The sequence below is a fragment of the Pagrus major genome, chromosome 4 (assembly GCF_040436345.1).
Source record: "Pagrus major chromosome 4, Pma_NU_1.0".
NCBI lineage: Eukaryota > Metazoa > Chordata > Actinopteri > Spariformes > Sparidae > Pagrus > Pagrus major.
Genome location: NC_133218.1, coordinates 24,890,325 through 25,367,694, shown reverse-complemented (window position 1 = coordinate 25,367,694; position 477,370 = coordinate 24,890,325). Strand labels below are relative to the sequence as shown.

The following is a 477,370-nucleotide window of genomic DNA, read 5'->3' as shown; positions in this document are numbered from 1 at the left end:
ACGAAACACAAAACAGGCATCAATATTATTGTTTTGGCAATAACTGTTTTCCTGACTTTCTGTGTGAATAAGTGCACATCCTGTGCTATGGATAAAACTGACATAAAATACACAAAACTAAAACTATTCATCATTTTTGCCCTATTTGTATGTCTACCGGGGAAAATGTATCTCACATTTTTAGAGAGGGGATGAAGTCTCAAAACTCTACATAATAAAGACGCTTTGTGGAACTAACTCTTATAGTTTTTTTTTTGTTTTTATCATTACATTGTGGATTAACATTTCTAAGATCTGCTGCTGTTAACATGTAGTAACAGTAGAGGTCAGAGTTGTCGAGGTTATGTTGTGTTTGTGTGTGTAGTAGATGGTAATTACTGAGTTGTAAGGTGCTTTGCATATAGATTTACATAATGGCAAATAGAGTTTCTACGGAAGCCCTAAAGGGCCATGCATTCATACATTTTATTTCCTCCGTTTTCCCGTGATAACGAGTTAATTTCATTTGTTTTCTCGAGATCTCGAGTTATTATCTCGAAATAACAACTGCCGTTTTCCCGAGATAACGGGATAATTTTCTCGAGATCTTGAGATAACGAAACGATAGTGTAGTATATTAAATCATTGCAGGAAACATCATTCAGTGTAGCAATGTCAGAGGAGCAGGAGCATATCGATCACCACGTCACATATCTTTTCAAGCAAGGCCTGACACAGGCTGAAATAGCATTATGCCTTGCTATTACAGATAATATACACATTAGTGTGCGTAATCTAAAAAGACAGTTAGCAAGGCCTCAGATATATCGGCGGCGCAATCTAAGTGAGCCTGATGTCGTTATTAACTACATAGCTGACCAGCTATGTAGTTAATGAGGAGATCTCGAATTAATTATATCGTTATCTCGCGAAAACAAAGTTTCGTTATCTCGAGATCTCGAGAAAATTATCTTGTTATCTCGGGAAAACGGCAGTTGTTATTTCGAGATAATAACTCGAGATCTCGAAACACATATGAAATTAACTCGTTATCACGGGAAACACAGGAAATAAAATGTATGAATGCATGGCCCTTTAGGGCTTCCGTACTTAGGAATGCAAATCTGTATGTAAATTAAAACATGTTCCAGTTTAAAGTTTATTCTGTTCCTTGGTGACATAACTTCCATGACAATGTCTTGATATGACTTAAATTCATCTTGTAAAGTATAATGTGGTTATCTGTTTCAGTGGCACAGATATTCATATCCAGAATAGAATGACACAGTGAAAATACTACATTGCAAGTCCTGCACTGAACATTTTATCCAAGAGTACAAAAAATATAAGCAATAAAATGTCAAGTAGAAGTACAGAGTATGCCTCTTACTTTTTATGATTTATAGTGTTAGAACATAAAGTTAATTATTGGATCATTATTGCTGATAAATGAATGTGTAAGCAGCATCTAATGTTGTAGCTGGTCAAGCTTGTGCTACTTTAACTACCTCATACACTGTTGTTGAATCTATAACAATGCATCATCACAGTTAATGAGCATATCATGTTTTTAAATATATAAACCTGCTTATCTGGATATAAGCATCGATTAAAGCTGTCAAATAAAATGCAGAGGAGTAGAAAGTACATTTCTATTACTACTAACTGAAGTAGAAGCAGTGGTGGATCTAAGTACATTACATATGCAGTACTCAAGTGCTATATACTCAAGTAGAAATCTTATTTCACTTTTATTTATTTATTTTTCTTTTCATACAACTTTGTTCTTCCACCTCAGTACATCTCAGGGAAATATGCAACCTCAATTATCTGACAGCTATAGTTACTAGTTAATTTACAAATTAAACGTTTTACACACAATAAATATGAGGAGCTTAGACAAATAGAGCTGAAAATGGTTAGTAAATTAATCAATTTGTCGATTGAAAGAAAATAATTAGGCATGTATTTTTAGGTTTGGACTGTTGGTTGGACAAAAGCAGCACTGTGCAGCACTACTCTGTAGTTATGATATTTCTCACTATTTTTCTTACTTTTTCCTGAATTTCTTCAAATCAAACAAAAATTTCTTATGATAAAATAACCAGCAGATGAATCCATAACTAAAATAATAATTAGAGGCAGTTCTATGAGAAATAGATTAAAATTAGTTCCACCTCAACCAACTACAAAAATAAAACGCTGCTTAGTGAATGAGTTATAATCTAATGATATGTAACAGTGTAACAGTCACAGGGGACACTTTTCTACATCAAGGACTTTAAATACTTGAAGTACATTTTCTGATTATGCTTGAAGATTTTCAATGAAGGACTTGTATTAGTAATGGATTATTTTTAAAGTGTGGTTTAAGTACTTTGAGTGAAGTAAAGGATCTTCATCTGTCCTAGTTTTGTATTTCAAGCAGCACAAGAACTGAAAACACATTCAGAAACGAGAAGTTGCAATTTTTGTACTTTTATTTAAACTGAGAATCAGAATTTTTCATTATTATCTACAACCTCCTAACTAAACATTTTTGGCAAAAACCCACTTGCAAGTGACTTTGCTGACAAAGACAAATTGACAAACTATAACAAAACATTAACAGAAAATATCAGAAAACATAATAATTACAAAAAGGTACATTCAATTTTCAAGACTTGAAACCTGCTTTCTCTTAGAGGAGGAGCAGCTGCAGGTTCCCCTGAGTTTGACTGTAAATGACCCCACAGCGCTCCTCCTCACATTATTTAAACACAACATTACTGCAAAAGGGAGAACACACAGTGAGACCGGACTGTGTGTTTTATCCCTTTAAAATTCACATGCTCGGACAGAAACTTAATTCCAACATAACACCATTCATGAGATGGACAGCAGACCAACGTCACGGGTCTCTTGGATGGTGATGAAATATCTTGACCTCAATCTTACAAACATTAATGACCCAAGTTTACTGTATCTGAGGTAGCACTTAAAAACTTGTATGAGCTTCAACAGACCAATTCAGAACCTGAATGACTCTGGTAGTTTTGTGTCTAATGAACACAAGTTGAAAACACGAAGAGCTACAGTTTTGTGAAGTAAGAGGTTAGTTATCTCCAAAACATCACTTGAAAATCATGTTCTGGATTCAGGAAATAAACATGAGTGCTATTTTCAGATTCTGAATTGAGCCCTTAAAGCTCTAATAAACAGGATATATGAATACATTAAAGGGTTTAATTTAAAATGGAAATGTGAATCCTTCTTTTACTTTGCGAAAGCAGGTCAAACATGATTCTAGACATAAAAAGATGATTAGGAAACACAGTTTAACGCTTCCATCCCGCTGTCTCGTAGTTCAACACATACAGTCATAAAATGAGTTTGAGAACACTGAAAATGATGACATTTCACACAAAGATAGGATACTTTTAAATTGATCTCTTGCCAATATGCAACGGTGACCTTTTGTGAAAAAAATCTTTGGTTTACATTGTTTGCTTTTCAAAAGAAAGTTAAGCTGATTGTGTCACTTCTCATCCCAAATATTTCCCATGATTGAATCCTCTGCAGAATCCTCTGATTAAAAACAGACATGTGAAAACACCCACTGATTTTTCTTCAATCTTCAATTGAGATCTTCAATTTATCTGTATAAAAGCATGATATTTGAATACTTACTAAATACTTTATGTAATTTATATTTTCAAGTTTTTTTTGGTGGTGTAAAATCAGCAGGTGCACATTTACACACAACTGCACCGTTGCAACACAGACTTTTAATCAATATAATATACTGTATTTAACTCTCATAATTTTCCCCTACAATGTACAGACATCTGTGTGCAACAGTTTTCGAGGAATGCGTCAGGATCATTTGGCCCGTGTGCATAAAATTGATTATTAATTGTCACTCCTGTTGTATCCTACTGGCACTTCCTCGGAGTTTGAACCTGCGACTATCTTCACTCTTTTTGTCGCGGGTCAAGGCCACTAATGTGCAAGGCTTCGTTTGGAGGAGCAGCGCCTCAACTCATCTCAAAGGCTGCGTTCAACTCATCTTTGGTCTAATCTGTTTAGATTATTTCGCATTCCTCAGTAACCTTCTGCCAGAGATTAGTTAAGAGGCTAAAATAAACTCAGGTAGCAAACAACTCTTTGGGTTATAGCGTCACAAGTCACCGCTGCACATTGGCCAATAATACAAAACTACTTGGCAGACAAGTGCTAATCTTTATCTACTCTACAGCAAAACAAAAAAAAAAACTACTTGGGAGAAGAAACTACAGTGTGTACTCAGTAGTACATTATCTTCTAACAAAAATATAGACTTTTCTTACTAAAGTTTCATGGTGTTCATTCAATTCTTCACTTTCATCTCTGATTAAAACACTTCCATTGCTTTTACTACAATCATTCTTCACGTGTTGCATCCTCATGCGGGCGCTTCTCCCTCAGAAAGATTAGGCTTCAGCTTCTGAGGGACGCTTCCCACATTAAGGCCAATTATAAAGCTTTTCTGTACCGACATGCCACTGCAAGCACTTCTGGTGTGATTCTTTACACGAATAAAAAGGAAGAAGAATAAACAAAAAGAGTCTGCTGTAAAAGCAGACGTTACAAGACCTGAGGAGAAACTACAGAGGGGGTTTCCATCTGTTGGGGAGGGCAGCACAAACATCTGAGCTACTGGCACACAATGTCGGAGATACATTCATAGCATTTTCTATTATGCAATTACACACTACAACGGTTTAGTACTGAGAAGATACCCTGTCAGATCAGCATGTAACACTACATGACTTTTCAAATGTACTAAACCTTGTTCCCTGAGTTTAGGAAAACAATAAGACAATAAAATAAATTCTTAAACGAGGTAGTATAAAACAGGAATGGCAAGGGCGGCTGCACATACAAAAACAAAAGCAGACATTCGTTATCTTTTCATACCATTACTCAATAATGGACAAAATGAACCAAAAACATATTATTAATACTGGCACAGCACCTCAGCAACATCTGAGGAGATAAATAAGAAATGTATGTGTGTTTTCCACCTCTTCAGTCCACATAACATGTGGAGCGAGAGGAGAAAAGCTGCAGCGCCCTTACCATCCAAAACAATGCAAGAGAAAAAACACAAAATGGGATGACAGTCAGAAGAAAGTCATCAGGAAGTATCAATGTAATGTAACTGAAGCAGCCCATCACATAACGTAGGTATAAGTAGTTATTAAATATACAGTGGAAGTTTACCCGGAGGTAAACCGAGGTAGATAATCAGTGAAAAGGGCTCACGCTTCCCTTTCGCTCCAGTGATAAACTCTCTTAAATAATGTCAGAAATGTCACATTCGTCACATTTTTGACAGGCTTTTTAAACATTCATGGTGGGTGAGATTTTTTTTTTTTCAAAAACATACACGCACAAATAAAGAGAAAATAAAAAACAACATATTCACTGAATGAAAAAAGGAAGAAGTAAAAAGAAACCAAATGACGCTCCCTGCCAACAACTTATACTGTTAAAGGCATTTGTTGGCTTTCTGTTCATTGTGTGTTGGACCAAAAGAAGATAAAGGATTCAAAAGAAGGACGCTCTCTTTGTTTCTTTGCACCTCTCTCTCATACTTACATTCAGGCATGTGGTATACTTGCAATAGAGAATAACTGCAGGAGGGTTATGTGGGTTAATTTCAGTCAAATCTGTCCTCAGCCTGACTTGCCCCGACAGAGAATATCTGGAGGTTTTTGACTGTTTCTAAATCCTCATTGCCCCTCCTCTGTCTTGCTTTGTTGTTTTCTGAGTGTCACCATGTTCTCCTGTTGTTCTTGGTGGCAGCGACAAAATTAATGGAGTAGTTCCACATTTTGGTGTATATGCTGTCCAAAGGGAACAAAATCACCCTACCAGCACAATTCACTTATGAACATGCTTAATGATTTGTTTAACCCCTGCAAAAACTGATGTGTAAAAACGACAGTTCACTCATTTTACAGAGAGTTACGTGCCTGACTATTTCTTGGTTCTGAGCTGTTACCCGGCAATGAGCAGAGACTCCAGGAAGTTAGTTGTCCCGATCAAGAAATAGCCCAGCACCTAACCCTCTGTAAAGACCACAACTTGTTTCTACATTTCAGTTTTTGTACAGATTAATCAAACGAGATATAACAAGTTGGTACATGAGCTTTAGATGTGCTTGTCGGCAGATTTAGTTCCCTCTGGACGGAGCCAGGCTAGCTGTTTCCCCCTGTTTCTGGTCTTTGCGCTAAGTTAAGTTAAGCTAACCAGCTACTGGGTGTAGCCTTATATTCAACAGACACAAGAGTGGTATCAATCTTCTCATCTAACTTTCTGCCAAAAGGTGAATCAAATTTCTTAAAAAAAATGAAATGTTCCTTGAATTTTTCACATTAAGAGTAAATAAACAATATGACCCTGCAGACATTTCTATGATGTGATCCCCTGTTTTCTACATCAATACAGTTGGACTCTTGTGCAAGTATATCACCGCCTTCACACACACACACACACACACACACACACACACACACACACACACACACACAGTCTCAGACACACACAGTCTCAGACACACTCCGACACACACACTTGGAGAGAAAGCTCAGACTGAGAACTGCCCTGCACTTCACAACAGCTCTCCACAGACTCCATTAACTTCCTGTCAGTCTGACTTTCCTCCAGCAGCTCGCCTGGCTCTTCAGCTGAGCCACCGCAGTCCGAGCCGCTGCTCTCCTCCGCTGATAGAGACGGTGGCCGGCTGCTGGCACCAGATGACAGGTTGGTCATCTCTGTCTCGTCGTGAGAGTAACGACCTGAGTCGCCAGTTGCATGGCTGCCCTCGCTGCTGGAGGAGCCCTCTGTGTCTCCGGGACGCCAGATCAGGGCCTGCATGGTGTTGGGCTGGTCTGGGGACATGGACAGCTCCTCTTCAAAGGTCAACACTGTAGAACTGAGCTGGTAGGAGGCACTGCCATGTTTCTTATTCTGCAGCACAGAGAAAATGTTGTGTCCGTTAGTCTGAGAGTTGACAGCTTGGTTGTGTAGCTGCAGATAGTTACAACATCTAACAAGATCTTATTCTGCCTTCACATACTCTCGACCAAATCTAAAAATTGCTGATGATGACTGAACAAGCAGGACTGGTGATTCTTAATCATACCTGTACTGCTTTATTGTCCTTTTTCATATTACTGCTGAAGGAAAACCATTTCTCTTTCTTCTCAGGGTTAGGCTGAACAGGACCGAGACAATTGATCATGAGATTTGTTCCACCCTACAAGTGAAAAACATAAAATGTAAGTCTGAAAAGGTATGAGCCATGTACAGTACTAACTATAAAACATGATTGTAACACTGTCTCATCATCGTGATTAATGTATTTGTATCATTAGAATCAAAGTTGAATAATCTCTTCAAAGTGACCGTGTTACATGCTATACTAAGTTTAGGTACCTTGGCATCAATGAAGTGGTTTTGACTCATCATTGGCACAGTCACATCAGCGTTCTCAGCTTGTCCCTCAGAGGCCAGATGTCCTGCAGCCGTGGCAGATGTGCCCACTCCTTCTCTGTACGTTTTAACAGCTGAAAATTTCCTGGTGGGAAACAAACATGATGTCACTACAGACAGAAGATACTCAAGGACACTGGGCTTTTGCTGTTTTTAAGTACAGTCAGCGCTGGTGTCACTGTGTTCAGACATATTAAGTACCTGTTTTTGCCTCTGCAGACAATGACGAAAGCGCAGATAATAATGCAGATGAGAGCGATGCAAACTCCCACAGTGATCCCTGTCATCGACTTTTGGTCCAGGTGGTAGAAACCATCAGAAAAGGCTGTGAAGGATGAAGGCAACACACTCAGATCATCTATCAAAAGTCTTAAAAGCTTAATTAATTTCAAGTTCTATGACAGGAAGACCCCAATCGAAAACATATCAAGTGACCTGTGGAGTGTGTGGAGCCACGGGAGAGCCGGGGATCATGACCAGAGGAGAGATCTGCTCGTACTGTCAGCTCCACCGTATGAGAAAACGGCCCATCACCCATGTTGTTGGACGCAGAAACTTTCACAAAGTAAATCTGACCAGGCTTCAGGTTCTCCAGCAGAGCCATGGTGATGCTCCCTGTTGGTGAGAATAAGTGTGAGTGGGGTCTTTTTTTTATCAGATATTCACAGATCATCAGGAACTACAGACAACTCAAGAACATGTTTGAACTTTTTGTTGATGCTTCATTGATCATGCTTGTAATTTTGAACATAAAAAGACAATTAAATTTGGTTTAAAGTACAGATTTAAGTTCAGCATTTCCAAACCTATTCACCTCTGACTCTCACAGTCAGCTGAGCTTTGAAGAACAGGACTTTGTGATGCAGTGAAAGACATGAAAGCCAAACATAAAAACAATCCTCATGGCTGAGAGGTGCTATGAGAGGGGAGCTTCAGAGGGGAAGAGCAGGAGGTCAGAGGATCAGGATACACATTCCCTTATCCAGTACCACCCAGTATACACAACACCAGGGTCCCAGCAGAGCCTGGAGTGGGAGTGGGGGGTGTTCAGCTTGAGGCGATAGGGGGCTGGGTTGAGCTGGAGGGGCTTTGTGAATGGCTTCACTTTTGACCCCTTCACTAGGGGCAAAGGGGGAATTGTGGGTCTTTTTGTGTGTTTCCTGGAGTCATCTGCTCTTAAAAACACCTACGCTGCCTCACATCCCAGATACAACAACAGCTTTATAATTTATAATGCCTGAGACTGAGATGGCTCATTATATGTTCATTTCTAAACGTTATATCTTTTTAGCTTAATCGTATCAAACATAAATAATTTTTCTATAAACAGTATGTTTCTGTGAATCTTTTTCATTTACAGTTCACTTTATGTTAACATATTTCCCACTGATTACACAAACTATAATTATCCCATTCTAAGAATTAATTTAAAGACAAATGGCTCACAGACAACTGAATTGTGTTTTAGAGGACAAAATATCTGCTGTAAACTACACAATAAAACCCATTTTTAATCATCTTCCATCATTTTGCCCCCGTTTTTTAGTAGTTATGGTCACAGTTTTGTCGAAACATGGTTTAAAGACACTGTTTTAACTACATTAACCAGATATTTTTTTAGCAAGTTTCTCTCTGATGAAAGCTAATCAACCACATATCTGACACAGATTCTACATAGACAGGATTCTACTTTTTACCTCTGCAAAGAAAACGAACTCTAAAAATCAGAGGGAAAGAAAGAAAATATTTGGTATGGGTGTGTATGTGTCATATAATTTTCTCTTGTAGGCCTCTTTCTCTTTCTGTGACTACTGCAACAGTAATCCTTAACATAAGGCTAACTATTGAAAATATACCAGTTGTATTGTATTACCCCTGGTGACCTGTTTGTTCTGTTTTTTCTGTGTATTTGTGTTCTAAAATAAAAAACACAAGAATGAAGAAATCTAAAAAAACTCCTGCACTTTGACGTGAATCAAGAAAACTAGGATTCTGCTTGAACAGAGTGTATCAGTATCTGTCGAAGGGGTTCTGAGTGGTCTTTGTGTGAGGAGGTAAATCACAGCCTTTGTTGTAATCACATTAAACCACCAAACTGATCTTTTATCAGTAAGACAAAAGGAGCAGTGAGCTCACTGTGTCATGGCACTATTCAGGGATCACAATGACCACAGACACAGATTAGAGGATGAAATGAGTTACTGATTTCCAATGCACCATTTGTGTGGGACAGGACAGTGGCTTTGTGCTCTCCCCTCCCCTGCACACCTGAATAACACATCGTTTTCCTAACCTTCTCTCTGCAGCACTTGCCACTCCCCGGCTATCCAGGCATGTCTGGAGGCGTACAGGATTGTGTAATGTGTCACGGCGACGTTGGATTCATCAGGGGGTTTCCATGAAACCAGCGCTGTGTCCTCTTCAATCAGAGTCACTTTCACATTGGAAGGAGGCAGAGTGGGAGCTGGGTGGTGGGACAGGTGATAAGAACAAAGTCAAATAAAAATACTATAAACACCACAGTTTTCATGGGTAACAATAATATGTGGAGAAACATATACGCAGGATTTTAGAGGACAATATTTATAGTGATATTTGAGAGTCCTACCATCAGGGAAAGTGCTCTGATAGACCACAGGGCTCCAGGGGCTGGACAGCTGGTCGATGTGAAGGCGAATGGCAAATTCATACTTGGTGTTGGGCTCCAGATCTCGCACCAGGAGGCTCTGCTCACCCCTGCAGAAGAAAGATATAACAGAGGCTTAAAGCTAGTTCTCGCAAACATTTTTCATTTCCTTGTGCCTAGATGAGAATCTATCGTCCAAATCAGTTAAATGTAATTCGCTGAGGTTTGGATATATTAGTTTTGAAGATCACTCTAATAAACTTCTTTGAAAAGCATTTTACACAACATCCAGTTTACAGCTTTTTGTCTTTAAAAATATTTTAATGTAGTTATATAAATCCACACAAGTTTTACTGTGTTTGTAAGCTCTCTTGCCCAGTAGGTGGCGATATAGAGCTGCACTGGCAGCTGAGAAAAGAGGCTCTGGTGACCTGAAAACTTTCTCGAACACGTGTGAGGAAAGTAAGAGTAAAGTGTTGTAAAGTAACAGTTTAAATGATTTGATACACTTGAGGTTGTGATAATCAACTGCTGCTCAATAAAATAATATGATGTCAAGATAAGAGCTCAATTGTGGTATGAGACCAAGCCATCATGCAGTAAGATACACAAAACGCAGATACAGGGACTTGTATCTTGTATCTCATCCAGCTGTGTGTGCATTCTCATCTGCTTGCATTGGGTGTCTCGTAACTTCAAACAGAGATGAAGTTCAGAAGCGATTTGGGCAGAAAATGTCTCATAAAACCACCCAAATGGTATAACAAGAGAGATTATCACTTTCCATGCACATAGATGTATTATTAAAAAACAAAGTGCACTCAGAGCACCAGCTGAGGCAGAGTCACGGAGCTCGCAGAAGAAAACATGGAAAACCCTGTCTATTCTGGTGAAAAGTTTTAAGTGAGACCCCACAGTTACATGTGTTATACATCTGGTTTCACTTTACATGAACAGTACCATATTGTAGTCCACACAACCTTAACACTGAAACACTGATAAACGTGTACATAGGCCGTGTAAATATAGACCTGTAAATTGCAATAATATGTCAAATGTTTGTGTGAGCAACTGTTTAAAATGAAAAGTTGTATGATGAAGAAATTCTTACGTCTGCAGGTAGAGCACCAGGGAGGCGTTCTGCAGGCCGACTGGGTTGCAGCGGACAGTGTAGTTGACTGCATGGCTGGAAGTGAAGGCTGGTCGGCTCCAGTGCAGAAATACAGCGGTGGAAGTGTTAGTCTTAGCGTACAAATTGTGTGGAGGAGGTGGAGGTGGCACCAGGCGATCTCGAACAGCTGTAGATACATTAAGAGTAATGTTATTTCACCCACTTTGTTAATACAAGTGACACTTCAGATGCACTGAAAAAATATAGAAGTATATTGGGACTTACAGACACATCCAGGGGTGCTGATAGTCTGGTCTGCCTGGTAGCCATCTCCAATGAAATTATAAGCCAGAAGCTTAACATGGTACTTCTTCCTCGGGTCTGTTTTAAGAAAAAGAAAGAGAGCAAAATGTGTAAATAAATCACATCCTAGAAATGTGAAAAGCACCCAGAGTTCAGCCTATGTGTGGTTTCAGATCTAGACTTCAGTAAACTAACACTCTGCACTCAATGTAATAATTCACCACAACACCAAGACAGATGACACTATGTGATTCCTACAGCCAACAGGAAGCAGGGGTGATACATGAAAGAGACCTGGACTGTGTGGGTGTGGGGTCAGTGAGGTTCTCTGGTTTGATGCTGTGGTGGGAACTAGAGGTGAGGCAGTGTGCAACAGATGCTCAGTGCCGTAAGTCCTTTGGTCAGTTTCTGCTGCACTCAGGGCAGCAGAACAGAAGAGCTCAACTATCCATCACCCTGTCATCAGGATTCTTTTGATTGTGAATACGAAGGTCCTTTCTCCTGCTGGTCAGTGGTCAGTGGCCACTCCTATTCAGGTCCAGAATCTGGGGGTTAAATCGACGGACAAAATCCCCTGGGAAGGACACCACTGACGGTCAACAGCAGTTGTAGCCCTCAGTGACCCTGAAAACCCTGCGCTGAACAAAAGCCATCTGACCAAATGTCCCTTTTAACCCTAAAAGACTAATGATCCTGGTCCAATGTGTATGTTGCATACAATATTAATAAAGATAACGAAACAACAAACTTATCCCCAACCTCTTTAATTCGTGTTTCTCAGATGCTTAGTCACAGTCGGGTGGGACAGACAATATTTTAAAAATGAAAATATTTTTTGCAATACTATTGGATAAAATATAATCAGAGCCTTTTGATTGACACTGTAACTATTACAGTACAGCCTATCCTGCAGAAAACCAGAAATGCTCTTGCTGTATGAAACATTTAGGTGCTCTAGAGGCCACAGGAGATAAATTTAAGTCCATCGAGGTTTAGGAGGGGTGGAGTCGAGCTACTTGCCCCCACCCATGCAGCCCTGAGGAGTTTCACTGGAGCCAGACCAGGAGCAGCAGGTCAGGCCGAGATTAAACTCTGAAAGAATCTGAGGTCACGGGTGTAGAACGTGAGAGGAGCCTCTTCTTTTGCTTAGAGATGATTCTCCCTGAGTACAACTACATGGCTTTTTGCAAAGACAATTAAGAGTAAGATAAAATTACTAAATAAAAACACAGCGGTACAAACTGCATCATGAATGTTTAGCATACCGAGACTGAGTGGGGAGATGATGTGAAGGAATAAAAAGTTCTCTAAATTCTTTTTCTTGTTGTAAGTAATGAATAAAACCAGAAGGCCTTCACTTTTTGCACAATGTCCACCTTGTTTCTACCCAGTTTGTTATGCCTCAGTGTCCACCTCTAAAGAGGAGCAGGCACATAGTATGCACCTCTACCCAGCCCCACAATACAATGGGCCTGCCGTAATTATGCGAGAGAGTAGCTCTGCGAGGGGGGAAGCTGTGACATCTGGGCCACGACCTTTGACATGGAATCTGGGCAAGCTAAATCCTGCAAAAGGAGGGGTTATAGGGCTCTCTGTGAGGGGGGAGGGTCAAGCAGAGGAAGTGAGTGGAAAAACAGGGAGGAGTCAAAATGAAATGCCACTTAATAGGTGATGACACAGTGTCCTGATAAGAGAAAACTCAAGAGGACAGTTTTGTTTTTCACTCACAATGGAGCAGATACCTGAAACTCATACCTTAAAACACTGTATTATCATATCATAACCAGGATGTTACTGACCCATCCATAACATACGCTACTTCAAAGAGACAACTACACTACCACAGCTAACAAAACAGTGTCATTATTCATCAAACTTAATATTCTTGTTCATAAGATCCTAATATTAAGGCTCCAACTAATGTTTTTTTTCATCATTGATCCTGTCATAATGCACCAAAACATGATAATGAAATTTCTGCTGTAATTCTGAAACTAATGACATTTCTGACATTTTATAGACCAAACAACTAATGAATTAACCAAGAACATAATCAACAGATTTCTTGACGATTATAATCATTATTATTAGACTGCTGCTTTCTGCCTGAGTTGAAAGCCTTTGGTGAAGACACTTTCCTCTCCTTCCCACTGGCATCGCCTTACTCCCATAAATTATGCTGTTTGTATTAAAGGGCATATTTGAGCCATTTGTGGTCACCCTCTTTTTTTTTAACAGCCAAAATGCAGATCCTGTTGGCCCCTGAGGTTTTGTTCTAGCCTGCAAAAGGCCCCCCAGGCCGCAGCAAGCCAGGCCTGAACAGGGGCCATAAATGTCAACTCCCAAATGAACCCTCACACCAGCATCTATCATCTCCCCCCCTCTCTTCTGCCCTTACTCACACAAATCAACACACAGACACATACTGACACACACAAGTTAAGCACAAAATGACCTTTTAAACTGATGGTCAGAGTACAAATGTAGTTTTCACACCAAGCATGCTCGGCCTCGTGTTTAATAGAGGGAGCCGAGATGCGAGGGGGCCTGCAGCTGTGAGATAAATCTACAGTTGTGCACACAGCGCTGCCTGGTGCCAACAGGTATGAGAGGTATTTAAGCTTCGACTTCGACTACATGTTCCTCTCATGAGCCGAGCAGAGAAAACACATGCGAGGAAAGGTCACATCACCGTGTCATTTATACCCAACTGGAGCCTCTCAAACACATTCCTGTCTCTCAGGGTGTGCTTTCAATCATCTGGATCGTCATAAGTGATAATTTAACAGCCAGCTCAGAGCATGTCCTCCTGCAGCTGTACACAGTGCTGAATCAGCAGCATCCAGTTTTACTACAGCTGATAGTTCAGAAATCAATGTTATTGGCACAAAAAGGGATGGCTGCCGCACGCAACAGCACCAGGATTATAGGAAATACCATTTACAGTACAAGCACATTTAATTTGCAAAGATCGCCTGCTGAGAAAAATCAACATTTATCATTTGGTAGCCTCAAGGACAATAAAAACTTCAATTTGTATCTACAAAATGTTGCAAATAATGTCTCAGAAGTAATCTGCAGGAGAAAAAAAGGCATGATATTCTCTCATAGTAGGTTAGAAGACCAAAATATTTTGCAATGCAATGACAGTGCAGGAAGAGAGCAACATGTACAGAAATAAAAAAATTTTAAAAATCCACAGGATGATCTTTCTGTTCCTGATGTGCATATGTCATTTCACTGCAACAGTACAACAGATACATTTGAATAAACCAAAGCAATGTCCCTTCTTTCCATTCAGGTCATGTGCTCATTTGTGAGTAAATATCAACATTACAGGTTGTCAATATTTGATGGGACTGGCTGGCAGTACCTAAAAGAAAATCACTCTATACCTTTATATTTAAATAATCCAATAAATGACACCTCCTGAAATGCATATTCCCTCATGTTTTATCACTGTGGATACAGAGTCGTTACTTTTGGAACAGATTACAAGAAGTTCTTATGTGACTACGTAACTTCTTAAAAAAGAAATAAAACATTCTTCTTGCAAATGAAAAGTGAAACTCATTAGCAACAAAACATTAAAGTTGCTCAACTAAATACACTCAGGGGTTTAGCTTCTACAGCCGTATTTGATCTGGTAGGACTATGAGCTTATGGTGGCTAATGCCAGCTAATGTTAGCAGACTTTAGATACAGTAGATATTGCTTTATAACTGACATTACTGAGTGAGTTCACTGACTTTGTGACTTCTTTACTTGTGCTACTGTCAGAGGAGATTTTAGCATTAATCATGTATTTAAAGCAGGATTATCTCTAAATGTAAGTGCTGTTGCATGAATGAACGGGGATTCATCATGATCGGGTTAATAAAATCATGCAATAAAAAATAAACAATTCATTCATTTGAAGCCTAAATATGGGTTAAAAATGTGATTAATGGGTCACAATATAGTAATAATTGACTGATAGAAGAGCTATAAGTTCATACATTTTTTATTTATATTTTATTATGTTTGCGTGGTGGAACTTAAGTTTCCTGTTTGTGCTGCTGTAACACTATGACAGAGCTCACTGAAGGACTGTATGGAGCTCAGCTTGGACACATCTCACACTGTTAATATGTTGCATTTTGACTGTTTAAGTGTGGAGCCGACAATCAAATGAACTTTTGAAAAAGTTAACAACCTGTGCAGCTGTAATAACAGCAATTTAAAGTAATGTCTTAAAAAAGGAAGTAATAATCAATAAAAAGCATTAAAGCCATCAGATTCCTCACAACACAGCAGGGTTTTTCTCTGATGCAGGATGTGCTGCCAGACAAGAGGTCAGATGCTGCATTTTACATCTCTCCACTTGTGCACAGAGCTGCAGCTAAGCCATGAGAAAGAAATCTCAGATCTGCAACATCGTGAGCTCACAAGACATGCTCATTGTTTGGCCTACAGCTCAGTTAGTGAGAGGCTGCATTTCCTTTAAGTCTTGGCTAATAAACTATCTTTGTGGCTCTCAAAGCCAAACACAATGAGAGGCTTTGATGTCAATGCTCCTCCAGCAACACTGCTCACAGCAGTCATAAAACACATAATAAATCGGCTCCCACTAAACAGCTTCCCTCCATTCAAAACACAGCCCTGCAAAGCTCCTTTATCAATGACGAACAAAAAGAAAATTCTTCTTATTCAGCTCAAGCTCTATTTTTGATGTTGCTAATTTTGCTGATTGGCTTTGTATCAATAAGAAGCTTTAATTGCAGCTTCTTCTTTCTCCCAGAACAAGAAAATTCTGACCTGATAAAAACACTTGAGAAACTTTTAAAAACTGCACTTCTCTCCGTATTAATACACACCAAAACAACCATTATAGCAATAAAACTCATGATTATCAAATAAATTTAATGAATAAAACACAAATAAAATTTCTCTATTATTCCCTTCTTGCCACCATCTGAAGATATTATTGAACTGGCATTCTAAGTATCTCTTTAAATTTAGCTTGTTACTTTAGTATTCAGTGTGATTTTCTCAGTATGACTGTTTCATTTTATCAGTAGAAACAGGAGTAGTTGTCATAGGTTGTAGCACTCGCATTAATACCAGTGGTGTTTAAAACATTAAACTGAATATCTAACTAGCTAAATGCCTGCAGCAGTTAGAGTTAACACCTAAAGTAATTTATAGTACCTCCTCATCTTTCTGTCTTTCTGATCCCGTTCTAGCACCGAGCTTCCTGATTTACAAGTCAGCTGCTGACCACCTGGTTGACCCCCTCCGGCCACAGATGGTCAGATGTCCACTGCATTGGCCTGATCCCCCTTTCCTCTCTCAAACAAAAAAAGTCAAAATGAATCTGACCTAAAGGCCAGAAGAGCTGTGATATGGCCCAAACACCATCCAGCAGCTGCTGAGAGGACACACACACTGGGCAGAGGTTGGGAGGTCATGAAAGTGGTGTGGTGCTGCTCTATTCGACGGCTAATGGCGCTGCTCGATACATGACAAGATTTAAGGCAATTAATCACTCATAAGCTGTCAATAGATGCTGCTGCTGGTTTCAACCAAATTTGTCCACCATTAGCTATTTCAATAAAGCTTTTGCAACTTAAACATTTTAAATGACAGACAAACAAGTTCTTAGTTAAAAATCTTAAGTCGTGTCTTTTACATTGGTTGTCTCTTAGCTGCCTAATGACCCACTATAATGACTCATATATATGGAAAGTAATGAGTCATGTTAGTAAGGAGAGCTGTAATGATTAGTTAATTAATCTAATAGGGGACACAAATTAATCTAATTAAAGCAATTTTGATAATTGATTACTTGTTTAAGTAATCTTTTAAGCAAAATGACAAACATTTTCTGTATCCAGTTTCTTAAATGGGAGAATTTGCAGCTTTTCTTTGTCATTTATGATAGTAAATGAAGAGGGTTTTGGGTTTTGCATTATTGGTTGGACATAGGACGCAATTTGAAGTCGTCACTTTGCATTTTTTATGATTTTTTGTTGACATTTTATAGACTAAACAATAAATCAAAAAATTGGCAAATTAATCAATAATGAAAATAATCAACATTTCCAACCCCACTTTTAAGGCCAATAATTACAGTAATTTAGGAATAAGTTAGCAAAAATGTACTTTTTCCACATCACCACCAGGAGTTTTGATAGGATTAACAATTTAAAGAGGTTTTAGGAAAAGTAATCTTTTTTCAGCAAAATGCAAATCAATGATGACGAATGAAGATGCACGTAAATCAAATCAGATGATCCACTGTATAAACTACGAAGGGAACTTGCAGCGTGAACATGAGGCTCCTGTCATGCGTTGTTGTTGAGTGTCAAGTCAAGTCATTTTTACTTATATAGCCCAAAATCATAATCACATTGCCTCAGTGGGCTTTACAATCTGTGCAGTGAATGACATCCTCTGTCCTTATAACCTCTATACAAGTAAGGAAAACTCCCCAGAAAAAAAATGGAAGAAACCTCAGGAGGAGCCAAAGAGGAGGGATCCCTCTCCCAGGACAGACAGACATGTGTCGGCATTGACACGAAAACCATGAAAATACTGAAGGCAAGAGGGTTACTCAAATTATCTGAAACAGAACTCACCAAGGCCTCCGATGGTGTGCCTATTATCCGAGGCACGTAGCTGAACCGGGGCGTTCTCGGACTGGCTCTCCTCATGGTAGAAGAGTCTGTAGCCTTGAACACTGGCCGAGTTCCTGGGTGCCAGTTGCCAGCGCACCAAAATAGTGGTGCAGTTTAAAGGCTCCAAATGCAGCTCGGGAGCCAGGGGAACTTAAGAGAAAAGAGTCAGAAAAACATTTATATTTTGATAATGGTATTCTGAGGTAGATTACAGTCCTACACTTAAACAAGAAAGGTTAAAGAGTTCACAAACAGTTTCTTCAATAACACTCTAGATAAAGGTCCACGTGAGCAAAATGTTGACACTCTCATTTCCGCACTGTGCTACAGTAAACTATCTTAATATTACCTTACAGTAATTCAAACCAAACAACAACAACAACAACAACAACAGTAAAAGATGTTGTTCCTTTATGTGTACTTTATAGGTCAAGTTTTTCAGAAAGCAGGGACTTGTTCTTGGAAAACTGGAATGTCCTCACCAAGCTGTTTCCAGTGTTTATGTGATGATCAGAGGAGGTTCCTGACCAGGAGCCTTCTTTGAAAAGTGAAACTACCATCTGATGTCCTACCAGCTGTTTCACACTCAACCACACTTGCAGTCAAGGGAGCGATTTCACACATTTTTATTTTAGGAATGAGGGGAATGAAGTTTACCAATTGAAGGCTCCTGTCTAAAGAGTTTAAACTGGAGACAGAGGGCAATAGAGATGGGCAGGAAAAACAGATTCTCCCCTCCCCCGCCTCAAAGCTTCAGATGTGGCTCTAAGCAGCCGTATACTCTTTCCCACCCAGAGGCTTGAGACGCTCCCTTTATGACCCATGACTGAAGCCCTTCCAATGTTACTGACAGTGCAGGGCAGAGGTCACAGAGTAACAAACGCAATGCCTTAACAAGATTATTAGAGCAAGCTCTTCTCTTGGCTCTTTCTCATGATTTGAACAGAAGAGAAGTGATGATAATTATTTATTTTTGGGTCAGATTCTTCTATCTAGATGTTATTTTTTTAATGAGCCTGCACATTTGAGAACAACTCTTCACTATGCTGTACCTCGAGCACTGGATGCCTTCGGAGTGCGGTGGGACGTCCAGGCAGACTGCTCCCCCCACCCTATGCTGGTGGCAGCAGCAATACGCAGGAGATAGATGGTGTCAGGCTTCAGGTTTTCCAGGAAATGCTGGGTCTTCTCTCCAGGTAGCTCTACCTGTGAGACAGTATTCTCAGCACTGGTGCGATAGGACAATCGGTAGGCTGAGACTCGGCCACGACTCAGCTTGTCTGGAAGGGGCTGCCAAGACACCTGGATGTCCACAGGACTGTTGCTGGTGAGGCTGAGTTCAGGGGCACGGAGGGGAACTGTGGACCGAGAAGACAGGAAGGTTAAGACTGAAAGAACCCAAAGACAACTGAAGAGTCCCCCTTGATGATTTAATGGCTATTCCTTCTGAAGGGTTGGCTTCACTAAAAATAAATAGGGGAACCTTGCAATGGTGTTTAGTAGATACAATTTGAAAAACATTTTTCTAAACATACCAGATCACTTTTATGGCAATATTAGACTTTTCTACTTAAATTTCACAGAAAATGTTCCACGACAGATGTGAAAATTAGATAAAAAATAACACAGCATTTTTTTTCCATATTCCATCCTATGGAGCAAATCATGGTGGAACCACTGGAATTGGCAGGATCAGCTACACATCTTGTTTTTAGAAGAAAGAAGAAGTATAATCTTTATTTAGGTCACATATCATACAACGGACAATACAGTGAAACTGGTACTCTGCATTTAACTCAGGGAGCAGTGGGCGACACTCATGCCGAAGGACCACTCCAGATCTGAGCCAGTGCCTTGGTCAAGGGCACTGACAGGAGAATTAACCTACTGCGCATGTTGTGATGGTGATGGAAACTGAGCACCCGGAAATAAACCCATGCCAGTGCTAACCACTGCGCCACCAGTATTTTAGTGGTATTGTTTTAGGTGAAAATCGGACATGCTAAACAATTTAAAAGACATTTTATATACATCTTTCTATACTTCTTAATTAGAATTGGATTGGACTGCCTTAAACTGAGCAACTATTTAAGGTGACCTCAAGCTTGCCTGCGGCTATGTAACATCATTTAATAACTTCAACCGTGTAGAACAAGATACAACAGCCTTTGACCCACAGGCCAAGACCATGAGCTAATTAAGTTTCCCTGGAAATCAAAAACACTCCAGGGGCCTGAGATATAAACACCGATATATACATGAGCTTGTGTACATGCTGTACTGTCTCTAACATCAACAACAAAGCTCATTCACTGCAGTAAACAAACATCCTCTGAGCTCTCACTGGAGCAACATAGAGTCTGTTTAAGATCAATAATAGCACTGTCTCTCCTTTATCTGTCCATCTCACTCTTACATATGACCTCCTTCTGGTGTTGCACACACTGTGGGAAAGATTATATTGTTTATGACTTTCACTGGGTGCTAGCCTCACCGTCCTCAAGCGTGTGCTGGAACACATTGTCCGACATTCGACTGGCTCCCATGGGCATGTAGGCCACGACGTAGAAGGTGTAGTTGCGAGCCGGCTCCAGGTCATCAATAATGTAGCGAGTTGTATCGTTTCCAATGACAACCTGATATTCCTCGTTGTTTAATCCTGAAAAAATTATCACATCATACAAGGAGTTTAATTTCAAAATACACCAAATCAATTGTACAAGGAGATGAGAACTTTTTTTTACAAACAGCAGGCTGTCTTTTGATAAAAAAAAAAATGCAGTTGCACCATAGCAATCTTTAAACCAGGAGATAAAAACCAAAAAATTATCCAGTTGACAAAAAGTGTAAAAATATGTTTATAAGTAGATACGTTTAAGTTTTTAATGTTTGGTGAAACATGTTTACTTGAACTCGTTTTTCCAAATGGCCTACTGTGCAATAGTTATTTAATTAGAGCAGATTACCAAAGTCACAAAGTCTGTATTTGTGCCCTGGGGAAAAAAAATACCCGATGTGATTTCTGACCTCGTAAACAAGGTACTCATGAAGTAAATACAAAAAGCTTTCTCTGCAATCTGAATGCCTTAGTAAGCCTCTCAGAAAAGTGTTACAAAGTCTCCTTTCCTGTCCAATTCACACCCAACCACTCTCAGAGAATACACACTTTGGACACTCCATCACAGGGGCTAATTAGTTCCTCCTTTCATTAAAGCCTCCATTTAGGGCCAGGCTTCTCTGTCTGCTGCCTCAGGTGCAGAGTGTACTGCCTGATACTCTGTCAATGTCAATGAACAGCCATTCTCTGTGACTGGGACCAGGGAGATTGTGTCATTAAATCTAAAGTAAGTACAGAAAATCCCTTGACAGATGTCAGTTATTCAAGAATAAACAAGAAAGAATTTGTTCAACTTGTTCTTTTTATTTTGACCTCCTTATCCCAAACAAAACTTACAAAATCGAGCAGGTGTTCTTTTTTCCACACGTTTCACCTCCCCAATGGAAGTCAGTGGCATTATAATTAAGTGCAACGCTTGAATGAAGTAGCTGAATTTTTTTCCTGAAATGTCTCATTGTTTGAATGTGACTCTTGTTGTCAACAGCAAGAGTTCCCAGGAAAGCTGAAAGGCTTTTCTGTTGCCACACTACAATCCATGTGCTTTTTGTGAATAGTTCTGTCTGCATCCTGCATCTTAACAGACAAAAAGAAGGGACCCTGCGCCTCGAGACTCCACAGGACTGTGGTCTTTAGAGGACTATTCCTGTTTGTCATGAAAAAAAGAAGTTGTTCTTCTTTATTTTGGAGGAGTACTTCTTTTTTCCCTTAACCTCTGGCCACCAACACTGCACTGACAACACAGAGTCAGCTCCCACAATATGCTTCATAGAAAGGAAGTGGCATAATTTAAGATCCTAAACTGCTATTTCCTGTTGCCTTACAGGGGAACTGCACCAATTTTACACATCATCATGTCTTTTTACAGGTCTTGGGGGGTACTACTACTATGTGAAAAAAGCTGTATAAACTAAAGCATGCAGAGGGAGCTTCTTGAAGTCTGATAATTTGACTCAAGTGATGTCATTTGAGTCAGCTTTGTTTGAGGCTGAAGACTACAATTATTAAACTGAAAAAAATTTGACAAATCTCATCAGACTTCTGTAGCTCGCTCCTCACCTCAAGAAGACTCTTTTAGCTGTGACAAGCACAGCACAAACAAAAACAAAACAATGACCGAATTGTCAGCAGTCTAGTTGCATTGTGCGTAATGTAGGCACATGTTTGTCATGGAATATTAATGGACAACATGGGATAAGAAAAACTATATCTCTGGTTCTTCTGTATCAATTTTTGATGCTTTCAGTTTTAAAGGGGCTCTCTGGAGCTTATGTGTTGTGCTGGAAGCCTGTCGTTAGTTTATGTTAGCGGACTCCATTTCGAAGCTAACGTAAGCTACAGCTACTCTCTGTTAACAGAGTGGAGAGAGGCCAATCCGACATGAGTCCTTCACAAAGAAATCTACAGTCCAGCAGCATTAAACAACTTATACAAATGGTTCCAATTTTCAAGTCAAGTTACAATCAACACAAATATTTATGTACAGACTCTTTAAACCTTCCACTGTGCGTCCAACAGTGTTATAAAATTGCAATGCTAAATTGGTGAAGTACTCTTTCAAAGGCCATGGATGAAACATCTAAATAAATGAATAGTTTCTCTCTACTGGAGAAAATATCCCATTGAGATTAAAAGACGGTTGTTTGTTTACAGACCACTCACCTTCAGCTTTCATGTAGTGCACTGAGTAAGCAATAACTTTATCGGAGTTGTACAGAGGCCTATCCCAAGCCAGAAGGATGGCGGAGCTCGACACGGTGTCAGCACGGATATTCCTGGGAGCGCTCGGCCGATCTTCAGACATCACCACGATGAGCCTCGCCAAGGAGAGCACTGATCCCTGCTCATTTTCTGCCTGGCACTGATAGATGGCATCGTCCTCAGGGATGATCTGGTTGATGACCAGTTTGCTGTGGTAGACACACAGATGGCGTCATCCCGAGGCTCTTTAACCAGGGTGTACTCATTTTATAATCACCTTTAACAAGCACTGACAGTTGAATAAGTAGCAGGCGAAAATTACAGGGAAACCAACAAACCCAATTTGCATTTCTGTAAATTATTCAGTTTCCTTTCTGCTGAAAGGACAGTGGTGAATTATTTATTTAAATAGTTTGGCCAATAAAGACTGTTAAACGAGTGTTTTATGGCAAAAGGAGTTAGGGTTCCTGGTTTCATTACCTATGTGCCTGCAGAATTCATTCAACTTATCAGAAAAGGAATAATAGATCCCAGGAATGACACTTTCAATGAAGAGAACAATACCTGTTGTACATCTTGATACGACCGTTGGAGTGAACTTTCTCTCCATTCTTGAACCAAGTGATTTGAGGCGTTGGTACTCCTTCAGCTTGACACACGAAGCGGGCGGTGCCGGCACGTGGCCGGGTAAGACTCTCTGGCCACTCAACCAAGGAAGGTGGTGCTTTAGAAGAACAACATCAATGAGAAAATATTATATAAGAAGGTTTTATAATTATCAATACAAAATCCAAACATATACAGCCAAACTAGTGTATATCTTTACCCAACACAGTGACATTGGCTGACGCGACAGTATAGTTTCGCGTGCCGGGAGTGGTGGCTCTGCACATGTAGACTCCTCCATGCTGAGGCTTGATGTCTGTGATAATGAGGTTGCCATTTCCCAACACTTTGGTGTTGTAAACATCGATAGACTTGCTGTCTGCTCGGCTCCAGGAGATGATGGGTCGGGGATTGCCTGTGGCCATGCACTCCAGAATAGCATTCTGGTGCAGCGACACCGAAACGTTCTGTGGCCCGGAAATGATGCGCGGCCTCTGTGGAAGCTGGGGGCTGGGGGCTGCAGAGAGGGAGAGGAGACAGCTTTAGTGTACAGTAGTGTGATGTGACGTACACCATAGAGTCAGTCAAAATTCTGTCCCTTCTTTAGTGAATAAATAAGCCTTTCAACAAAATAATAGACGTGTCTACAGCTACCTGAAAGACACAAACCAATAACCTTACAAAGATATTACGGTGTTGGTTTTACCAAGGATTCCCATTATATCTACCATCTCATCACATATTCCTTTTAATGTCTACAGCAAACATAGTTTCTGCCTTGTGATGGATATTTCACAACTGAACTTTGTGTTGTTGCCCTCTAGACAACAATCTTTACACACCTGGGGTGACAGTGAGGGTGGCCTCCGTGCTTCTACGGCGGCTGGCAATGTTGGTGGTGATGCAGCGATAATTTCCAGCATCTGCCCGCTGCACCCCGATGATCTGAAGAACACCACTGGGCAGGACTGTGATTCTGTGACGACAGGGACACACACACAGATACAATACCGCGTTAATCATTAAGTATGAGTATGGAGCAACTTATAATGCCGAAGAGTGGTTAAGATCATACTTCATGTCCAGTAAGTATGGGAAAAATGGATGGAATGAAAGTTAAACTGAAAAAAACAGAGCACATACCTTTCAGTGGCAAGGGGTAATGTGACCCGATTGAACTCCCAAGTGATGATTGGAGGAGGGTGGGCACTGATTTTGCAGGAAAACCTGGCAACTGAGCCTTGTGTCACAACTATTGACGCCGGCTGGATTGCAAAAGATGAGATACCTGCAGCAAAACAGACCACCAAGACATAACTGTTATTATACACTACAAATACATTTGATGTTCTGTACAGTCCCAAACTGAAAATAATTTGTTCTATAACTTTTTCTCCCTTTATCTTGTAGTTTGTCAGAATAAGATGGTATATACTGCCTCTCAGTAAATCCAAATAAATAGATAGATGATTTATTATTAGGATTAACTAAGAACAGGTGACTGACAGCTGACAATTATCAACATCCACCCACTTCTTCAGACACACATTTAGGTTGTAGATCTACCAAAGGGCAATAAGAGGAGAACTGGCCCAGATGTATAGACATACAAAGCTTCTGGCGTCTCAAACTGTAGAATTCTTCCCTGAGACAAACAGATTATTCATGTTTTTATCTCTTATGTGTTGTCTTTTTAAGATAAAGTGAATGGAAACTCCTTTCCATCGAGGTGTTTCTTTGCTGCGAAATCTGGTGTTGTATTTCGCTCCATGAGTTGCCACGAAACTTGCCTTGACATAACACTTTAAATTAGACATTAATATTATTAAATACCATCATGGACGTAAAGTGTCTGTGGCCTGTTGTGGATGATCATCTAATTACCTCCCTCCCTTTCCAAACATATTGATGTATTTCAGTTATCCATCCATCTCAGTCAGTTTCAGTGGATGTCAGAAAACAGAGATGCCTATTACCTCTAGCTACAGACCTGCTGAGTGCTGCAGGAAGGTGATGATTGGAGTCAACAGCTACATCCTGCGTGGATAGGGTTTCCCTGAAACTGAGCCGTTGTCAGCCACCAGCTGAGCAGCAAGCAATGGAGGCCCAACGTGAATTACAATAAAGCCTTTTATAGTGAAGCACACAGCCAAGAGAAGTATGTGCATTTTATAATGATTTAAGTTGTTTTCGTTAATAAACGCTCTCTTTGACAGTGGTTCTTCCTGGGCCGTAAAAGCCCTAAAAGCCATTAAGGTCACCCAGTGCTGTACCGTCCCCCTCTGTGCTCAAGCTGCAGAAGCCTGAGGTCAATCATTCCATACGAGAAATCAATCGCACTGCTGTTCGTGGTACAGAGCAAATACTGTGATTACCTAAAAACAGTCAGCATCACTGCACACTAACATTTAACTCATTATAATAAATATATCAATCATCCATGGACAAATCAATAGACTGTAAGGAACTTTTTCCAATAAAGTAGCAGAACTCTCACCTTTTAAGTAATGGACAAACAAACACACTGCAGTGCTCTTTAACCTTCGTTCATTCAGGGCTTCTTATGCTGCAGTGAGCCGTCAGCACTCAGCGAAGAAGAAACAGAAAGGAGCAGGAAGCCAAGCATCAAGTTGAAACCACGTGTGGGAAAAACATCCAAACATCCAACATCCTTATCTGTCTATTTTTCCACAGACACACAATTCGACGCTGTGGTAAACTTTGCTTTCGAGAAAGGTCCACAGGAAATCCCTCCACTGCCATAAACACACAGTAGTGTGTATGTGGGCCATGATAGATGGCTATGTGTAAGCAGTGTTGCCAGGTGTTGTGGTGCTAAACCGCAGGAGGGCTTCAGTGAATTATGACTTTTACACAAGTTGCCTTCAAATCAAGCTGACATTTGTGGAGGAAAGAGCGTCTCATTTTGACCAAGGTATGGGTGACAGTTAGGGTTAAAGATTAATTTGTATTTCTGATTATTTTAAAAGAAATGTATGTATTCATTATAACTGTTAAATTTGTTGTAGATTGCTGTATTTTATGACGGCTGCTGGGTCTATTTTTTTTTCACTGTCATAGCGCCATGATGGTACCTGATACAAGGGACATGACAGCAGTATGAAATGAATCTGTTTATTAAATGCGTTGATGTTTTCAAAGACTGTGAGGGTAAATGTTCCTGAAATGGTTCTTGCTGTTAAGAGACAAACTGTCATCAGATCCTTTCACCACAGACAGATTTAATCAAATTAGTCCTGAGCTGTTACCCCTCCAAGCTCCACTGTGGTTGTTTGATGTGAACACAGAAGTAGAGAGAGGCACTCAAACCCCCTCCTCATTCCCACACCCATCCTCTCCCACCCCCCGTGTTAACGCAGTCTCTTACAAAAATGCCATTAATGTGCTGAAGTGATGTGCCTGCAGGGCATGAGAGATGAGCTGCACTCATCCTCTCCCTCACTTCTTTGCTTTTCCATTCAGTCAAATGATGCCAGATTGACAAACAGCAGGATAATCATTGATTATTGATAAACTACTAAGACAAGGTGGAAAATCTATAGCTGCTAGGGCTTGTCGAGCATTGGCCAGAGCTCTCCTCTCTGAAAATAGAAGGCTGACCTTCTGCTCTGAGCGTTGATGTTTGCCGAGGGGCATCTAATGTGCAGATGACATGATCAAGGCAAACATGCAAACCACTTTGTGATTTTCTTTAATAATCTGTGTTAACTCATCCAGCGATCTACTATTTGTGTGTTCGAGAGCAAGTACATGTGTCTGTCATTTTCTTTATTCTACCAAAACACATTAATATAAAGTCTTTGGTCTTGTTGGCCATAACATTTCAGCCAACTCAAAGTTAACACAGAATGAATTGCTCAGCCTTTTCCACAAAAGCATGAAGAAACTGTCCTTCCCAGCAATCTCACTTCTCACCTCTGACCTCCACAAATCCTGTTTAGCACCCGACTCAGGCAGAGCCCTGCATGACCACCCGAAACCAGCCCTGCTGCTCACTGCTGCCCTACTAACTGCCTAGAAATCCCTCTGTTTGTTCTCCAGCTGGGACGTTTTTAAATGCTGTTTTGTAATGATATCTTCCTCTGCTGTATCGATGACATCAGCCAGTTGCTGCTAGCACAACAAATAAAAAAAATATACACGGCCCAGCTGTTGCAGTATGGTCAGTATACAGTATACCACAGCTTGAATGGATTGCAATGTGATGAACTGAAAGCTGTCTATTTCTCTCTCTCAATCAGAAGTGAGAGAAGCATCCGTTTAATGTGACAGCAACATACATAGTTCAAAATTCAAAGCTACACATACACAGTACACAGGTCTGTCCAAATGCCTTCCTGGTTTATTACAGTACGTTCTCTCTATCGTCCAAACTGAACCTGAAGAGTAAAGCTCGAGTTGCTTCACTTCAACTTGCAACAGATGGGCCTGCTGATGCCAGCAGCTCAACAAACTGAAGGTCAGTGGACAGGTCAGGCCCAAACAAAGGTTCCCTTACAAATACCAGGAATTAGTTCAGCCCTCTCTCCTCTGGTTACTCTGGTCAGTTTCTCAGCCAGGACACAGCTCAGGGTAGTATAACTGCATCTGAGCCACAGATTTTGTTGTCCAAACAGTGATGTACTCCAACTTAAAAGGGCACCAGCAGCACAATTAACAATCAAAAAAATTGTTTTATGGCCTTTACTTTTGTGCATATAGTTTTACAGCTGTCATTCTAAATAATACTGTGAATGGAAACTTTGTACCTGTTTCAAGCTAATGCTGGACACTCCTCTACACTCTGATCCCACAAATGAAACATCGGCACGATCTTTAAACACTGACAGCACTGTCATAGTGATATACACCAAAGCACATTTTACATGTTTAATATTAAACAATATGTACTTTCTCTTATACCAGTTTCAAGGTATACTGCGGTATGAAAACTGACGGTTATTGAACAATGTATTATAATATTTGCTTATCTATAATCTTTGCTTATCTTCTTCTGTATCAATGTTAATAATATATATATATATTTCAAGTTTATATCAAGTTTCTTGTTTGTTAGTACATAATACATTTCTGAAATGATTTTCATTCCTTTAAATGTAACTCATAATAATATATGTCTATAACTTGATACCGTGATAACTTGAAACTGCGATTTTCTCATATGGTTATGGTACCGTGACAAACTCACAACATTGAAACCTAATGGTGACCCTCGACCACACCAAAATAAACTAATTCTACCTTTACTCTTTCCAGAACTCCTACTGAAAAACACAGCAATTTAACTGAGTGATGAGTCCTTTACAATTTTCAGTGACCTCACTGAACATTAATAAAAGCCTCTGGAAAAACAGAGGGCTGATAAGCAAGAAGGAGAAGAATGCAGTGCTGAAAAAGCCCACAAATCAATCACTAGCTGCCTGGCAGATGTGCTGCTGCTACACCCAGGCTGCAGGACAGTCAAGTGACCATGGCCTGGCAAAACAAAGAACTATTCCCATGAGCAGCGTGACCTCTCAAAGCACCGACCGGGCAGTGGGGGAGCAGTGTTGGAAGGAGCATTCATCCCCTCCTCCAATCCCTTATCTCTGCCACAAAGTTTTCCAATCATTCAACAGCAAACCTCCACTCACCACACACAGTGGCTTCATTGTTTTTAATCTCCATATCACAACACAGAGTTGAAGAAGTCAATCTGTCTACATTCTGGTTTTAACAACAGTTTCATCCTTTATCAAGAGGAATTGTAAAAGTAAGTAGAAAAGTTGTTGTTACAGAAAGTCAGATAAGAGAGCGAAAGATGCTCATGAAAAAAAAAGCAGACCCACTGATGACTCTACCGCAGCAACTGATAAAATGAAATGAGCAACCAGCATTATTGTAGGAAAGATTTAAGTCCTGCACTCTGTCTCACTGCCCACCATCTATTGAACAATTTAAAGAAAACTTTGACCTCTGGGCCTGCCGTTCAGGGGAACCATGGTAACCTTTCGTGTCCAGCAGAGGAGAAAAACAAGATTCCAGGCTTTGAGTTGTCTCACTTAAGGCCACCTCATTCATTCACACCACAGCTCACACTGTGCAAGGTTTGCTTTCGTCTTATTGGAGTTTCTAATTGTGCCGAGCCAGTGCAAGTCTGAAGCATTCCTTAGCAACTTAAAATAATGCTGGTGGTCCTGGCCTGGCTGCCTATGGCCACATCAGTGAGGTAAAATAAACTTTGTGAGTGAACAGCAGCAGCTCTTTCCAATTCATGTTTAAAGTGTTCATCTTTAAACATGAATAATGAATAATACTTAACATCGTAACATCTGCATCAGAGCCAGAAACAAGCACACAAACTGTAATCTAGGATGCCCTTACAATACAATGAACTTTTTTTGCTGGATAACCCCAGTTTAATAGGACTTAAAGGCTTTATAGTTCTCGTTTTACTTGGAATACACTCTCTAAAACAGAGATAGTACTCTGCAAGTAATCATCTTCTTTCCAAATTTTCGACCAAATGACAACAAAGCTATTGGTGCCAGAACCAGATTAGAGATGCGCTGACAGATGACATGTGACAGATCCACGTTGAATACAGTTTCTTTGTCAGTGTCATTAAAACAGTGGGTTGAGTGTACAACTCAGAACTACACATCTTGTTCTCCAGATGGAAGAAAACATGTTTGCTTGGTACAAACTTTAACAAATGTCACACCATCATGATTTTAGTAGTATTCTTTAAGTGAAAATAAAATCATGATCATTCTCAATAATTGTGAAGCATATCACAATGGTATTATCTGTCAAAATAATTGCAATGTGATGGGGTTTTTTTCATAAAGTGCCGCCCTAGCATCAATAATGCCAGGGTACAACAGAGCATTAACATTACTGACTGGTCCATGACTGCCAACATGTCCGAAACCAACACTAAGGGGCCACAGCTGAGCCATGCTTCTAAGTATTCCTCAGTTTTCCTGCCTTATTATGTACCAATGATCATAAGGTGCAAGAGCCCAAAAAAGGGAGCCAACTCAGGAGGCAATCTCTAGACTGAAATCCCCATCAATCTGAAGTCTATTGACAAATGTCACATGGTGAGGCTCAAATATCGCATTCCTTTTCATCACGGCCAAATCCCTTCTCACCTTTGTGCTTTAGCAACACAATGTTTAGGTTTACCCTCCATCACTATCACATTCCTCAAAGACAAACTAGCAGGTCCACAGCTTCAACATATGAGCAAAGGATTAAAAAGCACACAATGGGTACCAACCCTACACCTGAGGTATAAAACACTCCTGATGTTATCCTCACTTAGCTATTGGAAAGAAAACGGTCACAAGAGTGATAAAGAGGGGTATGTAATCAGCTCTGTCACACTCTACATGTCACACTATCCATCTTTTAGCTCAGGATTTAACATGAGAAAAGACCTTGGGATACTTAGAGATTTAGATCAAAATGTTCATGATAAACTGAACTTCATGCAGAGTCTTTCTCAAGTTTAAATAAATCAAAGACAAATGACCACATGTTGCCGTCTCTGCATACTTTTCCATGCAATAGGCCTGTGATAAAAAAGAGCCATGCTGTTTAATTAGGACCAACTTAGAATCAATCTCTGATCTTTAACTTTTACACTTAATGTAATTAGCCTTGCTGTGGTGAGCAGGTCCAGCTGTTCTGTCCACTGATACCCGGACAAACAATTGCCCCCAAACTAACCTTTTTCTTCTGCGAGAATAGGGGTGGGGGCAGTGTGGACAAAAACAGTCAGAGTGAAAAGCTTTTCACCCTTTCACCAGAGTACTGAGGCAGAAAACAATTGTGTGCAAAGCCTCCAGCCCCTACTGACCTGGTAAGACCTGCAATAAAGTTTGGTCATTTAGACACTCGGGGGCAAGGCAGTGGTACTGGGAAACAGCAATTCACATTTGTGTGTGTGCGTGTATGTGTGTGTGCACACACCACTCGCAACAACCCCCACTGCTACTTCTGTGTCCTTCAACTGAGCATTTCTCAGGTATGTGCAAACTTTATGAGCTTCCAGATAGACCCTCAAGCAGGTCTAAGTGCCATTTTAAAACAAACTTGTAAAGGTTACTGGCAGCCTTTACCACCTCTTAACTTCTTATAAAGCAGGTAAACTACTCAATTAATTAAAAAATGTATATACTTTTTCAGGACCAGAAAATATCTGAGTTACAACTGGGATCTCTACCAGAGAGCATTGAACTCAACAACAATGTAACTTACACTAACTGCACTCCATTTGTCCAAAACATGTAATTTAATTTAATCCTGCACAGAATGTAAAAAATGCATGTTTTAGTACACATGGGAATGCATTGCCGGCGGGGTGAAAGTGTTAACATATACATGCTGCAAAAGTGGCACAGCAGGACACATGGCCCGTGGTGTAGGAGGTCCCAAAAGATCAACTCTGCCTGAAGCTTCTCTACTCCCCCTTAAAATATGAGGCCAGCTCGCACAGCACTGGAGGAGAAAGAATTCCAAAAGAACAATTCCTCAAGCGATCAGGGTGCAATAACATGAAAGCCCCCGCTTGTGAATAGGGGTCATCTGCTCTTTAGCATTGGAGAGCCGGTATCCTGGACAGCTCCTAACCTTTCAGATCTGCTGCTCCTTCATTTACACACCAATGGGCATATTCCCCTTCCAAACAGCATCTTTTTTGGGCTCTAACTTTGAAGACTTTGTCAACTCTTTCTACACTGCTACCATCAAAGCTGAGCAGAAAAAAAAACACTAAATAAACAGAAATGTGAATAACTTTAAATCTCCTTGGATGACTCATACAAGGAGATCTTAATCTCACACACTGATTATTGTAAGTTAATGGCAGCAAACAGTCAGGATGCAACAAGTTTGGGACATGAATACAGTTGTCCTTCACCCTACATTACATCACATATCCTTGTGTTTCCGATGTGATTCCAGCATGATACTCACTTGCGATTGTAAGACGGGCTTTCTGGCTCAGGATTGCGCCATACTTGTTCTGAGCAAGGCACTGATAGAGCCCTTCATCTGATTTGTCTCCTCTTCTGCTCTCCACCTCTGAAATATAAAGGGAGCCATTGGAGAGCAGGTACACCCGTTCATTCTCCACCACTTTTACTCCGTTCTTGAGCCACCTGACGTCAATGGGCGACTCTCCGTGCGCCTGACAGTCCAAAATAACGGCGTCTCGCCGCATGACCGTGACATCATGAGGCTCCTTGATGAAAAATAACTCGCTAAAGCATAAAACACCTGCAGAAAGAGAGAGGAGGAGCGCATTAGGAGTGAAGGTGGTTATTTGTCGGGGCAGAGGAACAAAACACTTACAGGAGTCCAGTAAAACATTTAAAACCTTTACACACTGATCTAACTATCTTAAATCACCCTTTTACATGCAATCAATGCATGAGATCTGGAGTCAGGGGCTCACTATCCTCTGAATGGGTACTATCAGTGTTTATAGTTTCAGAAGGAGACAAGTGTCACATTAAAACGTCCTACTGAGGTGAAATGAAACATTGGATGGGCTTGGAGGCCTGCCAGCAAGAGGTCTACTTTGCTGTACAGTAATCACATTGTAGCTTCATAAAGTCTTTCCCGCTCCACTTTAATCCAATTACTTATGGCTCATAAAGTCACCAGCTGAAGGTGAAACAGTTGATCCTATTAGTCCCTTTAGTTTAAAAAGAAACCTATTACAGAACTCTCAGCATGAGCTTTACGTAATGTTTCATTAATGTGACCTTTGTGGTCCAAATAGAAGGACACTGTGTCTTTCCTAAAAGGCTATAATTCAACACATCTACAAAATACACTGCAGAGTCTGCAGCTATAACACAACATCAACATGCAACTATGTGATGTTTTTATCTCACAACCAGGTGAAGTTTGCAAGAGCAGGACTTTCTCCTATATCAAAGGAAGGGACTATTCATAAAGCATGGCCACAATATGCATCTTTTTCTCAAATAATTTATCTCCTACACTGGATCTATGTTTGATAAGAGATGTTTTGATTTTGTATTAGTAGATTCACACGCCAGGTCTCTCATTTGAGCTCTGTAATTTGATGATCCTAGTTAGAAGATCAAAAAGTCACACTACTGCTTAATACCGTACATTATAAATGTACTGCCACTTCACACTGCTCCGCTTTGCTACTCACCTTAAGCATCAATATGACCACAAATCAAGACCACATCAGCAATTTTGGCATATCCACAGTCCATCTTTTCATGTCCTTTATAGCATTTAACTTATTTATATTTATCTTAAAGGGGCATTATGTATTTTTAGAGAAGAAATTCAAACTTAGAATTTTAATATCTACAATATTAATGAGCGAATAATACAAACTCACAAGTATTTATCTTTTCCATAACTGAATAAACGAGCTGTTCTCAGAGGAAAACAAGGTCCCCAGAACACTGTTTGAAGCTAGAAAGGTGGCAGGGTCCGCCAAACATTACCAAAATAAAGCAGTATGAAATTGTGTTGTCCTTTAAGGTCAGTTTGTTTATTAAATGAAGGAGTTTATTTAGAAATGTTAAAAAAAAATCAGTCAATGAAGATCTTTCTCTTCTGATTAAAAACTACATAGTGCACCTTTAACTCGAGCAGTATGGACTTGGAGGAGTCGCTATAAACGTTAAACGGAACAGGTGAATGAAACCACTGATATAAAACAAATGTAATTGATAACCTTTAACCATTTATATCAAATCTAATACCTGACAGGTAACGTAGGCGACCATTTTTCGTGTCGTTAAAATACATTTTCATTAATAAGCATATATGTAAATGTAAAAAAAAGGGTTAATCAGGTTATTTGTGATACCTCTTCGTCTCTTGCAGCCACCAGCTTTCATGATAAATGTTGACAAGTCTCTTCTCAGTAGCATTTAGTTATTAATCGTTAAGTTAGAGGAGCTTTAAACTTAGCTCAGTGGTGATCAGCTCCGGTCACATATACCGGCAGGTTGCGGGTCAGTCACAGTGATGTACACAACAGCTCAGTGTTTTAACCCTCTCACAAAATATCACTGAAAACGCGTCTTACCTGAGATTGGAAGAAAAACCACCAAGAACAGCAAACGCTGATATAATTTCCTTTTAACGGGCGCCATTTATCATGAATTGTCCGTGCATGCTCGCTACTCTCCCATAGTTGTTTCCTCCAGATGAACTGCGCTGCTACTGAAGAGGAGGGCCGGTGTGGAGAGCAGCAGGAGTGCAGTCTCCCTCCTCTGGGATGGACACAGTCAATTAACCACCTCTCCAGGGCTGATTGAAGCGTTCAGACCAACGCCACCTAGCGTTAGCTGCAGGTCGTAGGGAGGCTGGTGCTGCTGTCGACAACTGTGCAGCCGCCATAAACCCTGACCCAACTCTAAGTGTGTTCCCTGTTTGAGTCTGCCTCACACTTAAAGGGAATATAATGTTTTGTAATTGACATCTGTCTTGGGCAGGTTGTTAAAGTCAATTTCATACTCACAACAAATAGGGGGCAGCATATCACAAGCGTAACCGCTAACTGCTGCCAAATGTAGCTGCCGTTAGCTAATTAGCTCAGTTAGCCGTGCAGTTAGCAGTACGGAACGGTAATTCGGAGTGTTGGTGTTGTTTACACTGCTACCACAGGCGCTTTGGATCAGGACGAGCCAGGGCTAGCTTATTAGCGTGCTAAATTCACTAGATATGTTGCAACACAATAGAGCAGTGCAGTAGTGTAGTAGAGTAAGTGCAGTTAGCATTTTTGTACATCCGGAAAAAATAAGGTCTGTGGTTACCGCAGGTTTAAGATATTTACAGGTTTTGTTCTGCGACCTCAAATACATCATTAAATGTCCCACAATTTAATCATAAAGTGCTTACGTGTCTTAAAAACGACGGTTGCTAACAAGTGATTAAGTGAAACTACAGAAGTTGTCACGGACATTAAACGTCAACACAGCGAACAAGGAGACTCATCTAACCACTAGTCCGTCTTTAGTTACAAACTATTCTAACTCTAACTTTAACACTTCTACATTGATCAGTTTATAGAAAACGTAGCGGTGGTGACGTTAAAGTCACGTGACCGCAATTTAGTCTTTTTATCGCCTAACATTAGCTTTTTACTTCTGACGATTTAATTTACGCTTCGAAAATCACAAATTTTGCTGGACAAAACATTTAAGTATCATAAACTTGTGTTTGCCACAGAGCTTGTTTTTCGGCAATATTCCAAAAATCCAATTCAAAAATCCCGATAGGCTTTTTGTCGAGGGAACCAGGGTGATGCTAACTTCCGGGTTAGCCTACAAAAATACGTCATCCCTACACCACTCTACACATAGACATAATGTCAATACTGTTAGTCCTTCACATTCTGTTGGTAATTTTAATTCAGTGTTGAATGTTTTCAACTAAAATTCTTACATATAGGACCTTTAATATATGAATAGTGTGTTTTATGTTGAAGGTATTCCAGCACTATGTCGGATTACTTCCTTAATAGGCTACCTTTAGATAGCATTCTTTGCTAAGCAATGTGTAATATTTTATAAGAATATACCATATGAACGCAAAATACTTATAGCTATGTTTACCTGAAAAGTAACCAGAAATAGATGTCAGATAAACAAGAACAAATAAGATGAGGGGATCCCGCTGCTTGTGTTTAGTATGTGTATAAAAACTAATTTATTTGGGAATATGCACCCTGCACACTTTCATGAAAGGCCTTATGAGACATGCAAATAAGGATTTTGGGGGGTAGTTTTTCCTTGCTCAACTCGAGGGTCTAAAGACAAGAGAGTTTCATACACTGTACACATTGTAAAGGTAATTGTGATTTTGGTGTATATAAAAAAAATGTAACTTGACTTGACAAGTAAAAGATTTGAGCCTCCTTTAACTCACGAGGAAATCTTTGAGAAACCTTTCCTGTAGAGCAAAGATGATCAAACCTTTGGACAGCATTACCAAGTTAGAGAGGATTGGTCTGTATGTTGAATTCATAAAGTAATTATTTGGTAAGGATACCACATTGGCTCCTTTCACAGTGACCAAACATCCTGTAATAACACTTTTATTACATATTTTTTTGACAAAAAACACCCGTTTATCTGAAGGTCTAAGAGTTTGCTCAAGTAACTTGAAAACAACATGACAACCGCTGAGGAAGACCATGAGTTGAGATTGAAATCGCCAAGGAAATCCAGTAAATGGAGTTTGGGTTAAGATGATTTTTGTCAATGTACTGTTTCCTAGTCAAGAATGACCTTACGTGCTGTTTTTTTCTTATGTTGTCTGTTAAGGGGACACATTTCTTCCTTTATTCAAGTATTTTTCATCACAAGTTACTACTTAAATAACAGTTGCTTGTGTTGAACAGAGTACTGTCCCTCCACTCTTGTACACGTGACAGCCTTTAGATGCAGTTCAACAGACATACCGCCCTTTGAGTCAATTGCAATTTTAAATAAGATTTTATATGCTACAAAATCTGTCAAGTTTAAGTTGAATAATGTTCCTGAACAAACCTACTTCAACACAATTTACTGTATATTAACACTCTATGCTTTGTATCAATAACCTTGTTATGTTTTCTGTGTAGTGTGAGCCTGACACCAAAACCCTGACTGATCCATGATGGATGTTTTAGCAAATTTTGTAACAATGGGAGTTCAACCCTCATACACCAGCAGCGTCATCTCACTTGCTCCACCAAGACCCTTTCACTTTTCCTTATCAATACAACTGAGGCTGTATTGATGAGAGCAGATCCGTCAGTATCAGAGACCAACTGCACACCAAATGTTAATGGAAATGAGTTTTCCCTCTTGTCCTTTAAAACTGGGCCCAGCAATTAAGAGGAAGCATTGATAGGAGCAGGACAGCTGCTGTGTCAATGTCGATATTGATCCAATGTCCATCACTTATTGTGCAGAGAGATCAAACCCCCTTCATCCCACGATCCTCGCCCCTCCCTGTGTGAACCTTTATTCAGATGCAGGACCGCAGCCCAGCTGTGATGTCCAGTCAGTCAGAAAGAAGAAAAACACTAAGAAGAAAAACTGCGTGTTTATAAATGCAACAAAATATAATTTCTCTATCGCTGTCCTTACCAATACACATTTATATCAAAAATAGATTTTATGCGCTTGGTAAATACATTTTAAAATATGGATGATCCTCTGCCTAAATTAACTGATATGTTGTTTGTTCTCCCAAAATGAATTCAGCAAAAAGGCAATACAAAAGGGGAAGAGTGCATTGTCATCATTGCAATTTCTTCACTTTATTTCCTATTGGGGTGCCAGCCTTTTCCTGAATTTGAAACAAAATAAGTTTTTAATTTATCCAGTTAATCAAAAAAAAATCTAATCTCTTCCAGAAAAATCTCTTCTGAAAAAGTACTTGTATTGTATTACATAACCAAATACTTGTCCACAGCCTGAGTGCAGGTTGTGGGCTCCTCTCTTACATAACGTGAGAAAGTGAGAGCCCGGTCTCATTCATGGTCAGCGAGGCTCTCCCCAGGGTGTTTAATTAATCAAGAATTCAGTTTCGGCACCTGCCAATATGGCAGAGTTTGTGGGTGGAGTGATGGCCGGCCTGCATGTGCACTGTGGTCGAGCTCTGAGGCCGGATCAATGCAGTAAAAGTCATTATCAGGTTATGAATGTTGGTAAGGTTGTGGGTAGAGGGGACCTGCTGCCATTGGCTGAGGCCCATGCCTTCCTGCTCCCACACATGCCCATCCCCGCTGACCTCAGGAGTGTCCAAAAGGGCCGGCCTGAGTCCTGTGTGACCTTTCCACTGACCCCTGTGGAGAGAAGGGGGTTTTAGTGCCACAACAGGGGGGTTGTGGAGAAATTAGGACCGGTGCTGTTGAGCTGAGTCACACAAAAGGCTCCGACCACAGAGATGAGTCCTCTCCACTGCTCCACAGCTAACACTTCATATGAATGTTTATTCCATACTGCTGGTCAACAAGCACACAGGAAAGATCACATCTGTAGCTTGAGATAAAAACTCAGACTGTGCTTTTAGTTCTGTGATGCAGTGAAATGTAGTTTGAATAAATAACAAAATAAAAACCCATGACAGACTGACAACAGTTGGAGATAAAAAAAAAAGCAGAAGTGAAAGAGAAGAACTGATGCTTTTCTTGCAAAATAAGATCTGGAAAAAAAACAAAAAACTGTTTTGTTCCTCACTGGCAAGTTTTAAAGTTAGGCGATGCCCCTTAAATTAGTCCAATGTGTTATATCTCCCCCAGCTGGAACAATTCAGTACTACAGACACCTACATCTATATAAGACACAAGAATATGATTAGACCATGTGCTATCCAAAGGAGAAACCATGCACATCTCTGAAACCAGCTGTAGTACTTAAAAGGATACTTTGAAATAATGGAGCAAAAAAACTACAATCAGCTGTCAAAAATTAAATGTCAAATGGTGTTTACTTCATAAAATCCTAAAAAATATCAGTTGAAAAAGATTAAAAGAAGCAACAGCAAATGTCTGCTCCAAAGGGTGTCCTCCAAACTCTTCTTGCAATCATCAAAATTTCATTTTAATAAGGAAATACTGCAACTAAACACTCCTCAGTCAAGACCAGCCTGTGGGCCAAAGTTGGTCAGTTAGGTTCAATTTGGCACCCCAAATGTTTCTAGCGAAAAAAAAAAAACCTGGTCTAGAAAGCAGTGTATTACATTTAACAAATATTTACAACAACTATAACGTAGTTGTAAACATATATGTAACTTCTCTGGGTAACACATATTTTTTTATCAATATGACTGTATTTCAGTCTCATCCACTATGTTTACACACCAGCTTTCACTTGAGAGTTATAAGTGTTAACAAACACGACTGAACATCTGAACTCATCTCTTTCCAACTACGATATATTGTACAATATAGAGTTTAATTGTTTGACTCTGATGAAGATACACATTGCGTCAAAACGTTAATAAAAGTTTGTGCTCTGAATCTGTGTGTTCCAGTATACCAGTCATTTTGTGTAATAAACCATTTATCGTGTTGATGAAGGTTCTCAGTCAGTCATCCGGGTCATTGTAATTCTAAGTGCTATATCGTAAGCAACTACACTTGCTTCAGTTAAACCATTTATCAAGTTTACATACTGCGTATAAATACTAAATAGGGGGAATTAAAGTAAAGTGATGCTGAGAAATATGTGAAAAGAACCAGAAATTATTAAAAGTTAAGTTCAATGCATCACTGCCTTAAACGTCTTGGGGTACAGTTCATCAAATCAATGCAGAAAATCTGTGATAAGAATAAAAAACAGAAGTGCACGTCAAGAGCAATAACGACGACAACTGCTGAATATGTGAAGAGACAGACATGAAGACACTGCATAATTGTTTTTACATATCTTTATTTTTCAAATATATTTAATTTGGTATGCTATAAGTAATCAAGTTGGGATTTAACAGCTACAGTTCATTCCACCCCTTAAACTGTTGTATATATGTCACATGCATGTTGTTGTTGCTGTAATGCACTTATAGGTGTTATAATTAGAATCTATAATAACAAAATTTTATATATCAGAAATTAAGTGTTGCTCTATTCATTATTCTTCTGTAGACAACAATACATATATAACAGTACTTCCATTTAGAGATTAAAACATCAATAAACAATCAAAGTCTACAATAGATTACAAATGAAGGCCTCAGGACTTAATTCTTAAATAGAAGAGAAAGAAGAGAATGTGCTAATTTTCAGCAATGTTCATATGTAAACATTTATAACACATATGCACTTGAAGCATAGGATCAGATTTAAGCAGTCTGCAGGTGACAGATTGGCAAAGATTCAGACAGTTCAGAAGTAAGACTCATCGATATTAACAAAGTGCTTCACTTTATAAAAGCATAAGTATAAAATTGTGTTGCCAGAGACAAGAACCAGCCCATGATATCTTCCTTTACCAACGACCTGTAAACATGGCAGGTAGTGTAAACACATGTTTTACCATTCAGAAAACGTTAAAACTACTGCTTGAGCGCAGTTGCTTTCCTACAAAGGGATTACAAGTGATGACTCTTCTTGAAAACAGACCATTATCTGTACACAACCAACAAAACAATCTTTAAAGTTGTACTCTTAAAAATAGAGCACTGTGCTGCAATTAGACACCCATGATGAGTAGAAGAAAACAAAATGATATCACTCATTGACAACAAAACATAATAATTCACATACTGTATGATAAGGCCAGTCTGTTGGATAATGTTTCTATAAGCTACTGGCCAGGAGATATATCGTGTACATACATTTATATATTCTTCTAAAACACAGTCAGTGTTGAACTTGAGTATGAGTGGCTATTGATCATAAATGACAGACTAAAAAGGATGAACAATGAGGAGGTGCACCAATAACCAATTTGTCATTTTGAGTAACTGTTAACAGTTTTAATAAATGCTTCATCATTTTGTAAAAGGGAAATTTATATTTGTATGTACAGTATATTTGTGTATATAATAACAATGTCAATATGTACAATAATAATGCATAGTATTTCAGCACAATCTAACACTGCATGAACTCACTTCTTTGGATATGTGGCCTACACAGACACAAACTACTGTATAATTAGTTCAGCCTGTTACTGGTCCTGGTGTTGATACATCACTACATTAATGATTAAATGACACTTGCTTTAAGTAGTCACTCAAACTGCTTCAAATGCTTTTGAGGTGCATATATTTGGGATTTGCATCAGTGTTTCTAGTATGATGGAATGAAAAATGTTTAATTATGTATAGAATTTAAATGACAAGAAAACGGAGAGAACAAATCTTCACATCTGTTTTATTTAGTTTGAATTGCCTTTTTTATCATTCAGGTTTTGCTTCTTACACATTGTTGCCCTCAGCTCATGTTCTTGTTAGGGCAATGTCATGTTTAAAGGGATTTTGGACTTTTAATATGTAACATTTCTGCATTAAAATGCCTTAAATTGAAATTTGTTATATACATTTTGTTGAGTTGTTTATACAAATTATCCAAAACTCAAGGTAACTCTGAGTTTCATTTGGTCACCAGTCAATGGAGTCATATCCTTTACACTGCTATCTCTACTGGGGAAACACAGGAAACACCAGATGATGTCAGAGTGAGGAAGGAAGTCAGCGAACTCTATTGTTTACTGTTGTTTTTATTCAGGGTTCCTACACCTTTGCATAGTCAAATTTAAGCACTTTTAAAGCATTTTCAAGCTTTACATGCACCTTAGCATGCAATACAATGCATTTTGCAATGTAAACCTGCATTTTTAATCATAAAATAAAGTATCCGGTATCATAAATAGATATTTGGGATTTGTTGGGAGGCCCAAGAAACAGAAACAAAGGGCGGCGTGAGGCCGGCCCAGTTGCTTTTATTTGCGTTTTTAATTCTTTATCTAAAAATGTAACTATTCAGTCAGGTAGCGATTTTTCATGAAAGTAATGCAGTCACAATTTCAAGTACTTTATCAAGAATCCAAGAACTTTTCAAACCTTGAAAACACCAGATTCAAATTCAAGCATTTTCACGGATTTCTAGCACAAACCCTGTTTTATTTCAGTGGTGAACGAGCATGATTATTCATTGCCGTTTGCTGCACTTTCTGATGCCAGCTGTCTCTGAAAGCTCAAATGTACAACCAAACAACCTAAGAAGATTACGGGCTGGTGTGGCATTTCCAAGATGGAGAGAACTTTGTGACAAGCTGGGACTACAGAAAGATGCTGATCTCGCATGTGTTCCACTGGACAGGTAAGGATTGGATTTTCATTGGCAACTGTGGCTCTTTGGCAATGAAAACAACACCTCTCATGATCTCACACTACTTCACGACATCATTAAACTACATCTTTCGTTATTGTTTTGATTGAGAGATTCCTAGTGCAGAAATAACATACTGTGCAATTAACTTTGGAGTCGAAGGATATTGGTCAGGATACACAAGTTGTAAGTTTGAAACTTTTCATATAACTGTCATAGTGGGGTTGACTACTCTGACCCATGGTTCCCTCTTTCCAGCACTAACATGTTGTGAAAGGGCAAGTTACGGAAATTCATACCATTCATAACATTTGCACAAACATAGCTCAACTAATTTACTACAACGTGAAGACGAAAATATTGCAGGTACCTGATGTGAGAAACTTTTTCTGAGGCAATTCAGCCCAAATAAAACAAATGTTTGGTTTTTTTTAGATGTTTTTGTTACACAGTATACAGTTTTGAGTTTTTGCTTTGTAAACTTTAAAACACGTGCGGAGTGATTAAATACCTCCAGCACTCCAGATTTTATGTCCTTTTTCTGCTTGTGCCTCAACAGTTTGAAGATTGTGTGACTGTCCTTCATCTGTCACACAGCTGGCAGGTTAAGACCCGAGTCTGACGCACAGCTTGTTTCTCTCTGACGGCAGTAATGTCCGTTCAGCTCATTTACAGCAGGAGTGCTAATCCACCCCGTCGAAGCCTTGTGCATTCTCGATGGCGATGTTGAGTTTCTCCCTCAGCTCTTCAAAAGACTCATAAGGAGGCAGGTCCAGCCGATTGAAGCTTTAGGAGGTGAAAGTAAAGACAATCATCAAATCACATCTAAATAGGAGTCATTTAAATAACGCATCTGTGGGAATCAACTACAAATGCAATTTGGTCATTCACAATTCTTACAGGACATCCAGATTTAATATTGCACCCCAAAAAAGAGACTTTCCATGGATAGATTAACAAACGAATGTCCAAATTTGTTGCCACAGAGGCAGAAATTTCCTGGCTTTGAGTCCCTGACATGTGTCAAGCTCCACAAACCCTGAATCCTACACTTCTCATGCAACTTAACTGCAACTTTTGCATTCTTTGTGACTACAAAACTGGCTTTGACATGCAAATCTGTGTAGTTCCCCCTTTTACACGGAGGTGTCTAAGGCTATGTTTAGACTGCCATCCCAAATCAGTTTTCTGGCATATCCAGATTGATTTTATCAAGTCTAGATGACCAAAAGTCACACAAAATGCGGTTTTTGCAAATCGTATCCAAACCACATTTGGAGATGGTTCAAAATGCGATTCAAATCGCATTTCTACAGAAGCGTCTCAGTCTGGATGCTCATATCGGTTTTTAAAGTGTCTTTAACTTGCAGTGTGACACACAACCTCAACGTCATATCCAGAGAAACGTGATATCCAAAGAGATGGACGATCTGATCACTTACAAATAACAGTGCAGACAATCGGGCTTTTAGATCTGATTTGAAAAACAAATCTGATCTGCCTGTTGCAAATGACTGTATTCAGCTCCCAAATAGCAGAGTGAGAGCTATGACTGTATGCAGCCACTAGAGGGCATTAACCCACTATGCTCAATTATTATTTTGTACTAGTCCTTTTTTATTATTATCCATCACCATGGCCACACAATAACTCAGTGTAATCTAAGATGAAGAAACTAATACATGCACAATACATGCAGCTGTTTCCCAACTCACTATTTTCTTTTAACGTGTGTCTGCTGTTTACTGCTGTCTCCTGAATATCTCTTAACTATTTTAGCTGCCGTTTTGCTCTCTTTAAAAATGTAAACTTTAGAGACACTGGGGGTCTGCACATTTTAGCCGTATCACAGAAAAATTATCATATTTGTGTATGTTCCTCAGAACTTTGACAAAAGGCCAAATTGAACTACAGACCTGACTGCTTAACATAATCAACAAATTAGTATATATCATAGATAGATAGAAATTATATCTAGAGTACATTGCTAAACTTAACTGTGTTGAATATATATATATATATAAAAAAATAATAGGGAGGTGCTCACCATGTGTGGGCTCGGGGGAGTTTATCACGTGTTCCCCACTGCTCGATGGTGAACAGCTGTGGTCCGTTAGACCCTGGAAAATAAATCCATCAAACATCAAGTAAATACATACAACATGATTATAACTGGAATTCAGTTAGAAGAAACAAAATGAAGAAAGTTAGCGATGAGGCAGAGATCATTTGTATCAGTTGTACTGCGTGGGTAAGAGTACAGTAGAGTCGTTAATCTGTAAAATGCAGCAAGTTATCTCACCATAGAGTTCAGCAAAGCCGTTCATCGGGACCCTCGATGTTCCCGTCACAAACTGCAAGAGCCGGATTCTCTTTTCTGCATCCATCAACAACACCGTCTGTAACAACACAAACAGACGCACCAATAAATAACTAATGCAAAGCTCTTCTTACAGGAGAAAAAAAACTTGTTGGCTCCAGGCATGGAAAGTCTTCTTACTTTCCAAAACCACTGGATAACGATGTGGTTGGACGCGTAGCCATTCTTGTACTTGGTGTTCTCCCTCCAGTCATTGACATCCACATCTCCCAGACCACACATGAGGAGCTGTGGAGGACAAGAAGGCAGGTAGGCAGATCGTTATTCATCTTATTGGAATGAATCTGGTTCATTTCACGTTTTGGACGGACTGAACACTAACCTCGAGCTCATTCTCATCAAAGATCTTGATCAGATCTTGTGGTATCAGCTCAAAGAATCCCTAAAAATACAAAAGATGGTATGACATGATATTTTAAACTGTTTAATTGTGATATATAAAAATTTATAAAATAAATCGTCACCTCTTTGAAGGCAGTCATTTGCTTCTGCACCCTGTTCACAAACCTCCACTGCATCACCAGACTGTCAAACACAGCAGCAGGTTAGCATCAAACCATAATTTCTGTGAAGATGATTAAAAGTTGCTTCTTTATTGCTTACTGGATGTACTCCTTCTTTGTTTCATTAGTGACGACAATGTCTGTTCCGCCCGGCGTCAGTTCATGCTGGTGAGTCTGAAAAAGTTGGATGGTTTCATGTAAATCACATAGAAAATCGTGTCACAAATTTAAGGCTGTTGAGGCAAAAATTTAAATTATAGTCAAACCTGTCCAAACAGGTCCTCGTCAATGGTGAACCTCAAATCCAGGTCTGTTGGGTCGTTCTCCAAAATCCACATCAAGGAGTTAAAGTATTCGCTATCCTGAAAAGACAAAAAAAAACAAATTTAAACACACCAAAGGTCTTCCAGATTGCCTGTAATGTGAAGATCCTGATTCAAGGTGTTTACTCAATAAAAACCACTCACAACAGACTCCATGTCCTGGAGAGTGATTGGCTTCTGTAGCATCATCTTGTAGAAAGGCCGAATGAAAAACGCTTTGAAGAGCACAAACAAAAATGTCAGAATCTATTAAAATCACACAACTTAATCCAATTCTTTTAAACTTTCTCACTGCTGTGGCTGCTACCTTTAGAACAACATTTATACAAACATTTTCACAGGTATCACACAGTCAGGTAGCACTCACCATCGAGCAGTTTGCCATGATAAACGGCCATGCCTGCCACCCGGCCAATGAACTTGAAGTAGGACAGGTGGTCCTCGTTGCATAAACCTGAGTTGGGGTTAATCTGCAGCGTGTAGTTATCCCTGGAAGACAAACACAAAGACATTTTTCAAAATCAGCTGTCCTGCTTCTAACTTCAGATAATTACAGCTCTCTTGAGTGTATTTTTATGTTGCTAAAGGAAATACAATTCTGTGATTATGTATTCCTTTTGACCTGTGCTTGTATTTTTGTTGATGCTCAGTCTGTGCAACACTAGACTGGTTTGCAGACTATACTCATTTAAACACACCTTAATGATGTGACCATTAGAGAAGGTATAAAAAGAGACTCACGTGGCAGAATACTCAAACAGTCCGTAGTACGGGTTGAACATCTCCTTAGACATGAGGAAGAACCACTCCCTTGCCACGCCACCATAATCCAGTCCTTTTTCTCCCTCAAACTCCACCCACAGTCGTGCCTTCAGCAAGTCAGCCTTCTTAACTGACAGGATGCGTCGGTACGAGTCCTCGAACACCGCATTTCGTCTCATCTTCATCTCAAAGCGGTTTGGGATGTCAGCCTGCATAGAAATGTATTGAGCTCATCAAGGATAAAGCTTGCAATTATCCAATGGTTAAAGGTCCCATATTATGCTAATAGTGGATGCCTACTAGAAAATGTTCCAAAAACACATATTTTTCTCATACTGTCCATTGCTGCAGCACCTCTATTCACTCTCTGTGTGAACTCTCGGTGTTAGTGTTTGTCTCATTAAGGGTCACCTTCAAAAAGCCCAGTCTGCTCTGATTGGTCAGCTCTCACCAGCCTGAGCGGGCACTGCCCACATCAGCTCTTACAGTGTTTCTGTAACCACAGTCGTGCTGAAGGTTGAAGGTGGTGACTGTGACTGTGGCTGTGGCTGTGACATCAAAGCCTTACAGACGTCCTAATGGCTCATTTGAAGGCACCGTTTCTGAATACAGGCTGTGTGCATTTTTTCACAGATGGACCGTTTTGATAATTTCACAGAATATATATATATATATATAAATATATATATATATATAAATATATATATATATATATATATAAATATATATATATATATATATATATATATATATATATAAAGCACTATGCTTTATAATAAAAAAATTACATGAAAATCCCATATTCTATAATTTGGGACCTTTAAACAAATACAGAGTATGTGAAATTGAGACAGAAAAACTGATATCAGAGTAAAGGTAACACCAGTCCTTATTAGAATAGTTTTATTTGCAAGGTACAGTCTCAGTTACAGTTGCTCCTGAAGGACACTCACCGGTTTCTTGAGCTTCTTCCTGAAGTAGTCATACTTCTGTTTATAATCTCTGGAATAAGGCACTGCCTATAAGCAAAAGAGGACAGTGTTCAGCAGCAACAAATCAATCCTAACCTTATGACCTACACTGTGGTCAATGATACATATCTATAGGAAACCTGTAAGCTATAAATAGAGAACAGGTTTTATCGTATGCTAATATCATGTTACTGGGGATGCAAGATACGGATTTTTTTCACAGCCCTTACCAATAATCATAATTACATGCTACTCATGGACTAAAATGATAATATAATTGATATTTCACATGTTTTGTATTGAAAAAGAAGTTCATAATCGATGGTTTATGCACACCTGAGGGTGAGAAAGGCTTAGATGTAGTGAGCAAAGACATTTTGATATTCCACAGCTCTCATAAGATCTGTTAAAAATCGTATACTTTTTGCCTCCTCTCTGAACCCCCGTGAAACATGTGCTGCAAACTGCAAATGTGTTGACTTCCTCTGAAACTGTATGAACATATTTGGCTCTCTTGTTTTCTCTGTGTTTATTTTTCAAACCAACTTTCAAGGTGCAAATAGCCACCTAGTGTATCAGAGTTTGTATTTGCTTTTTAGGTCAATGAAAGCAGTTTGCCTTCTTATTATCGGCTCTATTTATTGGCTAAAATTTCACCGATACAGATGAACAACCAACAATATAAATTTCCCAATATTGGGCCAATATTTCAAAAATATATATTGTACTTCCCTACATGTTACTGAGAAATAAACGTTCAAATTCAGGTTATACTTACTGGTCCAGTTATAGCTGAGTTCTGTAATCTGGGGTCATCCCATTGTGTGGTCCTGGTGTCTATAAAATATAACACATCAGAGGCCCTTTATCAGTATGGAAACATACTCATCATTTAGTGTAAGATGTATTTTAGTGTTGAATGTCATACGTACTGTGATCTATGTAGAATATCCTCCCATCAGTGTGGACTCTCTCCTCCCAACCAGGCTAGGAAGGAAATAAATGTGTTTAATAATTAACTCTTTAATAAGTTGACTTTAGACTATTGAATACAGTAGGCAGCACTGTCAGCTCCAACGCTGACAAATGTCTTTCAACTGATTTGCTACTGATCTTTTCGTAGCTAATGAACTTACTGGCAGAACGCCGAGATCAGATGGGTCGAGTGAGGCTCTCCTCCTCTGCTGCACAGGAATCTTTAGCCTGGGATCTTCCTGTTCAGCGCAAAACAAACAGGGCGTGTTTCAGTCAACGAGGAATGCATACACAGGAGATACTACTGCTGAACGGACTTTGCATCAGGACACACGTAAGAAAAAGTCTGCTTAGCAGTTGAAACTCTTTTTTGTTGTGGAAATAAAATACTAGCTTTCTTGGTGTGAGCACCTAGTGGCCATTAATGGAAATGCATCTCTAAGTGGGTGGCCACCACTTATAAATGACGGAAAAAGCACATCTGAAGTGTGTTGCCTTCTCACCCAGGTAGTAGTCTTTGTGTTGTGGTCGATGAAAAAGGGTCTTCCACTGGGAGCACTGCGAACCTCCCAACCGGCTGGCAGGAAGCCAGATTCATATGTGGGCTCGGGGCTCGGGGTGTGCTGGGGAGACTCTTCGCTGGGGGCAGGCGGTTGGGACGGAGGGGGGCTCTGGGGTGAACCTGCACCACCCTGTGCTGCTGCTGGTGCTGTAGGTACCTCTGAGGTTCTCTGTCAAACAAACATAACAACATGGAGACATACTTGTGTTAAACAAATGACTAAACTTGATGTCCATATTGAACATGTTAGTACATACACATATCTATACACGTTAGTATATTTGCCCCCCAATGGATAAAAGGAAAGCCCGGTTTGTACCTGAATGAGGGGTTTTGTCCATGAAGTGGATCGACTGTTGTGGTTGACGTAGTAGCGTCTTCCTTTATTGTCTCGCTTCTCCTCCCAGCCCGGAGGAAGCCCAGCTGAGGTTGGAAGCAGCTATTGAATGACATTAATATTGAATACAGTGATCAATACTGAAACCTCAAGCTCCCTGTGAAACACAACACCAACAAAGACATTTATCTCACTCAAACCATTTCCTAACTCCAACAGCACAGGAAGTGAGAGAAGCCATGCTGATTAAAGAAAATACCTGAGTATCACTCACACAGCAACATTCTGATGCAAGACAGGTTTGGTAAAAGGTAGGAAGCAAGGAGTGATTTCATCAGGGTGTGTAATACTTACCACAGGATTAACGGGATGTTCCTCTCCTGTTGAAGACCGGGTACTTCCTCTGAGACTGGAATGGCGTGAATTACTAGCATGATCCTGCATCAGAGGGGAAGGATGACAAACACAACAATGATCACCTGGTTATTAATGTGTATATAATGTACTTTCCTCCTCTCTCTCATTGGAAGCCTGTGGTTCATATAAATCTCATTATGTGTCTCTCTTCCTCTGACTTACGGTAACTAGAACCTTATGCTGCACAGAAAATGACTCACTGTCTGGGAGGTGTTCAGCTCGCTGGATGAGGCCCATGAAATGTTAACGTTTCTCAGATCGTCGCAGAACGAGTGGAATTCAGGCACAGGCGTTCTGGGTGTAGTGGCCTGGTTATTGCTGTGGTTCAAGGTGGACTCGTCCTCTGTAATGACCTCCCAGCTCTAGAAGATAAGACATTAGAGACACATTAAGGACACACAGTGGGAGACTGATCGAAGGTTAGCTCTGCCAAATTACTCAGTTTAAATATACAGTGCAGGCCACTGAGAGTTCTGTTTCAAAAACCTAAACGTTAGTTTGTTTAGAGGAAATGAAAGTGTTTATGCCAAAGCCCTAAGAGGACAAGCAAGAACTGCACTGCTACAGCAACATCTGGCTTCAACATGGGCTATCAGGACCCATTCACCTGAAAAGCATTGTTAAAAACTGTGTTGTGGACAGGCTGTGTGATATTTTTAAACCTGTAAAAGATGATTGTTTTGCCACTTTGGGAAGTAGAAACAAGCTGTGAACACAACACAGTCATATCATCACATTTTAGTTGATATGTTGAACAAACAGGTGCCTATTTACACATCCAACGGATACAGAGCAACAGGATCATTCATTTGGAGTCATGTTTCTGTTGAAGTCCAATATTCGCTCCCCTTTTAGTTCTGTTTTTGCTCCTCACCAGATCCTGATGGAAAATATCTGGCTCTTTAGCTGCTAAATGCTCCAATATGTTCACCAGCTATTTGCTAACTGTGTCTGCCATCTGTTTGGTGCTGAGCAGGGAGTGCAAAGTAGGTTTTTTGAGTTTTTTCACTGAAAAACTATGGCATGCTGCAGCATAAAGAACAATGCTATGAAGGCTGTGAAATTAAAACCAAAAACAGTTAAGTAATCGGCTGAAAAATGATAACAATAAGCTGAAAAACAGTAAAAAGCTTCAGCGAGTTAAGAGCTTATTCACTGGGCATGTTGGGATTAAAAAAGGTTTTGTTTTGTTTTAAAACTCATTCATCAAATCATTTTCCTTCCTAAACAAAATGGAAAAATACAGGTAGGTCTGAACAGAACACAGTAATACAAGACAAACAGGACAGAGTGAAGGGCATGCAAATACAAATGCAAATGTATTAAAAAGTTCAAATTACCTCAGGAGACTCTCGTGTGGTGTTCTCATCGGGGTCTGAGATCTGTCTGCGTGTAATAAAAGCATGCTCCACCTCTGTATTATTATTCTGTCTTCTTTCCAGTTCCACATTATTGTCTCTGTTTAGGATGAAAACACACAAACATTCAGCATCAGTACTGCACCAACAAAAACACAATTTTTTTATAACTTTGCAGACAAGACTCTGCTTACTGCATTGTGGGTCGTTGCCACTGTGTGGTTCTGCTCTCATGATTGACAAAGTAGGTTCTCCCCAGGTTGTCCTGCCGTTCCTCCCAGCCAGGGGGCAGAGCAGGAAGCAGCTGGCTTTGTCTGGGACCTGACATGTCCTGAGACTCCAGAAACTCCCAACTAGGCTGCAAAACATGAACAAAACGATTTAAAAAGGCAGCACAAACAGGATGAAGACTAATAACAGCTGTTTGACTGCACACATCAAAGAAGACTTGGCTTAAGATCATTCTGAAGGAATCATCAGCATATTTTAAAAATGCATGTGACAACTATAAGCTAGACTCATGGACTTAGTGTATTAAGACAAGATTTAGATTAAAGAGATGATCCATGCTCTAAAAGAACTCATATTACTCTCATGAACGTCGATTGTTGCCTATGGTTAAAATAATTGGCAATGCCAAGGTTATACTAAACTGAATTAATGTGTATTTATTGTGAATTTGTGGAGACATTCAATGTCCAATCACAATGATTTCCATGTGTGATGATAAACAATCACTTAACCTGTTCTTACTGATTCCATAGAGAAAACTGTACAAGCAACAAAATGTACAAACAACCTTCAGTTTGATTTTGGGCACGAAAGGGTTTGTTCAGTACAAATTCACAATGACTGGGAACTAAAAATCTATAACCTGTGATTGATGCTCTCATAAGTTAGCTTGAGGCCATCAAGCCACAACTGAACGACCTTATCTAACTGAGCTTATCTATCATAAACGAGTAATAAAAATCACTGCGGAAGCAAACCAAACACAAGAGGATCTGTGATATTTTTGAAGATCATGAGAGATATTTTGTTACTGCACAAACATTAGCCAGACTTACATCCGTGTCCTCAGTCTGATCTGCTGTTTCTTCCTCCGAACCTGGGTTTTTTGGTAGGTACGTCATTTTAAGACGCAGATGTCCTTTGACTCTGGACTTGTGACTGCGCAACAAATAGATTAAGGAAGACATAAATATGTCAGGATGGTTTAAAAACAAAGTATTAACGAAAATTTCTCAAAATAAACATGTAAAAATGGAATGTAAAACAGGAAAAGACAAAAGATTTAATAACCATGAAATCATGCCAACCTTCGTGGGTGAAGCAGAAAATCCTTGAATGTGAATGGCCTTTCTGTGTTAGGATTTTCTGTCTGAGAAAGAAACAAAACAATAAAAAGGAAATCTGAGAATCTGAGAAACGATAAAAGGAAATCTTTAACTCTCCAAACACTTTAACAGTCACGTGAATACATCTACTGCCCTGCATTGTATCGTAACACTGTATATTTAAAGATACGACTGCATGCAATGATCTGTGACATTGCACCATGAGGGCAAATTTGTGGGTGTTGTATTTATAATGAAACAAAGCAGGAACGTAACATAAACATGACAGACTGTGTTTACAAAACTATAGACAATGATGTGGAACAGAAACTAGAATACGGGTGAGCACGTTTACATTCACATGGTGACGTGAATGAGACTGAGGTCGAGAGCTCGTACAGTAAAAACTACAGTAAAAACAAAATGCAGTCAACTCACTTGACCTTAAAACAAGTCATACAGAAGAAAGATTTCCTGCAACAAAGAACTCACCGGGATCTGATTCAAGGGGACGTCCACCTGTCCCAGGAAGTCATCCCGTGTCTGTAGGGAGAGGGGCACACATGTCAGGATCATGACAATATTATCTCCTCTTACACACACACACACACACACACACACACACACATATACAGAAGACTCGCCTGGACATGTTCTGTTACTTAGATGTCTTTGGTGTAATAAGAACCACTGTAATATCCCCATAGGAGCATGCAATGTGTATTTTTAGTGGTGTTTTACCTCCTGTCATGTCTCTATCATATCAAGACAAGGCCTTCAAACTATCTTAAATCATCCTCAGCGCAAATACAGCACTATTTTTCTACTTAAAACAATGAGTCATTTGACTTGATCCATTTCCTGATAGATTAAAAAGTAGGAGAGTGTTTATCAGCCCACAATGAATGGCTGGACTGTGTTATTGCTAGAAAGACTGGGACAAAAATAATGTAGCATTTGTCAAATAAACTGCCCCTTCTTTGAACACTTCACACATTCACTGCATGCCTTTATTGCAGTCTCAAAGGCAAAAGGGCTGAAGGCACTGTGGGAGTCAGCTTTGAGACCAAATTAACACCCTGCAGCAGGTCAGACTGTCCAACAGCAGTATAGAGTGTTTACGTGAACAAATATAGATGGAGGCCTCCTTCGTCCTGCCCTTGCACTTCTAATAGTGCAGCCAAGAAAAAGCAGTTTAGTCCAAGTTAAAAGAAAAGTGACAAGCACACAAGCGATGATTAAATTCTGAAAACCCATATGCTACCATCCCTTTTAATTTTGCCAAGATTTTAACCACAATAGTGGGTCCTGTTTGTTTTTAATTACTAATAACCTCAAGTACATCAATGTTAATTTTTGGAAATCGCAGTCTGTTGATCTAGAAATTAGACTTTACTCAACGGCAATAATTACTGTTAGTCACTCTGGATAAAGACCGTCAGCTAAAATGGAAATCAGAAGTCTAAAATGTAGGGCTGCAACTAACAATTATTTTCATTTTTGATAAATGTGCAGATTTTTTTTCTCAATTTATTGATTAATCTTCTGATCTCTACAATGTCAGAAAATTCTAAAAATGACTAATGTCAATTATTTTGTCTCAAAAGCAGTCTAAAACTTAAGAAAAATCCAGTTTACTATAAAGTAAGGCAAACAAGGCAACAATTCATCTCAACTCAGAGACTGGAGTTGAGGAATTTCTGGCATTTTTGCTTTAAATCACATTACTAGTCTGCAAGCTGTAGATGCTCTCCATTCCCAGGGAGCAGCTGCATTTATGGTTGCAGTAGCATTGTTGTGTTTACAGTGAGCTATTTGTTTAAGGAGATATCAGCATTCAGTGTCATAAATGTAAGTTACATTTATTTACACACCACAGTCCACAGGATATTAAGAGAGTTAAAATGTGTATATCTTTTGGTATTGTTTGCATATGGCCCCTATAATAACCACTGGAGATTTACTAGAGTGTATGTGTGTATAAAGTATACACAATAGTGTTGTTTCATATTGAACATTTTGCTTTCCGCTTATATTTATGTTCACAAGCTTCTTTCCTTCTGACTGAGGCACAAGATACCAAATTATTATATTGACATTTTTGTCCCACAATGTGTCTGTTGGGTAGTCTCATATTGTAGCATTGTTTTCCGGATCTCATTTAAGTCTATAAATCAAGTTCATGTTTTGGAGACAATGCTTCAATCACCAGTTATCAGAAAATGTGTGCTTTTCTTAAGATCCTACGCTGGTTGGTGCATTTAGAGCTTTAGAAAGAAAAGAGATTCATTACTATACACAGTCAGACGCACAACATCTAGAAGGATTAAATAATCAATTTAGTGTCACATTCACACTGATTAGATCTACTTTCATATAAACTCTGCTTCTTATCATCATGCCACCCGCTACTTCTGTAGCTCAATATTTATCAGTATACTCTGCCCTTAATAACTTTAAACAGACTTCTCATATATTGAGAAACTGAACGATACAAACAATCACAGACTAACCAGACAACTGATCCCTCTGTCAAATTAAACCTCTGCTCAGTCTTTCATAAACAGTAATGCATTAACAATTACAGGCTTATAGTGTAGTGATGATTATGCCTGCTGGTTTGAAAAATTAAGTGTGTTGTTTCTATTTCAGAACACACAAATAGAATTTTCTATGTCGTGAAACCATCTATTTCCCCACAAACGTCCTGGATGTAAGGTTAGGTGAGGCGAAGCTTAACAAGGAGCGAGTGTATGGCCTGGACACATGACGAGACCTCAAGATAAAAAGTCAACCAGAGATAAATGTCCATTCAGAGCATCCCTGAAGGTTCATGTGACACTAAAAGCAACTCAGTTTAGCATGTGGCATTAAGCAGTGCTGACCACATACTGTATGAGGCCGTGGCAAACAGCTAGAGACACATGTTTTTGTATCCGTGGAGCAAGCTCAGTGATATCCATCTTAGCTCTGCAACGACAAACTACTTTTAACAGGTGGACAGCAGCTTGTGAAACCTAAACTTCTGAAGAGCCGCCCAACTAATGTTATTGGAGCAGGCAAAGTGTCTAATGATGAGCCATCCTGGTTACAAACTGAGGTACAAATCTGTGAAAACATTGACATTAAAGAAGAAGTTATGTTTTGGCAAAGACACAAAGGAGCAAATGAAGGCTGCCAGAGCTGCAGAGACTACGCTTAATTATAATGACAAAGCTACTTCTAAGCTGTAAAGTGTTGTGCGACGGCCTTGTTTTTTTCCACACTGGAAACTATTCACTGCAGGAGGCAGTAACATCAAAACAGATAGCCTGCACAGTTCATTTGTTGTGCTGATGGAGAATGTTTAACCAAAACATATTTAGGAAGAAAGTGGTCATATTCCAGTTTTTAAACGGTTAAAGTTGTTGAATTAAAGGTACTATAAGCTTGCTATGAAAGTCTCAATGTAATACTGATGCCTCTCTGACCTATATAAGCACGAGAAAAGGTTGGCTATTTCTATATAGTTATTTTTAATGCCTTCTACTTGGTCGGATTTCCGGTGAAATCAGACATAAAAATTTACGGCACACAGACCGGAAGTGCCTGTTTACATTTCCCCAGGCAAAGCTTTACAGCGAGCTGACTCTTCTTTAGAGAATTCGATTTTAGACATAATATTTTGTGCCTATGGCTGATACCAGAGCGGTACTGAAGAGAAAAAGAAAAGAATTGACCAAAGAACAAAAAAAAGCTGTAAGGGACAATCACAGAGCATGCGTGAAAAAAAAGTCAACTTTGATTGGTCATTTAACAGAAGGAGAGAACTACGAAATTTGAAAGGATGCAAAACCGATCCTGAATTGGCCCTCTTCCTCCAACGCAAGTATGTGATACAGGGAATGATGTCAACTTTAGTTTTCTCAACAAAATTATTATTCATGAGCAACCAAATCTGTTAAATGAAACCCAGGTGTTTGAATGGTAATGTTTCTAAAACTAAATTTACTTTGTTTCACCATCGTCGCATTGCAGTTATTTATCTTATATATCAAGAAAATTGATACATCCTTATTGCTATAATTCCTGCTAACATCTGTGTCGTCACAAAACAAATGCACGCGCAAGACAGATCAAGATGTTTACAATACAAGGTTTTTTAATGGGTGAATGATTTATGTAAACCACATGTTATGACTTGAAGGAAGTAGGAAGTACTACTCTCCACGACAAACACTATGTCAGCAGCACAAAACTAGTTTAGATCAAATCAAATCAAATCAAATCTTAACTAGATTTAATTATAGTTAAATATTGGCCATTATACGACAACATCTGGTTATTCTACTTGTGCCTTCAATAAGCTATGACTTGCTTTTCTTGTAAATACAGCAGAGAGATTTCTGATTCGTGTTGTTCACCTTCCTTGTTTAACGTGGTCACACCTGGTTGTTCATTAACACATGTGAAGAGGCATATTGGGTTATGATGGCACAGCAGATAAGGGCGGCAAACCTCAAACTTTCATAAAAATTTCCATTGTGGCTTGTGACACATTTGACCACACGAAAAATTTTTGAATTTCAAAAACTAAGGATGTTAATTTTCTCCCATTTATTTGTAGTGGATATATTTAACATTGTTGGGGCTGCTTGCAGGCATGAGGCGGTCCTTTTTACAGCTGCTGTAAAAAGGTCATTGGTGAGTACAAAGCTCATTTAGCCATATTTAGTCAATGAACTCACTACCTGTTTTTTTTTTTTTAAATGCTTCAATTTATAGAAGAATGAGAATCCCATAAGACCATTTGAGTTATGTTTTAGTATTTTTACATGTGTTATTTGAATTATGTACTTTTGATAGTGAATAATATTGTTGATGCTCCATTGTGTGTTGACACAGGCAGAATGTAAACAAAGGCGTGCCGTATTTGATGCAGATTTCTGAGAGGGAGATGTTTTATTTGACACGGGACTAAATACACATGGAGGACTATCAACAGCAAACTCAAGTGAAATAAATACACTCGATAATGGCATTTCAGGGACATTTTAAAGTGAGAAAATGAAATCCAGATTTACAAAAGCAAATTTAGACATTTAAAAGTAAATGGAGTGGCTAATTACTGCAGGAGACCTTCATACTTGACAACCTGCTAAATGCAGGGGGGAGGCTGACACCTGATACTTCACAAACACTGCCTGGCAGGGGGACCCAGAGGGAAGGGACACACCATCCTTTTACTGGGAAAGGCTCACGCTCCCATCCTGCCTACATTACATTACCCCCACCACACGGACACACACACCATGTCCACAGATGGCTGGCATGACTGTGCGCTGCTCTAGTATCATGCTGTTAAATTTGAATCCACGGGACTGGGCAGAGCTACAGACCACCAGACTATCTGGAGTCAGGGGGAATATTTCAGAGGCACTTTATTTATATCAGCAAGGGGCACTGCTTTTCCCACCACTAAAATTAGCCTGGGTAAATACTTAAGTCGATCACTCATAGCGCTAACAGAATAATAAAAATGGAGAACTAACTAAGTTGAGCACGTCTTCACACACACCAAACAAATGAACACACACAAGATGAAAGATCAACAACTTTTCCTTCTTGTCGCGCTTTTCTTGGAAACCACCATGCAAATGGATTTACTGTAATGTAACCGAATACCTCCGAATGTTTGTCCACATTGGGCTTGTTAATTGCATGACTTAGCTGTAGCAATCTTCTCAGTTACTGAGTTTCGCTCTGGCTTGTGGCGAGCCTAATGGCTGACGCTGAGTAAACAGAGTTTTAGGGATTTGAATGGCATATATGTATATTCCCAACTCCATTAAAATATCTAGTGTCCGAAAAATAATCCCTCTTAAACTATCCTTCATTAAAAAATTGCCAAAGAAGCAACATTTAGCATAAGGCCACCATTAGCATATTTGTTATTTAAAGTACTCATGACGGTTAACTTTCATTCCATGCTGTGCATAAAGGCTGAATTCAAAGTGGTGTCACTCAAGCAGTCACAACAAAGCAGTATGGAATCTACTTGAACCAGTTAAACGCCATTATGAGTGACACAGTGCTCATTCTTAAGGCCTTTCTGTGTCAGATATCTTGACCAGTTTTGCCTCACAATTCACTGTGAAGTTTCAGACATCTCAGCTCATTCCTCATGGTTAGACACCATCAGCTAATTAAGAAACTTAACACTCACCTTGGGGTTTTGACCAGGGCTCTTTGGTGTATTATTCCCTTCGTGGTTTGTGTTTACATCAGTGACAGAGCTAGGCAGCTTAGCCGGGCAGCAAGGAGACAAATGAATGTGCACATGTGGAGAGCAAGGGCTACTGAGTTTTGGATTTGAAACGTGACATGAAATTCCAGTGTTAGCGTAGGGCACCTCCAGAGAAAAGCTCCTTTGTATGGCGCGATGACAATGGTTTTCCTCAGGCATTTCCTGGCCTTTTCCTGAAGAACAGACCTTTTGGTTTTTCTCTGACGGTTTAGTTGAGGAGAACAAACAAGCAGAGGTACTACGATACAGTTTTTTGTGAGAGTCATGTTCACCCTCAGCCGGGTTGGTGACTGTAGCCGTGGTTGTAGCTCCCTTCCCGGGTATGATTGGTCTCTGGTGGGCAAAGTGCAGCAGAACGCTGCTAGAGTGACGGTTCGATCTGTCTAGATTCGATGAGAGTTCCATCACTTTACTCCTGTCCTCTGTTTTGCCTTTTGGTTCATCCTGTAAAGGAATATTAAATTGCACCATGTGTTTGGTGTCCCTGAACTCGGCTGCACAATTTCCTTTTGGGAGACGACGGCCACTTACTGCCGTAGTGGTGGACCCTTTGCAAGTAACTTCCTCATCATCTTGTGAGAATTCACCAGCAGATGTCTGAAGAGATGACTGATGAGAGCCCCTCAATGGTGGGAGAGCAGGTAGAGCCACAGGACTGACTGGGGAAGCAGGTGGAGTGCTGCAGGGGCTCTTTGGAAATATAACCAAGGAGGAGCACCGTCTCAGCGGGACCTTCGACTTGCGGCAGAGTTGACTCCTCTCCTGGGTGGTCCTGTGCTTTTCTGGAGCCTCTGGCTCAAAGATGCTGTTGCTGCTACAGTACCCGCCATCGCTGGCCATGCTGCTGCTGCACGAGCCTCCGTCAGAGCCACTACCTGCTCCTCCTTCGTTACCCCCAGGGTCTCCATCCTCTATACTGCCATCCAGCTCTCCACTGACCTTTCCACAGGGCTGCAGCGCGATCTGCAATATGCTCTTCTTATTACACCCTCCAATGATAACCCTGGGTATGAATACTGAAGAGTATCGCTGTAAATTAGCATAGTCTGGTGACAGAGGAGTCACCTTCAAGTGGACAGAACTATGAGCCAGAATCTCTGCGGGGCTTCGAGCTGGCACACTGACTCCACTCTCCTCACCATGGCTGCTGAGGCTTTCTGACAGAGGGTCCGTGTTGCTTCTCCTTGACGCAAAGTGCAAGCGCAGCCGACGTGCCATTCGTTTAACTCTCTAATCCCTGCAGCGCCAGCCAGAGCTGCATGATCAAACTTGCTGGTAGGAAAAAAGGAAAGCAAAGCAACTGCTCCGAGCTCTGCTCTGTGATCACAATCATTAGCTGCTGTACATTGCCAAAATAGCTCTGGTGACAACCTACATTCCTCTCCAGGCTGATCTCAGCTTTTAGTCAGAGGAGGTCAGTGGTTCTGTTTGGAGACATGACCCAAACACACGACCTTTGAAACTAGAGCAATCACAGAGGTTTGCCCCTTTAAGGGAGCTTTAACTCTAAAAGGAAAAAAAAATACACTTAAACTTAAAGGACAAAGCCTCCACCTCTGACCTGCTTTATAACATTAGCTTAGCTGCTAGTTAACTGTACCTCTCGAGTTACAGACAAATTAACATCTAACACCCCGAATCTTTTCTAGCTGCCTCGCTCCTGTTTACCCTTTTGGAAAAACAACAACATGGAAGCCCTCTATGCTGCATCTTAGACTGAAGCTCTGGTAAACTGTTACATCTGCCTCAGGCACCTCACGCAAGACTTCCTGCTGCAGCTATGCTTCTAATGTTTCTGCTGCTCTGTGCCCCCACAAATATTTTTACCCACTGCTATTGAATTACAGGAAATCAAAGGGAATGACTTTCAACATAATTCTGTATAAACCTGAGGACTGGGTTGCAAAATTGCATAGCACACAAAAACCACCATAGCTTGTGAAAATAGGCAGGAAAGTGAAAATCATTCAAACTTAAATCATACAAAAGTATAACTAAAGTCAAGAAATATTTCACAATGTTTTTTTGCTTGTGAAGAAACAGAAAACTTGTTTAACAAAAATGCAGAGATGAAGCGATATGAGACATATGATCTGCCTACCTACAGAAAACACAAGGAGATAAGAACAAGAACGAACTGGGATTGCTTTGACAGTGACATGACACCTGTTAAATGACACCTCATGTAACAGTCAGTGCTGGTCTGATTTCCTCTCCATGGCTGTTGACAGTCCTGTTTATTAATGGCAGCCTATTGTGAGCCAGGCTGGCCTATTTCAGGGCATTACCCTGCATCCAAATCACTTTCAGTATAGGGTGTAATAGTAAGAGTCGCGGCCAGGATAAAGATATGATTCACCAGTGGACACTTCATGGCTGTAGTGACCTATTTTTTAAACCAACATGACTACCGGGACACCTCGTGATAGGCTATTAATCACTCACCAGGCCAAAAGAAGGTTGAACTGACGGTGGTACGTAGGCCATAAGATAAGATTGGTGACGCACACACCACATGCCACGTCATACATATGGTGTAATAGGTTAATAATAAAGCAAAGCTGGCAATAATATACACATGAGTGTAGCACCAAAATGAGCATTGTGACCAAAGGAAACACTGAAGGACAAGCTATATTTAATAAACTCTTAAGAGAACGTGTTTGAGTGTCATTACAAACTGTCGGTAAGGTGTGGTTAGAGTAGTCCGCATGAGAGATGGGAGGGCTCTGACATTCAGCAGGAGCTAACGAGTTGATAAACTGTATGTGTAATCATTACTTTGAGAGCAGCTTTAATGAGTTAGGCTAACGAGTTGCTAAACTATCACTTTGTGACAGTCTACAACTCTCCTCACCACAACTCAGTGGTAAATCAAATCTGCTACAGTATGTGATGCGATTTGTGATAACTGTGCCAAATTTCAGTAGATGAGAGCCCATCTAAGAGAGTAACTTGGAGTATCCACCCTAGTTCCTAGCCCCCATGAGACTTCTGGCGCATCTTGTAGCATAACCGGAACTGGAGTATTCCAGGGAAACAGGACGCTAATCCTCATTCTTAGAGCAACTGGTACGGCATATTCATTCATTAAAGATCTAGGTTACCGACTTTATCGAATGAATATTACATTATCATTGTTGCTTAGCCCACTTAGCTTTCTAAAGCCTTGAAAGTGCCGCCGGTGCATCAGTGATTATGATACTTTGTTACTTATGCTAGTTCTGCAGAGCACCGGAAGTATCACAAATAAGCGTTAACCTCCCCAGTGTCTTCCCCAGGAAACTCGTGGATAGAGACAAAGAGAAAGACTGAGAGGACGTTGACTTGCAGCTTGTTCAGGTCACAGTGAGACAGGGCAACAGTGAGCCAAAAGCGGTCTCAAGTGTGGTTACACTTTTCAAAACTCGGCGAAGACAACGATGTAATATTTGTAATGTGCAATTCAAAGCTGGTGAGGACAACATGTCTAACCTGTGAAAACATACGGTCAAACACTAAGTATTACTAAAAGCTGTACAGTGTACCTTGTTTGATAGTCTGTAAACCAGGTTGCCTGCAGCAACTGCAGTTAATGTTAACATGCCTGCAGCCAAGGCGGAGAAAGTTAAACCCTCTATCTAAAACAAATTTATCAGCTAGTTGGATAAGTTATTGGTGGAAATAACTGGGCCTTTTTTCCCACTGTCTTGGTTGACATTAGCTTTTCCAAGCATTAGCCCACACTTTGTCACTGGCTACTATCGTTGGACTTATTTTTTTGCTTCTGAAAGTCGATTATTCACATTACAGAGAAAGATAAGTACAGTAAAAACAGGTACCGTTGGGTACTGGGACCGAATTCCAGGTACCAATACCCATATTGGTTCAAATGTGAATGGTACCCATCCCTAATATTTACTATTAAGTGTACTACATTTACTATCTGCCAAGTACTGTCAATGACCCAAATCTCAATTTACTTCTCACTATTGAGCAAAGTGTCGAGTGTCCATTATCTACTCTAGGGAGTAGTAAATGAGAGAACAAGGAAGTGATTTCAGACACAGCTCCAGTCTCTGTGTCCCAGCAAATATTGACAATCATCTTTTATCTTCTTCCCCAAATGCCCTTTCTGAAGCAAACTTTAGGTACTGTTTATACTGTATCCCTGTTGTGACTGTTGACTTGTGTGATTTGGTAGAATTCTCTCTCTGGTTTATGGACTAATCACTGAATTTTTTGTCGAATAGTGTATTCATAGCTTCACAGTTTCTCACAGAACAAAGCTCATAGGCCAGCTGTTGCGGTCAACCAGTATTGGAAGTTTATTTAGCTGGCCGTGTCGCAGTGCATCTTAACACATAGTGAGGAAAAGTTCCTGAATTCTTTCTGTATCTATCGGTAACACAACAGCTCAACCATTTTATCAGTGTTTTCCATGTGAATTCATGGTGGCTATTCATTCAAGGGATAGTAACCATGGTAACTTCCACATACGGTGATGTCATGTGCATACCATCTATTCAGGCTTGCCATCTCCATGCCAGCACGTGATATCTGAAAGGAAACTACTGAAAGTATCTCACTACATTTTTAATGTGTTACTACGAATATGTCAGGCGGTGTCTGGGAGTTTGTGAGTGTCTTCGGCTGCTGCTAAAAGAACTTGGAACCAGGAGAGACAACACTGTTGTTAGATTATGGGGTCCTTCCTGGTTTCGCCTGGAGCACTTCTTCTCTCTCCTCCTTCAATAAACATCTTAACTTGCTCAACAAGCTGCAAAAGTGCTGAAGTGAAGTGAAGTGTATTCTTTAGCATTTACAAAATGACTGATCAGAAGCTGCAATGTTCATCACACTCCAAAACACCCGTTTTTAAATTTATGGATGGCTGCTATTAGTTTTCAAAGATCATTGTTATGAAACAACCAGGAAACTCATAATGGCACTAGGTGAAAGGCCAAACTGCAGATAACAAAAACTATTTATCGTTGTAGAACAATAACTATACAATGAATGGCAAATTTCATATCTTTAAAAAGGGACAAGCAAACGGACCCAGCTTCATTCTCAGACTTTTGCTGACAAGACAAAAATGAACAAGTTTTGGCCCAATCCTCTGTGTGTCAGAGCAGCATTGACACACACGTGCTCAGAAGCACGTTCACAGTGCTGACACACCCTCCGAATTTCTCCAAAATCTACCTGGAACATGACAAGGCACAGTCTGTCACACCCAGGTTTTCTCATGTGACTGTAAACCTGTGACATAACACCTTCTAGAAACATTCAGCATTGCAAACAGAGTGAAGAAGAAAGTCCCCTGAAGTTGGTTTCTTATAACTGAATTATTTGTGCCCAAACTGAAGGTATAATTTCACATGGCACAAAAGTTGGTTGTGTCTGAAATATGAAGTGATTTTCATCGCTCGAGTATCATTTGTAATCTGTGGACCTCGGTTTCTTCCTTCTAAATCATTCAGAAAGTGGTGTCCCCAAAGTATTTATAAGCGAGTATTTGTGTGTGTGTGTGTGTGTGTGTGTACTCTATTTGTATTTACTTTCCAATGTGACCTGCCAAGGGACTGCAGATGAAAATCAAAACCAAACAAATCTTGTGCAACACATCAAACTGCGACAAATGATCAATGTTGTACAAGCTTCCCCATAAAGAAGAATACAGAATTACAAAGCGTTGTAATGGTAAGAAATGTAACAGCTGAAAGGGAGTGGGGCAAAACTATCACAATATTTTATTTTCATAGCATAGCATTGTAAGTTCTGTGCAGAAAAGTGACAAGTTGTACATAGTGGAAAAGAGAACAAATGGTTACAAATAGCTGCCGCAAGCTGACTTGATTCTTCTGAGAATCTAACATGCGGCTCCTTGTTATATTCACCGAGCAAACTCGACCAGTTTGGGCAGGTTGATGAATCAGTTTTTCACCATGGGGAAGACAGGACAGGTACAGATATGTCTAAATGTTATTGTAGCTGCAATTCAGTTAGAACAGCAGGATATATTTAAATAACTACTACTATCACATCAACTAGAAACACCTGCATTACCTATTTATATTTATGTTATTCTTAAGTTATTAACTACATGTCCTTATAAACATTCAGTATGCTTGTAAGAGGTTAGGTGATAGTCAGTAGGGTCAAACACTTCGTGCTTGACTGTGTTTATATCACATACAGACGGCACAGTTCGCAGCATGTCTCAGACAACAGTGGCTCTGTCACTGTGGTGTGGCTGCTCTGGTGTCCCAATACCTGCTGTGCATCAGACCAGCATGAAACTGGGTCAAGAGCTCAACTGATATCAACCTGACATTCCCAAAAGCTTCAACACTGCTGTGCACTAACTGTGTAATCAACCAGAGAATGTTAGACAGGCCCCTATATTCACTGCAGCCTCCTATCTCATAACTCAATCGTACATCACAACCTAAACTTCAGATCTCACCAAGCTGCTTCTACACACAAGAACCCTATGCATTTGCATCTGAACAGAAACTATTTAACTACATATCACGACGCATAATATCTCTGTCATCTACATGATCTACCCTTGGTGTGATATCTGACTCTTCAGTCTCTATGCACACTTGTACAGTAAGCTACAGGCCTTAGGATGCCCTTATGGCAGCCAAATTTGCCCATATTTTCAGCTCTGACTAATAAGGTATCTCAGTTTTCAAACAATATCTCACATGTCATGGCAAAATACGGGTGACAAAACAAAGTCAACTTTGCACTGACTGGAGGATACCTTTATCTACAGAGATATGACACAATCCCTTGTTTGACATTCATGGTGTTTTTGTGGTATACACACATTAGGTTTGAAAGAAGATGATGTTAATATAATGTAATATTTATTTAAAAAGCTTCTCTGCACATCTATCTGTTTTAAATATTCAACCTTTGTGATACTGTTTCCAGGCTTAACATCTTTGAGCTGTGTCCAATATGCTGAGTGTGTTAAAACTATCAACACCACACTGCTATCAACTATCAATTAAGACATGTCCCTCTATAGCAGAGCAGCTCTTAAAATTGATTTCCAGTACTTTATTTTCAGTGATTTGTTTAGGCCAGTGTACACAGCCAGAAGCCCTATTTGTGTAGTGTCTGTCCAGGGTTCTTAAGCACAATATAGTTAACAAAACACCAAACCCTTAATTATAACAAACTGACATTTGTCATGTACAGGTGGAGCAGGTTATCCACTTTCTTAGAACATCTCTAGACTTAATGGATGGCAGTTTTCCCTGTGCACTCTGTGCTAAATGTATAGAAAATTAGATTTGGTGGAAGGTTAAGACATATATTTTGTTTTTCACATCAGGAAACAGACAGTAACTATCTATAGGTGAACTAACTGCAATACTTTGTCGTTAAATCAATTTGTTGATTGACAGAAAATACATTGGCATTTTTCAAGCAGACTGTCTTGTCTTATGTAGTAAATTTCAGACAAAACAACAGCTTTAAAAAGCATCTTCTTGTGCTGACAGGCTTTTTTTGTATTTTCTGACATTTGATTGACCAAATGATTCATAGAGAAAATAATGAATGTTTAACTGATGAGGAAAGTTATCGTTAGTTAGTTGCAACCCTACAGTGAATGAAGCCTTCCACCTACTCTCAGTGAACATCAAGACACACTTAAATAGATTTTGTAGGAAAAAAACACAAAGAACTAGAGCAATTTAAAAGAAAACTGTGTCCAGTTTGTCAGAATAATACAAATTATACACAGACAGTTCGCACATAAATAAATCACTTACCAGACGGTTCTCGTCAAACACCTCCAACAGTATTCGATGCTTACTGGGATCAACCTGAAACATCATATAGATTGTATAGTCAAAACACAAATGTACTGGGTTCAACAATAATGCCTGGTCAAAGCCAACAACAAGACTTTTTAAATGTATTTTATAGTTAAAGATGATGATATATCAGTAAATTAATCCAGTGGCCTGTCATGAAAGGCCACAAATCATTTGCTGGCACACCCATGTATGTGTAACACAACACAAGATAGAAGAGATAAATAGATTTTAAAATGTTGAATGTCTTAATATATTATTAAGTTCCACTTACTCGGAAAAAGAATTCTTCATTCCATTTTGGGTCCAGTGTCTTCATGTAGCATGAGATGGGAAGGAAATATAAAATCAAAATATTAGTCAAACAAATAGAATAAGTGACACTGCAAATGTAGATGTTCAGTTACTCACCTTTTTTATTGTTTTAGTCTGAAGACTTGTGAGTTCTCCATTGACAGGGTCATAGAGGGACAGTCTTGTATATGGATCACTGAATGAAAAAGAGAGACACGTATAGATTAATGTATGGCGCAGATCTATAAGATTTTAACATTTGTGATCTACTTTCTGCTCATTGTGTGCATTAGTCGCTTATGTGGTTTCTAAAGGAAGTGAAACACTTTCCACCATTGCCTGATCAGATCAGGAACTGCATCCTGCCCTGAGAAACATTAACATAATGGTTCCAGCTAGTCTATGCTCAACGGAAAATTGAGTGTAATTGTTAATTTATAATAGTTTGAGGCACTGTGACATGCATTAAAACCACATCCATCATTGAGTAATGTATTAAATAACTGGTGTTACATTGGAGTGATACTAATACAGCAGTTTTGGTTATAACATGAACAATTAATCATACAGCAGAAAAAAGCAAAGAAAACCCCCAAAATACAAAAATAATCAACATGTCATAAAATCTTGATTACATGTTGTTGTTAGATTGTATTTAATGGTGAGAAGGAAATGTTTTTTAAATGTTTTTCATCGAGAATTTGAAATAGAGCTAATAGTAGCACAAAAGCAAGACGTTAAAAGGTCATAAACAGCTCAGTTAGAGGACTATATTTGCTTGTGTCTTTTCAAGTTTTTAGTCATAAAATTCCCAACAACCTGACACTATGATGTAGACTAACCTAATCAGTACTGATTACTAATTCATGCTCTTGAGGTAAGGGCCAGTGTTGCATAATTTGGGGCTATGTGCACATAAAACGCCAGTGAATTTCTTAATTCTTAAGAATTTTGAACTTTCTTTTCCTTTTTTAGAATATGGTGGACTCAATCAGAAATAATGACACACAAACTGATTCATGGTTCATTGACAGATCACTGACAGGCTCTGACGTACGTGTGTTCTTTGTTCAACAAATGTCGCCATCACCTTCCTGTCCCGCTAGACAATGGTTTAGAGGATGCAATTTCTGCAAGCAAGTTCTGACTGTCACGCTGTACTGAAAATAGTTAAGACATTTGACAGGAAAAGGCCATCTCATATGTACAGGAAGATGACTTTGATTCCACAGAAAACAGAAAAACATAATGAGACAAGACCAACAAAGTTTCTTAGATATTGACAGATAAATTAACAGTCAACAATTTTGATAATCCATAATTTGTGTAAGTAAATCATAAAAAAACTTTCTTTTCAAATGTGAGGATTTGTTTTCTCTTTGATATATCATTGTATATTAAACATAGGTGAGTTTCGGACTGTTGCTTGAACAAAACAAGCCATTTTAAGGCATCATCTTGGGGTCTGGGTTTTGTGAAAAGCATTTTCACAAGTAACTGTTTTACTGATTAATAGAAAAATGATCAATAGATTAATGCAGAGCTACAGTGATGAGTCAATTAATGGATTAGTCAACTTCAATATACTCAAATACTCATAAATTATTTTGATAACCAATTTGGTTAAACAAATACTAAGTACTTTAATGGTTCTAGCTTCTACATGGTTAATTAATAATTTCGCTGCTTCGTATGTCTTCTGTGATAGCAAACTGAATATCTTTGTTTTTAAGGTACTGCTGCTCAGAAAAACTAAATATTTGATGATCAGTTGTTTAATTTAAAAAATAACTGGCAGTTTGATTGATTATTAATCTAATAGTTAATTGCAGTCCTAATCATTACAGCCCCATCAGTGCATCAGATCGGTATCGGCCTTAATGTTGTCTGATATACACTAATATCTACTATACACTAATATTTTTTAGATTTTAGAATGCAGAAAAAGATGCTTGGGGTAAAAAAAAATCTATGGATATCAGCCAATATATATTTACTCTCAAACATCAGTATCAGCATTGCCCAAACTATCTACAACTTACCTGGCTCCAAGTATATCCTTTTTGGCCAGCCCAATTCCAGCAATGACTTTCAATTTTAGGATTCTGGTTTCCTCCTGAAATAACAAAAAAACACGCAAATTAGTGTGTGAATACGATAATGTCATAAAGACAGAGACAGAGATATATCCTGACGGAAAATTACAGTCACACATAAATCATAAACCAAACAACACCAGGTGAGTCAAGGAGGAAGATAAGAAACAAACAATAAAAACATAAATGATTTAAATTTTAACTAGAAACATATAGTTAAGAACTCTAACTCTAAATATACACAACAGTGCCTGGTATTATCCTGTACATGGCCAGCGTAAGTCCAGTAGAGAATGAATATTGTCTTGTGTTGGTATCGCTTCATTAGATATGTACACACTCATGTTATATACAGATAAGTATACTATAGAAATCAATAGCAAGGTACTGAATAGGGATAAAAGAATTTATCTTTGATCATGATAAAAAAAAACACTCACAACAAGTTGTTCAGGCTTAATTTTCATTATTGGGATAATTGTGAATCCAGATAACAGTGACTATCCTCACATGAATGACTTGAAAAAGCTGTCTAGCTCACCGACTTACAGTCCTATATTGTTTTCCTGATTTACGTTGAATTGTCTAAGCCTGTCAACATGGCTGAAGGCCTAGCTTGCACATTATAATCTCCACAAAAGCAAGTTAGATCAGATGTGTGTAAATAGTCTGGATTCGAAAATAAAAAACAACAGGGAGATGAGGTTACCACCATTTATTTATCCTTTATTTGTGCAGGAAGACCTTATGATTTATGATGACTTATTCAAAGCAACATTATGTAGAAATTGGCATTATGTGCGATTAGGAGACCCCACAGTTTCTGAGTGCGACACCACTGTCGTAAATACAAATCCCAGGTCTGTAACAATTTGTCAGACGTAATGTAGGTGCCAACTACAAACAAAACTCATTGTGTCACAACAATGTTATGTGTATCTTGAAGTAAACATGTATGTAACGCTGTGATCCTACCCTCTCACTGAAGTTACATTGTGACACAGTGAAGAAACAAGTGACAGGGGGGCGGAGTGGCTGAGATGGAGACACCATTGAACCTACCTATTACAAGACACTGTACTATCAACATGATTTTGAAGCTGTTGGTTTAAGCAAAAAAAAGTTACATAATGTTGCTTTGAGATTTTTTCGATTCATTGTTTTTCACTTTAAAAAGATGCGCGTCCTATCTGTGATACAATCAAAACATCTGTTTCCTAACCAAATGTAAGGTTGAAGTGATTCCAGTGTGTCTTTTTAAGTTTTAAGAATATTTAGATGAGTATCGGGATAATATCAATGAATTGCAATAATGTTGAACAGGGTAATCGTGACAAGGATGTCTCATATCGCCCCATGCCTAGTAGAGAATCGTAATCTTTGTAAACAAAACAATCCCCCTTCAATCTTCTCTCTCATAAATTTACAGAAATCTGTCTTTACATATTGATCCCTTTCACAGGCGTGCTGTACAAACCCCCTCTGTGCAGTCGGTGTCGCCCAGTATTGTCAGGATGATGTAACATCCTGACAATACTTGGCACTTCCCACCATAATAACCCCAGCCTCATCTGAGCCTTTACTGTAAAGTTGATGATGAACCGTCATGTGATTTCGCAACCAAATCACAGCTCACACCGGCTTGGCATAATGTATAACCCTACCACGGGGCCCTTACATTGTTATCTGGAGCAGAGAGCTCTGACAACGTGATTTTCTGGCAAGATAATTCAGAGTTTGGTCGACTTTTGTTTTGGTGTGTGTGTCTCTGTGTGTGTGTGTGTGTGTGTCTCTGTGTGTGTGTGTGTGTGTGTCTCTCTCTGTGTGTGTGTGTTGAGGACGGGCCAACAGAGAGGCGTTGACAGTTCAGGAGCCTGTTGTGTTTCCTGGCTAAGAAAAAAAAAAAGTGAGCAGCCACGGCTCTAAGTTATGGATAACATAAACGCAAGCTGAGAAGTAGTAGAGCAGATCAATACCATCGATTTTCTATCGATAATCAACACGTTTCAGCTAACAAAGAACTCCTGGCGTCGCTCGAGCTCACCAGTTTAACGTTCGTTAGCTCGTTAGCGTCAACTAGTTAGCCACCGTGCTAACGACGCGGTCACATGAGCGCCCTCGTTAACGAGATAGTTTACCTCATCTGTCTGAAGTCCTCGGATCTGTGGAGAAAGTGCAGCCATAATATCCTCGCCCTTCTTCCTCCCAGGGAGCGACGACAAGAAGGAGAAGAAGAAGAAGGAGACAGTGGTCCGGCCAGCAGTAGTTAGACTCTTGTTGTGTTCACTTGTACTCTGCCTCTGTTATGTCCTCTGTGTGTTTACGCGGGTAGTTAGATACCGTGAAACTGACCTAGTGGTTAGCTGTGACACCGTCGTCACTCACAGTATCCATCCTCCTCCTCCTCCTTTCTCCTTCCTCCTCCTCCTCCTCCTTCCTCCTCCTCCTCCTCCTCCTCTTGTCCCACCTCGCTGTAGTCGCTGCTACAACCTGAGATAACCCAGCGGGGAACAACAGAGAGGGCAAGTGAACGCATCATCGTGCTGTATTTGAGTACACTTTTGAGGTATTTGTACTTTATCCGAGTTTTTCCATTTTCTGCTTCTTTACACTCCCGGCCCACTATATTTCGGAGGCAAATATTGTAGTTTTTACTCACTATATCACATTTGTTTGATAACTTTACTTACGAGTCGCCTATATGCAACAAACCAAGCCATTACAAGCTATAACTTGCACATTTCCATAACCCTATGATGAAAAACAGGCTCAGTAGGTATCAGACAGATAGAAAACCTTGAATCAACGCAGTACAAATATCTGATGAAATAAAATCACTGAATGTAACATTACAGTCAGTGAAAAGTACGAAAAAATAGCTATAAATAGCTTATAAATAATGGAGTGAGGTAACATCTTTGGATTTTATGTTTATTATACGCAATGAATATCAATACTTTCACATAGTTACATTTCAAGGAAATTAAAATAATCCTTCTTGGGAAAATCTACAGTCAAAATAACATATATGTATAATTCACAACCTAGAAAACTAGTGGAGATACGAATTATTTTGAAAATGACAGATTTCTTTGTTTGGGTACAAAATGACTTCCTGTTATTAATTTGATTACTGTTTATCATTCAGCAACAACTATTTAAATTATTACATGTTTCTTTAGCGTCTCTTGGATGTTCAGGACAAATTTCAACCCAGTCCAGCAAAAAATGAGTGATTGGTGAGGTTCAGAATACACACATAAAGAGAATAGGCCTACACATAAATTACAAAAATGCTGAAATTTTGCTCAGAGGGCAAAAATCCATAACTTAGAAAGTATTTGGAGTACAGCGATATGATTTTACAAGGTCCCATGAATTTAGTAGAAGTTTCAACATGAATATTTTTCAAGAAAATCCATGACATGAACTGTTGAGCTGGCATGGAATGACCCATCAGCAAGCATACATAAATATTTGTATAATTCACTTTTTTCACCTTTATTTTACCAGGAAGGCCCATTGAGATCACTTTTACAAGAGAGACCTGGCCAAGGTAGCAGTCATAACATAATAAAATGCAACATATAAAACCTGATATACAAACATCCACAATAAAACAGGAGAACAGACATGCAAACACAATTTTACTTGCACTTTTGATACTTAAGTGTTCATTTATTGACAAAATATTACTTTTGATGCCACAGTACATTTAATATCAGTAACTCAAGTATTATTTGCATGAGTGGCTTTCACTTTTACCAAAGTAATATTTTAACACAACATCTTAACTTTTACTCAGGTACGACCTTTGCATACTCTTTACAACACTGGTATTTGACACCAATGGGTGAAGGAAGTTTTAGATCCTTTACTTAAGTAAAAGTAGGAAAAGTTGCCTATTCAAAATGTTATTTAGTTAAAAGTACATTACTAGCCGAGCGTGAAGTAAAATTACTCTGGCTCCAGTCATTTTTATATAGTATAACTGTGTGTTTTTATTATATCTGATGCAGTAGTTAAAGCTGCAGTTTGTTAGCTGTTCAAGGTGGAACAAACTTTTATTATGTTACAAAGCCGACTAGGGTTACAACAGTATGAGATTTTCACAGTATGATAACCATCTCCGATAATATCACGGTTTCACACTTTATGGTATTACACAAATATTATAAAATAATTAGTTACACTGATCCTTAATGAAAAGAAAGCAGTAAGGGTTTTCTTCACTGAACAAATGCTTTCTTATAATTTCACAAAACATTTTGTCCCGACAGACACAGAACTTGATATAAACTTGAAATATATATATTTTTAATAACACTAATATGTGAGAATTAAATATTGTAGATAAGCAACTATACATGGTATAATAATAGTCAATTTTCATGCCACATTTATTTTGAAAAGGGTATACTGCTGCAACCCCTTACTCTACTGTTGGGTAGTTTAAGGGCAGCAGCTGACTCAATAATAAAAATTGTGTAGCTCTAGTTTCTGAAATGTGATTTATCATTGAAACTGAATTTAATGTAATGAAACTGAAAGCAGTTGCTGCCTGGAAATTGGGAAGCTGGTCAGAAAACCAGCATCTGTAACTAATGGCGTGCAACCATACTTGTGGCTCAAAGACTGTCTGTAGAAACATAAACAGTAGATGGTTAGAAAAGGGCAGAGACGCTTGGGCTGTCATCAATCAAACAGTAAGCTGAGCTCAGACAGAGCATGGTGCTGGTGTTTAGTGCTGCTGCACGAACAACAAGAGAGGTCAAGTTACTCATAGCAAGAAGGCTGGAGCCCAGATCCAGCACAGGTTTAATATTATTACACTTCAACACATAGGGGTAAGTGAATAATAAAAGTACATTTACGTTATTTCTGAGGTACTTTACCCAAGTATTTCCATTTTTATATTTCACTACATTTCAAAGGTGTGGGAGCTACAAATGTTGACCTCTATCTTACCAATTTTCTTTTTCCCATTTTACTTACTTCTGTGTCCTTGCTATTGATATTTATTAAGTCATCTTCAAAGATCCTTCACAACCACACAGGGGTTTTCAATTATTCTAGCTAATTAAACTCCTGCACAGATGGCAGCTAGTTTGAGAAATGTTGGGAGTTTTAACAGCAGACGTTTTGACAAATCATAGCAGGAAAAACAGAGCAACAATAAATAACTGTGTTCCATTTAAGTGTTACACCTCCAAGGTCCTTGTACCCAGCATGCCGGCTGATTGTCATACGACTTACTGGAGCCATCATTAATGCTGTAAGTTACCTGTGATTTTCCCTGCTCATCAAACTTCATGAAATAAAAGAATGATAAATGTGTACGATGTCTGACTCTAGCATTTATCAGGTTTGTTAAAACACCTCTGTGGGCAATTCATTGGTGAATCTCGAAAAAAAAATCTTCTCTTCTCAGGTCGCAATTTTTTTTCACTATATATCAGTATGCCTAACTACTTCACAGCAGACATTTTGATTTTTCAAAGCAAGAAAAGGACAAGAAGAAAAATGTCTGCTGTGAAAACGTCTATTGAGGCACCTAGCACACTGATCCAATACTAAAACATGGAAACACTACATTCTGTTGATTCTCATGGACAGCAGAGACTACAAATCAGCCCAGTCTTTTATTTCCTGAAAAAATAAAAAAATATCGGTGTCTAATTCCGTGGACGATCAACGCAGTGCAGACATTGCTCGGCTTCATCTGTTTATAATTCCCCACCAAATGCAGCTGGTGCCTTTATTTGTACTTTTTTGCCCCTGCCCCTCAAACAACCTGAGTACACCACTGTTGGTACCCAGTGCTGTATTTTTTTATTTTCCGCAAAGTTTTTAGTGATTCTCAAAAAAAATAAATAAATAAAGGGTCCCAGCTGTATGACAGCGTAGGGTGCAGTGAATAGTTAACAAATGCCAACAAGTTAGCTACTTACCAAAACTCCAGAGTCTCTTATGCTGATATCAAAGAAACACTGACTCCCAGATACCGATGTACTTAAAAATGTTTATTAGTTTTAAAAAGTCTTTAAAAATGAGTATCAACAAGCACTTCCTCTTTAAAAGCACTTGCTAAAATGCAAAAAAAAAAAAAAGAAAGAAAAAGAAAATCGTCTGTACACCGAGCACAGCAACACAACAGTGGAGGGCAGTTCTACAGCTCTGAACCACTTTGAACAAGAGGAAGGGTAAAGGCTTAATGTAACACAAGGTCAGTGCTAACCAAATAAATGCAAATGTTTTCACAGACACAGTAAAGAGAAACATCTAAACTGAGAGAACAGATTCAAAAACTGAATATAAATAAGAAAGGTTTGTCTAAATTAAATTATGCTGATGAGATTATCTACTACAGTGATATAATCTGCTTTGACAGAAATTTTAATATATCATGACATTAGTATTACACCATATAAATATGGATTCTCTCATTCCCACATTTTAAAACGTGTGCAAATATTTTCTGGGATAATTTTCTGCCAAAATCCAGTTCTTATTCATTATTAACCGAATATCACGTTGCAGAAAAGAACTGCATATGATACGTGATAATATGCTATGACACTTAAAAAGTAGGCTAAAAAACCTCATAACAGTGCAAGTCAGATTAGTGTGAGTTCACAAGGTTATATGGTTTGCAAGGTTACACCTTCTGTACAAACAACACACTCTGAATAAATAGTAAAACCAAAACACACTGAACAACAGGCCACACCTCTAATCTGTACAACAAATAATGTCAGTGTGACCAATAATACAAACACACTCAGGGATCTAATGCTAACACAGAATGAACACATTACAGTGTTTTTTGCCCCCATAAAAAGATTATTTTCCTTTTGCATTTACAAAAGCATCAACAATAGTAAACAAAGAAATCCTTGATGTCCTGATTTTATAAAGACAGGACTTCCAGTGCTGCAAACGTCACAAATATTTTACTTAATTCTCATTTTATCATTCATATTATTTGTTATGGCTATGTCCATCACACAGTAGATTGATCTCAGTGCATGTTATTACAGGTTATATTAAAAGTCTTTGGTATGGACATAAGGCTCAGAAACCAAAACCCTTTACACGCAGATCATACTCGGTGTAAAACAAGACTTTCACATTTGATCAGTTGATTAGCTGTTATATCTCAGGGTGTGCAGTGAAAAATACTCCTCCGTCATCTAAAGCTGAACAGTGCATTTATGTAAAGAAATACAAGTATTACAGATTGTCAGTGCAGTATCATGAGTGCTACAGTAGGAACCAAAACTATTACGTCCATTTTGTCATTTTTAAATGAAAACCTTCATCTTCAACTCAAAGGAGTAATTTGCACACAATACAATAATGCATTATTATTATTTTTTTACCATCTCAAAATTCTTCTTTTATACAAGATTCATTCTTTAAAAGTGCAAAAACCTCCCATTCTAGGGGGTTACTGTAGTTCTTCGGTAAATGGTTTCTTTTATACATTTTATCCCCTTTTTCCAACCAGTGGTTCTTTCCTATTTGCCTGTTTGATGGGCACCTTACATTTTGTACGTACTACGATGCCTGGTGTGACATAACTACCATATCAATGCCATATAAATACTCAATACATAATTAAAGCTTATTTATGGACCCTAACCCATTATAGGACAGAGGTCATTCTTCTTGGCTCGAGGTGTCTTCAATGTTATTATTTTGTTCCTTATAGTGTATTGCTGATATTTCTTAAAATATCTATGGATCTATGGATGGACACATTTTTGCAAAAGGTGGCTTGTCAAACAAAACAATGTGCAAAATAAGTCAAATCATACTATTGATATCAATATCTTCATGTTGTCAGAGCCCTGCTTTTATTGCACTGATAATTTTGTAGATTTGATATTGATCTGATCGTTTGATAGACATGAGAGGTTGACTTGGCTCTTTAAATTTATTGGCTCTCCACTACATTTATTTGATCAATTTAGTTACTAGTTACTTTGCAGATTCAGATTAAGTGCTTATAAGCTATTAATTGTGACGTGTTACCAATCAGATACTGTTGTAGGCAGGACATTGTGTGAGAGGATGCTGCACCAGAGCTAAAGTCGCACATTTTGAATTAGTAAAATTAAAAATATTAACAGATACTCTTCCTGCACTCAATCAACGTGAACATCAGTGATGAGAGATCATAAGAATATTAAATGGCTGAATTTGATTCTATGTTTTTGTCACTAAATGATATTTCTGTAAACTGTCTTGTTGATAATATTTTTTTCAGACACCAGACGGACAGTTAAAGCTCTGACAAAGATAACCTGTGATGCTTCCAGTTTTTACATTGCACACAAATGTTTCATTTATGACATATAATTAGTTCAGCAGTAAATATATTTTGCGCCTTATCCTTCAGTTAGATAAGGCTTGCAGTTACCAATATCTAGACACAATGATATAAAGAAATCTTGTTGTTGCAAAATGCTTATTAATATTAATCTTGTTTCATTCATTTCCACATATCTATAAATGAAGAAAGCCATGGCTCTGTTATCATTTTTGACTGAAATATCAAACAAAGCATTTAAAAAAAGCAGGATTAGGATGGGGTCTTTTTTGCTCAGTAACCTTTGTTTACTTGTTGGAAATGCTCTTGATCACACAACGTGAGGTGATGTTCTCTGATTAAAGGGAAATGACCAGCATTTTAATCAGAGTGTTGCAGCATCATAGCAGTTCAGCCTGGCACTTAAACTGGACAAACCTCAAAGTGTCCAGTGTTGCATTATAAAATGTAAATGCCTGAAAATAAATAAAACAAACCACAGATTTAACATGTTCAACATGTTAAATAAAAAAAATATTCTCAACCCATCAACCCAACAGTCGGATGATCTTTGTTTTCCAGCCAGTCGAGGCCACTTGAATGTGCCGCCTCACTGGTAATCTGCTGAAACAGCACATCATTCGCCAGCTCCTCCTCTGCAGCAGTGTTTTGATATTGCCCTTGCTGCTGGTTGGGGTCAAACAGAAGGTTTGTGTCCAGTGCGTTAAGGTCATTGATGCTGCTGGAGAGCTCTGATGTCATTCTGATTTCACAGGGGAAATCTGCCCCACCTGTAGTCAGCTCCGACACCTGTTCCATGAGCTGGTTGCCAGCAGTAAGGCTGTTGTCTGTCAGGAGGTCTTTCACAGTGCGGCTGAAGTCCAACTGCTGGTGCTGCTGCAGCTCTTCTTGATGCTGCTGTGAACTCAAAGACAACAGCATAGACTGGGCATGATGTCCACGCTGCTCTCCAGAGGCTCGGCTGTCACCTGCTGAGAGAATCATTTGTTCGTTAATAGCATTTTCCATGAGGTAATTTGGCCTCTGCAACTTGCTGGTGGAGTCGGAGGTCATCAGGCTGAGCTGGTTGTCGCTGTAGGAGAGGTTGGGGTCAGACTCGAGGACCTGGGTGAGGTTCATACGTGCAGTGTAGCTGGAGGGTAAATTATTGATGCCCAGACCCCGCACAGTGTCATCCTGGTCCCCATCCAGCTTGTTCAGAAGGACATTGGTGATGTTTTTGCCGTTGCATTGTTGGCTTGGCGTGGGCAGGACCTCAGTTTGCATCATGACGTTAAGAGGCACAGAATGGCTCCTCTGAGCCATGCTGCTCACCCCGAGATTTGTCTGGCCGTTTGCAAAGATGTTTAACACCTCGGGCGTCACAGGCGAGTTGAAAGGTGACACTACTGATCGAGGGATATAGGGAAGGTTTCCTGTGTTCAGATTCCTCTGATGCACAGCGGGGCTTACGCTGCGACATCGAGAAGTTAGAGCAGGCGAGTTGGTGGTTTTGTTATCCAGAGGGGCAGGCACAGCAAAACCCTCCTGCTTGGCCATGCTAGCTATCTGCTGCTGCACAGGCGAGATAGGAGTCAAGCGGCCAAAATGGCTGTCGTGGTGGCGTGCATGAGGGACAGCGAAGGCGTGAGGCTTTTGAAAATGATCACCTATGAGGCCTTGATAGCTGGGGAGGATTCCCATTCCACTGTTTGACTTGTTCAAGCTCCCACTGCTGCTGCTGTTGTAGCTGTTGTTCATCCACTCCAGCCGAGTCTTGTCGGGATGGGTGGCCATTGGTCTCTGCATGGGCTTGACAGGGCTGCTGGAGACGGTGCTGCCGTCATGGAAACCAGTGATGCTGGAGTTGATGGGTGTAAATGCGAACGGGTTTCTGCACTCCACTGGGCTGGGAGGCACATTGCTGCTGCAGTTGGAGAGTGGAGTACCAACTGGGGTGTGACGACTGCTTCCCAGCGCACTGTCCACTGGGGTTGTAGAGGCAATGCGGGAGCAGGGGCTCTCTCCGGTGAGACCTTGGGATCCTCCCATCATTTCTGATGTGGGTGTAGGAGTGGGTGTCGGTGTTGGAGTGTGGATCGGGTTGCTGTGGCTGTTTGCGGCATTATAGAAAGCAGTCATGGTCTGATTAGTGGACGTTACATTATCTGGCATCAGCGCCTGTTGGCCTTGCAGCGTGACACAGCCTCCGAACTCCTGCATGTTGTTGAGTTTCATCTGCTCCTCCATCTGCACCAGCTCTTCCACAATGCTGTCCTGAGTCACATCATCATCAAAGGGAAAGTAGTCTGTATCCGTCTGCATAGGGAGCTGGCTCGACGATGAAGCTTGATCAAAAAACTCCAAGGATTCAGTTGCCAGGTTGGACTGAGTGTAGGTCTGCTGTTGAGCTCCTTCCAGGCTCCCCGTGGTTGAACTCCTCACATCACTCACACCTGAATGTTGTTGGAGGCCAGGGTTATTATGCACATTAGCCATTGTGTGCCCCTGGTGTTGCTGTATTAATGCGTGACTGACCGAGGTGCCAGTTTCCACAACAGTGGAGGTATTTTTCCTCTGCATTGAGCCCTGTGTTTTGGCAACAGAGTAGAAGCCACTGGCTCTGAAAGAGGAAGTGCAGAGGGCATGGACTTGAGTGGACGAGTTCATTTTCATCTCTACCTCCCTAGACACTGGTGCACTTTCAGGTCTAGTAGGAGCTCCTGGTCTTTGGATGTTGCCAACCACATTTCTAATCCCATATCCAAGCCCAGCAGCTCCCTCTACTGACTGCTGGGGCATAAATACCCTTTTGACTGGCGAAAAGTCAGGACTGAGGCTTGAGCGTTTCCTGAGGCTCTTAGTGGACAGGAAACCTTCCTTTGCTGATGTTACACTGCTGCCCTCCCCACATGAAGGTGTTCTGATGGTGTTCAGTAAAGAAACAGCACTTGTATTCTGATTGCAGGGAGTTAAGTGCAAAGTGCTTGTATTATCAACGCTATTATTGCTGCTTTCAGTGGCTGCCACAGTGTTAGTGCTTGAGCAGGACCTTCCACTGCAATTAGTGCTGGGTGTTTCCTCCAAAGTCAGGAAGCCTCTCGTCTGAGGTATGGGCACACTGGCAGCCCTCTGTACGGCCCCTCCAGCCCTGTTTGTCATTGCTCCTTCAGTCAAAATCAGACTACTAGGATTTTGCATTTGGCTGTTTTTATGTATAGCTTCAACTTCCATTTCAACATCGATGTTAGGGGTGTTAGCAGCCTGCATCGGCCTGGCCACCGGGGCCAGAATGGGGACTGCAGAAGTGCTCCTCATGCTTTGATTGCAGCTGACGTCTTCTGCTACTGCGGAGCTGCTGATGCCTGCAGAAGCCGGCCGCAGAGAGGAAGTGGTGGTATTGCTGCCGGTGGGTGCAAGCGATATGGCTGTCATCTTGACCAAGCTGACTGGACTGACATGACATGTAGTCATCACAGTCTTAATGGGGTTGTTGCCGATGATCATGGTGGAGGGCGAGCGCAAAGTGATGGCAGTCGCAGCCGAAGGTTTGGGCAGAATTTGCGCATATCGCTGCCGAGCAGTGCGTTCTCCCATGGGACTGGTTAGAATATTTTGTGGGGTTTTGGGGCTCTGTTTCACTGCCTGAACTGGCTGGGTCAACATTTGGAAGTTAAGAGGCAGCATTTTGTTTTCTACTGTTCCCATTGGACTGGGCGACATCAGCTGCCTGCTTCTCTGTACCTGCAGAGAGTAAAGAAACAAGTGAGCTTTAGACAACACTCAGAAGGTTTCTGACAACATATTTCTACCTGTCGATTCTCAAACTGTAATGTTAAAGTTTGTATCCGAAATGTAATGTTCTGATTTTATATAATTCGACTCTCATTACCTGTGAGGAAAGTACTGCTTACTGTTGCACAGTTTTGTTGCCGTACATAAATTTGTGAAAATGAGGCAGGACCTGTATTATTTTCAGGACAGGTTTAGCTATTCAGGAATATCATTCTTTGTCATCTGACAGGTACTAGAATTATGTTAGGATGCAATGCAACATAAAAATAAAATTGAAATTTGAACTGCATCAAGATGTACATAAATATAAATGCATGTTATGAATAGACCCCGAAAGTGACATGATATTGTTGATATAATAGTGTTCTGCATCTGCGTAGTGCTGCAGCAAAATAAAGTCTCCACAATGGCTACAGCTAAATAAATGTGTGTGTTTTCTAAAAATGGCAGCATTAAACTCATATCTGAAGAAAGATACTCAAGCACACTCACATGTATTGTCATTTTTATGAAACACAAGGGTTTAAAAAACTATAATATACTATTTTAACACACTTAGAGTCCTGCTTTCTCACCGTGATGGGGCTTGGGACCGCTGCGACCACAATGCCGATGGTTGTCTGAGGAGATGGAGGAGTGGGGCTGGCACAAGGCACACCGTCATCAGCCCTCCTAGTTTGTCCCTCTCCAGGTGAAGGTGAGTGCAGCTTCTGCTCTTGTTGTTTCCTCTGGATCTTCCTCTGGAGCTGCTGCTTCGCATCGACAGAAGGTGAGGACAGGGTGGTCACATGAGGCTGGAAGGAGTGAGCCTCAGCGGTGGGGACGAATGCTGAGACCGACTGTGGAGTGTTCACCTCTGAAGAAGGGAAACGGGGATTTAGATGCATAGCACTGTTATTGGTCAAAAGTAATGACCTCATCATCATAATGTGTAAATATGTTAATATAAGCTTGAGTTACATGTACAAAAAGGTTTGATCATTAGACAACACCTTAACCTATATTTACTTGTTTATTTTTTTTGTCCACATTAGCTACATACAGCTGTCCTTATGAAAACAAACTGGAATTAAAGTGCAGTAACAGGTAGCTGCCACTAGATGCCAATATCGACCAGTTTTTAGACAGGAGGCATGAAGCTGATGTAAACCGTCTCTTACCTGTTGCTGTGCCGGTTGTAATAGTGAGCGCTGCCAAAGACTTGTTGCTGATGTAATGGCTGTCAATTAGGAAGCGAGCCAAGTCTTCCACGTCATCAAACTGTCGTTTCAAAACCTTCTGGGCCCACTCGCACACCAGATCACAGGCTGCAAACCGCACGTCCTCCTGTATGCTGCTCAGCTGGCCCGCTGACTCTAAGACATCACACTGGAGCTGCACACAAGAGAAAAGCAGTTAAATATGTGATACACTGCATGACAGGACAGGGACACTAATGGAGTCAGAATACAAGTTTAAGATTATTCTGAGATATTAATAAGGCATTGCTTACTCCGTCGCCTGTTTTAAGCAGATCCAGAGTGGGTAAAGATGGCATGTGAACAAAGGGCCTCTTCCTTAGTCCACTATAGCAATATGTAAGCTGGTGTTAAGATCAAAAACTCCAAACTGATTCCAGAAAACAAACATATGCTGGTATTATACCATATATACACCACTTTGGGGTGATAATTACCTTGTCAACTAGTCAATAATAAATGTCAATACATGTAATGACATCTAAAACTATTAGCCTAGCACATGTATAACATTTAGTTGAAGTCACTGATGCATGACAGAAAAAGCACCTGGTACTTTCTGCAAAAATCAAAATGTGTCAGTACTTTTTATTGCACATTGTATCTTAGTTCAAGCCCCTCGAATAAGGCTTTAATTAGAGAGCAGTTGTCTAAATACATCAATTTTTAAGTTGCAATCTATGTTGAAATGCTTATGTCTGATAGGATTAATGGTCCAGGTTCTGCTTTTAAATTTGCAGTCATTTGTAGACATAGGGTCTCAAATGACTGACAATCCAGTTCTTTTTTGGGATCTTTTTGATTACTTGACTTATTGTATTAATTAAAATAAATCCTTTAGTCCTCGGACAGTTTGCTAATATGAGTTCAAAGCAAAACTCCTTCAACAAGCAATTTTAAGTAACATAATAACGCATCAAATGAATTACTTTTTTAATTAACATGAATGACAGAAAGTCATTAATACGAACCAAGTTTTGCACAAAAAAAAAGGGAAAAAAGTTCCCTTTTTCATGAAGGTCAAGATCACAGTGACTCCCCCGAGGGGCCTCTGTATTATGCCTCTGCTTCAGAGGCAGAGGGGGACTTTATTTCATTTCACATCTATATTTAGAGAGCTTATGAACTGCAACAGCAGATGGTCTGAGACCAGAGACAGAGGCCAGACTGTTACAACCCATTCCAGTCAAGGATATTTAGATTTCCCTCTCATGCCAAGTCGACGCGCCTTCATGTTCGGGAAGACATTTTTCATCATTTTTCCAAAGTCTGCAGCACTCAGTGGGTGGTAGTTCAGATTGTCACAGAAGCTCCTGAAAGACATTACGAAATAAATGTTAGTAAGAATGGAGAATTTGAATGTGAGGTGATATCATGAGTCCAGGTCTGCAGGTTTTCCTCGCCACTGTTGCCAAGTGCTTGCTCATGGGGGGAACTGTTGGGTCTCTTTGAATTAAGTAATTAAAGAGTGTGGTCTAGACCTGCTCTAAAAGTGTCATGAGAAAACTTTCGTTGGGAATTTGCCCTATATAAATAAAATTGATTTGATATGATAAAAGCCTTTAAAGTTTAATTTTTATCTACTCTAAAATTCAATGTGACTTTTTCATAACGATGTGCTGATATCTGTCAGATCAATTAAAGCTGCACTAATAAACATTTTCATATTAACAATTGATTGAATGACTTGTATTATGCCAATCATCGATCATAGTGATATGAACCATATTATCAACATATTATGACTCTGCAGAGTTTTAGCATCTTTCGGCTTATTTGTTTTGGTTTTATGGCCCATCATTTTAATGTTTTAAAAGTCTTTGCTGACGAATTTGCTATATCAACTTTATAAGGTGATGTCAATGTGGCGTTTACAGCCTCCTGTGCTGCCCTCAAGTTGCCAAATCAGTTAGTGCAGATTTAAAGGTTTAATATGTAAAGTTAAAGGCTCATTTATGCAATACAACCACCAGAGAATGCGCTCAGAGTGAAATCGGGCTCACACGGACCTCCACTTTGCATCACCATCGTCCAGTCTCTTCCCATCTGTTGTGTGGTAACTGTTTGTCTCTGTGCCGAAGTTACATCATACAGATGTTTAAAACTTCTCACCAACTCAAATGACCTCTCCTCAAAAAGTTCTGCTATTTTTAAAACATCTTTTCATGTCTTGTTTGAATTATTGGCTACACTGCTACACTAGCCTGCATGACTACTGCAGTTACTGCTCCGTTCTTCTGTATCCTTTCAAAAAACGTGCAGATATGAGCATAAATGAGCCTTAAGTATGAAGAATTGGATTGTATTGAGGTTGATTCTGCTTCATCCAAAGTCCCATCTAAAATAGTTATCTATCCAGAGTATGAACCATATAGACACATGGATGTATGTAACATAAATTATAGTCATTGCAGAGCAGGACTTGTGTTAACTGATGACATTTGTCTTGGTGAAACATCTACATTGAGCCTTCTGACATAGATTCTTTCCGTTTGTTTGTCAGGTACAGTTGAGTTTCAGCTCTGAACTCTGGTTCAGTGCAGGTTCAGAGCACCCAAATGGCTTAATAGTGTGTGTGTGTAGGTGTTAATCTTCAAATGTTTCCTTTGTGCTATTTTAAACTAAAAGGTGTGTTTTTTTCAAACAAATGATCAAACACAGAGTAAAAGCATGTGGCAGGAAAATATGTGAATATCAGCTACCTTAAATGTAAAATAAAACAACTCCTTAAGAAAGACTTTACTAAAGATTGTGACACATACAACTGATTTATTGTACAAAACAAAATGTTTTCGTAGTTTTAAAGCGGTGCACATTGTGTCTCTTTAAAGCCTTTTCACCTGTCGGTCCTAAAGGCGCCAATATTTCTGGAGGGCACTGTATTTCTGATCTGGTAGAGTTAAAAAGACAGTTACATAATACTGTCAGAGCATTTCAATGGCTGTCTCAGACTTTCCATTCTAATATTACCGACACATGCTGCTCTCTGTGATTCCCATGCCTGCAGAGTCTATTTATACTGACGCTTTAGCCGCCGGCAATTCAGAGGAGAAAGAATCTCAAACATTAGAAGCTGTTATCTATTCAAAGGGTGAAAACCAGCGATAAATATTCAAATAAATAGTCAAGCCTACAGTTAAGTAATAAAAAAAAGTTTGATTTATTCCCTGTTATATATGATCTTCATGTGTTTAATAATAGACTAACAACAAAGCCTCAGCTTGAAATTGGTATGTTATTTTAGTGACAGAAACATTATTCTCATTTCAGAAAATGTAACATGTAGCTTTCGAGAACTTTCTGATTATACCTACTTGTATTCATCATAGACCTCCTGTTTGGGGAGAGAGGTCTCTGGGTATTCCTCTAAGTGATTGCGGATCCAGCTGAACGCATGCATCTGCTGTGTGCGGCTCGATGACAGGGCGCTCTGGTCACTGAGAAAAGATTATTTATCATCACTGATTGATCAACAAATGACACAGCAAAAGAAACAACACCTTAACTGACTCAAGTCAGTGTAACCTCAGTCCTGAGATGTGACCAAAGCTAATTTAAGATCTGTGTGTATATATAATTTCACATGATAAACATTTTTTTAACACAATAGTGAACCGAAATGTAAGCCACTATCAATGACTGATCATTTAAGGCATTTTCTGTTTCATAAATATTTCATTAACTGGTCATTGTCCTGTAAAGACTGTCAGAGAGCAGGTGTAGTCTTACCTTTTATCAGTGTTACTGCTCGGACCAGAAGGCAACTTAAGGTAGAGGTAGAGTTTTTCGATGTCTGAGAACTTCTCCACATCTTGCTGTAGAAATAAAAAGAGGTGTTTTAATATTTGTCCTTCCTGTTTATCAGCACAAACTAGGATTTAAAAGTATAGCTCATCCTGTTGCACAGGGGAGCAAACACAGCAAAAGAGGGAGTGATTCTTGGGGAGTTCACAAAAGTAAACAGGACTGATTGTTAAGTTATTCATGTTTTTAGCTGCACTGCACAACTTTGTCAATCTGCGGGTTGGTTTCCCCGCCACTGTCTCACAATATCTCAATTATTGTTTGCACCAACATTCATGGTTTCCAACTGTCTTTGGTGATACTCTGACTTTTCCTCTTGAGCCACAAGCAGGCTCATGTTTGTGTGTTTGTGCTGGATGGACTACCATGAACTCTGGTAAAGTGTAGTGGGAAAATACTGCACATTTGGAGTTCACAAGAAATTACCATGTCACTCACAAGATAATCTGACTCACAGCATGTAGACTGTTGGTGTAAAGCCTGCCATTGGGCGCCTACTTCAGGCGGCAGTCTCCTCCCTTCCGCTATCTGCATGTTGGCACTTTTCCCGGCTCTACGTTAAACAACAACACCAACAACCTCCGAGCTAGCAATCTACACACTGATATCAGCAAGTCACGCTGACCTGATTGCCAATGGTGCTAACCTAAACAAACCAGCAGCTGGTATCTTTTCTTTTGTGGGTATTCAGCCATTTTAATGCCACGGCTCAACGCCCCACATGCAAAAAAAGTTCCCCCAGCACTATTTTGTCGGGGCACCGTCGCTGCATTCTGGATTTAGTTTTGCCCAAGATGACTCAGATTAGTTAAATAAATTACAAACAAGCCAGAGACTTTCTCCCCCTATTCCAGAGAATCCAGACCTTAACATCTTACCTTTAACAGTAAAAGAGTGAACTTTGATCCTGGCCAATTCTCAGTACACATGTGACTGTAGTAGCAAACATACAGAGGCTTCTCCAAGACAATAACTCAAATAAATGTTGCCTTTACAAACATACAACCAGCAGCCAGAGGACATGAACCAACATACCAATACTTTGGTACATTAAACATAACACATACTCTGGATCATGTCTACACATGATGATTTTTGCATTGTCACCTCTCCCTCTCATTCATTCATACCCAACACATACGATACACGACAAACTAAACCTCCTCAGCACGGCCCTCTGAGCTACAAACAGTCTTCAGCTCTTCTCACTACGTTCTTCAAAGGTGAAAAGGAAACATGAGAGCGTGAAGAGGGAGCAGTTTAAATGCTGCCAGTTTAGATGGCAGCAACACCAAGCAGTACTCTAACCCAGCAGGAGTGAATTCAGTAACATATACAGTGCCAATTAAAAGAGGATTCACCCACATTGTAAGTATTTTTTTGCAACATTGAATCGAAGTAGATTTAAGGAGACATTTTTTGTAAAAGACTTTGAAGAGACCTTTGTAAAAGGTCTCTTCAAACGTTCTATACTATAGGAAGTGAGATTCCCATGTTTTTTTCTTGGTTCTATATGAATGAAAGTATCAACGAGTATTATAAACCTGTATTCAGAAACTGTGCCTTTAAACGAGCTGCCAGGACTTCTGTGAAGTTGTGATGTCACAACTATACAGTCATTGCCCTCTGTCACTCCCCCAGCTATACAGAAACACTGTACGAGCTGATGTGGAAACACAGTGGGCGGTGCCTCCTCAGGCCTGTGAGAGCTGACCAATCAGAGCAGACTGGGCTTTTTGGGAGGGGGGCCTTAAAGAGACAGGAGCTAAAATGGAGCATTCAGACAGAGGGTGAAGCGAGGTGCTGCAGCAATGGACAGTATCAGAAAAACCACATGTTTTTTCAACATTTAAAGCATGTAAACATTTTGTAGGAGACACTTAAAACTTACTGACACTTATTGACACTTAAACTAACTGCAAAAAGGAAATATAAATTGAGTCTTTCACATGAATGAACATGAATCATCACCGGTTGAGCCAATTGGTTTTAGTAGTCGTAGTCATGAAGATGAAGCAACTCTCTAAGCAACTCCACAAAAAGGAGTACTACTTCATGTGTGAGGAGAATTGAGGGTTAAAGAGGAAGCAGCACGAAAGCTGATGAACTGACACAAATAAGGTCACTTGAGTCAGTGTCAGTCGGTTCAGAAGAGTTCAAGTTGAAAATTAAACATACCAGGAGGCTTTGAATAAATGTTTAATGGAATAAAAAAGACAGTATCTCTGGTTCTGCTGCATCGACTTATTAAGAAATGTGAAGAGTATGGCACAGCTGAAATCTGCCTGGAGCTGGCTGTCTTCAAAGCTGAGCGTGCAAGAAGGAGACCAGTGAGGGAAGCCACCAAGAGACCTCTGAAGGGGTTAAAAGCTTTAGAGGCAGCGAATACAACTGTTGGACATCTCTGCTATAGTTTGCCAGGAGGCACGTTGGAGACTCTGAAATCAGCTGGAAGAATCTTCTGTAGTCTGACAAGACCAAAATTGAGCTTTCCTCCCGTCAGAGCCACACAACGCACATAAAAAACGTTTTACTCTAAATTTAAGCCCATAGCAGTGCAGAGCTATGAAACATAACACTGCATTTGTACACACATTAACATGTGCACACATACAGTGTATGTGCTGCAGACAGACACTAAGGGACAGACAGGCTTCTGTAGAACAGAACAGCCTGTAAGATGAACTCGAATCAGCTCTTGTTAACCCTCGTCTCAGGACAGCTTGCTGCATGGTGACTGTACAGGCACGTCTACACTATGCCAACACATGTCTACACTCAAATACACTCACATATATGTGTATATATGTTCTCCCTTCTAATTGGCTCCTAAAAATAAACTTTATTCTGTGGCTCTCCTCTGATTAACTTCTTTGTTGTTGGGCGACCACAGTTCACCCAACGCTGAGGATAACAGACACTGAGCAGCATCAGCCATGAAGAATACATGTACATACACATAATTCTTACAAATAAGCGCTTACATTTTTAAACTGGGAAAAAACGTTGTGCATTTTCTATTATCTGTGGGCTGCATTTTTAAAAGCCATCCTGATAAAACCTTCCTGTGTATCATTCAGAGGACACCGTTGGCCTTTTCCGTGTGACTCACTTCCTGCTCTGTTGACTTGGACTGTCAATGTCTGTAAGTTACTGTGTCATCAGCTCTGCACAGTGAACTCCTTCCCCCCTTCAACTCACTTTACCTTGAAACAAAGATGTTACCAGCGTTCAAACACATACACACTGTGTTTTGATAGTTAATGTGAATCTTTGTGTACTATGAAGTAGACCATCTCTGACACAAGATGAAGTGTTTTGTCACATAGGGCATTGGTTTTGAATTTGTTCCACTGCTGTAGCCCTGCAGAACTACAGCCAGTCTATTACACCACCAGTTGACAAAGTATCAGCCAATTTTTTAGCTCATCAGGTGTAATTTCAGTGCATATGTTGGCTGATAAGTAGCCAGTAAAAAATAACTGTTGTACAGAAATGCCAAACATACATCTGAGGTCAGCATTGCATTGTTTGTCCAAAAGAGGGCACTGACAACTTCATTATTTAATAATGAAATTTAAAGGAATAGTTAAACATTTTGGGATATCCTTTTTGTGTGTTCATGTGGCGTTGGAATATTTGGAAAAACTTTTTTTTGGACATGAAAAATTCATGTGAATGCCCCCTCAATTTGGAACAACAACTACTTCTAGACTCGGAAAGTCGGAGAGAATTATGGTACACCAGTTGCTGAGTTGACGTCATATGATGCTGAAACATGGCGGACGAAAGTAAACATTGGGTTGGTGGTAAGAAATGTTTATCAAGGTCATGTACTGCAGATCAAGTTTTGGCTCACATGTCATCCGTTATATGGAATTTTAGGTTGTAACTGTCAGCTTAAACGATCGAAGCGATATGCAAAACAACTTCTTCTTGACATCTATATTGCTCTCACATTCCAACTTGACGCACTTAAACACACTAAGGTTGGAAAAACGACTTCCCAAGTTGGGAAGTGGGCGCATCCGAGGAGCACGTGAATGCAGCATTATTTGCTTTCTTGCAGAGAATGATGGTCAAAATACAAAAACATCCAGCTGCATCCTGGCTACCACAGACAATAGCGTATTTGACCTGTTCATGAGGCTGCTCAAAGGTTAATCCTTTGTTGCCAACATTAATAGCGGCTCACTGCGGCCCGCTGCACATCAGCATCTCTTGTGCCCGAATACACCGCTCCATCCCACAGATTTTACATTATGCTGATATCCGCTGTAAAAAAAAATTATGTCTACAGGCTCAGGGATAGTTTTACAAATCTAAAACTTTCATAGCTAAAAAATCAAAATACAGTCATAATTGAGCCAGTCCAATCAGCCAGTAGTTCAGTACAGTTGTCTGGTCTCAGATGCGCCCTCTATAGGTTGATCTAAAATGCTGCTGCAAACAGATTTACTTTTTTCTTTTTTTAATTATGCACGGAAGGAAATCAAACCATCAGGAAACACTAGTGTTTCAGCTCTACATGCTAGAACAAAAAAATAAATCACAAACAATACTTTCACAGATAATAGTTAAATAAAAATGTTTCATTAAAAGCACAATTTATAGGTGAAAAAGACATTAAGAATACTCACCAGAATGTTTTCCACTTTTGATTGAACAGATTTGCTGCAAAATAGAGAGATAGAATAAATTAGTATGAAGCTGCTGTAACATGATGAGTGCTTGTGTCTAAAGTGTATTTATTTATAAAGCAGAGGTATGTTTGGTATGAGACGACCCTCCCTTCAGCATCTCTCAGGTCATGTATCCCACCACCAGGAACACATGTTGTCATATGTAAAAAGAGAGAGACAGAGACAGACACTGTGGTAACATTGTGTCTGACAGAAAGACAGTGAATTATATACAGTCACTCCAGAAATCTACTACACTTTAATGTTGTAGGAAGAATGTGATACAAATGGGATATTTCACCCTTTGCTCGTGGGGTTTTTAGCCATTATGTAAACATATTTTAAGAAAGGAAAAAAACTAGTGTTACCAATTGTTTTATTGTGATTCTCTGACACACATTATATAGTCATCCTCAAACTGTAGATTCTGTAAACATGCAGAGTTCAGTCAAAATATGCACAGCAAATTAATTTATGCTTAAAGCTCTATACCAGGAGTTCTGGTTCAAGTTTTGATGACTGAGTGCCAATTTAGAGAGCGAGGAAAACCCACGAACTTGTCGTAGAATTTGTGATTAGTCTCATGATGGCGTTTAACATTAAATTTCTGTTTGAGGCAGACCACTTTATCTGTCCCCTGAGGTCAGCTGAAGTAAGAGTTGATCCATTTTCCCTGAAACTTCAATTTTCTCATGTAGGCTTTTCCGTCTCACTTCCACAGTAAACTGACGAGACGACCACCTAAACAAAGTGCTAACATTGTTGACAGACATAAACCTTGTGACACAAGGTGCCACTAGGTGCCATGCAACAGAAATCTTACTACAACCTGCCCATTGTCTGTATAATACAAGGTATAATACTTGGTATACTTCAGTGCCTGAAACCTTTGTTCTTTCTTGTGGCCACCAGGGGGTGACTTGACTGGTTGCAAAAAAAGTCTGATTCTATGTAAGCTTATAAGAAAATTACCCTACTTCTCACTTGATTTATTACCTCAGTATGCAGTTTCCTAATAAGTTTATGATCTCAATAGCTAGATATAAGTCTTCTTTAATACAACTTGCTTTTTTAAAAAAAAGCAGGGTATGTTTTTTTAGAGGCATGGCTTCCTAGTGATTGACAAGTCGAAAATGGCAGATTCATGTCATTTTGTACACCATATCCAATATCCTGCCTCCATTATGAACGTGTCTTTGCCTACTCTAATGTGTTTGATAACCACATTTTAAGGAATCAACCGCTTGTTAAGGGGCACAATTTGACGAATGAGCAGAGTAGTATATTAAATGTGGACTGCTGAAAGTGAAAGTATTGAAATGGAATGATGAAAATATAATCTCTGAGAACCACTACCACAGCACCACCCCTCTATAATGATAACAACAAACGAATCATCAGAGTCAAACCAGCTACACGAACAACATCTCCATGTCTAACTCCTAATCTGCAGACAGGCCAGGTTGTTGTTTACTGCGAGGCAGAAGGTAAGTCTCATTTAAAGACTCTGGGCAGGTCAGAATCAGCGGACGCTTTAAGCCACGACGAGAACAGTTCACTTTAATTCACTGTTACTGGGTGGCCAAGGATATTGTCTGCGCTGAAAGGCCGCCATTAAGCTGTTTGTGAGGCAGATTTGGCAGCTAGACTGAATGACACCTGAGACCTAGATTAGAAAAAGGACTAAAGAACTGATACAAGAGATCCTTCAAATCACATTACGTATGATATCCAGGTGTAAGTCAGCCTCCGATTGGGTGGCTTAAGTACAAACCAGAAGCCCAGTAACACTTAAGACTATTACTCCAAATGAAGACACAGTGGCGGTGTAGTTACAGACAATATTGCTGAACTTGCAAGATGGTCTCCTTCTACCATGAGCCACTCAGCAGCAGAAGGTCAATATTTATGCTCTAATCCTCTTTAAGGTGAATGATTTAGAGACAAACATTCAATATCCCAGCACGTTATTGACCTCAGCAGAGTGACATGTTTCTGTTGAGTTTTTTTTCCTGCAGACATTTAAACTCTGAACTGTTGTGCTTTCTTGTAGTTCAGCCTTTCGACATGTTATTTTCCTTCACACTCAGAAATAAAAGGGTATTTCCAGTCAGAACACGGCCTTAAATAACCACATCCACAGACAGCATACACTCGTATCAATTGTTAAGAAAATAGCTATTTTTTCTTGTCCAAGCAATTTTAACCCTCTTTACACACTCTATGTATTGATTCTGTGATTGTTTTTTCACTCACACATTAGGTTTTGATTCAGTGTTTTTGATTTTGTTCTGTGAAATCCCACAGGCTTCAGTCCTGCTTCTTTCAAACTGTAATTTTATACTCCACAGCCACTCACAGTCTTGTGATTCTGTCTGGCTTATTTTTTGGAAATAGTTATTTGTAGCCTAAAACTGGGCAAAGCCGTCAGAGTTGAGGGAGCACCTTTAATTAAAGTAGTGTGAAAATCATTTGAATAATTTAAATAAAGGTCATACTCATGTCTGGTACGTGTGAGCAGTTTTCAAAAACACATCTTGGTGATTACATTACATTAGTGCTGCAAGAGTTAAGCATTCAACATTTTATGAGTTTTCTGCATAATGAAACTGAGTGATGTCAAGTTAAATTCACCCACTGCAGCAGGACATACAGTATATACTGTAGCTGTTGGTTTCAGCATGCCGTTAGTGTTTTGATGATGAAAATAGGGAGCGGAGACATAACTGAGTAAAAATACAGTCAGACAGACGGACAGACAGAATATAGATTGCTACTGCGAGAATGCCTTTCACCAATCAGTAAACAAGCAAGAGACGGTGAGGTAGGTTTGAGTTTTACTTAAAGGTCCTATTTGTAAGATCATCAAATGCTGATGCTTTGGGACGGCGGCCAAACAGAACTACAATCCCAAAGCGTCAGCATTTGACGAGTTGGGGGTGAGACTCAAAAATCTACTTTTCTTCCAAATATAACTACAAGTCCTGCATTCAAATGATTTTCTTGCTCAGAACTATGCAAGAAGAATGACCCAGTAAGATTTAGATTACCTTACACAACAATAACACAGTGTACTTACTGATACATTAATGTGTAAGTAGCATTTTCAACTGCTTACGTATTAGCATATTTTATAAGATGATCAGAATATGACTATTGCTGTCAAATATATGCTGTGTAGTTAATCGAAACAACATTTTCTGGGGAGATGTGCAGTAAAAAGGAGTAAAGAAGGATCAGACTGAGACAAGCTGCATACAAATACATCAACATTGTACTGTACATGAGTAAATCCACTCCAGCATGCTGAGGCTGACCCTAAAACAATGTGCGAACAAGTGTACTCTGACTCCTGATCAACAGATTTTGATCATAAGACAGTCTTTTTAGTTTAGTTTCGTCAGCATTAACAACCAGCCCAAACAGACAGCTACTCCGACATATATTAAAAATACAGTTCAGTTTTAAGAAGGCTGACACGTCTGACCATGTGCTTCACCACTATAGTCCTCCCCTAAAGCTGAACAACAGATAGTCAGACTGAACTGTACATTTACACACAAAAATTTTCTGTGTGCATGTTAACAAAACGTTTACATTCCCACAGAGTCAGCCAGTTCTTCATCATTAAATCAAGTGTTGATGCTCTGAAACTACATATTCATAACTACTGACAGTGGTGGAATGTGACTTAATACATTTACTCCAGTATTGTACTTTAGTACAACTTTGAGGTTGTTGTTGGTGAGGACTTCAACTTAATGCTACTATTACTCTACTGCATTTCCACTTACATTTATCTGACCTATATCTTTATATCCTTATTATACTAATTACTAGTATTACTCTACTTCTTACTACAGATTCATATTTTACATATAAACATACTGTATAATCAGCTTATAAAATATGAACCACTGTTACAGATAAAAGTCACTTGTCAGTATAAAAAGTTCTTGAGCAGCTCAAACATTAAAATGCTGCTTGCAAATCATGAATAAACATCCAATTTAACTAAATACTGTGTGATAATATAACATACAATGCATAATGAGGAATTTTACTTTTAATAACTCATGCATACTTTGCTAATATACATCTGAACTTTCACTTTAGTGACATTTTGTATGCAGTGATGTGCTAACATTATGGTGGTGCTTCTTTTGCTGATGTAACACAGTGGTGAGAGGAGACTCAGTACATTTACTCAAGTACTGTGCTTCACTTACTTCACTAATAAGAGTATTTGACTCTTCTGCCACTTTATACTTTTCTCCCAATTTACTCCAAGGGGAAATATTGTAGTTTTTACTCCACAACATTTATTTGACAGCTAAATTTACTTTAGCAGATTACTATTTTACATATAAAACATATAATCATCTTGTAAAATATGATGCAATGACTAAACTTCCCAGCAGCATATAGGTGAAACTGGTTCCAACTCCAGCAACTATAACAGTATGGTACCTAGACATTAATACATCAGTAATAACATAATAATAACAGTATATATTGCTAATATCACAAGGGCTCAACCAGGACTGTTTACTTTTCATATAAGTACATTTTACTGATAATACTTGTCTACTTTTACCTGTAATTAAGTATTTTTACACTATGGTATTGCTACTTTTAGTGGGTGAAAAGGCTCAGTCATTTCCCCCAACAGCACCAACCCATGCTCAGCAGTATGTGGACAGACAGCTCCTCACCAGATGGAGTTCTTGATCCTGAGCTGCAGAGCACTGGCCTCAGCTCCCTGCAGCCCGGGGAGCAGGCCGGGCAGGGTCCTCGCCCCGCGGTCCGGCTGCTGCTGGGGGTCCTCCTCGGCCATCACGCTGGGCCTCGGGACGGCTCTGGACAGGACTGGACTGGACAGGAGGCGTGGTCGGGTGTGCTCTGCCCGGCAGAGTTAAGCAACATGGACCGGTGGACGTCGCGATGCTAACGGGACAGCAGCGCGCCCTGTTGTTGTTGTTGTTGCCACCCTGTCCTCCTCCGACATCGCTCGCTTCAGGTCCGCACACTTGGTGAATTAAAGAGGCTGTGCAGCACAACTACGTGTCGCTGTCAAACTCTAGGTGATGCATGGATATAAATAAGAGCAGGTGTACACAGTAAACGGACAGCTGGAAGACAACTAGCTAGTCCCTCCGGTGTGCTGTGCCCCTCACGTTATGGGATGTCTCTGCATGTGCAGGGTGAGTAGTAGCTGTTGGGCACGCGCATGCGCACCAAGACCTCCAGTATTAAAAACAACATGTAGGCAGAAGACGTTACTACGGAACACGTTACTATCAGGTTACTATCAGTATGGACATCATTTTATATGACAAATATAAATGTTATCCAAGCACATTATTTTCTGTTATTTATATTTTATTATAATTCAAAATGTAATAATAATAATAATAATAATAATAATAACAATAATAATAATGATAAGCCTCTTAGGGATGGGCATTGCAGATTAGCTCATAAGCTATAAATACTGTGATGTATGGAATTAGTTTATGCTGAATATTTGTTCCTATAGATATAAACATTAAATAATTAGCAGCAGCAGTAGTAGTAGTAGTAGTAGCAGTAGCAGTATTAGCAGTATTAGCAGCAGTAGCAGTAGTAGTAGTATCAGTAGTATCAGTAGTAGTAGCAGTAGCATTAGTAGTAGCAGTAGTAGTAGTTGCACTAAAGCACACTATCTGGAAAAATGTCCATGAAGGGCCACCGTACAGTGTGCGCAGTGAACGAGTAGTTGCTAAGCAACCACAGGCACATCGTCTCTGTGTGACAATGGCTGAAAGAAGTTCTGTTAAAAAGGTCCGTCCGCCTCAGCCCGTCGTCTCGCAGGTTAGTAGCATTTTTTTTTGTTATCTGTATCTCTCAAAGGTTGTATCAGTACTGTTTGTGTGCTACCAGTAAAATATTCAATCCAATTACTACTTTTTTCCAACAGGTGAAGTCGCTCACCTTCGTCAACACAAGCTAACGTTAATTACGCTGCTTCCTCTAACATCGTGCTCTGTTGGGTCTGTCTCTTCCAAACTATGTGCACACCTAGCTTGAGATAGAGACAAAATATGTGGTGTTATGAATATTTTAGGTATATCATAAGTTATTAAAACGTTTAAGCGTGTGGGTGGTTGAAAAATAGACTGAACATCAAGCTTATCCCATTCACTTGTGTTACAAAATGCTTTTACTCAGTTTTCACATCGAGGGAAAACAAACTGCTGTACTTATTTTACCTTTCAATTCAAGATGCTGTACCTACAATTCAGAGAAAGTGTGAAACCGTATATCACATCATCTATTGTTGAGTCTAGCCAAGTCAATTTTACTCATATAGCCCACATTCTTACAGGTGTTCTTGTGTAGTTTGTCACTAGACATCAACAATCAATAGATCACTTAAGCCTGGGTGTCAATATAGTACCACTTTCTACTGAGGTACTGTCTACAAAGAGCAAAATCAGATTATGACATAACAACTGACATTTATTTTTTAACACGAATACACAACATAACAAAACATCCTTTAAATTAGATTTTTAAAGAATTGTGACATACTGAGTGGGACATTTTCTGGTAAAATCATCAAGGCTCCCAGGTGGATAAACTGACTGGACTACAGTTTCAGTTGTGCTTAGGTAAAAACAAGGTGAAACGTAATTTAATTGTTATTAGAGATTTGTTATTATATCTAATCTCAAAAAAGGAAATTTGACCTTCGTGAATGACTGTCACAAAGTCTACTGCTTTGTCTTGTTCAGCCCAAGAAACGCCTGTCCTCTAGCAGTAAGGCCGAGAAGTCGAAGAGGGCTGAAGAACGAGTGCAAGTCAAATCTGCTTCTGCTCCAGCAAAAAAGGACACAGATGACCTTTTTGCTAAGGAAGAACAATACAAGTAAGACTTTCTTTGTCTTTGTTAATCTAAAAATGTGGCATGTAATGTCATCGTTCTCCGTTTTATTTCCTTCAGACTCTTGAATGCAGAGCTGGAAGCCAAAACAGCAGATCTAGTGAGGCAGGCAGAGCAACTTATGGTGAGCTGTCAACATGGTCACATCAATTAGCTGGACAAATCTTGGGTTGAGTAAAGACTTGTGAAGTGATTCTTGGTGTTTATTGGATTTTAGAGAGAACAGAGTGAAGTTCTGTCAAAACCTTTATCCACCATCCAGCTCACGGACATCGAGGATGAAGAGAGTTCAAGGTAAGAAATATCTGAGTTTCATGCATGCCACAGAAATAATTACTTTCCAGTGGTTAATTTTCTTGTGTCTACTGACCATTCAGATATCTGTTAATTAAAAGAGTGTAAGAGAAAGAATCTTATCAACAAAAATCACCCATTTCTTTCTTTCTTTATGTATATATGTATGTATCTCTTCACCTACAGGATAATCAAGTCTCATCAGGCCACTGTACAGGATCCCAGTGTGAAGGTAGATGTTTTGCTCAACAGACTCTAGTTCACAATCTTCGGGTATAGTTTGGTAATGCTGCACGTCGTCAGAACAACATGCTGTTTCTAATAACCATCTCTGTTCTTAGGCGCTGACCAAAAAAAGGGTGACATCAACATCACAAAAGATGGGTACTGGAAAACAAGGAAAAGAGCCATACTGTAAAACACAGTGAGTTTGAATGTATATGATTTTTTACAGCCATATGCAACCATGTCTATCAGCGACAAAATAACACTGTGTAGGTCACACATTTGTTCAGTATATTCTGCATTATCATTCTTCACAAAGTTTTCACATTATTGCTTGATTTCAGAACTCCAAAGGTGTCTCATGTGGATGATTTAGAAGCTGTAGAAGACTCGGCTGACTTTTTCCTGGCAAAGACGATACGCAGCATGGAGGAGAAGATGAACACCACGTTCACTTATGACGATGTTGTGGATGATGCTGGAGACAATGTAGGATCAGGTAACGTTTATGTTACTTTTCAAAAAGTAAACCCACATTTTATTCATCAATAAGGAGAAATGATAAATGATTTCCGCAAATATTTATTAAAGCGATGTAAGTTTATTTGTCTGTTTGCAAAAAAAACCTGACTTTCAGTTAGTTCATTGAAGACATTTTTTCAGGGTGAGACTATGTGTTGGCTCTTTTGTTACATTAATCCTTGTTTCTCATAAAGAAGACATGTGTGTTGGGGTTAATGTGGGGTTTTCTATCAGGAAACCTTGCCACTTAAGAATAAATACAATCTTAATTGGAACATAACATTAAACAATTCAATATATCACTCAGAACCTGTGATTATATTGGTAGGTTGTTTTTTCTTTTGTGGGCTTAAGTCTGATTGTGTTGTCTGCTCTGTTTTGTTAAGGCGTTTCAGATGCTCAGATACGAGTTCTGAAGGCAAAACTACGGATTATGCAGGAGGAACTGGATCAACTCACAAGTGAATATTATAAGAAGGTACTGTATGGTTTGGTTCAACTAAAACTGTTATTGCCCCTGTGTATCAGCAGAGGGAGACAGAGCTTCGGCTTAGCAGCCGTGAACCATCCAGTGATGGAAATAGAGAGGGTAGAAACAAGATTGACACACATCACACCACAATACAAACCACTGATGGTCGCATTGTAGTTTAATCTTTTTATTTAATTCACTTCACTTCAATTCAATTCAATTCAATTCAATTGATTTTAAAATGCAGTCTAGACATACAGCAGAACAAACACACAAACAACAAATGCACAAGAAACAAACAACAAACAACAAAAGAGAAAAAAATGTCAGTAACACAAAAGAAGAGAAGTTACACATAATGTAATAAATTACCAGACATTGACATATGACAGCTACCCTGTTAGACCGTTAACTTCTCACTCTGTCTTATTCAGTCATGTTGCCAGAGAGAGTCCATCTCTGTTTGACATAACAAATCAAATTTACTCTAGATGTTAGTACATTTCCTAATTCATTCAGCCCCATATCAATCATTGCGATCTTCTCAGATTTCCAGAGTTGCAGCGGCAGTTTCCTGGCTAGCAGTGTTGATAGAGAGATTGGCTGAGCTTCATATCCTTCACTTTCCCCAACTCAACCACTCCAAATTCAAATTCCAAACTCCCTCTATTGTGGTTAGAGGAGCAGGGGGAACTCAGTATTAAAAGCAAAAAGACCAAACAAAATAAAACAAATAAATAACCCTAAAAAGTTTGCAACCTATGGCATTGTAAAAATTGGTGAGACAGAGTTCCTTGATCTTTTGAACATTTCATGTAGAGAATTTAAATACCTTTGCCGAGCATTTATTGAACTACTGTGAATATTTTCAGCACAGGTTGTTCTCACTTTGTCTGCATAATTTTTTTCATAACAGATGACTTTAAAATCAAATAGTAATAAATTACATTGTTTCTGTTTCTGCAGGATGATGAAAACGCCAAGCTCAGTGCAAAAATTAAAGAGCTTGAGGAGGATCGAGCCAGGCTGCAGAAAACAACGAGCATCCAGCAGACACAGATTGAGAAGCACAGAGCGTTAGCAGAGGAGTCTGGCAAAAAATGTGACGGTCTTCAACTGCAAGTGTCGGCTTTACACAAGGTCTGAGAGCATTTTCAAGTCTGAGATATAAACACTGACTATTTCTTTATAACAAACCATAAAATGTGGCACCATCTCCCTTTACTCATGTGTGATAACCTCGTGGCTCTGCTCTTTGTAGGAAATAGAAAACCTGAATAGATCTCACAAACAAGCAGCAGCCGTCCATGGCACTGTGGAGGTCCGTCTGAACAGAGCCTTGGAGGAGGTGGAGAGGTTAAAGACTCAACTGAGCAAGATGAAACAAATGAACAAGGTGAGCAAATTACAGTGCCATCAGGCCTGTCACAACTCATAAACACATACTATTGACTTAATTACTGTAATTATTCTTTTTTTAAATTACAAGTTATAGATTTTCAAGTATATAAATACAGGGGTAAGCAAACATGTTAATAATACATTTTTTAAAGATGCTCATATTCATCTTTTTGTGCATTTTATTAAAATACTAACTGTTATGGTTACTCATCTTAACCATAACATTAATATAAAACAGAAAATAACTAAACTGTTAGCAACAGAAAAGTGTTTGTTTTTTGTTGTGATTTCATTCTTTGCTATCAAAATGTACAAAACATTAAATCAGCAGAAGGTGCTTCACTTCACTTTTTTGTCCTGAGTAGAAGCTAGGGTCCAGAATTGTCCTTTGTTTCTGGATCATGGTTCTTATTTTGCATTTTTTTCTATTTTTACACAATAGTGTATTTTAAAAGCACATTTTAAAGGCAGATTTTCATTACAGGAGTAATCTGTGCAATCAAAATGAAATCCAGTGTACATTGAAAATAATTTAAAATGATATTGAGCATATATGTATAAAGTAATACAAACATAAATCTAACATGTAATGATTAAATCTTGGACAAAAATAACATCTTTATAGTAATCGAATCTTTATTTGAATATAAATGATCCATTCCAATTGTACAGGGCATAGCAGCAAAAGTGGAGTAACAGACACAGAGCTATAAAGCAATAAAGTTGCTGCACAAATGTTAGGTTCTGCATAACGTCGACTAATTTCAGTCTTTTAAACTCAAACTCTTTCAAATAAGGACAAGATAAGTGAGGAACACCAGAGTAAAGAAAATCTACTTGCTGAAAACAAAATGCTGAAAAAACAGAAAGCCGAGCTCATCGTGGGTTTCAAGAAACAGCTCAGGCTGATTGACATTCTCAAAAGACAAAAGGTAAGTGTCTCTATTGTACTCTGTTAATACATTCAACCGTTTTAACCAAAATATTTCACTAACTTTTGTTTTTGTTCAGATGCATTTTGAAGCTGCCAAGCTGCTGTCATTCACAGAAGACGAGTTCATGAAAGCTCTGGACTGGGGGAAGTCATAAATAAAAGTTGATTGAACGTGCCTTGATACATTTTTAAAGATATTTCTATGTGTACTTTGATTAATTATTATCACATTTAGCCACCACAGATCTTTTCTTGAATGATTTTAATCAAGATCCTGTCAGCACACTTCTAATAAAAAGATGTCTTTAAATCATTGTGTTGTTACTGAATGTCAAATAAGTGCTATCATGAAAACTACAAAATGAAGAACTCAATAAAAACTGCAACTTATTTCACTTTCACCTAACGCTGCCATCTAGTGGCACAGTGTGCAACTTCAGGGGGAAACAAATCTAATCATCTCCCTCCCAGCCGTCTTCAGAGAACATATCTGCCTGACGTGATTTAAAGTTTTTTCTGAAGTCTTCATCAAAGTGCTCCAGGTCATCTTCACGAAGTAAGCCCTGAGAACAGATACGCTCATGGTCATACAGTATACATGTTTGTTGTACAGAAGAAATGAACCTGTGTAAAATGATTCATGATTTATTCACTGCCTCTTACCTTTGGAAGGTATCCAAGGAGTTTAGTTGCGTGACTTTTAAGAAGTCGCTGCCTCTCTTCTTCAACTATCCGTCTATGCAGCACCTCCCTCTCCTTTTCAATCGCTCTTTCTTTGGCCTCCAGTTCCTTGAAAAGACATCAATGCATTATCAGAGTAGGTCATTTAAGACTGACATTACATTCAAAGAGTGTAGTGCAAGTATTTTAACTAATGACAATAAAACTACACCAGCACCACTTTATTCTGGATGTAATTCTGCACACAGAGAGAGTGGTTTGTACCATGTCAGCCTCACGCTGCTGTCTTCTTTCCTCTAACAGTTTCTCCACCTCGCGTTTGTGCTCGAGTTGCTTCATGCGTCGTTTCTGGGCATTCATCTGTTCTATCCGATCGTCCTCTGCGAACTTAGCCATCATCATTTTCCTGAAGGCCTCCTCTTCTTCTTTCTCTGCCTGCCTCCGCATCTCTTTGAAAGCCATCTGCTCTTGGCAAGTCCGCTGCATCATCAGTCTCTGTCGGATCTTCTTCTCCATCTCTTCCTGTTGGATGAAAGTTTTGAAAACTATTAAGATAATTCAGGTGCTCCAGAGCACACAGGACTCTGTGTTTGTCTCCTGTCTCAGGGGCTGCTGTTCACTGAGGCCACAAAACTGATTGAGCCGATGACTAGAGAAGACCAAAGTCCTTTGAGTTAATTAAGCATTATTACATGAGAGGGTGTGCTTTAATGTCATTTGTTGCCGGACAGTGATACAGTCAGGACTGAGTAAACTCTGAGTGTGGGTGTGCCCCAGAAGATTTTCCGATTTCAAATTGGGTTGCATCATTCTTAAGTTTAGGAATGGCTGCTCTACAGAATGTGTCAATAAAAAAATAATAAAAGTGAGCCTTGGTATTATTACAACAGATTAGTTGACTATGAATCTGTCATTTATCGAGCAAAAATGCCAAACACTCCTAGTAGCAGCTCTTCAAAAGATTTGTCTTACAAATTTGTCTTACATGATTGTTAATCAATTATTTTATCAATTATCTATTTTGAATGAAACAAGCAGATTGAAGCTGTTACCTTCATACTTGTAATGGTGATTCTTCATTTTTATAGACCAAACGATTAATCACCAGAAATGATTGACAAATTAATCAATAATTGCAACTTGCAGCCCGAATATACAATACATAAAATATTTTTTGGCTGTGCTTTTTGTCATTACTGTGTGATTACTTTATTATGGTCAGAACTGCTGAGCATGGATGTTTAAAAAGTGATATTTATTACTTACAATATCTCTCTGCCTGTTAGCCTCTTCTTGTTCTTCTAAGTAAAGTTCCTCACGGACTCGCTCCATCTCTTCACGCTGCTGCCGATCCTCTTCAATCTTCTCAGACAGCTAGAGGAGAACAAAGAGGAGTCATTTCTGATGCCAGTACAGACTTGTGTCATTGAATGAACAGATAGAAGTATGAGCATTTTTAAAAAAAAAGTTGTCTCAACTATTTTATGAAGTTGCTCCTTTGCTTCTTCTTTCTCTCTGATCTTAGCCATTCTGGTCTCCTCCATGTGCTGCTGATGGCTCGCAAACTCCATGATGCGTCTGTTCTCAGCCTCCATCTGTTCTTGCTCCATGCCTCTCCACTCGGCCTGCTGTCTCTTGAATTCTTCAATGTGCTGCTGAGTTGCTCTGACCTTCTCCAGTTTTAGTTGTCTCTCCCTTCAAGAAAACAACATCATTTTTCAATAAAACCATTATTCTACCACGTTTTCTGTGGAGGAGATGGTTGCTAGTAGACACTTTATTTCACATGCAGACTCACAGTGGACCAGGAGTACTCAGCTGAATTTAAATCCACTGAATTCAAGTCACGCTTTTGCTCACACTAATATCTTGACTGTTACTTGAAGCGAGAAAAATATTCTTGTATGCATTGTGACTCACATTTGATCCTCCTCGTAAATCTTCCTGACAATCTCATCAACCATGAGCTTCTCTTTCAGGAACTCCTCGTATGCCTCTTGTCTCTTGCGCTCTCTCTCCACGAGCTGCTTCTCCAGCTCTCTCTGAAACTGCACCTGCTCCTCGAGGCGTTTCCGCTGCAGCTTCTGCTGCTCGATGGTTGTTCGCTCATGTTCGCTCCTCATTGTGCGAGCAAAGTCTGCCTCCTCACGCTAACCTCAGAGAAAACACATACACAGTTTATAGCCTGTTAATTGCCACTTCAAATTAAAGTCTCATGAAGTTACAGAGCTCCATATTAGAGGGAATAAGTACCTTTTTTTCCTACATTGATGTAAGCGTAATTCTAAGTATTTATTTCTATATTTAATAACACTGGATGTCTGCCTGGTGGCTCGTATGCAAAGAAGAGTGCTCACCATTGTCTCAAACCTCATAGCTTCCTGCTCAGCAATCTGTGCAGCTCTTTCCTTATTCACATATGCAGACTTCAGCTTTGCCTCCAACTCTCGAAGCTCCATGCTGAAAAGTATTTAAATAGACATTTAAATTGTAACATTTGTGATTAAGGGAACGCAGCAGAGAAATTTGACAAAAGCAAAACATGTTGCATTTGTATACTGACCCAGAATAAACATTCAGTCATGGTAATGTAGTGAGTGTGCGTACCTGTTCTCTTTAATATACTGCCTCATTTTCTCTTCTCTCTGCGTCTCATAGTTGATGCGGGCCAACTCTTGAGCCATTCTCTCCTCTTGTTCAAGTTGCTTTTCTCTGTTAATTCTCTCCTCTTCTGCCTACAAGGAAAAACAATTATGATTATCTACATCTGAGTGTTGGTAAGTCACAGGCAATACCTTGATGATACAGCATAGTGTTGTACAAAGCAATGCTTTTCAAAGTTTGGACCTTAGCTGATTAAATGCTGATTACCAATAAACTCAGAAATGATTATTGAAAAATAGTATTGCTCTTCCACAAAATCTTGTGTTAAGAAAAAATATTGAATGTCTGATTCAGACATCTCAATCTCTATCCACATAGGTGATTTTTTGTATTACTTCTTTTAGCAAAACAAAAGGGTAGTTCAGTCTGACTATCAGACAGTAATTTCATAGTTCCAGCATATGAGCAAGTAAATAACAACACCAACTCAAGAAAAAGAGAAAACAAGGACAACATACAATAAATCATTAACATTGAACTAAAAGTAGATAAAATAAATAAAATATCGAATTCATTTCGGAAAGAAAACAAATAGGGTGGTTTGTCTTTGCAGGTTATAAACGTACTGCTTCACTGTAGCAGTGTATAGTGCATTAGTCTAACTGCTGTTAATGTTAAATTTAAATACAAAACAGTTATTTGATAATTACTCCATCTGTTGTTTTGAGGACATGGCAGCTAAGTCATCATATTGGGTTAGCTGCTGCTGCTGATGATGATTCATTTGTATTTCATTGTATTTAATAAGGACGATGCAGTTTAACATAGTTCCAATACAGAGAATGTAAGTGATGTCCTGTACAGAGATTATAGCTGTTGCTAATTTTCAACTCTTGTTTTCAAAGGTGGGCTTTTACATGTACAATGAGCTAATAATGGGTACAGCTTTGGTTTGGTGCCAAGAACTTTGAACAAAACAGATCTGAGAGTGGCACCTTGTTATCGGTCTAACATTACCTGTACAACAGTGAAGCCTACCTTCAGCAGAGCGCTCTCCATCTGCCTCTCCTTGAGCTCCTGCTGCACCTGTCGCAGGTATCTCCTGTTCTCAAAGCTCTCCTCGTTCCGCAGACTGGCCTGCTGCTGCCTCTCTCTGTCCACCCGCCGGGCCTCCTGCTGTCTGTGCTGCTCCTGACTCTGGCGCTGAGACATTAACCTCTCCCAGTTGCGACTCTGTACCGGCAAAACAGACACATGAGAAAACAGTGAAGAGTCGATGAGGTGCAGTGTTTACGGTGTGGTTACTTAGCTATTATCAGTCAAGCTAACGTTAACTCTGACTCCGGTTTCGGAGGGTTTACCATGTTTGCTGTGCTTTTCGTCGATTCCCGCCTTTTTGACTTAACTGTCGAGTTCTTAAACAAGTTATAATTAATTAACTTGAAATATATTTAGGAGAAAAGTCGCCATGAATGACCAACTCGCAGTAGTTAACCTGAGGAGTAGCTAAGTGTACTCAATTGTTTGGCGTTTCGTTGTCCTGGGAACGCCGCGTGTCCGGTCACTCGACCAATAGAAATGAGCCTTGACAATGACGTCAGGTCCGGGAAAATCAAAACGAGTCTCAGTGGGATCATCTTACATTGTTAGTCAAGGCAGTGCTTTGTTGTGTAGCTATGACATAACCACATTTAAATGAAATACAAGGATTTATTTAAAATATATGTATATGTATAAATATAAAATGTTTCTTATATAAGTAGATCCCAAAGGAATACATAAACCTATATTCAAAATGTCTGCACTCTCTTTTTTTGTAAAGATTAACTTTACAAATCAATATATAGAATATATAAACATTTCCATTTGTGCGTTAGAACAGTTTGAAACAAAGGAAAGGGAAAAATATACATATGCATATAAATAAACACAAATTAAAAAAAGATCAACCATAAACGTGATAATAATAATAATTGTAATATAAAAATAATGATGATAATAATAATTATACAAATAATAATAATAAACATTCAATTAACATTCAATTGAGAAAAAAATTATAACATAAAATAAACACATTAACAAACAAATAAAATAAAGAAAAAAGTAAAAAATCATGCACGAAAAATAAGCAGGATTTCTATTCCTTTATCTAAGTATTTTTAAAAGGCCAGGCTCTAGCCTCCAGTGGTGCTGTGACCTACAACATTGTAGCAGCAACAATGAAGCAATGAATATGATTTGCCTATTTGTCAACACATAGTCCACAGCAGACTTTTGATAATCAGACAAACATTTCAGTCATGTAAGCCTTCAGTCATGGTGAACATGATTTATATAATAAAAACAACAACTTTATATCATGTAGGGCCAAGCTGGAAAACCTGTTGAAAGTGCAGCTGTGAGGCTTTCACACACATCTGTCTGCATAGCATAAAAACGTTTTAAAACTGAGTTTTTTATTATTTTCGATGATTTACAGCCATAAATAGGGGAGACGTTCAATGAATAAAATATGAATTGGGGGGGAAAAACACTTCACGTGTAAATAGACTGCGTTACAATTTCGTTTCTTACTTTTTGAGGCTTTTTTCTAAAACAAGTTCTAGGTTCCTGGCAGCTTTACACTCTGTTAAATTGACAAAATGAGAAGTCAGATTTATAGCTGAATTTGTGCTGAAAAAAAAAGTGAATATACCAAAATGAGCCTGGACTATTAACATGTAAAAGTATATAGCGTAGGCAGTTAAGAAACGGTTTATAACACGATGATGTAGTTGTAAGCAGATAAACAGCATGTGTTTCTTTCATGAGCTTGTCAACAGCTGTATTCAAAACTTTTCCAACACATTCAATCCATTCCCAGACCTGGGAAAAAATCTGTAATTTCATAACTTTTCCTGGAGTTTCATGGCTGTGGGAACCCTGATCATTGTTGACCTGCTTTAGAGAGTAACATTCAGAAAAAAAACAAACACCCACAGACACAAAATTCTTGTAGTAAAGATTTATTTACATAGCAAACAACAGGAAAACACCGATCCAAACCCAGTAGTGTATAGTTCTGAGGAACATGTGTCCTTACATTTTTAGAGGAATGTATTCAAAAACAGACTCAGGAGGTTACATTTACAAGTGGCATCATAGACGTAGAAGCATTTACAGACTTGCTCTACAGAGACTGTACATACGAGCGAAATCCCTTTTAAAAAACCTGTGAAAAGAACAATGAGTTTTGAAATATTACATCATCAAAGTAAACAAATTGTATTGTATAAAAATATCCCCCGAGGAACAGATAATCAGCCTTTTTTTAAAACCCTAAATGAAAAAATAAAAAGCAACTTAATCAACCAGCAGCTGAGACATAAAAATTGGTTGACAGTTTTCATCAAGGTCTTGTACCTTTTGTCAATGGTAACAGACTTACCAAGCTGACACTTCGAACTGTTAAAAGAAGGATAATAAAATATACAATAATAATAAAATAAGTACAGTAGTATACATATTAATTGTGGTCACTTTCCACCTAATGCTCCCTACCAATGCTTTATATTATCCAAGCCACACATTTCAAAAAGCAGACACTTTTCCTCAGGGAATAAAATTTTAGCGCTTGTGTTTTCTATACATTTTATAATATATTTCTGAATGGTGAACAGTATCTTTCCCTCTCTTGGGATAAATGATACTCTGGGATCATCAAAACCAGCTGGTGACAACATACCAGTGACACATTACTTTTTTTTTTTTGCCACAAACCAGGAATGTTTTGCTAACTGCAAAGTAAAAGTATGTTTTGTTTCTGGTATGTCAACCTCACATTCAATACAAAGGGAGCAAATCACAGGTTAAAAGGAAGACAAAACATGACGTTGGTGATTTAAAACCAAGACAAAAAAAAAACAAAACAAAAAACATCACACCTCAAACCAACATATCTGTGTAAAATAGTCTCTGATGTAAATGGGACTCAAAATGCTAAACAAAATTTAATTAAAAGGTAAAATTACATTATTTTAGTATATGTGGATACTATATGGACCAGGAGAAGCATGTATACGTCTGTATACTGTCATCTTTATGGCAGATGCTGTTTTTCATGAGTTAACATCAACTAGATTTTGAAATATTTTAGAAATTCAGAACAAGCTACAATCATAAAAGTCTAATCAGCAAGACACAGAGAAATCTGAAATCTTACCATGAGCGGAATAATGATTTCCGAAGCTCAAATGTACAACTATGCACATTATAAGAAGGTTGTAGTGGAGGTGTTTTTATTTAAATATAAATAATCTTTACACTTAGTAACTTTCTCCCATGATTGGTAATTTCTCCCATTATTCTCACTGTGTTAACAAGTCAAACAGGTGTTTCTCAGTTTCTCTGTACGATGTATGTGATACAGGTGCCTGATGAGCACCACTCATTACTGCACTTTCTCAAACCTGCTGCTGTAAATGGATGAAATGGGTCCAAAAAAAAAAGACATATACGCTTCCAAATTTCACTCCACTTGGTGCAAGGCGTTGCCTGAAATCAGATTGAATTTTTCAACTTGTCAGAATCAGTCAACTTGGTGGAGTGGACGGATTTACTTGTGATCACTTTTTGTACATTTTGCATGCATTTTTTGATTTATTTTACTCTGAGCTAGTTAAAAATCATTTTGCTTTCACATCCTTTTGTTTATTCTATAAATCTGGGGTGAAGGGTTATACGGGGGCGGGGGCGCTGAGGGAAGGTCATTTGCCAAAACCCCAGAAAATCTTCCTCTTTTTAACGTTGGCAGGTATGGAAGAGCGTCTCTCTAAACACGATTAACAGGAAACACCAGCAGCCGAAGCAACGTTATCATCTGTTCAGTATTTCTAAATGAAACAATGCCAAAGCATGGCTGATGATACAATTATTTTGAAATTCGTAACTGTACAGTGTTGTCACGTGTCACTCAGATTTAGTTTGCTGTTCCCTGGTCTCTTCATCAGGGATGCTCTCTGAGACAGGCAGCGGTTCTCTCACCTCGAGGCTCTCTGAGTTGGCCACTGACTCGTCACAGAGCTCTGAAGCCACATCTGACGTACAGGAAGACGATACAGCAGGCGGTGGCGTTGACTGCTGCTTTAATTGTCCTTCAGAGGAACCTGCAATGACACATGCTTCTGTGGGACCCTTTTCCTGATCACCTGCTGGTAACATTGGCTGTGATACTGGTTGATTAACAGTGGCCAGAGGAACACTTTCAGATGTGACACTTTCAACTACTTTCAACTCCATTTCCTTTGGTTTTTGAACAGGTGCTGTCGTCAAGAAATACAAGACTGTTGCTGGCTGCCCCAAGATGAGATGCCTGCACAAAAGGAAGAGGATATTATTGTCAAAGCATTTCTCTAAATTTACATGCAACCTTTACAATACTTAACAAAAATTAAATAAAGATAAGGAAACTTTTGCATGAAAGCCAGTGTGGGTTTTTGTTTAAAGTCTTCCTCTTGTGTTGTGTAGCAGGCTGCTGTCTGGCTGTTAATCATCGTGACGGTCTACAGCGTTGATCTTACAGTTTTATTCAAATATGGTAAAAAGTATAACGATTAGATTGGCTATAAAATGAAAAACAAGTTCTACATCTGCATAGATAAGGAACTAACTAACTGTTTTAACTGGTTAATATAAAGATACAGGGCATCATCATGTAACCAAAAATGCAGCAATAAAAGTCTGGTCCTCTGTTCTTAATAGATTAAAAATAGATGCATTACAAGATGTAATGTGGGTATTAAATTCTACTCACACTCGATCTTTGGCTTTCATATCTGCTGGGTTAAAAACAAGAGACAACCTGTTCATGAAACTTACAACACTAAGTACTGGCCATGACTCAGGTGCTACTAGCAGAAAAAGGGACATACCTTTCTCCTGGATGACTTTGCATACGTGGTTTGGTCGATCAGTTAAATGTTTGCTCATCAGGTCACCACCTGATGCATCCACCAGCAGGTTACAGGTGAGACACACCAGGGTAAATCTGAGGAAGAATAACAAAAAGAATGAAAAACATAAAAATCACTGTGTTTAATATGCAAAATATAAGCTTCTATGAAGTGTACTTACTTTAATGCAGATGTTTTTTTCTTATCCATTTTCAGAACTCTGTTTTTGGCTATTCGACTGTGATATCTAACAAAGGACAAAGACAGATTTGTCAGATAATTACACTGGGATTTAAGTGCATCAAATTCAGTTCAAATTTTTACTCACCTTATCATGTGATTCCCGATGGAAAGTTTGCAACTTGTCGAATATTTGCACGCGCCGCAATTTGAAACCATTGGGAAATGAGAGAAGAATTGGTCAACTTGTGCGTTGCATTCGATGCAGGTGTAACGCCCTCCGTCGATACTAAAAAATGGACAAAAAAGAACACAAAACACAATCAATCATATGCTCATCAGATGGATTCTTAAATGTTAAAAAAGACGTTCAGTCAGATTTTCAGATCCCTCAAAAGCATCTTAAAATTTTTTGTTGTCATTAATTTTGACTGTTCAATATAACAGATGCACAAACTAAACAATTACCTTTTGTTAATCGTCTGCTGAACCTCTACATTATCTCATGTCTCTGCTTTTAGACCGCTTTTTTATGTGACTAAACAAGCATATTGTTTTTGATTACTGAGCCCAATTAGCCAAATATCACACTCATTAGTTAGTTTTTAAAGAAAGAAATCCCACTCTATGTGCTATATACCATTTTATTTTTAGACGGCCTAATGAAGAGTTTCTGGAAAATTACTTGAAATCTCAATTAGCTACGTTGTGTATTGCTAGCCTTTAATAACATCTATTAATTTGCTCCAATCCTGTCATGAATACCCAGTGGGTGGGTCCATATCGTTATTATATGAATCAAGGGGCCCAAAGCTGGACATGCCAAGGACTATATTTATTATTGTTGGGCCCAGTTTTTCAAGGCAAATGCAAGTTCAAGAAACATTTCCATTTATTAAAAGGAAATATCTCCACAATGCAAATATTCTAAATCACTAGAGGTTGGAAGTAACAAACTTCAAATACTTTTTTTCCCCAGGTATCTGTATTTTACTTGAGCATTTATTTTTCTGACATCTTTTTACTTTTACTCCCTATATTTTAACACAAATATTTGTACTTTCTACTCCTAACATTTTCAAAATAGGCGTGTTACTTTAGTTTTAATGCATTTGACGGGAATGGTCTATCATTCTTATTTTGAGTCACTGCACGCCGCTTTTCCAACATCACAAGACTGATTTCAACTCGTCAGTGTACATCACGCATGGCAGATGTAGCAAGACAAAACAATTTAAAAGATGTAACATGACAGAAACTGACAGAGGGAGACTTGAATGGAGAGAAAAGGCGTGAAGTGACAAAGGCTCAGCTTCAGTTAGCTTTGCACAAAAATGGTTGGTAGAAATGCCTCTCTACTTCGACTTGAGTAAACTATGTCTGTACTCCTACCACCTCCGCAATTCATACAATAAAATCTATAAAACCTAAACATTTAAGTCATAACATCAGTTCAACCGACATTAAACCCATAAAAAACAACTTTGGCTGTTAACTGCTTCCTAAAGGAGTACTACACATATTTAGCACTGCACTTCCGCAACACTGTTGGACTCAAAGTGGATCGTTTTAGTTTCTCCCGTGTTAGTGCCTACACATTGCCCACGATGCACCTTGATTGCTGACAGTTTGGTCAGAAAATCCAAATTTACTAAAACATTCAAAGATAACTAAATTTTGAACCTTGGTGGATTTTTCATTGCTGCACAAATTATGACTATCTGGAATAGCAAAGAGTTTTGTAAAAAGTGTATAAATAAGTTATCTCTCTAGTTTCTCTGACTTCAGCATTAAAAAGCTCAGATAACTACCTGAGATTCCTGAGCGCCAGATTGTGCTTAGTCTTATTCCTTTGGAGTTGCTGCTTCTGGCTCTGAGTCATCTTGTTTTTTCCCGCTGCAGAGACGTCCGATCTAGACTTGGATACACTGCCTGGAGGTTTGGTTTGCTGATTGAAACTTAGTGTTTCTGAACTGACAGTAAAGCCAGATCGATCAGGGGAGTTCGGCAGTGCAGGTGTCTTTCCTGTGATGGAGGCTCGTATGGTCACCTGGGAAGAGATCACATGACGCATAGGCACTGAATTTAATGTGGATCAATCTAAGAATAGTGAGAACCATCCACCACATAACCGTCTAAAACAAATGTCACACTGATGTTGTTTTGACAGGGTCAGACCTTTGTTCCTGGAGGAAGGCCCTCCAAGGCTTTAGGTTTTCTGAAAGTCTTGTGGACGTGAGTCCTGTGCTCCACTTTCTCCTTGTAGGTGAGGAAATTCAGTCTGCATTTTCCACAGCGATGGATCCCCTTTTTCTGAAAAAACACCACAGCGTAGAAACAAAAAAACCTGATTAATAAGTGGTGTGACTAGAGGCTAATTGCTGAAATGTTTCATTTGGATTCACTGAAAGAATAAAACAAGCATGAAAGAATCTACTTTCATTGCTATTAATAGAACAGTAATTAATTTTGTTTGGTTGCAACTCTACAATGTTTATTGTTCCTTTAGGGCAGCTGAAGAAGAGAGGCAGGTTTTACTGTCAGCCTTTTATGTATTACAGTAAGGTGCTCGGCAGACAACCACATCAATCCAACCCTGGAGTTGGAGCTAATGATACAAACCAAAAGTGAGAAACCTAAACTCCTGAAAATACAGAGAATCAGGAAACTGTCTTAAAATAGACTAGTTTAAAGGCTTCACTCTGCTGACTTAACATGCATATCTTATCTTATTGTACATATCTTATCGACATATCAACATTTGGATGTGACCTCAGACATGAGACAACAAAAAGTAGTAAAAACTGGATCGGCAGGATATTTCCTGTTAAGGAATGAATTACAATATTTATTAACAGCAGGGCAGGAACTAACAATTATTTTAGTTGTCAAATAATCTGTTGATTAGTTGTTCTGTCTATAAAATGTCAGAAAAAGGTGATAAATGGCGATCAGTGTTCCCCAAAGCCCAAGATGACGTCCTCAATTGTTTTGTTTCATCCACAACACAAAGATATTCAGTTTACTGTCATGGAGAAGTGAAAAAACCCTAAATATTCAAACAAACAAATCAATAATCAAAACAGCTGGTGATTAATTAAATACAACTAACTGATTAATTGTTGCAGCTCTAATTAACATGGTTAATTTCATTTATTGTTTTGGTTATCTAGGTTATTGCTCTTTGAAAGGATGTACTTGTATTATTTGGTTATTATATGATCATTATATCTGAGGCATAAAATAGTCTTAACAAGAACAGGACAATGATTTCTGGGACAATACATCGTCAACATACCTGATGTTTCATGTAGTGCTGCATGTACATGTGACTACTTCTCAGAACTTTGAGACAGAAGGGACAGAGCAGGTCTTTTGTGTTTTCATGGGTAACTCGGAAATGTGTCTCCACATCTGAGAAGAAAGAGGACCTGTAATTGCAGACCTGTGGGATCAGCAAAACAGAAATTCAGCATCAGTGAAAGTTTTCCTTTGAACATTTAACCAAAGCACAGCTCGGTATGAAGTGACAGACCTGGCACACGTAAGGCATTTCCCCGGGCTTGTGGTTGTCCTTCATGTGCTCCAGGAGAACTTGCTCCGACTCAAACGCCAGCTCACAAATCTTGCAGTTGGCTGAAAAAAGAAATCACAAATCAGTGTTTGACCAAACTGTCACATCAGATTGAGCTGTACAGAAAATGTATGACATACTTGAGGATTCGATCGGGCTGTGAGCGCTCTCGATATGGCACTGAAGCTGGAATGGAGTCATGTACTGGCGGTAGCAATGCTGGCATGTTGTGTGGCTCTCCCAGCTCTCACTGTTCTGCTTTTCCAGCTCCAGGTGGTGCTTCATATGGTTCATGAACCTGCAGGAGACAGTAGACACACACGCAGACAGAGTGATCAGCCAGCTTGTACCTTTAGTAAGGCAACAGAGGCTGAAACTGATTAGCATGGAGGCTATCAATAACACCATTTTGCAGAAGAAACCATTATGGGTAAATAACATACGTGCAAATGATGAGTATCAGTGGCTAAACCTGAACAGACACACAGCCTGGACCCATAAACAAAGAAGTAAAACCCTCTTGTGAGCTGCCCTACTCTGCCTCTAACTGGCTTAACCTGACATTTTTAGCCAAACCAATCATCACCAACATCATCATGCCTAAACCTAACCAACTAAATGAACGAAGGCAACAAGTACTAGCAAATCAAAAGAGTAGGGCATACTTGCAAACTCTCCTGATTTTCCTGTGAGACTCTAGTTATTCATTGCCATCACAAGGTCACACTTTATGCAATAAATCTCACATTTTCACACTTATTCCTCTTTTAATTATCATAACCAGTTCCTGGCACTGTACAGTGTGTAGTCTGCTGTACTGGTGTGCCTCGTCCTCCTCAGTGAGCAAGAGACGGACAGAGAAATGGAGAAGAGAAAGAATATTTAAACAATCTCTCAACCTGTTCAAAAAATGAATGAAAGAATGTAAAGTGATAAATATTCCCTTATGTAACAGATTTATGCAAATTTACACTTGAGGGTGATTTATTCTTCGTTGTCTTCTGAGATTTAGAAGTAAAAATTAAAGTTTTTTGCTTCCCATTTTTAAAAGTCTAAATAAAAACATTAAAACAAAATGTCGGGCAGTGGGGGGAAAAATCCATATTCATGGCCTGTGTACATGCAGTGGTTATAGTCCAGGTCCCAAAGGTTTTTAAGATAAATGAAGGACTCTCCTTGCGCCTCACTTTCTAAGCATGTATAATGGCCGTTATAATATCAGCAATTACACACAGATTTCTGTTTTGCCTAATGATGTAGTGCTCCGTGGCTGCAACCAGCACCTCCACAGCTACCTGCCACTGCTGCCCTGATGAGGCATGGCCCATTTTTCAGCCTGCACGTTCTGCTGCCTCAGCTCCCCTAATAGAAATTTTTATATGGATGAACTCTGACCTCAACTGTGAGAGTGTGGTTGCGGGACAAATGTGTTTCCCCATTAAAAGCAGCTTACAGAAGCTTTTTTTGCAATGTTCTGCAGCAAAGTTATTTAATCAAAGAAGCAGTTCTTGCGCCACCTAAACTAACAGCCATTTTTCATCTTTAGGCCCATGAGGGAAAACAGTCTGATACTGTCATCCATCTGAGAAGAAAACTGCACTGAGGACAGGAAAAGAAGTCCTTTCTTTCTTTATTGGCACTGGACAGGTATCTTTTCAGCAAGTCCTTCAAGTCCCAATTCTGCATTCTCAGGGTATATTAATTACTGCAACTCAATGTTGGAAAATAATTTCTTCATCCAAATGGAAACAGAGAACGGTCTCCAACAGTGGTTACACATGGGGTGCCATATTTCAATTACCAAAGTTATCAATATGAACATCTCCTGACCTTAATATAATAATTGCGGAAGACATCTGGGATCTTAATCCCGTGCAAATGTGTCATGTCTGTAATTGGTCAAGTAAAAATTACACCACATGGAGTCGTAGACAGTTGCAACTTGACAAACTAGGCCCTTTCTCTTTAATTATACAGCAAAGACAGGAGATGTGGGAGCAAGCCCAAAGACGCAACTAAACTTGTAAAAAAAAAAAAAGCCCAAAAAACACAACCCACGACTACTAATATTTGAAGGTGACTTTACAGAAAATCAAGCCCGTAGTTGCTTATATTCAGACTTGGAAACCCTGGACCCAGAGATCCTTGAACGTCTTCCTCAGGCCTCAACTCACTCCCTAATCACTACCCACTGTGTTCCGACAGCGTAGAGCAGCTTCAGACTTGGAGATGCAGCCATGTTCTGACAGATTTTAGCCCTGTATGAAAAAACACAGCCTCCACATTCATTTGAATGAGTCTGGTGCCACAGCAGGGGTGCCAACGCAGAGGGCTCCACCCCCACAAAAGCAGCCTCCTGCATTGATTTAACACAGTTGTAGTACGTGTTTTTTGTCTGAACACCATTTTAGTCCGAATGCTTTAAACCTTCTGGATGAAGCCAACAGAAGGACACCATCCGCAAAATGCTGAGATTCCATGTTGAGGTCACCAAACTGAGTTGATAAATAATAAAATAGTTGCATATTTTTTTCTGCCAATTTACTAACCGATCAATTGAGGCAGCTCTATTGTAAGCCCTTGTATCAGCAGACTGGTACCGGGTTGCCAAGAAGGATTGTAGCTTCACCTCAAGGAGGTTTGGCCATCAGTCGGAGGACAAGCGACAAAACAAGAAAACTTCAAAACGTACTGTGTTTTTCCTTTCCCGCTGACATGGTATATTTAGCAAAAAAAAGGAAACGGAAAGAAATGGATTACTACCCTTGTATTTTACCATTATCATACCTGATGTTGTTCTTGAGGACTTTTAAACAGCTCTGGCACTTGAAAGTGGTGTTGGTCTTCTGCGTCTCTTTCTTGTTTCCATCACCGTCAAACCGGCCGTAGTAGAAATCTGAGACCAGCATGATGCGTTTGTTGGAACCAACGTCCACAGCTGGCGGGGGTTTATTGTCATATTTTCCAGAGCAGTTCTGAAATAAAAAGATTGTTTTACATGATTAAGCCAACTTCATATTGATGTCTTATTCACTGAGGCAAAGATTCAAACAAATCAAGAGCATTTTAACTGAAAAAAAAAAAACACAACAAATTTATGAAACTTAAAGTACATAAACATAACAAAATAATTTCAAGGGGATGTTGTTTATCAATACCATCTAACAGACAACACTTGCTAGAAAATATAACATTAAAAGAGTTGATTCTAATAATATCATGTAAATAACATTTTCCAATGGACAATATTACACAAAGTTTTTACTCACCGTCATATGACATCTCAGGGTATCTTGGTTAATGAATTCTTCGTGACACTTTGGGCATTTTCTCTTTAAGATCCCATTTTCCACTGGGACTATTAATTTTGTTGACCCTACAGAAAACCAGTTAGATGTTACAATTGACAAGACCAACTAAGATTGGGTTTTGGGTTTGTTTACAGAATCAACAGAACAGTATCAATAAAATTCCTCCATCATTAGTAACTTACCTGAGTCAAGCTTGACTCTTTTAGCTACGCTGTCTATTAGCTGTGGTGGCAATGCTCGTTTGACTACGAATTGGTCTGGAGAAAGAAAATACATTTACATTTTAGTTACTGCCAGCTGTCTGTCCTAAAAGTATGGTAGAGTAGGGCTAAGCCATTACCTTTGTTATTGGTGTCGGCCTTTACAGGCACAGAAATAGTCTGAAGAGGTTGTGAGTTGGAGCGGTTGGGTTGTATCTGCTTAGAGTGCGCAGAGTACATAGCAGGGCTCTGGACATTAGTCAGCGTCACAATGTTGTTGCTGATTTGTTGCACTTGAGGCCTGTGGACAGCACCAGGCATTACATTGGCTTGAGCGACACGCTGAAAAATCGGCTGCTGACCGGCTGAAACACAGAACAAACAAACAAATGCTTAGATGAAACTCAAGATTAAAACTACAAAAGAGTTCGAGCATGATTTTTATTAAACATGAGAGAGAGGAAAAAATATCAACTCCTCAGAGGTGTATAATACTCAGGTTTACCTGGTACGATTGTAAATGAAGTCCCGGGAGGGTACTGGGACCCAAGAGAGGCAATAAACTCACTGTTGTTGGCTAATTGTGAAGAAGTGACGATAAAGCCCTGGAAAAAAAAGAACAGTCACACTTAATGGGTATTTGCTTTTATTGCACATTATTTACTAAAATAATTTCGATATCAACAATACCTGATTATTGACGATAACAGGCTGTGGAGCTACTGTTGTCAGACTGGGTGCTGCAGTATTAACTGCATTTCCAGCGATATTCAATGGCAGCATTATTGGTGAGGAGCCAATGGCAGGCTGAGGCGCAGGAAGCTTTATTTCTTGTTTCTCTGCACTTTTCCTCTGAGGAGGCGGCGGGACAGGCTTACTATCCTTATGGTCATTTGCTGTATGAACATTCAAAAAAGACAAAATAAGCACTTCCACGGGACATATTGTCTTTACCTGTTAGCAGCTATATTATACTTATGCAAGGATTTGTGCTTGTGGAGCTTTAACATCAACAAAATGAGTTGTTTAAAACATTAACTTTAATATATTTAAAAATGTGCAACGACATACAGAGTACTCCAACAAAGATGGGTTCATCGTCATCATCATCTATCAAGTTAACTTCAGGAACTTGTTTCTGCCACGGCTCCAGCTCCTCCTCAACACATTCCATAAACAGTTCTGACATCGTGGACCTGAAACAACACAAAAACACAATACTTAGCCAACCCGAACACTTCTTCTGTATAATTTTTAAATACTTATACTACAACCTGCAACATTTAAGTTCAGCTAGGTGAAAAAGTTATCTATTTGATAAACTTTTGAATAAAATGGTGGTAAAACCGAGGTTTTTTTGAAAAAAACAAACAAAACAGGAATGAAGAAGAATTGCAACGTTTTCTAATTGTAAAGACACAATATCTTCCTCAACATTTTTAGTTTTACAGACATGATGTGACATTAGGACAAGCACAGGTGTAAATGATGACATTAACAATGTCTTAATTAAATGTAGCTACTTTGGTTTCAGGGTCCTGTGTATGCTGACTCACTGTCACATACGGTAATTAATGTTCTTAGTAACAGTTGTGCTCTACTACAACAGGTCAGGCATAATTTCTGCAGTGAAAAAAGGCTTTTAGTGCTGTACATCTCTAACTGACAGATTTACTGAATATAGGAGCCATCGACACAATACCTACATTTAAATGCACACAGAAATCCAGGTTACTGGGAAAATCACATCACAGTGTGAAACCTGAGGATGTTTTTATATGCACTGCAAAACCTACATTTCACAAGCCCTCTATCTTATTTCTCGCCCACCCATCAACATATTCTTGAACAGAGGCTGGCTGGTCGTGGTTGCGGTGATATGTGCAGATCAACTGAGAGTGGAATTTGTGAATGGTACAACAAAAGAAACAAAGAGCTGAAAGGCTGTCAAGCGAAACAACCAGTTGCGTATTTACACATTAAGCAGACATGGAGCAACATTTCCATTCATCAGTGGTCGTGTTTCAGTCCACCTGTCAATTTTAAATCTGGTATTCACCCTCTTTTTAACTCTTCTTTGCCAACAGTCACTAAGTTTGTCTCTTTGGGTCTTGGTAGATGCAATACAGTGCTGTAAACGTCATCCTTCAAGCCATAGTCAATTGATTCATTGTTATAATAAAAAATATTAATTATAGCTGCTTTGAAAGTAATGCAACAATAAAAAATAAGCATCATTTTTGCAAGTGGGACTACTAAAACAGCCAAACAGAGCACATTAAACCATTAGAAGAATATATGCAAATGGTTTTAAAGACACTAAGCATGAAAGAGCAGGATTTATGTTAGTATGGCCAGTTCAGGAACAACTGATCAGGAATAACTCGGGCCTATTATTGCTGGAACAAAGCTTTTCAACAGACGTCCAAGATGGCGACAGTCAGCCCACTGTCTAAATAAAGATACAACTTCAATTATAAAATAATATAAATTGGCTTACTTTTAAAAAAACATATGTTTACTTGTCATTGTCTGCTTACGTGCGACAGGAAACAATCTTGGGCTCAGTCCATTCTCTATCGATTAAGAACAAATTGGAGAATGTATCTGATTGTAAAGATGCTGGTTTAGTTTTGAGCTAACATGTTTCTCATCACTGTCACATACAAAATGCATTTTAAAAAAATAAAGTAAAACCTAATTATAAACTAGGCTCTGAGCGGTCATCAGATTAATTACCATATGCTACCATTAGCAAATAATGTATTAGCGTGATTTACCAGCGCTGCAACTGTATTATGTTATTAGCTTCCCGGGTCCTCTCCAGCAGCAAGGCAGCTAATGCTAACTAGCTAACAGCTAACGTGTATGATTCCCAATGCTCCAGCTCTTCAGCTGCTGAGGTCTGCAACGGGATTAGAGGAGCAAGCACAACGTCTGATTTTGAAGACTTTGACGCATTTTCTCTAATTCCCCCAAATCGTTATATTGCAAGAGTTATCGGCGATCGATCAGCGCACCATAACATTAGCTAGGCTACGTTAGCATGTTCACACATCTAGGGAGGTGGATGTTGGGACAAAGACTGCACTCAGAGTTTGCGTTTCAGCTTACCTCTCTCACGCCCAGCCTCTGGGTTTCAAGGCAGAACCGCGTCTAAATAGCAACTTTGGTCCTTTACCTGAAGGCGAGAGAGTTAAGATATAGCGACTCTACCTGACACAGCAGGGGGAAAACTGTGTCGCTGGCCCAGCTCCGGCCGAAAGCAGCGGAAATGCCCTGACTGGTCTGGACCAATCAGACTGCAGGACGCATTCCTCATCATCACTTCCTTCTTGTGTTTGTGGGATTTCCTGCTGGTCGCTCCTGTGGCTTTTCTTTGGATTAACCACTTTTTCTTTAAAAATTAAGTATATTCATTGGCAATAGAGAGTAAAGTCACACTGAATAGTATTTGCTCTATTTTTTTTTATTTTTTTTTTTAAAAGAAAGGCCTTTATTTTTCATTAAAGGGAAATAATAGACTAGAGAGGGTGGCCTTTATATTGTTTTTGACTGATGCAAACATTATTGTAATGGTAAGAGTCAGTGAGATGTATAATTCAATTCATATTCATTATCATATTTAAGGTGCACTATGTAGTTTTGGGGAAGACATTTTTATCAGAAGAGAAAGATCTTCATTTACTGATTTTTTGCCTAAACAAACTACACAAACAAACTCTTCATTTTCAGAATCAGAATCAGCTTTATTGGCCAAGTATGTGTACACAAACAAGGAATTTGACGCTCATTGTATAGGGAATGGTCGGCTGCAATGTGTGAAGGGCGGCGGGCGGGGGCGGGCCTTGGTGTCTTGACCCCTGGCTTCGCAGACCAGCCCTTCTTACGTTGGAATGTCACTTCTCTGGTGGGGAAGGAGCCGGAGCTGGTGCGGGAGGTTGAGAGGGGCCAACTAGATATAGTTGGGCTCACCTCCACACACAGTACCGGTTCTGGAACCAAACTCCCGGAGAGGGGCTTGACTCTCTCCTTTTCTGGAGTTGCTCAGGGTAGGGGGCGCTGGGGGGGTGTGGGGGTATACTCACAAGCCCCCGGCTGAGCACTGCAGTGTTGGAGTTCTCCTGAGCAACGAGAGAGTCGCCTCTGTGTGACTGAAAGTCACTGGGGGGACGGCTCTGACTGTCCTTTGTGCTTATGCACCAAACGGTAGCTCGGAATACCCGGCCTTCTTGGAGACGTATGGTGGTGTCCTGGAAAGGGTGCCATCTGGGGACTCCATAGTTCTTCTGGGGGACGTCATACTCACATGGGTAAACGATGGAGAAACCTGGCCAGGGGTGATTGGGAGGAACGGCTTGCCTGATCTGAACCCGAGTGGTGCTTTGTTATTGGGCTTCTGTGCTAGTCACGAACTGGCCATAACAAACACCATGTTCGAGCACAAGGGTGTCCATCAGGTCTTCAACTCCAATCTCCGGAAGAACTTCTCAGTTCAGTTCAGGGAGGCTATGGAGAAGAACTTTTGGTCAGCCTCAAGGAAGTTCTGGCAAACCATCTGGCGACTCAGGAAGGGAAAGCAGGGCTTAACCCAGGCTATGCTCAGCAGGGGAGGAGAACTGCTGACCCGGCCTGGGCATATTGTCGGGTGGTGGAAAGAACACTTTCAGGAGCTCCTGAATCCAACTAACACGTCCTCTGAAGTAGAGGCAGAGTATGAAGACTCAGGGGAATACTTGTCCATATCAGTGGCAGAGATCGCTGGGGTAGTCAAGTAGGTCCCAAGCGACAAGGCACCAGGGGTGGACGAGATTCGCCCTGAGATGCTGAAGGCTCTGGACATTGTTGGGCTGTCTTGGTTGACACACCTCTTCAGTGTCCCGTGGAGGTCTGGAACCACCACCCTAGTCTAGGGTGGGTGGTGCCTATCTTTGAGAAGGGGGAGGCTGTGTTTAAGTTTAAGTATCTCAGGGTCTTGTTCACGAGTGATGGGAAAATGGAGCTTGAGATGGACAGGTGGTTTGGTGCAGTGTCAGAAGTACTGCGGGTGCTGCGTCGGACCATCCTGGTGACCATTATGGTTAGCCAGAAGGCGATACTCTCAATTTACCAGTCCATATACGTTCCAACCCTATGGCCACGAGCTGTGGGTAGCGACCGAAAGAACAGAATCGCGGATACAAGCGGCCGAAATGAGTTTTCTTACTGTACTCTAAAGAAAGTGAACCAATGTCAGCCATTTAATAATACATGAATGAAGTACTTGAAAATGTTTTTTGCTTTAAGAATTTAATTTACAGACATAATATTACAATAAAACCCATACCTTTAAAGGGGAATGTAACTGACGGCATGTAATACAACAGTACAACAACTTGTGAACTTACCCATCATAACCGTTAACATAACAGTGTGTTCTCTTGGTGCACTGAACTATTGTTTGCTCGATGCGCCAGTTGATTCAAGTTCATGTACAGCAAAGGAAGGCAGAGAAAGGTTTACAGGACTAGTCTGTAAGTTGGACGGGTCTGACGGCAGCCGGTTAGATGATGTTGCTGCACACACTGCAGGACTCCGGACACCGGATAAGGACTCTGGGTTGTTGCTGATTTCATCACAGGCCTCTTGTTTTACTGTCGTTGTAGCCACATCATGGAAACGACGCTTCTGAGCAGCTGAAAAACAAAACACAGACTCTTGAGACAAGCTTAAGAAAAATAACAACATGTGGCATTAATATGCTAACGCAAGGCTCATTATAAAATCATTGAAAAAAAATGAGAAAAAAAAGCTAACTTTTACCTGGTAATACTGTGAATGAATTCCCAGCACGGCACTGGGTCCCAAGAGAGCCAATTAACTCAGCGTTGCTTGTTAACTGCTGCTTGGGAGAAGCCACAATAAAGCTCTGAAAAATAGAGAAACAGAGTCCATATTTCAAGAAACACTCCTAATATCCAAGTATCAAGGTCTTAAAAATTAAGATTACATGTCAAGGTACTAACTACACTTTTTCACCTGTTAGTCAAGTCATTTATTACACTTATAACAAATCTAATAACATCAATACTTGGTTGTTGCAGACAGTCTGGAGTTTCTGTTTTTAGCTGAGGTGGTGAACTACTCACTGCATTTCTCTGAAGACGTGAAGGCTCCGGGTTACAATCAGCTTGATCATTACCTGTAAGAACATATACATAGACAAAATCAGGCACTTTAACATGAATCCATCAATAGATGGACTGAGCTATACTTCTTAATGTTTTGAATATTAGTGTTATGATAAACTATCAATATTCAACAAACAGTCACAAGTAATTTTGCAATGTATACATAGTGACATGTTTCAAAGAATTATGATGTCTGAAAACCTCAACACCAACAAGTTCTTCAAGAATCAATGCGACATACTCAATTCTCCATTATCATCCTCTTCTTTCAACCGAGCATGTGAAGTTTGTTTCTGCCATGGCTCCAGCTCCTCTTCCTCACATTCCAGTAAAAGTTCAGACTTCATGGAGCTGAGACAGAAAACAACAGACCGACACTACTGGTTTACATGATATATAAAATCCAAAGATCTTTGTATTCTGCAGTATTTTTACAATATTCTTCTTCCAAACTATTTATTCAAATATTGATCCTGTAGATTAAAGAAAAGTGGAAGGAAGTTCAGCAACCTTTCTATTTAGAGTTATATTTTTTTCTTTGCTGATTGGTTTGGGAAGTTTTGTACTATTTTCACTGTTTTGATCAGTTTTTAAAGGTCTAATACAGGAAACATGTAAACTAGTAGAATCTGTATTTAAAAAATGAGCATCAAGCATAAAATCTTCATGACTTAAATATACAGATCACCAATCTTGAAAATGAGCCAGATCAAATACATACAGGTGCCTCTGGGGAATTGTTGGTACGTAGACCTCTTCATCACAGCTGTCATCAGCTCCTGGACCACTCGGCTCAGATGATTCTGCAACTTTTTCCATATCACTATCCAAGTCAGATCTATTAGATGAAAAAAAGAATCAGATCAGCCACAAAAGCGCAAAATTAAGATGCAATATATCTAATATGATAAAATATAAAATTACAGTCTGTTCTTCATACTCTCCTCGTCAATGGCGACTTCCATCTCGTCAAAACTGAAAACAACAAATTACAGTTAGGACACTGAATAAAACAGAGAGTGAAATTGTATTTAAAGAAAGTCAATACAGTACTGACAGATATATAAACCTATTGAAATGTACATTCTAACAACTATCTATACTAACCTGTCCTGGAGATAGTTCACCTCAGATGCCTCAAGTGTAGTTTCACTCTGATGATCAACATCATCTTGCTGGCACTGTTTACCTCTGCAGACACATATATAAATTCATTTTCAGACCATTCAAGAGTTGTTTTAGCACATTGACATGGAATGTCAAGTGTAACACATGAATACCTGTAAGACTTTATTGTATAGAACAGCTGAAGAGTGACAGAAAACAGGATGAGAGACAGGGGATGACAAGCAGCAAGGGTCTAGAAGTCGGATTTGAACCCTGGCCCACTGAGGCAGGGACATAGCCTCTGTACATGGGGTGCACACTCATACTGAGCTACTGGAGCACAAAAAACACAAAAACATGGGGAAATAGGGCCCAGGTTAAAAAATGCTCAAGTTACCCTTCAAGCTCTGCAAGTCGCCACAGCGAGTAGTCATACACTTCCCAGTATTTCAGAATAGACACCCACTGCATACATGGGGCTTTTGGGTCTATGGCAGGGCTGTCCAAAGTGGCGCCTACAGCCAAAGTTGACCCGCCAGATGTTTCTGGCTAAAATAAAAAGAAATAATTTCAAATAATCATATTAATGGTTTTGCTGTTTTATTTTTTGTGAGGCAAAAATGCTTTAAATATGTACTATGCATATGTAAAATGCTTTTAATATATACTCTATCCCTAGATAGAGTTCCACGTTTACTGGACCCCGCTTTGCTGCATTCCAGCCCCCCCAAAAAAGAGTAAAGTTTACAACTGCTTACCTCGCAGAGGCTGATACATGTCCAGGGCTTGATAGTGCAAGAGGCTCATGCATACACGTTCCAGTAGAAGTCAGCAATATTGAAGATTTCATTTCATAACTGTAAAACAAAAACATTGTCATTAGACACGAAACCTGATCTGGACCATTTATAGAAGTTACCCTGGTGGACTTTGTCTGAATGTATGAGCGCAGAAAGCAGGTATTGTAACTACTGTATATCTTGTTTGTTTCGTACAACTATGTAAGTCATACCTATAGTAGCTTCCGATGTTTTAATCTGTTGATTGACTGAGAAATCTGGAAAGTGTTTCTGGAAAGAAATGTTTTTTTTCTCAGGTTTTCAGATGCAATTATGCATGTGCCAAAACTTGTGGGGGTGTCAGAAGATGTGGATATTGTATTAATTACATGTTAAACTGAAACTAACTGCATGGCTACAGAGCAGAGTAGGCAGTAGGGTGATTAAGAAAATATTAGGATGCTGTATGGTGAACCTACCCTCAAACCATAAGTACCAACAAAATTGTTGCTGTCTTCAAACAAACAAACAAAAAAAAGTAGTAGATGAAAATATATTTATACTTTGAAACAAACTTTTTAAAGTCAAAGTGAAATCAAGGCTGGCAGGTTTACTTAGAGCTGAAAACATTGTAATTACAGGAGAAAGGACGTGAAAATCTTTTATCTGTAGTTGTTTGAAACCTAGTTGTGACTCAGTTAGAGCGTAAAACCATTCACAACCTGTCAGAGCCGCCAACAGAGTAAAAAACCTTTATACTTTTCAAACTTCACTGTTCTTAGTCGATTAGTTGTTTTTTTCTTGACCAAGAAGCTTTTAAATGATAAGTGACTTTTAGGGTCATCTTATGGTAAATTAATATTTTTTTTATGATAAATGAGCAATTTGTTTTTAATAGTTGTAAAATTGAGTAAAGTCATAGGGATCACATTTGTATTCACAATGACAACAAATAAGAGGTATGAGATTTCCAGGAAACCGAGGCACACATTAATGTTGCATAGATAAAAACTTAAAATGCCCTTTTCATGTTTTTTTATCCACTTTATTTTGTGCAAACAGATGAGGATACATGGTAGAACATTTGGAAGAAAGACACAGCAATGTATATAGCAATCATGAGATATATAAATAAAACGTTTTTATTTAATCAAAACCAAACACATTACACAATGACTTGGAGATCAATTTCATCATGTTGAAAGTACAATAAAACTTCTCTTGGAGTGAAATGGACTGACACAATCCATGCAGGGTGGAGGTCCCAGACTTTTTTCAGTCTGAGTCATCTACCAGACCCTTGGGAGGGGGGCTGCCCACCACAGGTCTGACATCATTCTTTTTTTGTTTAATATTTAATTTTTAAAAAGGTCCCATGGGGAGTTATACTTCCTGGAAAACAGAACATCCTCAGTGGTGACCTCATACTTCATGCTCCATTAGTTGGTCAAACGAGTTCATCCAATAAAGCTTTCAACAAGCAAAGCTTTTAACAATCTCACATTAATAATGGTTTTTTTAACTGAACTCACAACTGAGATCTATTAAGTTTACATTTCTAGCTTCACTATTCCATTTTTTACATAAAAAAATTATAAATTACAGTGAAACACTGTTACAGGTCATTCGTACTGACAAACACAGAATTATCAGTCAACTCTGCACCTCGAGATTCTGGAAGTACAGAGTCTAGAGGCTAATGACAACCAACAATTAGCGTAGCTTCTTCAGAGCTGCTGCACACGCCCAGTTTAAGATGACCTTTCTGTGTCAAAATTGCAGTCTCCAAACCAACAGCAGGTTACCCGATTCATGTGACTTGAGTAACTTTATTGGATTCCATAGCTTCGTCTCAATCCACAGATGACTTTAAACAAAGGTTTAACATGCTGACGATCACTTACCATTTATAGTAAATAGATTTGGTTGTGATATGTATAGCCTGTGCACGCTGCCTCACCTTGACCATGACGACAGAACTCCCTTCTCCCTTCTCCTCGACTTGGACTTAATGTTCTTCAGAGGACCTTTAGAGTAAAAACAAGAAAACATTCAGTAACACGTACCAAGCTTTTAATGTCTGGCTCAGCAATTAAGATTATGTCTGATATTAAAAGATGCAACTGGTGCTGTAAGGTTTTGCTTTACACTGGTGTTGTCCGACTGAGATCTTTTGCTCATGGGAGAGAAGAAAAGATGGGAAAAGAAGAAAACTAGAACGACACCTCGCTGTTGCATGCTTTTGGAAATAAACAGAGTTTTAGGCTTTAACCTGCAGTTTGACGTATTGGAGAAAAAAAACCCTACAAAGTTAAAGCCTGACACTTTTCGGTTCTTGACGTTGAAACCAGGAGAATCACCTGGAATGTGAAGAAGAGTGTTTTCATCGCGCTGTTGGTGGACCCCCGCTGTAAAGATCCCTTCCTGCTCAGTCCGGTTCATCTGTTTCATTTCAGGGTTGAGGTATGCCTTTTGAATTTCAAAAAAGGTTTTATGACCCATGAAATTCAGGTGCAGGTGTTTGGCCCACTTTTTAAAGTGTGTAAAAGTGCCTCCAGAAAAAAGAATGGAAAGAGTTGTGAGAAGGTGGATTTCAGGAAATGCCTCCCAAAGGTGGGGTGATGACATCCATGTGCCCCTGTGTCCACCGAGGCAGCTCCACCTCACCTTCTTCTGTGCTCCGCAGTGAGACACACTCCTTTTGGATATGGGCTGTCCACATGTCTGGCACTTCTTAAACAGCTCCATCAAGCAGCTGTCATTCACAATAGTCTTTGACTGACTCAAGTCTGTTTCTGTGTTCTTATTTGATTTTGACATTGCTGTTGAGTTTAATTCAGTCTCTTTCCGTAAGCTCTCGCTCAGACCGTCCACGGATGCAATATTGCACAAACTTTCGCTGAGTTCAGCTGGTGGAGGGGACTGGGATGAGGTGCTTGGAGCTCCTGTGGCAATCTAGGACAACAGAGCCAGATGTTAAATTTGAAAATTAGTAAAGATACTGTGTTAGACACTCATCTGGTTCACAATACCAACATACATTACTTTTGACTGCATGTATTACTCATTTACACAGAAATAGGGCTTCAGATGTCATGTGTTATACCTACAGGAGTTGGCAGCGAAGGAGAAGGAGATACAGTATCCACATCAGTGACTTGAACACCCACGGAAGCAGCCTGTGACGATGTACTTGGACACTGGTGGAAAAATAGTGATTTTTAAGAGAGTACTACTGATTCAAAACAACAAATACTAAATTCAGAAAAAAGGGCAACTGTTTTATTGACTACTAAATATACAAATCTTTCTTTACGCAAATCAACCATGTGCTACCCCATGAAAACTGAACATCAAATACTAGGAACACAGCTGTACTACATCATACTTATTGAGGTTAACACAGAGGCCCATTCCAACACGCTATCAACGCTGGAACAGGAAACCACTGAGGAAGAAGCTTGAGCAGCTGTACTGGGAGCCTTCGCCTAATAAATAAATAAATAAATAAATAAATAAATAAATAAATAAATAAATAAAATGTTTTGGTAGTCAGTCATTTCCCACCCAATTCCACATTAGAACAAATTACCTAACATATGGCACCTGTTGTTGTGCCAACTTGAATCGACGGCTCATTGTTGCAATTAAAAAAGTAATACAAACCTTTCCCAACCCAAGTTTTCTACACAAGTATTGCACTCTCTCAGCAAATCTTACACCAAACAGAAGCTCAGTTATGTATCTCAACTCCTCTCCTTCTCTAAGCTGTGGCCCCCGCTGACTCCTTTAACGAGCTGAAGAAAAGGCTGTTTTTTTAGGAGCTGATTTTCTGATCTCAGCTCAATTTATGCATAAAGTTTAACCAAGGTGGGGCCCATTAGTAAGTGGGCTTAGACTGAAAGATTTCAGTCCTATGTGAGCATGATCAAGGGACAGCCTCAAAGGGCAGTTTCTTGTCAGTTCCACAATGTCACAATGATGTCAACAAGCTCCTGATTTACAGTATTTTTTAAAACAGATGTCTGATTCCAGATTAACAGGTGCAAAAAGTGATTCTGGAGAAACATGGTTGATTGTTGAGTCTCATTCCCATGTTGTCAAATAGCAACACTTTCCCAGGTCATTACATTCTGACGCTTTGGGGTGGTAGTCAGCCCAGCACCAGCCCAAAGTGTCAGTGACTGACACTCAACAACCAACTATATTAGTGTATAATAAAGAAAGTTTCAGAAACAGATGTTTGTAAGTGGAACAAACAGACAGAATGTAGCTATTTTAATTTAATCAGAGTAATCATGTTGAAACTTACTTGCTAGACCTACCCATGTTACTTATTAATTATGCTGGTTTGCGCTCCCTTTCACCGATGTTAGTAGGACAGGCAACACTGACTGTTTATGTTGTTATGGCATTTCAGGGTCAGAGGAAGAGGCAGGGCTCTTCATAGAAAGTCATTGATAGTTATTGAGAAGTGCCTGCATGCCTATTTAAATCCCCCGCTCCTCCCGTCCACTTTCCCTATATGCTGTTAGGCAATACCAGGGGTTGAGGTATGGGTTGACGTTTTCTCCTGTCACCATGCACCAGTTTCAACTTTACCTTTCCACCACATGGATGTCCTAGCTGAAAGAAAAAACCCTCCCCTGCAGCAACACTGCTCTAAGCCACACACGTGTGGGGTTCCTAACCAACGTTATGTCTAAAACTCCAGGTGAAATAAATGATTTACCTCTGTTCGGCTGCTGTCATCAGCTGGCAGAGAGGTGTTCAGGTCCTCTCGTTGTCTTCCAGAGAAAACAGATGGGATTACGTGGGACTTGAGGATTTTTCTGGGCGTTGTTTTCATAAGTTCTGCCTGTATGTCCGGGTCGTAATCTTCCGGTTTAAAATGCTGGCTACAGACTCTTATGTTGCCGTATTTACTGACTGGAGTGTTTTCGTCAAATCTGGGGTTCTGGATGGCCTTTAACCACTTTCTGCATCGGCCCGGGTCTCTTGTAGGCAGAGAGTGGAAGACGACTCCCCGGGACCTGGCCTTCCTGTAGCCCTTACAGCCCGGCACAGAGCACATCCCCGGCATCGTTACGCTGACAACACTGACAACGCTGAAGTAGAAACGAGGAGTTGTCGTGCAGACTGACGGCTGCCACCATGTCTGAGTTGAAGTACAGTGACCAGCAGGCTGACGCTCCAGAGATTGGAGAACGTGACCGCTGAGCGTAAACACAGGAGTTTAAAGACGTCGCGCTTTGCATTTTGGGAAAGGTAGTCATCAGGGATTTTTTTTTTTTTTTTTTACGAGAAAAAGCGAAGTGGAGAGGAGGAAAATAACTTTACTTTAGATAGTTACTGACCTGAAAAAAATAAAATAAAATAAATTACAGGGTTTCCCATTTTTACACACGCCAAAACGTTGGTCACGTGATAACAGCTCAACCGTCTCCATGGCAACTGACCTCCATCCACTGATAACTGTTAAAAAAAAAATGGCTGAAAGATTCGGACAATTTCCGGTTTGATCTTGTGCTAATTTCTTGTCAAACTACTTTTTTGACTTCAAGCTCAAAATTCAAAAGATGAAGGAACATTTAAAAAAATATTTCTCATATTATCTTAACCCTTATTTTCATAGTAACCATTTTATTGGACTCATTATAGATCTTTTACTTGCTGTTCTTATTTAAATGCCCCTATTCAAGGCTTTTTATTTTACATGGTAGCACTTCCTGGTGACAATTTTTACGTTATCAATTTTCATGACACTAATACTCCTCATCACCTTTCAGCCGATCATGTTCTCTCAGCCGCTTACCGAGCTCAGCAACTACCGACAAACTATACTGAGTGGTCAGCAGCTAGCTAACCAGAAAGTTGGCGTCCAGGTGAGATGATTCTTCGCACAATGCTTAGTTTTGGTGCTTTTTAAATGAGCATACCTGTGTTATGTTGTATGTTTAAAATGTTTCTAAAAGTTCTACAAAGCTGTGAGACTTCTGTTAACAGTAAATTCTAACTTTTGACTCTTGTTTATTTCCAACATTTGTGAAATATTTTAGATGAACCAAAAAAAAGTGTTTTATGTTCATCTGCCTTTTGTTAGGGAAGAACATCTGGTGAAGTTTGTGTGATCTGAGTTTGTCCAACAGGTGGCAGTCTGGAATTAACAATACAAGGTAGTGGTGCCTCCCATCACTCTGTGTTTCAGTCTTCAAAGAAAACTTGCTTTATATGACAATTACAATTGACAATAGTTTTTCTTGCATTATTTTTAGGTTTTGTGTAGAAGTTTGACATCTTTTTGGTTTAAAATAGGCTGGCAGTCAGCGTAACACTATAAACTAAACATGAGCACATGAGCACTATGTTCAGTGTGTTTTTATTGTTGTAATAGATGTTTTATGCCATTAAGTTACAGGACATGCTAATCCAACATACCTCACATGGTTTAAGTTGCTGAAGCGTCCACTGGCTTTATGCGTGGGCTCTTCATTCTCTTTCCATTTAATACTGTTCGATCTTAAACTACTGACTGAAATATTTTGGTTACAGCTCCCTGTGTAAGTACATGTGCTGTGCAGAGTGCATGAGGCTCTGTACAGTTCCAGAAGTGTTGGTGGTTCTTGGACTGAATTAGCTGAAGCTCCTGTAGGTGTTACAGGCCTCATTCTTTAAAACATCTGGATAAGATAGGAGGGGCAACCCCCAGTGATGCAGGAACACCTCCCTTGTTTCTTCAAAGGCTCACACGTGGTTTTTGTTCTTATTAAATGTTTCATACTTGATTTCTTTAAAGTTATTTTTACATATTGAATTTCGGTTCCTACTGATTCACCCATGCCTTCTTCCCACCCTTGTGTTCTTTGTTTTCAGTTTCAATTATTTTTTTTTAAGTCATAATAGTTTCAGTGTGGGCCTGCCTCCTCTTTCACATCTTGCAACTGTTTAAGTATGAATATGCTATGAGAAAAAACCTGAACTCCCACTGCAAGCTGTCTTCTCTGACTGGCAAACCAAATTTATAAACCACTCAACCTCATCCTCTCAAAGAGAAACTAAATCTAAGTGTCCTCAGTCAACGTTGACCACATAAAAGATAAGAACATATGAGCATCTGTCTGTCAATGATGCCAACTTTACAGTTATAATACATATACCAGTACATATATTATATGAAAATTAGCAATAAACACCTCTGGAATAATATTCTTTCTTAGTTCATGTTAAACAAATACATATTTTTTATTAAATCTTGGAGGAAAAATAGTAAACGTGTGATCTCTGGAGTAGACTAGTGCTTTTTAGCCTCTATTAAATGCTATTTCAATTATTAAACCACCTAAAATACACTTAAAACTAAAACAACTAATTCATAAAGCAATTGCAAAAGGTAGTGCCGAGTTAAATGCGTGAGAGTCTCCTAAAACATGGTGATATTTGCATTACAACACACGTTGCGCATCCAGAAGCCACAGCCATAGCCCAACTTTACTGCAGTCCTCTTGTCTGGTTTCTCGCCAGCGCGGAGGAAAAAGTAGTTCCCACACAGCGGGAAAAAAAAACGGTCCTCTCTTACAGCGGTATTGAAAAGCATTTAACGAAATACACTGAAGTCCATTACCCTGCTGTGATTATACGCGTTACATATTTCTAGAAGCTGTTTTAATTTGCAGTTGACACCGTCACATTTTAGCATCGCAAAGCCCGGCTGTCAAAGCTGACAATGAAAACCACGTACTGGCCCTGAACACACCTGTAGAGAAACTGAGCTGTTAAGTGAGGACAAACGCTGCTAATGACAGACTTTTTCTACGGTTTTTGCTTTAAATGAACCCTTTCGATGTGTGTTTACATTTTAGTCTGCGTTTCATCTTCAATAAAACGAAGAAAAACGAGAGTTAGACGTGACATGGTCTTAACATAATTCATGTGATGACAGCGGTTGTCCTTCCTCCCCTATATTCAAGTGTAATTTGAGCAGATGGTCTTGTTTATGTTTAACCGGGCCTGATATATGAGCTTTGATGACAATGTTTATTTGTCAGCGAAATACTTCAAATGCCAGCCAGGATTCAGGAACATGGTCCAACGAGGCTTTCACCAAATACTTACAAGTTCAAGAGATAGTTAGCGACGTCTCCGTCAGATCGTAGATTATTTTCCTCTTTAAACTGTCTCCATCTTGTGAAGCTGTACGATATGTTTATCCTTGTTTTGACTCGCAGACGGTCGCTTTCCTTTCTTGCTCTCAGACCCTCCTCAGATCGACGGACTGGTTTCGATTTTTTCGCCACTGGAGCTGAAGTCTGATTAATATCAGACCACTGTGTTGTTAAGTCCCATGGATTTGCCATGGGGAAAAATGCCCCTTCTTTTTCATTTCTTGAAATATGGCCAATATTCATATTGACTATAATTTACAGTTAGCTTGTTTTCAAATGCCCGCCTGGTTTCCGCCGACGGCAGCAGCAGTTCCGGTCCGAACCCTTCAGAATAAAAGCACAGCCCCACTGAAGTGAACTGTCAGAAAAACTTATATTTGAAATTTGGGTCAAAACACTTCATATTTTGTAGTTTATGATTTTTAAAAAATCAACACGGCAAACAAGAGGTAAAAAAAAAAGAGATATATAATAACATCAAATAACAGCTAAATTACAGGGTTACAACAAAGGAAGGTACGGTAGAGCAAACAACAGATCAAACCTAAAATAAATTACATTTTAAAAAGCACCTCAAAAGTAAATGGATACATAAAAATAAGCATGAATAAAATTAAAAGGGACTAAGAGAATGAAAAGTATGAAGGTTTTGCATGAGTTGACACTGTGTACTGAAACAGAAACAGGGAGTTTTTGTGGTTTTTCAAATAAAAAATGAGGCCAGATCTCTGTAACAGGGGATTTACAGAATTTCCTACTCGTCAATTATTTATATATACTGTGTTTTTTTATTTCTGAAAATAGTTATTATCGTGTCATAAAAGTTGAAGTATGTAATTTAACACAACAGTGTAAGATTTGTTATTGAACTAATACCATGACTGTAGCAAGTTTCTGTCAAAAATGATGTACAACATTACAGTGGAAAATCATGAGGTAGGCTATAATTTCATTATCCCTGAAAGAATTAAGATCAGCTGTGTCCACATATTTCACATTAAAAGAATATGTAAGATAAATGAGATTTTGAGAATATATTTAGGTCGTTCCTCGGTGCTGCCAGAACAGGAGTAGGCTAACATCCATTGCTGGACTAACCTCTTAAATTGATAATTTGCTGTTGGGCCCTCGCTGACACCCCCACCTCAGTGTTGTCTGTACAATGTATATTTACTCCTATACCGGACTTATACTTGATAATTACTGGGGTTTCAACTACAAGGCACAACAAAATTAGCTGATAATGCATGTACCACCTCAGTTAGTAATTACTTACCATTTGGTGAAGAGTCCCTTATAAATAGCACTAATCAAATTACCAAATCCAATTGAGAATGAACATGGGGCTAATGAGGCCTCTCAAGATCTGAGGCCCTGCAGGCAAATTGGACCCTCTGCTGGTTGGTAATCCAGCCCTACTTACATCCCTCTGCTACATAATATTAATCAAATTATTGGTATATTTTTTAAAAGTTTTGAGAGAAAAGTTATGGACAAAGCTATAAAAAACAGCAGTCATGGCAAGTTTTGAATAGAATGATGAGAGGTGGAACGTCTTCAAAAAACTGAAACAAGTCCAGTTGCCTACGATACAGCATCTAGATTTACCATGACCTGGATGGCTGAGAACCTTCATCATCATATTCACATTATGCCATTTCATTCTCATGAAATAATGACAAACAACGCTAACTAACTCACTCCACTTCTATCAGTGTCACTATAATAGACTGGTGTAGGGATGACGTATTTTCGTAGACCATACCAGAAGTTTGCATTGCCCTGGTTCCCTCGATAAAAAGCCTATGGGATTTTTGAATTGGATTTTGGATTATTGCCGAAAAGAAGCTCTGTGGCAAACACAAGTTTATGATACTTACATTTTTTGTTCAGCAAGGTATTTTCACAGATGAACACCAAGTGTAAATCAAATTGCTAGACGTAAAAAGCAAATGTTAGTCTATAAACAGACTACACTGCGGTCGTATGACTTTAACTTCACCACCACTAAGCATTTTACCACACAATTACTATATACGTGTTCTATAAATTGATCAATTGACATGTTGTAAAGTTAGAGTTAGCATAGTTTGTAACTAAAGTCTTCCTGTAAAGACGGAATAGTGAGTAGATAGTCTCCATGTTCGGTGTGATGACGTTTAATGTCCGTGACAACTTCTGTAGTTTCATTTAGCCACTTGTTAGCAAGCGCCGTTTTTAAGACACATAAGTGCTTTATAATTAAATTATTGTGATATTTAATGATGTATTTTATATCATAGAACAAAATGTGTGAACATCTTAAGCATGTAGTAACCACAGATCGTATTTCAGGTATTTAACCAAAAACCCATTCAAAAAACCCATTGACTTTGAGACGAAGGAACCGGATGTACATAAATGCTAACTGATTTCTGGCACTTAGGACTCATTACTTACACTCTAGAGCTGTGTCCAAATTCAGGGGCTGCATCCTTCGAAGGGCGCATTTGAAGGCCAATTACGTCACAACGCTGCGCGAAGGCTGTCCAAATTCGAAGGCTCCTTCAAATGCACCCCACAAATGCAGCCTTCTTTTCCCTCTTTTCGGAGGACACGCTGCTACTATCCTTCGCGGCCTCCCATATCCCAAGATTCTTTGCGCGCCGCTGCTCAGTCCCGAAAAAGAAGAGGGAAAGCAAGAAAAATGGTGAAATCAAGTGGCGCAGACTTGACATTTAAATGTAAGTATTGGGTTTATACTCGGTTTTTACTCATTTGAACATCCAACGCCAGATATGTTAAACTTCAGGGGACTTGGAAAACCTCCAAATTGTAACTTTCAGTTAAAATACGTGATGCTGGTAATGCATTAGCATACGGCATAAATTAGGATTATGCTGTTGGAAGTAAAGCCTTAAAAGCCTTCACTTTCAAAATGTTAGACGTCCAGAAAACCATAAAATCCATTAAATCAAACATTTTCAGTCAACTCTGTTTCGCGGTCCTGGGCAGCAGAAATCGTGACGTAAGGGTAAGGGCGGGAACATCTGGGACGCAACCAGGAAATACTCCGAAGGCTAGACCATCCCATGTAAAACGGTTGACGCGGCCTTCGAAGGTCCCAAAGGCCGGGTCCTTCGAAGGATGCAGCCCCTGAATTTGGACACAGCTTTTAATACACAGTATACGATGATTATTATTATTAATGAACATTATCATTATTATTATAATTTCTTCAAGTATTAATCTTGAAGATTTTCATGTAAATAAACATCTGTTAAGTCACTATCTATTACCGAATTAGGTAACACAATGATGATTGAGCCTATGGCCCACTGATGAAAGCCCTAGCATTTGCTGTAATACCAAAGAAGTACACTGGGTGTCGTGGCGACTTTCCCAAAAAATATCACAAGCGGCGCACAGTTAGTGACGCGTTCACCCAGCAATGGTTGGTCGGCCAGAGAGAGTCGGTGGTTTGTTTGTCCTGGTCTCTGCTAGCGTTGGGAGTAAATGGTTAACGTTACTGTTAACGGTCATGGCTGAACAAAGAAAAGACAGCGGACGATGAAACTCATGTGGTGTTGTTATGGAGGCGTGGCAAAGCTGTCCACTGCCAACTGACTGACGTCACACAGGCGACACTGGATCTCCGGGAAGCAGTGAGGTCCAAAAATAAACCTGCAATTGCCTCTTCGGGAAATCTTCGAGATTGCTACTTTAAAGATTAGCCAGGTGCTTACCTGTCAAGTAAAACAAATGCAAGATCAGCATCTTTCTGTAAACCAAGCTTGTCTCGAAGTTCTCTCCATCTTGGAAAAGCCACACCAATGTTCACTCTTGTTTTACCTCTCTTCTTGTCTTCTTGGGTCGTTCGCTTCCCCCGTACGTTTACGCTTTTGGGGGACAGGCCATGAGTAACCACGCTCCATCGTCAGTGAGCTATAAAAACAATACTGTGAGAGCAGAGTGTCCAACTATTATCTTACTATTACTTATCTGCTGTTTCACCGGAAGTTATGGCATGGAAAGCGGATGTGACGTCAGACGAAATGGAAACGCACCGTTATCACCTTTAACAAAATTAAAATGCTGACTTCTCTGTTTTGAACATTGTTGGGCACATTTGGGATAATGTAAACAAAAGATGTAACGTAGGTCTCCTTGTTTGCAGACGTGTTCAATGCGGAAGTGTTGCCGTGTGTTTGAAGCACAGATAAACATGCGGTGCATCAGTGTGACCCGCACAGCGTGTGCTGACTCCCGCAGCATCTCCCGCTGTGTGGGACCATCATGTCACTGTGCTCGGCGGAGGGATACAATAACCAATGTCATCGTGGTGCTGAGGCTTTCGCAAAGCAAAAATGTCTGCCTAAGGGAAACTCGTAACTGCTATATAGAGAGGATATTATCCCAGGTATAGCCGCTTAAACCAATATCTCGCTAGTTTGAGGCGTATTGCAAGACAGCGAGTCTTCACCAGATCACCCTAGTCGGGATTTTAATCGGAAAAAAGGTAAAATATCAGTGAGTTTGCCAAAAGCTTTCGGACCTGTGAAAGAAGTTGGGAGTTGAGAAAGACCATCATTGCGTTTTGTATCCTGGAGCTGCTGGGGATTGAGTGTCATGTGCAATATTTGCTCGGCTTTTTCCACTTATCTTTAGCCAGTATCTTATTTGTATCTCGCTCGCCAGGGAGGCTTCTCCGTGCTCATGTCTACACGGGCTCAACCCGCTGCAGCTGGTCGCGGCTCGCTAGCTCCTTTCTGTCCATATGAATCAGTGACTGCAGCTAGCGTTAGCCGGCAAGCTAACAGACGTGAGGTCCCTCCGCTAACGTTGACCATCGTTTTTCCTGCGAAACCTGCCTCGCAAATCACTGACATTAACACAGTCAGCGGCAGCCTAACGACCAAGTTGCATGAATGTGTTAGGACAAGTGAAGGGTGTTGTTACAGAGAAATAATGTCACTGCAATAACGCGATGCTGCAGGGTTTTTTTTAAACAAGCTGTGCCATCCATCCACAGCGCTTCCATTTTATCTCTTTTTAATCACCGCTGTGATGGATAACACTTAAATCTGCGCGGACTAAATGTTTGCTCTGTTTAGGAAATGACAGTGTGGTCAAACTGTCAGTGTGTCGGTATGTTTCAGTGCCAGAGCGAACTTTACTCCACAGCGATGGGCTTTATTCCGCATCCATAACAAATACCTCTCGTGGCATTGGTCATTTCCTGTGGCACTGTGTTGAATAAAAGCAGCAGAGATGTGACCTGACCGGGCTGTGTTGTCTTCAGGTTTCTAGATCGCCAGGATGAACCCTCAGCAGCGGATTGCCGCTCTCGGAACAGACAAGGAATTAAGTGACCTGCTGGATTTCAGTGCGGTATGATGGATTTTGTCTCTCTCTTTTTCTTTCTTGTCTGAAGCGTGACTAATTGATCAATTCACTTCATTATTGACTTATTTCACAAGCCATCCTCGAGCAGCTTTTAGGATGCTCGCATGTGATCATCTGAATGGTGCATGGAGTCTAATTGTTAGGTGTATGTCCACATGCTTCCTTGCAGATGTTCTCTCCACCTGTAAGCGGAGGGAAAAACAGGCCCACCACACTTGGAAGCAGTCAGTTCAGTGCATCAGGTAGGACTTGATCCCTCAAACCTATTTCAACAAACCCTCTGTTATGGTCTTCAGTCTTGCGTTGCATGTGGTTTCCTTTTCCTCCTCTGTGACGCTGGGCTGTTCACATCTGATCCTTGAAACATAAGCTGTCCACCTTGAATTAAAGTGGAGTGTTGTAGTAAAGATGTAGAACAAAGCATGGTTAGGGTAAAGACATGTAGATGTTTTATTGATTTAATGACCAACAAGCTGTAATACAGTGAATATTCTTACTGCTAGATGCAGAAATAAGGCATACATTAGGCATGTTTTGACTGCTTTGACCAAGTGTTGATGTATAAACAAAAAAATTACCGGTCTTTGTGCATCTTCATGGTTTTGCTTGTAATGACAAGAGTTCAGATTCCTTGCTTCTGGATCGCTTCCTTGCTATAAATGCAACAGGACATTAATCCGAAGCACATCTATTGTCTGATGTGCTACTAGAGAAAGTCAACAATCAAGCATTATGTTTTCTTGAAAGCATGTTTTGTACACATCCACAAAGCCTCGTTGTAGCCAGTTATCTGTGAAACGAAAGACACACACTTAGTGGAAAGTGAACGAAAAGACAAAGAGACAAGAACAGAGCTGTCACTCATGAACTAAGGAGTTGTGGCAATGAATTTTAGAATACCTTATCATTGAACGGACGTTGAGGACGTTGTGTGTAAGCCCTCTTCAACAAAACAAATGACAAGGAAACAGAAGTGTTTTTTTAAAGTAAAATCAAAACCTTCCCGGTCAATTTCCACAAGGGTGTTTATTTTACATATTAATTACACAGTCTTCAGACTATTATTGGTGTCATTTAGAATCACATTAAATGTGTTTTTATTTACCTGTGGACAAAATGTTTGCTACACCTTTTATTATAATATAGTCCAGCACAGAGACAATCCTAACAGCAGCCTCAGAAATGTTTGCAGTTGAATCATCTTCTTTCAGTATCAAGAACAAGTGATCGAATTTCTTGCATTTATTGCCTTTTTATTGGATTGCATCAGATAATACAGGTGTACCTACATTTTCAATTGTGAATCATGAAAAGTTCTTACAAATCAGGTCATTGTGTCATATCCACTTACTGATGATACACAATTACACTTTTGATTCTTACATCATATTTTTTCACAACCAGACTGCATCCTCTATATATTGTCTGTTAACTTAAACGATCTCAACCATCGACATGTCCTCCATGTGCTGTATTGACAAGGCGTTGCTATTTCTTTTATGATTTTATATAGTAAGATGTGGACAGTCACCTTTTCGGCTTGGCCTGCACTCGGTGACTTCTAAAATAGACCAACATCAGCATGGTGCTTTTTGTTTGGAACAGAAAAGAGTGGTAGACAGTCAGGAGAACCGTGTTTTACAGCCGAAGCTCATTGTCATGGCTGTGTTGTTGTCTGGCGACCAGCTTTGTCCTTTAGAAACGTAGCAAAGTCTAAATGTGGGCCGTTGTTTTGTACCATTTCCAAAAAATATTCTGAAAAAAGATATTGTCTACAAAGAAGATTCTTCCTGTAAAGAATTTTGTTCATAAATCAAATGTAAAATATTGTGACATATATCTTTGTCACAACTGTTTAACAAACATATCTTCTGTTAAATTTACATATCAGCCCGTCTGTAACGACCTAAAAAAGGATGTAGTGTATTGTCAACAACGTAATCACCATTTTTAACTGATTAGTTTTTCGAAAGGCAGCCATAATAATCTGATTATTCTGCATGACGCAATATTGCATCCACATATGATACATGGATACATTTTGTTAGAAACAACAGGATTTATATAGCTTTTTATTCTTAACTCTTTGATATGATCAGTGCCCTATTCTCTTCTGTACTGAGATGCAGTGTCAAATAAAATGTCACACTATCAGAGTGATTCAACTCGAGGACAAAGACAGTAGAATGTTTTGACTTGTGGTTTGCAGTGTTTTGACAAATCAGATCTTTATCTGGCAACAGACACGTTTTCTGCTTCAGTGTATCATTATGAAGTAAATGTTACAGTAAAGGACATGAAAAATTGAAACCATCAGTGTTTACATTGGTTCCCTATAAACATCGCTATCACTGTATCACACAGTTTTGTCTGCCACTGGGCACGCGGTCAACCGGGAAAAGGAAGGTTAACTGGCGATCCATTTCTGTCATAGACTAAATGATTGAACAAACTCATGTTTTGTCCTGTGTTATTATTTGTGACTGTGGAAAACAGAAACTATGTTTTTGCAAAGGCGGTGCCAATAATAATACCACTTGGAAATGCTAGGGGGGAAAGTTGTCTGCAACTTTCAGTATTACCCTTATGTAATAAAGGCCCTATTTTAACTGAGTCCATTTCTCCAGTTTCTGTGGCAGTGGTCAGACGAAAATATGTGTGGGCATCAAAAGAATGGAAGGGAATTAATTAGTTTTTTTGGTTTTTAGTGTTTTGTGACTGACCTTGATGCAGGGTGCCAGTACCTTGAAAGACCTACAGATATTAAAAGTACCATTTTTTTCCCCATCAATCAAGCACCTACATACGTTTGACATCTGGTTGGATTGAGGGTTGCAGCATCTCCTGGTTTCACAATAAAATGTGGTGTGAAAATGAACAGTTATCACACCACTTATATTTGCTGAATTACGGTGTTAAATTCAACCGTATTGGCATTATTGAAAATATAGGACACTACATTTTGTAAAATTATAATAAAGTGTTTGTTCAACAAAAGACCTTCTGTTTAATACAGTGATACTGTGATCTTTTCTGTGACAGTTATCTTACTGTGAAAATCTCATAAAGTTTCAAATCCAGGAGGTTCACAGTGTAGCACAGTGTGTAATCTTGATTTTGAGGCCAAAAATTATGTTTAAATGTCAGAGTTTAAGGAGCTTGGAGAATAACAGATCAGTCTCTAGTATTTTTGTATCAACATTAACTCATATCATAAACAATCTTGAAATATATGAGCAATTACATGTAAAAGGAATAAGAGCGATAAAACAGGCAAAATCACAGAAAAAGAAAGAAAGAAAAGGTAATGTAAATAAAGAGATAAATAAAAGAATAAAATCAATAAAGGACGATAAGAAGACGATGAGAGGATGATAAGCCACTATCTGTCTTGTTGATTTATTGGTCGAGTTCTTGTTTATAGGTTTTAAATGTAGTCTGCATCTACAATGTTATAAAACTAAATTCTGCAAACTTAAACCTTTATCATGTAAGAAATAATGATGTAAGAATGAACTCTTGCACCTCAGAGTGCATCAGGCTTATAGTGAGTAAATCCCTCCATCCTCCAGCTTACAGTATGTGCTCCTGTGTCTCTGATCCTCAAGGTAGGGGAAGAAGCACCTCCATAAGTGATTGTGAACATAAGGCAAGTGAGTGTGCAGACAGAAGTGTGGAAATTGCAGGGAATGAGAGTTTGGATTATTGCATCTCAGCTGGGCATTGCCAGATAATTGAGGCAGAGTGGGACTGGCAAGCCCCTTCAAAAGTGTGCCAGAGAAAGATGGATTGGAAAAAATACCCAAAGTGGCTCTAACAGAGATTCATCATCTCTCCCTTCCAGCTGTGTTGATGATGCAAATTTGATGAGGCCATTGAGTAGCAGGGCAGTGGATGGCTGCTGTTGAAAGGCTAATTTTCATTTAGTGGTATGTGGTGGTACATTTGTTAGCTGTGACCAGCAGCTATAGGTTGTTTTGCCAGACAGTTGGATCCCAAAATAAATAAAAGAAAAATAACCGCATTTTTCATTGCTGGGCTCAGCTCCAAGAGCCTCACTGCTGCCTCACTTTGAGTTCAGCTTGGTCTCTAAACCAAAAGCTTGTCTCAACAGAGGACCTGAGCTGCAGTTTCATGTAGGGGTGGGACAAAATATAGATACAGATATAGATATTGTACCGCTTACTCTTGCGATACGATTATCAACATACTGCCGCCAAATATCGATATTTTTATTAAAACATGCACCACTAGAATCTATTACATTTGGCAATTTGAGGTTACTGATTATATCAGAGAGAATTAGTTGTAACTTAGCATTACATGTTGATTTGTTTAACTCTCTTAGAGTGACTCAATTCACATGACATCCCTGGACCACATTTGTGTATATAATGTGCTTTTACTTTTATGGGGCCTAGTATGTACACAGTACATCTTGGCTTGCATGTCATTTATTTCTCATTCTGCTAACACTTTTTTTTTTGTCTCTGTCTGTTTTTTAGGGGAGGGGGTGTGGTTATATACCTGTTAAAAAAGCTCAAAAACTAACGTTAAAAAATTAGTATCGACAGCTGAATCGACTTTTTCTTGACCATTAGTTTCTTACTGTGGTCCATCATAATAGATCAAAATAGTAATGTTTGTTTTGTAGCCATTGTGACATGCAGTTCAGCAGTCATGAACCAAGTCACTGGGGTTTCTCTTTCTCTGTCTCTGACTCTCTGTAAATAAGAGGACTGGTACATCTTTCTCAAGAATATTGCTCTAAATCTCAGCCGTATCTGATCCTGTTTGCCTGTGAAAACTGTTTGGTTCTTCTCGGCCCAGTTTCTACGTCACCTTCATTATTTGTATACATGAGTTTGATGCAGTCATTGGTTTTAGCATTAGTACTGCTCTCAGTTAATGTATACAGGAAACCATTATGCCAAATAAAACCAAAAGCTCTCTGTTAATCAGTAAAGCTGGATTTGTTTACATTGACATGGACATCAGTTAAACCTGCCAGATTGTAAATGTAGTCCGCGTTGTGACATAATACATGATTTTCTTTTAGGAGGCAGGTCTTCAACTAATAGCACTGCAGCGGTAGTTTTACATATCTAGTATATTTTCATATTCTTTCATATTCAAAGCATCTAATGATCTTCCATCAGTTTCACTTTCGCATACGGAAGGTCTTAGGAAATGTTTTTATTTGTGTTTTAATTAATAAATGTTTTCTTTTCATTTGATTCCCTTTTGTGCTGGGAGTCATAAAACTGACATTTCTTATTTCTCCTTTTAGTCAAGATGCCGCCTGGACCAGAAGTCTTTCTTTGTTCTTTTTTTGCCCCTTTAGGCCTGTAGTTTTGCTACCAACTGTTGTTGAGTGACGTATGGGAAGTATGTGATCTCAGAAAGAGTTCGATTTTACGGATTTTGTCCCCAATCAAACTCAGCTATTCATAGATGAAGTTAATCCTTGTGTTCAAATGTTTTTAATGATGTTTAAGTGTCTATTGGAAGCATATTAAAACACCAGTTGGGAGTTGTGTTTAGATTATAAAGTGTTTGTTCTCCTTTATGTTTGTATGTCTTCAGTGAAATTATTCAGCCAGTTTACATTTTGATATAAATGCAGCTAATATTTGATGCATTGCCTGATTTGTATTTTGGGTTTTGGGAGCATGTGTTTAAAGATAGAAATGATGCAACATTGTTGAGGGTACTGACTATGTTTTACTCACTGTATCATCCAGAATAATCTGTTTTCATTTGTAATCTCTCTGTCCTTACCTCCTTCATATAAAACATACAATACAATGTCCAAATGAATCAAACATCTATTCTTTGGTATTTTGTGGCAAATCAGAAACAGGTCCAGATCTCACGAGCTAAAATATAGGTCATCACTCAACTTTTTATGTATGTATTAATTGACATCAACACCAATAAAGACACTGGTAAATTGATAATTTAAAACACAAGGTGTGCTATGGTGATGTGATTTAGGGTGCTTTCACACCTGTAGTTGGGTTCATTTGGTCTGGACCAGTTCCTGTTCACACTTGAAGGAGTATGGAGTAAACATAAAGATATACAGACTGACAGGTGACTCATTGATTGGGCAGGTTCAGTGAGGTCATCTGGCATCATCAGCACTAAATGGACCCGCATGGCAAAATCAAATTCTGGTGACTTGATTGCATGTCGTACTGCACTTAAATGCTTCTTACGTGTTTATTAATGTTCTCTGGGGTCACAATGGAAACAGAATGGCACTCAGTAGAGCGCATACCTCTGCCAAGGCCAACCGGTCCCCTTTAATTCAATAAAGCCAATCTAGTATTAAAAGATAAAACATTAAAATCAGCTAGATCTGGATTTTTTATTTGGATCTGCATCAAAATTGTACTCACTCATAGATACCAACCACCAAATGCGCCTGATTTTTCTTGATTTTACATCAAGATCCATGCATTATTCTCTGAGAAATTAACAAAAATGTTGAAAAACATTATTTTATATGAATCCACACCAAAAGTTAGTGGGGTCTATTCTGGACCCATCCTCCATCAAAGTGTCGGGAAAACTGTTAAGTAGTTCTTGTGTAATAATACTGATACTGTGTGATACTGACATAAGGCAGTATCACTGATGGTGAACAACCTCATATTTGACCTTTTCTGCTTAATATCAGTTAAGCTGAATGTTTGAAATACTTCAGCCATGTTGCATGATCTCATCAGCGTCAACTGAAAAAGGTCTTATCCTTGAAACAGAGAAGAACTTAGTCCTACTGTTGGATGGCTTTTTGCCGAATTAGGATCTTTGTCAGAAGGCAGCTGTTTATGAATGAGCCAGCGGAGACAGTGAAATAGGAGGAGTCAGTTATAATAGGAAAACTCTGTCCATTAAACCATTACCACAGGTTTACAGGCAGTTTACAACTGCATAGATAAGGATGGCATCATTATGCCTGTTTTATTCATCTTGATCATTTACAATCAACCACATCATTTTAAATATATCTCTTCATCGTCATACATGGAATATGTTATGGACAGTACTGTGTAGCAGAATGATGTTTCTCCTGCATAACCAAGGTAACTCTTCTAAATAATGCTTTTTTGCACTTAGAAATAGCCTGGTATTAGGAGACATGTTTCCCTCAGCAGCAAGGACAAAGAACAAATAGAGGTCAGGGCAGCTTCAGTTACACACTTAATTCATCAGACTTAACATTCTTGCGTGTGCTGACATCTCAGCAGCACCAATACTGTTGCTACACCTATAATTTATGCAGGATATAAAAATTCTTGAGGGTCGCCATACTTTCAGGACATTCAAGGATACAAAATGTATCCGCCATATGGCCTGTAATAAAACTGCTGATTATAATTTTTCTAGTTAAGTATTTTTTGACTGTCCTGCACTCTGTAAGGTCCATCACAAACTTGATTGCGTGACCAGACAAGTCAAGTATAATGCATAATATTGAATCCTCAAGCAGGGTTGGCAGTTGTGACTAGGACCACCAAGCAAGACCATTTCCCTCAAGTGTGTCCCTCTGGTGTTGCCATCTTTCATTTAAGGTTTTGTTACGTTCACTGATTCACTCTTCTCTTTTGATTTGACCCAAAATGCAGCCCAACATGCAGATAGCACGCCCGGTCTTTCAAGAGTGAAATCCTGTTTTTAAATTCTACAAATACAGTTCACTATTATTTGTTTTATTAAATAGACCCATCAGATATTCAAAAGTATTACATTTGTATGTTTCTGGTAAATCAGTTATTAAATGTGACAGGAAAACCACAACTGAGAGGTGTTTCTACGTACGTAGTCTACCCTCAATGATTTAAATAGTGAGGACAAATATTAGAAACACCTCTCAGTGTAACACAATACAGTTCAACAGTGCAAGAAATTACATCATCAAAGAGGACCATAAAGGTGACTTAACACCTCTCCAAATCAGTTTCAACAAAAACTCAATACTCTAACCTTTTATGAAGAGAGGATCCATTAACTTGATGTGGCGAGACTCTTTGGAAAAGGGCAGGCACTTTCAAAAGTTGGTAAATCAATCTCTTACCAAAGCCAGGCGAGAGAAAAGTGAAAACATTGTTATTATGCTTTCGGGTCTTCCGTCTGTCCCATTCTTATGAACACGATATCTCAAGAATGCTTTCAGTTTCAGATTCGGTAAAAGTGAATCGAGGATGAACTGATTAGAATTTGGTGGCTAAAGTTCAAAGTTCAAGCTCATTGTGACCCCACAAAACCCATTTTTGGACATAACTCAATAATTCATATGATAATTACAATAAAGTTTGACATACACAGGTCTCTCTCTCTGGAACAGCAACTTGACTAGTGTGCGGAGGCATACAATTGCTCTGCGGTAATTCTGGTTTTCATTAAAAAAGCCTTCAGTGTTTTCTTTCAATGAAATATACTTTCCAGTTCTGATATAACTTATCATATAGCAGCATCTACGCTAACCTCTTAGGAGCTGCGATTGTTCTTTTCAAATGAAGAGTAACTCTAGCTGGTCGTCACACCTAAACCATGCCCCGTAGCTGCCAGTTGTTCCTCAAAGGATGCTGATTGGTTCAACACCTGCCAAGTGTATAGCCTGAAGCCTGGCAAGATGGATTTGTGAGATCGTGTAATCTTACGAATCCAACTGCCTCGCAAGGTAAAGGGTCCATAGCAGGACTGTTTTATTAGTTCATCATCAGATACTTGCCAACTTTGTGTACCTGCTGTTTGGTGCTTGGCAGGTACATTTGTGTTATCTGAGCTTAATTTGATGCATGAAACCAATATAGTAGGCCAATAGAGGCTAAAAAACTCAGTTTGCAGGTTCTTCACTGCTTCTTCACTGTTCCAGACGTTCACATTTGGTTCATTCATACAAAAATATTGATTACATCTTTGAACATACTGAGTGTGAGAGGAGAATGGATGCATGAGCACTTAACAGTAGAGCACCATCCTCCCAATTCATTAGACCTAAATTACAGCCAGTGCGTTTGTGTGTTTTTTCCCCCCCATTTGCCTCTTGTGATAGTGAGTAATCTTATTGTGCTGCCTCATCTGTCCTTGGAGAAGAGAGCGGACCCTTGAGCCCTGGAGATGGTAATCAGACGAGATGACTGCCCAAAGAGCAAACACTGACCATTGTTACATTCAGTGTGTAAAAAGGCCTCAGTTGGGCGACAACATGACACAGTTATGTTGATGTAACTGGACCAAAATTTAGAGCCATGTATGGAAGTGAAGTTGTGAATGTGGATGGTAACGCTGCCAAATGTAGACGTTGAGACGGTTTACTTTGCATATTTTAAACCGCTGATAGTTATTGTGACAACTTTTAAAGAGGAAATGAGTCTCCTGTGTATGAGCAGCAAAACAACATGTTTGTGAAGATGAAACATCTTATCTGCAGCGCTGCTCACTGGAGCGTGATTTCTGGTCCGAGACATGTCACTGACTTCTCATGAAGTGTATAATTAGATTTCTGACTAAGATGTGATTGGCAGAATGACCGTTGGAAATTAATCATATACACGGTCTATGGAAATTCTCACATGTCAGACTGGGTATTGTTCACAGATAGGTACCTCAGACCACATCATACTTCCTTTTCATTAGTTCTCTTTAATACTGAAGTGCTCGGTTTGAAATTAATAGACTTACTGACGCATAAGAAGCACAAGTTAAGCTGCAGTAAATCTAGTTCATCAATAGCTGTAGTCAGGTATGCTGTTTTCTTTCTATACTCTTTGTGAGTCGGAGAACTGGTCCATGCTCTCCACGTGTTTTGATCTGTGATTTCAGGCTTTGCAAATTCTACTTCTGCTTTTATTGCAGTTGTTTGTTTCAGTCTTGTAAACCGTTTCTTAGATTTTTAATGCCTCACCTCGCTGCTCGGAGGCACCTCAGTGCATATCATTTTGTTAAATTTAAAAGTTAGAAATATTCTTGTTACAAAAAAGTGTAGTCTGTCGTTTGCTATATTATTATTTTTCTGAGCATACGCACTTTCTTTAAATCTGATATTTTTTATTTGAAGCTAAAAATGAACAAATGATATTGCATTTTGCTGAGACAGATGAAATTACAACAGGGACAATCAATAACTTGGAGAATGTTGATGCTGTACCCGCTCTGCAATTATGTTTTGTTTACAGGGACTATGGCTTTTACTGCAACACAATATTGTTTCAAACAGCAAGAACAATTGAGGCATCAAATATGTTTACAGACTATATCACATAAATTAGATTCTGAAAATCAGATATTATATTTTTCAATATATGCCAGATGGTCTTGCTTTGCAGTTGGTTGAAGTTATTGATTTTATTTGTTTATCTTTTGGCTTTTGAAACATAGAGGTTTTCTTTCATTTAAAAATGGGTTTTATCAAGTTTTAGAGCTCAGCTGTTTGAAAGTAGATGCTTTTTGGTGCATTGAGGCATATAAAACTGTGTTTATTTGTGTCCAGGATTCATGCAAAGCAAACTAAATGGCACCACGATAAATGTTTTTGTGTCCTGAAGCTTAACCTTTGAGGACATGAATAAGTCACTTTTTTTATTCATTTCCAAAGAGGGAAAAGACATAGTTCAGTTGTAAAATCACATTCCTATCATGCCAGTTCTTTTAGGGGAGACAATATTTCATTACTTCAACTATTACAGTTTGTACTTGAGTAAGATCTTAATCAGACTTTAGAATTAACATACAGTAAGTCTTTCTCTAGAGTTTTCTGAAGAGTGTAAGCGAATTTCAGGATTTGACTGACACACACACAGTTTACGAAATAGCTTTGCATTTTTCCATTCAAACTTTTTGTAGCTCAGTTATGAGTAATGTCATGTGTTCAGTTGCTGGCTGGATATATAGTTCTAGCTGCCAATTAAGGCTGCAACTAATAATTATTTTCATCAGTTATTTTAATCAATTAATCTGACAGTTATTTCCTTGATTAACCCTTTGTTCTGTATTAAATCCAACATGACACATTCACATGTATTGTTTTGTCAAAGATATTTAATTTACAATTCGGGCTGTAGAATACTATTATTTTCACTGTTGATTAATCTGGTGATTATTTTCTTAATTAACCACTTTGTTGTTTGGTTTATAAAATGCTAATCAGTGTTTCCCAATTCCAAGATGATGTCAAGAAGCTGGAAGCAGAAAATTTTACTCTTTGTTTAGAATAATTAATTAAAATAGTTTGTGATTAATTACGTTGACGAGGAATCAATCAATTGAATATCGTTTAGCTCTATTTATATTGATATAAAATAGAAAAGCACAAAATGCACACATTTAAGAAGCTGTTACAAGCAAATGTTTGGTATTTTTATCACATTGCCTCAGTGGGTTTTACAATCTGTACAGTGAAGAACATCCTCTGACCTTAGAGTGACAGTAGTGTATCAACGTGTTTGTCTTTAGTGTAAGATTGTCCATATTCCATTCACGATACGGAGAACTAACACTAGACAGGTTGAAAGAGATGTGCACTGTGCATCCACAATAGTTTTTAACTCAAAACCTGCTGTTGATCATAATCACAGGGACGCTACATAAACATGTTTAATTAAAGAGTAGTGTCTTTTGATTCAGTTGTGTCTGTATGTGAGAGAGACACAGAGAATGCAGAAATACTGTCTCTGTACATTGAACTGTGTTTGTAATCTAGACTTGTTGACGGAGCTGTGCGTCTCTCTCTCTGACAGGTATGGAGGAGCGGACCAACCAAGCGTCTTGGGCCCCAGGTGGCGAGTCCAGTCCCTCCTATGAGTCCTCGCGGGTAAGTTGACCTACACCTTAACGCCTCTGAATGGCCTTTCTGCTCCACAGCACATCATTTAACACTCGTTACATCAAATCAGTACATTCACAATGTTTTAGTCTCACCTTATCCCACTCATATCGTATGACCTGTAGTAGAAATATTTCTCTGTGACAGAAATGGTTGGTTAATGTTCGCACTGGTGGTGGAATTGATTTCTTTTTAGCTACAAAATATATTATGCATTTGGCAGAGAAAATCAGTAACCTTAAGCTGATGTTGTTGTGTGATTGAACCTCTTTTTTAGTATAGAGGTCTGTTAAAGCTGAAATTATATTAATGCTGCGTCCTATGAAAGTGTGATGAACACTTCTTCATCCCCAAAAGTTAATCCCAGTCGTATGTTGGTATTTTTAATTTTAAGGTTATTTTCTATCAACCAGTTATTTTAGAAATTAACAGATTGATCTAATGAATAATGAAATGTCAAAAAATAGTTCAAAAGTGCACCACAATTTCTCAGGGTGGAAGGCAATGTCTTTAATAGAGATGTATAATATGGATTCTTTTCAGTCGATACTGCTAACTGATAATTATCTGCTTCTCATGGCCAAAACCGATAAGATAACCAGTAATTTAAATTTTTTGTATTTTAAAAAGAAGTTCATAACCTGTAGTTTATGCACAACTGAGGGTGAGAAAGGCTAAATTGGAGATGATGGATAGAGAGCAAAGATGGCTGATTATTTCCCATAGCTCTAATACAATTTGTTGTGTTAAAACTCAAAGACTTTTTCCCTCCTCTCTCTGAACTCTTGCAGAACATGTAGCATGCATCGAGTCACATTTTCACGTCAAGGTGCGCTTTGCTTCTTCTTCAATGTGTTTATTGGTGGATCTAATGTTGTCTACGTGACTGGCTATATGTAATTTCATTATCAGGCTGAAAATGTCCGATATATATTGTGCATCCCTAGTTTTCAGATGTCTTGTTTAGTACGGCCTACTGTCCAGAACCTAAAGATATTTAATTTACTGTGATGTTGATAAAGGTTCTCAGTCATCCAGGTCATGGTAAATCTAAGTGCTGTATCGTCGTTCTACAATACAGCACTTAAATTGTACTTTAAGGCAGGCATTAACAAGCTGTTTAGCCTTAGTGATGAGTGCCCCTATCTGCCAGTAATATTCTGTAGTCGCTTGCGGGACTAAACTGTCTTCAACTGCACTATAAGACATGATGGCAGAAAGCTCTTTGTAGAAATTGCAACCCTGTGTCTACACCTGCTCAGCATCTTTGTAGTGTATTTACAGTAAATTGTACTTGTCATTGCAAATTTCACCATTTGATGCACATACACCTGCTTCCCTATGGCCATATTTTAATAAAAGCATAAAAAATTGTTCTTAGGTAGTCAGTCGGCAAATTTACATTCATTGTTGCCCCTCATCCAAGTATGAGCAGTGCTGAAACAGAGAGCTACACTGATTTGTACTGTACCTCACATAAAAACCTTTGGTTTCTGTTGCACATCCAAACACTTCTTTGTCCATGACTGAACCTGGTTTTTAAGCAAAAATTGACTTTTGATGCAATATCGGCCCAAACTTGTCTTATTCTCCATTACACAAGGACATCTGTGCAGCTGAACAATAAGGACAATACTGTATATTATGTTATGACACCATAAATCTATACAAAAGAAGACCATCTGAATTTAATTTAAAAAACAAAAGTGTCTTGGTCTCAAATGTACACACGTCTTTTTTGTTGTTAATAAAATAAAAAGTAACAAAAATCACACGTTGAATATAATCAGTCTAACTTTATGATGGATTATAGCTTAGTGCTTTTTTAATGGGAGAAATATTAAACTGCATCTCTGTTGTTGTGCTTAAGTGAGAACATCTCGCTGTTAGTGTGAGCAAGTGTGAACAGCTCTCCCCCTGTTTGTTTGTCCCTCACACATTGGTTGTTCTAGATGCCCTGTATGAATTTCATTTAATGTCAATCTCCTGTCACTTTCCATTAGAATTCAGTTAAATGTCAGAGCCACTCGGGCTGCGTTACCTTGTTTATTTCTCTGTGCCCTTCCCGAATGAACATCTACAGGCTATGGTAACATAGGCAGCTTGATTTGAATTATAAGACAGAGACGCTTGAGATATCTTTGCTCCAGGTGCATATAAATGAGTGTTTCTGACATTGCAAGGCACAGCATCAGCCAGCAGACAGCTGTTTGTACCTCCATAAGGCGTGCACACAAACAATCACATGCCACAGTCTCCACACAGCTGCATACACACCTTATAGTGATACAGACTTGATTTTTTATATTTTAAGAGTGCTGTATAATTAATGCTACAGTTATGACATGATGCTTTACTGACATAGGTAACCATGTGAATGATGATAAAAATTGGATTCAGAGAAAAGTGGCATATTCCCATTGTGGATGTTAATCATTTATTGATGACCATTCAATTACCATTAAGAATTTGTTTGATTAAAATTATGTTAATCGACAATGCGCAAAATTGGTGTTGACATTAATTTGTAGAGTCAGGCGATTAGAAAAAGAGTTGTGAGTGCTGGAGACAGGATTTCAGACACTTTTCAGCAAAGCTGTGATGAACAGTTTTCAGAAAAGAAAGGAATTTTTTGAAATTGAGATTAGCTGATTTAAAAAAAAACATATTCTGTGTAGTCCCATGAATCGTTAGTAATGACATACTATCGGTGGATAAAAAAACAAGAACATCTATACAGTGCAAACATTACCATGCCCTGCAGCAGATGCTACCTTTGTTGATATTCAATATTTATTACCTCTGCCAAGGAGGTTATGTTTTCACCTGTGTCTGTTTGATAATTGATTGGTTGGTTGGTCAGCGGGATTACACAAAAACTATTGAATGGATTTTTTTCTCAGTTTAATTGAAGGTTGGGTCTTGGCCCTGAATAAACCCCATTCACCTTTGGTGTGGATCAAGATAAAGGGAAAGCAATTTTTTTTTCTTTACTTCACATTGCGCGATAAGCCTTTTTTTCACACTTTTCGTGCATTTCTCAGGGAATAATGCATGGATCTTAATGAAAATATCAGCCATGTTTGGGTGGCTGGTATCTTTGAGTGAGTACAATTTAATGTGGATCCAAATAAAAATCTGGTTTTAGTGGATTTAAAAATGTTTTACGTGATATTGGATAAGGCTTGATTGAATTAAAGGTCTTAACCCCTACAGAGCTGATTCATTGTTCTTCTGTTCAAATCTAATATAAATCTGGTTGGTGCCTTGTTTACTTGATGAAGAATACAGTAATACTTGACCATTTCTGTTGAAGCTGTTAATGTCTCAGGATATAAATAAAAGCTGTGAAGTATAAGGAAGGCACTTTCAGCAAACTAGCAACAATGATAGATCATGATGCGTAATGTCAATGTGAAGACTGGCTAAATACTAACTTTTTAGGTTTGATTTGTTTTTCCCAGGTATTATCACCTGTCTTGTCACCATATAAGCACTATAAATATTGTTAAATTAGCATTAATATGGTTTGTGTTGGAGGTAATGCCATTCTGAACCATATTTTGCCACCTTTCATTAAAAAAACACAGATTTCCAATAATGGCACATAAACACGAATAAAAATATTAGTTGGAAAGATTAAAAAGTCAAAGTTAATAGGATATGTAAATTTACAATACTGTAAACTGGAAATATCAATAAAACTCCTTATGCTTCTCTAAACTCATCAGGAATGTTTCTCAAAGCTCAGGGCCATCAACGCTATAGCCTGGACGTTGAGGAGCCCTCAGAGGTCTTTTACTGTACTTGGTTTACTTCAGAACAATCCATACATCCATTTTCTGTGAACCACTTATCCTGTTGAGGGTCATAGGGGAGACTGGAGTTTCTTACTGCACACAGTGGCCAAGAGGCTCATATTTACACTCTTTGGCAAGTTGCCATTTCACCCAGATAGACTTTAAATAACTAATTAAAATGAAATCTTTTTTTTAATATTTGCAAAAACAATTGTGTCCCTGAGATTTTTAAGACATCTGTTTTGCTGTCGAGACCTTCCTGTCATTTTCTGTTTTTCCCTGCTTTTGTAAAGCTGTGGTAACAGCAAGATTGCATAACAGACTTGGGTATTATTTTTTCATGAGCTTATGATATTGTCTATATTCTAAGATGGCTACTTTCATTCTATTACTTTGTTCATTAATAATCATATTAATGTACACAAATGATGCTCTATTCACAATGTCTGTCTAAGACTCTCAAAGAAGTACTCAGTGCTTCATCTTTCCGTCTGTTACAAAGGGAATTCAGTCTTGTCCCTGAGCTTGTTTGAGCCGGTGAGCTACGAGTGTGTGATCAGTCAACTGTGAACAGTCCCGAGTCCTGCCGTGCTGACCTTGGCTCCCAGCCAGCCGCTGTATCCTGGGCAGCTGTGGCTGTAGGCTGGCGGTCTGACAGTCAGGGCTGTGCCCACCGCCACCGCACGACAACCCCCACTTCCCCAGTGCCCTGCCCCGACTTGATACTCGACCCCACACGCATCCATCATGAGCATATCATCACTTCCCAAGCTGCCACAAGCAGCCCCACATTCACCTGGGATACAGCAGTGTGTGGAAGAGACGACTTTTTAAACGCTGCAACGAGTGATTGGGGGAAAAGGCGTGAGCTCCGGCCTGCATGCTGCCACGATGATCTGACAGTTATTTAGCCAGTAGTGCCAACGCAGCCCTGTGGCAGCGATGACAGCGTGTGTTAGTGTCTCGGATAGATGTAGGCCACCAGTGTTTGGGAATGATGAGGATCTGTGATTGATGATCTAGCAGTCCCAGAGGAGCAAACACAGTGTGGTTGCACTGACAAACACACACATGTAATGAGCCTGGGTTGACAGTGGCAGTCATAACAATCAAAGTGTTCATTACCATCAAGAGCTTTCTAATATTTAGTCAAAGGAGTGGTTTCACATTTTGGGAAATGCGCTCAATGGCTTATTGATAAAGAGATAGATAATGAGATATTGAGATAGAGATGAGATAGATATTTCTCCTCTAAATATGTTGTTATAGTCAAGGCTAAAGTGAAAAAAGAGAGAAACTGCAAGCTCTAGATCCACCAATTAACACGTTTACATCTTGTTTTTCGGAAGAAAAACCGATGTGTTTAAAAAATAATCCCCCTTTTTGTGTGGGTTATGTGCAGGACTATTTCTTGGCTGAAAGTGGTTGCCAGGCAATGAGTGGATACTCCAGAAAGTTGTTGAAAGTATCCCAGCCATTGATTTATATGGAAAAACTAGATAGTAGACACAAAGATGGCGCCCTTCCTTCCAATGAGAACTGGTCCACTAGCACATACGCAAAAAACATTCTCTATCTTCGAAGTTTACTTTCTGGTTAGATGGCCCACTGAGTGTGCACAGTAGAGTTCCCCCCGCTGGCCCTGCCTTACATTTTACATAATGATGACGTCACTGTTAAAAAGATTGCTTTTCTCAGCTAGAGGAATAGAAAACCTCTATGGATCAAAAATCATAATAGAAAGAGTCATAATGTACATTGTTTGCAGTTCGAGGGGTCCCGACAACAACCTCTTGTTATATTCGTGCTCGCAGGGGAATCTTTTGCTGCAATACTGCGAGTGGCCACTGGGCAAAATTGGAAGCCAGGCTGAGCAGCGCCGTCCTATGATCCTAGCCAATCCTGCTCATAATGCTTTCTAAAATGGCAAATTGTTGTGAGGGTACTGGTGCAGGTAGTGTTTTCTTTACTTACTTTGGACAGAACCAGGCTATCTGTTTCCAGTCTTTATGCTAAGCTAAGCCAAACTCCTGCTGTCTGTATATTTAACAAACCAATATGTGAGGGTTATCAACCTTTTTCATCTAACTCATCAGAAAGTGAATAAGTGTATTTCTTAAAATGTTGAAGTATTCCATTAAGTCTGTTGTTTAATTTTCCTTGTTTTGCTGCAGAATACAGGAAATGTTGTGGTACATGAGCTGTGTATGTGTAAGTCCGTGTGTGTTAGTTTGCTAGAGCCTCTCATGGGGCTGTTGTTGTTATTGAGTCTGTTCATGGTGTGATTAACAGTGTGTGCGGCCTGGCAGAAGCACAATGGGGAATCTCTGAGGATTCCCTCGACACAGCACAACACTCCACTGCCTTTGAAATTACTCCATCACCATCCACTCACAAAAAAAAAAGATGGATAATGAGATTTACCTTTTTTTTTTTTTTTTTACTGTATGTTGAATGCAAAGGGTATGAGTTGGTGAAAATAGCTCCATAGAAATGCAAGCCCAATGCTGCTCAGTCCCTCTGGTGGGAGTTAATGTAGTTTGGGGAGATGTATTTGACTGGAGCACAGGAGGATTTTCACAGGGCTTGGGATTAGCACTGTAACGGAGTGTCTTTTATTACATGGGACCCCGAGTTTTCAAAACCATACTGTGACCGATATTTAGACCTAAGCCCCCCAAGCTGATAACTGTCATGAAAAGGCACTGTTAAGCTGCAGGAGAAAAAGGCAATTTTTTTAAGCTGCAGGTACCTGGGAATGATGTAGGATTGAATCTCTCTGTTTTCTTTCCCCTCTATGTAACAACACCTTATGAACTGTGGTTTGGTATATAAACCTGTTATCATATAGATAAGATGGTAGACGAAATAAAAAAAACTGTAATAAACACAAACAAATGTATTGGGGTTAGATGTTATCTGTGCCACAGATGTAATTAAAATAAAGCAAATGTTTCCGCACGTTGAGTTCTATGTGACCAGCACAATCTTGCAAATGTTTACTTACCTTTTTTAAAGTGCCAGGTTTCAATAAAATGACGGCCATGAGTTTTGCATCAGTTGACATCCTATAGGAGAGCATTTAATCACTTGTAAAATAGGTCCAAAGAAGGTGGTATGAATAACTTTTGTAATATGTTGCCCATAAAACAACTTTTAACTGAATCAAAATGTTTTAGACACACTTCAGTTCATTTGAGGGGATGATGTAAAGAGGAAATACAATAATTATAATAATAATAGTACACTTTATTTTTGTGGCCTCTTCCATGCAAAGTACTTTACAACAGTTTTTAAATATTAGAATTAACTTTTAAAGAAAAGGGAAGATAAAATATTAAACAGCAAAATAAAATGATTAAAAACATCACAACAGCTTTTTAGCCTTTTCTCATACGTTGATTAAAGCTAAAAATAAGGCTAAAAAGCATCCTCCCATTTAGATAAAATCGATACGAATGCTGTTAGGCTGGTAGTTTTCACACCCACGAAGCATGAATGATCACTGATAAGTAAAAAAACCAACATATAGCATACCATTGTTGTTGTGTCTTCACAAAGAAGTTCACTGAGTACTTATATCTTAATGGCAAATAATGGGGTTATAAATCCAAATGTATTATGAATGTGAATGAACCTATAATGAACCTATGACCCGACTATAATATACAAGAAAGGTGACAGTTTATTAGCATAACGACCAGTTGTGCTCTCCTCTTACTAATTAGTGGTATGCAATACTACTCAATTAGTGAAGTTGCCCGATAATGTGCTTAATATTCTGTTCTCTCCCCCCAGGGTTTCGCAGACAGCCCTCATTACGGCGATCATTTGAGTGACAGTCGATTAGTGTCCCATGAAGGATTGTCCCCAACACCTTTTATGAACTCGAACATAGTGGGTAAGTAAGTGATTCTCTTCAACTCACCCCTCACATGCCCTTTGGTAGTGGGAAGACATCCTGTTAAAAAAATTGCCTGATTGAGGTTAAGGCACATCATGCATCTCGAGGTAGCACTACTGAAAGGGCTTGGCAGGCTACAGGGCTATTTTTTTCTCCATCTCCTGCTGTCTTTATTTCCTCCCTTAATCCCTCTTCCCTTTCTCTATCTCCCTCTTCCTCCTCCTGTGATGACCCTCCCCCAGGCTAGAAGTCACGCCATCAGTATAGCTTTCCGTCATAAGAAGCTGTCTCCTAGACATTAAAACCGCCCCCAGCAACTATCATTGGCAGCAGGGTAGTGATTTCTGGGAGTGGGGTTAAACAGACTGTTGTACCAAGGACCTTCTCACACAAGGAGAAAAAATTACAGAATGGTGTTGAAAGATTTCTATTTTTGCAGTCGTGACTCAGTTTTATTAGATGTTTCTCAGATCAGTGGTTCTTAACCTTTCTGGTCTGATGGACAGCTCAGATTAGCTCAACTAGACCTTTATCAACACCACCCATCTTGTTCCAAGTATGTTCTTTTAAAGGATTTTAAACTCAGTGTTATTTAGCGGCATTAATAAAAAAAAGTGACTATTATTACTATTACTATACAAGACATGGGAACTGGACATAGGCTTGGTCTCATCTGTCAGTACTGAAGGTTTGGTCAAATTCACCTTTTCTGTGACCTGGAGTTGCAGAAGTTGGACATTTTTCATTAAAAAAAACAAACTATTTTGGCGTCTCTGCCCACTTGGTAACTCACTCACTCTCAATCACAATACATGGCGTTCAGGTGTAACAACTGACTCAGGTTGGTGGAGGCATGTCCTGTGCTGGTAGTTTATTGGGTTTTGTTACAATAAATATCAGGGATTCAAATTTTAAGCAATTTCTTTAATTGATAGTCAGCTGTCTTAACAATTCATCATCGGTTAATCATTACTATGTGAAATATATTGGATGTTTTTCCATTATAAAACTGCTTTAACCCCTGAATGATCCATATTTGATGCAAAATGAGAGTAGGCTATATTAGGAGTTAAACAACAGATAAAGTGAACGCCAAGTTACTTGGATGATAAAGTAATTCAAACTAAATAATGACTTCTTTTTAATTGTGTATACTGAGGCTACTAAATGGCTTAACTGTTATAATATCAGTTTGTAGGGAGTGTCTTTTTTAGATTTCTTAAAATGACAAATTACGTTACTATTTTAATTAAATACATTTTCTGACACCAGTATTTTGCATTTTATGTTGATATATTTACAAAGCAAGTAGGCTAATTATGATTTGTGACAAGATACTGTTTGTTAATTTGTTCCTGTCTCTGAGTGTCAGTTTGACACTTTTTTAAATGTTTAAATTCTTAACAGCGATTATTTTGATTAATGATTAATCATTAACATCCCTAATAAATATACTAAAGATCAGCCTCCAGCTGATTTGTAATGCCTATTTTGGTGTTTATTTAATTTTTAATTTAAAATCATAGTTTGTATTTTGACAATGAGCACCAACATATTAGTACTATTCCTGACTTGCAATATGTTCTCCTGTTGTAACAATTAAAAGCTGTGTGTTATCCAGCTCTTTGGCCCGGCATCATTGTGATGTGTAACCACTTGACAGTTTTATGGCTAACTACATCTCAGCTCATTATGTAATGGCCCTGGAGACTGGTCTCCAAGCAAAGCGATTAGTTCGCAAATGGGTCCTGCTGAATTGAAACAAAATGTTATCTTTCTTGTAATTGATCACATGACTGTTTCCCCACGCACACACTCACATTAACTCTCCCCTTTTCAACTGTGTCTGTATTATGCTCACAAGCCGCAGAATATGGATGTGATCTGTTGCAGTGATATGTCACATCCAGACAGCATGATTGTAAACTTGGAATTGCCTGTGCTTATCTCAGCCACAAGACGAGTATGGTCTTATTAAATTGTTTTTCCACAGTAATATCTGGGATTTTCATAGCGTTATGGAGTTTTCAGCCCCCTCATTAAATCATGTCTGACGGGTTATTCCTCATCAGTCAACAAGGTAGAACAACCACACAATAGTGAAATATACAGTTATTCACGTAGGTGGGACTTTGTCCATCAGGTGTGTGAAATTCTTTGTTCACCTGAGGCTGTAGTTGCTGTTTTGGATGGTAAAATACTTGAAAGTATAAAGGTAGATCACTTCGTAACTTGCAATGTGTAATTCTTTGGTTTACCACGCAATCAATGAAACAGAGGAAAAAACAGTGCTGTTTTTGGCCTGAATCCATGCTCATAATAGATGCTCTTCTGGCTTGGTGTTTGTCAAGTGTCAGAGATTAAAGTCGCCTCTCGTGTTTTGTAGGCTTGGGCCATATCCAACATTTTTTTTCACATGGCAAAGACGACATGTAGCCTCATTCAATCCCTTGGCTCACCATTTTGTCCTGCTTTAAACACGAAATATTGCCAAACTGGAGAGCCGGTGTTCTTCTGAGAAACAAAGTCCTCCATGTTAGTATGTTAAAGTGCTGCGTGCATGCTGCTACATCACACCAATTTAGCTGTAGTAACGTCTGCCAGCCCAGTCTCCTTCCCACCTCGTTAAATATCAGTGTGCGTTGCCTCCGCTGCCATGACAGCTCAGCATGGATTTTCTTTTCAAAATAAAACCCAGAAGATGTTCTTACAGCTGTTCAATATTCAATATTGTGAAAAATATCCTAAATGACTGCAAATATCACGATATTGGATAATATCTTATATCGGCACAAGCCTAGCGTTCTGTTAAACGTTGATATTTGAAAACATTGCAAAGGCTACAACAGAAGGTTGGATGTACCTTCTCCCCTGTGTGAGAGAAAATAACTAGTCAGTAGTCTGTTGTTGCAGACGATGCAGGTTGCAGCCTACTAATTTTACTGTTATTCTTTTTAATTGTATATATTGAAAACCTATTTAGAATATGATTGATGAAGATGTGGAACTGTCATTGCAAATGTTTGCTTTGCTTTGCACAGGCCTTGCCAGTTCATGGTCTTTCGCTCATATAAAAGGAAAACAAAGAAGAGAAAATACTCTGAATAGGTGACATCACTGGTGTACTAGTCTGAAAACGCGGACATCCTCCACCTTTAAATCAAATAGATGCGGTCATGTAAGACATGTGTAAAAAAAACCCACAGAAACTACGGACAACGATCAGCTACAAAACCTAATGATGACCCAACAGTGGTCGACAGTCCTCTTGGTGCGCCTGAGCCCTTAGGACCTCTTCATGTTTCCTGCCTCTTATTCAATGTATTGTTCCTGATGGGAAATGCCCAATTCCTAAACCTGATGACGTACTTTCCATGTTTACTTGGATATGTTTAGTGTAGTTTATCAGCACAGTGGATCTAAACCATTCTTTGTTTCAGAAAGTGCAACACTGATTGGAAATTTCCTTTAGAAGTAGTTCAGAAGTCTTTTCTTTTGCTGCGACGAGAAATATCAGTCCTCATTTCAGTCGAATCATTTCTCTAATGTTTATCAAATAACCCACTGACTAAGCAGTCATACTGCTGCTTTGCCAAATAGCTTCAAAATGTAATTTATTCTTAGAGTTTGAACACAATGGAGAACATTAGTCTGGAGGAAGACAAATCACTTAAGAACACTGAATGCACTGTTCTCCCCACTGTGAAAGTCTGATCCTCTGAAGAATAAGCTGCTGCTGCCTCTAACATGTGTCCACCAAATGTCAAACTAACAATAATAATGTTGATCAAAGAAACCAGACACAAACAGTAACTAAATATTTATTATATAGTGATCTGATCTTGTTTATTATGATTTGCATTCGCTTGAAATGTGGTCTGATTTAGAAACACTGTGGACCCCTGTACTGCTAAAACCACCGCTCAGCAGCTGGAATAACACATGATAATACCTGATTACTGACAATATCGGTACTGTTGTGTGAAGTCTTGAACTAATTCACAATAATCAGTTTTTATACTGTAGAATATTAAGTTTGTCCAGTCAGTGAAGTGAGTATTAGATATGCATTGATTTCTACTGTCAGTGTGCTCTGAATGACTCATAGTGAGCAGGAATCCTTTCTACATAGTGGGACAATGAAACACATTAATCATGTCAGCGTGTATGTAGCTACAGTAAACACTACGCTATAAACACTTTAATCTTGAGAAACATGTTTTTTAGTAAAAGCCAGCTTTTCAGTTCATTTCAAGGAGTGAGTGTGAGGTGGCAACCGAAGCTTATGTTCGATTTGAATAATTGATAAGTTACAGCACTTGTGAATTAAATATTGAAGATTTTTAGCAGTCAGCTTTGTTTTACATGTGTACTAGTCTGGTCATACTGTTGCTCATAAAACAGAAATAGAAACGACTGTTTCTTCCCAACTCGTGGCCTAACTCCAGTCTCCCAGGAGAAGAATGTAGGTCTTTGAAGCTGAAGAATGGGGCTTTGGGTGAATGTCTGAATGCTTAAGGATGACACTGGCTTCCCAAGGGGGCCGACTCCCATGTTAGGGCAGACTGTGTATCAGCTGGTCTGGACCTCACGTGCATCTTAGCCCCGCCCTCTGGTGCTACAATCCTCTTACTAACTGGCACATCATCCGCTGCATGCTGCCCCACAGGTGGCGGCCACATTGTTTATGCTCATAGTGCACGATCGACAAACTTTTTCAGTCTTGGCCATGTGAGTCCCTATGACTCAACCACTCGTCACATGCGAGGAAAGAGGCTACGCTCAGACAGTGAACTGACATATTATTCAAACATTTGCAGTAACACAATAAGTGATTGCTGTGGACTCACAGACACCCAAGAACGTCCTACCTTTAGTTTAGATTGTCACACATATGAACACTTAATAATGCTTAATAATGATTTGCAATGGCTGGAAAACGTGACTCTGATCAGAGTTGTTTTATATCTGCATGCCCCTCCAAAGTCACATAGACTGAATACAGTCATTTTTGTATTGTACTTTTGATTAGAGCCTAACCGATATATCTGTTGACTGATATTTGCCTCTGACAGATATATCTGTATCAATCTGGATCAGCGTATATGTATATTTATTATACAGTATATACACAATATATACCAAACATACATCTTTTAAAATCATCCCTCAAATATGGTCATCAAACATTTGTGACATATACTGTATGTAATAGAGGCATGATATATTAAAGTTAAACAAAAAACTTTATTGTCCAACATTGCATCAGTGCACTGAAACAATAAACTTTCCTGGGAATGTAATATATATAAATTACCTCAAGCATCTTTTTCTAAATTAAGTTCTGTTGAAAAACAATTCATATCGGCACATATTGGACAACATATACACCGATACTGATCAATCCATATATATATGCGATACGATAATATTGGTCAATGAAATGTGGCAACCAATATACTGGATATTTTTATCAGCAAATGAACCTATAAAAAGCAGAAGTGTCATTACATCATGAATCTTGGTTTGGGGCCAGACTGCGGTGACAGCTGCATTGAAGTCAATGGGAGATGCATAGACGAACACACTAAAACCCAACATATCTACGCCATATGACTTTTGATGAAGAACTGCCTCTAGAAAATGAAAGGCCACACTTCAGAGAGTAGGTTAACTACTGATTTTTTTTTCATCAACACATTGATCAGTCCTCGATTTCGTTTATGAAAGGCTCCTGTTCGCAGTGTAATTGCAGTTTCATCAGCTATATTTTGTCAGACCTGATCCGTTTGGTCACAGTAGTATCAGCCCTGTCAATAATTTGGGCGTAAAAAATCAGTCGTTAGCCTTCTCTCTGAAGTGTGTTCTTTCATGTCCGGGAGGCATTTCTTCATCAGAAGTCATATGATGTAGATATGTTGGGTTTTAGTGTGTTTCTTCATGCATCTCCCATTGACTGTCACCACAGTCTGGCACCAAAGCAAGATTCATGATGTATGATGACCTTTCCTTCTTTTTTAGGTTCCTTGAATATCAGCATATTGTGATATTAATTTAAGACAATATCACACACCCATGTTCCAGCCTGTTGTGATGACAAAGCACCATTTCACTAATGTATCTTTATGTAAAAGTTGTACATCACTGATTAGCTGGCAATTAAAAATCTAATTTTATTGTCTCTAATGACGTGACATTCACTAATGACTTGAAACGATGAGTGAGTTAGACTCTAAGATACAAAAGATAAATGCTTTATCCTCCAACTGCCTCAAGAATACACATTTATTTTTAAATGTGCAGCTGCTGTTTGATGTAATTCACTGAACCTTCACTTCCTTCTCAGTATGTTGTAATGCTCGATGTAAGGTCTTCTGTAGGTCTCTCAGTCAGTTGCTCTAATTGTTTAGCCACAGGGATAGCCAGCAGTTCATAGCCCTGACAAGAAATGGTTAGATCTAATTACCTGCTAAGATTTTTCCTCGTGGTGTCAGCTCGATAAGGGGAAGCCAGTGGGGGAGGCTGATTTCAAGCAATCTGGGCAATTACCACAGGCGATGAGCTGCAACTAAAAGAGCTGCACTCTGCTCCTTTATTTCACGCTATATTGTGATTGGTGTGTACGCTGCCTAATGTTTGTCTTTTTGTCATTATTTACTTAATGGACTGATATTGTTTTCCGCTAAGTGGAGAAAGCCTTTTGATTCTCAGGCCTAACCTCATGTGATGCTTTAAAGTTTCTGTGCTAATTAGCAAGACAGGGTTGATGTAGCTATTCACAGCTGTGGCCCTTTATTGGAATAAAGAAAAGTAGGGGAAATGTCTTAAAGGGACATAAAAAGACCCATGAAATCACTCCTAATCAGTATTCTTTCTTTTATTTTATATATATTTTTTAAAATGACTGTTTAAGTAGAAGGCTGCTACAAACAAAGATTTCCTTTGTTGATTAATCTTTCGATTATTTTCTCAATTAATTGATTATTTGTTTGATCTACAGTATAGTTCAAGATGAGATCCTCACATGTCTTGTTTTGTCCTCAAACCCAAGATATCATTTTACTCTCACAGAGGAGTAAAGGAACCAGAATATATTCACATTTAAGAGGCTGCAAGTAGACAATTCTTACTTTTTTTTTCCTTAAAAAAATACTCAAATGGATCAATTGATTATCAAAATAGTTGGTGATTAATTTAATAGTTGAAAGCTATAAATCCTTTTCATCAGAGGCTTGCTCTCTGTCTTATACTTCAAACTACAAACAACTCAAAACATGAAAACCAGGTGGTTAGAAAGGAAGGAACCATGTCTGTAGTGTGAAAAAACATAGCTGTATATACCTTTGTTCAATAAATAGGAACAGCTGCCTTCTTCCTTCTGATACAAAGTTGGGTTTCAAATTGGCTCCCACTGCGTAACTGTGGTGATGACTGCTCTTCTTTCCAGCCATGTGCCTGAGGGCGTGACATCACAACTGCTGAGTTGTATTTTCATGCTCACGTTTCCCTGGTGTGCTTCATGCATATTACTCATACAGCTTTGGCCCTGCATATAAACTAATCAGCTTAATGCTGTCATCAACACACGCATACAGCCGCATGTATCCTGCCACCAGCCTGTGGACATACACATGTGACCGTAATGTGAGTCCCTGAGTGTGATTGAGCAATTGTGTTGACGTGCCGCTCAGTCTCACCCACCGTGTGAACCATAGCCAGTATTACTCTCTTCATTACCAACTTTAAAGATGCCAGGTGTTAGTTAGCAGAACATTAAAAGTCACTATGGACTTCCTGTTATTGCATCGGCCTCTATTTCCATCAGACAGGTGGAGTTTTCTGTTGCCATGCAGTTACTTCTTAAAAGGCGATAAGAAAATGTTTAAACAGGACAGTACTGATGTTGCCGTTATATAATACATCACCAACAAGCTTTCTGTCTGGTATTGTCTTGTATTGTCTTGTATCCTAATCCTAATCATCCTAATCTAAGGCACCTCAGCACTCAATCTCATGAGGGCCTCAGTGAAAGAGTAGAGCCAGTTTGAGCTGTACGTTTTTGTATTATTTGAACAAGCGATCAGATAAACTCTGATATTTAGATGCGTTTACATGTAAATTCCACTAATAATCATAATAATAGCTCAATCAGAATAAAAAAAGCCTCATGTAGCCACCTGAGTCGAAAGAGACTGAAGCGATCTGAATTAATACGCATTTGCCCCTGATAACTTGATGGTTTAATGTTTGCTTATTGCTTTCATGGCAGTCCTTTATCATTGTTGTACTCTGCCAGCAGTATAGTTGGCAAAAGTCCACAGACTTCATATCACTAACAGTGTGGTTGTAGCCAATGTTTTTAGTTGTAATGTGATGGTTTGGCAAATAGCTTAGATCAATATTATTGGCCTGGATGGATTTCATGAATGTCATTAATGGGTATTTATACACTGTGTATTTGTCTGTCTGCTCTAGGTAGTTTAAAGCCGCAGTGCTTGCTGGTAAAAGGAAAGGGCTGGAACCTAAGATTTGCATTATATTAGCATTCAGTTAGTGTTTGATAGTCGATGATGTTTGGTTAGTTGTTTCCTCTCCTGTCCTTGAAATTGAATAAATACATTTTGTGTGTCTGTGACTTTTGCTTTAAAATAGCACAACCATGCTGCACTGGATCGTCTTTTGCACTATAACAGAATCCATCTTTCCCGACTTTTCCCTCTTCATTTCTAATTGTTCCTCAAGGCTTTTTTGTGAAGTATCAAATCCCACATCACACTGGCATCCCCAGTGTGTTTTTACTGGGGCAGGTGTCATGTGCTAATGCTCTGTCTCATGGGAGACCCTCCTCAGACCCAGGCTCTGATTGTGGCCAGGTGCTGTTCAGGTGTGCACTTGGTTTCCTCTGTAGTGTGGGTCACAGATGCTGCCAATGCTGCCTCCTCTCCCCACTCTGTCATTCACACCCACCCACCCACACACACACAGTATTGTGCAAGCTTTCACAGTCAGATCTGAATACAGTATTGAGTCATGCAAAAAATTGTTTTGCATATTCACTTGTTTGTGTTCCTGCAGAATGTTTATATCCGCTGTATATTAGACAAGAACAGAAAGCAAAGGGAAGACGAGAAGACGTGGTGCAGTACAGTTTAGTGGATGTAGCCGGTCATTATGCAGAGCTGCAGGGTGTGCTTATCTATTACCGCGGTCAGTGGAGCATGAAGAGCTGAAGATGAGCTGAAAGGGGAGCAAATCCCTTTTCTCCATCCCCATGCCGCCCACATTTCCCCTCACACCCTAGCCCTCCCCGCCTTCGTGCTTCTCTTAGCCCATCTCGGCCCTGCCCAGCCCTGCCCGTGCCTTCCTTGGGCCCTGGCCCCCAGCATGCGACTGGCTAGGCTGTCCAGCTGCAGAGGATCAGCTGTAGTCTCCGTGGGCCTGGAGGGCTGTCTCTCCAAAGAGGAAAGAAAAGCTGGGGCATTGCCAAGGTGTGATGACATAACAAGTCTCTAGGAAAGCAGCTGCAGGGGTTAGAGCACCATGAGTGTGTTTACAATCAGTGGAAAGGTACCTCGTGTAGTTGTTTCACACCTCTTATATGAGAGAATTCCTATGATGTGGGTTGACTGGCAGGGCCCAGAACAGGCTGCTTTGATGGTTGTTTGGATGGTTGTAACGGCCCAGGATACTTGTGCATAATTGTGTTCATGTGCAGATATTGGCACAACAAAAAGATTATTTCTTAAAAACTTTATTTTCTGCTGAAAATACAAATTTTGGAGAAGTGGTTAAAGGAAGTTCAGATAAATCCAAATTCTCTCTCTAAGACCCATTGTGCTCGTTGGCCTTTTTGAATATCCCCCATCTCTCTCTCTCTTTTTCCACCCTCTTCCTTCCTTTCTCCCCTCCCCCCTTTCTCTCATTTCTCTCGCCTCATGCTGCCTGCAGCTGATGCCAAGAGGAATGTTAGAGATTATTTAATACAAGTGCAAAGCTAAAAGGGAAATGATTCATTCAGAAGAATTACTGTTAGTGGAACAATTAAAGTCTGCTGACTTCAGCCCTTGCTGCTGCCAATGCAGACAGCATTGAATATCTTATCACTGTGTAGTTCTGATATACTGTATGCCAAAAACGCCAGTGACCATTGAGTCTTGAATCTTCCTTGCAGAAATCCGTGCTTACTGTGTAGAACTGTAAACAAAACACGTGACTTAGTTCAAAACTGGTTGGCTGGACAATTTTTTCACATGATCTATATATATATATAGCTTACGTATTTTTGAAGATTGATGCATCATACATCTATGCTGTGCATTGGACATTCATAGATTGATTGTTATCGGTCTAACTTTAAAACTTGGAGAGAAATAACCTAAAGGATCGAGAGGTGAAGTCACGCCCCATGGGAACTTATTTCAGAAAAAATTGTACAGTAGTCAATGAGGAGAGACAAATAATTATTAAGATCCTGTTTGAATTGTGCCATGAATTACACATATGATGTTTGTCAGTTTAAAAGATTATTCTACAAGTCAAGAAAGTCACGGTTTGTCACACAGATACTAAAATACCATAACCATACCAAGTTTTATGTTAAACTGCTCAGTAAACCACATCTTGTTGCTCAATTTACGCCATCAACACCAACATGGCCGTCACCTCGGTGCAGAAAAACTATTTAATAAGGTGTAAACCAAATAAATCTGGCCATATTAACAACTGTAGTTATGTGAAAAGAGAGTTAGTCAGTTCTGTGAGCTAGCTAATATACAGGATCAGCTCTTCAAGGTTTCATTATGGGTTTTGGTGAGCATTAAACAAGACAATGTCACTTATGGGAGAGTTTGGTGTGTTGTCTTTAAAATTAAGCATTTTCACAGATTTTCTCGAGTTGAAAAATTGTCTTTTAAATCAACAAACATATTGGTTTTGTAAAAAATTCAGTATGTAGGAGGATAGATGTGTGAAATAATGCCTTGCTTGATATGTACTGAGGGGTATCCAAGTTGTCATTCATGGAGACGTAAGAAGGATGAGTTCAAGTTCAACACTTGAGCACATGCAGAGGTGGTCTCTTGCATGTGTCACAAAGGGGATCAACCTCAGGACTAATTGTGTTAAGATCCACCCACTAACATCGAGGTTTGAACCCATGTTGGGCACAGATGGGTGGCAAATTCATTCTAACCTTCCTTCCTTTCTTTATTTTGAAACCAAGTAATTTCACTACTACAACACGGAGACGGCATGACATCGATTGACCCCTGATTCCATCAATCTCTGTTTCAATCTACAGTTTCCTTCACCTAAGGCAACTAATTAGAAAATACATCAAAGGTTGCATCCTTGTTGAGATGAGCCACAGAAAGCCTGGCCCACAGTTGCTGGTTAACTCTCATGCCCACCTCTCCTAACCCCCGCCTCCATGTTTTTCCACAGTCACAACTGCTCGTCCAGGCGTCTTGTGTCCATGCTGGCGAACAAAACACTAGATAATGTTGCACTCCCCTCTTGATGGACTGTAGATGATTGTGACTGGCTGAGAAAATGCAAACATTTGTTTCGCCTTTACTCCCACTTGACAATGCCTGACATTTTGTCCTGCGCTGGCACAGCCGTGAGAGTGTGAGGTGTGGGAAGTGTAGAGAGAAGCACGGCTCTGTGAGACTTTTTCCTTGACTGCCAGGAATACGGGGGTGGGAACTTAAAATCAACAAAACTCTTTTAAATGGCTGCTACAGTTTTTGCTCGCATACAATGCCATCCCCCACAGAGAGCACTCATCAAAAGATTTCTCCCCCTCAGGCTGTTTTGATGTTTTATTTCGTGCAGGCTTGTGTTCTTAAAGTGTAGGCCGCTCAGTGTTTGCAGGGGTTTTCTGTGTAAGGAAATATGCCCACAGTGCTTGGAGCTGGATCAGCATTCCTAAACCATGTGTGTATCCTTCCTTGTCCTTCACCTCGGCTCTCTGTTGTCTCGTTCTTCAACAGTTGTTTGGCATCTAATGTCGAACATCGACTCACGCTTTGATGTCACACACTGACTTGATTCTCATATCCAACTGGGGGACATTTCTTCAGCTTGTTAAATGTACTCTTGTTTCCCCCAGACTGCCCTCTCTCTCTCAGGCTGACAGGGACGATGGTTGTGAGCTCACATGATGCAGGAGGGGGAGCATGTTAGCGTCCCTACCGAAGCAGCATCCATTACAGTGTTGGTGTTCACATGGTGGGAGACGTTATTAGGGAGCTCATCGCTTCTCTCCTCTGAGAGAATAGATGTGTGATTATGAAGTCATCAGCCATGAACCAGTGAGGCTGCGGAGAAGCACCCCTCCTCATGGGTCCTCAGGGTGCCATTGATTGGTGACCATGTGTTTGTGCCTGATAGACTGTGAAATGGTGTGTTGCTGCACGGCTGTGTCACACCTGCGTCCCACCAAGGTGATTGATTGGTTTGGTCATGTGGAATGTTCCCATCTGGTCCGCAGTAATGCATTTTTTTCCTCGTTCGTGAATAACAAGCACTGGCAGGAGAATAGCCGGGCTCGGAAAAAGGCAAAGGCCAAGCGAAAACATTTTCCCCTTTACGCCGCCCCCCTTTTTCCTTTTTACCGAGTTAGAGAAAATTCAAAAAGGCCGAGGCATGGCACCTGATTATCCTGGGAGGGGATAAATACAATCAGGAAATCCACATCTCCTCTCTCACAGAGATGGATTTTAGGAGAAAATAAACTGTTAAGCTAGTGCGAAGGGCACCAGCTCCTGATTTCGAAAGTCATACTTCAGGCCTAAAGAATGTGCAGTAAAACGAGGGATATCTTTGATCTAGCTCAGAATTTCAACACCTTTTCTTGATTAGTAACCCTTTTCTAGCCTAATCAAAAAGCAATGGTGTTAAGCTTTTCATCGCCTCAAGCCTAATGTGTTATTTTGTTTCTTCTTTCCTGTATTCCTCCTGGTTTGATTCCTCTTAATCCTGGTCCCTCTCCTTTAATTGATCTATTCATTCCACCTAATGGCTAATTACACATCAGGCTGCATGAGCAGATGCATTTATCATCATAGTACGTAATAATCAGTGACATTTCAACAAAGAAAAAAATAAATATGCAAATAAGAACTCATTAACATTTGCTCTTGCTGTTTTGAATAATGTCACTGCTGACAAGGCTGTTCGCAGAAATTGATGTTGAGCTCAGGGCGAGGGAGACATGTTTTCTCAGTGTATTGTGCCTCAATCTTGTGTCTCCATCCTACTGTTGTTCCTGATGTTGATCTGTATACATTGTCTCCAGCCAGGGAAGAAGCTGGTTTGGAACAATACCTCCTCTCCCTGTTTCCTCATCGAAACTGACCTAAGCTCCAACCCAACCAGCTTTTATTTACTGTCAGACAGAACCTGTTCAAAGCATCAAATAGCTTTGACAGGATGGATGTACACAAACGTTTGAAAAAAGGAAACAAAAAGGAGGCTGTATGGAGAAAGAGAAAGTGTGTGTACATCTGATATGTCCTTGTGTTGTCTCTTGTTGACAGAGGAATGTATTAGTAACCTCAGAGACTGTCTTACTTTACTTCCAAGGCATTCAGAGAGATCAGATATAAGACTTTATATTAAGTAGAGTACACTATTGTCAGTTTATGATTTAATCATCACAGAATCAGGTCCTTGTATCGTGCTCCTTTTCATGGTAATCAACACAAGAACATCAAAAAGTGGAAATCATGAAAGAAAGTCATAAAAATAATAATTTTTGCCATGAATTAGCCGTGATAGGCTGTCATGATATGGTGATATTGATGATAATTGTGACATTTTTAAATGAAATATTGATCATGCACATATGATTATATTATGTGAATAATACACTGCCTCTTAAATAACTTACTTTCTTTCTGTTCTTTGTACATTTTTTGGAGTGTTATTCATTTGTCAAAAAAGAGAGAAAACACACAAGAAACAAAGTTTTTTTTCTTCAATTTTTCGGTAGATATCACAATAATATTGTTAACATGAATTCATTTGACCTTGATAATCGTGTAGTGAAAGTCTGACATCATAACAGGCCTAGTTCCGACATAAAGGAATGGTCTATTAACTAAAGGATTAATGTTTTGTGGTTTGGTGCCATGAAAGTCATCACATGGGAACATGAGCACAGACACACCGACACCAACAGCAAACATGTGTGCTCAGACAAGAAAACAAACCAAGTGAGCTGGCGTGTGATCAGTTAATTTTGTTTCTACATTAACAGCATTTCGTCATCCTGCATTATGTGTTTGTTTTCACGGTCTTGGATTTCCTTTGGAGAAAGGATGGAAAAAAGAGGCCCTTGGAATGCATCTGAGAGGCAGTGAAGCACGCTCACTAATTGGCTGTTTTTGTGGCGAGGGGCTAGAATTGATCCCTGGAGACGCTTAGGTCACTACCTCTCACATTATCAAAGTAAGGGGCTCGACACAGTGCCAAGCCGCACTGTACTGCAGCCCTGTGATCAATAAAGGAGGCGCAATGTGAATGGCTGGCCAGCATTTCCTTCCTGTCCTTTCCCTCAGTGGGATTTCAGCACCTAATGTCGTTTGTTCACTTCACTAGCTTGGAGGTTGAACTTGTATAACACAAACTGCATTTTCTAATTATTTCAAGTCAAAATTTAACTTTATCAACTTTATCTTATTTGAGTTGTTTGGCTATTGCAGTTAAATATGGTATTTTTACTAACTCTTCACTATATGTTGTATACACAGTCCAATATACTAACAAAGGTCTACAGTTATCTAATGAAGCTTGCTTGTGATTTTCTAACTCATGAATTCTGACTGAAATTACTGCTTTGTAGTGTCAATTTGTAGACACAGTGTTTACATAGAAAATAAGTGGCCATTAACAAGTTTGAGGATGCATACAGTAAAAACTGTTGCTCACACCTGGGTGTATAATTACTGAAACTGAACAGGTGTTCTGCTGCTGTCTAGGTGCTCTAATGTGTGTGTGGGGTGTTTTGGTTGCATAGTGTTGTTTAAAAAATGGTCACTAAACAAAATGTTGCTCTCAGGTTACCACTCATATTTCATACTGTTGCAGAATAAAGCATGTGGCATGTTGAATTTGGTGCAGTTCAAGACACAAGTTCATATCTGTGAAGTAGGTGGTTTAAACTTATGCAGTATTGGAGAATATCTAGGTGAGGAAAGTGAAAGATTACCAGTGCAAATAAATCTTTAGAAGTCTCTTTGAACAGAGCACCTAATCTCCATGTTGTATAGTGCAGATGTGTAATGTCCAGCAGTAGAAATGGGTGTCCCGTACAGGCAAGTAGACCAAGAACTGTCAAAAAGACGCATGTCGTTGGTTGCAATGAAATAGCTTGAAGAATAAGATATCAGTGGTAAAAATGTGGTCTGTATGGCAGAATGGGTGGAAACAAGCCCCTCGTGATAAGAGTCACATGACAGCCGCCTGGAGTTTACAAAACCAACGAAAGAGCGAAAGCTTGACATTCTTGAATCTGGCTAAACAATAACTGAAGTCCAATACAAAGTGCTAAATTTAGCAGAAACTGGGCACAGCTCATCACTCAGATGTCACCATCCCTGCTGCTCACTGTGATGGTGCTGTAGTGGCATCATGCGATGGCCAAATCCTTTGCCAGATACAGGCAAATCGTTAAGGATGCTGCTTCATTGAGATGATGCATTTCTTTCCTGACAAAACCTTGACCTCATTGACACTGGAGTGGCTTCACTCAAGTCCTTGAGTTGCACAATTATAGCACTGCTAGATGCCTGGATTGATTTTGCAATAGTTGCTTCAATCCAACTTGACTGTGCAAATCTGCCTGTTCCAGTGAGAGATACTGTGATGCACATATTAGAATGTGTAAATGTGATAACAGACGCAGACAAGAAGACCCAAATACATATTTTGCTGCCAAAAAAGTTGCAGTTTATCAACTTGAATAAGGTGAATAAATCACTCTCATAATTAAATTTTTACTTGGAATTGACATTGCATTGTGTGATTCAGCTTAACACTTGGATCTGTATTTTTTGGTTGAACATGTTGGCATATCCTTATAACAGTTGGTTACGTGGCTGCATGCAGGTTTTGACTCTTAGAAACAGCTAATGAGCAGTGTTAGCTCAGTGGATAAGAGGTGTAAAACATGGACGATTTGTTTGTCTCTGTGGAAACATTAGCATCTTTCTTTTCATTTTCTCCTATATTAATCTATCTGCCAGGACTCAGTTTGTGAATATAGATTCTTTTTCACAGTCAAAGTTGCACCTTCACACATCTGCCTGATATGCTAATAAGCAGCTTCACAGAATATTTTAATCAGAATTGATGGAATTTTTTTTCTTCACAAGATTGATTTTTAATTGCATAGGGGATATACGGTGCGATGGTATTCTGCATACTTACATTCATATTATTGATGGTGATTGCTGTAATTAAGCCACTTTATTCGTGTTGCTTTTGGCCTTTTGTATGTTTTGCATCTTTGCTGTTTTAACGCGGATAATGACTTTTGCTTCCTATCAATCACTGCACTTTAGACTCATTAGTAGGCCTGTGACACAAAAAGAAAAAGCACACCTAGTCCGCCGCAGCCCTGTTCAGAACAAATGGGCCTACTTGAAAATATAATAACAACAATAATAGTGTTGCTCTTGTTGTGAGGCTGTGATCACACACGCCTGCTCAGAGGAATAACAAAGCATTAGTAATAAAAGCCTGTAATGCATGAAATTGATTTATTTTGCTTTTATGTGTTTGAACTGATTTTGATTTCCAAGCTAGTCTTTCAAACTTAAATACTGAAATCAGGCAATGTCAGTTAAACATTGTTGAATAACTTGTTTTGCTTCTTTATCAGGAAATACAGATAATTACAGTGGCCTGTTTTCCTCACAATGAGTTACAGTGTGTGTGCGTCAGACAGGAGATTGTGTCACTGCATCGTAAAGGTATATTTTATTCAGCTAATTTAGGCTCCTGGCTTTAGAACTGGCCAACCCAGCAATATGTTCCACTTGATATATCACTTTGTTCTACTTTACTTCTGCATCATAAATATGCATTCTCCTGAAAATCTCAATTGCCACAGCCCAGAGTTGCAAAATGTGAATTTCACTGAGTTTTGTTTAAGTGGGGGTTGTTTTCCAGTTTAAGAAGCTACACTGGGCTTTAAACTATGTCTCTGTTGCACAAATGACATAAGGGGTCAGCACTAAAAATTGATCATAAGAAAAAAATACTACTGGTTGTTTCAGGATGTTGTTTCAGGACGTTCAGAAGAGGATGGAGTAGAGTAGAAAGGCAGACTAGTTACTAATCAAACCATCTACATATCACAGCTCTGTCAGTGGTCAGAGCTGCTTCATCTTCGTCAGAACAGTCTAAACAAATTAAGAGACCTGCTCATCCATGACCTCTGGACATTGTGCTGAAGCTAATCCCCAAGTATGCTGCTGCCACGTGGCCGGTCCCCTGAGCACTGCTGCCTCCATCTCTTCTTCCTGGCTGATTCAGGTCATGGGAGGTGGGGGAGGAAACAGCGACTGAATGGGGGGCTACCATATCTAGTGGTCTCACAGGTGCTTCAGCTGGCTGTAGTTTATCAGAGAAACTTGGATGCTGTTTGCAGTAACAGGACTTTATCCTGTGGCTGGATACTTCTAGGGATACACGATATATAGCTGACTGATAAACTATTGGTATTATTATATTAGGAAATTTATATTAGCCGATGGCTGTTTGCACCTTTAGAGTTTGTTTGCGATCCACCAGTAATCACAGAGAAGAAGAACAAGGAGAAGGAGAAAGAGAAGACAAATATGAAATATTAAAGGTGCACTAAGTAGTTTTGGGTGTGAAATTTTAATCAGAGCAAGATCTTCATTGACTGATTTTTATTATGCCTAAACAAACTAAATAAACAAACTTAAACAACATAACTTCATACCCTTTTACTGTTTATATTTGGCGGACCCTGCGACCGTTCTGTCTTCAAACAGTGTTCTGGGGACTGTATTTTCCTCTGAGAACAGCTTGTTTATTCAGTTATGGAAAAAAGTAATATTTCTGAGTTTATATAATTACCTCGTTAATATTGTAAATATCAAAGTTTGAAGTTCTTCTCCGAAACTACATAGTGCCCCTTCAAATCACTCATCTTTCCTCACCCTCAGCTTAAAAAACTTATTTTTAAAATACAAAAATGTGAAATTATTGGTTATCTTACTGAGATCGGCTGCGAGAAGAAGGTAATTTATCTGTTATCAGTATCGGCTGAAAATAACCCATATCATACATCCTTACTTTGATCTCTGCTAATGTTATCAACTTCATTCATTGTTTCATCAAATAGACACAGCACACCATCCTTTCTGTTCATGAGGATGGGAAGTGTTTCAGATAGCTACTTTCACATTTTTTTTAGTACAATGGTGTTAATCTATTCTTCTAAGTCCACTGCATGGACAGTTATAACTTCAGCTAGTGCTCCTTGCAATTATAATTCGAAAATGTTGTGTATTTCTGCCTGAACCAATTCTGTCCGTCAAATTGTAAATGACAGACAGAAGCTCTCTCGGATTTAGCAAATCCAGACCAATTCCTGGTAGGAGAAGAACATGGTTCGGTCGGTACTTCAAAGAATATAACTATGATTTTATTACATTTTAACTCTATTTTGTGTTCATGCAGAGATAAATGTGAGTGCGTGACAGAAAAGAAAGTGTTTAGACTGAATTATAGACTGAATCAAAGCTAGGACGTTGCATCCATTAGTGCACTGATACAGCGACAAGTGTTGTTTTTACAGGAAGAACTGTTTAAATTGACACATAGTAGATGATTGTCTTATGTAATATCGTCAAATGCGTTGCCAAGTGGTTGCTTTTCAATGTACTGCAGGTTTTGAGAGATTTGGGGAAAACTGCATACATACTGCATAGCAAAGGGATCTAAAATTAGACACATTAATATCTATTGATGAATCTAAGGGCATCATTAGGAATGTGGTTTGAAGGAGGCCACTGTGTTTAATAGCTTAATAGCTGTTCTTTATGTTTCATATGTTGCATTTTACTGGGTTTAATGTTGTGATTTTGTATGGCTGCTACCTTGGCTAGGTTTCTTTTGTTAAAAAGATCTAAATGGGACTTCCTGGCAAAATTAAGGTGAAAAAAACAAGTTTGTATAAACGAAGATGATATTATGGCTGCAGCTTATGGTATGAGGACCTGTAATTTTATATTAACACTCCCTATTGAAGAAGTAGTTTCCTTGTAGATGCTTTGGCAAGAAAATGGCAGTATTTCAATGTTTACAAATGGAGTAAATGTTTATGCACAGTGTTTTGCCTTTTGATTCCTTGCTTATACTGTGTTTTCTAAGTTGAGGCTACACTGTTGATGGAGCACAGGATCCAGAGTGTCTCTGTAGACACCAACTCTTCCTTTTGCCAGGATCCACACTTTTTGGAGTTGCCGTGTTGCTCCTCCTTGAGCCACACTGTGGACTGAGACATTGTTTTCACAAACACAGCCGTCTGCTCAGTGACCATCAATTATTCACATAAGACAGTGTGTGTGTGACAAAACACATGCTGCTAATGAATATTTAACTCTTGCACTTGACCACCAGACCTTTTCTTTTAGGAGTGAAAATGAATTTTACTAAACCTCCTTTAGATATTAGACCGGAAATAAAGAAATTCTCTCTACAAAGGAGATGTTTCATCATCCTGCCATGATAGGGAACGTTGGTGGTAACCGACAACTTAATCCTATTTCCTTTTGCAAGAGCGATGGCTCAGAACTGTATCGCATTATTGTTACAAAAGAAACAGCTTTGCCAGTTAAACCATCTTTCCTGATTTCCTCAGCTCCCTCAGTCTCTGGAGACAGTCTGCACGGATGCAGAACAACTGTCTCCTGCAGGACTGCTCAGATAAGCACAAGTGAATTCTCTTAGATGTGCCTCTGTTCACCTGCGCTTGTGAAAGCAATGTTCAGATCAGTCATTGTGTAACAAAAGATCCAGGCTATGCAGGTTTTTAACTCACAAAAAAATATTTACCTTTTCCCCAGAGTAAACAGAATTTAGTTCCAACGCTTGTGTCTGTGCCCGTAATGTTTGGAAGTCTGACAAAAAGTAATGTACGATGCTGTTAAAGTTATTCATCATTCTCCCCCAGGAGCTCTCATTTGTTTGTTTGTTTGTTTTTCCTGGGGAGTAAAACTGCTGAGTGTGGATATTGTGATGTGTATGATTCATGTGTGTTGTGAGCTGTAAGTTTTATTTTTCCCCTGATGGCTGCTTGGGAGCCTTTCTTTGAGATTTGCACCCTGAATATGACACTGATAGAAGGACTTGTTAACAATCACCTAATCTGTAATTAATCCACTGAAAACAGTTTGGATATAGAAAACTTTATGGCATATTACGCTGTTTTACAGAAGAGCAGAAGTTTTATTTTTGGCTTTGACACAGTGAGGAATCTTTCTGCTACAACACACATATCTACAAAGGTCTATAAAAGTTGTCTAAAAGGTTGTAAGCTATTGTATATTTGTTGAGTAGTTTGGTGTGTTTAGATGGAGCCCTAATTCTATAAAACACAATGATGGAAACCTGAATTAATTTGGTATGACTGAATTGTATTAAAAGCTCATGTAAGGTCTCAGTTGTATTTTTCAGGTTTAATAACAAACTGCTCATGACAGCTTGTGTGGGCAAAGGGAACTTGCACTGTAGCTTATTAGGTCTTAATGTGAAGACTTATACATGTTGCAAACTGTTTAATCATAACTAACTGAGTTGGCTAAGTAATAAATGATTCAGACACTAATGGGAACAGTGACATACAATTATTGTAATTAAAGTTAAGAAGCAGCAAATTAAGTGTTCATCTTGCACCAAACTCTGCAGAACAAAACACTCAGGACGCTGTATGTAGTCTATTATTCGGTGTTAATCCAGTAATGTGCTTAAGTATCATAAAAGGAAACAATTGTTATAATTGTTTTTTCTGTGTTTTTCCAGGTAAATCAGAGAGGGCTTCATTTGTTGGCTACGGAAGGGATCCTGGAGCATCTGGCTGCCAGGTGAGATTCTCATATGATGTCTAGTTCAGTGCGCTCCGAAGGTTTCTATCAAAGCAGTCCTGAATTACCTTCTATATTCACCGATACCAATAATACCAATATTGATAGTACACCCCTCCTTCCACATTAACCTTTTGTTATAAATAAAGAGATGGAAAAACTTAAATTACCCCTGAGTTTTGACTCTCAGGTGAGAAGTGTTGATTAGTCAGGTTTTATACAACTTTTAAATGTTACTAAAATAAGACTTTGCCTCTCTTCCACTAATTTCAAAAAAGGGAATCCATGCCTTTGTTTAATCAAGGTTGGATTACTGTAAATCCCTCTTTTCCCTTCAGTATAACACAGCGGTCAGGCTTCTGCCACGACTGGGAGTCAATTAATTTATATTTTAATTTTAATTTAAGTCTACCTCATTATTGCTTCCTTTCATCTGCTTCCTGTTAATCTAAAAAATATTTGAAATATCACTCTTGCTAAGAGTTTCTAAGGCTTAATAAGGGTAACCCTAGAAACCGAAAGCATCCTGGAACCCTTTGGCACTGTCCTTCAGATATCTGTATGTGTCCATTATTGAAGTTAAAATGACTGCGATTCTGCAGAACAGATGGAGCCGCTCTCATTTTAAAAATTCCTGGTATAAATTTCTGTAGTTCTCGGGAAAAAACATAACGTTTGCAAATGCAGTTTAGTGTGAAAGAAACTTGGCCTCCTCCAACATTGCGCTACGCTAACATATCACACTGGGACACTTTTGATCAGATACAGTGAAGATTTAAGAAAGAAGTCCCTCATTGATAAAAAGCATTTTTAGTGAGAATACCATTTGAGACATTTTGAAGAGGAGTTGAGGAATGTGTGCAGATCTGCAGCTGCAGAGATCTGAGATTAATAGACAGGAAAAATCAATCTCTTTCCACAGAGAATCTGCAAAGAATGTATGGAGGGAACAATCATAACAACATATGAATAACAATAACTACTGGAAGAGTTACACAGAAACAGACGCAGACTTTACAGCTTGCTTTTCAGCCCTATATGCATACTTCCAGCGTGTCTTTTCCCAACTGGTTAATCCAAATAATTGAAAGAGACAATTGATCCCGTGATCTGCTCGCCATGTGGCAACTACTGTACATCATTACCCACAAATTGCCTGACGTGGTGTGTGACTTCTGAGGCTCTGAGGAGATTCCTGATGTTGTTCAGTTCTGCCCGTCAGTGCTCAGGTGCAATTCACATGAGCTGCAGAGGATTTTGTCAACATTTGAATCTGTGTTTCTGAATCTTCGTGTCACATAATAAGGATTTTAGTACAATCTCAGGATGCAAAGGGTTCAACGACTCTGTCTAGTGGCTTGAAATTAATTTGATTTTCTGATTCTTGCATGACTTCCTTGATGAAAATTCCCTCACCAATTGATTATTGGGTAAATCAAATTTAATTGAATTAAACTAATTCAGAGTTGTTCACAAAGATAGACACAAGCATGCAAATTTGCATGAGTCCTTAGTGGTTCGTCCTAGAATAGCTGTGATAATGAAAAGGAGGCCAGAGCCGGTGTAGCTGCAGGGATCAAATATCATTGAACAAAGGAAACAGCAGAAGTGGGTCTGTTGTGTCATCTGAATGCTGTTTTTCGATTACATTTGTGTTACGTTGTCTCTGACAGTTTTTGTGACCTACATTTTCAGTCAGAGAAATAATCTACATTTCTTTTATAGTACCTTTCATACATGATTTTGTTTAGATTTTTTAGACATGGAGTTTATTTATCATTGTTTTGAATTCGTCAGCAGCACGCGTGTTGGATTTGTCAATCAAACATCAAAGCCGTTGTAGGTCTCAGTGATTACTGTGTCAATCCTGAGCCCGTTAAGGGGATTCAAAGGGGGCACGAGAGGCCAGTTTTTCAAGCCAACTACTACACATCGCTCTGAGTTGTACAACCTGACATGATCCCTGCTCTACTGGTCTGCAGCAGATTACTGTAATTAGTCCAAGCTCTTAATTGGCCTCTTAACCCACTTTGTTGGGGTTGTGGCGGTCAAATAGATATTGGTGATAGGATGATGTGGTGAGCTCTCACAGGTCTGTTCTTTGTCATTGAATTAATGTCACAAATTACCTAATGTGTTGTATGTTACTCTAAAAACAATTTGTACATTCATTAAAACAATGTTTATATATAGTCTTTATAATGATTTGGATGTTATGATATTTGCTTACGATTTTGTCTCCTTGAAGACAAAATTGTTAAATGCAGAGTTCATAATATAAATAGAGACAACATGAGAAATGTAGTTGATGTGGATTGAAATTACTAGCTGTCTATAAGATTATTAGTAAACACACATCTGGCAAAGAAAGACTTTAGTTGTATTATCCTTTAGTTTTAAGCTTTTGTGTGTTTGTTTTCTCTTTCAGCCTACTGTAAGGCCCGACATTGGGTTGGCAAGTCCTGGTTCAGTGACTACGTCAGTGAAGTCAGCTGCCCCGTTATACTCCTTCACTGGAGCCAATCCTAGAAGACGTTCTCTACCAGATCCTCTGCCTGTCGGTCAGTGCCATCTCAATGATTTTAACAAAAAAGACAAAAAAAAAATTTATATTCTTGTTTTCTTTTGTAGTTGTGTAGTTCATATTCAATACTAAAAACCACCAGAACACAATCCAACTGAATACACTGTTTGATTCAAGTCTTAAATGTTTTCTTTTTTAGGTTTCTGTCTTGCGCTTAAAAATTACCTGCAATGTTGCTCAAATAAATTGTAGTAAATCTTTGTAATTACATACATTGTCAGGTTACTGTAAAGATGGCACCAATCTGAGCAAACTGTTAAAAGCTTTTCAAAAAAGCTGGCCCTCTTTTGTCCATTGCTTGACCAGACATCATTTTACGACTATCATCACACTCCGGTTTGGGGTGGAGATTACTGGCCATGCTCCCAATCATATTAGACTATAACATTGTAGGTCAGCACAATAACGTCTGTTCAAAGTACACAATGTACATTCAGTAGATAACAACTATATCTGAAGTTGTTCATGTAAAAATCACAATCTAATCACAAATTTTACTATACAGGACAAGACCACAGAGTGGGTGTTGTTTGTCGAGTTTGTTTACTGCAGATTCATAGTTGCCTCTTTTTTTTATTGCCTGTGAATGAAGAGATGTGCTTTCATCTCTCCACAGATCCTCTACAAACAAAAAAGGTTCGCAAGGTCCCTCCTGGGCTGCCTTCATCTGTGAGTGGAAGATCATCTACCTCTCATATAAATAGATTTCACAGTGAGCTTACTTAAGCAGACACACACACACACACACACACACACTACTCACACGCCTTCCCTCTCAGCACTTGCACACAAAGAGCGCTCTTGACATCACTACCACATCACTTGACATCAGCAGCGGGAATTCAGTTGTTTTTTTGGGCCTCGCTCAGCAGTGACATCAGTAGTGCCTGTTCATTCAAAGTTCTGACTGTTAATGTTTGTTGTTTACATGCTTGTTGTTTAATATTAGTATGTAAATGTCCCCATAGGGTCCATCTTTCTGTAATTTTTGTGCGTGTGTGTGTGTGTGTGTGTGTGTGTGTGTGTGTGTGTGTACATGCATGAATTTGCGCGTGTACACATGTGCACCTCGAGGTGATTGATTTTCAGCGCTGCCCTGTCACAGTCTAGCCTCCTCACGGCCTCTCCTGGGAGAAAGAGAGGCTGTCAGAGCGGATCCCCAGCTCTGCTCTTTTGATGTTTAATTAGTCATTACGTAGCCGAACAGGAGGACAGACAGAGATTAATAGCACAGAATATCTGAAATTTCTATTGGTAATGATCCCGGTGGAGCAGAAACCATTAGGATGCAGAGAAGTGTGGAGCTCAGCTTGCATTCGCTTAGACAGGGGGTGTTGGAGTTCATTAATATGCATAAATCAGTAAGTCAGATCTTCATTGTTAAAGCCCTGGTGGATTGGCAAAGGTTTTATTAAGCCTTGCCTTAAATTCCAAGAACTGGTACAAGACAATGATTTTTTCCCTTTCTTTTTAATAAGAAGCAACTGGTTTACCAAAATCCGACCCTTTTCTTTCCTTAAACAATAAAAGGTTTTTCTTTTTTCTCCTTTTTTTTTTTTAGTGAGGGTGTCTGAGACTGGATTTGCCTTTCAGAGCTTTGATAATCGTCACCTCTGCTGCTGTTACTCTGAAATCAAATATGGAACAGGCCGCGGAACATAAAAGGCTGGCATGTGTTTTGTTTCTGGATTTGTGTTTGAAAAGAAGTTTGTCAGAGCGTGAGGGAGAGAAGCAGTCTCTGGCAGCAGCAGCAGCAGGAACGTGCGCTGCCTTCCTCTTAAGTAAGTGATATATTTGAGGTCTTGTCAGACGGAGGGAGGGAGGCAAAGAATGGTTGCCTCGCGGGTTACATCTCTTTGTTGTGTAAATGGACGCTGGGCTTTTATTTGTCAGTACTTAACACATGGGCGCAGGTGCGGTTCTGTGACTCATAAGAGTACAATCAAGCTGTACAATGCTAGATGGGGAAAAACAGTGACAGAGCATGGTATAAAATACAGCTTCTTCTTGTCACTCAGCGCTGCTCAGGAGATAAAGCCTGGAGCTCGGAGGAATTATCCCAGTTAGTCTTTGATCCCATTTGAAAGAATAAAGATGGGAGTGTTGAAAAAAGGGCTGTAGGTCTCTACTAACCTGCTGACAGAGAAAGGAAAACATAAAGCCAGTTTTTTGATAGGTGGTATATGTGGGAGATGGTTGAGTGGGAGGTTGTCTGGCAGCTTTTAGGAGGTGTTGGTATTGGACTAATAGGAAGCATAGGTGAGGTATGGTGGCATTAACTATCAGATGGTGTAAAGAGCTACTTGTGGCCCTTAAAAACGTGTAAAGTGACTGTTGCAGAGGGTGATCAGCCAGGCCCCGTGCTTGTGTCTCTGGCGCCAACACTGGCAGTAGTGAGGGTGGTGTAGAAGTGTCGAAGGGAAGGCGCACCTGGAGTCAGAGCTACTTTGCCAGAGGCAGCTGTGTGAAGAGCCTGCAGCGTACCTGTAAAGCATGAATGCAGCTGCAGATGCTGCTGAAAGCTTTTGCTTGTGTAAGCAAGCATGAGAGCCTCACCAGAGACCTGAATAGCTGCTTGATTTAAAAAAAAAAAAAAAAATTCAACACAACGCTTCCTATCATTATGTCTACTGCTGGGAATTTTTTTTATTTATTTGATTCTCAAATCCCCTTTTTCCTCCGAGCTTGTATTCCTCGCTCCTCAGTCTAAAAATAAATGTTTTAAATCACATGGGCAATGTAAGTTGCAAGTCCAAGCATGCTGTGTGTGTGTGTGTGTGTGTGTGTGTGTGTGTGTGTGTGTGTGTGTGTGTGTGTGTGTGTACACTACATGATGGAGCTGAATCAAAATATTTACAGGAGCACATCCTCTGTGCATTTAGGTTTTGACACTGCACTGCACCAGGATGTGAAGGCTATCTGGACGGGCCAGCTGGTGATTGCAAACATTTAAATGTTTCTAGTGCTTTTTCATCTTATATACAGAAACCCTCCCTCTGCCACACACATACCTTCCTCTGTGGTCTGCTGGATGTGTGGTTGCAGACATGAGATACTGCAGATGTGGTTGCAATTGTGTGATGCATGTGTGATACCAATTTCAAGGTATACTGTGATATAAAAATTGACAATTATCATACAGTGTACATTTGCTTATCAAGGGAATTTAATTCTACCATTTAAGTGTTATTTAAAAAAGAATGTTTCAAACTTAAATCAAGTCTTATATCTGTTAGGACACAATAATTAGTAAAATAAATTATAATAAGCTATTGTTTAACCAACAAAACCTTCTGTTTTCATTCTGTTACGGGACATTGTAACTGAAAATAATAATTATAATAAGGCCATTTTTCACCATGTCCGGCAACAGGATGATCAGTGTCCGATTATGTACCAGTCATATTTACACATATGCTGCCCAGCCCCCAACAGGAACGCTAGCCCCAACTGAAAGACATAAACTAAATATTTGTTTTATTTACTCAAAATATGTGCACTTTCAGAATTAGGTCAGTGTGAGAGTCTTTACTGCATTTTGCCATCATTTACGGTTGCGCCTCTGACGCCTTTCTCCTCTATCCACTGCTGCCTGTCTTTTTGTTTCACTGTGGGAGCAAAGCAGAGACAAGGATATTGCTCAAGTTGACGACAGGATGTGCTGTGATTATTTGCACCTGATTTCTTTTGGAAATATAAAAACATCGTAGCCGAAGATTATGAATAGCAGTTTTACTTTGAGGATAATGATCCACTGTCTAAACCAGAGCAGTGAACATTTTTTTATTCCACTCACATGTCAATTGCAGCACATTACAGACAGACTCCATTTTTACCTTTCAAAATAAGAGTCCCAGTTATACCAGTATACACTCCAAAAGAGGGAGCTAAAATACAATTGGACATTAAAATAGCTTACAATGTGTTATTTTTATTATTTCTTTTATAGTCAGTGTTTTATTACGAATATACAATTGAATTTTCAATTTTTCAAAAAGATACTAAAATGTTTGTGCATGATGTTGATTATAGTTCTTGAGTTCTTACAAAGAAAAATATGCCGATTCAGGCTCTGAATCAGCAGGTCAGACTTTAACAGAAAATTGTGATTGTTGCATCTCTAGTGTAATAACATGATACTGTGATACTTTTGGTTATGTTATTGAATGGGAAATCTCATACTGTTGCAGCCCTCATGATGCATATGCGGTACAATTTCTTATTTTCCCTTTGGATTTAGGATTGTTAAACCCATTTTGTTTTTCAGCTTCATGCAGGAGAGAAACTTACATATCTATATCTAATATTTTACCACCTTGCGTGATAGATAAACAAGTGCTCAAGCGTGAAAGCTTTCCCTATTTATTTTTGTTACAGTAGGCACATTGGCTATAATTGGCTCCCCGCATTATTTGACTGTATAAACTGAGAGCGAAGGACAGAGCATGTTGTCATTGGACAGACAGGCGGCCACGCTGAGGGATGCTGATGGGCAGCTGCGTGGGCACCTGTCTGACAGGAGGACTGAAGACGCAGAGGGAGAGAGGGTTTTGTGGCTTGTGGGGGGAAAGTTGCATCTTGCAGGATATTTATGGGAAGCTGCAAGGGCATAGCATGTGTGTGTTTGTGTGTGTGCGTGTGTGTGTGTGCGTGTGTGTGTGTGTGTGTGTTTATGTGCGTGTGTGTGTGTAAATAGTGTTTTTTTTTTTCCCCTACAAACCCTTGTCAGAGGCACAGCGGCTTGATGTGACACTTCCTCCCTGGCTTTGGTGACGATGTGGCTGCAGGATGAGAGAAAGAAAGTGGTGGGCTGAGATTCAGTTCCCCTCGGGGACTTTTGCAAGCGAGAACTCTGAGTGTGGATGACAAAATAGATTGACATTTGCTTTTGACAGATCACTCAGACACCCTTGTTTCTGAGAGATTTGTACTGTGCGAGCTGTAAGAAAGGAAGTCTGCTCTAGGCTCTGAATCCTAAGACCTAGAAATGTTCCTTGCAGTGCTGTCTGGTACATGACATTCAAAAGATATGTTTTCTCTGTCTCTTTACCCATCTGTCTTTAACAGCTCAAAGACAAGAGGTGGTAATATTGTACTACAGCAGTAACCTAATGTTCCTGTTGGTGAGAAAGCAGCTCCTTTTTTCTTTCTTTCTCTGAACCACAGCAGGGCAGGAAATGCAGTAGTAAAACAGCTTGGTGAATAGACTGTGGATGAAATGCATCCGTAAAGTCTAATGTAAACAGTCAGGATCTCCCCAGGCTTTTGTAAGTCCCTCCACGAAATTAGATTTTAGGTCCACCCGGCAGAATGGTATAAAGCTGCACGTTTGATATTTTTTGCCTTTTGTTATTCTGATGTTGTTTAAACACAAACGCATGCATTTAGTTTTGACACTGGGAGGGTTAAAAAATAGAAATAAATGTAGATACATACATTTTCCATTGCATCCTGAATCCTGATGATGTTGCAAGCATTATGAAGCGAGGCAGGGCAGGAGTGGGATACATTAAGTCCATTGTATGGCCAATATAGTTTTGTGCCAGTAAAGAGGGCAGACTGTTTTGAAACAGCTGCAGGTCTTTGGATAAGTTGACAGAATGACCACTCACATTCTTTTATACTGCAGTTACTCTGGTTACATATCATTTTAAGTGCCTTGAAACTCAACTATGATTTTATACTAATGGTTTGTTGGTAATGTAAGAAATTACACCGTGTGTCAGTAGTGCTAAACATGTTTTTCTTTTGCATGCATTTCTGCATGTCCTAAAATTACTACAGCACAGCACAGTAAGAAGCAGTGTGCATCAATTTTAGATTTACATTTATATTTATTCATTCTATAAATATTTACACCTGATGTGGATTTTTTTTAGATTAATGAATTTATTAAAATTTTAAGCAAAGAGGCATTTTCCATAAATTTAAACTGCTAATTTTTTTTAAAGGAAATTATGCACAATTTTAATCAGTCAACCTTCATTTAATCAGGTAAGTCCCATTGAAATCAAGATCTCATTTTCAAGAGAGACCAGAGAAGCTAATGTATAAAAAATTATACAATTTAGGAAGCACAATGTCATAATTAAAAATGATACCAATAGTTACGTGATAGTCAATAATTAATCGTGATAAATAAAACACTACAATAGTTGCACAATAGATATATAACCAATATAAGTGCAGATGACTTGACTTCCCTGTAACCTAGATTTTAGATTTAAATATGAGGAGATATATATTATTGTGTTGACCCGTACTCAGGTCTTAATGTTACTTTAAACTACTACCCTACAAGGCCAATATTATTAATATTATATACTCTATATGTAGTAAAAATTTAAAATCTGAATTCCAAACCAGCAAAAAAATAATGATTCTAACTGTCATCTGAGGTTTGTGTTACTTTCATCTTTGTAAAACTGATGCATGAGACAGGTGTGTGTGTGTATGTGTGTGGGCAGGAAGGTCCCAGTTAGTGTTAACAAGCTTTCGCACGGTTGAGTACTCGTACATGATGGGTGTCATACAGAGTCTCGTAAGTCATTTATTTTTTTCATTCAGTGAAACTTTATATTCTGTAATGCTGCTGTAAATGATTTGGATTTTATTTGTACATTTTATTTTTAAGTGTTCTGTGTGGATTAGTTTTAAGAATGATTGGGACTTCAGTTTGTATTACAAATTGTATAACGTGTATTTTACGTTAGTGCTCCAAAATGTTCGTGTATGGACAGTATTTCAAGCTCTGCCCTGACCCCAGTTAGTGAGCTCCCCAGAGATGACCTCATCAGATGGCTGATTAGATAGACACCCTCGGTTTGACGGGGATGATGCTGAACAGTCACAGTCACCTCTGGGACCCTGGGCCTTGTGTTTATCTTTGTTTGGGTTGCTGAAATTTACCACTGACATTAAAGGCTGCAGATAATGGAACAGGCAAACAAGCCAGAGGCCTGACCTCTTTCATCTGCGAGGAGAACAAGGAGTTAAAAGGACAAAAGAGAACAAAAATAATGCACAGATTAAAGTCATTACTCACATTCTGGCCTGTTGTAAATTATTCATGTAGGGCTTGCGTGAGTGTACAGCATTAATGCAAACCTTGATTTTTAGATTGCTGGCAGGCTCAAGAAGGCAGCCTGTCAACAATCACTAAGGTAGTGTTTGTTATTTGGAGACCATCTAAACCAGGCTGCTGCAACCTGGAAAGTACATCACCGAACCACATGAAGGTCATGTTGTCGCTGAGGCTCTTGACTGTACGTGTACATTGATATTTTTGCTTTACTGCTCTTTTAGTTTATTGTGAGTTGTGACAAGGATGAAACAGCTTGTTGTCATGTTTTTTAACTGACATACGCTGAAAGTTTGCTCAAAAAGTAGGTACATGACTGAATCATATTCATTTAAATATGGTGATATCTTGCTATTCTTTCCTTGAGTCAACCTGGTTTCAGTTGTGTCATTTCTAGTTTCTGAATGATCTATTTCAAATCAGCTGAAACTAAGTTAAAAAAGAAATACATCCACACTTTCCCACCACTAAAGTCTCTCTTTCTTCATCTCACTCCTTCACATCTCTCTCATGACTTCTGATGGTCATTGTCTCATTAATTCCACAACGTGAAACAGTACAAATCTGTTTGTTTGATGACGAGAATGTAAACAAAGTGAAGTGTTTGTCAGGAAAAATAATGCTTTCAGGTTTCAGGGTTTTTAGTTTTTCCAGTAAGTTGCTTAATACAGATGTCCAACAAATGTGGTGCGTCAGGTTTTTTTCTGCTAGTAGATAAAATGGATATATTTAGCAGCTTTGCGAAATACATTTACTGCTGTCAGCCATTGAGTACCGGTTTAAATAGCTGTTGTTTGAAGGCAGCTGTGCTCAGTTATTGATCTGTGTATAGCCTTTTTTCAGAATTGTAAGCATGATTGAAAACACAGACGCATGCAACACATAGAACAAAGCAGAATTATAATGGGCAGGAATGGTTAAACATTGCGCCCTAATGATTTCCACCGTCTGTACTGTAATTTGATTTATATTACATTTTTGTCCACAACATTGAAATCTTGTTCCAATGTCAGTCCATTGTGTTTTATAAACCAGTTTGCAAAGTATCAAGTATTTTTGTCACGAAAACCACAGAACAAATAAAGAATATTCATAAAAACCAAACACATGCACGTAGGAAAACTGTGTTTGTTGTTTAACATGACATCTAAAGAATAAAGTTTTGGCTGAATGCTTACCATAAAACCATTTACTGCGAATAAAGAGCATGGTAATCGGTTTCTTACATTCTGTTTTAAGCCTATTATTAATCTTTACATATGATTTCAAACATAGGCTCGACAGCCCAGAATATTATTTTTTTCTGCTTGATATTTTTACTCTGTGGTTGGATAAACTAATGGCCTCCGTCTGTTTAATGAGAGCTGTGGAATTTTAACAAAGATGATGTTGTGTAACAGCTGTAGATGGCAGCCAGTCAAGTTCATTTAAATTTCAGATTTAATAAAGTTCATGATGTCTCCTCACGCAGCATTCTCTTTGAGTGGCTTCTTATATGAGGAAGTGTCTCTAATCGAGACCTTTTTTTAAAAAGTTTATAAAAGTGACAGCTGTAGGTAGTAGCACATTCTGTTCTGAGAGCTGCAGGTGTAGCTGCTGAAGAGCATCATCTATATGGACACAGAAAGGGAACGAGAATCTCATCTCGACATCTTTATTTCTGCTCTGTGTGAGACAACGTGTGACACAAGAATTTGTTTTGTGATTGAAGATTTGACTACAGTTCTTATTCCTAATGACAATGTTCATGTAACATGTGTGCTGTACTGTTGGCCTGTTGTAATGCATGGGGGCTCAACAGTGTTGCCCCAAAGATTTGCTTACTCTCTTGCAAACCAAAGACACCGCTCCTGTACCTCATTAGTTAAGACGACAACCATGAACTGCCACGTCCCCAGTTTGAGTCTGGCTTGGGAGCTTTGTAGCATCTCTGTCACCTGTTTCCTCTCATCTCTACCGTCTGAAGCTAAGGCGGAAAAATGCTTTTGGGGGGAAAAACAAGGCCAGTTTGCTCCGTTCACCTATCACAACTCATGCACATTTGTTGGTATTAAGTTTTTTGTTATTAACTTATTAACTTATTAACTTTTTGTTATTAATTTGTATAATACTGTATCTTGTTAGGTACTTTTGAACATTATTGTAGATAAGTGCTTTGTAATGAGGAATTTATCTTTTCTGGATAGACTCACAGTTATTCAGGCTGACAGTAATCTAAGAGTTTAACAGTACTTAACAGTCTGATTCAATACATGATACTGGGCCCAAAGGGCGATGTACTCACATTTCTTTTTGACAAAATCGAAAACAAACTGTAACACGTGTCCTTGTGGGATCCTCTGTAGGTTTAAAGTGTGCAATAACTGATGTCAAGGGTCTATCATTATCAGACTAGTATTAGAATAGCATTAGAGGTTTATTTAAAGTGGAAGCAGACAAACAGGCAAACCAGGTATTAAATTGCATCCTATGTGGTGCTAAGGTCTTAAAAAGTCTGAATGAATCTTAATATCAGTCCATTCATGACACAGCCAGGAGTTATGGGCGGGTGGGGGTCTGAATCCCCCGTGTACCCCTCACTCTCCAAGTCAGCCCTCTCTAATTAGAACCAGAGCTTCTTACAGGAAACAATCTTCCTGTCTGATGACATCATTGCTAAATCCATGGGGGTGAGATGAGGGTGACCTCAGCCTGTGGATTTGCTGTGTGTTTCAACACCCAAACAAATCCCAAGAAAAGCACCTTGTGATGACTTGAGTGTCTGTAGAGACACCCCTCGTCATCCTCCGGGCACAATTTTAAATTGCTGTCAACACTGTGCAAATATACTGTATGTATATGAATAGATAGAGGAGAGTCATCGTTCCAGAAATATAAGATTTTTATATGTTTTCCGTTTGTCTGATATCTCAGGAATGCATGGGGGAATTTCTTCAAATTTGGCACAAATGCCCACTTGGACTCAAAGCTGAACCTAATTATATTTCTGTGGTCAAGGTCTTTGTGACCTCATTAAACACCTTTTTGGCCATTTATTCATTTAATAATTATGACAAAATTTTATACAAATGTCTAATAGGATAAAATGATGACATTTTATATCCAAAAGGTCAACTTCACTGTGACGTCATAATGTTGTGCGAAACATTTTCTGTCCTTTATTCAACACCATACCTCGGGAACAGCAACAGTAATAGTTTCAGCCTGTATTTGTTTTTCACTCGCATTAAAAGAAATGCTTAATTAGCTTTGAGCATTTCCTGTTTGCAGTGCACATACAGATTTATAGACAACTATCACTGGATTATTTTGATACTGAAGTAAACATAAAAAAGTTATTAGAGCTGTCTTTTTTTCCTCTGAATGTTTATTTGTGATAATATCATTCACACCAAATCTAAAAATGTGTGAATCATGTCTGTGTGTTCAGATTTGAGTGAGTTATGACTCTGGGATTGAGTATGAGTGGTAATTGGGCACTAAGGGTTTTAAAGTACCTTAACTGCCTCCATGAGCTGTGTGTCACAGCCACTTCTCCTGCTCCAACTGCCGACCAGTGGGCCAAACTATAATAACTTACTTTCTGTTTTGTTTTTTACTACACCGACATGCACCTGTCTCTTGCCTCACACCCCCCTTCAACTCTCACAGTTTGAAGTGCTACATCAAATCTGTGACCTGTGTTATAATCAGGGATTCATTAAGTTAAATTAATTAAACCTCTCCACTATACTTGAAATGCATAGACATTCCTACTGTGTCTCCTGCAGAGTCAGTATATAAAGGAAAGGGCTGGCAGACACTGCTCTGAGTCAGCTACCGCTGGAGTTATACATGTGCACGATTTCCCAAATTAATGCCCATTTCTCCCCTGCTTTAATGTGTTTTCCTCTCAACAGCGTGCAGTGTGTCTGGACTTGTTTTAGACCCCTTCAAACACTTCTATCATTACCATTTTCCTTAAAGCATCGACTTGAAACGGCGCCAGATAGAAAGCGCTAACCGCATGTAGAGCCAGTGTTTTGGACGAGTTTAAAAGAGTCCTAGAGAAGAAAGGGGGATAAATAATAACAGTACTAAAAGGAAAAGCATAATAAAGGCCTAGTTTTCTTAGGGAAGTGGAAGCTTTCATCTTTTTCTATAACAATAATGTTCTCAATGAGTCTGCAGGCCTGTGTTTAGTCCAGGAAGCTTCGAGTGGTAGACATGAAAGGCTTCACTCAGACTGCTCAGGCCAGGCTCTCACTGGAATATGGTATCTATCCTCTTCTACCTCTCCTTTCTTCTCCTCTCCTTTGCTCTCCCCTCCTCCCACATGATAAAGGTAATGGGGAGCTGTGTGGCTCGCAGTGACAGTAAACCATGGTAAAATGGCTGTCGATGTTTTGCCCCCCAGTGCCCCCCTCCTCCCTCCCGTCTGAGGCCCCCAGGGTTTAGGAAATGGAGCATTATTTTCATGTTTCCGACGTCACGAGCCAGCCCCCTTTGCAGCTGTTGCATGCTTTACAACTCTTGTGTTTACAGCCACTTCTCAGCTAAAGGTCTCACCCTGCCAGCACCGAAACTCTCATAGTTCACATTTCATAAATCCACTGTTTTCTCCCCCCCCTCTCATTATCTAGATTTGGATTCATGGATTTTTTTTGTTATTATGTTTTGAGCCTTCACTTTCTCTCACTAATGACTCCTAATTGGTGTGTGAGCCATGTGTGGGAACAGGTAAAATGTGTTGCCAGATGGTTGTGTTCTCACAAAAGCCATATTTTTACCTCGCTGCCTGTAGACTCATTTAATCATCACAAAAACAAAAAGATTAGACACTTGGGATTAAAATGCGTGGAAGAGAACAGGCTCACTTATTTATGCTTGCCTTTTAATTACACATATTAATGAAATCCTGCTTAGAATGAAATTATTTTAGTTCCAGTTTGTCAGGGTTCTCTTGCAGAAAATCAGCTTTTTTTATGCCTGGAATTAAATATTTTTTTCTCTCTCTCTTTCTAAATCCGCTCACACATTTGTTTTCCGTCCCTCCCACTTCCCTTTATCTTTTTTATACCCACCTCCCCGTCGCCTCCCTTCCCCCTCGCCCTTTTCCTCTTTGCCTCAGCACTTAGAGGCTTAAGAGAGGGATGTATCACATGAGCCACTCCCATCTGACAGCCACCCCTTCCCACAGTGTGGAATGGTACGATCCTGCTTTGCATAAGTTTCCTCTGAGTGGGTCGTGTGTGGAGGCCAGTACTGGAAGAATTATTAGTCCCTTTTGAGCGGTTTGGATGTATGTGTAGAGAGAAGGCTAGTGTGCTGCTATAGTCTACCATTATCTCTTAAACTGTTAGAGCTATAATGTATTGCGCCTACCCTGTCCCTGGAATGGGCAGTAACTCTTTAATGTATTACTACAACGGGAAATCGGTGAGTAGTCTCTTTGGGAATGTGTGTGTGTATTAGACAGAGAAGAGCAGCAAGAAATATGTGTGTGTGTGTTGCTGTCGGTCTCAGTCTGCTGTCCATTTGTGTGTCCTTGTGTCCATAATGTTTAAACTTCATTAATTTTAAGATAAAAACAATGTGTTCATGTGTGGGTGTGTGAATGCATGTGCCTGAAGCTCCTCTCTCATTTTCCATGACATCAGTTCAAGCTGTATGACATTACAATTTAATAACATAATTCAAGTGTTTTAAACTTATTTCACAACACTTTTTATGATGCTTTACAACACAGCTTTTGCAAAAACAAACAAAATGTTCTTGGCGATGTGTGAAAAAAAGTTGTGTCATTTTAAAAACTTTTTCTCACATGCAGAATGAAACTGTGTGGCAAGGAAAAAAAAACTTTTTTGCAGCCTTGAATTTATTTTTACTGGCTGGTTGCTTCAGCTCCGAGACTGGGTTGAAATAATAACAAGTGGGAGTCTGGGAATGATTAAGGGAGAAAGGCTGCCTGTTGAGGTTAGACTTTCCTGTTTGCAGATTGAGCTCCAAGCACCACTGTTGCTGTTATTCCATCTGTTTTTAATCACGTTGGCATTCTTGACACCGCAGGGAGCCTAATGTGATTTCTGAACTTCTCTGTAATGACCTCTTTGATTTTTGTTAACTCTGCAAACGTTTTGATGGAGTTGAGTTTTTACCGTTATTGATGTAAAAGATGAGTTGTCGTGCTTGCGTTGCAGAAAGTTTTTAGAGCGTGGTCCTTTGAAATAAATCCTGTTTTTATGGTGAATGTTATGTTATTGTAAAAAAAACAATCCAGTGGGCTTATGAATCTGCTCAAGGATGCAGTTTTGACAATGGCTGAATGAGCTCTGTAGTACATGTCAGTAATCCTTAAGTAATGATCCTGTCATAAGCAAATTACACAGGCAGATTTCCACCTGTCATTGCCCGTGCTGTGTTTGCTATTACATAAAGGGCATGTGAAGTAAAAAATAAAGTGGCTAGCCTTTTTATGATATTGCATTGAAAAGGTCATCTCACTCAAGCCCGTGTTTTAACTTCCCTCACAGCATTTCCTCTTGGTTTCCACTGCAAATTTAAAAAAAAAAAAAAATGACTTTGATCTTTTTCATATTAAGTATTAACAGGCTTGTGTTACAGTTGGCGATGGGGAGAAAATTGATAGCATGTGGACAGAGCGGAGCAAACGTTATGATCAAAAGCCTTTGCAGAATAACCACTACCAACTTTTTTTTTCTCAAAAGAAAAAAGACTGTGCTCATTCTTTGCATCAACTTGATCCACATTAATTTGTTATAATGCAGAGTTGCGTAGCAGGCTCACCATCTGGAGCACTGGGAGAATTCACAGTGGGCCATTGGCTTGTGAGCTGGTGGCATGGAACCAATACAGATGGAGCAACTCACTGATCTTTCTTCCGTTGCCCATTAGTGAAATGGAAAAAATCGAAGTGAAAGCCCTCCAGTGATTGTTAGACCTTTTTTCCTCTTGTTTTGCCTTATTGAAAGCTTCTGCTCTACAAGTGGAATGTCGTAAAATTATATCTGAAATGGCAAAAACATGTGCTCTTCAAGGTGCCTGTTGTTGTTATTTTGTTGTGCAACAGGTTCTACCGTGCTTCGCAGAGGTTAGCTCTCATAGCAAGAAAGCTAATCCTTACACATGTGTTGCACATGCACTGAAGCATGCATGCTTAGGTGCATATGTAAGTCAGAGTGGGGGTAGTACGGTGGTGTGATGTGTTTGTGTGGCGACCTATAACATACTGTATGTATACGTCGCACATGTTGTGAGTAGTTAATGAGGTCGCATTGATGCCAAAACCGAATTTTTGTGGTATTAACGACTGGAAGGTTTTATTCTGCAGTGGGGTTGCTCTATTTTTAGAGGACCTGACTCCCAGTGGGCTGCTCTGCTGTCAGAATGTGCACTTGGATAAAAGCTGTTCCTGCTTCGCTGAAGAAGAAACATGCTGGATCTTCAATTATATGTTTCTGTTTTAAGACAGACTTGTGTATCCAGATGTATATTTATGTGTTTTCAATTTCTTTGTAAAATATTGCAAGGTGTCAGACTGGAGTATAAAGTATTAAGTGTAAGAGCATTTACTTGTTCCATGTTGATACACTGAACAGGCTTTTGAACTTTTTGATAATCCTAACTGAGAGCACTCTGACAGGCAATTTTAGCATTTTAGCACAGTATAGTATTTTTTAATGAGAGAAGTGTTTTTTAAACTCAACGAAATAAGTGTGAAATGTTCCTGTCAAGCTCGCAGCACTGGCACCGTCTGCATTGTGCTTAAAACATCCGTGACGTCAAACTTAACTTCATCTATCAGAGGGTCGTGCCAGTGAAAGTTAGCCTTTGTGAGAGTTTTTAATGTCACAGTTTTATGCGTGACAATACTGAGCTCTTTATTTTCCGGAAAGCATTGGCAGGTATCACGCACAAATGTTGAACAACGCCCCTCCAAGCAGGCTGAGCCAAGCTGTAGTTTGAGGAGACATTGTGTCTGTCGTGCACACCAAGCCTTGTTAAGTGTGTAAGATTTGGACATGAAACAAAATGCCCCGGAGATGTGGTTTGATTCCAAGTGATGACACACAGGACATGCCGTTAAGAGTGTGTTTGAACTCTTTTCTTTGAGCTTCTTGGCTATTAGCCCGTTTTTTTTCCTTAGTTTTGTTTATTTATTTCCCCCCTCCATGCCTGTTATTATGTTACATTCTTAGTGTAAGTTGACAGTTTGTGTTTTAATATTTGATATTTCAAGTTCAAAGGCAGGTGCCACAGGCTTGGAGGCAAGGTGTGCATGATATATTCACTTCTAACATGAATTGCTGTTGAAAGTCACAGAACCTATAACCTATAACTCAAATACAGTATCTTCTATCTGAAGCAGGGTGTTATTCAACAACACCTCCAATTGTTTCTGCATCACTCCCTTCAATCATAAGTCCTCACAGCGTATTATTCACTTATCAGGAGGTAAAATTATGACCTCATTGTATGCCTTGCTGTAAATAATAGTTAATTATATAAATAGCTGCCAAGTCATCGCTGAGGGGAAAGGACATACATTTCAGAGCATAAATAAAAACGGTAAATAATAGCTAAGCAAATAAACTTTAGCTTTGACTTTTACAGTTTATTTTATTGATATTTTTATGCCAGTGAGCCTCAGTTTAGGATATGTGAACACTGGTGAAATATATGGTACAGATGGGAATTTATTTTTTAATAAAAGGTTCCCGCTGATGCTCAAACAACTGGTGTAGATCTGTGTTGGTGTGCTGATCCGTGTGAGTGACGGCTTTTAATTAATAGCCTTGTAAAAGGAAACCCAGGCGGGCCCTCTCTACCATAGGCTGGCGGAATGAGTCACCCAGTGTTTGGGATGGTTTATTAATGCTTTGACTGGTTAGCCCAGGGTAAAAAGGACAATTAGCATTATCCACTGCCATATGCTGCCCATTGAACGTCGGCAAAAGACAAAAGGCCGGGGCTAACCTGAGATCTCCATGGAACTACTATCAACCCCGGTCACATGTGTAAGCCAGAGGACCCATGAGAGCCCCACCCCTCCGAGAGCACTTTAATTACACACCCAGACAACAACACGCTGGAGTCCAGCTCACTCAGCAAAGGAGCCCTGAGTCTCGCTGTGTCGATACTATGTTCACGTGTGTCCTGTGTGTGTGCGAGTGGGTGATTTAATTTACATACTTTGGTTGCATGGAATATTTCCCACCAGCACTGTGTCATAAAACAACTTAAAACAACCTTCATCAGCAGACATTAGAAGCTAATCTTTATGTGATGTGTGGCTGTTAAAAGAGGGATTTATCTGACAGAGTACGGCACACACAGGTTGAAAATGTGCAGGTGGAATCTAGCTGGCAGGTCTGGCTCTGATTAGTGTTACACGATGGTGGGGTCATCCAGCCCCGTCTGTGGGAGGGAGAATTTGCTCAAACCTTCTTTCCCTTCTTCCCTCCCTTGTCTTCCTCCCTCCCTTCATCTGGAGTGGATGAAGTCAGAGACCACATCACTGGTTTTTGGCCTCTAGTCTCTTTGATCCGCCCGCCCTAGCTTGGCACACACACACAGCTGTCCAACAGCATGCCCATTGTACCTCTCCTTTCACTGCCACCACTACCAGCTTGCAGGTACACATCTAAAGAAAGCAAAGCAAGCTGTTTTTGTACCACTTATTTGATTTCTGCCTCTCTGGGAATGCTGTAATTTGCCAGGCATTTAGTCTATGCATGTAAGCGGGTATCATTATACTTCCATTAGAGGTTGAGTTGATCTGAAATGCAAATACCCCTGATAATCCACTCCTCTCCTCATGAGCTTGATTGCTTGCTAGTCATTAAAGTGTGTGTGCATTTGTGGTTTTAGGGCCATATCTACGAGACATGTGTTTTTACTTGTGTGTGAGTGAGATCAAATACTTTTATGTACATACATTCTTAAGCATGATTGTACTTTGCATTCATGTTGAAAGTGTTTCATAGGTTTCATCATCAGCTGGATAGACTCCACAATGCCTCTTACTTAATGACGTTTATGCTCTCGCTGCAGGTGTACGCACCATCTCCCAACACAGAAGACTTCAACAGAGATTCACCGTCTTACTCTTCTCCTAAACCCTCCAGCAGTATGTTTGCAAGCACTTTCTTTGGTAAGTTCAGAAGCAAGTTCACATGTTTACACTGCAGGGAAACAACCAGTGCAGCAGTTTAACAGAGTTTAACATCATGTTGTATTCTTAATGCCCTCTTCTGACCAAGGTCTCTTATTTATACTCCGATCCAACCGCAAATCCAAGTATGACTGCGCTTTGCCGTTAAGGCTCTGTCCATCTTGAACTTCTCAAAATAGTTTTTTACCCATTGTTTACCCATTGTTTTAATATATATAATAATAATATATATATATATCTGTATGCTTTATATTTTGCTGTTTCTGTATTCTGTGCTGCATTTTGTAACTTTGTTTAAAAAGGTGCTGTATAGATAAAATCTTATATACTTAGTTATTCTTACACAACAGGCTTTTATATTATATTTTTTTATATTCTATTGTTTTCTGATGTTATCTGTGAATTATTGACGAGATAAACTTCAGTAATGTGCTTTTTTTGAATAATCATCATTTTGGCATTTCTGGCAGTTATCATGATGACCTGAATAAAGGCAGGAATATATTTTAATATAAGTGATATTATTTTTTTTATTGTGATTTATTCCCAGACCTAGACAGAAATACAGACTTCTTTGTTGGTTTTAGCTTTGTGTTATCTCAGCTATGCTCAGGACAAGGATCATGTTTCAGTCGCGAGAGCAGAAAAACAAGAAACGTTCCTTAGATGACCCCAAGTTTTAATAGGGTTAGAGGTTAGCAGCAGTCTGGTACCGTCTCAGTGCGTGTTGTATACGATAATAAGCATAAATGATTCCTTTTTTTTCTTTAGACGGTACCCACAGTTCTTCTGACCCTTGGAACTCGTCCAACGGGATCAGTCAGCCCGGCTATGGTGGGATGCTCGGAGGATCTTCATCTCACATGCCACAGTCAGGAAACTACAGCAGCCTGCACTCACATGACCGTTTGGTAAGAAGTGATACCTCAGCTTATAAATAGCTGATAAATAATTGTTAGTAACTCTTTCTTGCTTGACACTTACGTAAGAGATATAACGTGTATTCTGAAGCAGATGTAGCACCTAAATTCTTTGTCAGCCCTCCACCCGCTCAGCACATGGAGTGGGTGTCATAAGTTGTTGTCTGATTATTATCAGTGAAGACATTGCTGACCCTCTTTGTGTCAGTGTTTGATCTGGTCTTGTCCGCCTGCCTGGCTGCCTTCAGCTGGCCGGGCATCACAGGGAGCCTGCAGATGCTGCCTGCCCTCTCTTTATCTCTCTTCCCCCCCCACAGTAACTTTTGCTTCACCACAGTCTGGGAGACGTCAAAGAAGAATATAGAATTCAGAGAATAAATCAGCTCCTTCTTTCTCACGCAGACTGAAAATAGAGCTTTTCTGTTTTTCATCTTCCAGAATTACCCTGCACACTCAGTCTCTCCAGACATCAACGCCAGTCTTCCTCCCATGTCCAGCTTCCACCGAAGCAACACCAGCACTTCACCATTCGTCACCGCAGCGCACACCCCCTCCGCCAGCGCAGGCGACGGGGTCATGGGTACGTTCTCGTGTTAACAGTTCAGTTACCTGCTCAGAATGACTAATTCAGTGCCCCCTGATGTAATCATTGCTAAACATCCATTCTGTAAAAAGTAGTGAGTCAGGCAGTCAGACAGCTGCATTGTGCACCGTGACCACGCTTCATTTGTCTGAGTTTGCTGTTACAAAGCCTCCCTCTGTGTTTTCTTAGCTGCTGCAAATCGGGGGAACGCCACTGGAAGCTCACAGACTGGGGATGCACTGGGCAAGGCTTTAGCATCGGTGAGTTAGAGCCCCACATTTAATTACGATTTATTTATCACGCAGCCCTGAGGAAAGTGAGGTAAGGATTTGGATTTAAAAACACAGTTTGTTATATACACATGAAACAATGGACAAACCTGGTTATTCATATCCCCGCCACAATATCCTAGTTTTTACTGGAAACCTCCAGCTAGCATTTCCATCTTTTTCAAGATAGGATATGGTGTTTACATGCAGAACACAGAACCAGAATACTCCAAAAACCTGATCATAACCAGAATATTCATGTAAATGTACTCATAATCTGACACAGAAGTCTCTACATATCCTTTCAAGTGTGACCTCGTCTCTTGGTGTAACACTTAAGGCTAACTAAAATCATTTTTGATTTCATTGCAAAATAAAATAATGGTTTGTTTCTGTCTCTAAAGAAGGTGACCTCAGTAATCATGCAGGGAATTAAGTGCTATACTGACTGCTGATTAAAAAAGCCCAGAGGACATGTTTGTAGTTGTTTTTTGGCCTAAGCCAGGATAATTGTGGGCTTAAACTAAGAGTATTCAAGAAAGAGAATTGTACATTGAAAATACTCCTAAAGCCAGTGGATTACAACCGGCCCTGGATATCTGTGACATCCTGTAATATATCATAGTAAGTGTTAAATGTGCTGCAGCTCACAGAGGTTCGTAATGGAGAGGAAAATGTCTCAGTTTTTTGCATATCAACTGATGAATAAACTTTTGGTTAGTGAGATTCAGTCTTCATCAAAGAGAAAATGAGTTTAATAACATACTGTAATAAGGCTGGGAGGATCACCTTGTCCAACCTGGGTACAACACTCAGCTTCACAAGGTCTTGGATTTTCACCTAAGACGGGTATTTGAGGAACCATCGACTGGTTTAAGATTTAACCTTGGACCTCGTGTGATGAAGACATACACTATAAAGAGCTGAAACCCAGGGAGTAACTCCTTGAACTGAACAAAGTGACAATGTCTTGAATTGAACATAACCTTGAACCTAATTTCATCCAAGTGGCCCATTCACAGGTCCTCAAACTGTCCGGGGATTGTATTTCTGTATTTCCAAACACCAGATTGGACATTTTATTAGAATTCTGATCTATTACAAGCTGCTTTAGATTTTTTTAAGTTTGAAACTTATATTTTAACCAAAATCTCCTTAGATAATGTTGAACATGTTGCGTAGACATATTTAAATTTTGTTAAATTTTAATTTCACACACTAGAGCACCAGCTGTAGGTTCAGGGGGAATATTTTCTTCCAGCGTAAAGACAAAATATGAGAGTTTAGGGATGGTAATAACAAATTAAGTCCTTTATATTTGCAGACTCAATTCTATTAGCATGACAAAGCTGCAGTGAAATGGACACGGTTGGACTGGGGTGGGGGTGGGTGGATGGAGCAGGGGGCACAGGGGAGTTTATAACTGCTGTGGCTCAACTCCACGGGCCGCCCTTTGTAGAGCTTTTGTTCTCCGCCCTTTTAAATTGGCCGTGCTTATTGGCCCCATGCCGCCTGCGGGAGCGTAACTGATGATGAGGCGGAGCTTCATTTATTCCAGTAAAATGAGCCGTGTTTCACTTTGAAAGCAGCATTAGTAGCCAGTAAGTGAAAAGAATAGAAAGTCATATATTGTCGGGTCAGAAGTCACGGTTATAAACAGCCTTTGCTTTTGAGAAACTAAGAGATATTTGGAAATAGAGTCTCGAGTCTTGTTGGTTTCTAACACAGTGATGATCACATTATTAATCCTCCTTAGTTTTTGACAGAGTTGTGAATGCTGAGCTGAGAGAGACACGGTGTAAAAAAAACATAAAATCCATTCCTCCCTCAATAGACAACGGTCAATCCCTCCTCCTCCACACTCTGTGACACACTTCAGTGAAACCTCTATCCTGATACTCCAAGTTGATTGAAAAACTAAAGCCCAGAGATCAAGATTGAATAAGGAGATTATTAATAATGAGTGCGTTCTATCATCCCTACAGAAGTCAAATGGTTTCCGGCAAGCTCAATTTGATCTCAACTTGGAGGAGAATTCTCTGTGGATCTGCTGTTTTTTTCTCTGCTAATTAGTCAGGATCCAGCAGTAATACCCTGCGTTCTCTGAGACATGTTCCATTATGGCACAATATCCTCTTATTACAGAGAGAGAAAAAAAATCCGGTATGTGTTTGTGCTTTAATCCAGCATTTGTTTAGACAAATGAAATCCCAGTGGAAGTTCTGAAGAGGTAATCTCCTCGTTCCCTTGTGATTGACATGTCATCCTAAAACTCGGTGACCTCAGTGTAACCCAGCAGAGGATGCATGGACACAATATAGCTGCTGTGAATTGTCTGCTATTGTCGAAATAAAGCTAAAAGCAAACTCAACGCAGAAAACCAAGGTGTTCGCCCTAGTTGTCATCTTCATAGAGTTTGGAAACGTGCAAAAATAAACAGCAGTTGAATCATACTTGACTCTGATATATGGTTCACAATATTAAATCTGGTGCAGGCTGAAATACAGCCCCTGAGATTTACTGTTGTTGGCTTAACGGGGTTTCCAGGTTGGGCGTCTGCACTTTTTGAAGCCACAGAGGAATAATAACTGGAGTCACTCATACAGGCAAAAACAAACCTTTCCCCTGGTAAAGTTTTACAAGTGACTTATTAGGATATGAGTCATTTTATTTAAGAAACAGAAAACTCTCACTTTTTAGTCTCGTTGTATTTTAATTGGAGCCTCAGGTCATCTTCAGACCATGGCCCTAATTCAACCTGTTACACTTATGCCTGCTTATACAATCATTAAGACATGTCCATTTTAGGATATATTAATCTTTTTCCTGTTCTGTGAATGTGATCAGTTTGCTATGACACATTACACAACACATAAATGAGTGTGTTTGTGATGTATCTGTGCAGTCTATGTGACCGTTATTCGATTTTTGGGACCAATGCCAATGCTGATATCAGCAGATATACACACAATTTTTGCAATCTTTTTATGCATTATACGTATATCAGACAACATATATGCTGGCATCAATATACGTATTTTAGGCCAATATCGGCCAATAACATCAGCTAAGCATATATCAGTCGGGCTCTTATAAACAACAACCAGAATTGATAAAAGTTGGAGAAGAGTAGAGAGATGAGTTGATATGTTGTCGGGTTAATGCATAGATTTATATAGAGAGAGCAAGGGAAATATAAAGGTAGAATTTGGATGAAATGATCCAGTGTATTCTTTCTCTTTTTGTAAGTACAATTGGACAAACCCATGAAACAAAGCCAATGATAGATAATATATGCAGGTTTCATTTGCCAAGAAAAATGTGCCAAAAAGTGTTATAATTTGTGCTACATGCACAAAAATACCAGTGTTTAATGTAAAAAAAAAAGTTTGGATTCAAATACCCTAATTCAGTCAGATTAATTCAAATAATTAAAGGTGCTCTTCAAATATACAGTTTTGTCTCTTGGTGTTAATCTGTTCTATAGAAACTGAACAGCAAGTCATCAAAGTGAAACTCATTTATGGTTCATTTTGTTAAAGCCGTGCTCTGAGCACAGATGACTAACAGCTCATATGTATCCACTGAGCAGTTTTATGACATCCCTGGCAGTAAAATCACTATAATTGATGATACATGTTTGGCTTGAAGATGGTAACAGCTGTAGAAAATATGAAGAAACAGCGACCAGTGGTGTAAATTTTATTTTTATTGAGCGCTGCTGATGGTGCATTAATGATAATTCTTTATTTTCCCTCTTCCTTTCCTCAGATTTACTCACCGGACCACAATAGCAGTAGTTTTCCATCCAACCCGTCGACACCAGTGGGTTCTCCTTCACCTCTGACAGCCACAGCAGGCGCTGCCTCAGCAGGTACCGTGGTGACTGCTGCCGGCACCCCGTCTGGAAGACCAGGTAGAGCACCAACATTGATGATAATCTCATACGCACTTCCTCTACCCCTACACCAGACATTAGCTGTAGAATAGAACATGGACTTCACTGAAACTGCTTTATAAGGAGCCTGTGACAGACACATGTCAGATTGTGTTGAAAATAGGCCTTGACCTGGAATAGCCAAGCTAATTAAGAGGCTTTCATTAATATGACTTTAATTAATCAAATTACCTTTTCTTGTAGTGCATTATATGGATTAATTAAAGCCTAAGCAGAGAGAAGTGTGGAGTTTCTCTAAAAAACTTAATTTAATACCCTTTTTAGTCGGGAAGGAGCTCTAATCTTTCTCTACGTGTTCTCCATACTTTATCTATGCCAGGGCTCTTAATGCCATTTTTACATTAATCCATTCTAAAGGAAAGCTCAGTTTAGTCTGGGTTAAGACTGCACAGTCTTGGAAACAGCTATGACAAGAATTTGAAATGGTCCGAAACAATTACCACGTACGACAAACATTAATCTCAAGCAAAGAGAAGAGATGCTTTGTTTCAGATTTAGCCACTGGCTTTTTTCTATCAGCAGTCCATGAGTGTATAAAGTGCATTAAATCAAGTTAATTCTGACCCTAACAATATGCCTGCTCTGTAAAACTGAACATAACTTGCTGGTCTAGCGTCTACAACATTGGCTTTATTTTCCAACAGAGCTGCTCCACATTGACTCCCAGTGACATCACACACCAGTTTGGCTCTCAGCTTTTTAGGAGGGTCTTTATTCATGTTCATAAATTTAGATCAAGCTGACAAGTCCTTTCAGGATAGATTTTGACTGAGACTTGCTATTTTTTAAGTGAAGGAGATGAAATTTTAATGACAAGGCCCTGGAATGACAGTGTGAAGGAAAAAGACTGTGGCTTTTCGGATTTGAAACTCTTCTAATGAAAATGTTTGAAGTGGGTCTTGAAAAACATTTTTGAAAAGCTTTTTATGTTTTTGTAGAACTGTTATCCAAGTTTTTTATGGCTTATAATAGTGGCTCATGGCACTCGCCCTACTTTCTAATAAGACACAATTTTAGGGGGTAGATTTGTTGTTACATAATCCTTTTTTTTCCAAACAAGTGCTTGGCCGTTTGTGTTTTCATGTTGGCTGGATTTTTTTTTTTTTTTTTTTTTTTTTTTTTTTTTTTTTTAAAGGATGGACAAACAAGCCTCCCTCTGAATTGTATTTATATTGTGCAACAAAGGCATCCAATCCTCTTTGTAATACACTGGGTTTTTTAAGGTACAGTGAAAAAAAAAGTGAATCAGAAAAATATAGGTTGTCACACGTGTTGACAGAGGTGAGAGAGAGTCATGGAAAGCGAATGAGGGTGGGCAGTAAGGGAAAGCCCAGTGTGTTGTTTTAGCGGGTAGTTGTGTCATGTGTGGTAATGGAGTGGCGACAGCTGTCTCTACGTATGCCCCCCTCATCCTCAGCTGTTGCCCTGCCCCATGGACAGCTGTTCCCCCCAACACACACACACGCAGACACGGCTGCAAAAGGCCTCGTTTATCTGCCAGTGGGCGAAGGAGGGTAGCTGTGACTCAGCTGATGATGAGGATTATGACAGCCTGACATAGGGAGATCCCCCCTATTGACCTATTTACAGTACAGCACGCCACACCTGGCAGAATTACAATGTAATTTATAGTCGAGTAAATCATATGTTCAGAAATCAACTTGTTTTAAGCTTTAATGATAGAAAACATATTAATGGGATTCATATAAGCAGTAAAAACAAACTGTGAAACATCTGGGATTGTAGGAAATGGATGTCGTTTCACTAATTATTCACCCTTATTACGCTTCTGGGGTTAGAAAAAGAGCGATACTTTGAAATTGGCACAAAATTTGGCTCGCTGTTGAAGATCCATTCATCATTGGGATTACACGATATACAGCAACATTACTCAAGAACGGTTTGTTCAATTAGCCCTCTCTGGTGCACGTGGGGACTAGAGCCCCAGGCTAATTTTTCATTTGCAGCCAGCCAGCAGAGACTGTGTAGAGTTCCTGTCTCACTCACCTGGGAGAAAGCTGAGGCACAACAGAGCCTTTTTCATTTCCTCATCCAAAGTCACTTTTAATAGTCTGTTAATTAAAGTCTGATTTTTTTCCGAGGCTGTGAGTGTAAAGAGACATGAAAACTCGAGTATAGAATGCCACAGAAGTTTAATGGGGCATTTCAATGGAATTAATTGATGGAAAAAAAACATTTTGAACAGTTTCCTGAGCTTAAGGGAGGGGTTATTTTTCTTTGTCAGAAATATATATGAGGTGCTTACTGTCTTTTTCTGTCAGTTGTTTATTTTGTGTTCGGCCACATCGGCCTTGATTTGTAGAAACACTGAACAATTAGAAGTTTAAATATGTCATCAGTCTACTCACAGACAAGACTTCGTAGCTTTTAATTTTTTCTTTAAATTTATTAATAAAATTTGATCCCAGTCAGCACTCCCAAGGCCTCTCTGCCATTGCTCATTCCCCTCATCCTGCTCTACATTTTTCATCGCCTTGCTATATTAAGAAATGAAGACCAGTGCCCGAAATGAGTTTGTAGATACACCCTAAATGATAGATAACCAAAACAAAGTCTCCAACTGTAGAGTGAGCTCCAGTGTGGACTCCATTCACCAGGACGTAGGCTGGGTTTGGCACCCTTTCATCATAATAGACACCAGAAGAGCACTGGGAGCCCTGAGCTGGAAAGACATCCTATCCTGTAAATAACCTGGAAAGGTTCATTATTGTCAAAGTCCATTATGGTTATTTGATTGGATAACGCATCACCTCCTGTTGCACATGGCAGGCAGGTTAATTGGATGAATCATGCTCCAGAAAAAGAGAAAGGAAGAAAATGTTGTGCTTGAACTGGAAATGTGATGAGCAGATGTGGATTCCTTTTTCTCCTTTGCACTAATTTACACCAGATCAAATCAGCTTGATTTGCTTTCCTGTACTTGCCTGTAGATGAACTTTGTTGGCTCGAATAAATGTAAAAATCCACTGTGAACTTCCTCCAGCCAAAGGTAAACGCTAATCTCTTGTGCAGAGTGTCTTCAGTTTCTCCAAATTTAGATTGCATGATTTTTCATTTGGAAGGAAAAGAAGAAAGATGTCATAGTAGATGCGTCTTTGTCGGACATATAAGTATAAATGAAACAATGGTACCAGATGTGATCAAATAAACTGCATTCACCAGTCAGAAAGGTGTTTCACTGACAAAAGACAGAGTAGAGACAGCAAATGTAGAGAGAGTATGAACTTGATTGAACCCAGATGCTTCACATATTTCCTTCATCAAAACCTCTGATGAAGGCCATGTGCCAAAACACTGTTCGTTGCATTTTTGATCACTCTGATGTGTTTTTAGAGACTTAAAAGTCTCCAGGAAAGAAGACTTGCCAGTGCTCATATTCTTCTTCAGCCCCCTCATATTTATCATTATTAATGTGCAGACGCCACCTATATTTTAGGGTGGAAGTGGGCTTTAGACAAACCCTCTGCTGGCTCATGTGACAGGATGCAGTCCAGCCAACAGGAAGTGATGCAGTTGAGCCCTAAAAGTTAAAAATATCCCAAATGGAACAACAAGAAACCAGAAAATCAGGATGTCAGTATGTTATGGCTGCGTGTTATTGTGTCTGTCAGTTAGCCTTTATGTTTGAGTACCCAGCGGAGCAGGACACAGGAAACTGAATCATCTGTGACCTCCGCTTCATCTCTCTCCATCTCATCAGGTACCAACCAGTGGCCCCGTGCTGGTGGACAGACTCCCTCCTCTCCAAATTATGAGAACTCCCTTCACTCACTGGTAAGCTCCCTGTCCGCCTCACTTAAGATAAGTTACCCAACAAGCACTGAGCCAACATTACAGGGAGATTCTTGTCTGACAAATAATTTGCTGTTGAAGGTGGGGGTAGAGGAATAACCAAACTGAACAATACCTGTCCCTTGGGGCTTGCCATCTGTCCTCTACTCCGTGGGCCAGGACGGGGATGACAGTTGGGGGGTGGGTTTAGTTAAGGGGCTGGTGTGGGGGTGGCAGCTGTTTGCTGAACCACTTCTCAGGATTCCTTCGCTGCCATGCGACCGGAGCTTCAGATCAGCTTTCACCCAGCCTACTACCTGATGCATATGTCATGCATTTCAATCATGAAGGTGTCATGCAGGTCAAAATATTGAATTATAGAGCACTTATTATAACTGAAGTACAAACATCTTTCCATGATAAATATAAATTTAGCATTATATTTAAATTTAAATTTAAATTTAGATTTAGCATTAGACATATAATACAAAACAGTGTGCACACAATCATAAAAAACCCCAAAACATATAGACAAAACAAGGGTGAAAAAAAATATGTATTTAAACATGTTTTTAAAAGCATTTTCTCTTGATATTATTATGCATTTAAGTTATGAACTCACAGATGTCCTTGCCACAGTAAAAAGCTTCTTACTCTCTGGCTTGCCAAACATCTTGAAACCTGTATAGGCTAGAAATTAAATAAATAAATGAAAACATTTAATGTTTAAAATTGCTCCACATGTGGAACATAGTCACTCCAGCTGCAGTCTTATCACGTAGTTCCATTCAACCAGCCAGCTGCATGTGAGGACGATATTGAAGATCACCTCGTAGATGTTTCCTCCCACAGCATTGTTTTATCTCTTCATGGCCGCCAAAGATAAGCAAGAGCACACAAGTGAAGCTAACAATGAAAGTGAATGATATCAGATAACCTGAAATTAGCTGCTGATAAATGTAATGTGAATTTGATTGATGATGTAAAACAAAAATGCAGCATTACAGTATGTTGTTTAATTTTTTTATACATTTAATTGTACTTGTTACAGTCGTCAAAACTGGTTTCTTTGACTTTTGACTGTGGCAAATAACCATGGTAGATTGAATTTTATGTTTGAACCTGAGGAGAGCAGTGAGCAGGATCTTCTTTTTTCAAGACACTTTCCAATGCACCCACATCTGAGTTAGCTGGATGTGCGAATATCTTCTTTTATTAATAGTAGTAGGGAACAAACATGTCTTTCTGGCAAGCTGTTGGAATAGAGGGCATTTTCAAAATGCTCACAAAATCAAAAATCACAAATCATATTTTCCTGATCTAAACAGAAAACATTGATCCATAAAAATTATTTATGCCCAAGAACTCCATACTTATTTTTAATGAATGAAATATTCCACTGGCAGGCAGTGAAGAAGAGTTCAGAGGTTGACAAATAATCATGTTTTGTTTGAGAGTGTGTTGAAATAAAATCGTGGCTCACAGTTCCCTGGTAGTTGAGTCAGAAATACATGTAATGTTGGAAAACCCCATTAGTTCTGGAGAACAGTGATTAACAACTATCTAAACGTGTGAGCTGAGGATTACATTACAGTCAAAATGACTAATCTTGTAAGTGACTTTGGTCAGTGAGCCACGGACCGTAGTTTATATCAGGCCAAGACTTACTTGTTTTCATTTCTGTAAAATAGGCCGTGATAATCCACAAAACATTTCTGTAAAGTGACGGGTTGCATTTAGGTAAAGCAAAAGGCACAGCTGCATAATGAATACAACAGTACACAGTAATATTTATAATTGCATTACTCAAGGGTGATATCAGACAAAAGAGAAGGCAGCAGTGACATTTATTCCAACAGAGAAACAGCAAAACACAAGACTTGGGAACCACCAGCATAAATAAACTTTCGTGCATTGTATGAAATATGATGTGGATGATGTGAACTTTGTGTAACACCTCCTGCAAATCTAAAGAAAAGGAAAAAAAGACCAATACTGTAGAAGGAGTTCTTAAATGTGCAAACAACCAACATTTTCATCCTTTCAAAGTGAATGGTCAGCAGCTGTGCGCTTCCTTCTAAATCCTGCACTTCTTGTCTGTGTGTCTTTACAAAAACAATCTCTATCCACAGGGTGTTTACAGATACTGATCTTTCTTTATAATCCTGTCTTATTCTTATTTGACTTTGCCAGAAAAACAGAGTTCATCAGCAGTTACATGAGCATCTCCAGGATGCCATGTCTTTCTTAAAGGATGTCTGCGAGGTACTCTTCAGATGGAGCCTTTTACTCTTTACGTGTTCCATACGTCTTTGCTCATTTTTGGTTTCTGCAGCCCACGTTCCTCACAGTGAAATGCAGTTTCATTCGTATTGCCTGCGTTGCCATGTTGTCATGTTGCGTTTTATTTTTTATCTGTTCCAGCTTGCAGTAATCAGCTTAGGTACAAATGTTAAATTCTAATTGTTGAAGCGCTCCAAGCAGCTGCTATACACCTGACAATTCTTCAGTTTGACCACAAATGAAGGAATTTGTTGACTTTTACAACTCAAGCTGAAACGGTTCAATTGATCGTGCATTTGAATTGCCTTCTTTATCATATGTTTCAGATGTTTTTTTGTTTCTTTTCAAGTCCACACCACGCAATCATTGTTTTCATTTTTTGTCCTAATGTGCTTATACTAAGCTGCCCTGTCCCTCTTTTCCTCTCTTCTCCCTCTCCCTAACCCACCACTCTTCAATCCCTCTGGTCCTCCCAGTCTCGAATGGAGGATCGTCTGGACAGACTGGATGATGCAATCCTTGTTCTGAGGAACCATGCAGTGGGCTCCACCGCCAGTCTGCCCAGCGACATACACAGTCTGCTGGGACAGGCACAAAATGGGCCAATAGCAGCCATTGGAGCAAACTTCCCTGCCTCTGCATTGGTTCCAAGTCGGACAGCAGCGATGGTATGAGAACTTCAAGTTTTTAGATTTACACGTATTCAGGATATTGCATAAAGTAAAAACATATTTTTTTGGTGCATTCCTATGTTATTTTCCAACACAAGAATATTCAGCCACCTGTTCTAAACAAGTCCGCTGCCATGTGTAAAAACAAGACATTTTCCACACATGACCACTTGAATTTATCCTGACATATTTTCCATAAGTGTCATGGCTGGCCTAAGGCTCAGCCTCCTCTTGAGAGTGGCTGTATACACAAGGGCGAAGGACAAATGAGAAAAACAGGCGTAGTGGAGTGAAGTTGTGCTTTGGTGTAGGACGTGTTTGTGTGTTGCACTCCTTTTAGAGTTAAAGTGTAAACCGTTTGAGAGACAAAGGGAATGCAGGTCTCGTTATAGATAATGATGTGTTTACCCATCCTCCTTCTGAGTTATTTCATTTTACAGAGCCAAGAGATTTGAAAACATCTGCAGTGGCAATTATACTGAGGCGACTCGTCCAACTGTAATCTGGAGGCGTTTGGAAATAATTTGGGTCGCACACAGAAAAAAACAACGAAACAATGCTGAATTAGTTCCAAGAAGTTCAGATTACTTATCTGTAAATATACCTGATGCAAATGATGGAAGAAAAAGTTCAGCATCACTAAACAAAAGCACATTCAACAATATGTTATGAAAATAATTGTTATCTTTAGATCCACAAGTAGAGACATGCATTTTTATTAGACAATGACACAAAAATGATTCAATTCATTATTTATACTTTTTCTTAATTGATTATGAATGCAAAACCATATCAGAATTCAGAAACAGCATATTTGTACAGTCTAGGGCTGCAACTAATAGCTATTTTCATTATCCATTAATTGCTCAAACAGTTAAATGTTGGAAATTAGTTAAAAAAATAAATAAATAAATGTCCCTCTCTGGTCTGTGGTCTCAGCTCTCCTTTGCCACATTAATCTATTTTATATACACATAAAGTTTCTAGTTTGTTGTTTGGCTCTGTGTTTTCTGTCACTGTGTGTTTTCACTCTGACGCTGAAGTTGTTGGATTTCATTTTGTCCTCTAACAAGAGTTTTTTTGTGGTTGTCAGAAGAGCTCAGTTTGATGTATTTGTTACAGAGAGCTGTGTTGTGGCAGTGATGTTGACCGACTGCGACTGTGAGATAGAACATACTGTGTCTGCACTCACACAGCACTTCCTGTGTGGGAAGAGGTCCCCTCAGACAGAGCTCACCAGCCTCGGCACAGCACAGCCGCAGGCTTTTTACTCCGGCTAACACCCCGCCCTCTACCCCCTCCCATCCCTTTTCATCACTTCTTTTTAACAACCCAGGAAATCTGAATCGTTGGAAACGTGTGTCTGAACCCGCGGCCTCCACCCAAATAGAGGTCCTCAGCTGTATGGTAATCAGGCCCAGCCATGAAAATGGCAGCGTTCTTTTCTTGCCAGAGCCCCGGCTTCCCTCCTCCTCCTCCAGACAAAGAGTTGTTTGGACACCTGTTGAGAGCACAGCAAAGATTAGCGTAGCACCGAGGAAAGGGAGGGTCTCGGGGTGGCGGGGTTAACAGAGGCCAACAGTGACTGGGGATCACATTCCATAAGAAAAGGGGGGAATACCCACCACCCTCAGTGAAGATCTCCCCGCCTCTCCCTGCCTCTCAGAGGGTGAATCAGAGAGCTCAAGAACATGTGGTAAACCTCAGGAAGGAGGGACGGTGGGAGCCGACCATTTTTATGTTATGAATGTGGACTAAATAAGGAGAAAATGGTCAGACTGTGGAGCGGATTCAGCTTGACATCTCTCAAAACAGAACACAAGGATTTGTCTCATTTTAGACGTGAGAAACAGACGTGGTCTTAGTTGTGGTTACAGCGAGCTGAGCCTGAGAATGTCTCAACAGTGAGCAGCACAATGTGACACAAACAAATAAAGAGGTTTTCGTAATGCATCGTAAATAGGTCTTTTTTTTTGTTTGAGAGGGTTGTTACGCAGGTGGTTTTATTTTGTGTTTTTCACCCTTGCTAATGCATTCTACAAACAACAAAATACTCAAAAGCAAACCACCAGCGCACCCCTCTGTGTTGGGAATGACACACTTGAATGACTTATTAGACCCTGTGTTGTATTATGCATTATTTCCAGAGAATTTCTGCTTCCCTTCTTGACATGTCCTTCCTGTCTGTGTTGCAGCAGGGTGGTGCCCACGCTGACGATGCTGCCAGCCTGAACAACAGCCACGGAGGCCTGCCCAGTGCCGGCTCCACTTCCAGCACAGAACTCAGCCACCAAGTGGAAGCATTCAGAGGTCTGTTGCACTCCCCCTCAGTCTTATTATAGTGTGTGTCCAATATTCCAATATTTGTGTTTTTGAGGTTTTTATATCATTCTGTAGCTTCTCAGTTGTGTTCTTTATGTATTCAAATCTGAAAATTTAAATACTGGTCTAACGGCTGAATGGGAGTGTCCATTTTAAAAACCTGGAAGAAAACGAGGATGGACCCGCACTTTAACTCATTACATGGCTCGGTTTATGTATCATGTGTGACTTTTACATTTACATTGTTCGCAGCTGGTCTTAGTTCGGTCCTGGCAGGCCAGTTGCCTGCCACCCTGGAGCTGAAGGTGGAGAAACAGGAGAAGGATGAGATGCAAGACAACCTCTCCAACGATGACAGGTCGGATGATGAGAGCGACAAAAATCTGAGGACCCCTAGAGCCGGCACACGCACGAGGTAAGGACATGTGGATACACCGATAGTGAAATCATTTAGAAATTAACTGATGTTTAGAATAAATTAAATAATTATTTACGCAAAAAAATATTTTAAACCAGCCCAGATCTTTATGATTGATTCTGTGGTTTGGGTTTAGTAGTTTTCTTGTTTTTTAAAGATGTAACACTGCAGCTGGCACAAAGACAGGTTAAGATAGTAGAATAAATTTTACATCAGTGTGATGTATTTGTGACAGATGTCAGTGCAGCAGTGAATAAGTGCTGTAAGATAAGTTGATCTAAACAGGTACTATCCTCCCTGTTCTTGTTATTAATTTTAATTAATTAAAAGAAAAGTGAACAGTTGAAACTGGATTACATTTAGCCCCAGGTCAAAAAGTAAATCATCTGTGTTCTGTTATATTGATTATCTGTCACCAACATTAATGCATGTCATCAATTTTGGTTAATGAAGTTGACACAATCAATGTTCTCAATGTTTTTCACAGTGTAATACTGTAGTACTTGATAATATAATTTGCCACTTGGCCCTGTAATGTAATGAGTTCACATTATTATAGATTGGTTGCTAATTATCAACTGTGCCTGCATGCAACCATGACACTGTTTCAATGATGATTAGTTTTAATTTTGTTTGACTGGAGCACCCTGGTGGCCTGTGGGTCCGACCATGGACCTTTGTTGCATGTCTTCCCCATCTTCTATAGAAGGATATTGTACATTCAGTCAAAGTCATTTTGTTTATTTATTGTGTGCTTTAACATCTAAACAGTTCTTTCTCCCACAGTATCACTGAAGACGAGGACCTGAATCCGGAGCAGAAGGCTGAGCGTGAGCGTGAGAGGAGGATGGCTAACAACGCCCGTGAGCGCCTAAGGGTGCGAGACATCAATGAGGCCTTCAAGGAGCTGGGTCGCATGTGCCAGCTGCACCTGAAGAGCGAGAAGCCCCAAACTAAACTGCTCATCCTCCATCAGGCTGTGGCTGTCATACTTAACCTGGAGCAGCAAGTCAGAGGTAAGTGTCCAGCTAATTGTTGCAATAACTCAAATGTCAATGCTACATCCTAATGCTACAATCTACAGCTTAATGTCTTAAGGCGGCAAAATATCTAAACAGCAGTAGAGAAACTGCCGAAAAGCTGTACAAGTCAGCAATGGTCAAACGCTAGCTGAGGACATTCCTGATTGCTGATGATGTGGATGTCAAACATTGTATCATGATAATGTCTCTTAATGCTTCATTCATTCACTGCAATGCTGGATCTTCATATCACTTTTTGTACTCATGATCTAGTATGATTAATAGGAAATAAACAGATCAAATGCTCTTTCTATTTTTAGTCAAATAAATCTCTCTGAACCTGCAGAGCGGAATCTGAACCCCAAAGCAGCCTGCCTTAAGAGAAGGGAGGAGGAAAAGGTGTCTGGTGGCTCCGGTGACGCCCAGCAGGCCCACACAGGGGTCCATCCAGGCCTGACTGACGCATCCAACCCCATGGGCCACCTCTGAGCAGCAGACAGGTACTCTCAACGCTACTTTCTGCTCCCACCATTTATTTTGTTTGTTTGTCCAAAGCCCAAAGATATTACATTTACAGCGATATAAACCAAAGATGCTACACATTGATAAAGTAAAACTACATGTTGTTTGGCATTGTTGCATCATAGCTTTATTTTCGATAATAACACATTTAGTTGTGGAGCATCTTTTATGTCGAGATGCAGTCCAGTGCTCAAGAAAACAGGATAACAATTAAACAATAACAATTAGTTGAAACAAGCAACAAATGTAATAACAACAAATTAGAGAAAAACAGACAAACAAATAAATACCAAAACTGGTGGATCATAATACAATACAATAATAACAGTGATGCACCAGAGTTTCCCCAAACCAAAAAGCCAAATTGATAAATGATGATAAATGACTTGAGTGTGTTGCTGTTCAATTTATATTTATCGACTGATGGATGAATTGACTCGTTGTTTCAGCTCTACTCACCGGACTGGAACGAGGAGAATTTTGTTTAAATATGTGAAACAGTAGCACTTTCAAATCAACCATCTGTTAAAATCTTGAACCTAAAATATGAAAGCATAAACAGACTTTGTTTTGTGCCTTTATTGATCTACACCTCTGATCAGTGCATTCCTCCCTTTCTCTCCCCAGATCAAAGAGATCCCAATCATACTGCCCCGTTTGAGTCGGTGACCTTGCTACCCAGCAGTGACAGACAGGACTCACGGTTTGTGACACCAATTGGAGGAGACAGACCACTTGAAGCGAAACTACGAGACTAACACAATCCAATCCTAAGATTGAAGAAGAGCCACGTGTCCAGCTCCCTGTGACCAGTTTCCATCTGCAAAATTTCTCCCCACAAAGAAAAAAAAATCTTCAGCACATATCACTGTCTGCAAGAAGTGTGTTGCTTCTGAACAATCAGAGACTTCGCAATCTCCTCCAACCGTATGTGGAAATTGCCTTGTGCCTAAACTGAATTGACGAATGCATTGTAACAGCGATTGTTTTTGTTTGTCTGTTTCTTTTTTTTCTATTTATTATGGTATTGAGCTATAAAGTGTATGTCTAAAGGGAAAGTTCAGTAAATTCAAAGAGAAGTATGCGGCTTTTCACTTGATCTATAGTTTGCCATTAAAAACTGAGCACTCCACCCCGGTGAAGGTTTGGCGAGTTCGAGCTGGGGGGTAAATATTTTGGCACTGAGAAGATTAATTTATTGGCCAGTGTAGAGTGATATTTATACCCAATGGAAAATTATCATTAGTTCTTAGGAAAGAAGACGTAAGCGCCCCATGTTTTAAAAAAAGATGATATATTATTTATATTTATATTTTATTCGTTCTGCCACTGGCCACATGTGTAACCAAAACTACCTATGTTTGTTTCTGTGTAGATTAGAGCCCGATTACATTAGCATCAACGATAATGTCTACAAATGTGACTGATGAATGGCAAACTCTAGGTTTACTGAAAGCTCACGTTTAGTTTCTTTTCCTCGGTAGTGTGCAGTGAAAAAACAGAGAGCAAACGATTTGCAAACCTTAGCATTCCCTGCATATTTTAGTGTCTTAACTAAAGGAAAAGGGGATTTCATTGCCTGTCTGTTTCCTTTGCCATATAGTGTTAAACGTTAGCAAAGCAGCAACATGTTTTTTGCAGATCCTTGTCTTTGTTTAGCCTCCTAACATCAGCACAGAGGTGGCTTTTTTGTTTGTTTTTTTGTCATTTTCATGCCACCAGCTAATCAGAGATCGCTTGATGAAGTAAAAGCAAACAAAACGACGACCATGCTTTCTCCTGGCCTGATGAACACATTGCTTGATTTACTTTCTGTTTATATCTGAAGACATTACATTTCAAACGCAGTTATTCTGAGTAAATCTTAGTTACGCTTATTTGTGTTGTAACAAGTCATTTCTTTAGGCTTCCAGCAATTACAATGTCAAGCGGAGAGGAGCTTTAAGTTATTTTTATTTTTTATTATCCAAGCCGTGATAAACTCAGTACAAGAAGACAGACTGGATATTTCATGGATTTTGTCGAATATAATAGAACTGTAGCACAATAATGAACAAAAACGGTTAACAGGATTTTCTTTTATGTTTCAAGACATTGCTCATGGCTTTATTTTGTTTTCCCCTATCAGTGTGCATGCTTTACGTTTCTCCTTTTATTAAGTCTTTGGTCTTAAGACTTGCTTTATATTCCATTTATTTCTTTGTATATTGTCTTCTGTCATTATCTACACCTTAAACAAGGCTGCCACATTCAGAATGACTATTCTGTATAAAAAAGGGACTTAAATTAGAATAAAAGATGCCACACTAAGAGTTTACATTAAAAATGTATGATTTAACAACTTTGTTTTAGTGGGAAAGAAAAGAAAAACCTACACAGTTTTTTGTGTATTCTCTGACTGAATGTGGCCTTGTTGTTCATTTCAGTATTCATGAGCTTGTGTTCATGTCGGCAGACTTTGATTGAGGGTATAATGTACGCCACTTCCTGCTCTCCTTCCTTCATTTTTTTTATTTCCTGTTCTTCCTATATTTCTTTGCTCCTCTGTTTGCCAAGTTAGACTTTGCTGTATTCCCAGATGCTTTCCCTTGTATAATATATGAGAAAAAAGAAAATCAAAAGGAAAAAAAAAAACATTTGGCTTATTTTTCACTGTAGTTAGTCTTTTATACAATAATACTGTAAGAATATTTCTTGAATTCTAAATATTACTCTTTCTAGATTTTTGAAAACAAAAGTTTTGAGTAAAAAGTTTCTTACTTTATTTTACTATATTAGATAGTAAAATGTACGGTTATTTACAGTAACCTGTCCATTATTACAGGAAATTTACAAATGGCATCTCAAGAACTATAGCTGAATTGTTGCTCGTAGTTTAGGACTTAAAAACGCTTCGTACGAGCTCCAGATTCCTAAAACTGCGACCTCCATCGTATCCTTCAGTCTTCATTGTTGATTGGTAAAAGATTTGTTCTTGTGTCAAATGAAAAGGTAATGTCGATGCACATCAAAAAAAGACAAAAAACTGCGGCAACGGGAATTTGAATTTTCTGTCTTTTTTCAACAGAAAAACACAATGTATATAACATTTATGTTGCAATAAATGTGCCATCTTTTTTTAAACTCAATTGTATGTGCATTTATTTCTCTCACCGAGCAAACACATTTGTTTCTGTTTCTGTTTCTTCACCATATTTACATTTTCTCCTCTCCATAAAGTTTTATTTTATAAATAACAAACATCACAGGAAGGATGAAGTAAGATGAGCTCAGAAACATGGGACTTAATGTAGAGGTCCTTATTGTTTTTTGTTTTATGTTTTGAAGACATTTCTACAGTGGATTTAGGCCAAATGAGTGTTTTATAGTATGTAACTCATTTTTGAAAATAATACCAGTGGACCATTGTAGTCTGTATGAAAAGTGCTATGAATATATGTTTCTATTTTTAATAAAGTGTGATAGCAGCGTACTGTACATGTGCTGTGCTCCTGATTTTTTTTGCATTTAGATTAATGTGGGATTAAAGGGGCAACATGTAAGAATCGACCACCTGTCTAACTCAAACTCCAAACAGACAGGGGGCAGTATATCATCAGAGTAACTGCTAACTGCTGCGGTCACCTAGTTAGATCAGCCGTAGTCCTATTAGCTGACTCTGCCAAGGCGGGGAGCTCAGAGCACCAGGGGAGTGTTGGTGTTTATACCGCTAGCTGGTTAGCATGCTAACTTCAGCAGACATCTCTGCAACAATACATAGATGTCATAACATCAAACTGTTATTTCTTCATACTCTGTTGATGAGTTTTGAATGTTTTAAACTAAAATTCTTACATATTGCACCTTTAATACATGCTAGATAAAAGTCCTGTATAAAAGCCTCTCCACAAACACGGAAATAAAACTGATATTTAGAACACATATTTTATCATTGAGTATATTGATTTAATTCACATTGAATTTCCTTCTTTAGTTACTTTTGTTTGCAACTCTTTATTGGGGTTTTCAGAGTTAAACATAAAGCTGAACATAGTATTTATGGTACAAATATATAGAAAACACAAAAAGTTGGTGAGTCATCACTCATTTATGAGGGAAAACATATATAGCAAATATATAGCAAATTATTTTGCAATGCATTTAAATTAGGAACTCGGATCAAATATAGACAACATGAAAGTGTATTAAAGGTGCAATATATAAGAATTTTAGTAGACAGCATTCAAAAACTAACTAACCTTGGCCCGTCGAAGCCCGTCGGAGCCCGTCGAAGCCCGTCAGTCGAAGGGCAAGGCAAATTTATTTGTATAGCACAATTCAGACACAAGGCAACTCAAAGTGCTTTGTGGGGGCATAAAATTACATTAAAAGACATTAAATTAAGTAGGAAGACATCCAGAAACATTAAAACAAGTAAAAAATAGAAAAATAAGCAAAACTAGAATAGGTTTAAAAGAGACAAGACAATATAAAGTTACCGTGCAGCTCAAGATATCGACCAAAGCCTTAAAATTTCTCCAATAAAAGGCAGTTGCAAACAAAAGGGTTCTCAGCCTTGATTTAAAAAAGGTGAGAGTTGGAACGGACCTGCAGTTTTTTGGGAGTTTGTTCCAGATATGTGGTGGATAACAACTGAACGCTGCTTCTCCATGTTTAGTTTTGACAAAGCTCCTGTGCTATTGGTGTGAACACCAAATCCTGCTGATCCCTTAATGGTTTGAAGAATCCACTCAACAGGTGGCCAATTCTTACATGTTGCACCTTTAAAGATGAATTAATACAAAACATATAGATAAAGTAGAATATTGGAAGTTCTTTATTAACTTTAGTAAAATAAAAACAAAGAAATGAACTGAAAATAGAGTTCAGCAGGAATGAAAGTGATGCAGCTATTATCAAAAGTACAAACGTTTTTGTCTCATAAATACTTTCGGTTGAAGCAGCTTTCTGTAGGCTGAAGTTCTCAATCTGCTACTTGTTCTGTGACTGAAGTTAATGAATCCCCGAAGTGTTGTGAAAATGCTCCTCTGAACCTGGAGGACTGCTATGCTGTAAATCTGTACATCTGCACAGAATTATCGTGGTGCAGATGGAGCATGATGAGCTCTCATCACGTCCTGAGAGGTCTGATCCCGGTTCAGTTTTTTGACGGAGGTGACACCCAGTTGAAAACTGCTGACTGCTGTTCTGCCTGTGGTGAGCTCAGTGATGCAACGTAAATCACGACTGTCATCTTTGAATACTCTCTGCAGAGAAAGCAGAACATGTGAGAGTGTTTGGCTGCTGATGGTGCTGGTGGTGGCGGGTGGGTGTGCATGTTTTCTGTTGGAGTGGGACCACCATGTCTGAAGGCTGACTTCCTGTCATGGCTGCCGGGCCAGCTGACAGAAAGTCCTTGGCTCTCATCCTTGAAGCTCGACCAAAGAGCCTGCTGCTCCTCCTGCTCCGAACAGTAAGATCATCCGCCTCTCAGGATTCATGCTGCACAAAAATGAGCTTTTCTTTCAAATACAGTCCTATCTTCCCTGTAATTTCTACAACATCTTTCTGGGAAAGTTTCTGAAAATGACAATGACATTCATATAAAATTGTGGGCTCATGAAAATAAAATGTTACCTTTTGTTGTTTATATTTCCTTCATATTACAGCTGCTCAACATACTGACTGTAGCAGTGTCAGCATGGGTTTGTTTCAACCAAATACTTATACACTAACAGCAGAGTCTGGGTCTGCCTCAATGTGAGGTTGAGGGGCCCATTAATATTTTTAATAACAATACATTTATTTATATAGCACCTTTAAAAACAGACTTACATACATACAAACCTACAGTACTGTGGCAATTTCAAACATACAGTAAATAAAAAGACAACAGAAAGTGTAATGGGGAGCCAAAATTAAGTAAAAGCTAAATAAAAAGATAAAAGATAAATCATTCCATGTTACGATTACAACATCTCAAAGACAAAAATTATAACAGCATATCGGTAATTTAGGAGTCAAGTGCCCCTTGCTGAATGGATGCTCTCGATGCAGGCACAACAAAATTACACAATACCTTCCCGTGATATCAAAACTTTTCCAGCTGTATTAAAAAGTGAAATCTTTGCCGAGCTTTCTTCAGTACTATTGTTGACCTCCCACTTCAGAGAATACTGCTCCACCCAGGAATTTGTAGTTCTCCACCTGTTGGATTTCCTGACTTTTTATGACCATTGTGACCACTACTGTCTTTGTTTAGAATAGAACAGAATAGAAAATACTCTATTGTCTATCTTTTGCGTTCAAAAGGCAGACATTTTGTCTTTGCTTGCATGTGCAAAAGAGTACATTGGAAACACAGTATATCACAGTCAAACAAGGCACATTAATATACATTATCAGAGAAACACGTTTAAAGAGCAGCGCTAACATACAACTCTAAGTTGTTGACTTTACACAAGTCCACCAGGGATGAAACCAATTTTTTGTAAGCTGCAGATTTACTGATGCAAAATCATCTGCAAACATAAACAATTTAACAGACTGGGATTGGAAATACATTCACTTCTCCACCACATGATCTTCGGTGGTGGCTTTAGCCTGACACATTGGCTAAATTTACATAATTTTTTCCATCTTTTTCTCCTGTTAAAAATCAACAATGGAAAAGAGGAAGTCAAATGAGCTAAAAATGTGCGTCTATGACAGCTCTTGTGCGTGTCAGCTAGGAAAGCCTGCAGTCCTTCTTATGATCAGGAAAAGACTGAGCTGTGCACTGAGCATGCCCAGAGGTCCCAGCTGTGGCACCTCAGAGGAGAACAGAGCTCTCATTGTGCTGCTGTAACCCAACACAGTGGCACAGAGCTCAGATTAAAGGCTGCGGCGTCTCTCTGCGGACACAAATACAAACAGTGGGCCACTACAAAGACAGGGGCAGCAGGGCCTCCGGTTTACTGTAGTTTCTGCTGCAGTGCAAAGATTCATAAAAACAACTTTGATTGTGTTATTTGTTCATAATATCAGCGTAAATCAGTGAGCAACTTTTTCTGTCATTGTCAGTTAAGGAAAGTAACTTCACAAGCAGACTGCTCTTCAGTAAAAATTCGATGTATATGTACATAATTTGAGTATTTTTATTTTATGTTACTTTATACTTCTTCAGCAGTGCATAAAGTAGTTAAATTTGTTCCATCTTGACCAGCTACAATATTAAAATGTTGCTTATATGTAAATGCATCTATAATAACGATCCTATACCTGAGGTGCCCAAACGCTTCCCTTAGAGAGCCAAAACTGAGACTAAACGGTGGCCCACGGGCAGAAAACAAACTCCTACTGTAATGTATTGTATTGTTATGATGCAAAGTGGTACTAGGATCCTGCGCTCAGATTGTGAAAAATAATTAATAGTTATCTTACATAGCCCTATTTAAAGAGCATTTTTACATCACAAGAAAACAGGATAAATACAAATAGTATTATACGCTTTTAAATAATATTTTTCAAGGATTTTTAGGATTATTTTTTCCAAATTTGGACCGCATGACTCTCTTTGGGCAGCCTTGTCCTATAACATGTAATATGTACATTACATGTGTACATGAGCGCTTTTATCCATCACTGGTCATTTTATACGAACATGAAATTCAGACTGTTCAGCCTGAGACTGTGAAGTTAAACTGTAATTGTATGAAATAATATTTAAAAAAGATGTAGCTGGACTCAAACTTTATTTTGTTTTATTAAACCCTTGTTTAAAAATGACATTAAATGTTGTATCTTGTACCTTGTGAAGTTAAAGGTATTTGTTCCAGCATATATTCAGCATATATTCAGTATATATTCATATATATACCAATATGACTCCACCATTTTTGACATCTTTCCAGTTTCTTAAATGAAAACAGTGTCACTTGTATTGAACACAAGCAGCCATGCTAAAACTTACAAAAACAAGATTTAAATTCTGACCAATCAGAACCAGCTTTCAGTGATTAGTGCAGAAGTACTGTACTTACTTGTAAAGTCAATATTTAGTAATTAATTTGAAAAGTTTCTTTCATATTTTGTCCAACCAATTTTTATATATTGAAGACCAAAACTAAGAATATCATACAATCGAATACAACACCACAAACTGCAGCATCTGATACTGGCAGAAGAATCTGATTATTATTAATATTAATTTGTTTTTTAGTGGTAATTTAATAAAATAGTTCATATATATAATATAATGGAACAGTATGACTCTTGAGTGAATGTTTGTGAAGATATTTATATACAGTATTGTTCACATATAAGTACAGTTGATCCCTCAGTGCACTCAAACCGACTTTAATCTTTGTCCTGCTACTTTAAACCATCCGAGATATTATTTATCACTGCTCAGTGGTGTTTGCTTAGTCCTGCACTTCCTCTTAAAGTACATGCCCACCACAGACACTTTATTCCTAAAATAATGTTTTTTCCCTGCAACATTTTTCATCATGTCTTCATCCTTACTCAGCATAATCCCTGCCTCATGCCATGTTTTTACTTTGTAATGCTACCTCGACTCCCACCATGTCTGTGCCTTACACAGGATGCTCTTTAATGTGTGATGCGTTCACTGCACTGAGTCTGAGTGAGTTACAAGCACAGGATCTCATTAACTAACTGTGTTCAGGTCAGCTCACTATCCACTAGATGACGCTCTCGGTTTTTAAAGACATGCAGCTGCAAATTGCGTTTATGAGGTGAGCAAATAATTAAACTTAAACATCGAGTTTGAGGCCTATACATGTGGACATTAAATCATGCATAAAGCAGTTAGTTTGTACAGGAAACTAGCATCCATGTGTGAAGCTAGAGTGTGTAACTTGTTGTTTTAATATCCTAATATTTATGGAATATTTCATTCGGGTGTTTTTGGCTTATTTTGTGTATTTCTCCAGAAGATATATCACAATTACTATCTACTGGGTCCACCCATTTACTGTTTTTTTTCACATAATGGTGACTCACACCACAAAGCTCATGAACCCGGTCATTTTGAATGTGAGAAAAGGTTGTTTTTCCCCCTTTTTTCCCTTCTTCTTTCTTTTAAATGTTGGCCCAGCTTCTACTAAACACAAGCAGCGAGACTTTTATTGCCCTCTCTTAACATCTAGTTTGCTCAGTTTAAAATAAAAGGTGTTTGTTTCATAATGAGCCAATATGTCAGTCTAATTAACAGACTGGGTCCCACTTACAACTTGTTCCCCGCTGCTTTCAGAGCCTTTTTTATAACTCTGCTGAACCGAGCCGAGCCGAGCCGAGCCAGGCCGTGCGGTAGAGAGGTCCCGCCGGGGCTTCAGGGCGGATTCCTGCCGTGAATCTGTTCCTGGACCAGCGGCCTGGGTCTGCACGGGTGGGCGGGTTTGTGCGCTTGTTTCAGGAGGCGGAGCGGCCCGGAGGGTCGGACGTAGTTTTGAAACTCTCTCCCTCTCTCTCTGAGAAAACAACACAGCCACTAAATAAGTTAGCAAGCGGTGGCGTGGGCACTTTGCTCCACCGTTTATCTCGTTTTAAGACCCTTTAAAACAAACTTTTACAATCTGCGATAAGTGAACCGGAGCGAGAGACGACGTCGGTGAGTAAACTCGCTAACTGTTCATTGTAGATGCTCAAACTCAATTAGAGGCAGATAACTGAACATTTGTCACAAAAAAAATGGGATTTAACTTGCCTTAAACTCCATTTAATGATGTGACGAATGGAGTCGAGAGAGGTGTGAAGCTTTGTGAAGTTTCACTGTAGTTGAATCTCAGGCTGCTGCTGTGTTTCATGCCACCTGTTGCGCTCAGCAGCAGCAGCAGCAGCAGCGATGTAAACTGCGTCAACTCAAGCTGTTTCTTCTTCTGCTAGCTGACTAACAGATGAGCTAGCTACTTTAACATTTCACTCCTCGTCTGTTATTTGTTATTTACACATCAGTGCTATGATTTCATTGTGTTTACAGTCTGCTGCTGGACGCTCATGTTGGATTTACCTGACTCTCCAGATTAGTGAACTCCCATTCACGTTACGTAACTTAATGATATTTTCCCACAGTGTAAATCCTCAGCTTTAACATTTACCCCTTCACGGTTCGTTTTACCTGATTTGTTTTCTCCTGTGAGTCACTGCAGCTGTAGACACACTGTCGGGACTCTATGTGACACAGAAAACTAATCAGTTCACATGAGCAGATAAAAATCTGCTTCGTTAAACCTTTGCAGAGTCTGAACCTCTGCACACATCAAAGCGAGGGCCTTGACGTCCAACCTGCCTGCTGACCTCTCTGCTCTGCAGCACAGGGGTCAGTGAAGGCAGCACTGCCTCCATGAAGGACTCAGTGAGGGTTTCCTCCTCTTGCAGGGTAAAATACAATGGGAGGAAAAAAGTTGCACACTTGTTGGAGCTCTTGTGTTTTGGATACATGTGACAGTATGGATGAAAGAGTCTATTGTGTCGTCTTTAGCTTTAATCTGTCCTCGACAGCACTCTTCCTGCTGGACAGGACAGTTTACAGAGGCCCTCTTCTTCCCTCCTGTGCAGACTAACCGGTGTGAAGCTGACTGATTCATACTAATTGGAGCACAAGGATCCACCTATCATTCACCGTACTCATTGACTTGTTAAAACTAAGCTGAGATGAAATATTCTCATGTGGTGTTAGGAGTGACATGTATAAAATGGCAATGGCAAAATATTATTGCGATATTTTAAGTCAATATTGTAATATAATATATATCTCGATATTTTGGAATCTCTTCAAAAGCACTATAAATGCTCGGACTGGGCAACGAAATCAAATCACAATATTTTTGACAGAATACTTCAATATCGACATTGTGACAATATCGACATTGCAAAGGCAAGTATTAGAACAAGTAGAACAGTGGTAAGTTCACAAAATCACATCAATTTATTGTAATGCAGCCTTAAAAACCAGTGTTTTATAAAATTTAATTCATACACCTGTTAGATAAAATGTTAGAAGAGGGCAGGCACTATTTCATGCAGCAGATGCCAAATATCTAACAAGGTGCATGCTTGAATGGCTTACCACCTTGGTTAACCAATTTCCTGGGGGAACCCTGACTTCTTCTATCAGGTTACATGCAATTTTATATTGTGATATACCCTGATATAGTATATTTTTTGGGAAAATTGCTTGTCTTATCTATATAAAACTGTTATAGATAAAATAACAGAGATATCTATTTTTTGCTTATCAGGCAAACTGAATCCCTGAAAAATCATTATATTTTATCATATTGATGGAAAAATAAGTAAACATCTAATATTGGCATTAAGCTATCATGCTTGTTGATTTGTGTTTTGTAGCTTTGTCCACAATGGCCTCATGCAACCAGAGACAATTTAACATAGTTTACATGAGACTGCAATAAACCACACAGCACTTCTTATCAAAAGAGCAAAAAATATACAAAAACACATTTAAGTTAAATGTACTCAAAAGCGATTATTTGAATTGTAGGTTAAAGCAACAGCATGTAACTTTCTGTAGAAAGATAAATTGATTGTTGCGTCTCATCCACTGGTGGTCAGATACTGACGCTTTGGTTTGGTGTCTGTGGTTGGACACCAACCCAAAGCATCACTATTTGACAACCTGGGGATGAGTGTCAACAATCAATTCTATTTTTCTAGAATTTAATTGTTTCAGACATTGGATCAGATTGGTCCCGGCTCTTCTCCCGACCCTACATGGTGATACATTTTTCTAAATAGGCTTGTCAATGAATGAGCTTTACGTATTTGATGCTAATGTGCTGTGTCCTGCTCCTGCCTTTGTTGTCATTCTTATCAGTGTCCTTCCTCCAGGTCCATCTCAGTCCGTCTTTGTATTGTAACATCAGGTAGAATGGGACACTATCAGCAAGGCAAACAGGAACCTGTTAAAAGCCCTTTGTCCAGTGAAACACATGGTGGCTGCTGATGGCTTTGTCTTTACCGGCTTCCCAGGCATAAATGTGTCTGAGGAACATTTAGCAGCTTACTTTAATATTTGTACACAGTTTGATATTTATTGCCAGCTGTGTTCTCACAACCGTGCTGCAAATCTGTCAACTTTGACAACCCTGCAATTATTATAAATGTGACAAAACTGAGCCCAATAAGATTGCGTTGCACTTCCCATGAGCGTGGGCTGCAAATTACAATGTTATTTACACGGATCAAGTACACTGTGTAAGCACACACACAAATATACACACCATACGTTCAGTCTAAACCTCACACCCTTCATAGTTGTGCAGAGAAGATTGAGCTCTCACACTTTTCTCAGGTCTGACTCATGTTGGAGTGTTATCTTTTAATCCCTTTCTCTCAACCTGTTCAACCTATATTCTTGTCATGCTCAGTAAACAGTCATTTTGTTGTACCATACCTGTTAGTCACACACCTGTAAGGGCTCTCGAAACAGTACCTGGTAATTTTTGCTGTTAAAAGAATGTGGCCAATGTTGACTCATACTCTCAGAGATATTATGCGTTCTGAGATGTTAGACACAACATATTGTCTCATTCTTCATTCGGCAAGAGCACAGTTTGATTCTTCTCTCTTTGGAGAGAAAACAAAGCGCTATAACAAGAAAAGAAAATGACAGCAAACAACATAATTAAATGCAGCAAGGCTTTAATGATTCATTAGAGGTGGAGTGTAAATCTGGGAGACATTTGTTTGATTCTGAATTATGTAATGTCTCATCTCTGACTAATACCGCCTGTTTAAACCTTTGGTTGCAGAGGTGGGCCACCTGATCCAGGGAGAGGGATTTATTTTCCTTCTGCATTCCTGATGGAGTCGTACAGAGCGACTGGCATTCCTAACAGCGGACCACAACAGGGCCACACTCAGCCGTCCCGCCCATCCAGGCCCCACAGTAATGGAGCTGGTACATACGGTCTCAGCATCCGTGTTCAGGGGATAGATGGACACCCCTACGTGGTTCTCAACAACCAGGACAGGGGTCCGCAATCCTATATTGACCCTAACAGTAATGGGTACATCGACACAGAGGGCTCTTTCATTGAGAACTATGATGAGTATGATTTCAAGGGAGGGAAGGAGGCTGGATCCAACAGCCCCTTCATGGAGTACAGGTCTCAGAAGATGATGCAATACACTGGTTCTCAAAATGGTGTTGCAGATTCACAAGAGAGGAAATCATCCTCCCTTCTGAACTTTCAGAAGCACCCTGAGATACTACAGCCGTATGATCCGAACACCAACTCACTGAACTTTGATGGTTCCCACAGCCTGCCTTCAAGGTCTCTGCCTCCAGCTGGGACTGGGAACCAGCAGCGAGGTCTCTCCTCTAAATCTGCTGTGCTTGCACCGTCCCATGCCAAGTTGTCAAGCCTGGACCAGAGCAGGGCTCCTGCCCAGCGAGAGAAAAGGCAGCTTCCGTCCCAGAACCTGAGTGAGACAGCTCTGTCCAAGTCGAAGTCTTTGCCTCCTTCCCAGCTTGCTCAGCCTCAGACAAGGACACAGTCACAAGTGGCAGAACCACAGTCCAAAGCTCCTCTCACCAACCTGAATCAACCTCAGTCCAAGCCAATCTCCAAAACCCAGCACCAACCAGTGCCTCCAGCCCAGCCTCAGCCCTCCACTGTGTCCAGTCCCACCAGTGAGCACAGCAAGACGCCATGCATATCCCCCACCGCCATGAGCAGCACGAACTCCAGCCTGGAGCGCTCCCGCCGTGAGCCTGATGTCCTTCCGCTACGCAGAACTGACTCCAGTGGGCCAGTCCTTCAGTCCTCTTCCCGCTCGCGCCATTCCTCCTCATCTTCCACCTCTAAGACTCTGATAGATGAACAGATGGACGCCCTTTATGCGGACACCATCAACCGCCACGAGAACCGCCGCTACATCCCTTTCCTCCCAGGTTCAGGCAGAGACATTGACACAGGCTCCATTCCTGGTGTCGATGAGCTCATTGAAAAGTTTGATGGCCAAGTTGGCAGCCACCAGCGCAGGGGCAGGGCTGGGCGCAGGAACAGGATAAACCCAGAGGACAGGAAGCGGTCACGCAGCGTGGATAGTGCCCTCGGCCTTCGAGATGGTTACACGGAAGAGTTTAGCCACCAGCGAGGCACATCAATGGAGCACGTCCTGCGGCCCTCGCAGCTACGGCTGCAGAAAACGGCCGGCAGTCAGGACTCCTGGATCACAGCTGTAGATGGTAAGGTCGACTCCAGAGCTTCGTCTCGTGCCACTAGCGCGCCCGGCTCCCCTCAGAGCACCATCTCTAAAGGTGTGGGCTTCATACAGGGTTACAAAAAACCACAGACTCGCTCCTCTTCACTACCATTCAAGAGTAAAGAGAGCGAGGCTGGTGCCTCTTCAGCTGGAAAGGTTTCGACGACAACAATGTCAACGTCGCTATCCAAGCCTTCTTCAGCTGCAGACAAAAAGTCCAGTACAGAGACAGATGTTCAGGTAAGAGATATGCTGTAGCACTATAATTAAATCTCTTTATGTCTTTGTGTCTTATTTTACTTACTACACATTGGTATATTGTCCAACAGATGGACGTATGTTCAGCCTTAATAAAATGGGGATCTCTGAGAGAACGCTTAATTTTGCTGTGTTAAGATCTCTCTTATTTCATTAAGATCTCCCTCTAATATCCTGTCTTTTCCAGGCGACACCTGATCTTCTGAAAGGTCAGCAGGAGCTTTCACAACAAACAAATGAAGAGACTGCAAAACAAATTCTGTTCAGTTACCTGAAGGACGGGTGAGTTATCTTGACTTTTCTGTTTTTATCAATCTATATTTTAGCTTTATTGTCTCATATTAATACAAGAAATGTGAGCAAATGTTGTGAAAATGTTGTGGTCTGCACACATTGTTCATTCTAGCCCAGATCCAACATGTTGCACCATAAGGCGATGCATCATAAAGGGAGAGACTGTTCTGTGGGAGCACATAAATGGTTTTTATCAGAGTTGGACTGTTTGTGATAAAAGTGAAGGAATGTGCTCTTCTTACCCTCCCATCCAGGCTGTGAGTGATCCAGCTGTCTGGAGTTTGTTTTCATGCAGAATCCCACTTTCTCTCTCTTTGCTGCAGCGTGAAATGAGGGGAAGATGTTCTGTTTGTCCCTGTAATCAGACACTTACTGCCTGTCAAGGAAAGGCATGTCAGGTTAAAAGGTTAAACTGCGGTTTAGATTGTAAAGGAGCCAAATATGATGAGGTTTACAGTCTTTTAATTAAGGTAGCAAGTGGCTGTCGAGAATTGTTTTGGATTCACAAACAAATGCCTGTTCAACTGTTCTGTACTTGTACTATATTTGTGTGTGATTTTGCAGTGAGAAACGGTTTTCAGGTTTCTACAGTCAGGATTGTGATAACGTAGAAAGAGAACAGGAAACTGCTAGGGTGTGTCGGGCCACAGGTCAGGAGTCACAGGACAAAGGAAAGGAAACACAGATGGAAGTGCTGGAGCTGAAACTGAGCTACATTCCCAAGACCCAGAAGACAAACATTCACCAACAGGGGTTATAAAGGTTTAATGAAAATCATCTGGATGAGGAGAAGAGAGATTTGTGGGGGAGTTTTGCTCTCTGTGTCAGCCTTATAATGTATCACTGCTGTCATGTGAAAGTGTTGTAACTCCGTTTTTGTGGATTCTGATGTTTTCACTTTAACTGGAGGATTAAAATATTGCTCTCTGGGCTGAGAGAATCCTCCCATCTTTGGGCTTTCAAACGCCTGGCGATAAACTCAGAAATGCTCTGTGTTCAAGACAAAGCTGCTTTTCTTAGTTCTGGAGAAGTTGATGTTTAAGAAAATTAGATTTTTACTGACCAGGACAATACTGTAATTAGTTTACAATTAGTTGTTTTGACTATGTCACATTAGGAAAAAATGTGTTGGAACTGTTTCAGTGTTTTATGATAGGAACAAAATTATTACTACTGCTGCTACATTACTTATCCTGTCTGATTGCCAAGAGCACAATTTCTCAATTTTCATACTGTTTGTGTTTGAAAGCATTCAAAGTTGTGATATTTCTTAACTGTGTTGCTGCAATATTTTTAGATCTGGTTTCTACTAATTAACAAGCTGATGGAATTAGACTGCAGCAATCCCATTATACTGCCCATATGTTTGATTCTTCCGCTCATGTGCCTCATAGTTTATTAGACGGGTGTAATGAAGCTGTTTGTGCTGTGAGGTGACACATCAAAGCAGCATGATCCTTCCTGACCCTTTCTAAGCTGGGAATGAATTACTCTGTTCCCAGAACAGTCTGAAATTAACTCTTGATCCCCTAAACACTGAGAAAAGTTGTTTTTTCTTACCTTTAATAACCAGAGTGTGTTGGAAAAAAAAACCTTTGTGTGTGTCTGCAGTAGCAACGACAATGATGAAACAACAAAGAGAAAGGTCAACCTTGTCTTCGAGAAGATACAGACGTTGAAGTCTCGGGCCACGGCGAGTTCACAAGGGGACACCAAAGTGAGACCTTGTTTTATCAATCACTAACAGTTAAAGAACCCATGCAATAAAATGTCCCTTTCTCTTATCTATCTGTGAAATGCTAACTACATGTCAAAAGGGCATCTTTACATATTTGTATATATTAAAATAATAGATTTTGGGGTGTAAAGGTGCAGTTCCACCTTGATGTTTTAGCTGTTTACCAGTAAATTGCTGAGAAATGTGTATCTCAACTGGCTTGACTGAATTTTCATGAATTTTCAAAGTAAACATTAAATTCTGCCTTAACATCCTTGATTGAAACCACTGAAGGAAACTGATCTGAAAGCCATTTTAAGGAGCCTTTTCAAACAGTGTGCATATTATTTCAGGCTCTGATGATCTAACACCCTGCTGGCTATGTACTTTGCATAGCAGACACTATCAGCTATTGAATATTAACCCTCTCACCCTGTAAAAAATAACCTAGACTAAAATAACTGTCTTCATCTGTCAGTCCATGGACTTTTCTGCTCAGGCGAAAGCTCTGCAGGAGCAGAATGCTGAACTGGAGAAAGAAATGACTGACCTGAAGAAACAACTCGAGGTAACAGCAGTCTGACTGCTACTGTGCCTTTGACACCAGCCGATTTATGTTGGCATTTTACTTTATTGCTAAACTTGTTGTTGTTTGAGAATATCCTTTAATCAAGGGTTTAAGGGATTACTGTTCAACTTGTTGAATTTAAAGAGAAATTCTGGGACTATTGGTTGGATGTAGAATTGGCTAAGCTTAACACAAAGGCGCATTTTCATGGACAGAAGAATAGAAATAAACAGGCTGGTCTCATGAAAACCTGTAATTCTTAATGTGTGGGTGGTTTAATAAAGTAAGAAAGAATTCAAAACACTGTTGTTTGCTTTGCATTAAAAGTTAAATAATTAAAACTGTGTGCAGCTGTCGGGAATGCAGACAACATTCACATCTTACATGCTGATTTTCCTTTGCTATATTTAAAACGGATCCTGCTAACAAGAAACTCTGAAAATGAAAGTTCACTTCAAATGCCAATGGCCTGGGGTGAAGAGTGAGAAGAGTGTCTCTATATTGAAATCTCACCATGAATATTTGTGTCTTTCACCATCAGAAGAATCAGGCTGACAGGAGGACAGCAGCAGGTTTGAAGGATCTGCAGCAGGAGCTGGAGAGGATTACAGAAGAGTGCAAGCGTCTGAAGGAAAAACTGTCCAAAACAGAGGCCGAGCTCCAGACCACAGTCGAGGAGTAAGTGCAGGGTGACAATGCTGGAGAATGACATGATCAGTGTAGATTAATATAATAGCATAGCTTTTCCCGAATGTTGTGTTGACTGCAAAAAAAATGGTCAACGCCAGTTTTTTTAAACTTGTGTTAAACCTTTTTCGATGTGGGTGGCTTTGAGGTGACACCCAAATTCATCGCTCTTTTCTGGTATCTTCATCTGCTCCGATGAACACAACTGGCAGTGTTTGTGTTGGGAAGCTGTTGAGGGATCATGCTCATTTCACTGCTCTACAAGCTCCTTGTTGGCAGGTGAAATGAAGCAGCGGTGTATCAGAGAGTACTTTGTTCATATTAACACCTTCCATAGGTCGTATAGTCATAAATAATAATAATTAGCTTGACATTTTGTCCATCAGCATTTCCATGTCCCGTCCTGTTGAAACCATTGTTTGATCTCTGTTGATGAAACCACTCAGACTGTTGATAGTTACTGAAGTGGTCACCATGTCAGGTTCCTCTGGGGTATTATACAGCACATTGTGTCTCCTCTGGTTTGTTAGGTTTATCTTTCATCCTCCATATTAACGTGTGCTTGTGCACTGATTTGCTATTCATTCAGACAGCACAAACTGTTCAGTTCTATTCCAGCCCCTTTTACATATTATACAACTATTAACATTGTTATTTGACTGATATGAGTCTGATATCCAGAATGGTGCCACAATCCAAAGCTTGCTGGTTTCGTTTAGTGTTCTCCGGTTTCAGATAAGAAAATTGTCTATATTTGAGCTTCATGTTTCTGATAATTTTCTTGGATTTCACTCGTATTGGAAGCTCCACTTTTTTTATTCCTTCCTCCTCCTTTGTTGGGCTTTTTATTGTCAACTGTTAATTGGATCCAGGATCTTTCACTTATTTAAGTGATCTGTAGTGTCATCCTCAGTTTCATCTTTTATTTTTTTTCAGAATAGAAAGAGCAACCCCTTTTTTCCAGACAGGAAACAAGGGGGACAGACAGGTCCCAGACTGGAATCAAACCAGGGACCTACCAGTTAAATGGTCAGCTACCACTTGCTCCCCTCTTTGTCTATTCTAACAGCAGGAATAGATGTTCTGCTTCAGTCTACATGACTGTGTGGTGATTTGTTTGAGGTGCCTCACATCACTTATCACCCTCCCCCTCGGTGTTGTCATGTCGAGGTAGTTTAGACATTATTGGTTTGGCATCGTTCTGGTATTCCTTTTAACCTCTCTGCTCCATGGGCCTAACATTCAGACCCAGCACAGGTGCTGCCATTTGTATGTGCGAATTAAGCAGCAGGTGTGCGGGGGTGCATGTGCATATCTGCAGCATATAGAGTGCCTGTACTGTGTGGTGACATGTTTTGTGTGGTTTGTCAGGCTGTTCCAGGTGAAGATGGAGAGGGAGCAATACCAGACGGAGATCAGAGACCTGCAGGATCAGCTGTCAGAGATGCACGACGAGCTCGACTTGGCCAAGAAGTCAGGCGCTGATGGAGAGAAAGACATCCTTATGGCGGTAATGCAGTGTTCATTGTTCAAGAAGAAGATAAAGTCACTATCTTTTTGCTTTAAGCTTGTGGAACAAGCTGTGTTCACTAAAACCTCAATGAAAGATGAAAGTATTTCTATTCTGTCTCATGTTCCATACTGTAAAATGCATCTGCTCAAACACTGAAATAACACAGAATGCATTTTAGGTTGCTATAAATTTTTCTGATAAACCATAACAATTCTATGTGGTGAAGGTCTAATCTGAAAGATTTGACTCTGGAGACACTACAGAATAAACTCAATGAACAAATAAGCATAGAAATGAAAATGTTTGATCTTTTAACAGTTAAATCAGTGTTGTTGTGGTGAGAAAAAGTCTATGTAACCAAAGATGAGGAAACTGAAAATGCAAAATGCTGCAAATTCTGAAATCATAAAAAGTCACCAAACTGTTCATTTTCTACAGGACATGATGCAGCTGAAGCTGGAGATGCAGGAACTTCTCCTGGCCAAGGAGGAGCAGGAGGAGGTGCTGAGGAGGCGAGAGAGGGAGCTGACAGCACTGAAAGGAGCTCTGAAGGAGGAAGTGGCCGCTCACGATCAGGAGGTGGACAAGATGAGGGAGCAGTACGAGAAGGAAATAAGCAGGCTACAGATGTCTTTGGAGGAGGCCAAGCAGGTTTGTTTCCCCGCTGTCTCTCCTGCAGTTTGTGTTCCCTCCTCCTCATTTCCTTCCCTCCCCCATTCCAAAACACACCCTGTCACAGAGGAGTGTGGAGATAAGCACTGCATCAGGGGAGCTGTAATTGTGTCTGTGTGTGTTTTGCATTGCAAGTTGTGCCATATGTTCGTCATCAGAGGTTGGGACACTGCTTTGAAGTCATTTTATTTACATCTTCTTCACTAGTTTCACATCTGTGGCGTCATCTGTCATCTGAGCATCAATATACTGAGCCACCAGTTTTAAAACATGCAGGATTTAGTGGATCCAGAATAAGGTTGGCACCTGAAATCAGTAACACTGTGTATCTGTGGAAAGGATTTGCAGAAATAGCAGGAACAGGAGGCAAAGAGGCCTCCATTGCAGTCAGTCAAGAATTTCAAAACATAATTCCAACTGCAGGTAACACTTTTTTAGTTTCATTCAGTGAATATTAGTTTCTCAGAGCATGTGATGCCTCAGTAGCACCAAGGTTACCTTATTTGGATATTGAAAGACAAGTTAGCAGTTGACTTTTCAATATTTACAGTTCCTCCCACATTTCTGTTTACCTTTTAAACTCCAGTTATACATGTATAGATTTTATAACGTGACAAGCAGATGGTATTGTACATGTCTGCTGTGTTATTCCATGATCTGGTTTTCTTGGCTTGCAGAGAAACATTGATGAAGAGATTCAACTTCCCAGTTTTTGATGGTGTTAAATCGTAGTGCATGAACAAAGTAGACACATGGATCAGCAGGATTAGATATTAACCTACGGCGGAGAGAAGTCATTGGATGTTTTTTCAAAAGCCTTTTCAAGTAGAAGTTAAGCTCAGTTTCAGTTTGCACACTAGAACTGCATCAACAGAGTACACTGATTAAACAAAAACGAAACATTGTGTAACAGTCAAATGTAGCTCGTCATCATTTTTCATGGCAAGTCTTCCTTTTCCCGTCAAGTTTGGAGGTGTTTTGTTATCTCAGCTAGTTACTCTAGGGAGGAACGTTTTACAGGAAGAATTTGTTGATAAAATTGAGACATTTATCAGTATATTAACATGTTGTGAGTTGCCTTACTGGCAAGGTCACTATTGCAGCTTAGGAGCAAGGCTCAATTAAAGGCCTCAGAAACAGATACAGTTCTGTTTTTACTGCATTGACAAAAATAAAGAAAAGCTGTACCTCAGAATCCTTGAGCCCTCCGTCATGAAAATGTGCGATATTCTGCACCATTAGGAGAATGGTGCCAGTTACTGAACAAGACATTATTTAAAAGTTATTGATTAGAGGAACAACAGAGGGGTTGTCAACTTTTGATCTGAAAATGGAGGAAGGTGAGTTAAGATGAGACGTGCACGGCAGGAGACAGGACACTGAAAGGACTGAAGTCACATTGTTTTCAGTAGACCACTGTGTGACTCACATGTGTCCTGTTTGTCTCAAAGACTGGAAGTCGTCCTTGTTCTCGGCTTCCTGTGGGCCTGGTGGGGGTCCATAGCGGCAGCGCTCTGCAGCAAGAGTCTATGAGAACATTTCCTTTTGTCGAACAGAGGTACTGCTCCCCCGAGAGAGTGTGTCATCAGGGGTTTACCCTCAGTGCTTTGTAAACACTTGGCAAGATGAAGTCATTGTTTGTTTCTCTTTTAAGATATAAAAGAGTTCTCACTTGTCGCAGCCTTTCGTTTGTATCCTTGAATTAATCAGCTGTCCTCAGGTCAGACTCTGTGAGGCATCTGTAGATCAGAGGACTGTGCCTATTAATTATTATTCAGAAACATTAACTCAAATTCATTTATAATGGCACTATCAACGCTTTACCTATTTATATATGGTGTTCATGCCGGGGCAATGTGCAAATAGATGATAAGATATGATACGACAGCATGTAAAAGTCACATAAGGTAAATTATTTTGGAGTTAAAGCTACAAAATAAGAATGTTACATCTATGTCAGTGATAAATACTGTTATTCTAGGCATCATGATTTTCTGTGTGATAAAAATAAAGTGTCAGAGTCCAAAATATTGACAGCATGCAGGTTTTTGTCTGAGCTGTAGGTATATGAGAAAGACTGGCATTAGAGGGGAAAATTGCTTATTATCTCATCTTTTCTACTTTGGGTGAGGCTGTCAGAGGAACAAGAAGAGCCAAAGTGAAATCTGCATCTTTTAATTTTTCTACCCTCATCTCCCCCTGACATTTTGCGGTGACTAGAGCGGCCCATGCAAAGAAGAATGATGGAAACTGGAGCACTAAATTGCTCTGCATACTAGTTAATTGCAGTGGCAAGCCATCACTAATCTAATGAGCTGCCGTTCCTGAGCAGCGTCGTGTCGCCTCTTCTTTCTGTGCCCTGAAAGAGCGGTGGGTAATTGCGGACCTCAGTCAACGATGAATGATGAGTTTGTTTCACACAATAATAGCAGCGGGGGTTGGGACTATGCTGAATAAGTGGGTCAGTATGCTGAAGAAAAAGGGGATGTGTGGCTGACCCCCTGAAAGGAGCGGGGGGCCTGTTTTGTGTCTTAAATTCAAAGCTGCATTGTGTTTCCAATGAGGTGAAATCTGTGGAATTTCATCAAGCTTGGAAAAATCTTGCTCATGCTTTCTTGAGAAGACTTTATGAATGTGCTTACTTTGACTGTTACTTATCTGATTTCTTAATGTTCCGTAACAAAAGACGTCTGCACATTTGGAAATGGATTTGATCTTTCATGTCAGCATGTGCTGGAATTCAAAAAATGTGGAAAGATGAGGTGCGGCGAGTAGAGAGAAGGGTTTGTTTCCAGGAATGTCAGGGTCAAAGTGGAGTATGTGCTCCCTGCAGACCTCCTTTTTCATTCAGCTCCATCTCTGTTACAGTGCACCCGCTTCGACCTGCGGGAGAGGCTCCGATCTTTTCATTTCTGCCTCTTCAGGGTGCTGCAGTTGCATCTCCATCTCCACAGCGCTCCAGATTCTCGGTGTCAGAGGTTTTTAGAGGTCTCAGTCGTACTCTCCCTTCCTGACTGTAAAGACAGAGCCTTGCGCTTATCACACCTTCTCCAGCTCTTGTTATGTTTCACCTACAGCCCCGAGCCACAGTGTGCAACACGGCCACATTGTTATCACGCTCTCATCTGTAACCTCAATCCCAAATGCTGTATTTCTTCATTTCCCATCTCCACAGTTTCCACACATGACTCCGCAGTGATCTCCCGCTCACCTAAACGTGGTTCATTTTCAGGCCTGTGTCATTCTCGCACGTATCTCTGCCGGCCTCTCGAGTAATCTCTGCCAGCGTGTGAACTGAAGTCTCACTGTCTGATCATCAAACTTACGTTGCCCAGAGAAGAGTCCACCCTCAGGCTTGTTTTGAAAGTAAAGACTCCCGCATTGGTCTGCGTGTTTGATGATAGCACTGTATTTCCCGGCGTAGCTTTAGGAGCTGATGGAGGAAGGAGACGCTGGGCAGCGAGAGAGGAAGGAAATGATTGAGAGACTTTCTGGATCTTGACAGAGACGGCAAGGAATTAGCCGTTTATCCTTGTTGAAATATGAGGTCTTCTAGGTCTTCAAATAGCTTTAATGATAACTTTATAGATTGATGACATTAAACACTTGAGCTAAATACCTAGGAGTTCAGTTTACCTTGTTGCCCGTAAGTGCTGATGTGTCGGGAGCCTAATCTGCCAATACAACTTGCAGGAGTGTAGTTTAATACATCTGTTGAGATGGCCAGAAACATTTAAAACTTGTGGTTAAAACCTGAGAGTTGCTGTCACAGTGTTTTAAAAGGCAGTCAGTGTGTTTTGAAGTTGTAGACGATTGTTCTTTTTTTCAATGTTTGGAATTTCTTTTAGATGTGGAAAGTGTTGGTTGAGATCTCAATGTTTGATTTGTTAGTCTTTAGTCTTGAACTGTTGTGTAGGATGTGGATTTTGGGCGTTCCTTCTCTCGCTCTCTGCTTTATTCAAACCATGTCTTCTTTGGCCTGGAAAACTGGAACAGGAGTTTTAACTCCCCTCTTTGTCTTTCTGCTGAGACTTTACGAGCCTTTGATTTGAGTTTTGGCACTGTGAAGCCTGGAAGTCAAAGTCTGAGTCACATTCAACTAACATTCTTAATTTTGATAAACGCTCTGTTATTAATGTACTTGCGTTAACAAAGGGGTACATCTGGTAATTCCTTCACAAAATATGTTCTCCTGTGACCTTGCATGAACCATTCTGATACCAGAGAAATAAAATTGCTCAATTTTTTTCACAAGATAAACATGCTGTAAATAAGATGATACTAAAGTTTTTAATAACCAGAGACATGAGCTGAGATGAGATCACAAACTGCAGTTTGATCAAATCTGGTCCCAGGAAAGCCAAAACAATTAGTGATGGCTTTTAGGTAATTCTGCACCCACTACAGGAAGTGTCCATGCAGTCAGTGAGTGACCATGTTGGTGTCCAGGGAGTAAAAAACTACTACATATTAAACTATTCCCTGTTTCCTGGGCAACCTCTGCTCCAAATCACTTCAGATGGTGTGTTCACCTTTTTATGATCACTGTGTTGCTTTACTGATCTTGAAGGCTAGGTGCATTTTGATGAAGGTACATTAAAAGATTTTGGTGTCTTTCAGCCATGCTAGGATTATTGTTGTCGGTCTGTCAGCAAATAGTGTTTGTGGTGTCAATATCCAAATCCCAAAGGTGATTTTAAAGTCAGAAATATGTATCTTTTCCATAACTGAATAAACAAGCTGTTCTCAGAGGAAAATGAGGCCTCAGAACACTGTTTGAAGCTTGAAAGGTGGCAGGGTCCACCACATATAAACTAAGTAAAACGGTATGAAATTGTGTTGAACTTTAAGGTCAGTTTCAGTTCAGTTCAGTTTATTCAGTCATGAAAATGAAGAGAGTTTGTTTGTTTCGTTTGTCTGGGCATAGACAAATCAGTCAATGAATATCTTTCTCTTCTGATTAAAATTTCTTCTTTTAAAGAAGCAATTTTCTCAAACTCACTTCATTTTTATTTTCTCTTGGAGCATTTGCATGGTCACAATCTCGCTATTCTCTGTAAATCTTGGTTAAATCCAAACACCCCTGTGAGCCTGCCATTCGGCTTTGCACAGAGACTCTTTTTAAAAGCAGGATTCTGTTTCCAGTTCTCTAAGGACAAGACAAGATTTGATTACCGTCCTCTTTTGACCAAAGAGATGCCAGCACTTCTCAGCTGTCGCGTTTTAATTTACTACTTCAATCCTTCCTTTCATACTATGACAGGCCTTCTGTTCCAGTTAACCTCAGGTGTGGGTACCCTCTTTTATGGGGAATGCTGTTGTATTTGTAACACATACTTCGTGCTGGCAAAGCAAATCCAGGCTGCTCCACTGCCAAATAATTTTTTTTTTCTTCTCTTGATATGAGGGTTAAGTTCAGATAATGTGATACCATACAGGAAACTACTTGTTCTCTGAATGTCCTTGGACAGTCAAGTCATGCTTGGCAACAAAGGCATTTTTGTTTGTCGCAACGAGGAAACATCACTTCAGCTGTCAAAAACCTCAAACCTACAACAAGGAAAAACAGGAATGGTAGCATAGTTTAACCTCCTGCCACCCAAACAGCGAGCATCTGACTGATAAATCAGATTGGTAAATAATATAAAATACGTGTCTACAACACTCACCGTGCTACTGGAGTTAAATGGCATATTATAGCCTGGCATTCAGAGAAACAGAAATAAGTTTATGTTATTTTCCATTTAAAATGTGAACGTATAACATTTTCATGGCATGTTTGTGGTGGTGCAGAGACAGCAGGTGGATATTGAAGCTTCCTGTGTTGAATCAGTAGTACAATCTGTAGGTGATGGTCAGGTGGAGGTATTGCAGTGAAAAGAGAGAATCACACAGATTGGTTTATAATATGCAGAAGGAAACACATAGCTGTCAGTGTGATATTTTGAATTTGTGAATGAGATGAGTTTTGACAGCACAGGAAAAAGGAAACAGCTGAGAGGATCGACAACGGGAACGACGGGAAAGACAGAGGAAGTAACCAGTAGTGATACATTAGAGAGGAAAACGTCCTCCTTATGGAACTTTTGGAGCAGCTTCATTTGGTATCAGCCAATCAATTTGTCAGTGTTGCTGTGAGACAGTTTTTGTGCGTGAAATCACAGTTGGCATGTTTTTTCAGCTGCTGTCGAGGGAAGTCATGTGTTTCCACATATCCTGGTTTGGAGTACCTGTACTAAGTGTACCAGTAAAATTTGAAAAAGCTCATCATCAGTAATTTAACAAAGGGCATAATGCATTTAATAATACGTAATACCTCTGATTTGATATCCATTATTTGTTTGTGATATAAATGATTATCTATAAGTATATTATATAATGCATTAAATTAAATTTGAGAAGGACTCCAAGGCATATTGACATTGAAGTTTGTCAGATATTTTGTATTGCTTTGCTGCATCAATACATTAGTATTGCATTCATTTTAAGTGTATCTGTGCAAGAAGGATAAACAAACCCTGGGGGTTTTGGCAGCCTTTGCACTGCATGTTATGTTGTGCACTATTCTGTTGAGTTTTGTAAAACAAATGTTTTCACAGTTTGCCAGATGGTGGACGGGGAAATAACATATGGAAAAAAATACCTCCAACATGTTTGTCTTCAAAAAAGAAAAGAAAACACATGCAGAGCAACATCAGGAATGGAGAGGGGAGAGAAATGAAAACATGTTAGCAGCTGGCTAAAACTCTTTACCTGCTTATAGGGGTTTTTCAGAGTTACATTAGTTCATGTACATTATCTTGAGTTTAAATGGAATCTATCATACCTGAGATAAGGGAATAATCTAGCTGACATTTATAGAAGTCATTGTCCTCAGATGTAAGGAATGAACAAGTTCAGGAAACCGATTGACATTCTGGTAGGTGGATTTTCTTGCAGCTGTATTTATTTTTAGACCATTAACTCTTTCGTTATGCTGGAAGCTGATTTGGTTTAATAACTGAGAAAGCCACGATTTCAACACAGCACACAACCTGGGACACATACTTCAATTCCAGCGTTCATGCCGTGCTTCAAAGACTGCACAAAGTTAGTTAATGTGCAACTTTAGACAAACAGTTTTGAGTACACACAAGGACCAGAGTCAAACTTTGAGTTCGGGTAGAGGGGCGAAAAAACTAGTGGTATGATATTACCACATATTCTTCTATGATATTGTACTAATACAGTGAAGTCCGCTTGTGTTGTCAGTCTCTGTTTAATTTGTGATGTAGGAGGTGATAAAGAATTTAATTTAACAGACAAATTAAACAAATCATTGTCTAATAGCTGATAAAGTGATTGTTTTGTTTGCAGTGATCCTTCAATGATTGCTAGGCATACTTTCACACTTGTAATGAATGATTAACTTTTTTTTTAAGTTGATCTTTCTGCAAGTGGTTGTATTGTAACACTTTGTCACTGCGTCCCCTCTCTCTCTCGCTCTCTCTCGCTGGCTGGCTGGCTGGCTGGGTGGCTCTTGCCCATGTTTTTAACTGGTAATGACCCAGTGTGGGAAGTGGGACAGGCAGAGGAGTGTGAGGGCTGAACTTGTTTTGTGTGTAATCAAAATGGAGCACACTGACACAATCCTGACACTCTCTTATCAATGCATTATTATCGTAGTGAAAGCTGTGTTTAGCCCCAGTTCACACCCAGCCCCTTTTTTCATTTCTGAACTTCCACCCTCGACACAATCACAGGACTACCAATGAAACCATGTGGATTAAAAAATGTTTACATGGGTAGAAATCTTAATGTATAAACCTCCTAGAAAATAACATCAGAACAATATCAACGTTTATTTTTGGTTAAAGGCTAGTTAGCAACATTTTTATGCCACAGAAGTTTCCATCACTTTAAAGGTTAAATGTGTTGTATGTTTTGAGGTTATGTCAAAGAAGTCTATGTACTGTGTTGCAGAGATATCTACTGACGCTAGCCCTGTCCTGTCTCATAATACCACTTTGTATTTAGCTTTTTTGGTCTAATAACTAAACTCACAAAATGTCAAGTAAGGAAATATTCATACACCTATTTTCCTTACCAAACAGAAAAATGTAACCGTACACCCTCTGAGTTCAAGTTTCTCTCTTTTACTGAATGAAGACGAGCTTAATGGCTTTGTTACACACTTCGTTACGCATTCAAACTCAACAGAAACAAAAAAAAAACCTCACCAAATCATCTTAGTTTCTCTTTCCACTGTTCCAACAATCAACTCTGGTTTAATCAAATAAATCCTTAATTGACAGTTAGATGTGAAGATATTCCTGCTCTTCATGCCGTTTTTTTGTCTGCCCTGGCAGACGGAGGTCAGCTAATAGGGCCTCTAGCTGCACAGCTGACTGAACTAACTAGCTAACAGAATCTAGTAACTACAGCCATATATTACTACAGCAAAAAGTGAGCAGTAGTGAGCCCATTGATATGTCAGTTTTCAAAACAATGTGAAGAAGCTGCTGTAACACAACATTACTCAGAAGACTAGATCACCTGTGCCCAAACTGCAAATGCTTCAGTCCACGTCTAAATGGTTTTGTCTGAGAGGTGAAACAGTCTTCTCTCTAGATTTAGCAGTATTTAGCTAGTACTGTAAAGCGCTTCTCGCTCCTGTGACCAAACTAAATGACCCAGTGAATCAGAGATGAGGGCGTCTCTGTGCTAACAGGGGAAACAGGTCTGACTGGCCTGCCACCAATGAAGCAGGGAGGCACCCGTCCCCTTTCTAGTAGAGGAGGTGCCTCTATTCACGCACAGTGACGACAAGACGAGCTGACCAACGAGTGCCTTTCATCTTAGTCACAGAGGGGTGTTAAGGGGTGAAGAGTGGTAGATTTTGGATGCCTGCAGAAACTGAATTTTACATTTGTAAAATAAGTTACCATGTTCAAGTCCAGTGTCACAATATATAGTGCCATAACTAACAAAATGAAAAAGACGTTGCTGTTCTATCATTACTTATTTCATTGTCATGCTTTTGTCAAAGGAACCTGTATTTTTACTATTTTCTTCTTCCTGCTGATTGTGATGTCATTTTGCAGGAAGTTGGCTGCTTGAGAAAAACAAACCAGATTTTGGTTCTAGTATTTGTGTTGATGCAGTTTACTGAGCCATCTTTCATCAATGTGTCACCAGCGAGTGTATCTTAGTGAGCCGGGTCTTAAAGGCCGAAGGGTGTGGGCGTGTGTGTGTGGGCTGTAATGTTCTTGGAGGTCACTAATGCACTTTACTAAACCTTTGACACATTTACACAGCTTGAGTATTTATTGAATCAAATTGTTCACTTGTTTCAGTTCTGTTTTTTGAGTGAAACAGTAGCTATAGATATGCAGCTGTCTTCTGTTGTTCTGTGTATCAAAGTGTGGGCATACCTGTACTGAGGTAAACAGGAAATTGCTGAACCAGTTTTCTAACATTCCATGTAAAAGTGTTGTTTCAGTTCAGTCATTTGTCAACCCACGCTGCCAGCCGAAACCTGTCAACTGTCGTACTGATTGAGTCGCGTGGTTGTTGTCAGATTTTTGGCCCCCTTCTCTCACACAGACATTTATTTCCGTCTGTCTCCTGTTCTTCCTCTCCTGCACAGCACACCACCCTGAAATATCAGAGCCAAAGCACAACCTTCATTCATAAATCTGGGCACTGTTAGTGGTCACAAGACATGTCTTAAAAGTCATCTCACAGCAGTGTATCAGGTGGAAAAACTTTGAATCTAGTGACATAGGAGACCACCAGGTCTGCTTTGCTAACCTGCTGACTTTGTGTGGCCCTCAGTCAGCAGAAGCTAATAGGAGCTCAGGTTTAATTGCCTTCGTTTGTGGTTTATTATGAAGTGTGAGAGAATCACAGGAGGACTCTGTTATTCTCCCGTCTCCACAGCAACAAAACTTTAGTGAGAAACTAAGCACTTCGCTTTTTTTTATTTGAGAGTCTCCAATGTTCCATCGTGAATCATTGTTCCTTTTTCTGTTGAGTGTCACACACTCCTGCCTCCTTTATACTGAAGCCTTGTGTCCTGTTCTGATCTGCAGAGCAGCGCAGCAGTGGTCCGTGAGAGGGCTGAAGTGGAGGCAGCCAAGGGTGCACTGGAGGGCCAAGCAGGACGGCTGACCCAAGAGGCCGAGCGGCTGCGCAGGCGGGCACAGGAGCTGGAAAATGAGGTGGCCAAACTCAACCGCATCATCGACGAGGCCAAACTACAGGAGAGCAGGCTGGGGGACAGAGTGGGCCGACTGGAGGTGAGGGGTCAAGAAGCCACAGAACTGCAACTGATGCTAGTTTTATTATTGCTGCAGCATATTATACAGTATGAAAGTCTCATACATACAGTATGTCCACTTAACAGAAAGAGAAGAAGAATTTGGAAGAATCTTTGGCTGAAATTAAGGAGCAAGAAGAGGAGATGTCACGTGCCAATCGAGCGTTGACCATTCGGTTGGAAGATGTGCAGGTGAGATCAGCAACACTATATGTGGGGGAAAAAGATGTGGAGGTCTATACCAAGCATGGTTTTAACATCTTTAATATTGTGCCTTTCTCTAGAGGAACTTGACCAAACTGAACATTGAACACAAGGACCTGGAGGAGAGGTTACAAGAGGAGAAGACTCAGAAGGAGCAGTTCAAGAGCATGAAGAACAACATCGAGGATGAGAGGAGGCTCCTGGACCATACAGTGGAGAAACTCCAGAGGGAGGTGAGTGCACTCAGCTGTGCACAGAAACAATTATCCCCAGCAAATGATTATCAGATCTTTTTTTAGGAAAAAGTTGAGATGCAGTTATTCAATAGTTAAGTTATTTTAACAATGCAGAGGCCAAGTGCTCTTTCAGTTCATTCACATGCAGGACGTCCAGAGAAGGTTATTTTGCTCTTGAAGGAAAGAAAATGTTCTCAGGCACTCTTGAGTGAGGAGGAAGGTTTTATTAAAAGGTTGATTTAGTCAGGAATGTTGGTTTTCAAAAGCCAACTGGCGAAATAGTAAAAGCGAGAATGCCTCAAGAACTTTTTCTTTTCTATGACCATTGAAGTATTTTACTTTTGTTGTTTTTTAATTAAGGAATTGAAAGGAGGCTTTTTTCCCTCACATTTCTGTCTGTCTTTGGCCTGTACTCCATCTCTCTGTGCCTGCAGATGAACAATATTGTGGATGCCTCCCAGTCATCCACTCGAGAGCTGCAGGAGCAGATCGACATTTATAAAGAGAAGAACCGTCGGGAGCTGTCGGAGCTGCAGCGGCTCCTGAAGGAGCGAGGACAGGAGCTGGAGAAGTACTTACTGGCTACAAAAACCCTGCAAGATCAGGTACAGTGGGCTACGTCAGCCTCATCTAGCGTAATTGGCACAAATTTGAACACTAACACTGCAGTCGCAGCCAGAATGGTCAAATCCAGGCCATCATTAGTCAGCCCAGCCGAGGCCTCCCATGCAGAACGTCAGATGATGAGCCATTGTTCTGACTCAACCAGTTTAACCCCCTCCCCTCAACATCATCCTCTCCTTTCAGAGAGAGATGTCATCACTTTGGTATTTCTGCTCCCTGCTGCCCCCTCAAACCCCAACCATAATATTAAAGTGAAGTCTTTGAGCCGAGTGAAGCCGCAGGAAATCTCTGTTCTTTATTCAAATGAATGTTTATACTCCAAGTTAGAATTAAAATGGAAACGTGGAGAATTCCTTTATAATGCTTTGATGTGTGGCCATGATGGTGAAACTTATGACTACTCTGCGTTGTTTGCGTTCAAGTGATTTATCCTTGTCAGCACTTTGGAATGTGGAGAATGTTTTTGTTGGAAGTAGAAATGGATGAATGTGAATAATTTGTGTTAGAAAAATGTGGCTTATGTTGTTTTATTTATCTATCAAACATTTATTTAATGAGGTTGGGCGGTTGAGATTGTTTTTACGGTGACCACACAGAAACAGTTTGTGAATGCAGAAATGCTGCAGGACATTTAGATATCATGTAGTTTAGGGAGGAAAGGGAGCCATAGCAACAAAGGAGTGATACAAATAACAGTACCTGAAAGATTAGCTGCTGGCATACATCAGTTTCATGACAGAGTCAGAGTCATAGGGTCTGTGAATAAGATATAATGGATTTTCACACTTAAGTGCCAGGTTTTCAGCATATTTCAAATTTAAAAGAATGGTTTAATTGAGAGGTGTTTTTTTGACTTTTCTGTTGGAGTGATGAACCAGTGTTATGAGACTGTCCTTTCACTGATTTGTAGCCAAAACATATTTTGTTTTTTTCCCAATCTGCACATTGAGGCAAAAAATAATATCACAATCTATTTGATAACAGTAATGATCAACTATCTGAATTTCTTTTTTGACAATGTGTCACCCAAATAAGATCCACATGAAGTTATATGTCCACTCAGCATCTAGTTGGCTACATCACTCTATTGGTATGTTCAGTAGAGTGGATATGCTAGTCAAAGTTCAAAGTGTTGAGGTTGGATGTCATCATGAAAAAAAAATTAAAAATCTAATACCACTAGTCCTGTAAAACAAGGCGTAGTTCTGTGTACCAACATGCACATTTGGACAATACTTACACCATGAGCTCAGGGGTGGTCTCATACACGTTTCTGCAGACTTCACAGGGAGGTAACGGTTGTTAGAGGTAATGTGTCCTAAAAGGAAGCAATAAGCCAATTAAAGAAGAGCAGACTGTATACAAGCCGATGTAACAATTCAGATTGTTAAAGAGTTTGCAAATGTTATAAGAGGTAGAAAATGCATTCAGCATGTTTATCAGACCTTAAGGATACACACAGTGTGTCCTATCTCTAACCCTGTAAACAAAACCGTGTCTGTTGATGATGAAAACTCCACTGGGTACCTTTTTAATAGAGGTTTTGGCAGGACATGCTCTTCCTAGAGAAAAAAAAAGAGAGTATTGACATTTCCTTCTGTGGGAGGAACTTTCTACTCAAACTTTTGCACATTACTTTCAGCCTTTATTTGACATGCCACTAGTGTTTTGGATTTTCCTGATGTGGGCTTTCAGCTGTACATGTGTTTGTAAGTAAGGTCATAGGCAAAGACAAGGTCTGCATCCTTTTTTCCTGCCTTCATCGGTGATAATGTATCTTTGTCCAGCTGCTGCACAGGACGAGGAGGATGTCAGTGTTGTGATATCATTGTTGTTGAAGCTGTGCTGGCAGGATCCACATCCTCCTCCTCCACCTCTCCTGAGAAACTGGACTGGGCCTAGTGAGTCCACTTTTCCAGCTGCTCTCGAATGCCCCGTTCGGCTCCACCCGTGTGAATTTGGCAGACTATCAGTGAAATTACAAGTGCCACAAAAATGCCTCTTCTTTAACAGTCTTAATTTTCAAGAAAGATCAGGCAAAAAAACAGCAGTAAGTCAAAGCAGGTAGATCTGCTTTATTCATTTGTTAACACAGTCATTTATTCACATCCTAACTTGCTTATAGCTGTCCAGGGCCTGAGAGGGGATGTGTGATTATCCCATTACACCTATTACTAAGTCTTTGTATGCTCACCTTCAGCTCCATGGCTTAAATTAGGTCTTACTTAAGTATTTACATAATGAAATATGGAACAGTTCTGCACTAATGGCCAAATATTTGTTCTGGGTGAGAAAGGAGGGCAGATGATGAATTTTCATTGTCTTAGCATTAAGCAGTGGGGGCAATTTTCCAGCTGTGAGGGGCACTGCTGCTGAATGAACACAGGAGGAAACACTAGCTGCACTAGATTCATTAGTCACTCGGGGGAACCATATAATAATTTCCTTAAGCAGTGACTAAATTGTTGGTCATTGCCACAGCGGTAATACCTGATAAGAAGCAAGATGGCATATTGAAGAAGGAGATGGACAGCCGGATTTAATACACGCTTACTGCAGAAGTAGTTATAACATGCTGAGGGTCTTTTAATGAGATATTGAACCCCCACTAGGCCAGTTTAACTCCTCTTCAAGCATCACAAATGTGTCCTAAATATTTTATGTGGTATGCTTATTTATACAGGACAATTAACTGGGCTAGTGTTTGAAGTTTGTCGATGCATTTTGTTTTAGTTATCACACCAAGGCGAGGAGCTGCGGCGGTGTCAGGGAGAACGAGATGAGGCTGTGCTCAGGGAGAAGACGCTGGAGACAAAGGTCCATGAACTGGAGGAGGAGGCTGCGACAAAAGCCCACAGTAAAGAAGACAAAGCTCGACACGTCAAACTCATGGAGGTACATTATGATGAAGCCACTGGAAAAGATTTTGTTCTTACTAGCCATGAAAAAAGACCACAATACAATCATTTAGGATTCCTGAACACCTCAGTAAACATCAGATATGAATGTTTAGGCTAAATATTTGTTAGAGGGTACATACATTAACCATTATTTTGTTGCTTATTAGCATGCATATTAGTAGCACTATCTCTTTATTACCTGCTGTTAATGCATTGTTCTGCATGACCATATTCTCTTTCTTAGTATGCTTTGCTCAGCACGGGTCTTATAAAGTGGTAGTTCCACAAGAATAGTCAGTATTCCTCAATAACACTTTACAAATGTGGTCTATTCTTATATGCAAAACACAAAACTACAAGTGTTAATAGTGTTGAAATAACACTAAATTTAGATTTTCTAACCTAGAAAATGTTCCACATTCTAAGGAGAGGTCTTGCTCAGAACTAATTCAGTAGTCTCACATAGCCAGGCCTATCTGTACAGCTCTGTGTCAGTGCTGGAGAATGGCCTGACTGTACCAATTCTTATTTTGGTATACGATGAAAAACTTTCTGGCTTGTTTGAATTTTTTTAACCACTTGCAGTTCTCTTGGGCTGCCCAGGATGCAGTGATAGTGCCACTATAGAATAGTGTTAGGGTGAACCTGGGCTGACCTGCAAAAAAAAGGTTTGCTCGCTTGTTTATGTTTGTACTGTTAATGACCAGGTTAAGGTTAGAGTAACTTGCTGTTTTCAGCGTGGTGATTGCTAGCTCATAGGTTGTTGCTGTTATGGTCATGGAGAATAAGACATACAGAATTGCTTGATAATGACAAAGATTAAACCTGCTACTTATCTGTATACTAATGGTTAATATGTGTACCCTAACACAATTATGTATAGACAACTGATTCAGTCACTTACTGACTGTGTGGATGTAATCCGTTTGGTTTTGCAGGACAGGATTGCTCAGCTGGAGTTGGACCTGGATGAGGAGCGTCAGAGTGGAGACCAGCTGATGGACAGGATAGACCGAGGAAGAGAGCAGGTACAACACACACACATACATGCACACACTCAACACGTTTTCATTATCAGTGCTCACTCATGTCAGTGACCTGCTGTCCATGTTCACTTACAGACGTTTCTCTGTTCCATTTCAACCTGTAAATGATATCCAGATCTCCTGCTGCTTTGTCTTCCACCTCTAACATCATGACCGCAATCACTAATCTCTGAATGAAACCAACATGTGATCTCCACAAAACAATCTCAGGTCTCAAATACAGTCCTGAAAGAGTCACATAATTCACATGCAGGTTGATGGGTTATATCAGTGCTCCCTTGGGTGTTTGTGTCTTTACATTTAATATCCACACTCTACAAATTCCCTGTTTATTTCTGGTCAGGATAAAGTGGACTGGTTATTGCTTTGTAAGATGATCTTGCATAATCATTCAGGTTGGCGGCCTGCCAGCGTGGTCTGAGAGTGTCTATCCAATTTTCATGCATCAGCCACAAAAGAGCCTTCTTAATGCGTTGCCTGAGCCAAAATGCTCGAGCTGCCAAATGTCTCAAGTTTTCAGGTTGCGGAGTTCACTTGGAAATGATGCTCAGTACAGTAACTTCATCTCGAGAACAAATCCAGTTTTTGTTGCTTGAAGTCAGTTTTTATAAACCTCGCGAGCAAATGCTCCAGTTTTTCCTTCCTGGCTGATAAAGCTGCTGACGGAGGCACTGTGAAGTGAGATTTAGATAAAGTACATGTGCTTTTAGCATTGTTGTGTGTTCATGGGAGAGTGCTTACTAATCAGAGGTAGGATGTTGGTGCTGGAGTTTTTGAAATAACACTGCTTTAGTGCAACCCTACAGATTTTATGCTAATGTATAGCACATACAGTCCAGTGTTCACAGTCTCTATGAGCTCCAAAGACAGCAGGCCAGTCTGGAACTGACACAGATTCAAAGGTTGTGACCAAAATTTTAAATTTATGTGTGTAGCGACATCAAGAAAAGCTTAATGTTGTTGAGTTGAGTATGTAAATCTCCTTAAATGGTTTCCCTTTTAAAAAATTCCTGGCAATGACAAAAAGAGGCATTGTGACAAAGTGGCAGTGGTTCAGTGTGAGGCGGAGGTCGGCTGTCAAGGCAACACTCGAGCCTTGTGCAGAGTGGAGTAGGTTGAGTGCTAGTGGTGTGTGTTTGTGACTGCACACACACACAGACACGCGGGTATGTGCTGGTGTGTGCGCTCTAATGTCTGTGGGGAGGAGGCGAGGGCTGTGTGGGGGTGTATGGCTATGGGGTGGAGGGGTGGTGGGGTTGCAGCAGAGGCAGCAGGAAGAACACCTGCGTCTCTCCTGGCACCAGGTGCTCCTCTCCTGTCTAAATGAGAGTAATCTCCCCTCTCCTCTCCTGCCGTCTTTCACAAAGCAGATTAGTTTCGCTGTATGTTCCAGTCTGCTGATTCAGCTCCCTCAAGCACTGTGCTGGGTGCACCAGTTATAGGGGCCATCGTTCATCAGAGAAGCCCACTGTCACCCACTAATTGGCATAAAATATCACCAATTCTGAGCTCCCCTCACAAAGAAAGAACCATCGCCACTGTATCGATTAGTTTTCATCCTCCTTTCTTTTGAACTAGGCTATCACTGAACAGTCATGCAGTGAGGCTTCTCTCAGTTGATTTTGTGTTCAGTGACAGGATATATGACAGCACCAGATTAATATTAAAGGAATAGTTTGACATTTTAGGATATACTCTTAATTGCTTTCTTGACGAGAGTTGGATGAGAAGATCTATACTACTCTCAATCCTTGCTGTAAAAATATAAGGCTATCTTCTTAGCTTTGCCAAACAAACTGGGTATAGTGGAAGACAACTAGCCTGGTAACAAAATCTGCCCACCAGTACCTCTTAAGCTTCCTATATTCACATAATTCCATGTAAAATGTATCATTTTTAATCAGTGAGCTATAGAAGTGCTGGTACTGTAGGTGGATACAGTTGTATTTGGATAACATCTGGATTTCAAGTCTAACCTGCTTCTGGTGGTAGGTTTGTATTTTTCTACAGACATGAAAGTGGTGTTGATTTTAAGGGCAATGTTTTTAAATCTGCCCCTATGTTTACTTACTTTGCTGTGCAAAAATTACTAATAAGTGCAAAAGGTTTTGGAATAGCTCCAGCATTCGTAAACCCGAAGGGCAACTTCAAAGTACCGTACCGTCAAAGTACGACCACTTAAAGTGCTTGTTTTTTGCCAAATCCACCAGACTCCATTTACAGAAACAGTAATTTTATCACCATAAAAACACTTAAACTTGACAGAAACAAAATAAAACTCACCAAAAAACATATTTTTGTCCTATTTGCCATTTAAAATTGAAAAATACTGGAATTTCTCTTATTTTAGTGGATTTTTTAAAATAAAATGTAGGACTGATATTTTAATGTGCTATAATCAAACACTTAACAGAAAAGTGTCAGTTTTAAAAGCTAATATTTTATACACAGTCTGAAAGCACACAGCTAAGTGTTTTCTCTACAGAAACTACTGTCATTAATTTTCTTTACTACAGTCCTGTGTCACTGAGAGTTTACATGACAGTCTCGACATAAAGTGGAATGCAGCCAAACAAGAAAATCCAGCTCACCAATTAACTGAGTCCCTTGGAGCATTAACTCTTCTATTGTTTAGCATCTTGACTCACTGGGCGCCACAGTGGTTTCTGTTGCTGGGTGAGACTCAGGCAGTGTCTGATAATAATTGTCATCAGACTGTGTGGGACTGTAGCGATGACAGTGTCTGGACTCGGCTTGACAGGTGGAGCAGATGAGGAATGAACTCCTGCAGGAGAGGGCTAGCAGACAGGACCTGGAGTGTGACAAGATGGCTCTGGAGAGACAGGTACACACTCTCCTGTCTGGAGGAAAACAACTACACACACAGTGTTCCTACACAAACTACACAAACAAAGCACCAACTCATTTCATTCATATGTCTTTTCATTACTTTCATTTGATTGTATCCATTCTCACATCAATTTCCAATTCATATTTTTGGTACACGTGATTATTATTACAATGTGATTATGGTATAAACATACATTTGCCCAGTGAAGCTCACACCTCCCCTATTCGTGACCTCTGCAGAACAAAGACCTGAAGAGCAGAGTGTCTCATTTCGAGGGCTCCCAGAAGTCCAACAAAGAGGGCCTGGTAGCCCAGCTGGAGGGCCGCATACAGGAGCTGGAGGAGAGGCTGGAGGGGGAGGAAAGGTGAGATGAAGGCTCCGGTTGGGAATAGAGATGAGGTGGGCTGTGTTTAGGTGATGGAAGAGGAAAACTTTAGGGGAGAGGTTGACTGAAAAGTAGAGAGCCTCATTAGGTTGACTTGTAGCTTTCAGATGAAAGTTTGAGTTTATCTGCGACACTGATGGATTTAGACTGCAACTTTGGAGTTTTGGAGTAAATGCAGCCAAATCCTGCACACTGATCCTTCAATTATTTGAGTGCTAAGGTTTATGTAGATCAGATTGATGTGTTGCATCACATGTATGTTGATGCATCAGGCTGCTTGTGTTTCAGGGAGCGTGCCAACCTGCAGCTGGTGAACCGCCGGCTGGAGAGGAAGGTAAAAGAGATGATGATGCAAGGTGAAGAAGAACATAACACACTGCAAGATCAAAAGGACCAAGTACGTATTACAACATTCCAACATTCCTAAAACTTAATTTACTACAGACATTTAATCGAATGAATAGTCTGTCACTCAGCCAAATACTGAAAATACTTGTGGATGTCTGTTGAACTCTTTTAACCCTGTGCTTGTTGATTCTTCTTGAAGTTGAATCTGCGTCTAAAGGCCTTGAAGCGGCAGATGGACGAAGCTGAGGAGGAGATCGACCGTCTGGAGCACAGCAAGAAGAAGCTGCAGAGAGACCTGGACGAGCAACAAGAGGCCAACGATCAGCTCCAGAGCCAGGTCAAAGCTCTGCGGAGTGAGATGAGGTAAATGACAACAACAAAAGGCTTTAAGATAATACACAGACATTCTCCTTGTCCTTAAATTAATATATTTCTGTTTCATCCAGGCGTAAGAACACCTCCGCCCCTCTGCTCAACAGTCTGCACGACGACGACGAGGATGATGATGACATCAGCACAGATGGGGAGACGTACTTCAGCTCATTATCGGGCTACAAGCGCTCCTCGAGTCAGGACAACATCCTGTCCACCTTCACTTTGTAAACCAAGTCAGAACCAAGAGATGAAGCACATTCATCACTGTCGGACCAAATGACCGTGTGCTTCTGAAGAAAACTGTAGATATTACACCGAAACATCTGTGAGACTTTCCAGCTGATATCTGGATAATTTAAGATATTTGTTTGTGAAAATCCACAGTTCAACAGAGTGTTCACATTATTCTCCAGGATATTAATACTCAATGTCCATAAATTCACTCAGTATTAATGGATGAAATCATAAAAGTTTTTTTTTTTTTTGATGTTTTTAGTCGTTCCCGTAGAAATGTAATGTATATACTGTTTAATTTACATTCCCACGTTTAGTCTTATGTAAATTTGTCAATTCTATTCTGAGTGGATTTTCCTTTAACAAATGGATTACACACGTTGTCAATGATTATTTTAGCAGTAGTAAACTTGAAAACGCACTCTTTAATGCACTGTAAAACAACCCAACCAGTACTGCCTTTCGTGAACAATATGAAGTTATTAACCGTTGCGTTTTTATGCCTATCAAATATGTTAAATTTACGTACAGTTTCTGAATATTATTATATCATTCAGTCAAATAAAATATATTTACCTTTTTTTTTTTTTTAAGAATGAAGATCAAATTACGAATATATGAAGTGAGGAGTGACAGGTTTTTTTTTATTTATTCATGGTTTAAAATACAAAATCCTGACTCAGTGAGGGATTTAGGGAACAGTAAATGAGGGACTTTGTACACATCCATTTTTATACAGTTTTATACGGTTTGATGACCAATAATAGATCCATGAAAATGTTATTTTATCGCACAGGTTTCTCCAAATATTCATGACATCACAGTATTGCTTGTACATCTACTGGAAAAAGGCTGCTTCGTGAAACCCTGTGGAAAATGAACTTTTTTTTGTCTTTTCTATGATTATTGATTCTAAATCAGACTTTTAACAGTTATAGCACCAACAAAGCCAAACATATCAAAACCACTTCATCTCTCAACACAATTATTTTACTGGAAACACTTTGATTTACTTTCTATCTGTGGTGATTTCTCTCTCTGAATGGGGCAGTGTTATACTGAACATGGTTTAAGTCCTTTTGTTTAACCTCATATGTGTGTGATGCCTGCAGAAGGAGACGTGTGGACATTCTTTAAATTTTCCTTGAACTGAATGAGGGAATTTCTTCACCTTAGATAAACTGTCATTGATGTTTTTTCTACAATGTGATGATTTGCACTCTCTGACGTCTGTGGAGGGAGAGTGGATGAGACATATTCCTGTCACTACCTCTCTGTACACATTTGTATGTTCATAAATCCTGCTGAGACTAAAAATAAAGTTACTTCCAGTTACTCTCACGCGCTTTTGTCCTTGTTGAATTATTCCTTGCAATTGATTATAGCACTTGAAATCTGCTTCAGTCATGTTTGAAGATTAACAATACTCTGCTTTTCATAATGATATTAATAATAATAATATTAGTAATAATAAAATAACATCCGCCAAGAGTTTGTTTGCGCCCTTGCCCATTCGGTTGCTCGTGGTTTGTCAGCAGGATTACACAAAAACGACTGAACAGATTTAGAGGTATATACTCTATTGATAAAAGTTCAAATACATTAACTAAAAATATATATAAAAAATGTGCTCATTAAGCAGAACAGCCCTTTACACAGATTTTTTATACATAAAAATGTATAAACTTTATTTATATAGCACTCTTCCTACCTTTGATTATATCTATAATACTTGAGTAAATTTCCTTCCCACCACTGCTTTTGATGGAGATGATTTGATCAGTTTAGTGATCACTGACTTCACTTCAGTCATCCTGCGATAAAATCTCCGTGGGGTCAAAGCAGCTGTGTCAACAGCAGCTCTTTATCTTTAATTTCGTGCTCAGCGGGTCAGTATTTTTCCTGCTGGAACGAATGAAGCATACGAACCTCGTGTTTGGGGCCTGATCACCTTTCAGTGCAGCTCTGACCTCCTTCAGTCTCTGGGGTAAAAGAAAAGATTGATTCTTGGTGTAGAGCTGCAAAAAGTGTCCAGGTCACATTGTAGATCTGTTTTTTTAGTCTTTAATGCATTAAATCTATTTTCATTTAATGTTTCAAATAATAAAACATGAATTCTTGGGGTTTTCACACTGGACTTTCTTTACCCACAGCAGAACAAGGAGCTGAATAGTCTGGGCTGTCTTACTCTCACTGGCTGACGGCCTATTGTTGGCAGGGCATGACCTTCATTTGTTGCCATTCTGCATGGAACAAACAAATCAACCTTTCAAGTGCCACACAGCATTATCTCTCTCTCTCTTGTGTCAAGCCAAGCAGTAAACTAATAGGGGCTGCAGGCTGGACGGCTTAAGAGGGAAAACTTGTGTACGCTTAACAAGGTGATCATTCCTGGGATTCCTTTATGTGCTCGAGTGACTTCAGCCGGAGTGACTGCTGAGAAATAAAGAGGCAGACAGCTGAGAGAGAGAGCTGTCCAGGAGGGAGCTGTGGGTGTAGATTTAGATTTAGAGCTGGTTCACACGGAGCTCCTTATTTCACAGTGTTAAATAGGAAACATTCAAGTTTTACAAGTCTTACAGGGATCTACAAACAACTCAGTGTAGGTGGAGAGAAAACATTAAAGGAGCTTGAGAGCATTTCTGAGACGGTGCCATGCTGCCCCCTAGCTGTCGTAACCGTAAAGATACAAGCTGTCACATCAAGGCGCCTTCCTAAAAACATATAGGAGAACAATATTAATAAAATGGATATCTGAAAATTAAACTGCAGTGGGATGAATAATATGAATTTTTGAATTTGTTTGAGGCAACTAATGTTTTGAAAAGGACGTCACTATCGATGAAAATGCCTGCGTCAGTGTACTATTATCTTACCACAGGTATGAGCATTAATGATGAAGCCAACGATGTGTACGTGGGAGTGCCCGCTGTTTTTTATCACCAGGCTGAGCTGTCAGACCTCTGCTGACCCACAGGGACATAGAGGGGAATGTCTCCCACGCAAACGCCCACAAACTTCCATCTTGATGATTAATAGCTCGCTATAAGACTTTTTAATCTATGGCTCGTTTAATGAATATAGCATAAAGACAAAAAGTGGATGACCTATTCTTAAGTAAACCTTGTTTTAAGATCAACACACACAGAGTTTGTTCAAGTCGGATCACAATTTGCCTCAAGGGGCTTAAAGTTACATTACTCAGGTGGATGCCTCAGACTGTACACTGTATCTCTCTGTACAGCAGGTCAAACCTGCTCTCTGCTCGTGTGTTTGGAGTCAACGACAAGTCAAGTATGTCATGTCAAGTATTTATGATCAACACATACTTTTAATTTTAATTTCTATGATGTAATAAAGGAAGCTTGTGTTCAGAGGCACAATCAGTCATGTGAAGGAGTTCTTAATTTATAATGTCATGATAATTTTTTGTAAACTCTTTCATTTCGGCAGAATGATCCATAGATTCAGATTAAGGTGAGACGCTCAACAAACGAAAAGACATCACCCTGACACTTCCCCAGTGGATTGCTGACATTAAGAATTATGTGTGTGTGTTTTAAAGTGTGATATTTAAATAAGCAAATGAGGCAGAGTCTATTTGAATATGTGCTCATTTTCAAACATTTCCAGAACAGTAACCTGAGCTAAAATAAACACCTAAATGTGTATTTTGGCTGTTTTCTTCCCACTAGTCTAAAAGGAGACGCGTCATGGAAGCAACATAGTTCAAAATCGACAAGAGCATGAAAAAGCGATGGTTTTGCCTCTAGTGTCTGCTCCTAAATAACCTCACAGATCATCATATAAGTGACAAATTAGTGTCATCAAGAGATGACAGAGTAGAAAGATCATCCATCCCTTATACAGTGGAGAACTTAAGTGTGCTAACCCTCAATTATTATTGTCTACAAATCATCTTGTGACATTGTGTGACAGTTTCAATGTCAGAAACCGACCAGTCCAACGTGTCCCTCCCCTTTTAATTTAGGTCACTGAGATCATTCAACAAGTGATTTATCAGAGGCTGTTATACAACATAAAGCTGTCGTCATTTCCTTCTATTTTGAGCCTCTGCATTGGAAAAACAAATCTCTATTGTTTAAAGTAGGTTTGTCAAAGATAGGTCATAATTCTTTCTTTTTGCAATGAAATCTTTTCATTTATATTTAAGGAGGTAAACAGATACAAAACCGTTTACAGCCATTGAACAGACTGTAATATATCAGAGAACTATAGAGCCTACCACCTCATAGCAGAGCTTACCGTAAGCCCCCTCCTCCCACCCTCAAAATGAAAACAAAACCCCACCCATCCTCCAGTCCTTATTTTATGCAAAATCAGTCACATAAATCAAGTAAGGATCCTGAAAAAATGACTGCGTAAGTAGCATCAAACTTCCTCTTTGTGTTGCCGTCACTCCGCCTCTGCTCAGCCAGGAAACGCTGTCTGAACTTTACAGTAAACAGACTTGCAATCATCCCCACTTTTTCCCCCCCTAAAGCTTCATATTTGCCTCAGCTGTACTTCAATTGTAAGTCATTTTACACAGAAGGAGGACTGTGAAGTTTGTCCCATGAAAAATGCTATAAGAGGGAATCACTTTGCTGCCAGTAGGGACAAGAGAAACAGTGATCAATAACACTTTCAATGTACATATTGACATGCTGGTATTGTTAAAGTATGTTTACCCAAGTAAGATTTTCAGTGCATGACTTTTACTGTAATTTCCCTGTGTGGTATTGCTACCAGTAAAGTATCTGAGTATTTTCTCCCTCATTTTAAGGTAGTGATAATTAGGAGTTTACTGTGTCACTAGAAGAAGTTGTGTGTATTGTTTGTTGCTGCATGCAGGTTACAGTACAGGTGTTTGAAGCAGTTGCTTCTGCAGGATTTTACTGTTGCAACCAACAACACTGTGCTTGTTGTCTGTTCAACATCGTGTTTAACATCAGCTGTGGAATTCAGGTTGACCTGTGTTTTAATGACTGCTTGACAGAAAAGCACCAGAACAACTGCTGACAGATGAATGTGCTGTCTGTGATAAAGATGACACAGCCTCACAATGATGCACTGTTTTCAGAAATGTGTGGCAACCAGCCGGCTGTTTGAACGCACATGCATTGTTTTAGGGGTCATTGTTCCAAAATAGCCGAGTTCTGGTCACGTGTGAAGAGGGAAGTTCATGTTGCTTTACTAACATCTTTCTTTTTTAAAGGATGGGTTCACATTTGTTCACGTCTGTCTTTAAATGTTATTCGCAAAATGTGGTTATAGTATTAAAAGTAAAAGTAAAAGTAGTGCAGAGAAATGTCCCCCGCGAATGTTATACCATTATATTTGAGATTATTTGATTATTAGTACTGATACATTAATGTTTAAACAGTATTTTAATGGTTGATCTAGGTGGAGCTTATTCTTAACTTTTCTGTTTACGGCTGCAACTAATGATTATGGTAATTATTTATCCATCTACAGATTTTTTCCTTGATCAAATAGATATTTTTTATGGTCTGTAAAGTTCAGAAAATAGTTAGAAATGCCCTTCACAATGTCTGAGAGCCCAAAGCAACACCTCCACAATGCTTGTTTTGTTCAATCAATACTGAGTTTAATGTCATTTAAGACAAGTGAAAGCAGCAAATCATCACAGTTAAGAAGCTGGAACAATGATTTATGGACTAATCGTTTAAACTGAAATGAGACCTAATGGACAGTTGAATCCATGATAATGTATCATATTGTATTACCTCTTAATGTGTTTTGTAGGCTGCATAAATACATAGTTACCATAGCAACCATAGCTGTCAAACAACTGCAGTAACAAGCGTGTATTTGCAATAAGGTACATGTAGACATTCACTGCACACAGCCTCACTTGACCTTATGGCAAATTTCATCCTCATAAACAGAAAGTTGTGGTTGTTTTAGGGTGGAGACAGTTTTCTGGAACAATGAATAAATACATTTTTGTGGGCCTATAAACAGATTGACCAACAGAAGGAGAAACAAAGAGAAACTCTGTGAGGTCAATGGTGCTACAAACTGTTTATGAGTCCTGAGAGGGGACATGACGACGTGGTGTGTGTGTGTATAAGTTTTTGTACAGATTTGGTTAAATTATGTGAATTAATTTTTGCGCCTTTCTGTCAGAGGCCACTCCCATTGCCCTCTTTCAGCCAATCAGCATTAAAATTAAAGAGCAGTCCTTTGGCTCATGACCAACCTTTAGACAACCTCTTGTGCAAGTTGATGATACCATTTGAAACTTATGGGCATTTTTGTGACAGACCCCTCCCACTGCCACACCCCCTTTTAGCCAATTGACACAAACATGAACACACACCTTCACACACACACACACACACACACACACACACACTAGACTGACATGCCAGATTTCAGCCTCAGAGGGTGAAACTGACTGACCTATAGAGCGACCCATAAAGCTGCTATTTGCCGCTGAAAATGACAATATTTCCCTCTGAATTATAGTAACAGAATAAAGTAGCAGAAAATAGAAATATTCAATTAAACTACAAGAACCTCCAATTTGAACTGAGGCACTGTACTTGTGTAAATGTACTCAGTGACATTCAAGATCTGCTTTCTACATGTTGCTGCTTGTGAGTGAACATCTACTGTAGTTTTTCTTGTCAGTCTGGCTCTCTGTAATTAATTTAACTTTGCATCCATATCTGATCATAGAGCAGTGAGAGTACAATCACAACAGGAAGTGGATGTTATGTTTATGGGAGAGGATTTCCACATGGATTTCCACGTGACGTTGGATCTGGACAGAGGCCTGGCTGTGTGACCGACTCACTGATTGCAGAAGTAAAGAAACACCCTTTGTTTGATGTCTGGTTACTAATTAACACCCCCCATCTGTAGAAATACCTCTTATATTGTTCTGAGAATTTTTCTTTTCACATATACTGACGTATTTTGACGTTAACTAACAGCAGCCCTTTGTTCAAAAGTAATGTATGGCTTGCTCGGCAGCTTCAGACCTTTAAACTTGATTCTTTATTCTACGTATGTAGTTTCTATTAAAAGGGAGTGACTGCAGGCCATTCATATGAGGAATGTGATCTGGCCATCGGTCTCTTCCTTCAAGATATTGAGCATGATGAAGGAGTCTAAACAGACGAGCACAAATCCATTGTGTTAAACCACGTGACGGTTGTGAAGCAGCGGCTAACAATAACATTAAATAATTATGTTTGCGTGTTGTCTTCCTCTTCATCACTATCCACTATCAACAGTATCAATAATTTACTGAGTAAAGCAGCTTGTGAACTACAAGACACCTACTGTACCTTCAGTATAAACTGACTTTATTTAAATGGAATAAGAAGTTTAAACTTTCGTAATGTAAGTAAAAGTACCACATAATAAAGAATACTCTATTCAAAATTTGACTTTCGTAAATAATACAGCAATAATACAGCGAGTAAATGTACTCTGATGAACTATCAGAGGGAAAAGTACTCAATTTTCAATTCAATTCAATAGACTTTATTGGTATGACATTTTATATGTGCAATTATGAAAATCATTATGTATTATTACACATTTATTATGCAGAATGATCCCTACAATATCAGTTTTATATCAATATGTAACTGATTCATTATTACTGATGTATTAATACTTATATTGTTCAAAACATTATGTAGAAATTGGCATTTTGTGAGATTTGGCGCCCTCCACAGTGTCTACAAATAAAATTTACTACATAGTAACAATGTTATGTGTTGAAAACTTCTATCTTGAAGCGAACATGTATGTGATCCTACCCTCTCACTGAAGTTACATAGTGCAGAAACCATTCACCCTATTACAAGACACTGTACCATCAAAATGATTTTGAAGTTGTTATTTGAAGGTAAAAAGTTGTGTGTTGCTTTAATTATAAGGTTTCAACTGATGTTTATAAACCTTTACAATTGCTTAATAAATGGTTTATAAAGCATTTCATTCTTAACAGTGAAATAATCATTAACTTACATTTAACTGACTGTAAATTTAAACGTTACCCTACTTTATAAATGTGTTGGATAGTTCAGTCTGTAAGTACAAAGTACAATATTATCCTGTGAAATGTAGTAGAATAGAGGTAGAAAGTAGTATACAATTGAAACACCATAAATATTTATTTATTTTATTTATATAACGTACCATACCACCACTGCATAGTTGTAGACAAAAACAAAGATTTATGCTCATAAAAACTTTGAAATAGACCAAATTACGCATTAGAAATATATTCTACCGTTACTACAGCTCTATTTAGACTAACAGATTTAAGCATGCGGAACCACAACAGGAAGATATTGGCAAACTCCTTAACTTTTCACTGGAGTGTGAAGTACAGCAGAAGCCAGCCCCACCTATTAGCCACTCCTGTTGATAAGAAGTGCTCCACCTGTCCCAGCCTGGGTAAGAGGAGCCGCCCTGCATGTGAAAGTCCTGCTCTCAGGCAGGAGGCACAGGACAGGGAGGCAGCTGAAATGTGGCCCGACAGGTCTGATGGGAACTCAGAGAGAGTCGGAGTGAGAGGGAGAGACGCAGGCAGGTTGCTGTGTGACTGACAAGCCTGTCAGCCAGGTGGATTAAGGAGCTGTCTTGCCGGAATTAAAACAATGACATAGTTGTGTTTGTGTTGCTGAGTGTGGAACTGGTTTATCATTTCACTGGACTGAGAGGAGACCTCAGGGGGACCTCTGTGGACTCCCACCACCATCAGACAGAGTGACAGAGTGGAATTTCCCCTCCTCTTCCCTGGCTGGAGCCGGGGGCAGATGGTCGCTCTGAGAGTTTGAGCAGAACTCAGGAAGGAGAGTGAGAGGAAGGGTGGGAGGAGGTCCAGAGAGGGAGAGGAAGAAACGCAAGGAGTGGACAGAAGAGGAGACATGCTTCGCTACGGCTCAGGACGAAATGTTTCCACCACTACCACCACAACAGAGGACTCTCCAGAGTCTTTTAGTGAGGTAAGAAGCCCCAGAGAGGTCAGACACTAAACTCTTCTTCTGTGTTTTGCAAACAGTTGTGTGTTTCTCTCCTCCCTCTTCGTCTCTTTTAACTCTGCAGCCACTTGTTTCTCGTCTGTTTCTTGCCAGCGAGATAAACGTTCCCAGCTAACATTTGATTGTCTGAAAGTTCATGTTTGTTATAGGATGTGTTCACTTACAAGAGCATGTAATGGGAACTGGAGTGTGCAGCAGGCAGGGCTGTCATGTTTATTTGAACAGCTCTCTGATATAACAGGCCTTTGTGCTGCAAACTGGCCTTTAAAGTTATTCCCATTGTTTTCTAATGAAGAAAGAACGCTTTATTATCCAGTAAACTGATCATGATATGAGTGTTTTTTGGAATACAATCTTAATGGTACAAAATGTTTGTTTGTAACACAGCCAAACAAAGCACTCACTGTGATGTAATTATTACTGTAACCATAGCACAGCATTTACATAGACTTTGCAGGTCTGTTGGTCTATAAATAAACCGCTGCTGGTGGTGGACGGTTGAGGTCTGTGAGAGCCGTCAACCACCGCAGTTTCATAGTTGTTTTAGTTTCAACTCCTCTCTGATGACATAATGCAAAGAATCATTTGCCTACAGAACGTCTTTTATTTGCCTTTTGTCTGTTTGTTCTTTCGCAGAGGAGGATCAGGCGCCTCAGGTTAACCCTACATGCGGGGGATACAGAAAACAAGGAGTCAAAAAATGCAAACTCAGACACAGTAAGTCGTGTTATCTCACTCATTGAAATTCCTCCAATTAACCAGCAACATCCTGCCTATACGTCTCTCTTGACAGCTCTGTTCAGATGGGTAAAGGTTTAATGAGTAGAGTTCAGTTAAACCTCAATTTCCCTCTTCAACTACACACACTGAGACTCTTAGAAATGGCGAACAATAAAAAAAAGCATTGATAAATCATCGTAAAATACAAAGACGGTGGAGCAACTGAGATTTATCTGCTTTATTTTATCATCTTGACCAGTTACACAATCATGGCAGGAGGGTGTGTGTGTGTGAGCGCCTGTGATAATGCACACACAGCTGTTTCACATTTACTTCAAAGCTCAGCTCCGACTGCATGTATAGTAAATCTATTCCTTACAATGGAAAATATTTTAAATACTTTCACCGAACAGACAATATGTTTGATATTTAACTGAAACACCTGAGACTCCTGAGAGCTGAAACAGTGTTGACTCAAACATCGGTGACCAAACAAACCAAACTAGCTCATAAAAATGGTATTTGCTTGTTGAAGTATCACTCTGTACAGTATCTGTTGTGTGTGTGCGTGTGTGAATTTGTCATTGTGTGTCCATATGTGTGTGTTTGTTGTAGGTGGCTCTGCCCCTGCCTTTGTTTGTGTTCAGGATTTGCAGTCCAGAGAGGCTGATGTCAGTGTGAGTGTGAGAACTGAGCGCAACTTCACTTATTGTTGGCACCTAGAAGGTTTTGGCTCTTATTAACTGTGCACAGAGGAACACGGTGGTTTGTTTTGAATGAACCTTGGCCAAGGAGTGTGGTGTTCGTCCAGTTACCGCGCCTCAACACACTCCACTGATAGCACGTTGCCGTAATCTCTGAATGTGCTTCCCTTTGGGAGGGCGTGACCCTGACTATTGGAACTGATGAGGACAGTGTGATCAAGAGTGAACACAGGAGTGACACACATGTGCTCAGGGATGACGTGTACTTCAGGGTGCGTTCAGTGAGGACGCACACACTGTGCAGCCTTCAGAGAAGCAGGTTTTACAGACAAACAACTATGTGGAGTGTAATGAAATGGTGGGAGTAAATAAAAATGGTCCATTACATTAAAAATGAAAACACAATAGTTAGGAATGCCCTCAGAGGTCTAATAACATTGTGGGAAATCCACTCAATCGTCAATACCACTCTCAAGTTTCTATGGTAAATACAGCACAAAGCTACAGCCAGCAGCTGGTTAGCTTAGCTTAGCACAAAGATGAAAACGAGGAAACGGTCTCTGTCCAAAGGTAGCTAAATATGTTGTATCTTGTTTTTTAAATCCGTATGTACTAAAAATATGTCAAATTTACAATTTGTGATATTCTGGCAGTGGGTCGTGCAATTAATGAGATTCAGATGTGCTTGTGGGTAGATTTTGTTACCTTTGGACAGAGTCAAACTAGTTATTTCTCCACTATTACAGTCTGTATGCTGAGCTAAGCTAACCAGCTATTGGCGGTAACTTATCTATCTTCTCATCTAACCCTCAGCAAGAAAGCAAAATGTTGCAATGTTAGTAAGAGGTCCAAAAGTTTCCAAAGACGCAAAATATTTCAGGAAGAATCACATGAAATTAAAATAAAGTGATGCACAAGACAACAGCAGTCTTCAGTTCAGTGTTAACCTAAAAACAGGCTCAAACTTTGAAAACACTTCAGGTGAAATTGAAGGAAAAGAACAGGTTTCAAAGGGTTAAAAACACACCTCTCCATGACACTTTGTTGTTTTTTGGTGGGGGTTATGTTAAATAAGTGAGCTTTAGAGGTGCTTGTGGGCAGATGTTGTGACCTTTGGACAGAGTCAGACTACTTTCCCTCTGTTTTGCCAAGCTATGCTAATCTAAACAGCTAGCTCTAATTTCGTATTTATTCTAACTCTCACTCTTCTCAAGAAAACAATGAGTATATTTCACTAAATGTTGGACTGTTGCTATGAGATCCAAATGTTTCTAAATACACCAAATATTTCAGGCTGAATTACTTAAGAATTTGCTGTAAGAGATACAAAAGGTAACAGTGGTCTCAAGTGCTGATGCAGACCTGGACAGACTCAAACATTTTCACTCAACGTAAGTGGATGTAAACATGCTAAATTCCTAAAGCAACCTTATAAGTGATTGTGAAAAAACATAAATGTGAAGCCACTTCAGGTGTGACTGAAGGGGAATATCAGGGTTCAAAAGGTTAGAAACTCACCTCTCTGCGTCCTCCTCACCTGCTCGTTATGTATTCAGTGCTGAGTGCAGAGCTCTGCGCAGGTGCTGCTGTAATTGCGGTGACACGTAACTCTGTTCCAACGAGACACAGTGTTGAGCAGGCTTGACAGCGTTTTTAAAACTTAATTTATAGTTTTGGATACAATACAAAAATGTGCTCAGAAAACATTGCAACAAGGGACTGATTCATTCAACAGACAAGATAAAGAAAATGAAAACTGTACCGGTTCAGTCAGAAATACAAATAAAAAATAATCATAATGTTAGTGGTCATAATAAAAGTAAACAAAACAAATACAGAAGCCATCCAAATAAAATGTCAAGCGTTTATTACTTTATTTATGCTCACTGAAGTTTCTCAAACTTTGATCGTAGATGTATTCTGCAGGAGAGGTCACATGTGGGTCAGCTGCGCCTTTTTGAGCCCGCATTGTTGTGACTTTGTGATGAAAAAAAGAAAAAAAGGAAAAAGTGAAGTTAATCAAGGAGGAAGGAAGTGAGAGTAATATCCTCTGCCCGTGATATCCAAAGATATTATGTGTCAGGAGAAACGCTGGTTAACGTGGTTATTCGCCATAAAATTAGAAAGGGTGTATCCTGCAACCTGATACATCATGGATACAATCCAACCTGTGGCTATGGCCCACATGAGATACAATACATCTGCACCATGACACACACAAAGCACTTTGAAACAGTTGCTGCATATAGAAGTTTCTCTGTCATTGGATTTCATCTCCACAATGGCTCAAAGTCTCTTTAAAGTGAACAAGAGTCAGCCCAACAAGCTACATGAGAGGGTCTTTGTGTTATGACTGTCCTGTCAGTGTTGGAAATAAGGGTCTAATCCAGTCAGTCGAGTCCTCCTGAAGCAGTCAACAAACAAATTGCGCAATTAAATGTCTGACAATGCGATGACATGAAGTCATTCAAAGTAGAGTCTTTAAGTTGTTTTTACATGATTGCATAATCCAGGCGGACAATGACGTCATCAAGGCAGCCAAACAAAGGAAACTCTGTGTGCTCCTTCCACCAAAAAATTTATCTGCAAGAAGAAGGTCAACATTGTCCACCTGTGTGGTCAAACATCGACACTGTAAAATGAATTTGTTAGTCTGAGCCTGCAGAGTTGTTCAAACATAAAGAAGTTGGCTGTTCTTCCCTCCTATCCACTGGAATTCACATCCGCCTATCAGAGGGCCTCCACCATTTCTCAACGACGTGTCCTCTGTAGATGAAGTGGTGGAGAAATGTGAGGCTCGGCTCTGTCCGAGAGACAACACTGACATCTTTGTTCTAGTTCCTCCTCACTGTTATATCTGAGAGATGTTGAGACGGACGCCCCTTTCTCTGGGTGAGAGGTCCTGACAAAGTGTCTATCTATCTATCTATCTATCTATCTATCTATCTATCTATCTATCTATCTATCTATCTATCTATCTATCTATCTATCTAGATTAATTGAATGTAATCAATCAAAAAGAACCAACATATTGAATGACGTGAGAAGAGAGGGTCTTTACCTTCTTTTCAAATGTACATGGGAGCTATTCACACATAGACATGTTTTGTATTCTGAAACAATGTGTCTGTAAAGCAGCAGACTCAATAACAATCAGCCAATATGCACCCATAATCCTCATCCTGGATTCAGGAATAGAAAAGTGTTTCAAACATTATAGAGGAAACATTTCTTTACTGGCTGAGCCTGTGTCTTGTGACAACGTTGAAGTTGTTTAGTTTTAACTGTTCTGTTTTTTTAATGTTATCTATATTCCAAAATGTACTCATGTGAACATTGGAAATGAAGAGAGAAGTTTGGATTCTGTACATTTTTCAGTGTCAGATTATCTATAAGATAATGGTGAGTAACACTAGTTGGAGGGGCCCCCTGGAAAATGTTTGTCTCAGGACCCAGCAGACTCTAGAATCGCCACTGTCTACATTTAACCAGACACAAAACAGACCAGACAGCTTTGCTGCAACATAAACTTTGCTAATTTAAAGGTGTCGGTGCTGTGGAATGTTTGCACAAAAATAACAATAAATTCTCCTAACATTTTTTTAATGGTTTAACCAGGCTGCACACCTGCATTGAAACAAATCATCCGCAACAACAAATCTCGATTTTTTTTCTTTTCTGTAGGCTGAGAAAAAGACGGATGTCAACGGGGCATGGAAGAAGAAAAATGGGCTGATCCAGAGAGAGAGGCCAGCTGGCAGGGAGTCTCCTCAGCAGGTAGACAGCCACATACACCACATGAGTAATAGGCATGACACCGCAACCCACATACTGCCACTGCTGCAGCACGTCGCTGTCACTGACATCCGTCTGTAAAACACGTTTGTGTGCACACAGCTTCAGGCTGTCATTAATAATGTATTCGCAGAGGTTCAACATGAACAGATGCCTGGAGATGACAGGAACAAATTCTATATGTCACATGTATACAGCGTATCTGTCTATATATACAGTACTGTACTGTACTGTACTGTACTGTACATTTGCAAAAACATTTATTTCCATTTTTTTTAACTCTGCTTCAATATCAGTCAAACTGTAATATTATAATAAGTTGCAGCCCTGTAATCCTAAATTGAATTCTTTCTCTTTTCCACTACATTATTGAAATATTTATTGATCTCTAAGCCTCTGTTCTGTAATTTATCTCTGCCCATGACTGTAATCCTTTGTTATTTAGTTATTGTATTGTTTAAAGTGCTGCACCTCTCTGCTGGTGTACATCTCTTTTCACTGGGCGCCCGTCTGCTCAAGGTACAATAGGCAGAAACGGCAGCAGCAGCTCATGTACTGGGTTGCAGAAATGTGACACCTTCAATACACCCTGCACTTTTTTTAGCCGTTCGTTCCCAGCCTCCTGTTTCCAGTGCTCAGCAGCAGCGGTGCTGGAAATACCTGATCAGGTGTACATATGCAGGCATTTGCATCCACACACAGAAACTCAGAACACATGTGATGCGCCTCCAAGTGTGCATGTGTGCACACAGTCAAGCACACGGATACACAAACACAATGACAGTTACAAGTCAGCCTCAGTGGAGGGTGGCTACAGAAACCTGAGCGGTGCGATCTTGTCTCCCTCAGCAGCTCGGAGACATGACCAATGGGGCGCCAGAGACCTCGCTGCAGCAGCATGGGCCCAAAGTGTACGCCGTTGTGCAGAGGACGGGCTCGGACAGACAGCAGGAGGTGATGGCGCGTGAGTGGACGGTCAATCACCTTCAGGATGAGATGAGGTACATCAAAGAGGTGAGTGGGAACTGACAAAAGCAGCCGGGCCTTCAGGTCAACACATCTTTGTTTTCAAACCATCTACTATATGCAGTCCTGGGATGTGTGTAGATAATGTCTGTACATTCTGTGTTTACAGGTGAGAGATTCGTTGGAAAAGGTGAGAGAGCGGATGTACGGGCAGTTTGGAGGAATGCAGCAATCAATGCAGAAGCTTTCACAGGAAATCAGGGTAATGACTTCTGTAACATCATGTGACTACTCATCAAACTCCAGCCTGTGAAGCTGTGAATAAATCTAACGATACAGTGTGTCATGTGTGTCTGCAGACTGCCAATTCACAGCGGAGGAGTCTGGAATCAGAGGTGAAGATCCGGACGGCAGCCATGGAGAGCTTCGATCAGATGAACAGCTCCCTAATATCTGCAAACCTCGGCCTGCAGGTAATAAAATCAATGTCACTGAACCTGTGAGGACCTGCTCCTCAACAGCTGCACGTGGTCACACTAAAGGCTGGCTTGATAAGTAAAAGAAGTTTCCTTTGCAGAAATCCCTTCTGGAGAACTGTCAGAACAGAGTGGACAAGAGGGACGAGATGAAGAGTTTGCGGAGCACCTGTGAGAAAACGCAAGAGAAACTCAGAGAGACGGAGAAGGAGCTGGCCGCCGCGCAGGCTGAGAACCAGACTCTGAGACTACAGGTAATCCTGAGCACACATCTCAGTCATGCACACCCTCGTGCGGGCACAAATTTCAAAAACAACAAAGTGGGACTCACTGATTCTCTTAGTCAGCCAGCTGGTGTGACAAGTGGGCGCTCAAATGGCCTGTTCTGATGAGTCAATAACAGAGGAGAAGTGTGGCACTGCATGACAGCTATGAAACAAAGAAATATGGGAGAGCTTCACATGTAGAAATAAGTATACTTTACCTGATTCCTTATCACTTTTAAATCTCTGCAGTTCCTGTGTTTTTTTAAGTAGGCAGAGGTGGCAAAGGTACACAAACTCTGTACTGGCGTAGAAGTACAGATTCTTCTTTCGTTGTTTCGGCTACGTCTTTAGGTTGAAATCAGTCTTGTGATGTTGGGAAGGTGGCATGCGATGATGCAAAATAAAAATAACTGATAATTCCCCAGAAATGCTTTAAAACTAAAGTAATGAGCCTGTTTTGAAAATGTGAGGAGCAGAAAGTAGAGATATTTCTGTTAAAATGTAGGAAATTAAAGTTAAAGGGTGTCAGACAAAGAAATACTCAAGTACAGAAGTACAAATACCTGAAAAGCAGAGTAACAAAGTATTTGTACTTCATCACTTCACACCTCTGGAAGTAGATGAGAGTAAATTTAAAGGTAAAAAACTTAATTGACTATTGACAATTTTTTAAAGTATCTTTGCTTTGCAGAAACTTAAAATGCCAACATTTTGTTGTTGGCGACTGGGCTGGACAGACAGTACACACTGTAAAGCTTTGATGCAGCAGATTCGATAACATCATCTCACTGCAGTACAGTAACACGTCAGCTGCATCTTTTTTTTCTAGTGTCAATATGGAATAATCAGCCTCGCACAGTCTTAATTTCTGCTGTGCTGTGAATTGTCCAGGTGGAGACTTCACGGGAGGCCAGCACTCAGGCGCTGCAGGAGCTGTCAGTGACGCTACAGCAGGAGTACGAGGAGAAGCTGCGGGAGGAACAACGGAAACACAGGGAGGAGATTGAAAACCTACAGGTCTGCATTCTTTACTCCTTATTCATTCATTAACTGTCAGCATTGTACATCACATGCAGCTTCAGTGCTCGCAGATACCAAATCTTTTGTGTCACATGAACAATGGATGTGTGACGATTGTGCAACATGTCTCAAATGTTGTTGGCTTTGACACATTTTACAAAGAATATAATGCAGTACAAATTTTATCTGACATTCAGCCAGAAATACAAAACATTAATGTAAACTGCCATGTTTTTCTGTTCACCTAGGCCCAACTCGATGAGTACATCAGGCGACTAGAGGAAGCAGAGAGAAACATCAAGACTGCAGAGGCCAAGATTGCTGAGAGGGACCAGAGGATCATGGAACTGGACCGTCTACTGGACTGTATGAGCAAGGTAAGGCACACTTTGACAAAACCAAAGTCAAGCTATCTACACTTTAAGCAGATAATAAACCTTATAATGATGAATATTTTTACAGGAAAAGGGTCAACTCCAGAAGAAGCTGCAGGAATGTGAACAGCGTCTCCGCTTGTTGGAGCTGACAGACACGACTGATGCAACTGTAGCCAAAAGGTACAGAAAGGACAAAACAATCCCAACTCAAGGTCAATTTCTGTATTTTTCATTGAGCTTTTAATTGTATCGCACTGTCTTCATCAGTAATTATAGTTTATAGGTTGTTATGGAGTTGGATTTGGAGATGTAGAAGTAGAAAGCTTGGGCTAAAAGCACATAAAAGGATCTTCCTTTTCAAAAAATATCTTGTTTCAGTGGATGTGCAGTACAGACACTGGAGTAATGACTCTCAAATGTGGGCATTCTGACTCACAGTAGTGTTGAAGCATTTGCACTATTAAAAACTTAGGTTTTTCCCTTTAAAGTTTGCTATCCGCAATCCGAGAAGTATCTGACCTGACTGCACATTTCTGGAAGATGGAAGAACTCCACTGTGATGTATTTATATGTGGGTTTAACTGGCTGCCGATTGCTCCTGTTTAGGTCCAAAGAGCTGCAGTCTGAAAGTGTGGATCTGCGTGAGAGGATCAAACACTTGAACGACATGGTGTTCTGCCAGCAGAGGAAAGTCAAAGGAATGATCGAGGAGGTGAGGAGCGTTTATATATCGGTGTGCTAATACTGTCCACTCACATGCACTCAGGTCTTCTGTTCTACTTGTGTTTTGATAATGGGCGTGGGTGAAATACATGCATGAGCTGAAGAAGTAAAAGTTTGTTTGGCATCAATAATACGGATGAGTTGCACACAAGGAATATAAAACTTGATCTGACCCAGAGTCAATAAAGGGTGAGGCATTGTGGCAGCCAGGTGGATAAGATGCATATTTATAATCAAAAGATAGAGGATTTAGTGATTAAAGTGCATCATTAGAGTCTTAACTGGCCTCTCTTCTCCAAAAACATATTCCCTCCATCATCCACCATATCTCGTAGGATGACTCTTAAAGTGTTGCATCGACTGACTAGTGTTTGCCAAAAGTAACCATTTTCTTTAATGAGTCTGTAATTTATGAATAATTTTCAAGACGATTTCTGGAAATGGCTACGTAATTACATAGTATACAGTGTACAGGGAGAAAAAAGCACGGTGTTCAGTTGCTACACTAGTCTATAAATTGCATGTGTGTGTTAGAAAGTCTTGTAGTAAGTGCACAGAAGGTCAGCTGAACATGCAATGATGTGAAATTTGTCTACAGGCAGGTTAACAGTGATAAATGAATAATTGATTAATATTATTTTTTGTTTAAATTTAACTTTTTAGAAAATATATTATGTAATTTAATAAAGGCAAATATAAATAAACACACAAGTATATGATGGCCTTCAATATATCTTCACAAAACGACAAAAAGACAGCTGGACATAAAAAAGGAGCAAAAAAAGATTAAAAAAGATAATAATAAAAGATGTGACTGAAAACAGATGTGATTTGTGTGATTTGGCGCCCCCCACAGTTTCTGAGTGTAACACCACTGTCATAAATACAAATCTCAGGTCTGTAACAATTTGTCAGACGTAATGCAGGTGCAAACAAAACTCATTACGTCATAACAATGTTTTGTGTTGAAAACTTGAAGTGAAACTTGTTGAAGTAAACCTGTATGTAACGCTGTGATCCTTCCCTCTCACTGAAGTTACATAGTGCAGAAACAAGTGATGGGGGGCAGAGTGGCTGAGAAAGAGACACCATTCACACTATAACAAGACACTGTACCATCAACATGATTTTGAAGCTGTTATTTTAAGGTAAAAAAAAGTTACATAATGTTGCTTTAAATGTCGTTTTCTTGTAAAGGTTCAAACACTGCGAGCTCAAGTCGCTCAGAAGGATATGTTCATCTCAGAGCTTCTGGACAGAATCGCAATAGTGGAGTGCGAGGTAAGACAAATACGTCACCGTGTTTACCGCCTGTTTTGATTATGGTGTGGTGTGGTCATCTGCTGCATGTCTTAATATGATTTCCTGGGCTGCTGAGCGCTGGATGTCCTGAACTTTCAGCAACGTCTGTGTGATTTCCTCGTGTCACTGCACCTATCAAATCACTTTTACATAAAAGTGACTTCAGTCTTTTGCATGTAGCTGAGCTGACTGTGTTCTTTCCTCTTTTCCTTTTCCTAGAATAATGAATTAGAAGACAAGCTGAAGTATTTTATGTCCACACAGAATAAGCCTCGAGTAGTTTTGGAAACCAGGGAGATAGGAGTAGGCTGTGATCTGCTCCCCAGGTAAGAAGCATATGTATTAGCATCAGCTTATATTTGGTGCTTCTTTTGGAGGTTTCTCACTCTGAAATCTGAAATCTGCAGACGTGACGCTGAACCTCCTGTTCAGCGTGAGCCAACTCATCTCCATCCCATACAACACCCACCACCCCTCCAACTTCCATCACCAGTGAATCCTCCATCACCCACTCAACTGTCATCTCCACCTCCACTTCTTTCCCCTAAACAACCATCATCTCCCACACAACCTTCATCCCCTTTACAATCTCCATCTTCTACATCTCCAATTGAACATCCATTCGCCTACCTGACATCACCAACCCAACCTAGGACGTTCAAGTCTAGTAACCCTCCACCCAGCAGGCTGGAGAGCAGTTTACTGAGGTACACTCCTGTCCAATACAGCCGCTTCCTGCAGTCCAGCCCCATAGTATACACCCGCACGTTCGAATCTGAGTCTCCCGCGAGTCCAGTCCAGTCCGGGAGGGATGAGGTGGACGCAGAAACAAACACAGACCCAAAATCAAGTCCAGGGGAATCCACATCATCTCTGTACTCTTCTCAACCGAGATCAAGAGCCCCTCAAGTTTATTCACCGTTTATGAAACTTATGGAAATAACAGCGAAGATAAACATAGACTGATGTTAAAGTTATAGCCTGACATTCTGGGAAATACATGTTCTCGTCGAGAGTTTTAAAGAAATGTTCATTACCACTTTCATTTTAGATAGTAGATATGAAGATACAGTTAGCTTAGCTTAGCATTAAGACTTGGAACAGTGACAAACAGCTAACCTGCAAGCTTCTCTGAAGGAAACAAAATCTAGCTACCTGCAGCTCTAAAGCTCTCTAATGAACATATTATAGGTAATATGTTCAATCTGAAAAAAAGAAAAACAACAAAAAAAAAGAAAAAGAAAATTTGCTGTGGTATGTAGGGTGAGGCGCAGGACTCCTTGCTGGGGAGCAGTGACTTCCTGGTCTCAGCCAAGAAATAGTCTGGCCCATGAACCACTGTAAAATGGCAGGTTGTTGGTTTTAATCATCAAATATGCTACTTACTCAGCTTTAGAGGTACTTTTACAACAATGTTGTTACCTTCGGACAGAGGGTAACTATTTCCCCTTTTTGAGTCTTCATTCTATGCTAAGCTAACTGGCTGCTGGTCGTAGCTTCATATTTAGCGGACAGACAGTGGTATAAATCTCCTCATCATGTAAGTCTCTGCTAGGAAGCAAAAAACTGTATTTCTCAAAATACTGAACTATTCTTTTGAAAGTTTTGTTTGGCCTTGTTTTTACCACTGACTATCAACTCATCTCATGTCCTCTTCTTTGACCTCAAATTTAACTTTTTATACTTCTAGTCTTTGCACAGGATAGAAACAAATTAACAAGTGTAATTACTGAGCTTTAGGGGTGCTGGTAGCTGGATTTTTAAACCTTTGGATGGAACAGAACAGGGAAACCCTTTTTCCAGCCTTTTTACTATGCTAAGCTATATGTAGCTATGGTAACCGTAGCATAAAGCTAATCTGAACACCATGAGTGTACCGTAAATATGTAGCTGCAGTTATTATAAAGGCATATGCTGCCGTGGTTGGTTAAAGGATAAGTTCACCCAAAAACAAAGATTCAGTCATTATCTCCTCACCCCCATGTCGATTGGAAAGTTTCGTAGTTGACAAAATTTTCTGAAGCTTCAAAATAAAACATTGTGCTAAACATCTGAAGCTGATGGGGGCTTGTTTTAAAACATATAGAACAACTGAAAAGAAAAAAAACTTGATGTTTGGGAGAATGCTGCTACACTGTTTTGCTGTGAAGCTACAGAAATGTTTTGCACACGACCTGATTTTCCATCAGCATGAGGGTTAGAAGATAATGACTAAATTTAAATTTTTTAGTGAACCTATCCTTCAATACTAAGTTAGTTACTGCAATTACATATTTACAATATAGTCATGAAAGTGACATTATCCTTTCTTCTAACCAGCGAGAAAGTGATTAAGTGATTAATTCCTAAAATGTTGAACTATTCCTTGAAAACTCAGTTTTCTTGTTTTTTTCTGATTTTCACTGCTGTTTTTTTTCATCTCATTTTTTAAACATACTTTGCAGAATATGATTCTGCTTATAAAAAGTCTTCTGGAGGTTTGCAGCCTGTGTTTGCACGTAGCACTATTCATGATTTTTCTGTTAAAAAATGTTGCTTACCTTGGGGTGTAAATAATCTGTTGCTCTGTAAAAATATTTTGTAAATAATGTACTGAAGGATTATATTTGTTTTGTTTACAGCGAATGTAGCCCACTTACGTTGCTCATGGAGCTCTGAGCATTCAAGTCCTCTATGAAGGTTATTGTGTGTATTTTCCTATCATTTTATATTGGCTCTGTACAAATTGAATATAATGAATATTATTTTCTTATTGTCACATTATGTACAAAATATTTATTAACATGCTTTGTGCCTTTGTGAACAGCCTACTTGATACTGGTGGTGGGAATGAATCTTTAAATTGGCGACAGGGTAATATATATATTAATGAAGTATAAAGTACAGTTCTGTGCTAATGATGAGCTGATCAATAACTTTAAGTATAATTATTGACCTTACTGAGGTGACTGCCATTCCTGAGCCACAGGCACAAGTATTATCCAGCTGTTGTCTGCACTGCCACAACTGTGTTTGAAAGCTTCATGATGTGCCTTTTCCTTATCGATACATATCATACTGCGACTAATGATAAGAGGCCAGCATATGTTTGGATAATAAAGACTTTACTGTAGAAGTAACGAGACAGGCTGATTTGTCTTTGTACAACCACACTAACATACTGCACAACCTCATACACTCTCTAAAGCCTGAAGCCATGTATGACTACTTTGTTGTTCATGTGCATTGCAATTTATCATGTCTGGTAGGAAACACAAAAAGGGGGTTTTGTATTTCTTCCATTTCTAATGATGCAATTTCACAACTTTACATGAATGTTGTGCGAACACTGAACTCCAGATGAACTTCATGCAAATATGTTAAAGCTCAGAAGTAGAAATGGTCGGGAAAACCAGAGCAAGAGCAAAATTGAGTCTGTTTTGATCTAACTTGGTAAATAGGACATAAATGCTGAATACATGCTTTGCTAAAGAGGAACTTGCGACATAATAAATAAAGAATAAAAGTCTACTGAGGTTTTATTTTAGCTGCAAAGCTGCAGTCAAAAGCTAAACTGTCGTTGAACTGAGATAGGGAACAGAAAGGACACAGCTGTAACCTCCTGGTTGAAGCTGGGTCATTGTTCATTGAGCTGACGAGGAAACTGATTGGCACTGAGGCTGGGAAACATCCGGACAGGAAGTGTGGAAAATCTGACACAGTGAAGCCTGTTTAGACTGACTGCACTGGTTACAGAAAAGAAATAAAGATCTTACATAAATAACTTTCAGAAGTTGGAATTTACAGAGTTTTCTTGAAATTTAAAGTTGGTGCTGATGACTACATTTGACCTGCAGAGGGCAGCACATCACCTTCACTGGTTGTGAGATGGAGCCGAGGTGCATTACACCGGCCTGAACAGGGGTGGCGCTAGAGCTTCACCTCACACGGCTGATTTCCGGCGTAGAAGAAGAAAATGAAGCTCCACTTTGAAATGTTGCTGTCTCAGACTGGTCTCACACTGAAGAAGTGAAGTTTCCGCCATTAAAAGTTTCTAAAGCTCGATAACCATAAAAGAGTCGCGTAACAGTTGGCGTTGTGTGCTGGTTAACGTATGATTAGAGGTTGTGAGTGTAAAGTTAAACTGAGCTGTTATCTCGCGCGGTTTGTGGATGGCTGTAGCTAGCTGTCACTAGCTAACAGTGATGTCCTCGTCGTGGACGGAGCGCCAGGGACAGGTGGTAGACCTGAGACACCAGAGCAGAGAAGAGCTCCAAGAACTGCTCCTGAGACAGGAGAAAATACTCTCCAACAGGTAAGTTCACACTAATAGCCCAAGTTATTGCCTCCTGTGAGACATGAGAGGCACCAACTTAGCTGAGTTCATACGTGACTCAGTATGACACTTCGTGGCGTTCAGTCGCTGTTAAAGTATCTCTAATGGATGGTAGATTAATGCGATAACAACATTACAGAAGAGACATGATGATTAACTCACATAAATAAACTTGATTAGTTTTATTTAAAGCTGCTCTACCGTGACTCAGCTGAACCACACTGTTGTCCGTCAGTAGAGACATGATGTGTTGTTTTCCTGAGTCTGTACAACCATGCTGCCAAAAATGACAACATAGCTAGACTTAAATCCACAAACTGATTTATTATTTCAGGGTTGTCCCTAATCCCTACCATTGTAAGGTGTAGGTGCAGCACCCAAACCGTTTTGGCCAAAACCCAAGCTAAATGAATGTAAAATGTGTAGAGCATCAAAACAAACTCAATGACTTTTCCCAGATCTACACACAGTGAACTTCTTTAGCAAGTTTTATCTTTATGCTTTTTGTGTGTTATTTATTATCTCTACTAGCCTTTCCTACTTCTTTTACACATATATAATAATGATCTAAAATTGATTAAGTGATTAAGTTAAGTAGCATATTTTTTTTAAATCAAAAAAATGTACATCTAAACCTCCTGCTCTTCCACAAACCTATGGAAAAAGTGTTGTATCCTTAAATAGATTTTGTTCAATGTGCTATACATTTTAGATTAATTTATTGTATTACATAGATTTCCAAGCCACAGTCTATTGTGGTTACATAGCAGTATTAGATCAGAAATGAAAGAATTATCCAATACTAGTGTGATTATAACTAATTTAATATGAAATGATGTCAGCCAAAATACAGAAAAAGACAGGCTGAATAAATAAATGGTGGGTGAATTGTTTCCTTGAAATTAAAATGATGTGTGACAAATGCCATCTCAACCCAACTGAACTAATGGTGAGCGAATACACCATCATAATCAAAACACCAAATTAGAGGATAACTTTTGCAAGACTGGTGTTTATCTGTATTTATCTATGAAGACATTTAATGTTGATTTATTTGTTTAATGTCTCCCATCTGTATCTTGACTGATTGTTTTGAATATAGCATGAAGTGATGGGTTTGTGTTGTTCACAGGAGGTTGGTGCAGACTCTTCCTGATAAAGGGAAAAGGATAAAAGAGTTCGCAGAGAAAGTTCGTCTCGCCATTGAACATCATGATGAAGAGGAGAGGAGACAGAGCTTGGTGTCTGCTGCCAGGACAGAGTTACAATCAAAGTACAAGCAGGCTTTCACTATGCAACAACGTGCTGTCTCTGCCCCGGAGAGTAAGACCTCACCTGCCTCAGCTGACGGGCAGAAAAACAACAAAACTTTGGATGAGCAAAGTGAAGAGTTTGTCTCCAGAGCAGCTGCTGGTGAAACCATGGAGACATCTGCTGCTTGGGCCTCTTTGAACTCTGATGAGACAAAAGAGGGTGACCTTGCGGAGGCCTTGGAAAGGGTCAGACTGTCTGAAACTAGTTCTGGTTTCAGTAGCGAGTCCAAAGAGCCATTAAACAGCACAGCAAGAGACAATTACTTTTTCAAAAAGCAGATACCAAAAAAGCCTCACTATGTAACTGTCCTGGAAAAAACAGAGTGGACTTCACCGTCGAGCAGGCAGAAATTCAAACCAAATCAGTGAGTGGACTTTGTTTCCTGATGTGATGATTACTTTTTGTAAACATTTCTAACAAAAAAAGACTTTAATGATTATGTAGATTACATTTTATGTTATTTTGCTCTCTGTAAATAAGAATGTCTCAACTGTGTTTCCAGGCTGCCCCAGAGAAGTGACATCTCTCCCTCAGGATCCTCGTCACCTAGCCAGTCCTCTGAAGGCTCATCGCCGATCTCTGCACAGGCCAGGAGGGAGCAGGACAGAAAACACTTAGATGACATTACTTCAGCCAGACTCCCTCCTCTTCATCACAGCCCTGCCCAGCTTCTGTCTCTGGACGAGTCAGCTGTCCTTATAAAGGAACAAACCAAGAAGCAGCAAGTAAGTGCAGCCGAGTTCTCGACAAACTCTTGCTTGACAAACAGTGTATACATTCAACTGTAGGCAGACTGACAGGGTCTCGCAGCTTTGCTGTGGTCTAACAAAAGTTGAGTAGGTAACTTTGCCAGATGACCCCTCGTTTTTTTTTGTTGGAGCCCACAGTGCGTCGGCACCTGTGCACGGGCCTCATTCAAATCAGTAAAGGTGTTGCTTTGTTTTAGAGCCCGACTGATATATCGGCTGGCCAATATTATCGGCCGATATTAGGCATTTTCCAAACCAATCGGTATCAGCATTTATAATGGCCGATAAATGAATATTTAAAAAATAAAATCAAAACGGACGAAACACCCTTCAACCATGTTATGAGTGTTGGCGTTGCATAGTTTATCCACCAGAGGACCCTCTACAACGTCCCTGTTGGCAACACTCATGTTTAGAACGCCACAAAACCCTACAACCAGCTGATCCAGCCAGAGTCGGGCAGAGCGAACCAGTTATCTAGACTGAGTTCATCGGTGAAGTGTGTTCATGGTGAGTTGGCAACTGTCACGAGAAATACATTGCTTGAATAACAATTAAAAGAACATCCCCATCAGTTCTCTTAACTCAAATAAGCATGACAAAATTTGTGACTACCATGTCCAGTTTTGCTGCTGTTACGTGTAAGCCGAGAGTGAAACTGACTTAGCTAGTAATTTTGTTGTTCCTCTGTTCTGTTGTGTCAATAAAACAAAAGTTTATTTTTAAACTGCATTATCATATTATTTCAGTGAGGACTCATAAATAACTACAAATAACTAAAGTTACGGAAATCTGTTGTATGTTTTGTTATGCGTTTCTGGATTTTTTTAAATTTATTATTAATATAGGCCGATATATCAGAATATCGGATTTTTAAATCACCAAATATTTGTGTCGGTATCAGCCTTAACAATCCTTTATCGGTCGGGCTCTACTTTGTTTCCCTCAGTGCTAAAGTGGTTCTGAACACAGCTTTAGTTTTCTACTGTTAAGGACTCCAGTGGAGAATAGAAGAACATAGAATTAATGTGAGGTGTCTGTCTGGGTGTGTATTATGTTTATAGGGGATAGGAGGTTGGGATAAGTGGTATGTGTGAATACACATTTTCTTCAGTCGTCAACTCTTTCTTCTTCCTTCCTCTTGTAGCTCTCCTTCCAGTGAAATTCAATGCAGCATAGTTCAGATCATGTCTGCTTTCAGTCTGTGCAGACAATAAAAGGCTCATTATATAATCATGTTGGTGTGCAGTGCTGCTGGCAATTATGTTAATAAAAAAAGTGGTAGACTTAGACTTAGAGACTTAGACTTCACTTTATTGATCCCGTTGGGATGGCTCCCTCAGGGAAATTGAATTTCCAGCAGCATACAGTTCACGAGAAAATAAACTCTTAGCAAAAAATAGAAAATAAAGATAGGAATAGAACAAAATACAATAGAATACAATAAAAATAGATTAAAATAAAATAGGATAAATAAAATAAGATAAAATAAATGTAAATGTAGAGGACTGTATATTTGTTATTGTACAGAAATTATTGCACGAAAGTGAGAGTGTCCAGGTATGTATGTGAATAAATAGATAAATAGATAAATAAGTTATTGCACAGTGAAATCACAGTATTGCAGTATTGCCGGTTATCTATTTCCTCCTATTTCCTCCTCCCCCCAAGCGAGGAGTTGTACAGCCTGATGGCATGAGGGACAAAGGAGTTCTTAAGTCTGTTGGTCCTACACTTGGGAAGGAGCAGTCTTTCACTGAACAGGCTCCGCTGGTCGCTGATGACGGTGTGCAGAGGGTGGCTGGTATCGTCACTTACAATATCATGTACCGCTTGGCTCAAGCTGTCATGTTTTGCTTGTGAAGAGGTGCTTTCCTGACAATAAACGAAAACAGGAATATTACATTATATAAAACTTACATTGATTCAAAAAGTTTTAATTACAAAGATATTAACATAGAAATCATTGTTGTTTGATTTCCTTAATTATTGACATTTTGTACGTTAAAGATACATTTTAATGAGAAACACATGGAACAACCAGCAGTATGAAGTGTAAAGTAACACATTTCTACTGATATTCAGATATTTAGAGTTGTGGAAATTAGCCCAATCATAATTTGGAGTGTAATAGATGAAATACCAACCTTAAGTTTTTAGTGAATTGCAATAACAACAAACTAACTGTTTTGCAGTATTGACTTTGGTGTTTATATTTTACCAGGATGCAAATGTTCAAACAAATTGAGGTCATACAGTTGTGAGCACTTTGACTGTGACGGTCACTGAAAATACTGACTAGTTCTTTATATGATATGCACTTTATATGATTTTATGATGTTGATATTCTGTTTGTCCTTTTTTAATGATGCTGCTCCTCATGCCTTTTAAATTGCCCCTCGGGGACAAATAAAGTGTTTTGATTTGAATTTAATTGAATTTTCACATCTAATCAAATGTGGAATTTATTTGTCAAATGTAAAAAGTCCACATCACTTCCCTCCATCAGCTCTAGAGGGCAGCGTTCAGGCAGTGTAGGCACCGTGTATCACTCCACATCCAAAGTAGTGACTTCAGAGCCAAACGTCAAACAGTGTGCTGTTGTCAGCTCACGGAGGAGCTGTGAGCTTATTATCAGTCCTACTTTTGTTGAGGGTTTAACAGCTATGGCTGTGCTGCTTTTATGATAATGTGCTTGTTTTCTGTTTACCAGCCTATTCATGTCAACTTTTTCCTCTGTGTTGTGTTTAATTCCAGGAGTTGCAGGCCAAGCTGGCAGCCCAGAAACTGTCTGAGGGATTGAAGATCTCTATGGGGAGCTACACTCCTGACGGTGGCCCCATGGCTGCCTACAGAGAGGTTCACGATGAAGGAGCCCAGCTCTCCTCAGAGGAGGACTGATCCTGGAAGGCCAGAGCTGGGGAAACCAGTGTGACCTTGGCCCTGAGGGAAACGGGCTTTGGACCTCGCAATCAGGACCCATCAAACAGGATTTTCACTCCAGGGACAAGAATTCTCAAGAGAGGAAAAGAGTCTTTGCATAGCTCAGCTCAGGAAACTGAATGGCAGGTTGAGAAACTTAATTGTCATTCAGTTCGTATTGGGTTCAGTTGTTTCAGTGCAGGAATAATAATACCTGCTGTTGAATAGGAGTTTGAAATGCTAAATTTTAAGCATGTTTCATGAGGAGAATGTTTCTAATCTGTAAACTGAAACTGGTGACTTTTTGGGCCTGAGAGTATTGTATGAACTTTGTACTTTAGTGTGTTAATAAATAAATGCACTTAAAGCTAATCAGCAGATGAAGCAGACTGTTCTGGCAAAAATGGTGACAGTTTACAGGTTTGTCTAGACAATAAACCTGATCCTGCAGATATTTGTCAGATTTTATTATAACAGAATTGAATAAATATCTGATCTCCCAAATGGTTGGTCTTTGTATAAAGTGTAATATCACATCTGCCTGAAGTGAACATCTCTGTCTATATGAATGACAGTTGCTAAGGAGTTTTCTTATTTTATCTTATCTTATTGAATGTGTACATTTTGAACAGCATTGAATATCTTTATCTGCCGGTTTTTAGGTGGAAAAGGTTATTAGCATATCTCAGCAATGGCAATCGACCAAAATAAATTGGAAGAGCAAAAATCCGATATTGTGCGTCCCTTTCATTTCTCCTCACTAGTATGAAATTGATCACTGATGAGAACATGAGGAAAGTGGTTTCCTTTTCCATGTGTTTGATTTAACGGACAATCAAGTCCATTCAGCACAACAAGCCTCAGGTCAGCGTCTGTATCTAACAAAGCTTTACAAGCTGTACTCTGTTAGCTGTAACCAGCAGTGTGCTGGTATTTCCATTGTTTTCATGGAGACTTTTTCTGCCACAGCACCGAGCCAACATGAGTATGAGGGCCAAACTGAACTCTGACCTGACCAGAAATATGAATCATACAGGCTAGAGTCTATTGTATAAAGACAGCACAATCTCTGAACTTTGTTTTTAATGTGGAAAATATGCATTGCAAATTAAAAGTATTGTGTCATATTTAATAGGCTGAACACATCTGTTAAAGCAACATTATGTAACTTTTTTACCTTAAAATAATAGCTCTTAAATCATTTTTGATGGTACAGTGTCTTGTAATAGGGTGAATGGTGTCTCTGTCACTTGTTTCTGCACTATGTAACTTCAGTGAGAGGGTCGGATCACAGCGTTACATACATGTTTACTTCAACATACAAGTTTTCAACACATAACATTGTTGTGATGTAATAACAAATGTAATTTTGTTTGTAGTTAGCACCTACATTACATCTGACAAATTGTTACAGACCTGGTATTTGTATTTACGTCAGTGGTGTTGCACTGAGAAACTGTGGGGGGCGCTAAATTGCACAAAATGCCAATTTCGACATGTTGCTTGAAGTAAAACTTTTTAAAATCTAAAATGTACATTATTTCCCCACCTAAATGTTGTACGATTGTCAATTCGAAAAGACTAAGACTTTTAATGCACCATAAATTTGTATTTTAAAGGATAGGTTCTCTACCCACCCCCATGCTGATGGAAAGTCAGGTGAAGTTTCGTTGTCAACAAAACATTTCCGGAGTTTTACGGCAAAACAGCATAACGGCATTCTCCTAAACACCTGAAGTAGATGGGGACTTAAAACATAAAAAAACAACAAAACAATAGCTCGTCTGGCTTGATACAAGTCAAACCCAGAGATCCCAAAACGTTTTTAAACAAGTCCCCATCTACTTCAGGTGTTTAGGAGAATGCTGCAACGCTGTTTTGCCGTAAAACTCCGGGAATGTTTTGTGGACTACGAAACTTCACCCGACTTTAAATCACCATGGGGAACTGTTTCCCCTATTTAGTAAATAGATGCAAACTATTTTATTGTTAGTTCTCTTCTCATTTAGTTCATTTATGTGTGAAATAAATCTGAAATCTGATATCCTTTTCAATTTGTAGTGAGGTTCTGGTCAGCTGCAGGCACTGATTCTCTAAAATCCTGCGAGATGTTATCAAGCAGGGATCTGTGACACACTTGATAAGATTAATGCAGGGTTAGTGAAATATTGAGGCTTGATGGCTGAGACATCTGGACTGCATTTGGATTGTTGCTTGGAATGGCAGGCGATGATGGGACGGCAGCAGGCTAATGCAACATGGCAAAAACCATTTCTCAACTTTGCTAATATGTGGTAGATAAGAAGTGCCAGCTACGTTCAGCATCTTTCCAAACTGCCTTTCCCATCATCTCTCTTCCAACTTCTCGCAGAAGGCTGCAGGCCATCTTAATTTAAACAGCCTGATTCAGGGATTTTAATGAGGAGGAAAGAGGCACATTTGGGGGAAATGAGGGTGGGTTCATGTAGGTCAGAGTCTGGTGGTAGATGCTCCTTGATAACCTTTGGTAATTTTTTGCTGAGGCATTGGTGGGAGATGTTTCAGGGGGAAAAAGCCATCTGATTGCTGTGTATTTAGACACTGTATCTGATGGGCTCCAGAGTGGCCCTGTGGTGACGTCCAATAACAAATACATGAGTACGTTCCACAGAGGATCCTCATTGTGCTGGGATTAATTACAGCCTACCTTGCTAACAGAAATTCAGAGACTGTTACCAATTAAGGGGCACATTTTTGCCGTAGCTTTTCTCTGTGGTATCTGGCGTCAAACAAACCTAACTCTGAACGTATGTTGATGTTGTTGAGGTGGAACCAAGCACACACTCTCTATAGTCAAAGCTTTCTTATGTTGTCCATTGATGATGAGGTTGTTTATACTTCGACTTGAATCCCAGGCCCCTTGTCTCAGATTAATAAGCTCCTCATGAAGTAGTCTGCAAGTGATTTGCTCCAACTCCGAGTCCGAAATCACATTTTGGATTTCAAAACTGCCTCTTCAAAGAGCAGTCAGCCCGGCCTTAAATTAGATATACAGTATGATGTATAGACTGGCGTTAAACACGAGTTAGGCCCACAGCAGAATGATTGGATTATATCTGCCAGGTTACAAAGTCTGAGGTCATGCTTTTTCCATTCTCTGATGTTTTTGTCATATTTTTTCAGGGCACATGACGCGATGAAATAATGCGGCAGCTCTCTGCAGATAAGGTTACAGCCTATCTCCTCATCCCAATTAGGACCAGCTCTCCCTCCTCCAACTGCACCAGAACCAGTGGTGGAGGAAGCACTCAGATCCTCAAGTAAAAACATCCAGCAATGTAAAAATGAGTCAAGTAAAGTAAAACTACAGAAGTGTTATCACCCAAATATAGCAGAAATATTTCTTTGTGACTGATTTACAGTATTATAATCAGACATTATTAGATCTGTTAGGCTGATGGTTGTAGCTGGTTTAGGTTGAGCTAGTTTTGACTTCCTTAAATACAGCTCGCTAAATGAGTCCAGTGGTTCCCAGCCTAGGGGTTGGGTCACAAGATAAATCCGAAGGGTTGTGAGATGATTAATGGGTAAGAAAAGAAAAAAAATATCACCTTCTGTGACACAAGTTTATAGTCTTGAGTCTGATTTACCTATGCTATTGCTATATGCTAGTGCTATTTATCTATCTATGTTTTTTGAGTGTGAGGTGCCGAGTTTTGGAGGTATAGGCCTTCTCCTGAATAAAATAAAATTAAATGGAACTTGGTATGTGGTACTTAAAGCAACAGAATAATACATTTGAAAAACTCAACAGCAATGTCTCTTTCCAGAAATCATGACTTGGTTACCCAAGATAATCCACAGATCTTGTTGCAAGAAGTTTCATGTAGGAACTATTTTCTTTCAACCAAACTGCACCCACCAACCAGATCGCCGCACAGAAGTCAGCAAGTACTTGTGGACGAGAAGCTAGCTAACTAAGCTAACTAATGTTGAAAAACTCAACATTGCCTTTGAGTTTTTTCATCAATAGTTTTTGGAGGCTTTCACCACCACAAGCTGAGTGGCATCTATTTCTAGGCAGATACCTCCAAATGTCAGCAAATCACACCAAAACAATGTAGATCTGGGGCGCCCCAAACATTTTCCCTTGGAGGGCCAAAACTGAAACTTAATGGTCGGCCCTGGGCCAAAAGAAAACACTTGCTGCATTGTATTGTAAAGTTAAGATGCAGATGCAAAATGAACCAAAGGATCCCAAGTTTCCCTTAAATGACTGACTTCCTGTGCAAACTGTCACTCTGCCCAGTGTGCTCACATTATGAAAAGTAATAAGCAGAAGTAATAAGCAGGGCTCCTGCATAGGCTACCAAAAGAACATTTTACATCACAAAAGATAAAACTGTGTAAACAACAATTTATATTATAATTTTTAAAATTGACGGGCCAGTTTTGGCCCACGGCCCCACTTAAAGTCGGACTATAGGTGAGAGGAAAAATATGTATTTTTGATGTTGGAACTGCCCCTTTAAAGGGGTAAACGTCTCTCTGAATAAACAGCTAACAGCTCATTCTGTAGATCTGAAACCGTTTAAATTAAGGGGTCACAAGCCAAAAAAGGTTGCAAACCACTGGTTTATATCCTGTTTTTTTAAAGGGTAAATGTTACTCTACAAAGTGATTAGTAAATATAATTGTTAGGTAACTGTAGTGGAGTGAAAAGTAGAACGTATCTTTATGATTAGTAGTGGAGTAGACTCTTTTTTTTACATAAGAGTCTACTCTTATAAACTAATTATGTTTAGTTTTCTATCAGGCTTTCACTGATATTTTGAAGTGTGTTTTCCTGAACTCCACATGTGTGAGACAAACATCACAGCAGGTTGGAGAAAGACAATCCAGCTCATTTGTGTTTGTGTCAAGTGTGAAAGCAAATGTTTTATATGCAAACGCAGTGAGCTGTGAGTGAGAAACAAACACCTTGTGTGACTTCAGTGCCTGTGGATGTTTTGTGCTCTCTCAACGTGGCAACAGGGATAGTAAATACTTTCCTGATAGGACTATGCTGAGGTCTCCAGTTATCTCACCATGAAACATGTGCGTGCGTGTGAGAGAGGAAGCTCACACATAGCTCTTGTCATGACTGTCGACTGTCTGAGGAAGCATGATATGTGGCTGCATCGTTCATGAGAGTCCTGCAGCTGTCTCACCACTAATGTAGATAGAGGAAAATATTCCCTGACTGGTGGGTGAATCTGACAGAGGTGTCTGGAGCTGAGTGCCTGTCGTAAAATATGGTCATCACAGGAATGATTTATTGCATTTTTACATTCTTAAGATTAAGTTTTCTTCTTTTTTAAACATTCACCAGATATGGCTTTTTTTTGTTTTACATATGATTGTGGTTAGAGTGCAGTATTTTCTGTGATTGCTTATATGTTAAATACTTTACTCAGACGCTGGTTTTACAGTAAAATAGGATCAAACTATGTTCTGTTCATTGTAGCTTGAATTATACCAGCTGTTTCACAGAGAGTTGCCCCATGATGATGTGGATGCTGACCACAATTTCACCGAATCTTGCAGATTTGCAGATGGTGCATCTTTGCTTCACATTTGTAACTCAGTGTTATCTCACTGAAACTCACTAAACATGTAAAATATAGATCTTATAGATGCTAACGATTTCATCTTTCTGGTCCCTCTCCATAAAATGACAATGTAGAAGGTTTTCTACAACAATTTGCTAAATTGTAAAAGGACCTCCAGCAGCAGAGCCGGTCAGTCCTCTTGTTCTGGACTACTTATTACTAGTACCTAAAAGCCCTATTAGAGTAACTGTAAAGATATGGTGTTAAAATATTGCTTTGGTAAAAGTAAAAGTCTCCCATACTTTAGTTAAAGTTTTAAAGGGGCTCTGACAAACTTCTGTGTTGTGGAAGCCCATTGTGGAGCGGAGAGAGGCACTGAGACGAGGCACTCGAGTATGTGCACAAAGTCACATCCTTTGGACTGCGTTCACAAAGAAATCCTCAGTCCAGCAGCATTAAACAGCCTAAACGAATCGTCCACAGGCTTTTATAGACGACAGAGAGAGACGGGGAAGGTCTCATTTTTCCAATTGTTATATAGAGCTCCTTTAAAGTATCTGATATTAAATGTAGAAAGTAAAGAAAAAGTACATTTCTGGCAATAAATACACTAAAGTATCAAAAATACAAGGAAAAGTATGTTATACATTTATTTACATGTATTTAATATTGTGTACTCTGGGCCACATCGGAATAGTGTTTTATTTCAAAAGACACCAGTTTGGCTCCGATGCAGCATGCAGTCCTCAAAGTAACTAGTTACTAAAGTTATCAAATAAATGTAGTGGAGTAAGAAGTATGATATTTGCCTCCAAAAATGTAGTGAAGTGGAAGTATAAAGTAGCAGAAAATGGTATCACTCAATTAAAATATAAAAATTCTACTTAAGTTAAACACTTGAGTAAATGTACTTAGTTACATTCCATCATTAATTATTACCAATTACTACATAGCAGTAATGTGTACAGTATCTCCAAAAACTCAGGTCTCAGAAAATGAGATCAAAATACAGAAGTTCCACAGCTGGATGAAGAAAAGTTGCACCTCATTGTTAGTTATCGTAAACAGATTCATTACTATAAAGTGAAATATTCATGAGCTTAATGGTTTTGTGTTGTCTTAGTCCTTTGTAGTCGCTTCATTTGCTCGGCATACCAGCGTCCATTAGACAACCAGCCATCCACTATCTGTGAGCACAGCGAGTGTCTGTGTGGCCGCTGGCAGCCGTGTCCAATGTGTGTTTTTGTTTATACACATGTTAAACTGATGCGTGTGAAAATCTCAGTAGTCGTGGTTTATTTCACACTTTCAAATGTTGTAGTGAGCAAAGGCTCACAGTCTTACATCCTTCATCTCCATCCACTTAATGAATTTGATAGCTATAAACAATAATGAATAATGTTTAGTTTTCTTCTTTTTCAGAAAGACACACGAACACACGCTTCTAATAATCTGCAAAGCACAATAAAATGCTCATGGGCTGTTATTTTATTGTGTGCTGTGCTGTTTTGATTATAAGACAGAGTGTAATTGTTGTTTTTCCACCAACACTTTTGTTCCAATAGTTAACTGACCACCAGGTTTCATGTAAGTGCAGTAAAGCTGCCCTCAGAGGCTCAGAGACATAAGAATGTCACAACACAAGCGTTTTGTTTTTCCTTTTCCTCGGAGCAGTGTTTACAGTTCAAAAGCCATAAAACTGACCACAAATGGAAAAGGCATAGTATAGCTGTAATGAGTTATCCTTGTGTAGTCACGTCTCGTAGCAGATGGACTACATGTTTGTTTTAACTCTCTGTACAGTACTTGTACTTTAACACTGGATGGCAGTAGTGTATCTTAGTTCTTTGTCTCTGCAGCCTGAGTTTTATTCTCATGTCAAGTTTTCATGCAAAATCTTCAAAAACTGTTATACTGACACGAAGCACTCATCGATTCTGATGCTCGCTTTTGTGGATTTTTGCAGTTTGTGCATATTATCAATAGCAACATGAATAAACTAAAAGATCGTCATGGATTTTAAAGCCAGCGTCACCTTCTCTGAGGAGATGTGAAGAATCAACAGCTGTCAGCAGTTATTGGTGACAAAGAGCTAAAATTACTGCTTGATTCCAGATAGTGAGTCTCTACGTTTCAAAGGTGAGGTACATGTCCCAGGTGAGGCCAAAGCCTCACACCTGGCCACTCAGCCCAGATAACAGCAGCTCTCAGACCGGACCAACATCTCTTGCTACGACTGGAGATTGTACAAATATGATTTGGATACATCTGTGCTCGAAAAGAACTCCCACATCTCTGCTTGGAAAGCTTTGCATAACAATCCTGAGGCACTAGGAAGAAAGGGCGGAGGGAGAGAGAGAGAGAGAGAGAGAGAGAGAGAGAGAGGGGAGGGAAACTAAGGGTAAAATGGGTTGAGGCCCGTGATACATGGTGTGGGCCAAGAAGCTGCCAGCATCCCAGCCGCTCCATGTCTGGCCTGGCACAGCATTAAGCAGGCTGTTTTGGGGCCTGTCAAAAGCTCATCACGGCAAGGAAGCCGTCTCTGTGGGGATGCTGCGGGGGTGCCAGGGCCCGGCAGGGGGGAGAAACCAGAGACCCTGCCCAGCAGCTTGGTCATAATGAGGAGGAAAATTCTTATTCTTGTATCCCCATTAATGTTACAACAACAATGCACTTTTGTCCAACTTTTTTTTTCTCTCCTCAGGCATTTTCTTTTTTTTGATGCCCCTCATCTTTACATTTACTGAGACTTGAGACCCAAGTCATTAATGTCATAAACTTGACAAAAGTTCCTCTTGTTTAAAGTTAAATGTCTTGGTCCAATCCTTTCCCGTTATCTGAAGCACATTTACCGTCAGTGTATTGTATTCACTAATCGATTATAAAACTCTTGGTGATGTCAGCTGTGGCAATCAAGCAGAGTACCAGTGTGTTGAGGTTTAATATTTTGGCCAGTGTTGTTTGTGACATCAATCTAAAGCTGTCCAGAAACAAGGGCGGTCCAAAACAACATCATATTGTTTTTCATTACTGCTTGAGTGAAATCATGTTGATTTGAGCACATCCCAACTAACAAGCACCAGCACTTTAATTCGGCCAAATGACACAAAACCTCTAAAATATATATTAAAAAAAGTCTTGATGCCAAATCCTTTTTTTGTGTTGCAGGTGAGAAACAGAAATGTGTATTTCCCATGCCAAGTGGAGTCTCACAGCTCTGGTGAGTCAGCGTTGTATTACAGCTTTCTGCGTAATTCCTATTTGTTTGTAAAATGATGTTCATAAAGTCTGTATTGCACAGTTAAGTTTGGCCCTGGGTCCTGTGTCTTACAACAATAGTAAAACCACGCAGTAAAAAAAAAAGAAAAAAGAAAAAAAAAAGAGAGATATCCTCTCCAGTCCAACAATTATGGGGCCTCTATATGGAGTAGTTGGCTCGTTTATATGCTGTAATGTTGTGACCGTTCCAAGCCCTGAGGCCAGGTGTTTTTGATTGCAGTATAGCACGTTGGAGCGCAGACTCTGCAGCACGGCTCCGGCCCCACAGGATGGTTGGATGATAAACCAGAGGAGACTGAGTGGGAGTGGGAGGCCCAGACTGTTTTCCTTATTTATTTATTAATGTTTTGTTTTCTCTGAGAGAAGCTGTCAGACAGACAGGCAGCTACACCCTCTTATTAGATGACTTCCTTCACTCCACAAATAAATTCCAGCTGAGAGTTAACGTCTCAGTGTGTTTTGGATAAATTACAGACAGGGACGACATGGGATTTTATTGCACAAACAGGCAAAAATCTGGTAAAATGAGTAGAATCACTGTTTCGGGTGCAAAAAAAACACAACAGACTACACAAGCAATGCAATGACTTCACTTTTATTCTGTTAGAAACAATCTTCATATTTTCTCTGCATGTTTTGGTTGTTGGGGTGTAGACCTACACCTCTGGATTTCCCTCTTAGTGGAACATTATCCCCTCTCGTCCTCTCCTGGTTGTTGTTTCCCTTTAAACATGTCAGATATCACACTGACTGCTGACAGACTACATGAACAACAACCTGCCAGTAAAATCCTCCCCGAACTATTTACAAATGTAAAAAGATCCAGAATGTGGTAAACAGTTAGTAGTGATGGGGACAATGTGATAGTGTTGCCCTCTGGTGGTTGCATTTCTTCCTCAGGGAGAGGTGGTTCAAGCCCTCCATTTGATTTTATTTTGAGAAATACAGATGTCATGCAACATTTAAATATTAAGGAATAAGAAAAAAAAAGATTCTTATGGATTATATGAGCAATTTTCTTGCCAGGTTTTGCAGCGCTGTAGGGAATGCAAAGTAAGACTCCAGAGTAAAATAATACATATGGTTAACAAGCTGTCAGATTTAATGAGGTCTAATCCACTGATTTACACATAAAACCAAAGTCAGCACATCTGAAATATTTGGCATAATCTTACAATGAACTGGGAAACAAAGTTCAGCCACACAAGGTAAAAGAGCGGTGAGACTGAGCCATGCAGTAAATATGTAGACATTAAGCCAAAACAATCAGCTGAAAGAGGCTAAAATGCTCCATTGAGCGACAGAGTTGGATGGATGGGTTTCTGCCTTTTATATAGGTATAGATAACATTTATTCATTTCATTCATTGTTAAAATAAGAAATATCAATAATAGAGCTTTAACACCACATATTGGGGGTGTATCAAAATACCAAGAAAAATGTATTGATTTATACTGCTTTTTATAAGTTTTGAATTGAAACCAGGTAGTATGGTCAACCCCTAGACAAGAAAATTATTCACTTTTTAAATTTTGTCATTATGGTGTAATAAATGGTATGCATTAATTGAATTTGAGGCACACACAAAATATATTTAAAGCAACATTATGTAGAAAAAGTCATTTTGACAGACGTAATGTAGGTGCTAACTCAAACAAAACTCATTACATCATAACAATGAAAATTTGTATGTTGAAGTAAACATGTATGTAGCGCTGTGATCCGACCCTCTCACTGAAGTTACATAGTGGAGAAACAAGTGACTGAGACACCATTCACACTATTACAAGACACTGTACCATCAACATGATTTTGAAGCTGTTGTTTTAAGGTAAAACATTTACATAATGTTGCTTTGAACTTTTCCAATTTTATTTTACCTTCTGCACTACGAAAATGGAGGGACGTATATAAGGTCTGTATGTCTTTAACTCTTCGTCCTTTAAACGTAACTTAAATTATAACCGACAGACACTTTGATGTAACACACCAAATAAATGACAGTGTAGAGAGAAGGGTGCAAAAGGTGTGCGCCATGTATTTGTGATCTTTGAGATGAAAAGGTGAAATTCTCCTACATCACAAATGTCCAACAGTTAGCAATCAAGCAATGATTCGCTGAACTGAACTCATAAAAGCTGTTTGTCTTCCTGTTGCTCTTTCCTATCTGTCAGCATAAAACATAACAACATTACAAAGCGGGCCATGACCAATGAAGAATGTATCACACTCAAACATTTACAGGCTGCAGATGGTCCTGGTTGACTTGTGTATACATCCCTGTGTCAGCCTCTACAGGTGCCACGGCACAAAGTAATAAAAAGCAGAGTGTGGAGGAGTTGTGGACACAGGAGGAGGTGGAGGAGAGAACAAGGCTGCGCTGACATGTTTTATTCACCCACTGTATGGTGTTCCTCTTCAGACAGGCGCTGGCAGTCAGACTGTAGCTGTAACATTCTTGGTCGCTTCTATAAAGTTTGTTAATGCTAGGAACAAAATGATTTGGTCAACACACCTTCTTACACACATTTTTAAAATGATCTTTTTAGACTCATTCTAAAAAAAAAATGTTTTTTTTTAAAATGCAACCAATCGCCAGAAATTTTAGCATAGTACATTTCTGGAAACAGACACGTTTCTTTAAGTTGCAACTTTATGTTACTTTAGGTTCAATTTTCTATTTCTGTCTTGTTACAGCTCTGTGCTTATGATCCGGTTAGGTTTAGGCACAAAACACAATTGGTTAGGGTTGGGAAAACATCATGTTTGGCTTAAAAAAACAGCTAGGTCGCCACAAACACACTGACTTCATGTCTGTCAGTATAAAATGATGTCAGCAAAATAGACAGAAACAGATTCAGTCCATCTGTACACGTAGATATTGACTTCCACCAAGGAGTTAATGCTTTCATCCGTGTCTGTTTGTTGCTTGGTTTGTTAGCAGGATTACACAAAAACTACTGAATGTTTTTTTCTTGAAACTTGGATGGAGGATGGGTCTCGGCCCAGAATGGACCCCATTAACTTTTGTAGTGAAGCCGAATAAAGGTATGGATCCAGATTTAAAATTAAGAGATCGGGCATTTTCTTGACATTTTACTTTTCTCAGGGAATCATGCATGGATCTTGATGAAAAATCTCAGGTGTATTTAGGTGGCTGGCATGTATACTGTAAGTGAGTACAAAAGGGGACCCGTTGGGCTTTGGCAGAGGTATACACTCTACAAAGTGCCATGAGTGCCATTATGGTTGGATATAAATTTTTGACAAACCTTCAGCCTCAGTCTGTTTTGAATCACATGAGGAAATCCTCCTCCCATTAGGGATCAATGATGTTAAAGTTATAAATTTAGAAGTTTATTGCATACCATGGGTGGTGGACAGCTAAACTGATGTGGATTATGTGTCTGAAGGGAGGGTTGAGGGATGAAGGCATGAGAGAGGAGGATATCGGAGTGGTCGAAGGGTGGATGATGGACCGGAGTCAGCTGGAGGCGGGAAGACAGAAGGGAACCGGAGGAGTTAAAACTCAGAGTGGGGGAGCTGTCTCTTTATCCACTCAGATATTTTTCTGGTAAGCGCCCAGTGGCTCTTACATTCAAACAAATAAGAGACGGGAGAGTGAAAAGACAAAAGGAGTTTGGGGTTTATGTTCATGATACATGAGGTTTTTCAAATGACAGCCATAAAAAAGGTCATGACAAACTGCTTTTAGTAAGTCTGCTTTAAATGCGTTGAGTCAATATCATGGTAATTTTCAAGGTCTTTGTTTTTTAAGAGCCTCATCTCACAACAGGTGCTGCTCTACCAGACAGTGCAGTTTGACTGTAAGGACTGACACAAGCTGGGAATAGACAGTGAATGTAACATGACTCAGCTGTGTAATCGCCTTTGTAATTTGGGTGTCACCCACTTCAAAGTCCTGCTTCATGTGTTTTTTTCATTATTTTGTTCGTACCTTATACCTCACACACTGAGTCACTCACTGGTCATAAAAATGTCCCGGGAGTCATTTCTCCGAACTGAGGGATTTACGTTTCTGAACGTGAAAGAAAGATGTTAGAATGATTCAGTCTTTTCCTAAATCTTCTGTCAATTCTCATAAAAGCCTGATATATATATTACAGGTATGGGAAGTGAAATGGTTTTTAATGTGACATTACTTTAAAGTCCCTGCACACCCACACATTAGACCTCTGCTCTGGTTGAAGGTGGGTGGAGCTGTGATGACAATTAACAAGTGGATGATTGGATCAACAAAACAATCAACAACAAATTGCTGGGTTCAGGGCAGTGGCAAGTACAGCCTTAAAGGCCCAGACACACCAAAGCGACGTCAAAGAACTAGCAGCGACGAAAGTGTTGTGTCGTCTCACATCGCTTGTGTCACTGCCAAAAGCTGCCTTTGAACACACGGTAAAGATTACAGCTGGCAGCCAAATAGTCTGTACGTTCTGCACCTGCACAAGAGCAAACAACTCTCAAAACCACCAGATGGCAGTTGTTTGTATTCGTCATGCAAAAGAAACCAGAAGACTCAGGAATGCAGATATGCAAATCGTTGTCATGATAAAGCAGTGTTTGCCTTTCATTTTTTCACCACTTGTAATCATGAATATGTCTGATAAGAAAGTTGCAAATGCCACTGGCCAATAGGTAGAGGCAAAAAATAAGGAAAACATGTGTTAAATGGGTGATATCATGGATACTACAACGACAGGCTCAAGGGGATTTCCCTTTCTTTTTCAGTTTTTCTTCTTGTGCACAGATTCGCTTAGCTGAACAGCCAGAGGTATTTCTCTCACCAATGTGCTCCACTGCAGATTCAACAACCTGAGCAGGCTGAAAAGCCACCAGCAAGGACACTCATGTCACATCAAAGTCTCTTTATATGTCCTGGAAAGTACTACTGCATAGGTGAACAAAGTTGTACAAAGCCTTTTGTTAAAGGCTGCATGCAGAGCTGAATAAATTCTGATTCACTGCCTCAAGTGATGTCACTTGACTCCGCTTCAGTTGGGTCTGAAGACTTACAAATTTGAAAATGAAAAAACATGGACATGTGGAGTGCCTACCAGACGTCTGTAGCTGTGTGTTAACTCTTAGGTTTGATAGCACAAGTGAATCTTTCTGAATACAAAGTTGCTTCAGTGTTAATATAAAACATAAGGTAATTGCAGGTTGAATATTATGTCTTTCTTAATTAAAAATGCATTATAGAAACTAAAAAGATTGGCAATATACATTTAAAAAAATAAAGAACACTTTGTCCAGAAGGTGCCCATTGTGAGGAATGTGTACTGATGGAAACCTTAGACTCACCTTATCTAATCCCAGTGGTTATCCAGTTTCTCCTTGGACCTAGAGTGGTGCTCATCGCTGCTCAACAGCCTCATATAATATGTCATAGTGGTTTTGGACTCAAGGTGCAAGATAATCACAAGTATAACTATGTTGCCCAAGTATGTAAAACTGGGGCAGGCACTCTAAACACTCATGTTACATCAAACTTGCATATGAAGTGTGGTGGCCAGTACGTGCTTGGAACAGCTCGACACTACATAGAAGTGGTCCAACAAACTGCACTCAGCAGCCTGATCTGCACAGTCTCACTTCACTGGCACACAGCTACGTACTAACCCAGACTCCCTCAACAAATTATTATATTTCCTCCCTGCTTTGGTGTCGGTGAAGTTTTGAAGGAAATGTTCCTTCAGGTCTTATTGATTAAGAGTGATTTTGTTTTCACTTTTACTCTTTAGAGATCTCATAGTGTAATCAAACTTAATCCTTTGTTTTGACAGCTAAATGACATTTAAGATTACAGCATATGATATCTCATATCATGTAGTGCACACTGTTATATTTACATAAGGGATGTACTACACTCAGTTGCTCACTAATCTTTTTAATAGCTGTTTCTCACAGAACTACGACTTGTCAAACGTAGGTGTAGTGAATAATGTTAACGATGGCTGCGTTCCATTTAGCTCCTCCAGTGCCAGGTTGCTGCTATTGTGTATGCTGGCTCACTGGCACAGCTTACTGGGGCACCTAAATGGAACAGAGCCATCGTTAACGTTATTAGTTACACCCGACAAGCAAATTGTCTGCCCTGAGAAAGATCTAAATTAGTGTCTGTGATTATCTCCAGTTTGTTGACCTGCATGTTCACGACTCCCACATGATCAAAACCGGCTTATTTCTGATTTGAGGAAAAAATAAACAAATTCACTATTTGTTCTAGAGACACTGCAGGAATGAGTCCTTAAAACCCGTAAGGAAATTTTTTGCACTTCCAGTTCCCTTGTCTTGGAAGTCAATGGGTTTTTTGGATGGGTTTTCGGCATAATGCCTGATTAAAGTGTCTTTGGTTAACACAAGTCTAAGTGATTTTCATGTTTGTTCTACATCATAAAATACACCCCACATTATAAAAGGCGGTTGCAAACAAAGAAGTAGCTACACAATTGAGCTTTGTTGTCATCTGGAGATGAGGGATGCTTAGGGCAGACATTTCAGCTCACTCTCACTGATGCCAACACATGGGGCACCATAATCAAATAAAAATTACAATGGTACATTTTTTATTCGCTCCTCTCTCTCTACTATATTTATTCCAGAAAAACTGTCACAGAATAATGTTGGTTCTCAGAAAAAATATGGTTACATACTATTAAGGCGACAAACGAAACACCCTGGGATGGCTGGATGCTGTTTTTATTCATCATCTTAAAAGACTGTATATGTCAGAGCAGTCATGGCAAAGCTCCATGTACTGTAGTCTCAAAGCCTCTGGAGGCTAGCCATTAGTCCAACCCAGCCCTGGTACTACAAGACCATCACACTAAACAGAAAACAAATGGCAATAAAGGACCTGGCAAAAGGAGAGAAGCAGCTGTGACTGTGTCTGTGGCCCAAAGTCATTTGAGAGTATTCTTTAATCCTGACACCTGCAAGCCATTTCATCATGATTTACAGTGGGGAAAATGCAGTGTGGGGGCAGGGAGGCCACCAGAGGGACTGTTTTCACAACAAATGATGAGGAACACACTGTTGTTTCGTGCAGGCCAGGCATTTGTAGTTATTTGTTCGCAAAGCATATGGACAGCTTGATCCGACAATGAAAGCACTGACAGAAAATAGGCTTCTCAAGAGACTGTATGTATGAATGCTTATTGTATTTATGTATGCACTTACTGTCTTATGTCAGGAGAGAAGAGTGTGACTGAATAAGTGTGTGCGTGTGTGTGTGTGTGTGTGTGTGTGTGTGTGTGTGGCTGGAGGTTTTGGGACAGGATATGGGGTTCACATGAATGATCATTAGCAGGATCTCTGCAGACCTGACCAAGTACCCAGCTGCTCCTCCATAATGTCTTGATATTAGGGTATTGTTTACATCCATTCACTTTCTCAAGCCATTACTTGTGTGCGAGTTTGCCACATGCTGAATTACTTTAGGTGTGGACATGCTGAATGTGTTGTATTGTGTAATGTGGCAGCAGTAATTATCTGTGACAAACACTGTTCACATGTGGTGCGAGGATTTAGCTGAGTTGTCCTACCTAAACACATTCTGGAGTTTGTGTCTGCACATTACAAAGTTATGACTGCTGTTACGACTTTTCAGTGAAGAAATTTCAAGTTATGAAATTACTTCATTGTGGAACTGAGCTGCCATCAACATACACTGTGACTCGTTAACTTTGCCTCATAATAAAACAAGCTGAAATACTTACTTTTATTAAAGGTGTAACTTGTAATTGCCAGAATTCGAATGCAGCTCCAAAACTACAACCGCTTACTGCTGCTCACTTTACTGGACTTGCTACTCTTTGCTGTAGCTATCTTTGGCTGTAGCAACTAGTTGCCAATAGCAAGTAGCTAAGTTAGCTATGGAGCTAAGTGGCCTTGCCAGCTGACAGGAGTCTGCCTGCACCACAACCTCGGATGCCGGGAGGAGTCACCCCTGTAAACAGGGCTCAGTCAACCAGGCTCTCAGGAAACATGGCTGGACACCAGACTTGGACTGAACACAGCCTCAGAGACTGACATTGCTATTCAGTGTGCTCTTAAAATTGCATTTCATTTTCATATAAATATTCTCAGGTTTCAGCTCATAATATCAGACAAATTGAGGCAACAATGAGGCAAACAAAAACATATTAAGAATTAAGAGCTTTACTCTCTCAGCAGAGTGCCATTTAATAGTAATCCCCAGCCGTTACATTGTCTCCTCCAAGTCTGCCCAGAAAAACACATCGGGTGCAGAATCTTTTCTTTGCCCCTCAGTTCTCTCGCATCATGGAGGTGTGGAGGAATGAATGAGCTGAAAGTAATATGTTCAGGTTCCTGCAGCACCTGTGGAGTGCAGCGAGTGTGCACAGTGTGTCCTACATCCCACCAGCTCCTTCAAAAGTATCTGCTCCAAAAAAATGTCACTTCTGAAGTTCTTAAAATATATTGCTCTTACACAGACACCATATATCACATGCCACTTCAATTATCAAGACCTTTTGTGAAGTGCACAGGCCGAAGTGTTTTTTTCTTCCAACCATATTGGGCCTCTAGTGAATCACTGAAGATAAACGCATCTGTGACAAAAATGTCAGAAAGAAGATGAGAATATTGCTGTATGCAGATGATGTGCTTCTGTATCTACCTCGTGCAGCATATAACTATTGCAAATCTTGCCATCAGATTTAATATCAAAACATGAACGTAAACTAAGGCCCAAAGACCCTCAAATTACAGCCTGTCACCACAAAAAAAACAACAAAAAAACCCCAGCTGTACAGGTTGTCTGCGCAAGCATGTTAATACGCTCCATTTTTACCTTTGTTGTTTGGCAGCGACCTCTTATTGTTGTTACCTAAACCCAACCAGGTAGTTTAGTTAACTAAACCTAACCAAGTAGTTAAGTTAACTAAACTTAACCAAGTACTTTTATTACCTAAACCTAACAAAGTAGTTTTGGTGGATAAACATTTTCAAACACAAGTTTAACATTGTTAAAGTCTATTCTGACTCAATAACGTAATGTGACATGACGTAAACAAGTGTTTTAGTTCCCTAAACCTTACCAAAAAGCAGCAGAAAACTGAGAAAGAAACTGATGATAATGAGTGACTTTTGTCCAAAAGTAACAAAAAATGAACAGTATAATAATACGTTCCTAACATGATACAACCCAGTCAGCCATGACAGCTTGCTCCAGATACAGTTTTTTTATCACTATTTTATAAGTTGAAATGATGGTCTTAGAGCAACATTAATTATGATGTTCCAGGAACAACATCGACACGAGTCCCAATGCTGTAGCATCAGAACAGCATGATTGGTCAGTTGCAATGATGGTCCTGGAACAATTAACAAATATTTATGATGTTCAGGAACAACATCAACATGGTGATATCAGAGACACTACCAACACAGATCTCATCTACTTCCTACTCTCTGGTTTGCAGAGAGCAGCTAACGTGTCAAATTCCCCAACACCCCTGTCCAAAATTCCATATCAGATGTTGTCTCTGATCTTTGGCAACAAAATCTGTCTCCTCTCTCTGAAAAGATAAAATGTGCCAGAAACCAAAACTTTATACACCTCCTACCTCCAGACAGTGCTGTTTTGGCCTTTTTCACCCCACAAAATTCCTCAAAATCTGTGTCTTATAAATCATTGTATTGGTGTGTTGACGTGCTCATGAACACTAAACACAAAAGGGACAGCTTTTGAATTTGATTCAAACCAAATCAAATATTTTTTTGCGATAATTTTCAGCGGTTTTACATTAACCAAAGATCAAACAAAATATATGTTTGATATTATGTAGACATAATTAGAATTACTATTGTGTTAAACTATTCATTGTCGTAATAGTAAGGCTGAACATTCAACCAATGCTCAGGAAGCCAAATGAGGCCCTAAGGTATGATAATAGTTAGGTGTACTTTACAGACTTACAGCACCTCAGCTGTAATAATGAGAGGAAAACTTTTCAACTCAACACTGGAGCTCAGCTCAGTTGGACAGGTAACATGCCCTGCAAATCATTTTTTTCCACCACTCTTATCTTTCCATGCTATAATCTAGTGTTGCGTAAATCACTGAAGTGGGCTGGTATCAGTCAGCGCAAAAACAGCTCCTTAACACAATACACATTCAGGACATTGGATATCTTTGAGATCTTTATCTTGCAAATTACAAATGAGCCTGATGGCAGCAAAGGTTATTTAATATCCATCAACTGGCAACTAAATCATCCAGAAACAACCATAAAGGAGAACAAAATATACCGGAATCACCACAGAAATAGTAAATAGCAAAAGTTACATGGTACTCACGTCACTTTCTGTTTTCTGTCTTTTTGACAAGTTGTGATTATAATTCTGTTGTATATATTTTGTGATTAACTTTTAGAGGATTCTTTGTTGTTCTATGGCTCAGAATGTAAATAATTTCATGAAGATTAACAATTGCACAAGAAAAATTTGGTTGCAAAACTGTTTTTGGACACGTTTCATATCTTTATTGGCATAAACCTCTTAAATTGTTTTTGTTTGTTTTGAAAGCAAGATGATATTATCAAACCACCGCATATTAGTTTTTCCTCTTGTTTTTATCTTGTGGTTTTTGGACACTTCATGCAGATAAACAAAATAAGAAACACCTCTTTATTTTTAAATGAAATCTCTGCTTTGCTCCTAATTATGTACTTAATAATATATAAACATACATAGGTTAAATTTGCCTGAGAGCACCAGGGAGCTTACCTCAGACTCTGCTGGTTTTATCTTTTTCTTCACACACTTTTTTCCTCCACTTTGTTTCCCTTTTCTCTCCTCGGCGCTCCCTTCCCAGAGATGACACTGTCATATTTTGAAACATCTCTCTCTTGGTTGGCACTGCTGTGCTTCCCTCTGTCTCTGTGTTTCTCTTTTGTTAAGGACCACACAGAGGGATGACATGTTGGCGGCACATCCTGGCTGGGTGGCCCGGCTGCAGGAAAGATGTGGGTGACAGGATCAGCCTTCAACAGACTATGGGAGTAATGCGTGTAGACAGTGTAAAAACCAGTCTTTTGGAGACCTGCAGAAAGAGCAACGCTGGCAATTCTGAATAAATGCACTTTGAAAAAAAAAAAGAAGGGAAAAAAAAGTTCTTTGGGAGCCTTGTTTTAGCTGCAGCCTCCTGCACTGGACTCCCATGCACTACTAATGTCTTAGGCAATAGAAGCAACTCTAATCTATCTAACTTTCTATTCCCACCAGTTTATAAAAGAGAATCATCTGGTGAAATTTGCCTTGTAGAGATCTCAGAGGTAAAAATCATACCGCATAAAACTTCTACAAAATTTTACACAAAATTAACCTTGATAAGTTAGTATCTAGTCCTGTTAAACACTCACATTTGTTGAATGATTGCAGCGTTAAGCTTTCAAGAAAGTACAATCATTCCAAATTTACCTTAAGAATCCATTACTCGTGTCTTTTTTAAAGCGGCACTCGGTAGGTTAGGAGATTAAATTCAAACTCAAAATTTTAATATTTACAATATTAATGGGGTAATAACACACACTCAGATATATTCATTTTTTCCATAACTGAAAAAAACAAGCTGTTCTCGGAGGAAAATAAGGTCCCCAGAACAGTGTTTGAAGCTAGAAAGGTGGCGGGGTCCACCAGATATAAACAAAGTAAAACAGTATGAAATTGCGTTGTCCTTTAAGTTTGAGTTTGTTTATTCAGTCGTGAAAACAAAGAGTTTGTTTACACATACAAATTCAGTCAATGAAGATCTTTCTCTTCTGATTAAAATTTCTTCTCTAGTGCACCTTTAAATGGTGTTTTGTAGTTTCAACGTGTTATATAATGTATGACATGGGAACTGATCATGCACAGCTTTCTTAAAGTTTGTATTTTATATCATATAACTGTGAAATGTTTAAAGAGTTTTCTGCCTCTCTGATCGTCTCAACCACACTGAACCACTTCTGTGAAGTTCAAGGAGGCCTGAGAACTCCTCGACCCGACGTGTTACCCAACATATCATTAAAACACTTTGGTTCCTGCAGAAAATGGAGATGATCACCCCCTCTCCTGATAATCACCTTGTAGCATTTAGCACGTACTTAACAAAACAAATGGCCTCTGTGTGTGTGTGTGTGTGTGTGTGTGTGTGTGTGTGTGTGTGTGTGTGTGTGTGTGTTTGTGAAACAGAAGAGAGAGATCCACTGATGCTGGACTTTGTCAAGGTTGAGAGGTGGCAGAAAAAATAGATCAGAAGTGTCATCACTAACAGGCCTCTGGATCCCAGCGGTTCGACAGCTCCTACATTCTTGCTCCAGATGAAGAATGGCACGACCACTGATTGTTTATTTTTGTTTCTCTATCTTGTTTTAGCGACCCCTTTTTAATGAGAATGAGCAGTTGCACATTAAGCTCTGCTCTCCCTTCCTTTTTTTCTTAACTGCTTTTGAGGCAATGAGAGAAAGATAAACAGAAAATACTCCTTGGTTTTTGTATCTGCACAGCCATGGAAATGTGGGAAGCTGGTAATGTTATATAATAAGAATACAAAACTTAAAACACCTTTTCCAGGTCTAGAATTGCTGCTTCTGCTTTGAACATTGACTTGAATATCTGTAATTTTTGTTTTTTTCTTTACAACTGCAGAAATAATGTGACTCATGAATGCCCTAAGTGTAAACAAACCAACATGAAACTTCTACACCCACAGGTCTCATATTATTTTGAACCGACAAAACATTTACAGACTTTTATAACATATCAAATGAGGTGGATGGGGGGTGGATAGTTTTATAAATGGAAAAATAAAGGTACATTTCTCAAAGGTGGGAAGTAACTTCTAAGTTCAAATACTTTATTACTTTACTGAGCTAGATTTTTCAGGTATCTGTACTTAAGTTTTTATTTTTCTAAAAACATTTTACTTTTACTCCCTACATTTTAACACAAATATTGATGTTTTCCACTACTTACTTTTTCAAAACAGGCTTCTTATTTTAGTTTTAATGCATTTGAGGGGAATTATGGATTATTTTTTATTTTACGCCACTGCACACAATGGAAACACACAGAGAGGGAGACTCGAATGGGGAGAAAAGGCGTGTTAGTGTCTCGTATCTGCAGAGACCCTAAAGCCCTCTGTCTGTATTTTCTTATTTTCTCAAAGTGCTCGGGACACTTTACCAACCAAACATGTCGGTATTTGGCGTCCTAAGAATGAGACTCAACAATCAACTTTTTTTCTGGTGTGTTTACAAACAGCACAGGCAAATTCTACTGATTCTACTTTTAAGTTTGAAGGTGCAAACAAACAAACTCTCTTTGTTTTCATGAATGAATAAACAAACTGACATTAAAGGACAACACAATTTCATACTGTTTGACTTTGTTTATATTTGGCGGACCCTGCCACCTTTCTAGCTTCAAACAGTGTCATGGGGACCTTATTTTCCTCTGAGAACAGCTTGATTTTGTATTAATACCTCATTAATATTGTAAATATAAAAATTATGTGTTTTAATTTCTTCTCCAAAACTACATAGTGCCCCTTTAATAGTCTCTGACATATATTAATATGACGTGAGGTTAGCTTTGCACAGAACTGGTTGGTAGAGATGTCCTCCAGAGGGATACTTTTTACTTTTATTCTCTGAGTACATTTCAGAGCCTGCACTTTCTGACTTTCCTTGAGTAAAGAAGTTTTATTAGTACTTCTACTCCTACCAGTCTTTTTTGCGCAAGCATCTGTACTTCTGCTTGAGTAAAGAATGTGTGTGCTTTCGCCACCTCTGCAATTAATGAACACACACACTTAATAAAGGATAACAGCTTTATCGTTTCAACAAAATTAAGAAAGAAGTCCGTACGTTAGTGTTTTAAATAATCCTCTGAGCAAGTAGCAGCCTATTACACATTATAGTGTGCATGTGGTTTGGTATGTCAACGTAGAATAAAGCATGTTAACTCACTCTATAGGAGGGGGAGGGGAAATAAAGAAACATTCAAACAAATCTGCTGTCAGCAGATAGATAAAGACACAAGCAGCAGTGTGTGTGTGTGTGTGTGTGTGTGTGTGTGCGCTCTTCGGGCACCAGTAGGCGGTCAGGTGGTCCTCTGTGCTTTCCAGTCAGGCATCTCACCACCCCACCAAGCACCCCGGTGCCATTGTGCGACGCAGAAGCTGCATGACTGATGCGACAAAAGAGGAGACATTGATCTTCCAAGACAAGCTCTGCTCTCAGCGCACTGTGGTGTGTCGTAAGGGAATGGGCTGATCCTCTCGAGCAGGCTGCAACTAAGCTTTGCCTTTTTTTTTTATAAAACCGTAGTAGAACTTAATCCACATCCCCAGGAGGAGGGAAAACTAGGGAACAAAATGAATTTGTGTAACAGGCCTTGTAAGATCTTTAATAAAGACTAATAAGGAAATCCAAGGATTTCACAAACTCAAATTCAGGAAACTGAAATATGAATCTGAAAGGTCAAATTTCATGTTTTATTAGAATATTTGACTTGATTTGAGGAGAAAGCTTTCATAACACATAACCCAACCCATCCGGCACACAGCACTGACAGGTGTGGCATTTCTAGTGTACCCTTGAGCATGGTACTTCAGCTCACTTATCACAGCTTAATTCAATTGCTCCAATAAAACAATCCAGCTGCATAAACATGTTACAGAACGTGTGAAAACAGAGAGCATCTTTAATGCTCCCTGGATAACGCTGTCTGCTACGGGGGCCAATAAATCATCTCACTCTGTAATTTAATGATTTAAGAGCTCACTTTTTGTCACATTGTGGCACCACGCTGGGCCGAGGTGTCGCTTTCTTAAGTGTCCATTACTGTGAAAGTCCACTCTCCCAAATGGCAGAATGGGAGGCCCCATTTGGGGTGGCTGGTTGAAGCTGTGACAGCATGAATCTGTGCTAAAGGACTGGGCCTTTACACCTGTGTGTGACACAGGGGAGGCTGAGCAGTGAGTGGGAGAGTCAGCCAGCTGTGCTCTCTTGTGGTAGCTGCAGGGATAGCCTGGAAATCATCAAATGTGAGATCCCTTCTTTGTAAGCCACTAAAGTCACTCTGTATGTTCATAATTCTCTAAACTGATATAAAAAAACACTTTACAACTTCTGAATCACACATGTTGTGACTCAGTTGTCCGGATTTAGCTGCATTTGGGCTTTTTTTTAATGTAACTGCAGATGTATGACGAGTTTTGAGCTCTCTTAACATGCAAAACTTCACTTCTAGAGATGAGATCACAAGATGTACACTCCAGCCAGTATTTCTTTTTTTTGTTGAGGGGGTGCGGCTCATTGCTTTGCTCAGTGCTGTGAGATGTAATTGCTCACTAAATAACCATCTCTCAGGGGTGGCCAGCCTGCCATTCAGCACAGGTCTGCACAGTGTCCTCTCCTGCTCTGAGGCCAGTCCAACACGTACAGTGGCTTTCCTCTGTCTCCCAGGACGGCTCTACCAGCCGCTTCATCAAGGCTGATTGCTGGAGACATTCCTCTCCCAGCGATATGTTCACCTGATGTGAAGCAGACCTGTGTCCCAAACACTTGCAGAGGCAGGGAAACAAGAGGAGTCTCCCTGCTGCAGGAACTGGAGGACTTTTCTGCTGCGATCACACACTTGCAGCCACAATTACACACCACAAACTTGCAGATACACTTGCTAACCACAGTGGCACACAAGTCTTGTGGGCCTCATTTGAGTTAATCCTCAGCTTTGTCACTGTGAAGTGATACAAGCACTCCTGCCAGCCGGCAAACACAAGACTCTTTTTGGTTACAATGAAGGGGATTTTTTAGAGAAAGATTTGACCCCAGAGAGAGGCCTCCTCTTGTTTACACAACAAAGTTGCTGTCGTGTTATTTATACAGAAAACCGTTTCATCAGAGGAAAAAAAAAATCTTTATTTATGACCCCGACAATGACACAAGAATAAGTTCAAGCCCTTCTCCATCTGTTTGCAATCTCAGTGTAATGCTATCATCACCTGTTTCCATGGTCCCGGTCACATCTGGCTTGCATTACCAAAAAAAAAAAAAAAAAGAGAAAAAAAAAGAAAAGAAAAAAAATCACACAAGGTGCATTTTTTCCCCTTCTCTCTTTGTGTGTGTGCTTTGCTTTAGAATTTGGCTTATATTTCTGAAATAGGCTGCAACAACAAATTAAGATCTGAGACACAGAGGAAGAAAAAGCATTTATATCGGGCTGCAATTTGCTTTAAATTTAAGAACCAGACTCCCTGGGGGTCTGAACATATTAAACCCAGGAGTTTAAGCACTCTGTAAGGTTTATTGCAATGTAAAGCCAGCTTACAAAGATAACAAAGGGTTCGGTTCTCAAAGCTGGCAAAGAACAACTCTAATTTGTTTGTAGTTAAACCCATTTACTTGTAAATAAAGTGGAATCCCTTTCAATGTGTGTCTAATTTGAGGGCAGAGTTGTATTACAGGTATCTCTTTCAGGGATAGACTCTTCATATTTATGTTAAAGCGACATTTTCAGCTACATCATGAACATATTTGATGTTCTTGCATGTTTGTGGTTAAAGAGGGGCTAACATTTGCCATATGATACCATAATAGTAAGACACACATTACAGCATATAGTGTACTGTAAGCGAAATCTTGCCCAAGGAAATGTATTTCCCTGCCTCATAACAGTCTGGAATTTGTGTATCCGTTCTGTCTCTCCCATGGACACCAGCTGTGCAGCTGGTGCTCGCTGGAAACTGCAGTTAGCCTGTAGTCGAGAGGGATTTTTAACACAATTCTCCCCTGTGCATTCAAGCAAGCAGTAATGTCATGCAATCGGGGCCATGTTATCATTGTGTGAATCCTGGAGAGTGATGTCAGAGGAAAAAGGAAACTAGCTAACTCCCAAACCAAGAGAGCAAAGGTTAGAGGCAGGTTGGCAGAGACCCAGATTGGCTTAAAGACTTGCCTTATTCTTTTTACCCTTTTCCTTAAAAGCATAGTCGCTTCGTCCAAATGGCTCACATGGACGGGATGCTGCTTCCTTTGGCATATCTGGTTATGAGCTGTGATTTATCATAATGGAGTAATAGTTGTCATTTTGGGGTTAAAGATAACAGCTTTTTTTAAATGGAGCATCCCGTGAGATGGCTCTGCATTGATGGAACACACTGTTGTAAATGGATGAAACTGAGACGGATGGACAAAGTAATTCATTCGCTACATTAACGTGAGCTTTTCATCATCTGTAATGAAAAATCAACAGCGCCTAATCTATGAGGTGAAAGATCGTTTTGTGTCCCTCAGATGTTCATGTTGTATCTCTCTTCTGGGGCAAAGGATCAAAGCAGACTTTTTAAAAATTAAAGTCTCAGTCATGATGGAGGGAGAGCGTGCAGCATTAATGCATTGGGCAGTTTGCTACTATAAAATGAGTCTATTGTTACAGCTTGCCACAGCAACGCTTTGATCGCTGGAAAAAACACGCATGACGTATCAAACCTTGCATTTTTTCCACATTTAGCAGCTTCATTATTTAGTTGCTAAACTGTAGCTGTATGATGACTCATCGCTGGTCCTCAATGATGACAGATAACCATTTATGTTGGAATACGTTTTTTGCCACGCCTACATTGTAACAAGTTCAGACCAGCACTTATTATGGGAATATGAAGTAATGGTCTTACGAGAAGAGAAATTTTAGTGATTTCAAAAGGGTGACTGTGTGTGCGAAGGGTTTTCTTACCTCAGATGGGCCGATACTGACTTTCAGAGAGCAGCAAATCTCCAATCTTGCTTCACAGATCAGAATCCACATTTCACTCCCTTGAGGTTTCCCAAATATTCACTGATACCGATAAACTCTGATAACAGCGCTCCAAAAACACAAAACAAAGTCAGTACTGTGGCTTCGCTTTAACATTTTGTTTCATATGCTGACGATTTTCTGCAGACAAGCTTTCATCAGACCAGAATTCTCCTCCTTTTATAGAGAATAAGCAATCATCCCCATGTCTGAAGGTGAAGTATTAAACCAGTCGCCAGAATAAATGTTGGCAATTTATGTTTCTGCAAACCACGGATATGTTGAAACTTTACATTTCTTTAGGTTAAATTCTCAATTTTATCTTGTGACAGCTGCTTTAAAATACCTGCTTTGCTTGCAACTAAGATGACTGGAGATGTCACAACCTTCTGTTTAAAGTATATTTTTTGTTGCCACAAACACAGCTAGAGATGTCCCGAGGTATTCTTAAAATTATCCAGTGGTTTCACACTTACAAATGTTGAAACACAGGCTCGAAGTGCACTGGTGGACAAAAGTGGTTGCCCCTATAGATGAAACATGATAAAGTGCCCTCTATGGTACCTTATCAGTTCCCTATAAATGTATCCCAACTTTCTGTGCGCTGGACTGCATACAGTTGGTGCCCTTTTTTTTTCTGCCCCTGACCCTCAAACATCCTGACTCCCCCAGTGGTAAAGCTTAGCAGCTTTCTCGTGTAACTCCACCACCATCTGCTCCGCCTCAGACGATATAAAGTCAGGTCATAAACATGTATTGTGAACTTGATAGGACACATATTGTAGAAATGTCAATATGGTACTTAGCCTATGACTAAGTAAGATTGCTAATTGTTGAGTCAAAGCATCAGCATTTGACGAGTTGTGATTAAGACCCAACAATCAACTATTTTACAAATTGGACCTTTTACTGCCAACATTTTATTTGGTGACTGAGTTGGATATAGTAAGATATAGCTATATATAGATAGATTTGTTTGTGGAAATGTATAAGAAATAAGACGCCAAACTGAACGTTTTTCATCCCATGTAATACGCTGTTAGCTCTGAGGACGTGCACCTGTATTGCATTGAATGTACATCGATACTTTTCATACCCACTGATGGTTCCAGATGACCCAGAGGTTCCAGGTCTGTCTGTTTGGGTAATTCGATTAAATGCAAATTTGTTTGTGATATCAAGTGAAAAGATAGGAGCCTTCCAGCAGGAATACTCTGGCAGAGAGCTAATGTTTAGTTCCTGTCGACCTGCAGGCAGAATATACTGTGATTTGGCCGTGTTCTTATCTTAGTCTTGTCCCATAAAAGGCCTCGGATGTCGTGCAAACAAGTTATGATGAAGTGCATGCACTCTGTACAGAGTTGTGGTGGAGAGGAAGGAGTAATGGGAACTCTGTAGCAGTTATTACGTCCTTTAACTCATTCCAGGCCCTGCAGAAGCTTGATAACACAGATTTTAATTACTTCCTACAGCCCTGTCCCAATGTTGTAAACTTATGTCATTAAAAGGACAGTTTGTGTGAAGACCACTGCTTTGTATTTTCATATCTTGCTAGGAGACTGGTGTTGTCAGTGAAGCTAACAATAGATACCAGTGTGTTTCTGTTTCAGTACAGGATGCAGCCTGTCCAGGGATCACACACAAGTATCATCTTAGAGATGTGTCTTGGCCGAGTCCACATCCAGGACTCCTATCGGATGCCTTCTTGTGTCTTTAGTTGTCCTGCCATGGAAGTACAACAGACATACACAGCCTAAAAGTTACCGTTAGAGGCTGTTGAAAGATCGCTCTCCTCCTATTTGCTGTATGTATTTTACCTGATAAATGTTGTTAAGTTTGTGGATATTTCTGATCACAACAGCATCTCATTAATGAACAAAATAAATGACCGGCTAATCCTGCAAAATGGGATTGTTATTGGTCTTTAATAAGAGAGCTTGTGTCCAATCTACTGAAGGTGAACAAATAATGTCGGAGCATTTCTGGTTGCAGCCAACTGGACTCCCTTTTTTGGTTTTGATGGCTCACAGCTTGTTCTTGTGCTTGTATCTTGTATCTTCAAAGGGAGAAAGGATGCAAAGAAAACAACTTTATTTTGCTGTTGCATTGAGCTTTATTGAACAACAAGACAATGCCAGACAATATCTCACTGAATTCAATATTACCTTTTTCCTTTTCTGTAATAAAATTACATATGAAACACTGGTTTCCAACTTTCTTCCTTCCAGGAACACAGTTAAGTGAACCATATGGTGTTTTTCAGAGCAGCATCAGTTGAACTTGCAAATGGTTTCTGTTAATCTTTTTGTAAAACCATTCCAGACTCTTTAATACACCCCAGTAGTGCTGTATTATGAACAGAAACAAATAGTTTTGTGTACTCGTACAGTAAAAAGCTCTGCTGGAGATCAGCTCCTACATGTGGCCCTTTGCGACATCCAAACATGTGAACAACACTTATTTGTTGTAAACATTTAGAAGTTTCTGTGGGACTTCAGTGTTTGTATAAACTTTATAATTTTTAATGACAGTATACTGAACTACACACATGTTTTTTCTTTCTTCTTCCTTAATATTTTCTCTTTGTGTGTACCTAAATGTCTTATTTCTTGGTCACTCCTATAGGCAGATTTGTTAAATGTATTTCCTCCACAGGTAGGTACAGAGAGAATCTGTACGCTGTAATTTTCTGTCTGCAATCTAAAGCATTACAGAGAGAGAGAGAGAGCGAGAGAGAGAGCGAGAGAAAAGATCGGTAGCTTACATCACATCCATACGTCCGTGTTTGACTCATACTTGATTATATAGACAGATGGAAACTATTTCGACATCATTAGTGACTGTGAGCATTATGATCATTGCACTGACATCACTCTGGACACTGCCTCGTGTCTATTTTTGGATGTTCCCTGTGAACAAACTGACACCCCTCCTTACTTTCATAAATAGTTCCTGATGATGTATATGATATGTTTGCTCTTACACATTTACAAGTTGGAGAATTTGTTATATTTCCAAGGAAACTATGTGGGCTCCGCCATGAGTAGGGAGGTACTGAAACCGCCCTTTGGGTCAATTTGATAGGCGTCATCTTCCACCTCGCCGCCCTCATTGTACTGAAGAAAAGCACTACTCAAGCTCGGCCATAGACACATCAAGCACAGATTTTATGATGACATTCAAAGCCGCAATGTCACCATCTCATTTAAGTCCTTTAGGTACAAATGAGTCATTTCATTAGACTCAGAATGAATTTGGCACACCAAGGAAAACCAATTGATCAGCTCAGCAATTCTGTTCTGAAGGAACTTATTGAATCTAAGAAACTGTGCTGCAAAATTGAACCTTTGAGGCTATTGAACAGGAGGAGAGATTAGCATGCAAATGGCTCCCATAGATCATCTTTCTGAGCATAGGGTAATGGCTGCTGAATGATACTTATCAAGCTCCATAAGTGCTCCTTCCAATAAATACATAGTCCAGGTCATTTGTATTGGGATTCAAGTGTTGATGGATATGGGATTACCACTTAACCTTGGAGTAATTCCAAGACACCGTTTAAATCATCCAATACATTATCTATCCCATAACGGCTTGACCAGTCTTTAAGGATATCACTTCTTAATGCAAAATATGTTTTATGTGATTAATTAAACTGGAGGTGTTGGTGACCTATTAATCACATAGATGTACACGTGACAGGGCATCACTCTCCTTTGGTCCAATGAGTGTTATTATTTTGACCTTTAGTGCGTTACAGCGTTGCACATAAGACCACAGACAATACCGAAACTTTATGTTTTCTATTCAGGAAGCACAATAAATTTAACAATACATAAAACCAGCTTCTCAAATGTTTTTAACCTCCTGCAGGTTTGAATCTGCCTACTAACAAAGAAAGCTGATTATTATCATGTGCTTCTTGTTGAAGGCTGGCTCTCATTTCACAACCAACACTTGACCCTGACCCTGCCTGCCACAATTAAATCTGAAGGGTTTCATTCCAAAACACTGTATAACCATTTTAGAAAAAAAGTTTGGCCTCACACATAATCCCTCAGGAACGTAACTGTTTCTTAAAGCTGTGTTCTTACTTTAATAGTTACTCACAGTTGACTTAAGGCAGGTTTTCTTTTTCGTAAGTGCATGGTCTGTCTAATCTTACTCATATTACATACTCACATGTTGAGGTTTTGGTCGCTGTAATCATTCCTCCTCTCCATACCAGCTGTGAAGAGATCCATTCCTATTGTGAACCTGGTGTTAAAGAGACAAAGTCCTCAGTCCTGGTTCTGTACAAAAATGCATTCTGAAACTAATAGTTTTATCTTTGCAATGTGTTGAGTAAAATGCTAACGGCAACATGTTCACAACGACAATAACAACATCCCGATGCTAAGCAGGTATACTGTCTACAACACATCGTCATCACAAAACGACTGAATAGGTCGCTTGCCAGTGACTCCAAAAATGACATGTATCACCATTCCCCAAACAATATGACCATTTCATTTATCGTAGACTCACAGTTTGGTTAGGTTTAGGCTCTTAAAAGACTTGTTTAGGTGAACCTATGTTACATATGTAACCTAAGTTATGCTCTGTACTAACTATGATCGTAAGTTAAAAGAACTCACCGTTGACTTCTTCTTCAAACTGGACGCAAACAGCGATCTCTTGAATCAAAGTCCTGTGCTTGTTTAACCAAACCATCTGTCCTCAACCTCCTCACCATACGGACCTTTCACTTTTTATACTCCTTCTCCTCACCTCCTCCTTTGTAGCTGTAAAATTACTACAGCCGCTAGAGGTCGCCACCTAACAAGAAACGCAAATATGGTCATAGTAAGCTGCTTTCAAAGTCGACCTTTATGGTCATTTTTTTATTGATGAGGATGGGCTTGACGTTTACTATCATCATCATCATCATATTGTGCCTTCTCATGCTCTTCAGATGATCCAATTTCCTAAATTGGGAAGTCATTTTGCTGACTTTGGTGTGTTCATGAGCTTTTAAGTCATAGTTTCAGGGTTAACAATAGTTTCTAACTATTCTAGGTCACTGTACGTGGACAGCAATCAATTGCTGGTACCATATTAGAAGTTACATTTGAGTATGTAGTTGTATGTAATACATGAATTAATACAAAGTTTCTTACCACTTACCAAACATTAACTTTTGTCCATCACACTTCTGTCTGTGTGACGACAAAGTCAACAAGTCGTGCACCAACATTTTCACCGGCTTTAAAACTTTGAGGGCGTGTTCACGTGAATTTTCACAGTTGGTAATTCCTTTTTCTGATTATTCTGATGAATGTGCTATTTATTTAGCATGTTAGCATGCTAACATTTTCCTCATTAGCACTTAACAAAAAGCACAGCTAGGGATTATGGGAATGTTATTATTTTAGCAGGTATTTGGTCATAAAGATAAAATGTGAAAAGTCAGGGATTATTATGTTCTGTAGGATAGACTACATCCTCCCAGGACAGTGAATGTCTGCACAGGATTTCTTGCCAATCCAGAGATGTTGAAATATTTGTAGGGCTACAAGGAGTAACTTTAAGTTACACTTCTTGTCTAGTTAAACATTGACTGAACAGAATGAGGACAGGTTTTTAACCTCATCCTTTATATTGGATTTGCACAGACTGACAGTTTTAGAAAACTGTCATTTTCCGTAATGTTAAACAGTCTTGTCATCTTCACTCTCATGCTGACACGAGGTCGTCAAAGCATCACTGTGTGGAGGAGTCTCACTGTTCACATAGTGAGTCCTGACTCACACTACACTGGAATGAGAAGCATGTAAAAAGATGCTTGCACAACATTTCGGTGAAAAGAATCAGACCTCTCCTGCAAGCACACATGAACACACACACACACACACCCACCCACGCACACACACACGCACACAAGCACGCACACACACACACACACACACACACACGCACACACACAGCTCTCCACTGCGAAACATGCCTGTAAAATGTCTCTAAAAGCAAAGCAAGAATAAAAAAACAGTTCGTGACAAATGAAGAAGACCAGACAACATCACACATTATCACCCAGACACAGAGTGACATTCATGTTTGGTCCGTTCACTCATGTGAGAAAATATTATGAAAAAACAGATGATAGGAACAGCAGCGCTATCTTGCTGGAATATTAACTGAAGATATAAACATGGCTTTTGAAGGATAAGGGTCCATCTGGACAAAGGGTGAATGTCCCTGTCAGTGTGTGGTCTGTTTCCGAGCCCATGTCCTTAACTGCGGGGTTATGCTCGTACACACTAAGAAAATAAGGCTTTCTAAAGGGTTCTCACTACGGAGATGTGGACCTAACTGGATCATTTTTGTTTTTTCAAACTTTGATTATTTTAAAGATTACAAAAGCACTTTTCCACTCCGTACTGAAACATTTACCCAGGAAGTCTCACCAATAAGACATGATAATTTGAATTTGTCTTTTTCCTAATTTTTCAATGATCATCTCCAAGGTGTGATGTTGCAGTGTCAGTGATATGTTTAGATAAATGAGTTGTGAATGAATTTAAAAGCACTGTTACTTACAATACACTACACTGTTACTTCTTACAGTACATCCAGTGAGGTGTTAAAGGAGCAGAAGAGTTAAAGGTGCAATATGTAAGAATAAAAGAAGTAGGGGGTGGCATATGACCAGAGTAAATGCTAACTGATGCTAGCTGTAGCGGGCATTAGCTAGTTAGCTCAGTTAGCCGTGCAGCTAGCGCTCTTGACTGGGAGCTGGACAGGCTGTGGCTAGCTGGTTAGCATGCTAACTTCAGTAGATTTCTCTGCAACACAACACATTTAATTTCTTTGAATTTTGCTGGTAATTTTATTTGATTGTTTTCAACTAAAATATTGCATATTGCACTTTTAAAGTAGCAAGGGTAAATTAGAAAAAAAAACGTAATTTCATATATTTGAATAAATATGCCAAAAAATATATGTGCAACTAGATTTCAATATTACATTTTACATTTGAGACCAAGTGCAGCCTTGTTAGTTCTCTTGCTTGAAGTAAATAAAGGTTCATGTCTGCACTTCTAACTTGAGAGTGTGTGTCCATAGTCTGCACTGACATTCCCTGTTGTGTTAACAGAGTGCGGCAATAAGGAGATCAGTTTTTCATCTTCTCGGTGGAAAGGCTGCAGATACCAACTGGGAAGGGAATTGTGGGAAAACGTACCCTGATAATTCAACAGCTGATTGCCAAAGAAAGGCTCCAGTGCAACGTCTTTACATCTGTTCACCTCATGTTTCTGTTGTTTTAGCCCCTCTCAATGGGCACATATATGTCCTCACCTCTCTCTTTTAATATATCAAAGATGGGATTTGATGAATTTAACTGTGTGTCCTGTTTGTTCAGGAACGAATCATAATGTAAGCGAACAGTCATGTGGAGGAGCCTTATAAATGATCCTGAATGATCTTTTTTTAACAACATATAGACGAGAAGTGATTATTTGCCTTTAAACTGATGTAATCTGTGTGTAATTTAAACAATTCAAATGTTGCATTCACAGTTTGATTTCAACATCACGATCCCACGCTGGGACGCTTGGATACAACAGAGCCATCGTTAATGTTGTCAGTAACACCTATATTTTTCCTGCTATGTGAAGTGAGAAAGTCAGCTGTGAGAAAGGCCTGTAAGCGCTCAATTAAACATTTGTTTGGCCTTTCAAATATTTCAAAGAGTTTAGGGGAGAATATTTATATCTAATCCTTCAGTCAATGTTCATGTTACCTGTTCTCTTCGCCGCACATTATTTTACAGTATTTGTTTACTCAGTGGATCTAACAATGGCTACATTTACATAAAGACACCTGTGCAGTTAAGTAACCAGGCTTTAGGCCATGTGAGTAAATGTTAGAAGTTGTTATTAAGTAACTTCTGGCCTTGGAAGTTGCTCGGCCCACCCCCTCACCTCTGCTGGTCCTGACCCTCCGCAACACGTCAGTCGTTCTAATGACCTGTCTACTACATACTGAAGAACCAACCAAACTACGTTAAGGAAACCCATGTTTATGAAAGTATCTTGTATGCTGCATGGCGTTGAATTTGTTTCTTGTGGATTTCCTCATTAGATTAGATTTTTTGTTGCTCTTCACAACTCTACGAAATTTATGTAGCAGTTTTTCCAGCCTAGTCACCAGAATAAAATTTTCGTATTGTTCATACATTCAGTTTGTATGATATCTACACTGTGTGTCCTATCATGTTCACATTGCATGTGGGCAATATGAGCTGACTTTCATGTCAGGAGGTGCAGGGGATGCTGGTGGTGTGACGACTGGTGAGATGGCTGTGAAGCCAGAGACCAGTGTTCATGGGCAGATGGCATTCCAACATTTGTAAGCGTGAAACCATTGGACACTTATAACAAAACAGAACTTTTCCTAACCCTAACCAAGTGGTTTCTGAGTCTAAATCTAAGGTCTAAGTCTAAGGAAGAGCGTTGTTACAACATGAACATATCTGTGGTTTGCAGAAATGCACATTGGCAACATTATTCTGGTGAAAGGGTTGAGCTAAGTGAGTGATCATTTTATTTCCACCATGCTTTCAAAATATCATCCCTAAAAAAGGCGACACCTCGGTGTCACAAGACCAGCAGCTCAGTTGTTGGAGCTGACAGCACTAATGAGCCCTTAAGCCCAAGCTGAAAAATCTGAATTTATAACTACTTTTCTATTTAAATATGATTTTCATTACTATGTTCAGTAATTAAAGAAGTGTTGCACACATATTTCAATGACATCATCTCTTTGGGCCAGTTTGCTTCCTAGTGAGATGCATCAATACAAGATTTTCAGTTACAACTAAAGACATACTTGATGTGTTCTGACCCGGGTCTGTGAGGTTCAGCAGCAGTAGTGTTTTTATCTCTTGACTGATTAATGCAGCATGTGCACATAAGATCTCAGTCCTGAATTAAACTGTGAAATGTGTGACCTCTTGAGCAGATGAAGAATAACAGAGTGAACACACAGGAAAAAACATGTTTTTCAGTAAAAAAAAGTCTTTACTGAAAAAAACTATGGTCATTTTATAATTTCATAGCATATGATTGTATAAACATAAACATAGATGGACATCAATGAAAATCAGTTACATAATGTTTAAAATACATCTACTCCTCTTTTAGCAGGTGAGAGTAAAATGCCTTTAAGAGGTTAAAATCTTCACGTTTACATCAGTCAAAGGTCGACATACAGTGTTAAGTCATACAAGCTAAAATATAAACAAAGACAATTAGAAATCAATTTTAACTGTGAATTAACGTTTCATCCATTCATATCTGAGGCTGACGACACCAGTGGTCTTGAATGAGCTGACATGCTTGCGTAAATTCTACCAAGACAATGACACATGAGGTTTTTGACGATCATACCGCACAGTACAAAGAAAAAACTGCCTCCCAACACGTGACAAGTTGCTAGTAAAGGGTTGATTGCAAGTGCGGCGACTGAGTCTCTGAGCATCCAGCAACTGTGGGGGTGAAGATCAGGGTTTATCGGCTGGGAGGGGGGTTGTTATTTGGGTTTGCAGCCTCCCCCATCGTCTCTGTGAGTGCTTAAGTGTAGTTAGTGGAGGAGGTATATATTATGGGGGTAGTTCAGTGGTTGTCAGTTAGACTAGAGACAGTCCACAAACTCAAGGTGGGTGGAGATTGGCGTGTCCGTGGTGAGCGATGCGGAGTTGACGAGTGGTCACAGCCTGTAGTTACCATGGAGGTAACTGGTTTTGATGGTAATGTGGTTTGCCACCGTGGACGGACCGACAGGAAGCAGTGTCAGTGATGAGGAAGACGCTACCTCCTCCCAAAAAAGTGTGGCTGCCTTAAGAGTTCTTGGCGACCATCTTCATCGTGATGGTCTTCACTTCTGAGTACTCCTTTAAGCCGCTTTCTCCCCTGAAAACAGACAACAGGAAATAGTCACAATGCTGCTCGTTTTATCTAAACTATCATCCCCTCAGCAGCTTTGAAATATAGTGTATACACTGCTGGAGGCTCCTGATGTAGAAACATTGCAATATCCTCTTAGATGAAGATTTATGTGATGTTAAGCAATTTTTGAAAGTAGCTTTTCAAAACACAGAGTCAGTATTAGTAATATTTAGTGGGCAGGAAACCAAGTCATACTCACAATTCACGTCCATTGCCAGACATCTTATATCCTCCAAATGGACACTGTGTGCTCAGAGCGTTGAAGCAGTTTATCCTGGGAAATACACAAAACATTGATCACTCTTGTGTGTTTGACTCATGTGGTTTGCTGTTATAAAATGGTGCATAACTTTGTCCAAAGCAGTAGTGTTACAGCTGCATGCAGTGAGACTGATGTTAAAATGTAATGTCATTGTCATTGCTGTTTTGGAAACCATCTGGGTTTAACAACATAATTCCATCATTATATAACAAACACAGCTGAGAGTTGTCAGGTTGTATATTTGTGAATTCACCAATTGTGGGCGCTTTGGGTGGGAAAGACTGAATGGATGCAAAGAAGATTGAAGTTGAGGTAGAGTGGAAATGGGAAAACTTTGGGATTGGTGCAGCCATAAGACAAAGAGTTTTCAGCTGGACAAAACTCTGACTGAGAAGATAATAAGAAGGACGGGGGAGGATTCTGTGTTATGTGAAGCATTTTTATACAGTAACCCTTAACACAGACAGACAAGATTCAAACTGAGGAACTGTGGCTGTTTGGCGAGCAGATATTAAGCGATGGAAGAGAGAGAACTGACTTTGAATAGAACCAACAACAATGTTTGTTTACAATAACTTCCAAGTAGAAAACCCCTGCATCACGCACTAGCTGTCATACAATTTGTCTTTTTTTCCTGATGTTATTTCAAAGTGTTTACATTTAATTCCTCTAAAATGCATGTTTGATCCTTTTCGCATTAATAACAACACTGTCACTAACGTTATGTTGGAGACATGTTGGAGAGTTTACCCAAACATTTTACCCAAGCTGTTAGTCTGAGTTTGTCGCTGTTGTGAAGATATCAAAGATGCTAGCAATATCATCCCAAATGTCTTTGATGACAAGCCGTCAGTGTGTTATTTGGGGTGATATTGTTGGAAATAGGCCATTTTGTTGAGGAAGAGAAGATGGTCAGAAACGTCTCAAAGTACCAAACAAAATCCTCAACAGATGAAGATAAGTAGGATGGTGAATGATCAGCAGTAAGAATGACGGACGAAGTAGAAAAATGTTTCCTCAGCTGGCAGAGGATTGCAGTCAAGTATGACATGTGGTGAAAAATTCTTGGCAGATGCTGCATGTTAGCTATACGTCTACTCCTACTAGCCATCTGCAGGTAATTACAAAAGAAACACAATTTCAGGTGAAATCAAGAGGTTGTGTTTTATGACCATTTCATTTATACTTTACTCATATACTCATTTATATATAATTATAAAATGAGGGTGTCGATTTACATTTACATGCTCAGTTTTGCATTGTTGTCTCGCACTGACACGTTGCTCTTGATATATTTACATCTCGAATGTCTGAGCTGAGGGAAAAAAGTAAAAAAAAAGGAAGGAAAACATTTCTTTGTGGCTTGTGTAATGATAGTGAAGTGGCACGAAGCCAGTTAACAGTTCCTGGATGCCAGAGTCTTTCTGAGATGGTTGATACTTCCCACATGAAAAATATTACTTGTTGCAGCTAAAAGAAACACAGCAGATGAAACTTACCAGACAGTGCCAGCCTGCATGGCTGTGGTCACGGTCATGGCTTTGTTGATGTTGTTGGTGAAAACAGCCGCAACAAGACCATAATCTGAGTTGTTGGCTCTTTCTATCACTTCCTCGATAGTTTTGAACTTCATGATCTGCTGGACGGGGCCAAAAATCTGTAAAGAGATAAAATATAAAGGTTGGTTACTTGGTCATATTAAGAGGTCTGAAACACTTTAGTACTAGCAGTTTTAAATACAGAACATTGACTTGAATAAAGTGTTTTTATATTGTGGTATTACTACTTTCACTTGAGTAAAGAACACCACTTCCTCCACAACTGTTTTTCTCACAGGTATACATGCATTAGATGTGCTGGAGCCAACAAAATCCCCGTTCTTTAGCATTGTACCTCCTCTCTGGCGATGCGCATGTCATCCCTCACATTAGAGAAAACAGTGGGCTCAATGAAGAACCCTTTCAAGCCCAGAGCTTTGCCTCCGCACTCCAGCTTGGCTCCTTCACTGATGCCACTCTGGATAAACTCCAACACACGATTCTGCTGCTCCCGACTGATCTGTGGGGGAGGAGAACACACATTACATCAGATCCCAGGGCCGAGAAGACAATTAAAGAAAGGTAGGGAGAGTGGAAGAGGCATCGAGTGATAAAAAGAGAAACTTCTGCTGTGTTGACCTCACCTGCGGACCCTGCTCAGTAGTGGGATCAAATGGGCTGCCGACTATCCTCCTCTTGGCTCTCTCCACACTCCTCCGGACAAACTCATCATATATGGGCTCCTCCACATAGATGCGAGAGCCTGCGGTGCAGCACTGGCCTGCGTTGAAAAACACGCCCTGGTGGGCCTGTTCTACAGCCAGATCCACTAGGAAAAAAAGACAATTTGGTCAATAGTTTGCCTATTACAAAAAACTACCCCATTTTTTTACCTCCACCAGGGAGGTTATATGTCCGTTTGTTTGTTGGTTGGTTTGTCAGCAAGATTACACAAAAACTACAGAACAGATTTTTTCGAAAACTTGAAGGGAGGACGGGTCTCAAGAACACTTTTGTTAATTTCTCAGGGGATACTGCATGGATCTTGATGAAAAAAAATCAGGCATTCAGGTGGCTTGTATCTATGAATGACTTCAATTTGGTGCAAATTGAAAATCTGATGAGTTTAAATTATGGTTAAGCAGTAACATTTAGAGTGACACAGTGCTACAGAGTTTGAAGGGGACTATTGGGCCTTGGAGGAGGTATGTGCCATTCTAGGTTAAGTCGTGAGTCTAATTAATAACTTATAAATACTGCTTGATAGTGAAAAAAGTCAGAATTGAATCATCTCATCTACACACAAAAACAAAAACAAATAAAACAGTGATGTGTGGAGTATATTGTTACACAATTTGCCCACATATTTATTGGAGCTATCCTGTGCAAATCTGATACCTGACACCTGAGAGACAGGACCCTGCTGTTGCGCACAAAGGGTTAACGGACCCCTGTGATTTATGGGTCTCGGCTGAAGCACCCGACGGAGTCAGGGCCCATTCTCCTGATTTACAGGGCCTGGGGAGCCCCTCTCACGGCTGCTGAAAGCATTTGAAAGACTCACCACCCCCAGTTTGGTGAGCCACTTAGAATTTATATGAAACCCATCCATCCACAGGTTTTCATAGCACTACAAAGCTTTTGAGCATGTTAAGATTGTCACTCCATGTGTGTTTATCCACAGACTGAAGGTCCTGAGAATGGGAACTTAACAAAACAACGATAGTGACGGACCACCATGTGAGGGTGACAGGTAAATGAAGCACTGAATCAACAACATTAGTTGAAAACTTACTATCAGCATCAGCAAAGATGATGTTGGGGTTTTTTCCTCCCAGCTCCAGCGTCACTCTCTTTAGGTTAGTCTTCCCAGCTGCTTCTTGGATCAGCTTGCCGACCTAGCAGAGGAAACAGATCAGGGGTTTACTCAGAGAGATGCAGGCCAGATCAGTAAATCAGCCGAAGCCATTAAAATAGCTTAGAGAGGTTGGTTAGCTCCAAACAGGGAATGCACCGGTAAAGCAGCTGAAACATGAGTTCTCCAAACACACAGAATGAATATCTATTACAGGTTTTCTGGAGACGGCGACAGGAAAACAAAAAGATGTATCAGCCGATTATGGAATCTGATGTCTAATGAAGGGCAGGAAGAAGTAACCACAAGGTGTGTGGGTGGTGTTCTGTGATCCGACTATCTGAGACAGGAGGGGGGTTTGGTATGAAACGGGTCTGGTGTGTCAATAAAGACGACGACAAGGGATCTGCTGTGGTTTTTCTTTATCTTTCTATCATCCCTGTTTCCTCTTTAATCCTTATCACGGGGGATAATATCAAATAACAAAAGGAAAACCAATAGATAAAACATTGAAGGACAGCATTGCTTGATATGGTCATTAAGTAAACCACTCATCTTAAGAGACCACACCAGTCTTTCTGCATGTTTGCATAAGTTAAATTTTTGTTGACCATTTTCAAACACATGCTGTAAAGTTTTAGATTCTTTAATGATTTTGCTCTGCCGTTACTGGCAGCCACTGACTTTCTTTTGTTTTCTTATGATATGAAAATAGACTAGCAGACTCAAAACTTGTGTATATTGCATAATCTGCATTTGTTTTTGTTACATGACAATGTTATGACATTATTATCATAATAAGGCCGATTAAGTCTGTATTTTGATTCTTCGCAGTTTCAATGTCCAATAAATGCCTCGCAGTAGAAGACAAAATAAACTCCCAACGGTTTGGAAACTTGTTAGTTAGCTATGATGTAAAGTATAGATCATTTGTAGTAGATAGGCTAAAACATGCAAAACAGCTGATAATGTTCTTTCAGGGATTAGTTTGACATTTTGGAAATGATGCTTATTTTCTTTCTTACTGAGAGTTAGATGAGGAGATCAAGCAGGAGGTTAGCTTAGCTTAGCGAAAAGACTGGAAACAGGAGGAAATCCACCTACCTTCACTTCTCAAACTCACTGATTACACATACAACCCCCCGTGAAACCAAAAAGTTGTCATATGAGCCTTTGTATTGTTTGTATGTAGCTAGCATCAGCAATGTGTGAATATGTGGAACAAACAGGCAACCACTTGAGGGGGCAGATGATTCGAACAACAGCGGTGTTGTGGCGTGAATACAATTGAAGGGGCAGATGGGATGACACATTCAGGGTCTGAATGTCAATCGATAACACCTAACACCATATTTAATGTACAGTTATGAGTTATGTATAGTTATCTCATCTAACTCTCAACAAGAAAGCAAATGCACCTACTTCCCAAAATGTCGAACTGCTCCTTTAAGACTGATAGAAAATGGCAGTGATGGTGATGATGTGGTCAAAAGTCTCAACAGTGGAGTGAATTAGCTGCTTCAACAGAAATCTTTTCCGTGTTTCGACATATTACATTAACTCGAGATAACAACAAGATAACAAGCCTGAGAAACCCCGCAAACCTCCCTCACAACACTACACCCAAAACAAGTATTCATCTTCCTGTTACTCATACTGTCTGTTTCATTTTCCAAAAGTACTGACGGTATAGTGGGAAAGTGGGAAGTGGGAAAATACCCTCCAAAAACCCCCACCTACAACATGGAAAAGTCTCATATTCTCTCTCTATATTCTCTATTGTTTAAGTGGCTATACTATGATATAATAGAAAACAAAAGAGTAGAACAGAATCAACCCTGTGCTGTGGCTAGTACCAAAGCTGTATAAAAGCAACACAATACTTGGCTCGGCTTCATGTTTCTGATGTGTTTTGTCTGTCTTTGATCAGAAACACAAAGAGGCTGACTAAGGGGGAGACTAGCGTGTGTTTATTCAAGGGTAGAGGAAACACGCTGGGCTGCGAGACTCCTCCGTGTGGAGTCACAGCCACATGTGAGTCAGAACGAGGATGAGTTGTGGTCCTGAAATCCACCTGTAGCTTCACGACCACCTCCCAGCCTGTGAGGAGATGCTGTGGTCACCGGTCTCCCCCCAACCCCTGCTACTACAATGCAGTGACTCACTGTCTGGGCATCAGCCGTCTCTCACAGCACTGGCTCATTCTCTCAGTAATTGACTCCAGATCACATGAAACAACAGGAAAACTAGTTTAAAAAAAAAATAAAAAATGGGCCACTCACAAAGGAAATGTTCAATCACGGCGTGATGATAAAAGAAAGAAGATGTTTGCGTTAGAAGGTTTAGCATTTAGCATTTGAGATACCTCTGCCTAGGTGGGACAAAGCTCAAGAAAAAAATGTAATATTCTCTAATTTCTCCCACATGAAATGGATTCTTCGATAAAAATATTTTCCTGTTAAATGGGTTGAATTGACAGATATTATGATATTAATACACTTGAACTAACATAATTCAAGCTGTTAATGAACCCAAACTGGTGTGACAGAGCGCCGCGAGATGGTGGCCAGGTTGGTTTATAGGTGTGTGATGTTTCTGAACTCCTGTGGAGCAGCTGGTTTCTGGGAAAAAAAAGTGACCTCAGTGACTGTCCAGCCTTTTCCAATGGGATTCACAGGAAGTGCCTTTGGAAGATGGCCATGATGTCACACTGCTGTTTGATGCATTGCTCTAAAAACATGTTGCTTGAAAGCATCTCCACTGAGAGGGAGTTTTGACAGATGTGTCATTTGTGGATGCCAAACTGATTCCCATTCTCTTTTCTCTTTGGTCTCTACAGATGGGAGGCTTCTTTCAAACTGTCAGATAATCCAACGATTAACATTCTTCGTAAGTCAGGGAGGTGGGTCATCAGATTTGTCAAAGCTGTAGTTTTCAATATCCTATACAAGCTACTTGTGGTTTCTGTGACAATTACAGAACTGAACTCCAATTTTCTGTGAAAGGGCACAGATTGGGACAAATCTTCCCCTTGGGGCATACAGAGAGTGAGCTAATAGATGAAACAAACATCGATTTTCTCATCACATCTGATAATTAGACAAGACGGTTACAGTCAGGAGAAACTTTATAAACTTTGTGAAATACTGTCTATGACAAATTCTTCATTATTTTGGCCTTCTTGTAAATTCTGCAAATGTTATACATTAAGTCTTTTTTGTGAGAAAAGCATTGTTTCTGTTCGTCCTTGTGTCCTAGGTAGTGAGATCCGATCACAAGTGGTGACTCGAGCCGCGTTGTAAAGCCAGGTGTGAACTGAACTGTCCACTTGCGATCGGATCACCCGCGAAGCGTGTTAATACCAGGTGTAAACAGGCCAAGATGCATGCTTATTCTCCAACACACCACCAGAGTCAAAACAGACATCTCCAGAAACCACAAGGCTAATCTGGACATTACATAAACCTGGCTCATGTAACACAGATACATGTGAAATACAGACTGGTCCCATCATAACATAAATTCCACATTAGGATTGCTGTAAATGGTTTTACCAGAGGGGTTCGTTTGCAGTTAGAAATAACAGATGTTTATAAATGATCTGTAGAAAAGGAATCTGCTGTCACTCTGGCTGCTCCCTGGAATGCATGTGGACCATAACACCTCAGACCGCTCAACACCTAACATGGTATGTCCTTGATGATTGAGCTTGCCATTAACTACTTCCCTGTCCTGCAAAGCTACAAGGGTTTCTCCTGTGTGTGTCCTGATAGTGAGCTCAATGAAAGACGCTGTGGAAGTGAGTTAATACAGCAGAGGAAAACAGAATAGGGGCAGCGTTTCGGAGAGATGTTTGTATACTGCATGTGTGTGAGATAAAATCAGAGCCGTCCTGTCACGAGCAGTAATGACAGGGCATGCAGCTGAAGTAAGATGTTTATCATTTAGACTTCAATACAGGCACACAACGTCCCCTAATTACCCAGCCCGCTCTTATGCTCTGCACATGTTGGCCACTGTGTCACTTGCTGACAAAAGCAAGCATTAGACAGCTGTTGATCTGAACCACTTTATTAGAGAAAAGTACCTCGGTTGATCCCGTGAAAGCCACTTTGTCTATGCCCATGTGCGAAGCAATCGCAGCTCCTGCCGTTGGCCCGAATCCTGGCAAAATATTGACGACTCCCGGTGGAAACCCGGCCTGTCAAAACAATATGAGAGGAAACAAGCTTTAGCGGAGATGACAGCAGAGCCAAGCAAAACCACAGGCGGTGTGGGGGAATCCGGACCCAACCCAACCTCCCTACCAGCAGAGAACGCAGAGAACATCAAAAAGAAGAAGGCAACAGACAGATAGTCTCCAAAGTGAGGCGAGGTCAGAGAGAACAGGGGGAAGACAGGGAGGATGTGGACACTGAGATTTGTACAGCATGATTAGGTTTCTCTACATAAACTTGTGATGCATTGTTCCTATCCTGTTCAACTCACTCATGTGTTTGCCCCTATTGTACACACTCGTTGACCCTGTAGCTACAATACAATGCACTGCGCTTACTATGTACTTGAATTAGTTGTATTTTATGATTTACAAGCTGCACTATATGTGAAGCTCTGTTATGTTGTGTCTATGCTTTGTGTGTCAGTGCTCTTATACGTATGTACCAAACCTAAAGGGGCAGTATGTAAGAATTTGAGTTTAAAAAAATGTGAAAATAAATTAAAATCATCAACAGATTGTGAGGAAGTAAGAATTTTGACGTTATGTTATACAGTATCTACTGAAGTTAGCATGCTTAGCTTCCAGTCCGGACCAACTAGCTACATGGCTAACTGAGCTAACTACCTAACAGCAGTTAGTGGTTCCTCTGATGATATGCCGCCAGCTATTTGTTTGGCATTTCAATTCAAGAGGTGGCCAATTCTTACATATTACACAATTATGTATATAAAGTGTTTGATTTAACTCAAACCAGCATCTTTTCCTAGACCTAACCAAACTGTAACCTTTTCACAATGTTGACCACATGACCACAAGGGAACATTTATGTTGTTGTGGCAGTGGCCTGTTCGGTCTTTTAGGGCATGAAGACGTGTTGACTAAAATCTAATGAATCTGGCTCAAGCAACATTATTATCTAACTTTTTAGCTTAAAATAACAGCTTCAAAACTCATGTTGATGGTACAGTGTCTTGTAATAGGGTGAATGATGTCTCTATCACTTGTTTCTGCACTATGTAACTTCAGTGAGTAGAATCGCAGCGTTACATACATGTTTACTTCAACATACAAGTTTTAACACATAACATTGTTAAGATGTAGTGAGTTTTGATTGTAGTTAGCACCTAACATGTGTGTTACATCGCCCCAAATGCCAAATTCTACATAATGTTGCATTAATGATAAAAGTGATTCATTATAGTCAGTTCACTTGAATATTCTGTGTTAAAATGTGTTTCAACTTAACATCTTTTCATCTCAGTCATTGTGAAAACCACCATTGTGAATTGTTGTTGTGTTTTGCCCTCCAAGGCCACCGTAGAGTCTGCTCATAGGGAAGTGTGTTGACTTTTTAAAGGGGAATTTTTGAACACTTTAAGGACCACATTGACCTCTGTTGTACTGAGGTAGCTAATTAAATCAAAACTATCTGCATGGTTACAGACCGCTACGAGTGAGTGATGAAAAATGTTTTGTTGTGATTTCGGTGAACTGGCCCTTTAACTCTAGCTTAAACTTTTTTATGACTGATTCTGAAAGGATGCACCAGATATTCAAGTGACACTCGGTTAAACATCTGCTTTTTGTCACCTTGCGGTTACACTAACATTAGACTATCCAAATAAAGTGTTTGCCAAATTCACAGTGAACTTTGTGTTCTTGGCAAACCTGTAAGTGATTTTGATTCAGTATGCTGGAGCATTAACTTTGAACATGTGAACTCATTGTGGTTGGCAGTGAGTGACTCTGTCAATTACCTCCTTGACGAGAGCCGCTATGTAGAGGCAGGTGAGCGGTGTCTGTTCGGCCGGTTTGAGGACAACAGTGTTTCCACATGCGAGTGCTGGTCCCAGCTTCCATGCTGTCATCATCAGAGGGAAGTTCCACTGTGCGAGACACACACACACACACACACACACACACACACACACAACACACACGCACACACACACACCGGAAAAAGACATCATGCATCTGACTGACACACTGGGTGGTCACAAGTCAAGCTCAATAACTCATCGCTCTTAAGTCACTTACTCTCATTTTCACTCTGTCTAAACATAGTCAAGTGAGAAAATGTTCTCGGCACTTGTACAGTATTTTCTCTTCCCACAGTATTCTGAGAAAGCCGGGAAATTGCAACACATGTGCAATAAACCCATATCACTGTACAACACACAGGCCTGTGTTATTTCTGCTTTGCACAGGAGCCCATGGGGCTCAACGCAGAACCACACGCTTTCTGCACTCTTGCACAATCAACAGTGTCTCTTTCTCCTTGATCTTTTACTCCTTTCTCACCATTCTCCTTTCCTCAAACCCACTCTATGAAATCCCTCAGCTCACTCTTCTGCCTCGCATGTCTCAGTCTCTATTACTCAAGCTAGCTGGCACCGTTATTTTTGGGGCTTACCAGCAGGATTTACCCGAATAAACAGTGACTGTCAGGGAATTACTGGAAAATGCAGAATGTGATTCAACAAACAGGCCGGACTAACAACCAACGACGTCTCTTCTAAACTCGCTCTTATCTTTTCAAGCTCTTGTGTCCATTTGTATCCATCATGCATGTCACTTGTAGGAAGGGGGAATACTCACAGGGATAATTTGTCCACAGACTCCAATGGGCTCATATCTGGTAAATGTCAGATACTCTCCATCTGTGAAGGAACACACACACACACACACAAACACACACGAGAAACCAGTGTTAGTCATTCTGAGCTTTAGTAGTTTAAAGCCTGAAACACATGAAAAATGTCACCACCTGATACCCCCGCTGTTGTTGACTCAACATGTTAATTTGTAAACGAATCCACACGCAACATTCCTGGTGACTTTACCCTGGTGAGAGATTACATTTCCTACAGCACAGGCATGTGTGTAACAGTTTTAGGTCATAGAGATGGGTGTTATGCTGGAAAGGTTTGCTCATTCTTCTTGCATTACTTAAGTAAAAGGAGGTACTTACTGAGGGTGTGCCATGCTTGTTCATTCCCCACAAAAACAATTGATATTGAGAAATGTGTGTTTAAATTTGTTACAACAGTCGTCAGCTGATGAAACATTGCCTAATGTTGCATTTGGACTGGAATGATCAATGCGAGATGACAAGCCAGATAATCATTTTCAGTGTAACAATGGACGCAGCACTGCGGTAAAGATTCTCATATGTCAAACTTGTTCCTTATTTCGGCAGTGGATGTTGGGCCTTTCCAAACTGTTATTGTTTGGAGAACGAAACTATAAACCTATTAGACAAGAGATTTTCGGGAGGAACTCGAGTATCTGCAAGCTTTGTTTGAAAGTATGACGCCTTCAAATGACTTATATTTCAATTTGGAACAAGCAATGTAAACTATACCGGACTGCGTAGCCAAAGGTGCTCCACACAATGACTCTCCCCATTCATTTCACACTGTCTGTGATAGAGTCGCGCACAATAAGCTCAGCATAACGTGCAAGGCGGAGAGATGCTGAGAGGTGGCTGCTGTTAGATGTCCTGCGCTACATCCCGACAGGTGAACAAAAATGGTAACTTGCATCATCATCTTGCTACATGAACACCTTTGTTTATGTTCTCTGAAGGTCTACTAGAGCAATAAAGCTCAAACCAAAGCCCTGGGAAAATGCTCGCTGAGGTTAGTTTGGCAGCAGCACACAAGAGAAGCTTTAAGAGGGACATTATAGTGGTATCAGCAGGTTTCCCATGCTCTTTCTCTTATTCTATTTCCTTTTTTTGTGCTTCCTGTTGAAACAGACAGCCAGAGTTCCCCTTTTTCCATCTCCCAATTCAATAGTGATGGCAGCCTCCTCAGGACAATATCAGTGTTTGGTTTGATGGCCAGTTTGATACTTTACTTTGCTGAGTATAAGCCTCCATTTTTCTACAAAACCTTTATATTTTCATTCAACTTAATACCCCAAATTTCTTGAAACAGCGGTGATTAATATCTCCATAATAACAAAGGATCAAATGATGGTGTGTAATGTATAAAGTTGAGCATTTTAGCATCTTTCAGGTCATTGTTTTGGTTTTCACACACACAACAGCAGGAAACTTTTCAGAAAAAAGCCTCTAGAAATCCCAGAAAAAAGACAGAATTAGTGACTAGCTGGTGAACATAGTGGAACATTTAGCAGCTAAACAGCCAGATGTTTCCCTCAGGAGTTGGTAGGGACCAAAACAGAGCTAAAAGAGAGCACCCAAAACACTCAGTTACATTGGTCAAAGTATTATATCCAACCAATCTAATAACAAGCCAGTGATTTTACCTTCACACCTACACACCTCTGTGTCCATCTCCAAAATGTATCCGGACACACGCATGATTCATCCTAGTAATCTTCTGCTAATAACCTCCAGCCACCCCTTCAGCCTTTTGTCCATTTCACTTAAACTCTGTTGAAGTCATCGAAGAAGGATCTTACCCATTGGAATAGAAGTGCCGTGGATCTTGTCTGCATATCCAGCGAAGTACCTCAGAGTCCTTATGGTTCCTTGGAGGTCCACAAACAGGGTGGGCAGGAAAGGCTTCCCACTGTTCAGTGACTCTATAGTCTGAAGAGAGACGGGGGAGACATTTTGAGAAATATGTGATATAACCTTGTGATCCTCACATAATTCCATACTGTTCCAGTCTTTACACTCTCCCAGGGGTGAAATGTGACACCAAGATAACACTAAACCACAAATACAGCCCCTAAGTTACAGTTATATGTTCTCTTTAAGGCAAAGTAAGTTTATTTATATTTCTTAAACACAGAAGAGGCCCAAAGTGCTTCACAGGAGGCATAAAAATGCTTCAATGAGCAGGAAAACAAACTAAATAAAACAAGAATAAAATGAAATAAACAGACAAAGAAATAGTGGTTATGCTACAGTTTCAATGCAGCTACAGCGCTGTTATAAATAATTAAACAAATAGGGTAATAATCCAGTGTATAAGAGGACTGTTTTTATTATACATATACACATTATAACATTAACTGATGGGGTGAAATGCCAATATTGCACTTTCTTACTGCAAGATAGACACTGTCTCGCTCCACCAGGTCAGCCAGTTTGGCCAGCAGACGACCCCTCTCTGATGCGTCCATCCTTCTCCATACGGAGCCCAAAGAAAAGGCGAGACGAGCCGCCTGCACCGCTTTATCAACATCAGCCTGTGACACAAGAAGGAAACATAGTAATAATCCAACCTGAGACAGTAGACAGGTGCATTTGTTTGTCAACATTGCTGAACTAAGGAAGACCCAGAACGACCGCAAATAGTTTGAACGTGTATAAAGAGCTAAGAGCCAGACGTTATGCTGTAATGAGAAGAAAAACTGAAACCTAATTTTACTGTTGAGCTATCCAGGTGTGGAAATGAACTAAGGACATTTACTCAAACAGTCTATATGCTTCACATTCATTGCTCAAAGTGTATATTTTCAGAAAATCTGATTTTAAGAGGTGGGGCATGATTTGTGACATCACAAATAGTTTGGGAAATCAATCTTGGTTCAATATTGCAAACACAAGTGTGCTGTGGAAACTTCCTCCAGTGCACAAACACTGAGAATGGACTTTGCAATGAAGTAGAAGACGTCTTGTGTCCAGCAGGAAAACTTTGCATGTTCATATATTCTGGAATTTTTAATGAGGGAGAAGAAGTAAGTGACATTTTAAGCATTTTAATGCAGTATTTATACTTATTTCCCTGCAAAAAAAAACCTTGTCAGACCCACATTAGAGATGTTGTATGTGTCTGAATCCATGTGTGAAGATGAGCTTTAAATTCTGTTTGCATACTGTAATCTGAAATCGCCATGTTGGTGTTGTTCCTGGACCATGATTGCAACTGACCAATCACATTTTTGTAATGTCATTGCTTTGCGAGATGGGACAAAGACCAGAAAAATACGCACACAGAAGAAGTGATCCATTCTAACACGTACTTAATGTTGTGAAAGAGTCTATTTTTACCAGAGCCTAACCAAGTATTTTAGTTGCCTTACCAAATAACGACAGAAAACAGAAAAAAAATGGGAGTTAACAAGTCTTTTGGGAGACAGTCCGCTGCTAAACTCTTTCAGTCACAATGGCTTCACATGTGGTCTTTGTCGCTTCTTACAAAGGTGCAATCATGGTCCTGGAGCAACATTAACCAAGATGTCTTGGAACAACACTAACATGGCGATATCAGATAAAACACATCAATTAATGCATCAATAACAATAACCCAATTATGAATTCATTGACACTGACAGGGCCTCTCTGCATGATGAGAACTTTTATTTAAATTGTGTTGTAGAAATACTTCTATACTCTTACTCCTACAACTTGTACCTGGAGTATTTCAAAAGACTGTCCCAGCACTGATACTATCTGGAGTAAAATAACCCTGTTTTCAATGAAAAGGACATGACAGAAGATGCTTTGCTGTAGAGAATTTACCTTGTCTGCCTCCTGGACCTCACAGATCTGCTCTCCAGTAGCCGGGTTGCAGGCAGGAAAGACCTTCCCACTGACAGAGTCCTGCCACTCATTGTTAATGAAAATCTGCAGGGAGGAAAATGCAGTGTTTAGTATTGTAGCAAAAAGATGAAACGATGGGTCTGGATCATGAAGGCAACGTGAATTAAATGCACAGAAAAATTTTAAAACTTTACTCAAACTGACTTTATTTGAAGTAGCTGAGTTTAAGTGAGAGATACTGACTAAATTCTTTATTTTTTTTAAAGTATTTATTTCATGTGAAGCAATGATTTCATTCCACCATGTTGGCTGAGCAGCTCTCCCAGACTCTTGTGTAAGGGATATGGGAGAATCTCTGGAAATCTGGACACAGATTCCTGCCTGTCCAGCATTGCTCTCTGGGGAGTGCTCCACCATCCAGACAAAGGGGTGGGGGGCAGATAAATCCCTATCAGACACCAGACCCACACCCACCCACCTAACCACCCACCCACCCCCACACTCACAGACACACGTTTCACAACATCACTGCTCGTTTACGAGATCATAAAACACGTGCCGCGCTTGGTTTCTGTGATGCGTTAAAGCGAGTCTTCCGTTAAACAACCGCCTGGGAAACAGGACACACTCGACATCTAAAGAAGGAAGATAAATGTTTACAAAGCTGAGAATTATGTGAAGCCCCTCATAAGCTGATGACAAGTGGAACAAAAGAAAACGCGAGGTGTGATTTGAAATCGCAAATATAGGCCATCTTACGCAACAGCTCCTTCCTCGCTGACATGTTTAGATCCATTAGGCAGACTACTCACACACTGTTTTTAATGGCTGTCAGTCTGCTTGATAGATAGAGTGCAAGGAGAACATCTGCTGGCACAAATCTATCCCTGTGTATACATGTGCTCTTACCGGCCTTCGACTTTAGAGATTTCGGACGCACCGAGCGCAAAACCTGAGCGCCGGGTTCAAGTGTCCCACAGGCCCGATCCTCCCTGAACTCCCCGACATGTTTACCTCCATAAACGCTCGCCTTTAAGTACTATTTAATTGGCTGTAAACTGTTAGCCGTGTTTACTTTGGGGCTGGTATAAAATGCCAGGGAGTCTGAAAACTGTTGGAGCAAACACATCACCCTGCCTCCCTCCTCCTCCTCCTCCTCTTCATTCCCACGGCTCACGGTCTCATAATGTGGACCCTGCGTATGAATAACTCACATGCAGACGTTTAAGGTGCTCAGTATCTGCGTGTACCATCCCGCAAGAGCCATTCCTCCCATCCCCCATGCACCTTTACGCACACACAGGCTGGAGTGGCTTCTTCTTCTTCTTCTCAGGGGCCACCTTTAATCTGACGCTCATTAAGAGCACTTCATAAAATTGTCAGTAACGATAAGGAGCAGAGGGCCAGCTACAAAAACAGAAAGTCCTGTAGAGCACTGAATTAGTTTTTAAATTTATAGGGGCCACTGAAGTGGGGCACCCTAAATCAAGAGGAGCCCCCTGACAGCCTCAACAGTCGGAGCAAGAATGCAGACCATGGGTAGCTTTATGCATGGCGTTAACCCCCTCTCACAAGACGCTGCTAAAGGAGGACGGATGGAGCTGGAGAACAGTGGAGCGAGCCGCCACCTAAATCACGGCCAGAAAAGGACAACTGTCAGCCGCCGCTTGGCTCGGCCCTCTCTCTGAGCTCGGACTGGTGTTGGACTTTTGTCTCGTTCCATTCACAGACTTGATTAAGATGACAGCACTGAGGCGTAAATCAACTCTCAAGGTTTCTTAAAATTGCTTTTTGGGATCATTTGGATGAGGCGCAAAGAACACAAGAATGAAGTGCACATTTTCAAATGATAAATAGTGTTTTTCCTTTCCCATTCCCTGCGGGGTGGATGCTATCACTTTACATCATGGTTTCATGTTTATAAAAATCTACAGAGGGGGTGAAAGTATTCAGATCTACTGAAGTACAAGTACTGTTACTGCACTAATACACCACTGCAAGTGAAAGTCATGCATTCAAACCTAACTCAAGTAAAAGAAAGAACTATCAGCAAAATGTACTTAAAATATGAAAAGTTTAAGTGTGTTGCTTTTGAGCTGAAGGTTGAGCTCATTTTAACTATTTTATGTACTGTTGGGTAGTTTAATCTACAGCAATGCATCTTATTCTATAACATCATCATATTTTTGTCACAAGAACCACAAATCTCTATAAATCTAACTTTTCATGAGCTCAGAAAAACAGATCTTCAGCTGCATTTTCCAGCCAATCCAAGAAGGTTTTTTAAAAAAGTTTATTTGGATAAAGAAGAAGGAGAATTTAAAGGTTATCAGAAACGTTAAAAACTCACCAGATTCAGAGTTTCACTGGGCAGGAAGGGTACGAAAAATTGTAATCTGACCAGTAACTCGTAACTAAAGCTGTCAGACAAATGTAGTGGAGTAAAAAGTACAATATTTGCACAGTGCTTAAGGAAATATCAGTGTTGTATGAAGTACCCAAAAGTCAAACTTGAGTAAAAGTGAAAATATTGTGTCAAAATATTACTTTGATAAGAATGAAAGTCAGCCACATGAAGTGTAATTGAGTAAAAGTCTTATAATATCTGATATTAACTGCACTTGAGTATCAAAAGTACAAGTAAAAGTTACACATATATCTACATGTATATATTGTATATTAGGAGTCGATATTAAGCATTTTTCTGATTATCTGAATCAGTGTTGTTTTTTCATCAGATTAACGATAAAATAAATAAATTTAAAAATGACTGATACAGCAGGCAATCTGTAAAGTAACTAGTAACTAAAGTCATCAATATTGGCACTGGTAAATATAATTTGTTAGATTTTTGCTGAAAATCAGTGAGTACTTAGAGTTAACTTTGGTATCCAGAGACAACATTTTCTGTACAAACAGTTTTCTGCTTTTTTTAACTTTTAGATGATTTAGTTTTAAACATTAATTTACAAAACCAAAACATTCAAACTGACAGAGAGCGCTGTGATATGTGACGCCTGACACGTAACGAGGATGCCTGATGTGGATTAGAGCTAAGCAGTAAGCATATAGGTCAAGACTTTCTGCATGGGCCACAGGGCAGCTGCAAAACATTTAGCAAGTCCCCACGCTGTTCTGCAAAAGCTGTCAATCATCATCTAGAGACAGAGAGAGAGGCAGACAGGATCGCTATGGGGACAGTGAAAGGATGAGACAGGATGTATGGACAAGATCGTTTTGTTCATCAAATCAGCTACAAATTGGTGCCCGTGTGTTCATTTAAAATGCAGGTGTTTTAATCGCCGTCACCCGTTACAGAAAGATTTACACACTCGAAGTAAAAGTAAAATACGAGGGTGTGAACGTCCATTTGTGATGCTCACAAAACTTTGCGTGATTTTTTGTGATAAGTCATTTTTTAGGAGTAAGCTGTAATAGGAAGCAAGTTAAGCCAAAAATATTTTCTGCAGCTAACAAAACATCTGTTTGGCTCTTTGCTTCTTCTCACAGCTCGGATGGTAACGGCTGAAGGAACACGTAAGTTCTGATTTTTTATTTTTTTTTAAAAAAGAGGGGGTGGGTCTGTATGGGGAGGGGGTTATGCATATGTGTGTGTGTTTATACACAACACGCCAAGATTCCACAGCCAGACGGATCCTACCCGGGCACCTGCAATACTCGTCTGCGCAGGAAGTTTCATATCCTCCCCTATCACAGGACCTCTATTTCCTCTCTGGTTCTGGACGGGTTTCAAAACTCTTATAATTGCTGCTGTTACAAGTGAGCGGAGAGAGAGCATGTGAAAGTGGAGACCAGCTGGTGTTTTTTTCCCCTGCTCCTCTCCACATGTCTGACACCACGGAGCCTTCGTTGTTTTTCACTCACACACCCACAGACAATGCCACCCTGCGCTCCTGGGTTTGGCGAGGGTGACCTCGCTGTCACTGGCTGGCAAACGTCTTTGTCTCGTCAGTGTGTGTGGGCAAAGGGGTTCGAGTTGTTCAGTCTGACTCAGAAGTTATGTGAGAAGCCCTACTTTGACATGCCGCTGTAATTACAAACAACTTCTTATTCACTTTTTTCAGTTGATTCACTCTTTTAATGCAGTAGTCAAACCACAGCAGATGTTGCGTGTCACTGGAGCTGCAGACAGTTTTAGATTAAAGACTTTTTCACGCTTGTATTGTCCTAATTTCTTAATAGTGTCTTCAAAACCACAAATGGGATATTAGATTTTGTTTTATAAAGCTGAATGCAAACTTTGTGGGCATATTCTTATTCAGTAAATGCATATTTTAAGTTAAATCCCCAAACTTTGCCTCCATTTTCGAGTATCTCAGAGGAGCAAAATGCCAGAAAACAAAAATATATCATCTTTCAGACTTAATATAAATATTATTCCCTGAACATAATATATGAGAAGTTACTCTTAAATCTTGAAATGAAATGATGAAGACTGTAGAAAGCAAAAGACAAAGGCTACACAGTTTGACTTTCATGAATCAACAATACAAAAGACCTCTCCTCTCACTCCTAGACGCTTTTTTTTTTTTTTTTTGCTTTGAACATCTGAGGTTTGATGGGTTTCCTGTGTACTTAACCATTCTTTAAATCTCAGGTCAAGCGAATGTTTAAAGAACAGTAGTTTTACTCATGGGGATCACTGGACGAAGAGGAAGTAATTTTTTAAAGAAACGTGACGCTTCTCTGCAGACAAATAAACATGGAGGAGAAGCACTTGTGTCTCTGCTGTGTCCTGAGAAACAGGCTGCTCCATCTCCAACAGATTTATGAAGCCCCATGTTTTTCATAATGACACCGTAAGGATTTACACGTTCCTTGTCAGGAGGGGCTGCAGACTGAAGGTATGGGAAGTTAACAGGGTAACCTCGCTGTCACTGCTCTTCCTTATACAGTGATTAAGAGACAGGGGACATGATGTTGACGTGTCTGCTAAGATGGTAATTTACACTCACTGCACAAGTAGGCATTTCACACCAACGGACATATTAATGGCGGTGCACACTTACCCTGTCACAATCCAAGAGATGTGTTTTAGAGAGTATGTGGCCATGTGTGTGCAGAACAGGGAGATTGTGTAAGCAAAAGGCCAGAGAAGGAGGGGGAGAGAGTTCTCGCTGTGCTCGTTGTGATAAATCATTTAGGTGCACGGTATCCCCTAACTTTGGCTCTGTTTGATCTTGATCGCAGTAAGATGGTGGTTTTGAAGTGAAAGACTCCAGAACTGCAGGTCAGGCTCTGGCGAGGCAGGGCCACTAACCCACACAGTGAGACAGGGTCATAATTTACACCCCGGTGGACAGCACCTAGCATCGGGGAGCCCCAAGCCTCCATCTGTGCTATCTCAATCAGTGACAGATTGATGGAGCCTCTTATTCATCCGAACTGAGTGGATGTCTCTGCATGGACGGCTTTTGCAAATACACGGGTCTGCGGCAGGCAGGTTCTGCACAGGTTCCTACGGTGAAAGTGCACTAAAGCCACCATGAGCAAAGCAACAAAGAAAATTTACAACTGTTGATTAGATTAAGAGATCTTTAACCCAGACAGTGAGCGCGGCCACAGCGAGTTTGATCCCTCAACCTGGTCCTGGTTAGTTCTTTATAATTGTGGGACTATTTTCTGCCTTATTAGGCAACAATAAAACTACAAAATACACTTTAAAAATGCAGATTTTGCGCATACACAGTCTTATTAGAGGGCTTACTGCGATCTTATACCTTTAAGAGTTTGCAAAAGGCTCATTGCGCTCACCTTTCACTTCACACAATAAAAGCATTTTACAGACTGTTCCTTCAAAGCAAAAGCGGCAAAGTTACTTCAATTCCTGTAAAATCTGTCCCACTAAGTGTCTGCTTTAACAACTCATTATCGCTGAACGGTGTGAAAAACCACAAAGGCCAAAAGTATCACCCACCAGAAAGAGCAGGAAAACTTTCTCTGTGTGCCTTAATTATTCACAAAACCTAGCCTCTCTCTCTTTGTTCTCTCTCCTGCCACAAGTGGAAAACATCAATAAATAGCTATCATGGCACTCTTATTTATGGCTTCCTTCGTGGTCCTATCAACCTTTAAACTGTTTCTGTCTTGTAACCCAGCTGTTGGAGCCTTCTAGCAATAGAAATGTGGGGGTAGGGGGAACGGAGAGAAAGTTTTTCTCCTTGTGTTTTCAGCTACAAGAGAAAGGCTGTGCGAAAAAACTACTTATTCAGCTTATAGACTAATAACAGAACTCTAATCTCAGAGGGAAGATAGCTTTACTGATACAATCAATGTGTCTTTGACGGTGAGGAGTTCATGACTCGGTGAAGAGGACAAGGGGCAAACGTTGATTGCAATAAGCCTTTTATGTCACATACTTCCCTGTTGCAGAAGCAAACCTGTTAAGTAATAATACTGTATCAGTGGTATCTGTGTTTCCAGGGTCGCTCAGATGTAATCTTTGCATTGCAAAAAAAAAAAAAAAGTCATGGTGACTTGATGACTGAAGATTTTTTTGAATTTCTATGAAAGTTAGAAAAAGATTAATATTAAAGAAAAGATTAATATAACTGAGGAGACTCTGTGCAGCTCCATCCACCCGCCCTACAGGCCAGTGAGCAGTGTTGGTTGTTCCCTCGCAGCCGGTGGGGTGGAGAACAGGAACAGGGTGTGAGGACAGCCCACGCCAGGGGTTCCCATAAATCAGGGCCCTTCTGCCCCCTATGTCCACCAAACCAACAGGGACTGGATGATCCAAATTCCTGGGGGTTAATTCACCAAGTCGCTCCCTAAATTTCCTCCTGTACACCGTCGTGTCCACCCCTTCAACTAACACTCTGCACTGCGAGGGAATGGAAAGCTCTACACAACACGTACCGTCCTCTGTGCAGCGGCAGCAGCAGTGTGCCCTTTGCTCTCAAAACGCCGAGGTTTGTGTGAACACAGAGCAGTTAAGGCACTGATTGAACTTCCACCACGCTATCGTTAATGTGTCCTCTAGGAGACGTGGCGTTTTCCTCTCACAATCATAAAAAAAACACTAGTTTTGCAGCTAAAAGACAAGGTTTTGTTCAGTAGCAGCAGAACTGCAGCGGGGTACATCCTCAGACTGATAATGAGACGTTACAAAGGACCTGATCTTAAGACTTAAAGTCACTTCAGACTGTTTCAGTGTGTGCATATGTTAAAAACATATCAAGACACTGCAGAGATGTTATCAAACAGGCAACAGAACATTTCATTTGAGAGCAAATTTCCCAGAAAATAGACTGGATGTGGTTTACTGATAAATTATTGCTTCACTTAGTACGTGTGCTGCTATTTATATAATAAAGCGACAAAATGTTGAAGAACTCACTGAAAACAGGACTTTCATACAGAGTCTTCACAAGATGTTATTTTTTTAATTAATTTTAGTCTCATCTGCAGCATGATTTGTTTCATGACTCAAATAAAGTTCACCATTTTCTCCACCCACATATTTCTCTGACTGCAGGATGATAATCTGCCCTCTAAATGCTAAAACATTTCTTCTCTAAACCAACTCGCTGTCAGATAATAATGAGACCGATTTAAATTACTGCCAATTCTTTGGACTTGACTAACCTGTGTGTAGTGTAAACTGCTGTGATTGCTGTGGCAGAAAGAATTTGGGCTGCTTTGTTTATACACAAACTCAGCCTTTGCCACTGATCGCTAAAATCACTGTGAGCAATGAAACATTAATTATATTAACAAGTTTACAACTCAGTGAATGGCACAGAAATGCTACTGAAGTGAGACGTTATAATCATGGTGGAGGATTTGAAAGATTTGGTATATTTCAGTTTGGTATTTCTACTTAATTACTTCTTTTATGGGCGACTTTAATTGAAAATATATTTGATTAATTGGCATCCCATTCAGTGACCTGAGAGGATGTTGGCCTGTGTCTTAACAGAGGCTGCACTCCAGGTGCAAAGTGAATTAAAAACACTAATCACAGTAAATAATTCTCTCTGTGAGCCAGTTTTTTAATTTTTTTTTTAAAGACTTTAAGCAAAAACAACAACACTTTTTTTTTTTTTAGTTTATCTAAAAATAAAACAAGCTCAGACTTTGACACGCCCTTATTAATTAAAGTTATTGCGCCTGTTGTAACGTTATTGCAATTAAAAGTGGCTTAATTATACACAAAATCAATTATTAGTCTGTAACATAATCACATATTTGAAATGACTCAAATTTGAGAATGTAGGCTGACATCCCCCCTCTGTTGTTGATTTTTTTTTTTTTTAAATCAAGTTAAGTGAAACCAAGAAAAAACAAAACTAATCAGCTGTAATTCTTAAATATTTAGTGTTAATGATCTTGTTCAGAGGTTATTGATCACTTCATGCTGAGCTACACTGAGCACGTGGACGCACAGAGACTTTATAACGTGTCAGCTTTTAACATCAGCCCTGAAGAAATCAAGTTTTGCTTCGGGGGAGTTTGTCAGCTCCAGCCCTGTGAGAGCAACACAGGTTACTAGATACTGAAGCTGCCCACAAACACACACACGAAACACACACGAAACACAGAAAAGTTTAGCTCAAGAGAAAAGTTTTGGTTAAGAAAACACACGGCCACGCATCCAGGAGGAAGACGCTGCGCCGTTACGCGCAGAGTTAGCGGCTCGGGCGGACACAGACCTTGGTGTACTTGATCTCCGGGTTGGGCACCGGTGAGGGCATCAGCTGGAGGGATGCCATGAGAGCAGCGGGGTCGCTCTTCACCTCTCCGGGGATCTCGATCTTACTGGAAGTCATCTCGGCCGTCTCTCTCTCTCTCTCTCTCTCTCTCTCACTCTCTCTCTCTCTCACTCTCTCTCTCTCTGTAGTCTGCTCGTCCTGCTGCGCCTCTCGGGGGTTTTTTCAACAGATTTCTGATTAGGACTTTGGGTTTCTTCCTGGGTTTATAGCCAGGTGTCAGCCGCGGTTCATTTTCATTGGGCAAAGGAAAGGGCCGTCCTTTTGAAAATTAAATCCACGCATTTACATAAACGACCTCCGCCATGCGTGTTGAGGAGGAGAAACACATCCACCCCACCCACCTCACACTCCCGGTACACTCAGCTTTCCACTGCTTTCAGTCTACAGTAATTCACAGTTTTACCAACACTTATTAAACTCTCAGATTATCAAAAAAAAAAAAAAGTGGTGTCAGGGGATCACTGTCTGATCTTTATGTTTATCACAGGTGTGGATTCATGTGAACTCGATGAATCAGGAAGTTTTAAATCCCATATTTTGCACACACACACAAAAAAACAAACCCTAATGAACCCAATATACAAAATCTGCCCCACAAGGTGCATTTAACAGCTGTTCTGGACTTTTAATCATATCACGACCTTCATCTGCAGATAAGACTTTGCTCAGTCGTCACGCACACGTATATGTTCAGATTGTATGTTTTCAGACTGCTCTCCACATTAAAAGTTCACTTTTCCCCCTTTTTTATTTATTTTTTTTTACCTTGCATAAGTAATGAACAAACTTCTACATGTTTACTCTCCAAATCTCACATTCCTTACACCGCCATTAACCATTTCCTAAGTGGCATAAAGGTGTCAAACCACTTTCCTCACCCCTGTCCTCTTTATTTGCCTTACACAACCTCCCCACGGTCTAAGATGTTATGTAAATGCGGACTAGAGAGGGATTGCTGCTCCTTGCTGGGGTGTTGTTGGCAGAGATTTGTCCTGCAGGTGATAATTCCTTTCCTCCTTTCAAAAAAAAAAAAAAATCCCAATAAACATCCACCAATTAGCTGCGAGCAATCTGTCTCCGAAAAACTAAAGGAATTAAAGCAAATCCCCGCATTACCAACACCCGCATTCATGAGGCCACGCAGGTAAGAGTTAAAGGGTGAATCCGGAGTTTATTTGAGATTTAGGCTGCCAGGAGTAGTTTGTGTGTGTGTGTGTGTGTGTGTGTGTGGTCAGTGGAAGAATAATTTAAACACAAGCTCTGTGATGTCCTTTAAGTGGCTTTAATTCTTCAGATTTCATAACTTCTCGACAAGGACAAAGGAGTGTGGAGACAGATGCAGGCCCATCATTTGCAAATCCCCCGGAGGATGTCGTTTCTCCATCAGCACATCAGCCTTTTTTCACAGCATGGGCGACACTCTCAAAGTGTCTGTTTCACATCAAAGAGAGGACGGGGCCTGAAACTGTGACATTGATTAATGCATTCAAAACATCCCAATCCGCAGCCTGTCGCCTCACCTTTTCACAAAGCGCAGTGAACGGAAGATAAGACATGAGACATGAGGGACGGTGTGACAACACTTCAGCTCAAATGTATTCATGGAGCTCCCTCTGTTGGAGGAAGGGAGCCTCGGACGTGTCAGAGTCACACTCACTTTTATTCAAAGTTTTTATAATATTCAGCAGCGGTTTGATGAGGAAAAAATAGGATGGGATTGTCACAAAAAAGGAAGAAAGAAGGCAAGAAAAGTGGAAATATGATAATATGTGATGAGATGGCTGAGGAGGAGGAGTGGAGCCACAGCAGCTGCAGTGAAGATGGTGAGTGAGGACACTAAAAAGAAAAGAGATTAGGACGTTTTTAAATAATAATAATGAAATGTGAATGTGGATTTATTTTTATTTTTCTGTTTTAAATTCACACAAAGACATTTAACACCTTAAAAACAGAGGCTAAAAACTCCTACACTGTGATATACTTATATTTTCCTTCACATTTTCTCATATAAGCGTCTCAGACGTGTTGAAACCCAAACACACAGCAGGTCATTATGTTCAGACAGTGCAGCGGCAGTGTGCTGACTGACAATAGCTCTCAGTAATTCAACATCTATGTGTATTTTATTCTCCGGAGAAATACTAGTCTTTTTTTTCATTTCAGCATTCAGCAGGCCTAATAAATTAAACCATCATATGTAAAAGATTCTTAAACATGCCTGATCATACAAGCGAATTGACAGCTTTTTTTAAAAAATTGAGGTTTTAATAATGTCTGTACAGAATTTACTCGACGATAATTTAAAAAGTGGTTTTGGTTTGAAATGTTTTAAAATCCAAAAAAGGCTTTAATTAATGTATTTGTTATTATTATTATTATCTTAAACTAACATGTGTTGTGTGGGTTGTAATCTGAATTTAAGGCGATTATGTTTGCATGTTGAAAACAGCTCAGTCCTCTGTGTTTTATTACATTTAATATCATCCACACACGAATGAAACTTTTCACTGACCTGAAAATCTTTCACTTTTTTTATTATTGTTATTTGCAATTACACTGAGCCAAGGTTTAGATTTAAAAACTCCCTCATCTCCCCAAATTGTTTGAAATAAAGAGAGAAATCAACTTTATATGTCAGTGTTGTCAATAACAGGGCAAGTGAAGGCGCTACTCACACAGCTGTGAATAATATGAAATCATTTTTTGTAAAGTTGTATAATTGTTGGTGATAACAAGTTGAAGATAATCAGTTCTGTTGTTTTTCTGTCTTTCTCATTTATTCATGTCATAATGTGTCCATTGGGAAGAATATCTTATCTTATCTTATCTTTCATGCATTAATTGTAAAGGCAGCCCATTATCTCGTGATTTTCAAATTTATTTTGCGATAACTGCATTTTTAAAAATCCTCATATATCCTCCTTCGATGCGCAGCCTGATTTATTTTACGTGTGCATCTCAAATAAAAGCAGCAGTCAGGTCTGGATGTCGCTGCCTGCAGTATCTAATAAAAAGTTAGACCCCTTGTGGTTATAAAGGGAAATAGATGCAGAAAGCTTAACGTGTCCGCCGGCCTGCACGGTCGGAGCGCACCGAGTGGGAGGCGGCAACCTGCACCGACAACCACACACACACATACACACACACACACACACACACACACACACACACTCCCTCCGTAGTTTGTTAGCTGTTTGTTCTGGCCGGAGGAAGACATCAAGGAAAGAGAGGCTGAGAGAGAGAGGGGGGAAAAAATGGAAAATGAGAGCAAGAGGAAGATGAAGGAGAGATTTGGCCTGAGGCGGGACATCTTTAAGGAGTTCCTGGCGGAATTTCTGGGGATATTTGTCCTGATCGTGAGTACCTCCCTCTGCACCTGTCATCCAGCTTAAACAGCCGCTTTAAAGCTGTGAACCAGTATGCTAATAAGGTGTCAAACTGGGTCTCCGGGGACTCTGACTGCTGTCTCTCAGATGTCTCTATTAACAGATAGCATATTCTGGAGCTTTTCTCTTTTATGTGCTCAGCTGTAATTTGCTGCTGACAATCAGACCAAGATGTGGCTGATGTGGGACTGTTTTTCCTCCTCACAACTCCCCCAGAAGTAACAGAGCATTTGAATTATTGTTACTATAATAAGTTATTGTTATATGGGGGGAGAAAAAATAGGCAAATGATTAATCACTTTGCAAAACATTTTTGTTTTTCTGTGTTTGCTTCTCATTTCTTGAAGGAGTTGCCTCCTTTACAGTTGCTGTGTTTCTAGACTGGTCTGCCCTCCACCTGTCAGCCCTCTGTGGTGCCAGATCAGAGGAGTGATGCAGCTTCCACAACAGCCCTCTTTTTCTTTCATCTGAATTACTTCTGCCTTTTACCTAATAAGTGGGGGGATTCATTATTTCTCCGAGCTCCAAGCTGGACAAATTGTCTGTGGCAGTCGGAGGCTGTTGTTGGACAAGAGGGCTAGTGTTAATGGCGGCTATAATTGGAATAATTAAAAACAATGAGTCTTTCTACCTCCACCCTTTGTGTTTTTGTTCTTGTCTGTGTCCCAGCTCTTTGGATGTGGTTCAGTGGCCCAGACGGTGCTGAGTAAAGGGGCTCTCGGGGAGCCCCTGACCATCCACGTTGGTTTCACTCTGGGAGTCATGATGGCTGTTTACATGGCGGGGGGAGTGTCAGGTAAAAGAAGCACACTGACACATACACAGCTCATGTGCATTACAATATTAAATCATCCACTTTTCAAATGATTATTTCTATTATTCATTATTCTGCAGGTTATGCTCTTCATTATTATTATTCAATTAGACAGTTGGTCATTAAAATGCCCAAGACATTTTTTGTTCTGCTTTTTATTGTACGAGCAAACACCAAAACCCAAAGATATTCAGTTCACAGTGATACAAAACAGATGGAAAAAAACTGTTTTTCACAAAACATTTCAAAATGTGAAAACATTTTCAGACTATTCACTTATTAAGTGACAAAGAGGCTTTGTCTCTCAACTCTCTGGGCTTTTTCAGTGATAGAAAAACAAGTACGAACATATAATTATTTGATATTTCAGTCTGAAGAAAGTTTCACACACATGCTGGTAACAAAGGTCGTCACTCAGTGTTTGTCTGCGGTGGAGATGCGATCTTTGGTCTTGGATGTTCTGGCCGTCTCTTTGCTCTTACAGCAACAACAGCTCTCTCCTCCAGGTTACTCAGTGTCACTGTTTCCTCCATCTTCAAAGCTTTTACGTGAAAAAACCTTTGCAGAAAAGATCACGATGTAGTCTCATCTCAGATGACTTATGTCATTGCATTAGCTTACTGATCTAGATAAATGACCTATAAAGACGAGTGTATAGACTTGTAGTGTTACATAATAGAGAACATTTAACATAAAGGGACCTCTTTTCTGGTCTATAAGGTCAGAATTACCTATACTAATATAAAAAAATGGGGTTTTGATTTATAACTTGCTTTATAACCCTCTGTAGTGGTCTGAATTTCAGTGTAAGAGTGGTGTCAGTGTGCTTGAGGGCTGAAGATATTGTGTCCTGATGTCCAAATGGGACATTATAGGCTACATTCCTCAAGGATTACAGCAATAGGAGTCCTCTGTGCATCCCTTGTAATGATAGGGACAGGAAGGTTGTTGTTAAATGTCACACTGCTTCTCGTGGGCTGTCTGAGCCAAAAAAGTGTGTGTCCATTAATCAGCAATCAAGGGTTGCACTGTGCAGGCTTCATGAGTTGTTGTGTGGTCATTTGCATCACAGTTGGGATGTGAATAATCATCACAATCAGAGAGAAGAGATCATATATATGTTGTTGCGTTTGACTGTGTGATAAAAGCTTAAAGGTGCAAGTTGTGAGATGGTGATTATTGAGTCTCATTCCCAGGTGAGAAGGTGGCCGGCCCTACCTGCCAACCCTGGAAATTAGATTCAATTATCAAATATCTTTCAACTATCGCTTTTTTTTTGTTTTTGTTTTTTTGCATGTTTAAAGGTATAGTTTAAAATTTTGGGTGATAAAGTTAATCTCTCATATTTGCCCATTAAATCTGAAGCTACAGCTAGGAGGCAGGAGACAACAGCTAGCCTACTAGTATCTGTGTGCAAAACCACAGATAAGTTCAAACTGGACATTTCTTCATGTTGATTTCTTCACTTTACATTTGTTTCAGTTGAATTTTATATTTCTCTTTTATCACAGTGCTGGGCTTTTGCTCTGCTTAGGTTAAGGCAAAAAAAAACATTTGGTCAGGTTTAGGAAAACATGTTCTGACTTAAAATACCTGTTTGGTCGCCACGATCACGGATGGAGATGGTCCGGCTTCCCATGAAAAATAGTCACTTTTGGTCACCACAAAATTGCTGGAAATGTCCCCAGGTGTCCTTTAAAATATCCACTGATGTGACTCAAACTGCGGTCTGCCGTTTGGCAGCCTTGTTGTCTGTAATAACGCCCCTCCACCTCCCGATGTGAAAGTCCGCCAATAAGCATATAGTGTGAACGTGATATGCCACCTTTGGTTCACATGTCAGCACTGGACGTATCTGTGGTTTGCAGAAATGTTAACTGCTTGCATTATATCCTGGCGACTGGGCTGGTTACGATTCATTTGTTTAATCCATACAAAAAAGGGTAAAATAAAACATCAATTCGTTTTTAATTTTAATTAATTGAATACTCAGCTTTAGAGGTGCTGGTAGGTGGATTTTGTTATCTTCGGACAGAGCCAACAAGCTGTTTCCATCTGTTTCCAGCCTTTATGCTAAGCTAAGCTAACGAGCTGCTGGCTTCAGCTACATATTTATCATACAAACATAAGAGTGGTATAAATCTTCTGGTTAAAACTACTGCAAGATACCGAGGAAGTGTATTTCCTACAGGAAAATGTCAAACTGTTCCTTTAAAACCTTTAAAAGGCTATGCTATACAGAATTCCCAACTAAAAAGTCCCAGGATGACACAGATCCTCTGTAATCGTGAGTTTATTTTTGTATATTTGAAAAGATTTATAAATATTCTGCAAGAAATTCAAGTTTGATAGAGATGAAAAATATATGAATTTATGTGAACAAGTGAATAAGGCTTTTCATCTCTGTCTTGTTTATGATGGCTGTTGTGATCACTCTGACTCGTGTTACAGTCTTACTTGTGCTACATGTTTAATGAGAAGAGTTGTAAAGCTTCAGAGGAATAGCAGAAAAGCCCGAGGACACGGAGGTTAATATATGGAGAGCTTTTGCTGCATGACTGGGCCATTCAGCCCCGGGGTCCACAGCTCAGTGGGAAGCTTCTGTCCAACGACATCTCTGAAGATGATCATAGGTATTGGACTAATGAGCTTTACTGGGGCATGGGTCTCTGGAGAGGAGGGGGGTCAGGTGTGACAAGCCTGGCTTTCTAGGCTTCCCTGGCAGGGCGGCTCCATAGGAGAAGAAAACACAATTGTTTTCACTTTGTAGTCTCAGATTTTAGATGACAGTGTACCGTAAGTGTGACACATCATGGTCACTCTAATGACCTGCAGTCTACGTGTGCCTTAAGCAGATTCAAGCAGATTATGTCAGATGCAATTCAGACAGGCAGGTCTGGCTGGTTGTCGTGGTCAGTGTTTGTGAACAGGATGGGGAGATTAACAATGGGCGCATGGCTGATACCCCCAGTGGTGTTACCACAGCGAGGTCAAAGCCAAGATCCCAGAGTGTTAAATAAATGACCCCACACTGCCATCACAGCCCAGTAACATTTGGCTGGAATGTGTTCAAACACGCCTCTGAAGGACAATGTGGAGTATATGAAAACAGGCCGACAAACCCGGTGCTCTTTGTTTGAAAATACCCCAAACGTTTTGAATGAATGAGCAGCTTGAACAGAGGCGCTAAATGATCAGACAGCCTGTCACTGACTGTTTTAATCCACTGAACTCAGTTTACCTTGTCTTTTAAGAGAGGACACAAGAGACTTTAAAATGCACACAGATGTTTGACGTTTGATTTAGAGTTAAAACGATTAGTCAATTAATCAATTAGTCGATCAAAAGAAAAATAATCGCCAACTTTTTTAATGGTAAATCTTTTAAAAGGGCTCTATGTAACAATTTGTGATCACTTTTTTATTGGCCATATGTGAGCGGATCGGAACACGACGTGAAAAATGACACCTTCCACATCTCTCTCGGTTGCCTATACAAACCTGTGGACTATTTGTTTATGTTGTTTAATGCTGCTGGACTGTGGATTTCTTTGTGAAGGACTCGGAGTGGATTTTTTGTTTTCTTCTGTCACTCTTCCAGTGACTCGAACACTATCCTGGTCGATGATGGTACAAACAAGCTAGCAGTTGTTACCCTCTCTTTTGTTGGGGTTTAGCCATTTTTATCCAAGGTATCTCTTCCCTACATGCAAACCAAGTTTCCCACGGTGCCATGTTGCAGGAGTGTCCTGTCTTTAGCGCCGCCCAAGACAATTGTGATTGCTTAAAAGAAATGAAAAAAGGAGTGGAGTTAGAAAGAAGTGAGCTTACCAGACCTCTGTGGGCCACTTCTAGCTTGAAGCGCTACTAGCATAGCACAACAGAACCTCTCAGCACACTGTCAGCATTCAAGTTGCATTGTGGGTTATGTCACTGCCAGGTTTTTGATTGTTTTTCAACAGGAGACTGGCAGAGTTATAACAGTCGAGTGCAAAACCAACCATTGGAGCTCTCTTTAAAGTCATTTTCAATGAAAAATACCAAATAAATGCTGGTTTCAGCATTTCAGTATTTGCTGCTTTTCTTTGTCTCATGTTTGTTAAACTGAATGTTTTTAGGTTTTGAATTGTTGGTCGTACGGTGCTTTAGGAACTTCAGTGGACATTTTGCAGCATTTTTCATAGACTAAATATCATGATAACTTTAGAAAACAATTGGCATGTTTTGGATCAGAAACATTTTGGTACTTTTTTTCACTTCCATCTTCTTTTTAAAATACGCTTCATTTTGTTTTAGGTTGATTTTGCTCATCTCTTTTGGTTGCATTGTTGCAGGAGCTCACGTGAACCCTGCGGTCTCTCTGGCCATGGTGATCCTTGGGAAGCTACCTCTGAAGAAGTTCCCTGTGTACGTGCTGGCACAGTTCCTGGGGGCTTTTGCTGGATCCTGTGCTGTCTATGGGTTGTATTATGGTGGGTGTAAATGTGTAAACATCATCACTAACAGAGAACTGTCTAGCAGGATTACGAGGTTATCTAGAAAGCATTTCTGAGGAACACAAACAAGTCTGACACTCTGCTTCAAGAGTGTTTTCCTTGTTATATTTGGATATTGTTTTTATGTCGGACTTATTGTCAAAACTACACATATAAGAAGGAGCTTGTTAGTGTAATTGCATGAACAGTCACTGATCTATATTGTGTTTTCTGTTTCACAGATGCTTTGATGGAATATACCGATGGAGAATTTGTTGTTACTGGTGTGAATGCCACTGCCAACATATTCGCGTCTTATCCTGCAAAACATCTCTCAGTCCTGAATGGGTTTGTTGATCAGGTGGGGCTTCAGACTAACTTTAAATTTATGTGTAATTCCCCCAGAAAATATTCTATAATATATACCAGTGTCAGATATGATAAAAAAGCCTAACTACATCCACATGGATAATAATACTTTCTGCAGTTTATTGAAACTTCCTGATAACATGACAATAAAACATGTTTTGAATCGTTTATCTGTTATTAGCTTTGGAGGGATTTGCCTCTTATATAAATGGAATTATTGATGTCAGTGACATAATTTCCACCAGGATCGTGTGTGCGTGGAAGCCACCAGAGCATACAGAGAAGCATTTAGTGCAGTCATGAGTACGAATTTTAGCATCAGTGGACATGTGAGTTGTTTACTGATGTATGAACAGTCCTTCTCCGATGCTGAAAATAACTTGCATCCGTCCTGGATGTGTATGAGATGCAGATGTTAGTTTACGAATTTGCGAAGGCAGTGAGGGAATTAAAGGTCTAATGAGTTGGGTTTTTTTTTACTTAAATTGTTATATTTCAAAGTGAATCCTTGTTTTACGGTGATGTTTACAAGCATTGCTAATGTAAACAAAGCCTGAGAAACATGAATTATTAACTTTCAGTTATTGTGTAGAGTTATGACGAGACCTGACCTGACGAGAATTTAAGAGTAATATCAGGTTCTGACGGTGTGTTTTTATATTTGGGAATATGCATGTGGGTGGCAGACTGTATACCTTTAAGTGCTCAAATTAGATCTGTAAAATCAAACATTTTTATAGATGTTTTCTAAGCATTTGTTCAAAATGTGAAAGATTATAAAATTCAATGATCTACCTCTGTAGTATCTTCTTAAAAGACGGCCATATGGGCCCATATAGTAAAGCTTTCTTATACAGACTAAAACCAGGGGAAAGGGGAAGCCGCATAATTAGCTTAGACAAAATAACAGGGCAGAGGTCACCACTGCAGATGAGGTAACTCAAAAACAACAACAACAACAACAATCAATGTAGATGTTTTGAAATACATCTGATGTTTTACTAATTGCCTGATGTTTTTGTTTTCAAGGTAATTGCCACTGGAGCTCTGATCCTGTGCATCCTGGCCATCACCGACAGGAAGAATATTGGCGCTCCAAAAGGCATGGAGCCTCTGTGCATCGGCCTGATCATCATGGCCATCGGAGTGTCCATGGGTCTGAACTGTGGCTATCCAATCAACCCGGCACGAGACCTCGGCCCGCGCTTCTTCACGGCTGTGGCCGGGTGGGGCATGGATGTATTCAGGTAATTTTACTGATGTAGAAACGAGTAGTCAACCAGTCGATTAAACGTTGCTAACCTTAACTGTTGCATTTAAGATGTGACACAATATTTTTTCGAACAATTTGTAAAATGTTTCTGGTTTCTGGGGGTTTTCTTACTTTTACACCACTTGACTAGTTTAAACTTATGTTGAAACGTCAGGGAAATTAGTCACTATAGGAACATTCCCAGTAGGAACAAAAAGTTGCCTGCTATCACGCATAAAGCACACACGTAAGTAAGAAATGTTTTGTGGGCTGCCTGTCTGAACAAGCTAAAAGTCCATTATTCAGTGCTGCTCTCACGCTCACCAGCGCCTGAGATGTAGTGGATGTGTGATGTAACATTTTAACCAAGTAGCTGCTTCTTCCTTTCCCACACAGAGAGCAGCATAGCTCCATCTCTTCTCTCTTGACAATCTGAATTAATATTTCAAAGACCAGGCGTGTATTTCCTGCATTTTGAAAAAGGGCTGTGGGATTTAAGTGAACCGGGAGAGATTCCATGCACATAAATATGAAATATTGAATGCTTTATTACCAAAAAGCCACGGCTGTATGTTCCTCATCCTCTCTTGCTTCCTTTCTTCTCTCAGAGACAGCACAGCTGTTCCTGGTTTTGTTTTTATGTTTATGTTTTATTGTGTTTTTAAATTTATACTAAAAAAGATGTGATGATGTTGTGATTTTGATCCGATTTGCAACTATGAAAAATATTACTTTTACATATATAAAGATTTAAATGTCCGTAAAGTGGAGACAAATTGGTAAAACAGCAATTGGCATAATTCACCTTTTACATTAATATTGCAAACTTGTTATGGAACAACATGCTATTCATTTAGTTGTGTCTTTTAGCTCTGTTTCAGTCTCCACCAACTCCTGAGAGAAATATCTGACTCTTTAGCTGCTAAATCTATGTTCACCAGTTAGTCGTTTCCTTTGTCTGTCTTCATTTCTGTGCTGAGCAGACACTGAGCACTGGGTTTATTAGAGCCTTTTCTCTGAAAGCAGCTGTCTGTTGCAGCCACGAGAACAGCGAGAGTGAACCAAAACAGTATAGTTGTGAGTCGGACAGTTCAACAATGAACTGAACCAAAGGAGAAGAGAGCTGATTCAGGTGGTAACTGTCTGTAGATTCATCACTGCGAGTGACGTCTCTCACATCACATACTGTTGTATTGTAAAAATATAAATTAGCTGATTCAATGTCGTCATATTGTATATTTTGGTCACTACTTTACAACTATGAGTTTCGGTGTTTGTTAGAAGGAAAGGATTCCTCGTTTTTTGTGATAAAAATAACCTGATCAGGTCAACCTCTCAAAAGGGCAACCGCAGTTTAATAGAACAAAACAATTATAATACCACACGGCAAAGGTGCCACTCTCATTCCACAGAGCTGTACATTTGAGATACTGTCTGCACGTTACAAACAGGAGAGGACAAGGTGCATCCCTGTCGCACTTTCAATTTGGACTTTGTCAAGAATGCAAACAAAGCAGTCACGCTACATGTATATAAACGAAATGGCTCGCAGCAGCTAACTTTGTATACTGTACTCTTATGGAATATTTCCGACTTCTAAAACCTTGAAGGCTGTATAAACAAACTCTTATGACCTTTCGATTGCCTGTGTGGGACTAAAATATTGATTCTCTGTTGATATTGACATCAGTTGCCATTGTTCTTCCTGATAATCACTGAGTGGAGTCTCCTTTCTTTAATTATCACTGAGGCACAGTCGTGTGATCCCTGGAAAGTTCGAACACATTCCTCTGATCGCCTTTTTCAGGCTCTGAGGACGATACGGTCAGACTCTCAAGGACTTTTTCCTGTTTGTTTTACAGATTTTCCCTGTATTTTTTTGAATATTCTACTGTACAGACATTAATACTGATGTATTGATGAAAAGATAATAATAGCTGATATCTAATAGCAGCACTCCTCTGCAATTTTAAACAGGATTATCTGTATTATAACAGTGTTCGACTCTATTTAAAGGTATTTTCATTTTTAAATGGGTGTAAATATCCTTACAGAAAACATTAAAAGGCCAAAAAAATACTGTATTTTTATGGAAAATTGCTGATTTTTTCTACTATTATTTTTAGTATTTTCTGGCACCTCCTGTTTGCTTGAATACCGGTTTTTGACATGTTTTTTTGTGCAATGATAAACTGTATAATGTTAACTGTCGCACTCTTAAATATCCAAAGCTCTGAACATTTTAGGAGCTGTTCTCATCCACCCTTGGCACTTTTCCATTGAGCAGCTTTTTACAGTAACCAATGAACGCTGCCAATGAGATACCGCAGGCTCAGAGTTTCCAGATCCTTTAAGGTCACGTTTGTGTCAGCAAAGTATCTTCCGCTTTTCTCTAACTTCTGCTGAAAGCAATATCCTGTTTTCTGTTGAGGTGATGAATCGTTTATAGGAGTGTCCTTGAAGAGCTCAAAAGATGCCGTCTGAAGCCTCTTACAACTCTGTAGAGGCGTACAACCTCAGTAATTGCAGCTTTTTTCATTTGATGGTAGCTAGCGTCACTTTTTGTAAATTATACTTGTACTTTTGGACAAAATACCCGCAAAATTATTTTTTCCCTCTCTCACATGTTGTTTCTGTTTAGATACATGCTGTTTGTGTCTTTGCCCTCAGTGCCCAGTTTATCATTGACCCCTGCCCTTCAAAGTGTCGGTGAACGTCACTGCTGGCATGAATATGTGGTTGTCAAACTAAGAACAAAACACTGCTTGGACAATAATGCTGTCTATATGAAAGCAGTATAACCACAAACAGTTAAAATTTTTAATACAAGGATGTTTTAAAGCAGAATTCTTGATTTATCATGAAGATTACATAATATTAAGTGGTGGAGGCTAAAGATACAGATTCTGATGCTCTGTGTCCCCATACCACAGCTTTAACTATCACCAGATGGCTTGTATGACTTTACAAATGTAAAGGTTTAACGCACACATAAGCCCCTACTATCATGTATAAAGTATGTGCTAAATCTGACATAATCTTTTATATTTATGACATAAATACAGCAGCTACAAATGCAGTGTAATGTAGACTGAGGATTAATGTACATCACGTCCCTTTTTAGCTTTGAGTGTGAAGGGCGGCACTTGGCTCCATTCAATGTCCACATGGCGTCAATGTGACCCACTGGTTGTCTGTCTCCTTGCCTGATCATCTTAGCTGTGGCAATAGATTAAAGTCTATAATCCAGCCGCCTACTTCCTGAATGCCTACAGGAGACAAAGATGACTCGCTCAGACGCTTGTTTACTTTCAGGCCCACATATCAGCTCTGTTAAGTGAAGCTCTTTCACCTGTTGGGGGAGTCAAGGCTCCTAACGGCCACACTGACCAGCAGGGCTCTAATCTCCCTCCAGCTCTGTCTGAGGTCGGCCACAGTCAGAATGAGGACACATGAAGTAGGTCTAATACACAGAGCTCCTTAAGACTTTACTGTAATCTGGGATAACTGCGTATAACTCGCCTCAGGTAGGATGATACAGACATAAACATCCAGATTGGAGAGGCAGTGTACATGATTTCATTCAAGAGAGTACTGCATCTTGTTAATACTGTATTTCTATTTAATTAGGGGACAGATTAAACCAAAGCAGTGATCAAAAGTGAAGCAACAGAGGGCTTAGATATCGTGACTAGTCTAGTATGGGGCAAGCTGGATCCTACACTTCCCATAATGCAGCTCAGTAGTGGCAGTCATTATGCTGCATTGTTTTTGTATCAGAGTAGCCATAATTACAAGTTAGGGAGGTAGAGCGGTTGTCCACTGATTGGAAGGTCGGTGGGGCAATCCCAGACCCCTGCAGTCTGCATGTCAAAAGTGTCCTTGGGCAACCCCTTGTTGCTCCGGAAGGTACAGCCGTCGGTGTGTGAGTGTTACCACTCCTAATGAGCAGGTGCAAAAATCTAATATACACTGTAAAAAAAATTCTGTTCAATTTAGGGTAAAATATTGGTCCCTATGGTGTCCAGAATTTTTACGGTGACAGTGTCAAAGATATTACGGTATGCTTTATTGGCAACTGTAAATTTCACAGTTGAAAACAGTTTTGTTTACAATTGATTACTATGAAAAGAAAAACTGAAAATCTGTTAATACGCTTTTAAAATGAACTGCTATACTATAAATTTTATTTATTTTTATTTTTAAAAATTGTATTTTATTGCAAACTTCATCTTTACGATAAATTACTGGCAGCTGTGGTTAGTGTAAAAAGTATGGTAAAACACATGAGGCATTACAGTTGGTCGGCATAGATACAGTTCATCATGGTAAGATAAATTACAAAGGAAACAACAAATAAAGCACATTGTAAAGCAAGGTATATACAAGAAAACACTTTTGATTACTTGCTTGCATTATTATGTTACGTTATATTACGTTATGTTATATTATTTTCACAGTAAAATTTTGTTTTTTTTACAAATCACAGTGAAGCACTGTTTCTTGATTTCTATTTTTGATTTTATGGTCTTTTACCGTTGCTATTTGACAGTTTTTTATCCTCATTTCTTTAAACTTTTATTACAGTGACGGGGACAACAACATGAAATAACATTAGTCCGTTACTGTCACAATGCAAAACAAAAATGTTGCGTTTTTATGCTTCGGGTTTTCATACAGAACAAACATAACATTGTTAATCTGTGAGTTTAAGAGGTGCTTATAGGCAGATTTAATTACCTTTGGACAGAGCCAGGCTAACTGTTTCCCCTACCTCTAGTCTTTGTGCTAAGCTATGCTAGCTGGCTGCTGGCTGTAGCCTTACATTTATTTAGATATGAGAGTGGTATCGATCTTCTCTTCGAACTCGCAGCAAGGAAACGAAAAAGCATGTTTAGCAAAATCTTTAATTATTCTTTTAAACCCAGTTATAAATAATCAAATGTTCTATTTAATCTGCAGTCTGTCTTGTGTTGTCCGATGACCCGAATGTGAACCATCTCTACACCCCATGTGTCATGAGCGTGACATCAGACTCTCCTGTCCTTGTAAACGCTCTCTCTCCATGCCACTAGTTTGTAATGCAGCCTCTGGCGTTCTGTTCAGATTAATAATCTTAATTTACTTGACTAATTTTCTTGACTGAGCTCCTAAAGATTTTCCTGTTCATGCAGCATGTTGTGTAAATAGTGAAAACATTGGTCATTTGTACCCTATCATAATAATTGATGTATATGGGTCCCCCTCACTGCAGAGCTGGAGGTTGCTGGTGGTGGATCCCTGTGGCAGGGCCCATGGTCGGCGGAGCAGTTGGAGCTGGCATTTACTTTCTCTTCATTGAGCTGCACCACGCCGAGCCTGAAAAACAGGAGGAGAAAAATGTCCAGGACAAATACGAGATAATAACTATGAGTTAAAATCTAGAACAAGAGCAAAGTGACAAAGCAGCCGATTCTCACCCTCAGAAGGCAAACATGTTCATCCAGATGAAGCAGTTTTATACATTTCTACAATTAAATTTGAAGGAAATTTACAGTTAATGGTTTAAGACGAAGCATGCATCTGACTGCACAATTTCATAGTGATTTGTAAAATATGCATGAATGTTTTATGAAGCCTTTCAAGCCTCTTCTTGTAGAAAGTCTTTTTATTTAGAGGTTTCAGATTTCACCTGCCAGCGCCAGGGGCTCTTTCATATATCAGAATATTAAACTGTCTTGAGGAAAATATTCTCTTTAGACATAAAGCTTTTCCTCTAATTCCATGAAATCATAACCTTGTATGGAGAGTTTCCTCTGCATTATGCAGTATTCTTTGTAGTCTCCTATTTCTTAACTGGGGTTGTCTCCTCTTGTTAGAAATATTTGCCAAGTTTCTGTACAGCATTTATATTTTTACTACAGTTTAACTTACAAACAGGGGCATTAAATAAACGTAGCACTTATGAAACAGTTGATTTCATGTGGAAATGTGGTTATTTATATTGTTCTTAGTGATACATGTGATATGTTTTGTGGAGTGACTTCCTTGTTCTATTTCACTTAATCCTTTGCATGTGTGAAAACAATGTGTGATTGATTGCTTTATCTTGCTAACACTTTTAATGTAGAAGATCCAGCCTTAAATTTGACTGTTTTTGCTGACTTTTTCACTCGTCCCCACATATACTTATTGTCACATTGCTGGATTATTTGCTCATCACAGGCATCCTTGATATTGAAAAGCCATAATTTAGATAAATATGACATTTACGAAAGACATATAAGTTTCCATTTTCTGCGCAAGAAAACCCCAGTGTTGAATTTTCTTTGCAGCAGAAACTTTTACGAATGTCACTGAATTCTCTGATGAATTGTGTTTGGATCAGTGTTGTGTCAGCAGCAATATGCAAACACTGACTCTGTTTACAAAATAAATCCTCAGAGCTGAAGTAAAATGTGAAATAAAACAGAGTTTTGGCATGGTTTAGGCTTGCACAACAGCAAACTATCACAGAAGGAAATAAACTTCTTGGAAATGTACAATTGAGGTTTAAACTGGACATTCCTTTGTGCTGTTGAGCTTCGTTTTGCTCGTATTCTGTGAGCACAGAAATGTGAATTTGCAAAGACAAACACAACGTCAACAGGTTATGTTTAGAAATAATGTGACTATGTGTGCTGATCTGAACAAGCATTCGTTCATATATTAATTGTGAGGTTATATTGTGCTGCACTGAATGTCATTTTACAACAGCTTGTACCTGTGTAAACACTTGTTTGGCGACGTGACAATCCCTTATATTAAAATCTTTGTTTTTTCATCCGATGGTTTTACTTTTGTCAAACAGAAAAATGTGAAGAAAGTCGGTGGCACAGCCATCAAAGAGTGATTTTGCTGTGAAGTCCTGCTTTCACCACAACCAGTTTGACACTTGTAGTGTCAAACTGTAGTGTCAAACCGTGTAGTGTTACAACCCTGTATGTGGCCTACGTGTGAATCAGAATAATTACAGTATGCATGTTTGAAAAGCAGCAGAAGGTTTGTTTCACTTCCAGCTGTTTAATTAAATGGTGTATGTGTTGGTACTCATCTCTCCTAAAGTCCTAAACTTTGATCTTAGTGCTTCTGTCCTGAGCGGCAGCCTGTCAGGAAGAAACATTTTAATCTTTTAAATCTTTTGTTTATTGTTGCTTGTTTTAAGTTGCTTTTTCTAAGGTAGTTCTATCTGTCTGAATCAGCTTGTTTTACAGTATTCTGTGTTATTGTATTATTGAATAAAGTTTGTTGAAATGACTTGTTGTTAAATCACTTTCTGACGATCTCCTGCTTAGATGTTTGTAGGGAGAACTTTTGTTCACTCACTTGCTCTTTATTTTAGTGAAAATAATGTCAGCCAGGCATTGTTTTTATTATCCAATAAGAAAAAATGTGCCTGACAACATTTTGACATACCGCATTAAAAAAGCACAGGTGTAAATAATGAAATGAATGATGACTGAATTCCACTGAGCTGCTGCAGTTATGGTTTACTGGGACACTTGGACTTGGAGTGGTATGGAATTGAAGTGAGCCTCCATAAGTGTAATTAGTGACACGACACTTGTGCTTTTTCTTACTATGACATGTCAAAGTGTCTGCTGTGAAATTTCAAGTTTTAAGGTTTTGCTTCTAAATACAAAAACATGTAAAAGCTAAGAATTTCTGAAAATTGAAGCCACTGACACATTTTATTCCTAAGGAGGAATACATCTTCAACTGTCTTTATTTTCCCTTAAAAAAAATATCAAATTATCATGAAGCTTATCGCATTACACTCTTGTAAATATCTTACTCAAAGCACGGTTGAATTTTAAACAACAATGATGGCTGCATTCAGTTTAGGTGAGCTGGTTCAGGACTCTGGTGTTGTGCATGCTCACTCACTGACATGGCTCACTGGGACACTTAAAACTTGTTAAAGTTATCGGTCACACCTGTGCTTTTGCTGCTTTATCAAGTCAAAATGTCTGCTGTGAAAAGAATCTTTTGGTCCTCACAATATATAGATCAGGTACGGGCATTTAATCAAAAAATAAAATCTTCCATCATTACTGTATTACAGAGTGCTTAACTACAAAGCAATTCAACTGATCACGATGGGAGCGGAGCAGCAAGTACATCAGAAATACATTAAAATTTAAAAGAAGACAACTGGAACTGGCTTATATAACTGAACTGAGAATGGATGAAGAGTGTTTTTGTGGTTCAGTGCTTGCAGAGCTCCTCCCCAGAGTGTTTCCTCACTTTGACTTGAATAATAATAGCTTTACGTAATAATGGGCCACAGTAGCTGCTATGCATGAGCCTTTTGCTCATAGCAAAGTATTCCCCCAGTTTCATTCTCATACTTCGCCTGATTTATAGTATTGTATCTGCTTTCTGTCTGAACTGAATAAACATCTGTATTTGTGTGTATTTGTTTAGCATGCCCAGATGCAAACACATGCAGACACATGCACACACACATACATAGACACATAGACACACAGTACTTGGAAAAGCTGGTTGGTTCTCCATGTTTGCTCTTCCAAACTGTTCACCTGCAGATGTGACATCACATGGTAGATAAACTGAAACTTTAACTCTTTTGCTGCTGGACCGAACTGAGGCTTTAAAGAACGTGTTCACGGTCTCACATGTTATTCTGTTCATGCTGTATGTAATGTAGCAAACACACTCACTGAAGCCTGAACAATGCAACTACTGTATGTGTCTGTGTGTGTTTACATGTGAGTGAATACTGACCTGGTTTGGAACGTGGCACAGTTTTTATATAGACATATTCTATAAATACATCCGACAATAACATAAAAAATGTTTCTGTATCACTGTTACACATTCCACAGCCTCTATGATCCTCATCATATTAATAATATATAGTAGTTGATATAAGAACATTTATGTATCCAGTTGAATGGTGCAGCCTAAGTTGATTTAAATATCATCAGCATCAAATATCGACACTATGTGCAGCCAGTCACTGTATATTACAAACAGTCTCAGACACTATTGTTTGGGTCACATCAGCTTAAACAGCATCAGTTATGAACCTCATAAATTAATGTGACATTCAATCAGAGCACAAATTGAGATTTCTCCTTGCTTATTTCAAAAATATAGAGCGATACAGGAAAATTCACTAAAGTCTTTCAGCTGATTAATTTTAAGTTCCTGACCATCAAAACAAGGTGACAGACACAGAGACACCAATTCATCATAAGCTGAGTTTAGCTCAGTTGTCATGTTGGGGGAAAATACTATACTTTTTTTTTAAATAAATAAATAAATAAAATAATTTGGATAATTTTGGAGTTGGTATATATAAAAAATATAGATTAATTTAAGTTTGTTATTATTATTGTACGGATTACAAAACATATTGTAAAAATACTTATTACAGTTGAGCTGCAACAATCAATCATTTAGTTAAGTTGCCAACTTTTAAGTTAGTTGCTGACCATCCTGATACTCAACAACCGAAAAGAGAAAAAAAGAAAGGTCAGCAGTACCAGGCTGGCTTCGGTTTGTAAAGGTCTCCATGACCATTATGTGACCACTGTTTGTGTACACCCACCATCTATTGACAAACTGATACTTGAAAACAGTCCAGTGACTCGCTGATAGGAACATTACGAACAGAAATTAGGACTGTTTTGATTTGATCAATTATCTCTCATAACAGAATGTCATTATGTAATTTACCATGAAAATAATTGATTTTCTTGGATCATTCTGCACAAAACAGATGATCTGTGACCACACTCTGTTGATAGACTGTGAGTACACTGGGTACACAAATTGTTTCAACTGTTCATGTCATGTCATCAACATGTGTTGCAACAATGCAGGAAAATTCAATTGTCGGACGGTGTTAGTCATTCATGTTTTGTTCACAGACTTAAGTTTGTCTTGAAGCTGGTAGTTCTGTTAAAACTACATTTCTTGCACTTGTAGATGAGACATGGAGAGGGTCTGACTGAAGGGTCTGAGGTCATTTTTAGCTCTCAATCACTATCAGCAGTACCAGATCCCCTCCCACGTTCATATCTCTGCTCTTTCACAACGTGTTTGATCTACACGACACGGCCTCCAGCCAATCAGGACAGGACCAAATCCCTCTTATCCATAAACCATTACTCCCTGTGTCCTTTCACTGTCTGTACATTACAGTACAATGTGTTTCACACTCTGATTTCAAGCCTCCGGACAGTAATGAGGCTTCTTTAACTCACCTTCAGACTCTTCATTAACTGCATCCCCTTCAAAGATTTTAAGGCTTTCTCTTCACCTGTTGGAGAAGTAGTGACACAGAGAACTAATAATGTCTGTGGTCAAAATCCTTTGCTATTTGCTGTTAACATATCACCTCAATGAGGCGAAGAAAACCAAAGGAAGCAGAGCAGGTGAGTGAAATGTCATGTTAAAATCATGCCATAAAGACATTTTCTGCATTGGTGTAACTGCCTGTATTTGTGTCTAGATGTTGACAGATCAAAAGTTTGGTTATATTTACATAATTGGATTGGTGTGTCTGATGTCATCATAGTTCAAAAGTAAAAAATACAAGACTCCCTAAATATATCTGTACAGCTCCCAATCAGCTGTCAGTTCAAATATCAGAAGCAACGAGTTATGTAATTGATATCGAGCTCCTGGTGACAGTTTTCAGAGAGGGGGCACCAAACTGCGTTTCAAAATTTGGGCTTTAACCTCTTGAAGCAAATTTTATCTGAAGTTTATTCAGAGTTACGATATACAGTCACAATTTATTTTGTACCTGAAACTACATGGTGTGGAGTGAAGTATTTACTTGATTAAATCGGTGTTTTGTGCATTATTACCTCTCATGAAAATATCAGAATACAATATGTATTGTGCACGACCGGATTAAATGGAAGGTACACCAGGTAGACTTCTCCCCGCACAGATTCTGAGTAATTTTACAGACAAACTTCATCCTCTCCTCCAGAATTAAAAATAAATTTCTGTGGGTCTGAACAAAGCCCCGCTGCACAACATGTGTTTGTAAAGAAGCAGCTGTTTCATGCTCGAGCTGAGATAATATATCCGGATTTCTTCACATCTTGATTGTTTAGTTTATTGGTTCAGGCAAAACTCCACTGATAATTCTCAGATTTAAAAATCTCTTTTAAACAACTAAAATGCAAATTAAAAGCCCGTTTTAAGGGACTTGTCATTGTATTCTGTAAGATGCATTCAGTTCTGGCACTATTCATATTTCAAATTGAATGGTGAATGAATTATTACACCACTATACGGTGGCTGTTGCAGAAAAGATAGTACGTACAATATTGAAACAGCTCCTGTCAAATTTGTGTACAGGACTGACCTGTTTTATATCAAGTGTCTTAAACATTTATTGTTGTGTTTTTTTTAATGTAAATCTGCTTAAATTGTGCGTTTTTTTAGTTTGTTCATAACAAATATGAATCTCTTCTTTGGTTGGTTTAAGGAAATTCCTCACTGTAAAAACAACGAGAACATCACTTCAGAAATCAAATTATCATCTAAGATGTGTAAAGTACACTCTTGTGCTCTGTAACTAATGAGTGAGGCTGTTTGTAATTGCTCTACATGCTCAAACGGGTAAACAATCATAAAAGTGAAGACACACCAAGTAAAATGTGGGATTTGATGAGCAGAGGGATGGATGATGGATTAATGATTACAGTCACTCAAATATTTTCATCGTGGGCTTGATATCAGCGACAAGAGCTCATCGGAATGAGCGTTAAGGCGCCTGGGTTTCTGACGTCATTAACTTTACGAATAAATATACTGGACATGAATCAGTGACAAACCATGAAGGAAATGTAATGACAGATTTCTTTGGAGGTGGATCTGTAAAGTTTATGAGATTTCTGAGGTTTCTGGGCTGTGGTTTGAAACATGTTAAGTGAGGAGGAGTTTATATAAGAAATTACAAGAAGAGTCTGGCTGAGATTAATTTAATGGATCTGTCTGTGAAGTCTTATCTGTGTGCATAAGCCAAAGAGGTCTGCATGACCTGGAAACACAACAGCCTCCAGTCCAAATGGGCCTCAACAGAAAACAACTACATCAGATAATTGCATCAATACATGCATTAAAACATTTCTTCTGCTTCGAGTGGACAAATTAAGTGAATTTCCTTGCGTTATTTCTAATAATTCACCTCAATGTAAACACATCCAGTCCTGCAGCAATCCTCTGATGAGTAATCATGAAGAACAAACAGATAACTGCTCTGCTCTTTGGTTGTAGCGGACGAAGAGCAGAGGGGAGTCCTGAAGCCGCATGTTAGCAGTTCAGTCTTCGGCCTGTTTGTAGAAGGTGAGGAAAACTGCGCGCTGGACCCTCTGCAGCTGCACACTCTCACCTCCTGTGGCTTCAACAGCAGTAATCCCCTCATCATCATCACTCACGGGTGGTCGGTAAGGTCAACTTTTCTTCCACTTCACTGACTTGAACCACTGGATACAAAACATGGAGCGGTGAGGGGGGAATTGCTGCTGGCACTGTTTCAGAGTTTGTACATAGATCAAAACCCTGAGATGTAGTGAGATAACAAGAAGTAAACATGCAGGACTGCAGGGAGATTCCTGCAGAGACTCTGAAGACCAGCATGCCAAACACATATCTAACAGCCAGTCTTGTTTTTCCTCAGGTGGATGGTATGATGGAGAGCTGGGTGCACAGGTTAGCCACAGCCCTGAAGACACATCTAATAGACGTCAACGTGGTGATTACAGACTGGCTGCTCCTGGCTCACCAGCACTACCCCACAGCTGCACAGAGCACTCGCACTGTTGGAAAAGACATAGCTCACTTGCTGCAGTCACTTCAGGTCAGGGGGAATTTCTCTACTGAAGGAAGCTGCTTAAAACTGTTTAATTATTCTATGCATTAACCAGATTTAAGTTGTCTAAAGTCTAATTCATGTTCCTGCCATAACAGGTACACTACCGGTTCCAACTTAGAAAGGCTCATTTGATTGGCTACAGCCTTGGGGCTCACATCTCTGGATTTGCTGGAAGCTATCTGGAAGGTTCGGAGAAGATTGGAAGAATTACTGGTGGGTTTTCTACTGGGTTCAGTGATAATCGTGCTTTCTATATCCCCAGCCAAAACAAGGATGTTTTGGATTCTAAACTTATTTATTCTGTGATCTGTAACAAACTGGTTCTTGGTTGTATATTGTCCAGGTCTTGATCCGGCGGGGCCCCTGTTTGAAGGCATGTCTCCCACGGATAGACTGTCTCCCGATGACGCTGAATTTGTGGACGCCATCCACACCTTCACCCATGAACGTATGGGCCTCAGTGTGGGCATCAAGCAAGCTGTGGCACATTATGACTTTTACCCCAACGGAGGAGACTTCCAGCCAGGATGCGACCTGCAAAACATTTATGAGCACATAGCCCAGTACGGGCTCCTTGGTACGATGAAGAACACACTGCAACAGCTTAGAAAATTATGAGAAAACATTTATGTGCATACTATATAATATGGTCATTTAGGAACCATAAAAGCTAAAGGTCTGCAAGTGGCCGCGAGAGGCTGTAATGTTTATTAGACTGAAATAACATTGTTTTTATTGCGGTAGGCAGAAAATGCAAAAATTGCCCTGAGGTCGGACTGGAGGAAATGTCCTGTAAACTGTAAATACAAAAAGGTTTATCATCTAGGGACCATGAATATGCTCAGAAATGTTCATAGAGATCTATTAATTGTTTTTCATATTTTTTCTATACAAACTGAAAGATTTGGTATCATCGTGGAGCCATAAAAAAAAGGTCAGGGCATCTTATGGAGAGTCAGCCATTACTTTGCCAATATTTTGAGTACAAAGCTGATAATTTGATTTGAGGATGATGACAGGACAAAATTCTTGGAGTTTCTATCCCCTGGGGACAATGAATGTTCGAGAAAAATGTCATTTTATAGACCACATTTACACGGCGGCCATTTTCCTCCAACATCATGCTCAGGGTGGGAAGTTCAAATGTTGTACTACTGTGTTCCAAGATGCAAGTCATGTAAAACGTAGGGAATCTGACAAATTGTTATCATTTCATGACGTCCTGAGTGATGATGATGATGAATAGTGATAATCTGGCGTGACACATATTTGATAACCCATTAGCTGATGTTAGCATTAAACCTAGTCCTGTGTGTTTCACTTCCTGGCCTAAATAAATGTGTCCAAGATGTGCGCTGATATTTTAGAATTAATTTACACCTTTCCTGTCATATGGTGTAACACTATCCAATGGTAATGTTAGGTAGGAAGTGGTTGAATGCTAACTGTAGCTGTTGTTAAACGGGGGCCAATAGGTTATCAAATATGTTGTTTTACCTCGAAAAATGGTCCGATGTCCCTCCAGATTTGCACTAAATATTGTGTTTTCAGTTGCTCATCAATCAGGAAGTGGTAAAATGATAATTACTTGTCAGATTCTCTACATTTAGAGACTTGCAACCTGGAACACAGCATTACCACGTATGGCGTTGTGTCCAGTTGATTTTGATGTTTCTTGTGTGAAAGCAGAAAATTTAAGCCTGGCGGTGGCACTAGAAAGATCTGTTGGTACTGTGAACCATGAATATCCTCAAACATTTCCTGGCAATCTTGCCAGCAGATGTCGTGACTGACTTATATTTATCACCATCAACTGTTACAGTAAAAATCAAGGCATCAGGGCACGTCGATAAAACAAAAACAATGTTTGTGTTGAGACTAAACCTAAACACTTCTGCGTATTTCTGAACAAATCCAGACTGAAGACAAATATTGTTACTTCTCAGGCATACAGGAGCTTATTTTTTGTGTTTTAATGTCTGGATGATTCTGAGATTGCAGAGAGTTCTTGTTCAGGAGTCAATCAGACATGTCATCCAGCTTTTTTTGTCCTCCTGCCTGCCATTTACAATCCTGCATCTGAGGAGAATGTGTGAAGCAGTGTGTTCTGCTGCCTAACCGCTCACTTGTTTGCCTCTTCCTCTGGCTATCATAACATTTTATTTTCTTAATTGGTCTTGCCACCTCAAATAACTGGTTTAGGATGAATATCTTGGGCACCAATTCATCTTTTGCTTGTTGACAGTTTCTCTTTCTGCGTTCGGGCAGATGAATTTAATTCCCTCTAGTCAAACACAAGTGGCTCTGGGATTTATGGTGCCTCTCAATCCAAAACACATCCGCATAATATGACAGCGAGAGCCACATTAAAGCATCTGTCATCCTCAGGAGTTAATTAGCAACATGTGCCTTTCCTCCGCTCTGTCCGTCCCTCTGAGCTGAGCTGCCTCCAGGCTACAGAAGTCTGCTCAGAGGAAAGGGCCTTCAGAGCAGAGCAGGATTAGACATAATGAGACGCTTTAAGGGGATCTGACAGGAGGACAGTCTGATAGATGTCAGGCTTTGGTCATAATGAAATCAATCCACAAATAATGGTCAGACACCGTGATTAAGGTATTCCACAGCCTCTCAATCCACAGGAGACTATGTGGAAATGATCTCACGTTGTCTCAAGTTTTAAATGTCTACCATTGTTTTATTTCCTCTGATAGGTTTCGAGCAGACGGTGAAATGTGCACATGAGCGGTCTGTGCATCTGTTCATTGACTCTCTGCTGAATGAAGACAAGCAGAGCATGGCCTACAGGTGCAGCGACAACAGCGCTTTTGTCAAAGGCGTCTGTCTGGACTGTCGGAAGAATCGCTGCAACACGCTGGGCTACAATATAAGGAAGGTCCGCAGCGGCGCCAGCAAGAGGCTGTACCTGAAAACACGCTCTCGGATGCCTTACAAACGTACGTGGTTGTCCTTGTCATTTCAAACAGACTGAAGATACATTTATACCTCTACTGTCATTATATGCTCAGTTTGCAGACCAACCATACAGTCTCGACTGATCATTTGACATTGAAGCACAAGTTGCTGAGTATCGTCCAGAAATTAGCGCAGATCATTGCGCAGGTTGACATGTTCACTATCAGGAACATAGGCACTGAAGTTTAGTTTGAGTCAGTCCCACATTTACTGTCCTGCTCACTGGGGCACAAATCGTGTATTAATCCACCACTGAAAATAGTTCCCAATGAAAGCACTGTTTAAACAGGTTTGAGTAATGTTTGCTAAAAACTAAAGTGCTGTTTCAAGAGATTTTTAAAAATGTAATTACATCTTTGTGGTGACATTTACATCTTTACTAGAAAGTCTTTGGTGCCCCTAGTGGTAGAATTTAAAAAAAAGACAGATCACAATGCGCACTACTCCGTGTTTAGCCCCAAGAAACCCGACCTGGGAACATCAGTGGGAGACAGTACAATTACTCAACTACTGTACCTGACTTCACTTTTGAGGTATTAAACTTGAGTATTCCATTTTCTGATTCTTTTTATTTTCACTCGACAATAAATCACAAAATATAATCGACAGATATATTATTGTATATTATTATAAATTCAGTTAAAATAAGACTTTATTGATGCCTGAGGGTAAATTCACACGCTGTGTAATTTCACCCCTTGTAATTATATTTCGATGCAAATACTCAGTGATGTAATGAAACTATGTACATTTACTCAAGTACAGTATTTAAGTACCATTCTGAGGTATTTGTACTTTACTTGAGAATTTCCGTTTTCTGCTACTCCATACTTCCACTCCGCTACATCTTAAAGGGAAATATTGCACTTTTACTCCACTACATTTATCTGATAACTTTTGTCACCAGTTACTTTAATTTATTTTATTAATGAATTAATGTATTTTATCAGCAATCAGATAAAATAAAACTGATTCTGATCATCTAAAAAATGGTGAATATCAGATCTAATAAATGGCCAGTCGACCCCTAGTATTCAGTACTACATATAAATATATGCGTGATTTACTTGTACTTGTACTTTTGATACTTAATTACAAATAATATCAGATACTTTAAGACTTTTACTCAAGTACTATTCGCATGGTCAACTTTCACTTTCACCGAAATAATATTTTAGCATGATATATTTACTTTTACTCAAGTATGACTTTGGGGTACTTTAAACAACACTGCTAATACTCTGCACTTTTACTTGTATTTCTACACTGTGGTTTTGCCACTTGTACTTAAGTAAAACACCTGAGTGCTTCCTCTGCCACTTGGGGACAGTGAGATAAAAAGGCTGAAAACAATGCATAGATTATAATATCTGTTTTTAAGCAACCAAAACCCCACAAATGGCTTTACAGTATATAGTACCTGTATGTAAAGTGTGAGTGGTAGTGGCTCTGTGAATTCAAAGTCACTCTATTTGCATTATTAAATGATAAGAAGTGGCATGGTGGCCTTTTTGTGCTGGCGGTCTGGCTCTCCAAGTAATCAGATTTGGTCAGATTGACAGACTGTGTTGGACGGCTTATCTGTCCTCATCTTTTCTTCTGTTTCTGCTTCCCTCTCTGCAGTTCATCATTACCAGTTCAGGATTCAGTTTGTCAACCAGATGGAGAGCATTGAGCCCTCTCTCACCATCTCCCTCTCTGGAACAAAGGAGGAGAGCGGCGACCTCTCCATCACAGTGTGAGTACTGTACCACCTCCCATCAGGCTTACATTACATCACATTTATGCCCAGCGTTCTCATTCTTTGACACATGCAATATGCAGCTGGGCTCTCAGCACTATAAAGAAAGAAGGCATGTTACAGAGAGCAGCTGACACACATGGAAACAACTCGGGCTGCTGCATGAAAGAGAACTATAAATGGGGATGGAGGAGTAAATAATTTAGTCAAGACACTATTCCCTGACAACTGTGTTACCATTCAATGTTCTGTGTATCAAAGCGCCTGAGAGGAAATCTCATGTGCTGTCCTGCTTTACTCGTAGAACATTACAGCAGAGGATCTCTGCTTTGCAATAAAGAAATGTGACAGCCTGTTGCAGGATGTTCCCTGCAGTAATAATCTAACTCTGTTTTGTCTTCTTTTTAACAGCCCTGAAACAATTTGGGGTAATAAAACCTTCACCTTCCTGATCACCCTGGACAAAGACTTAGGGGATCTGATGTTGCTCAAATTGCACTGGGAGGGATCAGCTATGTGGAAGAATGTGTGGAACCGGGTGCAGACCATTATTCCCTGGGGCAGCCGGAGGATGAAACCACTGCTGAGCGTGGGCAAGATCAGTGTCAAAGCAGGCGAGACGCAGGAGAGGTACAACTCTATATTACAAAGCACCAGTGATGGAGAAATATCCAGATGTTTTTAAGCTGACTTATCTCTCTTAGATCTTACTTAGATTGTTCACTTGGGTAAAAGTAGCAATACCACAGCATAGAAATACTATACTACAAGTAAAAGTTGTGAATTCAAAGTCTTTATACAGTGGCTGAGATTAGCCCCACCTGAACCAAGTATTGAATCATTCATGTATCAATACTTATAATCCAATAATGGGCCACTTTACTTACAGTTCCTTTACTTTTGGTACTTTAAGTATATTTTTATACTCATATGTACTTTACTTAACCCTTTCATGCATGGTGTCCACTATAGTGGACAGATATTTGAAAGCCATGTTTAACTTATCTAAAGTTGGATTACCATAAAGGCCAATTTTATCTAAATATAGGGCCAATAGGCAGAATATACCTTTCGGTGCATAATGTCAACAAGAGTGCAGGAGCTGACACGCATATTTTCAGACACAAAAAAGATGTACAAGAAAAAATATTATTATTATTATGGATTTCCGGTTAAAATTATTGTTTTTACCTGTCTGGTTTTCTGAAAGTAAAAGGATTAAACAGGTATTCCTGAATTGCTTTTAATACTACAGTGGACCTTTACATGCCTTCAAAATAGCATATATTGGAGAATATTGGCAGGATTTTCACTTGTTTCAGAGTAAAAAACAAACATTGAAAAAATGTATTACTTTGTGGTTTAATAATTCATGCACGGAAGGACAGAGTAAGACCCTGAGTGCAGGACATTTACATGTAACAGTGCTTAAAAACATCTGGATACTGCTGGGTAGCTTCATTCATAATAATATGAAGCATTCTTTATTTGTTGATTTATATTTTTGCTTTAATAATCTGAATCTGCAAAGCAACTACTAACTAATTGTGTCAAGTAAAAAGTACAATATTTTCAAGGGCACTATTTAGTGCATGAATCTTAAATAAACAAATCAATCAAAGTTGTATAAAATGGAAGTACTTAAGTAAAGTACAGGCATCCATTCCATCAGTGAATACCTCAATATAAAAATACTCCATATCATTCACTACATTCAAGGTTGTATGGGTTGAGAGGTACAAATGAAAAAAGTAAGTGAAAATACCCTTGATGCAGATTTTTAGTGCGTATTGTTTTATGTATTTCATCAGTGGATCATTGTCACTGCTGCAGTTCAAGTACAAGTGCATAAAAACTGTACTTAAGTACAGCAGATGAGTACATTTACTGCAAGAGGGGACATGAAGAGTCGAGTCAAAAGAAGATTATTTCTATTAGTATTAGAGGATTGTTTTATATTAAGTTATTAATCCTACCAACTATTTGAAATAACACATTCAATAAAGAATAAATGTACTCATACAATAACATTTTGCAGTGCCCTATTCTTGCCAGCAGAAAAAAAACCTTCTGCTTCGACACCATCGCAGACTTTTAACGCCACCTAGTGGATTATTTCCCCCCACACACAGAAACTGAATCATTTATCATAATTTATCTGCTACACTTAACTGAGCACACACTTTCTGTTTACGTATCAACAACATTGTTTCTGTTTTCCAGGACATCTTTTTGTGCCATGACAAATGAGGACCAACAAGTTGAAGTGTCGCAAGATAAAGTGTACGTGCGCTGCAAAGAAGAAACACAGAAACAGCGGAGAAGGAAGCACAACAGACTTGTGAGGGAGCCTTAGTCTGTTCAACAGACTGAAGATCTCTGATGGACGCCCTGCAAGTTCACAACAACTCCTGAGAGTGAGGCTGTGCAGATTCAGGGAGTAAATTAAGAATTATTAATTCTCTCAAAGAATTGGCACTGGAGAAATGCTGAATGCTAAAGTTTATTAGGAGAATTGAATCCTGGGAAACTGAGGCTAGAGAACAACTAGCACCTATTGTAAACTTATTTAATTTAAACATGTTTAAATTTGATTATGTGGTAAAATTATAAATACGTATTGCATGTGACCTTTGTACCAGACACTTTGTTGACCAGAGCCACACAGTGTAGTTTAAAGATCCAGGCAGATTTACATTACGGTCTGTCTCTCAGGGGGATATAAACAGCTGGGCATTTGCCAATTCAAACATTAACCAGACAGTGAACACGAAGTCACCGACCTTTTGATGACGTTAGTTCCAAAGTATGTAAAGTTTTTTTTTTTCTTATATAAAATGATCAATCTCATCATTAAAACCTGCATTACTCCTTCAAATAACATCATCTCCTAATCAAACTCAAACCAGAGCAATAAATATGCACTCTGTTCTTTTCTATTCTTCTGTGTGGTCTGTTTTTTTAAAACACACCTGTGTACACGCACTGCTCATGTACTGACAAACGGACTCATCACCAGAATGTCAAAGATGCTGTCGAAAAAGCTGACACTGGTTACTCACTCTAGTGTGAAAACAGTTAACTCTGACTGTACATTTAAAATAATCAGCAGCTAAAATGTCCAGCTGCTCAGGCAGCAGTCAGCTTGAGAATCAAAGCTCAAACAGTAAACACAGCAAATCTGGCAGAAACCCTCAAAGCAACATTATGTAGAAATTGGCATTTTGTGCTATCTGCCCCCCACAGTTTCTGAGTCCAACACCACTCTTATAAATACAAATCCCAGGTCTGTAGCTGTTTATCATACCTATTATAGGTACAATAACTATAACTACAAACAAAACTCATTACATCACAATGTTATGTGTTGAAAACTTGTATTTGAAGTAAACATGTATGTAACGCTGTGATCCTTCCCTCTCACTGAAGTTGAGATGTAGTGTAGAAACAAGTGATAGGGGAGGCGCAGTGGCTGAGACAGAGTTACCATTCACCCTATTACAAGACACTGTACCACCACAATGATTTAAGATATGTTATTATTAGGTTAAGAAGTTACATAATGTTGCTTTAACAAATTACAATCTACAGTGTATTTGATATTGCGTAAAAACATTAAAAACAAACATTTGATCAAGTCTGGTTTATTAATGCATTTCAAGTAGTTCAAAAGAAATTATACTTTTGCACAATACCTTTGCAATTTTAGTCAGATCTTCAAAGTAAGCAGAACAGATAACAGAACAAAAAAAGGTCAACAAAAACAAACAGACCATTGAAGACATTGTATAAAACACAGGACACATTAAAATCAGACAGTAGTTCTGAATCTATACCATTTTGGATTCTTTGTTTACATCAATTACACTTCAGTGCACATTTGCTCAACATCATAGCAACACATGTGAAAGAAAGAAAAAACCCCTCCCAGAGAGTATCATTAACCCCAAACACCCCACATCTTACCATATCAACAAAAAGATACAAGAATGACTCAGCAAAGCAGCTCTCTCTTGCGCTTTCTCATACACACACACACACAAAGCTTTAAAATTTGCCAAAGATAATGAAAAATATACTTTAAGCTCCGACCCAAGAAAAAGCACTACCAGTAGCACCGAAAAAACAAAGAAAATCAGTAGAAGAAGCCACAGAGGATTGCATTGTTGTCTGTTCAGAAATGTTGCTGTACCACATCGACATGAGTGAACACAGGAGAATTTTCCATGTACCTTTACAGGAGGAAACATTGAAGGCATTTCTCTGTGAAGAGGCTAACTTGTTCGATGTTGAGCTCTGTGATACTCTGCATAGAATCGATCTGATGGATAACACAACATCCTCAAAACAACACTGAGCTGCAGCTGTGCGCCATGCAGCTCTTTTGCAAGGGTAAGAAAAAATAGTTGTTTCTCCATCAAGGTGTTCTCTCCTAAAATAATTGTAAGAAACTATAAATATATATATTTTTATATTTTGCCAGTAACTCAGCTCTGAGTATTCTGCACTCTCATCCATCTGTCAGTGAAGTTGACCTAAATTTAATCACAAGGTAAGCCAAATTAGCACTGGGTGATAATATAATATTACACAAAGTAAATGCTAATCATTAGCTTTCAAACAAGCTGAAAAAATCTGATTATATTAAAATTTTCACATATTGGTCTATATAGTTGTATATCAATCATCACTTACGTTTCCTGTATTTATCAGACATTGCCAAGCCCTATACCACACCATTTCCAATACAAAGCTTTAGTTTTAGTAGTCCAGTCTGATAACATGGATAAACTGCCACCTCATGCATATTTTCAGTCTTGGTACAGATCACTGACAGTAGTTCACCAACTTCAGTCACACTGCTCTGAGTAGGCACATTTTTGATGCAATTAAAGAAATCAAGAGGGCGTAATGAGGGTAACAAAGTTCCTTGACAAACTCCCGATCATTAGTAAAAGAAAGGACAGGACAGAACAGAACAGAACAGCGGTGGGTGGCTGACAGTGATTGTTCACTCTGGTAAATGTCTGTAAACAGCAGCAACAAAGCAACAATAAAATTAGAAGCTATAGTTTTCCCTCAACTGATTAAATTCTGCAACAATATACAAATAATCTGAACTGCGAGTAAAATCAATAAAAGCTAAATCCACAGTCACATTTCAACCAGAAACATTCATCTGGCTGCGGAGGCCCAGAGGAAATAACTGCCTTTAAGTGGTTTTAACAGATTACTTAAACAACTGCCAGTGTGTGAAATTCAAAAAGTGGACAGAACACAGGTGAAAATGTGGGCGGGACAATCATACCAGAACGCTTCTTTTCTATCATAACTTCTCATAAAGGTGTGCTTCTTTGTCCACATTGTTAACTTTAAACACATTCTTCTATGTGATTTCACCATTCTCATTCTGAATGTAAAGACGTACACGTACAAATGTCATGTGTTACATATCAGTGCCAAAGCAACGAGTCAGCCGTAACAGAATAAAGGTGTGATACAATCAGGTTGATGGAAAAGCTACTCTCTCATCATTCGTTTCAGCCCCAGACTATACCTCTGTGTAAATGTAGCTGCAAAACCACATCACAAAGAGAAATAACACATATCCAGATAATCAACCTCTTCTCCACAGCCCCTCATCTGATACTATAATCTTATTTATATACATTCTTTTCATATGACCCCTCTGCAGCTAACGTGAACCCTTCTGTACAGGCTTCAGCCAGGAGGGACTTTACCCTGAAATACACATGCAGCTATCTTTTCCACTCAATACACTTGTTTTCTGTGTTATTAATCCTGAGAAAGTGAATTAAAAACGTAAATAATAATTTGTCAAACAGAAAATCAATTCCATTTGAAACACAAAAAAAAAAAACCTACTGTGAAATCTGTACAATTGCACACTGACAGAAAACATGTATGCTTTAGAAATAAAAAGCAACAACAGCTGATGGTGCTTTGACTTAAAACAATCTAATTAAATTGGCAAAAAATAAGTTTTCCTCCAACTCAGTTTCTCAATGTTGTTTTTGATTGGCAACAAAAACCCCATGTTACTTGCAATCCTGCTTTTGTGCTGAAGATGGCAGCACTTCAGAGAGGAAGAATAGGAAAGAAAAAAGGTAGCACAGATGGAGAACAGAGGAAGGCAACTCTAACACACAGCTGCTTCTCTCTCCTCCATTCTGGTTAAAAAAAAAAAAAAATAGCATTCAAATATTAAGACCACATAACAGAGATCAGTGAATTTCTCCTCCTGTCCCTCATTGGAAAAGTTATTCGTTTCCTATAAAGCTGTGTGAACCACTGCTAATCTGGCTCTCAGAGCAGAGGTGCCGAGTGAGTTTGTTAGGCCCAGGAAAAAAAACAAACCCTTCAGGCTTTTTGTCCAGTGAAATCGATCTAGTTTCAAGTTCTTTGAATTTTGCAATAGGTGGTAAAGGTAACTCTTTGGAGAGAAGTGCTCCTATTGTAGGCACTAGGAAGAGCCAAGGCGAAGAGCAGACTAGTGTCTCAGCGTCTCATCTGTCCCATTTGATAGTCCTCTCTGTGCTGACGTTGGTGGCGCTGGGCCTGTGACTGCTGGTTTGCGTGCTGCGGTCTTCTCCTTTTCAGTGTACCTACAGGACATTGAAAAAAAAGGATATGGATGCATAGTTTTAGAAAGGTGTCCACAGCACAAAAGCCCAACAAATCTACATTGTATGACTTCTGTTGAAATAATGCCTCCAGAAATGAAAGAACACACTTCAGACTTGTTCTTTCATTTTCTGGAGGCATTTCGTCATTAGAACTCATATGATGTCGATATGTTGGGTTTTAATGTGTTTCTCCATCCATCTCCCACAGACCTCAATACAGCTGTCATGACAGTCTGGCACCAAAGATTCATGACGTAATGACCCTTCCTTCTTTTTTAAGTTTCTTGAGGGTCCACAGGAACAGGATTGAAAAACCCTAATCTAAGTCATCATATCCAACAACTCCATTCCAAAAAGGTTGTAAAGCTGTGTAATACGTGAATAAAAACAGAATGCATTTTTAACAAAGATCCCGCAAACACTTACGACAAAGATACAGATTAACAATAAACTTCTATTGTCTAAAATGAATGCAGTGCACTGAAACAGTCCACAACATTTTTGATGTAAATATAAACGTCTATGATGTACTGTACCTGGCAGTGGCTTTGGTGGGGGAAGTTTGGGATTGCTGCTGGGGGTGTGGACGCTGCAGATTTTGATGAAGCCGGCCATTAGCATAATGAGAGCGATGCCCATCAACAGCACTGCCCACCAATGAGCCTGGATAACAAAGGGTGATATTAAAGAATGACTTAATACAGGCCAGAAACGCCACAGAAATAGTTTTATATGTGTTTGTGACATTGTGTTGACAGCTCTTTACAACAGCTCCATTTCTTTGACTGAGACACTCACCACTATCCACTCGGCAATGTTTTCGTAGAGCGCTGCATTGAAGATGGCTTTCTTAAGTCTTGCCAGAGGCCCGTCAGCGTCCACCAGACGACACCTCATAAAGACGTCACAATAACCCTTAAAGTCGTTGCAGGGTGAGCCAGGCTGCAGCGTCGTGACCGTCCTGTTGAAAAATCTGGCCCATTTGTCTGAGCCGGAGCTGCTGCAGGTGCTGGGGTTCACTGAGAGTAGAAGGAGAAGTGGTGACTTTTGAGACACTGACGATATCTCAGCTCAATAATATATATTACATAATTATGGCTTAATATTACTACTGTGTGTGTTTTCGCAGCCTGCCACTCACTTTTCTCCATGCAGCACACGTGGCACAGCTCAGCTGCCTCATCCGTGCCATCTTTGCCATCTTTGCTGGCACAGGTGCACATCTCGAGTCCATACTTCTCACAAATGGAACCAGTACATAGCTGGTCCAAACAAGCAGGTCGCAGACATAAACACATTGTCAATACAAACACAAGCTCAAAAACTGCACAAACCAAACACCAAAAAAAGAGCAAGAGGGTGACTAAAACTAACATACCCCATTGAGGCAGACTTGTGTTTCTGAATGGCAGGACGTGAAGTTTTGCTTTGGTTCTGAGGTGGGACACAGAGCAGTAGCTCCATTGCACTTGCCCTCTCTGGCACACTCGGACTCCGGTCTACATCTGTCATCTGCGCCCTTGAAAGTACACTCTTTTGTGCAACATGGGCCTTGGCTGGGACTGTGGAATTAAGAATTATAAATATGCAATCAAAAATGTTCTATTGACAACAATGTTTAATACTTTCACAGACCACAGGACTGTACTTTAGTGGCATGCACATCACATCTGACCTGCAGATTTTGCCAGGTTGGAGTTTACACTTCTTGCCCTCCCCTTCATTGGCACTGTAGCAGCAGGGGTCTTTACACTGATCACTGTAGCCACAGTCACACTCCTCTCCAGCTTCCACAAGTCCATTACCACAGATAGGCTGGCCAGACTCTGTACACACAGACACAATAGCATGAAGACAGGAGCTCTCTCTCACACATCGACAGGAACAAATTAGTTCATAAGAGAGAACTTACCGACAAAACAATCATCTCTCTTTTTCATCAGAACAGCACTTATATTGCGGATGCTGCAGAGGGAGAACTTGTTATTGTTGAGCTTGTCCCCTGATGTTGCTCTGGCATACATGATGTAGTTGCCCTGCTCCTTTTTCTCCTGCAACTTAGACTCTCCAGGGGTGCATTCAGTCCCAGAGTCATGCTGTAAAACAGGACAAAGGGCAAAGAGACTTAAGAGACAGTTTGCATATAATATGCTGCACAACTTGGCAAGAGAAAGAAGTGTACTGGTGAAGGCCAGTGTTTTAAATGATAATACTTACAGGGGAGCCAAAGTTGTGCCCAACCTCATGAGCGAAAGTGATGTGTGACACCTTGGGAGGGACATGGGAGGCGTAATTCTGCACAGTGATAATGCCAGTGTTCAGAGACTTCCTCTTCCCATCAGAGTAGAGTTTGCTCTTCTCACAGATCCCGCCTGAGCTTCCTGTTGCATGAGATGAGGAAATATAAGATAGGAATGGATTATTGTGCTACTTAATGGAAATACACACGCTACACATAGGTTCATCAGCTTCAAAAACATGTTTGTTTCTGTGGGGAAAGGAAAAGAGTTAGCTGAAGTTATTCGTTCATACCATATTGACCAATGTATCAGCCAGGTCTCTGCAGTGTCAGTTTGACCATGAAACTAAAAACGTATTGGTCTTCATTAACAAGGACAAAGTCTAAAATCAGTTTTCATAAAAAGGTGTATAACATGTGGTGTCAGATACAATATCAAGCGAAGTGTCTCTGATGCTGTAATGTCACTATCACCCCTGTTCTGCATCGAGCAAAAGAAGAAAAATTATCTTATTAAAATTCTCCTTTGAAAATGTGAGCCATTAAAGTAGACACAAACTTAAAAGATGTCACCCTGACAAACACAGACCACCCGCATCAGCAGAAGAAAAGGTGCCAGCATGCAACAGAAAATAGATTCTCAATTGGCACTTCAATGATAAAACTACTGTTTTTTCTAACTACTGTGGTCTTAATTTTCCGTCATTCTTATTAACATATTCCATGTAGTGATTCTGATCATTCTAAATATATATGTATATTTTTACTCAACATCCTAGTAAATTAACCTGCCCTCAATCATTATCACGTTTAAGTGACGGTAATAATAATAAACTGTGCAAGGAGTTTATAGTGGTGAATACAAAGATATGCCAGCTAAAATAGCTGTCTTTTTCTGTACTTTGAATCATCATCTAAAATGAAAATGCCTAAAACAAGATCCATTTGAGAAGCACAACAAAAGACTAGAAAACACTTGCAACCACCGTGAACAATAAGCATGCCTGCATTGCTGCAGCTGCTTTTTCCATAATCCATAAACCCAGTCATAAGGAGGCAGCCTCCACTCGTGCAGAAACATGAGACCAAACCACTTAAAGCAATAAACAATGTGTCCATTATGTGCAAGTATACATGAGTCTGCCTGCACATTAAATGTTTGTATACTGCATATATGCATCTGTGTGTGCTTATGTAGCTCCTCCACTGAAGCCACTTATATCTCAACACCAACTGGTCACATCAAATAGGATCCATATTAGTTGTGCTTGACCAGTATCCCTGATGGCCGTTTGTTCCAGTCTCCCTTTGTTCAAACAATCAGCCCACTGCTAGCTGCAATCCATCTCCTCTCCATCTCTTATACTCAATCGATCCTTTTAGCTTACAGCATTCCTAATTTGCCCGTATTGATCGTCTGTGTTTGTTGCTGTATTCGTCAAGTTGAGATGGTGGTGTCTGAACTTATTCAAATGAAAGAGAACCCTTTATAACTATCATTCATGCATGCATGATGTGTCTGTGAGGAAAGAAGCAGTTTAAATAAGATGTCATTATGAATCCTGAAAGATGAGGACAGGCAGAGGCATTTCCTATTGGCATTTAATACCACATCAAAAATATGTATGAATCTGTAATAGAAGCAGCAACTTATTTTCTCAAAAATTCAGATATTCACAAAATGCAATACTTGCTACATTAAATGCGCCTATGTGTAGATTTCAATGGTTTCTTAGTATCATTCATGACATAAAGCATCTGAAAAGGTTAATTAATACTCTCATACCAACCAGCTGACACACTGTAAAATCATGGTAGAGCACATAACACCTATAATGCTATTTCCCCCGTGTTCCACATTAGGAGATAAATACATTTTAAGACCAACATAGGGACTGTCAAAGTGAGATCTATGTTCACATCTAGCTGCCCTTCTACTCCTGTACCACTGTGCAAAGAAATAAGCAGATTAATAATGACTAAAACATAAACGCGTTCTATTCACTGTGACAGATTGTTTTCATTTCTTCTTCTTCCTCCTCTGACCGTAATGTTTGAGTTTTTAGATAAATCACTTTGGAACCCTCTTTTTGCAAGGAAAATAATATTTAAGTTCACACCTTCGTAGTGTATATTGGATAATGGCCAGAATTAGCTCATGGACGTATCGACGTAAATATGTTGATTTACGTAATGTGCGTCAAAAAAAATATATAGTTAGATTAATCCAAAAAATAAGCGTTAGGTGCAGCCCTAGTCGTGTTGCACTCAGAAACTCAAAGTGTCAAATCAAAAACAAATTGCCAATTTCTACATAATATTGCTTTTACAAAATCACAGATGAAATGATTAGACTGTCCAAAATTTTTTATTATCCTGCCAAAGATCAGTGTAGCGAATAGAAGGAGTATTGTTCAACTGGAATAAGTCCTTGTGTTTGAAAGCACTGACCCTGCTGAAATGTCTCTCACCAATGGAGGAAGTCATTATCAGGGTTGTGTGTGTTTGTGCTTGCGGTTGTGCTGTGTACCAACCTGAAGGAGCACCAACCCAAGCCAAGCCAAGAACCCCATCGTCAAAGTCTCGATCAGTGAAGACATAGGCGAGGCAGTAATCGTCATGGTTTTGTTCAGAGTTGAGCTCCAAAAACTTCTCCACTCCGATGTTGGAAAAGCGGAAAGGGTTGTTTCTCACAGTTTCATCGCTGGTGGTATTTATCTGAAGGAATGAGAGTTGAAAAGTTACAGAAGAGAAGTGACAAAGGAGAGAGACCCCTACAGTAGTAGACAGACTTTGTAGAAACTAAAAAGCCTTTGGCGAAGAAAACTCTGGCAGCCTGAACCTAGCTGACATTTGATGCACCAGAAGTTCAAAGCAAACTCTTTGTGTACAATCAACTCACCCTGATCCTTTTAACCATGAAGCTGATGTTTCGGATGCCCAGGAAGTCTGTGCCCTGGTAAATGGAGTCAATGGCCTTCACATGGCTGGAGATCTGCAGAGAAAGTCATCATTCAGACAACTCATGATAGCTAGTTTCTGGAGGATGATGATGATAGGATGATTCTGTTGCATGACGACGTTATATTATTACATTAATATTATCTTTTAATCAGGCCTTTAATTAAAGATATGATAAATATTTGAGTTTATAGGTGCCAGCAAATAGGTCAGCTTCAATGAATCAGCTTCTGTATGCATGGGACTGTACCTGTGCAATGACAGCCTCTCTTGTACCATAGAATTTGAAGAAGAGGTGGTCGGTCTGGATGAAGAGTTGACATGTATTTTTCTCCTTCGCCGCTGCCCTCTTTCTCCTCAGTATAACAGGACGGTGGGAGCTCTCGTCTTCCAACACACTGCTCACCCCCTGTACAAAAACAACAGTCAGCATGAGGAGAAGGGAGATGGAGTGGGGAAAGCATAGTAGTCAGAAACTGAGGAGAGTAAAATAGATGGCTGACTCTTACCCTGGCCAAATACAGTTTTGATTACAGTAAGCCGTTTTCTCTCTCTTTTTTGCAAGCCTTTATAACACTAGTTCAATACTGTGAGAATGGTGAATTAAGCCATTGTTCATTTGTCCTGAAGAGTATTTAGAGTTTTGAGTGTGGCTTCAACATGGCCAATAATCAAGTGTAAGACTGAAAGCATTTACACCTTTGCTAAAAATACACATGCTCTCACTTTTAGTGTGAGGTGGGATGGATAAGAGATGCGATCTTTTTTAATCTCTTTGTCCATCTGTGTGTTTAATTATGAGCTGCAAGGAGGGGGAGGGGCTTTGTTGTGAAGCTGGCAGTGGCACTTACTTTGACTGACTCCTCTTCCACTCCAGATGTCTGGTACTTCCTCATCCTGTCAAACACTGAGTGGTCAGCGCAGCCGCCCTCTGAGCCATACTTATGAGGATAATCTGGCAGATAGAGAGTAGAAGATAAGGGAATGGTTGAGAAGAGCTTACACTGAACCATGGACCTCTTTAAAATCATGTTTAGCAGGGCTGGAGAAAGTGAATCAGGGTGAGTCTGGGTGCTGCATAAAAAAAAAAAAAAAAAAAAGCTTGAGCGATATGGATTTTCTCTCCACACATCAGAGTTCCTCTATTTCCTTTATATCAGTCAACTGAGCAGAAAAAGTTATTACACATGATTTTCCTCTACTAATTGAAACAATTGCTTCTCTGCTTAACCCAGACATTTTCCAATTTACTGCAGCTGTGTAACAATGCTCTCCCCAAGCTAATACACACACTGCATTGACATTCTGCTGCATTGAATTTTAAAGGGCAAATGGGATGGGCCTTCAAACAGATCAAGAATTTAACTAGACTAGACTTGAGTGAGTGACATGACTTGGCACTTCACTTGCCTTAACTAAATATTCCACTGGATTTGACACAATCCCTGACTTGACTTGCCCCAGAAAGACTTGAGACTTGGACCAAACTCCATTTAAACTAATCGATGAATAAAGTAATAATCGACACATCAATCAACAATAAAAATAATTATAAGTTGGAGCACTACAAACAACGCTACATCTGCTAAATAGCATTACCATCTGGCTTTAGCAGCTGTCTTTACTAGATCACAAAAACAAGATGGGATCAGTCTCACGATATACAATCACCACCTCTGCTAATAGTCACAACACAGCAGTTCAACACTGGCCACACCCATACAGGAATCCCACATCAAATAATGTAGAGGTCAAATTGATAAAGCAGCTTCGGATAAAGAAGGAATAAACAGACTGGTGAAGAGGAACATATCGTGTTTATTTTTAGCTTGTTTAATATGGAAACTAAAAGGTTAAAAGAGGATTATAGCACTAGTCGTTTCAGCCCAGTAGCAGGTGAGACAAAACAACAGCAGGAGTTGTTGATCATAGTGAAAGTAAATGGCAAATTGCTGCCATGCGGTATTATGCCTTTATAAGCCTAATGAGGGTCAGTGTCCAAAGTGTCACGATAATGAACAATGCAGACAGTGTGCAGGTGTAACATAGTTTATAATGCTTCCCCTTGCCACTGTACTTGACATGTTAATGTTGATCTAATATTCTGTCTATTTAAATACGTATGCGGTTGCTTTTAAGGGAATGACACACTTTACGTTCTTCCCAGTCTGTGTTGAAAATACATGTTGCAGAACAGCTCAGTGACCCATTACCAGAGTAAACCAAGGCAACTTGATTTAACACAACACAAGATTACACCTGTGACACCGGTGTATTTGATTTATTTGATCATAAAGTGCTGGCATACAAAATGGGTTTTCAAAAAGATTAACTAATTTATGGATGGTATATTTTTTAGCTGGGTCTGCAAATCAATGTGTTCTAATAATGCTGGCTTCAATCAAACTGTTAAAAACTTATGGCTCACTTGCCTCTGAGCTGCTTGTATTTGCAAAACTTATGATCCCCGCCTGAAGTCTCACAGCCACTGTTGGCCATTCAGAAAAGAGAACAGTACGGTGCTGTTTACTAAACTGACTGAACACACACTGAAACAGCGCATTCAACCTCTGACAATGCATTTTCAAATTTTTCAGAGAAAGCCTTCTTTGTCCCTACAGTGAATGCCATCTCATTCAACTGCTAATTGAAAGGCCCTTGCAATTTGGACAGGAAATTAAAAAGGTGAGAAAAAGGACTTTTTGTTTTCAAAAACATCACTCCTCCACCTTTGTCACAGTCAAATGTGTAACCATGAACCTGTGGTAAACTTTGGAAAACATCCACACAAGTTTTGTCAGGGCCAACCACACCCGCACTCAGGAGTGATACGTTGGCAAATCTGTATGTAAAACTGCCAAATCAGAGTTACTGAGGAGATAAAGAGCAGGAATTAAGGCCAAAAGACATACAAATATTTTTATTAATCCAATGGGTTTCATTTTTCCTCATTTTAACCTGCAACCTTTTGTTCCATCTAACCAGCTTCTTCTCCGTCACTGCTGACGGAATTACATGCTCCAACTGTGGGCGGATGACTTCAGCATATCATAACCACTGCTGGGGCCTCTCAATATGTGCTTTTGTTAAAAACAAATTTGCAAGTCGATTTCAAATACATTAAACATTTGCTTGAATTTCCTTCAGCCGTTCAAAAGAACCTCCTCATGTCTGTGTTTATGTGTGTGTGTGTGTGTGTGTGTGTGTGCGGTATTAGTCAGCTCGAAGCCAGGGTGGGTTTCATATCAGACTCTCTGCCTCTCATGCAATTCTTTGGGATGGAATCATGAGTCTCACATCACTAGCTTATGTTTCTACTCATGCAGTGTTTGTTTTACTGTGTGTGCCGACAACCCCACGTCACCTGTCTGAAATCTCCTCGAAACATTTGAGTTTTCTGTTCTTCTTGAGGAAAAGATTGGGCCTGAAGCTGGCAGTTTCTTAATCGAGTATCGGTTGGTTGTAGTCTGACCTTAGAAATGACTCTGAGTCATGCGCCCACACATTGCCATGCTCCACTCCTGCTTCCAGAATAAATGCTGACCACCTCGACCATGGCCAAGAGACCCAGAGCCAAATCCTGCTGCTACCAGTCCGTCAAACATAACTTTCTCTCCAAGCTCGTCAGGCTGGTCTATTAACTGCTTGACCATGAGCCCCTTACTTTACAACACTTGCCACACATCACAGTTTTAGTCGTCATAGTGGAAAAGCAATCATCCTTCCTTCCATACTGGCTCAATTTTATGTACAACACAGAACTCATCAGATAAAAATATTTGGGATACATGATAATATTGGCATGCCATTGCTATCGGCTGATAAAGGCTTTAAGGTAAAATATTGGCTTTGGTCCGAACTGAACATATATGTACAGTACATGTTCATTATATGTAAGAGCTAGCCTCCTGTAGAATTCATTTTTCAAAACAAATGGGGGGCAGCAAATCACAAGAGTAGCTGCTATCTGCTGCTAACTGTAGCTGCCATTAGCTCAGGTAGCTCAGTTAGCAGTGCAGTTAGCGGTCCATGTGATGAGCTTGGAGCACCAGGGTTTTGTTGGTGCTTACACTACTTGCAAGGGAGCTGGGGCTAGCTGGTTAGTATGCTTTCGTCAGTATCTCCTAAAAATAATGTATTTACGTCAAAGTTTCAAAATTAATTTTTCTTCAGATTCTGTTGGTAATTTCAGTCCACTTTTGATTGTTTTCAACAACAAAAATCTTACATATTGCACCTTTAATATATGTTAATTCTGTTACAGGAGAGACTTGATGTTCTCCACAATTAGGTGGGATTTTTTTCTTTTTTTTCTTTTTCCCCATATATTGGTATCAGAATATGAAGTATATTGTACATTGGAAAAAATGTAATACTCTGCATCCCTAAAAATATTTAACTCTCTTAATCTTTTGTCAATACATTCCTACAAAGATGCATTTGAGAAGGCTACCGTTAAAAGTACTTGTACTACAACCGACAAGCCACATGTCTAAAATATCATATCTAAAAACAAGAGAGTGACAACCTTTCCCTACAAGTACATTCTGGAGCTGCCCTAGACCTCACAGCACCTTTCAGTGATGCACACGCAATGGCAGATACTTACCGATATCATCTTCATGATAGATGATGGAGTGGAAGGGCACATCCTTGTCCTTAAGGTACCTCTCCGAGGGCTCAACAAAGTATGTCCCTTGGTGGGTTTTAATGAAGCCCTCAAAGCGCCCATCAACCACAGAGCCGTGGGCCAGTGTGCCCTTTTCACCTGAAACACAGAACACGATGAGGATGAGCAGGGGCAGACAAAAGATCTTCTTCTGTATCTTTATTTCACACACACAAACCTATCACAACAGGACAAACAGCCTTGTTTTTTTCTCTGTGTACATTTGAACTCTGCTGGAGATGGGCAGCAGGAAGATGTCCAGGAAGGGCATGGAAAAAGAACGGAAGGAAGAAATGGATGAAAGCTAACAGTAAGTCCTGTGTGCGATGGACTGTGACGTGATAAAGACTGGACAAAAACTAACTTTAAATCTCTCTCTCTCTCTCTCTCTCTTTCTCTCTCTCTCTCTCTCTCTCTCTCATACAATATCATATAATGCACATATATCAGATAAAAACATTGTCACTCAGTTGAAATGTTTAAGACGTCGTTCAAGAAATGATGTGAGATATAATGCAGGGTGATATATATGATACAATGAGAAGGGATGCAGACGTTTAATTTAATTGAAAATAAAAACACCCTAATTGGATTTCCCTTTAAGAAACCATGCATCGACAGAGGATGTGGAGTGCAGAAAAAGCTGGACTTACCAAAGTTGTCTCCACTGTAAATATGTGATGTATCAATGGGTGTCTCCTCCCCTGACACCTCAATGATGAGATCTGGAGAAAATAGAGATGTATCTCTCTTCATCCGCAAGTTAAAATATCTAAAGAGAAAAAAAAGGAGAAAATGTTTCATTAGCATGAGCATGTCACAACATAGCAAAGTTGTTCTTTGACACGCTGGCACGTGGGCAGCACGACACACAGTCCTGCTGACAGTTTCACACTCAACCCTGGAGCTCTGCTAATGTCATGCTCTCACCATAGAGTTTTAGTATTGAACACGCACAGAGAGAATTTGGCAGAAAAAGAAGCTTTATTTACACCTTTTTATTGAGCTTCACATTGCTGCTGCACTGGTTGTTGCTCAGTGCTGTACTCAGTGAGTCGGAAGGAGAATTCTGTCATGAGGAAAAGCACATGAACACTTGTGCACGGCCACAGTACATTTTTTCGTAATCCTCTTGTTCACATAACTGTGATGTCAAAGACAAAAAGGCAAGCATCACATGAGGTGCACATGAGACACTACTGTAACTTTCCAGAAGGCAATGTAGTTCAGAGGAATACTCCTTACCGAGAATCTCTTTCATAATCACACGGTTTAGTCTCAAGGTGTGAAGCTTCCTGCAGATGACTCAAATGATGTTCACATTCCTACTCATGCTGAGCCATTTATGAATGGTACCATTTTAGTTGTCTTAAATTAACGTAATCCAGAACAAGTCAAAACACATTTTAGGGTAGTCTACAACTAAACCTGCTCAGTTAGGCGAACAGAAGACGCTTGGTAACATTTCTAGCAGTGGTATTTGTTTTCTGCTGGCTATTGTTTAATGTGTTTCTTTCAATCATGCTGTTGTTGATTGCATTTTGTTTGCTTAGCTTCCTCAGTATAGCTAAGTTTGTTTCAAGCTTCTGGAAGCTGAACACAAGTTACAGACATGTGGTACAAAGACAAAGATCCTTTTTAAACCCGACATGTATGAGATGTATGTAGGTGGTGGCAGGACACAGTTTTCTCTGCTGGGTGAGACAGTTGGAGGTTTCCCTGAGAGTGACAGTGGTAAAGCAGCAGTGACTACAGTGGTGTGCTAATGAGCAACTCCAGCCTGACACTGAGGGGACACACCACTTTAAATTCATACATAGTTAACCACCACAACCTTTCAAATCCTGCATTTGTTTACATCCTTGTTCTTCACTGCCTCTGTTGGCACATCGCTACACTCATATTTCCACGACCAGTTGTCAACCAGAACAGCATAAAACCAGCGGCAGGACTTTTTATCACGTCATGCACACGAGACACAAACAACATGGTATCAAACTTGTACTAGTGCTCAAAAAACCTACAGGGTATCCTCAAACTCCTCCAGTTTGCAACACAGGCTTTCTGCTAAAGGTTTTCCGTCTGAAGATAGCTGAGATGAGATAATGTGATGTCATCAGCAAGGTTTTTGTTTCAGACTTTGGAAAGCTCTTTCCAGACCCTCAGAGGACATCAGGCTGAGTAGCACACCACATGACAAGTAAACTGGCCATTATTTATAAAATTGGTGGAAAGCCCTTTCAATGTTTGTGTAAAATGTGGGGGACAGACCAAAAGTAGAGGGTTATTTACCTCCAAGTGGCTCAGGGACAGGGCACACCGTTAACATCTACTGAAGCAGCAGACGTTTTGTAGAAGCAGGTGTGTTGAGAGGGATAAAAAGGGGTTGAATGTGTGAGGACAGGCTTACTGCAGAGTGACAATGAGTAGATAAAAACAGTAAAGCCAAAAGAAACTGAGCACAAGAGACAGACAGTAGACTGTGGGAAGGAGTAGTACAGATAATGTTAGGGACAGTGAGATAGCAGATGATGTTGAAAAAGGTCAGACACAGTCCAGGATATCCCTGAACAGGATGACTCCTCGACCTTCCTCAGTATTCAGTTTTCCCTTCATCATTCCTGTTATCATTTCACACACATCCCTTTCTGTCACTGGTACAATATCTTCTACTCATTGGTTTCCTTCACTACTTAGGCATGGATAATTATTCAAGAAGCAAACTAATGTTTGTGTTTCTGATGCCAAGGAAATCAATATTTTCTTGCCCTGTTTTTGATCACAATGTTCTCTTTTATATTTATCCAGGCCTGGATCTGTGTTTATATAAATGCAAAGTTAAAAGGAATTTTTCCTATTTTTTTAGCCGTCTGTTATGATGTGGTCTGCATTCTGAACAAGGAAACGTCTGTCAGAGGAATAATTCAAATGAAGGGTAAAATGACCTACTCTTTGAAATCAGTGACACAGAGATCACCTGGCAAGAGATAAGTCCGAATTCCCCTGCTTGTTATTCATCCTGGCACACCCGTTACAGTTCTTGGGCCTCTCCCCACCTTATTAATGGACTTTACAACGATCAATACGACCTCATGACTTCATCTATGCCCCATCAAGAGCTCAGTTGACCCATGATGCCACACACCGGTCACAGCTGCTGAATCCATAAGTACATTATTCAGTTAGATTTTCAATCTGCATTATCATATTGGCGAACTGCAGTGGCATTTTAGGTGTTCATTGACAGGGAAAACACAATTTTAGCGGCTTAAAAACTGCATTGTGTAACTATTTGCAAATTTGATCATGGGAAGTCAGTAATTTTAGAACAGCTACAGGGATGTTTATTCTGAGAATCACTTGACATGTAGCTGCTCTTGTTTTTGTTTATTTTTTGAATCCCCCCTAAAGAGTAACAGTATTTGTAGAAGTAGCAAAAAAAACATCCTCTGTGGTGGATAATAAAGTTAATCTAAACCAATCTAGTTAATGTCCTGCCAGTTTAGGAAAGCACATGACAGAAATGTGAAATTAATGTATCGCTTATTATTCCTTTTTAAGGCCAAGCTCCGACAGTATAAAGTTACTGGCTGTGCTGAAACTGTGGCTGTGGATATGGTTATTGCTCAGACTGCAGCTGCATTTGTGGTTGAATCTTTGATTCTGTGGATATGGCTACAGCAACCACACTTTAGCCACGGTCTGTACTGCTCCTATTAAAATTAGCCATGAAAGCATACTTACGCCACAGGCGATTTTAAACTTTGCATCCTCTATCAGATATGACAGGTGTGATACCAAGACAGTAAATTCAAGAATAACAGTCGAGCAACGCTTCCATGTCAATTCACTGCACATACACAACCTCTGCATGTAGTGTCACACCCCTTAAAAAACTAATGTGGGACAGCCATAATCATTACAATCAAAGAAAGCCATAATCACAGCAACAGCCAAAGCCCTGCCACTTTATGGCTGTAGTCATAATCACAGCAATGCAGAAGTCCCTTGGAGTGGTTCAGTACATAAAACCTAATACTAAATCATAATACAGCTCAGCCTTTCTTTAAGGATCAGAGGGAAAGCTAAATGTATTGTGAGGTAACGCAAAATACTTAACACAAAACTTTCAGCCTTTCAGGGGCTGGGTGCGAACTAACCAGGCAAGTAAGTACAAACATGAGAGTGGATGAGAAGAATAGAACAAAAAAATGTTTCAACAAAAAAAGAAATTAAAAAAAATCACTAGATGGTCAAAGGTTCAATGTCAGAAAAAGAAAGAAAGACAATCACTGTTCCAGACAAAAAAACACACAGCTTGCAACAGACGAGACAGAGGAGAGGCTGTGGATCAAGTCTCATCTCACAGAAGCAGCTGACTGATAAATTATTCAGACATATCCCAAATGCTGAGCAAACTGACAGTCATACAATTTGCCTGGTAAGCAGGCCAGCTCAAGATAAGGAGTGCCCTCAAGCAGTGTCTACAGAGATGCTATACCTACCAGGAGGTCAATAGCTACAGTATACTGTACATACTGTATATTTAAAACATGTTTTATCAACTATTTTGAGCGATTTGGCTAAATTAATACATTCTATGGAGGAGCATCCTCTCTTGCGTTTGCTTTGTGTGTTGACTGTTCAACTTTTTGCAATGTTTAATATAAAGGAAAGCCACAGTATTTCTTCTTTACTTGCACAGTTGTAAGTACAGCGTACCACAGACAGGAAGGTAGAAGTCGGACAGTCGCGAGCTGACGGCTCTACCATGGTGTATGTTTTTTATATTTTAAAGATGACAAGCTATGAACTACCTGAACTTTACCCTGATTTGAATAAGCGGCATTTAAATAACACAGAACTGCTTGTTTTCTCCCTCATTTGAACCACGTTAGATATTTGCTTTAATTTGGACAGTGTCACTGCTTTTTGGATGAACAGACCACTTGAGAAACTGTGTGTGTGATCCACTAATTTCTAAACTTGTAATATGAGTATAATCACAGTTAGAAAGCAGATAACAAGAGTAAGTAAAATGCCTTGTCATTCAAGGGACTTGAGTAACTCACTTTCCCATTCAGGCATGGGTAAAAAAGAATTAAACACATTGTTTTTTCTGGAAATGAGGCTGTTCTCAATTCCTTGCCATCTTTGCTGAGAGTTGCACATGTGTATTGCCGATCGAGAAAATGGCTGCGGGTAAAGACACTTTATGAGCTGAAGAGCAAGCATTTCAATTATTCTGGAAACAGGAATTTAGTAAGAGGATGCGCAGTTTGCTGCAAGTTTGAGAGCAAGGCGGATAAGATTAAACATGACATTTGACCCCAGTCTTTGCTGTTATTTGATAACGGCTAATAAATAAAACATCTTTTACAGGTGCAAGTAAAAATAGACTTCAGGCAAGAAGATTTCTGTCCCACTTGCCCCACCAGGCAAGTGGAAAAAAAAACATTAATAGTGATCCATATGTGGGTGATGATTACTTCTCAAAAACAGGAAGCTGAGGCTGGTGAATAGACAGTGTTTGACTACTTTTGTGGCACCTCACTTTGTAAAGAAGCTCTGCACAGAGACAACAGTCTGCCCTGCCTTGTTCCATCACCTGATCCAGCCACAAATACTCATGTGAGTGGGCATTCACAAGAAAGCTTTTCTCTTGTTACAACAAACCACCAACAGTACAACACAGCCCTACATTGGGGTTTCACAGAAGGGAGAGTGTGTCTCTGTGTTTGTGTGACTGCCCACACTTGTAAACCTAATAAAAATCACCAAGGATGTAAAGAATAAGATTTGTGACCACTGGCTTGATTCTGTCCATCTTAAAGCTAACTTTATCACTATTCACACAAATGCTTATGTACAATATGATGTCAATACATCAGACAACAGCCTAAAGATCATAAAATATCTCTTATACATTACAAAAACAAAATAGCTAAACACTGTCAACATCATAAAAGTGATACTTAATATGATATTGTTACAGCTTGTACACAGGTATATAATGCTGTCTCCACAACTCTGTGCCAAGTGCCAATAATATGAAGCTAAACTTCTTTCTTTCTCTACTGGGTCAACATACAGTGATGAAAATTTAACATAATTTGTCCTCATACCACAAATGTAACCGTCATGTAACAATACATCCAGAGGGATTTAACTATGTAACTATCAATATTTCAACACTTCCTCATTATTCTTTCCTCATAGAAATTGTCTTAACTGTTCATAAATCTCTCACTGTGTACTTTCTATTGAAAATGTCTGGCCTGCTCCACAACATGCCATGTTTGTGCAGTGCTGCTAATTTTTCCTTTGCTACTAGCCATCCATGGGAGTTTGTTTACAGTAGATACACTGCCGGTCCATTTGGACAAGATTCTTCATCAAACTGCAAACCATCCCCAATACAATTTCCTCTACAAAATAATGTTTATATTGTTTATATCCTCTTTAGACACCACAGAGTGCTCAGACATTGAAAATGATTATGCTGCATGACGCTGTGATTGCCTCACCAATTCAGGCAGTGCGTCCTAGGCTAGCATGGACAGGAAAGAGCACATAAACACAGGAAAGGGATCTGTTTGACAGGGCCTTGATAACCTACAACAAACAGGCCTGGTGAAGAGGAACGCAGGGGGACCTTGCAGGAAAAACAGTGCGTCTGAGGTAAATCATTGTTATGTTCTTCAACGTGGCAAAACATGATAAAAGAGAAAAGCCTATATAAATGAGAGTGAGACAGAAAGGGGCAAATGGAACAAACATTTCCTATTTACAGGAAAATCCACAGAACTGCACAATCATAAAAACAGTATTTTAAAATACAATTTACTGCATGTGGATACTGAGGGGTGATATTTATGTACAAATTAAAGGCAAAAGAAAACAAACTTCTATTGTTAGTGAGTCAAGGCAAGCCAGCTAGTCCACATTTTCTATGTAATGTGCTGAGGCTAAACTGGGGTCTAGTAATGACTGTAGTATGAGCTGAAGCCTATCATTACACTCAGAAAGACTGTCGTAACATTTTGAAACATTGCCACTGCATCATTGTTGCATCTACTGTCTTTGACTCATAAAGGTGAGTTAAAAATGTTGGACATGATTTGGGTATGAAGACATATCAAGTTTACACACCAACAGCATTTAATGTAATTGGAATTCATTGCATTTATTTTCTTGTTCCACTTTTGGCACCATTTATTTGCAAGTTTCACTCACACACATTCTGCTGCAGTCTGCTGTGACTTTATACCAAGTGACACGAACTCAGCTGATACAAATCAGAGAACATTTTAACAGTGTTACCGTCTGAAATGCTGTTTTCAAAACAAGTATGGCACCACTGTACTCAGACAACTTGGCCTTGACAAGGGCTCATCTCCAATTACAACCCATTTAAAGCAGAATCAGAAAGAGGTGGAAGGAATACAAGGGGACTCTACTATCAGGGGTAAAAGGGGGAAGGATTTCATTACAGCTTGCAATAATGTGGTTAGTCTGGTCTTTTCAGAGTTTTACATAGCCACAATATTGTCACTGCAGCTCCCAGAGAAGCCTGCACCATAGTGGCAGGTGTCTTTTATACCAGGTATAAAACCCACTCAATTAAGATCAATCCCTCAAATTTCAAGGGTTAATTTAATTTTCACATATTTCTTGTCCAATGCAAAGAAAATACCAAATTCTTTTCCACACATGGACTTTTAAGCCCAGATTGTGGTCACATTTATTTTGTCTTTGGCTACAGTTATTTTCACGACCAGATGGTTCAATACAGAAATAGTATAACCTAGTCATAAATTAATCTCACAGCACTAGGGGGAACTGGGTGACCATTTTCAAATCCATTTCACATTCAAATGCATTGCCTGCTAATCATTGCATATGAAAATATAATCTTGTGGTGATGACACTAATGACTAAGCACAACAAGCCCAGCACAGCATAGGTAAAGGTTGACCATGATGAGATAGAGGTCATGAAGAAAAGACATGAATACAGGTACTTAATATTGTTCAAAATATTCTTCAATAAAAATTTTTAAAAATGATGAATTTATTTGGAGATTTATCATACAATACAAGTCTTACAGTATGTTTAGTTTCCAGCTGTAGTGCACAGGGTAAGACGAATGTAAAATTTGAGCAGCATAGTATGAGGTAAAGTCAGGAGATAGAAAGAGAGTTGTGAAAAAGTGAGGAGGACACAGAGTGTGTGTGTGTGTGTGTGTGTGTGTGTGTGTGTGTGTGTGTGTGTGTGTGTGTGTGTGTGTGTGTGTGTGTGTGTGTGAGTGTTGACCTAAAACTGACCTTCCGTGTGCTTGGAAGTCCAGCTGCACAGTCCTGTCTTGAGGAGAGAGTGCCCTCTTGGCTCTCTGGTGACTGCTGTGCAGGGCTTCTGTGTCATATGATAAACCTTCATAATGGCGAATATATTTGCTCAAGGGTTTCCGAAACTGACCTGGAAGAGAGTTCAACAGCTCATCAGTATTTGTCAACAAACATTTGCGCAAGGCACACATTTAGCTTTGACATTTTACTACGATTTCTGGTTCAGTTATTAGTGTGAGTATTTATCTATCTCATGTACAATTTGACTGACACAACAGAAAGATACTAGAGCCTAATGTGTTCAAGAAAATGCCAGCACTCCATTGATAGAAAAAAAAATGAAATAATCAATTCATATTTGTATTCACTCATTCATTTTGATGAATCTTATTTACAACAAGGTGTCTGAAAAAAGCTAACATGTTTCACTTTAAAGACTATTGTCTGATCAACTAAAGGCCTATGTAGCCTGGTTGGAAAAACAGGGATGAATCTCTGTAACAGTGTCCAGCTATCGTACAAGCTGTCACTCACTATATGTGCTTAACAGGCTTACTCAGCTTATTGATGTGACCACAGAGGTAATCCAGCCGGCTTTTAGACTGACCATTTCTTTGTTCTTTTCACAAAGACAAAGAAAGTCAGTTTAAAGCACAAGTGAGGAGCACATGATGCACATCAGGTGACTGCGGTTCTGTTTCAGTACTACTGTATGTCATTGTGCGAGAACAGTGGCTGAATTGGTTGCAGGCTGTTTAAATGCTAATCTACATTCCTAAGGCAACACAGAATTCCCTTAAATAAGTATCTGTCTGAAGTTTTGGGTCATAATAGGAAATGCTCTGCTGTGAGCTACAAAAGCAGCCTTTGGATCAAAGTTCAATAGCGAGGGGTACATTTAAAAAGGTGAGACAGACAGTGAGCTCTAAGCTTCTGTAGAGAAAGAATGTACAAAATACACAATATCAAGACTCCCACTTGCCAAAAGGGATAAGCACCACCTTGCCTGTGTTTTTTACCCTGCACTGTTTTGCTGTGGTGGGAGTCACAACTCCCCAGACTGGGAGAGGCTGTACCAGGCTAGTAGTAACTTGTCCATGAATGCAGCAAGAAAATATTCCGACAATCAGCTACTTTAGCCCTTCTTCACAAATAAAACTAATGACAGCAAACTACACTGAACTAACAACCAGACGGAAAATGAACAAGACAACTTTGGGGTGAGAGAGCGAGGCTGTAATTAATCAGAGAATATGTTGATTTTGTACAAAAACAAACACTGCCAGCTCAGATTGCCCAGATCTGCTTTCTCAGTAGGATGTGACAGCTCCATTAATATGTAATAATGTGACAGCACAAGGCTGATTTGTCAACAGACTGTGGCTTGCAGAATAACTTAGCATTCACTATTTCTAGACTGTTTTAACATTTCAGCTCACATCAAAACATTAAAAAAGGAGCAAAAATATAATAAATAAAAGAATGTAGCAACTACAGTATAATGTGCTGTTTTCTAATAGAGTGCCTTTACATGGACACTAGCATCCTTGGTTGTTGTCAGGGCAACTGGAGTATGTAAACATCCTAATCCTGGTTTCAGATATATGAATATGCCCTACACTGTCAAAAAAAAACAAACAAACATGTGTGATGTTGTTTACATGCTGAAGTGAAAGTTAGACACTGGTAAAGCGGAGGATAAAATGATCATTGATAAAACACTGTAACTCCAAAGTTAACCGTCATGTCTTTTAATACAGAGGCCAACACTGGATAAGAACAAAATGTAAGCCATCAAGAGAATTGTTAAGAAATTTAACAGATTTGTTGAGTCAAACTCTTTAAACCTGCAACAAGTTTTCTTCTTCAACGTATCATTATGACGTAAATATTGATTGCACAGTGTAATGGATATAGAATAATGAAAACATCTGCATTTACATTGGTTCCTTATAAACTTGCCATGCCGCTGGACACAAAGTCCTCCGGGAAAAGGAAGGTGAACCGGCCACTTATTTCTTATTTCTACAATAGACTAAATGATGGAATAAACTCCCATTTTGTCCTGTGTTGTTGTTATTTGTGACTAAGGAAAATGGAAATGATCCAGTTATCTTTGCAATAGTTGTGTCAATAACAATACCGCTTAAAATGCCTGGGGGGGGAAAGGTTGTCTGTCAACCACTGGGCTCAACTGGTGTTACAACATTCCTACCAGACTAAAACAGTGTTCATTTGAAGAGACTTCACTGCAGCCCCTAAATCTTAAATGGCCACAAGCCATCTTAAATTCATAATTTTTTAGGTCATTACAATTTGACCGCATCTACCATTATCAGGGTTATGAATGCCTCTTAAATATATCAAGCTCAGGACCAGTTCAAACAACTAAATTGTCATCATGACTCAATAAAATGTATCTTAGAATATCCCACATTACATATAAAAGCCTCATGCTCAAAACATTTTTCCACAAAGCTGCAACTAACGATCACTTTCATTGTCAATTCATCATGCAACATATCAACTCAAAACTCACTCATGATATATATTAGACATTTTTTTATTTATTTCAACACGCCTTCATTTTTTAAAGTATATTGTCTCTTATATGTGTCTCTTATTTTATCTCTCTATTCCTCAACTTGACGAGTTGGGGAATACTCAAAAATCAACTCTTACAAATTGGATCTTTGATTGTTTTAATATGTTGTTAAATTACTCATCAACCTCTATTACACTAAACCCTCTTTCTTAGGTACTTCCTAATGCTGAGAAAAACTTACTGATTCATGACCTGACGGTAAGGTAACAATATCCTACTGTATTTGAGCTTAAATGGATGACCTCACTGAAATGTATAGACAGCAACAATAACTGGCAGTCAGTTTTACTGTAAAAGCTACGTCATCATGATTTCAGTGCAATCTGGTTCAGCCTCAGGTGCCCCAGTGAAGTGCAAGTCTTGACAGAGAGGAAACTGCTGACAGGAACAGAGGAGGTGGAAACAGCATGGATCACAACCGATCTGAGCCTCACATTACCATGCATGCTGGGTGATGGCAGGCTGGCTAACATGACACATCAGACAACCCACAGCTCAGAGCAACTCAGAATGTCTCTCTGCATCATTATGTATCATACAGTACTGGAAAAATAACAGCAAGAGGGTTGGTTGTAACCAGCAAGCATCAGGTCTGAACGAGATCGTCTATAACGAAACTGCTATATTACATAAACATACCATCAGTGTGAGCAGACCAGTCACAAAAGCTGTGTCAAAATTAAGATAACCTTGTTTACCTGAAACACTGAATTCCACAGAAATGTTTGATCGCTCACACTAAAACATTCACAACCACACATATTATGTGGTTTAGTGGAAAGAAACAAATTGCCAGGTGTTTGTAGTAGGTTCAGATGAGGACGTCTTTTGTCCCCCCCTTTCCTCTCCCTTAGAGTACACAAACAGTTTCTCTCTTTGTTCATGTGAACAGCTGAAGCCGTGATACGTTTCTGTCTGCTCAAAAAAATGTTAAGAAGTAAGGTAAGAATTAAGAAAACGGAGGGCTTTCTCACTTTAAGTTTACACTTCAATTAGCACTACTGTATAAGAACTTGCTGTGTTTGCTGATATGCCAGGCAGCATGCAAGGAGGATGTTGCTGCACTCTGCCCTAATCACGGCTTGTGCAGCGAAGGCTTTGAACACACACTTTGTTTTTAGACCAACAGACAAAAGAGTAAGCGCCATGAAACATATCTGGAACAAACCATAAATGTAGGCTTTTGGAAACATGAGTAAAAAATTACAATCTTTCAACAAAAAAAAACATAATTTTCCCGTTAGACAAAGTCAACTTGCAACACATAACTATGACATCGAAGAATCTTCTTGTGAAAAGTGATCAAGCTAATATTTACCAATCAATGGAATTACAATGTCAATTCTGCTAGCTTATGGTTGACTCTGTCACAAAGTAAGAGCATTAAAAAAAACAACCCTCTAGCTTGCTTTCCTGTCCTGGTTTTGTACTGTGCTTTGTCTCACCCTGCACTTGCGCAACTGGATCTTCAGAATCACTTCAGTTTGTATAACTGTTTGTAAATCCGGAAATGGTATAAAATACCTCAATACCACGATAAGAGTCGGCGATAAGGTGGAGACAGTAATCTTCAGGGTAAAAAATTTTGTCTGACTAATTATGACTCACTGAGATGGAAACTAAGATTGAATTTACTGGAATTACAGCACACTTTTATCTGCATCCAAACAGTCCTCAGAGACCTGTTTAGATAAACATATGATACTGAGATAAGAGAACATCTTAAGTGAGCACTTGACAAAATTACTGAAAGGTGGATGAGTTGCACACTACTCAAAATTAGTTAGGGGTATTGGGATATGGGTGCATATATGCATGTGCATGGATATGAAATAAAAGTCAAATGAAATGTGTCGACTTATTTTTGCTCCCCAAAAATATTCACAAAAACTCAGAGTAAAAATTCAGATATGTCACAGAATAAACAATCAAGTTAAACACTAAAATATCCCAATATCCCGGACTAATTTTGAGTGGTGTTTTGGTGAAATCAACACAATAAATTGTAATTTATCCCAGGGAAGGACAGGAAAGGGACATCAAGCTAGCTGACATTGTGGATCTTTTTGCTGTGGACCAAATAAACGTTTAAGTTAGGGTCACTTCAGGTCAATGGTGGAAGATTTACAAACGCTCAGCTTGGCGATTTGCTTGACAGATGTAATAGCTGTCAAATGTTGCAGCAGCGCGGCATATCACATATCTACATGAGTAACATGCTATCTATAGATTACATGCTGCTTTAGAGACGCAGCTAAACTTTGTTGTTTTGACATTATCCTCTCGCCTCTGAACACTTCGCGTTACTTCCTAGTGTTTTTTCATCCGCGCCATTCAAAGTGTGTGTTTACAGACGTAAGCGCTGTAACGTCAGTCTACCGGGCAGGACCTGTCAAAAAAAACACGCTGTTCTCCGTTTGAATACTCAACCTGTTTTACTCAAACGAAATTATTCGGGCAACTATTCCGCACACTGACGAGTAAACACGGATTAGCAGCAGTTGCCGTCAACATTAGCCAGCTAGCTAGCGAGTTAGATAGCCAGAGTACAACTGCCTGATCCGATTAGCGGCAGCTTCACTGACGATCACCGAGCACTTTTCCTTTTCCTGTAAACCCACGGCAAACTTACCTGTAACATCTCGTAGGCAGCAGAACAAGAGAATCAGATTAACTAATATCATATCGAAGTCCCTGTGAGCCCGGTGAACTAGCTAAGCGACCCAGCGATATCGCTGAATGTTTCGTGTTTCGCTTTCTTTCACTTAAAGGTATAGTCGTCCTTCCTAGTTAGCTAGATCGCTCCCATCCCCAGCACACGGCGGCACCAGCGTCTGTCTCGAGCAGCCCGACGTCAGACAGACAGACAGATGCACCGACAGACAGTCCCTCCTCCCTTCCGGCGTGTTTTGCCAAGAAAGCAAGGACACACCCATCCCTCTACTATTGTGGTCATAGGTCGAGGGACTCTAAATACCGGCTATAAATCACTTCTAAGTGATAGTTTAGTTTAAAATAAGGACAGGAAAACATTTCTGTGTGAACGTCTCGGCCACCAGCTTGAAAACACGCAACAAACTGCTGCTGATGGAGGTTTTCATGCAGCTGACAGCGACTTGTTTACTTCCGCAAATCATGACTTCCGGGTTTACCAACTGTGTCTTATGGAGGGTTATTTCATAGTGGGTGGTGTCACATGGAGGATAAACTAGGAAATAAATGATAATATAGCAATGGCTACTAAATTAAGAAACACGTGGTACAAATATATGGTGTGCATATGTTTGAATATATGAATCTATGTTAAAGGTAAGCTGAGAGATTGACCTCAAAATGTGTAAGCAGTGATTTTTTTAATTATTTGTTTTTACTTATTTGCTGAAGGGAGTGTTGTCTATATATTTTTTATTTTCAGATTTATTTTCATTCTTTTGCTTTTAGATTTTTTTTTTGAGAAACAAAACAGAGCCGGATCTTTAGGCCCATAGGGATTAATCATTAGCTTTCCAGGGTGTGTTATGTTTGACTAAAAGTTATTTATTGTTAAGGCCTGTGCCTAATAAATCCAAACATAATATTATGATATAATAATATATAATGTTTTTCCTTACTCAACTCAAGGGTCTAAGGACAGAGGATGTTGTTCACTGTACACATTGTAAAGCCCACTGGGGCAATGTGATTGTGATTTTTGCTTATATGAATAAAAATTGACTTGACTTGAATATATTTCTTCTTTTTTTGTCATGTAGAGGCAGCCTGCGTTAAAAAGATTTACAGCTATCCCACTATAGACCCTGTCATAAAATAAAGGCTGAATGAATGCTGAACAAGTTAAAAAAAAAATGTATCTGGACTTTTAGTAAATACAGTGAATAATGAAGAAAACAGTGGTAATGAAGCACTTACAGACAGACAGCAGAAGAAAAAAATCATCACACATGTTCATAGAGGTCTGGATTTCCTGGTTTGGTTTCCTGTATCGGCCACAAGAATTATATCACGACTCTCCACTTCACACAAGTAATCTCTGAACAGAAACAGTACTGTTAAGAACGTCTCTGTTGTCTTTATGTGAAGATAAAATAAGTGTTTTAGATCTTAATAGGCTCTCAATAAAAAAAACTAAAATGAACAGTACTGAGAGCAGTTAACAATGGCTATATTTAGGTTTGTGGTTTGACATTTCTAAGTCTTAAGTTATAGCATGTGTTTATGGTCCACAGCACTACTTGGTACTGTTGTGTGTGTCTCTCTTCGCTCACAGCAGATCATATAGCCTACTTTAGGTCCCAGAGGCTGGTCAGGTCATGCTGACGGCCTGTATACAAATATTGGCCTACTTAAAAGCAAATTCTGTTCCAAAATTAAAATAAATTTGAAAGAATATTTTCTTAAAGTAATAGATTTAAACAGCATTAGATCATTGCATTCACTGAGAGCTAAAATATTAAGAATTGCCGACATAACAGTCAAAAAGGCTTCTTTTATTAAGGTCTTTTAATTGAAGAGGCTTTATAACTTACAAAAATCCTTATCAAGATCATGCCTATACCTTGAGAGTGGTATTGAGAGCCAGGAGCCTTACCCTATTCCAAAAATAAATGAAAAAAAGGGAACAACAACAACCCTGTTGCACCTGTTTCCTTTGCAGCACTTCCTCTGTACTGTCCCCGTGATACTATTTACCAATCAAGTGCTTTAGGTTATGGGTTGTTAGGGTTAGGTGTATGTTTAGGTCCCCGGAGTTTGATTCTCATGCAGCCTGTATATTTCTTTCCTGGAAGAGCTGTGATGCTCCTCTTCTGCTCGGTCAAGTAACTGCTGCCACCCAGCGGCACTAAGTATTTACTGCATCTGGATTGATCAGCCCTGTCAAAATAATATCTTATCCTGGGTACAGTTACCTTCAGCTGCCTATATGGCTTTGCTTGCACAGACAGATCTTCATTTCAACAGGCCCAAGGAGGTCTGCAGTATGTAGTCCCCAAACTGTAGTTTTCTTTTAGAAAATTGAGTGTTTAAAAAAGGGTGGGGACTGTGCGCCTGAGTCACTTTGTTGGTTTAAAGTAGGGACAATAATTGTGTTTTTGCACCCACGTAGGAAATATTACAAAAAATAATTTGTTTTGTGTGTTACAACCATGGATTTGGTTCACACCCACTGCCTCGTAATTTCCAAAGTCTCGTTGATCCGGATAGTAGTAAGGAGGGTTGGCTCCGCGAGATCTGTGTGGCCTCACAAATGCGCGAGCCCTCGTACGCAAGGCTGTCACGGCCACGGCAGGTTCTGTTCATGATGCATTCAGGAGTCCTCGAAAAGAAAAGTTACTCAAACATGCCAAAGGGTTGAGATACTCCACAAAAGTTACAGCAGTGATGAAATGTAATTCAGTACATTTGCTCAAGTACTGTAGTACAGTTTTGTAGTGATACAGTTTTGAGGTATTTATACTTTTCTTGAGTATTTCCGTTTGTTGCTTCTTTATACGTCCACTCGACATCCACATTTTGTTGCACCACATTCATTTGATAACTTTAGTCACTAGTTACTTTGTAGATTATATGATATATCAGAGCCAAAGTAACACATCTTAAATGAGTTTATTTTATCAGCAATCTGATAAAAAAAAAACAGGTTCCTATAACAAGAAAAATACTGAATATCAGATCTGATAATCAGTCTACCCATAATATATACTGTATATACATACAAGTTAATACATGTAGGCTATGATTCACTTTTACTTGTACTTTTGATGCAGTACATTTAGTATCAGATACTTTAAGTATTTTAACTATCGTCCTTTGTTGCTATTATTCTTTTATTTATCTCTATTTTGGCGTTACTCTTTCTTTTTCTGTGATTTTGGCAATTTTATGGATTTTATTCCTTCAACTTGCAATGACTCATATTGTCTTTTGGTGTTTTTACATTTTCTGTTCTGCCTTCGTGTTTTAACTCACCCTAGGCTTCCCTGTGTTTGGCTGGACTGTTGAGTATTTATTCTGTAAAGCTGTTATACAAATAAAGTTTATTATGTTTATTAGGATTGTCATTATGATGATTATGGTTATAAGTATTATTATTATTAATATTAATATTATCATTTTTATTTTATTGTATTCTTATTCTTATTTTTATTATGAACCTAGTCATCTCGGTCAATTAATAATGTTTGAAGAATCATAATTATTCTAAGTGAATATCTCTGATGTTTCACACAGTGTTTTCTCTGAGTTAAATTTAAGAATGTATAGAATACGAGCCGACTCAAACGCATCACCGGCTGGCCGTTGCTTTTTGCCGCCCCCTTGCTCGGCCTGAAAGCAATTCACTCTGATGACGTCACTCGCAGAGTTGTCATGGCGTCTTTGGGACCGAAGCTGCTGCTGCAATTTAGCTAAAATCTGTCGACAGTCTGTAAATCGAAATGGAGAAAAATGCAACGCTGCATCGAGACACTGACGGGAGCTCTTTGTGTGCCACGATCGCGGGAGAGATGGCTGACGTTACGGCTGTCGGCGGAGCGAAAGGAGCAGCCGAGAAATGCAAGAATAGTGAGGCTCCTCTCAGTACTTTGGTTAACGTTAGTTGTAATAACAGCACCACAAATGTTAGTGCTCCCACCGCCGTTAATGTCATTTCCAGTGCTGAAAAGTCCGACGTGCCAGAAGTGATCGAAGTCCTCCCCGTGCAGGAGGACAAGAAGAAGGACTCGGCGGCGAGCGGATCGTGGCCGGGGTCCGGGGATCAGATCAGTAACGGGATGGGGCATGACTCGGTGCTGGCTGCAGAAGATAGCGAGGGTGGTGCCTCAAAGTTAGTAAACAACGAAACCGACGGCCCGTCCTCACCTCCCGGTAAGGAGAGCACAGAGGTGTCGGCTGAGGTTTTGGCTTGTGCAGAAAGTGAACCGACAAAACTTGCCAAACCTACTCGTCTGTGTCCGGACAATGCAATCACAGCAAACGTCAAGTCGGTGCAGTCCGCTGATCACACCTTATCGGAGGGATTACCGAGTGGGAGTGACCCCGATCCCAGCCTCGGTGGAGAGTCCCGAAGCATAGATTCACTCGAGTCCTTCTCCAACCTCAACTCCTGCCCCAGCTCCGACCTGAACAGCGAGGGGCTGGAGGACACAGGACTGGCCCTGGCCCTGCAGAGCGAGTACGGGGCTGATGGGACAAAGAATTCGTGCGCTAAGGACCGGGCCGCCGGCCAGTCCATATACCACATTAAGTGGATCAAGTGGAGGGAGGAGAATACGCCGATCATCACCCAGAACGAGAACGGCCCCTGTCCATTACTGGCAATTATGAATGTCCTCCTGCTTGCATGGAAGGTAAAGCCTCCGAGGCGAGCGTGGATCAATGGGAATTGGATTCTGAGCTCATATAAATAGGCAGATTTTTATAGGGCTGAGATCCATCAGCTCCATTATATTATGTTAGTACAATGTTGTAAGACTTCATTTAGGTTTCCTAATGGTTAACATACACTTTCGACTCCGGATCAGTCATTCAGTGCCTCTCGTTTCTCATGTTGTAACATTAATTTGTGTTCATTTGTGCATTTTATTTTCAGTTTATTTCAACATGTCTGCACATGATGGACAAGTGGTGTGATGTGTCTCTGTTGCAGGTTAAGATGCCGCCCATGATGGAAATCATAACTGCTGAGCAACTAATGGAGTATCTTGGTGAGTGTTTGCAGCAATTAAACCTTTTACACATGAGCAAGTTGATCAAAGGGGGGAGCAAGTGATAATTATCATATTAAGCCATGTCACCTCACTGAACTCATCCCTCCTCTGCTTGGCCTTTTTCACCTGGGTGTTTCGTAACATGCAGACAATAACAGATCTATTATAGTTTACTACATTTATAATAATCTGCTGGACTGCTCTCACAGAGTCACAGTGACTTGAATTTCCCATGAGTCCACACTTGTAAACACACCGTCCTGTAAAGCCACCGGCGCTGCGTTTCAACAGCCGAGTAAACATTCTTGTGTTTCACGTCCTCTCAAATGAGCAGTTACATTCTTAAGGTCAGATATTTATATATATTCCAGAGTCAACAGAGGAAGAGAGCAGAACAGGGGAATCCCCCCTCATCCAATCTTCTGCTGTTGCAAAGGAAACCGGAGCTATCTCTTCTCTCTGGCTGTCTCCTGCCCTTCATAACTAAAATTGCTCGACAATATCAAAGTAGAGCGTCTGATTACAGCGGGGGGTCTTTAGAGGTAGAGCCAGTCCTCCCTGGTTTCTTCTTCAGTGTCCACTTGCGCAAGTTAACCAACATCACGGCACTGTATGTCAACTCTTTTACGGAAGATATTCCCTGTGCTGTGATTGTTGAGCTACCACGACTCAAACATTGCTCTCAACTCTATAAATCGCAGTTAAGAAAGAAGTAGTTTTTCTACAAAAGTGCCCATTTGTGTGGTTTTTGAGATGTCAGAACAATAGTGTTAATGTTGTGTAATGTTCAGGGGCTGCCGGGTTACTTCTAAACTCTGCACTGTTTTGTCAAAACACATAAGACACAAACGGCAAAGGGTGATGAAGTTCAGATGTGGTGTTTAAAGTGCGGTGGTGGTCGTCAATCAGCAACTCAGCAGTAGCATGCCAGTGATCCACACGCATAGAGGCAGATGGATCCAGATATTAAGAGGAGGGGGGGGACTGGAGTTGAGTGTGTCCTCAGTTCACTGGAGTACAGAGGCAGCGAGGGGGTTTCCCTGTTGTGGACACACGGTAGTAAAACCACTCGGCTGGCTGGCTCGCTGCTGGAAAATAATCTTGACTCACGCTCAAATCTTCATCTAGGGTGACAGCATAGAAATCAAGTCAGAAGAGCAGAACAGCTTCACAGTCTTAGTCCGAGCACGTTGTAAAACTCAGCTACAAAGAGTCTGCGAGCCTGACTGGTGCATCAGTTGAGAGTTTTGTTCATAAAGCATAAGCGTGACTGCTCTTTAAGAGGGTCAAACATGTCGCTAGTTGAGCAGTTATTACTCACAGCATGCACATGAAGAACTCATCATGCCTTTCCCAGTCAGTCATCACAATTATAAAGCACCAAACACAAGAAAAAGACTTAAAAAGGCTTTTTTTCTTCCCTGGATGTACTCCATTCATTCAGTTCTTTTTCCTCTCCGTGTGTTGCTGTTTTTACTTAACATAGCTGTTGATGACAGGAGGTCGACGGCATTCTTCTGAGTAATTCTCAGGGAAAGTATGTGTTGACAGTGCAGCACGATACTCTCGCCAGCTCCTAATAAATTAATGATTCTCTGTGAAGCACTTTTAAAAAATACTTACACAAGAGTTTGAAAAGCAAGCAGTAGACTGCAATGAAACTTTTAGCAGCAATAACAAGAACGTATTTGCATAACGTCACTGGCTATTCAATCTGTGAAATGCTTTAAATTTTTCTAAAAAGACACGGAAGTGAGGAAATGTTAAGGCGGTGTGCTATTGAGGAAGGAGAACACGCTACAACAAAAACAAACACACTTGAGATGTCATGGTCAGCTGTGTGTATGACTTCACTTGAAAAATAACCACCCACCTCTGATGTGGTGTCAAGTGTAGATTTGTTTTGTTAAAAAGTTTACAGTGTTCATCAGGCTGAGCAGAGCTGGAGCCAGACAGCTGCCAGGCTGCTCCAGAGCCGAGTTGAAGGAGCTCTCAAGTGACACTGCAGTGGACAAGGACTCGACTAATGATCCTACACGATCGGCACAGCCTTTTTTTTTTTGTAGAAACTGTTGGCCCGTGATAAATAGGGGTGAGAATCACAGAGTGACTCACCATATGATAAGATTAGTGATATTTGCCCAAGATTAGGATGGTATCATGATACAGCGATTCTGTGATAATCAATACATTGCGAGACAATCATCTAACGATACATCACAATATCTGTCTAACTGAAGAATACAATACGCCCCTGACAACACAGGGTGTTGGATACAGTGAATAGAGTCTTGGCTTAGTGCCTTAGGGACTGCAACTTGTCCATGTCCATGTGTGCCATCACTCTAATGTAAAATAGCCACATACTGGCAAAACGCCAAAGTGCCAGAAAGCAGAACGGTTCTGGAGTTAAAATGTTTAAAGGAAGGGTACCACTATTACCACTTTTACATCAGAGTTTGCATCTACATGTGTTTCTTTTAAGCTGTTTGACTTTTTCACATTGCCAGGAGACGAGTTAGTTTTTTTCCTTGTCTGTCAACAGGGAACAGTAGAAAGTAGCAGGTCATATAAATCATCAGACTACAACCAGAAGATGTTCAACTTGTTTTAAAGTCTTAATCGGTAGTATTCTGAATTTGACACATAGGTTCTGTAGACATCCCGCTTCTTTCTGATCTCTGTTGAGAGTTGCACATGCGCAGTGCCGACCAGGCAGCTGCCAGCCCGGCAGCCACGAACAACGTTGGCTTTTTTAATACGGTATCTTTTACTTCTCTTTCAAACTGAGCGCCGACTGAACGATGTTCAAGCCCGCTTGAACCTCAACTTCAACACACATCACGCCTCAAGAGGGCCGAATAGTAGCGCTTTCCCCCGGGTGTTGTGTTTCCATCACAGCCGACCGAAGCCGGAGCCGATAAATACCCATTAGTGCCGATTTTACATTTGAAGGCGAAAGCCAGATGGTGAAAGCAAGCATATGTTAGTGGACTTTGTAGGGTATATTGCTCACAAAATTCTATTCAACCTGTGTAAATTTACTTTACACCACAAGGAGTCATGATATTTGGCCCCAGTGTATTGCAGGAGGAAGAAATACAATATACTGCTGTATCGATATTGTGTCCCATCCCTAGTGCTACACCCCCCAGTGGCTTCTTGAAACATCTCAAAACACCTTCAATACAAACTCTTAAGCCATGAAGCCATCGTGAATATCAGTGCAAATCGAGGTTTTGATTGTTTTGCTCTGCCAACGTCTCTCTCCTTGTGTCACTCTGCAGGAGACTACATTCTGGAAACCAAGCCTAAAGAGATATCGGAGGCTCAGCGGCTAAACTACGAGCAGGTAAGGCCTGCCTAATCACTGCGGAGCACTATTAAACAGGCGTGTGTTTTTGCTTATGTGTGTGTATTAGTAAGCTGCTGACTGTTCATGGTAGTCGAGGAGCTCAGGGCTTTAGGGATGAAGACACACACTCTCTCTTTCCGCCCTCCTTGTGTGGAAACACAATTGTGCAAGTTTAACGTGAACTCTCACTTTTGTCTCTGACACACACTCAAAATATCTCAGCTGTTTGCACCGCCATTATTGATGTACTTTCACCACAGTACAAAAAGCAGGATGCATGCTGCTCTGCTCAGTCAGTATAGCTGCACGCTCACACCAAAGCAGGTTAGCACATTTGCATTGAGCCAGCAGATAAGGTCAGCGGATGTGCCGTAATATGGAAAAAAGGCATCGAGTTGATGGCAAACCACACAAAACTGCAGCTTAGCTTTTTTTCCACTGCTCTATAGGTTACATAAGACGTGTCTTGCAAGGCCCAGGGAACAACAGGGGTCAGGAGTGTCAGATTATGTTGTTTCACATGGCTGTGAATGCTTAGAGACGCATGGCTGGGTTCAGCTCCCGGCTATTACTGAGGCGTGTGTGTGTGTGTGTGTCTTACCATGAGAGGCACTTGGAGATGGAGCTCCAGCTCCGGCTCCACTGCTTCCTCCCATCTCCGCTGCCTGCCTACGGAGTGGGAGAGGCCCTCCCTCCCTCTCCTCCTTTTGCGTGGCAGAGCACCAGCACATCTGTGAATGATTTGAAGCCACACTTGTCCCTCATTCAGAGAGTAGAAAAAAAAAGTCTGCTCGTAGAAGCTCGCTGCAACAGCCTTTCTAAATTTAAGTTGAGCTGAAATACAACCTCTTAAATAAATCAGTGGTGTCCTCAACATGCACCGTTAAAGGAAGGGAGTGGTTAGAGTTTGTGTTGCATAGTTATTATGGCAGTCTAATCCTAGACGCCGGCCTGGGAGCTCTTCTGCATGTGGGTGTCCTCATGTCCATACGCTGTGGTTGACACAGTATGGGGGCTACAGTGGGCAGGGCTCTGGGATCTAAGAGATATCTGAGATGTGTTTATGTGCACGTCAAACACGTCAAGGTATCCTCTTTTTTTTTATATATATATATATATATATATCTTTAGGAGATGTGTTTTCATTGCCTATTGGAGTGTTACAAGATACAGCTGAAGCCGCCCTGACTTTGTTCAGTAGGAGTTCACAACAGAAGCAGTTCTATTTTTAAATTCGGCTTAAAAAACATCATCTGTCACAGGAGTGTATGAGGATTAAAATAGCAGTAGCACCACTGCTCTTTAGCTATTGTTAAATATTTACTCGGAGGAGCTGTGGAAGTGAGAGTGTAGTTTTGCTCTGCGTTTGTCTCTGTAGACCCAGCTCAACAGCAGCACTCTAACAAAGCAATTCATCCACCATGACTGTTGAACCACTGGAGGAAATGTGTTATCATGTTTTTAGAAACCTCTTTTGTTTGAACTTACTCACAGTGGTGGGTGTTGTTCCCAAATGTCTCTTAAACCAAACTTTTGTTCGGAGTAAAGCAGATAAAAGCATCTTAACCCTGGACTTCATGATTAATCATACATGAGTATCTGTTTGGTCAAGACCACCTAAACCGAGAGCAGGTCATGACCAAGACCAGCGTGTACCACACTCCATGACACACCTACAATAAAATTTGGAACATGCTAACTATATAACAATAATAATAATAATAGGCACTTATTGATCTGAAAGATCCACATTTGCATAAAATCACACACATAAACACAAGACGAGTGAAAATCCCTCTTCATTCACCTCTTTTATTGCCAAATGTGTGTATGAACACTTAAGTGTACACATGAGAAAAAATCAAAAGACATTAATTAGTGTTTGTGTGGGAATTTTCCTTTTTTTTTCTATGAGCAAACAAATACAAACACCAAGGATATGAAATCAACCTTACCATTTTAATTAAGCACTCCTTATCCATGTACCTCGCACTCATACATTTTTTGTATAAACATGAGGTTTAGTGACTCTTGTCTTCTAATATAAACAGTCGTTAAGTACAGTATGTATCAAACAATTATTTTATACAGTAATATTCCTGAAGTTGTGGTTATTTTAATTCTCCTTGTCTGAGACCGAGACAAGGCCGAGTAAAAATGTGGTCGATTTCGCGACACTAGTAGATGCCCTGGATATCAAGTTAAAGGCCTTCTTAATATAAATCTCAATGTGAGTAAGCAAAGACATTAAATGAGACAAAACCATGATAAGAAATTGCACAGATTGTGATGTCAGAGACAAAGAAATGGCTTGTTTTTATTAAGTAAGAATCATAAAAGCTCATAACTGAAGTGACTGTCGAGACTTTGCTGCCAGTCGTGCAGGTTGCGGTGTTGTACGCTGGTTTTATACAAGCAGGATCCAGCTAATTTTAAGATCAGAGATGAAGCTGGACACTGGATTATCATTAGTTACGTACATGTGTGCAGTTTAATGGAATCCATTGCAATAGCTCTGATGCAAATGTTTTGTATCTTTATGAAGTTTATAATCAGTTTATATTGAATTTGTCAGAAGGGGTTAATTCACCTCTACAGTCAACATAGTTAAAGGCGTTGTTCTGTCGGATTGCATTATATTGAGAGGTGTTCTGTCCTCCGTATGTATGTAAATGAGCACTGACATTATAAACATTATAAACACTAGATTAGCTTGATGATTAATCCAACAAAAATGTGGAGCAGTGGCAGCTGCTGATGTGTGCCAGGATTCATAAAAGTCTGACCCACATTGTGGGACATCACAGTCTCATCACAGTCTCATCACAGTCTCATCACAGTAAACTGTTATTTACAGCTCCCGCTGCTGGGTCATGGCATTATGTAATGGTTTACTTTTGTTCTTCAGTGATTGATATGTTGGCTTTTTGTTAGGCTCATATATCTGCTGTGTGTGTTTTTTATAGATTTTTATAGATATGAATGCAGACAGACTAATTCATTTTGCATCAAAATTCTCACACTTGACAGTTGAATTCCCTAAAATGATTTTTATTTAGCAAGGACACCAATTCTGTATCAACCCAGTATCAACCTTGGGATTTATTTCTCAACCCAAAACTGTTGCTTGATTGTGTTGCTTGGCAGAAAAGTTTTGGTTTTGAACTCAAAATGCAACATAGAGGAAGCAGCTCATTCTATAACATTTTATCATAATTCTACCTAATTTTGTAGTGAGGCTTGATTATAGTTTGATTTCTTGGCTGCACAATTTAACTGCTACATATGCGTTATCAACTTGGACCCATAATCTGTCAACTACCAGTTAATTACAACCACTCAGGATGCAGTTTTTAGGTACATTTATGGTGAATGTCACTTAAAGCTGAAGAGTGAAAGTAAAAATACTGAAAAGCCTCAGTTGAGTCTGTGTTAATATTATAACATAGAAATCCAACACAAGCGCAGATGAACGTGCGCGGTGCAGTGCTAATCATCTGATCTCCAAGTGCTCGTCTGCTGTTGCAGCCCTCTGCCCTAAAATGAAGAGATGTGGTCCATTACACAGCCCCGCTAATCCGGCCATCACTGCTGCTCATAATCGTCCTAATCCACACTCTCAGATGGGCCAGCTGAAGGCTTTTCACCTCAGCTTACTGTGCCAAGCATCGAACGCTGGAGTAGCCCACTGTTCATGGGGCGTACAGTATCTCTCCTGTAAATTGAAAAATATAGTGTTCGCACATTGGATAAATGGTAACATACATTTTTTTTGTTAAACTGCAAATAAATCTGTTTGTAGACTTAGGTTCATTGTTCCTGTATGTGTAAATGAATTGGCTTTTCTCTCAGGTTATTTTATGTGTCGTGAAAGAACTGAAAATGGAGACCACTCCTGACTACACACTCATAATAGAGTTGTAGGGCTCAGCTGCGAGACTTATCTTGATCTCAGAGTTAAATGGCAGCGGAGGTTTAGAGCCAGCTGGGAACGTTGCTCTGAGGCTGAATGCAAGAACTCTGTCAGGTGTGCGGGTGCATAAATGTGACGTATTTGGCATACATGTGATGTGATGTGTATCAAGAGTGTTTTCTCTAATGTTCACACAGTGCAGAAAAAGGTTGGTCTGCTGATAAAATCGTCTCTCAATAATGTAAAGATTAATGGTCTTCAAAGTGGAGACAGTTCAGTCTCTTCTGTTGTTCAGACGCTTGCAATTGAAATGCTTGTTTTTTTTTTACAAAATGTAAGGTAAACTGATCCCAATATGTTGAGTTTTCTGCGTGTTTTGATGATTATCCTGATTAAATCTTAAATTGAAATAATTTGGGCCAGGATAACTGTGACATGAAATCTTCACATCGTCTCATACCTGATCCTGTTTCTATTGTTATTTTCACATCTGACCAATAAAATCAGTCTCACACACATCATCATCATCGCAGATGTGGACAGATGATCAAACCACCAACTTTACAACCAGTACGGATCTAACTACCTCACTTAACAAAGTTCTGATCTTTTCTTATTAGTCTCAAAAGCAAAAAAAAATAGGTATTTTTCTCAGTTCCGTTCGGGCCACATGAATACCAGAGAAGATGAATCCAATTAAAACCCTCAGGAACCTAGAGGTTACTTATTTTAATGAAACTTGTAAACACCCTGCAAGTGGTGATGCTATACATCTCAGGAGCATAAAAGTCAGCATCTCTCTCTGTGCATGCACACAGAAAACACTGGTAAGATTTATTAAGAATTCAGGCAGAAGTTCTCAGGCAGACAGACTCCTGAAGGCCAAAGATAGGTGAAGCGAGGTGAAGCATTACTTCCTCAGAGTAGGTGTAACATCAACAAAGCAAGCATACCGATCTCTAGATGAGACCTCTAAAAGCATTAAAATGTACTGAAATAAAATAATTGGAAGCTGTCAACCATCTTGACCATGCTGCTGCTCTAAAATAGGCCCAGGGGTGTTTCTAGGTTGATTTTGCTGAACTAAAGGTAGAGCAGCACTTTCTGTTGTGGGTTTGCTGGGATTTGGGGTTTTGTTCAGTAAATGTATCAAGACAGTGAACCTGCCCCAGGCATCTTTATGCCTTCAGGCTTTGTTTTGTGGAACGTTTACTTCCCTGGTGTGGAGCTACATACAGTATGTACACCAGGAAGCTTGATGTCTGTCTTCATTTCTATTTCCACAGACCACTGACTGTCTGGTACATAGCACAGGGGCACTTTTTGAAGATTTTTATGATTTCCTCCTGGTATCACAGCTCAGTCTGTGCATAGTGTGTGTGCGTGTGTGTGCATGTGGGGGGGGGGGGATCATGTGAAAAAGTGACGTCAGTGCATATGCCGTGTTACAGTGACTCATCTCCCATCATCCAAATACAAACACAGTTAACATTAATAGTAATTTGTTGATATTTTGTCACTAGACAAAATAAAGGTGTGATTTATAGTTATTAAGTTCCCAATGACGTTTAATATATCAGTGCATATATTAATATGTCTGAGCACTTAAGCATGTAAACCTGTTCTAGTAGTAACCCAAAATTAAATTATGAACCTGAAAATGAGCATGTGTCCTTTAAACTGTCCCTCTCTATATGTAATATTGACATAATATATATCCTAACCCTAACCCTAACCCTATCCTTCCTCCATTATATACGTATGGTTGTTGTCTGAAGTGTTTGATAACTACATTTGTGGGATCATTGCAAAAAAATGTATGTTGTATGTACATATTCTGTGAATAAAAGAATATTAGACAATATAGAGATATCAGAATTTTTTTACTCCCTGATGTCAGTATCCAAATTGGCCCAAAAAATCCACTACCGGTCGGGCTATAATACAATAGTGGCTAATAATGGCTCCAGAATTGAATCATCAATCTGACATGACTGTACTAAAATTTGAACATTTTAAGGGCGACCTGGTGGGAAAGAGGCAGCTGACCATCTAGTTGCAGCGTCCCCTGGTAATTTTCTTGTCATGTCTCTTCTGTCCACTATCAAAAATAAATGCAAAATCAAGCAAATGTAGTGTTTATTGCAGGGCTATTGCATTATGTTATCAAACGTCCCTGGTAATTTGTCCAACACTTGGTAATATAACTGAAGCGAAATATGTCTCACAATAATGAGCCTGAGAGCTTACACAGAAATCTAACATCAAATGGTTTCCTGGCAGAGACTTCCATTTCTTCCTGTGGTTGAAGGCTGATTGACAGTGAGCAGAGCAAAACATAACAAGTGCCGTAAATACAAAAATACTAAACTTAAGCAAAGTGTGGTTACTATAAAGAAGAAATATTTAACAAAACCAAATTAAGGCATGAGCAGTTTTTTTATGTTGTACAGGAATAAATGTCAGCTAATGGTTTCTTGTAAAGGTAGAAAAATCAATCCCTGATAGCTCCAGCTTTGCTGACTGTGTGCAGACAACCAGGAATAATGTAACAAATAAAGACATGACAACAGCTGCATCGGACACAGCTTTTGGTTCCGTATAATGTTAACACTACACAAGCAAACACGTCTTTTTGAGATTTGTTTAATCCCTCTGCAGCATTGTTATCACGCAGTTCTGAACAATGATTTTGAAAGGTTGTTCTGCTTGTCTTCCAGAACATGAGTGATGCCATGGCAGTGTTGCACAAGCTGCAGACAGGTCTGGACGTGAACGTGAAGTTCACAGGGGTGCGAGTCTTCGAGTACACCCCAGAATGCATCGTGTTTGATCTGCTGGACATCCCTCTCTATCACGGCTGGCTGGTTGACCCCCAGGTGAGATGAACCTCACTCATCATCGCTGCTGTTTCTCTTCGACATGGATACCAACTTGTTGTATTGTCCTCCTGTCCATCCCTGATACATCTCTTTCATATTCACTACAAATGATGAAATACTCTACAACAGTTTTGTATCAACCCTAACTTGTACAAACAAAACATATGCTTTGTATGATATACACTCACACATAACTATTTCTATCAAATTCTGGTGACTCGGCTTTACCGAACCTTATTGCACCTTATTGGTTATGAGCATTATTAGTCATGTTTAAAACTTAATCCTGGTGTCTTGTATCAAATGAGGTGGATACAGTAGTTGCTGTAAAATAATCTCTACATTTGCTCATACATGTTACCATGGTTATCAAATGATTTTGGGTGATTATAAAGAAGAACACTTCCTTAACAGTCCCCACAATCAGCAAATGTGTTAAAGACATGATATGTAACATTACTATATCAACAACAAAAACATCTAGAGCCCAACACAACTTCTAAAATATATAATGTTGTAATGCAGTAACACTACCCTGAATGCTCCAAGCAATGTTCACTCCCGAAAAAATCATTAATTTTAATTTGACAGTGACACATCTCATTCTGTCAATGTCGTTATATTCCCTTTAATCCCATTAGTAAATATAACTTCTGGGGAAACACCAGAGCTGCGTTCAGATCACCTAGTCGGTCCCTGCGAAGGGGAATGCACAGGGTACTCAGCCATGTTAAGTAGGGAGCCGAAAATGCTCAGTCAAAGGGAAAGGAGAACTGTTAAGGGAAGAATTGAAGAACGGTTCATCACTTCGCTGGAAGTTGATAAGCAAGATTACCCATCAGTCATTGCGGCCAAACAATCGAGCTCAGCTGTAACTCACTGTATCATTATTGATGTGAATATTTAAGTGCCTGAATTATCTAAAAACCACAATGCTCATATTATATGTATTATTCATATTGCTTTATTACTTATTTATTTTAATGTTTCTCTCACATTTCGAAGGAAAGCAAGCTATTGTTGCTATTAACTGCTCCTGTATTTTTGTTCCTTTTTACCTTAGAACTGTAAGGTTGACAATTGTGACAACAACAGGGTGCAGGAGACCTGGCTTTAATTTCCCGTACCATTCATAATTATCAAGGATGACGTAATATAAATATTACAAGACAATAATCTTTAAATCATCGACCTATTATATCTCATAATAATCTCTAAACACACACATAATAATAGTTTCTTTAGGAGTGACACTGTAGGCTTCATCTTGTAAATGAATCAATTTGAATTAATCAAATCAAATGTATTCATAAATGATAGGTGTTGTAATGGTATCAGTCTTCATTTAAAGATATATTCAATATTTTATTTTATTGGTGTAAAATTTCCCCCGTAGCAGTGACGAAGTTGTTTACCTTAATGGCATAACGCTCAGAGGAAGTGATGTCTGCATCGGTGACATTGCAGCGTGTTTTGCATGGTGGAATGTTGTTGAGGGAAGTTGCCTTAACTGACATTCCCTAAACAGGGCGTAGAGAGCACTGTTTATGTATGTTGTCCATGAACATTTCTGCCTGAGTCACATCAGATACATTTTCATTGGCAATCGTGGTTGTTTAGCGAAGAAGACTCCCATTGTCCAACGCTTCTTAGCAATGTCATTAAACTCTGTATTTTGTTATTGTTTTGATTGAGAGACCACAGGTGGCATAAATTACAAAATGTGCATTATAGAGTAGTTTGGCTTTTGAATTCATACTAACTTGATATGTAGTCCTGTACAGGTCTGTAGTTGGCCCGGTTTGTGTTCCCACTCCAAACAAACACCTCCAGAATTTTCTTGGAAGTGGACCACCTCCTGAGGTGATCTGTGTGCACTTGTGTCATCAAGTGTTCAAATGAAAGTGTTCATATGATCCTAGTTAACAATTAAAGACAGCAGACCTCAGTTGGACTGTACCAAAAAGGGAATCAAGTCTGCACAGCGATAATAGCTTCAGTATGAACCCCTCGCCACCAGAATTTTCCTCTCTAGTATACATTTTTTATAAATCTGCTGTGTTTTTGAGTAAAAACAGCAGAAAAGCCTGGTGAATGTTCTTTCCCACAGTTTTTTATCTTTGTTTGCAGATGCATGACATTGTCAAGGCAGTGGGCAATTGCAGCTACAACCAGCTGGTGGAGAAGATAATATCCTGCAAACAGTCAGACAACAGTGAGCTGGCAGGGGAAGGTGAGTCCTTTCTCTTCACTCTAGACTTTCTGACCTGCCCAACTCACCTCCTGTCTCCCCCTCATCTCTTTTCTTTCCCAAAGTGTGCTCGGAAGTGGAGAAAGAGACATTTTCTTTCACTTTAACCTAATATATTTGCTCAAGTGCAACATTACTGGAGTGACCAAGTTGAAATAAAACAAGGACATACATGTGGCTACTTGTCAAATGACCTACTTCCACAGCACACAGTTTTCTTACCAGCTGTCGGTAACTTCTCTACTAAAAATATTTGCTCATTCAACACTGAGCTTCCTGAGTAGTTGTCTGCTGGGCTGCTGCCAAGTCAACACATCGAGGCCTCAGTAGATGATGAGACGGACACGGGAAATTCACTCATTTCTATTGTGTTTCTGCTTTTGTAGCACAGAAATTATTTGTAAAAGCAATGTAATGCTTATCCTACACATAAAAGATGAAATTAATTTGCAACCACTTAAAATAGACTGATAATTCTGAGAAAATGAAACATCTGTCTCTGAGTTTTGTCGTCATGCTTAAGAGCTGTTAAATATTTGATATTAAGTATTGAATAGTTAGTTTCTTTTCCGTCCGTCTGTACAAGTTGTGGCTCATTCTGCAGTCGACTGCCTCTCTATCTGTTCGAGAATCGCTTTGATTCTGTGTGTGTTTGCTCCAAATTGAATGTTCCGTCTTACAGATGTCTCTCGCCATCTGTCTCTCAGCCTATATTGAGTTCACTATAGTAACTGTGACCACTCTCAGCAGCACGCAGTCAGAATGCTGCTACAGACATTACAGCACTGTTTCCGACATGTTTTCCAAATAGTGACCTATGTTCATGAATGAGTAAGGATTTTTTCTTTGATTGTAGTGCAGATGACTCATCCAGTGGTCTGCGGTCTAACATTAAAAATATTTGTAAATCAAAAATAAAAGAATCACCACTCAATTTCAAGTCAGTTTGAAATCTGTCTGTATATTCTGCAAAAGACAGGAACTAGAAGCAAACATAAAGGTGGAATAACATATTCAAGTAAGACTCAGTATGGGTCCATTGGCTAATAAATCACAGATTCAATCTCTCCTTCTTTATTCTCATGTTTCTTCCTCCCCCTCTCTCATCCCAGGCATTGTAGCAGAGCAGTTCCTGAACAGCACAGCCACACAGCTGACGTACCACGGCTTATGTGAGCTCACATCCACTGTACAGGAGGGAGAGCTCTGCGTCTTTTTCAGGAATAACCACTTTAGCACCATGATCAAGTACAAGGTAAACACAGTAACTTCCTCATTTGCCTCATTTGCATCAGTTAGAACGAAAGTTATGTGCCATGGAGGCCACTGTGGAATTTGCAGCAACTTAAATAGGTCAGATGTGTTTTGAACTGTCCCTCCTGTCAGTGACAAGTGCCCTGAAGCCCTTTACTTTTACAGGAACAACCACTGTGTTTTGTACAGAATATTTAAAAAAACCCTCCAGTCAAAAATGTTCCAGTTGAATGTTTAAGCTTCGCTGTGTAGAACGATGAATGTGCAGAGTTTGACACTAGAAGGATGTTTTCACATTCATACGAACATGATTTGTGACATCACATACGCAAGTGCAATATGGAAACTTGAATCCTCCAGTGCACACACACTGAGAAGGAACTTTACAGTGAAGTAGGAGACATCTTGTGTCCAGCAGTGAAACTTGTGAATTGAAAAATGTTTGTTTATTCTGGAATTAAAATTAGGTAGAATGAATATGAGCAATTTTAAGGATTGTAATGTAATAAATGCACCTTTTTTTCCTGCATAAACCATTTCAGACACAAATTAGAGAATTTAAGGTAGACCTTAAAGGAGCAATTTGTAAGATATGGCCAGTATTTTAGTTAAAAACACCCAAAAAATCAACTGTGAAGAAGAGACATCAGTGTTGATGATATGCCAAAGACATCAATGTATTGTGTTGCAGAGATGTCTGCTGAAGTTAGAATGCTAACCAGCTATCCCCGGCCAGTTCTGTCTAATGCCACTTTGTATTCGTAAGAGGCGATGGATAGCCTGATAGCCCCCCTAGTTTCATCTAGAGCTGTAAAAGCATTGAGTTTGCTACTTAGTCCAACAAGTAAACAAAATAAACTCACAAAATGTCAAGAAAGGACATAGTTTCACGCCTATTTTCCTTACTAAAGAGAAAAATACAACCATGGACCCTCTCAATTAAAGTCTCTCTTCTTCCAAACTCAGACAAGCTGAATGCCTCATTAACTCATCATAAAACACACGAACTCGACATTATAAGCACCTCTAATATATGTATGAAGGGGATCTTTAATGGGTATTTCTACACAAGCATCAACCACATAAATGTCAGCAATTTTTTTCTGTTATATTGCAGATGTTCATACAGATTATCAGCAAAACATAATGAATTTGCTTCAATTAAACGCCTCTCTGAGGGCTGTGCAGTAAGAAATACTTCAATAACTTACTTATTTTTAATGAATCATTTGAGTAATTTTCCACTGTGTTTCAACATTCTTAATTATCATTTGCAGCAGATAAGAAAACAAATTTGCTATCAGGTGTTACTATCTACTATCCACCACTACTCATTATTTTCCCAAAGAGTTCACTTCACAGACTTGCTACAACATGTTCTTCAAACTGATGAAAAGTACATATTTAAGTATCACAAATGTACAATATTACACATCTGCATCCCATCTCTAGCAGTCCCATGCCCACAGCTGGCTCACCATATCACTGCAGCTCGGGGCAGACCTTTCCTGTTATCTACAGGAGGGGAAGTGGAGCCTGCTTACTTTTATTTTGAATACCAGTCCACAGTTGCCAATGAAAGCAAAGCTGCGCGCATCACCTATAACCCTCAGACAAATCATCATGACAGCCTAAGTTCTCTTGTAATCACTCAGCTGCAGACTTATGTGGATACAATCACCATTAAAAACAACTACATACAGATTGTGTGGGTGTGTACCCATGTATGTGCGTATATATAGTATGACCGAGATAAGATGTGTGTATGTAATGTGTATGTGTTTTTTTTCATAGGGCCAGCTGTACCTCCTGGTTACAGACCAAGGTTTCCTGACGGAGGAGAAGGTCGTCTGGGAGAGTCTGCACAACGTCGACGGAGACGGAAACTTCTGCGATTCCGAGTTCCGGTTGCGGCCTCCGTCTGACCCAGAGACTGTGTACCGAGGCCAGCAGGATCAGATAGACCAGGTCTGAGCACAGCAATTATCCACTCCAAAAACCACCGTGTGCTTAATCATGACGTGCCTTTCACACCATCAGTGCGCCACAAAACCAAGGGCAGAGTGACCAGTAACATCACACTGCAAACCATTTTTTTAAGTTGGTTACTAGAAGTTAGAGAAATACTGGAGGAAAAAAAGGAGAGACAAAAAGAAACAAAACATGGCATCAAATCTGTGGAAACTCCAGACTAAAATCAACTGTGCAGCATTTCAGGCTTAAGACAAACTAAAAAAAAAGTGAAGTTCCTCAATAATACATGTGCTCCAGCTCCTCATACCAGCTTCTTAGACGCACACAACAGCCTGGAAAGCCGCCCCTCTGTTCTCATCCATGCTTTGCTGTACCACACAGTCTCCACATTGTACTGGATTTATGTCTCTCGGGTATATTTACTGGTTTCACAGCTGTCTGCTCATTTGTTGGCTGGAGTGGTCCAGACACGACGCTCGCTGACAAATTGTCTGCCGTGCTCCCACACACAGAGACCAGACAAGAGCATGGGGGCTATTACTTTTTATTCTCTTTGCTTACTCAGGCCCAACCCCTCTTTATCTACCAGATAGGGCTGGTGAGAAAAATCTATTCAGGCAATTTTCTGCACTCATAATCAATTCAGTTAGATTGGAGGAAACTTGTAAGGGTCCCAGAGGGTGGAATTGGGTCTTTGCAGTGACAAAGCACATAACATAATAGAGGATACTGAATGTAATACAATGGATAACACCAGCATGAATTAGATTTTGCCAACTGCACCAAAGCTGATTACTACAAAAAGAATATTACAACAAAAGTAAATTAATAAAGACAGACACAAATGGCTCAGTTAATAAGTAAAGAGCTGTGGTTGTTAGAAATGACCAAGTTCAGTAATTGCATAATATAGACTTAAGCATCACAAAGCTTTGCTTATCAAGCCTTTCCTCCCTCTTTGTTCATGTGTGTCAGGACTATCTCATGGCGCTGTCACTGCAGCAGGAGCAGCAAAGCCAGGACCTACAGTGGGAACAGCTCCCCGAGGGCATCAGCGACCTAGAGCTGGCAAAAAAGCTCCAGGAGGAGGAGGACCGACGAGCCTCGCAGTACTACCAGGAGCAGGAGCAGGAGCAGGCAGCGGCGGCGGCTGCAGCAGCAGCAGCAGCAGCACAGGCACAGGTGGGGAGGGAGGGGCTGAGGGAGATAGAAGCAGGTGGAGGAGGGAGGAGATGTAGGACTTTGAACAAAGTGGGGCACTTAGTGTTGCAAAGAGGGAATATGTTGCCGTTTGAAAACAGATGGACGTGTGCATCAGAGAGTTTGAGCTATAAAGGAGGAATTTAGTGTGGATGAGGGAACTAGTGGTTCTGAGGGTGCTGCAGCACCTCCTAAAAAAAAAAACATAAGTTGATAATGGTGATGTAGACTCGAAGCAGAGACACACAGAGAGAGAGAGCAATTGTGTGGACGGATTGTGTGTGACTTCCCAGATCTCTGCATGTTGCAGATATGTGAGATACACTGTACTGAATGAATGACGTCTATAAAAGACATTATTACAATCAATGTGACAATGCACACTTACTTTATGTTTCAAAGTGTTTGTAAAATTGCCCTATTTTCAATCCAGACATTAATATTTGGCTTACACTTTTTTCCAGTGCATAGCGATAAGTAGCATTGCATGAAATATACACACATCTATAACTTTACACTCTTCTGCCCTGTGGTCCTGTTGGTGCAGCAGCGGCAGCAGGAGCCTGCCGAGGGAGACGAAGCGGACAGAGGAGGTGCAGGAGCAGGCGGAGCAGCGGCTGGCGCTGGGATGGCGGCAGCAGCCGGAGCCACACCCAGCCCGGGAAAACAGTCCTCCAGCGGGGAGCGCAAAGCCAAGAAAGAGTCGAAGGATAAAGACAAATGTGTTATTTTGTAACATAGAGCGTGTCTGTGTGAGTGTGCGTGTGGGTGTTTTGTGCATTTGCTTATCTGTGAGAAAGGGGACAGCATCAGTTTCTCCTCGGACTGGACACAAACGCGCTGCCCCCAACCTGACGATAAAACAAGGGAAGGAGACCTTCGAGGAGAGGCGCGACGAGACTGACGCAGGATTTGCTGTTCCCAAACCACTGGTGCCTGCTATCCTCTCTCCTCAGTGGAACCTGGACATCAGAGGCAGGGACACTACAACGACAACTACCCCGTATCTTTCATAGAGTCGGCCAAACTTTGTTACAAGTTGCACAGTGCACTATCTTTGTGATGTGGGGTCAAGTTTATTCGGGGTGGTATGTTTTATATCAAAAGACATAATCTGAAGAAACAAAATGTCACCCTCTCACCGTGTTCTTTTCCAAAAAAAGAAACCATTCATTTCATCCGTTTTTCGTTACTGCAGCTTATAAGCTTTATTTTGTACGTATCAATATTTACAAAACGTATATAAACAGACCCAGCTGTTGTTTTTAGTTTTTTTTTAAGTTAGATGCCAAGATTCACATTTTATTTATGTATGTGTGTAGCTTTTGCGAGAGGTTTTATTTCTTTGTGTAAGCTGAGAGGGACTTTCTCATAATATTGCCTGTTGGAAATCAATGTAACACTATTTGTGTCCCCTCCGAGACACTATGAACCTGAAGGGTTAATTAATGCCAGATAGCTTCCAGATACTGTAGCTACCTAACAACACTCATCACAGCTTGCCCTGTTCAGATTTGCCTTACCAGAGTATGGCAGTGTTGTATTCTGCTCTGTCTGAATGTGAACGTGTGTGTTTTTATGTGTATGGTGTGTACAGTACACGTGTGCTATGTGGTATAATGGCGTGTGGTATACATGTCTCATTTACTGAGCGTCGCTGGTGTGACAAGTTTCAATTTGGAAACGGCCAAAACTTTTAGTTAAGCTACAAATTCTGGATTTTAACATCTTTTTGTGTTTTGATTCAGACAAAAACCACGGTCGGGACAGGCAAATAGGGATTCATGTCGCGGATTTAATCGACAAAGTTTTGTCTGAATCTGATGTTTCTGTGTGAGACAAGATTAGCTTTTGGCAGATTAGATGGCACCCAGTTTAGAGTGTATGATAGTTCTGAAAGGCCCTTTTTCTTTCTAATAGTCTCTACTCCTGAAGAGGCGCAGCGTGCATGCAGGCACTAACATGATCTCCTCTGTTAGGTTCTGGATGTAGAAGTTCCACTGCGGCCAGGTTTTGAAAGGAAATGCCACAGAATTTAGTCATTTGCATGTAAGATTCCTCTAAACTAGGAAAGTTCAATTATCTATTGTGAACATGAGGTTTTCCTTTTACACAGTCCAAATCTGTGAGGTCAAGATATACAACAGGAGCTTCAAATCTTCTGTCTTCTTTCATGCTGGAGAAAGTTACATTAGCCCTAGAGGTGGAGATTCTTCTGTTATCCATGGAAAATAAGTTCACAAGTTGAGCTCTCCTAGGTGGAACAGGATTTACATTGTGAATGCTACAATTCTGTGGTCTCACTTTTTAACTTGTGTGCTTTTCACTGCAGCAAACACATGATGTACATATTTACCTGATGCATTCTTATAATGGATTTAGCTAGTGGTTTGTGCCATTATTGTACCATGGGACTGCCTCCTGAGAAACTTTTCTATCTATACATTCCAATTGGATGCCTTGACTCAAGCCTTCTGTTACAGACTGAGGGAGACTGTTGTCAGAGGAGGTCTTCTGCAGTGCTTGTGAGTTTTGTTCAGTGAGAACAAACCGAACGTCAGGACAGGACGATGACATAGAGGCAGCGGGCTACCTACTGTGTGGGAACCCTTTCTTATGGGCTTTGTGCGATGGCTGGAGTTTGAGCTCCGTGTGTGTTTAGCCCTAACGAGGCTACGTTTTGTATATATATATATGACGCCTTACGACATTTCAACCTAATTTATAGGACAAAAAGGAAACGGGCGTATTAGCAGAAAGAGACAATCCATGCATTTTTTTCACATCAGAAATACTCTCAGGCCTTTTCTGAAGGGACATATCCTCGAGTGTCTTTTATGTATCGGCACAGTTCCTCGGCCTGTAGTCACTTTCTCAGTCACGACTTTTGAGTATCTGTGTACACGCAACAACTATTTCGACACTTCGAAGGACTCAACACTATTTTATTTAAGACCCTCATTGTTGAACTTCACACTAAAAAGAACAATGAATCAAGCTGCTCTTCTTGTGTTAACTTGGACTACCTGATGGAAAATTAAAAAAACTTCCTTGCACACAAGAAACATTGTTAATTATCTACACTTCTCATTGACTCAGCAGTTGTTTTTTTTGTCATGCAGCTTGAATAAATAACATGTAATCATACGATGAAGGCAAGGTCAGCGGGGGAGGGGGGGGTATGGGGTATGGCGACATTGAGCTATTATTTTTGTCTGTGTTTTTTGTTTTTTTGCTAGTTTCACCTCATTTATGTCTCGGCCCGTCAAGTGAACATGCTGATTAGACATTCCAGTGGAAGTTTAAGAAATGAAACTTCACTTAGGGCAGTTTGAGATGACCTGGGAAAGGTTTTGTTTTGTATGAATGAAAAGAACGCAGAGTGACACATGCCACACATTTTTATTATTATTATTATTATTTCAGATTTACTACTGTGCATTAGCTTGCCATCCCTCATCGTTATTACTCCCAGAATTTTATATTTCTGTTGTAACGTGTTTGTTCCACCCCTCGTTCCTAAAGATGAATTGATCAGAAGGATATTGTGTGTTCAGTGTCTCAAAGTGTTTTTTTTTTTCTTGTATGCCTTGTAAAAGTGACGGTGGGGTAAATGCTGTAAAAAAAAAAAAAAAATTGTGTTTTGACAAGGTGGTCGTTGAACAAATAGTCGTCGTAATTGGTTTTGCACTGTTACATTGATATGCACTAACAGAAGAGAAACATACCTCATTTTATACAAAACATAAAAATTGTGCAAGAGTGCTATTGTTCTTTGGGTACCTTTTAAAAACTGGCCAAAAGAATTATCTCAAGGTGGTAGCGGTAGCTTAAGCCAGCTGAATAATATGAATTTGTAAAAGTGTGAAAGGGCTGTCGAAATGTTCTGGCTTAAATTTGTTGAAAAAAAAAAAATAGTACCACTTCAATAGAACTTGCTGCAATTTGATATATTCAGGTTAGTGGTACACCTATACCAGACAAAAGGCTACCCGTACCAAGGCCTGAGTACCAGCACACAGCTCATAGATGGTGACAAAGATATGAACTACAACAACAGAACGATGGGTGTCATTTGAGGCAGTTTTTCTACAAAGTACGGCAGAAAATATGTAGACAACACTGGTACTTGACCCAGTCAGCAAAAAAATGGTGTAGGTGCACCCCTAATTCAGGTCGTTCTTTTTCCAGTCCATCATTCAACTACACAACTTTTCAAACAAACTTTTACAAACAAAAACAAGGGAAAGGCTGCTTTATAAGGCTTAAGTGTTGTCATCTATGTAGCAGAGGGAAACGTTTATTCTTGTTGTGTGAGACACATCCAGACTGCTGAAGGGAGGTCTTTTTCTTTAATGCAATATCAAACTCCCAGATTTTACTTTGTGGTGCATGTATGGTGTGGACTGAAAATTTAGGCTGAGTAACAAAAAAAAAAAAAACCTCTTAATTATTAACTCCCCCGAGAATATCATCTCCACTGTACGGCCCATTATATTTATAATTCACATAAAACATACGAGCAAGAGGGAAGGAAGGTGTTTGTGAATACGGGAGGTTACTCATTTGTGTTGATTTCAATGTTCATCTATTTACATAAATGACCAAATAATGTATGTAGCCTTTCACATTACAGTCACATAATGTATGTGGTGATATATATATAACAAAATGCCTTATAGACGAGGGACATTCAACCTGATTAGAAGTACCAGGATAATAAAAGACTAAGATCAATAGTTGTCCTTGTTGTCATTTGTAATTAAATTATGTTTGATTACATGGATCTTCTACAAAAATATATATATATATATAATGCATAAAAGTTTAATTGATTTAGCGCAACTTCAAGTCCACTGCATGTGATTCCTTCTCCTATTATTCAAGGACCAGTGATGGAATGTAAGTACATTTCCTCAAGTACTGTACTAAAGCATCATTTTAAGGTACTTGTACTCAGGGGTGGAAGTAACTAATTACATCTACTCAAATTTCTGTAATTAAGCAACTTTTTAGGGTACTTGTACCTTTTATGAGTAATTTTCTTAAGTCTGTACTTAAATATGCATTACACCATGTAATCTATTCTGTTACTTTGAAAATCATAATTCAGTACCAAGTACAATTTGAATTAATATCGAATCCTTTCATCTGCAGTTTTGTAGCCAATAAGGCTATCTGATCACAAACCAATGAACCAATGAAAACTGGCATACGGACAAAAACACTAAACTGTGCAGGAGGCCCAGGTTTGGAGAGGTGACCATGACTACTGCACAGAACAGAGCAGGAGCTGGGAGAAATTTAGACCGAAGATTTGGAGAAACAGAAACCCTGTTGATTGAATGCTGCTTTTGATAAATCATTAAACATCAATGGTTAAATAGTAACTAATAGTCTGAGTAGAGTTTGAAAAGAATAGTATTTTTAAAAACAGTAGTTTTACCTGTAATTGAGTAATATTTCAGTAATTTAACTGAACTTGTACTTGAGTAGATTTTTAGTACAGAAATGTTCAAGAATTAAATAAAAATGATAAAAGGTAAAATCAAGATATAGATAACAGACAAAAAAAAAAAAACATGCTATGAGCTGCCATACCAATATAGAAAATGAGCTAAATGGTCGCCAAGTGGTGTAGAATTTTATGGTGGACATGTCTGACTTTTTCTTGGTGGATGTGATACCGCTCTAATTCATCAGCCATGTTTGGAGGGAGAGAATCCTTCTGGCCGGCTGAGAGAGCAGGAAGCCATTATATATAAATATTACACCCATTGAATGAGGCATCCACGGGGGTCACACCAAGCAATGACATTATCAGAGAAGGGTCTTCTGTTTTCCCACTTAATCTAAACTAAGATTTCAAAAATGGATTGACAAAATCTATACAGTCTGAGGCAAGACTGGAAGATGTAGCAACAAATGTGCTAGGAGCTTATTTGCATCGATTCCATCTTGATCTTCAGTTGTTGTTTATATAATCCTCACATGGTATAAATTCCTAATTAAAATTCTATTTAATCAAATTATCCCACCAAACTGACACTCATACAAGACAGGATTATTCCAGTGTAAGAGTACTGGTTGTTTTTCTGGCAGATAATGAAGCTGACATGTATGGCAGTGTGCACAGTACTAGATGGGAACAGGGTACGTTGACAATGCAAAGAAAGTGATGTAGAGGAGACAATGATGCTACTGCTACAATCAGCACAAGCCATTCTTCGTCAGTCTTCAGGAATTTAATCAAGCTTTATCAACCCATTCTGACAGGTGTATGTGACAGTCTTATGTACATGCAGTGTGGACCTGGTTGTGCTGGTCCAAGTGTAAAAGGACAAATAACAACCTCTTTAGTTTTTTTTTTCCAAATGAAGAAATAAAACTGAAACAATTGAGAAAGCAATATGGAATATGGTTGTGAAGTTGCAGAAAAACCTTAAGTACCACAAATAAGAGACCTCATCTGACTGCCAGATGTCATTAATTCTGCAGAGTGATTACAATAACAATGAGCAAATATAAAAACATGTGTTGTGGTTCTTTCACAGGCTCTGAAACCACTGAATGCCCTGCAGTAACAGACTGAAAAGCCAGTATTTATTTTAGAGACACAGACCTGTGTGTTATTCAACTCATGGCCTGTGAGAGGTATTTTGCTACAATGCAGGCTAGTTTACAGTTCGACATTGTTTTAGCAAATCCAACTAATCTTTACAAAACAGGAAATCCACACAGAGTATGACTTTTCAAAATAATGTCATCCGTTTCCTCACAGAGAAACACCCAAATAATTGCTATCACTTCATGAGCACTATAATACACTAAAATAAGACTTATTACACTGGAAAACTGAGTGTGACACTAGGCTATTGAAAATGTACATACAACACTCAAGTAGCGGAGAAGTTGGTAACATCACTTGAAAACTTGTTACAAAGACCGAGGGCTGTACAACATCTTCCTAAATATAAGTAAAACATGTGCACAGGGTTACTCAATAGTTACAGTAGAACTGTCAGAAAAACCCTACACTGAGGTAAACACTGGTCTATACAAAATAAAATAGTGTTATCAACCTCGTGGCTGCAAATGTGCCACCTAAAACTGTTGATATCCTAAAATAAAGAGTTCGGAAAAAGTCTTCAGATTTTGGTTGCAGTTAGAACTGCCGCGGCGTTCCTTTGTAGGGCTTGAACCCGCCCACGTTGCCACCGCTGGGAATGGAGCTGCTGGTGATCTGTACAATTCGGTTCAGTCCAGATGAAGAGTGACTGCAGAGAGAGAAACAAAGGCAATGTCTAAGATGGCTGAGAACAGGGTTAGGCAGTTTTGTCAGCGTTTATTTATAAATTTGGTATACCTTGAAGGAGCCATCATGCTGCCCCGGCTTTCTCCCATTCTGCGATTATCGGGGAAGCCCCTTTCCTGGGAGCTTGATCCACCGTGCCACTCCTTTCTCATTCCCTGCTCCCGGTGTTGACGTTCCACCACCACCTGTCGGCCTGAGGTGAACGGCTGGAGAGACAGAAGAGATTTGCACTCAGGAGTCAGTGCACTATGTAGTTTTGGAAAAGAAACTCAGAAAATTCAAAAAGGTAATATTTACTATATTGATGAGCAAATAATACAAACGCAGAAAAAAATATTTGATATATTTCTATAAATGAATAAACAAGCCATTATCAGAGGGGAATAAGTTTCCAGAACACAGTTTGAAGCTAGAAAATTAGCCATCTACAGATATAAAATCAAAGTAAAACCGTATGAAATTGTTGACCTTTGAGGTCAGTTTGTGCGTTCAGTTTAATCAGTCATGAAGGGAAGGACAAAAAAAAAAAACCTACATAGTGCACCTTTAAATATACGTGTGGGCAACAGACTGAAACTCTAATCTTAATGGAATATGACTAATTGTACTCTTGAAAAAAAATGTAGGCTTGCAGATTATGGATCTGTAACACTGGACTAATATTTTATCAATAAAACTAGCACATTAAAGAAAATTATGTTAGTGGACTGCATTTCTAAACTAACGTTAGCTACTGCTACTGCTGAGGAGCGGAGACGAGGCACTCGAGAACGTGCATAGTCACATCCTTTGGACTGTTGCGAAAAAACCTTCACAAAAGAAATCCACGGTACAGCAGTATTAAAAGAACTTCAACAAATTGTTCACAGGCTTGTACAGGCAAAGTAATGACAGATGTCATCATGTCACATTTCAATCTGCTAACATATGGACAATAAAAAAGTCCCTTTAAGATAACCATCAGACATTATACAATGACAGTATTTTTTGCATGACCAGTCAATATCCTGTAATATTAGTCCAGGATGACCTTAGATATGCACTCAAGCTTTTACACGGAGGGTAAGCTAACCTGATTGCTCATCACCATGGGTCTTGTGTCTCGTTCATTAAAGCTGCTTCTTCCACGGCTGCTTGAGGAGCCTCCTCTAAGTGAAGGGCCTGGACCGTCTCTGCCTGGTCGCTCTGCACGCATGCGCATAGGTCCTCTGTTTTCATCCCAGCATTACAGATACAAAACAAGACAAAATTAGCTTTCGATGTATGGGGCAAAAAACAGGCAACCGATAATGCTTCTCATAAGACTGCATTATTTTATACCGTAAGTCTCCCTTGTTGGAGTTTATGCCTCCATCATTCTTCCATCCATGCCCTCCATCCCTGGGTGAACGGTTGTGCGACATGCTCGGCATTGTAGCTCTGGCTCCCATAGGGCGATCATGAATGGGAACAGGCCGCCTCTCATCTCTGTCTCTGCGGTCTGTGTCCCGGAGTTCGGTGCGGGGAGGAGGAGGTGGCTCAGCTCTGCGGACCGTTTCAAAGTTCTTGGGGTAACGGTCAAAGCCAGAGCTCTCTCTGTGAGGAGCAGGGCGGCTCTTCTTTACCTCTGGCTCACCATCAAACCGGTTACGTCTTTAAAAAACAACGTGGGATTAGTCACATCACAAAAAGTGAAATTAGCAAGACACAGCATTAAAGGGTTAACTTGTTTGGCCAGATGCATTCATACATTTTATTTCCTCCGTTTTCCCGTGATAACGAGTTAATTTCATTTGTTTTCTCGAGATCTCGAGTTATTATCTCGAAATAACAACTGCCGTTTTCCCGAGATAACGGGATAATTTTCTCGAGATCTCGCGATCCCGAAATAGCTGAAGCCTTGCTAACCGTCTTTTTAGATTACACACACTAATGTGTATATTATCTGTAATAGCAAGGCGTAACGCTCTTTAAGCCTGTGTCAGGCCTTGATTGAAAAGATATGTGACGCGGTGATCAATATGCTCCTGCTCCTCTGACATTGCTACACTGAATGATGTTTCCTGCAATGATTTAATATACTACACTATTGTTTTGCCTTCTCAAGATCTCAAATTAATTATATCGTTATCTTGGGAAAACAACGTTTCGTTATCGAGAAAATTATCCCATTATCTGGGGAAAACGGCAGTTGTTATTTCGAGATAATGACTCAATATCTCGAGAAAACAAATGAAATTAACTCGTTATCACAGGAAAACAGAGGAAATAAAATGTATGAATGCATGGCCCTTTAGGGCTTCTGTACAAACCTACATTTTTGTAATACATTTTAATTGTTTAGACCTTTTTTCCAGCAGACATTTTGACTTGTTATTGTATGTGTTGCCAATATCATGCAACTATGGCTCTGTTCAGATGTCCCAGTGTCTGGTTGACACAGTATGATACAGATACAGATTAATACAGCCATCAATATTTTTTATATTATTTACAAGTGCCTCTTCTTACTGTGTCTTTTTCTCTAAATAAGGCCTCTTGTAACTCATAATGTTGGATTGCTTCAGTTGTACCTGTCATACGTGTTGGGTTGCTCAGCAGCAGCCTCTGGAAAGCGACCTCTCTCTCTGGGATTGAAGTTCGAAAAGCGGTTCTGCTGCCGGTTGAAGTTTGAGCCTTGGTTCAAACGGACATCAGACTCAGACTGCATCTTCTTGTTGCCATTCCAATAGGGGTCGTCTCTTCGACTGAAACAATAGACATATCTCATTAGTCATCTGATCAGCAATGCTTAGGGTTATAACTTCTGTTGTTTGAAAATGTTCATGATGTGTTGTGGTATTGTTTATTTATATTTTCTATTTAAACACAAAATTGTGCTTGCTTAAAGAGGGTGAGAGCTTGGTATTAATTTCACCCTCACAGCCACTGAGCCACAAAACAAACCTGTAAGCCTGTAAAAATACATTACAAGACAAAAAAGTAATATCTTGAAAAAGCTGATCAAGATCCATTTGAATCTATATTATAGATGTATACTGTGCATTATGAATGTCAGTTAATTAGAGACCAGGAAAGTCCAATCAATACAAGGCAGTAGGAACAGTTGAAAGGAAATTAGTGTGGAGTCACCAAGAAGCCCAAACAGAATCTACAGTATGATTTCACTTAAAATTAACTTACCTGAGACAAAATGGTGACTAGTTTAATGATGCTGACTATTAATTTATCCACTAATTTTTGATCAGCATTTGGCCCTTACCAGGTGTTTTGGATCCTACCAGGGAGCTTTCTCTCTGTTACCTTTTCTATGAAGTGTATAATCACTTGAGTTCAGTTTGGTTCCTTGTTTCGATGAACAATCATCATTTTAGTTATAATAACACTGACACCACAAAACTGCTAAGGGACAAAAACTAAATGTAAATACCCGTGTTCCACTTCACGGCCTCTCTTGAGATTGTTTCTTTTTTCTTGCTCATATCGGAGCTGCTCCTGCTGCCTTCGCAGCTCCTCACGTTCACGTGCCATGCGCTCTGCCTCTTTACGCCGTTCCTGAAAAGACAATATTTAATTAGAATTAATGATAGGGACTTGGGTGTCATAACACAATCACAGGCAGACTATGTGATTTTGTTACAGAGTATCGTTAAAAACTTTCTAAAAAAATATTTGGATTAATTTTAAAACAAGTGGTAAATTACAAATAAAAGAATAACTAACAACTTATTCTCGGTAATAGAAACAGCAGTCATGCCGCTTTTTCCTGTGGCACACCAGAAATCCTGGACTACGACAGTTTGACACAATCATTTAAACACTGAGAAGGGGAGTTTGCCAAGAAGCCTGAAGATTTGACAAGCAGGTAAATTTGTTCATGTACCTGCTCAATTCGGACTCTCTCTCTCTCAAGCCTCTCCCTCTCCAGGCGCTCCCTTTCCAGTTTTTGTCTCTCCATCTCCAGTCTCTGGCGCTCCCGAAGCAGGTTCTCCCGTTCTTCTCGCTCACGCAAGAGACGGACACGCTCACGCTCCCGACGATCTCGTTCAGCAATTTCACGACGCCTTAGGAAAAAACAAAAACATCCCTTGTCTTAGAACTTTGGGAAAATATTTAAGACAAACATGCACCTCTGCATTTTAAATCTACGAAATGTCTGTGAACTGTGTTTATGACTACCTGCGCAACTCGACGGCTCTACGGACACGGTCCACACGAGCCATCCGTTCACGCATCCTCTGCTCCTTCATCTTCTCAAATGGCAGGATGTCTTCCCCCTTGTTATTAAAAGGACGCGGTTTGTCTTTCATCATCTCCAACTGTGAAGGGAAAATAGAAATGTATAAGTTAATAAGTTAAATTAAAAAAAGCTCAAGGATGGATCATTTTAAAGATAAATGCTATGCTTTATACCTCTTCAGGAGGAATCAACCATTTTGGCCGCCTTTGAACGTTCATGTTGACAAATGGCTGCAAAAAAAGAACAAAGCAGAATCTCATTTCATATCCTCTGATGACAAATCTTAAAAATGCTTTAAATTACAATTAAATTAAATTTAATAAAATAAAAAATAAATAGTCTTACTTTATCAAAGTATCTCCCCCTCCTGAAAGGTCTCATTTTTCCAAAATTAGAGTCGCCTTTGTTATGATAAATCGGCACCATCTTGCCTGGGCTCTTTGGCCCTAGAGAAAAATAAAAGATAAAAAGTGAGAGAACAGACATATGCTTCTTGATCAAATCAAAAGTTAGGTTATCTAATTTAGAGATGAGAAAAGGAATTAAAACATACGCCCATGCTTTCTGTCATCTTTCTTCGAAGAATCTTGTCCAGAGTTGGATGATACAGACTCAGATTTTCCACCTTTGGGATCCTGTTTCTTGGATAAATCTTTGTCCTTTTCTGAAAGTTTATCCAATTTCTTGTCTTCTTTTTTGTAAGATGGTGGTGTTCTACATGTAAGGATAGGGGGGGGGAAAAGGTTAAATGTGCTTTATGTCAACAACAGGATTAACTTTTTGACTTTTTCTGTCACCCACTTGTTAGTCAACTTTGCTCCTGTGGAAATGCGCTTGTCACTTGATTTGCTTGAACTTGCTTTGTCCTCTGCTTCCTTCTTTGAGCTGTCCTTTTTGAATGGATCATTTTTGGCCTGAAAAACAGCAGCAATGGAATAAAGAGATGCAGGCCCACTATTTGTCCACAAATAATAGGGTTACATTAGACCGATCAAGATCCCTGAAAACAATTCTGACTTGATATCTGCTTCCTAACTTACCCTTTCAACATATATCTGCTGTCCGTGAAGCTCTGTACAGTCGAGGTGGGAGACGCACCGTGTCACCTCTGTACTGGAGGACATCGTCACCAAGCCATAGCACTTTGAACCAGGGCTGCGAGCATTTGTAACCACCTTGGCGCTCAAAACCTGTTGGTAAATAATTTAATTTCAACGTTTTTCATCAACACTGAGCATAAATTCACAGAGATATTTTACAAAACAACTAATTCCAAAAAAAATTCACATCATTTACCTTCCCGTATTTGCCAAACAGGTTCTTCAGATCAGCAGCTTTGGTGTTTGAAGACAGGCCGCTTACCCAAATGTTACGAGAAGAGCTGCTGTTGCTGCTACTGCTAACGACTCCTGATGAAGACGTTTTACAAAACACATTTAGCAGGCAATGGGTGTAAAACTTTGCATCAAGCTGAACCAAACAGGTAAAGCTTCCATGGGTTTCATATTTCTAACAACAACAACTAAATGTAATGAGTCTTACCCTTGTCATCTTTTGCAGCTTTTCCATCTCTGTCTCTTGAAGAGCTACAAAGCAAATGTTGCAACAACAAACATAGGAAATAAGTGAAGGTAAAAAAAACAAACCCTGGTGTTAAGAGACATTCACACATCTAGTGAAACAAAACACCATATTTTGTTTTCAGAAAAAAAATCCTGTCGGCAAGGCGTAGATCTGAACCAAAGGCTTCATTTCTTTTCCAGTGGTGAGATGGGTCATGTTGTCAGCCAATTTATTCCCTGGACCAATGAAATCTTCGGAGGTTTGTTCAACTTCACAGCGAATCATTTGACCAAAAACAAAAAAACAAAAAACACTGCCATCACGGGGTCTAATGCTCTTTTACAATGCCTTGTGTAGAAAAGGCTTTAAAACTGCTGGAAAGGTCAAAGTAACAAAATAAGAGGTGTTTTCAGAGCTCCTGGTAAATGTCACAATTTAACCAACTTCAGAAAATAAATCAAAGTAGTAAATGGAAGGATTAGGTACATCAGTGAACATTTCCCTTATGGCAAAAAAAAAAAAAAAAAATCTTGAGGCTACCCACAATGTTGCGTTCTTAGTGAGCTGGACTTGGTAGTAGTATCAAAGAACTGACATAGAAAGACAAACCTCTTTGCTTGACCTGATGCCCCAGTAGTGGAGGGGCCTTTCTTCCCAGAATCCTTTTCTTTATCTCCCGTTTCAGCTTTCTTCAAGGCCTCTCTGCCGTCTTTCTTCGCAGCCTCACCCCTGGATCCATCATCTTTCTTACCCTCCGTCTCTTCCGCCTTCATGTCATCATCTGGGCCCATCTCAGCAGAGGCCTCTGGCTCATCAGTGCCCTTCTCGGCCTCTGTATCTGGAAGTTTCACATGTTTACCTGTTTCCAGGAGATCGTCGCCATCGACATCTAGGGTGATGGCATCTTCATTTGGGATTGAGACGGACAGGTGATCGTCCTCAGCTTCTTTAGAGGAACTGATGGCTTCAGCATCCATCTCAGCCAGATCGTCAGTCTCCATCTCTGGCTCAGCCTCCACCTCTGGCTCAGCCTCCCCATCCATCTCTGGGTCGGCATCCTCATCTACCTCTGGCTCAGCATCCTCATCCACCTCTGGCTCAGCCTCCCCATCCAGGTCTGGCTCAGCATCGACCTCTGGCTCGGGCTCTGAGTCAGCCTCAGCCGCCGCAGCCTCTGACTCTGGTTCAGCCTCAGCCTCGACCTCAGCCTCAGGCTGAGCGAGGCTGTCTTCACACGGTGCTGGCTTAGAATTTTCACGAGTACCATCATCTGTATCAGTTACATCTGAGGGATTTAACAAGGATAAACATGGCAAAAGACAACTTTTAACATTGACATGTCGATTGTAACTTGACCTAAAAAGTAGAATAGAAAGCACATTTAGTGTTAATGGTCATCGAGGGCGTAGACACCACAGGAAGACACAAAACACACAATCTTCAGTGGAAATGGGGGACGATTCAGTGCTCTTCATTTCTTGACACATCATAAGAACTTGAGTCATCATTCATACTGAATATGCAAATCCAGATGCTTCCTACAAGTGTGGCAGTTCTCCAGATGGGAATCTTGTGACAACGTTCAAATGAGGAGGAACAACTCATCAGTTCATCCCTCTGCTTCTTCCATTATGCAAAATGCATCTCCAGCTGATCAGTCCAAAACTCAGTTAATTTGAGTTGTAGGAAATCTTCAGTTTCCTCCAGTGTTTCTTCAACATTCAATGTCATCGATGTCTTATCAGCAGATTTCAGAACACTCTGAAAAATGATCCATCATCGTCAAATCCAACTTGTTATAATGTGTCCAGTTAACTATACACAACAGTGTACAAAAGTGTGTCCACTGTCCCAACAGTCTGCCCTTGCCAGTCCCTGGCCATGATGGATGTCACATCTCTTCACTGCACATCATGCTAGCAGGAATATTTGCAATGTTGACAGATGTCTTTGATGAATATATGAAGTATCTAGATCTTTCAGTTGCCTCCTGACACAAGGCTTTGGCATCTTTACAAGGGTCCTTGAGTTAGCAAAGTCTTGGCCACTTTCACAGGCTGTCTCACCTTATAAATCCTGTAAAAAAAAAAATAATAAAAAAAAAAGGATGCCCGATTCCTGTGGTGAAGGGAGTCCAGTTTTCAGCACTATCCAGTGCACTTGTCAGGGTCTGTCCACCAGTGTTGGTAATCAGAATGTCAACAGGAAAGTGCAATGATCATCTTTAAATTGGACATGGTTAAACGTCAGCTTGTTTGTGAACCTTCACTCTTCGTTTCCCTTGGGAATGTAGTTGAATGCCAGAGGCAAGAGGGAAATCCACTGAAGTAGACAGAAATTTTCTTTAAACACGCTGAGTTATCCAAGGAAATTGGGTACCTGGGTTAAGGAAACCCACATCCAATGATTCATGTGTGTACCAATAACAAAAAACTTGAGTCAGTCTTCAAAAGTGTTCATTAAGCATGTCCTTGGTGCTCCTCCAAGTGCATTGTGATCTAGATAGTGCAGTAGCTAGTAGAAGCATGTAATACCACTAGATGCAAGTTTTGCATTTAACCAGGACTTTCTTGTCATTATACGCATTAGCTGTGAAAAAGAAAAACCTCGAGTTAGCATTTGGCATTGGTGTGCCAGCATACATACCCTTTTCTGATTCATCCTCTTCAGTTTCCTAGAAAAAGAAAATACTTGGGTGAGCTGAGAAATATTTTAATGCAACAGACACAGCAACAAAAAGGTATTTACACTGAGTACAGAATTAATTATTGCAGTATTCTGATGGCTTTCCTTTCTATCCATAAACTACAAACTGCAGCTAAAAGCACTAAAAAAAGTTTTAACAATTGTGAATCATATTTGTGGCTTCAGAAAGGTCTGATTTACATTTTAGAATAGTGTGTAAACAGTAAATCTAGTGTCTGAACCGTTTCCTGTCACATATCTTTGACTTCCTCAGAGCCACGTGTGACCAAAACTTCATGTTTGCCTTTACATAAACCAGTCAAACTGCTCTCATTATGGTAATCAGGCACACACTTAAGTCAAACATTGGTTTTTAACAATTCATTGCTATGCCTTGAACAAGAACTCTACAAATGTGGCATATGATGCAAAAATGCCTAAAAAGCAGCAGAGTTGTGGCACACATGAACAGAAATGGATGCCATAGTCACCTTGGACAACACATCTTCGTCCCCTGTGGTGTCCACATCTGAATCCCCTTTTCTCCCTGCGAGGTGAAAAAATTACAATTTGAAAAACCAACATGAAAACGAGAATATATTGACATGCTTAGCCTCCACATCTCACTGGTTAAAAAGATTACCTTTTGCTTTTCCACCTTTCCGAGTTAACGAGTCAGTTGGAGGCTGGATCTGAATGATTTCTGGGTCTCCACCTTCATCCTCAAGAGCCTTAAGAAAGACAAATTTATTTTAAAAAACTGCAACAGCTTTTACAAAATCAGTAAAATCACACACCACAAATGGAATAAAGGTTTCACGTATCTGAAACTACTGTTTAAAGAACCTTAAGCCTCTCTGGGATAATCTACTACAGATTTGATAGGCGAGTAAAGTCCGATTAAAGCAATGAATTTCTACATTTTCTGCACATATAATAAAGGTTTCACAAATACGATAGTGGGTGTACAGCAGTAAGGTTTAACCTAATATGTCTTACGAGCTTTCACAACATTTGGTGTAATAAACGGAGGCTCGACCGATCAGCACTTTCCCTTAACTTTCCCCTAAACAGCTTAATTTACTCCGATCGTTAACTAATGTCTGCGTCGTAAAAGCATGTGCGTGGTCCTCCGCGCATTTCACAAAACAACTACGCCCCTGTATAATGTGCTACTGTGCAATATGCTTATTAACATCGTAAAGCTTGGAGGTGCAGCAATCCTTATTCGTGCGTTGTTTCGAGGCAGATGCACCAGGCCTGTCGTGTCTGTATTGACCCTCCGATTGAATGAACGCTTAAATTACACCTGTGCGTATGACCTTAACGTTAACGTGACTGGATACTAGCCTAGCAGGAAATCTGTCAAAACATTAGCGTAAGCTAGCTAGCTAGCTAGCTAGCTAACGTTAGCCTTTTGCAACTGTGCATCGCATTCCCCAGCTCAGTCCCCCTTTCTGCACTAATTAGCTTCATTTTTTTAGTTACCTGTCTCAGTCTTGATAGAAGGACGCTCTTTACACCAGTTGTGTCTAAATTCCTTTGTTTCAGCTCGGATTTAAGGTCAACAACTCTTAATTCGGATATTTTCTTACACTCCGTGGAAATGGCACCCGTCGCCATTTTACCTCAAGATTACCGAATCGTGCGCGCGTACCACGGCGCGCGGACTATTTACCCAGCTTCTTCTTCGCTGTCTTTATTTGTCGTTATTAAACGTCACAACGCCACCTCCTGTAGTGGACGATCAAGTGAATACACGAAAACAAATCTGTGTGCTGTAAAATATCACATCTCTAACAAATTCCCCGTTTAAATGTCTTTTCTTCCTTTAAACCACAAATCTATTGTCTATTACAGTAGAAAATAAAAGCCAGGTAAACTTAATTTATCATAAGTGGTGGTTGTGTTACCCTTTAACTCAACACTGCAGCTTGTATCAAAGGTTTATAAGCAGCTAGTTATAGCCTTTCCACTAAAATGGACACATATTTTTGTTTGTTTGTTTGTTTTTTTAAGAAAAGGGTTGAGAATCATTCTTTAAACTCTACAGACAATTCTTCATTACAGAATAATAATAATAATAATAATAATAATAATAAGAAGAAGAAGAAGAAGAAGAAGAAGAAGAAGAAAAAGAAAAAGAAGAAGAAGAAGTTGCACGGGCCTTGGACTTGTCTTCAGCCTATATTCAGCTGCTTCTCTTGTTGATCTCAGAAGACTTTTGGCTTTCCATCTAATCTAGACCCAGTTAAACTTGATCCAGCAGCCTCAGATACCTGTAAATCAATTACAACTTAATGTTCTGCACAATATGCGAGATCCTGCCCATGTGCTGTCCTGCACCTGTCAAGGTTAATAGGATTCTAAGATGTCATTACACATAATCACACCGAACCCGTCCTTTATATTTTACAAAAATGAGTACATCTTCACGTTTATAATGTTTGATTAAGTTTGTCTCCGTATATGTTTAGGTGCCAATTAAATGCCATATTTCTCTACATTTTAATTTTAGCATGCAAGCCCCTGCATATACAAACATACATGGTGATTAAATGCAAAGATAAATAGTGAGCAGCAGTGCCATCACTAAACTCAAAGCATTGCTCTTCCCTTCAATGTTAATTTAATCTCCAGAACATGCCTGACTGGGGTCAAGTGATAGTTACAGGAGATTTATTTAAATATCAAAATTCAAATTGTTGGTATTTTCTGATTTTGCTCTAATTTCTGCCTTTTTTACCTTTTCAGGCATCTAAACAGGCATCGGGATACACGAGGGGTGTTGCGATACCAATATTGACAATAATCGTGATATTTGAATATGAAATACTGATATTGTGTTAATAATATACATGATAACACTGTGCAAATTGTAAATTGCCTCTGAAATCATTTCCATTTCTTTCAGCTCTTAATTTGTAGTGTGTGGCAGTTATGCACCTTAATGCTGGTTTCTGTCAGTCATAAAACTGAAGAAAACACAACAAACTAAGTTTATAAAATCAATTTGACAGAGCATCATTATTTTATTTTATTTTTTTTGTCAAAACAATAGGCTTCTCCTTTAACATAACTCATTACTTTATCATTAGGCCTACTTAAGTTGTGTCTGGTTATCATAAACTGGAAAAAATCCAACCTGTTAAAGATGTTCACATACTTATTAATGCATTATGTTAATATTCACCTTAGAGGGAAAAGTCTGTATAGGTCTATGTGTTATGTGATTCAATTTCAGCAACAACTTTTTTTATTTATATTCAGTCGGTCATTCTCAATCTCATCTCAAATGATGATTCCTTGCAGTCTGGATTGGAATATGTATTGCAATGTATGAATAATTTACACTTGTGGGATTATTTATCCTTCTCAGTGGTAGTGTTTGTCAGGTAGCCTATATGTAATTATAGATTGTGAACACGTTGCCCCATGATTATTCCTATAAATACACTGGATTAATAAGTAATTACTACGTCATTACTTAGTCGTGCAATTGCACATTCTTGATAATCTTATCTTTGAGGGTTTGTCACCTTTCTCCACTTCCAGCCTATATCCGCTAGTGGGCGCGCTAGTATTTGGAATCGATGATGTGGTGATGAGGCGATACATTCAAAACAATGGTGCATAAACTTATATTTTCATCACTGCACGGGCGTTTAGACGTATAAAAACACGGGGCTCCTTCTCGAAATGTAAACAGACGCGGAGAGGGTGTCCTCTCCACACACGGTTTGTTCGTATCGACGCGCTCTGCTTCGAAATGTAAAGGGATTAAGTTAAATCCAGCTGTCGCAAAGTGTCGTGAAGTCGCAGACTCGCTTGGCTGCGGTCTGGCGCCCTCTCGCGGCGGCGAGGACAGCGGCAAGTGTTGTAGCCGGAGCCAGCGAACAGACGACCTGCTGGGTAAACAAGAGTGGATGCCTCGAAAGGCAGGAATGGCAACTTCGTCGAGGGCTAATAGTGAGACATTTCTATCTTGTAAAATAGAAACACAGTAGAGAGGTCGCACTACCTTTTAAGAGTCGACAGGATTCGGTTGCGAGTCAAAATGGCTGAGTGTAATCGGGTATTTGGTGGGTGAAGTGGGACTAGCCTTTATGTTAGCTTAGCTCGTAGCCATCCTGGGCCCATTGCCTTCGATTTTGCTTGTCGGATCAGCTCGGGACTGTGTTGTCAGTTTCACAATCCCAGCCACTGAACGTCCTCGGATCGCGATTTCTGTGTAGGCCTGCCTAGTTGCAGTTAGGGTTAACATTGCGATAACTACCCGTTTTCAACGCTTGTCATTATCTCCCACAGGATTTAACCTCCCGTGTTACAAAACGGACGGTGACACATATTGAAAAAAGGACTTAGACGCAGGTACGTGCTGTCTTTGTTGTCTTCTGTCTGGAGTATGTGTCAGGCTAGGTGGCTAGCTGTCCACTTTGGTTCCTCTTGATACGTTTTCTCAGCAATATTCACACAACTTACCAACATTGTGTGTGTTCATATTTTAGTGCTCCTCCGTGAACACTAGTTTATCTGGCCTTCAGTCACTTCAGCAGCGTTTGTGGGATACAGACAGACAGACAGCAGCAGCAGCAGCCGAGCTTATTGTAATTGTGAAGCGTTGTAGAAACTATGCTTAGCCTCAGTTTCAGGCTCGATGCTGTCAAGCTAAATACATCTTTTTTTATGTGTTTTGCTGGCCTGGTCAGAGTGGTTGGTAGTCGTTTCACAGACAGAAAGCACAGTGTGTATCGTTAGCAGCAGCTCAGCAGTCCTGTCTGAGACGTACATCTTGATTTGCTCTACTTCTGCCATTTCTCCTCCACCATATATTTTCTGCTGTGAGCAGCTGCGACTGGTTGTCTTGATAGTATCCGCATCATCTCTTACTTCTTGTTATTTGCTGCTGTTTAGGAGACATTTGCATTATTCAGCCTTGATGCATGGGGATTTTTTCCCCCCATCCAGGGCTGTCCTCTGAGGCCCCTGAATTCATGCATGTCATTGCGCAGCTTTTCTGTGGCATCTGAAGGACTCTCACTCATCAGTGAGTTCCATGTGTTTATAAAAAGCAGAAAGAGCCTTGTGGCTTGTATTAGAGATTAGTAGGTTTCTGGGTGAATCCTTGAGGAAACCAGCCTCTGGCACCATCAACCTCATCAGTCTTATTTCCCAAAAGTTGCAGCTTTAGCTCAAGTGACAACCGGCATGTTATTCTGAATTAAGTTGTGAAAGAATAGTGATTATACGTTGCTTAATGTGTTTTAAGTCTGTAATAGCATTTTTTGATGCAGTGCAAGATTTATGAACACCGTGAACACCTGCACAATCTAATGCAGTCTATAGCAAAGTGACCCTGCAGCGAAATATTAAATAATGAAGATTTAATCAAAAATATTACCATCATATTATTGTCTACTCCAGACTAAAAGGAACATACTTGTTTGGTACAGACCAATGAAAATGAAATGCAAAAATTAACATTCCCACTTAAATCGTGACTCGAATGACAATCAAAATATCTGTCAAAAATAATGGCGGTATGATTTTTTTCTGCTTATCTTTCAGCCCTACATCTAATGTTGTTGTGTGGCATTGTAACTGAGATGGTAAAGTGGATTCTCTATACGTTTTTATAGCTGTGTCTTGCATACTAAGAAGTCTTTCTGAGTGTTGAATTTGTAAACTGAGGCCCCACGAAGGAATAAGATGTCTTAAAGGCGTTAGTTTGGGGTTTAAATTTTCCCATGTGTGGCACGCTTTGTTGTTTAGATTTTGATGAAGATAAAATGACATCATGTGGTCTCAGCAAACAAAGTGGATAAAGCAGGCAAAGTACTTCTTATGTTTATTGTCTCTTGTGTTTTTCTACATCACTTGTACATCCAGATGGGCACATAGACAGGGTCGGTACAAGATGTTCCTAATTCTCCTGCTGAAGTTTTAGCTCCATGATTTTGTTTTCTGATAACATCATAGCAAGAATGTTCCAGGGGGCGAATATCACCATGTGTACATAGTATGTTCATCTGCATTTGTGAAAACTGTCCCTAATGTTATGTGACGAATTGCTGAAAAACACAGTTGATCAGTAAACATCACTGCAGATATGCAGCACCATTTGTGGTTTATAGCCATTAGTAATATCTACAATACCTTTGATCTGCTTTGGATATTCTTTTGGGAATCATTCATATTCTTTGCAACTGGGTGGACACTGTGTGTGCTTCAGCCAAAAATACAAATCTGGGATGTCCAAACCGGTCTGCTGGATCAGTATTGGGGCAGATCAAAGCATCTATTAATGGATTAGTGTTAACTATACTAAGTGTGATCTATTACAGAATCAGGTTTGTCACCATTTAGGTTTTAATATCCACGGCGTGTGCCCTGATATTTTGGTACATGCTCGCAGTAAACATAGCAAGAGAGAAAAAAATAAAAAACAAACTTCAAGTTATGAATCTGAAATATAAGATAGAATAGTAACACTTCATATAGGGGTACAGATATTAACAGTTGACTAGTTGGTTATTAGCATGCACATTAGTTGCATATTGGCTCTTTATTAGTCATCATTGAGCACGTAGGAATGCCTTATTCTGTATGACCATATTTTACATTTAGTAGTTTGACACATACTACATATTCTGAGTTAGGAAGAAGTAATTTAGAGATATTTTTTCCCTATAACTTGTAGTTTTGTGTTATTTAGGAAGAATGACTTATTCTTTTGGTACTTCATGTACAACAACTTCCGTCCTTACTATCAATAAGCAGCAGTTATCAGGTTATTGGGTGGAAACTGTTAGTTAATGGCCAAGTAGTTGTAAAATGTGGTCATGCAGACTAAGGCCTGACCGCAAGTGCTTGACAATGACAAATAAAGAGCTAATATGCTACTAACATGCATGCTAGTAAAAAAGTGTTTGCTGTATTATAAACCTTGAACCAGAAACACCATTTAACCACTGCAATACAGCAATATCCCGATATCTTGCCCATTATTACAGTGATATCCCCATATGAGAGGTCTTGGGTATGTTAAGAAAGTAATCTTCTCAACATTGGCATATCTGTGTAACTGAAGAGTACATACCCTTAAAGAAGCACAGTTTTCATCAAACCAGCATTTAGAATTATAATAAATGTATTCATTGCATTAAAGGGAGATTTCAGCTTTATTGACAGCTGAGGGCATAGAGAAACACCAGTGCCCCAGTAATCCTTGTCGATACTAACATTACTGTTAGCTGGCAGAGTGTAGTAAGCCATGTGCCCTCTGAAGATACACAGTCTGCAGTTTACATCATAGTCTTTATCATAGACCAAAACTTTTAGTTGTGTTTACGAAGTAGCTTACGTTTCGACAGTACTGGAATTTGACGTCGTCCTGGGAGACCTTACACTGCTGTGGAAATTCTCCCACTGCAACATGCATAAAGAATCCCTTTGTCTTGGGAGTTACTCGCTGTTTTACACAAATCTGGACAAAACCGTCAAGTCATTATCATGAGAATCAGTTTCATGGTGGTGTGGATATCCCATTTTGATTTAGTCTGATTCTTGCGTTGCTTGGAATCAACACTAAATTAAACGCATAAGTACTGACTCAGCCATGACTTTTGAATCAGCCTGTGGGTATTTTTTTTTTTTTAATCTTTAATCAGCAGCTTTGGGCCACACAGTCTTAATTTGTCCTGACAGACAGGATGACCACATTTAACACCATCTAGTATTTTTATGAGCATGTTAAAGCTTGTTTTTATGTCAGTGTCTTGTTGATTGATGACTAAAATGGGAGAAAGTTCTTCTCTAAAGGGTTGATGTTGAACAGTTCAGTGCAGCATAATGACAGTCACAGTTATCACATAAAAAGAAAATAATACGGATCCGGACAAAAATATTAAAATAATTATCGACTTGTTTTTAAAGTAATCGTCTATAAACTGATTTTCCCCTCTCTATGCTCCATGCATTGTCCTTATATTTCTCTTATGTAACTTTTACAGTTGCACTTGATTTGTCATTCTATCCTTTGCACTCTGTCATAACTTTTACAATTAGGGATAGGTATTATTGCTTATAGTCATTTAAATATGTAGTCCTTTTTGTGTTCATTTACACCAGTTATTTAAACTAGAGTTGGTGCCTTGGACTGCTTTTCTGAATGAGCGATTGTCAAATGAACTTTGGAGGAGCTGACTGATCCTCACAAGATGCCTTAATATATATCTCTGTTATCTGAATGGGCCATTTTAATGTATTTACCTATTTAAATAACATTTAATTTCAGCATTGCATTTCATGGATGAATTAGAAAATACAATGTTTTAGCTCATTGCTCAGAACCGATTTAAATTTGAGCACTCTTTTGCTTTTTTTGTTGTTGTTGTGATATGAAAGGTCTTGATCCAGTCACTGACGTAATGATCTGTCCTTTGGCAATCATCTAGCGGATCAGTTTGTGCACCTGTAACTCTTCTTTTTTCATCTTTCTTTTTTAGGTTTTGTGGGATGCAGCGGATAGACGCCTAGGAGCTGATGCGAGTGCACTTGGTGTTAGCCCTTTGAGGACGGAGCTGCCACCATGAAGAGTGAGGTGCCATCTGAGGCCCCCAGCAGACAGGAGCATCTAAAGGAGCCACTGGTGAACCCAGAGCCCATGGAGGCAGCCAAGAGCTTCCCCAACAACATGGAGGTGATCGGGAAGGCAGGTAGCGAATTCGAAACCCTGTGTGAGTCCAGGCACCTGCCCCTAAGGGACACGGGGACACACAGAGACTCAGAGCGGAGCCTCCCTGGGCGCAGAAAAAGAAAAGGCCAACAGGCAGGGCCGTCGGACTGCTCGCTGAAGGAGGGCCACATCAGTGAGAGTTCACTGGCCCCTCAGCGTCCTAGGGTCGAACTTTTACAGCACCCCAGTGAGGATGAACATAATCACGAGTCCTCTTTTAGTGACTGTGCTTCCTCCCCTTCCTCTAGCCTGCGATTTGGGGACTCAGACACTCTCAGTTCAGAGGACGAGGGGGAAGCTGGAGCAACAGGGGGCCAACACAAGGCTCCTGCCCTGACAACAGGAGGAGCCACCGGAGTAGGCCTGCGCCCTGTTCTGGGTCGAACTCGGGGGAATCGCTCTCATAAGTGGGTGCGGTCTGAGGCTGAGCCGGTGCTGCTGAAGCGGCCATGTCTGAGCAGCCGGCGGCCTCTGCATAGGAAGCGCTTTGTGAAAACAGCTCCCGGAGGGGGTCAGCGGACTCAAAAGCAAAAGGAGCGGCTACTGCTGCAGAGGAAGAAACGTGAAGTTATTGCACGTAGGAAGTACGCTCTACTCCATAGCACCAGTAGTTCCAGCGAAGAGCTGAGCAGTGACTCGTCCTCCCCCTCTTCTACCGAAGCAGAAGATGAGCTGTATGTAGATGTCAGCAGCACCAGCAGCCAGCCCAACAGTGCTACTGTTGCAACAGGTAATTACAAACCACAACACTATTGTAATGTTGCATTGTGATCTCTCTATTGTATCTATTGAAGTTGTAGTACAAAATGAGCTATGTTTATGAAGGATATATCATCTTGTTAAAAGCATTGTTAACCAACAAGGAAGGCTTATGTAGCATGATACTGTGTCATCGCAGTGAGATCATCATAACACAGTGGACTACAGAGGCCAGGCTCTGCAGTCAGGATCAGGCATTATCTTATTGTATTCGTAGAGCTATCAATGCCTGTGTTGCAGTGGTTAAATGTATTCATGTATTTATTTTATTGATAAAGAGTCAGTAAAGGAATGTTTAAATGGTTTATAGAATATACAAGCCCCCCTTTACTGATATAAGACAACATGGGTTTAACAGATATCAGCAGGCACATATTTATTTGTATGATTGTTTTGTGCAGCTTGTAAAGAGAAATAGGCAAATAGATAGTACAGGCTCACAGGCAACAGGATCTCTAACATCGCAGAAAAAAAACCAATCCAGCATGAATTAACATATTTTAATTGCACGCAATGTGAATTAATATGTACTGAAAAGCAGAACAGAAAAACAGAAATGTCTGACGCAGGAGAAGAGGTCAACATGTGTTGTGCAACTTGCAATGGGAGCAACAATTGCGTTGTTTCTCACACAAATGCTTGATAGTGTAGTGCATTTAAATTAAACAGAATTTAAATGACCTAAGTAGGCATGAATTATCAGAAAAATGTATCTAACTTTTAAGCATAGACTTGCAGCTCCGTTCACTGTACAGTCAGGGATGCTACATACTCTTTTCTGACCTAAGCACAATGTTTGTGACATTAACTTCTGGGTAGAAAACCCTGCATCACACAGTAGCTTACATACATTTTACCTGTCTTTTTTTAATGATGCTATTCCAAAGTGTGTACATCCAATTCATCTAAAATGCATGTTTGATGCTGTCATATCTTAACAACACTCTAACTAGGTAATTAGGTTGGAGACCTACTTTACCTCTTAAAAAAAAAAACATCTTGTGTTTACCCAGAACATCTTTAAATGTTACACTTTATGACAAGAGAAAACACAAGTTTGCTGAATTCCCATATCTCCACAATCCAAATCAACTGGCAGCTTTCTACCCGGAAGAAACTGTTGTTGCCGCGACGTCACAAGGATTTTGGTCTATATTGCTTCCCAGTCTTTCATTGATACTGCTGATGTGCAAACACATGTAGAATTGATTTCAACACAAAAACAGTCAACATTACGTACGAGTCTCCCTTGTCTTTCTGCGCGCTCCATCCATGTACCACCCTCGCCTAAACCAAATGCAGTTTTTCCAGTAAGTGAGATTGTATCTGACACAAACGACTTCTGGTTGTAAGCCTCACGTTTGGAAGGGCAACAAAGGGGTTTATCTGTGAAAACGACTTAACTGAAGCAGGAATAACAGTCCACAGGTTTTCATTCCGCACCAGGTGATTTCATTGTGGCTTTCAACCAGAGAAGAGGAAGTAAACAGAGAACTCATCTTGCTTAGTGTTTGGCTGTAGTGAAAACACACTCGTGCCCTTCATTTCACAAGTCCACATAAAAAAACAACTTGGCAAAAAATGTAATAATCCCCTTTACAGCTTCAGTTTACATCTGATAAATGTTGTGACATACATAAAAAAAAGCGTCTGCGTGATTTTGTAATGGCCTGGGCCCATCTGATAAAGGAATAGCTGCTCCCCCGAGTCCCCTCTGCTTTTCAGGGCTCCACACCTGGCAGGCTATAATGGAAACTGCAGCTCTCTGTACCTGTTGCAACAACACGTTTATGAAGCTCCTAAATCTAAACCATAGCTTTCTGCTCTCATTCCCAGCAAAGTGTGCTTATGAAACCTCCTATTTTCAGATATGAATGATCCAGCATTCACAACAGGAGTCAGTGTGACCTCTAAAAAAGCCTCACCTCTACCTTGGTTCATTGTTTTCCTCATGTAGCCATTTAGCCTCAGCAATATTTCTGCTGCTGTGGCCCTCGGGGAGAATGGAAAGTTGGTTGTTGTGCCTCTGTGGTGGGAAGCAGGTGGGAGAAAACTCAAACACTGTAGAGTGGGAGCCTTTGCATAGAAACAGCAGGTCTCGGAGGGAAAACTAGGCATTTGTTTACAGCAGGGGGAAAGCAAGGAGACAAGTGATGAAACCTGCAGTCTAAATGCCCTGAGTCGGAGCAGGTGTGTGATGTAGCCAGGAAACAGTTTATCCTACATGAGGTCAACAGACTATATTAAATAATTCACTTTGAGTGCAGCTCACACCTCGCATGTTGTTTTAGTTAATAAAGATAAGATTCTTCTTTTTTTGCACACATCTGGCGATTGCTGAAATCATCAATGACTTTTACAAATGATGATTGTTCAGTCTCAAGCATATTGCATGTCCTCTTACTGCCAACAGATCAAGTGGCTACCTAAGGTGAACTTCAGCAAGTTGTCCACCTGATGAAAGTAATAGTAGTAGGTGTTGTTTACTGAACAAAACACTGCACTCACTGGTTACAGTTCTCCACAAGTTGTAAGTAAGATGTTGTTGTTTGTGTAACCACATGAAGGTTCATCAGAGTGCCAGACAGCTCGACTAGCAGAGGGTGCTAAGCAGCAGTTCTCAGGAGACAGTTGGGATAGAAGTCACACTGGGGAGTTATGGACTTTACTAGCATGGCAAGTCACTTAGTGATGTGCACAAAAACACAGTCTACACTACTGCAGCAAATAAATGGAGCCAATGAAAGCTTGTTTTAAAGTAACAGTGTATTTGATACATCAGAACAGACAAATCTAAATATCCTGTCTTTTATATTGGTTGAAATAGATGGCATTCGCTTTTTCAAGGTTGGCTTAAAATTTACATCGAAGGCCAAAGAATGTGAGAGAATTTTTAACTTTGACTCATACCAAATGCATGAGTCAGCAACTCTCACTTACACTGACAAATTGTGACAAGAATTAGAAACAGGCATGAGACTGTAAGCACAAGTAAACCTGTATTGTCTGTGACTATACGATGTATATAATCTTCATCACTGGTGGGGATAAAAGTTTAGATTTATGTCTGACCTTGGATAAAGCTGTAGATGAAGCTGTGTGTTCAGTTATAAAAAATACAACACAGAATCTGTCCGGGGAGGCGTTGTCCCTGTTGCCCTCCCGTAGTCCTGGCACTGTCTCTCCATAAAGAATGATGCATTTGTCTCAAATTAGTTTGCCATGACTTCAGCTTGTTTGAACAGTGCCTGTGATGAACAAGGCTCCTAGTGTGTCATATGGGTGGCATTGATTAGAGCTGCAATGATCAATCGATTCATTGATGAGTTGTGAACTACTAAAAATGAATCGTCAACTATTATTATAATTGATTAACCAGTGTGAGTGATTTTATCTTAAGAAAAAAGGCAAAATTATCTGATTCTGGCTTCTTAAATGCGACAGTAATGAATATCTTTGGCTAATGGGCATAACGAGACATTTGAGGATGTTGTCGTGGGCTTTCGGAAACGCTGATCAACATTTTACGCCATTTACTGACATTTTATTGTCCAAATTGATTATTCAAGAAAATAACCAGATTAAAGCTGCTGAAAGTGATATATTTGTATTCGAATAAGTGTTAAATAGCTCTATATTCCAGCAGTAATCACTGTTATAGAGTGTTTGGTCAGTAACCATGTCTCTCCTCACTCTGCTCATGCAGTAAAAGAGAAAACACATTTTTTGATATCCCTGCCCACTCTATCCAAATGGGACGGAGAACTCCATGATCCACAATGCAGAGAGCAGGATCCTCCTGTTTGCTGCCATGTCTGGTGATTACAGCTTCACGTTCATATTGTGACGTAGAGAGAAGGGAGGGGATTGGTAACTGCAAAATCATTACTTTCAACCTCAGCACTAGTTAATACACAAGCAGGACCACTAGAGATGAAGTATTAACAGGGAACTGGTCAATTTTAGTTTTGAAATATAAATGACTTTTCCTGTTTTGTTTTGAATTGTGGAGATTGTTTAAAAAGTACATGTAGTTGTTATGATGGCATATAGTAGATCATAACATTATCCACAAAACGGTATGTGATATGAGTATGCATTTTCTTTCTTAAGTGTCTGACTGTAGCAGGTCTTCGGTTGCCATTCGTAATGATTTCCATCCAACATATAAAGAAATAGTCCATTCTGTTGTCTTTATTCTTGTCTTTGGGAAAAGAGCTACCCTCTACTCTCCTCTGTCTGATCTGTCAGTGCAACCATCTAGTCTTAGTGAACGCACCTGGGGCATCTATCATTGTATTTAGTCCAGGCAGAGATGGAGTGAGATCTGTTGCATAGGGAACCAATCACAGAGCAGATTTGGGAAAAGAGAAGGGGAAAAAAACCTATCGCAGTGCAAATATAGTTGAGCACTGATGACCTACATTTCTCCTGTTAAGCTGTGAGCCTGATGATTCTGCTGTTAGCATGATGACACTAAAGAAAATACTATCTGGCCACTTACACAAATCCATTAGTTTTAGACAAAACCCTTGAGAAAGAAGAGGAGTAGAAGCTTTTTGAGAATAAATGCAGGTAAAGTGGAGAGTACAAGTCTATGTTTTGTGAGTAGGAGAATGTGACAGCATGCACTGACTTTAATGTGTTTATTTGTTGTTTGTTTGCACTTAAAAATCACCAAAAAGGGCATACTGGTTAATTTGTACTTAACTATTCACCCAACTTCAATGTGCAAAATTCCTGAATAAGTGTCGAATTTCAATGAAGAGAAGTCAAAATCAAGAGTGCAGGCTCCAAGTTTTCATTTGAAGTATGTGTATTCTGGTAATTGTGTTGTAGTTGGATCCTTTCTTTGTCTATGTCCACCTGTATGATGTGTGTTAGTAGTATACTAAATTTAACTGGTGTGTTCAGGTGCTCTGGATGAAGATGTGGTGGTCATTGAGTCGACTCCGGCTCCGGCTCCTGCTGTCCCTGCAAGTGAGGAGATCAACGTCACCTCAACAGACAGCGAAGTGGAGATCGTTACAGTTGGAGATGGTTTCAGGTGGGCATTCAAGCTTTTTCAGCAAGCACTGAAATAATGTGTTTTTATGAATTTAGCATAAGCTATATATTCCAATGTTTCTACATATCTTTTGCATGGATTTGATGTGAGGTGATAATTGACTGTGGCTCAAATATAGTGTTAAGGAATGTTTTTTTGCTTGCCATTTGGGAACATTCCTCATCAAAGAATCAGTTGATTGGTAAAGTAATAAACTGATAACCCATCAGAGACATTGACTTTTTCCATTTGACATCCGGGGACCTAAATCCATGTTTATTCTGTAGGTGCGAGAGTCATGTCAACAATATCTATTGCAAAAATGTCTGCAACATTCAGCCATTCACGTCAACAGTCTTTTACTAAAGTAAGCCCAGCAGAGTCATTTTGTTTCATAGGTTGATTCTGTTAAATATTATTGTTTGTCCAAATTGTTCAGAGCATTTTTTTCGTATGAGAAATCCTGTTGTTGGAGCCTGAGGCTGAGGACAAGCTTCTTCTCAGTATGTTTTGCATGACTGGTCATGTGATGTTGTTCCCCTATCTTTAGAACACGAAGAACCCCCTTTCCTTATACTGCAAGACCATACCTGTTATGCTATTTATGTGTTGTTTGCCTGGGTAGTCTTTTGTCTCTTTGCTTTTTTAAAATGGTAGGTGAGTGTTTTGCTACTAATGTCAGCCGTTGGTGGGGTGCTATAGATGTCATTTTGGATGTTAGTTAATAGTATGCCCTCTCTCTAGCAGTGACCATAGCATGAGTGATACATAATCTATTGGTCAACATGGTCATAAGCCCGTCGCACTTGTGATTGCGCTCACGAACAAGAAACAAATAGAAGAAGTGTATGTCGCAATATCCTAGCAAACCAATGAGTTTGGAACACACTTGGACAGCTGTAAAATGGATGATGCTACAAGAGAGGTCAAAAAGTCTTAATTGCATCATAGTTTTACTTAAATTAATTCAAGAATGCCATAGAAATAGGTCTCTATGGAGGAGGAAAGTACTGTCTAACATTATAAACACCATAACTTGAATTAACTAAGTAATTAAGTTAATTCCAAGTGTATGAAAAATTATGTTTAGGCACCTTGCTTATTCAAGTATTAAAGTGACACCCACTTCTTTCCTTCTATCTTACTTTTAAATAAGGCTTCACAATTAATCTAAATATTATTAAAATTGCAATATGGCCAAGTGCAATATCCAAATGTTTGTTTGGTACAGACCCCAACAAATGTTGTGGATCATGTCGCAATCATAATATCTGTCAAAATTATCACAATATGATCTTTTACCATATCGTGCAGTCCTACTATTAAAAATGGGAGCTGTTGACTACAGTTTTTAAAACTTGTTGCTCTTAGACCTTTTTTTCCAGGTTGTTTCACACTCACTATAAATATTCTTGTTAATTAAATGCAACATGGACGCTCAATTGCAAGTAAAATGGCCGTGTATATGCCTTTGAATGAGGGCATTTATTTTAATGAATGAATGAATTAGACTTAAACCACATTTAGACTATGACATGCAGTTGGGTAAATGCAGTTGCTGATTGCTAGTGTGTAAAGGTATGTATGGTTCTGAGGATGGGTGGTTGTGGTGCTGTATAGTGCTTTATGGATTCCATAGCTTACATTGCCCAGAGAAAGAAGGCTGCATGCAGAGTTGTTTATCGCAGCAAAACCACATAACTCTGAAGAGACCTGCTCTGAGCTGCTGTTAATGAATTCTTTCTAGAAGCAGCACACACAAAGCTAACTGCTTCTGTGAATAAATGTTCATAATTAGCCTGTGTCATGGGTGGACAGCTTGAGTGGTAGGGGCAAAAAATGTCACTTTGAGCCGGCTGAAGGGTCATTATGTTACTTACCACTCACATTTTGAAACCAAATGTTGCCATTATTAGTTTATAACTGTTAACACTAACATTGAAAGTGGAGAAACAGTGAAACGCATTTGATATTTTTCAGATAAAATAACCCTGGAAGCTTTTTTACACCTTCTAGCCTATTTACTAGAAATACGGTATACTTTACATTCATGCTAAACATTTTCCCAGACGTACCAGTGTTTTTGATGGGTTTTTCACACCCTACAGCCTTGGTGTTAATGCAGTTCTTTAATGTATAAAAATTTATAGAGGCTTGATAAAAGCGTTAATTAGGTAATCCTTGTCAGTGAACACAGTGTCAACTTAATTTCCTTATTGAGACTTTGTGACACACAGTGGTATGAGTTTTTTAATCAGTAATGGCATGCATACATACAAAAATTATGATGGAGAGGTTTAGGAGGAAAATCTCTTGTGTAAGTAGTTGTGAACTCATCTTTTAGATTTTGGGATGCGACAATTAAAGTCTGTTCAGTGCCACGACAAACTGACGGAATCCATATCATAGCCACCTTATCATTGTATACACCAGCTTGGCTCAACAGGGTAGTTGATAAGGGCTTTAAGAAGTATGCAGAGGATGAATAAGAGCTTATCTAAGAATTGGAACATAGCGCTCTGTTTCTTAGAGAACTGCTAAATATTTACAGTCTGAAAGAAATACATGTACAGCAGATAGTCATTCTCCGCAGCTGACTCCATTTTCTTCATCCCACTGAGAACCATATTTTCCCATTTTCATAATATGACTTCCTGTCTCAGTACTCCCCTAATTCCTCATGTAGGCGATTATGCAGCTCAGATCTCAAGCCTCTGCCCATATCTGTTTGACTTTTCCATCTTTTTCACAGTATTGCTCCTTCTTTCCTACTTTATGTTGATTCAACAGTAATATCTGAAAATAGTTCCCGGGAGTGGTTGCACCAAGTCTGGAATGCTGTGGCTTGTCTAATCTGCCTGTTTTCCTGACTTTAAAAGATGTCCTGGCTCGCTAGAGAATGTAGGGATGAGCTTCCTTGAAGGGGGGATGGGCAGCAGGGGAGCAGGAGGGCGGGGGAATCAGAGACCAGCAGAATGAGCAATGAAAGCTTTGTTTATACCGCCAGTGGTCTGATTTTTTTTTTTTTTGAATGAATGTTTGTGTGTAGTTTCATTTTGTCCACACTAAATAACAGAAACTCCTCTCTGTTTAATGCTGTATGGTTCAACAGCTGAAACTTACTCCAAAATGGCCATACAGCTGGCTCCACACCTTTCTACAACAGTTTCAACAACACTATACACTAATCTTAATGAATGTAGGATTTATTGCAGGACTGTTGTATTAGACTTCCACTAATTTTAGCTACAGGTGTTCCTAATAAACCGGCAACTAAGGGTATATTACCTTATGTGATTCAGCTGCACACTAAGCAGCGCTTTAGGGACATAGTTCATTATGTTACTAAAAGAGGAGCAAAGAGGCCATTTTTAACCAAAACCTGCTCTTCTCACGTTGCTGAGTGACATGCTGTCAGTATTGAAATCTTTATCTGCTCGCTGTTATTTATTTGTGTCACTCCACAGTTCGCTCATTTGTGAAGCACTGCATTAGGAGAACATTCCAGCGTTTTAACAGTGCGCTGTGGGGCGTGTTTGGCAGCGGCTTTACACACAGCACAGTGAGTTACAATAAACAAGGATTATGCAGCTGATATGGATCAATTTAGAAAAGGCCCATTCTGCATATCAGCTCAGGGCACACATAGTAATAGGGTCCTAAAACATTTTGAATGTCATTAGAATTTCTGTGGCTACAACTTCTCCAATCCTTTCTATGTATAAAAATAAAAATGTTGTTCTTGTTTTTCAAGTGTTTGAAAAAAATTGGGGGGGCGTGAAAGTCTCTTGCATTGCATGACTACAAAAACATCAACCTACAATACTTACGTATCCAGTATTCTCTGACTGAGATTGGCCCAAATGTAACTTTTATTTAACTTTTGTATAACTTTATTTATATATACTTTATACATTTTTTTCAGTTTCAGATATGTACGGGCTATTCACATGTTGTTAGGTGTCGGCAATATCGTCAAAAACATCTATCACAGTAAATTTTATTAATATCTATTTATATATATATTTGTGAGACTGTTTTAGAATTGTTCCAGAAAAAATGCTGGATGGTGAACCTAAAAGTTGAGGACCTAATATTGAACTCCTGAGGGACTCCTTTTTAACAAATGGATCAGTTGAAAAGGCTTGGTCCGGGTGAAGTGCAGCCCACTTTTGTAATGGTCTTATGAGTTTTTTGTTTTGAGTCTTGCTGGAGCCCAGTCTGGTTTTGGGTTCCACTAGAACTAAAATTGAGGAGTTCATTTGCAGACCTGTAAATTAATATTCAAGATCAAGAAGTATCAGAAATTTTATTGTTTGTCTGAATTGTTGAGAGCTATTTTCCCTTGTGAGTAATCCAGTCTGTTGGAGCCCGAGGCTGAGGACAAGCTTCTTCACAGTATCCTTTGCATGACTTGTCATGTGGTGTTGTTCCCTTTCTTAAGAACATGAAGATCCCCCTTTTTATACTGCTAGGCCATACCTGTTTTGTCTTTTTTCTTTTTTTAAATCTCAAGTGTGCGTTTTACGTCTAATTTCTGATGCTGGTGAATTTGGATGCTAGTTAATATTATGCCCTCTCTATAGCAGTGATGGTGGTGCTGACTTATAGGATGAGTGATAATCAGTCTTTTTGTTGACATGTTATGAGCCTGTTACACTTGTGATTGTGCTCATTAACAAGAAACAAATGAAAGTAGTTTATGTAAGTGTAAGCAAATCAGTGAGCTCGGAACAGTGTACTTAGACAGACAGTGGAGAAGTGGATGACACTACAAGAGAGATTGTATAGTCTGAAGTCTAAATTGGTATATATGTATAAACTTTAAATATAGCCTTTTGATTTTTTCCCCTTAGGTTAAGGTAGGTGTAGCTATCTTATCTAGTTTATATCACAGTAATAGTATATAGTACAATAATTATTCTGTAAATTCAATAGAGTGTAGTAATGATTCCTAAAACCGGGAAATCAGTCAGCGTTTTTACACTTCTGGTTGCCCTATCTCAAAGTCAGTGAGTTTGATATAGTTATTTTTTATGTGTATTTCTTTTCACACTGATGATGATTGATGAGGACACTGACAAGCAAAATGCACTATATCAGCATAAAGGACTTGCATGCCGCTCTGTAATTATAAGAAGTCATTACATCAGCCAGTTCTCTACTCAGTGCTGAGAGTTAGAAAGTGATGTCATCGTATCCTTAATTGTGAAGACAGACTTGATAGGTTACTTTAATGAGTACAAAGCTTGATGCCTCAGATTGTCTACCACTCTTGCACAGTGCTATTTCTGCCTTGTATGATCTAATTCCCTTAACTCCCAAACCAGCAGTTTACTGTGTATTACTGCAGTGCTCAGCCCTCAGCACTCATCCCTCCTCTGATCTCTGGGGCATGTGGCTCACATCACGTTGGCTTGGCACAACCTCAGCTTTACCAAGACACCCATTCCCATAGTGTTCATGTTTACAATGTACTGTTTTCCTCTCGGCTACCCACCCACCCACCCCCAACCCTCAGGGGGTCATGGTGGTAAACAGATATTTACAAAATAATCCCAGGTCTGCTTAATTAGGACCCCCTCCCTCGTGGCTAGTCCGGTTCCCTGGGATCCACCTAGAGCTGAGGAACCTGGCCAATTAGATCCCAACACAACCACCATGCGCCCCCTCTGTTTGCCACCCTCATTGCTGTGTGTTTTGTGGTTAGTTGGGCAGAAGTTTGCTTTAGCGAATTGTTTTTAAAAGCTAATAAGCTAATAAGCTTCCTCTTTTATTCCACTAGCATTGTGCAGCGTGTCTCACAGGAAATTGACTTGGATGCAGACAGTATGAGCTAATGGGAATCCCCCTTATCACAAACTGCAAAGAGGAAGGCATTTCCTGCGTTAAAACACATCCGAGGAATGTGATCAAAGCCAAATTCTGTTAGCACTTAGCCCTCTGAATAATGAGGAATATTGATAATTTAACCAGTCCATAGCTTTACATAGGGTTATTTAAGTGTTTACACTTTTTGTTTACAATATTGGAGTCTTTGAACTCCTGACTACCATTGGATCATCAACAACTAAGATAGCAAACAGTGTAGTTTCATAATTCTAGCTTTTGAAGTTATTGAAATACTTGTGAATTAAAAAATCTTAAAAATAAAAATAAAAATCATTAAGTCAGGACAAAAGTATGTATTGGTAGCATTTTTTCTATAGTTTCCTGTGCCTGATTCCCATCCATCTTTTTTCCTATTTACAGTGATATGTAGCCTATATCCATTCAGGGAAGCTCAGGGAAATACCCTTGCAGGTTGCTAGTCTTTCCCAGGGCTGACACAAATAGAGACACGTACATACACATATATGTTGACACCACAAGCCAGTTTAAAGTTTGCAATTCACCTGACATGTCTGTCCGTCTGTCTGTGATTTATTGAATAGGTTGGTAATTTCCTTTGCTACAATGAATTAATGAGTCAAAGTCACTGATCTACAGTAAATGTTTTGACACACCAAAAGCTCCATAGTTATGATGAAATTGTGGTTAACAGGGCAGTGCTTGTGGCGCTCAGTACACAGCCTTTTCCCTCTGCTTGTGTGCATTTTTTAAATACTCCCAGGGAACAGCAGTGAAATCCCCCAGCCACAAAGCTCCATGGTATCCAGCTTTACGGCACTCCCATACAGTCTCTAGTCTGTTGTCCCTTGGGCTCATCCCTCCTCCCTCTGATCACCTGGCTTTACTGCACTGTGTTGGGAAATGCGGCTATTCCCTGGCCTCTCACTCCAGTCTCAGAGCAAAGGGGTAGAGCGACAGGAGATCTTTGAGAGAGAAAATTAAAAAGAATAAAAAAAAGGAAGGGCGGAAGGCAGGTCAAGGAATGTACAGGGCACATACGTGTAGGAAAAAGGAAGGTGGGTGGAAAGAATGATGAGATTTAAATTGAAGGTGGTCGAGGATTCAAAGCTCCATTATTGTTGTCCTGAGAGAACAAGTTATCTGTAGTTATGTGTGTTCTTTGCAGCTGTATTAGGTCTTGCTTTCTAAGATGCGCAGGGGCATTTAAATGGGATAGTGTGTATTTTGTGCTCATGTGCCATTGAGTGAGTGTACTGGGCCATACATAGCCATATGTCAGGATTACAGACCCTTAAAACTGTTTTGTTTCATGATCAATTGTGATGGAAAAGAAAACATTAAAGAAGCGTGTAAGAATTAAAGCAGATGGTCTTTTCCTTAAAACTGGTCTGTCTATGAAGTAGAAGGACACAAGTATTGAAACTGATGCTACATGATAATAAAATACTGAGAAAAAGGGCTGTTGTGTTCCATTTTGCTTAAAAGACAGAAAACCTACAACCACAAAGCTGCACTGGACCAATAAACGCTCCCGTGACGTACTGCTCGTTGGGCAGTGCTTGGTTTTGGCTCATTTGTATTGAAACAGAAACAATATGGCAGTCAGCTGGTGACAAACATTCTTGAATTACAGCTAAACAGTACACTTAAATATGTTTTTGAAAACATGTGAGGCAAGAGAAAGGCAATGCAGTTACAATATGTTGGCTCATGTTTGATCAGCACTGCCCTGTTTTACAGTTTGACCTGAGTTTGGTGAGTTGCCCCTCTCTCCATCCATGAGAGAGGGTGGCTGCTCTCCCTCTCTTGGCCCTGAGAAGCTGCAGCCTTTATTTACTGACAGCTACAGCCTTCACTGTACATTTAATTTACTGCTAAACTGCAAACTTTCTGCCACCTGCTCTCTTTTCCAGCCGCTCCGCGCACTAGTTCTTTCTAGCTCTTGCTCTACCACTTACCTTACGCAGGTAATAATACCTTATTCTTAAAGGAGCCATGCAACTCTTGTTACATGTGGTTTGAAGTTTAGTTTCTCTCGAGTGTCAGTGTTCGTACTCTTAAGATATCTGCTGTATTTTTCGAGGTGGGTTAAGTTACTGCTGGTTAATACCCAACTTTTCCTGATTTTGCAGCTCAATAACAAAAGCTTTTAAATAACTTAATTACTGAGTACTTTTATTGCGAAGAATATACAGGAGATGAAAAGTGTTTATTACCAAATTAGTGGTGCTTTGTTGGCAGCATTTTTTTTTTCAGCCGCTCCTTTGACCAGTACACAAAACAAGCATGTCATCAGTTAAAGACACACCTTCAAGCAGGTAGCCCTGTTGTAATGAAAATGCAAATCCCTGCCACACTGGTCTGACATGTCGAGTCAAACCGAGTAGAGCCAGGCAGTATCCTATCATTACTATGAACATTGAGAGCTGTCAAACACTAATAACATTAATAAAGGCTACATTTCATTTATGTGTGCCAGAGCTACAACCCTGGAATTATACTGATGCAGATAGTTTAGAGACATTGTTTATGTTAGTAGATGTCCCGATGCTTTTCCTGCCATGACAAAAGGCAGTTTCTCAGTTTGTTTTCAGAGTGTGGGTATTTTTTTTCTTGTCTCACAAAAGGTAAATGTCACAAAAGAAGTAATTGACTGACACACAGTTTTTAGAGACTACAGTAAAATTATTATCCTCACTAGCTAGATCTAAAAACAATTGTCAGAAGTCTGGTGTTGCTTCCTCGCCTACCTTTTCACCAGCAGCCTCTTGTCAAAGCAGCCACTGTCCTAGAAATGAGCTTCAGAGTCTGGCTGTGAGAACATTCCTGGTGAGGCAGGCGGTCCTGTCCTGCAGTTGCCTGTAATAGGTTTTCTATGTCTGTATGTCTACAGGTCACGCTCAGTGGGGGGTCTCAGCAGGATCTGGGCTAATAGTTGCTCCCAGAATCGTCTCCAGGAGCCACGTGGACGTCACAGACTCTCCACTGTCATCCAACCACTTCGTCAGAATGCTGGGGAGGTAGTGGACCTCACTGTGGATGAAGATGGTAAGAATGAACATAATGAAAGTGCATCATCCATGAAATTTTAACTGTCTCTCTAAACGACAGCTACACATCATTTCAACTCCGGTCTCATTTTTCAAGTGTTGTAATACTGGATGCTCTTAGCTTTAACTGGAAACTTGATAGTTACTGAATTAAAACTGTTTTGGGTAAGTGTGTAAACCAAGAGCATTGCAACAGCTTCTTCTGTGTAACTCGGTCCACTTTTTAACGTCACTTCAACAGTAGGACAGCTGAACACTTACAGCAAACATGATACATCACCTCACTGTCTTACAACATATCACTCTGCCAATCTTAGCCTTTATGTATTTTACCCTTTTCCCTCCCTCCAGTTGAAATGTCCTCATTTCAAAGGTTAAGACAAATACATTTTATCCTACAACATCTGGCTATGTGAATCAATCATTATTCTCAGATGTTTCTTAACTATCAGCCATGAAGAAGAATCGCCTTAAGTGATCTGTGCTATTAGCCTTGAATTTATACAGTGAAATTCATGACATTAACGTAACATCTTAACAACTTTATTGTCCCAAAGATGCTATATATCTGTTCATCCTTTCAGTCCCTTCCCCTTGGATTTTTAGTAGATCAATTTTCAGGAAGTTGCAGAGCTTCAAGTAAAGCCACACACCAAACCTCTTAAAATCTTTTCTCAATTTAGGCATGAGATCGGACCTCTATAGACGCTAAAAGGAGTAATGAGCCTAACCTGAACTGTTAAGTACAAGAATAATGTGTTGTATTCAGTTACTAAGTTATAGAATAAAGCTTTACAAATGTGTTTTAATTGCTGTTGGCTAAGAGAAGATTTTAGATTCTGTTATTTAAGTACCTAAACAAAATGGGCTGTTAGAATGCTTTAAATAGTAACTCACATCAATTACCCTACTCAGTGATGAGAATAAAGAGTTTGTTGTTAAACATAAACCATTAAAATTAACCCACATTAACCTCAAGCACTACCATATTTATTTTTATTTGCATTTCTTTTCACGGTGCACTTTATTTTCTGCTGCTTTGTAACCTCAGGTATTACGTGACTTGTGTCCACCGTCAGCCCACGCTCATGACAGATAGTAAAATGGTAGAGCACCAGTGAGTATTAGAGTATTTGCATTTCTTAGGAGAAAGAGGGGAAATTAATTTGTGAATATGAAAAGCAGATGGGACGCACATACTGGAATGCTAATTAGGTCTGCTCTTCTCCTCGGCTGCTAAGCCTCCGCAGATAAGTACACACATGCTACAGTCCACGCTAGGACTTTTTTTTTTTTCCAGACAAGGTGTTATTTTGGATTTTAGGTGATGACACCAATTGTGTAAATCATGCCTTTTCATCTACGAGTAACAACTGGCACATCAACATGCAACATGTCATCATTTTTAATTGTCAAGGCTTTGTTAGCAATTATTTTAACCTTAGTGTGAAAAGAATTTCATTAATGATGATTTGGGAAACAAAATATACAATCAGACCCCAACGACTTCGCCAATTAAATATTTACCCTTTACAATTGTCATTATTCATCCTTTTCTAAATAATCACCTATGTTTTTTTTATGTCTCCTAGATCTCTCAGTTGTGCCAACAACCTCTGGCAGCATTCACCCTCAAACAGTCAGGTCGTCCTCGTCATCATCTTCCCATCATGCCTCTACCTCAGAGCTCAATGATGCCCCAGGTCCTTCCACTAGCTGCCCAGGCTCAATACCTGAAAGTATGCACACACAGAGGCAAAGTGGCTCTACTCGCACAGCCACAGAGGGTAAGACAGGACATGGCAGGTTGAAACCAGCTACTGTAGACCATTTTGTTTGTTTTGCTCTGAGGCAGCTTGGGTCCAGGATTACTTCCTTTCAGTCACTTTTATTTTTTGTAATGTTTTGCTGACTCATCCCATGTTTTTCCTGATTTAATATCTTACTCTCACCAGATGACAGCAGACCAGGTTTGTCAGGCACAGCAGGAGAAAACGCAGGCACGGCCATGCCCAGACTCCCATCCTGCTGTCAGCAGCACTCCCCCTGTGGAGGGCCCTCTCCTGGTCACCTGTCCCTGAGCCACTCCCACTCAAGCTGCCTGCAGGCACCGTCCTCTCAGCAGACAGGCGGCTCTCAGCACGGCCACAGTCATGGCCACGGCCACAGCAACGCTCACCACTTCATCCACCACGTCCATCACCCAGCACCACAGCCCCCTGGCACCCTACCCTTTCAGGAGCCGAGCTGCCCCGTGGAGCGACCCAGTGCTCTGCCTGCACCCTGTGCCGGAGTCAGCAGCAGCAGCAACAATAGTGGTAGCAGCAACACAGGCCACTACCATGACCAGGTACGCCCATGCTGCGCTCAGTTTGACAAAACTGTCATCAAGTAGTTTACATATTAAAATATAACCTGGGTCTCATTTCAAATATGAAGACTGTATGAGTGAGGTGAGAAGAAGAAGTATTGAAGTTTTTAAATTAGTCTTGCCACGTTAGGTTGCCCCATTGCTTTGTCAAAGCTTCGCTATGCATCGTCCTGCCCTCCTACCCCTCCATTAGTAAAGGTCATGGTCCAACACTCCAGCTCTTTAAACAGCAAGGTTCATCCTATATGTTTCTTTCACTCAAAAAGAAAAATTCTACAGTGAACAGAAGATTTAATTGGACATGGTATACGGCTTGAATTGTGTATGACTTGTGCGTGACTGTATTTGAACTCTGGGATAATGATCTCAAAGGAAGACTCATTTAGTATTCCACAGGAGAAGTTCGTTGCTCTTCTTTGTCTTCAACATCTCCGCCTTCGTTCCACAGCAAACTCTGCCTGTGGACCTGAGCAACAGCAGTGTTCGGAGCAGCGGAAACGGCGGGGCTAGTTTCCATGGCAGCACGTCGGCCTTTGACCCGTGCTGCCCGGGCTCCACCTCACGTCCTCCCGCTTACGTTTCCCAGGCCACCCCTGGGCCTAGCCAGCCAGCTGTGGTGGACTCGTTCAGCTCCTCCATGGTGGCTCAACCCCAGCCGCAAACACAACCCCAGCCCTGCAGACATTATATGCACCCCTCCTGTGAGTACACCACCTTCAGCAGACATTCAACAATGGTTTATTTTAGCCTTTTTTGTGGTCAGAAATATTGCTGTACAGAAAAAATCATATTGAGATTATTTTGCCAGATTTTTTGTTGGTAATTGTAATATGAGTCTGGATTTCTCATGCTGTTTAATGTGCTGCAGCTAAACAGATTATTGGCTATCTGACCTGCAAACTGATGATTTGTTTTAATCAGTTAGTTGATCAAAAGGAAAGTAATTGCCAACTATTTTGATAATTGATTAATCGTTTCACTAATTTTTAAAGCAAAAAATGTGAAACATTTGCAGGTACCAGCTCCTTAAATGTAATGATTTGCCGCTTTTATTTTTCATTTATGATTGTCAATGAAAAGTCTTTGGGATTTGGGCTGTTGGTTTGACAAAAGAAGTGATTCAAAGATGTCACTTTGAACTCTTCTCGTGAAATTCTTGTCTAAAGAATTAGTCGATTGATTGTGAAAGTAATCAGCAGATAAATCAATGATGAAATGAATCATTAATTGCAGCCCTACTTTTTTAACAGTACGAGCTTTTAGTAGGAAAGTTCATGGTTGTTTAAAGTCTGTAGCTCTGGTGTTGTAGCAGGCTGCCTTCTGGCTCAATGTGGCTGTCTGCTCTGCCTCTGATAAAAGCCTGATACTGCTTTATACAAGATTTGATTGGCTGTAACATCCAAAAAACAAAACCAAACTAAATGAAAAATATCATATACAGATTTCACCCTTTTCGATTTATGATTTTGTTCCTCAAAGGAGAACACAGGACAAGATATTTACAGAGCAGCTATCTGCTATAACAAACAAAATATAATGTAATTTCAGTTGGACTTCAACTGTCAGCTACTGCCTTTGGAAAATTTTGCAGTGCCATAGTACTTCTGGAAATTGGCAGACAGCTGCACTCCTAAAACCTAGTGCTAATAGTAATTAAACAGAGCCTGATGGTTAATGTGCCAAGTGCTGTGGGAACTGTACCAGGCAGAAGTAGTTAATTGCTCACTCGACTCAGAATAGCTCAGTACAGAGAGTGATGCGCCGTCACAAGGCTCCCCTGGTGGGGATGTAGTGAAAGAGTGAGTTGACACTGGTGCCTGCTGCCCTCACCTCCCTTTCTCCTGCCTCCTTATTATCCTGCCTGGACAAGTAGCAAGGACGTCTGCAACTAGAAGAACAAAAACAAAAAAATAAATGAATATTTATTAAATGGATGAGTCACAGTAGTGAGCTCAGATCGTTTTGTCTTTGCCAGAAACCTGTCACATTTATCAGGGAAGGTTTACATCAACAACAAAAAATGCTACAAAGGCCTCATCTGTTACACGATGAGCCCAAAAGTCTGTGCTGGCATAAAGTACAAATGTTAAACCATTTTGCCAACATTTTGACTATTGTTTTAAGTGAAAAATAAATACATTTTGTTTTGTAATATCCATAAAGGGTAACTCCACCAATTTTACACATTAAAGTGTGTTTACAGGTCTTGGGGAGTACTACTGCATATGTGAAGAAAGTAGTATAAAGCCTTTTGTGTCTCCGGAGGAAGCTGCATGTAAAATGATAAATATCCTCCAGTGATGTTACTCAATGACTAAATTGCATTGTGGGTAATGTAGGCATCCAGTTTTGTAAATTTGAGTTACCCTTCAAAGGATAAGTCTGGTGACATACTATATATTTATGTTAACAAATCACAGACACTAAAAAAAAGTGATTCTATTGTGAAATATTTCCTGTGTACCTGAAGCCTGATGGAGCTTAATCCTCTGCTCTATAGAGCTCCATTGTACAAATCTGACTCTTAAAAGGCAGACGCTGTGTAAAACATAAATAAAACATTATATGATAATTTGCTAATACCTTTAGACAGTTACACTATTGTTTTAGCTCATCAAATTAATTGATTTTTATAAAATTTTAGCTTATTCTGAATTTGATGCCAGCAACACATTTCAAACATGTTGGGACAGGAGCAACACAAGACTGGTAAAGTTGCAAACTCACTGTTTGGAAGATCTTGCATAAAAACAGGTTCATCTGTAACAGGTGATAGTATCATGATTTGGTATGAAAAAGGGTGCATCCTGGAAAGCCTCAGTTGTTTAGAAACAAGTATGGGGCGAGGTTCACCACTTTGTGAAACACATGATTTGTATAAAGAATATTCCTCCATTGGATCAGGAACACTTTAAGTTTTTTGGTAAACTTAGTTTGTTTGCAAATCATTGCAATATGTTTTTACTTAAGTTTTACACAGCGTCCCAACTTTTTTGGAGTTGGGGTTGTAGAGAAGAAAACACAACATAAACAATACGCTAAACGAAAGACAAACAGATGAATCTGGAGATCCAAAAATGATTAAAAACACATCATTGAGCCACATTGTTGTACTGGCTGACATGTGTCTTGATTGCAGTGACCATGGGCTTTGAAGGTTAGTCTGAGTGTTTTTTAAATTGAATCTATTTGAGATGCCTTCAGTCAGAACAAATGCATTTGGGGCTGAGTGCCACAGACAGGCTGTAAGAGTCGTGAAAGTATCGACAGACAGACTCACACATTGTCTGATGGGATTTGTCAACAATAAAAAAGAGAGTATTTGCAGCATTACCCTTCGGTGTTGAAAGATGTTTTTCTCAATTTTTTCCCTTTTCTCTTTCCCAGATGGCCCTCTAGCACGCTCACTGCACCATCAGCCCTCCTCCGCCTGTCCTCATTCCCACGGGAACCCCCAGCTAACGCCTCAGCCCCCTCCTCAAGGCGATTATGTCATTCCCCACACTGTCACCTTTCATCCGCCACTGCCATCCCACCCTTCAGGCCACGCCGTGCCCCCTGCCCCTCCCCCTCCTCTGTCTACCCACCACCTCTCTAGTTCAAGTGCCCCGCTGGCCCAGCACCTGCCTACGGACCATCAGACCCTGCCACACCATATACCGGCACTCGGGGCCTCTGTGCAGAGGCTCCATCAACACGAGATGCTGCAGAGGATGGAGGTCCAGAGGCGCAGGATGATGCAGCACCCCACGTGAGTACCGCCATCGCCCAGATGTTGGTTTTTTTCCATCATCTTGAAGTGAAAGATAAAACTCCAGATATGAACTTGTGTTTTTCTTTCCCTGCAGACGAGCACATGAGCGTCCTCCTCCCCACCCACACAGAATGCACCCCAACTATGGCCATGGACACCACATCCATGTGCCACAAACTATGTCTTCCCACCCTCGCCAGCCTGAGCAGAGAACAGCATGGTCAGTGTCAGAGGCAATGGGGCTTGGCAGATGGTTGCTTTTAGCCCTAATTTAACCCCAGTTTAATGTCAGCTAATCAAAAATTTCACATTTTAACATGACGCAACGCTTCCTTGGTTTTATGTTCAGCTCCACTAGAGAAAGTTTTGATGTAATGATGACTGATTGCTCGTTACGTGTTTGTCAACAGGGAGCTCGGCATTGAGGCTGGAGTGACTGTGGCACCGTACCCTCCAGGGCACCTGCACTCCCACCTGCCCCACTACCACCCTCCCCCCAGACTGCACCACTTCCCCATCCCCTTCATGGTAAGAGAAACCCTCAGCACACATGCATACATTAGCATAAATGAAAAAGAATCACTTTTATACTAAGTCTGGCTTAGATTAATGGTGTTGGCCCCTTATTTATAACATCAGTTATTTCAAGGATGGTTTGGTGAACCACATGAATAATACATTAGCAATTAATAGCAGCTCATCAGGCATTTCAAGTGCACACTCAACAAATCCACAAGCCTTGAGACGGATCCAGCACACATATAGTCGACAGTTTCCTGATGTTATTGCTTTTTTTCACTCGGTCACCCTCAAACCTCCAAACATTAGTTGTCTTCTACAATCAGTTCTCCTCTGTAGCATCGATGCAAGTGCACATAAATTCAGGCTGCTGTTTTCCAAATGTGTTTAGCACATCCACTGTTCATCACAGCATGCACGCTCAGAATTAGGGGGTAGAGACGTAGAACCAAAGAATATGCAAGTGAATTTTGATGAACAGTCTCGGCAGAGTTCATTAGTTTTAATTTGTATCCATCTATGACCTTCATCATGAAATATTTGCCATGTGAACACATTCAGAGGCCCCTTTAATTATCTTCTGAAAACTCAAGTTAAATTTTAATTTTAGAGATGCCAGCAGCAGTAATGACTCTTAAGAGTCAGTATATGACAAAATGTCAGTTACACAGAGTATAGTTAAACTTAAAGCAGCGATGATCTCTATTTTCTTCATAATAATGTATCAGATGACAATATGAAATGGTTAATTTGTAATAATGAACCTACAGACAATCTGCAGCGCCCCTTGGTTTTACAGAGCTTCATAGTGAGTTGTGTATTTCCTTGTAAAAAGTGTCAGTTTGTCGTGGCACCATTGTACCGGCCTGTCTGCTTCAGCGTCTAAACTCCTTACATTTTGCAGCTGTTTGAAAACACACATTTTTTTAACGGTAAACATGTCAAATTTTACTCATATAGTAAACAGCAACCAATATAGGCTATTTTTTTGTCACCTGTGGAGAAAGTCCCCAGACTCCCTTAAAAAATTGCTTAATTTTGTGAGTTGGCCTATAGCAAATGATTTTCTATTTGGGCCTTCTTGTTAATTCGGTTTGTTCGGTAATGTTTAAGATATTTCTTTATTTGTGTAAAGAACAATGTATCTGTTGAGATCCAATCACAGGTGGTCACTGGAGATGTATGTCCAGACCCATTTTAATGCCAGGTGTGAACTAACGGGCGTAAAGCTGTCCACTTGTCCACTCAGGACAGTTGTTGATACCGAGCTTCTGAAAGATCTACGAAATGAAAACTATTAAGGGGCCCTGTGACCCAGAAATGATTAAGTACATTTATGATTGAGACGTGTTGAGATTATTTTGAGAAAATGTCTTACCAAAGTTTTTTTTAAAAAGTGTTGTCTCGTGTTTTCTTTCTCTCACAGCACACTGGCATATCTGAAGTGACCTACCCTCACATTCGGTACATCTCATCTAGAATGACTGGCTTTGGAAGAACCTATGAGGTGAGGACGTTTTTTGTGTGTGTGTGTTTTAAAAGAAAAATCTAAATCTCTCAAGAAACTGTATCACCGTTTCATTTATCACTGCCATCATCAGTATTAACTTTATAATTGCTTGACTCATCACCACATGACTGATCACTACTGTGATACTGTAATAATGAGTTTATTTGTATTTCTTGCCGGCTTATTCCAGAGCATTCAACCACGTCTCACTTTCTTCCTCGCTGGATGGAGTTTGCTCAGTTTAACATCTTGTTAAATTCGAGGTTGCTGTAACTCAGTTGGCAGTGCAGATTGGCAATTAATCATAATGTTTGCGGTGTGATTCCCGAGCTCTGGGGAGCATGGACTATTTCATAAACAAGTCGAACTCACTGAGTCACAGGCTTCAACCACTAAATTGGTGGGGATTTATGAAGGAAAAGCTATTGTTGTTGCCAGAACGCGTACCTCTACCAAATTATAGGCAAAACATCGCAATGGGATTGGCTCGGCAGATGGTAGATTTTTGTGTCCTCTAACAGTCACGGGATATTTAAGAACTGCGGAAAAAAAAGAGAAATCATGGTTTGGGTTAGGAAACGAACCCGTTCTCCTGTGTGTGACCCACTCATCCAGTCCGACCTCATCCTTATCCATACTTATATATACAGTTCAGTTACGTAATTGTGTTATTAACTTACGTACCTTTTTGTAAGTGAAACCAAACTAAGTAGTCTGTGCCAAAACCTAACACAACATCAACTAGGGTTGTTCCAAATGCCTCTGATAGTGGTACACGAGTTTATGCATCGACCCGATACCAGCAGCGCCTCGTACACCTGTATGCAATTTAACAGATTTTTTTGCTGTACATGTAGCCAGTATAACCTTAAAATAATATTAAGATAATTAAAACAATGTTATTATTATTATTATTATTATTGTTATTATTATTATTATATATTTGAGACTATATCGTGATGTATGATATATAACTTGATATTTTGTCATCTTCTCAAAAATACTTCATAAAATTGCGACTGGGTGACAAAATCAAATATCACAATATTTTGGAGCAAATAGGCCCGACTTCATGTGATTTCTGATCAGTAATCATCAGTAATGTGGATATATGGACTAAGTGGGTATAGAGTAGTATTAGAACAAGTAGAACAGCCTGGTAAGTTCAGAAAATTACATCACTTTACTGCAGTGCAGCCTTCAAAACCAAGGAACTCAAAGAAGAAGGAAGGGTCATTACGTCACTGAATCTTGCTTTGGTGCCAGACTGCGGTGTCAGCTGTACTGAAGTCAATGGGAGATGCATAGAGAAACACACTAAAACCCAACATATCTACATCGTATGACTTCTGGTAAAGAAATTCCTCTAGAAAATGAAAGAACACACTTCAGAGAGCAGGTTAACCACTGATTTTTCAAGTCATACGATGTAGATATGTTTTAGTGTGTTTTTCCATGCATCTCCCATAGACTTTAATACAACCGGCACCACAGTCTGGCACCAAAGAAAGATTCATGATGTAGTGACCCTTCTTCCTTTTTTAGGTTCCTTGTTCAAAACCAGCAAAAGACTTACACTTATCAATATTTTTCAAGGTATTGTATCGAAGTTAGAATTTTTACGGTGTTGTCAGCAACAGATATACCTCCAAGAAACGGTCAGTCCAGGTGTGTTGTATGTGTCTGTCTTTATCTTAGTGGTTTGTTTATACTACTTCCATTCAGGACCTGCTGCATTTAGAGGAAAGATTGGGGACTGTGAACCGAGGAGCCTCTCAGGGAACCATAGAGAGGTGCACTTACCCACACAAGTACAAAAAGGTGAGGACTCGTGATGGTGTGTGTGTGTGTGTGTGTGTGTGTGTGTGTGTGTGTGTGTGTGTGTGTGTGTATGTGTGTGCGCGTGTGTGCGTGCGTGTGTAGCCATGTATATAATGTTAATTGTAATTTGTAGATACTGTATATAGTTGAGCATGTCTGTTACAGTTGATTCTGGGACAGAGTGCGCAGTGGTCTTTTGTGCTCATTTTAAACGTCTGATGTTTAGCAAAAGTACTGTAGTGTGTGAGATTGCAGCTGTGAAGACAAAAGTTTCCTTAGAGGTTTCCAAATGTATCTAAATAAGCAATCTAACACCCTGCCACCCAATACAGAAGGTGTTGGAGAGAGACATTGACCAACAGTTAACCCCTGAAGCTTGGGCATCTATTGGGAAAAATATGCACGCAACCCCAGAATCGGTGAGAAATAATGAACAAATCAATTTGGAAACATGTCTCTGCTCACATGTACAGTAGATGTTAGTGGTAGTCTTGGGGGCCAGGGAATTCGGCTCTAGATTAACTTTGATTTGGATAACTGTGATTTGTTTAGCATAGTGACTAGAGATAGAAAGTTTTATTTTTTCTGTTTTCAGGACAAAATGACCATTCTCTCTGTCCCCTAAAGATTTGTTTTTGTGTTTGTTCTAAACATAGTTAATATTATATTTTCATACAAATGTAATATGTATTTGTAAAGTTAACAGTGTTTTAGCTGAACAGTTTAATGTGTTTAACTGAGACAATTTTAATAGGATTGTTTACAATATGTAATGAGTCTGCTGAGGCAGCAAAACGTACCCGATGCTGCGTATCAAAAGTCATGTTTCCGAATGTTTCCCACAAACAGAGAAAGCTGCATGGTAAGCAAGACGAAGATGAGGGGGCAGATGAAGACACAGAAGAAAAATGCACCATCTGTCTGTCAATACTGGAAGAGGGGGAGGACGTCAGGTAAGAGGCCCCCCTCCTGGGTGTTTGCTGCTCACAGATTTGAATGTGTTCAATTATGCTTTTAGGGGCGTGTCTGTGTTCACACAGACATGACACCTCTCCTGAGATTTAAATTTTTTCTTAAAAATAAACCCCAAAGGTGTAGTAATGAACAACAAACCCCAGAGTGCCTTAAAATTACCGGCCTCATGGAACTGCCTTTTTGGCACAGAGTCAGTTTTTTTTTAATAGGGTTTTCTGCCCTCTGTTGGTTTGAAAGTGATCTAAGCCACATTTCATTTTTACCTTTTTTTTTTAAAAAAAATTTTAATTGAAGTTTTTAAAATTTTTGCTAAATTATTTACAGTACCCAGGTATGATTATTTAAAGGATTTTGAGTATATATTTTCAAACTATAGCACACCATATAACTTTTTTTTATTATTAACGGTAATGGTCAAAGTACAAATGTATTTGTAAATTATTCCTTCGTTATAAACTGTCAGCAAACAAATGGCCGTTGCACATTTCTGATCGAATCAGGTGTTTGTCACACCTCTAGCTTTAAGCATTGATGTTTCCCTAATTGAGTACAGTAACGCTTGGCTTGTTTTATCATTTTTATTTATTAAAACAGTGGCCTTGTCAGCGCTGAATAAAAGTCAGAGGGCAGCAGTCAGTGAAAAATAATAGATTAAAATTTTACATGAAGAGCTCAAATGTTTAAAGGCTCTTTTAGGATCTTGTAGAATGAGTACAATTAAATTGTAATGCCAAAAAATGCCCTATCTCACATTGTTAAAGAAAGTGAGGAAAAATTCCTGGATCTGTCCTTTTATCCAGCTCTGCACCAAAAGTTAATGAGGTCTATTCTGTCCCGAGACCCATCCTTCAACCAAGTTTAGTGGAAATATGTAATATAATAACCTCCTCAGCATTTTTTTAAAATCCTAGTTATTATCTTTATCAGCTGAGTGTTGTAGTTTGTAACAAATGTTGGCCAAAAATGTGCACCTAGTGTGTTTGCTGGACTGTTTCAGCCGTGGATTTGGTGCACTAGTGAGAATTTACAGCAACAGGACAGTGTACGTGGAACTGATCGAAAAATAAACTTCAACATCCATCGTCATTATAATCAAGGAGCACATCACTTTAATAGTTCTAGTTTAGATCTATGGTACAGAGGAATAAGCTATTTCAGGCTCTGTCAACACCTTTTTAATTCCCTTTTTTATTGAGTTACACCAAGGCCCGTACAAACAATGTAATCCTTTTTATAGGGCGTAATATTCCTATCTATGAGTGCCTTTTGTAAGATACCGTTATAACCGTGGTTAATACAACTGAGTAAAAATGAATAATACAGAAGCAAATAAGGACCAATAAATAAAAAAGGAATATACAGGTAAATAATAGGAAGTTACAAAATAGAAAAGCAACTTTAAACCTAATAATAAATAGAATGAAACTGTTGGGGTGTGCCTTCATAACAGTCACCTACTTTACAGGTTCTAGTCTTTTCATGGGAAAAATATAGAATATCACCAGACTTATTCTTTAAACAGCTGCAGGTAGACTTAAGAGATAAGCTTGATATCACCGTTTCCTGCTGTGTTTGTAGGCTGATTTGATAACACATGTTCTCCTCTGGCTGTGTTTCCCCCTCAGACGCCTACCATGTATGCACCTCTTCCATCAGCTGTGTGTGGATCAGTGGCTCCTCACCAATAAGAAGTGCCCCATCTGCAGAGTGGACATTGAGGCGCAGTTGTCTGCCGAGAGTTGATGCTGTTTTTCTAACACCCCCCCGTTTTGTTGAAAATTTATTTTGAGATCATATTAATTTTCTCTTCAGTACTGCAGTCAACCAAAGATGGCATGAATTACCTGCGCAGCTCTACCATGAGAAAATAAAAAAGAGAAACATCTGACAAAAAAGCATCGAGCCTAGAGTGCCAGCTATCACATATTACTACAACAGTTAGACTTCTCCATTAAGGGTTTAAGATTTTATTGTATTTATAAAGCTTTTATGTAGCTTTTGATTGTTTCCTCAAGTGTCATTTTTGTTTCGTTTCTCTGCATGTTTCCTTGCAATGCATTTCTTTGCACATATAACGTGGGCTTTAACACGGCCTAACAACTTGCAGGTGAGGATAGCTGCTCTAGTAAAGATGCATTTCTGTAAACCTAATGCCTTGCTTTACTAGAATAGAATGTCAGCCTCCGGTTTTTAAAAAAACAACATTGCAGGATTCATTTTACCAATCATTGTATTGATTAGTTTATGTTTAGAAGATGTGGATTGTTAGTGAAAGATGTTTTTTAAGTAAAATCAAGACATTCCTAACTAGGGAAATATGTTAACAGATCAGCTGCTGTATTAGTGCACACCCAGTATTTCTAGAGTGGAAATAAACTCCGATGTTCACCTCACTCCCAGAATATGCACATGCTTTGCTACGATTACACCTCCCTCCAGCACCTTCATTCGACTAAAACACCGTTATCACCATCTTCCGATGTATTTTAGAGAAAAAGAATGTCACCTCCCTCTCTTTGACTGTTCTTTCTAACCTGAACGATTGTCGGGATCTGCTGTGAAGCTCTTCTCCATTTTGTTTCCCTGCAGATGGGCCGTGATGGTTAACTAGGGTTCT

At 39.7% G+C, this 477,370-nt stretch overlaps 18 protein-coding genes across 25 annotated transcripts; 9 read left to right on the top strand and 9 right to left on the bottom strand.

The window, feature by feature from the left end:
• Positions 1-6,555: 6,555 nt before the first annotated feature.
• On the bottom strand, positions 6,556-34,783 carry prtga (protogenin homolog a (Gallus gallus)). The gene is made up of 19 exons (XM_073463849.1): positions 34,717-34,783; positions 32,607-32,909; positions 24,765-24,909; positions 24,464-24,597; positions 23,842-24,138; positions 23,580-23,739; positions 22,977-23,224; positions 20,694-20,858; positions 19,252-19,557; positions 18,161-18,349; positions 11,523-11,618; positions 11,238-11,424; positions 10,109-10,236; positions 9,794-9,964; positions 7,936-8,115; positions 7,702-7,825; positions 7,444-7,585; positions 7,151-7,264; positions 6,556-6,975 (listed from the first exon to the last, which is right to left on the bottom strand). Exons 1-19 carry the CDS (start codon positions 34,781-34,783, stop codon positions 6,556-6,558), a joined length of 3,576 nt encoding a protein of 1,191 aa, XP_073319950.1.
• A 6,696-nt stretch (positions 34,784-41,479) lies between these two features.
• Positions 41,480-71,275, bottom strand: nedd4a (NEDD4 E3 ubiquitin protein ligase a). The gene is made up of 29 exons (XM_073464079.1): positions 71,022-71,275; positions 68,830-68,903; positions 66,905-66,983; positions 66,768-66,806; positions 66,449-66,502; positions 52,877-52,927; positions 52,367-52,428; positions 52,115-52,217; positions 51,242-51,405; positions 51,030-51,147; positions 49,890-50,051; positions 49,627-49,710; positions 49,255-49,374; positions 48,877-49,104; positions 48,535-48,612; positions 48,331-48,385; positions 48,177-48,235; positions 47,381-47,446; positions 46,407-46,636; positions 46,033-46,154; positions 45,810-45,880; positions 45,609-45,704; positions 45,443-45,516; positions 45,304-45,364; positions 45,162-45,221; positions 44,960-45,067; positions 44,762-44,858; positions 44,507-44,579; positions 41,480-43,245 (listed from the first exon to the last, which is right to left on the bottom strand). The coding sequence occupies exons 1-29, from the start codon at positions 71,064-71,066 to the stop codon at positions 43,143-43,145; spliced, it is 2,736 nt and encodes a 911-aa protein (XP_073320180.1). The 5' UTR covers positions 71,067-71,275; the 3' UTR covers positions 41,480-43,142.
• Positions 71,276-74,887: 3,612 nt separating this feature from the next.
• Positions 74,888-95,656, bottom strand: LOC140994230 (DNA-binding protein RFX7-like). Its single transcript, XM_073463796.1, has 9 exons — positions 95,432-95,656; positions 90,675-90,708; positions 85,960-86,045; positions 85,545-85,667; positions 83,427-83,543; positions 82,485-82,569; positions 82,153-82,366; positions 81,568-81,848; positions 74,888-80,941 (listed from the first exon to the last, which is right to left on the bottom strand). Exons 1-9 carry the CDS (start codon positions 95,551-95,553, stop codon positions 77,738-77,740), a joined length of 4,266 nt encoding a protein of 1,421 aa, XP_073319897.1. The 5' UTR covers positions 95,554-95,656; the 3' UTR covers positions 74,888-77,737.
• An 856-nt stretch (positions 95,657-96,512) lies between these two features.
• Positions 96,513-101,652, top strand: tex9 (testis expressed 9). Its single transcript, XM_073464773.1, has 12 exons — positions 96,513-96,569; positions 97,493-97,626; positions 97,702-97,765; positions 97,859-97,935; positions 98,122-98,167; positions 98,277-98,359; positions 98,505-98,659; positions 99,069-99,160; positions 100,121-100,294; positions 100,416-100,550; positions 101,353-101,487; positions 101,567-101,652. The coding sequence occupies exons 1-12, from the start codon at positions 96,513-96,515 to the stop codon at positions 101,642-101,644; spliced, it is 1,230 nt and encodes a 409-aa protein (XP_073320874.1). The 3' UTR covers positions 101,645-101,652.
• Positions 101,653-101,930: 278 nt separating this feature from the next.
• On the bottom strand, positions 101,931-106,281 carry mns1 (meiosis-specific nuclear structural 1). Its single transcript, XM_073464772.1, has 10 exons — positions 106,136-106,281; positions 105,813-106,007; positions 104,778-104,905; positions 104,528-104,630; positions 104,091-104,320; positions 103,649-103,865; positions 103,437-103,544; positions 102,435-102,692; positions 102,153-102,278; positions 101,931-102,052 (listed from the first exon to the last, which is right to left on the bottom strand). The coding sequence occupies exons 1-10, from the start codon at positions 106,136-106,138 to the stop codon at positions 101,942-101,944; spliced, it is 1,479 nt and encodes a 492-aa protein (XP_073320873.1). The 5' UTR covers positions 106,139-106,281; the 3' UTR covers positions 101,931-101,941.
• Positions 106,282-107,766: 1,485 nt separating this feature from the next.
• znf280d (zinc finger protein 280D) lies at positions 107,767-121,241 on the bottom strand. Of its 3 annotated transcripts, none has more exons than XM_073464763.1 (18): positions 121,087-121,241; positions 119,044-119,168; positions 118,663-118,868; positions 118,478-118,577; positions 118,113-118,337; positions 117,955-118,029; positions 117,731-117,837; positions 117,249-117,436; positions 114,602-114,759; positions 114,423-114,523; positions 114,186-114,332; positions 113,066-113,200; positions 112,699-112,937; positions 111,036-111,176; positions 110,889-110,954; positions 110,687-110,802; positions 110,569-110,590; positions 107,767-110,127 (listed from the first exon to the last, which is right to left on the bottom strand). In XM_073464763.1, exons 2-18 carry the CDS (start codon positions 119,159-119,161, stop codon positions 109,725-109,727), a joined length of 2,547 nt encoding a protein of 848 aa, XP_073320864.1. In that variant the 5' UTR covers positions 119,162-119,168; positions 121,087-121,241; the 3' UTR covers positions 107,767-109,724. The 3 variants fall into 3 exon arrangements, with proteins under 3 accessions (XP_073320864.1, XP_073320863.1, XP_073320865.1); XM_073464762.1 differs by having other exon boundaries at positions 109,641-110,127; positions 110,569-110,593; positions 121,087-121,173; XM_073464764.1 differs by lacking the exon at positions 110,569-110,590 and having other exon boundaries at positions 109,984-110,127; positions 121,087-121,173.
• Positions 121,242-123,232: 1,991 nt separating this feature from the next.
• Positions 123,233-131,203, bottom strand: LOC140995226 (uncharacterized). The gene is made up of 12 exons (XM_073465191.1): positions 130,761-131,203; positions 129,139-129,228; positions 128,389-128,983; positions 127,989-128,055; positions 126,008-126,106; positions 125,250-125,333; positions 125,067-125,117; positions 124,864-124,980; positions 124,384-124,493; positions 124,101-124,153; positions 123,775-123,880; positions 123,233-123,647 (listed from the first exon to the last, which is right to left on the bottom strand). The coding sequence occupies exons 1-12, from the start codon at positions 131,109-131,111 to the stop codon at positions 123,406-123,408; spliced, it is 1,965 nt and encodes a 654-aa protein (XP_073321292.1). The 5' UTR covers positions 131,112-131,203; the 3' UTR covers positions 123,233-123,405.
• Positions 131,204-138,562: 7,359 nt separating this feature from the next.
• tcf12 (transcription factor 12) lies at positions 138,563-219,964 on the top strand. 2 transcript variants are annotated; one of them, XM_073465105.1, is made up of 20 exons: positions 138,563-138,688; positions 139,472-139,560; positions 139,745-139,817; positions 151,323-151,396; positions 159,007-159,109; positions 180,176-180,237; positions 182,666-182,798; positions 183,438-183,490; positions 199,956-200,055; positions 200,848-200,987; positions 201,435-201,576; positions 201,769-201,839; positions 205,620-205,764; positions 209,528-209,601; positions 212,358-212,549; positions 214,748-214,862; positions 215,127-215,289; positions 216,079-216,308; positions 216,661-216,814; positions 217,464-219,964. In XM_073465105.1, exons 2-19 carry the CDS (start codon positions 139,489-139,491, stop codon positions 216,801-216,803), a joined length of 2,085 nt encoding a protein of 694 aa, XP_073321206.1. In that variant the 5' UTR covers positions 138,563-138,688; positions 139,472-139,488; the 3' UTR covers positions 216,804-216,814; positions 217,464-219,964. The 2 variants fall into 2 exon arrangements, with proteins under 2 accessions (XP_073321206.1, XP_073321207.1); XM_073465106.1 differs by lacking the exons at positions 138,563-138,688; positions 139,472-139,560; positions 139,745-139,817; ... (3 more) ...; positions 182,666-182,798; positions 183,438-183,490 and adding an exon at positions 195,164-195,320.
• Positions 219,965-226,303: 6,339 nt separating this feature from the next.
• cgnl1 (cingulin-like 1) lies at positions 226,304-257,603 on the top strand. Of its 2 annotated transcripts, none has more exons than XM_073463805.1 (19): positions 226,304-226,428; positions 229,592-231,290; positions 231,496-231,590; positions 233,217-233,319; positions 233,798-233,887; positions 234,429-234,565; positions 235,946-236,084; positions 236,526-236,738; positions 246,833-247,039; positions 247,147-247,251; positions 247,344-247,496; positions 247,934-248,104; positions 250,857-251,018; positions 251,962-252,051; positions 254,831-254,914; positions 255,160-255,284; positions 255,594-255,702; positions 255,853-256,016; positions 256,100-257,603. In XM_073463805.1, the coding sequence occupies exons 2-19, from the start codon at positions 229,644-229,646 to the stop codon at positions 256,254-256,256; spliced, it is 3,951 nt and encodes a 1,316-aa protein (XP_073319906.1). In that variant the 5' UTR covers positions 226,304-226,428; positions 229,592-229,643; the 3' UTR covers positions 256,257-257,603. The 2 variants fall into 2 exon arrangements, with proteins under 2 accessions (XP_073319906.1, XP_073319905.1); XM_073463804.1 differs by having other exon boundaries at positions 233,214-233,319.
• A 7,485-nt stretch (positions 257,604-265,088) lies between these two features.
• myzap (myocardial zonula adherens protein) lies at positions 265,089-278,762 on the top strand. Its single transcript, XM_073464907.1, has 14 exons — positions 265,089-265,258; positions 265,931-266,011; positions 270,403-270,495; positions 271,363-271,527; positions 271,649-271,741; positions 271,839-271,952; positions 272,057-272,209; positions 273,113-273,238; positions 273,490-273,618; positions 273,704-273,798; positions 274,225-274,330; positions 275,539-275,622; positions 275,863-275,969; positions 276,051-278,762. Exons 1-14 carry the CDS (start codon positions 265,181-265,183, stop codon positions 276,607-276,609), a joined length of 1,983 nt encoding a protein of 660 aa, XP_073321008.1. The 5' UTR covers positions 265,089-265,180; the 3' UTR covers positions 276,610-278,762.
• An 836-nt stretch (positions 278,763-279,598) lies between these two features.
• On the top strand, positions 279,599-285,675 carry polr2m (RNA polymerase II subunit M). Its single transcript, XM_073464908.1, has 4 exons — positions 279,599-279,937; positions 281,091-281,636; positions 281,775-281,997; positions 284,779-285,675. Exons 1-4 carry the CDS (start codon positions 279,828-279,830, stop codon positions 284,920-284,922), a joined length of 1,023 nt encoding a protein of 340 aa, XP_073321009.1. The 5' UTR covers positions 279,599-279,827; the 3' UTR covers positions 284,923-285,675.
• Positions 285,676-320,657: 34,982 nt separating this feature from the next.
• Positions 320,658-344,921, bottom strand: aldh1a2 (aldehyde dehydrogenase 1 family, member A2). The gene is made up of 13 exons (XM_073464114.1): positions 344,620-344,921; positions 335,924-336,028; positions 334,507-334,647; positions 333,913-334,042; positions 332,080-332,141; positions 331,239-331,367; positions 329,350-329,463; positions 325,203-325,305; positions 324,052-324,236; positions 323,763-323,927; positions 323,369-323,526; positions 321,807-321,881; positions 320,658-321,571 (listed from the first exon to the last, which is right to left on the bottom strand). Exons 1-13 carry the CDS (start codon positions 344,734-344,736, stop codon positions 321,499-321,501), a joined length of 1,557 nt encoding a protein of 518 aa, XP_073320215.1. The 5' UTR covers positions 344,737-344,921; the 3' UTR covers positions 320,658-321,498.
• A 3,012-nt stretch (positions 344,922-347,933) lies between these two features.
• Positions 347,934-360,928, top strand: aqp9b (aquaporin 9b). The gene is made up of 6 exons (XM_073465270.1): positions 347,934-348,035; positions 348,735-348,861; positions 353,213-353,350; positions 353,596-353,714; positions 354,752-354,969; positions 360,229-360,928. Exons 1-6 carry the CDS (start codon positions 347,934-347,936, stop codon positions 360,389-360,391), a joined length of 867 nt encoding a protein of 288 aa, XP_073321371.1. The 3' UTR covers positions 360,392-360,928.
• Positions 360,929-365,146: 4,218 nt separating this feature from the next.
• lipca (lipase, hepatic a) lies at positions 365,147-375,510 on the top strand. Its single transcript, XM_073464243.1, has 9 exons — positions 365,147-365,398; positions 367,260-367,429; positions 367,663-367,842; positions 367,953-368,070; positions 368,201-368,434; positions 370,569-370,811; positions 372,454-372,568; positions 372,983-373,201; positions 374,795-375,510. The coding sequence occupies exons 1-9, from the start codon at positions 365,317-365,319 to the stop codon at positions 374,925-374,927; spliced, it is 1,494 nt and encodes a 497-aa protein (XP_073320344.1). The 5' UTR covers positions 365,147-365,316; the 3' UTR covers positions 374,928-375,510.
• A 689-nt stretch (positions 375,511-376,199) lies between these two features.
• Positions 376,200-402,857, bottom strand: adam10a (ADAM metallopeptidase domain 10a). The gene is made up of 16 exons (XM_073464242.1): positions 402,673-402,857; positions 397,415-397,565; positions 389,741-389,859; positions 389,028-389,186; positions 385,270-385,373; positions 384,669-384,827; positions 384,360-384,452; positions 383,992-384,175; positions 381,436-381,599; positions 381,131-381,314; positions 380,894-381,044; positions 380,597-380,780; positions 380,360-380,480; positions 380,017-380,237; positions 379,755-379,881; positions 376,200-379,197 (listed from the first exon to the last, which is right to left on the bottom strand). Exons 1-16 carry the CDS (start codon positions 402,722-402,724, stop codon positions 379,091-379,093), a joined length of 2,280 nt encoding a protein of 759 aa, XP_073320343.1. The 5' UTR covers positions 402,725-402,857; the 3' UTR covers positions 376,200-379,090.
• A 3,574-nt stretch (positions 402,858-406,431) lies between these two features.
• mindy2 (MINDY lysine 48 deubiquitinase 2) lies at positions 406,432-429,312 on the top strand. 2 transcript variants are annotated; one of them, XM_073464823.1, is made up of 9 exons: positions 406,432-406,601; positions 407,686-407,743; positions 411,034-411,098; positions 417,735-417,893; positions 420,027-420,129; positions 421,260-421,402; positions 423,196-423,369; positions 424,351-424,557; positions 425,123-429,312. In XM_073464823.1, the coding sequence occupies exons 1-9, from the start codon at positions 406,485-406,487 to the stop codon at positions 425,309-425,311; spliced, it is 1,215 nt and encodes a 404-aa protein (XP_073320924.1). In that variant the 5' UTR covers positions 406,432-406,484; the 3' UTR covers positions 425,312-429,312. The 2 variants fall into 2 exon arrangements, with proteins under 2 accessions (XP_073320924.1, XP_073320923.1); XM_073464822.1 differs by having other exon boundaries at positions 406,432-407,386.
• Positions 429,313-430,805: 1,493 nt separating this feature from the next.
• Positions 430,806-442,006, bottom strand: sltm (SAFB-like, transcription modulator). Its single transcript, XM_073464123.1, has 20 exons — positions 441,846-442,006; positions 441,001-441,088; positions 440,849-440,904; positions 440,319-440,346; positions 438,282-438,957; positions 437,652-437,695; positions 437,406-437,518; positions 437,150-437,299; positions 436,911-437,023; positions 436,663-436,823; positions 436,455-436,555; positions 436,283-436,339; positions 436,049-436,188; positions 435,753-435,933; positions 435,300-435,424; positions 434,443-434,616; positions 433,211-433,522; positions 432,963-433,098; positions 431,942-432,096; positions 430,806-431,852 (listed from the first exon to the last, which is right to left on the bottom strand). Exons 1-20 carry the CDS (start codon positions 441,978-441,980, stop codon positions 431,741-431,743), a joined length of 3,057 nt encoding a protein of 1,018 aa, XP_073320224.1. The 5' UTR covers positions 441,981-442,006; the 3' UTR covers positions 430,806-431,740.
• A 2,248-nt stretch (positions 442,007-444,254) lies between these two features.
• rnf111 (ring finger protein 111) lies at positions 444,255-477,146 on the top strand. 3 transcript variants are annotated; one of them, XM_073464323.1, is made up of 16 exons: positions 444,256-444,326; positions 444,666-444,728; positions 448,865-449,824; positions 454,768-454,900; positions 463,647-463,801; positions 465,396-465,590; positions 465,759-466,153; positions 466,623-466,875; positions 469,562-469,925; positions 470,023-470,148; positions 470,339-470,456; positions 471,874-471,954; positions 473,683-473,778; positions 474,111-474,197; positions 474,628-474,731; positions 476,379-477,146. In XM_073464323.1, the coding sequence occupies exons 3-16, from the start codon at positions 448,948-448,950 to the stop codon at positions 476,494-476,496; spliced, it is 3,102 nt and encodes a 1,033-aa protein (XP_073320424.1). In that variant the 5' UTR covers positions 444,256-444,326; positions 444,666-444,728; positions 448,865-448,947; the 3' UTR covers positions 476,497-477,146. The 3 variants fall into 3 exon arrangements, with proteins under 3 accessions (XP_073320425.1, XP_073320424.1, XP_073320426.1); XM_073464324.1 differs by lacking the exon at positions 444,666-444,728 and having other exon boundaries at positions 444,255-444,326; XM_073464325.1 differs by lacking the exons at positions 444,256-444,326; positions 444,666-444,728; positions 474,111-474,197 and having other exon boundaries at positions 448,869-449,824; positions 476,379-476,585.
• The last annotated feature ends 224 nt before the right edge of the window (positions 477,147-477,370 follow it).

What these genes read in the sequence shown, in the direction of transcription:
- mindy2 (XM_073464822.1), top strand. Translation starts at nt 406,475, where the DNA reads ATGGAGAAAAATGCAACGCTGCATCGAGACACTGACGGGAGCTCTTTG. An exon ending in AGCGGCTAAACTACGAGCAG is followed by an intron (nt 411,099 to 417,734) that starts GTAAGGCCTGCC and finishes CTTGTCTTCCAG; the next exon opens with AACATGAGTGATGCCATGGC. An exon ending in AGCAGGATCAGATAGACCAG is followed by an intron (nt 423,370 to 424,350) that starts GTCTGAGCACAG and finishes CATGTGTGTCAG; the next exon opens with GACTATCTCATGGCGCTGTC.
- tex9 (XM_073464773.1), top strand. Translation starts at nt 96,513, where the DNA reads ATGGCTGAAAGAAGTTCTGTTAAAAAGGTCCGTCCGCCTCAGCCCGTC. An exon ending in GGCAGGCAGAGCAACTTATG is followed by an intron (nt 97,766 to 97,858) that starts GTGAGCTGTCAA and finishes ATTGGATTTTAG; the next exon opens with AGAGAACAGAGTGAAGTTCT. An exon ending in GAGGATGAAGAGAGTTCAAG is followed by an intron (nt 97,936 to 98,121) that starts GTAAGAAATATC and finishes CTTCACCTACAG; the next exon opens with GATAATCAAGTCTCATCAGG.
- aqp9b (XM_073465270.1), top strand. Translation starts at nt 347,934, where the DNA reads ATGGAAAATGAGAGCAAGAGGAAGATGAAGGAGAGATTTGGCCTGAGG. An exon ending in TGGGGATATTTGTCCTGATC is followed by an intron (nt 348,036 to 348,734) that starts GTGAGTACCTCC and finishes TCTGTGTCCCAG; the next exon opens with CTCTTTGGATGTGGTTCAGT. An exon ending in TGGGGCATGGATGTATTCAG is followed by an intron (nt 354,970 to 360,228) that starts GTAATTTTACTG and finishes CCCTCACTGCAG; the next exon opens with AGCTGGAGGTTGCTGGTGGT.
- polr2m (XM_073464908.1), top strand. Translation starts at nt 279,828, where the DNA reads ATGTCCTCGTCGTGGACGGAGCGCCAGGGACAGGTGGTAGACCTGAGA. An exon ending in GAGAAAATACTCTCCAACAG is followed by an intron (nt 279,938 to 281,090) that starts GTAAGTTCACAC and finishes TGTTGTTCACAG; the next exon opens with GAGGTTGGTGCAGACTCTTC. An exon ending in CAGAAATTCAAACCAAATCA is followed by an intron (nt 281,637 to 281,774) that starts GTGAGTGGACTT and finishes CTGTGTTTCCAG; the next exon opens with GCTGCCCCAGAGAAGTGACA.
- myzap (XM_073464907.1), top strand. Translation starts at nt 265,181, where the DNA reads ATGCTTCGCTACGGCTCAGGACGAAATGTTTCCACCACTACCACCACA. An exon ending in AAAATGCAAACTCAGACACA is followed by an intron (nt 266,012 to 270,402) that starts GTAAGTCGTGTT and finishes TCTTTTCTGTAG; the next exon opens with GCTGAGAAAAAGACGGATGT. An exon ending in ACCAGACTCTGAGACTACAG is followed by an intron (nt 272,210 to 273,112) that starts GTAATCCTGAGC and finishes TGAATTGTCCAG; the next exon opens with GTGGAGACTTCACGGGAGGC.
- cgnl1 (XM_073463804.1), top strand. Translation starts at nt 229,644, where the DNA reads ATGGAGTCGTACAGAGCGACTGGCATTCCTAACAGCGGACCACAACAG. An exon ending in ACAGAGTGGGCCGACTGGAG is followed by an intron (nt 247,040 to 247,146) that starts GTGAGGGGTCAA and finishes TCCACTTAACAG; the next exon opens with AAAGAGAAGAAGAATTTGGA. An exon ending in TGGAGAAACTCCAGAGGGAG is followed by an intron (nt 247,497 to 247,933) that starts GTGAGTGCACTC and finishes CTGTGCCTGCAG; the next exon opens with ATGAACAATATTGTGGATGC.
- LOC140995226 (XM_073465191.1), bottom strand. Translation starts at nt 131,111, where the DNA reads ATGCCGGGGATGTGCTCTGTGCCGGGCTGTAAGGGCTACAGGAAGGCC. An exon ending in CTCCTTCGCTGCCAACTCCT is followed by an intron (nt 128,984 to 129,138) that starts GTAGGTATAACA and finishes CTGTTGTCCTAG; the next exon opens with ATTGCCACAGGAGCTCCAAG. An exon ending in GAGAGTATGAAGAACAGACT is followed by an intron (nt 124,981 to 125,066) that starts GTAATTTTATAT and finishes TTCATCTAATAG; the next exon opens with ATCTGACTTGGATAGTGATA.
- sltm (XM_073464123.1), bottom strand. Translation starts at nt 441,980, where the DNA reads ATGGCGACGGGTGCCATTTCCACGGAGTGTAAGAAAATATCCGAATTA. An exon ending in ACGAAGATGTGTTGTCCAAG is followed by an intron (nt 440,347 to 440,848) that starts GTGACTATGGCA and finishes TTCTTTTTCTAG; the next exon opens with GAAACTGAAGAGGATGAATC. An exon ending in AGAGGATGAATCAGAAAAGG is followed by an intron (nt 438,958 to 440,318) that starts GTATGTATGCTG and finishes TAAATCCCTCAG; the next exon opens with ATGTAACTGATACAGATGAT.
- adam10a (XM_073464242.1), bottom strand. Translation starts at nt 402,724, where the DNA reads ATGATATTAGTTAATCTGATTCTCTTGTTCTGCTGCCTACGAGATGTT. An exon ending in ACATTGCCGAGTGGATAGTG is followed by an intron (nt 379,882 to 380,016) that starts GTGAGTGTCTCA and finishes TTTGTTATCCAG; the next exon opens with GCTCATTGGTGGGCAGTGCT. An exon ending in CCCACCAAAGCCACTGCCAG is followed by an intron (nt 379,198 to 379,754) that starts GTACAGTACATC and finishes AATGTCCTGTAG; the next exon opens with GTACACTGAAAAGGAGAAGA.
- lipca (XM_073464243.1), top strand. Translation starts at nt 365,317, where the DNA reads ATGTCTGTGGTCAAAATCCTTTGCTATTTGCTGTTAACATATCACCTC. An exon ending in GAAGATTGGAAGAATTACTG is followed by an intron (nt 368,071 to 368,200) that starts GTGGGTTTTCTA and finishes TATATTGTCCAG; the next exon opens with GTCTTGATCCGGCGGGGCCC. An exon ending in CTCTCGGATGCCTTACAAAC is followed by an intron (nt 370,812 to 372,453) that starts GTACGTGGTTGT and finishes CCCTCTCTGCAG; the next exon opens with TTCATCATTACCAGTTCAGG.
- prtga (XM_073463849.1), bottom strand. Translation starts at nt 34,783, where the DNA reads ATGGCGCCCGTTAAAAGGAAATTATATCAGCGTTTGCTGTTCTTGGTG. An exon ending in AGCCCGTCTTACAATCGCAA is followed by an intron (nt 24,910 to 32,606) that starts GTGAGTATCATG and finishes GTTTTGCTGCAG; the next exon opens with GTATCTCATCTTTTGCAATC. An exon ending in GTCTGCAGAGGCAAAAACAG is followed by an intron (nt 7,586 to 7,701) that starts GTACTTAATATG and finishes GTTTCCCACCAG; the next exon opens with GAAATTTTCAGCTGTTAAAA.
- LOC140994230 (XM_073463796.1), bottom strand. Translation starts at nt 95,553, where the DNA reads ATGGCCGAGGAGGACCCCCAGCAGCAGCCGGACCGCGGGGCGAGGACC. An exon ending in GAGGTCTATGATGAATACAA is followed by an intron (nt 83,544 to 85,544) that starts GTAGGTATAATC and finishes AATGTCTTTCAG; the next exon opens with GAGCTTCTGTGACAATCTGA. An exon ending in CGGTCCCAAGCCCCATCACG is followed by an intron (nt 80,942 to 81,567) that starts GTGAGAAAGCAG and finishes TACTCTCTGCAG; the next exon opens with GTACAGAGAAGCAGGCAGCT.
- aldh1a2 (XM_073464114.1), bottom strand. Translation starts at nt 344,736, where the DNA reads ATGACTTCCAGTAAGATCGAGATCCCCGGAGAGGTGAAGAGCGACCCC. An exon ending in CTTTCACGGGATCAACCGAG is followed by an intron (nt 325,306 to 329,349) that starts GTACTTTTCTCT and finishes TTCCTCTGCTAG; the next exon opens with GTCGGCAAGCTGATCCAAGA. An exon ending in TCTGGCAATGGACGTGAATT is followed by an intron (nt 321,572 to 321,806) that starts GTGAGTATGACT and finishes GTCTGTTTTCAG; the next exon opens with GGGAGAAAGCGGCTTAAAGG.
- znf280d (XM_073464762.1), bottom strand. Translation starts at nt 119,161, where the DNA reads ATGTCAGAACTGTTTATGGAATGTGTTGAGGAGGAGCTGGAGCCGTGG. An exon ending in TTCATTTACAATCGTACCAG is followed by an intron (nt 118,338 to 118,477) that starts GTAAACCTGAGT and finishes TCTGTGTTTCAG; the next exon opens with CCGGTCAGCAGCCGATTTTT. An exon ending in ATGAAAGCCAAAGATCGAGT is followed by an intron (nt 110,128 to 110,568) that starts GTGAGTAGAATT and finishes CCTTTTGTGCAG; the next exon opens with GCATCTCATCTTGGGGCAGC.
- mns1 (XM_073464772.1), bottom strand. An exon ending in CTATGAGGTTTGAGACAATG is followed by an intron (nt 104,321 to 104,527) that starts GTGAGCACTCTT and finishes CTCTGAGGTTAG; the next exon opens with CGTGAGGAGGCAGACTTTGC. An exon ending in ATTTACGAGGAGGATCAAAT is followed by an intron (nt 103,866 to 104,090) that starts GTGAGTCACAAT and finishes GTTTTCTTGAAG; the next exon opens with GGAGAGACAACTAAAACTGG.
- rnf111 (XM_073464324.1), top strand. Translation starts at nt 448,948, where the DNA reads ATGAAGAGTGAGGTGCCATCTGAGGCCCCCAGCAGACAGGAGCATCTA. An exon ending in CAGTGCTACTGTTGCAACAG is followed by an intron (nt 449,825 to 454,767) that starts GTAATTACAAAC and finishes TGGTGTGTTCAG; the next exon opens with GTGCTCTGGATGAAGATGTG. An exon ending in CAGGCCACTACCATGACCAG is followed by an intron (nt 466,154 to 466,622) that starts GTACGCCCATGC and finishes TTCGTTCCACAG; the next exon opens with CAAACTCTGCCTGTGGACCT.
- nedd4a (XM_073464079.1), bottom strand. Translation starts at nt 71,066, where the DNA reads ATGGCTGCACTTTCTCCACAGATCCGAGGACTTCAGACAGATGAG. An exon ending in CTGTTTGAGTATTCTGCCAC is followed by an intron (nt 46,155 to 46,406) that starts GTGAGTCTCTTT and finishes TTTGTCTTCCAG; the next exon opens with GGATAACTACACGCTGCAGA. An exon ending in TTGATGAGAATGAGCTCGAG is followed by an intron (nt 45,068 to 45,161) that starts GTTAGTGTTCAG and finishes TGTCCTCCACAG; the next exon opens with CTCCTCATGTGTGGTCTGGG.
- tcf12 (XM_073465105.1), top strand. Translation starts at nt 139,489, where the DNA reads ATGAACCCTCAGCAGCGGATTGCCGCTCTCGGAACAGACAAGGAATTA. An exon ending in CAGTCAGTTCAGTGCATCAG is followed by an intron (nt 139,818 to 151,322) that starts GTAGGACTTGAT and finishes TCTCTCTGACAG; the next exon opens with GTATGGAGGAGCGGACCAAC. An exon ending in CCAAGTGGAAGCATTCAGAG is followed by an intron (nt 214,863 to 215,126) that starts GTCTGTTGCACT and finishes CATTGTTCGCAG; the next exon opens with CTGGTCTTAGTTCGGTCCTG.